The sequence below is a fragment of the Scyliorhinus canicula genome, chromosome 8 (assembly GCF_902713615.1).
Source record: "Scyliorhinus canicula chromosome 8, sScyCan1.1, whole genome shotgun sequence".
NCBI lineage: Eukaryota > Metazoa > Chordata > Chondrichthyes > Carcharhiniformes > Scyliorhinidae > Scyliorhinus > Scyliorhinus canicula.
In genome coordinates this window covers 166,234,565-166,716,139 of record NC_052153.1, presented here as the reverse complement: position 1 = coordinate 166,716,139, position 481,575 = coordinate 166,234,565, and the positions used below count along the sequence as shown (strand labels likewise).

The 481,575-nt window shown below is 46.3% G+C and overlaps 3 protein-coding genes and 1 long non-coding RNA gene across 7 annotated transcripts; 2 read left to right on the top strand and 2 right to left on the bottom strand.

The window, feature by feature from the left end:
* The first annotated feature begins 43,435 nt into the window (after positions 1-43,435).
* On the top strand, positions 43,436-54,207 carry slc25a4 (solute carrier family 25 member 4). The gene is made up of 4 exons (XM_038805661.1): positions 43,436-43,658; positions 47,100-47,586; positions 49,732-49,872; positions 53,576-54,207. Exons 1-4 carry the CDS (start codon positions 43,548-43,550, stop codon positions 53,731-53,733), a joined length of 897 nt encoding a protein of 298 aa, XP_038661589.1. The 5' UTR covers positions 43,436-43,547; the 3' UTR covers positions 53,734-54,207.
* Positions 54,208-87,750: 33,543 nt separating this feature from the next.
* On the bottom strand, positions 87,751-126,764 carry cfap97 (cilia and flagella associated protein 97). 3 transcript variants are annotated; one of them, XM_038805659.1, is made up of 4 exons: positions 125,712-126,761; positions 114,461-114,720; positions 95,915-96,044; positions 87,751-89,775 (listed from the first exon to the last, which is right to left on the bottom strand). In XM_038805659.1, the coding sequence occupies exons 1-4, from the start codon at positions 126,511-126,513 to the stop codon at positions 89,714-89,716; spliced, it is 1,254 nt and encodes a 417-aa protein (XP_038661587.1). In that variant the 5' UTR covers positions 126,514-126,761; the 3' UTR covers positions 87,751-89,713. The 3 variants fall into 3 exon arrangements, 2 of the variants coding, with proteins under 2 accessions (XP_038661587.1, XP_038661586.1); XM_038805658.1 differs by having other exon boundaries at positions 125,469-126,760; XR_005461655.1 differs by lacking the exon at positions 87,751-89,775 and adding an exon at positions 111,227-111,319 and having other exon boundaries at positions 95,924-96,044; positions 125,469-126,764.
* Positions 126,765-150,093: 23,329 nt separating this feature from the next.
* Positions 150,094-476,207, top strand: snx25 (sorting nexin 25). 2 transcript variants are annotated; one of them, XM_038805656.1, is made up of 20 exons: positions 150,095-150,525; positions 150,653-151,038; positions 213,365-213,449; positions 302,420-302,636; positions 327,226-327,401; positions 332,101-332,287; positions 361,575-361,645; positions 394,978-395,162; positions 405,136-405,267; positions 416,951-417,226; positions 419,150-419,314; positions 422,488-422,619; positions 435,668-435,805; positions 438,491-438,604; positions 442,259-442,423; positions 448,468-448,585; positions 453,570-453,636; positions 465,245-465,426; positions 467,210-467,310; positions 475,571-476,207. In XM_038805656.1, the coding sequence occupies exons 2-20, from the start codon at positions 150,763-150,765 to the stop codon at positions 475,664-475,666; spliced, it is 2,883 nt and encodes a 960-aa protein (XP_038661584.1). In that variant the 5' UTR covers positions 150,095-150,525; positions 150,653-150,762; the 3' UTR covers positions 475,667-476,207. The 2 variants fall into 2 exon arrangements, with proteins under 2 accessions (XP_038661585.1, XP_038661584.1); XM_038805657.1 differs by lacking the exon at positions 467,210-467,310 and having other exon boundaries at positions 150,094-150,525.
* Positions 359,454-361,442, bottom strand: LOC119970668. Its single transcript, XR_005461654.1, has 2 exons — positions 361,283-361,442; positions 359,454-359,651 (listed from the first exon to the last, which is right to left on the bottom strand). It is a non-coding gene; the product is annotated as an uncharacterized LOC119970668 (long non-coding RNA).
* Positions 476,208-481,575: the final 5,368 nt, after the last annotated feature.

Below are 481,575 nucleotides of genomic sequence, written 5' to 3'. Positions count from 1 at the left end.
TGTGTATAGCTATCTCTGTCAGTATATCTCTGTGTGTGTATAGCTATCTCTGTCGGTATATCTCTGTGTGTGATAGCTATCTCTGTCAGTAATATCTCTGTGTGTATAGCTATCTCTGTCAGTATATCTCTGTTGTGTATAGCTAGTCTCTGTCAGTATATCTCTGTGTGTGTAAGCTATCTCTGTCAGTATATCTCGTGTGTGTATAGCTTCTCTGTCGGTATATCTCTGTGTGGTGTGTAGCTATCTCTGTCAGTATATCTCTGTTGTTTATAGCTATCTCTGTCAGTATATCTCTCTGTGTGTATATCTCTGTCATATCTCTGTGTGTGTACTATCTGTCAGTATATCTCTGTGTGTGTATAGCTATCTCTGTCAGTATATCTCCCTGTGTGTACTATCTCTGTCAGTATATCTCCCTGTGTGTATGCTATCTTGTCAGTATATCTCTGTGTGTTATAGCTATCTCTGTCAGTATATCTCTGTGTGTGTATAGCTATCTCTGTCGTATATCTCTGTGTGGTGTAGCTATCTCTGTCAGTATATCTCTGTGTGTATAGCTATCTCTGTCAGTATCTCCTGTGTGTACTATCTCTGTCATATATCTCTGTGTGTGTAGCTATCTCTGTCAGTATATCTCTGTGTGTGTATACTATCTCTGTCAGTATATCTCTGTGTATAGCTATCTCTGTCGTATATCTCTGTGTGTGTATAGCTATCTCTGTCAGTATATCTCCCTGTGTGTATAGCTATCTCTGTCAGTATATCTCCCTGTGTGTATAGCTATCTCTGTCATGTATCTGTGTGTGGTGTATATCTGTCTCTGACGTATACTCTGTGTGTGTTAACTGTCTCTGTCCTATATCTCTGTGTGTGTGTATAGCTATCTCTGTCAGATATCTGTGTGTGTGTTTAGCTATCTCTGTCAGTATATCTTGTGTGTATAGCTATCTCTGTCAGTATATCTCTGTGGTGTATAGCTATCTCTGTCGGTATATCTCTGTGTGTGTAGCTATCTCTGTCAGTATATCTCTGTGTGTGTAGCTACTTCTGTCAGTATATCTCTGTGTGTGTAGCTACTCTGTCAGTATATCTCGTGGTGTTAGCTATCTCTGTCAGTATATCTGTGTGTGTGTTTCGCTATCTCTGTCAGTATATCTCGTTGTATAGCTATCTCTGTCAGTATATCTCCTGTGTGTGTTAGCTATCTCTGTCAGTATATCTCTGTGTGTGTTATAGCTATCTTCTGTCAGTATATCTCTGTGTGTGTATTGCTATCTCTGTCAGTATATCTCCCTGTGTGTATAGCTATCTCTGTCAGTATATCTCCCTGTGTGTGTATAGCTATCTCTGTCAGTATATCTCTGTGTCTGTATAGCTATCTCTGTCAGTATATCTCTGTGTGTGTATAGCTATCTCTGTCAGTATATCTCTCTGTGTCTGTATAGCTATCTCTGTCAGTATATCTCCCTGTGTGTATAGCTATCTCTGTCAGTATATCTCCCTGTGTGTGTATAGCTATCTCTGTCGGTATATCTCTGTGCTGTGTGTAGCTATCTCTGCCAGAATATCTCCCTGTGTGTATAGCTATCTCTGTCAGTATATCTGTGTATGTGTATAGCTAGTCTCTGTCAGTATATCTCTGTGTGGTGTATAGCTGATCTCTGTCAGTATATCCTCTGTATGTGTATAGCTATCTCTGTCAGTATATCTCTGTGTGTATGCTATCTCTGTCAGTATATCTCTATGTGTGTATAGCTATCTCTGTCAGTATATCTCTGTGTGTTATAGCTCTCTGTCAGTATATCTCTGTGTGTGTATAGCTATCTCTGTCGTATATCTCTGTGTGTGTGTACTATCTCTGTCAGTATATCTCTGTGTGTATAGCTATCTCTCAGTATATCTCTCTGTGTGTAGCTATCTCTGTCAGTATATCTCTGTGTGTGTAGCTATCTCTGTCAGTATATCTCTGTGTGTGTATAGCTATCTCTGTCAGTATATCTCTGTGTGTATAGCTATCTCTGTCAGTATATCTCTGTGTGTGTATAGCTATCTCTGTCAGTATATCTCCTGTGTGTATAGCTATCTCGTCATATCTTCCCTGTGTGTATAGCTATCTCTGCATGTATCTGTGTGTGTGTATATCTGTCTCTGTCAGTATATCTCTTGTGTGTATAACTGTCTCTGTCAGTATATCTCTGTGTTGTGTATAGCTATCTCTGTCAGTATATCTGTGTGTGTGTATAGCTATCTCTGTCGGTATATCTCTGTGTGTGTTAGCTATCTCTGCCAGATATCTCCCTGTTTGTATAGCTATCTCTGTCAGTATATCTTGTATGTGTATAGCTGTCTCTGTCAGTATATCTCTGTGTGTGTATAGCTGTCTCTGTCAGTATATCTCTGTGTATGTGTATAGCTCTCTGTCAGTAATCTCTGTGTGTGTATAGCTTCTCTGTCAGTATATCTCTCTGTGTGTATAGCTATCTCTGTCAGTATATCTCTGTGTGTGTATAGCTATCTCTGTCTATATCTCTGTGTGTGTATAGCTACTCTGTCGGTATATCTCTGTGTTGTGTACTATCTCTGTCATTCTATCTCGTGTGTGTATAGCTATCTCTGTCAGTATACTCTCTGGTGTGCTATCTCTGTCATATATCTCTGTGTGTGTAGCTATCTCTTCAGATATCTCTGTGTGTGTATAGCTATCTCTGTCAGTATATCTCTGTGTGTATAGCTATCTCTGTCAGTATATCTCTGTGTGTGTATAGCTATCTCTGTCAGTATATCTCCTGTGTGGTATAGCTATCTCTGTCAGTATATCTCGCTGTGTGTATACGCTATCTCTGTCAGTATATCTGTGTGTGTGTATATCTAGTCTCTGTCAGTATATCTCTGTGTGTGTATAACTAGTCTCTGTCAGTATATCTCTGTGTGTGTATAGCTATTCTCTGTCAGTATATCTCTGTGTGTGTATAGCTATCTCTGTCAGTATATCTCTGTGTGTGTATAGCTATCTCTGTCAGTATATCTCTGTGTGTGTATAGCTATCTCTGTCAGTATATCTCTGTGTGTGTATAGCTATCTCTGTCAGTATATCTCCTGTGTGTGTATAGCTATCTCTGTCAGTATATCTCTGTGTGTGTATAGCTATCTCTGTCAGTATATCTCTGTGTGTATAGCTATATCTGTCAGTATATCTCCCTGTGTGTATATCTCTGTGTGTGTATAGCTATCTCTGTCAGTATATCTCCCTGTGTGTATAGCTATCTCTGTCAGTCTATCTCTGGTGGTGTTAGCTATCTCTGTCAGTATATCTCCCTGTGTGTATAGCTATCTCGTCAGTATATCTCTCTGTGTGTATAGCTATCTCTGTCAGTATAATCTCCCTGTGTGTATAGCTATCTCTGTCAGTATATCTCCCTGTGTGTGTATAGCTATCTCTGTCAGGTATATCTCTGTGTGTGGTATAGCTATCTCTGTCCAGATATATCTCCCTGTGTGTATAGCTATCTCTGTCAGTATATCTGTGTGTGTGTATAGCTATCTCTGTCAGTATATCTCTGTGGTGTGTATAGCTATCTCTGTCAGTATATCTCTGTGTATGTGTATAGCTATCTCTGTCAGTATATCTCCTGTGTGTGTATAGCTATCTCTGTCAGTCTATCTCCTGTGTGTGTATAGCTATCTCTGTCAGTATATCTCTGTGTGTGTATAGCTATCTCTGTCAGTATATCTCTGTGTGTGTATAGCTATCTCGGTCAGGTATATCCTCTGTGTGTGTATAGCTATCTCTGTCAGTATATCTCTGTGTGTGTATAGCTATCTCTGTCAGTATATCTCTGTGTGTGTAGCTATCTCTGTCAGTATATCTCTGTGTGTGTATAGCTATCTCTGTCAGTATATCTCTGTGGTGTATAGCTATCTCTGTCAGTATATCTCTGTGTGTGTATAGCTATCTCTGTCAGTATATCTCTCTGTGTGTATAGCTATCTCTGTCAGTATATCTCTGTGTGTGTATAGCTATCTCTGTCAGTATATCTCCTGTGTGGTATAGCTATCTCTGTCGGTATATCTCTGTGTGTGTTAGCTATCTCTGTCAGTATATCTCTGTGTGTGTAGCTATCTCTGTCAGTATATCTCTGTGTGTGTATAGCTATCTCTGTCAGTATATCTCTGTGTGTGTATAGCTATCTCTGTCAGTATATCTCCCTGTGTGTGTATAGCTATCTCTGTCAGTATATCTCTGTGTGTGTATAGCTATCTCTGTCAGTATATCTCTGTGTGTGTATAGCTATCTCTGTCAGTATATCTCCCTGTGTGTATAGCTATCTCTGTCAGTATATCTCTGTGTGTGTATAGCTATCTCTGTCAGTATATCTCTGTGTGTGTATAGCTATCTCTGTCAGTATATCTCTGTGTGTGTATAGCTATCTCTGTCAGTATATCTCTGTGTGTGTATAGCTATCTCTGTCAGTATATCTCTGTGTGTGTATAGCTATCTCTGTCAGTATATCTCTGTGTGTGTATAGCTATCTCTGTCAGTATATCTCTGTGTGTGTATAGCTATCTCTGTCAGTATATCTCTGTGTGTGTATAGCTATCTCTGTCAGTATATCTCTGTGTGTGTAGCTATCTCTGTCAGTATATCTCTGTGTGTGTATAGCTATCTCTGTCAGTATATCTCTGTGTGTGTATAGCTATCTCTGTCAGTATATCTCTGTGTGTGTAGCTATCTCTGTCAGTATATCTGTGTGTGTGTATAGCTATCTCTGTCAGTATATCTCTGTGTGTATAGCTATCTCTGTCAGTATATCTCCTGTGTGTATAGCTATCTCTGTCAGTATATCTCTGTGTGTGTATAGCTATCTCTGTCAGTATATCTCTCTGTGTGTATAGCTATCTCTGTCAGTATATCTCCCTGTGTGTGTATAGCTATCTCTGTCAGTATATCTCCCTGTGTGTGTATAGCTATCTCTGTCAGTATATCTCTGTGTGTGTTTAGCTATCTCTGTCAGTATATCTCCCTGTGTGTGTATAGCTATCTCTGTCAGTATATCTCTCTGTGTGTATAGCTATCTCTGTCAGTATACTCCTGTGTGTATAGCTATCTCTGTCAGTATATCTCCCGTGTGTGTTATAGCTATCTCTGTCGGTATATCTCTGTGTGTGTGTAGCTATCTCTGCCAGAATATCTCCCTGTGTGTATAGCTATCTCTGTCAGTATATCTGTGTATGTGTATAGCTGTCTCTGTCAGTATATCTGTGTGTGTATAGCTGTCTCTGTCAGTATATCTCTGTGAGTGTGTGTATAGCTATCTCTGTCAGTATATCTCTCTGTGTGTGTAGCTATCTCTGTCAGTATATCTCTGTGTGTGTAGCTATCTCTGTCAGTATATCTCCCTGTGTGTATAGCTATCTCTGTCAGTATATCTCTGTGTGTGTAGCTATCTCTGTCAGTATATCTCTGTGTGTGTAGCTATCTCTGTCAGTATATCTCCCTGTGTGTATAGCTATCTATGTCATCTATCTCTGTGTGTTAAGCTATCTCGTCAGTATATCTGTGTGTGTATAGCTATCTCTGTCAGTATATCTCTTGTGTGTATAGCTATCTCTGTCAGTATATCTGTGTGTGTGTATAGCTATCTCTGTCAGTATATCTGTGTGTGTGTATAGCTATCTCTGTCAGTATATCTCTGTGTGTGTATAGCTATCTCTGTCAATATATCTCCCTGTGTGTATAGCTATCTCTGTCAGTATATCTCTGTGTGTGTGTATAGCTATCTCTGTCAGTATATCTCCCTGTGTGTATAGCTATCTCTGTCAGTATATCTCTGTGTGTATAGCTATCTCTGTCAGTATATCTCCCTGTGTGTATAGCTATCTCTGTCAGTATATCTCTGTGTGTGTATAGCTATCTCTGTCAGTATATCTCTGTGTGTATAGCTATCTCTGTCAGTATATCTCTGTGTGTGTATAGCTATCTCTGTCAGTATATCTCCCTGTGTGTGTGGAGGCATCTCTGATATTTTCCTAACCATGAGTCTCCATTCATGTCCCCATGGTGGACTTACCAAAGATGGGCAGCCGGGGTCTGTCTGGGTCAGTGGCGAATGTCACCTCCACGCCCTCGGGGATGTGGTGCAGCGACCCCCGGTTGGGATCCAGCTCCTTGCGGCGGCCGCTGTGAGGGGAGGCCAGTGCCTCCCGACCTCGGTTCTGGTCAGTGGGTGCCGGCCTGTCCGGCAGCAGGGACGCCTCGCCCATTGGCTTGTTGCTGGCCCGGGAGGAGCCCCGGACGCTGATGGTCTCTGGTCACCGAGGCGGGAGAGCGGGTGCTGGATGTACTGCAGCCGGGGAGAAGCGTGGCTGAGGGGTCGGGGCACTCCACCTAAAGTTACCATTCTCGGCGAGGGAGAAAAATAAATCAAACCAATGGTCTGAAATATTTAACTGTAACCCTCAGGAAAGTAAACCGGACTGCACCAACTTTCCCCCAGAGTTAGTGACTGAGGATCTGTGCTTCTGAATCAACAAGCAGGCGTTGCTATAGGCAACGAGTAAGTCCAAATCCCTTTCATTAAATTGCTTCTGCATTCAAAAAACAGGAGGGAGTAAACTCAGCCAGTGCCACACACAGGGAAACTGTGACAATGAACTACAAACAATAGCATTTTGAAGCAGCACCAGCAGTCTGTGCATTATTCCTGGAGTGTAGGCGGCCAAGAGGTTTCAGCTTTGAAAATCTGTCAGCAACCAGCTGGTCGAATAAGGCCAGATGCAATGGGCACAACTGATGGAGTGGGTACTACTAACTGCATTAGAAACCCAAGCAATTAATAATGCCGAGACCTCGTCTCCAAAACATGCAGATGAAAACATGCAAGACTCAAATCAAGTTGGCTGTTTCACAGACAGAAACAGAGAAGTTAGAAGTGAACGTGGAACAATTTGGGCTGTCCTTCAACCCAATGCTAAGCCAAAGTGATACTTTGCAGAGCAGGACACCTGCAAGTGATGCTCAACTTTTTTCTCTTCATTCTTTCATGGGGTGTGGGTGTCATCATGGCAAGGCCAGCAGTGGTTGCCCATCCCTAATTGCCCTGGAACCGAGTGGCTTACTGGTCACTTCAGAGGGCAATTTAGAGTCCACCATTGGGTCTGGAGTCACATGTAGGCCAGACCAGGTAATGGTGACAGATTTTCCTCCTTAGCAACCACATGAGTTTTTACAACAATCAATGGTCACCATGTCCGAGACTAACTTTATATTCCAGAGGGCTTTTTTGCTGGTGCAGTCTTGATGAGTCAAAGGGCCCCTTCTGTGCTGGATGATTCCATGATTTATTTATTTTTTTAAAATAAATTTAGAGTACCTAATTCATTTTTTTCCAATGAAGGGGCAATTTAGTGTGGCCAATCCACCTACCCTGCACATCTTTGAGACCCACACAAACAAGGGGAGAATGTGCAAACTCCACACAGACAGATTCCATGATTTAATGATTGAATTTAAATGACACCAGCTACCCATGTCCCAGAGCATTAGCCCAGGCCTATGGATTACCCATCCAGTGATAATTCCACCCTCGCACTATCTCCCTCTGTGGAATTGTTTAGTGACAGTGATTGGTGTCTCAAGACCGTTGAGCCTCTGGACTGTTGCCTCTGAAGGTGCAGAGAAAGATTGATCCTGTATCCCGACACCAAACATTCACTGGAAGAACTGACTAGAGAGACTATATGTGCTGCCAACAGAACAGGGGATGGTGTCATGAGGCAGGTATTTGACTTGTGATGGGACCTGGATCTGAGTGGCCACAATTAGTGGGAGGCAAAATTTGATTGTATCAGATTGATCATGGAGATATTATTCCACTATTCGCTCCCAACAGACCTCAAGCCCTACAGTGTGATTGGCGCGGAGACCTCTGTCAGAAAGGATGAGACTGATGTTTCTGATGCAAGTCAGGCTAGCGTTGTGCTGTGTGAAGGTTCATTAAGATGTTGTATGGCACGAGGAAAGAGAAAGACGTGTAAATTGCGACACTTGCGTTAGAACATCGCAGAATAGGGAGCTTTATCATAATGGTTTATTTTATTTTTGGAAGGATAAAACAGTTTAGATGAGATGTACCTGTACTTCCAGTAGTTATGGGGGTCATAGATACAAATTCAATCTAGAGGTTTGGCATATTTTTTTTCTTTATTGGTTCTTGAGATGTGAGCATCGCAGGCAAGGCCAGGATTTGTTGCTCATCCTTAATTACCCTCGAACTGAGTGACATTTAGAGTCCAACCACATTGCTGTGGATCTGGAGTCACATGTCGGCCAGACTAGGTACATAGGGCAGATTTCTTTCCCTATAAGGACATAAGTGAACCAAATGGGTTGTTGACTACAATGCAACAATGGTTTCATGGTTATCATTAGTCCGCTTAATTGCAGATTTTAATTGAATTCAAATTTCACCATCTACCGTGGTGGGATTGAACCCAGGTCCGCAGAGCTTTATTCAAGTCTCTGGATTTACTAGTCCAGTGACATACCACCCGCCTTCCTGGTTCAGGTCCTCTGAGATGATTCTCTGTGCATCTATGTGAATGTGGTGCTCCACCTGCATTCTTTCTGGAGCAGGAATCAATAAATCAGAATCTAAGAATCAGAAATCAGGGGATGACCCACCGAGGTGCTCAAAGCATGTCTTTAAAAAAACAAGAATTGAAGTAGATCTTTCCGATGTGAGTTATTGAGGTGGGAAAGAGCCGCTTCCAGAATAGGAGATAGATTCGAAGGATTAAGTATGATTGCTGATGTAATCTCTTACATTCAGATATGAATTTGTAACAAATGAAATGGAGGTTAAATGTCCTGAAAGCACAGTAGCTGTCGTTGTGTTTGTTGTTTGGATGTTGGTTCCATGACTCCAGATTTACCGGAATTCATCAGTAAACACGCCTGATACTTAACTTGGGCACTAATTGTACCTAATCATGGTATCACTTGACACCAAAGCAGTAACCTCTCTTGTATTTGGCAGCAGAGCTCGCAGCAACCTGTTCAAGTTCGAGTATAACTTTAAGTCACAAAGAAAGAACTTTTCCACAATTTGAATTGTGGACCGTGACCAGTCTCCTGCTGTCCACCAAATGTTTCTTTTTCTGTATTTTTCTTTCACATCCAGGCTGTTTCTTGCCTGGTTTCCTGTACATTGGAAAGTGTGAACACAGCCAGGCAAAGCTGGGAAACAATAAAGCTGTTGCATTGGTTTCTTGGATGTATTTTCAATTGTTTGGGCAGATGAAAATCCTTTGGTTGGGGGTCTAACACTGACAACTCACTGATCTCTTGGATTTTTAGTGCTCTTTGTTATTTCCTCGGTCTCCCGTCTCCTTCAACAAACTGCTTTAAGTACTTGTTTCTTTTCACTCCATTGATGTTCACTTCCTTTCTACCAGCCTTTGTTAAAACTGTTACAGATGAACCTCATACAAATATGTTAACTTGTTTATTAATAAAACCACACCGGATTACAACTTATTGAGTCGTGGCTCCAGATATGGGTAAAGAAAGATGGCAGACTGCTATTACTAGGGATATAACAAAAACTCCAGTTAAAGAGGTGACCACTGGAAAGCAACAACCTCTTCTATAATCTGGTGTTAATTGCACAAATGCGCAAGATTCATAGTTGCACTGCCATATGTCTACAAACTAGCCCCTTCATTATTTTAATTACCTATATCAGATCTCCCTCACAGTGCGAAACAGAATTTATAATAGAGAACAAGGAAATGGCAGAGCAATTAAACAACTATTTTAGTTCTGTCTTCACAGAGGAAGATACAAATAACTTCCCAGAAATGCTAAGGAAGGATTTCCAGTGGCAGCCATGAGTGAGTGGTCGCCCAAAGGGCAGCTCCGGCTCAAAGGCGGTGGTTTGGGGCACTTTAGACCCGTTAGTGGGTAACTTTGACTAAAGTACTGGAGAATCCTCAAGGTGCAGCAACAATCGAGAAAATGGCGGAGGGGGAAGGGTTGGTGGCCAGTAGGTAGGTTCAAATGGAGCAGTTGAGGTCTTCATCAGGGGACAAACTTCAGCAGCAGAGGAAGGATATGCAGGGGGACTGGGCGAAGGCCATCGACGTTGCAGTGTACCTCTGCGAAGGTCAATGGACCTTGTGGAAAAATGCTCGAGACACAAAGGGAAACATTGCGGGAGGTGCATGCGGTGATCTCTGATTAGAGGGACCAGATTGTAACCCTGGAGGCAGAGGTGGGGGCCCTGGGGGACCTGTGTAAATCATTGAAGGTGAAGGTGGAGGAACATGAAAACAGGGGTTCAGACACCAGACAGAACCTTCAAATTGTGGGGCTGCCAGAATGCGTGGAATGGACGAGCGCCACAAAACACATGATAAAGATGCTGGCTGGGCTGGTGGAGCAGGGAATGCTGGACAAGGCCCCAGAAGTGGAGAGTGCAAAAAGGTCCTTAAGGGAATGCCTGAGAACGGGGGAGCCACTGCGGGCGGTGATTGTGTGAATGCACAAACGTTTGGAAAAGGAGCGGATCCTGCGATGGGGCCAGGAAAAAGCGAATGGGAGTGGAACTGAGTTTGCATATACCAGACAATCGGGACAGAATTGGTGACGAGGCACGCTGGTTTCAACAGGGTCAAGGTGATATTATCCAAAGAAAATTCGTTTGGGGTTCTATACCCAGCAAACCTGTGGGTCACATTTGAAGGCCGGAATATTATCTCAATCGCCAGAAGAGGCAATGATTTTATAAGAGACTATAAACTGGGGGAGAACTGAGAGTTGGTGTAAAATGAAGGACTTGCATCTGTAAAGGTTGGACGGTATAGGTTATTGTTTGTTGTCGGAGGGTGGGGGGGGGGGGGGGGGGGTGTTCTTTGGTCTTGTTTGTTGATTGTTGTTACTTCAAATTGTATTTTCAGAGGTACAAGTTTACAGGTTGTATGGGGGTTTGCCACAGAATTATCACCACACTTGTTGGGGATGTTTAATGAAGCATTAGAGAAGGGAGAGCTGTCAGAGACATTAACTCAGGTGTCGATTACATTAATCCCAAAAAAGGGGGAGGATCCACTGGAGTGTGGGTCACATAGGGCCCATTTCGCCTTTGAATACTGACGTGAAGGTGCTGGCTACTTTGATGGCGGGAAGAGAATGGAGGGATGTGTGCCAAGGGTGGTGGCAGAGGACCAGACGAGCTTTGTAAAGGGCAGGCCTCTCTCCAGGAATATCAGGAAGCTATTGAATGTGGTAATGGACGAGCACCACAAAACAGTGACAAAGATATTGGGCTGGTGAAGTAGAGTGATGGATGGGAGGGGTGCAGAGTGGAGGGCCCGCAGGATTGAATAAGGTATTCCGGGACTTCTATAGCAAGCTGTACACTTCGGAGCCCCCGGAAGAACCGGAGGAGATGAAAAGGTTTCTGGACGGGTTAACATTCCCAACAGTAGGTGGGGGGGGCGAGTGGATGGGCTGGGGGGCCCGATTAGAGTGGAGGAGGTTTTGGGGGGCCTAAAGGCCATGCAGTTGGGGAAAGCCCCGGGGCCGGATGGATACCCAGTAGAGTTCTATAAGAAGTTCTCTGAGTTAGTGGGTCCGGTCTTGGCGAGGGTTTTTAATGAGGCAAGGGACAGAGGGACCCTGCAGCCGACGATGTCGCAAACCACCATTTCACTGATATTGAAGCGGGGTAAGGACCCGGAAGCGTGCGAGTCATGCAGGCCAATCTCCCTGATCAATGTTGATGCCAAGCTCCTGGCAAAGGTACTGGCGATTAGAATTGAGGACTGCGTACCGGAGGTGATTGGGGATGACCAAACTGGGTTTGTGAAAGGCAGGTAGTTGTTGGCCAACTTGAGAAGATTACTCAATGTGATAATGATGCCCCCGATGGGCAAGGAGGTGGAGGTAGTGGTGGTGATGGATGTCGAGAAAGCCTTCGACTGGGTGGAGTGGGGCTATCTATGGGAGGTGCTCGGACGGTTTGGGTTCGGGGAGGGAATGGTGAATTGGACCAAGCTATTATATCAGGCCCCAAAGGCCAGCGTCATGGCAAACAGAGAAGTGTCAGAGTATTTTAGACTATACCGCGGGACCAGACAGGGCTGTCCGCTCTCCCCGTTGCTGTTTGCGCTGGCCATAGAGCCGCTGGCGATTGCACTGAGAGCCGCAAAGGGATGGAAGGGGATGGTTGGGGCGGGGTGGAACATAGGGTCTCTTTTTATGCCGACGACCTGCTCCTGTACGTGTCGGGCCCATTGGCCGGGATGGGAAGTATACTGGAAACATTGAGGAAGTTTGGCCAGTTCTCAGGGTACAAATTAATTATGGCCAAGAGTGAAATATTTGTGGTGCAGGCAAGGGGCCAGGAGAACAAATTGAGAGGGCTACCATTTAGGCTGGTTGAGGAAAATTTCCGGTACTTGTGAATCCAGGTGGCACGAGACTGGGGCAGGCTGCACAAGTTAAATTTGGCCAGGGTGGTGGAGCAAATGAAGGGAGAGTTTCGGAGATGGGATGCACTCCCGCTGTCATTGGCAGGGAGGGTGCAGACTGTAAAGATGACAATACTCCCTAGATTCCTGTTCATTTTTCAGTGCCTCCCGATCTTTATTCCACAGTCCTTCTTCAAAAGGGTTAACAAGATGATCATGAGCTTTGTCTGGGCGGGAAAATCCCCGCGGGTGAAGAAGGTGATGTTGGAGAGGAGCCGCAGCGAGTGAGGGCTGGCATTGCCGAGTCTAATTAACTATTACTGGGCGGCTAATATCGCTATGATAACGAAGTGGATGGTGGGTACGGGGTCTATCTGGGAGCGGGTGAAGGTGGCTTCGTGCAGGGGCTCCAGCTTGGCAGCCCTGGTCACGGCTCCTCTACCGCTGCCGCCGGCCAGGTACTTCCCTGATAGCCCGGCGATGAATATTATTGGCATGGAGGGACTCAAAGCCCCCGAAGACTGAGTTGTGGCTTTCGGACATGTTGAGTTTCCTGGGCATGGAAAATATTAAGTTCGCCTTGAGGGGATCTGTACAGGGGTTCGCCCGAAGGTGGCAATCATTCATTGACTTCTTTGCGGGAGAGTGAGCGTCAGCAGGGGGTGGGTTAGAGTAGAGTAGGAGGGATACATTGGCGGGTAGTGCCGATGAGAGAGGAGCGGGCTTGTGCAGTATGGTACGATTGAAGTATTGATTGTACGTGGATATTTGCACATTTTTGCCTTTTTTGCTTTCTTTTTGTTGATGTCTGTAACTGTTTACAATGCTGAAAAACTACCTCAATAAAACTGTTTGCTAAAAAAAAAGGTATTGGCTGGTGGAGCAGGGAGTGCTGGACTCCATCTTTGTCACGTGTTTTGTGGCACTCGTCCATTCCACCCATTCTGGCAGCACCACAATTTGAAGGTTCTGGTGTCTGAACCTGTTTTCATGTTCCTCCACCTTCACCTTCAATGATCAGGGGTTAGGTGCTGGAGGTAGACATCTCCATGGATGTGGAGAAGGCCTTTTATCGGGTGGAGTGAAGGTATTTATTTGAAATTCTGGGCAGGTTTGTGTTTGGTCCGAAGTTCGCCGCGTGACTGCGCTTGCTTTATATGGCTCCGGTGGCAAGTGTAGTCAAGAATGGAATGAGCTCACAAAGTTTTGGGCTGCACAGGAGTACGAGACAGGGATGTCCACTGTCGCCATTGTAATTTGCGCTAGCGATTGAATCCTTGGTGATGGCCCTTAGGGGGTCAGTGAAGTGGCAGGGGATCGTGAGGAGGAGCAGGGAGCACCGGATATCGCTATATGTGGATGACTTGTTGTTTGTGTCGGACCCGCTGGAGAGCATGAGTAGGATCATGGGAATACTGGAAAGGTTTGGGGCCTTCTCGAGGTGGAAGTTGAACAAGGGGAAGGTTAAGGTATTTCCGGTGAACGCGGTGGGGATAAGGGTAAACTTAGGGATGCTGCCATTTAAGGTGGCTAGTTCGTCCTGAGAGGTTCAACATTTGGATTCGCCCGGAGGTGGCAGCCGTTTATCGACTTCCTCGGAGAAAACTAAACTGTCAGCAGACTCAATAAGGGGCGGGGGGTGGGGGGAGGCTTCGGGGTAGGGGGGAATCAGGCTATTTTGTGTTTAGAGTAGTCGGGAACAATGGGAGATGGAGGGATGTGTTAAGCACTGAACTATGCCTACATTTGTATTTGTATTGTTTATTGTTATAAAATCATAAATGCCTTAATAAAATGCTTTTTTAAAAAAAACTCTTCCTCCCACTTTGTCTTGATCCCATCCAGTGGTGTCTTCTCCTCTTCCAAAATAGCCCCGTAAACCGCCGACACTACACCCTTCTCCAGTCCCCCTGACATCAGCACCTCCTCCAGCAATGTGGAGGCCGGCTCTACCAGGATGCTCTGTATCTCCTTTCTGGCAAAGTTTCGAACCTACATATCTATTTCGCCCTGCTCCAGCCCATACTTCACTCCCAGCGCCTCCAATCCTTTAAAAAAAAAATTTAGAGTACCCAATTATTTTTTGTCCAATTAAGGGGCAATTTAGCGTACCAATCCACCTAACCTGCAAACCTTTGGGTTGTGGGGGTGAAACCCACGGGGAGAACGTGCAGTCCATCGAGGAACTGTTTCATCCCGAGTCCCCCGGTGGGGGCTCTGAGGTGTACAGTCCCCGGTAAAAGTCTTCGAAGGTGAGACTTCCGGTAGCGACCATGACCAGCTAGGTCGCATACACGGCAGCTCCCACCAGGATTGGGATTTTGGGCCGTTAAACAGGGCATCGGCAGCACTTGAAGGGCGGGTACCGGTGTGGGAATGGACGCTGGAGAGGTCCCCCCTGGTGCTGTATGGAGGGAACCAGGAGCGGGCCTGTCAAGCAAGCAATTGCCGGGAAGGAAGACAGAGCGGGTTTGGGAGGAAAAAATGGTGGCCGGCGCGGATCGAGAAGCATGGGCCCAGTGGGCCAGAGAGCAGCAGGACTTCTTGAGGAGCTGTTTTGCAGAACTAAAATCGGAGATGCTGGCCCCTATGAAGGCCTCCATGGAAAAGATGATGGAGGTCCAGAAGGCACAGGAGAAGGCGATGAAAGAGGTGGAGAGGAAGGCGTCTGAGAACGAGGACGAGATCCTGGGCCTAGTGTAGCCACCTGGGGTGGCCACTTCCCAATTCCAAAATGGAGGCCCGCAAAGAATACAGGGAAAATTGGCCAGCCACAGGAAAACAAGCAGGTGCGAGGTTTCCTGTGTATTAAGATTTGCAGAACCCAGACAGAACCGAAACCAATAGCCATCTACATATTAATGAGCAATCCCCAGGAACAATTAGATACATTGAAGCGATCGGGACCAAGACAGACTCCCGGCGCCAGCGGGAGCTATGACAAAGGCAGGCCAACGGACACATCGGAACCGCCCAGCGATCAGGGAACAGCTCCAGTATTGGAGAAATTGATAGAACCGATTGGGACATGGTCTAATTAATTGGGACCAGGTCCGGGGTCCGCCCACAAGGGCGCAAAACCCCTGGGGACTATAAAGTAGAGTCCCCAAGTTCAGTTCGATCCCTTGGCAGGATCTCTCGGCAGCTCTCAAAGAACTCTTGACCGTGACTCTCAACAAGGAGAGACCTGCCTAGCAGCTGCACCAACCAAGTAAGTCTCCAGTCAACGCATGCTACAAGATAGGCGCTCCTAGCTACTATTCCATACCAGCTTGAAGCCAGCAGATTCAGAACCGGACAAAGGCCATTGTTCCTCTGACCTGGTGGGCCATTTGAAAGCTAAGTACAGGCCTTTAGTTGTAGTGATAGTCTAGTAAGTAGAGATTTATGCATAAGTAGTGATTAACTGTGTGTATAATAAATGTGTTTTGATTTGAAACTTACTAACTGGTGTATTGAGTTATTGATCAGCACTTGGCTTTGAACCTCGTGGTGGTATCAGAAAGATACCTGGCGACTCTAGAGCAAAGGTTATTACAACAGAGCAATTAAGTAAAAGCAACACCTAGCAACACTGGTGGTCAGGGTGGAGGCGCACAAGGCCTTACACAAGAGATGGCAGGAGAGGCTGGATGACCTCGAATACAGGTCTCGGAGTCACAATCTGCGGATCCTGGGCCTCCCTGAAGGTGCGGAGGGGGCGGACGCGAGCACGTATGCAACTGCAGTGCTAGGGACGCTGATGGGTGCGGGGGCCTTCCCGCGGCCCATGGAGCTGGATGGGCGCATAGGGTCTTCGCCAGGAAGCCGAGGGCGAATGAACCACCGATGGCGATGGTGATAAGGTTCCACCGCTTTACAGATAGGGAGTGTGTCCGGTGTTGGGCAAAGAAGGAGCGGAGCAGCAAGTGGGAGAACGGCGAGATTCGCATATACCAGGACTTGGGAGCTGAGCTGGCGAGGAGGCGTGCGGGTTTCAACGGGGCTAAGGCGGTCCTCCATAGCAAAGGGGTGAAGTTCGGGCCCCTGCATCCGGCAAGACTTTGGGTAACGTACCAGGACAGGCACCATTACTTTGATACGCCAGACGAGGCGTGGAATTTCATCAGGCAGGAAAAGCTGGACTTGAACTAAGGGGCAGCTGCACGTGGGTGAAACGCGTTGGCGGGGATGTGTAATCGGGGGTTGGCCTGGTGTAAGACTATTTGTAGAATTTAAGTTTGTTTGCCTCTCCGTTATTGTTTTTTGTTTCAGGGGGCGGGATGACGCCCAGGCTGTGTTGTCCGGCGTTCGGCAAGGACCCGGATGGCACTTGCCCTCTTACCCTGCGGGAGAGGGGGGATTGAGGGGCCCGGAAGAGGAGACAATAGTAAGTTTGGAGATAGAGGCGGGAGCGGCCGGGGTCAGCATGGGTCAGCTGACTTACGGAAGCACAATGGGGGGAAATCAGTGCTGAGCGGGTGTTTGGCAGGGGGGATGGGAGTGGGGGGTTGGGGGGGGAAGGGGCGCTGCTTTGCTGACTGAAGGGGAGCCAGTTGTTGGGGATGGATGGAGAGTCGGGTTGGGGGGCCTCCGACGGGAGGGCTGGAGCGAGCGGGGAGGAGCGGGCATGTGGCTGGCCAAAAAAGGGAGATGGCTAGTCGGCAGGGAGGGGGGGGGGGGGGGGGGGGGTCAACCCCCCATCCAGGCTGATCACGTGGAATGTGAGGGGTCTGAACGGGCCGGCCAGGAGGTCCCGCATGTTCTCGCATCTAAAGGGGTTGAAGGCAGTCGTGGCCATGCTGCAGGAGGCGCACTTAAAATTCGTTGACCAAATGAGATTAAGGAGAGGATGGGTGGGCCAGGTGTTCCACTCGGTGCTAGAATCAAAGACCAGAGGGGTGGCAATTTTGGTGAGTAAACGGGTGGCGTTTGAAGCAGGGAGCACCGTGGCGGACAAGAGGGGCAGGTACATAATGGTGAGTGGCGAGCTGCAGGGGGCCCAGGTGGTGTTGGTGAACGTGTATGCCCCAAACTAGGATGATGCAGAGTTCATGAGGCGCATGTTGGGTAAGATCCCGGACCTGTAGTCAAGTAACTTGATTATGGGGGGGGGGGGGACTTTAATACTGTCTTGGATCCGGCGTTGGACCAGTCTAAGTCCAGGTCTGGAAAGAGGCCGGCGGCGGCCAGGGCCCTGTGGGAGTTCATGGATCAGATGGGGACGCGTGGACCTGTGGAGATTCAGGCGGCCAAAGGCGAAGGAGTTCTCTTTTTTCTCCCACGTCCATAAAGTCGACTCGCGGATTGACTTTTTTGTGCTGAGCAGGGCGTTAATCCCGAGGGTGGAGGGGGTTGAGTATTCGGCCATTGCGGTCTTGGACAATGCCCCGCACTGGGTGGTCCTGTGACTGGGAGCGGAGCGAGGGCAGCGCCCTGTCTGGAGACTGGATGTGGGGCTGCTGGCGGATGAAGAGGTGTGTGGGCGGATAAGGAGGAGCATTCAGAACTATGTGACAACGAATGATACCGGGGAGGTAACAGCGGCAGCGGTTTGGGAGGCTATGAGGGCGGTCATCAGGGGGTTAGTTAATCTCTATTAGGTCCCACAGAGAGAAGAGGGAGAGGGCGGAGAGGGAGAGGCTGGTGGGAGAGATACTTAGGGTGGACAGGAAGTACGCGGAGGCCCCCGAGGGGGGGGCTGCTAAAGGAGCGCCGGAGATTACAGGCGGAGTTCGATTTGCTGACAACGGGGAAGGCGGAGGCACAGCTGAGGAGAGTGAAAGGGGCAGTCTACGAGTATGGGGAGAAGGTGAGTAGGATGCTGGCGCACCAACTGCGCAGGAGGGAGGCAGCCAGGGAGATCGGGGCGGGGGGTTGGATGGGGGGGGGGGGGGGGTTCAGATGGGGGGAATTGTTGATATAACGTGTATTTTTGTTTTGTATAATGCTAGCAGCCACCTTATTGTGTTAAATATCTTTCGTTTACTGTTTCTCTTTTTGTTATGTAAAAATCCTGGTTGAAATAATCTTTAATAAAAATAATTTTTTAAAAAAGTATTCGAAGGTCTTTTAACCTTGTCTGGGTCCATTCACCTGAGGAAGGAGCTGCACTCCGAAAGCTCGTGTTTGAAACAAACCTGTTAGACTTTAACCTGGTGTTGTAAGAATTCTTACTGCGCCCACCCCAGTCCAACACCGTGCATCTCCACATCATGGGTCCATTTCTAGCATGCCCCTGTTGTCCCTAATTTGTGCAATCTCTCTGGTGGCTGCCGGCTTTCTCAGCTGGTGCGCCAACAGGCGGCTGGCTTTGTCCCCGTGTTCGTATAGGGTCCCCCGTGCCTGGGGGAGTTGATGCACTGCTTTCCTCGTGGAGAGCAGGTCAAAGTTCATTTGTAGCTTTTTCCTCTCAGGCAAGAGTTCTACGGTTGGGGCCTTGGAGTATTTACGGTCTACCTCTAGTATGGAGTCGACCAGCTGCTAGCCGCTCTCTCCTCTCTATCCCTTCGCGCTTTAAAGGCGATAATTTCACCTCTAATCACGGCCTTTAGCGCCTCCCAGACTGTGGAGGGTGAGACCTTCCCGTTTTGGTTGTTTGTCGTATACTCCGCTATGGCCTGTGATACCCTCTCGCTGAAAGCCTTGTCAGCCAGCAGGGCAGTGTCCAGCCTCCATGTGGGACGTTGGGTGCTGCCTGTCTCCAACCTCACATCCATGTAATGTGGACCATGCTCAGCGATTACGATTGCAGAGTATTCCGCTTTGATCAACCTGGGAGCACCGATTTTCCGACCACAAAGAAGTCAATCCTCGGGTATACGTTGTGGACTGGGGGGAAGGAGAGCTCCTTCTCCCCTGGGTGGGTGAATCTCCATTTTCCACCGTCCCCATCTGCCCCATGAAGCGACCGAGTTCCTTCGTCATGTTCAAGGTCTTACCCGTTCTGGGGTTCGACTGTCTGTCCATGGGTTCTGTACACAGTTAAAGTCCCCCCCCCCCCCCCCCCCCATGATCAGTCGGTGCATGTTTGGGCAGCACAGTAGCACAAGTGGAGAGCACTGTGGCTTCACAGCTTCCAGGTTCCCATGTTCGATTCCCCGCTGGGTCACTGCCTATGCAGAGTCTGCACGTTCTCCCTGTGTCTGCGTGGGTTTCCTCCGGGTGCTCCGGTTTCCTCCCAGTCCAAAGTTGTGCAGGTTAGGTGGATTGGCCATGATAAATTACCCTTAGTGTCCAAAAAAGGTTAGGAGGGGTTATTGGGTTACGGGAATAGGATGGAAGTGAGGGCTTAAGTGGGTCAGTGCAGACTTGATCGGCCTAATGGCCTCCTTCTGCACTGTATGTTCTATGTGTCTACGTGAGGGATTTCCGCCATGGTCTTTTTAACAAATTTTGCGTCATCCCAGTTGGGAGTGTACAACATTGACAAGTACTACCGGCGTCCCGTCGAGGGCCCCGCTGACCATGACGTACCTTCTTCCAGGGTCCGTTACCATCTTCGTCGCCTTAAACATCGTTGATGCATGATCAATTGCACAAAGATGAGAGTTGAATACAACTGAGGCTTTATTACACTAAGATGTGTGGCCTCCTACAGCAGCTGGCGAAATGGCTGCTATATGGGGAGCACACATATTTATACTCCGCCTACTGGGCAGAGCCAGCAGGCAGGGACTACCCCCGTACCTATAATACAGGGCCTTACCATACATACCCTAATATATACAGCAGTGGTTACTACCACAATCGTCCTCTTATTTAACAGAATCGCTACATCCCTGGGCCCTCATCCCGTAGCAGGAATGGTAGGTCTGTCCCACCCGGCCCCTCCTTACCCGCTGTTGGTCCTGCTCTCTCAGGTGTGACTCTTGGAGAAAGACTATGTCAGCTCTCATGTTTCTTAGGTGGGTGAAGACTCTAGATCTTTTCACTGGGCCGTTAAGTTGCCTGACGTTCCAGGTGACTATCCTGGTGGGAGGATTTTGTCCCCCCTCTCTTGTGGGATTAACCATACTTACCTGGTGGATGCGCTCCTGCACTCTGGGGTTTCCCTTTGTTAGGGGGCTGTCCAAGATGGCCACTATAACTGCTCTCCCCATGCAGATGGGTCGCTGTGCTCCGGGGTTTCCCTTTGTCCAGGGGCACCCAACACAGCCGCCAACAGTGCGTCCGCCACATAGCTGGGCCCCTAAACTCCAGGATCTACCTTTGCCCAGAGACTGGGTGGTTGCCTGCAGTGCTTCTTTGTTCTGGGCCCCTGGTTGCGGCCCAATGTAGCCAGCAAGAAACTTCAGAGAGTCGTGAACACGGGCAGCACGGTAGCACAAATGGGGTGCAGCACAGTAACAGCACCAGGGTCCCAGGTTCGATTCCTCGCTGGGTCACTGTCTGTGCAGAGTCTGCACGTTCTCCCCATGTCTGCGTGGGTTTCCTCCGGGTGCTCCGGTTTCTTCCCACAGTCCAAAGACGTGCAGGTTAGGTGGATTGGCCATGCTAAATTGCCTTTAGTGTCCATAAAGGTTAGGAGGGGTTATTGGGTTGTGGGGATAGGGTGAAAGTGAGGGCTTAAGTGGGTCGGTGCAGACTTGATGGGGCGAATGGCCTCCTTCTGCACTGTATGTTCTATGTGAACACAGCCCAGTCCATCACACGAACCTGCCTCCCATCCATTGACTCCATCTACACCTCCCACTGCCTGGGGAAAGGGGGCAGCATAATCAAAGACCTCTCCCACCCGGCTTCCACATTCTTCCAACTTCTTCCATCGGGCAGGAGATACAAAAGTCTGAGAACAGGCATGAACAGACTCAAAAACAGCTTCTTCCCCACTGTTACCAGACTCTTAAACAACCTTTTATGGACTCACCTCATTAACATTACATCCCTGTAAGTTTCACCTGATGTTGTGTAATTGGAAATATGGAAAGATGTGTCATTTGAAACATGGAAGCCTGGCAATATCTTGTCTGAGAGAAACATGAGAGGATAAAGGGCAAGATCCCACGAAGGGTTAATAGCGGCTGCAAAGAGCAGGGTTACAAAGTGCAGATTCCTTCTCCCAAACAAACACACAGGAGTTTTGTATGAAGCTAAAAACAATGGCTCACACCTTCACTGAAAGTAACTATCTTAGTAAGCATCTGGAAAAGCATAGATGAGAGTTTCAGTTGAGCTAAGTGATAAATGTAAACTTTTCAAGTTATAACCAAGTGGACTTTTAGCATTACGCTAAAAGCAAGGATTCACACCTTCATTGAAATTAACTATCTTAGTAAGCAGCTGGAAAGGAAAGGATGAGGTTCAGTTGAATTTGGTGACAATTCTAGGTGTGAAGTTCTGCCGACATCAGGTAAATTAAAGAAAACTGGAGACTATCAGTCTACGAGAAACATAATTTAAAACTGAAATCAAAGTCAAAATTATGAGCTTGGGACACAATTGGAAGATAAAACTATAGAAATGACAGGAACCAAACCAAAATTCACACCTCTATTGAAACCAAAGCATTTTTGAATATCACAAAGGAAACAATGTAATCAGAGACCTGAGAAGTGAGGTCATGTCAAAATGAATACTTAGTTGTATTAGAATGTTTAGATCAAAGATACTTTTTACAATCAAAGTAGAATAATAGTTACTTTACAATAAGGTCATAAAAACTTAATAACTGTTAGAAAGAGAATATAAACCCAGAGGATTAGAAACAAATCAAAATATCAAATTATTACTGAACAGTGAAACCTCCGCGGAGTCAGACATCTCTAACTAGACATTAGCTGATGGATGATCTGCGGTCTCCACGGGGTATGTACTACACAATGGAGTTATTAAGGGTCTCGGCAGACAGCAGCGACTGACGAGGAACCCCAACATGATAAATTACAATAGTTTATGAATTTTTGTAGCTTGATACCACGGTGGGAAAATTGTTGCCAATGCAGCAAACAATATTGCATTGGAGAGCTATAATAGTTATTAAAGAAGAAATGTCATGTAAATTGGTAGGGACTGCTATATATGGGGGTATGTGTGCCATTCAAGAACTTGATCAGCATTTCTAAACTGTGTGAATGTTTTAATAGAGGAGGAGTGGTGGTAGTTTAGTGTGTTTTCTTGATTTAACTGCATAGAACATTATGAATAATATTGATGTTGTTTACACGCCATATTTAGTATGGAATAACTATTGGTCCCAAAGCCATGAAGGGATGTGTTGATATTGTACTTTATTTTTAGTATTGAAATTGTGATAACAGTTGCAAATATGTAAAGTTGTAACACACAGTCTATTTGTGTGGTTAGGTGATGAGGAATGTGTTAAGATAAGACTTAAATTTTTATTGTGTATTTAACAATAGGGGGAATTTATTTGGAAAAAGTGACGGTTCAATGTGGTTTTGCGAATACTGTTAGCATATTATGTTGCAAATGTTGTCATGGAAAATATACACATTCATGTTGTAATGGGAAATGATAACAGACTAAAGGGATTTGAAGGAAATTTGGCAGAAAGATATTCTCTCATGTACACCAGGGGCTGGCAGACATACATGGTTCAGGACAACGTTAGACATTAATGTGAGGAAGCAGGATCAATTGAACCTCTTAAATTAATGAAGCTAGGGAATCAGTAGGTGGTACATGATATAATAATTTACCATTCCAATGGGAAACAGAAAGCAATTTGGATGACGGAAAAATGGGACACTAAACAACCAGTGATGGACAAAAGACGTTTTTGGTTACTGATGGACTGAGTTATGTGCTGTTTCTAAGGGACGTGAGGAAGCTTTTACGGTGCTGCTACCCCAAAGAAGTAAAATGCTTTGGGGGTAGTGCAACACACGGATATCGCCATTGTTTTACCTTCCTGAGCGGCTGCAGCTATGGTTCACGGTAATTGGACTTGAGGAAAGAAAAAAAAACTCTTATCGACACTGGTCTGTGATATGGATATATTTACAAATTGATTTTGGTGCACAATTTAAAATCACAACACATACATACAAATGACAAAGATCGGGGTTAAATGTTAGGCAGTACAATTAGATGGGGGGGGGGGGGGGTAATTGACCAAATGATATAGTTATGTTTCAAATGTCAAGAGGGGTATAATTGAAAATATGGAAAGATGTGTTATTTGAAACATGGAAGCCTGGCAATATCTGGTCTGAGAGAAACATGAGAGGATACAGGGCAAGGTCATTTTACTTTTCTGTAAAGAAAGTGATTGCAGCTTTTAAAAGAAAAAATATAATAATAAAATAGCTTAATTTAACCTGGAACAGTGGTTATTTCTAAGTCTACTTTACTTACTTAGCAATGCGGGACCCAGGATCGATGCTACTAAGTGGTAAGTAGATGAAACCTTCGGTGAAGGTATGGGTTATACCGGGAGATAACTTGAAAATATAGTTTGACCTGAATAGCACCCACCGAAGCCTGCATCGGAGTCAGGGAGTGAGAATCCCTGTTTACCATTTAAAATATCGGCCATTTTTGGTATACGGGGAATTCTAAGAATAGTGGTGAGTTTTCAACAACAGGTGTTATGTAGTTACATTGTGTATCTTGTGTTGCCTTATTGTGTATTTTCTTTTATTTCCTTTTCTTTTCATGTACTTAATGATCTGTTGAGCTGTTCGCAGAAAAATACTTTTCACTGTCCCTTGGTTCACGTGACTATAAACAAAATCCAATCCAATCCAATATTATTGGTTTCACTCCATTCCCACCCTTTCCCCATGAACCCCCATTCCCCTCCCCCCCTCTCCCATCCCCTCCCCCCCTTCCCCCAGCTCTTTTTCCCCTTTGCTTCTCCATCCCCGCTGCTTGTTTCCACCCCCCCCCCACCAGGTGCTATTCCCCCTCCCCCCCATTGGGGGTCCGCCACGGACTCTTCCGCCTTTCTTCTGCTGTTGCCCTCGTCTGTACGTCTAGGGCCACCCTCTTCCACCTGTGGTGGTCACTCGGGTGGTGGTTAATAGTTCACAAGTCAGGTTGTGTTGGGGAGGGGTGGAGGTTATTTTCTCCCCCGCCACCCCCTTGTTGGTTTGCTATCACGCTGCCGTTCTTTGCCTGGTCACTTCCCCATTTCTCCTATTGTCGCTGCCCCAACCCGCAGTCTGCAACAAATTTATCTGCTTCAGCCGAGGCCGTAAAAAAATATTCTTTGTCCTGGTATGTGACCCAGAGCTTGGCTGGGTACAACATTTCAAAGTTTACGCCGCTTTTGTACAGCGCTGCCTTCACACTGTTAAATTCGGTCCTGCGCTTGGCCAGGTCAGCCCCAATGTCCTGATAAATCCGGAGTTCGTGTCCTTCCCAAATGCAGTTCCTGGACTGCCTGGCCCAGGGCAGGATTGTTTCCCGGTCCTGGTATCAGCGTACTTTATCTCTAATGGCCCTTGGCTGTTCCCCGGCATTGGGTTTTGGTCGCAGCGACTGGTGAGCCCTGTCTATTTCTGCTGGGTTAGGGAAGGTCACCTTTCCCACCAAGTTGCCCAGCATTTGGGCCACGTAGTTCATGGGGTCTCTGCCTTTGGTTCCTTCTGGTAGACCCACGATCTGCAGGTTCTGCCTCCTTGATCAATTTTCCTGATCCTCGAGCTTCCCGCTCAGGTTACCCTGCATTGTGACCAGTCTCTCCACCTCCTTTTCCAGTGCTACGATCCCGTCACTTTGGTCGGTTGCGGCTCTTTCAAGTCTTTGATGGTGGCTTCCTGGGCCTCCAGTTTCTTTTCGGCCCTGCTCAGAGCAATCTGTATTTGCAGCAGAATTTCAGCAAACGCCTGTATGTCCATTTTGATTTCTTGATGGTGCTCTTTCTTTGCCTCAGAGAAGGATGCCGCCATCCAGTCCCCTCCGGTGACGGAGATTTTTGTACTTGGCTGTTCCGCCCTTTTCGCTCTGGCAAGACTTGCACTCCGCTGCCTCATGCGCTAGTCCGCTGGTCCGATTGCCTCCGCTCCAGATCCCTTTCACTTCTGGTACCCATGCAGCTTCCGGCCTGGCTTTTTCCCATCATTTTATTTATCCTTCTTTCGTCTTCTGTGTTCTTCACGTTCGGGGAACAGATCGATTGGGGTTCTGGTGAGTGTAAAAAAAACAGTGATTGTTTCATTGTTTCGCTCGTCCTTTGATAAAAACATGAACAGATTGAGCATATAAAGTCTACTGGGTCTCCCATTCCTTCCCTGTAAATATCATCTTGGGCTCAAATTCTTAGTTTCCATTGAATTCCTATTCCATCCTTACCCTGCTAATGTTGAAACTATCACGCTTCAGAAATACCATTACATTCTTAAGCTTCCAACTAGAGCTGTGCAGAAGTCAGAAGAGGCCAACTGTCCAGATTTGAGTTAAATTTATACCCTTTATTAGTATTATTATGGTGTTAACTTGCAAATATTTTTTAACAGTAATGCTGCATTTCAAAGTAATTAATGGTAGGTGGTGCACTGAGATATTTATGAGAGATGTGACCGGGATCATTCTGTATTTGTTTTGTTCTTTATTTCTGTCTGAATCTGCTTTGTTCTTGCATGGTTACACCCTGGTTCACTCCCCATGGCAATACCTTGGCAAAACGGAGTCTGGTTTGAATTTGAACAAAAGCTTGGCAATTAACTGCACCCTTCTGCATTCTTCATGGCAACACATTTACCAATCACAGTGCACTTGCCAATAAATCAACACTCTCATCTCATACAGTATAAATTGTTGTTCCCTTTACTGTTGGTAATCGTGCCATCTGTCCTGATGAGTGCAAGACAAAAAGCTTTGACAGCTTGTCTCTTTTTTCACCAATATTTGAGTTCTGTGCCATTGAATGACCACATGATTTTTTTAAAAAGGAAAATGAATTATCTGGTATAAATTATAATTAACAGGCACCTAGTCTAGTGGTTCAGGTAATTAACGAGTGAATTATAGAATTCCTACAGAGCAGAAGGAGGCTATTGTAGAAGCCAGGTATTTCAAATACACTTAATATAGGTAAAATGATAGCTGCTTAAAGCATAAATATTAATTCCCAGTTTTAAAATGAAAGAAAACACATATTTTGCAAACTCATTCTCATGATTTTGAAAGTAACACAGAAGTCTGATAAGACAGGCTCTTCTCATTACATTTCTCCAAGGACAAGGGCTGAATCCATGGCAACGAGGCAGTAGGAGTGAGGTTCGACGGTTCTCACGCCGTTCGAGATTAGGTTGAATTACATCTCATGATTTATACAAGCTGAAACATTTTAGACTGTGTTGCCTTGTTTTTAATAAATGGGCAGTTAAAACATCGAATCAAATATATATATATATTTGATTCCAACATTCTCATTAAAACGATTTTATAAAAGCAGCATAATTTATTTTACTGAATTGAAATAGACAGTTTTGAATTATATTTTCGGAGTTATGTCCAGCATGGCATGACGAGATAACATAAGGTCTCCATTGTTGCAGTAGTGAGGTCAGCATGAGGTCTCCATTGTGGCAGTAGGTGGGTCAGCATTAGACTAGTTTTAACTGGTTTTGATAAAGCACAATATCGCAATTCTTCAACAACTGCTCAGCCCATTGAGTCTGCACCTACCTTTCGAAAGACCATCCGAGGCCCAATCCACTGTCCTATTCCTGCAATCCCATCCTTTCCATGCAATTTAGCATGGCCAATCCACCTAACCGTTGGACTTTGGACTGGGAGGAAACCGGAGCATATAAAGGAAACCCACGCAGTCATGGGGAGAATGTACAAACGTCACACACAGTCGCCCGAGGTTGGATCAAACCCGGGTCCCTGGCGCTGTGAGGCAGCAGTGCTAACCACTGTGCCACTAGGCTCAGAGTTAATGATATTTGAACTCCCGTTGAACTGTATTTTATGCAGAGGTAGCAGCTATCTTTTATTTAGTTACAGAAAATGCTGAAGATATTTGTATTTCAATATTTAGTAATATAGTTTGGAAAGAAACTCTAACATATTATATTTGTAAGTACATAGACCAAAAACAAAGTAACTGCCCCCTTTCATTTTGAACTACTGACAGGATTGAAACTGATTTACTGCTTCTGCGGTCTCATGCTAATATTTGCTTTGCTAGATTAATTGAGTTTATCCTAACTTTAATGTTCTGTGCTCCTGCAAGTAGCAGTTTCTGCACACAGTATTGCCTCATCACTATTGCCTCTGCATCTCTGCATGAGGGCTGAAACCATGGTTTCTATCTAATACAAAACAACCTTTTAACATTGTAATTCTGCACACAATACAAACAAATCATTTTTATTGATGTGCACTGGTAGATCTGTAAACATTGACCCCCATAAACTGCTTAATTCGCTAAATAATACTACATAAATGGTGAATTAGAGTATGAAGCATCTAGATAAAATAGTCAGGTGATGCACAGATTTACTTAATAGACTGCATTTCAAAAACACTACATTACTTCTACGATCTGGCTTCTCAGTTTCCTGGAGGTATTGTGTAAACTTTGGATTGGGTCGAATAATGAGCGAACACTTCAAAACTTAGTGGACTGAATCTAAATAACTACACTGACATGCAATGCCATCAAAAAACTACAATTGACAGTAAAGCTAATCATGTGTGCTTCAGTGTTAAGTAGCTGTACTTATCTAAAGCAATTAGAGACCATAGAATTTACAGTGCAGATGGAGGCCATTCGGCCTATGGAGTCTGCACTGGCCCTTGGAAAGAGCACTCTCCACCCTATCCCCGCCAACCTTTTTGGACACTAAGGGCAATTTAGCATGGCTAATCCACCTAACCTCCACATCTTTGGACTGCGGGAGAAAACCGGAGCACCTGGAGAAAACCCACGCAGACACGGGGAGAACATGCAGACTCCACACAGATAGTGACCCAAGCCAGGAATCGAATCTGGGACCCTGGAGCTGTGAAACAACTGTGCTAACCACTGTGCTACTATGCTACCCAGGTTGCCAACACTTAGATGAAATATCTCGCTGTGCTGAAATGCTTTTCCAAATGGTCAATTTCAGTTTTCCCTAACATGTAAATGGATCACGTTAACATATGATCAATAAACCATTAATTTCCAATCTGGTGTACATACATTGATACAGGAATTGATGCAAGAGGCTGCAGCTGCAGCTTAGGCAATAACTGGACTAATCATGGCGTTGGAATTCTCGTGTGAGAAATGAACGTTGGATTTCTTTTTCCGTTCATGGGACATGGGCTGGGCCAGCATTTATTGCCCATCCCTAATTGCCCTTGAGGGGGCAGATAAGAGTCAACCACATTGCTGTGAATCTCAAGTCACATGTCGGCCAGACCAGGTAAGGATGGCAGATTTCCTTCCCTAAAGGACATTAGTGAACCAGATGGGTTTTTACGACAATCAACAATGGTTTCATGGTCATCATTAGACTTTTAATTCCAGATTTTTATTGAATTCAAATTTCAGTGGCAGCATTTGAACCCATGTTCCCAGAATATTACTCTGGGTCTCTGGTTTACTAGTCAAGGACAATACCACTATGCCACTGCGTCCCCACATTCAGTGGTATTTGCTTTTCAATCTAACCTTGCAGCTCTTTGCTTGGAAATTACCCTTTTAGTCTGTAGTTTTTTTTTAACTTAGAGTACCCAATTACTTTTTTCCAATTAAGGGGCAATTTAGTGTCACCAATCCACCTAGCCTGCCCATCTTTGGGTTGTGGGTGCGAAACCCACGCAAACACGGGGAGAATATGGATTGGATTGGATTGGATTTGTTTATTGTCACGAGTACCGAGGTGCACTGAAAATTATTTTTCTGCGAGCAGCTCAACAGATCATGAAGTACATGGGAAGAAAAGGGAAGAAAATACATAATAGGGCAACACAGCATATACAATGTAACTACATAAGCACTGGCATCGGATGAAGCATACAGGGTGTAGTGTTAATGAGGTCAGTCCATAAGAGGGTCATTTAGGAGTCTGGTGACAGTGGGGAAGAAGCTGTTTTTGAGTCTGTTAGTGCATGTTCTCAGACTTCTGTATCTCCTGCCCGATGGAAGAAGTTGGAAGAGTGAGTAAGCTGGGTGGGAGGGATCTTTGATTATGCTGCCCACTTTCCCCAGGCAGCGGGAGGTGTAGATGGAGACAATGGATGGGAGGCAGGTTCGTGTGATGGACTGGGCAGTGTTCACAACTCTCTGAAGTTTCTTGCGGTCCTGGGCCGAGCAGTTGCCATACCAGGCTGTGATGCAGCCCAATGGGATGCTTTCTATGGTGCATCTGTAAAAGTTGGTAAGGGTTAATGTGGACATGCCAAATGTCCTTAGTTTCCTGAGGAAGTATAGGCGCTGTTGTGCTTTCTTGGTGGTAGCGTCGACATGGGTGGACCAGGACAGATTTTTGGAGATGTGCACCCCTAGGAATTTGAAACTGCTAACCATCTCCACCTCGGCCCCGTTGATGCTGACAGGGGTGTGTACAGCACTTTGCTTCCTGAAGTCAATGACCAGCTCTTTAGTTTTGCTGGCATTGAGGGAAAGATTATTGTCGCTACACCACTCCACCAGGTTCTCTATCTCCCTCCTGTATTCTGACTCGTCGTTATTCGAGATCCGGTCCACAATGGTCGTCTCGTCAGAAACTTGTAGATGGAGTTGGAACCAAGTTTTGCCACGCAGTTGTGTGTACAGGGAGTAGAGTAGGGGGCTAAGTACGCATCCTTGCGGGGCCCCGGTATTGTGGAGGAGGTGTTGTTGTTCACTCTTACTGATTGTGGTCTGTTGGTCAGAAAATTGAGGATCCAGTTGCAGAGTGGAGAGCCAAGTCCTAGGTTTTGGAGCTTTGATATGAGCTCGGCTGGGATTATGGTGTTGAAGGCGGAGCTGTAGTCAATAAATAGGAGTCTGATGTAGGAGTCCTTGTTTTCGAGATGCTCGAGGGATGAGTGTAGGGCCGAGTGTAGTGCAAACTCCACACGGACAGTGACACAGGGGCTGGTTTAGCTCACTGGGCTAAATCGCTGGCTTTTAAAGCAGACCAAGCAGGCCAGTAACATGGTTCGATTCCCGTACCAGCCTCCCTGGACAGGCGCCCGAATGTGGCGACTAGGGGCTTTTCACAGTAACGTCATTGAAGCCTACTCGTGACAATAAGCGATTTTCATTTCATTTTCATTTCATTTTTTCACAGAGCCGGGATCGTACCTGGGACCTCGGCGCGTGAGGCAGCAGGGCTTACCCACTGCGCCACCGTGCTGCCCTGCATTTAGTCTGTAGTTGATTGTCAGTGCTGATTTATGGGAGACAGTAGCAACACAAGTGTAAATGTTCCCGTTATTCTAGCTTTTCTTGCTCCTCCTATTCCACGTGGTGCTTCTTTCTCCCAGTTACATCGATCACGACAAAAAGTTTGTCTTAAAAATGTGTTTGTAATAGGGAACATTTGAAAAACTGCTTGATATTTAAAATGTCTTTTGTATGTTTTCTATGAGGTTTGAAAATTATGAACACTTGTCCATTTGTTGCCTTTAAGCTGGTTTTGACCTTAAAGACCTGTAGGGAACTATTCCCAGTTCACTACAAAGATGGGGAGAATGTGCCTCACAGCACCAATGACCCGGGTTCAATTCTAACCTCGGATGACTGACTGTGTGGAGTTTGCACTTTCTCCCCATGTCTGCATGGGTTTCTGGGTGCTCCGGTTTCCTCCCACAGTCCAAAATAGTACAGGTTAGGTGAAAGGGCTGTGCTCAATTGCCTTTTAGTGCCAAACAGTTAAGTGGGGTTGCGAGGAAGTGGGCCTAGGTAGGATGCTCGTTCAGAGGTTGGTGCTGTCCCTATGGGCTAAATGGCCTCCTTCTGCTTCATAGGGATTCTATAAAATCCCTTCTTTAAGTAGCAGCATGGGATCTTTCACAACCACCTAAACATCACTGGCACAAGGAGACAGGAACTTCTATATTCAACATGTTTGATATAACAGATTCTGATGTGATAAAAATAAGCGTTCAAATAAATAGAAAATGCAGTGCAAGACTCAATAAGGAGTAATTAGAAAGATTGCTAAAGCATTTACATTTAAGTCTGCAAAAAAAATGTCCTGTAACACCTTAAGTTTTGTTGGTAAATGTACACCCATTCAGAACTGATATAAAAGTGAGAATCCTTTGGGTGGGATGGGACCGTGGTAACTTGGGAGTGACACAAATTATGTAAATTTGCACTTATGATTTTTGACATTAAACCAACGTCTGTGCAAATATCTGTGGTGAACTCCAGAACAAAACTAGTCTGACGTTATTGAGAGGAAATCCTGGTCCAATGCCTGAAATCTCGATAAAGAGATTCTAACCTTTTTACTCCATGCTTGAACCTATTCCAAGTTTGTCTCATTTTTCAGTTATGAGGATATACTAACCAGAGGTAGGATTGGTAAGAGGGAGTAATGAATGCAAAAACAAGGATTAGTGACTGTTCTCGTACTGTCAAATTCATACATTGTACAATCACAACACTGCCAAGATGATGGGAAAGAAAAGGTACATGCCTGTATTTGTCTTGATGGTGTTTAATCAGTAAATGTAGATGATCTTGAAGCATCAAACTTTGCTTCATCTTAAATGAGCTATGTTGCACTATTGAGAGAAGTGGAGGTTCTTGACTTTTTTTCTTTGTTCTTGGATGTCACTAACAAGTCAATATTTGTTGCCCATCCCTAACTGCCCTTGGGAAGGTGATGGGGATTTGATTTTGATTTATTGTCACATGTACCAAAGTACAGTGAAAAGTATTTTTCTGCGGCCGAGGGAACATACACAGTACATACATAGTAGACAAAAGAATAATCAACAGAGAACATTGCCAAATGGTACATCGACAAACAGTGATTGGTTACAGTGCAGAACAAGGGGCCAAACAAAGCAAATACTTGAGCAAGAGCAGCAGAAGGCGTCGTGAATAGTGTTCTCACAGGGAACAGATCAGTCCGAGGGGGAGTCGTTGAGGAGAGTTGTAGCTGTGGGGAAGAAGCAGTTCCAATGTCTGGATGTGCGAGTCTTCAGACTTCTGTACCTTCTGTCTGATGGAAGGGTCTGGAAGAAGTTAATGCCTGGGGAGGAGGGGTGTCTGATTGAAGTGGTCTCTGATAATGCTGTCTGCCTTCCTGAGGCAGCAAGAGGTGTATACAGAATCAATGTGGGGGTGGCAAGTTTGTGTGATGCGTTGGGCTGAGTTCACCGCACTATGCAGTTTCTTGCAATCTTGGACCGAGCAGTTGCCATACCAAGCTGTGATGCAGCCTGATAGGATGCTCTCTATCGCACATCTGTAGAAGTTTGTGAGAGTCGATGCAGACATGCCAAATCTCTTTAGCTTCCGTAGGAACTAGAGACGTTGTTGGGCTTTCTTGACTGTTGCATCAACGTGAGTGGACCAGGACAGACTGTTGGTTATGGTGACCCGCAGGAACTTAAAGCTATTGACCATCTCCACTTCAGAGCCATTGATGCAGACAGGAGTGTGTCTCGTGCTACGCTTCCTGAAGTCGATGATCAGTTCCTTGCTCTTTCCAACATTTAGAGAGAGGTTGTTTTCGGTACACCATGCAACCAAGTGATTTATCTCCCTCCTATAGTCTGATTCGTCGTTGTTTGAGATACGGCCCACCACAGTTGTATCATCCGCACATTTATAGATTTAGTTGGAGTTAAATCTTGCCACACAGCAAGAGGAGCCACCTCTTAAACCACTGGTGTCCATGTAGGTGAACTCACAGTGCTGTTTGTAAAGGATTTCAGGATTTGATCCAGTGACAATGAAGTAATGACAATATAGTTCCAGAATGATGTGGAGCTTGCAGGGGAACTTGCAGGTGATTGTGTTCCTTTGCATCTGCTGCTATTACTCTTGAGGTGGTAGAGGTTGCAGGTTTAGAAGGTGCTGTTGAAGGAACCTTGGTGAGTTGCTGCAGTACATCTTTTATATGGCACACACAGCTGCCACTGTGCATTGGTAGTAGGGGAAGTTAATGTTTAAGGTGGTGGATCAGGTGCTGATCAAGCAGGCATCTTTGTGCTGGATGTTGTGGGGCTTCTTGAGTGTTGTTTGTTACGATCCCCGTAAAGACAACAACTTTTAAAAAGATCTTTGAATTTCCTGTGACATGACAACATTTTAAGTTATAATAAACAGACTTAAACACCATTGCTACTACGCAGGAGGCAACTTATACTCTCAACTACAGAAAAGATCCCTCATTTAATCTCTAAAATGACCGAAACTCCACTTCCATGGTTGTACTTTACTCTGTCCCCAAAATGGACATTTCATTCTCCAGGAACCTGTCTAAAGCTGTTCTCAGCACCCAATGACTTGCTTATTGATTCCTTTTCCAGCTGAATAACTTTGAATCTCTGAATTTACTTTCATGGTGAGAGTCATCTGGAGTTTCCTCCCTTGAGCCAAAGTTGCGGCTCTCACTCAGATTCTTGCAGACTGATCATGTCTGTGAGGTTCATGGATCTCTTAGGCAAACCTACTACCTAGTCCTACAATGTCTTCCTGTGGATTTTTACCTTCCCAAAGCCCATCTCGATTGCAATGTGAATCATGTGGCTTTCCAACCAGATAGAAATGCTAATTAGGCCTCAAAACCAATTTGATCTTGTAATTAAATGTAAGTGCATAACCATTTAAAAACCTGTCATTCCTAACGCCTCCCTGTGAAACTTGGAGACTTAACAGTCATCAGAGATTCTCTGGCTGTTGTTTGTAGTTGTGAATGTATTGCACTTTCTTCCCAGTAAATAAATCTGGTCTTCACTTTAATGCTCGAACCACCAATCTTGTTGTCGGAATTCAGAACAAGTCACATGGCCCCCTTCAATAATTAATTTTACCTCAAAATTAAACAGAAGTTCCCAAAACATAACATATAAACCTTGTGTTTGTAACATGTTAGAGCCACATTCATCCAGGCAAATGGAGTATTCCATCACATTCCTGAGCTGTACCTGGTAGACAGTGGACAGGCTCACTATACTCACTGCAAAACCACTGGGGCTGGTTTCGCTCACTTGGCTAAACCACTGGCTTTTAAAGTAGACCAAGCAGGCCAGCAGCACGGTTTGATTCCCGTACCAGCCTCCCCGGACAGGCGCCGGAATGTGGTGACTAGGGGCTTTTCACGGTGATGTACCATCAATTGAACGCGAGATGAGTTGCTGGACAAAAGTATGGCTTTAATCAGCTAGATGTTAGCCCTGCGGTCGATTACAGTATAAGGACGACCACCGGGAGTACTGGGTATTTATACCCCGCCCTGGAGGCGGGGTTAACTCAGCCTCTCGACCAATCGGGGAGCCATCACATGACTGGTCTCAACCAACCGAGGCACATGACCGACCAGGGCCAATGGTAAGCTGGTGTTCTGCACCAATGGCAGGCAGCTATGCTAATCATACCACCACATTCACCCCTTGCGGAGAAAGGGGGGGGGTGTCAACGAGAGATGGGGGGGGGGGGAGAACTGGTGGTATGAGTAGTAAGGAGAGAAGGAAAAAAAATGTATCCCTGGCTTCCCACTGGCCCAGACATTTAACAACAGTACCTAGTGTCCATACAAGGTCCATGGTGGTACTGAAAGTTAAATGGTGGTGGAGACGCCATGGATGGGGGAGGGGTGGCCTGGGTGGGGCACTGGGGGAAAAAGAACGGGGGGGGGGTCTGTGGTGAAGGGGGGGAGGGCCGCACGCCGGCGGGTGCCAGGTCCCGGAGGGAGACCATGTCCTGCCGACCTTCGGGGTACTCCACGTACGCATACAACGGGTCGGACTTGTGCACCCGCATATGCTTCCGGAGCAAGATGGGTCCGGGGGCGGCCAGCCACGTCGGGAGAGGGGATCCGGAGGACGACTTCCTGGGGAAAACAAGAAGACGTTCATGAGGTGTCTGATTTGTTGTGGTACAGAGGAGTGAGCAGATAGAATGTAGGGCATCGGGGATAACCTCTTGCCATCGGGAAATAGGGAGATCTCTGGACCAGAGGGCCAGTAGTATGGTCTTCCAGATGTACCATTCTTCCGCTCGACCTGTCTGTTACCCCGAGGGTTATAGCTGGTCGTCCTGCTAGAGGCAATGCCCCTGCTGAGCAGGAATTGACGCAGCTCGTCGTTCATAAAGGAGGACCCCCGATCGCTATGCATGTACGCGGGGTAGCCGAACAGGGAGAAGATGGAGAGAAAGGCCTTAATGACGGTCGATGTGGTCATGTCGGGGCAGGGAATGGCGAAGGAGAAGCGGGAGTATTCATCGATTACCATCAGGAAGTAAATGTTGCGGTTGCTAGAGGGAAGGGGACCCTTGAAGTCAATGCTGAGACGTTCGAAGGGGCGGGATGCTTTGATCAGATGCGCGCGCTCGGGGCGGTAGAAGTGCTGTTTGCACTCTGCGCAGATGTGTCAGTCACGGGTTACTGTCCTGACTTCCTCGGTGGAGAAGGGCAGGTTGCGGGCCTTAATGAAATAGTAGAAATGGGTCACCCCTGGATGGCAGAGGTCCGCGTGGAGGGAGCGGAGGCGGTCTATCTGCGCGCTGGCGCAGGTACCGCGGGACAGGGCATCAGGAGGCTCATTGAGCTTCCCAGGACGATACAGGATATCGTAGTTGTACATGGACAACTCGATCCGCCACCGTAAGATCTTGTCGTTCTTAATCTTGCCCCTCGGTGCATTATCGAACATGAAGGCCACTGACCGTTGGTCTGTGAGGAGGGTAAACTTCCTGCCGGCCAAATAGTGCCTCCAATGTCGCACAGCTTCGACTATGGCCTGGGCTTCCTTTTCCACTGAGGCGTGGCGGAGTTCGGAAGCCTGGAGGGTTCTGGAGAAGAAGGCCACGGGTCTGCCCGCTTGGTTCAGGGTGACCGCCAGAGCTACTTCTGATGCGTCGCTCTCGACCTGGAAGGGGAGGGACTCATCGATGGCGTGCATCGTGGCCTTTGCGATGTCCGCTTTGATGCGGCTAAAAGTCTGGCAGGCCTCTGACGATGGCGGGAAGGTCGTGGACTGAATGAGGGGACAGGCCTTATCGGCGTAATTGGGAACCCATTGGGCGTAGTAAGCGAAGAAACCCAGGCAGCGTTTAAGGGATTTGGGGGTATTGGGGAGAGGGAGTTCCATCAGGGGGCGCATGCGTTCGGGGTCGGGGCCTATCACTCCGTTACGCACTACATAGCCGAGGATGGCTAGGCGGTCGGTGCTGAACACGCACTTATCCTTATTGTAAGTTAGGTTAAGGAGGTTTGCGGTTTGGAGGAATTTCCGGAGGTTGGTGTCATGGTCCTGCTGGTCGTGGCCGCAGATGGTGACATTATCGAGGTACGGGAAGATAGCCCGTAATCCGTACTTGTCGACCATTTGGTCCATCTCCCGTTGGAAGACCGAGACCCCATTTGTGACACCAAATGGAACCCTGAGGAAGTGGTAGAGGCGCCCATCAGCCTCGAACACGGTGTACTTGCGGTCACTCGCGCGGATGGGGAGCTGGTGATAAGCGGACTTGAGGTCCACAGTGGAGAAGACTTTGTATTTCGCAATCTCGTTTACCACGGCGGAAATACGGGGGAGAGGATACGCGTCCAGTTGCGTAAACCAGTTGATAGTCTGGCTGTAGTCGATGACCATCCGGTTTTTCTCGCCAGTCCGGACCACCAGCACTTGGGCTCGCCAGGGACTGTTGCTGGCCTCGATGACCCCTTCCTTCAGAAACCTCTGGACCTCGGACCTGATGAAGGTCCGGTCCTGGGCGCTGTACCGTCTGCCCCGGGTCGCGACGGGTTTGAAATCGGGGGTGAGATTAGCAAACAAGATGGCGGTGCCCAGGAGTTGCATGTGGAGTCGGGGCCCCAAGATGGCGGCGCCCGGGACCCGCACGTGGAGTCGGGACCCCAAGATGACGGCGCCCAGGGCCCGCACGTGGCGTCCGGGGCCCAAGATGGCGGCGCCCGCGGGACCCTCGTGGTTGCTGGGGGCGGGGTTAGCAGTGCCGACGGGCCGATCGGAGCGGCTGAGAGCGGGGGCAGAGAGGTGCGCAGGGGCCCGGGGGCGGGGGGGGAGATGGCGCGGTGCGCTGGAAGGGCCCGGAAGAGGAGATCCCCGGTCGCTGCGCGGCACAGCAGCGACCGATTTGGCCTGGCAGACCGACGAAAAATGGCCCTTCTTCCCGCAGCTCTTACAAAGAGCAGAATGGGCTGGGCAGCGCGGGCGAGGGTGTTTGGCGAACCCACAGAAATAGCAGCGGGGCCCCGCGGACTTGTCGGGGCGTCCCGCGGCGCAGGCCTGAGGGGGGTCGGGAGCAGCGGATGGCGGTGGGGAAGCGTGCCAGGAGGCCCAGGGCGCTGCAGAGCGGCTGGGGACGTAGGCGCGGGCGTTTAAGTCGGCGACCTCCAGGGAGGTGGAGAGAGTCCGTGCCTCTGTTAGCCTGAGGTTGTCTTTTTCCAGCATCCGCTGGCGGATAGCGGCAGACTGCATCCCAGCCACGTAAGCATCTCTGATCAAAAGTTCCATGTGCTCAGTGGCTGAAACTTGGAGGCAGGTGCAATTCCTCCCCAGGACAGCGAGGGCCTGGTAAAAATCGTCTAAGGACTCACCAGGGAACTGTTGTCTGGTAGCCAGCAGATGTCGGGCGAACACTCTGTTTACCGGCTTAAGAAACTGTCCTTTCAGCTTATTCATGGCCACGCGTACTCTTTTTCTTCCCCTATCATCACGTAGGCCGCCATGCCCACGCTGGAATGGAGAATATGAAGCTTCTGTGCCATGGGGGTGGGGCTGCTTGCGGACGCCAGGTAACCATCGAAACACGCCAGCCAATGCTTGAAGATTTCCGATGCATTCTGAGTTTGCGGGCTGATGCGGAGGCATTCAGGCTTGATCCGGAGCTCCATCTTCAAATTTCTAGCGGATTAAATTGATGTACCATCAATTGAACGCGAGACGAGTTGCTGGACAAAAGTATGTCTTTAATCAGCTAGATGTTAGCTCTGTGGTCGATTACAGTATAAGGACGACCGCCGGGAGTACTGGGTATTTATATCCCGCCCTGGAGGCGGGGTTAACACAGCCTCTCGACCAATCGGGGAGCCGTCACATGACTGGTCTCAATCAACCGGTTGAGAGGCACATGACCGACCAGGGCCAATGGTAAGCCGGTGTTCTGCACCAATGGCAGGCAGCTATGCTAATCATACCACCACACACAGTAACTTCATTGAAGCCTACTCGTGACAATAAGCGATTTTCAATTCCCAGCCTCTGATCTGCTGTTGTAGCCGCAGTATGGGTGGTCCACTTCAGCTTCTGGTCAATGGTAACCTCCAGAATGATGACAGTGGGAGATTCAGCAATGGTAATGCTACTGAATGTCACGGGGAGTTGGATAGATTCTCTTTTGTTGGAGATGGTTATTATTTGGCACTTGTGTGGCATGAATGTTACTTACCATTTATCAGCCCAAGCCAGAATGTGGTCCATAACTTACTGCATTCGGACATGGACTGCTTCGTTATCTGAGGATTCGTGAATGGTGCTGAACCAGTGCAATCATCAGGGAACATCCCCTCTTACAACCTTATGATGGAGAGAAGCTTATTGATGAAGCAGCTGAAGATAGTTGAGCCGAGGACACTACCCTGAGGAACTCCTGCAGTGATGTCCTGGGACTGAGCCTCCAATAGCAACACCCATCTATCTTCCTTTGTGCCAGGTATGACTCCAATCATCGAGAGTTCCCCTCCCCCGATTCCCATTTGACTCCTTGATGCCAGACTCAGTCAAATGCTACTTCGATGTCAAGGACAGTCACTCTCACCTCACCTCCTGAGTTCAGCTCTTTTATCCATGCCTGGACCAAGGCTGTAATAAAGCCAAAATCGAGTGTCCCTGGTGGAATAAAACTGAGCATCAGTGAGCAGGCCACTGCTGTCTATGTATCACATGATAACACTGTTGACACCTTATATTACTTTTGCGAATGAGGGAGAGCAGACTGATGAGGCAGTCAAGTGCTGAATTGGATTGCAGTATCTTGGTGCACTTTCTTAATTCACACTACCCCTAGTGTTGCTTATGTGCATTTGTCAGCTCCGTGGGTGCATCAATAAAGTCAGCCAAGTTCTTCATCACGCAATCCACAGAGATTTGTGAATCGGACTTTTCTCAAATGTTGCTGTCTCATTACTTTCCAGTTTTACACTTTCCGCTGCCGAGTAACAACATCTCTGGTGGTTAACTGACCGGTTAGCTATCTGAGGAATATGAAAACTGAATTATTACATGGCAATATGTTTGACTACTTTCTTTCCCGTCAGCTATTGGAATATCCAAAATTTGATGAGGCAAAATTGCTCTCACCCATTTTAACCAGTAAAAAAAATCAATCTAATTATGATGACATAAACATGTCAACTGGTAAATGGTTCACTATGTTACTGTTTACGTGTAGAGTTTTAAGAAAATGTTGGTTTGTTTTTTAAGTCAATACTTTGTTTCTGACCCTTCCGATAGACCATGCCTCGTCAGCTCCCTGGATCAGCAAGGGGCACATCTGGTACTCTGGATCTCCAGGGCAGCACAGTGGCACAGTAGTTGGCACTGCTGCCTCACAGCACCAGGGATCCGGGTTCGATTCCGACCTCGGGTGAGTGTGGAGTTTGCATATTCTCCCCGTTTCTGCGTGGGTTTCCTCCAGGTGCTACGGTATCCTCCCACAGTCCAAAGATGTGCAGGTTAGGCGGATTGGCTATGCTAAATTGCCCCTAGGTGGGGCTACAGAGATAGGGTGAGGGAGTGGGCCTCTGTGGAGTGCTCTTTTGAAGGGTTGGCGCAGACTTGATGGGCCGAATGGCCCCTTCTGCACTGTAGGGATTCTATAATCAACTACTCCAATGAATCTGGTGAGAAGCTTCACAAAACTGTTTGCTGTCCACATGGCCTTCTAGGAGATGCTGGCAGGAGGTAGATATTGGTCAAGTAACTCTCCCTCCGAGTTTCTCCCTGCTTCTTGCTGCCCCCTTGTTGGGAGCTTTAGTTAGGGCCTGCTCTGTGCCCTTCGTAAGGGGTGCTGGATGCAGCTTCTCAGGCAATGTCAAATTCGCTTTCAATGTCACTGGCAGCTGTGTGTGCATGACACGACAAACAGGTTGATTTCCAGCCTGCAAGTCCTTTCGATATGCATGAGGACAGACAGTAAGAGTGGGAGAGTTTTCTGGTCAGCCGTCTTGCCAAAAGCAATGGTGAACCACTGCAGTACTTGGCCAAGCACAACCATGGACTGTTGCTCTGTTTCGGTCCCAACAGCGTCGCCAATACTGTGGGTATTTCTATTTATCTTACTGAACCACAAGCCTTCCCTTATATCGATCAAATCACCACACAACCAGCTAGTTCGTTCAAAAGATGGTTCATTTACATACACAAGAGTTATCTCAACATGAAAACACAATATCTACCACGAGTTAAACTACACCTATCAGCTACAATAATCTATACTTAACCTCAGGGCAACCGGCACTGTGCAAATGGATAAGGCCTTTATCTGGATTTCACTTGGCTGGTTCTAAGAAAGTGGCTCTGTCTCTGCTGGGCTCATCCATCAGGTATCGATCATTGGTCTTGAATTTGGCTGGCTGGGGGCAGCACGGTAGATAGCACAATCGCTTCACAGCTCCAGGGTCCCAGGTTCAATTCCGGCTTGGGTCATTGTCTGTGCGGAGTCTGCACATCCTCCCCGTGTGTGCGTGGGTTTCCTCCAGGTGCTCCGGTTTCCTCCCACAGTCCAAAGATGTACAGGTTAGGTGGATTGGACATGATAAATTGCCCTTAGTGTCCAAAATTGCCCTTAGTGTTGGGTGGGATTTCTGGGTTATGGGGATAGGGCGGAGGTGTTAACCTTGGGTAGGGTGCTCTTTCCAGGAGCCGGTGCAGACTCGATGGGCCGAATGGCCTCCTTCTGCACTGTAAATTCTATGATTTCTATTAATTAGGTTGGCATAGGCCGGATCCAAACAACACATGGCTGTGTCCTCTCTTATCCCTTTGGGATTTTGTGCTCTTTGGGGCGGTCCTTAACCTTGGACCCAATAGTTCGACAGGGCTCTGATCACTCTCTTTGATTTTGGCTAATAAAGGGGCGGGTGCTTTGGTAGCTGGGCGGGTCCTTACCTGTCACTGACCTTGGCAGTTGTGCTTTCGGAGTAAGGGAAGTGGCGCCGATCAGTCAGTCGATGTACCGGTTGCTTCATTGGAGTTCTATTGTCCTGGGAAAATGGGCCATTAAAATTCAAACGAGCGGGGGTTTCAATCAGGTCTCTTACCTGTGTTTTAGATACACATGGGCTGTGTATCTGTTGGGAGTCCTGGGTTTGGCCATAATTCCCATGGTCCTTTGCAGGACCAATTCAACACAAGCTCGTGGCCGCCACTGGTCGATTTGACCATGGTGCCTGCAGGATGTTGCACATGTTAGGGTTTTTTTTTGCTGTAACCTGTGCAGCAAGTCCGCAGCAGCCATTCACCCTCACGCTGGCACCATACCTCCCTGGATATAATGATAATTTATTGTCACAAGTAGGCTTCAATGAAGTTGCTCTGAAAAGCCGCTAGTTGCCACATTCCGGCACCTGTTTGGGGAGACCAGTACAGGAATTGAACCAGTACAGGAATTGAACCCGCATTGCTGGCATAGTTCTGCATTGCAAGCCAGCTGTTTAGCCCACTGTGCTAAACCAGCCCCCAATCTGATATCTGAGTTAAGGAGATCTTAACCACGTTTAGATGCCATCGATTGAAGTTTGCATACCACAGGTGTTTTTACATCCTCATCATGCAGGGCCGTGCATTCAATCTGCACAGAGAGTGAGTGCTGCGGGAGGCATTCCAACCCTGGATCTCGCCGCCTGCTCAGCGCCAGCTTTTTTCCAATTGGCTGTGGAAATCCTTGCTCCGCCCTACAAAGCATTACGGTGACCTCCAGCCGCCCGCTGCAGACCAGCCGGACCGGGCCCCCCTCCTGCTGGAGGGCCAAATACAGACTGACCACATACCGTTCAGGGTTTACAGGACAAATGCAAAGTCAAAGGCGGCAACTTCAATCCAACCGATTTCCCGCAGATCACTGCAGTTAAATTGGCAGGTCGGACATAATCTGTGGAGAGAGAAGCTTTGACAAGAGCCACCCAGCCGTACAAACGTTAGCTCCCTGCTCTGTCCACAGATGCTGCCAGCCCTGCTGAGATTGCCAAGCATTTTCTGTGTTTTTCGTTTTGAATTGAGGTCCACTCGCACTTTCTCCCTCCCCGGGCATTTCTTTCCAATCTCACGCCTCTGACTAAACTGGAGTCACACGCTAATGTCTGTCCATGTGTTTGCACAGTGCCTGGCTGTTATTTTAACTCGCCACCATGTCCAGCATTTGGAAAGAGCAGCCAACCTCTCACTTTTGACCGACCGCCCATCATTGCACCAAAGCCCAACTGCTTTCCAAAGTAATGGTCAGAAAGTGCAAATTAATCTCAAAAGATTTTTTAAAAATCAGAAAAACGCAAAAAAAAGTTAAACAAATAATTAAGGCAATCATATCGTCGAGGCTGACTACTTTTTCGACCTTATTTTCACTTTTTAACAAGTTTTTTTTTGGAGACTGGGTTAACTTAAATTGTGAATTAAAAACAGAACTTCTTGGGGGGGGGGGGGGGGAATTGATGGTTAAATATTTGGCCAAATTAAACCCAGTGTTTGTACCATCGGGTCGAACCACATTGCAGCTATTTCCACTCGGTCCTGATCAAACATGTCCTTTAAATGTCCCCAGTGTAACTTTGATACCTTCTTCTGACAGCCATGGCGCCCCTCCTGAACTGTGACACCACGGGAAATTTATGGAGGGGCGCCCAATGCGGACTGTGCCCCCCTCTCGCGATACATAGGATGCTTATATTAGGTGTGAGGGAGGAGCGGCGTCCATTTGGTCCGCCGCGAATACCCCGGAGGTTGCTGCTGCTGCTGTACCAGCGGGTCTCCTTCTCAGGAAAAGCTCTGCTCCCAAGATGGGTGACTACGCCATCAGCTTCCTCAAGGACTTTCTGACGGGCGGGATTGCCGCTGCCATCTCCAAGACAGCAGTGGCCCCCATCGAGAGGGTGAAATTGCTGCTCCAGGTGAGAGGGGTAGAGTTTGTGTATATATACCGTTATGTATGTTTAACATGGAGTGGTAAATCCTAAAACGGCCATCTCCCCCCCCCCCCCCCCACAACGTGACAACACCGACTCTAGCCGAGTGGGCAACAAGTTTGCTAACTGGTTTGGCCCACACTCTGAACTGGCTGGCTATAAAAAGAAACCAGCGTCTCACTGGGATTGTTTTCCACTTCTGTTTTTAGAATCAGACGTTTGAAGCCAAAGTTTCGCCTCCCTCCCCCCCCCCCCCCCTCCTCCCCATCCCAGTAAATCCCCCCCCCCCAATCCCAGTAAATCCCCCCCCCAATCCCAGTGAATCCCCCCCCCCCCAATCCCAGTGAATCCCCCTCCTCCCCATCCCAGTGAATCCCCCTCCTCCCCATCCCAGTGAATCCCCCTCCTCCCCATCCCAGTGAATCCCCCTCCTCCCCATCCCAGTGAATCCCCCGCCACTTTGTCACCACCAACCTCTGCCGGCAGCAGTTTTGCTGGAGGGGGTGTTGGGGGACACTCCTCCTCCCACCCCCCAGGTTTGGCTACGCTTGGATTGTCCAGCCGGTTTATTAAACATAAAGCACAAGGGGAGGGGAGGTTTGTAACCGACACCGGGTCACAGTTTTACAAGGAGGAGCCGTGGCAATGTCCATCCTGAAGCCCAGTGACATCCAATGCCGCAGATCACCCCAATCTCTTCACAGGAGCATGTTACTGGATGTGGCTTCCATAGGGGACAGGGGTGGAGGGGGCCATCCCAAAATGTTTTGCACCAATCGTTTGAGTGGATTTTTCCTCTGAGGGGGGGTAACCGGATAACTGCAGAGGTCATCACCACAGGACAGGAAGAAGGCAGCTCACCACCACCTTCTCAAGGGCAAATAGACATGAGCTATAAATACTGACCCAATCGAAGCCCACATCCCATATAGGAACTATTAAAAAAAATGTAGAACATTCAGCAAGAAATCCAATGGGAAATTCAGAGTAAACTAAGCACGGAGTTTTGGGAATGTGGAACTCGCTTCCACTGGGAGTGGTTGAAGGGAGATGGGAGAAAAGGTTTAATCTCTGTCCATCACCTGGGTCTACAAGTGGAGACGGATACAGTCCTGGCTGCAGCAAAGTGATGGATAGGTGAGCTTCGGGGCTGATTCATCTCAAACCGGGGGGAGCAGGTGCCTTGTTACATGAGTTATTTGCTAGCTGGTCAAATATGCGCAGGGAAGCGAGCACTGACTACAATGGGCTTGATGCTGGAATTCAGTGAGCCGAGCTGGGACTGACTCTCCGAGCCTGCTCTCCTCCACCCAGGGCTCTCCTTCCAAAGTAACCCCCTCACTCAGTGAAAGTGTATCAGTTATTTTGGATGGTGTTGGGAGGGGCCAGCGTGGTGTTTACATTGACAAATATTCGCTTTGAATCAAGCCGGTGCCATTTATACAGCCTTTTTATTTGATCAGAGGAGAAGTTTAGCTACTTTTGGTCGCCTTTTAAGCCATTTCAGCCTCCAGAGCAGAGGTCACCGGCCCGTTTAGTTATTTCTTGCACAAGTCAAAAAAATACTGCCGGCTGCTGGAAACCTGAACTGAAAACAGGGACATGTTGGAACCACTCAGCCGGTGTGGCAGCTTCTGTGGAGTGCTCTGGTGAGAGGTCACAGCCCAGAACTCTGTGTCCCTCTCTTCACAGATGCTGCCCGACCTGCTGACTATTTCTTGGCATGTTTCTGTCTTCATACATATACCACCTCAGCAGCCTATACTTTCCACTTGTTCACAAGATGGCATGAAAAATGTAGGTTCTTTCAGAATCCCAATTCCACCCTCTTCTCCATATGTCACCTGGAAGGTGCTTGAATTGATCCAGTGTCCCACCCTAAAATGCCCTTCTGTGTAAAGAAATCTTTTCTGACCGAAACTTGAATTCCATAGTCCGGAATCTCAGAATTTTACAGCACAGAAAGAGACTCCTCCCTCAGCCCATCGTGCCTGTGCCTGCCATCAAGCACCGATCTATTCTATTCCCACTTTCCTGCACTTCATCCGTAGCTTTGTGTGCTGGCGTTTCAAGTGCTCATCTAAATGTTTCTTCGATATTGTGAGGGTTCCTGCCCCACTATCCTTTCAGACAGTGAGTTCCAGGTTCCCACCGCCCTTTGGATGAAAACGTTTTTCCTCAAATCCCCTTTAAATCTCCTGCCTATCAACTTACCTTTAGGCTCTCTGGTTATTGCCCCAAAAGACCATACGTAATAGGAACAGGAGTGGGCCGTTTGGCCCCTCAAGCCTGCTCCGCCATCGAGTAGAACCATGGCTGATCCAACATTCCTCATGCCCACTTTCCTGCCCTTTTCCTTAACTAAGGGAAGGGTTTCTTCTGACCTACCCTTTTCTTCCTATCTACATCCTTCACAATTTTGTACAATTATGCCCGATGGTCTTGTGTCTGTTGCTTCGGCAGAGCTATCAACATTGTCTAAGATTTGCTTTCACTCTCTCATACCTCAACAATGTATCTGTTTCCTATGTGTAGACAGAGAGAGCTCCTCACAATTTTCAGATTGTTGAGCTTTCCTCTTCAACAGTTTGGAGGACTCCTCACTTTGCTGTGACAAATTCCTGCAGGATTCCAGGGGAAGGAGTTTAGCATCAGCATGACCTCTGGGTTTAAGCTACTCTTCGCCATTGTGTATATAACGTTGAGTGCGGAGCGAATAGAATGTTTCTTGGGTGTTTTCCAACTTTTTCCCAGGTCTCTTGTTGTCTCGGTCCCACTTCAGCAGCTTAGCCCCCCCCCCCAATCTTTTTACAAAACTGATATAGGGTTTACGCAGTAAAACATTTGAATATGTATCCTCTGGAAGGACAGTTTGAAAAGGTGACAGTGAAGGTCAGCTTCCGCTTTAACTGTTTGACCTTGCTGTTTAATTTTAACCAGAGGGAATAATTAGATACGTAGGAGGTGGGTAACATGATCGTTACATCAGGAGCTCATCATGGTTGTGGGTGGGGAAATCATGTGTCAAATCCAGACCAGGTCTTAAGCCGATTTCGTGACAAAACATTTGTTGTGATCCAAGGGACAGTTGCTTTTTTAATGGATTGAGATGCACCAGAAACCGACTTGGTGCAGCCATATAAACACTGCATTTACAATAGCAGGTCAGAGGCTGGGAGTCCTGTACACAGTAACACACCTCCTGAACCCCCAATGCCTGTCCACAAAATTCCTCTTTCTTTCCATATTCCAGAATTCCCACCAACCTAGCCACGCACTCTGCTGTTGATCCTGTAACATTCCTTGGATTATTTTTTTAAGGGCTATTTTGTAATGACAGTTAATATGAGGACGAATCAAAAACAGCAACCCCTAAATGGGCCTGCGATAACGATAATTTCTTAACTTTTGTTTGAACTCCTTCAGGTGCAACATGCCAGCAAGCAGATTACAGTAGAAACACAGTACAAGGGCATCATAGACTGTGTGGTCCGTATTCCGAAAGAGCAGGGATTTATATCATTTTGGCGTGGGAACTTGGCCAACGTGATCAGATACTTCCCAACTCAGGCTCTCAACTTCGCCTTCAAGGACAAGTACAAGACGATCTTCCTCGGAGGTGTCGATAGGAAGACACAGTTCTGGCGTTACTTTGCTGGGAACCTGGCCTCGGGGGGAGCAGCCGGAGCCACCTCACTCTGTTTCGTCTACCCGCTGGACTTTGCCCGAACGCGGCTGGCAGCTGATGTGGGCAAGGGCCTGAATGAGAGAGAGTTCACTGGTCTGGCCAGCTGCATCACCAAGATCTTTAAATCAGATGGCCTCAAGGGCCTCTACCAGGGATTCAGCGTCTCAGTCCAAGGCATCATCATCTATCGAGCTGCCTACTTTGGTGTCTACGATACTGCGAAAGGTGAGAAGAAAGCTGCATGGGCTAGCAGCCAGCTATGACCTGAATATTTCAGGACACAGGTTAGTGTGTATGTGTTGGGAATATTTCAGGACACAGGTTAGTGTGTCTGTGTTGGAATATTTCAGGACATAAGTTAGTGTGTATGTGATGGAATATTTCGGGACACTGTAACCTCTGTCATAAAATATTCCAACACATGCACACTGACCTGTGTCCTGAGATATTCCAATACATACTCACTAACCGGTAACCCAAAATATTCCAACACCTACACACTGACCTGTGTCCTGACATATTCCAATACATACTCACTAACCGGTAACCCGAAATATTCCAACACATACACACTGACCTGTGTCCTGACATATTCCAATACATACTCACTAACCGGTAACCCAAAATATTCCAACACGTACACACTGACCTGTGTCCTGACATATTCCAATACATACTCACTGACCGGTAACCCGAAATATTCCAACACATACACACTGACCTGTGTCCTGACATATTCCAATACATACTCACTAACCGGTAACCCAAAATATTCCAACACATACACACTGACCTCTGTCCTGACATATTCCAATACATACTCACTAACCGGTAACCCAAAATATTCCAACACATACACACTGACCTGTGTCCTGACATATTCCAATACATACTCACTGACCGGTAACCCGAAATATTCCAACACATACACGCTGACCTGTGGCCTTACATATTCTCAACACATACTCACTAACCGGTAACCCGAAATATTCCAACACATACACACTGACCTGTGTCCTGACATATTCCAATACATACTCACTAATCTGTGTTCTGAAATATTCCAATACATACACACTAACCTGTGTCCCGTAATATTCCAACACAGTAACCACAATGATTTTAATTTATAATGATGCATTTGAAAGATCATCGTCATCAAAATTAGATAAACGCAGAAATGAAATTTTAAATTAAAACTCGTGGATTATTTTCGTTTTTAAAAAAACCCAGACCTCATCAATCTCATCAGTCACATTGTGGAAGTTTGGACTCCAGTTCTGCTAAGATATTTTAGAATACCCCCCCCCCCCCCCCCCCCCCCCCCCCCCCACTCCTTTGGTCAATGTTTGTAACTTTTACATACTTTCCTCGCTGGCTTTAACTTTCCAGGCAATGTAAGCAATCTATTTTCAATAAAAAGTTATGATCACCTATTTCATGTAACTCTGCGCCATGCCAGGGGAGGGGGTGGGGTCACCCCACCCAATACCCCACCCAATACAAATTGCCTTTTTCTGCAGTTCTCAAGGTCAATCAAACACTATTCACACAAAGGCAGTGTCCTAGCTATCGTCATTAACCAGTGTTAAAAATGTATTTGCAAGAAAAATATAAGAGCAAGGAGGTTGTAATGAGTTGTATAAAACACTGGTTAGGCCATAACTTGGGTACTGTGTGCAGTCATGGTTGCCACACCATAGGAAGGAAATGATTGCACTAGAGAGGAGATTAACCTGGATCTTACCTGGGCTGAAGCGTTTCAGCTATCAAGAGTTAATTAGGCGGGTTCATTTTCCTTGGAGCAGAGAAAGGCTGAGGGGGTCCTGATTGAGGTGGACAAAATTGAGGGACATAGGTCGGGCAGATAGAAGAAACTATTCCCCTTGGTAGAGGGGCCAATAACCAGGGGTATAGATTTAAGGTAAGGGGCAGGAGATTTAGCGGGAATTTGAGGAAATGCTTTTTCACCCAGAGGGGGTTGAAATCTTAAACTCACTGTCTGAAAGGGCGGTAGAGGCAGGAACCCTCAACATTTAAGAAGCATTTAGATAAGCACTTGAAATTTCTTGGCGTACAATTATTGGAAAATGGGATCGGAATAGTTAGCTGCTTGTTGGCTGGGGCACATATGATGGGCCAAAGGCTGGTACGGATTCCCGTAACAGCCTCCCCGGACAGGCGCCGGAATGTGGCGACTAGAGGCTTTTCACAGTAACTTCATTGAAGCCTACTCGTGACAATAAGTGATTTTCATTTCATTTCAAAGGCCTCTTGCTGTGCTGTAAAACTCTGAAGTTAGTCAAGTTTGTCATTTATCAATGAACATCAAACATCAAACAAATTAATTGCCTCTCAATTCATCATCAGGTATGATGCCGGATCCCAAGAACGTGCACATTCTGATCAGTTGGATGATTGCACAGAGTGTGACAGCAGTGGCTGGCCTGGTGTCCTATCCCTTTGACACTGTCCGTCGGCGCATGATGATGCAGTCAGGTCGTAAGGAAGGTAAGTGTCAATGTTAATCTGTTTTAAAAAAAAAAAATCAGTTTTCCGCAAATAAATTTAAATGACACACTCACGCATAAAATCTTTCCGCTTAATTGAATAATGAAATGATCCTTTAGGGTGTAGCAATGGCACTGACTAGAGTTATACTGCTACTTCCCCGTTCTCAACATTTCCGTTGAGACTGTGAAGCCTGTTCTAGTCACAGAGACATCAGTCACCATATGGAGTGCCAAATAGGCATTCTTCCTTCAACTGCACTTTTTAAATTAATATCCTCGTTGGGTAGTACAGAGCTTTGAAAAAAATACATTTTGTTGAAGATTTTCATATTGCACTCATCCAGACAATTGCAAGAATACCAAAGTCACAGGAAATCACAACCTCTTGGTATTAAATAAACAAAACCCTCTCCTTGACTCTGAAGAAGAGTCGCATGGACTCAAAATATAAACGCGGTTTCTCACTCCGCTAATGCTACCAAACACACTGAGGTTTTCCAGCATTCTTTGTTTTTATTTCAGATTACCACCCCCTGTAGTATTTTGCTATTTTCTTGATGAGTGCAAGAAGCAAGGCTTTGAGAAGTGTATTTTTTTCAGCAATTTAAAAAAATATATATTTTCATGGGATGTGACCAACATTTGTTGCCCGATTGAGTGGTTTGCCTAGGCCATTTCAGTTCAGTTCAGAGGAAGTTGAGAATCAACCACATTGCTATGGGTCTGGAGTCACATGTAGACCAGGCCAGGTAAGGACGGCAGAACTGTTAGTGAACCAGATGAGGTTTGAAACAATAATTAGTGATATTGCATGGTTTCCATTACTGAGACTAGCTTTCAGTTATTTGCTTGCATCTAAATTCCACCAACTGCGATGATGCAATTTGAACCCTTGCTGCCAAAGCAGCAAGTGATGTTACCTCTATGCCATCATCTCCCACTATAAAATGCAGTGATTTATATTGCAGCCTGTGACTTTAGTTTTGAAAGCCACAACAATTCGGTCCCAAGGTAAATCTAATCCAGACACCTACTGTCATGTTTATATTAGTAGATGCAGAAACACTTTTACCTGAATGCAAATGCATCTGTAGTTTATATTTATTCCAACTTGTTGCTTTCTTAACAGGTGACCCATATCTATTTTAATTTCTCCAATATTTGAAAATGCACTTGTTTTTCTTGCCCCTCTCCCCATCCCATTCTTTAGCCCAATTTGTACAATATCTTCTCGATTTATTTCTCTCTCCCGGAGGACATATTTGACCTTTGTTCAGTGCTATCCTCCATGTGCAAGATTGAGACTATTTTGCATGAGGAGCATTGTTGCAACCACTTGCATGTAACACAATGCTGTTGGTGTTGACACCAACATATTATGGTACCCAAAGGTTCCTGAGAATATTTTTTTGGTTTTATTTTTTTTAAAATTTAGAGTACCCAGTTCTTTTTTAATTGTAATTAGGGGCAATTTAACATGGCCAATTTACCTGCGCATCTTTTTGGGTTGTGGGGGAAAGACCCATGCAGACACGAGGAGAATGTGCAAACTCCACACGGACAGTGACCCGGGGCCAGGATCGAACCCGGTCCTTGGTGCCGTGAGACAGCAATGCCTGAGAATATTTATGATGCGACTTAACATGTTTGAAAGCTGGAACAAATTATAGCACAGATTGGAAATTGGGAGTTCATAGAAATAGAAACATAACTGTGTCCAGGCGTGGGCACAATAGACTAAATGGCCTTTTACCTTTGCTGCACTTCATTGCATATGTGACATTTTTCCACTTCAGTCTCCTGCTGCTCTGTGGCCTCTCGCAGCTAGATTGGCACTAATTGCTGTGGACCCAGGTTCAATAGAAATTGGGGTGAGAGAGACTGTTCAAACTCATTTCACAAATGAGCCATTTTGCAGAACCTTTACAGATGCACCATAGAAAGCATCCTATCTGGCTGCATCACAGCCTGGTATGGCAACTGCTCGGCCCAAGACCGTAAGAAACTTCAGAGAGTCGTGAACACAGCCCAGTCCATCACAGAAACCTGCCTCTCATCCATTGACTCCATCTACACCTCCCGCTGCCTGGGGAAAGCGGGCAGCATAATCAAAGATCCCTCCCACCCAGCTTACTCACTCTTCCAACTTCTTCCATTGGGCAGGAGATAAAAAAAGTCTGAGAACACGCACAAACAGACTCAAAAAAACAGCTTCTTCCCCGTTGTTGTATACCTTGTGTTGCCCTATTATGTATTTTCTTTTATTTCCTTTTCTATTCATGTACTTAATGATCTGTTGAGCTGTTTGCAGAAAAAATACTTTTCACTGTACCTCGGAACACGTGACAATAAACAAAAATCCAAATCCGCACAGGGGTGTAGGGGTGTCTTACAGGCTGTAGACAAAGGAAGTTTTCATTTAGTCACTTTGAATTGGGTTTAAATCCAGACAAGAGATGAAAATCCAGCGCTCAACCTATTGAACCAGCTAGATATTAGTCTTTAACATAAGTGGAAAATCATAAACAAACATCTTTACTATTTCTATATCCTCCATTTGGCATTACAAAAACTTTAATTTTATAGAATTGCTACAATAAAAATCATTCATTGGTGGGTTAGAAAAAGGTGAAAAGTACCTTTATTTGATACATTTTGTTGGACACATGAAAACACCAGTTAACACTAAATAAACATGATGCTTTTCAGAACATTATTGAAGTATCTAATAAGCACATTGCCTACCATCACCTACACCAAGTAGACGCCACCCTGGGCAATAAATACATTGAAAAACAATTTATTATATGCTCCAGAGTTCCTGGAAGAGTGGATTATCAACATACCAGTTACACAAATAATTATGCTGTTCAAGTGATTGTTATAAATTATTTAAATTAATTATCTTTTAATAATTTTTATTGTCACAAGTAGGCTTACACTAACACTGCAATGAAGTTACTGTGAAAAGCCCCTAGTCGTCACGCTCTGGCGCCTGTTAGGGTACACTGAGGGAGAATTCAGAATGTCCAAATTACCTAGCAGCACTTCTTTCGGGACTTATGGGAGGAAACCGGAGCACCCAGAGGAAACCCGCGCAGCCACGTGGAGAATGCGCAGACTCTGCACAGACAGTGACCCAAGCCGGGAATCGAACCTGGGACACTGGTGCTGTGAAGCAACAGTGCTAACCACTGTGCTACCATGCTGCCCAATGTTCTCTTGTTTGATTCATCAGTTAAATTATAATGTTGCACTTATTCCATCATATTCATTATTGTGCATTCTTAAAAAAGAGGAAATCTGACATTAAGATCATGCCTTTTATCCTGTGCCCAAAGGCAGGTTCTTGCCTCAATGCCTGCTGGTGCTTAACCCTGAGCTATTTTCTTGGCAGTTTGCCATTTTCTTCCACTCTCAAGTGCAGGGTGAAGAGTCTACATCAGCTGGAATGGGAATCAAACTCTCACTTTGGTGTTAACCAGAAACACACACTAGCTATCTAGCTAACTGGCTCGCCTATGTTAACGAACTATAGGCACAGAAAATACTGTAGTAACCAGTGATTGAGTTACACATGTAGTAACATTGGCCTGAGAGAAGAAACATTGGGATCCGTTATTCTTTGCCAGTAAATAAAGTATATTTTGCAGTGAGTGAATAATACGTATTCTAACATTGCTGTTGTAATGTCTTAACAGCTGATATTATGTACAAGGGCACAATTGAATGCTGGAGGAAGATTGCAAAAGATGAAGGAGGTAAAGCATTCTTCAAAGGTGCCTGGTCGAATGTATTGAGAGGAATGGGTGGTGCCTTCGTACTGGTACTGTATGATGAAATCAAAAAATATGTCTAAGGTCCAACTCCCTCACTCCACTGAAAACTATACAAAGTTAGAAAACTGTAATATATTGTAGCAGGAACAATGGTTTCAACAATCATGACTGTACCTTTTGAGGATTCGGATATCTGAACAAAAGCAGTTGCAGGTTGGGGAATCAAAACAAATGTGAACGGGATTTATGCATTAATAAACATTCAAGGTCAGCCTTTGGGTTTGTGATCCATGTATTAAATTCCATAGCCTTATCCCCATGCAAACTGTACATATTTTACTCATGGTTTTACCAGTTTTTTTGTGGGTGGTGATGAATTTCTGCATTTAATACACGTACTCCATGAATGGTTATATTCTAATTTCTACAGATATGCACATTGTTTAGAAATGATCCTAACCAAACAAATGTATTTATGGTCCTAACTAAATCAAATGTATTTATTAAGACTGTCTAATGTACACGGTTTTCAATAAAACTCCATCTTGAACTGGGTTGTGCTGCTACTTTTTGACAACTTTGAAATATGTATATTGTTGTGAATATGGGTGTGTGCTTTTAAGCCGCCTTATGTACCCATTGGTGAATCAAGAAGGGTCGGTGCAAACCCAATGGGCCTCCTCCACTGTTGGGATTCTATGATTCTAAGAATAGAATTATAGCAAAAGAGTGATCTTGAGTAATGGTGATATTGAGTGGAGCAGATACATTTTTAAAAATAATCTTTTATTGTCACAAGTGGGCTTACATTAACACTACAGTGAAGTTACTGTGAAAAGCCCCTAGTCGCCATATTCCGACGCCTGTTCAGGTACACAGCAGGAGAATTCAGAATGTCCACATTACCTAATGCAATGGATAACGGTATCCATTGCATTACAGTAGAGCAATATGAAATGAAATTGGATAACCATCAATGGTATCTTTGTGGAAGGCCAACTGACAGGAAAGATAAGAAAGAGTTCACAAGGCAAATCAGGAAATTATTTTAAAGAATTGTTGCATTTAAGTCTTTGGATGTAACAAACAAGCTGGAAAAGAGGACTCTGTGGATGTAGTATATCTAGACTTCCAGAAGGCGTTTGGCAAGGTGCTGCATAAAAGATTAATCCAGAAGGTAAGATCGCAGGGGATTGGGGTTAGAGTGCTAGATTGGATTGAACATTGGTTGACTGACAGAAAGCAGAGGGTCGGGATAAATGTGTCCTCCTCGGGCTGGAGAACTGTAACTAGTGGGATGCCACAGGGGTCAGTCCTTGGACCTCAACTGTTCACAATCTATATAAATGATCTGTAAGCAAGGACAGAGCGCAACATAGCAAAATTTGCGGATGTTAGTAAAATAGGTGGGAAAGCAGGCAGTGAAGAGGAGTTAAAGATTTTACAGGCGGATATAGATAGGCTAGGAGATTGGGCCAAAATTTGACAGATGGGAATTCAATGTAGAGAAGTATGAGGTTATCTATTTTGGCTGAAAAATAGAAAGGCAAGTTATCATCTAAATGGAAAACAGATTCAAAATAGATGTGGGCAAAGGGATCTGGGTGTCTTTGTTCATGAATCGCAGAAAGTCGGTAAGCAGATACAGCATATAATTGAAAAGGCAAATGGAATGTTAGCGTTTATTGCAAAAGGACTGGAGTATAAAAGTAGAGAAGTGTTGTTGCAATTGTACAGGGTGTTGGTGAGACCACATCTGGAGTATTGTGTCCAGTTTTAGTCTCCTAATTTGAGGAAGGATGTGGTTGCATTGGAGGCAGTTCACCAGGTAGATTCTGGGGATGAAGGGTTAGAACATAGAACAGTACAGCACAGAACAGGCCCTTCGGCCCTCAATGTTGTGCCGAGCCATGATCACCCTACTCAAACCCACGTATCCACCCTATACCCGTAACCCAACAACCCCCCCCCTTAACCTTACTTTTATTAGGACACTACGGGCAATTTAGCATGGCCAATCCACCTAACCCGCTCATCTTTGGACTGTGGGAGGAAACCGGAGCACCCGGAGGAAACCCACGCACACAGGGGGAGGACGTGCAGACTCCACACAGACAGTGACCCAGCCGGGAATCGAACCTGGGACCCTGGAGCTGTGAAGCATTTATGCTAACCACCATGCTACCCTGCTGCCCCTGCTGACACTCTGGAGTTCAGAGGAAGAAGAGGGGATCTGATGAGGTATATAAAATACTAAAAGGGATTGATAATGTAAATGTAGACCATGGGCAGCACGGTAGCACAAGTGGCTAGCACTGTGGCTTCACAGCGCCGGGTCCCAAATTTGATTCCCTGCTGGAACACTATCTGCGGAGTGTGCACGTTCTCCCTGTGTCTGCGTGGGTTTCCTCCGGGTGCTCCAGTTTCCTCCCACAGTCCAAAGACGTGCAGGTTAGGTGGATTGGCCATGATAAATTGCCCTTGGTGTCCAAAAGATTAGTAGGGGTTATTGGGTTACGGGGATAGGGTGGAAGTGAGGGCTTAAGTGGGTCGGTACAGACTCAATGGGCCAAATGGCCTCCTTCTGGACTGTATGTTCTAAATGTTGTAGGGCAATCTAGAATGAGAGGTCACAGATATAGTTTGAGAGGTGGTAGGTTTAGAACTAGGGTCGGTTCAGTAGCACAGTGATCAGCACTGTTGCTTCACAGTGCCAGGGTCCCAGATTCGATTCCTGGCTTGGGTCACTATGTGGAGTCTGCATGGGTTTCGTCTGGGTGCTCCGGTTTCCTCCCACAAGTCCTAAAAGATGTGCTGTTAGGTAATTTGGACATTTTGTATTCTCCCTCTGTGTACCCGAACAGGTGCCGGAATGTGGTGACTCATGGCTTTTCACAGTAACTTCGTTGCAGTGTTAACGTAAGCCTACTTGTGACAATAAAGATTAAGGGAATAGATATATTCCTGTTTTTAAAAACAGGTTAAAGGAATATAGGGAACAGATAGTGAGGTGGATTTGAGATCAACCATGATTTGATTGAATGGCTGAACGGGCCCAAAGGGCTGAATTGCCTACTTCTCCTAATTCCTATGTTCCTGTTCCCTATGTTCCAACACTTACATTTGACTTTTCACCTATTCCTAACAGAAGCATTAACCTCAACAAAATATGAAAAATACCATAACAAGCAAACAGTTGGCCTTTATCACAAAAGAGTTGGAAATCAAAAGTGAGGAAGTGATGCTGTAGAATTGAGTTTTAGATAGACGGCATCTAGCGTATTTTGTTCAATTTTCATTGCCAGACCTCAGGAAAGATATATTTGGCTGGATTCTCCAGGCCCCAGCTATATGTTCCTTGGCGCGCCCTTCGCTGGTGGCCGGATTCTCTCTTCCCGCCAATTGTCAATGGGATTTCCCATTGAGGCCACCTCATGCCACCGGGAAGCCCACGGACGGGGGTGCGTTGCCATTGGGAAAAGAGAACCCCAACGGCCAGAAAATTCCGACATTTGTCTTTGAATGGGTGCATTCATCAGAATGGTAACAGGGTTTAAATGGCTCAAATATGTAAAGATTGCATAAACATGACTGTTCTCGCCAACATATAAGATCAAGAGGTGATCTAATTCAGACACTGACGAAGATAAAATGATTTAAAGTTTTAGAGAAACCATCTTCTCTGGTGGGGAAATGTAGAACAACAATCATATAATCCTGAAATTGAAGCCAGGTCATTTAGGGCTAAAATTAGGAAGCATTTTTTCTAACAAAGCAAACTGGAAATCTGGGACTTGTTCTTCAAAAAGGCTGTGGCTTAGGTTATATGAAACCACTTAGGATTGAGATAAATTAATTTTATTGGATAAAGGTTTGGAACCAAGGCAGGGCACGGCAGCACAGTGCTTCGCACTGTTGCTTCACAGCACCAGGGACCCGGGTTCAATTCCTGGCTTGGGTCACTGTCTGTGCGGAGTCAGCACGTTCTCCCCGTGTCTGCGTGGGTTTCCTCCGGGTGCTCCGGTTTCCTCCCACAAGTCCCGAAAGACGTGCTGTTAGGTGATTTGGACATTCTGAGTTCTCCTTCAGTGTACCCGAACAGGTGCCGGAATGTGGCGACTGGGGCATTCTCACACTGAGTTCATTGCAGTGTTAATGTAAGCCTACATGTTGACACTAACAAAAATTATTATTAACTACAGCTGAGGTATAGGTCAGCCATTTAAAAAAAAAAATAATTCGTGGATGTGGGCTTCGCTGACTGGACCAGCATTTCTTGCTCATCCCTAATTGCCCATGGATGCAGCCAGCATTTGTTACCCAACTGAGTAGCCATTTCAGAAGGCGGGTATGAGTCAACCACATTGGCGTGGATCTGTAGTCACATGTAGGCGAGGCCAGGTAAGGCTAACAGATTTCCTGAAGGAATTTTTACAACAATGATTTCACTCCCAAATTCAAATTTCACTTCCTGCCTTAGTGGGATTTGAAGGTGGGTCTGCAGAGTATTCACTCTGGGTCTCTAGCCGAGTGATTATACCACTAGGCCACGACCGAGTTAAATGGTGGAACGGACTCAAGAGGTTGAATGGCTTACTTCTGAGGTAGTGAGGTAGGAGGAAAGCAAAATGAAAAAAAAAAGCTTATTTTTACAAATGAGATCTAAAGCACCCATCAACCAGTTAAGCCTCGACACTGAGATTCAACAACGGACCTCCTCCCCCACTGTTTACTAACTGAGGCTGAACTAGACTGTTCATAGCCTGAGTGTCATATTTGACCCCAAGTTGAACTTCCAACCTCATTTCTGCATCACCGCTAAGACGCCCTATTTCCAACCCTGTAACTTTGCCAGATTCTGTCCCTGCCTCAGCTCACTATACTGCTTAAGCCCACAAGTATGCCTTATTTACCTGTAGGGTTGACTATTGCAACCTAGACCTTGCCAGTCTCCTATTTCCCACCTTATGTAAATGTGAGGTCATCCAGAACTCTGTAGCCTGCATCCTAACACTCAGCAAAACCCAATAACCCATCATCCCTATGTTCAGTGACCAACATTAATTGCTGGTTATCTCAGCACTATCTCTAAACTACCACACTGCTTTTTCAACATTCAGTACTGGATGAGCAGAAATTTCCATCAATTAAATACTGGAAACACAAGGAAACAAGAATTAGGATTAGGAGGAGGCCATTTGGGACCTTTGGGCCCACTCCACCATTCAATAAGATCATGGCTGATCTATTAGCGGCTTCAACTCCACTTTCATGTCTGCCCCCCATAGCCCTGGGCAGCACAGTAGCACAGTGTTTAGCACAGTTGCTTCACAGCTCCAGGGTCCCAGGTTTGATTTCTGGCTTGGGTCACTGTCTGTGTGGAGTCTGCACGTTCTCCAATGTCTGCGTGGGTTTCCGCCGGGTGCTCCGGTTTCCTCCCACAGTCCAAAGATGTGCAGGTTAGGTGGATTGGCCATGATAAATTGCCCTTTGTGTCCAAAAAAGGTTGGGTGGGGTTGCGGGGATAAGGTGGAGACGTGGTTTTAAGTAGAGCGCTCTTTCCAAGGGTCAATGCAGACTTGATGGGCCGAATGGCCTCCTTCTACACTGTAAATTCTATGATTCTATGACTCCCTTGGCAACCAAAAATCGACCTAAATCAGCCTTGAGTAAATTCAATGACTCAACCTTGAAGCCACTGTCTTTGGTTTCTGGTGCAAACTCCACTCCTGAGCTTTTCTCTGGCATCTGTCTAAGATTAGCAACTTTAGAGTGATATTTGTCCCCAAGTTGAGCTGACCATATATTTTACTCCAAGATGCAGCAGGGTAGCATGGTGCAGCATTGGGGGCAGCAGGGTAGCATGGTGGTTAGCATAAATGCTTCACAGCTCCAGGGTCCCAGGTTCGATTCCAGACTGGGTCACTGTCTGTGTGGAGTCTGCACGTCCTCTCCGTGTGTGCGTGGGTTTCCTCCGGGTGCTCCGGTTTCCTCCCACAGTCCAAAGATGTGTGGGTTAGGTGGATTGGCCATGCTAAATTGCCCGTAGTGTCCTAATAAAAGTAAGGTTAAGGTTGTTGGGTTACGGGTATAGGGTGGATACGTGGGTTTGAGTAGGGTGATCATGGCTCGGCACAACATTGAGGGCCGAAGGGCCTGTTCTGTGCTGTACTGTTCTATGTTCTATGCCCTGACCATGTATTTTTGCCATCACTAAGACCTCCCTTTTCCAGCTCCATAGCATTGTCCAATTTCAGCTCGGTCTCAGCTTATCTGCTGCTGAAACCCTCAATGACACCCTTATTAACTCAGTACTTGACTATTCCAAAGCAATATACTATAATTGGTTGTGTGCTGAATTACAGCTTTATCGGGAAGAAGATTTTCTAATGGGATTGATGCATGGATATCAACTTACTTTCACACAAACTACTAGGCTCCAATAACGCTCAGACAGTGTGGTTCTCTATGGAATCAAGCACATTGTTCTCCCTGGACAACTCTTCATGGTCAACTGGCAATATATAAGGCTGTGCATTGGTGCGTTCAGTGGGGCAAAGATACGAATGCTGCTCTTTCACAGCAAACACAACTGACTGTTCAAAACAACCTCAGAAACTTCACATGCTTCGGCAGCAGATTTCAATAGCATACCAATTTCTGGGACCTCATCTTCCAATGGATCACTCAGTGCTACATAGATACATAGAAGATAGGAGCAAGTGGAAGCCTTTTGGCCCTTCGAGCCTGCTTCGCCAATCATCACGATCATGGCTGATCATCCAACTCAATAGCCTAATCCTGCTTTCTCCCCATAGCCTTTGATCCCATTCTCCCCAAGTGATCCAGCCACTTCTTGAATATATTCAAAGTTTTGGCATCAACTATGTCCTGTGGTAATGAATTCCACAGGCTCACCACTCTTTGTGTGAAGAAATGTCTCCTTATCTCTGACCAAAATGGTTTACCCTGAATCCTCAGGCTGTGACCCCTGGTTCTGGACAAACCCATCATTGGTAACATCTTCCTTGCATCTACCCTGTCTAGTCCTGTTAGAATTTTATAAGTCTCTATGAGATCCCCCCTCATTCTTCTGAACTCCAGCGAGAACAATCCAACCTAGTCAATCTCTCCTTATATGACACCTGCACACAATACTCCAAGTGTGGCCTCACCAAGGCCCTGTACAATTGCAGCAACGCATCCCTGCTTCTATACTCAAAACCTCTTGCACTGAAGGCCAACATACAACTAGCCTTCTTTACCGCCGCTGCACTTGCATGCTTACCTTCAGCGAATGATTCACAAGGACACCCAGGTCCCGTTACACACTCCCCTCTCCCAATTTACAACAATTCAGATAGTAATCTGCCTTCCTGGTTTTGCTTCCAAAATGAATAACCTCACACTTATCCAAAGCTACAACTGCTTCTTCCTCACAGTCTTCTTCAGGGAAGAGACAACACAAGATCAAAGGGCCTTCTTGCAGATGGCCACTGTCTGTTGCAGTGCCTTCTATATCCTGATCCTCCAACTTAACTTCAGAAAGAACTGAGAGGTCCACAATCTCAATCTCTGCCCAGGCTCCAGTGGATGGTGTATCTCTGATAGAGAATGAACCACTGCTCAATGAAAAAACCTCACCAGCTGCTGTAGGATTGGATTGGATTGGATTTGTTTATTGTCACGTGTACCAAGGTGCAGTGAAAAGTATTTTTCTGCAAGCAGCTCAACAGATCATTAGAAAAGGGAATTAAACAAAATTCAAGAAAATACAAGAAAATACATGAGAATACATAATAGGGCAACACAAGATATACAATGTAACTACATAAGCATTGGCATCGGTTGAAGCATACAGGGTGTAGTGTTAATGAGGTCAGTCAATAAGAGGGTCGTTTAGGAGTCTGGTGACAGTGGGGAAGAAGCTGTTTTTGAGTCTGTTCGTGTGTGTTCTCAAACTTCTGAATCTCCTGCCCGATGGAAGAAGTTGGAAAAGTGAGTAAGCCGGGTGGGAGGGATCCTTGATTATGCTGCCCGCTTTCCCCCGGCAGCGGGAGGTGTAGATGGAATCAATGGATGGGAGGCAGGTTCGTGTGATGGACTGGGCAGTATTCACGACTCTCTGAAGTTCCTTGCGATCCTGGGCCGAGCAGTTGCCATACCAGGCTGTGATGCAGCCCGATAGGATGCTTTCTATGGTGCATCTGTAAAAGTTGGTGAGGGTTAATGTGGACATGCTGAATTTCCTTAGTTTCCTGAGGAAGTATAGGCGCTGTTGTGCTATCTTGGTACTTGATAATGTAACATTGATAGAATAAATTATTTTATAAGTACTGATATATTTTTTAGTAAGACACCTATGCTGTTGAGCAAACATTCTTTAAAAATGGCACAGATGAAATGCGACGTGGAGCATGATAAACAATTATTTTTGGAATAAATAAAATACTGCAGAGGCTGCAAAAATGAAATGAAAACTGAAAATGCTGGATAGATTCAGCAGGTCTGGCAGCATCTGTGGAGAGAGAAACAGAGTTTTTTTTATAAATGTTTTTTTAATAAATGTTTTTATTCTCCATTTTCACATTTTCCTTCAAAAGTTACACCCCACCCACAGACAGAAAACGGTAACAAATACAAAATCAATCCCCTTAACAATAACAACGATCCCATCCTCCCACCACCCCAAAACAACGGCCCACTTGTCAATATATGCACCCAATAAAACAAACCCTCCCACGGTGGAAACAAAAAACAAAGGAGAAAAAGAAAAATAGAGTCCGGGACCGCCCATGGTCACCATAGAGTCCACTCCACCAACATCCCCCCCCCCCCCCCCCCACACTCAGTGCCGTACAACCTCTGAAAGAATACTGTACATGATACCCAAGAGTTGTAAACAACCCCCCCCCCCCCCCCCCAACTCCTCCCATCCACTGTCTCTTGTAAAACTCCTCCCCCAACCTTGGTTCCTTCCCCCGGAACTTTCCACCCCAGAAAGACCACTCGTTCTGCCAGGCTCCGATGGCCGCAGCCCCTCCCCCCACCTCACTCCCGTTCACTGGCCGACTTAAACCAGCCAGCGTGGAGGCCCCCACCCGGGTCCCTATCCCCCTTGTCCGGCCCTAGGAAAGCCCAGAAATCCCCTTTTAGCCCACAAACCCCGCATATCCACCTACACCCCAAAGAGCCCTCACTTCAAGTGAAAGTCCCATCACTTCTCTTGTCCAAATTTTCCCAATTTTGGCTCCTTTGGCCCATACACCCGCATGCAATGAAACAAAAAAAAGAAGAAAAGAGTCATGAGGTTACATCGGCACATGGCCATTTCTCAATTTCTCAGTTCTGCCACAGTCCTTCTGCCTTCGCAAACTCCTCCGCTGCTTCCGTCGTTCCAAAATAAAAGTCCTTGAGCTGGATATACAATGCCGCAATGCACCTTGCTAATGTACAGTGCCCTCTTCACCTGGTTGAAAGCAGCCCGCCTCCTCGTCAGCTCCACCGTAAAGTCCTGGTATACATGTATACCAGCTCCAGCCCACTGCACCACCCGCTTCTGCTTTGTCCAGCACAGGACCTTCTCCTTCACACTGTACCAAGGGAAGCACAGAGTCATTACCCTTGGCGGCTCACTCACCTTTGGTAAAGGCCTCCACGACCGATGAGCCCGATCCAGTTCATATCGGGAGGGATCCTCCCCCTCCCCCAATAGTTTCGCCAGCATCGCAGCAAAATACTCAGTCAGCCTCGGCCCTTCAACTCCTTCGGGCAGCCCCACAATCCTCAAATTCTGTCGCCTGGATCTGTTTTCCACGTCTTCCATTTTTCCTCGCAGATCCTTGTTAATCTCCATCACCTTCCGCATCTTCTTCCCCATCGAGGTAAGTTGATCACCATGCTGCAATAATGTCTCCTCCACTTCCTTCAGCGCCTCCCCTTGCCTCCGCACCTCCGCCACTGCGCTTGCTACCGCCGTCGTTACCGGGGAAATCGCCTCCTCCACCAGCATACTCAAAACCTCCCTCATCTCCTTCCTCATTGTCTCCATGCATTTTGTAAACTGCCTTTCGAATTCCGCAGCCATCACCATAGTTATTTCTTCAGCCGTAAGCAATGCGGCCTCCCCTGGTGCTCCAGCCTCCATTTTCTTTACCGACCCTGCTGTGACCTTTCTACTCCCCGACGGACTTTCAGCTGTTTTCACAGCCTTTTTTAACTGGTCCTCGACATATCCCTTCCCTGTGCTTTCTCCTGACCTTTACCGCCTTCGCTGCCCCTAGGACCGGGCGTCAATCCCCGACAATGTCGTTCCCAAACGGGAGCCCTCCAACGCATGGCTTCCTCCCGCCCACTGTCACCGGAAGTCCAGAGAGAAACAGAGTTGACGTTTTGAGTCCATATGACTTCCACAGAACCAAAGAGGTATTAAAATGTAATGAATTATATGGTTGGAGTGGGGCGATGGGGCAGAATAGATGGTTGGGGATGTGGTGATATGCACATTGTTATGGGTCAGGGTTTAGAGAACCCCAAAGTGTATCATGGAGTTCACCTGGCCCACAACTTTTAATAGATTGTGGTATGAGGAACACACAGCCCACTCTACAGGTGTGGTACAGCATAAATGGAAAAGTATTTTTAAAAGCAAAACAATGTTTATTCTATGAACTCAAGTTAACCTTTTTAAAACATACAGTGAACATCTTAGCAACCATCAATTCAAATATAACCCCAAAAGAATACAACACTAAGTAATCCTTAAGCTGTCCTTTTAACATCCACAAGACTTTGAAAAAAACTTTAAACAGAAGCACATCAGGTTAAAGTCACTACTGAGAGCAGTTATTAGTTTTAAATCACCAAAGGATCGATTTAGTCTTTAGATTACAGAGAGACTCATACACCTTCTGGCTGTGACTGCAGCTATCCAGCTCTGAAAACAAAACTAAAACACACCCTGCAGCAAACAGCCTAAAATGAAAGTAAAAAGCTGACAGACAGCCCAGCTCCACCCACTCTCTGACATCACTGCAGTAGTAAACACCCATTTCTTAAAGGTACTCACTACAGATATTTATATACATACCCATTTCTAAACACCTATTTCTTAAAGGTACTCTCACATGGCAACATGCATAGCAATGTACATAGTTGGATGTACAACGTCCGACCAGCAGGTGGGGGATAGTGATCCACCATGTGACTCCACAGATCGGGCAGTTGGTAGTAGGATGTACTAGAGCAGTGCTTCTCAAAGTATGGTACAAGTACCGGTGCCGGTACTCGAGCCATCGTCTGCCGGTACTTGGAGTGTTTCCAGAAAAGAAAGACACAGTAATCCTGGATTGGCTTGTTTTGCTTACCGGTCCCTGGCACATTGAAACAAAAAACTGCCGGTACACCACATCAGATAGTTTGAGATGCACTGTACTAGAGGGCAGTCTCATTAGAAGTAGCTCCAGAAGAATTCACTTATTCGTCACCGTTTGTATTGTAGTTTGTTAGTTATGTTTCCATGTGTTCATTTTGTCAATAAACTATGTCACTAGTAAAGAACCAGATGTTCTGTGTGCATCTCTACAACAGCCACAACACAGAACATAACATGGTACCAAGAGTGTAGAACAATTGAAAATAACTATGGAGAAGATGGTACAAAACAGACCGAAGAAAGAAAATATAAAATTCTTCCACCTACCTGGTAAACTACGGGCAACTGGAACTCAACTTGAAAGACTGTGAAGTTAGGGATGAAAGGTCTGAAGGCACCATACCAGCTTCAAGCAACCGGTAATGTAGACGAGAATTGGCATGTTTTTAATCAGCAATTCAAACTCTTTGGCCTGCAGGCCCAGCCTGACGAGAGGCATATTGTGTTGATGCTCATGGTAGCAGGTCCTCAAGCCATTGAAATTTACAATACCTTTGTGTTTGACAGTGAAGCATAAAGCAAAACCTTCGATGAAGTAATAAAATACTTTGATCGCCATTGCTCCCCGAAAAGAAAAGCTGTATATCTTTCGCATGCATACTCAGAAGGTGGGCGAGTTTTTCTATAGTTTTCTAACTGACTTGTGGTTGAAGCGCAGTCGTGTAATTTTAGTATGTTAAAGCCGTCGATGATCCGCGATCAGATAGTGTTTGGGATATTGAATGTAAGGTAGGCGAGAGGCTATTGCGGGAACAAGAGGTTCAATTAGAAAACGCTATCAAGCTTTGTCATGCAAGCGAGTGATCTGCACAGCAGATTAGTATGTTCAACCTCAAACATTTGAGGTGAAAGTGAAAGTGAAAATTGCTTATTGTCACGAGTAGGCTTCAAATGAAGTTACTGTGAAAAGCCCCTCGTCGCCACATTCCGGCGCCTGTTCGGGGAGGTTGTTACGGGAATCGAACCTTGCTGCTGGCCCGCTTGGTCTGCTTTCAAAGCCAGCGATTTAGCCCTGTGCTAAACAGCCCCAGGTTAATATCAAAGGGCTCGTCCAGGATTTGGCGCCAACGTGGAAGAAGATGCCAGGGCCATAAGTTTAGTGACCATTCCAATAAGAAACGTGGTCCAAGTGGTGGCCATTTTAAACGACCGACCAAATCCACCATTTTGTGCCAGCGATGTGGCAATTGACATGGGCCACAGCAATGGCCAGCATTTGGGAATGTGTGTTCAAAGTGTGGCAGAACAAATCATTTTGTGAGACAGTGTTTTTCATGTCCAATAGTGGACCAAACAGGACCAGTCAACATGATTCATGCGATGTATATTGAAGACCTGTTTTTCGACGGAGGACACGATGAGTCCGAATTTGCAAAGTAAAGTCTTACTTACCAGTTGTGGGAATAGTGATGGTGATGTTGATACCATGGAAGACAGATGGACAATCTATTGATGCTGAATGGCACATTGTTCAAATGCTAGTTCAACACGGGAGTGATGACCAACCTTATCAGTTTGTCAGATTTGAACAGGCTAAGAGTCAAACCGACAGTCGTCAATCAAACAAGTCTGCTGAGAGACTACATGGGAAGGAGATTGTGACGCGAGGCACATGTGAGCTCGACGCATGGGGACACAAGAGAAATCACACCATAACATTTTCCATTGTGGACACAGAATGCGAGTCCATCATAAGGGGGAAAGCATGTGAGGTACTGAACCTAGTTGTGCGGCTGTACATTCCAGACAGCTCTGCGACAGAGGATCACTGCAATTGGTAACAAGATGAAGTGGAGCTGTTATCCGATGAGACAAAAGCAAAAGTCAAGGTGGAGAAAAATGATGAAGAGATGGAGGAGCCAAAAGGAATTCCAGAATTCTGATTGAGTCTTCAATAATCAGGATTTACTCAGTGACATGATACAGGAGCATGATGAGCCTATCTTCAAGCATTTATAAGATTTACAGGTGAAATTTTCAGATCCTGGATAGCCAATGAGTTGAAGTTTGAGCCAAATGAGTATTTCATAAATGAAGCAGTGACACAAACATACCAGATGGAGCCGCCACCTGATGAGTCAGACTTTTTCTTCTTTAATGAACCAGAAATCACGGGATGTAAAGGGAGCCAGATTGACTGGAAGAAAGGAAAAAACATCACATTGAAAAACATTAAAACAAAACAGAAGCATAAGGTCAGGGCACTGGTATAACAGTTATGAAAACTGTACCAAATGACTCATTCTTTAATTGCTTTAGTACTCCTGAAGTTCCAGAGCATGGAGAGTTGGATGAAGGTTCTGCAGCAAGACTCACTGCTGACTTTGAAATTGGTCACTTGCATGAACACATAATTCCATGAGCAGTGTTGTATTTCACTGGAGAAGCTATTGCAGATGATGATGATGATTATGATGATGATGATTACGATGTTGGTGATTACAATGATGATTACGATGATGATGATTACGATGATGATAATTATGATGTTGATGATTACGATGATGAGGATTACGATGAGGAAAGTGAAGAATCAGATGATGATCCGGAAGAGGAAGACTATGAAAGTTTATTTAGTTTATTTAGCATTCGTCACGAGGTGATAACAAGTAGCATCCAATCTGTGCAGGACAACGGTGAGTGTGAAAACTCTAAGATGGAGTATGCAGAGGCTAAAAGTGAGATTGCAACAGCAATAGCTGGGAGCAAATCAACTGCGAATAGCCAACTGGTAACTGAAGAAATAATCCCCATTTTGGAGAAATTGGCTCCAGAGAAGAACGATGAATTATCCTACGCCCACGGTATCGTTGCTGCAGTGGATTCCCAAGTACTCGAGGCCAGTCCATCAAGAAACTTGCAGCAAGAACAGATGGATACATCTTCGTGCAGTTCTACAACAACAGATGAAGCATGTATCAGACGGGACGAGCCACTAATTGAGATCAAAACGCAAAGTGAAGAAGCAATGCCTAATGTTGAGGGCATTGATCCAGCTAGGATACCGGAATGCGAGGATTTAGCTCACTAGGTTTAGCTCACCAGGCTAAATCGCTGGCTTTTAAAGCAGACCAAGCAGGCCAGCAGCACGGTTCGATTCCCGTACCAGCCTCCCCGGACAGGCGCCGGAATGTGGCGACTAGGGGCTTTTCACAGTAACTTCATTGAAGCCTACTCGTGACAATAAGTGATTTTCATTTAAAGAAAATTCCTGAGGTAGCAAACCTGCCTGCAACCGTGAAAGCCTACAAAGGTATGCCGACATTGGCTGCCTCACCAGTTGATGGGCATGCAGTGCAGCATTTGAGCACAAACACCATAGATCAACCACATCTCCTCAATCCAGCAAAGGCTCCAGAATCAGCTATTGGGGCAGAAGAGCCAGAAACAGCTTTCACAGCAGATGATCCAGAGACAGCAATTACAGCAGCAGATCTAGAGACAGCTACTACAGCAGCAGATCTAGAGACAGCTACTACAGCAACAGATCCAGAGACAGCAATTACAGCAGCAGATCTAGAGACAGCTACTACAGCAGCAGATGCAAAAGCAGCTACTACAGCAGAAGATCCAGAAGCATCTCTTGCAGCAAAAGATCCAGAAACGGCTAATCCCTTGGCCGAGACAAGTAGCAAGAATGATTCTCTAGGTGCACAGGCAGATGTGTGTGTGAACCGCACCAACTTCATGGATAATGCCACTAAAGCTAAGAAGAAAAGGAGGAGGAAAGAGCTGATTCTTAAAAAGTGAAGGAAGGGAAGAAAAGAGTCGAGGACACAGTTGGTCGACCGGGTAGCAGCCGTGACAGTGAAGAGACAAGCATCGACAATATGGCCAATATACAAAAACACACACGGAGTAGGAAACATCGCTTCAAAAGGCTGAAAGAGTTGGTGACTCAAACACCAGCCAGAAAACCAGTCCTTCGAAAGATGAAGCAAGATCACGTATTAGGGCAAGGTTCAGGAGACTAACAAGGATATGCTGTTAATCTGAAAGATTATGGTGTAATGAACTGTACAAGGGACATGCACAAAATTCTTATGCATTTCATGTTTTGTAAAGCAGTTCAATTTGTATATGTGACATGTTTGAAATTATTATGCATAGCATGTTTCGTAAAGCACAGTTATAGTTGTTAAACATTCACATTTCCAAAAAAAGGGGGATGTGGTGATATTCATATGCACAGCAATGCATATAGTTGGATGTACGACATCCAACCAGCAGGTGGGGATGGTGATCCACCATGTGATTCCACAGATTGAGCAGTTGGTAGTAAGACGTACTAGAGGGCAGTTGCATTAGAAGTAGCTCCAGGAGAATTCACTTATATTCGTTACCGTTTGTATTATAGTTTGTTAGTTATCTCTCCACGTGTTCATTTTGTCAATAAACTATCACACTAGTAAAGATTTAGATGTTCTGTGTGCATTTTTACAATGGCCACAACACAGAACATAACAAGTGATAGGACGGGGCTAATGAGAGATTGACAAAGATGTCATGGATATAATGCAAAAGGGGTGCTAACGGTGGTTATAAAGACTGAAGGAATGCTAATAGTGGCATCAAGGTAAAATAGCAGAATGTGTTGCAGTTCAATCCCTCTTCAGTTCTGTAGAAGTCATAGGAACCTGAAACATTGGGCTGGATTCTCCGCCCCGCCATATTTCTGTTACAGCATGCCGGCGGGATGCTCCGTTACGCTGGCTGGTCAATGGGGTTTCCCATTGTGAGGCAGCCCCATGCCATCGGGAAACCCCTGGGCTGCCGGCAAATTAATAATAATTATTATTATCTTCAATTCATTTACTGTGAAAAGCCCCTAGTCGCCACATTCCAGCGCCTGTTCGGGGAGACTGGTACGGAAATTGAACCTGCGCTGCTGGTCTTGTTCTGCATTACAATCCAGCTGTTTAACCCACTGTGCTAAACCAGCCCCAAACGGAGAATCCTGAAGGCGGAGAATCCAGCCCATTAATTAACTGTTTCTCTCTGTCATAATATACACACATGTATATGATGGTGCACAGACAGGCATTGATTGACACACAGGATGACCAATGAACACACAGAACACAGCAGCCAATCACCAGACAGGACACAGCCACTATACAGCCAGAGGGCACTAGTTTTCCCACGCTCTTGTGATGCAGCCTCTGAGACAGTCAGAGCCCGTGAGCAACAACTAGAACAAACACCATGTGGTAGTAAGATAGTCTGGTCAGGTTAGCCTCAGGCCTCCAGTCTATTCAGCATAGTGTCAATCCACAGTTAAAGTATGTTTAATAGTTAAGAGTTCAATAAAATAGAGTTGCATTTCTTCAAGTGTTGGAAGCCTGTCTCTCTCACTGCTACAGTAAACGCAGTCCTCGCAGACCCAGCATACCCAACACATCATGGTACCAGTGAGTCATGTTAGAGTATGACTACCTTGAGATAGTCTGCATTTGACCAGCGATCAGCCATCCGGTAACAAGGACAGCGTCCGCCCTCCCCCTGCCGCTCCGCATCGCTGGCAACCTTGGTGCAAACTGGAAGATATTTAAGCAGAAGTTTCAGCTGTATCTTGAAACCATCAACCTCTAAGCCGCATCGGATGCCAAGAAGATTGCTCTCTTCCTCTCTACAGCCGGGGACCACGCTATTCACATTTTTAATTCCCTCACCTTTGCTGAAGGTGAGGACAAGGCAAAGTTCAAAACAGTCCTGCTGAAGTTCAACGCCACTATGACATCGAAGTCAACGAGAGCTTTGAATGCTATGTGTTCCAGCAGAGGCTTCAGGGTAAGGATGAACCTTTTCAGTCCTTCTTAACCCATCTCTGTATCCTTGCGCAATCCGGCAACTATGGCTCCACTTCCGACTCCATGATCCGCGACCAGATCGTTTTTGGGGACCACTCTGATCCCCTTTGCCAGCAGCTCCTTAAAGTAAAGCAGTTCACCCTCACCATCGCCATCGAGACCTCTGTCCTACTTGAGCACGCTAATAACCGGTACTCCCATATCCAGGCGGCAGAGACGGCGCGGCAAGGCCCCCACAATGCGGAGCAGGTGCAGGCCATAAAACAGCTCCAGGGCCTGAGTCTGGATGATGGCGGCCATTTCGTGCACTTTTCCCAGGCTCCTGCGCATGTGTCCAACGACCGGGGGGACGGCGAGGCTGACGACCGAACTGCGCAGGTGTGCACATCGTTCGACCGCACCGCACATGTGCGGTGGCGCACGGAGCGTCCTGACGTCGGCGCCTTGACTTGCAACAACTGTGGCTCCGCCCACTTAAAGCGGCAATGTCCCACGCAATCTCGAGGCTGTCTCCAGTGTGGAAGATTGGCCACTATGCAGCCCTGTACAGATCTGCTCAACTGCCCACCACACAGCGAACCCAGCCGCAGCGCAGGAACGTCTGGTCAGTGCAGCAACCCGGTGCTGACTCCGACTCCGACATGGTTCCAGATCCCGACACCGAGGATATCACATCCCCATTCCGGGTGGGCATCATCACCAAGCATATGATGCTTTCCGCAAAAAAGGCTAAACAACTCCCAGTGATGAGCATTGATCCGGACAACGAGTGGGGTGCCACCCTTACGGTCAACAAATCTCGCTTACGATTCAGGCTGCATAGAGTAGAGAGGCGGTTCTGTGGTCAAAAACGAGACTCCCGAATGGTATGTTGCCTCCCAGGCGCACGGGTCAGGGATGTCTCAGATAGGCTGCAGAACATTCTGAAGGGGGGAGGGTGAACAGCCAGTTGCATATAGGCACCAATGATATAGGTACAAAATGGGATGAGGTCGTACAAGCAGAATTTAGGGAGTTAGGTGCCAAGTTAAAAAGTTGGAGCTCAGAGGTAGTAATCTCTGGATTGCTACCAGTGCCACGTGGTACATAAGAACATAAGAACTACGAGCAGGAGTAGGCCATCTGGCCCCTCGAGCCTGCTCCGCCATTCAATGAGATCATGGCTGATCTTTTGTGCACTCAGCTCCACTTTCCGGCCCGAACACCATAACCCTTAATCCCTTTATTCTTCAAAAAACTATCTATCTTTACCTTAAAAACATGTAATGAAGGAGCCTCAACTGCTTCACTGGGCAAGGAATTCCATAGATTCACAACCCTTTGGGTGAAGAAGTTCCTCCTAAACTCAGTCCTAAATCTACTTCCCCTTATTTTGAGGCTATGTCCCCTAGTTCTGCTTTCATCCACCAGTGGAAACAACCTGCCCGCATCTATCCTATCTATTCCCTTCATAATTTTAAATGTTTCTATAAGATCCCCCCTCATCCTTCTAAATTCCAACGAGTACAGTCCCAGTCTACTCAACCTCTCCTCATAATCCAACCCCTTCAGCTCTGGGATTAACCTAGTGAATCTCCTCTGCACACCCTCCAGTGCCAGTATGTCCTTTCTCAAGTAAGGAGACCAAAACTGAACACAATACTCCAGGTGTGGCCTCACTAACACCTTATACAATTGCAACATAACCTCCCTAGTCTTAAACTCCATCCCTCTAGCAATGAAGGACAAAATTCCATTTGCCTTCTTAATCACCTGTTGTACCTGTAAACCAACTTTCTGTGACTCATGCACTAGCACACCCAGGTCTCTCTGCACAACGGCATGCTTTAATATTTTATCGTTTAAATAATAATCCTGTTTGCTGTTATTCCTGCCAAAATGGATAACCTCACATTTGTCAACATTGTATTCCATCTGCCAGACCCGAGCCCATTCACTTAACCTATCCAAATCCCTCTGCAGACTTCCAGTATCCTCTGCACTTTTCGCTTTACCACTCATCTTAGTGTCATCTGCAAACTTGGACACATTGCCCTTGGTCCCCAACTCCAAACCATCTATGTAAATTGTGAATAATTGTGGGCCCAACGCGGATCCCTGAGGGACACAACTAGCTACTGATTGCCAACCAGAGAAACACCCATTAATCCCCACTCTTTGCTTTCTATTAATTAACCTATCTATTAACCAATCCTCTATCCATGCTACTACTTTACCCTTAATGCCATGCATCTTTATCTCATGCAGCAACCTTTTGTGTGGCACCTTGTCAAAGGCTTTCTGGCTCCCCGTTATCTACTGCTCTGGTAATGTCCTCAAAAAATTCCAATAAGTTAGTTAGGCATGACCTGCCCTTTATGAACCAATGCTGCATCTGCCCAATGGGACAATTTCTATCCAGATGCCTCGCTCTTTCTTCCTTGATGATAGATTCCAGCATCTTCCCTACTACCGAAGTTAAGCTCACTGGCCTATAATTTCCTGCTCTCTGCCTACCTCCTTTTTTAAACAGTGGTGTCACATGGTCGTCCCTATGGACCAAGGTTGGCATTGATTTCTTTCACGCAAAAGGCCGGGACTACGGCCTCCTCGTGGACTATTTTTCTAACTATGCCGAGGTGGTCAGACTGAATGACCTCACATCAGCAACAGTCATCAGGGCGTGCAAAGAGACCTTTGCCCGTCATGGCATTCCACTTACGGTCCTGACTGATAATGGCCGTGCTTCTTCAGTCAGGAGTGGACGGATTTTGCCCGACAGTACAATTTTACGCATGCCACTTCAAGCCCCCACTACCCCCAGTCGAATGGGAAAGCTGAAAAGGGGGTACACATTGTTAAACGACTGTTGTGCAAAGCTGCCGATTCGGGTTCAGATTTTAACCTGGTGCTGCTAGCCCACAGGGCGACTCCTTTGTCCGCTGGCCTGTCCCCAGCACAGCTGCTAATGAACCGCACACTACGGACAACGGTGCCAGCTATTCACATCCCGGACCGTGCCAATTTTCTGTCTCGGGCCCAATGCAAGTTGGCGTACGACGCCCACGCCACAGATTTCCCTGCTCTGGTCCCTGCTGACCAGGTTTGTGTTCAGCTACCTGACGGTGGCTGGTCTGCCACAGCTGTGGTGGTCAAGCAAGTGGCCCCCAGATCATTTCTCGTTCGCATGCATGATGGCTCCTTTCTTCGGCGTAATAGGCGGGCACTGCGGCTGCTTTCACGCTCGCCACCTGAACGTGATGTCCCGCCTCGCTTGTTGATTCCTCAGGACGCACCATTCCACGAGGTCACCGATCTGCCGCTTCTTTTGCCACCCTCTATATTGGATGCAGCTCCGCCCGTTCCAGTGCAGGCAGCCCCTGACCCACCCGTGAGGCGGTCAACCAGAATTCGTCGCCCGCCACAGAGACTGAACTTATAGACTGAATGTTGCATTGCCTTGTGCTTCATTTATACATCTGTACATATTGTTTCTTCCTAATTTGTTGTGGCACTCTATCTGCACTAGACACCTTCCCATGTAAATATGTTCACGGATTTTGTATATAGTCAGGCTCCTACTCATGTAAATACGCTCATATGTTCATATTCAGGCTCATACACACACTCACTATTTATTGACACATACACATTTTTTTAAAAAGGGAGGAGATGTCATAATATACACACAAGTATATGATGGTGCACAGACAGGAATTGATTGACACACAGGATGACCAATGAACACACAGAACACAGCAGCCAATCACCAGACAGGACACAGCCACTATAAAGCCAGAGGGTTTTCCCACGCTCTTGGGATGCAGCCTCTGAGACAGTCAGAGCCCGTGAGCAACAACTAGAACAAACACCATGTGGTAGTAAGATAGTCTGGTCAGGTTAGCCTCAGGTCTCCAGTCAACTCAGCATAGTGTCAACCCACAGTTAAAGTATGTTTAATAGTTAAGAGTTCAATAAAATAGAGTTGCATTTCTTCAAGAGTTGGAAGCCTCTCTCTCTCACTGCTACAGTAAACATAGTCCTCGCAGACCCAGCATACCTAACAGATCACTCTCTACACAAATGTTGCCAGACTGCTGAGTTTATTCAGCATTTTCTTTAATTATTTTTGGAAAATCAGTTGACGTAATTTACTGAGCCAGAATTCCCTGAAGCGAACCTGAGGTTTTTCATTTTGTCTGGCATTTACTAATGACACCAGATTATAAGAATTCAAGAGGATAAACAAAGCGAGCCAATTAGTTGGAGAAAGTTTGAAGTTTCATAGGATCATAGAATTTCTACAATGTAGAAAGATCCAATTGGCCGAGCCTACACCAACTTTCTAGAGAATACCCTACCTGGGCCCACTCCCCCGACCAACCTACACATTGTTGGACACAAAGGAACAATTCAACATGGGCGATTCACCTACCCTGCACTTCTTTGGGCTGTGGGAGGAAACTGGATTTTCATCAAGCGGCACGGTAGTACAGTGGTTAGCACTGTTACTTCACAGCGCCAGGATCCCAGGCTCGATTCCCGGCTTGGGTCACTGTCTGTGCGGAGTCTGCAAGTTCTCCCCGTGTCTGCGTGGGTTTCCTCCGGGTGCTCCGGTTTCCTCCCACAAGTCCCAAAAGACACGCTATTAGGTGAATTGGATTTTCTGAATTCTCCCTCAGTGTACCCAAACAGGCGCCGGAATGTGGTGACTACAGGATTTTCACAGTAAATTCATTGAAGTGTTAATGTAACTTGTGACAATAAAGATTCTTGAAAAAAAAATTAGTGTAGCTGGTTTCATAGTGGGCTGGATTCTCCGCTGACCACCGCTGGTGGCAGAGTTCCTCATGTGGCGGACAATCCAACGTCGGGCACAAAACGGGAACAGTGCCAGATGCCAACCCGTTTCCGATGCTCTTGTCCCACGCTGGTGTTGGATCCAGGTTTGTGCCTTGTGCCATCAGGAGGATGCAAATGGGTTATTAAGACCAATTTGCACCCTATTAACAGGACGAGCAGCATATTCTCTGGGACCGCATGATTATCTGGCCTCTGAGCAGGGAATCACATGGGCGAGAATTAGTGCTGGTCGTAACAAATGTGATCCTGATGTGATGGACCTCGTGTTGGCCAAGGGGGTAACTCATTAATGGAGTTGACCCCAAAGTACATTGGAGGACCCCTTCATCCCCCCCCCCCCCCCCACAATGCAAGACCTGACCTGCCCACCCAACTCCACCTGTGCCCCCACCACACCTTACACCAGAGAACCCCAAATTAGAGAGATCCCCACCAGGGCACCCCATAAGAGAGAGCCCTGGATGAGGGCTTCCAGACAGCGGTCTCTCTTCTCAGGGGGCTTCCAGGCAGGGGTCTCTCTTAATGAGGGGACTTCCGGCCGGGGTCTCTTACGGGGGCTCCCAGGCAAGCGTCTCTCTTATGGGGGGCTTCAAGGAAAGGGTCTCTCTTATGGGTGTCTCTCTAATTAGGAGGCCTCTGGTGGGGGCTTGTCACCCTCGTACTGTTGGAGGGGATGACCCAGAAAATCCCGGGGGAATGGGGCTGCATTACGTTGTGGGGGACAAGGGGGGCCCAGCCATCAGACCTCACTAGTGGGCCGCCCACTCAAAATGGGGAATCTCTCACAATCTGGCCCATGCATACATTTGCATGGCAAAGGATTGTGACTCCGGCGTGACAACTTAGGGCTGGATTCATCGTTTTTGAGGCTAAGTGCGGAGGATCTGTGCCATTTTACGTGAAAAAAATCTGTGGTGCCCCCTCACTGATCCTGAGACCGGTGAGGGGCTAGCAGCTGCGTAAAACTCCCAGCTCCCATGATATAAACTGCCAGAGAATGGCCGGGTCCGTGGCTGCGCATGGCGGCAACCTGCAGTGGTCGCACCGTAAAACATGGTGCCAGCCATGCGCGGACCAGACCTGCCAGATAGTGTCCCCGGGCACCCCCTCACCATCCCGGGCCACGCCCTACCAGTCCCCCCAGCCCTCGCAGAAGCCCCCCCCCCCCCCCCCCCCCCCCCCCAAGCTGGCAGCATTACTCCCGCCAAACTGTGGCAGCGCTGGACACAGTCCGCAGCCGCCACGCCAGGTTCCCAACCACAGAGACCACACGTCAACCGCGCGCTCGGGAACCTGGCCCATCAGGGGCGGAGCGTCAGGGGAGGGCCTTCAGGTGATGTGCTAAGGCCGCCCCAATGGGCGTGCGACACGCGACATGATGACATTGTTTCAGAGGGGGCGGAGCATACAAACCTGGATGAAACAGGCTCCGCCCCCCGATTTCAGAGTCAAAAGGGATTCTCCGCCTGATTGCCGATTCGGAAATCGGCATCGGGGATTGGTGAATCCCGCCCATAGTCTCCCAAATGGAGAATCCTGCCCAGTATTTCTGATGGGTCAGAATGGGACATATTATTGTCCTTCAGCTTGGGAAGTAAAAAATATATATTTTAAAAGAATGTTGTTAAAAGTTTTTTAAAAACACGATGAAAATGTTATTCAGATTGGAGTAGAATTTAAAATTGGGAGTCAGGCTCGAGTGAGAAAAGGTCACAGTTTGACATTGCCTGATCAAGGACTTCCGGTTGCGGCTATGCGGAGCTAAGCCGCACGTTTGGCAGCTCCCGCTTTAAGAGGGCTTGTGGGCTCTTTTAAGGGCCCCAAACGGTGCTGATTCGATGATTCCCGGTGGGTAAAGGGGTCTGGAGCAAAACCCCCCGGGATTTATGGTGCGGAGTCGAAGTGGGGCGAGGAGAAAAACGGCAGCAGCTCCCCTGGAAAAGCGGGGGAAGGTGGACAAAATGGCGGCCGGTAGAGCCCCTGAGGAGTGGAGGCAGTGGGCTGAGGAGCAGCAGGCGGCCCTTCTGCGCTATTTTACGTAGCTGAAAGGGAAGTTGTTGGAATCCCTGAAGGTGACGACGAGTAAGCTGCTGGAGACCCAGACAACCCAGGGTGCAGCGATACTTGAGTTGCAGCAGCAGGCCTCTGAGCGCGAGGAGGAGGTTTCGGCCCTCGTGGGGAAGGTGGAGATACATGAGGCGCTTCATAAAAAGTGGCAAGATCGGTTCGAGGAGATGGAGCTTCGGTCACGGAGGAAGAACCTGCGGATCCTGGGTCTCGAGGAGGGGCTGGAGGGGTCGGACCTGCCGGCCTATGTGGCCGTGATGCTGAACTCGCTGGTGGGGGCAGGATCCTTCCATCTGCCCCTGGAGCTGGAGGGGGCCCACAGAGTACTGGCCAGGCGGCCTAAGGCGAATGAACCCCCGCGGGCGGTGCTGGTGCGGTTCCATCGGTTCAGTGACCGGGAGCGTGTGCTGCGATGGGCCAAGAAGGTGAGGAGCAGCAAGTGGGAGAATTCAGTAGTGCGTATCTACCAGGACTGGAGTGCGGAGGTGGCCAAGCAGAGAGCCGGGTTTAACCAGACGAAGGCGGTGCTCCATGGAAAGCAGGTGAAGTTCGGCATGTTGCCGTCTGCGCGCCTGTGGGTCACATACAAGGACCGGGATCACTACTTTGGGTCCCCGGAGGAAGCGTGGGCCTTTGTGCAGGCTGAAAAGCTGGACTCGAACTAGAGATTGCGGGCTGTGGGAGTTTTTCTATTTCTGTATCACTGTTTATGCTGTAGCTGGTTATTCTGTTTGTTTCTGTTTTTTCTCTCGCTTTCGGACGATGTGGGTTATGGTTTTGTGTTCTAAGGAGGTTACTGGGGTTTGTGGTTGATCTGTGTCTTTGTTTGTACGGAGTTGGTGGTTGGGTTGGGACTGCGGTTTGGGAGCTGCGTTGGTGGGGTGGGGCAATGTGAAAGCGCGGGCTTTTCTTTGGTTTCCCGCGCTGTGGGACGAGGGGGTGGAGCTGGTGGTGAGGGGCGTGGTTATTAGACAGGGATTCCCGCGCTGAAGCGGTGCCAAGGAGCTGTTGCAGGGGAGGAGTGGGGACCTCATTTCGGGAGGGGTCGGAGTTAGAGCGGGAGCTGCCGGGGTCAGCAGACGTCAGCTGGCTCACGGGAGTACAGTGGAGGGAGAGTTGCGGCTAGGAGGGGCCCCAGCCTGGGGGGGGGGGGGGGGGGGGGGGGGGATATCAGGTTGATGCTGGATTGGGCAGGGAGAAGTTGGTGTGGGTCGGGGGGGTGAGGGTGAGGTTCTATCGCCATGGGAAACGGGCCGAATGGGTGCTGGCCAGGGCGAGCAGTCGATGGGCTGTGGCTAGTCGACGGGGGAGGGGGGCGGGGTGCCCCCTGATCCGGCTGATTACGTGGAACGTGAGGGGGTTGAATGGGCTGGTTAAACGGGCCCGGGTGTTTTCGGATCTGAAGGGGCTGAAGGTGGACGTGGCCATGCTCCAGGAGACCCACCTGAAGGTGGCGGACCAGGTCCGTCTGAGGAAGGGGTGGGTGGGGCAGGTTTTCCACTCAGGGCTCGACTCGAAGAACCGGGAGGTGGCGATCCTGGTAGGGAAGAGGGTGGCGTTTGAGGCGTCTGTTGGGCCGCATTCCTGGCCTGGAGGTGGGGGGCTTGATCATGGGGGGACTTCAATACGGTGCTGGATCCCCTACTGGATCGTTCTAGTTCAAGGACAGGCAGGAGGCCGGCGGCGGCCAAGGTGTTGAGGGGGTTTATGGACCAGATGGGAGGAGTGGATCCCTGGAGGTTTGGGAGGCCGAGGGCTGGGGAGTACTCTTTTTTCTCCCATGTGCACAGGGTTTATTCCCGCATTGATTTCTTTGTTTTGAGTAGGGGACTGGTCCCGATGGTGGAGGAGGCCGAGTATTCGGCTATTGTGATTTCGGACCATGCTCCGCATTGGGTGGATCTGGAGATGGGGGAGGTGCGGGACCAGCGCCCGCTTTGGCGTCTGGACGTGGGGTTGTTGGCTGATGAGGAGGTGTGTAGGAGGGTTCGGGGATGTATCGAGAGGTACCTCGAGGTCAATGATACTGGGGAGGTCCAGGTGGGGATGGTGTGGGAGGCTCTGAAGGCAGTGATTAGGGGGGAGCTGATCTCCATCCGAGCCCATAGGGAGAGGGGGGAGAGGAGGGAGAGGGAGAGACTGGTGGAGGAGCTGTTGAGTGTGGATAGGAGGTACGCGGAGGCCCCGGAGGAGGGATTGCTGGGGGAGCAGCGTAGCTTGCAGGCCAAGTTTGATTTATTGACCACCAGAAAGGCGGAGACACAGTGGAGGAAGGCGCAGTGAGCAGTCTATGAGTATGGAGAGAAGACTTCCGGTTGCAGCTATGACCAGCTAAGTCGCACGTTTGGCTGCTCCTGCTACAAAGGTGTTTTCGGGCCGATCGGAGGGCCCCAACGGCGCTGTAAGGACAAATCCCGGTGGGGGAAGGCTCCCTGAAGAGAACCAGACCAACTTTATGGTCGGTACCCGGAGTGGGGTGGTAAGGAAAGCAACAGCAGCTCCCCAAAAAAAGCGGGGGAAGAAGACCAAAATTGCGGCCGGTGGCGCACCCGAGGAATGGAGGAAATGGACGGAGGAGCAGCAGGCCGCTCTCCTGCGCTTCTTTACGGAGCTGAAAATGGAGCTCTTGGAGTCAATGAATGCGACGACCACCAGGCTGATGGGAGCCCAGGCGACCCAAGAGGCGTCGATTCGGGAGCTGCAGCAGGAGATGACTGCGAGGGAGGAGGAGGCCACGGTCCTCGTGGGAAAGGTAGAGGTGCACGAGGCACTCCACCTGAAATGGCAGAGCCGTTTTGAGGAGCTGGATACCCGAATGAGGCGGAAGAACCTGAGGATCTTGGGCCTGGCAGAAGGCCTGGAGGGGTCAGACCTCCCGGGATACGTAGCAGAAATGCTGAGCTCCCTGATGGGGGCAGGGGCCGTCCCTTCGCCCCTGGAGCTGGAAGAGGCCTACAGGGTCATGGCTAGGAAGCCAAGAGCAAATGAGCCCCCGAGGGCGGTGCTGGTGCGGTTCCAGCGACTTTGTGCCGGGGGTGGTACATGAAGATCAGACGGGTTTTGTGAAGGGGAGGCAGCTGAACACTAACGTGCAAAGGCTGCTAAATGTGATAATGATGCCGGCGGCAGCAGGAGAGGCGGAGATTGTGGTGGCATTGGATGCGGAGAAGGCCTTTGACAGGGTTGAGTGGGGGTACTTGTGGGAGGTGTTGGAGAGGTTCGGGTTTGGGGTGGGGTTTATTAAATGGGTGAGGTTGCTGTACGAGGCCCCGATGGCGAGTGTAGTGACAAATGGGAGGAGGTCCGAGTACTTCAGGCTCCACCGTGGGACGAGGCAGGGGTGCCCCCTGTCCCCCTTGCTTTTTGCGCTGGCAATTGAGCCTCTTGCCATGGCTCTCAGGGAGTCGAGGAGGTGGAGGGGTTTGGTGTGAGGTGGGGAGGAGCACCGAGTGTCGCTGTATGTGGACGACTTGCTGTTGTATGTGGCAGACCCGGTGGGGGGAATGCCGGAGGTGATGGAGATTCTTGCTGAGTTCGGGAGTTTCTCGGGATATAAATTGAACCTGGGGAAGAGTGAGCTGTTTGTCGTACACCCGGGAGATCAGGAGGAGGGGATTGGTAGGCTCCAGCTAAAGAGGGCAGTGAGGAGTTTTAGGTACCTGGGGGTTCAGGTGGCTAGGAGCTGGGGGACTCTGCACAAGCTCAATTTTACTAGGTTGGTGGAGCAGATGGAGGAGGAATTTAAAAGGTGGGACATGCTGCCATTGTCGTTGGCGGGTAGAGTACAGTCCGTTAAAATGGCGGTGCTCCCGAGGTTTTTGTTTTTGTTTCAGTGCCTCCCCATTTTCGTTCCGAGGGCCTTTTTTAGGAGGGTGAACAGCAGCATTCTGGGATTTGTTTGGGCGCACGGGACTCCGAGGATAAGGAGGGTCTTTTTGGAGCGGGGCAGGGATAGAGAGGGGCTGGCGCTGCCCAACCTCTCTGGGTACTATTGGGCGGCTAACGTCGCGATGGTACGTAAGTGGGTAATGGATGGGGAGGAGGCAGCATGGAAACGGATGGAGATGGCGTCCTGTGGAGGCACGAGCCTGAAGGCACTGGTAACGGCGCCGCTGCCGCTCCCTCCAACGAGGTACACTACGAGCCTGGTGGTGGTGGCTACACTCAAAATTTGGGGGCAGTGGAGGTGACACAGGGGGGAAGTGGGGGACTCGGTGGAGGCCCCGCTGCGGGGGAACCACCGGTTTGTCCCAGGGAACATGGATGGCGGGTTCCTGGGGTAGCACAGGGCGGGCATTAGGAAGTTGGGAGACCTGTTTATCGACGGGAGGTTCGCGAGCCTTGGTGAACTGGAGGAGAAGTTTGAGCTCCCCCCCCGGGGAATATGTTCATGTACCTTCAGGTCAAGGCGTTTGCTAGGCGACAGGTGGAGGGGTTCCCTTTGCTGCCCCCGCGGGGGGTAAGGGATAGGGTGCTTTCGGGGGTGTGGGTCGGGGATGGGAAGGTGTCTGACATCTACCAGGTAATGCAGGAGGTGGGGGAGGCGCGGTAGAGGAGCTGAAGGCTAAGTGGGAGGTGGAGCTGGGGGAGCAGATTGAGGAGGGACATGGGCGGACGCCCTGGAGAGGGTGAACGCCTCCTCTTCATGTGCGAGGCTTAGTCTCATCCAGTTCAAGGTGCTGCACCGGGCCCACATGTCCGGATCTAGGATGAGTAGGTTCTTTGGGGGTGAAGACAGGTGCGTCAGGTGTTCGGGGAGTCCAGCGAACCATGCCCATATGTTCTGGGCATGCCCGGCACTGGAGGAGTTCTGGAAGGGGGTGGCGAGGACGGTGTCGAGGGTGGTGGGATCCAGGGTCAAGCCAAGCTGGGGACTCGCGATATTTGGGGTTGGGGTGGAGCCGGGAGTGCAGGAGGCGAAAGAGGCCGATGTCTTGGCCTTTGCGTCCCTAGTAGCCCGGCGGAGGATCTTGCTGCAGTGGAAAGATGCGAGACCTCCGAGCGTGGAGACCTGGATTAATGACATGGCGGGATTAATTCAGCTGGAGAGGGTCAAATTCGCCCTGAGGGGGTCAGTACAAGGGTTCTTTAGGAGGTGGGAGCCTTTCCTCGACTTTCTGGCTCAACGATAAGGTACTAGGTCAGCAGCAGCAGCAACCCGGGGGGGGGGGAGGGCGGGAAAGTTTTAGGGGGATAGTGTTTAAGTTAATTTGCTTATTGTTAATTTATTTTGTTGTTTATTGGGGTTGGGGGGGGGGGGGCGTGGGGGGGTTTGTTATATGCGTTGTTACGGGTGCCGGGGGGGGGGGGGGGTTTATTACTATTATTGTTTTGTTGATATATATTTTTCAAAAAATTCCAATAAAAATTATTTTTAAAAAAAGACATTGCCTGATCAAACAACTGCTGCAGAGAATGGAAATCTCGAAAATTAAATGGTGGATTTAAGTTAGAAACTGTCAGATCGTTTCATGAAAAGAAATGTACATATGAAGAAAGTGTTAGCAGCCTATAGAAGCAAAGTCTCACAAGGGGTAATATAGAATATGGAAGCTTTTCGATTTTTGGTTGTACGTGAGTTCTAATTGTTCTTGCGAAAGAGGAAGGGTATCTGTTCCGTTTAACTGTATTCATGTGATGGGCATTAACTGCATTCACTGTGCTCCTATATATAGGAGCAGCAAAAACTGTGGTGGTTGAGGTTAGGAGGTGTATGTTTGCAATGTGCATTTCTATAAATATACGCCTCCAAGTGTGTAAAATTAGGCTCGAGTTCTCTGCTTCACTGCCAGGCTATCTGGAGTACAATAAAGTGGATGAGTTCAAATTTTTACACATTGAAATCCATTTGACAGTTTTGCACATTCACTTCATTTATCAGTACCTCGTGTAATTTTCTGCTTCCGTCTATATTTGCCCCTCTGTGTAATCAGTAGACAGCATAACCTTCTATCCCATCATCTAAGTTGTTAACAAATACAGTGAATCACAGAGGCTCCAACACAGATTCCTGTTGAACATCCTGCCAAGTAGAGCACCTGCCATTATCCAGTCCCTCTCTGTAGCCAGGTCAGTAATTTGCCGCCATTCCATGAGCTTCAACTTGAGCTGACAGTTTGTGAGAAACTTTATAAAATGCCTTCAGGAAGTCCACATAAAATCATCCATAGACGGTGAACAAATTGATCACCGCATTTATTTGGGTAGGAGGGTGGTCTTGCAGAGAGGGCGACAGGCGGGGGGCTAAGCCTCCCAAACTTACTGTACTATTACTGGGCGGCGAATGTTGAGAAGGTGGAGGGCTGGGTTAAGGAGGGGGAGACCCGATGGGTTAAGATAAAGAAAGGTTTGTGTAGGGGTTTGGGGTTGCGGACGTTGGTAACGGCACCGATCCCCATGGCACCGGGTATTAGGTATGTCCGGTGGTGGTGGCCACTTTGCAGATCTTTGGCAGTTCAGGCAACATTTTAAGCTGGGGGCCAGGTCAGGGGGGATGCTGATTAGGGGAAATCATGGGCAGGATTCTCCGTTGGCTGATGCTGAAATCGGGAAACGCAATTGGGCGGAGAATAGGTTCCACGCAAAAATAGAGTGGGCGCCGATTTGATGCCAAATTCCCATTCTTAGTCACCCCGATTGCGGCGACAATGTGATCCGGAACGGATGTACAGCAAACACAGTTTGCATGGCATTAGCGGGTCTGACCAAGTATTCTCCGTAACCTCCGTGATTTTCCGCCTCCGATGGGCCGAGTTTCTAATGGCCCGAGTTTCCAAAGGCCCAGTTCACTTGTGCTTTTAAAAATCGTAAAACCGGCACTGTGGTTTGGCATAGGGAGAAATGTTTAGATACCTGCAGTTTCGACATTTTGCAAGGAATGTCTTACCGACATTCCCGATAGCGCCGCACCCTCGTTGCTGGATGCAGTATTGTCAGGGGTGTTTGGAGAAGGAGGTTGTGTCAGTGATCTACAGTAGGATCCTGGAGGAGGATAAGGTGCCCATGGAAGAGGTTAAGGTGAAGTGGGAAGAAGAGCTGGGGGGAGCGATGGAAGAGGGACTGTGGTGTGAGGTGCTGCAAAGGGTGAACGCCTCAAAGTTGCACGAGGCTGGGACTGATACAATTGAAGGTTGTGTATAGGGCGCACCTCACAAAATCAAAGATGAGCCGGTTGTTTGAGGGGGTGGAGGATGTCTGTGAGCAATGTGGGAGGGATCCCGCAAATGCACGGTAGCACAGTGGTGAGCACTGTTGCTTCACAACACCAGGGACCCGGGTTCAATTCCCGCCTTGGGTCACTGTTTGTGTGGAGTCCGCACATTCTCCCCGTGTCTGTGTCTGTGTGGGTTTCCTCTGGGTGCTCTGGTTTCCTCCCACAATTCCTGAAAGACGTGCTGTTAGGTAATTTGAACATTCAGAATTCTCCCTCTGTGTACCCAACAGGCAACTCGGGGTTGACTCGGGGTTTTTCACAGTAACTTCATTGTGGTATTAATATAAGCCTACTTGTGACACTAATAAAGATTATCATATATTTTGATCCTGCCGAAGCTGGAAATGTATTAGCGGGGATGTATTTAGCACAATCTTGGAGGTTTTGCATATGGATGTGGAGCCTGGTCCCCTAAAAGCCATTTTCGGAGTGTCGGATTGGCCCAAGTTGCTGGCTGCTTCACGGGAAGACATTTTAGCCTTTGCCTCACTTATCGCTCGCAGGCGGGTCCTGTTGGGGTGGAGGTCAGCGTCTCCGCCCTGTACCTCGGCACGGCTAGGGGACCTGATGGAGTTTTTGACCCCGGAGAAGGTGAAATTTGAGTTGGGGGGTGTGCGAAGGAGGGGTTCTACAATTTCTTGGGGTTTGTTTATTATGCACTTTCAGAAGTCGTTTGCCGTTGAATGCTAAGGGGTGATGGGTTTGTTTTCGTCTTTGTTTTATGAGTCTATGTTTTAGGTTCTATATTGTTGGGGTTGTTCTATTTTTCTTTTCTTTGTATGTATGGCGAAAATGATGAAAATTATTGTGAATAAAAATATATTTTTAAAAAGTCATCCATAGACATCCCTGTCCACTAATTTAGTCACCTCTTCAAAACATTCGATCAGTTTGGGTATCAGAGGGTATGACATACCCTCTTTCAAATCTTTGCCGGCTCTCTGATTGGCTGGAAATGTAAGGTGTTAATTTACCTCATCCTTAATTATGGACTCTAACAAAATCCTAACAGATTTTTGGCCCTGGAAATGAGAAGATTACCAATAAATCAGAAGACTTCCAGCAATTTACTAAAAACAATACACCAACAGCCATAACCAAGCAAATCTTAAGGGAGACTGATCTACTACCTGATCAAAGTGGGAAACATTGTCGCAATGAGATTTAAACAGGAAATGTATCATTACTATATATTACTTTATTATATAAAACAAAGAGGATGCTTAATGTCCATCTGAACAAGCAGATTAACATTTAAACCGAGGGATATCTTCTCCAAACAGTTTTTAGTACTGTACTGAAATGTCAAATTCACCTTACCTCCCAACATGAGGTTTGTTATACAACTAGAAAATGCTGGGAATACTTAGGTCAGGCAAGATCTATGGAAATAAATAGTTAAGGTTTAGCGTCATGATGACTCTTCATGGGATTTGTAATTCTGGCTGTATCTAATTCTTGTATAAAGCTGAACCTGAGCGTTCCCATCCTCAAGTCACCAATAAACAGCTGGTCATTGACCAGGCCACACATCTGATCGACTAATTCTGGCTACACCATCCAATGTCAGCATCAAGTACCTCCAAATCATTCTGGTGTGGTAATGGTTAAACGCCTGGGCTAGTGTGTGTGTGTACTGCAGTAAGGTTGTTAAAAATCCTGGTTTAAAAGAGAGGCAGACACTGTGGCTAGAGAAGGGGGTAATTAAAGCATCATAAAAGGAAGATCATTCATTCAAACCAGTGGTGGAAGCAGGGACGATAGTGACGTTTAAGGGGCATCTTGACAAGGATGGGAATAGAGGGATACGGACCCCGGAAGTGTGGAAGATTTTAGTTTCGATGGGCAGCATGGTCGGCACAGGCTTGGAGGGCCGAAGGGCCTGTTCCTGTGCTGTACGTTTCTTTGTTTGAAACTCAAGTTTGGCTAACTTTTTGAGAGTTTTGTAAACAGGTAACAGAGTGTGGGCAATGCTGATGATGCGGTCTACAGGGGGCTCCAAAAAACATTTGGAACAGTGCTGAACAACTGACCTGTGAGCAATGTTATGGCTCATGGAATAAAAGGGATGGCGGCAACCTGGATACAAAATTACATAAGTGTTGGGGAACAGAGTATTGGTTAATGGATGATTTTCAGGTTGGTGCAAGGTTTGTAGTAGAGTTCCCCAGGGGTCAGTGTTGGAACCCTTGCTCTTTCTGATACATGCAAGACAATAAGATGTATGAGTAGAAGCAGGCCATTTGGCCCATCGATCATGTCAGTTTTACACAGGCATCAAATTGAAAATCTACCTGTTGAAATTCAAAATGCACTAGTTGGAATTCTATTTTAGCTACTTTTCAGTGACTTAAACCTTGATGGTGTACAGGGCACAATTTGTGGATGATAAGAAATTTGGAACCTTTCGAACTGCGAGGTGGAGAGTGCAGGACTTCCAAAGGACATAGACATATTGGTGGAATCAGCAGACAAGTGGTAGAAGAGGCTAGTGTGGAAAAATGCAAAATGATAGGAACGACATGGAGAGACAAGAAGGATAAACTAAAAGGGGATGTAGGAGCAAGGGACCTGCTTGTTGTTACGACTGGGATGGGATAACTACGCAGTTGATCTCACCCCACTGCTCTACAGGTTACACCATTAATTTAAAAGTCCAATATAATCACAAAATGGCCACTTACTTACCGTTGCTGCTGTAAAACCCAGAATAAAAGAGACTTTAACCAGGTTTCTTTCAGTAAACTCATTTATTATAAAACAACTTATTTTTTGAAACAAGTTGGAATAACTGGTATACAGACAGATTGATCCCTTTTTAAAGATACCCCAGCACACACACACACAAACAACAGACAAACAGGGTCTCTGCAGAGATGGCCTTTATAAAATAAAGGATAAAGTTTGCAGAGTTTTGATGCTATCAATCTTGAGTTCCCTCATATGAAGGCAAGCTGATACCATTAGATGTCTGGAAGCTCTCACCAACAGAGCTTGATCAATTCTCCATGTTTCAGCTTTTCAAGGTTCTAAAAGCAGACAAGTTATTCTCAGATGAGGATTCTATGGCAGCAGGTTAATACCCACAGACCAAATTTCAGGCAAGGCAGGGAGGGCAAGTTAGGGCAACCTTCTTTCTCAGCTTATTCCACAAAACAAACAGATTTCAAAAGCCACAGGTCCAAAACCTTAAAGCTCGTCTCTGCCGTGTGATTAACTGGAAATCACTAGCCTTTGCCAGTTTTTCCCCCATCAATTAATGTGTTCGCAGCTGAAAACAAACAGCTAATTTCCCCACAAGTACCCTGCTGGTTAGGTGATTTCTTAGAATAAGGCAGGTTTGCTCCCAGTTCGTGACCCTTCTTTTAAAAGATTCCCAGTCAGTATCCAAATGTCCAGATAATGTAATGCCATTCCATATTTAAAAAAAGTTTTGAAAGATATGATTTTAATTGTGTATATGTGCATGCCATTGAAGGTGGGAGCACAGGTTGAAGAGCAGTTAATAAAACATACAGTATTCTAAGCTTTATTAATAGAGGTGATGTTGAACTTGTATAAATCAGGGTCTGCTGGAGTAGTGCATCCAGTTCTGGGCACCACACTTCCGGAAGGATATGACGAGAGTTCAAAAAATATTCATGAGAATGGCTCCAGGGATGAACTTCAGTTATAAAGGTAAGACTGGAGAAGTTGGGTGTGTTTTCCTTGAAGAGAGGCTAAGAGGAGGTTTGATGGAGGTATTAAAAATAATGAACGGACTGGACAGAGTAGATACTCAAAACCATGAGGGGTCTGGACAGAGTAGACAAGAGAAACTGTTCCCACTCGTGAAGGGATTAAGAGAGCACTGATTTAAAGCAATTTACAAAAGAAGCAAAAGAAACATGAAGAAAAACATTTTCACGCAGCGAGTGGCTATGGTCTAATTCACTGCTCGACAGTGTGGAGGAGTCAGGTTCTATTGAGGCATTCAAAGGGAATTGGACTGTTATTTGAACAGGAATACAGGATTACAGGGAGAAGGCTGGGAAATGGCACTAGGTGGTTTGCTCATTCAGAGAGCTGGTACAGGCACGATGGGCTGAATGTCCTCCCTCTGTGCTGTAACAATTTGATAATTATATTGTTTCGCGAGAACAGTCCAGCCTGCTCAATCTGTAGAAGCACAAATTGAACTCCAGGCATAATGTTCACCATACCATTATGTCAGTGTTTAAAGTAGTACCTCCAATTATTACTGACAATCATTTTGTTGGTGATTATCGGTATAGTTGAGGACAATTGGGTATAATTGCATATACAATCAAGTCTTAGAGCAATTTAAAATGTTTCAACTGTGCATAATACCATGGTCTACTGCAAACATTGTTTCCAAAAAACTGAATTACTGTAAATTTCACACTTTATTAAAAATTAATATTGGCTTAATTATTCAAATTAATGCCCAATTAGAAAAATACTCAGGATCAGGTCAATTACTATACAAAACCTATTAGCAGATATATCACATTGCACACCTAAAACACACCTCAATTTGACAGAAATATTGAAGCTTGATTTATGTTTAAAATACAGTTTAAGAATGGAGTATGTAGCCACAGAATTCAGTCACTTAATAATAGCAATAAGCTAAACCCAGTTAAACATTTATGCCCATGCTGTTCGAGAGGTTTGGATGATGGAGTTGAATCTCAGGTACTTGAATTAGACACTGGGTGAATATTCTTGCGGCTGGATGATCTTGAACTAATTCCTAAAGTGATGAGAAAAATGTGTATTAAAAGGTAGCATGAAAATAATCTAAAATAGAACATGATTTTTAACTTTGGAGTTTGTTTTGATCCATTATATTCTTTGCAACTTGTGTAACTTCAGCATTAGCGGAGGGATTGGTAGACATTGGGCATAAACTGCAATGCTGCTATCAGTATCACTCCAAAACCAACTGCTGGATGTACGAAGTGAGACATTATCTTCCGTGCAGTTAATTTTAATTTGATGAGATGCTTTCTAATGGAAGTCAGCGTCAGTAAAGGCCCAGATTTGAACCCAGGATTCAGAATCTTCACACAATGCAGGATATATCCTGCCTACTTTGTTTCATGTTGAATATGAGAAATTAGAACAAAAAAAAACAAAACAGGATTTCTCATCTCCCCTAATTTTTTTTTGTCAATGATCTTAAATCTGTATTCTCTGGCTACCAACACTTCTGCCAGTGGAAGGAGTTTCAGAACAGTCCCAGCTTCTCAGAGTCTCTCTACATAACCCAAAGCCTGCCTTTCCCAGTAAATCTCCTAGGCAGATTCTCAAAGGTTCTGACTTCCTTCCTAAAGTGTGGTACCAAAAATTGCACATGATACTCCAACTGAGACATCATAACCTCCTTCCTTTTGTACTCCACGGCAAGGATCTGCTGAGCAGCAACAATAAGGTGGGATTTCGACTGCGTTTGAAAATTACCCTGACCCGATACTGCTGCGCGTTTCTTCTGGGATCTTCTAATCCTGACTGTCACAGAAATGTATAGCGTTGCATTGCTTGGAGAAGAGTAGAATTTGGGGTGGGGGGGGGTCCCTTTTACACCACCAGCTGTAAGTTTAAAGTCTTGTCTGAATGTTAGTGAATGGGAGCAAGTAGATGAGTGAATGAATGGGTAAGGTGGGTGTGTAGATAGGATGGGTGAGGTAGCTAGGGTGGGTGACTGAGTAGTCAGGTGTGGTGGTCGTCCTGTTTGGCCAGGAGCAGGTAGTCCACTCAGGTTGTCGGGTGGACGGGAACGGAGTGAAAGGGGTTCCATATTGACCATATGAAAATTCAACAAAATGCATCAGACATGGCCTCAGGCACGGTAAAGTGAAAACAGGCAATTATAGATCAGTCAACCTGACACGGTAGTGGGAAAACCTCTAGAGTCCATTATCAAAGATTTTATGGCAGAGCACTTGGAAAACAGTGGGAATCGGACAGGGTGAGCATGGATTTACTAAAGGGAAATCATGCTCGACAAATCTACTGGAATTCTTCGAGGATGTAACTAGGGGAGCAGGTGGATGTGGTTTATTTGGGCTTTCAGAATCCTTGACAAGTCAAGAGATTAACGTGTAAAATTAAAGCGCATGGGATTGGGGGTAGTGTACGGAGAAGGATAGAAAACTTTAGCAGACAGGAAACAAAGACTGGGAATAAATGGGTCTTTTTCCAAATTGGCAGGCAGTGACTAGTGGGGTATCGCAGGGATCGGTGCTGGGACCCCAGCTATTCACTATATATTGTAAGGGTCCTTCTTGTTTATTCTCTTATTTCCCCTTTTATTTTTACCGAAATTATTTGGATCCATGGATGTTTTATGGACATGTGTCTTTAAGGCAGACTTTGCATTTAATTAAAGTAGAGGATTTCAGCAGCAAGAGAGATCACTGTGCTGGTTCAAACTGGAGCTGTAGACTGACCGGCACTAATGGCAGATTGGCTGGGACACAGTTTGATTAAATGGCTGGTGGCCGGTTCATTGGCCCAAAAGGCCGTGCTCTACTCGGTAACAGGTGGTGATTGGATCTAATCCCAATGGAATGTTTTTCAGAGCTTCAAGGGTTGAGCTTAGTTTCAGTTTGACTCTTGGCAGCCCCGAGGAAGGACTGCTGCCTTCTCCCCTCAGTTTTTCTCTAGGAAGGTTGTGTTTCTGAGCTGGCAGGGAGCCTGGCTAAAAATATGTGCAGGTGAACGATTACAGGCTGTGCCAGCAGAGTCCAGAACCGACCACCTCTCACTGCAACAAAGGCTGATGTGAACCGATCAACTCTCTCTCCGGAAAATGCAGAGGCCTGGAAATAAAACATGAACTGAAAGCAAAGTGATGTGAAGCAAAGGGCCTCTCCCGAGTAAAACATTTTAAACTACAGAAAAGATCATTACAGGCTGCAATTTACAAGCATGCTGTGAAGAAAGTGTGCTAAAGAACCACCATCTGAAACAGACTCTTATCTATTGACATTCATTCTTATTATTTCTCACCTCACCCACCACGTGCTTGTCTGTGTTGTATGTGGGGGTAGACAGTCGGTGATAGTTAGCCAGTTGAACTTACTGCATTTTTGCACTATAGTTCTAGTTGTAAATAAACAGTAGTTGTGTTTAAACTTACAAACCTGGTGACTGTAATCATTGGGCAGCCAAGGGCCAAAGACTAAGGGTACTTTTATAAGAATTCTTGGTTAATTCACTTGTGATTTGACTACGGGTCCAGGGGGGATGGAATTGATGGCGCACTTGCCCAGGGTGTTATAACAATATATTAATGATTTAAATGAGGGAACTAAATGTAACATCTCCAAATTTGCAGATGACACAAAGTTGGGTGAGAGGGTGAACTGTGAGGAGGATGCAGAGATGCTTCAGTGTGATGTGGACAAGTTGAGTGAGTGGGCAAATGCATGGCAGATGCAATATAATATGGATAAATGTGAAATTATCCACTTTGGTAGCGAAAACAAGGTGGTAGATTATCTGAATGGCTATAAATTAAAATTAAAAGGAACGTGCAATGAAATCTGGGTGTCCTTCGCTAAGGATCTGGGTACACCAATCGCTAAGGTAAGCATGCAGCTGTAGCAGGGAGTGAAGAAAACAAATGGTATGTTGGCCTTCATAGCGAGTTATTACAGGAGCAGGGATGTCTTGTTGTAATTATACAGGGGCCTTGGTGAGGCTATACCTGGAATATTATGTGCAGTTTGGTGTCCTTATTTGATGAAGGATGTTCTTGCTATAGAGGGAGAGCAGAGAAGGCTTACAAGACTGACAAAAATGCAATCCAGCACTGGAGCTAGAGGGGATCCCATGTCTCTATCACCTTCTTGGACATACATGGTCTTATTAAAACTGAACTCAGCTGCATGAGTTGCGAAGTTCATAAGTTCAATTAATATAGATTCAGAAAATGGTGGCATATCTATATTGTTGCAATCTAATGATCTGATGCAAATGTCAGTGGCTTCCTTCAGGAGCACACCTGCAAATACGCCCACAATGTCAAATGAGCATTGCTATGTAGGCCTTTGCAAAAGTGAAATTCTTCACTGTAAGTAGAAAACTTGCTAAGAAATGGCCATGTATTAGAAATTGGCTAAGAGACAGAGAACAGAGGGTAGGTATCGATGGCCATTTCTCAAGACTGGAGACTAGTTGAAAGTGGTGTTCCTCAGGGCTCAGTGTTGGGACCCTTGCTTTTTCTGATTTATATAAATGATTTAGAAGTGGGTGTTGAGGACAAAATCTCTAGATTTACAGATGGTACTAAGCTAGAGAGAATAATGAATCATGAGGATGGCGCTGAGTGACTTCAGAGGGACATTGATAAGTTGGCCAAATTGGCAGACACCTGGCAGATGAACTTCAATGCAGCAAAATGTGAATCATAGAATTTCAGTGCAGAAGGAGGCCATTCGGCCCATTGGGACTCAACTGATCCTTGGGAAGAGCGTCCTACCTAGGCCCATTCCCCACCCAATCCCCGTAACCCCCCTTAACCTTTTGGACACGAAGGGGTAATTTATACTGGCCAATCCACCTAACCTGCACATCTTTGGACTGTGGGAGGAAACCTGAGCACCCAGAGGGTGAGAGAGTGCAAACTCCACACAGAGAATAACCCAAGGCCGGAATTGAACCCGGGTCCCTGCCGCTGTGATGCAGCAGTGTTAACCACTGTACCACAGTGGTTAGCACTGTTGGGTAATGCATTTTGGTGGAAGAAACATGAGGAGACATATCTTGGCTCAATTTTGAGGGGAGTTCAGGATCAGAGGTTTAAGTGCATAATTCTCTGAAGGTGGCCAGGCAAGTTGAAGAAGTTATTGAGAAGGCTTGTAGTATTATTGGGAGTATAAATAGGGGCATAAGCAAGAAGGTGAGGCTACATCTCTACAAATCATTGGTCAGACCACATTTGGAGTAGTGTGTTCAGTTCTGGGCACTTTATTTAAGGAATGACGTTAAAGGCTTGGATAGAGTGAAGAGGAGATTTATTAGAATGTAACTAGGAATGAGGAATTTTAGATGCAAGGAAAGATGGAGAAATTGGATTGTTCTCCTTGCAGCAGAGAAGATTAAGAGGCGACCTTATTGAGGTTTTCAAAGCAGGATATTCTGTTTCCATTAATTGATGTCAGTGACTAGGGGTCACAATTTCAAGATGATCAGTAAGACCACAGGGCACAGTAGCACAGTGGCCAGCACAGTTGCTTCACAGCTCTAGGGTCCCAGATTCGATTCCCGGCTTGGGTCACTATCTGTGCGGAGTTTGCACTTTCTCCCCGTGTCTGCGTGTGTTCCCTCCGGGTGCTCGGGTTTCCTCCCACAGTCCAAAGATTTTTTAAAAATTGTTTTTTATAAATTCAGAGTACCCAATTAATTTTTTCCTAATTAAGGGGCAATTTAGCGTGGCCAATCCACCTAGCCTGCACATCTTTGGGTTGTGGGGGCGAAACCCACGCAAACACGGAGAGAATGTGCAAACTCCACACGGACAGTGACCCAGAGCCAGGATCGAACCTGGGACCTCGGCGCCATCAGGCAGCAGTGCTAACCACCGTGCCACCCTCCACAGTCCAAAGATGTGCAGGTTAGGCGGATTGACCATGCTAAATTTCCCTCAGTGTCCAAGTATTCTATGATAAGAGAGAGTTAGAAGTGAGATGAGGAGAAACTTCTTTATTCAGAGAGTTGTTGGGGTTTGCAAGGGGGAGTGGTGTAGGTGAAATCCACAGGAGGTTTCAAAAGAGAGCTGGATATATATTTGAAAGCGATGGATGGAGTGTGCTACGGAGATAGGGCTTCGACTGGACTAGCTAGGTTGCTCTTCTGGGAGCAGGAGCAGACACGATGGGCTGATGGCCTCCTCTGTGCTGCAAATAACAAACAAACAAATAACAAATTCCTGCTGTTGCAAAAAATAGTGCGTAATTGGGCATTTCTTATGTGCGTCTCCAGGAGCCCATACATGTGTTGAGTGAATTACTTTAGCCAGTTGCAAGTGAGTATTCCATGTAACATTGAATGCACAAACTCGCAAATGGGCCAAAGGCTGCCACTTACAGACATGAAAAGTGTCCTGTCTGCCTAAAATTACCTTGGAATGGTTACATATCTCAAAGATTTGAACAGCATCATGTTGTTACTATGCAGTGCTTATGCAAGTGGTATTTTCTACTAACTGGATGCTGCCATCAGTTCAAAACGACATTCTGCCTATCACACAATTGAGCAACGTAGTGTATAAATTTCAGTGCCAGTGTGATGCGAGGTATATAGGCCCTATTGTCCCAACAATTGGCTGATCGAATTAAATAGCATGTTTCTTCAGTTGTTCGGCATAGACAAGACTGTGCTTATTCCAACCAACACCCAAAAGAAAACTACTGCTGTTAGATGAATTTCTCCGATTAGGCAGCATTTGTTAAACAAATCCGAGTGTCCAACAGCTACACTAAGAATCAATTTAAGGTAATCAATCGAGCTCGGAACATTGCATATTCGTATTTACTAGAAAGAAACATGTACTGATACACAGGTACACGTTCTCCTCAAACAATTCCTGGAATATTGGGGAGCCTTTAGTTCCCTGTTGCATTCTACATGGCAATACCTCAGCCAATCAGAGTTGGCTTGCCAACCAATCAGCACCTTTTTTTTTCTGTAGTATAAATTGTTGTGATCATTTGAAAGTTGGTATTCTTGTGTTTGTCCTGATGTGTGCAAGACAAAAAGCTTTGGCAACATATCCCTCTTTTCATCATCACTCATTGTCAATTGTCAAAGAACGGGTAAGTGTCTATGGAATGCTACTACTCTAGTGTGCGTGGGATAAATGTACAAACGTAACATGCACCCACTTGTTGATGGCCTGCTTCTCTGTGAATAGGATGACTCCATGAATGACATTTGCCGCTGGTAATCCATCAGTTGATTCGAGCGCCTCAGCTCCATAGTTGGCTTCACTGACTCCAATCTCTTCAGAAAAGCCTGCAGTTTTAAAAAAGGTAACTAAGTTTAATACAAACGCATTTGTCATTTTACATGCAGAGCATGCAACATATTGTTCCATCACACTACTGATTAGAATTACAAGAGTGCACAAAACAAAAATCATTGAAATGTTAATATTTCTGCTGTGACCTTCAATTATACCTATATTCATTCTTGAGACTTCAATGTAAGAATTTTGATAGAACTGACATCAGCTGAGCTGTATTTAAATCTTAACAAAGAACAAAAAATGAAAAATTTCTGACAACAGGTTGAACAGTTTATGATATACATTAGAATGCTCACTCGAGGGCCAGCTCTTGAATTACCAGAATAATCAGATAACAACAATGGAAGAGCCCATACACATTATTGCTTCCTGTGGTTTGTCTTGTCTCGTGGAAACAACTGTAAAGGCAAGGTTAATATTCTCAAGCAAGCACAGATTAACCATAAAGAATTAGTAAAACAAAACTAGGTGGGGAAAGTAAGCTGTGAGGAAGACACTGAGTTTGCAAAGGGAAATAGACAGTGAGTGGACAAGATGGCACGTGGAGTAAAATGAAGAGAATTGTGAGGTTATTCACTTTGGCAAGTAGAATAGAAAATAATTTGATCCCTGCCCCGGGTCAGTGTGTGGAGTTTTCACATTCTTCCCGTGTCTGTGTGGGTCTCACCCCCACAACCCCAAAAGATGTGCAGGGTAGGTGGATTGGCCACACTAAAATTGCCTCTTCAGTGGAAAAAATAATTGAGTACTCTAAATTTATATTAAAAAAAGAATTAAAAAAAGAATTAAAAAAAGAATGACCCTGATCCTCCGGTTAGTCAGGAGACATAAGCCAGAAGATACGCTCAGGGACCCCAACTCAAGGGCTCTGTAAGAATTGCCCGGCAAGTTTAAACTTCCCATGGACAATTCCCTTGCTCCCTGGGACCCTCTGAAAAAGTCTCCAATTCGGCATTAAGTTTGGACAGTTCCAACTTATTTCCAGTGTTCCACATGAAATGTTAAACAGGAAAAAAAACACAACCCAAATCACTCCCACTGACCCCATCCCGAGCCCCGACCATCCCAACCTGCCTAGGCTTGGACGCGCCCGAGTAGTTCGACCATCCAACTCCCCTTAACCCCACAACTCCACCCCCAACCCGATCACCCACCTGCTACCCTGCTTCAACCATCTGCCACCATATCCAGTTGCACTACCTCACCCACCTGCTACCCTACCCCCTTAACTTCTCTCCATTGCTGTTTTCAAACTTTCTGCTTACCAAAATATGGCAGATAGTGCTGTAAAAAAAAAGGAATCATTGCTTCTGTGCGGATTTTCTGTGCTTCTTTCTACCAGGTTTGCTGCAGGGGTCGAATTTCAAGGATCCTTTATCGGAAAATCGTTCAGAAAAATCCAGAAGCAGGCAGGTGTGCATTTATTTGTCTGATCAGGATTGGAACCATGGTGTCCGAAAAGATTCAAACGGTGATGTTCAGAGGGATTTGGATATAAAACAATTAAGGTGGCAAATGCCAATTATTATTGCAAGGAAGTTGGAGGACAAAAGTAAGGAAATCTTGCTGTAATTGTACAGGGCTTTGGTGAGACTACACCTGGAGCACTATGTACGGTCTTGACTATGTACAGTCTTGGTGTCCATATCCAAAGTAGGATATACTTGCTATTAGAGGGAGTGGTTGATTAGAGTTATTCAAGGTACGAGAGGGTTGTCCTATGAGGAGAGATGGAGTAAAACGGGCCAATACTCTCTGAAATTTAGAAGCATCAGACGTGATCGCATTGAAATGCAAGATACTAAGAGGGCTTGACAATTTAGATGCAAAGAAACGGTTTCATCTGACTGGAGATTCTAGGGGATGTAATCTTCGGAAAGGAAGAATAGCCATTTCGGGCCAAGATGAAGATCAATCTTTTCACTCAAGAGAGTGCTGATTCTTTTGGAATTCTCTATCTCAGAGGGCTGTGGTTTAATATACTCAAGATGGAGATGAATGTGTTTGTAGAGGAATCAAGGATTGAATGGAAATATGAATCTGAGGTCGGGAATGAGCTTTGATCTTACAAGGTGGCAGAGCAGGCTCGATGGGCCCTATGGACTACACCTATTTCTTATGTTCTCACAGTCTTGTGGTATTAGTGGAAACTTGAAATGCTGAATCATGAATTGGCTCCTTTTCCACAATCAGAAAGATGCAGTTAATGAATATGGCTCAGCTTGGTGACATGTTACCAGCAGTGTCCCAGGTATTGGTCCTGGGCCTGCTCTTCTTTATGGCGTTTATTAATGGCCGGGAAGGTGGTATTGGGAGTAGGAGGTTAATACGAAAATCTGTCCAGGGTTCCGACAGTAGGAGGGAGGCAATCAAATTCTAAAGGATTTAGAGGCCCACACAATGGAAATTGCATTTAATTTCGATAAATGCAGTGTCATGCTGTTAGGAGGGCCAAGATACAGTACATAAACTATTCATAAGAGAGACGGCTATAGCATATCCATTCATAGGCATCCATGACGGTGTTCATTTATCTGGTTTCATTTTAGGTAGTTACCCAAGAATTTGAGTAAGAAACGTAATAATTTCTGCAAGGAGGCACACATTTAAAAAAATATATCATATAATCACAAACACTATGCTACAGATGCTCATGGTCAAGTTATAATTATTCAAATCTAATAATAGAAGATATTTGCTGCAGATTGGAGGACAACCAGTAGCTGCCATTGAGAAAGTAACAGAATTAGGTCCCTTGACTGTGTAGATAGGTTTTGTTGTATCCAAAATTAATCTGGTATCTGTGGAGTGCAACAGCCAATTTCATCAATTGGTAAATAAATGTAGAAACATTTTTTTTTAATTAATTCATTTTCTACCTGCAAGCCAAACCAAAATAAACAGAGGTGTTAAATGCAAAACAATATTAACTCAAGCTGTGGAAAAGGGACAGGGCTGTAGCTCTTAATACTTTTAAAGCAACTTCTTCTAAGTACCTTAAAGTAAAAATAAGATTTAGTTAAATTACTCATCTATTTTTGTTGCCTTTTAATGAGTGGGTTGTAGCAAAACTTTTATTTGTTATCCATTAACAAAACTTGATGTCTTTAACATTGACACAAGTAGTTTTGTGATTCAAATGAACAGCATCTAGTTAAGGGGTATATATATTCTCATACAGGGTCTTCTCCTCAAGTCGATTTTTATTTGCTTGTACTTGTCTGAGTGCATTGAGAATTTAAAACCATCAACACAATTATCTTTACATTGAGTTATGGTGTAATAATGATTAGATGGTGCTTCCCAAATTGATTATTGGATGTACAATGCAATTCGACCATTTAAAAATTAAAAACAACTATCTGAGTGATGCTCTAAATCTGGGTCAGGATTATGGATTCTTTTGTTTCAAAAAACAAATTGGGACAGAGCTGACTGTAATGAAGAAATATTGTCTCTTGATACCAGCTTCGCTTTTATTTACATGTTACGTTTGGGCAGGCTTATGGGTTTGTCAATATTCTAAATTCTCAGCTAAATATTTCAAATTTACCCCAGGGTCATAATGCACTGAAGGGGAAGGTTGTACACGTTGATGCTTCAGCCATTACAGTGAGGCTGTAACGTTCTGAACTACTATATATATTACTGTATTTGTGAGCTTCACAAGCACAACCCTAGTCTATCCTTCCCCCACTAAGTACACCCTGTGCAGGTTAAACACGCATGTACCTAGATTTGAATAGAAAGTAAACTTAATTATTTGGGACAGAGTCTCTGCCGTGCGTGCAATTGGCAAACAGGCACAGTTGTGCTTGAAATGGTGCTGTTTTTCCGAAATGAAGTTAAGGTTCAAGTTTCAGCCTAAACTCATTCACAAAGACATTTGTATCAATTTTTGGTTAACGCACAACACAATCGGTCAGTGCAATAGAATGTAACAGTTTATTCTCTTTGCGTTAAAAATACTCATTTAGATCAGAGTGGTAACCTGGTTCAGTCTTATTGGGCGGCACGGCAGCACAGTGCTTAGTTCTGCTGATTTACAGCGTCAGGGACCCGGGGGGTTTGATTCCCGACTTGGAGTGCGTGCGGAGTCTGCACGTTTTCCCAGTGTCTGCGTGGGTTTCCTCTGGTTTCCTCCCACAAGTCCCGAAGATGTGCTTGTTAGGCGAATTGGTCATTCTGAATTCTCCCTCGGTGTACCCGAACAGGCGCCGGAGTGTGGCAACTCGGGGATTTTCGCAGTAACTTCATTGCAGTGTTACTGTAAGCCTACTTGTGACACCAATAAAGGTTATTAAATCTGCAGATAATGGATTGAATAATTAAAATAATTTTTTGGTTGATTTTAATGAGTGAAAATGACAAAATATTTAAACTGGACAATTTAATTAGTTTCACTGATGTGTACAAGTTAGCTTTTTTAGTAAATTATATATTTCTTAGTATGTGAAAACCTTTGAAGCATTTCAACTAGTGCCTATCCTCCCTCAAAAACGAGTTCAATTTGAAGAGGATCAGTGTAAAGGTGTAATTGGTGGAAACTTGTCATGCCTATTTCTATCTGAGATGGGACCATTTTTGTATTGGGGCTGGCTTAAAGTGATTCGACCAGCATAAAAGATCACTGAAACTTGAAGTTAGTTAAGTTTAAAATTACTCAATCTTTTGCGCTGTTTCAGCTGATTGCATGTACTTTGCCCTGATAATGGTAGCACAAAGTGGCAGAAATGCTGCCCTGGTGATGGCTCGTAGGCTGCATGAAATGAAATGAAAAAATGAAAATCGCTTATTGTCACGAGTAGGCTTCAATGAAGTTACTGTGAAAAGCCCCTAGTTGCCACATTCCGGCGCCTGTCCGGGGAGGCTGGTACGGCATGAGTGAGCACCCTGACATCTACACACCCTGACCCACACCCCCACACACAATTATGGTCGACATTTCATTGAATATTCAATAAATTAATTATAGAACTACAACAAAGTTTGCTTAATTCTTAAAAAGCCATATTCTTAATTCTGCAGTGCTCAGCACACCAAGAGTTAAAATCACTTTGGATCTGAAGGTACATGTCACAAGTGCTCATGTCTGCTGCCAGATCTTTTGGCGTCAAATGGAAATAACTAGCTAAGCACAAGCCAGAGGAAGCGTTGTTGCCTGAAATAGGCTGCACAGGGAGTTGATGCATTCCAGAAAGTGAAATCTTAGAACATATTGAAAATGTGACTTACTCTTCTGTAGTAAACTTTAAACGCTTGTGCACACATCCCAACTCTCAAGCAACTGATTATCTTTTAGTGAATCACAAACTGAGCAACTAGAGAACAATGAACTTTGAGTTGTTACACCAAAAGTTAAAAACACCAGAAATTGTTTCATTTACAAGGTGGACTTGAGGCACAAACTGTAAATAATTTTTAATTGACAAGGTAGCATCGTAATTCCAATTTCTAGGGACATGCTACAAGTTCTGGGAGAATTATTAAGCGTATCTTAAGCATTATTTATTGGCATCCATGAAGTAACAAAGAGAAGATAGCTATTGCTTGGACTGAACACAATTTAAACCACCACTAAGTAGGCTGACTGGATATGGACAAGATGCTCCATTTCAAAAATTACAGATGTGGTTGATCTACAGGCCTTTCACAAGATTAATCTCCTCAATCACCACACAGGAACACAGGTTATACATTTTTTAATTTTGTATTCAGAATGTGGGGTCACTGGAAAAGCTGCATCCATTGCCCATCCCTAGTTACCCTAAAATGGTCAGCTGCTGTCAGAATGGCGCTCCAATTATTCGCACTACCTCAAATGGCATTAAAAGTAAAACGCATAGTTTGGACTAATCACAGTTACAGCCAGACCAGTAAGGACGTTACTGACCTATCTGAGCTTTCACCAGCTTTTGTGGTTTGTCCACAAATTGATTGGACTGAGTTGCACAAGTTGTCAAAGCAATGCCATAACCACTATACCACCATATCCACTTTCATTTTTTCACTTTCATATCCAGCGACACCTTCAATTTTTTCCTTTATTCTTTGATGGGACATGTACATCATTGGCAAGGCCTAATACCCCTTGGCATCTAAGACCACATTGCTGGTCAAGAGTCACATGTGGGCCAGACAGGTTAGATTGGCAGATTTCCTTCCCTAAAAGCCGCTAGTGAACCAGATGGTTTTATTTAAAAATCTATAATTTAACCATTACTGAGACTAGCTTTATATTCAAGATTTATTAATTGAATTTAAATTCCACCAGTTGCTGTGGCGAGATTGGAACCAGTGTCTCCAGAGCATTAGCCGGAGGATCTGGATTACTAGTTCAGTGATATTACCACTATGCCACAGTCTCCCACACCCATAGCAAGCAAGAAATTAGTCCCTGGTCCATAGGACTCTTCCCGCAGTTGCAGAGTTTTAAAGAGATGTAAGCTAACAGGTCACATCAAGCACAAAGTAGTGGAAAGTCTGCAGAAATGTATAATGATATTAATGGTATGGTATTTGAGTAATGTGCTAGTGGCATCGGGAACAGCAGTGAGGAGAAAGAGGAATACAATGGCAGCAGTTTTTGGGGGTTATTCGGGAGGCACAGCAGAAATTCATCCCAAGGAAGAGAAAACATGTTAAGGGCAGGACAAGGCATCGATGGTTGACGAGGGAAGTCAAGGACAGCATAAAAGCAAAAGAGAAAGCATAAAAAGTAGCAAAGATTAGTGGAAAGCCAGAGGATTGGGAATCATTTAAAAGTGAGCAAAGGACAACTAAAAAAGAAATAAGGGGGGAGGGGGAAGAGAAGGTGAAATACAAGTGCAAGTTAGCTAATAATATAAAAGAAGATAGGAAGAGTTTATTTCAATATATAAAAGGTAAGAGAGAGGTAAAAATAGACATTGGACCACTGGAAAACATGGCTGGAGAAGTAATAATAGAAAACAAAGAAATGGCAGACAAACTGAATCTTTGCATCAGTCTTCATGGTGGAAAACACCAATAGGCACATGCCAGAGTTCCAGGAGAATCAAGGGGCAGAGGTAAGTGCAGTGGCCATCACGAAGGAGAAGGTCCTGGGGAAACTGAAAAATCTGAAGGTGGATAAGTCACTTGGACCGGATGGACTATACCCCAGGGCCTGAAAATAGATAGCTGAGGACATTGTGGAGGCATTGGTGGTGATCTTTCAGGAATCACTGGAGACAGGAAGGGTCCCAGAGGAGTGGAAAGTGGCTAATGTAACACCACTGTTTAGAATCATAGAATTTACAGTGCAGAAGGAGGCCATTCGGCCCCATCGAGTCTGCACTGGCTCTTTGAAAGAGTACCCTACCCAAGCCCACACCTCCACCCTATCCCCATAACCCAGTAATCTCACCCAACACTTAAGGGCAATTTTGGACACTACGGGCAATTTAGCATGTCCAATCCACCTAACCTGCACATCTTTGGACTGTGGGAGGAAACCGGAGCACCAGGAGGAAACCCACGCACACATGGGGAGAACGTGCGGACTCCACACAGACAGTGACCCAAGCTGGGAATCGAACCTGGGACCCTGGAGCTATGAAGCAATTGTGCTAACCACTATGCTACCGTTTGAGAAGGGAGGGAGGCAGAACATGGGAAATTATAGGCCGGATGGCCTGACTTTGGTCATTGATAAGATTTTAGAGTCTGTTATTAAAGATGAGATTGCAAAGTGCTTGGAAGTGCATGGTAAAATAGGATTGATTCAGCACGGCTTTGTCAAAGGGTGGTCATGTCTGACAAATCTGTTAGAGTTCTTTGAGGAGGTAACAAGGAAGTTAGACAAAGGAGAATCAGTGGACGTGATTTATTTAGATTTCCAGAAGACCTTTGACAAGGTGCCGCATAGGAGACTGTTATATAAGTTAAGAGCCCATGTGTCAAGGGCAAGGTCCTGGCATGGATAGAGGATTGGCTGACTGGCAGAATGCAGAGAGTGGGGATAAAGGGGTCTTTTTCAGGATGGCGGCCGGTGACTAGTGGTGTATCTCGGGGATCGGTGCTGGGACCACAACTTTCCACAATATGCATTAATGATCTGGAGGAAGGAACTGAAGGCACTGTTGCTAAGTTTGCAGATGATACAAAGAACTGCAGAGGGGCAGGTATGTTGAGGAAGCAGGTGGGCTGCAGAAGGATTTGAACAAGCTAGGAGAATGGGTAGTGAAGTGGCAAATGAAATACAATGTGGAAAAGTGTGACGTTATGCACTTTGGAAGGAGGAATTTAGGCATAGACTATTTTCTAAATGGGGAACTTCTTAGGAAATCAGAAGCAGAAACGGACTTGAGAGAAATATTTTTAAAATATTTTTTTATTCTCCTTTTTCACATTTTCTCCCGAATTTACACCCAACAACAAACAATAATCAGTAACAATTTAATGTCAATCCCCATATCAATAACTACGATCCCATCCTCCCACCAAACCCCAGACATTGGCCCACATGTTAACATAAGCAAATGACAAAAAGGAATCAGGAATCACCCATGGTCACCATTAACACATACAGCCTCCCTCCCCCCAACCTTCCCAGCCCCCACACCCCCTAATGTTCGATGTGATACAATTCTCGAAAGTGCATAATGAATGACGCCCATGAATTGTAGAAATCCTCCATCCTTCCCCTCAGTTCAAATTTGACCTGGCGAACATGCAGGTTCGGTCGGCAGTTAAGAAGGCAAATGCAATGTTAGCATTCATGTCAAGAGGGCTAGAATACAAGACCAGTGATGTACTTCTGAGGCTGTATAAGGCTCTGGTCAGACCCCACTTGGAGTATTGCGAGCAGTTTTGGACCCCATATCTAAGGAACGATGTGCTGGCCTTGGAAAGGGTCCAGGGGATGTTCACAGGAATGATCCCTGGAATTAAGAACTTGTCGTATGAGGAATGGTTGAGGACTCTGGATCTGTACTCGTTGGAGTTTGGAAGGATGAGGGGGGGTCTTATTGAAACTTACAGGATGCTGAGAGGCCTGGATAGAGTGGACGTGGATAGGATGTTTCCACTTGTAGGAAAACTAGAACCAGAGGACACCATCTCAGACTAAAGGGACAATCCTTTAAAATAGAGAGAAGGAGGAATATCTTCAGCCAGAGGGTGGTGCATCTGTGGAACTCTTTGCCGCAGAAGGTTGTGGAGGCCAAATCACTGAGTGTCTTTAAGACAGAGATTGATAGGTTCTTGATTAATAAGGGGATCAGGGGTTATGGGGAGAAGGCAGGAGAATGGGGATGAGAAAAATATCAGCCATGATTGAATGGCGGAGCAGACTCGATGGGCCGACTGGCCTAATTCTGCTCCTATGTCTTATGGTCTTATAATACAAGATGCATTTTATATGCGCTTCCAAGCCACAAGAAGCTATGCGAACTAGAAATGCATGTGCTCCTGATTCTCTCATGCCCTAAATTTTAAATTCTCATTCTTGTATTTAAATTGCTGTATATGCCTTCATCCCACTCCATTTCTATAAGCTCCTCCATAGCTATAATTCCCCAAACTCTCTCTCTCTGCCTTCAGCCACTCCTCCCTCAACTCTACTTTCCTGCCCGAACTCCATAACCCTTCAACCCACTACTAATGAAAAATTTGTTTATTTCCTCAAATTTACTCAATGTCCCGGCATCCACCACAGTCTGGGGCAGTCAATTCACTTTACCTCGCTAATCTATGGCTTCACTTAAACTGGATTGTCCCTAAACCTCTCTCTCTGCTTCCCTCTCCTTATATAAGAAGCGCCTTAAACACCATCGCCTCTTTCATTACTCCTTTGGCTATCACTCTTCCTTCGGTTCAAGATTCATAATTTCTCTATGCCTCTGAGAAGCAGCTTAGAATGTTTTTGTCCATTAACGGCATTACATAATTGCAAGTCAGTGCTGTTTGGTCCCAGTGTTTGTTTTCTTCATTTCATTTGCTATTGCATGCCGTCTAGGCAGCAGAAGGGAGTCATATATGCTGCCTTGCAAACCAAAAATGTTTTTATTTCCTCTTGTATGAAGCCCAGTGTGATCTTTTCTGGAGCTTATAATCTGAAACCAAATGGTGTTGGTATGTCAGGGCTGCTAGGAAACCAGGACATCGAAATATAGAAAATAGGAGGAGGCCATTCGGCCCTTTGAGCCTGCTCCACCATTCATTATGATGTCTGATCATACAACTCAATAGCCTAATCCCACTTTCCCACCATTATCATTTGATCCCCTTCATCCCAAATGTTATATCTAACTGTTTCTTGAAAACATACAATGTTCGCATCTGTATTTGCACAAATGGCAAAACCAATATCTCAAGAAATCATCTTTATACTGCTTGATTCCAGAGTTAAGTTTCTTCTTTGAAGGCGGTTAACCAGAGGCCCTGGAGTGCTGTACAGAGCTAACATTAACACTGCCTGAACAGCTTTCTCCAGCAGAGTCAGATCTGAGATCCTGGCCTGTAGGTACACTGCCTATTTGCGTCTTTGACCGTCTCTTTCTTTCAACAAAATTATCCATCTTCACATTCCTCTTGCCTCGCTTGCCAGCAGCTAGAAAATGGAAGAAGCTCTCCTCACTGGTTTGGTTCCAAAAGCATTCCCATTCTGGGTGCCTGATGTCAAGTGATGGTTAAGTTCTCTTGTTTGGGGGGGTGGGGGAATGTGATACATGTGATGTTACGGTATGGGGGGAATTGTGGGTGTTATGGGGCTGTTAGTTGCATATTACTGCTTTTTGCTATACTTTTTGTTATATTTTCTGCAAAAAATTCCAATAAAAAAATTTTTTAAAAAAAAGAAATTTTGACTCCCCGAGCACCTGGCACACCTATCTTCACCCCCAAAGAAAGAATCAAAATTTCTTGAATTCATTTGCTTCTCTGAATAAAATAAATATGGTCAAAATTGACTTTGTTCAAGCACTCTCCTCCGCCTGTTCTGAAGAAATGTGTTGCTGCCTTCTTCCCAACAAAACAAACCGTTGGGCGCCAAGGTGGTGCAGTGGTTAGCACTGCTGCCAACGGCACTGCGCACCCAAGTTTGAACCCGGCTCTGGGTCAGTCAGTGCGGAGTTTACACATTCCCCCCCGTGGCTGCGTGGGTTTCACCCTCACAACCAAAAGATATGCAGGTCAGGTGAATTGGTCACACTACAATTGGAGAAAAAATAATTGGGTACTCTAAATTTATATGAAAAAAAAGCAAAAAGTCCCATTGTCAGGAGCACCTGGTACTTGTGATGAATGTAGAAATGGTTATGTATTATGTTTACTATTTGTGGCTATAATGTTGTTAAAACCCTGGTTTAAAATACATATAGGCAATGTGTCTACTAAAGCTGTAATTAACGATTCATGAAAGGTAAGGTAATCATTCATTCCAATTACGTAATTGGTTACAGATAAAGGCTAATAGAACATTATATATTTTGGATGGTTCGCTGGAGTGTGGAGAATTTATGAGGAATTGTATTTTGCCAAGCTAAGCGGGTCATTTAACTTAGTGGAATACCAATGTAATTAATGGGAGGAGCCAGGTCTGACTGTAGAATTGCAGTCTGTTATAGGATTTTAAGTTGAACAGCAGTTTGCCATAGCATTTGAGTCTGGCAAGGCAGAAGTGTACTGAATCTGCCCTTGCAAGGGTCTCTCTCTAAAAGTATCTACACAGATTTCATAGAATTTACAGTGCAGGAGGCCATTCAGCCCATCGAGTCTGCACCAGCTCTTTGAGAGAGCACCCTACCCAAGCCCACACCTCCACCCTATCCCAGTAACCCAGCAACCCCATCTAACCTAAGGGCAATTTAGCATGGCCAATCCACCTAAAGTGCACATCTTTGGACTGTGGGAGGAAACCGGAGCACCCGGAGGTAACCCACGCAGACACGGGGAGAACGTGCAGACTCCGCACAGACAGTGACATAAGCCGGGAATCAAACCTGGGACCCCGGAGCGGTGTAGCCACAGTCCTATCCACTATGCTATAGCGCTGCCCTCTAAGTAACTTGTTTTGTTATAGGTTGCATTTGAACTGTATTGGGTTGCTTAATTGGAATTAGTCGCAGGTGTAAATAGTAAGTTCAAGTTTTTACTTTTATTTAAGAACTATTTAACTGATAATTGTAAAGCTATTTCTTTGATGTGGTTAATTCTGTATTTAAATTAAAGTTTATTTTAACATAAAAGATACCTATTGGTCAGATCATCACTCCTGGGGTGAAGTATCCTTTCCCCACAGTTTTACAAATTAAAAAATTGTTTGGCGTTCTTGTACCATATCCTAACAAATGTTGAGGACTGGTCTATTATCCTAACATATTCCACATTGTACTTCAAAATATGCATAGGAAGGAAGATATATAATCCAGCAAGAGTGAACAGTGCTGTTCCTACACCATCAGGCTCTTACTGAACAGCAATTTCAGTCTTATTTTAGGCAACAGCCTTGGTTACATTGTGACGACATATCGTATTCACATGGGCCTGCATAGGATGGCCAACACACGTATTCTGTTTCACTAATCTTAGAACAGATCCATGAACAGCAATGCAAATGAAATTTTCTGTGTATTCAGTAAGGATTAAAAATTTTAGTTTCAATGGTAGTTTACTGTTGCGAATTGTAACATAATTTTTTTTGTATATCACTGATAACTAATACATTCTCCTCCCTTCCTTTCCTCACCAGTTGTTCCCAGTCATAAAATGTAATATGGACTCTGTTAATAGCCTGAAATTCCTCTCCTACATAATGCCTAAATTCATGGCACTCCCCTTCGATGAGGTCATCATATCTCTCAGGTAATGGACTTTATGATAAGTTTATAATTTGGCTATGTCAATTTTCTCTTTAAACATTCCAGTTGCAGAGCTATGTTTTTTTCATTGATTAAAAGAACCAACAAACTGTCAGGTTTGACGTAAAATCATGCTTCTAAGGCTGCATCAGAAATCGGGGATCCAAAATGCAATGGGTTTAGTATTACGTACAAAAATTGCTTTTAATTCAATTCCCTTTGAGATTACCATTTAAATTGCTCACTTGACCAGAGATCTTCATTCACATTGTTGCTCCAAGTAAAAATTTAGTTTTTATTCAAGAGCACTAATACCAAATTATAATGCCACATTATGTTTGCATAATTAACTAAAATGTGATATCCACTCTGTAAATTATAATGCCACATGATGTTTGCATCATTAACTAAAATGGGTTTAAAATTTGATATCCACGCTGTAGCACAACTCTAATTTTTTGATCAGCAGCACAGTGCTGTTACATTAGATCTGTTTGAGCAACTTCAGTACTATCCCTGACTTCCAACATGAGGGAATAAGAAATAAATGGAAAAGGGATGAGTGGAATACATAGGCCGAGTGGGAACAGGTAATTAGAGTTGGAGATGGTTCACATGGAGGAGAAGCATTGACACACAGTACACTCATCAGACTGAGGGATTTGTTTCTGTTAGAACCACAGAAAATTTACAGAGCAGAAAGAGGCCTTTTAACTCATCCTATCTGCACTGGCCAAAGAGAGGGACCAAAGTATGTAGCTACTCATTTTAGTCCCACTTTCCAGCACCCGCTCCATGATCTTGCAGGTTACAGCACTTCAGGTGCAGAACCAGGTACCTTTTAGATGAGTTGAGTGTTTCAGACTCAACTAATAATTCCAGACCCTCTAATCCTTCTACCTACGCTCCCTGGTTGTAGATTTCTATAATTGCTGCAAGGTACTGTGGCAATTGTTTCCATAACATATACAATGTGGAAAGGTCTGTGTAAATGACAGCAACATTGTCAGTGAACCAAAACTCTTTTTCCTCTATTTTCCTAGATCAACTGTAGGTGATGGCACTTAAACATGGGCGGCACGGTAGCACAGTGGTTAGCACTGTTGCTTCACAGCTCCAGGGTCCCAGGTTCGATTCACAGCTTGGGTCACTGTCTGTGTGGAGTCTGCACGTTCTCCCCGTGTGTGCGTGGGTTTCCTCCAGATTCTCCGGTTTCCTCCCACAAGTCCTGAAAGACGTGCTGTTAGGTAATTTGGGCATTCTGAATTCTCCCTCCGTGTACCGAACAGGCGCCGGAATGTAGGGACGAGGGGCTTTTCACAGTAACTTCATTGCAGTGTTAATGTAAGCCTACTTGTGATAATAAAGTTTATTATATATTGCTGTAGCAAGAACAAATCCTAATTCTAATGAATAAAATGAAGATTAAATGCATTAAAATTCCCATTCTGTTATTCAACCCATTTTGGTTGTAGACAGTTTCCCTCGATATATATATATATATACAAGGCAATTTTGTTTGAGCAAACAGATTTTAGATTTTAATACTGCAACTCCTGTTGTTAGTTAATAATACTTTCAGTTGTTGGCTCTACTTCCTCTATAATTTAGCACTCATACCACATAATATTGAGTGATTCTATCAGAGCCAACAACTTGCATGCAACTCTCATACCCAACAGAAACTACACTTGTATCTCACACAAACCTTTTGCCTAAATTAATTTCCAAAATTTTCAGCCGACCTCAACAGAAGACCGCAAGAACAGGCCTGAAAGGATTTATGAGTGTGCCTGATATAAAGGATCTTGTGACCCGTTTGTAAGCTATGACCATAATGACAGAGTCTTAAAGGTCTGGAGTCACATGGTCCAATCAAAATCAACTCTCACTGTATGGCATGCCCGTTGAAGGTCATGACAACCTTCAGACTAACAGGTGTTAATATAATCCTTGTGCTGTCCACGGTACTACAAAATACAACAGCAAAATGCAATTTTGGCAAATATCACTCATTTCTTTTCAATCTTTAGGAGTTACATTTCAGATTTCAAAATGCAAACGGAAAGAAAATCTGTAAATTTCTCATATCTAATAGGGTGCCGCGAGAATATTTGGTTGTGAACATTTGCTCAAAAATATCAGAGGTCGAGACCACAGCCTCAAAATAAACCTTCATCAGATTTATAACTGCTTCATTGTAAGATAAACAAATCCAAGTAACTGGAGATAAATGAATTGTCAGGTTACTTAGATTTTCACAACTTCCTGCTCGTTGTTGTACACTAGATCCAATTTCACACCGTTCAATTACAATTGTGTGCCTCTCATCAGCATTAACTACAAACCTGCTGTTAGAGACAGGGGCAGGATCTTGCAGGGTATGGTGGCAAATCATAAGCAGCTATTCAATGGAAAAGACCAAAGACATTGAGTTCCAACTGTAAGATAAAAAGACCAAAACAACAAATAGCACTTGGTTTGTTGTCTGATTTTTTAAAATCAAAAAATGTTAATCATTGATGTTAAATTTAATATACACACCATTTAGCCCTCTAAAATGATTCAGTATTTGGAGCAACAATTATGTCACCTGATTTTACTATTTCCCTGGATTATCGCTATATGTTGTAAAACATGCCCTCTTGCTGTCATCTGAAAGGACTGCATGGCAAAAAATCTGCAGCAACAAGCAGCAATTAAATTTACAACTAAAATCCACAAGCATTGCATACAAAGTGGGTTAAAAGACAGACAAGCATTTGAATAGCACTTTTCATGACCACCAGGCATCCTGAAGTGCTTCAAAGCCACTGAAGTACTTTCTGAAGTAGTCACTGTTGTAATGTAGGAAATGCAGCAGCCAATATGCACACAGCAAACTCCCACTAACAACAACGTGTTAATGACCAGATTATCTGTTTTGTGATTGAGGGATACATATTGGCCAGGAAACCAAGGGTAACTCCCCTGCTCTACTTCGGAATGGTGCCATGAGATCTTCGACATCCACGCAAGCAGGCAAAAGGGGCTTCCCTTAGTACCACATGAGTATCAGCCTCCATTTCAGAGCTCAAGTCTTGGACTGGAACTTGCAACCAGAGTCGAGAGCGTCATCAATGGAGACATGTCGAACACAGTTTAACGACGCATGTAACAAGCTCTTTAAAAACCAGATCTCCATGGGAGCCATGTGAGCGCGGCACGGTAGCACAGTGGTTATCACTGTTGCTTCACAGTGCCAGGTACCGGATTCCATTCCCGGCTTGGGTCACTGTCTGTGTGCAGTCTGCACGTTCTCCTTGTGCGTGGTTTCCTCCGGGCCCTCCAGTTTCTTCCAAGTTCCGAAAAACGTGCTTGTTAAGGTGAATTGGGCATTCTGAATTCTCCCTCAGGATACCTAAACAGGCGTCAGAATGTGGCGACTAGGGGATTATCACAGTAACTTACTTGCAGTGTTAATGTGAGCCTACTTGTGACATTAAAGGAGTGGTTGTGTTTTCGCGAGCTCCCGCTCTGCTCATCTTTTAATCCTTGCACACATTTAGTTTTGTTTTTTCTTGGTGTACATGGCCTGTACTATGTCCTGAGAATTGTTGGCTGATATTTCTGTATGATAGAACCAAGACAGATCTTTTGAATCCTTGCTCGCTTGTTACGGCTGGAAATAGTCGGGGTAGGGCCCTGCTTTTTGTGGTGTAGTTGCTTGTGAGCGGGCGCCTGCTCCGAGGGTGTGGTGTGCATTGACGGATGGTGGTGTTCATCAAAGACACAGTTTGTGCTGAAAGTCCCAGCTCTGCAGTGCAGGTCAGTTGATTTACTGTACTTTGTCCTCTGTCGATAATGTTGTCGATTCGAAAGGCCCTGAACTGCCACCTAATTCCACTTGCCAGCACTTGGCCCATAGCTCTTAATGTTATGGAGTGCCAAGTACTCCCCCAGGTACTTTTTAAAGGATGTGAGGCATCCTGCCTCTACCACCCTCCCAGGCAGTGCGTTCCAGACCATCACCACTATGGGTAAAAAAGTTTTTCCTCAAATTCCCCCTCACCTTGAACTTGTGTTCCCTCGTAACTGACCCTTCAATTAAGGGGAAGAGCTGCTCCCTATACACCCTGTCCATGCCCCTCATAATCTTATACACCTCAATCAGGTCAATCTTCTCTGCTCCAGAGAAAACAACCTAAGCCTATACAACTTCTCTTTATATCTTAAATGTTGTATTCCAGGCAACATTCTGGTGAATCTTCTCTGCAACCCCTCCAGTGTAATTACATCCTTCCTATAATGCGGCGACCGGAATTGCACACAGTACTCCAGCTGTGGCCTCACCAAAGTTTTGTATAGCTCCAACGTGACCTCCCTGCTTTTGTAATCTATGCCCCGATTGCTAAAAGTGAGTGCCCCATATGCCTTTTTCACCACCCTTTTAACCTGCCCTTCTGCCTTCAGAGATCTATGGACAAACACACCATGGGCCCTTTGTTCTTCGGAACTTCCCAGGGTCGGCACGGTGGTGGAGTGGTTAGCACTGTTGCCTCATGGTGCTTAGCACCCGGGTTTGGTTCTGGCTTTGGGTCACTAATCACATGGAGTTTGAACATTCTCCCTGTGTCTGCGTGGGTCTCAAAGATGTACGGCGTAGGTAGAATGTCCACGCTAAATTGCCCCTTAATTGGAAAAAAAAGAATTGGGTACTCTAAATCTTTAAAAAAAGGAGCATCCCAGTGTCAGACCTTTCATAGTATATTTCCTTGTTAAATTACACCCCATCTGACACTTTACCCACCCATTTGACCATCCTGCCTTTATCTTCCTGCATATTCCACACCTAGACTCTACACAACAGCATTTCCCTGTTGTTTTACTAAGTAATCACTCCACATACATGAGCCCAAATGGAGTGTCAGTGTAGTATTCAACCACAGTAAGTGGAGACTCCGCGTACACTGATCAGCTGAAACTGACTGACTGAATCATAGAACATACAGTGCAGAAGGAGGCCATTTAGCCCACCGAGTCGGCACTTAATGACCCACTTAAGCCCTCACTTCCACCCTACCCCTGTAACCCAATAACCCCTCCAAACCTTTTTGGACACCAAGGGCAATTTAGCATGGCCAATCCACCTAACCTGCACATCTTTGGACTGTGGGAGGAAACCGGAGCACCCGAAGGAAACCCATGCAGACACTGGGAGAACGTGCAGACTCCGCACAGACAGTGACCCAGCTGGGAATCGAACATGGGACCCTGGCGCTGTGAAGCAACAGTGCTAACCACTGTGCTACCGTGCTGCCCCTTCACAGCATCACTCTTTCCAAGACCAGCTATCTCAACAGAGACCTTTAGCACCGTCCAAATTTTCTGAGCATTCCTGCTTCTCTGCCTCTGGGCTACGTAGAACATTTATCAGGGAGGCAGTGGCATAGTGGTATTGTCTAAAAATCGAGCAGCAATCCAGAGACCCAGAGGAATGCTCTGGAGTCACAGGATCGAATACCACATGGCAAATCATGAAATTTGAATACAAACAAATCTGGAATTAGAAATCTAATGATAACTAGGAATCAAAAACTCACTAGGTTTTCACGTTCGATTCTCTCCTGCTCCCGTTGCCTGTTCAGAGTGCTATGATAGACTCGGACTGAAGGCTCGGTTGACTTTGAAGTGACAACTGCTGGTTTTGTGGCTTTCCGGGTCAATTCTTGTAACAATCTCTGATTTTCACGATCAATTCGCTTCGCTTCTTCACTACTGAAGGTGTAGTTTTTCTTGTGCTTCCGTGTAGGAAAATCAGCTACTATTTTTCGCAGTTCTCGCCTTTCCAAATTCATCATAGCTGAAAGAAACATAGAATGATTACAGCATAGGAGGCCATAATGCCCATCGAATCTGTGCTCCCAACTCCCATGTCAGCACCTCTACCTGTGGTGCTAAAATTTTATATCCCCAATTCCCTCATGAAACCACAATTGAATCTGGATTGCGCATTCCAAATCCTAATCATGTGAAAAAATGAATGAAAATGAAAATCGCTTATTGTCACGAGTAGGCTTCAAATGAAGTTACTGTGAAAAGCCCCTAGTCGCCACATTCCGGCGCCTGTTCGGGGAGGCTGTTACGGGAATCGAACCGTGCTGCTGGCTTGCTTTGGTCTGCTTTCAAAGCCAGCGATTAGCCCTGTGAGCTAAACAGCCCTGTATGTGCTGTATAAAAAAAGATTTCTCATCTTTTGGTTCTTTTGCTAATCACCTTAAATCTACATCCTCTGGTTCTCAACCCTCCCACCAACATTTCATGCTATCTACTCTGTTCCGACCTCACAATTTTGATAACCTCCAGCAAATTTCCTCTCAACCTTCTCGGCTCAAAAGGAGAACCCCAGCTTCTTCAATTTATCCTACTAGCTGAAGTCCCTTGTTCCTCAGACCATCTTTTCTGCGCTCTTTGATGCAGTCACATTCTTCCTAAACTGCGATGCCTAGAATTGGACTCAATGCCCCAATTGAAGCACAGTATTTGATACAGGTTCACCACTTCTCCTTGCTTTGTACTTTAATCCTCAAGTTATAAAATCCAGGATCCCATCGGCCTTTATAACTGCTTTTTCAACTTGTTATGACATCTTCAATGATTTGTACACATATGTCTCCAGGTCTCTTTGTTCCTGCACCCCCTTTAGAATTGTACCTTGTATTTTAAATTGCCTCATTCTTCCTACCAAAATTAATCACTTCATACTTCACTGCATTAAATTAAATTTGCCATGGGTCTGCTATTTTACCAGCTTGCCTTGAAGTCTATCACTCCTGTTAAGTTTTGCGTCAACTGCAAATGATAAAATTGCACCTTTTTAAGGGTAATTTAAGTTATTTATATGTTCAAAAAAGCAGCGGTCCTAGTCTTCACTCCTGTCCTTCGGTCCAAAAAAACAATAATTTGCCACTACTGTTTCCTGTCCCTTTGTTGTACATGCTTTAACATTGCTAACAAGCCTATTTGAGAAAAGGTTGAGCAAGTTAGGCCTATATTCATTGGAGTTTAGAAGAATGAGACATATTGAAACATAAGGTTGAGTAGGTTTGACAGGGTAGATGCTGAGGATGTCTCCTCTCATGGGAAGAGGGGGCCCATTAAAGACAGATGAAGAGGAATTTCTTTTCTCAAGAGGATTGGTGGTGTTCAGAATTCACTTCCCCAGACAGTAGTGGAGGCTGAGTCATTGAACATATTGAAAGTTAAGTTAGTCAGATTTCTGATTGACAAGGGAGTCAAGGATTGGTGGGGGGCCAGTGGCACAGGCTAGAAAGTGGAGTTCAGGACATAATCAGATCAGCTATGATCATTTTTACTTTACTCTATCATGGGCCATGGATATGACTGACCCACCCTACCTCTAGGTATATGCCTACAGAAGACTTCAGGATTCCTCTTTTTGTTAGTTACCAGTCACTTATAATCATCTATTTGCACCTTTGTCACTTCCTCTCTGAGATTTATGTATTCAGCCTCGTTCTCTTGTATTATCAACCCAACATCTGTCATACACACTCCCTCTTTATGCTTCATCTTACCCTCCTTTTCTTTCGTCATTCAGGACACTCTGGTTTTAGTCACTCTATCTTTCCTTCTCTTGGGAATATACATTAACTGCGCCTAAACCAGCTCCTCAAAGGCATCCCATTTTCCCATTATTGTTTTGCCTGCCATATTAGATTCCAATTTACTCAGGGCAGATCAGCTCTCAACCCACTGAAATTGCCCCTACCCCAATTAATTTGTTTTTAATCAATATCATTCATTCTTTTTCCATAGCTAACCTAAATCTATTTATCGCAAATTACAGTTTCTTAAATTTTCCTCTACTGCCACTTGATCCACCTCATTCCCCAGAACCAGACACAGCAATGCTTCATTCCTGACTAGGCTGAAAATGTAATGGTCAAGAATATTCTCCTGAACACAGTTCAGACACTCTCTTTTCCCCCTCTACTCTTTACATTACTATCCCAGTCCATATTAGGGTAACTGAAGTTCTCCATTATTACTCCACACATTCTTGCACCTCTCTCCAATATCCTCAAAATATGCTCCTCTATATCTTTCCCACTAACTGGCAGCCTATAGAATGCAGTCAGTAGTATTATGTCACCTTTTTTGTTTCTCAATTCTGACCTAACAAATGCTGTCCTTGACCCCCACCCACGCACTGCAATATTCTCTCCTGAACACCTGTAGCCAATATAGAGTACTCAGTCCTGTCCTTTTTTGAGCCAGGTCTCTTGTCACCCCCACAACATGATATAGCCAAGTGGCTATTGGCATGTAGCTCACCAATTTTTTTTTTTAAAACATGTTTCTTTGTTTTGGCACTGTGAACCTAATGTAGACTATCTTGTATTCTGCCCAAGTTTCACCCCACCCAAGATCTGAATATTTCTTTCTCTACTGCTATCTGGCTCTCCCAGGCCACTATGCACTTTGTTGTCCCTTTCTAATGCCATATCATTGTGCTGATCCCCCTTGCCAAATTGGTTGAAATCTCCCCAACAGCACAATCAAACTGCTGTGCAAAGATATGTTGAGATGCAACGCACCGGCCTGTACAATTCCTACTTCAACAGAACTGGTTCTAATGTCTCATGAGTCTAAAGCATCGACCATTTGCCCAACCACACATTTATCTGTTCTAACCTCCTATTTCTCTACTCAGGAGCATGTGGCATTGAGAGCAATCCAGAGACCTTGGGAGTTGCTGCTCATTGGTTTCCTTTCGAGCTTCCTACACAATAGAGTTGATGTGACTTGAAATTCACAATTTAAAATGTTTCACAGCCAATCTGGGTTACCAAGAAAAATGCTCAAATGCAAAATTAGACAATGCTTACATAAGAATTTTAGTAAAATGAATGGTGAGTGCAAAAGTTTAATTGACACACTGGTGATGGATTTAACATCACCAAGATTTTAGCACATTGTAACAGTGAGCATATTAAATTTCATATGCTCACTTCAAATCTTAAAACCATCCACTAACCAGCACAATTGGATTCTGTCCCAACAAATGTTGCTGCACGTCAGGAGAGGGTGTTCGAGCAAGGTAACACAGTACATCAGCATCGGTGGTGATAATGGTGGGAACATTTTATGGCATTAAATAAACATCATAAACAACATATTGGCACATCATTAAAGTATACTGGCTTTCCTGCCCCTTATAAGGTATTCATTGTAATGAACTCAACACAGCTGGTGACACAGTTAGTGTTTTTTCAGTTTAAAATTGGGTAATTTGAGAGAATTGTCTTCATTCAAAGGGATGTAAATCTTCTGAATTTTCTACTCCAGAGGACTGTGGATTTTCATCATCCATAAGAACATAAGAACTAGGAGCAGGAGTAGGCCATCTGGCCCCTCGAGCCTGCTCCGCCATTCAATTAGATCATGGCTGATCTTTTGTGGACTCAGCTCCACTTTCCGGCCCGAACACCATAACCCTTAATCCCTTTATTCTTCAAAAAACTATCTATCTTTACCTTAAAAACATGTAATGAAGGAGTCTCAACTGCTTCACTGGGCAAGGAATTCCATAGATTCACAACCCTTTGGGTGAAGAAGTTCCTCCTAAACTCAGTCCTAAATCTACTTCCCCTTATTTTGAGGCTATGCCCCCTAGTTCTGCTGTCCAGTGTTGAACATATGCAAGGCCAAGACAGACAGACTATTGGTCTCAGGGAATGAAGGGGTATGGAGAGTGGTCGGAAAGTTCATCACTATATTTAATGGCCGATCAGGCTCCACAAGCCCTGTGGTCTTCTGCTATTTTTTGTTCTGAACAATATGTTTACAAATAAGGGAACGGTTTGAGACACAGTTAATTGGACCAAAACACAGAAATATACTTCTGTTCCTAATTTAAAGACAGTGATATATTGTGACCTACTTTAGTTTAACACCTGGATTTGATATCACAGTAAAATATTAAACTTTGGAAATCAGTGAAATATAGTTGGTTGGAACATCTGGGTTTCTCTGCAGTATAGGATAAGAATTTGGAGGATTCAAAACTGAGATGCTCCATCCAGTAGCATCACTGGCAGAAGGGTACAAATGGTGCACATCACATTTCCTTAAGACTGTTGTACAAGAAAGTACGGTTTTGCAGAATGCAAGTACCAGATAATAATAATCGCTTATTGTCACAAGTAGGTTTCAATGAAGTTACTGTGAAAAGCGCCCAGTCGCCACATTCCGGCGCCTGTTCGGGGAGGCCGGTACGGGAATTGAATCCGCGCTGCTGTCTTGTTCTGCATTGCAAGCCAGCTGTTTACCCCACTGTGCTAAACCAGCCCCATATTGGTAACATATTAATAGATATGTAGATATATTATATGCAGGACAGGGTTCACAGTTGGCTGATGACGAGTATTGTTCTGCTGTTAAGGAATAAATGGGTAATTTTTAGATTGGCAGGTTGTTATTCGTGAAGAGAGACAAAGATCAGTGCTGGGGACTCAGCTATTTCAAATCTATATTCATATCTTAAATGAAGGCATTGAGCATAACAAATCCAAATTTATTGACGATACAGGGGTAAGTGGAAATGCAAACAGTGAGGAGTAAATATTTCCCTCCCTAATGTCTCATTCCTACCTCTCTTTTCTACTTTAAGACATTCCTTAAAATCTACCTCTGCTGAAGTTTCTGGCCATGTTCCCCAATAGGAGCTAACATAGCTGAGTTAAATTTTTCATTACAATATCAGTGAAGAGTCCTCAGTCATCTGATTAAAGACACTATATAAATACAAGTTGTTACTGTTGGTATAGTCAGGTGAAGGAGTGCCAAAGAAGGCGGCAGGAGGAATATAACGCAGAGAAACACAATAACGCAGAGAAAAGCAATGTTTGACAGAGGAGGTACCAATTATGGGTTACCAATTGAGGGTCGGGGGCGGTGGTTAGTCGGCGGGGGTAGTTTAGCCCCCGTCCAGGCTGATCACGTGGAATGTGAGGGGCTTGAATGGGCCGGTCAAAAGAGCGTGCGTGTTTGCGCATCTAAAGGGGTTAAAGCAATGCTTCAGGAGACACATTTAAAGCTTGCAGATCACACAGATTGAGAAAGGGATGGGTAGGCCAGGTGTTCCATTCAGGGCTGGATTCGAAGACCGGGGGCAGGTAGCAATTCTGTAAGGGTGTTGCATTCGAGGCTTGGAGAATTGTGGCAGAAAGGCGGGGCCTGTATATAATGGTGAGTGGAAAGTGGGAGGTGGTGTTTGTGAACGTCTATGCTCCGAATTGGGATGATGTGGAATTTATGAGACGCATGCTAGGCAAAATCCCGGACTTGGAGTCACACAACCTGATCATGGGGGGAGACTTTAACACAGTCATCGGCCCCGAGCTGGACCGGCCAAAGTCCAGGACAGGGAAGTGACTGGCAGTGGCTAAGGAACTGAAGGGTTATATGGAGCTGGGGTTGGGGGGGGGGGGGGGGGGGGGGGGGGGGGGCAAAGGTCTGGGTGGCTCTGAGGGCAGTTGTCAGAGGGGAGCTCATCTCAATTCGATCCCATAGGGAAAAGAGAGAGAGAGCGGAGAGGGAGAGACTGGTGGAGGAGATACTCAGAGTGGACAGGAGATACACGGAGGCCCCCTGAGGCGGGGCTACTGAGGGTGCGGCGGAGTCTGCAGGCGGAGTTTGAACTGCTGATCACAGGGGAAACGGTAGCACAGCTGAGGAAGGCAAGGAGGGCAGTCTATGAGTATGGGGAGAAAGCGAGTAGAATGCTGGCACACCAACTGTGAAAGAGGGAGGCGGCCAGGGAAATAAGGGGGAGTAAAGAATAAGGAGGGTAACATGGTCTTGGATCCAGGGGGGGTGAACGGAGTCTTTAAGGAATTCTATAGTAAACTATACAAGTCGGAGCCCCCGACGGAAGCGGAAGGAATGAGGCAATGTTTGGACAAGTTGAGGATTCCAAAGGTGGAAGAGGACCTGGTGGAGGTGCTGGGGGCCCCGATTGAATTGGAGGAGATCGTCAAGAGTATAGAGGGCATGCAATTGGGTAAAGGCCCGGGGCTGGACGGTTACCAGGTTGAATTCTATAAGAAATTTTCGGAAATATTGAGCCCATTCCTGATGAGGACCATCAATGAGGCTAGAGAGAAAGGAACCCTCCCCCCAACAATGTCACAGGCTTTGACTCACTCATTCTTAAATGAGGGAAGGACCTGGAACATTGCGGGTCATACAGGCCGATTTCGCTTTTAAATGTGGATGCCAAATTGCTAGCTAAGATTCTGGCCACAAGAATTGAGGATTGCGTCCCAGGGGTGATAGAGGAAGACCAGACTGGGTTTGTTAAAGACAGACAACTCAATACTAATGTCTGTGGACTTTTCAATATCATTATGATGCCCTCAGAGGGAGGGGAGGCGGAGGTGGTAACAGTGATGGACACAGAGAAAGCCTTTGACCAGGTGGAGTAGGAGTATCTGTGGGAAATGCTGTGGAGGTTCGGGTTTCGGCAAGGGCGTTATTGGCTGGGTGAAATTGCTGTACCAGGCTCCTGGAGCAAGTGTGTACACAAACTGGCTGAGGTCGGGGTACTTCGAGCTTCACCGGGGAACAGGGCAGGGGTGCCCCCTCTCCACGTTACTATTTGCCCTAGCTACAGAACCACTAGCTATGGCGCGGAGAGCCTGGAGGAACTGGCGGGGACTGGGGGTGGAACATCAGGTCTCGTTATACGCGGATGATTTGCTCCTGTACATTTCGGACCCTGTGGAGGGGATGGGGGAGGTTCTGCGGATCCCGAGGGATTTTGGTAGTTTTTCAGGGTACAAACTGAACATGGGAAAGAGTGAGTTGTTTGTGATCCAGGCCAAGGGGCAGGAGGAAAGACTGAAAGAGCTGCCGCTCAGGATGGTAGAGAAAAGTTTTCGTTCCCTGGGTATGTAGGTGGCCAGGAAATGGCATGCCTGCACGGGCTCAACCTGACCCGGTTGGTGGAGCAAATGGAAAGGGACTTTAAAAGGTGGGACATGCTCCCGCTGTCACTGGCAGGGGGGGTGCAGACCGTGAAAATGACTGCCCTCCCCAGATTTCTGTTTGTCTTTCAGTGCCTCCCCATCTTCATCCTTAATGCCTTTTTTAAGCGGGTGAGTAGGCATTACAGGCTTTGCATGGGCGAATAAGACCCCGCGAGTAAGGAGATCGCTTTTGGGTGGGGGTGAGGTTGGCTCTGCCGAACGTTCGCAACTACTACTGGGCGGCCAATATAGCTATGTTTAGAAAGTGGGCGATGGGGATTTCGGGGGGGGGGGGGGGGGGGGGGGGGGGGGGGGGAGATCTGGGGACAGTGGAGGAGGTACAAGAAGGTGGAGGGAGCGCCAGTCTGGACCCCGATGTGCAACAGCCACAGGTTTGTCCCGAGTAGGATGGATGGTGGCTTCCAGAACTGGCAGAGGACAGGCATCAGAAGGATGGGAGATCTGTTCATAGACTGAAGCCTTCCCAGTTTGAAGGCTCTAGAGGACAAATTTAATCGGCCGCCAGGAAACGCCTTTAAATATCTGCAGGTACGAGCCTTCCTGAAAAAACAGATAGTGGCCTTTCCGACGGTGCCGCCACTGAGGATACAGGACAGGCTGGTGACCTGGGTGGGGGAGGGAGGGTGTCGGATATCTACCAGGAACTACAGGAGGTGGAGGAAACCCCGATGGAGGAGCTCAAGGTCAAGTGGGAGGAGGAGCTAGGTGAGGATTTGGAAGCGGATCTGGGGGCACAGGTCCTGGGCAGGGTTAATTCCTCATGTGCCAGGCTCAGTCTAATTCAATTTAAGGTGGCCCACCAGGCACACAGCGAGAATGAGCATGCTTTTTGGGGTAGAAGACAGTTGTACGAGGTGCAAGGGCAGCCCTTGTCCACATGTTTTGGGCATGCCCGGAGCTTATAGTGTTCTGGCATGGGTTCGCGAGGGCAATGTCCAAGGTGCTTAACACACGGGTGGTGCAGAGCCCAGAGATAGCGATCTTTGGAGTGTCAGAAGACCCGGGAGTTCAGGGGGCGAAAGAGGCTGACGTCTTGGCCTATGCCTCCCTAGTAGCCCGGAGACGGATTTTATTAATGTGGAGGGACTCGAAACCCCCAAGTGTAGAGACTTGGGTTAACGACATGGCTGGGTTTCTCAGCCTCGAGAAAATAAAGTTTCCCTTAAGAGGGTCTACGCTTGGGTTCTCTCGGAGGTGACAGCCGTTCGTCGACTTTCTCGGGGAAAATTAAAATGCCAGCAGCAGCAGCAATCCGTGGCCGTGAAGGTGGGTGCGGGGGGCTTCATTGGGATGGTGTGGGAAGACTGGGTCGGTAATGTCTATTTAATTGTTATTGTATGTTCTCTTTTTACATTATTGTTAATGTTCACTCTAGTTTGTTTTGTTATTATGGTTACTACTGTTTTATGATGAACAATTCTGCAAAACCTTAATAAAAATACTTTTTTAAAAAAATGCAATGTTATTTATTCACTTGGTTGAAAGAATAGTGAAGCAGCATATTTCTTAAATAATGAGGAACTATTCAATGTTGGTGCTCAGAGGGATTTAGGAGTCCTTGTACAAGAAATGCAGTTAATTTGCAGGTACAATATGAAATTAGAAAGGCAAATATGTTAGCCTTTATTGTAAAGGGTTGGAGTACTAAAGTAAGTAAGTCTTGCTGCAATTGTAAAGGGGAGATTATATCTGGACTACTGTCTTCCGTTCTGGTCTCCATACCTAAAGAAGGATATACTTGCCGTACAAGAAGCACAGCAAAGGTTCATTAGATTTCACTTGGTGAGCCCTCTCATTCTTGGAGAATTGAATAAAATGGGCCTATCTTCCTAGAGTTGGGAAGAATTAAGAGGTATTGCATCGAAACATTTTTTTTAAAATGGTGAGCATGAGTTTAAATGAGAGGCTCTTTACCATGATTGGGGGCGGGTGACAACATCGGGTTAAGAGGTCAGCCGTTTAGGGTTGAGATGAGGTGAAATTTCTTAACTCACAGGGTTGTGAATCTTTGGAATTCCCTACTCCAGAGGGCTGTGGCGCTTCATTGTTTTTTTTTGTATAAATGTAGCGTACCCAATTATTTTTTTTCCAATTAAGGGGCAATTTAGCATGGCCAATCCACCTAACCTGCACATCTTTGGGTTGTGGGGCTGAAACCCATGTAGACATGGGAGAATGTGCAAACTCCACACGGACTGTGACCCAGGGCCAGGGTCCTCAGCACCGCAGTCCCAGTGCTAACCACTGTGCCACATGATGCTTCATTGTTGAGCATATTTAAAAGTGAGATAGACCCTGACAAGTGTGAGGTTGTCCATTTTGGAAGGACAAATATGAATGCGGAATACAGGGTTAACGGTAGGGTTCTTGGCAATGTAGATGAGCAGAGAGATCTTGGGGTCTATGTTCATAGATCTTTGAAAGTTGCCACTCAAGTGGATAGAGCTGTGAAGAAGGCCTATGGTGTGCTAGCGTTCATTAGCAGAGGGACTGAATTTAAGAGCTGTGAAGTGATGATGCAGCTGTACAAAACCTTGGTAAGGCCACATTTGGAGTAGTGTGTGCAGTTCTGGTCACCTCATTTTAGGAAGGATGTGGAAGCTTGGGAAAAGGTACAAAGGAGATTTACCAGGATGTTGCCTGGAATGGAGTGTAGGTCTTACGAGGAACGGTTGAGGGTGCTAGGCCTTTTCTCATTAGAACGGAGAAGGATGAGGGGCGACTTGAGAGAGGTTTATAAGATGATCGGGGAATAGATAGAGTAGACAGTCAGAGACTTTTCCCCCGGGTGGAACAAACCATTACAAGGGGACATAAATTTAAGGTAAATGGTGGAAGATATAGGGGGATGTCAGAGGTAGGTTCTTTACCCAGAGAGTAGTGGGGGCATGGAATGCACTGCCTGTGCAAGTAGTTGAGTCGGAAACTTTAGGGACCTTCAAGCGGCTATTGGATAGGTACATGGATTAGGGTAGAATAATGGAGTGTAGATTAATTTGTTCTTAAGGGCAGCACGGTAGCATTGTGGATAGCACAATTGCTTCACAGCTCCAGGGTCCCAGGTTCGATTCCGGCTTGGGTCACTGTCTGTGTGGAGTCTGCACATTCTCCCCGTTTGTGCGTGGGTTTCCTCCGGGTGCTCCGTTTTCCTCCCACAGTCCAAAGATGTGCAGGTTGGGTGGACTGGCCATGATAAATTGCCCTTAGTGACCAAAATTCTATGATAATCTATGATTAACCTAGGACAAAAGTTCGGCACAACATCGTGGGCCGAAGGGCCTGTTCTGTCCTGTATTTGTCTAATCGAATTTCAGACTTCAGCGAATCAAGGGATCTGGGGATCAGGCAATAAAGTGGATTTGAGGTCAAAGATCAGCCATGGTATTATATCTTATTTATGCTCCTATTTATTCAAACTCATTATGACACAGGAGGCAGCCATTCGGCCCATCAAATCTATGCCAGAACTGAAATAAAGACTATGAATAGCAAAGAGCTACCCTTCATTTTACAGAAGGGAACATTTAAGTTTCACCTTTCAGAAGCTGGTTTAGGTCAGTAGCATCATTGAGGATCTTCTGGCTATGTCTTGGGCTCCAAAACCTCTTGGGCTCCAATGAATCTGACTTGGCTTCCCTCAGCCTTCGTGACTTTTCCCTCCCATGACCCTTTTCCCTATCAAAGCTTAACGTGTCCAGGCTGCTGTAGATTTCCTGACTAATATTTTCCTGTTTATTCTGGCACTTTTTTCTACGGCACTTTGGCTTTGACTGCTTACATCGGCGAACAGTAGAAATAGGGCTGCTATCTGGACTCGAGAGAGCGATCACGTCAGTTACTGTACCCTCAACGTCTTCCTCTTGGTTCTTGGTCTGGCGGGAGTCTTTGAATTGCCCTTTTCTTGACTTTGAGGAAGATTTGGGCTTGCGCTGGGATGTGGGAATACGTAAAGACTGTTTTTCCGACGAAGACGAGGAGAAACAATCCAATTTGGAGCCGTCAACGTCCAAGTCCGGATCGGAATCAGCAGCTTCATTCGAACTGGGGTGGCTCCCGGGAACACTCCTCTGGGAACTGGGTCTAACTCCAATATCCCCTTTCCTCTCATCATTCCCCGCTTCATCTGCTGAACTGTTGGCGGAGCCCGTGGTTTTCAGCAGGGGCTCCTCTGGGAAGTTGGCGCCTTTTCCACTGGATGAGGACGAGGAGGACGGTGAGGCCGGGGGCGAGGGGGAGACGGAGACAGGGGGCGAGGGCGAGTGGGAAGCTGGCGACGAGGGGGACGGGGAGGCCAGGGGCGAGGGTGAGACCGACGTGGAGGCCGGGGCTGACGAGGCGGAGCTCCCCGGCCCAGCCGGCTCCCCGGCCGCGTCCTCGGGGTCAGTGCCCGCCGCTCCACTTCCCCGCCGGCTCCGGCTGGCACGGCCCCCGCCAGGCGCGCTGCCCGGCTTCCCGGAGCCAGAGGGCCGTGCCCGGGGCCCGGGGCTGCTGCGCTTCACGCCCCCGGCCGGCTGCCCCTCGCAGTCGCTGTCGAAGAAGGAGTGATCCACCTCCTCGTCCAGGTTCGTGTCGCTATCCATGGGGGCGGCCGCTCAGTGCTGCCGCTCCGGCTTCACTGCGGCAACCGCCGTCCGGAGGCCTCACAATCTGACAGCGCCGTCACTCTCCCTCAGACCCCCGTCACTGCCCCTTTGACACTGGGCCTGGCCGGGCTGGGCTTTCACTCTCACCCTCCTCTCTCTATTTTAATGGTTTTCGGCTTCGCTTCGGTTCCTTAGGAACACTGCTAGCGACGTCACTTCCCTTCCGCCGTGCATCGCGCCCAGTCTGCCCCCCGGGTGGGGGAGCGGCGGCAGACCGTTCCGCCTCGGTTTCGCGGCGCCTCAATGGTGATAAGAGGAGGCGGAGAGCAGAAAGAAACAGTCCGACCCTGAGACCATTTCCAGCAGCCACTTTTCGCACCTGGAGTCATGGACGAGGGTATCTAACTCGGCCTATTCCCGGAAGCTCGCTTCCATGAAATTTGCTTCACTCGATTTGATGGATTGGTTTAATGGCCTGATTATTGCGAATGGTCGATGCCACTGCGGGACGTCGCTGTGTTTAATAATGATAATCGCTTATTGTCACAAGTAGGCTTCAATGAAGTTACTGTGAAAAGCCCCTCGTCGCCACATTCTGGAGCTGTTTGGGGAGGCCGGTACGGGAATTGAACACGTGCTGCTGCCTGGTTCTGCATTACAAGCCAGCTGTTTAGCCCACTGTGCTAAACCAGCCCCTATATTTTAATATGATAGCACTGAAATCGGGAATCTCAGGAGATGGCAATGTTGTCTTGGCGACCCAAGATTTTTTCCTTGGCGATTAATCACTGCTGGTCTCTTCAGAGCTGACGACCATTTGCCTCCCTGTCACTCGGCCAGGAGGCGGCCATCCTGTTCCTCCTGGTTCATGGCAACAGAAGGCAAGTTGTTGCAGGCGCAGAGGGCTTCTTGTGGCTTGCTTTGCTGCCATCACTTCACAGGAAATGTACGTACCTAAGCCACATTGCAACTTTATGGGCCCTGGGCTGAGCCAACCACGAAGGAAAGCCCAGTGGTGAATCGCTCAACGTGAGGACAGAGAGTGCCTACTTGCAGCTGCAAGGAGTACCCCATATGACCCTCTGAATCTGCTCCATCATTCAGTATGGTCATGGCTGAGCTGCCTCAACTCCATCCTTCCAGCCCGCTCCTTTGCCATGATTGCCTGAGAGATCAAAAATATATCTATCCTTGCCTTGAATCTATTCCACAACACTCTGAGGTAGAGAATTTCAAAGTTTCACAAATCTTTGAGGGAAGAAATTTCTCATCTGAATCCTATATAATTGACCCCTTATCCTGAGGTTTTACTCCCCCCCCCCCCCCCCCCTTCTAGATTCCCAGCCAGGGAAAGCAACCTCTTAGTGTCCACCTTGTCAAGCCCTTTCAGATTCTTGTATCTTTCAGTGAGATGACCTCTCATTTTTCTAAACTCTCAGAATCCCTACAGTTCTGAAGGGAAGCCATTAGGCCATCAAGTCTGCACCAAATACCTGAAGGAGGACTTCACCCAAGCTCACCCCCGCCTTATCCTATAAACCACTTAATCTAACCTACACATCTTTTTGGACACTTTAGGGACAATTTAGCATGGCCAATCCACCTAACCTTAACATTTTTGGACAGTGGGAGGAAACCGGAGCACCCAGAGGAAACCCACACAAACACGGGGAGAAGATGCAAACTCCACACAGACAGTAACCCCAGGCCGGAATTGAACCCCAGGTCTCTGGCGCTGTGAGGCAGCAGTGGTAACCACTGTGCTGCACTTCCAGATAGTATAGACCCAATTTACTCAGCCTCTAGTCATAGGACAACCCTCTTGTACCACAAACCAAATTCTAGTGTGCCTTTGCTGTGCTGCCTCCAGAGCAAGTATATGAGTACTGTATTTTTCAATACAGATTTCAGTGGTTACATTTAAAACTGACCTGATATAAAAGTATAAGACATTATGATTGTTTCACCAATTGATACAATATATATGAAAGGTACAATGGAAAGAATATTGTGCACATTGAAACACTATTTTCTTCATGATGATTCAATTACACCCTAGTTTTCATCAAAGATGGACACCAAAATGTGACATCTAATAAAGAACTTCAGTGCCATTAAGATATTAGAAGGCATTGCAACAAGCAATCTGATAAGAAAACAATGTGATCAGCCTGTAAGTCAGTCAACAGCCCTGAAAAAAGATATGAATTTATCACAAAAGGCTGACAAGATACAAGATGAGTAAAACCACGGTAACAGTTCTTGGGGCTGGTGTCCTCGAGCGTTGTGACCGTTATCAGGATCGGCTAGAAATGAAAGTGAATTCCAGCTGTTCCTATTTATTTCCCTTTTGATGTAGCGTGTCTGATAACCCTTTTGTTAGCATTTCTATTCAGATGATTATAATGGGAATTATAATTAAAGTTCAGCTTATTTCATATTCTTTGCATGGTGTCCTGAAGGTCACAAATATTCCTGTTGCATAATTTAACATTTTCATCTCAAATTTTGAGCTTAGTTTAAGGAATTAGTCATTAAACTGGCAATGCGTATTTTTCTGGAAAGTTGGCACATGCACTTTGTATGTACTATAAAGTTTGGTGCCCATTATTTTACCCATCATGACAAATAGTGCACGGCAATCTATTTTACGCTTAAATTGGCAAAGAAATTAGACAACACAGAACGTAGGAGCAGGAGTAGACCATTCAGCTCTTTGAACCTGCTCCACGATTGAATATGATCATGGCCGATCCTCTACCTCAACACCATACCCCCACACTCTCCCCAAATCCCTTAACACCTTTAAGAGTCTAGAAATCCATATATTTCCTTCTTAAATATATTCACTGACTTGGACTTCACAGCCTTCTGTGGTAGAGAATTCCACAAGGTCACTCTCATTGAGAAGTTTCTCTTAAGTCTCGATCTCAAATGGCCTACCCCATATCCTGAGACTGACCCCCTGTTCTAGATCCCCCAGCCAATAGGAAACAATGTCCAATCAGAATTTTATACATTTCAGTGAGATCCCCTCTCATTCTTCTGAACTTTAGTGAATCTAAGCCTAATCGACCTATCCTCTCCTCATACAACAATCTTATCATCCCAGGGATCAGTATGGTGAACATTCATTGAACTCCCTTTATGGCAAGTATATCTTTTCCTATATAAGGAGTACAAAACTGTACATCATATCCAGGTGTGGTTTCACCAAAGCACTGAACAGTTTCAATAAGATATCCTGGCTTTTAAAGCAGACCAAGGCAGGCCAGCAGCATGGTTCAATTCCCGTACCAGCCTCCCCGAACAGGTGCCGGAATGTGGCGACTAGGGGCTTTTCACAGTAACTTCATTGAAACCTACTCGTGACAATAAGCGATTTTCAATTTTTCTTGCTCCTGTACACAAGGTTTCTTACAATGAAGGCCGACATACAATTTTCCTTCCTAACTGCTTGCTGTACTTGCACACTTGCTTTCAGTGACTGGTGTACTAGGATACCCAAGTTCCTTAGTAGGTCAGCCTGGCTAACCTTCGCTGCACTCCTTCCATAGCAAGAATATCCTTTCTCAGCTGAGGACACCAACACTACACACAATACTCCAGGTGTGGCCTCACCAACGCCCTATACAATTGCTGTAAAACATCTCTATTCCTATACTCAAATCATCGCACTATGAAGGCCAATATACCATTTGCCTTTTTGAACACTTATTCTTGGATTTCCTCCCTTTTTGTCTGGGCCTGGGACCAGGTGGCCTTCACTAATGAAGCAGTCCTTGTACTGTAGTTACTTTGGAATTTTTTCTCTAAATTCATTACACAAGATGCATGGCACATTTATGCTGAATGTAAATTTTATGTTACAACTTGAGGTATCTTGAAATCAGAGGGTTTTATTTCACATATACGAGTTAACAAATGTTTGTACTTGCTGTGTAGTTTTTCATAGAATTGCACTTATTTTACAAGTTTTGGTATCCATGTGATGGATATTACATGTTCAAACTGACATTTGAATTTGAGAGTATTTTAAAAAGATGTTACAAAATTATAAAATCTTATATAGAGAAAGCTGTTTAAATCAAGCATAATGATTCCTGACCACAAAATAGATAGACCCTTGATGATTCCATCAATGGAGTAATGTGTAACCATATAAATTTTTAGATGTTCAGTTAACGCGATAAGGTTATATGAAGGAATGTTTGATTATACAATTCATGCTGTTGGCTTAGAGGGCTTATAGAAAAATTGCTACTTGTGTGCTTATAAGGCCATTGGGGGGCGACAAATGATGAATGTTACACAATGCAAGGTATGTGTTACAATACTGTTTTTATAAACTCACCATTGAAAAATATATATTTTTACTGTATTCCGTTATGAGGATAGTTGAATTAAATAAAGTCCCCATCGACCTGCACCTGACTGTACTTGAACAATATCTCCTTCAATTTGTCTCACTTCCTCAAAATGAAAAGTGTTGCTATGGGTTACCCAAGTTATGCCGAACCTCTTGTGGAGTATATGGGACATTCCTTGTTCCAGCCCTACTCAGACCCACTCTCCTAACTCTTTTTGCTACATAGATGACTATTGGTGTTGCTTCCTGCTCTCGGCTGGAAATGGAAACAATCATCAATTTTGCTTCCAATTTCTACTCTTCTCTTACCTTCACATGGTCCATCCCCCTCTTCCTTGACTTCTCTAAGTCCATTTCCACTGATATTCATTATAAACCCACTGAGTCCCACTGCTTCCCGTAAGGGCTCCACTCCCATTTTCCCTGTCTTCATCACTTTATTATGATGCTACTTTCCACAACAGCACATCCGATAAGTCTTTTCTCTCAGCCAAGGTCCCGTACCCCACACCTGTAACTGTGGTTGACACGATCAACTGTGTATGGCCCATTCCCCTCCTTCCCAGAACTACAATAGGGTTACCCTGGTCCCCTCATTCCACCCCACCAGCCTCCACATAAGGATCATCCTCATCACTTCCACCACGTCCAGCATGATGCCACCACCAAACACATCTACCCCTCCCCTCCCTTGTTAACATTCCAAAGGGATTGTACTCTCTGGAGCACCCTGGTTCACCACTATCCCTCCCAACGCCTTATCCCCTTCCCACAGCACCTTCCCAAGCAATTGCAGGAGTTGTAACACCTGTCCTCTAACCTCCTCTCTCCTCACTGTGCATGCCTCTGAGCATTCGTTCCAGGTGAAGCATCTATTAGTATTTTCTTCAATTTAGTATACTGTATTCGCTGCTCACAATGTGATCTTCTCTCCATTATGAAAGCTGGGTGGCATCTGCTCAATCCTCAAGCATTGCCCCAACCTTCCAGTCGCTTGCCATTTTCACCATCTTTCATGCTCACACATTTTGGTCCTCGGCCTGTTGTCATCTGGACCAATGCTTTGTTTCTTTACTACAACCACAAAACAGGACTACTTGCATGCCAAACAGCTGAAGCAGCGTGCAATAGACAAAGCTAAGGGATCCCACAACCAATGGATAAGGTCAGAATTCTGCAATTCCACAACCAGTTGTGATTTGTGGTGGACCGTTAAATAATTAACCGAATGAGGAGGCTCCATAAATATCCTCATCCTCAATGATGGAAGAGCTCAGCAAGTCAGTGCAAAGGACAAGCAGAAGCATTTTCAACCATCACCAGTCAGAAGTGCCAGGTGGATGAGCCATCTCGACCTCCTCTGGAGGTCCCCAGCATCATAGATGTAAATTTTAGGCCAATTTGATCCACTCCACATGATATCAAGAAATGGCTGAAGGTGCATGATACTGCAAAGACGATGGACCCTGACGACATCCTAGCAGTAGGACTGAAGACTTGTGCTCCAGAACTAGGCAAAACCCCCTTCCCTCTCTTCAAGCCCAGCGGTAACAGCTTATCTAAGATTATGAAATCAAATCAGACAACATTTTAAATTTGGGCGTTGATCTGTGGGAACCATAGGTTTGTACCGACTGGGATGGATTCAACGTATAAGATGAGGGAGGAGGTTAAGAGGTTTAGGGATTTTTTTTGTGGAGGGTAGGTTTGTAGGGCTGGAGGAGTTGATAGAGAAGTTCCGGAGGGAATGTTTTTAGGTAAATGAAGATGCAAAACGTCGTGCATAAGGAGGTTTTTATTTCCTCGGTTGCCAGTGTTTTGACTTAGAACATAGAACATAGAACAGTACAGCACAGAACAGGCCCTTCGGCCCTCAATGTTGTGCCGAACAATGATCACCCTATACCCGTAACCCAACAACCCCTCCCCCCCTTAACCTTTTTAGGACACTACGGGCAATTTAGCATGGCCAATCCACCTAACCCGCACATCTTTGGACTGTGGGAGGAAACCGGAGCACCCGGAGGAAACCCACGCACACACGGGGAGGACATGCAGACTCCGCACAGACAGTGACCCAGCCGGGAATCGAACCTGGGACCCTGGAGCTGTGAAGCATTTATGCTAACCACCATGCTACCGTGTTGCCCTTGTGGATAAGTTGCTATCTCTTGACTTGATAGGGGAAGGGAGGATATCAGACGCATATAGACAGATTATGGCGATGGAGAAGGCTGCATTGGATGAAGTAAAGGCGAAATGGGAGGAAGAGCAGTGTTTGGTTTTGGAGGAGGGGGTGTGAAGCGAAGTTCTGCACAGGGTCAATTTCACCTCCTCGTGTGCAACTTTGAGTTTGACAGTTTAAAGTGGTGCACAAGGCGCATTTGACCCAGGGCACGTCCGTGTGGGTTCTTCCTGGGTGTAGAGGATCGATGTGAGCATTGTTCAAGGGTCTGGCGAACCACTCGCATATGCTTTGGTCCTGCCCTAAGCTGGTTAAGTTCTGGGTTTCCTTCTTCAAAACAATGTTGGAGGTTTTGGAAGTTAGAGTGGATACTTTTATAAAAATTGTATAAATTTGTTTGACTATTCTGTATGTTACAATTGAAAAACTTTCTGAATAAAAATATATATTTTAAAACAGCTAGCCAAGCTGTTCCAGTACAGATACAACACTGACATCAAGCAACAATGTGGAAAATTGCCCAGGAATGTCCTGTCCACAAATAGGTAGATAGTTTTCATAGAATTTACAGTGTGGAAAGAGGCCATTCGGCCCATTGGGTCTGCACCGGCCCCTGGAAAAAGCACCCCACCTAAGCCCACACATCCCTATCGCAGTAACCCCACCTAAGCTTTTTTTTTATGGACACTAAGGGTAATTTAGCATAGCCAATCCACCTAACCTGCACATCTTTGGGCTGTAGGTGGAAACCTGAGCACCGGGGGAATCCCACGCAGACACGGGGAGAACGTGCAGACTCCTCACAAATAATGACCCAAGCCGGGAATTGAACCTGGGACCCTGAAGCTGCGAAGAAACCGTGCAAACCACTATGCTACCGTGCCGCCCAATAGCAGGAACTGAACTGGACCTGTAAATACTGTGGCTATACAGGCAGGTGAGTCTGGGAATTCAGTGGCAGCAACGCCTCTCCTGAATCCCTGAAGCCTGTCCGCCATTTGCAAAGAAAAAGTTTGGAGTGTACTGCAATAACTTCCACTTGTCTGGATGGATGAGTGCAACTCAAACAATACTCAAAAATACTCACTGCAATTCAGAATTAAGCCCTCCATCCACCTCCTTACAGATTCACTCCCTCCACCACTGATGCACAGTGGTAGCGCCGTGTCCAAAACAGAAGATGCATGGTAGCAACTTGCCAATCTTCCTATGACAGTACCTTCCAAATCCACAACCTCTACCACCTTGAGGGACAAGGGCAGCAGGTGCATAGGAACACCAGCAACTGAAAGTTCCCTTCCAAGCCATGCACATTCCTGACTTGATAGTATATCGCTGTTCCTTCACTGTCACTTCTGTTTCTGCTTCAGCGAAGTCTGCATCACGGACTGATGTCCGTATTCCGTCAACATTTACATGGATAGCGCAAGCTAAACATTCGTGTTTTGTATGCATGTCTACCTGGTGTTCTGTCAAGTCTGGGGGGCACCTGGTCCTTGTTTCTGTCAATTCTCACTGGTTCAAAATCCTGGATCTTTCTCCCTAACAGCACCATGGGTGTACCTACATCAGATGGACTATAGCAGTTTGAGACGATCATCCACCAACACCTTCTCAAGGACTAGCAGAGATGGGCAATAAATGGTGGCCTTGCTAGCGATGCTCACACCCCATGAAAGAATTTTTAAAGACAAATTATTACAGTGTTTGAGGTATTTTTGGAGACAAAGTTTGATATGCTGGCTACAAACTCGATTATACAAATTAGTTGATATTCAATAATGAAGGCAAATGGTATATTGGCCTTCATAGCGAGAGGATTTCAGTATAGGAATAGACATGCTTAACTGCAATTATATGGGCACTGGTGAGGCCACTGTATTGTGTACAGTTTTGGTGCCCTTATCTGAGGAAGGATGTTTGTGCTATGGAGGGAGTGCAGCGAAGGTTTACCAGGCTGATTCCTGGGATGGCGGGATTGTCATATGAGGAGGGACAAGTCAGTTAGGATTATATTCATTGGAGTTTAGAAAAGTGAGAGGGGATCTCATAGAAACTTATAAAATTCTAACGATTAGACAGGGTAGATTCAGAAAGAATGTTCCAAAGTTGGGGGAGTCCAGAACAAGGGATAGTAGTTTGAGGACAAGGGGTAAACCTTTAAGACGGAGTTGAGGAGAAATTTCTTCACCCAGAGAGAGTTGTGACTGTAAATTTACTACCACAAAAAAGTAAAAGCGTTGTGCAATTTCAAGAAGGCGTTAGATACAGTTCTTGGGGCTAAAGGGATCAAGGGATATGGGGGGAAGGCGGGATCAAGGTATTCAACTTGCTGATCAGCCATGATCATAATGAATGATGGAGCAGTCTCAAAGGGCCAAATGCCCTCTTCCTGCTTCTATTTTCTATGTAATGCAAGTTGTATAGCTGTGCTATATAGCAGGGGTGTAAGTAATGCACACTTTATGAAGGGAAATTAGTAAATTAGTAGAACCTAGTGGAGCGGTGCAGCGACAACAATCTATCCTTCAATGCCAGCATAACTAAAGAGCTGGTCATTAACTTCAGGAAGCAAAGTATCATACACACCCCTGTCTGCATCAATGGGGCCGAGGTGGAGATGGTTAGCGGCTTCAAATCCCTAGTGGTACACATCACCAAAAATCTGTCCTGGTCCACCCACGTTGACGCTACCACCAAGAAAGATGTCTTGCTGCAGTTGTATAGAGTCTTGGTAAGACCCCCACCCGGAGTGTTGTGCACAAGTTTTAGGCTCCTTATCTAAGGAAGGATATACTTGGCTTAGAGGGAGTGCAATGAAAGTTCACCAGATTGATTGGTGGAATGGTGGGATTGTCCTACGAGGAGATGGAGTCTGTACTCGCTCGAATTCAGAACAATGAGAGGCAATCCTGCTGAAGCACGCAAAATTCTTTCAGGGCTTGACAATATATGCAGGAAGGATGTTTCCCCAGGCTGAGGCATCCAGAGCAAGGGAACGCAGTCTCAAAATAAGAGGTAGGCCATTTAGGGCTGAGATGAGGAGGAATTCCTTGACTCAAGAGGATGGTAAATCTTTGGAATTCTCTAGCCGAGAGGGCTGTGGAGGCTCAGTCATTTTGAATGTCCACATCAGGGATAAGAAGATAGTGTGGGGAAAGTGATCCAGTTCAATGGCAGAGCAGGTTCTGGAGGGTGAGCTCCTGCTTCTATTTCTTATGTTAACGTTTATCTGTTTTTCACAGTGAAACAGCATTTGTGTGGATGAAGTGAGAAAGTAAAGCCTTGTTCGGGTTTTACATGTCCCACCCCCATGAGTAATTTGCCAGTTGATACGCACTGTCTCTTACCCCACTTTAAAGAGGTACATGAGGAGATCTGTACAACTATGTTCCAGTAAGAAAGTAAATTCTTTCTGATTCAGTTGATCTAAAAAAATTCTTGTCCAACCTTGGCGTGTGTGTGTGTTGGGGGGGGGGGGGTGCATTTAATTTTTTTCCCCCCACTCAAGGGACCCTTGAGCAAATTTTATGAGGTTAAAGTTTGGCATAACATTAAACATGATTTTTTTTTTGTAAAAAGCAGATTTATGAACACAAAAAAGAAATTGAAAATTTACAGAAAAAGTAATACAATAAAGATGACCATTAACGTGTGGAAGGGTGAGAGTGTTTGTGACCGTCCAGCTCACCCCCTAGTCTCAGGGTACTCACTCAGTCACTCACTCATCCTTTGTGAGAGTGGGAAAGAGTGTCCGCTGGTGTATCGGGATGGCGATGAATGGGAACCTTTCTAGACAGCTAGGCAGACAATTTCCTCTCTCTCACGCACACACATACACACTCACCACCCTCACACACACTTAGAATTAACGTTATAAGAGTGGTCATTCCTGTATATGAATGGGTAACAATCGTGACTATGAGGTCATGCCAAACAACATAAGCAGCAAGTGGTAGATGGAGCAAAGCGATCCCACAACTAACGGATCGGATCCAAGCTCTGTAGTCTTGCTACATCCATCGTGAATGGTGGTGGACAATAAAACAACTCACTGGAGGAGGAGGCTCCACAAATATCTCCATCCTCAATGATGGAGGAGCCCAGTGCATCTGTGCAAAAAACAAGGCTGAGGCATTAGCAACAATCTTCAGCCAGAAGTGGTGAGTGGATGATCCACCTCGGTCTCCTCCAGCCGTCCCCAGCATCACAGATGCCAGTCTTCAATTTGATTCACCCTGCATAACATCAAGAAATGTCTGAAGGCACTGGATACTGCAAAGGCTATGGGGCCTGGCAATATTACGTGAATAGTACTGAAGACTTGTGCTCCAGAACTTGCCACACCCCTAGCCAAGCTGTTCCAGTACAGCTACAACACTGGCACCTACCCAACAACGTGAAAATTGCCCAGGTATGTCCTGTACACATAAAGCAGGACAAATCCAACCCGCCAATTACTGGCCTATCAGTCTACTCTCAATCATCAGTAAAGTGATGAAGGAGTCATCAACAGTGTTATCAAGCAGCACTTACTCAGCAATAACCTGCTCACTGATGCTTAGTTTGGACAAAGTCGACAGCTTGCTTGGCACCCCTTCCACAAGCAATAACTCCGTCCATCACCGACACACAGTAGCAGCAGTATGAACCATCTGCAAGATGTACTGCAAGAACTCACTAGGCAAGAACTCACTAGGCAGCACCTTCCAAACCCATGACCATTACCATCAGCAGATACATAGGAACACCACCATTGGAAATTCCCCTCCAAGTCACTCACCACCTGCCTTGGAAATATATCGCCGTTCCTTCACTGTCACTAAGTCAAAATCCTGGAACTCCCTTCCTAATGGCACAGTGGGTGTACCTCGGACACCGCATGACTGTAGCGGTTCAAGAAGGCAGCTCCTCAAGGGCAATTAGGAGTAGGCAATAAATGCTGGCCTAGCCAGGAAAGCCCACATCCCATAAATATGAACATGAATTTAAAACATTTTTGAACAAATTTCTCCCTGTTGTCCTGACAATATTTATCCCTCAATCAAATGGCCTCCTTCTGTGCTGTAACAATGCTCTGATTCTGTGAATCGACATCGCAGAAATAGACTATTACACAGCCATTTATCGGACCTTGCAGTGTGAAAATTGGCTGCCATTTTCCCTGCAATACAAGTCACTACTGTTATGGGTCAGGGTTTGGAGAACCCCAAAGTGTATCATGGAGTTCACCTGACCCACAACTATGTAATAGATTGTGGTATGGGGAGCACATGGCTCACTCTACAGGTGTGGTACAGCAGAAATGGACAAGTATTTTAAAAAACAAAACAATGTTTATTCTATGATTGCAAGTTAACCTTTTTAAAACAAACAGTGAATATTTTAGCAACTATTAATTCAAAGATAACCCCCAAAGACTAGAACACTAAATAATCCTTTAAGCTGTCCTTTTAACATCCAAAAGACTTAACAAACCTTTAAACAGGAGCACATTAGGTTCACATTCACTATTGAGAACACTTTTAATTCTGAATTCACCAAATGAGCCAGAGATAGTCTTTGGATGGCAGAGATCAACAGGACAACTCTTTGTTTAAGTTCAGCTGCAGGTCACTGGAAAACACAGATATACCCAAACTTTTCCTCAACGTGAAACTAAAAAGCAGAACCAGAGCTCAGCTCCCCCCACACTCTGACATCACTGCAGTAACATGAGCAGCTAACCATTTCCTAAAGTGACATTCTCATGGCACTACATTTGAAAAGTACTTCTTTGGTTGTAAAACTCTTGATGATATCCTGAGATCACGAAAGGTGCAATGTAAATACAAGTCTTTCTTATATGTTATAGTTCCCGTGGTATTTTTAACTGTTGTATCACTGTATGTCATAGTCCTGTTTTCTTTTATTTGGGCTTGGTTTCTGTAAATTGACAGTAAGGAAAGCACTTGGAAAATAATGTTGCACTGTTTTCAGCAAGAGAGAAATTTAACTCTGGAAAGAGCCAGAAACTGCAGAAACATTTTATTTTTGTCAGTGACTAATTGGTTTATAATGCACATTCAGTATCCTTGTTTCCAAAAAAAAAGGAACAACTATACAAAAGAGAAAAGTGAATGAATACACTCTTCATAATTTAAAAATAAAGTATTTTTTAAACAATGCCACCAGATGGGGCTCCTTACAACAAGAGCTGAATGATTTTGATTTCCTGGAGGTTACTCCCCTCCTGGTCAGTCACTGTGTTGTATAAACATTGAACAAATAACATTTTAAAAATAGTGTACAATTTTTAAGACGTGCATATCCTCTTGCACTTTTTTTAAAATAAATAATTTTTATTGAAATTTTTGAAAAATGTATAACAACAAAACAATAATAATAACAATAATAAACACCCTCTGGATCCCTAACAGCGCATATAACGAGCCCCCGCCCCCACCCTTCCCAAACCCGATGAACAACAAAATAAATTTAAAATAAATTAAATTAACATAAACAATACCCCCTTCCCCCCTCCCCCCCGGGTTGCCGCTGCTGCTGACCTAGTTCCCCATCGTTGAGCCAGAAAGTCGAGGAAAGTCTGCCACCGCCTAAAGAACCCTTGTACCGACCCTCTCAGGGCGTATTTGACCCTCTCCAGCTTAATGAATCCCGCCATGTCATTGATCCAGGTCTCCACGCCTCTTGCACTTCTTAACGGACTGAGATCAGTAGTGGCTATCGGTGGGTGGTTCCATTTGTTGAATGAAGTTGGATGTCTTAGTTAAGGAATCTTTAAGCAGTCCTGTATTCTGTTTCGCATTTTGGTTTTGTTGTCTGGCATGCCGACAGATTTTAGTCAGACTGCAGGTGCAGAGGAAATCACTGCATTCACTTTTTTTTCTTAAACAAGCAATTTTACTTCTGCTGAATTATGACTAGTTCCTTTTTGAGGTGATTGTAAGACATTAAAATCTGTGACCTGTGCACATTATTGGAATGTCTTGGCCAATCTTAGTGCCACCAGCTGATCATAGAATTATAGAATCCTAGAATCCCTAAATCCCTACAGTGCTGAAGGAGGCCATTTGGGCTGTCGGGTCTGTGCCGACCCTCTGAAAGAGAACCCTAACCAGTGTCCCGTCCTATCCCTGCAACCCCATAATCCCACTTAATGCACACGTCCGTGGACACTAAGGGGCAATTTAGCATGGCCAATCCACCTCACCTGCACATCTTTGGACTGTGGGAGGAAACCAGAGCACCCGGAGGAAACCCACGCAGACATGGGGAAAACATACCAACTCCACACAGACAAGGCTGTGAAGCTATCCATTTAAGGAAAAACAGACATGCAGAGTATCTTTTCAAGATTGGGAAATGTTGATATCCAAACTATGTGGAGATGCCAGCATTCGACTGGGGTGAGCACAGTAAGAAGTCTTACAACACCAGGTTAAAGTCCAACAGGTTTGTTTCGATTCACTAGCTTTCGGAGCACAGCTCCTTCCTCAGGTGAATGATGAGATGGGTTCCAGAAACATGTATATATAGACAAAGTCAATGACGCAAGACGATACTTTGAATGTGTGTCTTTGCAGGTAATTAAGTCTTTACAGGTCCAGATGGTGCAACTGGAGAGAGGGATAATCACAGGTTAAAGAGTTGTGAATAGTCTCAAGCCAGGACAGTTGGTAGGATTTCGCAAGCCCAGGCCAGATGGTGGGGGGTGAATGTAATGCGACATGAATCCAAGGTCCCGGTTGAGGCCGTACTCAACCAGGACCTCGGATTCATGAGTATGGCCTCAACCGGAAGGGCTATAGAGAACCCATTTGGATTTTACAACAAACCACCACCTTCATGGCCACTTTTACTGATACCAATTTTTCATTTCAGATTTTTTTAAATAAATTGGAATTCAAGTACTCAACCTGAAACAATGGGATTTGGACTCCCAAATCTAGACCTTTGGACTAGTCCAATAACATGAGCTGTAAAGTACCATAAAAAATGTCTCAGCTGCTTCGAATGTGAATCATGATGTCACCATATCCAAGTATTTAGAAAGAGAGGAGGTATGCATGTTGGGTGCAAAAGTGCATTATTCTAAAACACTCCATTTCCGATTGGCCAAGGACTGTGTTCAGATATCAGTCAGTGTACACCTACAGTCCAGAAGGTCAATTCCCTCTGTGAGCTGATGAGTTACTACAATTAGAATCGGTGCTGCGCGGCAGCTGAAATGTTGAAAATAACCTCAGTGCCTCAGGCTAGGGAATGGAAAAATCAGACAAGTGCCTGCTCCTGATTGCTATCTGATGGATTCCTGCCAAGAGCCAGCACATATGCCTGTCAGGTGAGACCAGACAATTTACCAGACCAGCCGTATAAATACGGTGACTACAGAAGCAGATCAGGGGCTGGGAATCCTGCAGTGAATAGTTCACGTCCTGACTCCACTTGTAAAGGCACAAGTGGGGTGGCATAGTGGCACAGTGGCTAGCACTGCTGCCTCACAGCACAAGAGACCCGGGTTCAATTCTGGCATTGGGTGACTGTGTCGAGTTTGCACTTTCTCCCCGTGTCTGCGTGGGTTTCCTCTGGGTGCTCTGGTTGCCTCTAACAGTCCAAAGATGCGCAGGTTGGGTGGATTTGTCATGCTAAATTTCCCTTAAGTGTCTAAAACATTAGGTAGGGTTACGGAGATTAGGTAAGGGCTTGGGCCTAGATAGGGTGCTCTTTCAAAGGGCCGGTGCAGAATCTATGGGCTGAAAGGCATTGTTCTGCACTGTAGTGATTCTGTGATTCTATAGATAAGGAAGCATTTAAAGGGGAAGAAAAACAGACCACCGTCAACATACCCACAGGAAAACTAGTTATGGGGCTAGGATGGGTGGGTGGGCCCAGATAGGATGCTCTTTCGGAAGGTTGATGCAGACTCGATGAGCCAAATGCCTTCTCCACTGTAGGAATTCTGCAATAAGTCAGAAATGTGCTGGGATACTCTCCACTTGCCTGGATGAGTGCAGCTCCAACAACAGAATCACAAATTGTTACAGTGCAGAAGGAGGCCATTTGGCCCTTTTTGTCTGTACAGGCTCTTCAACTGAGCAACTCACTGAAGAACAACAACACAGAAGAAGCTCAAACCCATTCAGCACAAAGCAACCTGTTTGATTTGCACCCCATCCCACGTTAAACATTCAATCTCTCCACCACCCAGATCTCAGCAGCAAGAGTGTGCCTACAAGATACACTGCAGCAAACTGCCAAGGTTCCTTTGATAACACTTTGGGGTCGGTGCGGTGCAATATGGCGGAGCCCTACAGGGCGGTGCGGTGCAATGCAGTGGGGAAACATTTAATTGAATTCCTGGAATATTACAAAGTTGCATGTTTCATAATCAGAATTCTTTGAGTTACTGCCACGGTTCTTTGTTGTATCAGCCCTGAACGAAATATATTGTTCCATTCGCTTTCCCCATAGCCTTATACTTTCCATTCTGTAAATAGCATATTAAATAAGGCACGACAGTTACACCACTATACGTATTTATAAATAAAACTTTTTCATGACCCCTGAATGTCTCAGAGCAGTTTATATCAATAAAGTATTATTGAAGTTTGACCGAATAATCTGTTTTTGCAATAATAATAATCTTTATTAGTGTCACAAGTAGGCTTACATTAACACTGCAATGAAGTTACTGTGAAATTTCCCTAGTGGCCACACTCCGGCGCTGTTCGGGTACACTGAAGGAGAATTTAGAATGTCCAATTCACCCAACAATCATGGGCTGGATTCTTCCTCCTGGGGACTAAGTCCCCACCGCCTGCGGGAAAATTGGAGCCAACCACTCCAGCGTCTACAGCCCCCCAAAAATGGGAATTCTCCAAACTTTCGGGGGCTAGGTTGCCGCCGGAGTCGTTGCCGCCGCCACAGCCAGCACCGACGGGCCGGCGCGAGTTCGAGCATGCGCGGAATGGCTGGCATGATGTCGCGCATGCACGAAACGGCCGGCGTATTTCCGCGTATGCTCAGACCAGCCGGCCGACCGACTGCACATGCGTGGGCATTCTCTACTCCGCGCTGGTCACTGGGCAAAAGGGCAGAACCGTACAGGTGCCCGGCGCGGACGAAATGTGGCCCCCACGGAAACAGCCCGCCCACAGGATCGCTAGGCTCCGATCACGGGCCTGGCCACCGTGGGGATGCCCCTGGAGTCGGATACGCCCGCGCCCCCCCCCAGGACTGCCCCCGGCACACTTACCTGCCAAGTCCCACCGTGGGACTCTCACGGCGGCAGGACTGGCCAAAACTGGACGGCCACTCCGCCCATCGGGGCCCAGAGAATCGGCGTTGGGGGGGGGGGGGGGGTAGCTGCTGCTGTCAACGGCCCCCAACCGGCGTGGCGGGAATCTCGCACGCCCCCGAAAAACGGCGCCGGAAGATAGGGCAGCCGGCGTTGGGGCGGGATTCGCGCCTCCCCCCAGGGATTCTCCGACCTGGCGGGGCGTCTGAGAATCCCGGCCCATATCTCACGGGACTTGTGGTCGGAAACCGGAGCACCTGGAGGAAATCCATGCAGCCTCGGGGAGAACATGCAGACTCCACACAGATAGTGACCCAAGCTATCGAACCCAGGACCCTGGCATTGTGAAGCAACAAAGCTAATCATTGTGCTACCATAATGCCCAATGTTAGTTGAGAGAGAAATATTGACCCAGACATGGGATAACTCCCTTGCTCTTTGATATAGTGCAACAGGAACAGACAGAAGGGACATTGGTCTCATCCAAAAGACAGCACCTTCAACAGTGTACCACCCCACAGCACTGGAGTGTCAGTCTTGATTTTTGTGCTGAGGGTCTGTAGTGGGACTTTGACTCACAAGGTTCTGAGTTTGAGGCAAGAATACTACCAGTTGAGTTACAGCTGACATTCAAACCAATGAATACATTTTTGTTTGTTTTTTTCTTCATGTGTTTATATTTAGATCATAGAATTAAAAATTCCAAAATTATGCAACATTCGTATACGTTTGTTCAATGAGATTTAGCACTGCTGCCTCACGGCACCCAGGACCTGGGTTCGATCCCGGTCCATGTGGAGTTTGCACCTTCTCCCTATATCTGCGAAGGCCTCACCCCCACAAACCCAAAAAGGTGTGCAGGCTAGGTGAATTGGCCATGCTAAATTGCCCCTTAATTGGGGAAAACAATAGTTGGGTACTGTAAATTTATATATATAAAAAAAAACATTGGTCCAATGGGCTTTAATAGCTTCATGAAAGCTCAGTTCTATTTTGCTGCCCTTCCTCCATCCCTATTTACAATTTTCTTTTAAAATATCTATCTGCCTGTTAATTGCTTGATTGTTTTGGATTTGCAAGCTACGATCGACTTCTTAAATAAAGTAAGAAGTCTTACAACACCAGGTTAAAGTTCAACAGGTTTGTTTCAAACACTAGCTTTCGGAGCAATGCTCCTTCCACCTCTTCATTCACCTGAGGAAGGAGCAGTGCTCCGAAAGCTAGTGTTTGAAACAAACCTGTTGGACTTTAACCTGGTGTTGTAAGACTTCTTACTGTGCTCACCCCAGTCCAACGCTGGCATCTCCATATCTTAAATAAAGGTTTATTTAAAAACAGCTAACAATATTATTTCCACCACTAGATGTTGTTAGTTCACTTACAAAATGCTGTGCTGAGCACTGTAAGGCTTTTGAAAATGTCCAGAAAAGTTGAAATGGCAGCTTAACAGAACCACATTGTTTAATTCAAATCACCATGTAAATAGGGTGTTGATGCAGCATAACATCTTTATGAGACTAAACATTGTGAATAAATATTTCATTCAAGCAGCTTTTCAACTGTTGAGATACAGGACATTGCAAAAACAATCTTATTTGCCTTTTCTCTTGGAATTTTCCAGGTTAACCTTCGGTTTAATAATGAAACACAACAAAAAGTGAAATGTTTTGTTTATGCACGTTTTTCTAGCTTGGATTATATACCGATTACAATTAGAAATTTGAATAGTTTGAAACTATGTTTTGAAAGCTCTGGGGGAATTTCAGACGTCATAACTCTTAATTAAAAGTTTTGAGTATGGTATTTCCTTTCCAACTTTAAAATGCATGGTTGTTTCCCCTCTTTCATGCATCACTTCTCAATAAAAAGAAAGGCTTACATTTATGTGGCACCTTCCATGACTTTGGATGTCCCGAAGCACTTTACACCCACTGAAGTACTGTTGTTATGGGGGAAACCCAGTTGTCAATGGGTTAATTGCAAACAGCAATGTAATAACGACAAGTTCGTTTTTTTGTGACGTTCATTGATGGATAACTATTGCCCAGGACATAAGTGATAACTCCCCTAATCTTCTTTGAAATAGCCTCATGGATATTTTGCATTCACCTTCAGAGAGCAATCGGGAACTCTGTTTAATGTCTCATCTGACAAGGGCCATCTCCAAGAACACAACAGCCTTACGTGACGGCATTGGAGTGCCAGCCTAGGTTTTTGCATTCGTGTCTCTGGAGTGGGTCCTAAACCCATAATCTTTGGACTCAGAAGCAATAGAGTTACCAACTGAGAAGGGGAAGGACATCTAATGCTAGAATTCCCTGCATGATAAAGGAACCCTTCTTGTGGAGGCAAAGAGCTACTGAATGTGTAATTTGCATCTTGAAAGGGTTGAAATGAGAATGAAGAAGACATTTCAAAAGGAAATGAACATGTATTTAATAATAATCTTTATTGTCACAAGTAGGCTTACATTAACACTGCAATGAAATTACTGTGAAAAGCCCCTAGTCACCACATAACAACAGTCACTACACTTCAAAAGTACTTCAGCAGGCGTAATGTGCTTCGGGACAACCAGAGGTCATGGAAGGTGCCAGATAAATATAAGCCTTTCTGCTTGCGTACACAGAGGGAAAATTTGGAATGTCCAAATTACCTAACAGCACATCCTTCGGGACATGTGGGAGGAAACCTTCACACACACGTGGAGAACGTGAAGACTCCGCACAGACAATGACCAAGGCTGGGAATCAAAACTGGGACCCTGGAGCTGTGAAGCAACATTGCTACCCACTTTGCTTCAGTGCTGTCCTGTTGAAGAGGACTAACCTTCAAGGTTATGTGGAAAAAGCTGGTGTGTGGGATTAAATTGGACAGTTGTTTCAGAAGCCAGCACAGAGAAGACTGGCTGAATGGTCTCATTCTACGTTGCAATATAGGATGACTACGATAATTTGCAAAATAAAAATTTCTACAGCACAATTTTGTAAATGAACAAAGTTTGGTAAAATTCATTTACACATTCATGGAAGTTCCATAATAAACAAAGGATGGAATTTTCCGGTCCTGCTTGCTGTGGGACCAGAAATTCCCATCGAGGTTAATAGATCTTTGGCTGGTCCGTCAAATATTCCATCCCACCTGCAACGATTTCCACAATGGGTGGGACTGGAAAATCCTGGCCAAAGACTCAGCAGCTCAAACTTTAGTGAGTTTATTGAGTAATTAGGGACGAGGAATAAAAATGCTGGCTGAGCCATCAATGCTCACATCCTGTGAAAGAATAAAATAAAATCCACTTGATCCACTCTCCGTATAGTTTGAACAGTCCGTGTTCCATACATTTTAAAAAACTTTTTCCATTTGCTTATGCATTTATAAAAATTCTCATTGGAATCACTGGAAAATTAGATAAGCTGTTCATAGAAATATATTTTGAATGCTGGACTGTACATTACATTATGCTCAATTAAACTGTTAATGCCACCATGACATTGTTTTAATGCAATATATTTATGGACCTCAGCCAGGGCTTTTAAGTACTTTTTCAGTCTCATAGATCTTGCCAGCATTTAGTTGCATATTCCTGCCCTAATTCCTGAAGTAACTTCTGGTACACAAGAGGCAATTGAAGATATAACATACACAGTTTTTTAAAAAGCAGCTGGGATGGGGCCATGGAAATTAATGACATTTGCAGCTCCCTTCTACCCTATAGATTTCCACTCAATGTGGCTACCACAAAACATTGCCTCATCAATCACCATTTAGACATATATTTCTAGTTTCAGCATGGGTGGCCTGGCCCTCCTGAACTTGCAATACTATCACGGGACAGCCACAGCTGAGAGAGTGAGAGGATTGGTCAGGGAATTGAACATGGAATGGGTGAGGATGGAGGAGTCCTCCTGCACAGGAACAAACCCCCGAGCCCATGCCACGACATATACAGCCGACTTTTAGAAAAGGGCGCAATCGCCACTGGACGGAACAAGAAATGGGAGGAAGAATTAGGTACGGATGTAGGGTGGGGACTCTGGAGAGAAACACTATGTAGGGCCAACTCCACCTCCTCCTGCGCAAGGCTAAGCCTCATGCAGTTTAAAGAAGTGCACAGAGCACACCTGACAAGAACCCGAATGAGCAGGTTCTTTTCGGAGGTGGAGGACAAATGTGAGGGGTGCCAGGGAGGCCATGCCAACATGTTCTGGACAGCCTTCTTCAAAGTGATGTCCAAGGTTGTGGGGTGAGGGTGGATCTGTGCCCCGAGAGTGGTGGTCTTCGGGGTATTGGACCAGCCAGAACTTCATAACGGGAAGAGGGCTGATGCCCTTGCCTTTGCTTTCCTAATCACCTGCCGGAGAATCCTACTCAGCTGCCAATCAGCAACACCACCCACAGCTGCAGACTGGCTGGCAAACCTATCGGGTTTTCTCCATCTGGAGAAGATCAAATACACCATCCGAGGGTTGGGAATGACTTCCACAAAGTGTGGGGGCCATTCATCAACCTGTCCCAGGACCTGCTGAAGCCAACAATGGATAGAAAGGGGAAGTGGAGGGGGGGGGGGGGGGGGGGGGGGAAGAGATGCATGGGAACCACTAGGCCCACAGAACGCAGACAGGAACGGGGGCGGCGGGGGCAACAGGAGAGAGATCCAAAGAAACACCTGGGGCGGTATTCTCCCCCCCGCCGGGTGCGAGAATCATGGGGTGCCGCGCAAATCGCGCCACGCCACCCCGACCCTGCACGCGATTCTCCCACCCCCCCTGAAACGGTGAGCGGCGATTCTCCAGCCCGGATGGGCTGCTCCGACACGACAGGGTCCCGCCGGCGCCGTCCACCCCTGGTCGCTGCCGGCGGGAACTCTGCGGGAACGCTCGGGGGGCGGCCTGTGGTGGGGGGGAGGGGGGGCTCCTTCACTGGGGGGGGGGCCTCTGAAGGGGTCTGGTCCGCGATCGGGGCCCACCAATCGGCGGGCCGGCATCTCCCCCCCCCCGGCCCTACATTCTGCCGCGGCTGGCCCCTGGACACCATGCGATATTGCGTCGGGGCCGCCGCGTGTAAGAAGTTCCCCGCGCATGCACAGGATGGCGCGGCTCAACTACACATGCGCAGGATTGAGCTGCCCAATTGCGCATGCGTGGGTTGGTGTGGCGCCCATTTGGCGCCGCGTAAGGAGGCTGGAGCAGCATGAACCGCTCCTGCACCGTGCTGGCCCCCTGTGGGGGCCAGAATAGGTTGTGCCCGGGCCCTGTTCGCGCCGTCGTGAAACGAGACGCCTTTCACGACGGCATGGGCACTTGGTCCACGGAGCGGAGAATTGCCCCCCAGGAGATAACCCAGGGAGAGACCAATATGGGGACCAGAGGATCTGGTGGGCCTGGAAAAGCTTTAAGATCAAAACAAAGGAAAGGGCCTAAAATAGGGCCCAAAATTAATAGAAAAGGGGAGGAGGGGAGCAAACATCGGGGGTTGTAAAAATGTAAACTTCAACAAAAATATTTATTAAAATAAACATATTTCTAGTTTGACTAGACAGCCTACTTTTGTGCTGTATTTTATGCTTCCCTCAGATGGACAGCTTGTAATTGTATTTGTACTTCTGCTAATCGACTCATGTGAGCCAGGACAAAATAAAGTCAATGAATTTATAATTTGGAACATTTGGAAAAATCAGCAAAAATTAGGAAACGACCGAGATTGACCCAAACTGGTCTTGTATACCTTAAAATACGAAACTCCAGTTTGGACCACGTTTATTGAATGGTTTTCCTTCTGGGTTAAACCTTTTCTTTGACTGTGTTATGTGCCAGGGTTTAGAGAACCCCAAAGTGTATCATGGAGTTCACCTGACCCACAACTTTTAATAGATTGCGGTATGGGGAGCACATGGCCCACTCTACAGGTGTGGTAGAGCAGAAAAGGAAAAGTATGTTTTAAAGCAAAACAATGTTTATTCTATGAACTCAAGTTAACCTTTTTAAAACATACAGTGAACATCTTAGCAACCATCAATTCAAATACAACCCCCCAAGACTACAACACTAAGTAATTCTTTAAGCTTTCCTTTTAACATCCATAAGACTTAAAACACCTTCCAACAGAAGCACATTAGGTTTACATTCACTACTGAGAATATTTATAATTCTGAATTCACCAAATGATCAAGAGGTAGTCTTTTGATGGCAGAGAGATCAACAGTACACCTGGAGCTCTGGCTTCAGCTCCAACACTGAACACAAAACTAAAACACACCCTGCAGCCTGTTCAAAAACGAAAGTAAAAAGCTCAAATTCAGCTCCACCCACTCTCTGACATCACTGATAATACCCTTTCTTAAAGGTACGTTTCTTAAACACTCATTTCTTAAAGGTACTCTGACATGACAACTGCGAGATATTGCCCGCCCCATTGCGGCTTTACCCATTGCCTGGGAGCTGCAGCCTCAATCAGTGCTCACCACAGGCGCCTCTTTGACTCGATTTCCAACTTAATTGTGGGACCCACAGCCCAGCCCCAAACAGAGGGGTGGTTGTTTGAACAGATTTCTGTCTGCAGGTCGCTCCAGGGAGGGAGGCTGGCGTGTGGAGGCAGTGGGGGGATCTGGTGGGGCCCAGTGAAGTTTAGCGAGCTCGCCCCTTTTAAGAGGGTGGCTTTCCTTTCCGGATTGTGCTGGAGGTTGGGGCAGGAAGCAGGCGGACTGAAAAGTGACGGGCATATCATCAGCACCGGGGCTGCTGTGGGGGAGACACACACAGAGCCTGCAAACTGGCTGGATGGATGGATGCAGGGGAGAAGAAAAAAAATAAATCCTCAGACTTTCTGCCTTAGGTTCTCCCCTCACCTCTGCCAATAGATATTTTGAGGGAAATCGTTTTTTAAAAAAAAGAAATATATATATATATATATATACAAATGAAGGAAACAGCCCTGCAAGGTTTTCGAGAAGAATATTTAAAAGAAAAATCCCCTCAGGAATGATTTGACAAGCAAAGACGACCAGGAGAGATTTGCATTCGCCGGAGACGTCCACAAAAATAGAGATAGGGAGAGAGAGATGATGATAAATCAGTGAATTTAGCCACAAAAACGACCCCAATGTGAACAGGACACTCAGGAAAACGTAGGATCCGCACCAGCAGATGAGAGAGGGTTGGCCGCCTTCCTAGTTTTATCTTCCTGTTGATGTGTTTATAAAATTTATTTTGCTGTTGTCGGTGGGGTTGTCAGTTGTAAAATTTTTTTTAAATGTTTTTTTTTCTCCCTCCTCTCCGATCAGGTGTCGCGGATTCGGTTCCCGAGGCTTTCAGAAAGTGCCTTCTACATGTTTGCAAGTGTTATGGACGTGAGTGTGTTTAAAAGGAGGAGAGGGTCGAGCTGGGAGATGCGATGGTCACTATGTGTCCTGATGGCAGCCGCGGTTACTACTTGCTCCTGGCCGGACTCTGCCTCTTCGCCGCCTCTTGCTTCCAGTCGGAGGACGAGTCTCCCTCCCTCCTTGCCTGGCTTTTCTGCAGGCTCCTCTTCTACTCGGCCCTGTGCCTGAGCAGCCTCCTGCTGGGCAGCCTCCTGGTCCTGGCCAAGCAGAGCCGCCTCCAGCCACTCCACTTCCCCAGAGAGAGGGACAGGTCGCCCGGGGCTCCCCAGCTTCTCCGTCAGATCACGGTAAGATGTGCAACTGACCAGCAAAGATTGCAGTCCACATGTTAACAGACACAGTTAATTCTTTTTTAAAAAAAAACTTACATTTATATAGCGCCTAACATTACGATGCGTCCCGAGGAGCGTTATAAAACGAAGTATGGCATCCAGCCACATAAGGAGATGTCAAGTCAAATGATCCAAAGCTTGGGCAAAGGGGTAAGGAGGAAAATGGGATTAGAATAGATAGGTGCCCGGTGGCTGGCACACACACGATGGGCTGAAGGGTCTCTTTCTGTGCTGTAAAACTCTTTGTGATCCCATGAGAGCAAGGTAGGGAGGGAATTCTAGATCTTAGGGCTTGGGCAACTGGAGGCATGGTCACCAATAGTGGAGCGACTAAAATTGGGGGCACGTGAGATGCTAGAATTAGAGGAGCTCGGATATCTCGGAGGGTGATGGGGACAGGTGAGGTCTTGGCGGGCTTTGTAAACAAGGTTGAAAATTTTAAATTTTAAAGGGGCTGATTTAGCACAGGGCTAAACCGCTGGCTTTGAAAGCAGACCAAAGCAGGCCAACAGCATGGTTCAATTCCTGTACCAGCCTCCCCGAACAAGCTCTGGAATGTGACGACTAGGGGCTTTTCACAGTAACGTCATTTGAAGTCTACTTGTGACAATAAGTGATTTTCATATTTCATTTAATTTTCATTTCATTTCAAGTCAAAACGTTGCTTGACCAGGAGCTAATGTTAGAACAAGGTGATGGGTGGGTGGGACATACTGTGAATTAAGATATGCGCAGCAGAATTTTGGATGACCATATGTTTATCAAGGGTGGAATATATGAGACCACCAGGTGTCTGTTGGCATAGTTGAGTCTAGGTGCAATGAAGGCCTGAATGAAGGTTTAAGCAGCAGATGAACTGAGACAAGGGTGAGGTCAGGCAATGTTATGAAGGTAGAAATCAGTAGTCAAATGTGACATTGACACAAACACTAAAGGATCGAGCACACAGATAGGGATTACTTGGATTAAAACCAGATCCCGACCACAAAATAATTTAAAAGAGGTGATTTTTTTTCACACGATGAGTTATGATCTGGAATCCATTCCATGAAAGGCAGCAGATTCAATAGTAATTTTCAAAAGGGAATATTGTTGAAGGGGAAAGTTAGTACAGGGCTATGGGGTAAAGGGCAATGGTCTGGGATTAATTTACTGACTCCACCAAAGAGTGAGCACAGGCATGTGGGCAGCATGGTCTTTTCCAGGCGGGGATGTGGGGTTGAGGTTACAATTAGATCAGCCATGATCTTATGGAGGAACACACTCTAGGGCTGAGTGGCCTACTCCTGCTCCAAGTTCATATGCTTCTGTGCTGCATGATTCTGCGGTTGGGTAAAATGTAATAGGGGAAGCGTTAAATGGATATTTTTCGTCAGTGTTTACACTGGAGAAAGACAATGTTGTCGAGGAGAATACTCCGGTTCAGTCGACCAGGCTAGATGGAATTGAGGTTCACAAGGAGGAGGTGTTAGCAATTTTGGAAAGTGTAAAAATAGATAGGTCCCCTGGGCCAGATGGGATTTATCCTAGGATTCTCTGGGAAGCCAGGGAGGAGATTGCTGAGCCTTTGTCCTTGATCTTTATGTCGTCTTTGTCGACAGGAATAGTGCCGGAAGACTGGAGGATAGCAAATGTTGTCCCCTTGTTCAAGAAGGGGAGTAGAGACAACCCTGGTAATTATAGACCTGTGAGCCTTACTTCGGTTGTGGGTAAAATGTTGGGAAAGGTTATAAGAGATAGGGTTTATAATCATCTTGAAAAGAACAAGTTGATTAGCGATAGTCAACACGATTTTGTGAAGGGTAGGTCATGCCTCACAAACCTTATTGAGTTTTTTGAGAAGGTGACCAAACAGGTGGATGAGGGTAAAGCGGTTGATGTGGTGTATATGGATTTCAGTAAGGCGTTTGATAAGGTTCCACACGGTAGGCTATTGCAGAACATAAGGAAGTATGGGATTGAAGGTGATTTAGCGGTTTGGATCAGTAATTGGCTAGCTGAAAGAAGACAGAGGGTGGTGGTTGATGGCAAATGTTCATCCTGGAGTTCAGTTACTAGTGGTGTACCACAAGGATCTGTTTTGGGGCCACTGCTGTTTGTCATTTTTATAAATGACCTGGAAGAGGGTGTAGAAGGATGGGTTAGTAAATTTGCAGATGACACGAAGGTCGGTGGAGTTGTGGATAGTGCTGAAGGATGTTATAGGATACAGAGGGACATAGATAAGCTGCAGAGCTGGGCTGAGAGGTGGCAGATGGAGTTTAATGCGGAAAAGTGTGAGGTGGTTCACTTTGGAAGGAGTAACAGGAATGCAGAGTACTGGGCTAATGGCAAGATTCTTGGTAGTGTAGATGAACAGAGAGATCTCGGCATCCAGGTACATAAATCCCTGAAAGTTGCCACCCAGGTTAATAGGGCTGTTAAGAATGCATATGGTGTGCTAGCCTTTATCAGTAGGGGGATTGAGTTTCGGAGCCACAAGGTCATGCTGCAGCTGTACATAACTCTGGTGCGGCCGCTCCTGGAGTACTGCGTGCAGTTCTGGTCACCACATTATAGGAAGGATGTGGAAGCTTTGGAAAGGGTTCAGAGGAGATTTACTAGGATGTTGCCTGGTATGGAGGTAAGGTCTTACGAGGAAAGGCTCAGGGACTTGAGGTTGTTTTCGTTAGAGAGGAGAAGGCTAAGAGGTGACTTAATAGCGACATATAAGATAGTCAGAGGGTTAGATAGGGTGGACAGTGAGAGTCTCTTTCCTCGGATGGTGATGACCAACACGAGGGGACATAGCTTTAAATTGAGGGGTAGTAGATATAGGACAGATGTCAGAGGCAGTTTCTTTACTCCGAGAGTAGTAGGGGTGTGGAACGCCCTGCCTGCAACAGTAGTAGACTCGCCAACTTTAAGGGCATTTAAGTGGTCACTAGATAGACATATGGATGAAAATGGAATAGTGTAGGTCAGATAGGCTTCAGATGGTTTCACAGGTCGGCGCAACATCGAGGGCCGAAGGGCCCGTACTGCGCTGTAAAGTTCTATGTTCTATAATAGTGATACAATTGGAAACCTACATGATAGCAAGATACTGCCAATGCATGAAATCTGAAATAAAACAAATGCTGCAGCAGGTCAGGCAGCATCTGTGGAGAGAAACAGAGTTGATGTTTCAGGCTGATGACCTCTTTGTCAGAACAGAATCTACTGTGCTGATAGTCTCCTTTTGAGATTAATTCTAGCTGCCATTCGTTTCTGATCGAAGTCAATATGATTAGATCACTGTGGATAGGTTGGGTAAGACTAGGTCACTGTGCCCCTACTGGCCTGAAAAGATCTGTGTTTGTGTACATAGAACAGTACAGCATAGAACAGGCCCTTCGGCCCTCAATGTTGTGCCGAGCCATGATCACCCTACTCAAACCCACGTATCCACCCTATACCCGTAACCCAACAACCCCCCCTTAACCTTACTTTTATTAGGACACTACAGGCAATTTAGCATGGCCAATCCACCTAACCCGCACATCTTTGGACTGTGGGAGGAAACCGGAGCACCCGGAGGAAACCCACGCACACAGGGGGAGGACGTGCAGACTCCACACAGACAGTGACCCAGCCGGGAATCGAACCTGGGACCCTGGAGCTGTGAAGCATTTATGCTAACCACCATGCTACCCTCTTCTCCACCAGACTCTCTTCAGGGTATGTTTTGTTCCAAAACTGATTGGGATCTACATCTTGTAAAATCTGTGTGTGTTTGTGTCTCTTCTCTTTTCATTCCCCTTCTTTTTTGGACTCTCTAATTTGTTGCGTTCAGTGCTTGCTCCTGGTCAGTGGTTTCTCATCCACTCTTCCCCCAAGTCTGTACCATCGCTTTATTTCTCTTTCAAAGCTCTGATAGCTGAGGGAACACAATGGTGGTGCATGTTAATATATTTGTGCCCTGATTCTTGGAACTGCTCTGTGGTGTAAGCAGCATTTCCACAAACTGAGTGGCACCTACTGAGCTCGGGTGAAATGGAAAGGCTCGCTGCAAATGTGAACTGTATTAAGTGGTTGTCCTATGATAGAGCTAAGTAGTGTATTTTGTTCCTCTTTGCGGTGTGAACGGTTGGTGGCAAAATCAGTTCATTTTGGGAAGCAGAATCATCAAATGTACTGTAATGAAGAACATGGAGTTTTTGTAGAGGTTGTACATGAAGTGCTTGCATGTTGTCATTTACAATGCCAAATCATATGAATGCCCCTGAGTTTGATGTTGATGTCTTTTTGTTAACATCCAGCTTCAGGACAACTGTGTTCAAAGGTCCCTGTTGGGTTTGTTTCAGGCTATTGGTAACAATCATGATTTTAGTGTTTAAATTGAGTCATGAAGTTAACATAAGTAGACATTTTCAGTAAGTGCACAGCATATTCGTTGTGTCTTTTAAAGCCAATTATAACAGCGATCCCAGTTATCTCATCAGAGTTTTGTGTACATAGAACATAGAACAGTACAGCACAGAACAGGCCCTTCGGCCCTCAATGTTGTGCCGAGCCATGATCACTCTACTCAAACCCACGTATCCACCCTATACCCGTAACCCAACAACCCCCCCTTAACCTTACTTTTTATTAGGACACTACGGGCAATTTATCATGGCCAATCCACCTAACCCGCACATCTTTGGACTGTGGGAGGAAACCGGAGCACCCGGAGGAAACCCACGCACACAGGGGTACACATCTGGAGTAACCTCGCTATCTCCAAAAAGGCTTTCATGCCTCTGTGATGACAGAGATCAAATCCGCAGGACTTGTACGAAGGTCCTTTACATTTCCCAGATCATGCCCCTGACCAACGCAGACAATCAACCTTTTCCTCTTGTAAGCTGATGGGAAGAGCCATTTATCACTCCCCCTACATTGTGTTTCAGGCAGGTGACTGTTGGATGAACAGCACTACGTTACCTTTGGTTAACAGGTTTTAACAAGGCAAAGAGTTACGGAGGAGGAGTTTCAGAGGATGGGGCTAAGTACGACTGAAAACTCCTGCCACAAGTGAGGAATGGTAAGAAGAGAATGTGTTGGGGTCATGAGTGAGAGGACCAAGGCAGCACGGTGGTGCAGTGGGTTACCCCTGCTGCCTCACAGCGCCGAGGTCCCAGGTGTGATCCCGGCTCTGGGTAACTGTCCGTGTGCCGTTTGCCCATTCTTCCTGTGTTTGCGTAGGTTTTGCCTCCACAACCCAAAGATGTGCAGGCTAGGTGGATTGGCCATGCTAAATTGCCCCTTAATTGGAAAAAAATGAATTAGGTACTCTACATTTATAAAAAAAAATGAGCGAGAGGACCATATGGCTCATGAGGTTGGAGGAGTTTTAGAGACAAAGGTAGTGCAAAAGAGCAAAGGGATTCGTAGCCATGGAGAGTTTTAATTCATTTTATTGGGAGAGGTGAAGCAGCAGTGAGGGCAGGGACAACAGTTGGTGTAATTGAGTGTGGGATGTTACGTGGAAGAAAGAACTTTGGACAAATCTGAGCCTGTATTGGCAACAATTTTTCAGGATGCCAAGCAGGGCATTGGAGAATTCAAAGCTAGAGATAAAAGGCTATATGACCTCTTCAGCAAAGGGAATAAGGAGCTGGACACTTCTGCAAAGATTAATGCATGTTGTTTTGGTGCTGGAGTTTTCAGGTTAAGAATGGAATGCCAATGTTGTGCATACTATCTGGTTCCGTTTCATGGAGTGGCTTGGGGGAAGATTAGAACCAAAGCAATGGTCCAGCGTTGCTTGTGGAAGGCAATTAAGATGATTTTGGTTTATCTGATGCCAGTGTAATCTGAATTTTAATAGATATTGTCAGCAGGCTGTGTAACCTATATCCATGTTTGATTCACTGCTAATTGTTAATCTGTCACTCTGGGAGATGCCCTGACCAAATGGCTGTCTTCAAATTTTACGAATAAAATTGAAAATGTGTGAAAAATGTAGTGAAGGAAATTATGCTTATTATTTCGGCAAAATTTTAAGTATGGTGGACGCTACAGATTTAAAATTTAGGTATGAAAAGCTCCCTCTCCCCTTTTACTCTCTACATATCGTACATTTCCTTTAGCTTTGAGACAGAAGAATTAAAAGCTATTCCCCTCTGCACATGCCGATTGTATATAAGTTCTTTTTTTTTTCACCAATCTGCAGGATATCGAGACTGGTTTTCATTTTCGTGTGCCCAGTATTAGCACCAGAAAGTCTCTGGTGAGGGTTAGAATGAAATTAACTCTGCGTTTTGGCTCTCCTGTAGTCTTGATGTGAATTTTTCCCATTTTTCACAGCATTCCCCTGAATGAAATTTGATAATTTGTGACAAATGGTTGGTCGTTTTGCGCAATGAATTTATGCCCACAAAAGAACAGTGAAAGACCATTTTACATTTGTCTCCCTACGCTTGACAGTTGGTTGAGAGCAAAGACTTTCATACCATAGGTGTGGCCTAAATTCAAACTTTGATCCAGGAGTGAAATGGTACTGGGCCGTTTCCATTTCCAATTTATTTTCCTTTTTAAAGGACAGCTGTCACCTCACAAGTTCAAGAGAGGACTCTGACTTCCAAACTTGAAACTCTCCGAACTGGGTGGTCCATCTTAAATGATTCGGAAAGAGGTTTGCATCGGACTGATAACCTTGCTGGGTCTCACCAAATCTCTTTCCAATCTGGCAGTGAGGAGTCTCAAATGAGCCAGTCACAAGTGAGTTCAGAGCCTGATATAGTGGGGGTGTCACGAGCCTCAGCTAGTTCCTTCGAGAGGATAAGATCTGAGAGGAAACAAAACCAGATTGGCCATGATCTTATTGGCCTTGAATGGCGGAGCAGGCTCAAAGGGCTGAATGGTCTACCCCTGTTCCTAAGTCCGATATTTGTATTTCCCAGAGCAATTAATGGAAAAAATATATCATCTTGTCCATCGGGATATGTGGGGGTGTCTCTAAATCAGACACTTCCTCCCACTTTAGTGTGACTCCTGTCTACAGCTAATTATATGGGCGGCACAGTAGCACAGTGGTTAGCACTGTTGCTTCACAGTACCAGGGACCCAGGTTAGATTCCCGGCTTGGGTCCATGACTTGTGTGGAGTCTGCACGTTTTCCCCGTGTCTGTATAGGTTTCCTCCGGGTGCTCCAGTTTCCTTTTACAAGTCCCAAAAGACGTGCTTGTTGGGTGATTTGGTCAATCTGAATTCTCCCTCCGTGTACCCGAACAGGTGCGGCGACTAGGGGATTTTCACAGTAACTTCATTGAAGGGTTGTAAGATTGTCCACTGATAATGTCACCTCAGATAGTATCTTGGATTTCTTGTTTAATACCTTCCTTTACATCTCCAATATTGTTTGGGGACCGATAGACAACCCCCAATAGTATATTTTGCTTCTTGGTGTTGCTTATCTCTACCCGTATAGATTCTGCATCATAATTTTCTGAATCAATATCCTTCCTCACTATTGCATTGATTTCCTGCTTTAATAAGTATGCAACACACATTTTTTTTGGATTGAAGAGATGACAGCATTCCTTCTGCATGCCTTCTCATTAGTCAATGGGGGCAAATATCCATTCGAGTAAAAATGCCACATGCTCTGACATAGTTTATAAAATAAGTGCATGTTTGGACCAACATGGAATGAGGCACCTATTAGAGAGAAAATAAAAATCAACAAGTGTTTGACTGTGATCTATTTTCGCACTGTTACTTACTTTAGCAGAATCTACAAAGAGTCACACTGATAACCAGGGATGTTGGAGATTATGAATTTAGATCTGTCTGAAAAATAGTGAAAGAAATTTGCCATTTGGTGTTGGGTAGTTGAAGAAAATTGGGTTATGCAGTGATCTCTTGCTATTTTCTAGAGGGAAGGTGGTTCATCATTTCAGGTCCAGAGGTGCTGTGTAGCGAGACATCTTTAATAAAAAATTAGATCAGTTGTCTGTCTATCTAGCCACACCATCTTTAGCCATTTGTAGGAATAACCTTTGCGAGATTGTAAGTTACAGGGAAATTTAAGCCGAAATGATGCTTGTGATTGAAAGCAATTGCCCAATAAGACATGGAGTTAATGAATATACATATTGGTTACAGTTGATACTCTACTTGGTCAGAGTTTCCTATTATTTATTGTGGTACGCGGACTTCCGGTTGCGGCTATGCGGAGCTAAGCCGCACGTTCGGCAGCTCCCGCTTTAATAGGACTTGTGGGCTCTTTTAAGGGCCCCAAACGGCGCTGATTCGACGATTCCCGGTGGATAAAGGGGTCTGGAGCAAATCCCCCGGGATTTATGGTGCGGACCCGGAGTGGGGCGAGGAGAAAAACGGCAGCAGCTCCCCTGGAAAAGAGGGGGAAGGTGGACAAAATGACGGCTGGTGGAGCTCCTGAGGAGTGGAGGCAGTGGGCGGAGGAGCAGCAGGCGGCCCTTCTGCGCTATTTTACGGAGCTGAAAGGGGAGTTGCTGGAATCCCTGAAAGTTACGACAAGTAACATAGGGGCAGCAGGGTAGCATGGTGGTTAGCATAAATGCTTCACAGCTCCAGGGTCCCAGGTTTGATTCCCGGCTGGGTCACTGTCTGTGTGGAGTCTGCACGTCCTCCCCCTGTGTGCGTGGGTTTCCTCCGGGTGCTCCGGTTTCCTCCCACAGTCCAAAGATGTGCGGGTTAGGTGGATTGGCCATGCTAAATTGCCCGTAGTGTCCTAATAAAAGTAAGGTTGTGTGGGGGGGGTTGTTGGGTTACGGGTATAGGGTGGATACGTGGGTTTGAGTAGGGTGATCATGGCTCGGCACAACATTGAGGGCCGAAGGGCCTGTTCTGTGCTGTACTGTTCTATGTTCTATGTTCTAAGTAAGCTGCTGGAGACCCAGACAACCCAGGGTGCAGCGATACTTGAGTTGCAGCAGCAGGCCTCTGAGCACGAGGATGAGGTCTCGGCCCTCGTGGGGAAGGTGGAGATGCACGAGGCGCTCCACGAAAAGTGGCAAGACCGTTTCGAGGAGATGGAGTTTCAATCAAGGAGGAAGAACTTAGGGCAGCACGGTGGCTTAGTGGTTAGCACAACCGCCTCACGGCGCTGAGGTCCCAGGTTCGATCCCGGCACTGGGTCACTGTCCGTGTGGAGTTTGCACATTCTCCCCGTGTCTGCGTGGGTTTCGCCCCCACAACCCAAAGATGTGCAGAGTAGGTGGATTGGCCACGCTAAATTGCCCCTTAATTGGAAAAAATAATTGGGTAATCTAAATCTATTTAAAAAAAAAAAAGGAGGAAGAACTTGCGGATCCTGGGCCTTGCGGAGGGGCTGGAGGGGTCGGACCTGCCGGCCTATGTGGCCGTGATGCTGAACTCGCTGGTGGGGCAGGATCCTTCCATCTGCCCCTGGAGCTGGAGGGGGCCCACAGAGTACTGGCCAGGTGGCCTAAGGCGAATGAACCCCCGCGGGCGGTGCTGGTGCAGTTCCATTGGTTCAGTGACCGGGAGTGTGTGCTGCGATGGGCCAAGAAGGTGAAGAGCAGTGATGTACCATCAATTGAACGCGAGACGTTTTGCTGGACAAAAGTATGGCTTTAATCAGCTAGATGTTAGCCCTGCGGTCGATTACAGCATAAGGACGACCGCCGGGAGTACTGGGTATTTATACCCCGCCCTGGAGGCGGGGTTAACTCAGCCTCTCGACCAATCGGGGAGCCGTCACATGACTGGTCTCAACCAACGGTTGAGAGGCACATGACCGACCAGGGCCAATGGTAAGCCGGTGTTCTGCACCAATGGCAGGCAGCTATGCTAATCATACCACCACAAGCAGCAAGTGGGAGAATTCGGTAGTGCGCGTCTACCAGGACTGGAGTGCGGAGGTGGCTAAGTGGAGGGCCGGTTTCAACCGGACGAAGGCGGTGGTCCACAGCAAGCAGGTGAAATTCGACATGCTACCGCCTGCGGGTCACCTACAAGGACCGGCATTACTATTTTGAGTCCCCGGAGGAGGTGTGGGCCTTTGTGCAGGCTGAAAAGTTGGACTCGAACTAGGGATTGGGGGCTGTGAGGTTCTTTTGTATCACTGTATATGCTGTTGCTGGTTATTCTGTTTTTTTTTTTTCCCCGCTTTCGGATGATGTTGGTTATGGTTTTGTGTTTTAAGGGGGGTGTTGGGGTCTGTGGTTGATCTGTTTTTGTTTGTACGGGGCTGATAGATGGGTTGGGGCTGCTATTTGGGAGCTGCGTTGAGGGGGTAGGGTGGGGCAGTGTGAAAGCGCGGGCTTTCCTCTGGTTTCCCGTGCTGCGGGACGAGGGGGGTGGAGCTGGAGGCAAGGGGCGTGGATATCAGTTCCGTTTTCCCGCGCTGGAGCGGTGCCAAGGAGCTGCTGCAGGGGGGGGGAGAGGTGACCTCATATCGGGAGGGGTCGGAGTTAGGGCGGGAGCTGCCGGGGTTAGCAGAAGTCAGCTGGCTCACGGGAGTACTATGGAGGGAGCGTCGCGGCTAGGAGGGGTCCTAGCCCAGGGGGGAGGGGATACCGGGTTGCTGCTGGATTGGCCAGGGAGGAGCTGGTGGGGGTCGGGGGGGTCGGGGTGAGGTTTTATCGCCGTGGGAAACGGGCCGAGTGGGTGCTGGCCAGGGGCGAGCAGTCGATGGGCTATGGCTAGTCGACAGGGGAGGGGGGCAGGGTGCTCCCTGATCCGGCTGATCACGTGGAATGTGAGAGGGTTGAATGGGCTGGTTAAGCGGGCCCGGGTGTTTTCGCATCTAAAGGGGCTGAAGGCGGACGTGGCCATGCTCCAGGAGACCCACCTGAAGTTGGCGGACCAGGTTCGTCTGAGGAAGGAGTGGGTGGGGCAGGTTTTCCATTCAGGGCTCGACGCGAAGAATCGGGGGGTGGCGATCCTGATGAGGAAGAGGGTGGCGTTTGAGGCGTCTGAGGTGGTGGCTGATAGTGCCGGCAGATATGTGATGGTGAGCGGTAAGCTGCAGGTGGAGAGGGTGGTGTTGGTAAATGTGTATGCCCCAAATTAGGATGATGCTGGTTTCATGAGGCGTATGTTGGGGCGCATTCCTGACCTGGACGTGGGGGGCCTGATCATGGGGGGGGGGAACTTCAATACGGTGCTGGATCCCCTACTGGAGCGTTCTAGTTCAAGGACAGGCAGGAGGCCGGCGGCGGCCAAGGTGTTGAGGGGGTTTATGGACCAGATGGGAGGGGTGGATCCCTGGAGGTTTGGGAGGCCGAGGGCTCGGGAGTACTCTTTTTTTTTTTCTCCCGCGTGCACAGGGTGGGGGGGGGGGGGGGGGGGGGGGCGGGGGGGGAGCTTTTTGGACAGGCTGTGATTTCCGAGGGTGCAGGAGGAGCAAGTGGAGGGACTGGGGGCACCGATCGAGTTGGAGGAGCTGGTCAGAGGGATTGGCCACATGCAGTCGGGGAAGGCGCCGGGACCGGATGGGTTCCTGGTTGAATTTTATAAGAAATACGCGGACCTGTTGGGCCCCCTGTTGGTTCGGACCTTTAACGAGGCATAGAAGGGGGGTGTTTTGCCCCTGACGATGTCACGGGCGCTGATTTCCCTGATCCTGAAGCGGGATAAGGACCCCTTGCAGTGTGGATCATACAGGCCAATTTCACTGCTGAATGTGGACGTCAAGTTGCTGGCGAAGATCTTGGCCACTAGAATAGAGTACTGTGTGCCGGGGGTGATACATAAAGATCAGACGGGTTTTGTGAAGGGGAGGCAGTTGAACACTAACGTGCGAAGGCTGCTAAATGTGATAATGATGCCGGCGGCAGAAGGAGAGGCGGAGATTGTGGTGGCATTGGATGCAGAGAAGGCCTTTGACAGGGTGGAGTGGGGGTACTTGTGGGAGGTGTTAGAGAGGTTCGGGTTTGGGGTGGGGTTTATTAAATGGGTGAGGTTGCTGTACGAGGCCCCGATGGCGAGTGTAGCGATAAATGGGAGGAGGTCCGAGTACTTCAGGCTCCACCGTGGGACGAGGCAGGGGTGCCCCCTGTCCCCCTTGCTTTTTGCATTGGCAATTGAGCCTCTGGCCATGGCGCTCAGGGAGTCGGGGAGGTGGAGGGGTCTGATGCGGGGTAGGGAGGAGCACCGAGTGTCGCTGTATGCAGATGACTTGCTGCTGTATGTAGCAGACCCAGTGGAGGGAATGCCGGAGGTGATGGAGATTCTTGCTGAGTTTGGGAGTTTCTCGGGCTACAAGTTGAACCTGGGCAAGAGCGAGCTGTTTGTTGTACACCCGGGAGAGCAGGAGGAGGGGATTGGTAGGCTCCCGCTAAAAAGGGCAGTGAGGAGTTTTAGTTACCTGGGGGTTCAGGTGGCTAGGAGCTGGGGGACTCTGTACAAGCTCAATTTTACTAGGTTGGTGGAGCAGATGGAGGAGGAATTTAAGAGGTGGGACATGCTGCCGCTGTCGTTGGCGGGTAGAGTACAGTCCGTTAAAATGACGGTGCTCCCGAGGTTTTTGTTTTTGTTTCAGTGCCTCCCCATTTTCGTTCCGAGGGCCTTTTGTAGGAGGGTGAACAGCAGCATCATGGGATTTGTTTGGGCGCACGGGACTCCGAGGGTAAGGAGGGTCTTTTTGGAGCGGGGGAGGGATAGAGGGGGGCTGGCGCTGCCCAACCTCTCTGGGTACTATTGGGCGGCTAACGTCTCGATGGTACATAAGTGGGTAATGGATAGGGAGGGGGCAGCATGGAAACGGATGGCGATGGCGTCCTGTGGAGGCACGAGCCTGAATGCGCTGTTGCCGCTCCCTCCAACGAGGTACACCACGAGCCCGGTGGTGGCGGCTACCCTCAATATTTGGGGGCAGTGGAGGCGACACAGGGGGGAAGTGGGGGGCTCGGTGGAGGCCCCACTGCAGGGAAACCACCGGTTTGTCCCAGGGAACATTGATGGCGGGTTCCTGGGGTGGCACAGGGCGGGCATTAGGAAGTTGGGAGACCTGTTTATTGACTGGAGGTTCGCGAGCCATGGTGAACTGGAGGAGAAGTTTGAGCTCCCCCGGGGAATATGTTCAGGTACCTTCAGGTCAAGGCGTTTGCTAGGCGACAGGTGGAGGGGTTCCCTTTGCTGCCCCCATGGGGGGTAAGGGATAGGGTGCTTTCGGGGGTGTGGGTCGGGGATGGGAAGGTGCCTGACATCTACCAGGTGATGCAGGAGGTGGAGGAGGCATCGGTAGAGGAGCTGAAGGCGAAGTGGAGCTGGGGAGCAGATTGAGGAGGGGACATGGGCGGACGCCCTGGAGAGGGTGAACTCCTCCTCTTCATGTGCGAGGCTTAGCCTCATCCAGTTCAAGGTACTGCACAGGGCTCATATGTCCGGGACGAGGATGAGCAGGTTTTTTGGGGGTGAGGACAGGTGCATCAGGTGTTCGGGGAGCCCAGTGAGCCATGCCCATATGTTTTGGGCATGCCTGGCACTGGAGGAATTCTGGAAGGGGGTAGACTTTCTGGCTCAACGATAAGGAACTAGGTCAGCAGCAGCAGCAACCCGGGGGGAAGGGGGGGGGGGGGTTTAGGGGGGTATTGTTTATGTTAATTTGATTATTGTTAATTTATTTTGTTGTTTATTGGGTTTGGGGGGGTTGGGGGGTTCGTTAAATGCGTTGTTATGGGTGCTGGGGGGTGTTTATTATTGTTATTATTATTGTTCTGTTGCTATACATTTTTCAAAAAATTTCAATAAAAATTATTTTTAACATTTTTTTTATTGTGGTACGCGTACCCATGAGTTTTGGCCTGATTTTACAATTGGGATGACGCCTATCACTGCATCTCTTTGTTTACAATCCTGAGTCAGAAACCAAATGTCAAAGACTTCAGAAAATATGTTAGTTGTGGGGAGCACATACACTCCAAAGATACCTTAATGCTTTGGTGAGACCATGCCTGGAAGGCGTTGCACATTTAGTCTCCACATTTAAGAAAGGATATGCATGCTTTGGAGGGTAGCGCAGCCAAGGTGCATTAGATTTGTCTTTGGGGTGAGAGAGCGGCACAGTGGTTGGCACCGCTGCCTCTCCGTTCAAGGGACTTGGGTTCGATTCTGGCCTTGGGTTATTCTGTATGGAGTTTGTATGTTCTCCCCGTGTCTGGGAGGGTTTCCTCCGGGTGCTCTGGTTTCCTTTCACAGTCCAAAGATGAGTAGGTTAGGTGAATTGACTATGCTAAATTGCTCCTTAATGTCCAACGGTGTGCAGGATGGGTGGGGTTAGGAGCAGGAGAATGGACCTAGGCAGGTGCTCTTTCAGGGGGGTCGATGTAGACCCAATGGGCGGAATGGCTCCCTGCACCATAGGGACTCTATGGGTTTTATGACTGCCCCGTGATGAGAAGCCGAGTCAATTGCGTCTCTGTTCTCAAGTTTAGAAGAATGAAAGGTGATCTCATTGAAAGTTTCATTGATACCACACAAATGCCAGGCAATGACCATCTCCTAAAAGAGAGGATCTAACCATCGCCCCTTGACATTTAATGGCATTACCATTGCTGAATCCCCTACAGTCAACAGCCTGGGGGTTGCCATTTATCAGAAACTGAACTGGACTACCATATTAATACTGTGGCTACCAGAACAGGTCAAAGGCTAGGAATCCTACAGCGAGTAACTCGCCTCCTAAACCCCCCCCCCCAAGACTGTCCACCATCTACAAGGCATAAGTCAGGAGTGTAATGAAATACTCCCCACTTGCCTGGATGTGTGCAGCTCCAACAACACTCGAGAACCTTGACACCATCCAGGACAAAGTCCGCTTTATTGCTACCCCTTCTACAAACATTTGATCCCTCCACCACTGACTAACAGTGGCAGCCATCTGTACCATCCACAAGTCCAAAATGTGTAGGTTAGCTAAATTGCCCATTAGTGTCCAAAAGATTAGGTGGGGTTGCTGGGTTATGGGGATAGGGTGGAGGTGTGGGCTTAAGTAGGATGCTCTTTCCAAGGGCTGGTGCAGACCTGATGGGCCAAATGGCCGCCTTCTGCATTGTAAATTCTATGAAGATGCACTGCAATAACTCACCAAGGTTCTGTAGGCAGCACTTTCCAAACCCACGACCACCATCTGGAAGGACAAGAGCAGCAGATACCTGGGAATCCCGCCACCTAGAGTTTCCCCTCCAAATCACTCACCACCCTGACTTGGAAAAATATTGCCGCTCTTTCACTGTCGCTGGGTCAAATTCTTGGAGCTCCCTCCCTCACAGTACAATGGGTGTACCTACACCTCAGGGACTCCAGTGGTTCAAGAGGCAACTCACTACCACCTTCTGAAGGGCAACTAGAGATGGGCAATAAATTCTGGCCTAGCCAGCGAAGCTCACATCCCGTAAATCAATTAAAAAAACGGCATGAGATTATGTAGTAGATTGACAGGCACTCAGATGTTTTTGCTGGCTCGTGAATCTAGAACAAGGGGACACAGTCTCGTGTCAGAATGATGGGTCAAATTGTTTAGCACTGAGATGAGAAATTACTTTACTCAAAGGTTTGTGAATCTGAAATTTGTTATGCTAGAGGGTTATGGATGTTGAATACATTTAACACAAGATAGGCAGATTTTTGAAATCACTAAGGGAATGGAGAACATTGGGAAAGTGGAGTTGTAGTCGAAAATCAACCATGATCAAATGGCAGAGCAGGCTCAACAGGCTATATGGTGTCCTCCTTCTGTTTCTTATGCCCTTATGTTTTTCACGTTGCTCGAATATGACCAGCAAAACAGTGGCCAGACTTTACTGTGAGCAGCTAATGAACAGAACTGGACACTTGTTAGACTTGCACTTGCACATGGAATTTCCCTCGGCTTTTGCACTGCAAATTGCTGTCAGGGGGATTCCAAATGACACTGGGTCCTCTCCAGGGCATCTGGAACGTATGTGAACAGGGCAAGCCACTATATAGCTCAAGTGAACCAGGAAGTGTAAGTTAGGATATTTAATTCATTGTCAAATCAGGATCTGAATAAAAGAGTGAGAATGAAAAATTGGATTGAGAGATGAGAGACAAGAGACACCGAGGCCTCGTCTACCTCCTGTATCACCCGGTATATGTCCTCCCTCCTCCAACCCACACCCCCGAGAGCACCCTGTCCCGCACCCCACGTGGGGGCAGCAAGGGGAACCCGTCCACCTGCTGCCTGGCAAACGCCCTCACCTGCATGTACCTAAACATGTTCCCAAACTTCCCCTCTAACTCCCTCAACCTCCTAACCCCTGCCCTGTGCCAGCCCAGAAATCCGCCATCAATGCTCCCTGGGACAAACCGATGGTTCCCCCGTATCGGGGCCTCGATCGAGCCCCCCACTTCTCCCTTATACCGTCTCCATTGCCCCCCAAATTTTGAGGGTAGCCGCCATCACTGGGCTCGTGGTATACCTTGTTGGAGTGAGCGGCAACGGCGCCGTTACCAGCGCCTCCAGGCTTGTGCCCACACATGCCCCCCCCCCCCCCTTATCCCTGCCCCGTTCCAGGAACACTCTTCTCACCCTCGGAGTCCCATGCGCCCACACAAATCCCGTGATACTCCTGTTGACCCTCCTAAAAAAGGCCTTCGGGATAAGGATGGGGAGACACTGGAACAGGAACAAAAACCTCGGGAGCACCGTCATCTTAACGGACTGCACCCTTCCCGCCAGTGACAGCGGTAACATATCCCACCTCTTAAACTCCTCCTCCATCTACTCCACCAACCTTGTGAGGTTCAGCTTGTGCAGGACCCCCCTACTCCCATCCACCTGGACCCCATGGTACCTGAAGCTCTTCCCTGCCTCCTTTAGTGGGAGCCTACCAATCCCCACCTCTTGATCCCACGGATGCACCACAAACATCCAGGTTCAACTTATACCCAGAGAAACCCCCGAATTCACTAAGAATCCTCATCACCTCCGGCACTTGGCGCACTGTTAACGCGAATAGCCCAGTCGTAACTCTGAGTTTAATGTTCATTAAATTTGAATCGGGAGCTAGATGGTGAGGTGTGGTTTTTGTACAGCTTAATGAGGAGGGATGTGTCTCTGACAGCAATCTCCAAACCTTTGAGCTAACTGTGCATCTCGATCCACCAGAAGTTGCTGCTGCATTTCTGTTTGTTCAATAGTGACTGTCCTTAGCCTCCCTGATTATTTTCACATCTGGTTCCATGTTAACTGATTATCTTATCTGACAGAAAGAAATGACTTGCCAATCGAGGACTACAATTTACAATTCCCACGTACTGTCTGCTTTCAATTTTCTGAACTAAGCTGCGCACCTTCATCCTCGCTTACATTGCTTCAAAATATTCAAAGATCCTGTTTCCATCACCTTGTCAGAAAGCGAGTTCCAAAGTCTTATGACCCTCTGAGAGAAACAAATTCACCCAATCTCTGTTTTAAATGGGTGACCCATTATTTTCAAACAGTGACCCCCTAATTCTATGTTCTCCCACAAGGAAACATCCTCTCAACATCCACCCTGTCAGGACCCCTCAGAATCCTATGTGTTTCAATCAAGATGTCTATTACTGTTCTGACCTCCAGTGGATATAAGCCCAGCCTGTCCAATCTTTCTCTTTCTCCATCTGGGCAACCCACCCACTGCTTCCGAATGCATTTACATCTTTCCTTAAATAAAATGACCAATATGGTACTCCAAAGGTGACCCTGCACAACTGAAACATGACCTCCCTACTTGTGTATTCAATTCCCCTTGAAATAAATGATAACATTCTATTAGCTTTTGTAATTACTGTACCTGCATACTAGCCTTTTACGATTCATGCACAAGGGCACCCAGATCCCTCTACATGTCAGAGCTCTGCGATCTCTCACCATTTAGATAATTAAAACAAAAACTTTATGCCAAAATGGATAATTTCACAAATTATACTCCATTTGCCAGATTGTCCACTCATTTAACCTATCTATATCTTTTTGTAGCTCCCTTATGTCCTCTTCACAACTTAGTTTCCTACCTATCTTTGCTTCATCAGCACATTTGGCAACTATCCCTTCAATCTCTTCATTTAAGTAATTTATATAAATTGTAAGCAGTTGTGGTCCCAGCACTGATCCCTGTGGCACACCACTTTTTATATCTTGCCAACCTGAAAAAGACCCAATCATGCCTGGTCTCTGCTTCCTGTTAGCCAGCCAATCTTCTCTCCATGCCAATGTTGCCTCCTGCACCATGAGCTTTTAAATTCCACAATAACGTTTGATGTGGCACTTTATCAAATGCCCTCTGGAAATCTCAGTACAGTACATTCACTAGTTCCCCTTCATCTGCAGAACATGTTACTTCCTCAAAGAACTCCCAATAAGTTGGTTAAACATGATTTCCCTTTAACAAAAACATGTTGATTCTACCTGATTACCTTGATCTTATCTAAATGCCCTGCTATAACTTCTTTAATAATAGCTTCAAACAATTTTCTTATGACCGATGTTAAGCTAACTGGCTCGTAGTTTCCTGATTTCTGCCCTTTTTCAATAATGGAGTTACATTTGCCATTTTCCAATCTAATGGGACTTCCCCGAATCTATGGAGTTTTGAAAAATTGAAACCAATGTTTTAACTATCTCACTAGCCACGCCTATTAATACCCCAAGATGAAGCCCATCTGGACCTGAGTACTTGTCAGCCCACAGCTCCAGAAATTTACTCAGCATCACTTCTCTGTTGACTGTAATTTTCCTGATTTACTTCCTCCCTTCCATTCCCTGGTTTAAAGCTACTTCTGGAATGCTACTTGTATCATCCATAGTGAAGACTGATACCTGTTCAATTTATCTGCCATCGCCTTGTTTTGCATTATTATTTCTCCAGACTCTTTCTATAGGACCAACCCTCACTCTGTTAACTCTTTCTAAAATATGTATAAAACTCGTACTATCTGTTTTATATTTCTGGCTAACTTCCTGTCATACTCTAAATTTTCCCTACTGATTAATCTTTTGGTCATTCTTTGCTATTCCTTATATTCTGTCCAATCTTCTGACTTTCCAGCAGTCTTTTTATTTATTTTTATTTTTTTTATTTTTATTTTTTTTAAATAAATTTAGATTAGCCAATTATTTTTTCCAATTAAGGGGCAATTTAGCGTGGCCAATCCACCTACTCTGCACATTTTTGGGTTGTGGGGGAGAAACCCACGCAGACACGGGGAGAACGTGCAAACTCCACACGGACAGTGACCCAGGTTTCCAGCAGTCTTTAAACATTTGTATGCTTTTTCTTTAAGTTTCATACTACCTTTAACCTTTTTTAGTCAACCACGGATGGTGAATTTATCCCTTGCCCTTTTTTTTGCTTCTTACAATGTATTTATTCTGTGTATTCAGAAATATCATCTTAAATGACTGCCCCAGCAACTCTATTGACCAACCTCTCCCTTAACCTAATTTGCCAATTCACTTTGGTCAGCTCAGCTTTCATGCCCTCATAATTGCCCGTATTTAAGTTTAAAAGCATAGTCTCAGACCCACTTCTCTCTTCCTGAAACTGAATGTAAAATTCAATCACATTATGGTTACTGTTACCTAGGGGCGCTTTCAGAATGAGATCATAAATTACTTTCCTCCCCTTGCACAATGCAAGGCATAATATAGCCTGCTCTCTGGTTGGCTCCAGAACATGCTGTTTTAAGAAACAAGAAGTTGCACTGATATGACTTTTTTGCGACAAAATTGCAATGCATTGACATGGTGATATAGTTGCATGTCTATATCCACACACTACCCAATAGTGCCGTAGTTACACATTGTTCTCCTGCCTTGTATTCCATCGTGTTGTTTTGTCCATTACCAATGATATTGGCTTTGTCTTTTCTTTTTCAAAACCATGCTCCATTGATCCCATGATGAAGCTGTGAAATGGGTCTATCTAATTCCTGCTGTGCTGGAATTGAAATCCAGCGTGTACATGTGGTGAAACAGTTAGATTGAACTGCAGGCTTTTGGTTGTTTTAATGCACTGTATTTCTTGTGCAAAATGCCAGCGGCGACATCTATATTTCTATTGCCTCAAATGTGCACACCTTGACTGCAAAGATGTTTCAGAATATTTGCGATGTGTTGATTTGAGACGTATCTTGTTTGTTTCCCGTATAGACTCGGGCATTTAAATATCTCCTGGAAGATTTATTTGGATGATTAACCTCTGTTGACATTGTTGGCCTGTAGATAGTGTGGTGATTGTACAATAAACAGGTTAGGAGAATCGTATATCATCTACAATGAACTTTTCAAGGTAAAGTAGTGGATCTTTGATTAATTCTGTCAGTGCACTGAAGGATCTACATCGATCTTTGAGAAGCGAGGCCTGCCACTGTAGCCTTTGGATTTGTCCATGAACTGATGTTTGCACTGGGACCGCACACCATCTCATTTGTTCATTGCTGCTGATTTGTAACGTTAAAGTGCTACAGCAGGGAGGATATCCCACCTTTCGGCAAGATTTGGTCCCTTCAATGTGTTAAGTGAATGACAAAGATAATTAGCTTTTGAAGCTTTGTTGAAAGAATGCAGTGACTCTGTTTTGGTTATAGAAATAGCAGGCCCTGTAAGAATCAGTGGGGTTTAGAACACATGAGTCAATTGGATCATGCTGCCTGTGCCAACTTTGCCGGTACGGTCCAAACTAATCCCACGGCCTGTCTTATTCCCCTGTAGCACTGTGGGTGCACCTACACTACAGGGACTGCGGTGGTTCAAGAAGGCAGTTCACCACCATCTTCTCGAGGGCAATTAAGGATGGGCAATAAATGCTGGCTTAGCCAGCGAGCCCAAATGCTGTAAATGGACTTAAAAAAGCACAATGCCTTTGGTTTGCTGCAACCAAATTTCCCTTAAAAGCTAGTGTTTTTGCCTCAAAAACTTTGTGGTCAAGCTATATATGTTTTGGAAACTATATAAAAATAGATTTCTCCCGCCCCATCTCTCCAAGCCTTAATGGCCTTGCACTGATGTTTCCTTGTAATTAAAATAGAACATAACAGTGCAGAAGGAGGCCATTTCCTTGCATGTGTATGGAATTCTAGTCAAATCCCTAGGTTCATTCGCGTTTTCAATCATTCCCTATAATTTGTACCATGTTCATTTGCTACCACCAGTATCTTAAAAAAAATATATATTTTAATTAAACATTTGTATGAACTTTAAATACAAACCCAACACAAGAGTAAGAACAAACAGAACAAAATTAATAAATAACTAACTAACCAACGGCCCGACCCCCCCCCCTACTGACTCCTCAATTCTCCTTGAAGAAATCGATGAGTGGCTTCTATTCCAGGGAAAACCCATCAACTGACCGTTTTAAGATTAACTTGATTTTCTCCAACCTTAGGAACTCTGCCAGGTCACTCACTGGTTTCGGTGGCTCAGAGTCCCTCCACTACTGCAAAATCTGTCTCCGGGTTATAAGGGAGGCAAAGGCTAGGACGTCGGCCTCTCTTGCCCTCTGAACTCCCAGGTCTTCGGACAAACCAAATATTGCCACTTCTGGATTCGGGGTCACCTTCACCCTTAGCATCTCGGACATTACATCTGTGAATCCAGGCCAGAATCCCTTCAGTTTCTGGCATGCCCAAAACATGTGAACATGTTTCCTGGGCATACCCGCGCACCGTCCATACCTGTCCTCAATCCCTTGCAAGAACCTACCACAGTCATATGCGCCCTATGAACTACATTAAACTCGATAAGGCTGAGTCTAGCGCACGATGAGGATACATTCACCTTCCTCAGAGCCTCCTGAGATAATCCAGCCTCCATTTCGCCCCCGCCCCCTGGTTGCTCCTTCCATTTCCTTTTAAAAAAAATTTAGAGTACACAATTATTTCTTTCCAATAAAGGGGCAATTTAGCGTGGCCAATCCACCTACCCTGCTCATCTTTGGGTTGTGGGGGTGAAACCCATGAAGACATGGGAGGAATGTGCAAACTCCACACGGACAGTGACCCAGAGCATCGAACCTGAGTCCTCAGCGTCCTAGGCAGCAGTGCTAACCACTGCGCCACCATGCCACTCCCTTCCTGCCTGCAACAGTAGTGGACCCGCCAACACTAAACGCATTCAAATGGTCATTGGATAGGCATATGGACGATAAAGGAGTAGTGTAGAGGGACTTTCGAGGGGTTTCACAGGACGGCGCAACATCGAGGGCTGAAGGGCCTGTACTGCGCTGTAATGTTCTATGTCCGCTTGACCTCCCACGTAGAGGATCCCTCCCAGTCTATTAGCTCCTTGTAGATCTCGGATAAAGATCTCGGATACCTTGCCCTCTCCCACTCCTTCCTTCGATACCACCTTATCCTGCAGTCCAGAGGGCGGCAAATCGGGAAAGGGTGGCACCTGCTTCCGCACAAAATATTGGGACTCGTTCTCACTGGGCAGTTCATATTTCTCCTTCAAGTCCTCTAAACTTGCAAAGGTTGCTCCACAACCAGGTCTCCAAACTGCTCGATCCCTGCCTGTTGCCAAATCAACCTCACGACCAACCCCCCCCCGGTGCAAATCTGTGATTGCAGCAAATCGGCGCCCACAGCGAGGCACCTTTCTACCTCAGATGCTGCTGCCAGTGTCCCCACCTCCGCAGGGCTGCCACGATCACAGGGTTCGTGGAGTATTTGGCTCGCGAGAACGGCAGACGGGCCGTCAATAATGCCCCTGAACGCGTACCCCTGCAAGAGTCCACTTCCATCTGCCCTCCAGGCCGACCCCTCCCCCACTACCCACTTCTTCACCATAACAATGTTACCTGCCCAATAATAATTCCATTTAGTTTGGCAAGGCTAACCCTATAGTTTGGCAAGGCTCTATTGCCAAGGCAACGGAGAAAGTGGGCTCCCCGGTGTAGCCCAAAGTACTGCAAACTCTTACTCAATTTGTCCACGCGCTCGCTACCGCCGTCCTATACAATAATCGGACTCAGTCTACAAACCCCTGATGAATCCGGACTGTCCTAACACATCCCACAAATACTCCCATTCCACCCGATCAAAAGCCACCTCCACGTCCTGTCCCTCCGGGAGCATCATTATCACGCTTAGTAGTCTCCTAGCATTCGCCAACAATTGCCTCCCCATTACAAACCCGGTCTGATCTTCCCCTATCACCCTTCGATTCGCCAGGCCAGTATCTTTGCCATCAATTTGGTGTCCACATTTAGCAACGATATAGGGGATAGGACCCACACTGCTCCGGACGCCCCAGGTTCCCACCAAACTTCTTATAAAATTCTACAGGAATCCCATCCGGGTTTTCCATGCCTGCATCGTCCCCATGCCCTCCATCACCTCCACCAGTCCAATGGGGCCTCCACTAGGTCACCCCCCCTCCAACCTCCGAATTGTAGAGACTCCTGTCAAACTCCTCGAATACCCCATTCACTCCCACCGGGTTCTGTACCACTCTTCTCCTCCCGCCCTTCACCCTTCCGATCTCCCTCGCCGCCTCCTGCTTCCTGAATTGGTGGGCCATCATCCTACTTGCCTTCTCCACGTTATCAAATAATGCCCTCTGGCTCTCCGTAACTGCCCTAATACGTTCTCTGTGGGCGCCAACCCAAACTCTGTCTGGAGCTTCTGCCTCTCCTTCAACAATCCTGCCTCTGGGGCTTCAAATACCTCCTATCCACCCACAGAATCTCGCCCACCAACCTTGCCATCTCTGCTCCTCCTTTTCTCTTTGCACCCGGATTGAAATTAACTCCCTCCTAACCACTGTCTTGAGCACTTCCCATAATGTGGCGGCCGAGACCTCACCCATATTGTTCAGTTCCACGTACCTCCAAATGGTGGCCTTCCGCTCGCACACCCCCTCATTTGCTCACAACCCTACATCCAACCTCCACTGCGGGCGTTGCCCCACCCCTGGTCCACTCGCAAATACACCAAGTGCAGCGCGTGGTCTGAAACTATGATCGGCGAATACCCTCAGTCAACGACACCCCCCAGCAGCATTTTGTCCACCACGAGAAAAATCAGTCGTGGATACTCCCTGTGCACATGGGAGATGTATGAGAACTCCTTCCCCCTTGGCCTCTCAAACTTCCATCCCTCCCATGCACTCCGTGAACCCCTTCAGCTCCTTTGCCACCGCCGACACCTTCCTTGACCTCGGGCTCGACTGGTCCAAACCTGGTTCAATGACCGTGTTGAAGTTCCCTTCCATGATCAACTGGTCTGAATCCAGATCCGGGATCTTCCCCAGCACGCACCTCATGAGCTTCACATCATCCCTGTTTGGGGCATAGATGACATTTACCCAAACCACCAACATCCAGCTTCCCGCTCAGCATTATGAACCTCCTTCCCGAATCTGCCACAATATTTCCCACCTCATACGCCACCTGTTTGTTTATCAGCACCTCCAACCCCCGCGTGTTCATGTCTAATCCTGAATTACAGACTTGCCCTATCCACCCTTTCCTTAGCTTAATCTGATCTCCAATCTTCAAGTGCGTTTCTTGCAAAAAGGCCATGTCCTCCTTTAAGCTCCTCAAGTGCGCAAACACACACAACCGTTTGACTGGCCCAGTCAGCCCCCTCACATTCCATGTGACCAACATGGTCGGGGGGGGGGGCACCCCGCCCTCCTCCCTCCTCCATCCTCCCTCCTCCCTTGCCGATCAACCCCCCCCCCCCCCCCCCCCCCCCCCCCCCCGCTCGCATACCTCCATGACACAAACAACAATGGAAATTGTTTAGAGGTGCTCCTTAACATCCCCCCACAGCACTCAACCCAAACATCTCCAAAGAGAGTTCTCCAACAAGCAAACAAAAAGCAATAAAAAAGGTAGGAAAAAACATACATTTCCTCACTCCTCCTCCATAGTTCAATGTCCACCTTCTCCTTCCAGTCCATTGTCTCTGAAAAACTCCATTTCCTCATCTGATATTCCAAAAGTAATGTTCTCGGCCATTATGTCACCCAGAGGCAGACTCGGATACAGCATTCCAAACTTCAGCCCTTCTTCAAGAGGGCAGTTTTCACTTGATTGAACTTAGCTCTCCTCTTTGCCAGGTCCACGCCCAGGTCCAGGTACACCCGGAGCTCATTGTCTCTTAGTTCTTTGAGGAGGTAACAAGGAAGTTAGACAAAGGAGAATCAGTGGACGTGATTTATTTAGATTTCCAGAAGGCCTTTGACAAGGTGCTGCACAGGAGATTGTTAAATAAGTTAAGAGTCCATGGTGTTAAGGGTAAGATCCTGGCATGGATAGAGGATTGGCTGACAGGCAGAAGGCAAAGAGTGGGGATAAAGGGGTCTTTTTTAGGATGGCAGTCGGTGACTAGTGGTGTGCCTCAGGGGTCTGTGCTGGGACCACAACTTTTCACAATATACATTAATGATCTGGAAGAAGGTACTGAAGGCACTGTTGCTAAGTTTGCAGATGATACAAAGATCTGTAGAGGGACAGGTAGTATTGAGGAAGCTAGGGGGCTGCAGAAGGACTTGGACACGCTAGGAGAATGGGCAATGAAGTGGCAAATGGAATACAATGTGGAAAAGTGTGAGGTTATGCAGTTTGGAAGGAGGAATCTAGGCATAGACTATTTTCTAAATGGGGAAATGTTTTGGAAAGCAGAAGCACAAAGGGACTTGGGAGTCCTTGTTCACGATTCTCTTAAGGTTAATGTGTAGGTTCAGTCGGTAGTTAAGAAAGCAAATGCAATGTTAGCATTCGTGTCATGAGGGCTAGAATATAAGACCAGGGATGTACTTATGAGGCTGTACAAGGCTCTGGTCAGACCCCATTTGGTGTATTGTGAGCAGTTTTGGGCCCCATATACAAGGAAGGATGTGCTGGCCTTGGAAAGGGTCCAGAGGACGTTCACAAGAATTATCCCTGGAATGAAGAACTTGTCTTATGAGGAACATTTGAGGACTCTGTGTCTGTACTCGTTGAGTTTAGAAGGATGAAAGGGGATCTTATTGAAACGTGCAAGATACTGCGAGGCCTGGATAGAGCGGACGTGGAGAGGATGTTTCCACTTGTAGGACAAACTAGAACTAGAGGACACCATCTCAGATTAAAGGGACGATCCTTTAAAACAGAGATGAGGAGGAATTTCTTCAGCCAGAGGGTGGTGAATTTGTGGAACTCTTTGCCGCAGAAGGCTGTGGAGGCCAATTCACTGTGTCTTTAGGCAGAGATAGATAGGTTCTTGATGAATAAGGGGATCGGGGTAATGGGGAGAAGGCAGGAGAATGGGGATGAGAAAAATATCAGCTATGATTGAATGGCGAAGCAGACTCGATGGGCCAAGTGGCCTAATTCTGCTTTGTCTTGTGGTCTTATGGTCTCCGCAGGTTTTTTTTATTTGTTCACGGGACGGGAGCATCACTGGCTGGGCCAGCATTTATTGTCCATCCCTAATTACCCTTGAGGAGGCAGTTAAGAATCAACCACATTGCTATGGATCCGGAGTCACATGTAAGCCAGACCAGGTAAGGATGGCAGATTTCCTTGCCTAACGAACAGTAGTGAACCAGATGGATTTTAATGTCAATCGACAATAGTTTCATGACCAACATTAGACTTTTAATTCCAGATTTTTATTGAATTCAAATTTCACCATCTGCAGTAGCGGGATGTGAACCTGGGTCCCCAGAGTATTACCCTGAGTTCCTGGTTTACTCGTCCAGTGACAATACCACTACGCCACCACTTCCACCCATGTTCACCTCCTCATCTGCCTTGCCCACCTCAATATCTCCTCATCGAGGAATCAGTGCAGCCGCATCGCCTTCGATGAATAGTTCGCCGGTGGTTTTCTCATCAGTGCTCTGTGTGCCCGGTCGACCTCCAGGGACCGGTCGAAGGCCCCCTCTCCAATCAGCTTCTCCAGCATCTTTGCTACAGTGTCCACTCCCTCGATGCCTTCAGGCATTCCTGCAATTCTTAGGTTTTGTCTCTGGGAGCGATTCTCCAGGTCCCCCACCTTCTTTAGCCGCTTCTGGGTCTCCCGCGTCATTCTGATCTCGGCCATCAACTAGGTAAGCTGCTCCTCGTGCTCTGCTTCCACCAGGGCGGCATGGTAGCATGGTAGTTGGCACTGTTGCTTCCCAGCACCAGGGACCCGGGTTCGATTCCTGCTTGGGTAATGTCTGTGCGGAGTCTGCACGTTCTACCCGGGTCTGCGTGAATGCTCCGGTTTCTTTCCACAAGTTCCGAAAGACGTGCTGTTAGGTGAATTGGACATTCTGAATTCTCCCCCAGTGTACCCGAACAAGCGCCGGAAGTGGCGACTAGGGGATTTTCACAGTAACTGCATTGCTGTGCTTTTGTAAACTTACTTATGACACTAATAAAGATTATTATTTTCCTCTACTTTCCGAGTGGCCTGGCCCTGGGTCTCCAGCCTCTGTTTCACTGATCAATTCCCGCTTTTAGTGGTTCCACCTGGGCTTCCCTCCTCTGCTGGCTGAACTTCTTATTTAAGAAGTCCACAAGCTGCTCTGTTGACTACTGGGTCGGCAAGGCTGACCCTTTACCCTCCGCCATCTTGACCTGTGTCGCACAAAGATTCTCCAGCTCCAATTGCTCCCCTCTTCTCGACCCACTTCTGGCCCGTGGATCTATCCATCAGTGGAATTTAACTTTCTTCAGTCGCCTCTACACCTTGTTCCACCAAAAACGCCGCCTCGAGCGGGAGCTGCCAAATATGCAGTGTATCTTATTTTAAAAACTCACTCATTCGTAGGGTGTGGGTGTTGCTGACAAGGCCAGTGTTTATTACCCAGCCCTAATTGCCCTTGAGAAGGTGGGAGCGAACTGCTGCAGTCGGTTGAATTCATAACTCCTATTCCTTGTTTGTCCTTCCAAAAGGTATCCTGTTCCTATTAAAGGCAAAAAGCGAACTTAGCGCTGACCTCTTGGGTATATTGTTTGGCAACCAGTACAGTTTGAAGGAATACTTTTATCCATGTTAGTTTGAATTATCCATGTGAGTACTGTATAAAAGACAGACAGAAAGTGCACTCAGTAAGCTTTGCGCAGGTGAAGGAGACACATCCTGAGTGAGTGACACACAGCCAGAGTGGGAATTGGAACTTGGTAATTTGGGCAGTGTGGTAACTTGGCGGGGAGTGGGAGGAGATGCTGTTTCCCTTTTTGTTCTGTTTCCTTTGTTTGGCTTTGTAACTGGTAATCAGCAGGGAGAGATCCAGATTGCATTCCGGGAAGCAGGGAGAAATGCAGGGAGAACCCTGGGAAGTTGATGTAAAATCTTACTCCCTGGTTCCAGCGGCCTTTATTTTCAGGAGCGAGTGAGAGAGAGAGAGAGAGAGTTGGGGAGCAGCTTGGGAACAGGTAAGTGATAGATATTCTGCTATTCTGAGTGATCCGACGGGGGGGGGGGGTTGATAAATTATAAATGATAAATTACTTAATCATAATTTAAAGGGGTATCTAAGCCAGAGATCGGAGAGTACTGTATTTAGCATTTGCATTTATAGTGGAAATCTAGTGCGAGAGGAGACAGAATTAACAGTAACTTTAAAAAATTTTTATTTTTAATTTAATTAACTAATTAATTAACGCAATGTCAATTAGAGGGGTGCAGTGCTCTGACTGTGAGATGGGCAGGTCCGGGAGACTTCCAGCATCCCGGATGGCTACGTTTGCAGAAAGTGCACCCAACTGGAGCTCCTCACAGACCGCATGGATCGGTTGGAGCAGCAGTTGGATGCATTTAGGAGCACGCAGGTGGCGGAAAGCGTCATAGATAGCAGTTATATAAATGTGGTCACACCCAAGGTGCAGGCAGAGAAATGGGTGACCACCCGAAGGGGAAGGCAATCAGTGCAGAAATCCCCTGTGGTTGTCCCCCTCTCGAATAGGTATACCCCTTTGGATACTGTCGGGGGGGAATAGCCCATCAGGGGAAATAACCAGCAGTCGGAGCAGTGGCACCACGGCTGGCTCTGATGTTCAGCAGGGAGGGTCATAGCGCAGAAGAGCAATAGTCATAGAAGACTCTATGATCAGGGGCACATATAGGCGCTTCTATGGACGTGAAACAGACTCCAGATGGTATGTTGCCTCCCTGGTGCCAGGGACCAGGATGTCTCCGAATGGGTAGCGGGCATCCTGAAGGGGGAGGGCAAACAGGAAGAGGTTGTTGTACATATTGGTACTAACGACATAGGCAGGAAGGGGGATGAGGTCCTGCAGCAGGAGTTCAGGGAGCTAGGCAGAAAGTTAAAAGACAGGACCTCGAGGGTTGTAATCTCGGGATTACCCCCTGTGCCATGTGCCAGTGAGGCTAGAAAGAGGAAGATAGAGCAGCTAAACAGCCCGTGTAGGAGGGAGGGTTTCAGTTATCTGGACCACTGGGAGCTTTGCTGGGGCAAGTGTGACCTTTATAAGAAAGACGGGTTGCATCTAAACTGGAGAGCCATAAATATCCTGGCCGTGAGGTTCGCTAGTGTCACACGGGTGGGTTTAAACTAGTATGGCAGGGGGGTGGGCAATAGGTCAGAAGGTCAAAAAATTGAGGGAGAACTAGGAAATAGTGCCACTATGGCTCTGAGGAAGAGCAGACAGGAAGATGTTGCTGAAAACAGCGTATGGCCTGAAGTGCATATATTTTAATGCAAGATGTATAACAGGTAAGGCAAATGAATTTAGAGCTTGGATTAGTACTTTGAACTATGATGTTGTTGCCATCACAGAGACCTGGTTGAGGGAAGGACAGGATTGGCAGCTAAACGTTCCAGGAATAAGATGTTTCAGGCGTGATAGAGGGGGAGGTAAAAGGGGTGGAGGAGTTGCGCTACTGGTTAGGGAGAATATCACAGCTGTACTGCAGGAGGACACCTCAGAGGGCAGAGAGGCTATATGGGTAGAGATCGGGAATAAGAAAGGTGCAGTCACAATGTTTGGGGGTTTACTACAGGCCTCCCAACAGCCAGCGGGAGATAGAGGAGCAGATAGGTAGACAGATTTTGGAAAGGGGTAAAAGCAACAGGGTTGTTGCGATGGGAGATTTCAACTTCCCCAAAATTGACTGGTACTCACTTAGTGCAAGGGGCTTGGACGGGGCAGAGTTTGTAAGGAGCATCCAGGAGGGCTTCTTAAAACAATATGTAGATAGTCCAACTAGGGAGGGGGCTGTACTGGACCTGGTATTGGGGAATGAACCCGGCCAGGTGGTAGAAGTTTCAGTAGGGGAGCTTTTGGGAACCGTGACCACAATTCAGTAAGTTTTAAAGTGCTGGTGGACGAAGATAAGAGTGGCCCTGGGGTGAATGTGCTAAATTGGGGGAAGGCTAATTATAACAATATTAGGTGGGAACTGAAGAACCTAGATTGGGGGCAGATGTTTGAGGGTAAATCAACATCTGACATGTGGGAAGCTTTCAAATGTCAGTTAAAAGGAATTCAGGACCGGCATGTTCCTGTGAGGAAGAAGGATAAATCTAGCAAATTTTGCGATCCTTCGATAATGAGGGATATTTAAGCCTCGTCAAAAATAAAAAGGAGGCATTTGTCAGGGCTAGAAGGCTGGGAACAGACCAAGCCTGTGTGGAATACAAGGAAAGTAGGAAGGAACTTCAGCAAGGAGTCAGGAGGGCTAAAAGGGGTCACGAAAAGTCATTGGCAAATAGGGTTAAGGAAAATCCCGAGGCTTTTTACACATACATAAAAAGCAAGAGGGTAGCCAGGGAAAGGGTTGGCCCACTGAAGGACAGGGAAGAGAATGTATGTGTGGAGCCAGAGGAAATGGGTGAGGTACTAAATGAATACTCTGCATCAGTATTCACCAAAGAGAAGGAATTGGTGGATGTTGAGTCGGGAGAAGGATGTGTAGATAGCCTGGGTCACATTGAGATGCAAAATGACGAGGTGTTGGCCGTCTTGAAAAATATTAAGGTGGATAACTCCCCAGGGCCAGATGGGATCTACCCCAGAATACTGAAGGAGGCTAGAGAGGAAATTGCTGAGGCCTTGACAGAAACCTTTGGATCCTCACTGTCTTCAGGTGATGTCCCGGAGGACTGGAGAATAGCCAATGTTGTTCCTTTGTTTAAGAAAGATAGCAAGGATGATCCAGGGAACTACAGACTGGTGAACCTTACGTCAGTGGTAGGGAAATTACTGGAGAGAATTCTTCGAGACAGGATCTACTCACATTTGAAAGCAAGGGGTCGTATTAGCGACAGGCAGCACAGTTTTGTGAAGGGGAGGTCGTGTTTTGCGAGGAGGTCACAAAGATGATTGATGTAGGTGGGGCAGTGGATGTTGTCGATATGGACTTCAGTAAGGCCTTTGACAAGGTCCCTTGTGGCAGATTGGTGCAAAAGGTGAAGTCACATGGAATCAGAGGTGAGCTGGCAAGATGGATACAGAACTGGTTAGGTCGTAGAAGGCAGAGACTGGCAATGGAAGGGTGCTTTTCTGATCGGAGGGCTGCAACTTGTGGTGTTCCGCAGAGATCAGTGCTGGGACCTTTGCTGTTCGTAGTATCTATAAATGATTTGGAGGAAGATGTAACTGGTCTGATTACTAAGTTTGCGGACGACACAAAGGTTGGTGGAATTGCGGATAGCGATGAGGACTGTCAGAGGATACAGCAGGATTTAGATCGTTTGGAGACTTGGGCAGCGAGATGGCAGGTGGAGTTTAATCTGGACAAATGTGAGGTAATGCATTTTGGAAGGTCTAATACAGGTAGTGAAATTTACAGTGGTAGAACCCTTCAGAGTATTGACAGTCAGAGAGATTGTGGTGTACAGGTCCACAGGTCGCTGAAAGGGGCAACACAGGTGGCGAAGGTAGTCAATAAGGCATATGGCATGCTTGCCTTCATTGGCCGGGGCCGGAGGGGGGGGGGGGGGGGGGGGGGGGGGAGAGGGGGGGGGGGGGGGGGGGAAGGGGCAACACGGTGGGTGGTGCAAGTGGTTAGCACGGCGCAGAGGTCCGAGGTTCGATACTGGCTCTGAGTCACTGTCCATGTGGAGTTTGCGCATTCTCCCCGTGTTTGCGTGGATTTCGCCCCCACAACCCAAAAGATGTGCAGGGTAGGTGGATTGGCCACACTAAATTGCCCCTTAATTGGAAAAAATAAATTGGATACTCAAAATTTATGTACAAAAAATCCGAGATAAGGTTCATTGGCTGGGGCATTGAGTATACAAATTGGCAAGTCATGTTGCAGCTGTACAGAACATTAGTTAGGCCACACTTGGAGTATAGTGTTCAATTTTGGTCGTCACTAGAAGAATGTGGAGGCTTTAGAGAGTGTGCAGAAGAGATTTACCAGGATGTTGCCTGGTATGGAGGGCATTAGCTATGAGGAGAGGTTGAATAAACTTTGTTTGTTCTCACTGGAACGAAGGAGGTTGAGGGGCGACCTGATCGAGGTCTACAAAATTGAGGAGCACAGACAGAGTGGATAGTCAGAGACTTTTCCCCAGGGTAGAGGGGTCAATTACTCGGGGGCATAATTTAAGTTGCGAGGGACAAGGTTTAGAGGAGATGTACGAGGCAAGTTTTTTACACCGAGGGTAGTGGGTGCCTGAAACTCGCTGCCGGAGGAGGTGGTGGAAGCAGGGACGATAGTGCCATTTAAGGGGCATCTTGACTAATACATGAATAGGATGGGAATAGTGGGATACGGACCCTGGAAGTGTAGAAGATTTTAGTTTAGACGGGCAGCATGGTCGGCGCAGGCTTGGAGGGCCGAAGGGCCTGTTCCTGTGCTGTACTTTTCTTTGTTCTTTGTTCTTTGAACTAGTAGAGTTCTTTCTGATGCTGGTGGTGTTGGTTTTGTGCTCTGCAAATTGGGCCAAAGCTTTAATTAGTGAGCGATTTTACAAAAAAAAAGTTACTAAATTTAAAGAAAACTGGGCTCGTAAAGCAATCTACTATTTACATTTTTTAAAGTGCTCTTCAATGCATGAGCTCATAAGCTAAAAGTAGTGAAGTATGTACTGTTAGGTTATAGTGACCCCCAAGAATTTCATCTGATTTAAGGGCATTAATAACACAGGATTAAAATTCAATATTTTAGTTTTTTTTAAAAATCTTTATTTTTCTTAAATAAGTGACAATTGATATAAAACTAATATAGCTGGGGGTTAGATGTGGCAAAATTACCACACGCTCTGCAAAAGGAGTTGGTGACTTTTGTCAATTCTGACAGAATCTTCATCTCTAGATGGGCAAGTAGTGGGAAAATCCTCTGCCTGTTCCAAACTAGAATTCAATGTTCTATTGCAGGTTAAAGGCTACATTTTTAGTTGCAGCAAATTATATGTTGTGTCCACTTTGGTTTGATAATGATCATCTGAAAAATTCTAATGTGAAGAGCAACAAACAAGTCGGCTTTTCTCTTCACTGGGAAATTGACTGCTTTTAACCACCATATAAGGAATTTGTTCAACACGTTTTACAAAAGCAATTTGTAAACATTATTCGTTTTAAAAAAAAAACTTGTTTCGTCATTTTCCACTATTTTCTTTGAAGAATTTAGTTAATGTGACTTTTTTGTGCTGGGTCCAGGAACAAAGTGGAATGAGTTCAAAATGCGCCCTTTTATCCCATGGCTGCTTCTTACACAGAACATAGAACATACAGTGCAGAAGGAAGCCATTCGGCCCATCGAGTCTGCACCGACCCACTTAAGCCCTCACTTCTACCCTAACCCAATAATCCCCCCCTAACCTTTTTGGACATTAAGGGCAATTTAGGCCAATTAAGGCCAATCCACCTAACCTGCACATCTTTGGCCTGTGAGAGGAAACCGGAGCACCCGGAGACACGGGAACAACGTGCAGACCCCGCACAGACAGTGACGCAGCAGGGAATTGAACCTGGGACCGTGGCGCTGTGAAGACACTGTGCTAATCACTGTGCTACCGTGCTGCCTGTTCTTCACTCATCCCTGGCTCATGTTAAAGAATCTGTTTATGACGATTCTCTGTTCCAAAAGCTTAATAATTGAAAACTAACTGGTAATATTGCGGTCTATACCATACATACAGAAGGAAGAGAACTGGAACGCTAGGGAAAAGTATAGGAATTTGCTAAAAGAGCCACAGGGTGAGCATAGTGAGGTGGCACCGATTGGCTTGCAATCCCATTTTATTGTTGCTGCTGATCTGGAGGACAGCATTAGAAAATAATTTCTGTATGAGTTTAAAAGAAGGATTGCGTGATACATAAAGGCTTTACTGAAAAATAATGGGGCTTAAAAACTGGTGTTTACTACTATCTTAACATGCTGCAAAAAGTACCAGCACAATTTAGCAGTCAGTCTGGAGCTAACACCTTAACTGTTTGGAAACTTAATCCAAGAGGTTGCCTTTTCTCTGCTTGCATTTGGCACTGAGTGTGGATTATAAATCCATCATAACTTTCATATTGAAGATGTTGGAAGTACTCAGCAGGTCGGGCAATATGTGTGGAGGGAAAGCAGAGTTAAGGTTTCGGGTTGTGATGCCCAAAGCCCCAAACACACCTTTAAGGTGAAGCAACATTTCACTTGCACCTGCTTCAATTTGGTCTCCTGTATTTGCTTTATAATAATAATCTTTATTGTCACAAGTAGGTTTACATTGCAATGAAGTTACTGTGAAAAGCCCCTAGTCACCCCAGTCCAGCGCCTGTTCGGTATTCGGAGAGAGAATTCAGAATGATCAAATTACCTAACATCACGTCTTTCGGGACTAGTGAGAGAAAACCGGAGCACCCAGAGGAAACCCAGGCAGACACAGGGAGAATGTATATAGCCAATGACCCAAGCAGGAATCGAACCTGGGACCTTGGAGCCGTGAAGCCACAGTGCTAACCACTGTTACCGTGCATCTCCCAATGCAGTTGCCTCTATATTGGAGAGACTAAATGCAGACTGAGTGACCGCTTTGTGGAACACCTTCGCTCAGTTCTCAAGCATGACCCCAACCTGCCTGTCGCTTGCCATTTCAGCTGAGCAGCTTGCTCTCCTGCCCACGTGTCTGACTTTGGACTGCTGAATTTTGCAGTGAGGCCTGAAGCACACTGGAGGAACAACTCCTCGTCTTTCGATGAGGCACTTTGCAGCATTTCGGACTCAACATGGAGTTAAACAACTTTAGATGTGAACTTCTTCCTCCATCCTGACTCCCTTTTTGTCTCTTGTTTTCTTTGTTTGTTCCAGTGCTGAAGAAGAGTCACGTGGACTTGAAATGTTAATTCTGGGCGCGATTCTCTGGCCTTGGGCGGAATTCTCCGACCCCCCCCTGCAGGGTCGGGGAATTGCCCGGGGCCGGTGTAAATCCCGCCCCCTGCCGTGGCTGGAATTCTCCGCCACCCCGGAATCGACAGGGCCCCCTGCGGCGATTCTCCGGCCCGTGATGGGCCGAAGTCCCGCCGCTGTCAGGCCTCTCCCGCCGACGTGGTTCGAACCACCTCTGTGCCGGCAGGAGCAGGCGGCGCGAGCAGGCTCCAGGGTTCTTGGGGGGGGGGGGGGGGGGGGGGGGGGTGTGTGTGTGTGTGTGTGACGTGGGGCGATCGGACCCCGGGGGGTGCCCTCACGGTGGACTGGTCCGCGTTCGGGACCACACCTTTTGGGGAGGCCCGACGCCGGAGTGGTTGGCGCCACTCCGCTACGCCGAGACCCCCCGCCCTGCCGGGTAGGGGAGAAGTTTTCCCCTTGTTGCTCTCTTGCTCGAACAAAACGAGGCCGGTGAATAGCTGGTTTAGCTCACTCGGCTAAATCGCTGGCTTTTAAAGCAGACCCAGCAGGCCAGCAGCACGGTTCGATTCCCGTACCAGCCTCCCCGGACAGGCGCCGGAATGTGGTGACTAGGGGCTTTTCACAGTAACTTCATTGAAGCCTACTCGTGACAATAAGCGATTTTCATTTTCATTTTAATGGGCAGCACGGTAGCATTGTGGATAGCACAATCGCTTCACAGCTCCAGGGTCCCAGGTTCGATTCCCGGCTGGGTCACTGTCTGTGCGGAGTCTGCACATCCTCCCCGTGTGTGCGTGGGTTTCCTCCGGGCGCTCCGGTTTCCTCCCACAGTCCAAAGATGTGCGGGTTAGGTGGATTGGCCGTGCTAAATTACCCTTAGTGTCCAAAATTGACCTTAGTGTTGGGTGGGGTTACTGAGTTATGGGGATAGGGTGGAGATGTTGACCTTGGGTAGGGTGCTCTTTCCAAGAGCCGGTGCAGACTCGCTGGGCCGAATGGCCTCCTTCTGCACTGTAAATTCTATAGCGAGAACAACGGCAAGCGGCAGTTTGCGATGCATCCGGCCCGTTCCCATAGGCGAAATTGGCATCTCGCCGCAGCGTGGCGAGAAACCAATTATAACCACTTAAGCCCTATTTTCATACAATTAACAGGTGCCACCCCTTAGCCAATGGCCTCCTGCCATTCAGCAGCCTCCCCAGCAAGTGGTCAAGCTGGCGCTGATTAGTATTCCTTTTGAAATATTTAAACCTGGCGAAAGGGCTTCTGCGGGGAGCCGACGAGGTGAGCTCACCGGCGAAGAGCCCATGGGTGCTGGGCTCGCCACCCCAGTGCTCGGCAGGGGTGGGTGGGGACCCTCCGCAGGGGTGGGCCGTCATGCGAGTGTGGGGAGGGTACCAGATGGGGAACCGTGCGTAGCACCAGCATGCCAACCCCTAAATTGTATGTATACGTTCCTGGGCCAAGCCTTGTCCCTGCCCGTCTGCCCCACTGACCACCCATAACCCGCACCGACTGCCTTGCGGCTGAAGGCTATTGTGAATAGGGAATTGGCAGTCGCGGTTAAGTGAGCACTTCACACAACCCAAGTGCATTCCTGTGGGATGGTGGGTCATGTAGCATGTGTAGCTCATTGCCTAGCATCCCAATCACATCTTGATGCCTGGACACTGTGCTTGAACACGGCGGAGGCCACACCACACACGCAGCAGCCAACATCCAAACATCCCGGGGAATGGGGCACAGCTTCGGGGACATGGAACGTAGGTGAGTGCAATGGGGAGGGGGAGATGCCTGGAGAGATGGGCCAAGAATTTAGAGGTCGGCCCGCATTGCGATGGAAAGTGACAGGGGCATTATACTAGTTGTGCACAAAAGGTTTATTGTGTGCAACAATTCCCCACTCTGCCAATGGTGCCTCCTCCCCCTCCTCTGGTGCCCTCAATGTGCTTGGCCCTCCTAGCTCTACCACTGCGTCCAGGTGTGTCCCCAGGATGCACATCAGAGGTGGCGGCACCCAGTTGTTTACCTCGTCCCGTGGCCTTCGCTGCCCTTGGCAGATGTCCTTTGGGGGCTCTGGGGCCGGAAGGACCCGGCTCACTTGTCGGCAGCACGTACACAGCCGTGCCGCCCAGTCCCATGTGCTACCTTCGAAAAGCGGACTCACCAGAGGGGTGGAACTTCGGGGAGCTAGTGGCTGGGTTGACACCCAGTCCCCCTCCTCCTGCTTGGGGCCCATAGGGCCCCGGGGTTCACCTTCGGACGGAGGGGCAGTTGGTTCGAACCCCGGGCGGTTCCCCATTGTCTGCATCATCGTGTTGATGCCCTCGGCGATGCTCCTCAGGGACTGGAACATGCTCTGCAGAGTCTTGGCAATGCCCACCTGCGACTGGAACAAGCTCCGCAGTGCTTCGGCCATTCCCATCTGAGAGTGGCACATGTCCCACAGAACCTCATCAAAGTCAGCCTGGTACTGGTGGTGTTGGGCATTCTGCCAAGTCTCTTGGCCATGACTATCTCCGACAGCGCGTTGCTTTGGGCACCTCTACTAATGGTGCCGATGTTGTGCACCAGGCTCTCCACTGCGTTCACCACCCTAGCAGTGTTGGCCTTGGTGTCATGCTTTGCTGGCAACATCTCCTGTGTGGTAGACTCTAGGCTCCTCCAAGTGACTATGGACCTGCTGGAGTATCGCTGACATCTCCCTCGGACCCAGACGCTCCCTAATGTCTACATCAGTTCTGTTTGACCTCCTCCACAGGCTCATCATCAGGCTGGGATCCAGCTGGGTCCTGGGATCCAGCAGACCTCCGACTGCTGTCTTGCCTGTGGTTCCTGTCTCCACTTGATATGCATAAGCAACAGTGTGGGGCTCGCCAAATTGTTTCCCAGAAGCCTGACCACTAATGGTTCCCACCGAGGAGAGTGTATCTGCTTTGGTGGAGGGTGGGAATGACAGCTGTGAAACCTCGTTTGTGGCCTCCTCGGAGCTGTTCTCCGAGCTGTTCTCCTTGGAGGCTGGAGAGGGGACCACCCGGGGTGGGCCATCACTGTCAGCTGGAGCAGTGCTCTTCAAACTTTTTTTCCGGGGACTCATTTTTACCAACCGGCAGACCTTCGGGACCCGCGCCAGCCGACCTTTGGGACCCGCGCCCGCCGACCTTCGGGACCCGCGCCCGCCGACCTTTGGGACCCGCGCCGGCCGACCTTTGGGACCCGCGCCGGCCGACCTTTGGGACCCGCGCCGGCCGACCTTTGGGACCCGCGCCGGCCGACCTTTGGGACCCGCGCCGGCCGACCTTTGGGACCCGCCCGGCCGACCTTTGGGACCCGCGCCGGCCGACCTTTGGGACCCGCGCCGGTCCGACCTTTGGGACCCGCGCGGCCGACCTTTGGGACCCGCGCCGGCCGACCTTTGGGACCCGCGCCGGCCGACCTTTGGGACCCGCGCCGGCCGACCTTTGGGGACCCGCGCCGGCCGACCTTTGGGACCCGCGCCGGCCGACCTTTGGGGACCCGCGCCGGCCGACCTTTGGGACCCGCGCCGGCCGACCTTTGGGACCCGCGCCGGCCGACCTTTGGGACCCGCGCCGGCCGACCTTTGGGACCCGCGCCGGCCGACCTTTGGGACCCGCGCCGGCCGACCTTTGGGACCCGCGCCGGCCGACCTTTGGGACCCGCGCCGGCCGACCTTTGGGACCCGCGCCGGCCGACCTTTGGGACCCGCGCCGGCCGACCTTTGGGACCCGCGCCGGCCGACCTTTGGGACCCGCGCCGGCCGACCTTTGGGACCCGCGCCGGCCGACCTTTGGGACCCGCGCCGGCCGACCTTTGGGACCCGCGCCGGCCGACCTTTGGGACCCGCGCCGGCCGACCTTTGGGACCCGCGCCGGCCGACCTTTGGGACCCGCGCCGGCCGACCTTTGGGACCCGCGCCGGCCGACCTTTGGGACCCGCGCCGGCCGACCTTTGGGACCCGCGCCGGCCGACCTTTGGGACCCGCGCCGGCCGACCTTTGGGACCCGCGCCGGCCGACCTTTGGGACCCGCGCCGGCCGACCTTTGGGCCCCGCGCCGGCCGACCTTTGGGCCCCGCGCCGGCCGACCTTTGGGCCCCGCGCCGGCCGACCTTTGGGCCCCGCGCCGGCCGACCTTTGGGCCCCGCGCCGGCCGACCTTTGGGCCCCGCGCCGGCCGACCTTTGGGACCCGCGCCGGCCGACCTTTGGGCCCCGCGCCGGCCGACCTTTGGGCCCCGCGCCGGCCGACCTTTGGGCCCCGCGCCGGCCGACCTTTTGGACCCGCGCCGGCCGACCTTTGGGACCCGCGCCGGCCGACCTTTGGGACCCGCGCCGGCCGACCTTTGGGACCCGCGCCGGCCGACCTTTGGACCCGCGCCGGCCGACCTTTGGGACCCGCGCCGGCCGACCTTTGGGACCCGCGCCGGCCGACCTTTGGGACCCGCGCCGGCCGACCTTTGGGACCCGCGCCGGCCGACCTTTGGGACCCGCGCCGGCCGACCTTTGGGACCCGCGCCGGCCGACCTTTGGGACCCGCGCCGGACGACCTTTGGGACCCACGCCGGACGACCTTTGGGACCCACGCCGGACGACCTTCGCGACGCACCATTTTCGCTTGCCTTGTTTGCTGCTGACAAAAATGGAGGAAATGGTTTTGGGTCCCTTTGGCCCTCGTACACGCTCCTCCAATGGAACCTGTTGGATGAAGGTGAAGCCTTCCAGTGTCGGAAAGTGGAGTCTCATCTGTCCAAAGTTCTGAATTTTTTCCGGTAAAATTTTATCAAATAAACCCCCTCCCTGAACTTGTTTAAAAAAAAATTAATAAAATTAATAAAATAAATGAAAAAAATAAAAATTAAATGAATAAAATAAATGAATAAAACCTCCCCGAACTTGTAAAACAAAAAGCTGCGACAGTTGAAAAAAGAAAGCGGTCGCACTGCGCATGTGTGGATCATCGGCGTGTATGCGTATAGTATTGTGCATGCGCGCCGATGATTTGGCACGCATGCGCAGTGCGGCCGCATTTTTTTTTCATATTCACGGCCATTTTGAAGGCCGCTTGCAGTCGGCGTTTTTAACAGCCGGCTGCTGTGGCTGTTGCGCGCTGATTTGCTCTATCGGGAGCGCCGCGACAGACAGCTCTGCGACCCTCCCGACACCCGCCTGTGACCCACCCATGGGTCGCGCCCCCAAGTTTGACAATGCCTGGGCTGGAGGACCTGTGGCAGGATGGACACATGGGCAGTGGGAGGAATGGGTCAGTCAGTAAGGCAATAATAACTCCTGTTTGACAGGTCCTTTGACTGGGGCCAGTGGTTCCTCACTTTTGCTGCATCCACCAGCCTCTACATTGGTGGCTGCTCTGTCCTCGGCAACACTGGCCACTTCAAGGGCACGCTCCTCGAAGGTGCTGTGGATTGCCCGGCATACCACCGCCAGTCTGGTCTCTCTCCCGGAAATTGTGGGAGAGCTATTTCCTGAGGAGACACAGAGAGGACATCACTAGCCACACCGGTGGTACACGGTGGTTGGAGGGGTAGGGGGGTGGGGGTGGGGGGTGGGGGGGGGGGGGGGTGTGTGTGTGCGGTGAATCAAAGGTTGGGGAGGTTGAAGTGAGGGGGGTGTGAAGGACAGGTTGTGGGGTTGGAGGGAGGGTTGGGTGTTGCATCTTGTGGCCGGTCTCCTGGGTGCCATTGTTGCGAGCTGGCTGGGATTGGCCGAGCAAGTGCAGTTCGACCTTGTTAGCGAGGAGGCTGGCAAGCGCGGTGCTGGCGAATCAGCTGGCGAGCCTACATTTGCGGCGAGAAGTCCGTGGGGCCTCCTTAAGTGGACCAATTAATCTTGAATAGCATTGTCGGCCTCACTAGGCCAAGCGCTGGGAAGCTCATTGGATATCCCGCTTGCTACAACACTTGCAAATCTTTCTGGAGAATTGCACCCTCTGTTTATCTCTCCACTGATGCTGCCAGATCGGCTGCGTTTATCCAGCATTTTCCGTTTTTATTTCAGATTTCCAGCATCTGCAGTATTTTGCTTTTATTAACATAAATTGTACTTGTGTTATAGTGAAAGCTCGCAACACTAATTTCCATACCAAATGACAGTGTCTTGTGTGGTATATGGCAGAATTAAAATTTGTTGATGAAAACTTCTTATTAGGAATACAAGCAATTCTATAGATTATTATTGGTCTGGAATTCATCAGCTCCAGGAAACGAACTAAGAATGCAGTTAGCAGTCCTTAAACTGCTTCAACAGATTAGAAAAGAAATGTGCACAGGCATTGTTTAGCACTGAAGTTAAAAAGCATCATATAATAATAATCTTTATTAGTGTCACTAGTTGACTTATATTAACACTGCAATGAAGTTATCGTGAAAATCCCCTTTGTGTTTTATGACTAAGGTTAGGACCATCTGGCCGCCGCCCCATCCCAGGCAGCACTGGCAGCCTTATGACTGACCCTCCAGGACGCTTGGGGTGGGGGGGGGGATCTGTCCTGGCCTCCAGCCTCCCCAGATTTGCATAATCGAATCTTGGGGCCGGTCTCCTGGCGCCTCTCCTCTCTGACCGCCCGCTCCACTTTGCTTCGCCAAAGGTTAACTCTTTCCAAGGCTCTAGTGGTTCTTCCATCCCTCATGCCCACCTCCTACATCTGTTGACTCAATGTCAGCCAAAATGCTGATCTCCGAACCACCTTTCTTAGTTTCCATGCCAATTGAGATGACAGATTCTCTCTGCTCTGATACTTTCCACCTCCTTCCATTCATAACCATCACTGTAGACAAATGAACCCTCCAAACCCTTGTAAATGATTGCATCTTCAAAGTCCTTGAATAGATCACCCAGATCAATGCTAACTTGCTTGAATCTTTCCTGTCAGCTTTCAGCCCCAGCCACAGCACTGATACAGGTTTAATCTGAGAATTTCAGTGTAATTTCCCTCCTTGATGTTTCTACACCCCTTGGCATGGTTGGCTGCACCAGCCTCCACCATCACTTCATTGTTTAGTTCAGTGGTTGCTCTTGTGTATATGTATCCACTCTTTGCTATCTAACTGTAGTTTGAGGCGTTTCTGCGATTGCATTTTCTCCTCTCTTGTATGTCCCATTGCATCTGGAAATCTTCTTGAGGGATCTTTCCTTGCCTCCATTCTCTTCCTCATTTCCACATTGCACATGCGATTGGCTTCCAAATGTATATTGACAAGAATGTTCTCCACCTCTCCATCACCTCGCTATCTGCCCTTTGCCACTGTGCCGTTAGTTTGCTTGTCCCAACATTCAGTTTTGCGTGAAGTACAACTACCTTCACAGGATTACAGAATCGTTGCTGGGCAGAAGGAGACCATTTGGCCCATCTAGGCTGCACTGGCTCTCTACAAAAGCTTTATACCTAGTCCCACTCCCCTGCCATATCCCTGTAACCTTGCACAATCTTTCTTTTCAAATAGCAATCCATTTAAATACCTTGATCAAACCTGCCTCCACCACCCTCTCGGGAAGTTTGTTATGGACTCCAACCATCCTCTAAGTGAAAATGTATTTCCTCATCAGTTTTATACATCACTCATGGAATCTCTCTCTCTCTCTCTCTTCCTCACCGCCAACGATTTTACCTCTACAACATCACCACTGACCTGCCCACCCCGACCTCTCAAGCACACTTGCACCTCCCACCACCCAATACTGCTGAAATTCCCGATGACTCTGTTATTCTAGTTTCAAATATTACATTGTCCTCCTAGCTAACTTCCCATTCTCACCATCTGCTTGTGCTAAATCCAACATGTATGCTCTACTGGATGAAGTCCCACTTTCTCATCACCACTGTCCTTTCTGACTAACATTGGCCCCAATGCCTCCAATTTAAAAAAGAAAATGCATCATCTTGTTTAAATCTCCCCATAGCCTTGCTGCTCCTTATCTCTACAGTCACAGCCCTGTTTTCGACTGCCTTCCCACACCCCTCCCTCCCCCTTCCAATTAGACAGAGATAGTTGGACTAGATAAGCCAAGGAGTATCTGGCTCCCCAGAAATGGCTGTCTGTCAGCTGAGTGAGAGGGGTGTAACACACAAAGTGAGGGTAAGTGTTGAATCACACATTGTGTTTTTATCAGTTTTTGTATGTTAAAATGATGCACGTAACTGAACCCAGGATTTTGAATGGCATTTAACAAGAGGATGGCGAAATGTTTAATATGATACAAATCATAGCGGCAGCACGGTAGCACAGCGGTTAGCATTGTGGCTTCACAGCGCAAGGGTCCCAGTTTCAATACCCCGCTGGGTCACTTGTTTGTGCGGAGTCTGCACATTTTCCCCGTGGCTCCCCTTGGTTTTCCTCCAGGTGCTCTGGTTTCCTCCCACAATCCAAAGACGTGCAGGTTAGGTGGATTGGCCATGCTGAATTGCCAATAGTGTCCAAAAAAGGTTAGGAGGGGTTATTGGGTTACGGGGATAGGGTGGAAGTGAGGGCTTAAATGGATCGGTGCAGACTCGATGGGTCGAATGGCCTCCTTCTGCATTGTATATTCTATATTTAAAAAATCTTAATACTTTCCGTTTAATGTAGTTCATGGAAGATTTGGCTTGCTCAAAAGGACAAAGTTGAACACAGTTCGTGGTTAGCGAAGATGTCATCAAACCTTTGTAAAATTCTGAACATCTGACTTTTTCAAAGGACTTGGGGAGGGGTAGAATATTTGAGCAGGCAGGTTAAACGAGAATTGTTCAGGCTGCATTTACAGTACTGTGTACAGTTCTGATCACATCGAGTGAACGGCAGGATTATGCTGGAGGTGATTTGAAGATGCTGCTAGGACACTAAAATCTTAGCTCTGAGGAAGGATAGGATCGGATTGTTTTCTTTGGAACAGAAGTGGCTGAGGGGGTATTTAATTGAGGTGTACATAATTGAGTGATTAAAAAGGACCTGTTTCATTAGCAGAGGGATACATGGCCAGAGGTGTAGATTTAAAATGATTAGGAGAAGATCAGAGGGAAATTAAGCAGTGCTTTCAGCCAGAGTGATGAAGATCTCAAATTCACTGCCTGAAAGGGTGGTGGGGACCGAAGCCCTAATTACATTAAAAAGAAACTTGGATGTGCAGTTGGAAGTGCCATAACCTACAAGGCCATGGACATGTGATGAACGTGGTACCATATGTTTTTATGAAAAGAAACATGATTAGGTCGCTTCAAAGTGGTACTAAGTCATGGCAAAAGCAGAATGATACGAATGAACAGTATTAAAGCAATTATACTTTGGCTCATAGAATATTTTTTTCATTATGGTGGCTGCAGAGAATTTGGTCCAGATGTTCCAATGACCAGGCCATATGGAGGATTTTAGGATGGCTGGCCCAGCATTGTAGCTTCTTGTATCTATTATAGCTGCCTACTAGTTTATTTTGAATTCTGCTTATGTGCAGTTAAATCCATCACTATACTCATCCGATAGTGTTACGATCTCCGCAGAGGTGGATTACTTTTAAAGAGACTGAGTTAAAAGCTGAAAGAATCACACAGCAAGATTTCATGTTTTAAACCTTTTACTGTGCACAAATGACAAAAAACTATTGTAGGCAACTTCTGTATCAAACTACAGGGAGGAACACTCCCTTTTATGTTCATCACTCAACGTACACTCCACAGAATTACAGTTCTTTTGGCAAACAGTCCACAGTTTCTCCGGTGGGTTGCCATATCTCCACTTTGCCGAGTAGTAATGAGTAGTAGTTGTTGAGTGACCGTCTCCAGGCATTTCCTCAGTTTTTGGAGAGTGTCTTAAATTAACACCAGTGGTAAATCCTATTCTGCTGACTCTTTGCCCTGGCTATGCCATGATGAATCTCGTGGAGTCCATGGATGGCTGTAGGGTGTGTCTCTTTGACAAGATCCCATTTCCCTCCTGCCGCTGGCTATGGTAGCTTCCAAAGCTAAGCAACCTCTACTCTCTGACCGTGCAACTCTGCTACCCGTCTATGATCATTGATTTGTAAGGAAGCCTTCTCAAAAATGGTTTCCTCTACCTCCCCATTGCAATTTGAATCACACTAGTCTTGTATCCAGGAAAAATGCTAATTAGGCATTCTTGACCCCCCAACTCCCTTTGATCTTTGAAGTAAGGATGGTTTACAGCATAATTGTAGAGCCGGTATCTTCAACTCCTTTCTGGGACTTTGGGAAACCCAAATCTATTCATGATAATCTCTCCTCCTATTGTATCCAAACGTAAATACCTTGCAGTGGTTTCTCACTCAAACAATCTCTGAGTCTTCCTTTGATCTGACCATCAAACGGCCCAGGTTTATTGTTGGGCAGATTTCAGAACAGGCCACATGACTCCCTTCATTTCCCCTAAATTTAAAGCTACAGCCTCAAAATATAATTAACTTACAAACCTCCTAATTTTAAACGATAGACCATTAATTGTCTGTAGGCGGCTTCGACTTCACCAGCTGACGTGATCACTTTTCTAATCTACATAAGCATGTGGTGTTCTTTAGTTCGGGGCATTTAATCATTGTGAAGCAATTATAATAATAATCTTTTATTGTCAGAAATAGGCTTACATTAACATTGCAATGAAGTTACTGTGAAAAGCCCCTAGCCGCCACATTCTGGTGCCTGTTTGGGTACACAGAGAGAGAATTCAGAATGTCCAAATTACCTAGCAGCACGTCTTTCGGGACTTGTGGGAGGAAACCGGAGCACCCGGAGGAAACTCACGAAGACACAGGGAGAACGTTCAGACTCCACATAGACAGTGACCCAAACGGGAATCGGATCTGGGACCCTGGAGCTGTGAAGCAACAGTGTTATCCACTGTGCTGCCAATTATATCATCCCTCTGGCTTTTTTGCCTATCTTTTTGTCTGCTAGTTTCCCAAATGTTACATGTGCGCTTATCGTGGTGACATTTTAATTTCTCCTTATTTGCTGAACCAGACCCAATACTGATGTCCTAGAGCAGTTTATTTTAATATTTTTCTTGGCTGGTTGGGGGCAGTGGTTAGATTGGAGATTCACTGTGTGTAATAGGGTTTTGTTTTTTCTCTCGTGGCTGCTGAGGATGCAGTTATTTGAAGTCTCTTCCGTCATTCAATTTATTTGATTTGCTGTTTCTTTCAACATACAGGGTTGTTTTCTTTGGTTTGGAGATCCAGAATGCCACGATCAAGTTCGGACACTGGAACACCAAATTTCCATATCCACACATTTATTAGTTCCTCCTCTGCTGAAACCTTTGCCGTCAATGTAAATATACTTGAATTGATGGGCTGCATTTCTGAATCTGGCTTCTAGACATTTCAACCTACCTGACCTGACAGCAGCTGCCATGATGTGTGCTTTCACTGAGTACTAATTCTTGGCAACAAACCAGTCTCTTTTTTGGGTAGCCCATTTACAGAATAGTGAGATAGAAGCTTTCATTTGTAGTCACATCCAGTCTCTGGAATGTTTATTCAGTGACTATAATCATTGATAATTTGTGTTGACCCACTGTGGGTAGATGTTACGCTGTTCAGAAGAATACAAATGAAGGAATTACTCCATGATGGCTGAGAGAACCTCTTTCAATGCTGCTTGCGTATTCATTCTCCTGGGTTTGAGCAGTGTCGAGACGCATGTTAACTTCATGTCTTTCAAACCACTTGCTTGTGAATCTTTATCCTTGTTAATCCGTCGCCAATGTCCCTGGAGCTGATCTGTAGCACTGTGATGTGAGCAGATGGCAAGGGTGATGCAATCTGTATGGTCCTGAGGGAATGCTACATTGTTGGAGGCACCTGTCTTCCAGCAGTCAAATGTCTCCTGAAGACGCTGTGACACCTTTCAAAGAAAGGCAACTAGTTCTGTTTTCCAGGAGGAGCATTGCTCCCAAGAGCAGCATAACCAAACCCAGTTAGTAATTTGTTTCACTTTCTTTCTGGGAATCTGTTGCTTTTAAAATGGCCGCCACGTTTGCCGACACAATAGAAATCACTTCAGAGCATTTGATGTGCTGCGCGACAATAAGCTGCTGTATAAATCCAAGTCTTCTTCAGCTCATGGACAGTCATAATTGTACACGACTTTCCCTGTGATAAATATAATGAATAGAGGATGTTCAAGCCAGAGGCTGCTTTTATAGTTTCAGCAGGAGCTGCCGGAATGTGTCCTGTGTTCTGCAGGCGTGGTGGCTTCTGTACTGCATAGGCATGTTAACCTTTTTAAGAAACATCTGCAGCAGTCCAGGTTTAGCTCTGTGTGTGTGTGTGTGTGTGTGTGTGTGTGTGTGTGTGTGTATGTGTATTAGCTTCCCACTTCCAGTGCCACAAGCTATTTATTATCTGACAAAAGTGTGGCGAGTCAAGCTGCTTTCAACTTTCTGACTGCTGTGCCATAATTAGCTGGAGAAATGGCCTGAGTTGACTTGCTCAATTTATTTGACTATGTTGCCTTTTTTCCCCCTGTGTTTTCCTTTAGTTGTTGGGCTGACTGAGGCTGAGAGCTCAGCATGACAATCAAAAGAACACACACCTCTGTAATACCACCTACAACTGAGCCACAGTATTCAAAGGGAGAGCTTGTTTTTCAGCAAGTGCTGCCCAGAAGTGCTTTATATTAAGCTTCTGACAAGGTTACCAGTGTGGATATTGAACCTAAAACCATGGCAACACAGTTGGGATCTGCAGTTTGACGTTGGGAATCTTTTCAGCTCCTGTTTTGAACATATTTAAGGTGGCACAGTGGTTAGCACTGTGTGTGTGTGTGTGTGTGTGTGTGTGTGTGTCCCAGCCGCCGGGACCGGGTTCGATTCCGGCCTTGGGTGTCTGTGTGGAGTTTTCATGTTCTCCCAGTGTTTCTGGGTTTCCTCCAGGTGTATCCCCTCGCGGTCCAAAGATGTGCAGGTTAGGTACATTAGCCATGATCAATGCGGGGGGTTACAGGAATAAGGCGGTGGAGTGGGCCTAGGAAGAGTGCAGACCCGATGGGCTGAATGGACTCCTTCAGCAATGTAGGGATTCTACAATTTATTGTAAATTATAATGTGGCGTGTTTATTAAAATGCTGAGATATTGATTTCCGGTGGCGGCGATGTTTGAGTGAGCCGCACATTCGGCGGGCTCTCACTCCGGCGGGCTCTCACTCCGGCGGTCGTTTAGGGGCTGATTCCCCGCGATAGCGGGACCACGGAGCGGCAAAAAGGCGGCCGTGAAAGTGTTGGAGAGCGGGCTGCAATCGATGGAACCGTGGGAGGCCAGGAGGGAGAGGAAGAGAGAGAGAAAGAGACAGAGGCAAGGAGCAGAGGAAGCTGACCTGGAATTTAAGATGGCGGACACACGGACCTTTCTTGCTCCAGGAGAAGAAAAACAGTTTTGGAGTCGCTGAAGCAGGACAACTTGGACCCACTTCAGATGCTCAAGAGGTAAAAGTTAAGGAGCTGGGAGAAGGAAGGCAGCAGCGAAAGTGCTGAGGAGCGGGCTGCGGAACATGGAACAGCGGGAGTCCAGAAGGCAGGAGAAAAAGGGACAGAGGCAAGGACCTGAAGAAAATTACCTGGGACCTAAGATGGCGGACACACGGACCCTGGACTCAGCAATCCAGCAGGCGCTGGATAACATGCTCCAGGTAATGAAGTCCAGTTCTGAAGTGGGACAGCTTGGAGCCAATCCAGAAAGCGGTGGATCAGCTGAACCAGAGGCTAGACGCCCAGGATGTTAAAGTTAAGGAGCTGGGAGAGGCGGTGGAGGAGCAGGCGGATGCGCAGACGGTTGCGGCGCTAGAAGTTGACGGCTGAAAGAGCGGCAGAGAAGACTGCTGGACAGAGTGGAGGAGCTGGAGAATAGAGTCCGCAGGAACAACCTGAGGATGGTCGGCCTCCCGGAGGGGGCTGAGGGAGCTGATGCCGCAGCGTTTGTAACAGACCTATTGAAGCAGCTGATGGGGGCCGAAGCCTTTCCGCGACCGCCGGAGCTGGAGGGGGCATACAGAGTGCAGGCGAGGCACGGGCGGCCGGGGGGACCCCCCTGTCCGATGGTGATTAGGTTCCACAGGTTCGTGGACAAGGAACGGGTGCTGTGGTGGGCAAAGAGCGCCAGGAGCAGCACGTGGAACAACAGTGTTCTCCGCATTTACCAGGACCTAAGCCAGGAGGTGACTCGGCGGCGAGCAGCCTTTAAGAATGTCAAGGAGGTGCTGTACAAGAAGCACGTGAAGTTTGGTCTGCTGTTCCCGGCTCGCCTATGGGTCACGCACCAGGGTCAACACCACTACTTCTCCAAGCCTGAAGAAGCGATGGATTTTGCGAGGGATCAGGGGCTGGTCCCGAAAAGAGGCCCCACGGACGCGAATTAGGGCCCGAGGATTACCGTGGGAAGGTACGCCGAATAGGCCTGGACTGCTGTTCAACGGTTTGCTGGGCTAAAGGTGCCAAGCGGAACATTTGGGACTCCTTCCTTTGTTCATGTACATTGGTTTGGGGGGTTTTCTTTTTTTCTCATGGTTTTTTTTTGTTTTTTCCTCTTTTTTCTGTTTTTTTCCTTTTTGGGCGGATTTGTGCAGCTCGCGGAGGACACTGGAGCCGGCTTGCTCCAGTGGGTTGGAGAGGGGGATGGGGCGCCGGGGAGTGGAGAGGAGGATGGGGAAACAATGGGAATGAGAACGGAAGGCGCCGGAGTGTTGAGTCACCAGGCTAGCAGATTGGCTAGTCAAGGGAGTCAGGTGGGGGGGGAGATCACAGCCAGTGGATGGCAGGGGTGGGGGTATCGGGGGATGTGGTTGGGGGGGGGGGGGGTTGTTCTGCTGACGTGGGAGGGACTTGAAATAGGCACTGGAAAGGAGGTCGAGGGTGGAGGCAGCCAACGGGCGGGCCAGGAATGGTGCGACGCACTGGCCGGGGGCCGGCCCGAAAAAGGCTATGGCTGACCAGCATGGTGGGGGGTGGGGGGTTGTGCCCCCCGACCAGGCTGATCACCTGGAACGTCAAGGGACTGAATGGGCCGGTTAAGAGGGCGCGGGTGTTCGCGCATTTGCGGGCTCTGAGGGCGGACGTAATTATGTTGCAGGAGACACATCTGAAAGTGTCTGACCAGACCAGGCTAAGGAAAGGCTGGATTAGCCAGGTCTTCCACTCGGACTTGGACTCGAAGTCCAGGGGGGTGGCAATCATAAGAACATAAGAACATAAGAACTAGGAGCAGGAGTAGGCCATCTGGCCCCTCGAGCCTGCTCCGCCATTCAATGAGATCATGGCTAATCTTTTGTGGACTCAGCTCCACTTTCCGGCCCGAACACCATAACCCTTAATCCCTTTATTCTTTAAAAAACTATCTATCTTTACCTTAAAAACATGTAATGAAGGAGCCTCAACTGCTTCACTGGGCAAGGAATTCCATAGATTCACAACCCTTTGGGTGAAGAAGTTCCTCCTAAACTCAGTTCTAAATCTACTTCCCCTTATTTTGAGGCTATGCCCCCTAGTTCTGCTGTCACCCGCCAGTGGAAACAACCTGCCCGCATCTATCCTATCTATTCCCTTCATAATTTTAAATGTTTCTATAAGATCCCCCCTCATCCTTCTAAATTCCAACGAGTACAGTCCCAGTCTACTCAACCTCTCCTCATAATCCAACCCCTTCAGCTCTGGGATTAACCTAGTGAATCTCCTCTGCACACCCTCCAGCGCCAGTACGTCCTTTCTCAAGTAAGGAGACCAAAACTGAACACAATACTCCAGGTGTGGCCGCACTAACACCTTATACAATTGCAACATAACCTCCCTAGTCTTAAACTCCATCCCTCTAGCAATGAAGGACAAAATTCCATTTGCCTTCTTAATCACCTGTTGCACTTGTAAACCAACCTTCTGTGACTCATGCACTAGCACACCCAAGTCTCTCTGAACAGCGGCATGCTTTAATATTTTATCGTTTAAATAATAATCCCGTTTGCTGTTATTCCTACCAAAATGGATAACCTCACATTTGTCAACATTGTATTCCATCTGCCAGACCCGAGCCCATTCACTTAACCTATCCAAATCCCTCTGCAGACTTCCAGTATCCTCTGCACTTTTCGCTTTACCACTCATCTTAGTGTCATCTGCAAACTTGGACACATTGCCCTTGGTCCCCAACTCCAAATCATCAATGTAAATTGTGAACAATTGTGGGCCCAACACGGATCCCTGAGGGACACCACTAGCTACTGATTGCCAACCAGAGAAACACCCATTTATCCCAACTCTTTGCTTTCTATTAATTAACCAATCCTCTATCCATGCTACTACTTTACCCTTAATGCCATGCATCTTTATCTTATGCAGCAACCTTTTGTGTGGCACCTTGTCAAAGGCTTTCTGGAAATCTAGATATACCACATCCATCGGCTCCTCGTTATCTACTGCACTGGTAATGTCCTCAAAAAATTCCACTAAATTAGTTAGGCACGACCTGCCTTTTACGAACCCATGCTGCGTCTGCCCAATGGGACAATTTCTAGCCAGATGCCTCGCAATTTCTTCCTTGATGATAGATTCCAGCATCTTCCCTATTACCGAAGTTAAGCTCACTGGCCTATAATTTCCTGCTTTCTGCCTACCTCCTTTTTTAAACAGTGGCGTCATGATCAACAAGTGGGTGCAATTTGAGGCGGGGGGCATATCCGCAGACAGGGGGGGCAGATACCTGATGGTACGGGGCAGACTGGAGGGGAGAAGAGTGGTGCTGGTGAATATATATGCCCCGAACTGGGATGACGTGGACTTCATTAAAAGAGTGCTGGGGAAGATCCCGGACCTGGATTCTCGCAGGCTAATAATGGGAGGGGACTTTAACATGGTCCTTGACACGACTTTGGATCGGTCGTGTCCCAGAACGGGTAGACTCCCAGCAATGGCAAGGGAGCTAAAAGGGTTTATGGAGCAAATGGGAGCAGTGAACCCCTGGAGAGATAGACAGCCGACAGGAAGAGGCGACTCGTTTTACTCGCATGCCCATAAAGTATATTCTGGGATAGATTTCTTCGTACTAAGCAGGGATTGTATAGGGGAGGTAAAGAACACAGAATACTCGGCAATTACTATCTCAGACCATGCCCCGCATTGGGTAGACCTGCAGATCGGGGGAGCGAGCTACCAACGCCCGCAATGGAGGCTAGACGTGGGACTGCTGTCGGAGGAGGGGATCTGTGAGAGGCTTCGGAGGTGTATGCAAAATTACTTGCAGGTGAATGACATGGGGGAGGTCTCAGCGGCGACCCTGTGGGAGGCGCTAAAGGCAGTAGTGCGGGGGGAGCTGATTTCAATTGGGGCCCACAGAGCCAAGGCAGACAGGGCAGATATGGATAGATTGGTCAGGGAAATGGGTCGGATAGATGACGAGCACGCTGAGTCCCCGGGGGAGGTTTTACTTGGGGAGAGGCAGAGACTACAGGCGGAACTGGGGGCACTATCCATGAGTAGGGCCGTGGAACAGCTTAGGAAGGCGAGGGGAATGGTGTACGAGCATGGGGAAAAGGCTAGCAGACTGCTAGCGCAGCAACTCAGGAGGAGGGAGGCGGCCAGGGAAATAGGTAAAGTGAGGGATGGGGAGGGGCGCAAAGTGGAGGACCCGGCAGGATTGAATAAGGTATTCCGGGACTTCTATCGCAAGCTGTATACTTCGGAGCCGCCGGAAGAACCGGAGGAGATGAAAAGGTTTCTGGACGGGTTAACCTTCCCAACAGTAGGTGGGGGGCGAGTGGATGAGCTGAGGGCCCCGATTAAAGTGGAGGAGGTGTTGGGGGGCCTAAAGGCCATGCAGTCGGGGAAGTCCCCGGGGCCGGATGGATACCCAGTAGAGTTCTATAGGAGGTTTTCTGAGCTGGTGGGCCCGGTCTTGGTGAGGGTTTTCAATGAGGCAAGGGACAGAGGGACCCTGCCGCCGACAATGTCGCAAGCCACTCTATCACTGATATTGAAGCGGGGTAAAGACCCGGAGGCGTGCGGGTCCTACAGGCCAATCTCCCTGATTAATGTTGACGCAAAGGTGCTGGCGGTTAGAATGGAGGACTGCGTACCGGAGGTGATTGGGGAGGACCAAACTGGGTTCGTGAAAGGTAGGCAGCTGGCGGCCAACCTGAGAAGATTACTTAATGTGATAATGATGCCCCCGGCGGGTAGGGAGGTGGAGGTAGTGGTGGCAATGGACGCCGAGAAGGCCTTTGACCGGGTGGAGTGGGACTATCTATGGGAGGTGCTCGGACGGTTTGGGTTCGGGGAGGGATTGGTGGATTGGATCAAATTATTATATCAGGCCCCAAGGGCCAGCGTCAGGACTAACAGAGAAGTGTCGGAGTACTTTAGGTTGTACCGAGGGAACAGACAGGGCTGCCCGCTCTCCCCGCTGCTGTTTGCGCTGGCCATAGAGCCGCTGGCGATTGCGCTGAGAGCCGCAGAGGGATGGATGAGGATGGTGAGGGGCGGAGTAGAACATAGGGTCTCTCTTTACGCAGACGACCTGCTCCTGTACGTGTCGGACCCAGTGGCCGGGATGGAAAGTATACTGGGAATGCTGAGGAAGTTCGGCTAGTTCTCAGGATACAAATTAAATACGGCCAAGAGTGAGCTGTTTGTGGTACAGGCAAGGGGCCAGGAGAACAGATTGAGAGGGCTACCGTTTAGGCTGGTTGAGGAAAATTTCCGGTATTTGGGAATCCAGGTGGCACGAGACTGGGGCAGGCTGCACAAGTTAAATTTGGCCAGGGTGGTGGAGCAAATGAAGGGAGAGTTTCGGAGATGGGATGCACTCCCGCTGTCGCTGGCAGGGAGGGTGCAGACTGTAAAGATGACAATCCTCCCAAGATTTCTGTTTGTTTTTCAGTGCATCCCGATCTTTGTTCCACAGTCCTTCTTCAAAAGAGTTAACAGGATGATCATGAGCTTTGTCTGGGCAGGAAAATCCCCGCGGGTGAAGAAGGCGATGTTGGAGAGGAACCGCAGCGAGTGAGGGTTGGCTTTGCCGAGTCTGATTAATTATTACTGGGCGGCCAACATCGCTATGATAAGGAAGTGGATGGTGGGTACGGGGTCTATCTGGGAGCGGGTGGAGGCGGCTTCGTGCAGGGGCTCCAGCTTGGCAGCCCTGGTCACGGCTCCTCTACCGCTGCCGCCGGCCAAGTACACCACCAGCCCGGTAGTGGTGGCGACCCTGCGGATATGGGGCCAGTGGAGGAGGCATGTAAGGGAGATGGGGGCGTCGGTTTGGGCGCCAATCTGCGATAACCATCGGTTTGCCCCCGGGAGTATGGATGGGGGGTTCCGAGTATGGCGGCGGGCAGGGGTGGGAAGGGTGGGTGATATGTTCCTGGAAGGGAGCTTTGCGAGTTTGAGGAGCTTGGAGGAGAAATTGGGGTTGGTAAGGGGAAATGATTTTAGGTACCTACAGTTGCGGGACTTTGTTCGTAACAGGTCCCATCTTTCCCACGCCTCCCGCCAATGGGGATCCTAGACAGAATAGTCTCTAGGGGGGAAGAAGGGGAGGGTAGAGTCTCGGGTATTTATAAGGTGCTCATGAGGGAGGAAGGGTCCCAGACAGAGGAACTGAAACTTAAATGGGAGGACGAGCTAGGCGGGAAAATGGAGGACGGGCTGTGGGCAGAGGCCCTGAGTAGGGTAAATTCGACCGCGACATGTGCTAGGCTCGGGCTGATTCAATTTAAGGTCGTTCACCGGGCCCATATGACGGTGGCTCGGATGAGCAAATTCTTTGGGATAGAGGACAAATGCGCTAGGACCAGCGAACCACGTTCACGTGTTTTGGGCATGCCCTAAGCTGAGGGGGTAATGGGAGGGATTTGCGGGGATCATGTCCTGGGTGCTAAAAATAAGGGTGATGATGAGTCCAGGGGTGGCAATTTTTGGGGTTTCGGAAGACCCGAGAGTCCAGGGGGAGAAAGAGGCCGATGTTTTGGCCTTTGCTTCCCTGATAGCCCGGCGATGAATACTATTGGCGTGGAGGGACTCAAAGCCCCCGAAGACTGAGTTGTGGCTTGCGGACATGTCAAGTTTCCTGGGTATGGAAAAAATTAAGTTCGCCTTGAGGGGATCTGTACAGGGGTTCGCCCGGAGGTGGCAACCATTTATTGACTTCTTTGCGGGAGAGTGAGCGTCAGCAGGGGGTGGGGGGGAGGGGGGGGGGGGGGGGGGGGGGGGGGGGGATAGAGTAGAGTAGGAGGGAAAATATGGCGGGTAGTACCGGTGGGAGAGGAGCGGGCTTGTGCAGTATGTTACGATTGAAGTATTGAAAGTACGTGGATGTTTGCACATTTTTGCCTTTTTTGCTTTCTTTCTGTTGATGTCTGTAACTGTTTATAAAGCCAAAAACTACCTCAATAAAATTGTTTATTTTTTAAAAAATGCTGAGATATTAATTTGCACTGAGCTAACCTTGATTTTCATTTATATTAGTGGTCTTTCCAAATTGTAATTTCTCAATGGCATGCTGCATTATTGAAGTGAAGAGAGCTGGGAACAATGTAAATTACTGAATTACTCAACTAAGGAACACACTGTTCTGAACCATTTGTGAAATGAAATGTTAGAGCAATGTGCTGCAGTTTTGTTTTCATGATCACCTTCTTGTGGTCATAAAGAAACATCGACTTTCTATCAATTTTTCCCTCTTAAATTGTCCTTATTGTGAATTGCCCCAAATGTGAGTCACCACCTTCAGATGGCAAAAGTAGTTTTAGCGGCCAGAGAGGAGCCCAAAATGAGAGGCGTAAAGAAGCTTATTTTGTTACAAAGTAAGCTATACCCACAGTTCACTCCAGATCCTAGCCGGGACTACTGCTACTCCGCTTCCATCTGGGCCGGCTTTTACAACAGTCCATTACTCTGCTGATGGGCTCCCGCCCCTCAGCGAGGAAGCTTGTATTCGACAAGGCTCACGGGGAGGCTAACTGGTCCATCCACATAGGTCTCATGCGGGTTATAACAATAGTTGGGAGTCCAAACTATTGCAATTTGGTTCCATTCTTACCCTCTTTATTTGGGGTGATTTGGTTTCAGTGCTATCTGCAAAATTCACTTTAATTTGCACATGTATGTTTCCACCCCGCCCCCATCTCGCTAGATGGTTTCATTATCCTATCTTCTTTCAACAAATAAGAATGGATATAAATGAAATGAAATGAAAATCGCTTATTGTCACAAGTAGGCTTCAATGAAGTTACTGTGAAAAGCCCCTAGTCGCCACATTCCGGCGCCTGTTCGGGGAGGCTGGTACGGGAATTGAATCGTGCTGCTGGCCTGCCTTGGTCTGCTTTAAAAGCCAGCGATTTAGCCCAGTGTGCTAAACCAGCCCTTAATGGTAATATATCCTGACGAGTAGATCAGGTTTTTATCATGGGGAAAATAAAAGAATTTGATTGCTGGTGTGTAATCTTAACTTTGGAAACAGTGTGATTTTTGGGTGTCTTGGCTCGGTTACTAGTCCAGCCTCGTAAATCGGAACGTTTCCACTCCAGAGGATTGAGCTCAAAATCCAGGCTGACACTCCAGTGGAGCAATGAGGGAATGCTGCACTTTCAAAGGCACTGTCTTTCAGATCTTAAATCAAAGTCTCTGCCTTACTCCGGGGGGGGGGGGTGCGTAAACATTTCCTTGATCTTGAAGGAGAGCAGACGAGCTCTCCCGAGGTGCCGGCCAATATTTATCCTTCAAAACAACATCACCGACAAAAAATGATCTGGTGCTTTGAAACACTGAGTTTGTGAAAGGTGCTGAAGAAATGCAAGTATTTCCTTGTGTCAATCATTCACGTGGCTAGTTGTGCGAAATCTATTTCTAAACTTGAATCTAACATTGTTTGATAGCAATACAAAAAATTGGATAGCAGGAATACAAATTTTAAACCACTGTATTAAATTCAGATCCCTCACTAGTATGCATGAATTCGGTAGCCTGTCTCAATTATGTGGCCAGTTACCAAAATAATAGATTTTTTTTTGACAGAATTAACCTGACACGATTGGTGTACTGAATTTGACGTGGGAGTTGTGGGCTTAATTTCGTAAATGATCAGCCTCAGCTCTGACTGATGTGGAGGATCCATTTATTGTAGGTTAGGCAAAGCTGGGGGAGAGCCATCCTCATTGATGTAACAATGCAACAGCAGTCAAAACAAGGCGCTACTGATGAATCTGATGAAAGGTCGTGGATAGCATGTTTAGCGAGTTGGTCACACCGCAGGTGAAAGTTACTGAGGGAGATAGAAAATGGGTGACCAAGACAGAGCAAGAGTAGGAAGGCAGTGCAGGTGTCCCCTGCGGTCATCTCCCTGCAAAACAGATATACCGCTTTGGATACTGTTGAGGGAGATGGCTCACCAGGGGAAGGCAGCAGCAGCCAGATTCATGGCACCGTGGCTGGCTCTGCTGCACAGCAGGGCAGGAAGAAAAATGGCAGGGCTATGGTGATAGGGGTATCGTAAGGGGAATAGATAGGCGGTTCTGTGGACGCAATCGAGACTCCAGGATGGTATGTTGCCTCCCTGGTGCAAGGGTCAAGGATGTCTCGGAGCGGCTGCAGGACATTCTGGGGGGTGGGAAGGGTGAACAGCCAGCTGTCGTGGTGCACATAGGCACCAACGATATAGGTAAAAAACGGGATGAGGTCCTACAAGCCGAATTCAGGGAGTTAGGAGTTAAACTAAAAAGTCAGACCTCAAAGGTAGTAATCTCAGAATTGCTACCAGTTCCACGAGCTAGTCAGAGTAGGAATGTCAGGATAGATAGGATGAATGCGTGGCTCGAGAGATGGTGCAAGAGGGAGGGATTCAAATTCCTGGGGCTTTGGGACCGATTCTGGGGAGGTGGGACCAGTACAAACCAGACGGTCTGCACCTGGGCAGGACTGGAACCGATGTCCTGGGGGGGTGTTTGCTAGAGCTGTTGGGGAGGGTTTAAACTAATGTGGCAGGGGGATGGGAACTGATGCAGGAAGTTGGAAGGTAGTAAAACAGGGACAGAAGCAAAAGGAAGTAAGGGGGAAAGTGCAAGGCAGAGAAGCCATAATCAAAAAGGGCGACAATACAAGGTACAGTGACTGAGGGGAGCTCAGTGAATAGGCCCAGTAATACTAAAAGTATTAAAACTGGAGATGTTAAGATTCAAAACGGAGGTAAAGAAACCAACATAAGTGTACTTTACCTGAATGCCCGTAGTATTTAGAATAAAGTATATGATTTGATGGCGCAAATCATCGTGAATGACTATGATTTAGTGGCCATTACTGAAACATGGTTAAAGGATGGTCACGACTGGGAGTTAAATATCCGAGGGTATCAAACTATTCGAAAGGACAGAGTGGATTGTAAGGGAGATGGTGTAGCTCTGTTATATCCGGGCAATAGTAAGGGATGACATTGGTGTTATGGAGGATAAGGTTGAATCCATTTGGGTGGAAATCAGGGATAGTAAGGCGAAAAAGTCACTGATAGAAGTAGTCTATTGGCCACCACATAGTAACGTTATGGTGGGGCAGGCAATAAACAAAGAAATAACTGATGCATGTAGAAATGGTACAGCAGTTATCATGGGGGATTTTAATCTACATGTCGATTGGTTTAACCAGGTTGGTCAAGGCAACCTTGAGGAGTTTATAGAATGTATCCGCAATAGTTTCCTAGAACAGTATGTAATGGAACCTACGAGGGAACAAGAGGTCCGAGATGTTGTCCTGTGTAATGAGACAGGATTGATTCATGATCTCATAGTTAGGGATCCTCTCGGAAGGAGCGATCACAATATGGTGGAATTTAAAATACAGATGGAGGGTGAGAAGGTAAAATAAAATACTAGTGTTTTGTGTTTAAACAAAGAAGATTACAATGGGATGAGAGAGGAACTAGCTAAGGTAGACTGGGAGCAAAGATTTTATGGTGGAACAGTGGAGAATCTTCCAAGCGATTTTTCACAGTGCTCAGCAAAGGTTTATACCAACAAAAAGGAAGGATGGTAGAAAGAGGGAAAATCGACCGTGGATATCTAAGGAAATAAGGGAGAGTATCAAATTGAATGAAAAAGCATATAAAGTGGCAAAGATTGGTGGGAGATTAGAGGACTGGGAAATCTTTAGGGGCAACAGAAAGCTACTAAAAAAGCTATAAAGAAGAGTAAGATAGAGTATGAGAGTAAACTTGCTCAGAATATAAAAACACATTAAAAGTTTCTACAAATATATAAAACAAAAAAGAGTGGCTAAGGTAAATATTGGTCCTTTAGAGGATGAGAAGGGAGTTTTAATAATGGGAGATGAGGAAATGGCTGAGGAACTGAACAGGATTTATGGGTCGGTCTTCACAGTGGAAGACACAAATAACATGCCAGTGACTGATAGAAATGAGGCTATGACAGGTGAGGACCTTGAGAGGATTGTTATCACTAAGGAGGTAGTGATGGGCAAACTAATGGGGCTAAAGGTAGACAAGTCTCCTGGCCCTGATGGAATGCATCCCAGAGTGCTAAAAGAGATGGCTAGGGAAATTGCAGATGCACTAGTGATGATTTACCAAAATTCACTAGGCTCTGGGGTGGTCCCGGTGGATTGGAAATTAGCAAACGTAACACCACTGTTTAAAAAAGGAGGTAGGCAGAGAGCGCGTAATTATAGGCCAGTGAGCTTAACTTCGGTAGTAGGGAAGATGCTGGAATCTATCATCAAGGAAGAAATAGCGAGGCATCTGGATTGAAATTGTCCCATTGGGCAGACACAGCATGGGTTCATAAAGGGCAGGTTGTGCCAGTGCAGTAGATAAAGGGGAGCCAATGGATGTGGTCTATCTGGATTTCCAGAAAGCCTTTGACAAGGTGCCGTACAAAAGGTTGCTGCATAAAGATGCATGGCATTAAGGGTAAAGTAGTAGCATGGATAGAGGATTGGTTAATTAATAGAAAGCAAAGAGTGGGGATTAATGGGTGTTTCTCTGGTTGGCAATCAGTAGCTAGTGGTGCCCCTCAAGGATCCGTGTTGGGCCCACAATTGTTCACAATTTACATAGATGATTTGGAGTTGGGGACCAAGGGCAATGTGTCCAAGTTTGCAGAACACTAAGATGAATGGTAAAGCAAAACGTGCAGATGATCCTGGAAGTCTGCAGAGGGATTTGGATAGGTTAAATGAATGGGCTAGGGTCTGGCAGATGGAATACAATGTTGACAAATGTGAGGTTATCCATTTTGGTAGGAATAACAGCAAACGGGATTATTATTTAAATGGAATGATAAAATATTAAAGCATGCTGCTGTGCAGAGAGACCTGGGTGTGCTAGTGCATGAGTCACAGAAAGTTGGTTTACAGGTGCAACAGGTGATTAAGAAGGCAAATGGAATTTTGTCCTTCATTGCTAGAGGGATGGAGTTTAAGACTAGGGAGGTTATGCTGCAATTGTATAAGGTGTTAGTGAGGCCACACCTGGAGTATTGTGTTCAGTTTTGGTCTCCTTACTTGAGAAAGGACATACTGGCACTGGAGGGTGTGCAGAGGAGATTCACTAGGTTAATCTCAGAGCTGAAGGGGTTGGATTACGAGGAGAGGTTGGGTAGACTGGGACTGTACTCGTTGGAATTTGGAAGGATGAGGGGGGATCTTATAGAAACATAAAATTATGAAGGGAATAGATAGGATAGATGCGGGCACGTTGTTTCCACTGGTGGGTGAAAGCAGAACTAGGGGGCATAGCCTCAAAATAAGGGAAGTAGATTTAGGACTGAGTTTAGGTGGAACTTCTTCACCTAAAGGGTTGTGAATCTATGGAATTCCTTGTGCAGTGAAGCAGTTGAGGCTCCTTCATTAAATGTTTTTAAGGTAAAGATAGATAGTTTTTTGAAGAATAAATGGATTAAGGGTTATGGTGTTTGGGCCGGAAAGTGGAGCTGAGTCCACAAAAGATCAGCCATGATCTCATTGAATGGTGGAGCAGGCTCGAGGGGCCAGATGGCCTACTCCTGCTCCTAGTTCCTATGTTCTTATGTTCTTATGAAACTAACAGTCTCCCAATATCTTTGAATTTAATGAAAAGAAATCTGTTCGAACATTAAGAAATGGATCTCTAATTATTGGAAGTTTGGGAACTGTCTTGGCAATATGGGAGGTAATTTCATATTGTACACATTGACGTGATGAGATAAATGGGTTGAATGGCCATGTTTGTTCCTGACTTCATTATATTCTCCAGGTCTTTTGCATATTGGTCAAGTGATTTAATCTGTAATGACTTTCTGCTCCACATTCTGTATGAAGTTCTGCATGTAATGTGTTGACCTTTTTGATGCCACCAATTCTAGAATCATTACAGATGGGCAATAAATGCTGGCCTCATCGCCAAAAATAATTTAAAATTTGCACTTTCAAGTTCAAGTTTAAATTCTATATCTTTGTACAATGAAAATAATTTCAGCAGCACCCTGTTAAAACTGAGGAATCTTATTTATTCAGGTTCTTCAAGTCCAAGTTTACTGGGAAATCATCCCCAAAGCATGCATTACTCTGCATTCCATGGGGGTTTCTGTTGACCAGAAACACAATAATGGTTCACATCTTCAAATCCAGGAGCCCTTGCCAATGGATAAGAGTGGTTATAATAATATCCTTACCCAAGCCCTGTTGGATACTTGTTGGATATCATGATCACTCAGCGAGAACGAGGGTTGCTAATCCTCCAGGACTTGAAGATAAATTTCCAGGAGGCTGTTACAAGCAGCCCGGGAACATTAAAAAAACGCCTGTTTGTTATTTCAAAGCAATATAGTTTGCGGGAGAGGTATGTGGAAAGACTGTGTCACAGATCATCCTATTGAGACTTTTGGCTTTCCAAATCTTATACGATTAGTGTACCATGAGGATGGATATGTTGGGACTAATGCTGGGAATGGGTTAATAGGATGCAGGATGCCATAATTAAGATTGTGGGTTTCAGCCAAATTGGCAACTCAGTGAAACAATCTGTAGCTTTTCTTTCTTCGAAAAGAAAAACATCAAATCGAATGGTACTTATTCTCTGAACAAATAAGTTCATGATACTTAAATATTTAATTTCAGGGCCGTCTGTCAGGCAATTCATCTGAATCTGCGCAAACCCGAAGAGTGGTCCTTTCGCACAACATGGATAAAGCTTTGAAAGAAGGTATGTTTGTTTTTGATAATCCAAGGATGGTTTTTGTTTTCAAGGAAAAGTGAACAGTCAATTGAACTGAGTTAACAATTTCTTGAATTACTTAGTTTGGAGAGTACTCTTTGTTATGTATGTAAACATGCATGGGATCAGGGCTTGCGTTATCCAAAGACTTTGAAAAATAATTGATGCAGAAACAAATACCATTTGTGATGGCAAGTGATGCAAACAACATTCAATCGTTATTGTCTGTCCCTCAAGATGACATCTATTCAGGGTTGCGAATTTCAGCCATGGTTTTAAATGTGATTGAACAGGCCAATTCTCAATCTACAGATCTTTGGGCACGTGGGGCTGGAGGTCCCACGAGGTGATGGGAACCTGAATGCAGAATTTGCTTCCTTTTCTTGCCTTTGCTAATGCCGCCGCTTCTCATCATGAAGATGTTTGGAGTCGAAGTGTGATGCAGTTTGATGGACAAGTCACCATTTTGAATGGTTGGTAACCAGCTCCTTCCAGTCAGTAAGGTGAATGCTGCTGCACTTAATAATAATCGCTTATTGTCACAAGTCGGCTTCAATGAAGTGACTGTGAAAATCCCCTAGTCTCCACATTCCGGCGCCTGTTCGGGGAGGTCGGTACAGGAATCGAACCTGTGCTGTTGGCATTGTTCTGCATTACAAGCCAGCTGTTTAGCCCAGTGTGTTAAACCAGCCCCTAAACCAACCACTTCAAAGGGAGTTTGAGCGTCTTTGAAGAATTTTCTCTGCTCTCCCCTGGAATGCTGACCATTTGAGAGTTGAGAAAACATGACCTTGTGGGAGAGACGGTTTTTGCCCTTTGGACACGGCGTGCAGCCCAATGTAGTTGATTATGCCAGACTTTTACCTGACTGCTTGTGGATCTAGCTTCAAGGAAAACACCAGCTGTTGTTGCATTCCTTCATGGCCAGTAGCCCCTTACCTAAAAAAGGATCAAAATTGTACGCAGTATTCCAGGTGCAGTCTCACGAAGCCTCTGAACAATTGCAGCAAGATATCTTTAGTCCTATACTCAATTCGCCAACATGCCACTTGCTTTCTTAATTGCTTGCTGCACCTGCGTGGCTTTCAGTGACTCATGAACAAGGGCACCCAGGTTCCTTTGGGCATGAACACTTCCCAATCTCTCACCATTTAAGGAATATCCTGCATTTCTGTTTTTCCGACTAAAATGAATAACGTCACATTTTTCCACATTATGTTCCATCTGCTATTTTCTTGTCCACTCATCAATGGGGCCTCTCCAAATCCCCTTTAATATCCTTCTCACAACTTCCACCTAGTCTTCTGTCGTTAGCAAACTTGGAAATGTTATGTGTGGTTCCCACAGGCAAATTCATTGAATCCAAATGATTGTGAATAGCTGGGGGGTTAAATCTTTAATATCAATATTCTGCTTAACAAAAGAAATCATTCTTTGACGAGAAGAAATAATAACAACAACTTTTTGCATCTTGCTTCATGCATACTTTCAATTAATCTATTTGACTTTTTTTTCTGTCTGGTTTATGCCTTCCATTTCCATTCACTTGACTCTGTTCCCTGAGTATCTCTGACTGTGTCAAACCTGAACTTTGACTTTGACTGCCAAGTCCTCTTAATGTTTGGGACTGATGTTGATTGATTGGTCTTAATCAATAACCTTCCCTCATTTTGATTGATTAATGGATTCTGTGATAGCAGAAAACCTCCGGTTTCTTCATGAGTTTCACTGGACAGTATGCTCAATTTGGACTATAGGAAGGTTATCATGCTCCCCTTTCATCAGCCATCCTCCTTCCAAGTAAATGATCTAGGTGATACTGACTGAGTCCCTCCTATCTTCACTAGATATATGAATGCACTCTGATCCTTTACTGCAACTTCAAGCACATGCTCCACCTATTACTTTGGTGGTTTTTCACCATGATTTTCTGACCGGCACTGAACACTCAAGTTTCAGGTCTGGTGCCACATGACTCATTACTTTGCCTTGCTTTTCTCTTTTCTATTCATGTCAGGCTAAAGCAAACTAAATGCTATGCTTGGAACATGTTTACGTACTAACTTGTAAGATGAACAACCTCCTTGTAGACTGTGGGGCTCTTCCATAAGGGAACAGAAAATTGTCATGTAGGGGAAGATTGGGTAAATTAAATGGAAATGACCAGGCAATAGAGCAAGGTGGCAATCAAGGTAATGATGATCAGAGTATGGTAGGAAGGGACAGTGTTTGTAAATTTAAGATGGTGCCAGTGGGTAGTGTCATGTGAGGGTCCCTTTAAGAAAAGTGTGTTTTATCAAATGACTGCAGTGATGTCACTGTGTGGGTGGAGCTGGGCTGTGATTCTGTCTTTTACTTTTGTTTTGAGCTGGAAGCTGCGTTGTGGCTCTGAGTTTTGTGGTTTCGTTTTCATGTCCAGCTGCATTCAAACAAAGAAGGTGTATTTTTGGTTGGTCTCTCTCTCTCTCTCTCTCTATCTCTCTCTCTCTCTCTCTCTCTCTCTCTCTCTCTCTCTCTCTCTCTCTCTCTCTCTCTCTCTGTCTCTCTGTCTCTCTGTCTGTCTCTGTCTCTGTCTCTCTGCATGCTAAAGAATGTATCCAGACCACTTGATAACTTCAAAGTAATACCTGTTTTTCAATTCAAACCTACTGTTTTTGTAGAAAAAGGGTGTTTGGCTTATGGATGTTGTTAAGAAAGTTATTAAGGCTTACCTGTAGAGTACTGTATCTTTGGCGGGGGGGGGGGTATTTGTGTTGGTAGTTGCTAAGATGTTTGCTGTGTGTTTATAAAATGTGAACTGAATTTGTAGAATAAACATTGTTTTGTTTAAAAATATTTAAGGCCTCTGTTGCCGGACACCTGGAAAGTAGCCCCTTATGCTCCTCATAACCAAAATCTATTAAAAGTTGTAGGTCAGGTAAACTCCATGATATACTTCGGAGTTTTCTAAACCCTGACCCATCATAGTAGGGTCAGAGTTTACAAAAACAAAAAAAAAAGAGTTAAGGACTCTCTCTGAATGTGCACAGCATTTGTAATAAACAGATGAAGTGTGGCTCAAGTTGAAATTCATATGTATGATCAGATAGCCATCGTACAACATGGCTACAAGGAAACCAAAGCTGGGACCTGAATATCCATGGGTATATGACATTCAGGAAGGACCGGAAGCTGTGAAAAGGGGGTGGGTAGCTCTGCCAATTAAAGAGGGCATTAGTGCTGGAGCGAGAGATAATTTTCCTTCTAAAGATAGAGGTAGGACCAGTTTGGGTGGAACTAAGGAGCAGCAAGGGGGAGAAAACATTGGGAGTTGTTTATAGGCCACCATTCAGCAGCAGTAATGTAAATCACAGTATATACCAAGAAGTTCAAAGTGTGTCTAAGAAGGGAAATACACTAATCATGGGGACTTTGATCTACATGTGGACTGGGGATTAAATGTAATATTTCAAAGCTTGCACATGAGGCAAAACTAGGTGGAAAAGTGTGTTCTGAGGAGGATGCAAAGATGCTTCAAGGGGATTTGGAGAGGCTAGGTGAGTGGGCAAAACACTTGGCAGATTGACAGCAATGTGGGAAATGTGAGGTTATCCATTTTTGTAGGAAAAACAGAAATACAGAGTATTTCTTAAATGATGAGAGATTGGGAAAGTTGATATCCAAAAGCACCTAGGTGTCCTTCTTCATGAGTCACTGAGGGGAGGCGGTGGAGTAGTGGTATTTTCACTGGACTAGTAAACCAGAGACTCAGAGTAATGCTCTGGGTACCCAGGTTCAAATCTCGCCACTGAAGATGAAATTTGATATTCAATAAAAATCTGAATTAAAAGTCTAATGATGACTTTCGTTTTAAAAAACCCCAAACATTTATTTCATTCATGTCCTTCAGGGAAGGAATTCTGCCCTCATTATCTGGTCTGACCTACATGACTCCAGACCACAGCAATGTGGTTGACTCTTGCCCCCCTCAAGGGTAATGGACGATAAATGCTGCCACGTGCCATGAATATTTTTTAAAAAAAAGTTTTTTTTTCGGGGAAGAGGGTGGTGCTCCCTGCTTGATAATCCCTTTCGGTGGAAATGACTGACTCTGAGATGAGGGTATTTGGGAGGCTCCCGATTCGATCGATCACCTGGAATGTGAGAGTTGGGTGGCCCAGTAAAAATGTCGAGAGTATTTGCTCCTAAAGAATCTGAGTTCTGATGTGTTTCTGCAAGAAGCTCATTTGTGGGTAAGAAATCGGACCAGATTTTATTTTAGAAGGCGTTTTATTCGGACTTCAATGGTAGGGCTTGGGATAGGGGGGTGGCAATTTTGATTAACAATTGGGTTTTTGGGGCAGCACGGTGGCCTAGTGGTTAGCACAACCGCCTCACGGCGCTGAGGTCCCAGGTTCAATCCTGGCTCTGGGTCACTGTCTGTGTGGAGTTTGCACATTCTCCCCGTGTCTGCGTGGGTTTCGCCCCCACAACCCAAAAATGTGCAGAGTAGGTGGATTGGCCATGTTAAATTGCCCCTTAATTGGAAAAAATAATTGGGTAATCTAAATTTAAAAACCAAAAAAAACCAAAAAACAATTGGGTTCTTTTTGTCGCCAGGACTGTGGCGGATCCTTACGACAGATACGTGATGGTCAGCAAGTCTTTGGCAGACACATTGGTGGTATTGTTCAATGTCTTATGTGCCAAATTGGGATGATGGGCATTTATTATGAAGCTGTTGGCTTCCATTCCTGATCTGGACATGTTTCAACTGGCTTTTGGAGGAGGTTTACTGTGTACTTTGTTTTCTCTTTTATAAATTTAGAGTACCCAATTAATTTTTTCCAATCAAGGGGCAATTTAGCGTGGCCAATCCACCTACCCTGCACATCTTTGGATTGTGGGGATGAAACCCATGCAGACACGGGGAGAATGTGCAAACTCCAGACGGATAGTGACCCAGGGCCGGGATCGAACCCGGGTCCTCAGCGCCGTAGGCAGCAGTGCTAACCACTGCACCCATCGTGCTGCCCGAGGTTTACTGTGCACTTGATTCTAAGTTGGACCGTTCTTTCTTCTGGTGGGTAGACCTTGATCCCTAGAGTGAGGAAGGCGGAGTACTGGGCTATAGTAATTTCGAACTATGCTTTGTATTTGGTGGAGTCGGCCACTACACAGCATCCACCTGGGTGCCTGGATACAGTGCTGTTAGCGGATAAAGGATTTTGCAGGCGCATGTCTACTGCCAGTCATCTTGCCTATCAGCTGAGGCGGCAGGCGGCTTCCTGGGAGATCATACAGATTAGGGATTCGAGTGGAGCTCGGCCTCCATCCCGGGTAAATTAATGCAGCTTTTGAGGCATTTTAGAGTCTTTAGAGGTCAGAACTGAGGCATGTCAATATTCTGAGGTAGGTGGATTATCCTTTCCAGTGGTGGCGAGAGAGAGAGAGAGACGGGAGGAATTGGAGACCCCGTTAAACCCTGAAGAGATACTAACGGGTTAATGCAAACAGGTAAAGCTCCCGGCCCTGATGGGTTTTCTACTGAGTTTTATAAGAGGTTTGCAGGTCAGTTGCCCCTTTAATGGTGGATATGTTCAATGACTCCTTGTCCCGGGGTGCTTTGTCCGCTACACTTTCAGAGCCTTGTATCTCTCTACTGAAGAAGGACAAGGACCCACGGAATGTGGGATCATATCGATCCATATCACTATTGAATGTTGATGCCGAGCTACTTGCCAAAGTGTTGGCGCTGCGGTTGGTGCCCTGCCTCATGGAGGTGGTTACGGAGTACCAGGCAAGCTTCGTTAAGGGTCAGCAATTGCCAATCAATAATTGATGGCTGTTGAATATTGTTCTTTCCTCCTCTCCCGTGCCTAGGCTGGGGGTGATTGTTTCCATGGATGATGAGAAAACATTTGACAAGGTGGATTTGAGGTTCCTTTTGAGATCCTTGTGAGGTTTGGTCTGGGGAAAAGTTTATTTTGTGGGTTCAGTTATTGCATAGGGTCCCCACGGCTAGCGTCCGTATTAATGCCTTGAGCTCAGGGTACTTCCTCTTAAACAGGGGAACATGGAAACCACTTCACCTTCCTGTTTGCTTTAGCAATTGAACCATTGGCCATTGTCATGAGATATTCTCCATGAGGAGCTTTGGTCCTTCTCTGGGTACAAATTGAATCTGGAGAAGAGTGGATACTTTTCAGTTAATCCCCTGGGGATGGGAGCCAATCTGGGGGTGTTACGTTTTCGTTTTGCCAGATCTAGCTTTCGGTATCTGGGTATCCGGGTGGCCCATTTTTGGGCCCTGCTCCATAAATTGAACTACGCTAATCTGGTGAGCAAGGTTAAGTTTGACTTGCAACCTTCCCTTGTCCTTAGCGGGCAGAGTCCAATCTATTAAAATGAATATCCTTCTGAAGTTTTTGTTTCTTTTTCAGTGTCTGCCCACTTTTCTCCCTAAATCTTTTTTTGTTAAGGCTAATAAGTTGGTAGCTTCTTTATATGGGCAGGTAAGACGCCAAAGATTTTTAGGGCATTTCTTCAGATGGCCAGACAGTTGGGAGGTCTAGTGTTGTCCAATTTGCTTTTCTGCTATTGGGCGGCCAATATTGAGAAGGTGCTAGGTTGGTTCAGTGATCGAGTCCCATATGGGGACAGTTGAATGCAGCTTTTGTAGGGGCTCTAGTTTCAGTGCATTGGTAATGGCCATGCTGCCGTTTTCTCTGGCAAGGTATTCTCAAACCCGGTGGTGATGTCCACTCTAAGGATATGGAAGCAATTTATCCAGCATTTTAAGCATGGATCCATGTCATTGCTTAGACTTTCAGAAGGCTTTCGACACGGTCTCACATAGAAGATTTATATGTAAATGTAAAGCGCATCGGATTACAGGTAGTGTCTTGATGGATAGAGAGCTGGTCAGCAGATAGGAAGCAAAAAGTTGAAATAAATGGATCATCTTCTGATCGGCAGGCAGTGACTAGTGGGGTACTGCAGAGATCTGTGTTAAGACTCCAACTGTTCACATTATATATTAATGATTCGGCAGTATCAGGGTATTGAACTTGATGATCAGCCATGATCATAATGAATGGCGGAGCAGACTTGAAGGGCCAAATGGCCTCCCCCGCTTCTATTTTCTGTGGTGTTCACCTGGCTAAGGCCGTATAAGTGGTTTCTTTCCAGGGTAGAAGACAAATATGAGCGGTGCTCCTGGGGACTGGCCTACCACACTCTTATGTTCTGGTCGTGTCCCAAGATGGTAAGCTTTTGGATCTCCTTCTTTCGTGCCACGTCCTGTTTTATTCACTTTCAGCCAACTATGTCGCCGTCATTCGATAATTACACCAGTATTCTTTGTTCGGGTTGCATTCCCCATTGTCCCCAACCAAACCTTCAGTGAAGTTTTGGTTTACAATTAATCACTGTGCTAACTCAAACACAATGTTCACGTGGAGCAATTTTTTAAAAAAAACTGCTAAGACAACTTCAAATCAACTTCAAGTGTTGCAAAACTTGTTACAATGTCCTTCAGTCCTTTATTCCGCAAGTGAAATAAATAAAAGAATTCCATCCCCCTCTCATCTCAATCTTTTTGTTTGGCTTGGGATTGAGAGAAGACCCACCAGACTCATGACCAGCAGCTATTAGTGAAATAACTATTTACACTTCCCCAGCAAGGAGGGCAGTATGTCAAAATGCTTAGCACTTAGAAATTACTGTACTGCTCGTGATTTGTTAAGTAGTGGAAACTGTGCATGTCTGAAACATAAAACCCTGCCTCTTCTGTAATCATCCTCACAGCTGGATAAACTGCTTGTGTTTCCTATTTCGGCTTACATATGAAGCATGATCACCTGAATGGCGTATGTAACCGAAGATTCATGTTTTATTGTACTGCGGAATCTGAGGTGTCTTCTACATTGTTTTACCTTTTTTGATGCTTTTTCCTCCATTTGCAGAATGGTGAGGTTTGTTGGAAGGATCGTAAGCTGAATAACAATCTGTTGAATCTATATTAGATTGCATTCCTTAATTTCAATGGGACATTGAATACGTTAAAGAGAGTTGAGGGAATATAATACAGATGACTCCTAGACTTGAGTTCTGTTGTGATTATATTTTCACTGGGAACAGAGGTTTGAGAGGCTGCGACCCAGGACTGCAAAACTGGCATAGAACAAAAAGAACAATTCCTAACAGATATTAGAAGATTGTTTTTTCCTTCCTGCCTTCCACGCAAAGTATCAAACGGGCACGATTCTCCGCAAATACGGCGAATCGTAAAGGCTGCCGTGAAACTGGCCGTGTTTCACGGCAGCCTCTGCGCCCCCTCCCGGGACCCGATTCTCTCTTCCCCCCCCCCCCCCATGGGCGGGGCTAGCAGCGGGGCCCCGTGAAGCATGGCATCGCGGACTTAGCGACGGTCGCTAAGTCCGCGCGCCAAGCGTCACGCCGGCTGACGCGCACGTCATCTCCCTCGGCCGCCCTGCGGGGTGGCGGAGGGAGAAAGAGTGCGTCCGTTACGGACGCACTGCACCGATCGCGGGCCCATGCCCCCCTTGGCACGGCCGTGGTACTGCCGTGCCAATCGGGGCCCTGGATGCCCAGAACGGGCATGTTGCGGCCGTTTTTACGACGGCAGCAAGCAGGTGTGTTTGCTGCCGTAAAAACGGTCATAAAGACCTGGGCACTCGGCCCATCGGCCTGGGGAGAATCGCTGTTCGGCGTAAAAAACGGCGAGCAGCGATTCGTGTCGTGGGGCGGACGTGTTGGGGGGGGTGGAGAGAGAATAGCGTGAGGGCGTGAAAAATGTCGGGGACGCCCTCGCGCTATTCTCCGACCCGTCGTGGGCAGCGGAGAATCGCGCCCTTGGAACATGTTCCCAGCAGAGCTAATCTGATTGTGTTCCAAAGGTCAATTTGGACAATATTGGGTGATCATTACTCAAATACAATTCAGCCATTTTTGAGTGAGTAATGATTTCAAAATTGTACTTGGAGTACTTGGTTGCCCCATTAATGAAAATGAAAATCGCTTATTGTCACGAGTAGGCTTCAATTAAGTTACTGTGAAAAGCGCCTAGTCGCCACATTCCGGCGCCTGTCCGGGGAGGCTGATACGGGAATCGAACCGTGCTGCTGGCCTGCTTGGTCTGCTTTAAAAGCCAGCGATTTAGCCCAGTGAGCTAAATCATTAATGTCCAAGATCCACCTGATCACAGGATTTGAAACTCTGTATAAACCACTGTGGTACCTAGTTCCAGGTTTCAGTTTTGGGTGTGTTTCAAGTGTCAGCTGCAGCTCGCATGGCAACACTCTGACATCTGAGTCACTGTAATTCACCCTAGGACTTCAGCACCAATATCTCGCACTGGCACTCCAATGCAGTAATGAGGGAGTGTTCCACTGTTGGTGGTGCCATCTTTTACCCTCTCAGTAGGTATAAAAGGTCTGCTGCATTACTTTGAAGAGGAGAATAGTCCCTAGTTTACCCCTCACTCATCTTACAAAACGGATTATCACTTTTCTGTTCGCAAGAACTTGCTGTGTACAAATTGGCTGCCATATTTCCTACATTACAACAGTGACTGCACTTCAAATGTACTCCATTCACTGTAAAGTGCTTTGGGATGTTCTGAGGTTGTGAAAAGCACAATATAAATGCAAGACTTTTTTCCTTCTTAACTCATTTAAGTTTTACTGCAGTCACTAGTCTGTCTTCAGTCTGATGAAGTGCATTATAATTTATGGACAGCGCCTTGTCACTAAGATTGATTAGTTTCAGTATCTGATGTAAAGATCAATAACTTCAAACTGGGAGAGTGAAACCAGGCTGGAATAATTTATTGATATATTGCCAATTATGGCATTTAATTTCCTCTATATGGGGAGGAACAGAAACAGTAAATTCAAGCTAGCAAAATGGATAGGCTGTCACCTGAACTGGCATAAGTTATCAATTTTCCAACCTCAAATGAATGACCAGTAGAAGGACATGAAAATTTGTTTTTTCAAGAAATCTGAGATCACAAAGATGAAGTTAAACTTTAACTCTGATTGCCCAAAGGCTAACAACATGCAGGTTAAACTGTCCTACTCTAGTCTATTTGCAGGCAGACATCGGGGGCGGGATTCTCCGCAACTGCGGAGAATCATAAAGGCTGCCGTGGGACAGGCTGTGACCCATGGCAGCCTTCACGCCCACTTATGGGGCCGATTCTACCCCCCGGGCGGGGCTAGGAGCGCGGCCCCGTGCGTCACTGCCTTGACGACGGTTGTCAAGGCCGCACGTCAAGCGTCACGCCGGCTGACGCGGCCGATGACGTCAGCCGCGCGTGCGCAGGTTGGACAACGCCTACCCACGCATGCGCAGTTGGCGTCTTTTCCCTCAGCCGCCCCGCAAGATCGGTGGTCACCGATCGCGGGCCTATGGCCCCCTTGGCACGGCCGTGGTACTGCCTGCCAATCGGGCCCCCAGATGCCCCAAACAGGCATCTGGCGCCCGTTTTACGACGGCAGCGAGCAGGTGTGTTTGCTGCCGTGTTGAAACGGGCGTGAAGGCCCGGCCGCTCGGCCCATCGGCCTCAAAGAATTGGCGCTCGCCGTAAAAAACGGCGAGCGGCGATTCGTGGCGTGGGGGGGGGGGGGGGGGGGGGAGAATAGCGGGAGGGCGTGAAAAATGTCGGGAGGCCCTCCCGCTATTCTCCCACCCAGCGTGGGGGGCGGAGAATCGCGCCCTAGGTTTTTTCACAATTGGGTGAAAAGCAAGTTTGGGTAGAACATGCTGTGAAAATTAATTATGCCAAGAAAAATGTGTGAAAGATCGGGGCCATGAATGGGTTCAAGAGAATATTGAAAAAAAAATATTCTCAAGTGGTCCGGAGAAGGTTGTTGAAGCTGAAAAAGTTGAGAAAAGAATGTAGCTGGATGCAGAAATGGTTTGGGCAAGCAGATATTGGAAATTCTGAAGTGAATGAGCCACTGATTTCCACAGGATAAAAGAGAGGATGAGAGAAAGATATGTACTGTTTATTTCCATTTTGAGTGTGACCTGTGGATATATGTTCATTCTTGTGTGGTGGATATCCTCACCTCTCTCAGATTTTGTCTTAATTGTGAATAGAGGTGTTTGGGACTTTGTGTTCTGTTCTAGTCTTCAACGTTGTATTGGTGGAATCGGCCTGAACTTGGTTAATATAAAGCAAATTTCAGTAATGTTAACTAACCATTGGTTAGCGTAAAAACACATCTGGTTCACTAATGTCCATTTAGAGAAGGAAATCTGCCATCCTCATCCAGTCTGGTTTACATCTGACTCCAAACCCTCAGCAATTTAACTGCCTTTGAAATGGCCAAACAATCCACTGCATTCAAGGACAATTGGGGATGGGCAACTGGCCTTGCCACCCAATGAAAGAATAAAGAAAAATAAGTAGTTTTTTTGGATAGAAATAGAAGAAAGCAAATGTAGTCATAATTGTAGTCAGAATTGAGTGAATTAGTTCATATAATGTCAACATTGGGGATGCAATCTGGAATGATTTATAAACACCTGCTTTATTCATCTGAAGACCTTGAGTGGCGTGAAATGTAATCAGCTTTTCACACCAATGAATCTGCCTCCAAATCTATTGAACATATTTGAAGAATCAACTTAATTTATTGAAGTCTCTTGAGATGCATTTTAGATTTCAGAGTGATGCATGTGACAATCCACATGTGATGCTTTGGAAGATAATTTAAGGTCGTAAAATTAATTCGATTTCTACCTTGTTGGAAAATAGTTTGCCTTTGGCGCCTGAGTAATGGATTTCTGCAGATGCTGTCATTCACACTGCGGATAAATGATGTGGAAGCACTTGTTTTTGATGGTAGCTCAAGATTTGGCAATGAGACTAAACAATGTGCCCACGTAACTCATGTCGACTGTCTAGATTTCTCTGCTTGGGAATAGTAGATTTTAAGGCAAGTAAATCTAAGGTGTGTGTCGACATAGGAACCAAGAGCATTTTGCGTACAGCAAAATTTGGGTCTAATAGGAATGACAGACATTAAGTTTGACAACTTTTCACTGATCTATCTTGATTCAATTAGACCTTACTTGGGACGTGTGGTGTGAGTGTATGTAGCTATTCCCAGATGTGTCTTTTGGCCAGCCATTAGATGTTATTTAGCACTAGAACATCTCTATCTGATGTACTTTTCCAATTGCCCGCTAATGGTTGCTTGACATTTTCTTTCCTGATTTTGATCAGAAACTGATGAATAGTGAACTTCCTTCTGTTGATGCAGGAGAAGGTTGAAATTTTCCAATTGCCAAGACGGCCTCAGAGAATTGAACTTGTTCTCCTGGGAGACAATGGGATATTATCCAAATCTTTTAATGTGCTGAAGAACAAGGAGAATGCAGTTGCAGACAACCTCTGAAAATTAAGTTATATGTGACACTCAATTTTTTTTAGAAACCTCAAGATTGAAGATTAATGTATTTTTCCGGAGTATTATATGTGTGGAAAAAGCTCTTGGAGCAAAATCAGTTGCTGCTGTGTCGGGTTACTAACTCTCTCTTTCAAACCAAGCTAGATGATTCTTTGACATGACAAACGTTGTAATAGTAAATAAAGTCGCCATAGTCCCAGATGGCCATAGGCTGTTGGTGATTTGACTTGATCGCCACATCTCAGGAGAGGGGCAAGGACAAGAAGGCGGGCCTTCATGAATAACCTCAGCCGGTGCAGGAATTGAACCTGTGCTGTTGGCCTCGGTCTGCTTTCCAAACCAGCTGTCCAGCCAACTGAGCTAATACAATACTGAGCGATGAAGTGCAGACTTGGATAATCTAATGCTCTGTGGGAAATAGTATACTGGTTCCTATGCAACTGGGAATATGGAAATGTTTGATGTAAGTGTGCGACTGGTCTGGATTGAATAGAATAGAATTCAATGGTATGCTAAAATTGGGCAGCTAACTTAGGGAAAGGAAAAGGAAAAATGAAATGAAATGAAAATCGCTTATTGTCACGAGTAGGCTTCAATGAAGTTACTGTGAAAAGCCCCTAGTCGCCACATTCCGGCGCCTGTCCGGGGAGGCTGTACAGGAATCGAACCGTGCTGCTGGCCTGCTTGGTCTGCTTTAAAAGCCAGCGATTTAGCCGAGTGAGCTAAACCAGCCCCTAAGGTTCAGGAGAAACTAAATAGAAATTATCTTGAAAGTTTTACTTGCAATTATTGAGCTTCCAATGTCAGGCTTGGCTCAGTAGCAGCACTGTCAATTCTTAGAAGGTCATGAGTTCATACTCCACTCCAGAGATTTGGCCACATAATCCAGACAGTTCAGTGCAGCTGGCATAAAATATCCCATGGCACTTAATAGGGAATTATACAGTATCCTGATCAATTTTTATCCCTTCATCAACATCCCTCTGATCGTTAATGTCCATGCCATTTATAGGTTTTACTGCACTGCATGTGGTGCAGCTGCAGTTCTCTACACGCCAACAGTTTGCAACATTTCTAAAATATCCACTGGTTTTTGAAATGTTTTAATGTCAGGAGTTATTAAAGATGATATATAGCTGCAAGTTCTTTTTGCATTTCACCTCCCAAGTGTGCGGCCATCTTGGACCACTGCAGTCTGTGTGTTGTGTGCTGTTTGGGAGGGAGTTCCATGATTTTGACCCAGTGACAGTGCAGAAACAACAATCTCGTTCCAAGTCAGGATAGGGTGTGATTTGGGGTGGGGTGGGGGAAATCTCATGGTCCATGCATCTAATGCCATGTCCTTCTAGGTGGTAGAGGTCACAGGTTTGGAAGGTGCTGTCAAAGGAATCTTGCTGAGTTCCTGCAGTGCATCTTGTAGATGGCTGCCACTATGCATCAATGGTGGAGAGGGTGAATGCAGGTGGTAGATAGGGTGCCAATCAAGTGGGTTGCTTTGTCCTGGATGGTGTTGAGCTTCTTGAGTGTTGGAGCTGCATTTATCCAGGCAGGTGGTGAGTACTCGATCACACTCCTGACTGATGACTTGTAGATGATGGACATGCCAGGAGGTGTTACGCAGTGCATAATTCCCAGCCTGTCACCTGGTCATGCAGCTACTTCTGGAGCACAAGTCTTCAGTACTATTGGCGAATGTTGTCAGGGCCCATAGCCTTTGCAGTGTCCAGTTGCCTTCGGCCGTTTCTTGATATCACAGAATGAATTGAATTGGCTGAAGTCGGCAACCAAGATGGATCAACCAATCAGCACCTCTGTTTGAAGATGGTTGCAAATACTTCAGCCATTTGCACAGATATGCTGGCTCCCTCATCATTCAGCATGGGGATATTTGTAGAACTGCTTCTAGCAGTTCAGTGAGTTTGAAAAAACAACTTTTTCATTTGCATTACAAAGGGATGAGATTGCACCTTTCAGTGTATTTCATAGGCATTGCTAAATCACTGTTGAGCACAGAATTGATTAATACTTTGATTATTCTGGATTTTCACCATCATAGTTTAAGACAATTCCTATAGCTAAGTTCGTCTGTCATGTTTTCAAGGATTGAGCTATAATTGCAGCCTAACCTTCCATTACTTCATGACATAGAACAAAGAGCAAAGAAAATTACAGCACAGGAACAGGCCCTTCAGCACTCCCAGCCTGCGCCGTTCCAGATCCTTTATCTAAACCTGTCACCTATTTTCCAGGATCTACTTCGCTCTGTTCCCCGCCTGTTCATATATCTGTCTAGATGCATTTTAAATGATGCTATCATGCCCACCTCTACCACCTTCGCTGGCAAAGCGTTCCAGGCACCCACCACCCTCTGCGTAAAAAACTTCCCATGCACATCTCCCTTAAACTTTCCCCCTCTCACCTTGAAATCGGGACCCCTGGTAATTGACACCTCCACTCTTGGAAAAAGCTTGTTGCTATCCACCTTGTCCATACCTCTCATAATTTTGTAGACCTCAATCAGGTTCCCCCTCAACCTCCATCTTTCCAATGAAAACAATCCTAATCTACTCAACCTTTCTTCATAGCTAGCACCCTCCATACCAGGCAACATCCTGGTGAACCTCCACTGCACCCTCTCTAAAGCATCCACATCCTTCTGGTAATGTGGCGACCAGAACTGCACGCAGTATTCCAAATGTGGCCTAACCAAAGTCCTATACAACTGTAACATGACCTGCCGACTCTTGTACTCAATACCCCATCCGATGAAGGCAAGCATGCTGTATGCCTTCTTGACCACTCTATCGACCTGCGTTGCCACCTTCAGGGTACAATGGACCTGAACTCCCAGATCTCTCTGTACATCAATGTTCCCCAGGACTCTTCCACTGACCGTATAGTCCGCTCTTGAATTTGATCTTCCAAAATGCATCACCTCGCATTTACCTGGTTTGAACTCCATCTGCCATTTCTCTGCCCAACTCTCCAATCTATCTATATTTTGCTGTATTCTCTGACAGTCCTCTTCGCTATCTGCAACTCCACCAATCTTAGTATCATCTGCAAACTTGCTCATCAGACCACTTATACCTTCCTCCAGATCATTTATGTATATGACAAACAACAGTGGTCCGAGCACGGATCCCTGTGGAACACCACTAGTCACCCTTCTCCATTTTGAGACGTTCCCTTCCACCACTACTCTCGGTCTCCTGTTACCCAGCCAGTTCTTTATCCATTTAGCTAGTACACCCTGAACCCCATACGACTTCACTTTTTCCATCAACCTGCCATGGGAAACTTTATCAAACACCTTACTGAAGTCCATGTATATGACATCTACAGCCCTTCCCTCATCAATTAACTTTGTCACTTTCTCAAAGAATTTTATTAGGTTTGTAAGACATGACCGTCCCTGCACAAAACCATGCTGCCTATCACTGATAAGTCTATTTTCTTCCAAATGTGAATAGATCCTATCCCTCAGTATCTTCTCCCAACAGTTTGCCTACCACTGACGTCAAGCTTTTTTTTAATAAATGTTTTTTATTGAGTTTTCATTTTTTATATATGACAAATTACAAATTATTAGAGAGAGAGAGAAAAAAAAAGAAAACACAAAAATTTAACATGAATATTTACAGGTAAGCATCTTCATAACAACAATTGTGGCCGCCCCCTTTAGCCAGCATACATATTTTACATTCCCCAATATGGCCGAGGCACATGTTTATAGGCATTTATTTATAGTTTGGTTTTGGGCGTTGGCTTGCCATCAAACCCCCATACCGAGCCCGTAACCCTCCCCCCGGCTACCTTCCCCCGATTCCCGTCCATTTTCCCCTGGTTCTTGGCCACCCGACTATTCTTCCTCATGTACGTTGGCCACAAACAGGTCCCGGAACAGTTGCATGAATGGCTCCCACGTTCTGTGGAAGCCGTCGTCCGACCCTCGGATGGCGAATTTGATTTTCTCCATTTGGAGAGATTCCGAGAGGTCGGACAGCCAGTCTGCAGCTCTGGGTGGTGCTGCTGACCGCCAGCCAAACAGGATTCTACGGCGGGCAATCAGGGAGGCAAAGGCAAGGGCGTCCGCCCTCCTCCCCAGGAATAGATCTGGCTGGTCTGAAACCCCGAAGACCGCCACTATCGGGCATGGCTCCACCCTCACCCCCACCACTTTGGACATAGCCTCGAAGAAGGCTGTCCAGTACTCCACAAGTCTGGGGCAAGACCAGAGCATGTGGGCGTGGTTGGCTGGGCCTCTTTGGCACCGCTCACATCTGTCCTCCACCTCCGGGAAGAACCTACTCATACGGTTTCTCGTTAAGTGGGCTCTATGTACCACTTTTAGTTGCGTCAGGCTGAGCCTTGCGCACGTGGAGGTGGAGTTGACCCTATGCAGTGCTTCGCTCCAGAGTCCCCACCCTATCTCCATCCCCAGGTCGTCCTCCCATTTCCTTCTTGTTGCGTCCAGTACGGTGTCGTCCCTATCTACCAGTCGGTCATACATGTCACTACAGTTCTCTTTCTCTAGGATACTTGCGTCCAGTAGGTCTTCCAGTAGTGTCTGTCGTGGCGGTTGTGGGTACGTCCTTGTCTCCTTTCGTAGGAAGTTTTTGAGCTGCAGGGACCGTAGCTCGTTCCCCCCCCCAGCTAGCTGAAATTTCTCTGTCAGTTCGTCCAGTGTTGCGATCCTGTCGTCCGTGTATAGGTCCCTGACTGTCAGTGTCCCCCCGTCCTGCCTCCACCTTTTGAAGGTGGCGTCAGTCAGTGCTGGTTTGAACCTATGGTTGTTGCAGATGGGAGCCTTGTCCGACATTTTGTACAGGCCAAATTGCTGTCGCAGTTGGTTCCAGGATTGGAGGGTGGCTGTCACCACTGGGCTGGTGGAGTGTTTTTTGGGTGGGGATGGGAGTGCTGCCGTGGCGAGGGCCCGGAGGGAGGTTCCCATGCAGGAGGCCTCCTCCGCACGCACCCACTCGGCTTCTGGCTCCTGGATCCATACCCTTACTCGCTCGGCTGTTGCCGCCCAGTGGTAGAATTGTAGATTCGGGAGGGCTACCCCCCCCCTGGATTTTGTTTTTTGGATGACCTTCTTTGGGATCCTAGCATTTTTACCCCCCCCCCATACGAACGCCATGATATGTTTGTCCAGCGCTTTGAAAAAGGCCTTGGGGATGTAGATCGGAATGGATCTAAACAGGAAGAGGAACCTGGGCAGTACGTTCATTTTGATCGTCTGGACTCTCCCCGCGAGGGAGAGCGGTAGTGTGTTCCATCTTTGCAGGTCCTTTTTAACTTCCTCCGTCAGGCTGGTGAGGTTCCATTTGTGGATCCCTTTCCAGTCATGGGCTATTTGGATCCCCAGGTAGCGGAATTTATTTCGGGCTTGTTTGAACGGCAGCCCCTTTAGTGCTGCCCCCCCCCCCCCCCCCCCCCCCCCCCCCTTGGGGTGTACTGGGAAGATCTCACTTTTGCTCATGTTGAGTTTGTAGCCCGAGAAGGCTCCAAACTCTTTCAGGAGCGCGATGATTCCGTCCATGCTGCTTTGTGGGTCCGAGATATAGAGGAGCAGATCATCCGCATAGAGTGAGACTCTGTGCTCTCTACCTCCCCTTCGGATCCCCCTCCAATTTTTTGCTGCCCTGAGCGCGATTGCTAGCGGTTCGATTGCTAGTGCGAACAGCAGCGGGGACAGTGGGCATCCTTGTCTGGTGCCCCTGTGCAGCTGGAAGTATTGGGAGTTGGTATTGTTGGTCCGTACACTCGCCATGGGAGCGTTGTATAGGAGCTTTACCCAAGCGGTGAACCCTGTTCCAAGCCCGAACCGCTCCAGTACCTCTATGAGGTATTTCCATTCGACACTGTCGAAGGCCTTTTCTGCGTCCAGGGAGACGATCACCTCTTGTGTTCTCTCCCCGGAGGGGGTCATTATCACGTTCAGCAGGCGCCTGATGTTCGCGGTAAGCTGTCTACCTTTGACGAAGCCCGTCTGGTCCTCTGTGACCACCTCAGGTACACAGTCTTCTAGCCTTTTGGCTAGGATTTTGGCCAGTATTTTGGCGTCTGCGTTCAGCAGAGATATGGGTCTGTATGACCCACATTCCGTTGGGTCTTTGTCTTTCTTAGGTATCAGCGAGATTGAGGCCTGTGCTAACGTGGGTGGCAGTGTGCCCCTAGCTAGCGAGTCTGTGAACATCTCCCGCAGATGCGGGGCCAGCGCTGTCGCAAATTTTTTGTAGAAGTCCGCCGCGAATCCGTCCGGTCCCGGCGCCTTCCCCGTCTGCATGGAGCTAATGCTCTCCATGATCTCTCCCAGTGCTAGTGGTGCTTCCAGATCCCGTTTTCTGCCCTCTCCCACGACTGGTATGTCCAGTCCATCAAGAAACCGGTTCATCCCAGCCTTCCCCGTTGGGGGCTCTGAGGTGTACAGCTCTTGGTAGAAGGCCTAGAAGGTTTCGTTAATCCTCTCTGGTTCTGTTTCCCACGTGCCTCTGGTACCTCTGATTTGCGCAATTTCTCTGCTGGCTGCCTGCTTTCTCAGCTGGTGTGCCAACAGGCGGCTGGCTTTGTCTCCGTGTTCGTACAGGGCCCCGCGTGCCTGGCGGAGTTGGTGTACCGCTTTCCTGGTGGAGAGCAGGTCAAAGTTCCTTTGTAGTTCTTTTCTCTCTGCCAGGAGCTCTACGGTCGGGGCCTCGGAGTATTTACGGTCTACCTCCAGTATGGAGTCGACCAGCTTCTGCCTAGCCACCCTTTCCTCCCTATCTCTTTGCGCTTTGTAGGCAATGATTTCCCCCCACTGACGTCAAGCTAACAGATCTATAATTCCCTGGATTATTCTTGCTACCCTCTTTAAACAAAGGGACAACATTAGCAATTCTCCAGTCCTCCGGAACCTCACCCGTGCTCAAGGATGCTGCAAAGATATCTGGTAAGGCCCCAGCTATTTCGTCCCTCGTTTCCCTCAGTAACCTGGGATAGATCTCATTCGGACCTGGGGACTTGTCCACCTTAATGCCTTTTAGCATACCCAAAACTTCCCCCTTCCTTATGCCGACTTGACCTAGAGTATTTAAACATCCACCCCCAGCCTCAACATCCGTCATGTCCCTCTCCTTGGTGAATACCGATGCAAAGTACTCATTAAGAATCTCACCCATTTCCTCTGAGTCCACGCATAAATTCCCTCTTTTGTCTTTGAGTGGGCCAATCCTTTCTCTAGTTACCCTCTTGCTCCTTATATACGAATAAAAGGCTTTGGGATTTTCCTTAACCCTGTTAACCAAAGATATTTCATGACCCCTTTTAGCCCTCTTTATTGCGCGTTTTGAGATTTGTCCTACTTTCCCGATATTCCTCCAAAGCTTCAGCAGTTTTAAGTCGCCTAAATCTAACTTTTACAACACAAAAAGTGACTAGGGCAGCTTCACAGTTTGAAGTTTACACATGGGCTGCAGTATTGGAAATTCTGAAATAAATCATTAAACGCTGGTGAAGAGACCTTGCAGAATCAGTATTAAAATGGGAATATTGTTTCAAACTGCAACAGAGCCAAAAAGCTTGGATGCTTGAAGAGTTGTAGTCAGCTTGCTGGAGAACTGGGAAAAAACATTCTGCAAACTGAGGGGGTCAAGCCCAGAAATTATTTCAGTGTCGATAGCCTTGTATCTATTCTATTTTCCTTTTCAGCTCCAATTAAAACTCTGCTTACTTGCCGCTCATTCTTTTCAGGAGGAACGGGCAAGGCAAAGATCTTCCAGTTTGAACTCGGCTGTAAATGTAGCTTCAAATCGCATAACATTACTGTTGCTGGACCAGGGATCCAGAGGCTTGGACTAATTGCCCATGCGTTCAAACCCCACCATGGCAGCTGGGGGAATTGAAATTTAATTAGATAAATCTGAATAAAAGACTAGTCTTGCTAATGACGATCATGAAACCACTGGATTGATGTAAAGGTCCAGCTGGTTCTCTCATACCCTTCAGGGAAGGAAATCTGCCATCCTGAACTGATCTGGCAAACATATGAACAAAAGAAATGAGAGCAGGAGTAGAAGAGCCTGCGCCCCAATTCACATGGTTGATTCTGGGCTTCAACTCCACTTTCCTACCTGCTCTCCATATCTCTTGATGGTCCGGAGGGACCAAATATTTATCTGTTGCAACCATAAAAATATCTGGATGATGACGCATTGCGTCGACGGCCCTCTGGGGCAGAGACTGCTTGAAGTAAAGACATTTTTCCCCATTGGTTGTGATTTATATAAACAACATACATGACGATGTGGGGGGTAGGATCGATGAGTTTGTGGATGACACCAAGATTGGCCGGGTGGTTAACAGTGAGGTTGAGTGTCTTGGGTTACAGGAAGATATAAACGGGATGGTCAAATGGGCAGGAAAGTGCCAGTTGGAATTTAACCCTGAAAAGTGTGAGGTGGAGGAGTAATTTGGAAGGAATAATGTAACAATGAAAATGAAAATCGCTGATTGTCACGAGTAGGCTTCAATGAAGTTACTGTGAAAAGCCCCTAGTCGCCACATTCCGGCGCCTGTCCGGGGAGGCTGGTACGGGAATCGAACCGTGCTACTGGCCTGCTTGGTCTGCTTTAAAAGCCAGTGATTTAGCCCAGTGAGCTAAACCACCTCACTAAAGAAGTACTCGATGAATGGCCTGAGACTAGGAAGTCCTGAGGACAAAGGGACCATGGCGTGCTTGTCCATAGGGCTATGAAGGCAGAACGGTAGCATAGTGGTTAGCACAGTTACTTCACAGCTCCAGGGTACCAGGTTCGATTCCCGACTGGGTCACTGTCTGTGTGGAGTCTGCACATTCTCCCCGTGTGTGCATAGGTTTCCTTCGGGTGCTCCAGCTTCCTCCCACAGTCCAAAAATGTGTAGATTAGGTGGATTGGCCATGCTAAATTGCCCTTCGTGTCCAAAAAGGTTGGATGGGGTTGCTGGGTTACGGAGATAGGGTGAAGTGTGGGCTTGGGTAGCATGCTCTTTCCAAGGGCCGGTGCAGACTCGATGGGCCGAATGGCCGCCTTCAGCACTGTAAATTCTGTGAGAAGGGCAGGTTAATAGGGTGGTCAAAAAGGCGTATGGGACACTCGCTTTTATCAATCGGGGCATAGATTACAAAAGCAGAGAGGTCATGTGGAGTTGTATAGAAGCTTGGTGAGGCTATAGATGGAGTACTGTGTGCAATTCTAGTCACCACATTACAGGAAGGATGTGATTGCACTGGAGGGGTACAGAAGCGATTCATCAGAATGTTGCCTGGGATGAAACATTTGAGTTGTGAAGGGAGGTTGGATAGGCTTGTGTCGTTTTCGCTGGAGCCGAGAAGACTGAGGGGCGACCTGATCGAGGTCGAGGTACAATATTATGAGGGACATGGACCGGGTGGATAGGGAACAGCTGTTCCTGTTAGTTGAAGGGTCCGTTAAAAGGGGATTTAAGTTCAAGGTGAGTGTCATGAGGTTTAAGGGGGATTTGAGGAAAAGCTTTCTATCCAGAGGGTGATAAATGTCTGGAACGCACTGCCTGAGTGGGTGGTAGAGGCAGGTTGCCTCACACCCGTTTAAAAAGTACCTGCATGTGCACTTGGTACATCATAACATTCAAAGCTATGGGCCAAGTTTTGTCAAATGGGATTAGGTGGATGGGCCAGGTGTTTTCGTGTATCGGTGCAGACCCGGTGGGCTGAAGGGCCTCTTCTGTACTGTATTATTCTGTGATTCTGTGAAATATCTCCCCATCCCAATCTTCAGTGACCAGCCACTTATCCTGAGACTGTGTCCCCTTGCTCCAGGTTCCTCAGCCAGAGGAAACAACATCTCTACGCTGTCAATCCCCTTCACAATCTTCACTGTGGATGTGCTGAATTTATCTACAAGTCGGGAATGTCTAATCTGTGTTACTGGCACCTTTTGGAAATGCTGTTTAAAATATGGGGCGAGATTCCCCCGAATCCCCGCGGCGGGACGACGCCAGCGTAAAATGCAGCGCGAACCACTCTGGCGTCCGGTCAACCGGAAGTTGTGGAATTCGCCGCACTTCCGGGGGCTAGGCCGGTGCCGGAGGGGTTGGCGCCGCGCCAATCAGCGCTGAAGGGCGAGTTAGCGTATGCGCACAACCATCGACGTTGACCGGCCAGTGTATTCAAGCGCATGCGCTGGGGGTGTCTTCTCCCCGTCGGCCATGGCGGAGCCCTACAGAGGCCGGTGCGGAAGGAAGGAGTGCCCCCACGGTCCCGCCGGAGATGAGCGCAGTGAGGGGAAATTGAGGAAGAAAGAGTTTTAGCTCGGATGAATAGAAAAAGAGAATATATTTTAAATGTTGAGAAGCAAGAGTTTGTGTGCACAGTGATTTGGATGTGATTGTACAAGCAACACAGAGTTAACATTTTGCAGATATGGCAAGCAGTTTAGGAGGTAAACATCATGCTGACCTTTTGCAAGAGGGCTGGTGTGAAAGGTAAGGATGTCTTGCTGTGTTTGTTCAAGGTTTTGGTGACGCTGCAGCTGAAGTAGTGTGTACGGTTTTGGTCTCCGTGCCTAAGTGTTAGAAACCACAACGGGCGACATGGCAGCACAGTGGTTAGCCAGGGACCCGGGTTCGATTCCCGGCTTGGGTCACTGTCTGTGCTTGTTAGGTGAATTGGACGTTCTGAATTCTCCCTCCGTGTACCCCAACAGGCGCCGGAATCTGGCGACTAGGGGATTTTCACAGTAACTTTATTGCAGTGTTAATGTAAGCCTACTAGTGACACTAATAAAGATTATTATAATTATAATATCTCTTAATCGGGTGATCAGAAGCCAGGAATTCCAGCTGGTGGAGGGCTACACATGCACACGTGTACAGAAGAAAAGGAAGTGAAGAAGTAGAATGGTGTGAAATTGTAGGTCAGGTGACCTGAAACTGGAGTATCATTGCAGACAGTTTTCCAAGAAGCATTGATTGAAACATATTCTGAAGAGACATGACGGGGTGAAGGTGGAAAGGATATTTCCCCTTGTGGGAGAATTAAAACCCGGGACCACTGCTTGAAAATAAGGCGTTGCACCTTTAAGACAGAGGTGAAGAAAAAGGTTTTCTGAGGCAGAGGCTTTGAATGTCTTTCAAGCAGAAGCAGAAACTTGATAAACAGTAAGCTGAAAGGTTTTTGGGTGTAGGCAGCGATGTGAAGTTGAAGTTAGGTCAGCCATGAACTTATGAATGTTGGAGCGGGGCCAAGTGGCCAAACACTAATTCACATGTTTGTATGTAGGACATGGGGAGGGGTCGGGGTCGCGGAGTAAGTCCCAACCCAAGAAGTAGGGAGTGGGACAGAAAGAGGTCAAAGAAAAAAGTCCCAGACAGGGTCAAAGCCAAAGATCAGTGATAGATCCCATTAAATTAAGATAATTGGCAGAAGCAGGTGGAAAAGGTTCCAAGTTAAAGAAAGAGCTGCAGAATAAAGGGATTAAGGGTTATGATGTTCGGGCCAGAAAGTGGAGCTGAGTCCACAAAAGATAAGCCATGATCTCATTGAATGGCGGAGCAGGCTCGAGGGGCCAGATGGCCTACTCCTGCTCCTAGTTCTTATGTTCTTATGTTCTTATGTTCTAAAGTGGCCTTGAGAGAAGCCCAGAAAATCTGAGCGGGCAGCCGGAGGTTTGTGACTCTGTGCTGTGGGCTGTAAGGGTAAAGGGGAGGAGTGTTGTTCTGCTAGGCATGGCCGAAGGTCTGAAGGTGAATTCCACAGAATAGAATCCCTACCGTTCAGAAGAAGGCCATTCAGCCCATCGAGTTTGCACCGACCATCCGGAAGAGGCCCACTCCCCGGCCCTACCCCGCAGCCTCACTCATTGATCATTGCCAATCCACCTCATCTGCACATTTTTGGATTGTGGAAGGAAACCCACGCAGATACTGGGAGAACATGCAAGCGCCACACTGACAGTCACCCAAGGCCGGAATCGAACCCGGGTCCCTGCCGTTGTGGATCCCGGGTCCCTGCCTGTTAGCAGTGCTAACCCTGTGCCCCCGCTAATTGTGAGCGCATTCAGAGATTTGGGGGAAAGGAATCTTGGAAGGTGTGATTGAAACCCTGAACTGTGCGAGTGGGAATCATGTTTGAAGAGAATTCTGAGGTGAGATCTTCAAATGTGGAGATTGGAAACCCTTTTGAAAAGGACAGAGTTTCAGTGAGACCGCATGACTCGGTGTGAGTAGTGTGTTGAGAAATGTGTAGAAAATGTTTTGGCCGCATCTGTCATTTATTTTGGAGTGTGGCATGTCTGACCACAGTTTGGCTGTCAATTCACATGTACAGCATACTTCTGAATATTAGAGTATAAGAAAAATATGGTAACTTTTTTTTCTGAATCTGTATGTGCCCTTAAAGATATAACTGGGACGAAGGAAAACTGAATACTCGATCATTTTCTTGTGTTTGTTTGGAGAACCTTCCAACTTTTTTGGATTGGATTTGTTTATTGTCACGTGTACCGAGGTATAGTGAAAGGTATTTTTCTGCATGCAGCTCAAACAGATCATTTAATACATGTAAAGAAAATACGTAATTGGGCAACACAAGATACACAATGCAAATTCAGAGATACAGACATTGGGTGAAGAAAAAACGAGTGTCGTATTCATCAGATCAGTCCATAAGAGGGTCATTTTGGAGTCTAGTAACAGCAGGGAAAAAGCTGTTTTTGAATCTGTTTGTGCGAGTTCTCAGACCTTTGTATCTCTTGCCCGATGGAAGAACTTGGAAGAGTGAGGGATCTTTCATTATGCTGCCCGCTTCGCCAAGGCAGCGGGAGGTGTAGACAGAGCCAATGGATGGGAGGCGGGTTCGTGTGATGGACTGGGCTGTGTTCACGACTCTCTGTAGTTTCTTTCGGTCTTGGACCAAGCAGTTGTCATACCAGCCTGTGATGCAGCGATATAGGATGCTTTCTATGGTGCATCTGTAAAAGTTGGTAAGTGTCTATGTGGACATGCTAAATTTTCTTACTTTCCTGAGGAAGTATAGGAGCTTTTGTGCTTCCTTGGTTGTAGTGTCGACATGGGTGCACCAGGACAGATTTTTGATGATGTGCACACCCAAGAATTTGAAGCTGTCAACCAGCTCCACCTCGGCCTCGTTGATGCAGACAGAGGTGTGTACGATACCAAAGAGAAAATCCTGGAAAATCTCAGCAGGTCTGGCAGCAGGTCTGGGAGAGAAAGAGCTAACATTTCGAGTCCAGATGACCCTTTGTCAAAGCTGTAAGATAGAGAAAGTGGGAAATATTTATACTGTGGAGTGAGAATGAAAGATGAGCCATAGCCACAGAAACCCAGGAAAACAGGGTGCTAATAGCCACAGAAACCACGGGGAAAGAGTGCTAAAAGCAGTCCCCAGAGCGAAACGAAGGCGTGAAAGGCCAAAGAGCAGAGAAACTGACATCAGAGAGTATATGGGTTGTGTACTTTGCTTCCTGAAGTCAATGACCAGCTTTTTAGTTTTGCTGGTATTGTGGGAGAGATTGTTGTCATTGCACCATTCCACTAGGTTCTCTATCTCCTTCCAGTATTTTGACTTGTCGTTGTTCGAGATCCGACCCACTACGGTCATGTCGTCAGCAAACGTGTCGATGGAGTTGGAGCCAAATTTTGCCACGCAGTCATGTGTGTGTAGGGAGTATAGTAAGGGGCTAAGTACGCAGCCTTGTGAGGCCCTGGTATTGAGGACTATCATGGAGGAGGTGTTGATGTATATCCTTACCAATTGTGGTCTATGGGTCAGAAAGTCGAGGATCCAGTTTCAGAGTGAGGAGCCAAGTCCTAGGTTTTGGAGCTTTGGTATGAGCTTGGCTGTGTGGAGTTTTCAGACATGGGGAGAATGTGCAAATTCCACATGGACAGTGACCAGGGGCTGGGATTGAACCCGGATCCTCGGCGCTGTGAGGCCACCGTGCTGCCCCTTTAGGTAAAGAGTGTTGTGTGGTACCAAAGCAGAACATGCATTGTTTGAGTTGCTGTCTTTCACGTCCTAGAAACTGAAGCCACATCTGCCTAACTGATGGATCAACGGGATTGCAAGTGATACTGTGGCTACAGTTGCATATATATATAGGAATGAAACCGTGCATGAGGGCTCACAACCAGAGCAATAGAATATTGGAATAGTAAGGTGTAATGAACTTGGCGGTAGACAAATTGAGATGGATGAGGGATAATTTATCTTTGTCACAGCTACACAGAATGTAATTTGTGTCTTTAATCAGGGCCATTTCAGTGCTGTGGCTGATGCAGAAATCTGATTGTTGGAGTTCAAACATTTACAGGAAGGATAATGACTTATTTTGGAGGCACCAACATGTTCAAGGATTTTGGAGAGGGAAGGCAGATCAGAGCTGAGGTGCTCGTTTACAGGGATAGAAGGGTGCTTTTTAGGGTTGGGGAGGCAATGGTGAAAGGGACAGTGCCAAATAATATAAATAGAAGTCTTTTATAATCAGGGGCTGTTTAGCACAGGGCTAAATCGCTGGCTTTGAAAGCAGACCTAGGCAGGCCAGCAGCACAGTTCAATTCCCGTAACAGCCTCCCCAAACAGGCGCCGAAATGTGGCGACTAGGGGCTTTTCACAGTAAATTCATTTGAAGCCTACTTGTGACAATAAGCAATTTCATTTCATTTCCCCTTTTAGCCACTGGTTCTGAGGAATACATTGAATCTTTGCCCAGCATATCTCCTGATGGAACAACCAACACTGTAAACTGTTCTGGGACAATACCTGGGTCTGAGCGAGGTAATTTAATTCCATGGCAATCTGTTGGAAATTCCAGTTGCCCCACTACTACACTGCCTTAAACACACTTCTACGCTGCCTTAAACACACTACCACGCTGCCTTGAACACGCTACTCCACTGCCTTAAACACGCTACTCCACTGCCTTAAACACGCTACTCCACTGCCTTAAACACGCTACTCCACTGCCTTAAACACGCTACTCCACTGCCTTAAACACGCTACTCCACTCTTAAACACGCTACTCCACTGCCTTAAACACGCTACTCCACTGCCTTAAACACGCTACTCCACTGCCTTAAACACGCTACTCCACTGCCTTAAACACGCTACTCCACTGCCTTAAACACGCTACTCCACTGCCTTAAACACAGCTACTCCATTGCCTTAAAACATATTTCTAATTTAAGATTCAAATTGGCTGATAAAGCTTCTCTGGTTCATTTGGCCTATACTAGATGAAGTGCTGAATTCAGGCACTGCATTTCCATCCAAAAAATGCCCCAGGTCTAATACTTTCTAGTCCCCTTAACACCTCCAGTTATTGGGACATGAAAACATGGGGAATAAGAAGTAAATCATTTGCCCCCTTGAGTCTGCTATGCCTTCTACCTCGATGCCATTTTCCTGCACTATGACCATATTCCAGATGTCATCTACAAAATCTAAATTCCGTCAATCTCTGTCTTGAATATATTCAATGACTGTGCTTCCACAGCCCTCTGGGGAGAGAATTCCAAACATTCACCACTCTCTGAGTGAAGAAATTCCTTCTTGTCTTGCTCCTCAATGGCCTACCTTTGCTTCTAGACATCCCCAGCCTGGCGAAACACCCTTTCCCCCAGGCTGGGGACGTCTCGAAGCAAAGGGCTGTGGAAGCTCAGTCATTGAATATATTCAAGCCAGAGATTGATGGATTTTAGATTTCTTGATATTAAAGACATCGGGAATATGGTCATAGTGCAGGAAAATGGCACTGAGGTAGAAGGTGATATAATTTAAGCATTCAAAATTCAACAAATTCACCTTTCATTTTTATGATCTCTAGCAAATTTCCCCACTTAGGACAACCTCACTATCCTAGGGATCGATCTGAATCATCATTGCACTACCTCTATGGCAATTATCTCCTTCCTTGAGTAAAGAGACTAAAACTGTACTCTGAATACAATTGCAGCAGGACATCTTTATTCCTGCACTCAAATTCTCTTGCAATAAAGGCCAACAGACTGTTCGCTTTCCTAATTGCTTGCTGCACCTGCATGTTAGCTTTCAGTGACTTATAAACAAGGACACCCTAGGCGGCACGGTAATGCAGTGGTTAGCACTGCTGCCTCACCCCGTCAAGGACCGGGTTTGATCCCGGCGCTGGGTCATTGTCCGTGTGGAGTTTGCACATTCTCCCCACGTCTGTGTGGGTCTCAGCCCCACAACCCAAAAATGTGCAGGGTAGGTGGATTGGTCACACGAAATTGCCCCTCAATTGGGAAAAAAGAAATTGGGCACTTTAAATTTATTAAAAAAATAACACGGACATCCTTTTGGATAGCAACACTTTCCAATATTTCACTATTTAAAAAATACTTTCCATTTCTGTTTTAAGGACTAACTTCACATTTCTCCACATTATATGCCATGTTTGCATCCTCCTCACAATTCACATACTCACCTAGATTTATGTTATCTACAAACTTGGAAATATTCTATTTTGTCCTCACATCCGTATCATTAATATTGATTGTGAATAGCTGGGGCCCAAGCCCTGATCCATGCGGTACCACAGTAGTCACAGCCTGCCAACCTGAAAATTACCCGTTTATTCCTACTCTCTGTTTTCTGTCTGTTAACCAATTCATAATCCATGCTCGTATATATATTTTTCAACTCAAGGATTTAATAGGATTTAGTTTCATTTCCAACGTAGTGTAGAACCTGGTTTTCCCAAATACAACATCACACGCACTCAAAAACATACATCGTTTAAATAATTACAAAGTCACATTTACAATCAAAAAGAACTTTAGCTTGGGAAATATCCATCACACCAAGTCTCCAGATGGCAAGTGGTACTTAAGGTTTGACAGTATTTTGCTGCTACCGTCAGAGACTTGGTTCAGTAAAAAGCAAGTACTTGCATGTTATCTGGAACCCTGTTAATGTCCATCAGATGCTGCAACGTTGTATGAAATACTTCCCACTGGAAGGTGTGCCAATCAGCAATTATATAGCTAGGGGGCTATGACTGATACATCTTGCATATATTAGAGAAATACAATCATGTTTTAGGTGTGGAAGAGTTCAAGACATGTGCATTTGTTTGCAGCTCCAGCGTAGAACTAGTCCATAGATCAAAGCTAGGGCAGAAAGTATGGGTGTCTTCAGTGTGTGATGAATGTAAGAATTTTAGCTATATTGTATTATAAGTATTTGGTGAAGTAAGGTTTAAAAGCCTAGGTTGGAGTGTGTTTGACTGCTGAAGTCATGTTTTAAAAGAATCTTGGTTTGAAAGACAACAATGCTTTTAGGAGCTGGAGGTGCAATTTACCATCGTAAAAAGCTTGAGCTCAAGCAATTTAGTTTTGGTTAAAGGGATTCCCTGCGGAGGTAATTAGTTCTCAACTCGGTGAGATTATGTAATTGCTGGGTGGAGCTAAGACATCAGGCCTTTTTGAGAAAGTGTTTTCAGTTCATTTCTGATCTCAATGAAACTGTGTGCACAGTAGAACATAGAACATAGAACAGTACAGCACAGAACAGGCCCGTCGGCCCTCAATGTTGTGCCGAGCCATGATCACCCTACTCAAACCCACGTATCCACCCTATACCCGTAACCCAACAACCCCCCCTTTACCTTACTTTTTGTAGGACACTACGGGCAATTTAGCATGTCCAATCCACCTAACCCGCACATCTTTGGACTGTGGGAGGAAACCGGAGCACCCGGAGGAAACCCACGCACACAGGGGGAGGACGTGCAGACTCCACACAGACAGTGACCCAGCCGGGAATCGAACCTGGGACCCTGGAGCTGTGAAGCATTTATGCTAACCACCATGCTACCCTGCTGCCCCAAACAGTGAAACAGTTCTGCTCTTACTGTAGGTTAGTTGAAATTAACTGTATTTAAAATGGTGCAGACTTGTCTGAGGACAAAGGGGAACTCAAACAAGCCAGTTGAAACAACTTTTCATAGATTATCATAGAATTTACAGTGCAGAAGGAGGCCATTCGGCCCATCGGGCCTGCACAGGCTCTTGGAAAGAGCACCTTACCCAAAGGTCAACATCTCCACCCTATCCCCATAACCCAGTAACCCCACCCAACACTAAGGGAAATTTTGGACACTAAGGGCAATTTATCATGGCCAATCCACCTAACCTGCACATCTTTGGACCGTGGGAGGAAACCGGAGCACCCGGAGGAAACCCACGCACACACGGGGAGGATGTGCAGACTCCGCACAGACAGTGACCCAAGCCGGAATCGAACCTGGGAAGCTGGAGCTGTGAAGCAATTGTGCTATCCACAATGCTACCGTGCTGCCCTACAGCCATACAGCCAGAGTTTCTGCATCGGTCTGACCAGAGTTAGATCTTTTCTCTAAAACAGTGTCAAAATATCTATTTCTCAATGAATAACTCTGTAAAGCAAATATCCCTCTGTGCCATTGGTATTTAAGGTGGATTGCAAGCTGAGATGGTTGTTTTCTTGTTGTTTAAGTGGGAATAAAGGTAGCAATTAAGGGCATTGTATTCACTGTGTTGAGTGGTATTGTTTAAGGGGTAATTGTAAGTTATTTTCTGGTGTGATGAATAATATTTTTTATTGTCACAAGTAGGCTTACATTAACACTGCAATGAAGTTACTGTGAAAATCCCCTAGTCGCCACACTCCGGCGCCTGTTCAGGTACACACAGGGAGAATTCAGAATTTCCAAATTACCTACTGTGTTAGTAATAAAATTTGTTTTAATATACCAAATCCCTATTTCTTTGTGAAATCACTCCTGGAGCAAGTATCCTTTCCTCACAGTCTTACAAAATTAAAATTAAATATTGGGGCTTCTGTCCTGTATTCTAGTCACTGATGGGGTCTGGTCTAGGATCATAATCCGTGTTACCAGTCCTTGATGTTGAAGTGTTTCAGACAAGACTTCAGTGCAAGTGTTGATGTCTGAATTTCTGGCTATCCTTTTTCCAGCATCACAAGTCATGGCACACTTCTCCATTTCAGACAGAAGGCACACAGTTGCACTACACAAAAGTTGATCTCTCTACTCAACAGTGTTTGGATTTGTCGGCCCCAGAATGTAAAGGTCTACCCCAACCTCGTCTGGGACCTTATCAAAAGCCTTCTGAAAATCCAAATATACCACATCCACTGGCTTCCCCTCCGCCCACCCATCTATTCTGCTAGTTATGTCCTCAAACACTCTAACAGGTTTATCAAAGATTATTTTCCTTTCATAAATCCATGGTGACTCAGTCGAATTCTACCATTATTGTCTAAGTATCCAGTTATCATATCCATTTTGTGGATTTTGGAGCGGCACGGTAGCACAGTTGTTAGCACTATTTAAAAAAAAAAAAAATTTTTATTGGAATTTTTTACAGAAAATATAACAACAAACAATGAAATACAACAAAATAACCCCATAATAACTAACACCCCCAAGACCGTATCAACGCATGTATCACATCCCCCTCCACCCCCCCCCCCCCACCCCCCCAACCCCAGTGAACAACAAGAGAACTTAAAAATAAATTAAAATTAGATAAACAAACATAGTCATCGTGTCGTGTCTCCCCCCCCCGGGTTGCTGCTGCTGCTGTCCCAGTACCCTATCGTTGAGCCAGAAAGTCGAGGAAAGGTTGCCACCGCCTAAAGAACCCTTGTACCGATCCTCTCCGGGCGAATTTGACCCCCTCTAGCTTGATAAAACCTGCCATGTCATTGATCCAGGTCTCCACGCTTGGGGGCCTCGCATCCTTCCATTGCAGCAAGATCCTCCGCCGGGCTACTAGGGACGCAAAGGCCAGCACACCGGCCTCTTTCGCCTCCTGCACTCCCGGCTCCACTCCAACCCCAAAAATCGCGAGTACCCACCCTGGTTTGACCCTGGATCCCACCACCCTCAACACCGTCCTCGCCACCCCCTTCCAGAACTCCTCCAGTGCCGGGCATGCCCAGAACATATGGGCATGGTTCGCTGGACTCCCCGAACACCTGACACACCTGTCTTCGCCCCCAAAGAACCTACTCATCCTAGACCCGGACATGTGGGCCTGGTGCAGCACCTTAAATTGGATGAGGCTAAGCCGCGCACATGAGGAGGAAGAATTAACCCTCTCCAGGGCATCAGCCCATGTCCAGTCTTCGATCTGTTCCCCCAGTTCCCCCTCCCACTTGGCTTTCAGCTCCTCTACTGACGCCTCCTCCACCTCCTGCATTACCGTGTAGATATCAGATATCTTCCCCTCTCCGACCCAGACCCCCGAAAGCACCCTGTCGCTCACCCCCCTCGGGGGAAGCGAAGGGAATCCCTTCACCTGCCGCCTAGCAAACGCCTTTACCTGCAGATACCTGAACATGTTCCCCGGGGGAGCCCAAATTTCTCCTCCAACTCCCCCAGGCTCGCAAACCTCCCATCAATAAACAGGTCCCTCAGCTGTCTGATGCCCACTCTGTGCCAACCCTGAAATCCCCCATCAATGTTCCCCGGGACGAACCTATGGTTCCCCCTTAACGGAGCCTCCATCGAGCCCCCCACTTCTCCCCTATGTCGCCTCCACTGCCCCCAAATCTTGAGGGTAGCCGCCACCACCGGACTCGTGGTATACCTTGTAGGAGGGAGCGGCCACGGCGCCGTTACCAGGGCCCCCAGGCTTGTATCTCCACAGGACGCCCTTTCCATCTGTTTCCATGCTGCCCCCTCCCCCTCCATCACCCACTTGCACACCATCGACACATTGGCCGCCCAATAATACCCCGAGAGATTGGGTAACGCCAGCCCCCCCCATATCTCTACCCCGCTCCAAGAAGACCCTCTTCATCCTCGGGGTCCCATGCGCCCAAACAAAGCTCATGATGCTGCTAGTCACCCTTCTAAAAAAGGCCCTAGGGATAAAGATGGGCAAACACTGAAAGAGGAACAAGAACCTCGGGAGAACCTTTATTTTGACGGACTGCATTCTACCCGCCAACGATAGCGGCACCATGTCCCACCTTTTTAAATTCCTCCTCCATCTGCTCCACCAGCCTGGTAAAATTAAGCTTATGGAGAGTCCCCCAACTCCTGGCCACCTGCACCCCCAGGTATCTGAAACTCTTCACTTCCCTCTTAAACGGGAGCCTCCCAATTCCCTCCTCCTGATCACCCGGGTGTACTACAAATACCTCACTCTTGCCTAAATTTAACTTATAGCCCGAGAAGCCCCCAAATTCCGCTAACAGCTCCATCACCCCCGGCATTCCCCCTTCTGGATCCACCACATACAACAGCAGGTCGTCCGCATGCAGCGATACCCGATGTTCCTCCCCACCCCGCACCAGACTCCTCCATCTCCCTGACTCCCTCAACGCCATAGCCAAATGTTCAGTCGCCAATGCAAAGAGCAAGGGGGACAGGGGGCACCCCTGCCTGGTCCCACGGTAGAGCCTAAAGTACTCCGATCTCCTTCCATTGGTAACTACACTCTCCATCGGAGCCGCGTAGAGCAGCCTCACCCATTTGATGAACCCCTCCCCGAATCCGAACCGCTCCAGCACCTCCCACAGGTACCCCCACTCAACTATATCAAACGCTTTCTCTGCATCCAGCGCCACCACTATCTCCGCCTCCCCCTCCACCGCCGGCATCATAATAACATTTAGCAATCTCTGCACATTTGTGTTGAGCTGCCGTCCCTTGATAAATCCTGTCTGATCCTCGTGTATCACCCCTGGCACACAGATCAGTGCCCGCGACATCGTCGGGGGCAAAGCCCCCCCCCCCCCCCCCCCCCCCCCCCCCCCCCCCTCCCATGCCTCATTGAAGGCTCGCACCAACAGGGGGCCCACCAGATCCGCATACTTTTTATAAAATTCCACCGGGAACCCATCCGGCCCCAGCGCCTTACCTGACTGCATTTGTCCAATCCCCCTGACTAGCTCCTCCAACTCTATCGGCGCCCCCAGCCCCTCTACCAGCTCCTCTTGAACCTTAGTGGCTAGCACTATTGCTTCACAGCGGCAAGATCCCAGCTTCCATTCACAGCTTGGGTCACTGTCTGTGCGGAGTCAGCATGTTCTCCCGGTGTCTGCACGGGTTTCCTCCTGACGGTCCAAAGATATGCAGGTTTGGTGGATTGGCCATGATCAATGTGAGGGCTTGCGGGTATATGGTGGGGGAGTGGACCGTAGGTAGAGTGCTCTTTCGGAAGGTCATGCAGACTTGACGGGCCGAGTGGCCTCCTTCTGCACTATGGGCATTCTGTGGATTCCAATCTGTGGGAACTGTTCCAGTTCTAGTAGATGATCAGCGATGCATCCATTATCTCTTGTTTTTTAATTAAAAAAAATTTTTATTCAAGTTTTTTAATAACAATAACAAATTTTCTCCCCGCAAATTAAAACAAACAAGGCGTGTTCCCACACCAAAACAAGAAAAGAACTCTTTCCCCCCCCCCCCCCAAATAAATAATAACAGATAGCAATACAAGAAAGAAGAAAATAACATAACAAACCCACCACCGCAAAAACAAACCCCCCCCCCCCCCCCCGGTTGCTGCCGAGACCGACCACTCTACCCCTTCGCCAGGAAATCGAGAAAGGGCTGCCTCCGCCGAAAGAACCCCTGTACCGACCCCCTCAGGGCAAACTTCATCCTCTCCAACTTGATGAACCCAGCCATGTCGTTGACCCAGGTCTCCGAACTCGGGGGCCACGTATCCCTCCACTGTAACAGAATCCTGCGCCGGGCTACTAGAGAACATCCATTATCTCTACAGCCACCTCTTTCAACACTCTGGGATGTATGTCAGGTCGAGGGAATTCATCAACCTTCAGTCCCATTAATTTCCCCAGTACTTTTTTGTTTTGCAAGCACTAATTTCTTTCAGTACCTCATTCTTGCTCGTCTCCTGGTTCTGTAGCATTTCGGTGAGGTTTTTTGTTTCTTCTTCCATATAAAGTATTTGCTTAGTTTCTCTGCCCATTACAAATTCTCCCGTCTCTGCCTCTAATGAGTACACATTGGTAGGAGGTTCCTGAGAGATGTTCGTCATTTTAAGTTTTTAATAGCCAGTAGCTATAATCTGTGATTTTCTGCTTGCTAGCACCATGGTACACAGACAATACATTGCAGACTCGCTCTCTTTCTTGTCTGTTTGCAAAACTCTGCTTTGTTTGTCATGGCAGATGTTTTTAATTATCCACTGATGTTGCATTCAAATTATAATTGCTTTTTATTTCATTTCATTTCTCCTATCAGAGTAATTTCTAAAATATAAAACATTACTGTCCTAGTTCCCTGAAGCCAGTGTTTGCATCAGTGACACACAATGACATATCTGCCAGCACTGATCGGGGCAGTAGCAGCCTCTAACCACATTAACAAAAGTCCCCAATAATAACAAGCTGAATTGTGCCTTCGCTGTAAGCCTTATATTGGACACCTGGGAGAGTGTGATGCAAATAACAAATACTGAATGGCTGTCAGTGGCATATTTTAAGTAACAATCCAAGTAAGGGTTTCAGAGCTTCTAAACTGAAAGTCATGCTCAACTCGTTTAAACATTAAATCCCTGTCGGTGATGGCCAATATTGTTTAATATGTTTAAAATTTTTTTCTGGGTTTGCTTTTAAGTCTTTGTTTTTTTAAAAAACATTAAAAAAGAATTTTAGAATGCCCAATTATTTTTTTTCCAATTAAGGGGCAATTTTAGCGTGGCCAATTCACATACCCTGCACATCTTTGAGTTGGAGGGGTGAGACCCACGCAGATACGGGGAGAATGTGAAAACTCCACACGGACAGTGACCCAGGGCCGGGATCGAACCTGGGACCTCGGCACCGTGAGGCAGCAGTGCTAACCACTGCGCCGCCTTGCTGCCCGCCTTTGTTAGATTATGACGGAGCGTTTTCTCCTATATTAGATTATCTTTGTTGGAATGAAGAATAGAAGGGGACAATACCTTTATTGTTACTTTTACATGGGGAGGGAAGAAAAAATAAATAATTTTTTATTTGATTAACAGGAAACCACATAGATTTGAAACCTATACACACAGCAACTTGTTTTAAATTAGGTAAGGTGCCACATATGAGACACTGAGATTTAATAAAAGCTCCGCTAATGATGCCTTTTAGAGACTTGTTTTGTGTTTGGCGTTGGTCATGTGAAATGGCCTGTATGAAGTAAACTATTTGGAGAGTTTGTTTTGGAAGTGTCAACGTTTCAGGGCTGGATTTTCAGGGTAGGGAACCTGATGCCCAGATCATTTCTTGGACCCAACCCTGTGTCTGTAGTGCTGATACAACGTTATATTAATATGCAAGGTCCCTAATTGGGCCAGAGGGGAGCTCAGCACCTAATGAGAGATGCTGGTTGCTTCCTGGAGACAGCAACTGGCTTTGGCACGCAATGCTCAAAGGTTGACAGCAGCTGTGACTGGGCTTGCCGTTGCCTTGCAGATTGTCAGGCAGTGCAGAGTGCCAGCACGGTGAAGACAAGTGACCAGGTGCTTGACCTGGTCTGCTCAGCGGATGACAATATTGTGCCGCCGCTTGAGCAGCTCAGCTGCAATAAACCTTTTTAACCAACATTTTAACCCAGTAGTAACATCACATTATGGCTCCCTGTATTGCTCCTGACTTTTGTGTACAAACGCGTTCCTAATGTTTGCTCTTCATCTGCGCTACTTTGAAAATCTCCTTCTGGCTGCCTGCAGCCCGTTATCAGTGAGCCAAACAACCAATTAGTTGGAGGTGAGCAGGTTGCCGATCCCATGCCAACCACTTTATTTCCTCATAGGAACATGGAATTAGGAGCAGAAGTAGGCAATTCAGTCTTCAAGCCTGCTCCGCCATTCAATCAGATCATGGTTGGTCTCTTCCTACTCTCAAATCCACCTCTCCACCAGTTGCTCATATTCCTTTTAACCCGTTTTTAAATCAGAAAAATATCTATCTCCTTCTTGAAACCATTTAATGACCCAGACTCCACTGCACTATGGGGCAGCGAGTTCCATAAATTCACCACCTCGACTAGGAGTAGTTCCCCCTTGTGTCAGGTCTAAATCTACCGCTTCTCAACCTATATCCGTGACCTCTCATTCAAGATTTCCCCACAAGGGGAAACATTTGATCTACTTTTACTTTATCAATTCCTAATAGTATTTTATATACCTCGATTAGATCCCCTCTCATCCTTCTAAACTCCAACGAGTCCAATGTCAAACTGCTTAATCTCTCCTCAGACCTCAAACTCTTTCATCCCCGGATTCTATCTGCTGAACCTCCTCTGAACTGCCTCTAATGCCACCACATCCTTCCTCAAATAAGGAGACCAAATCTGGACACAATACTCCAGATGTGGTCTCACCGACACCCTATACAATTGCAACAATACTTCTGTACTTTTATACTCCAGTCTGTTTGCAATAAACGTGAACATTCCATTTGCCTTTTTAATTACATGCTGTACCTGCATACCGACTCTTTGCGATTTAATGAACAAAGGCACCCAGATTCCTCTGGTCAGCACCTTAAATCTACTTTCCATTTAGATAATTTGCCTTTCTATTTTTCAGGCCAAAATGGATAAGCTTGCACTTTAAAAAAAAAATTATTAAGGTATTTGAAAATTTTTATAAAAATAACATAGACAATGACATCAACATGGTAGAATAAACATTTCCACCCCCCCCATCTCAATCTTCGAGTCCCTCCACATTAACAGGATCCGTCTCCGGGCTACCAGGGAGGCAAAGGCCAAGACATAAGCCTCTTTCGCCCCGTGAACTCCCGCCTCTTCCGACACTCCAAAGATCGCCACCTCCAGACTCGGCACCACCCGTGATTTTAGCACCGTGGACATTGCCTTAGCAAAACCCTGCCAAAACCCTCGAAGCTTCGGGCATGCCCAAAACATGTGGACATGATTTGCTGGGCTTCCCACGCACCTCGCACACCTATCCTCAACCCTGAAAAACCTGCTTATCCTAGCCGCTGTCATGTGTGCCCGATGGACTACCTTAAATCGTACCAGGCTGAGCCTGGCACATGATGAGGAGGTATTAACCCTGCTTAGGGCATCCGCCCATAAACCCTCCTCTATCTCTCCTCCTAGCTCATCCTCCCACTTGCCCTTGAGCTCCTCCACTGGAGTTTCCTCCGTCTCCGAAAGCTCCTGGTAAATATCTGAAACCTTCCCCTCTCCCATCCAGGTACTGGAGACGACTCTATCCTGTATCCCCCGTGGTGGCAGCAGCGGAAAGGCCGGCACCTGTTTTCTCAGAATGTCTCGCACCTGCAAACACCTAAACCTGTTCCCTGCCGGCAATTCAAATTTATCCTCCAAAGCTTTCAAGCTGGGAAAGCTGCCATCTACAAATAGATCCCCCATCCTTCTAATTCCTGCCCTTTGCCAACTCCGGAACCCGCCATCTAGCCTACCCGGTACAAACCTATGATTATTATAAATCAGGGTCCAAACTGATGCTCCCTCCACTCTCTTATATCTCCTCCATTGCCCCCAGATTCTCAGAGCTGCCACCACCACCACCGGACTTGTGGAGTATTGGGCCGGCGAGATCGGAAGAGGTGCCGTTATCAGTGCTCCCAAACCGGTGTCTTTGCATGATGCCACCTCCATCCGCTCCCATGCTGACCCATCCCCCACTTCCTAATCATGGCTATATTAGCCGCCCAGTAGTAATTGCAGAAGTTCGACAGCGCCAACCCACCCTCCCACCGACTGCTTGCGTTTGATAAGGTTCCCCATGGTAGGCTGATGGAGAAAGTGAAGTCTCATGGGGTCCAGGGTGTACTAGCTAGATGGATAAAGAACTGGCTGGGCAACAGGAGACAGAGAGTAGTAGTGGAAGGGAGTTTCTCAAAATGGAGAACTGCGACCAGTGGTGTTCCACAGGGATCTGTGCTGGGATCACTGTTGTTTGTGATATACATAAATGATCTGGAGGAAGGTATAGGTGGTCTGATTAGTAAGTTTGCAGATGACACTAAGATTGTGGAATAGCAGATAGTGAAGGGGACTGTCAGAGAATACAGCAGAACATAGATAGATTGGAGAGTTGGGCGGAGAAATAGCAGATGGAGTTCAATCCGGGCAAAAGCGAGGTGATGTATTTTGTAAGATCCAATTCAAGAGCGAACTATACGGTAAATGATAAAGCCCTGGGGAAAATTGATGTACAGAGAGACCTGGGTGTTCAGGTCCATTGTACCCTGAAGGTGGCTGTGCAGGTCGATAGAGTGGTCAAGAAGGCAGACGGCATGCTTTTCTTCATTGGAAGGGGTATTGTGTACAAGAGTTGACAGGTCATGTTACAGTTGTATAAGACTTTGGTTCGGCCACATTTGGAATACTGTGTACAGTTCTGGTCGCCACATTACCAAAAGGATGTGGATGCTTTGGAGAAGGTGCAGAGGAGGTTCACCAGGATGTTGCCTGGTATGGAGGGCACTAGCTATGAAGAGAGGTTGAGCAGATTAGGATTATTTTCATTAGAAGGACGGAGGTTGAGGGGGGACCTCATTGAGGTCTACAAAATCATGAGGGGTATAGACAGGGTGGATAGCAAGCAGCTTTTTCCCAGAGCGGGGGACTCAATTACTAGGGGTCACGAGTTCAAGCTGAGAGGGGAAAAGTTTCAGGGAGATATACGTGGAAAGTTCTTTACGCAGAGGGTGGTGGGTGCCTGGGACGCATTGCCGGCGAAGGTGGTAGAGGCGGGCACGATAGCGTCATTTAAGATGTATCTAGACAAAATACATGAATGGGCAGGGAGCAGAGGGATACAGAGCCTTGGAAAATAGGCAACAGTTTTAGATAGAGGATCTGGATTGGCGCAGGCTTGGAGGGCCGAAGGGCCTGTTCCTGTGATGTATTTTTTCTTTTCTTTCTTTGTTCTTTGCTCTCCAGCAACATTTTCTTTACTTGCGGGGTTTTACCCGCCCACACAAAACCCGTAATAACCTTATTCGCCCGCTTGAAAAAGGCCTTTGGGATGAAGATGAGGAGGCACTGAAAGACAAACAGAAATCTTTGGAGGACCGTCATTTTCACGGTCTGTGCCCGCTACGCCAGTGATAGTGTGAGCACGTCCCATCTCTTAAAGTCCCCTTCCATTTTTTCTACCAACCGGGATAGGTTTAACTTGTGCAGTGCCTCTAGTTCCCGGTGGCCTACCGCCTGGCCAATGGCTCTATGGCCAGAGCAAACTGTAATCATCCCTCGGTGTACTTTAAAATACCCCGACCTCAGCCGGTTCGTACGCACACACTGGTGCCTGATAGAGCAACCGCACCCAGTCAATAAAGCCCTCACCAAATCCAAACCTTCCCAGCACCTCCCACAGGTAATTCCACTCCACCTGATCAAAAGCCTTCTCTGCATCCATTGCTACCACCACCTCCGCCTCCTCTCCTTCTGAGGGCATCATAATAACATTTGGAAGCCTTCGAACATTGGCCTGGAGTTGCCTGCCCTTTACAAATCCCGTCTGGTCTTCCTCTATCACCCCTGGGACACAGTCCTCTATCCTTGTGGCCAGTATCTTAGCCAGCAGTTTGGCATCCACAATCAGTGGAGAAATCGGCTTGTATGATCCGCATTGCTCCGGATCCTTCTCCTGTTTCAGGATCAATGAAATCGAGGTCAGCAACATTGTTGGGGGGAGGACTCCCTTCTCTCTTGCTTCGTTAAATGTCCTCACCAGCAGTGGGCTCGATATCTCTGAAAACTTCTTATAGAATTCCACCGGGTAGCCGTTAAGCCCCTGGGCTTTGCCCGACTGCATGCCCTCCAGCCCCTTGATTATTTCCTCAATCTCAATTGGGGTTCCCAGCCCTTCCAGCAGATCCTCATCTACCCTCGGGAACCTCAACTGACCCAAAAACTGCCTCATCCCCTCCACCCCAGCCGGGGGTTCCGACTCATATAATTTACTATACAAGTCCTGAAACACCTCGTTTACTCCCGCTGGTCCAGGACAGTATTCCAGACAGGGGCTGGTTTAGCTCACAAGGCTAAATCGCTGGCTTTTAAAGCAGACCAAGCAGGCCAGCAGCACGGTTCGATTCCCGTACCAGCCTCCCCGGACAGGCGCCGGAATGTGGCGACTAGGGGCTTTTCACAGTAACTTCATTGAAGCCTACTCGTGACAATAAGCGATTTTCATTTCATTTCATTATTCCCGCCTCTACTCTTTACTTTGCCTATCTCCCTGGCCGCCTCCCTTTTCCTGAGCTGGTGTGCCAACATTCTGCTTGCCTTTTCCCTGTAATCGTAAATAGCTCCTCCTTGCCTTCCCCAGCTGTTCCACCTCTTTCCCTGCGATCAACAGCCCAAACTCCGCCTGTAACCTCCACTGCTCCCTCAGTAGCCCCGAGTCTGGGGCCTCCGAGTATCTCCTGTCCACGTGGAGTATTTCCTCCACTCATCTATCCTTCTCAGCCCATTCCGACTTTTCTCTGTGGGCCCGTATTGAGATTAATTCCCCTCTGACCACTTCCTTCAGAGCTTCCCAAACCGTCGCTGCGGAGACCTCCCCCGGATCGTTTATTTCCAGGTAGTTCTGGATAGACTTGTTAACCCGCCCACAAATCGCTTTGTCTGCTAACAACCCCACATCCAGTCTCCACAGTGGGCATTGCCCTCTCTCCACACTAACCCGTAGATCCACCCAGTGCGGGGCATGATCCGACACTGCGATTGCTGAGTACTCAGTACCCACCAGTAGCCAGTATTAGAGCCCTGCTCAGAACAAAAAAGTCGATGCGAGAGTATACCTTGTTGACATGTGAGAAAAAGGAAAACTCCTTCGTCCTCGGCCGTGCAAACCTTCATGGGTCTACTCCCCCCATCTGTTCCATAAACCCCTTCAATTCCTTTGTCGCAGCCGGCCTCCTGACTGTCCTGGATTTTGACCGGTCCAATTCCGGATCAATGACTGTGTTGAAGTCCCCTCCCATGATCAGGTTATGTGACTCTAAGTCTGGGATCTTACCTAAAACCCGTCTCGTAAATTCCACATCGTCCCAATTCGGAGCATATATGTTCACGAGTACCACCCACACCCCCTCCAGCTTTCCACTCACCATTATGTACCTACTCCCCTTTTCTGCCACGATTCTCCCTGCCTCGAATGCCACTTGTTTGCTGATCAAGATCGCTACCCCCCTGATCTTTGAGTCCAGCCCTGTGTGGAATACCTGGCTGACCCACCCCTTTCTCAATCTCGTTTGGTCTGTAACCTTGAGGTGTGTCCCTTGTAGCATTGCCACGTCCGCCTTCAGCCCCCTCAAATGCGTAAACATCTTTGCCTATTGTAACCCTGTGGAGCATCTGCGAGTCTTAGAGCATTGGAGATAGCACCTTTTAGAAAGGTGCTCACACTGCACCTGAAGGGACCTGAAGGAAGGAAAGGGGCGACCACCAGGCAGTCCAAGAGAAACAGGCAGATAGTCGGGAGTCTCTGGGGTCCTGCTTGCAAGTCAGTATTCCATTTTGGAGACTGAAGTAGCTGGCTACCCGAGGGACTGCAGACAACGCCAAGCCTCTGGCACCACAAGCAGCCTGCCTGTACAGGAGGGGTTAGCGGGATTGGGGGGGGGGGAAGGAAGAGAAAGAGTAATTGGGGATTTTATAGTCAGGGGAACAGATGGGCACTGTGGCCATCAACGTGACTCCAGGCTGGTGTGTTAGATCCAGAATTGGCTGAGTGGCAGGAAGCAGAAGGTGATGGTCCAGGCTGTTTTTCCGACTGGAAGCCTGTGTCCAGAGGCGTCCTGCAGGGATCAGTATTGGGGCCTTGTATTTGTGGTTTATGTAAATGTTTTGGACATTAATGTAGGTGGGTTCATCAGTAGGTTTGCGGGTGATATAATTCGTAGGGTGGTAAATAGTGAGAAGGATAGCCTTAATTACAGGAAGATATAGGCGGGCTGGTCAGATGATCAATGGCAAATGCAGTTCAATCCAGATAAGTGTGAGGTGATGCACTTGGGCAAGACAAACAAGGCAAGTGACTACATGATAAACGTCAGTACCCTGGGAAGCACCAAGGATGAGAGGGAGGTCCCTCTCCTCCCCCAGCTCAAGGTCCACCCAGTGCTGGGCATGATCCGAAATAACTATGGCCGAATACTCGGCGTCCTCCACCCTCGAAATCAGCCCCCTGCTCAGAACAAAAAAATCGATCCGGGAATACTTTTTTTTTTTTTTTTTTTTTTTTTTTTTTTTTTTTTTTTTTTTTTTTTAATTTTTTTATTGGAATTTTTTGCAGAAAATATAACAAAAAGTATAGCAAAAAGCAGTAATATGCAACTAACAGCCCCATAACACCCACAATTCCCCCCATACCGTAACATCACATGTATCACATTCCCCCCCCCCCCCCCCCCCAAACAAGAGAACTTAACCATAAATTAAAATTAGATAAATCAAATTTAAATAAAATAAGCTAACATAATCAACGCCCCCCCCCCCCCCGGGTTGCTGCTGCTACTGTCCCAGTACCCTATCGTTGAGCCAGAAAGTCGAGGAAAGGTTGCCACCGTTTAAAGAACCCTTGCACCGATCCTCTCAGGGCGAATTTAACCTTCTCAAGCTTAATAAAGCCCGCCATGTCATTGATCCAGGTCTCCACGCTTGGGGGCCTCGCGTCCTTCCACTGTAGCAAAATCCTTCGCCGGGCTACTAGGGACGCAAAGGCCAGCACACCGGCCTCTTGCGCCTCCTGCACTCCCGGCTCTACCCCAACCCCAAAGATTGCGAGTCCCCATCCTGGCTTGACCCTGGATCCCACCACCCTTGACACCGTCCTCGCCACCCCCTTCCAGAACTCCTCCAATGCCGGGCATGCCCAGAACATATGGGCATGGTTCGCTGGACTCCCCGAGCACCTGGCACACCTATCTTCACCCCCAAAGAACCTATTCATCCTCGTCCCAGTCATGTGGGCCCTATGCAGCACCTTGAATTGGATGAGGCTAAGCCGCGCACACGAGGAGGAAGAATTTACCCTCTCCAGGGCATCAGCCCATGTACCGTCTTCGATCTGTTCCCCCAGTTCCCCCTCCCACTTCGTTTTCAGCTCCTCTACTGACGCCTCTTCCTTCTCCTGCATAAGCTTGTAGATATCGGATATCTTCCCCTCCCCGACCCAGACCCCCGAGAGCACCCTGTCACTCACCCCCTTCGCGGGGAGCGCAGGGAATCCCTCCACCTGCCGTCTAGCAAATGCCTTTACCTGCAGATATCTAAACATGTTTCCCGGCGGGAGCCCAAATTTCTCTTCCAACTCCCCCAGGCTCGCAAACCTTCCGTCGATAAACAGGTCCTTCAGCTGTCTAATGCCCGCTCTATACCATCCCCGAAATCCCCCATCCATGTTCCCCGGGACGAACCTATGGTTCCCCCTTAACGGAGCCTCCATCGAGCCCCCCACTTCTCCCCTATGTCGCCTCCACTGCCCCCAAATCTTGAGGGTAGCCGCCACCACCGGACTCGTGGTATACCTCGTGGGAGGGAGCGGCCACGGCGCCGTTACCAGGGCCCCCAGGCTTGTATCCCCACAGGACGCTCTCTCCATCCGTTTCCATGCTGCCCCCTCCCCCTCCATCACCCACTTACGCACCATCGACACGTTGGCCGCCCAGTAATACCCCGAGAGGTTGGGCAACGCCAGCCCCCCCCCATCCCTACTCCGCTCCAAGAAGACCCTCTTCACCCTTGGGGTGCCATGCGCCCAAACAAATCCCATGATGCTGCTGGTCACTCTTTTAAAAAAGGCGATCCGGGAATACTTTTATGAGGAATTGTAACGGTCTGAACCCCCGGTGGAGGGGAGGGGAATGCGGCGCTTTTTGGACAAGCTGAGATTTCCGAAGGTGGAGGAGGAGCAGGTGGAGGGACTGGGGACGCTGATTGAGCTGGTCAAAGGGATAGGCAGCATGCAGTCGGGGAAGGCGCCGGGGCCGGATGGGTTTCCGGTCGAATTTTATAAAATGTACGCAGACCTGCTGGGCCTCCTGTTGGTTAGGACCTTTAACGAGGCAAGGGGGGGGGGGGCTTTGCCCCCGACTATGTCACGGGCGCTGATTTCCTTGATCCTTAAGCGGGACAAGGACCCCTGCAGTGTGGATCATATAGGCCAATCTCACTGTTAAATGTAGACGCCAAGTTGTTGGCGATGTTCTTGGCCACAAGGATAGAGGACTGTGTGCCGGGGGTCATTCATGAGGACCAGACGGGGTTTGTGAAGGGAAGGCAGCTGAACACCAATATACATAGGCTTCTGAATGTTATAATGATGCCGGCGGTAGAAGGGGAGGCGGAGATAGTGGTAGCATTAGATGCCGAGAAGGCCTTTGATAGGGTTGAGTGGGGATACTTGTGGGAGGTGCTGGAAAGGTTTGGGTTCGGGGAGGGGTTTGTCAGTTGGGTGAGGCTGTTATAGACAGAAGTGGTGATGAGACAGAAGTCATGGTCCATGATGGTACCAATGACATTGGTAGAAAGAGGGATGGGGTATTGCATCAATAATTCGGGGAGCTAGGCAGTAGACAAAAAGCAGGACCTCCCGGGTTGTAATCTTTGGATTACTCCCAGTGCCACATGCTAGCCAGTACTGAAACAGTATAGCGCAGATGAATCCATGGCTTAAGAATTGGTGCAGGAGGGAGGGTTTTAGATTCCTGTATCACTGAGACCATTTTTGGGGAAGGTGGGACCTGTCTACATCTAAACCAGAGCGGGATGAACATCCTTTCCGGCAGGTTTGTTAGTGCTGTTGGGAGGAGATTAAATTTATTCGGCAGAGGAGGAGGCTAGCAGAATAGGGACACAGCAGAATACAGTAAAGCAATGAAGTCAAAGGGAACACAGTTGTATTACGTTTCAAGGGTGTAAGGCAAGGCAGGATATCCTCTAATGCCAGGAGTATTACAGGTAAAACGGTTGAGTTGGGGGCAAGGATGGACACGTGGAATTGTGAAATAGTAGCCATCATGGGGATGTGATTGAGGGAGGGACGGGATTGGCAGCTCAACAGCCTGGGATATAGAATCTTCAGGCGAGACAGAGGGAGGAGTAAAAGAGGAGGAGGGATGGCATTGCATTACGAATCGAGGAGATGGTTACTGTAGTAAGAAGTGTTGATATCTTGGAGGAGGCTTTGTGGGTAGATCTTCGCAATAAAAAAGGATACCCCCATGACTGGGTATTTATTTTAGACCCCCAGATGATAGTCAGTGGGAACTTGAGAGCAAATATGTGCGTAATTTTTGGAGGTGTGTAAAAATACTTACAATAGGGTAATTATATTGGGTGATTTCAACTTTCCCTACATTAATAGGGCTTGTCATAATGTTAAGGGCTTACATGGAGTGGAGTTTTTAAAATGTATACAGAGAGGACTTTTTAGTTTCAATATGTAGAGGGTCAAACAAGGGACGGTGCAGTGCTGAACCTAATTCTAGGGAATGAAGCTAGACAGGTGGTTGAGGAGGTGGTGGGGGAGCATTTTAGTTATGGTGACCATAACATGGTACAATTTAATAATATAAAAGTAAATTGCTGTGGATGCTGGAATCTGAAACAAAAACAGAAAATACGGGACCATCTCAGCAGGTCGTACAGCATCTGTGGAGAGAGAAGGAAGCTATGTTTTGAGTCTGGGAGCGCTGGAGAGAATCGGAAGTAGGGTAAGTTTTATCGATTTAACAGAAATTTAAGCCTGTTATGGAACAAAAAAATAGACATGTTGCAAAAAAAAGATTTTGGATTGGGGAGAGCGGATTTTAGTAAAATAAGGCAGGATCTGGCCAAGGTGGACTGGGAACAACTATTTGTGGGGAAGCCTACAGATGAGCGTGGGGGGGGGGGGGGGGGGGGGGGGGGTTCAAAAATGAAATGGGGGGGGGATTCAAAAATGAACTGAGGGGGGTACAGGTATAATATGTTCTCTCCAGGATGATAGGAAGGAATAACAAGCTTAGAGAATTATGGATAACCACAGATATTCGTGATACGATGACAAGGAAAAGAGAGCCTTTTAGCAAGTACAAGGGGAGCTATTCAGCAGGGGCATTAGTGGAGTACAGGAAATGCAATTCGGAGAGCAAAGAGAGGATATGAGACAGCTCTGGCTCAACAAAGTAGGGAAAATCCCAAGACATTCTACAAGTATATCAATGGGAAGAGGGCAATGGGAAGAGGATAACCAGGAAAAGAGTAGGACCCATTAGGGACCAAGGGGAACAATCTGTGGATGGAACCAGGGGAAATTGATAGGATGTTGAACAAATACTTCACATCTGACTTCACCCAAGAGAATGAGGATGTAGGTATGGAACTCCGAGAGCGAGGCTGTGAGGTTCTTGAGCAAATTGACAGAGGGAGTGACAAAGCAGTGGAGGTATTGGCAGGCTTAAAAGTGGCTATAAGCTGGGCAGGGCACATTGGTTGCTCAGGCCAAAGCCGAAAACAAATGAGCTACCAAGGACAGTTATAATTTGCTTCCATAAGTTTCATGTTAAGGAGAAGGTATTGAGTTGGGCGAAGCAAAGGCAAGAGGTGACGTGGGAAGGCATTGGTATTCGAATATACCAAGATTTGATGGTGGAACTGTTGAGAAGATGGGTGAAGGCAGCACACACAGTAACGGCATGAGGTTTGGTGTGGTCTACCTGGTGAAGTCGAGGCACAATTCTAGGCATTTCTATTTAGAGACGATGGAGGCGGCAGATGCGTTCATGAAGGTCGAAGATTGGGATTGAAATGTGAGATGGGATTGGGACTTGGACTGAGGAGATGGGGGACTGTGCTTTGTCTTTATCTCTCTTTTGCTGTTTCTTGTTTTGTGTTTGATGGGGGGAACGCCTGGGTTTTGGCTTGGGTGAATGGGGTGGATAGTTTATCTTTGTTGAAAGTATATTGGGCTTTGGGGTTATGGCGGTTTTCTGGGGCATGGTGTTGCACTGATTTTGTTTGTTTTTCTGGGACTGTGTTATGGGGGAGGGGATTGGGAGGAGAGGGGCCTGGGCAGGTGCCTCCGGACCAGCAAGTGAAGGTTGACTAGTGAATGGGAGTGTGGTGGGGGGAGGGCTACAGTTGTTGGAACTGGTCGAACAGGTCTCAGTGGGCCAGGGACGTGTGAAAGGTGGGTTGGGGGTTGTGTGTGTGGGATCGATACTGGGAGAGGTGTGCATGCGTCCGTCCCGTCTGGCTGTCTGTCGATTTGTCTTAGTGAGGGGGAAGGTGATCGCGTTCAAGGCTAAGGTGTCGAGGGAGGAACTCCAAAAACGGATAGAGAAGATTGTGGAGGTGGGTGAGAGGTATGCAGGGGACCCAGACCTGCGTCTCCTGGCCAAGAGGAAGGAGTTGCAGGTACGGTTTGACCAATTGCCCACGGGGAATGCGGTGCATCAGTTGAGAAGGCTGAAGGGGGTTGTCTACGAATATGGGTAGATTCCAGGGCATATACTGGTTGGCCAAGTCTTCAGAAAGGTGGCGGTGAGGGAGATAGTTCGGGTATGGGATTGGACGGGGAATTTGGTGGTGGCTCTGGACCAGATTAATAAAGTATTTGAGGAATTGTATAGGTACTTATATAGGTCGGAGCCACCGGAGGAGTAGCGGAGATGAGGGAATTTATGGACGGGCTGGAGTTATGAAGCGGGGAGAGGAGGAGCTGCTGGGGGAGCAGGAGATGAAGGAGGCGATTGGCAGGCAGGGAAGGCAGCGGGGCCCAATGGATTCCCAGTTGAATTTTATAAGAAATTTACGGTCAAGCTGGCGTCGTTGATGGTGGGAATGTTTGAGGATGCGATAGGTAAAGGCATCCCGAAAATGAATTTAAAAAAATTTAACATAGGGGAGGGATTCACAGGAGGTAATTCAGAGGTGGGTGCAACTTGAATTCAACCAGTAACTAATAACAACTCACTGAAAATTGCACTGATAATTAATATTAACACTGATAACACTCAGTTTCTCCTCATAATCAAGAATAAGGGTGGCACGGTAGCACAGTTGCTTCACAGCTCCATGGTCGCAGGTTCGATTCCCAGCTTGGGTCACTGTCTGTGCGGAGTCTGCACGTTCTCCCCGAGTGTGCGTGGGTTTCCTCTGGGTGCTCCGGTTTCCTCCCACAGGCCAAAGCCATGCGGGCTAGGTGGATTGACCATGCTAAATTGCCCTTTGTGTCCAAACAGGTTCGGTGGAGGTGTTACGGGGATGGGGTGGAGGTGTGGGCTTGAGTAGGATGCTCTTTCCAAGTGCCGGTGCAAACCCGATGTGCTGAATGGAATCATAGAATTTACAGTGCAGAAGGAGGCCATTCGACCCATCCCGTTTGTACCGGCCCTCGGAAAGAGAACCCTACCTAAGTCCATACCTCCACTCTAACCACATACCTCCACCCGATCCCCGTAACCCCACTAACCTTTTTTTGGACACTAAGGGCAATTTAGCACAGCCAACCCACCTAACTAACCTGCACATTTTTGGACTATGGGAGGAATGGCCTCCTTTGGTGCTGTAAATTCTATGATTCTATGATGATACATTAACTCTGATAGTACATATATAATTGATAGTAATAAGTATTAATGGCCTTGTATCTTAGCTGTTCCTAGTAATGATCTCTTTGACTGAGGATTCCAGTTCAGAGTGATTATGAACTTAGACCATAAGACATGGGAGCAGAATTAGACCATTTGGCCCATTGAGTCTGCTCCGCCATTCAATTATGGCTCATATTTTTCTCATCCCCATTCTCCTGCCTTCTCCCCACAACCATATATCAAGACCAACTGGTAAATTATGTTAAATTCAGCCCATCATTTCTAACCCCACTCCCTAGGCTTAGACTCAATAATGGAAAGCTTTCATGTAATAGAAATGAGAACGCAGGCGAAAGTTATTCTGTCCACACTGCTCGTTCTGTTGTTGGCACTTTGATTTAAGTCCATTGATACTTTTTACAGTCCTCCTTTTCAAATAATTATTTAATTCCCTTTATTAAATTAACTTGTTTCTGCCGGAATGGCCATTTGTAAGATAGCTCAAAATTAGAAACATGCCTTCTCCCTTCCTCTTTGGTTATTCCAGTGAGATCTCTGGTTCTCCACCACCAGATGTGGTGTTGCTGCAGCATTTGTTATCCATTTATAATTGTGGTGAGCTACTTTCTTGAACTGCTGCCACCTATGTGGTGTAGGAACACCTATAGAACTGTTTAGAGGGGGTTCTAGGATCCTGACGGTAAGGAATAGTGATGCAGCTCCAGTTGGGATGGTGTGTGACTTGGCGGGGTTCTTGCAGATAGTGATAGTCCCAGGTGTGTGCTGCCCTTGACCTTCAAAGTTTAATCACTAGTTTGGAAGGTGTTGTTGGAAGCAGCTTTGGTGAGTTGCTGACATGTGTTTTATTGATGGTGCACACTGTTTTCGCTGTGTTACAGTGTTGGAGGGAATGAATATTTAAGGTGGTGGATTTGTGCCATCCAAGCAGGTTGCTTTGTCCTGGATGGCATTGAGCTTCTTGAGTGTTACTGAAACTGCACTTGTCCAGGTTAATGGAGAGCATTCAATCCAATTGTGCCTTACAGATGGGAGGCAGGGTTTTTGGAGTAAAGAGGTGATTTACTTGCCACAGAATTCCCAGTCTTTAACCTGCTCTTGTTGTTCCAGTATTTAAATGACGAGTCCATTTAGGTCAGTGATGACCTTTTATTGATAAGAGGATTCAGTGGTGGTACTGTTAAATGTCAAAAAGAGATGGTTAGATTCTCTCTTGTTAGATATGTTCACTGCCTGGCAATTGTGTGGCACAAATGTTACTTGCCACTTATCAGTTGGAACCTGAATAATGTCCAGGTCTTCCTGCATGTTGGTTCGGATTATTTCAACATCTGTTGAGTTGTGAACGATACTGAATACTGTGCAATCATCTGCGAATATCCTTACTTCTGATCTTATGTTGAGGGAAGGCCATTTCTGAAGATGGTTGGATCTAGGATACCACCCTGAGCTCCTGCAGAGATATCCTGGGACTGAAATGATTGGTCTTCATAAACCGCAACCATCTTCCCTTGTGCTAGGTATGACTCCAACCAGTCAAAAGTTCCCCCCTGATTCCCATTGATTTCAATTTTGCTAGGTCTCCATGGTGCCATTCTCGGTCAAATGCTGTCTTGATGTCAAGGACAGTGACTTTCACCTCATCTCTTTAGTTGTTTTGTCCGTTTCTGAGCTAACATTGGCATGAGGTCTGGAGCTGAGCGGTTCTGGTTAATACCAAACTGGGCATTGGCGACCAGGTTAGTGCTGTGTAAGTGCCACCTGATTCCGCTGTTGATGACTCCTTCCATCATGAGAGTAGACTGTCAGGGCGATATTCGGCTGGGTTGGATTTGGCCTATCTTTGGGAAACTTTCCACATCGTCGGGTGGATGCCACTGTTGAAGTTGTAATGGTACAGCATGGTTAGAGGTGCAACATCACTGCTGCAATGTTGTTGGGTCTCATGATCTTTGCTGTATCCAGTGGGCTCAGCCGTTTCTTGATATCGCTTGGAGTGAATCAGAATGGCTGATGACTATTGATGGTGGGGGCCACGGGAGGAGGCCAAGATGAATCATCCATTTGGCACACCTGGTTAAAGATGACTGTAAATGCTTCAATCTTGCCTTTTACACTGATGTACTGAGCTCTGCCATCATTGAGGATGGGGATATTTATGGAGCCTCCTCCTCCAGAAGTTGTCTTATTGTCCACTGCCATTCACAACTGGATGTGACTGGACTGCACAGGTTTTTTTTTCAATTAAGGGGCAAGTTAGTGTGGCCAATCCACCTACCCTGCACATCTTTGGGTTGTGGGGGTGAGACCCACGCAGACACGGGGAGAATGTGCAAACTTCACACAGACAGTGACCCGGAGCCGGGATCAAACTTGGGTACTAACCACTGCTCCACCGTGCTGTCCTGGACTGCACAGCTTTAAATCTATTCTCTTAGTTGTGGGATTTCTTGGATGTTAATAGCATGCCGCTGCTTCTTTTTGGCATTGTAAGAAGTCTCACAACACTAGGTTAAAGTCCAACAGGTTTATTTGGAATCACAAGCTTTCGGTGTACTGCTCCTTCATCAGGTGAAGTCGAGCTGTGTACAGTGGTAGTACCACACAACGCCATAGAGGAAATGCTCAGTGCCTTGGTCCTTATAGCAAGGGGGATGTGGCGTAAAAGTGTGGAAGTCTTGTTGCAGCTGTTCAGCACATTGGTAAACCCACACGTAGAGTACTGTGTACAGCTTTGGTCTCTATACAGAAGGAGGAACATACTTGCATTGGACGCCATTCAAATAAGCTTTGCTAGGCTGATTCCTGGGATGCAAGAGGTATCTTATGTGCAACAGTTGACCAGGTTGAGCCTATACTCATTGGAGCTTGGAAGATCAAGAGATTATCTTGTTGATACTTGTAGGATTCTGAGGGAGCTTGACAGGGTTGATACATTGAGGATGTTTCTCCTCATGGAGGAATCTAGAACTAGGGAGCACGTTTAAAAAAAAAAAAAGTTGTGTTCCATTAAAGGCTGAGATGATGAGGGATTTCTTCTCTAAGGCGGTCTTGAATGTTTGAAATTCTCTTCTACAGAGCACAGAGGAGGCAAGGCCCATTGAATATATTCCACGCTGAGTTAGATAGATTTTTAATCGACAAGGGGGTAGGCAGAAAAATAGAGTTCTAATAATAATAATAATTGCTTATTGTCACAAGTAGGCTTCAATGAAGTTACTGTGAAAAGCCCCTAGTCGCCACATTCCGGGCCGGTATGGGAATTGAACCCACGCTGCTAGTCTTGTTCTACATTACAAGCTGGCTGTTTAGTCCACTGTGCTAAACCAGCCCCTGTTAAGGCCACAATCAGATTAGTAGTGATCTGACTGACTATAAGGGTAGACTAGATGGGCTAATGGCCTGCATGTCCTGGTCTTTGTATTCTTATGATCAGTGTGGAGAAGGGGCTTCGTCTTCACAAGGACACACTTGGATGTCACTCCAATGGTCTGTCATGGATCACCTGGACCGGATGGACTACACCCCAGGGTTCTAAAAGAGATAGCTGAGGAGATTGTGGAGGCATTGGTGATGATCCTTCAAGAATCACTGGTGGCAGGAAGGGTCCCAGAGAACTGGAAAGTGGCTAATGTAACACCACTGTTTAAGAAGGGAGGGAGGTAGAAGACGGGAAATTATAGGCCAGTTAGCCTGACTTTGAACATTGGTAAGATTTTAGAGTCTATTATTAAAGATGAGATCGCGGAGTACTTGGAAGTCCATGATAAAATAGAACTGAATCAGCATGGCTTCCTTAAGGGGAGGTCACGTCTGACAAATCTGTTAGAGTTCTTTGAGGAAGTAACAAGGAAGTTAGACAAAGGCGAACCAGTGGACGTGATTTATTTAGATTTCCAGAAGGTCTTTGACAAGGTGCCGCATAGGAGACTGTTAAATAAGTTAGGAGCCCATAGTGTTCAGAGAAAGATCCTGGCACGGATAGAGGATTGGCTGACTGGCAGAAAGCAGAGAGTGGGGATAAAGGGGTCTTTTTCAGGATGGCAGCCAGTGACTAGTGGTGTATCTCGGGGATCGGTGCTGGGACCACACCTTTTCACAATATACATTAATGATCTGGAGGAAGGAACTGAAGGTACGGTTGCTAAGTTTGCAGATGATACAAAGACCTGTAGAGGGGCAGGTAGTATTGAGGAAGCAGGCAGGCTTCAGAAGGATTTGGACAGGCTAGGAGAGTGGGCAAAGAAGTGGCACATGGAATACAATGTGGAAAAGTGTGAGGTTATGCACTTTGGGAGGAGGAATGGAGGCACAGACTGTTTTTCTAAATGGGAAGATGCTTCGGAAAGCAGAAGCACAAAGGGACTTGGGAGTCCTTGTTCATGATTCTCTTAAGGTTAACGTGCAGGTTCAGTCGGCAGTTTGGAAGGCAAATGCAATGTTAGCATTCATGTCGAGAGGGCTAGAATACAAGACCAGGGATATACTTCTGAGGCTGCATAAAGCTCTGGTCAGACCCCATTTGGAGTATTGTGAGCAGTTTTGGGCCCTGTATCTAAGGAAGGATGTACTGGCCTTGGAAAGGGTCCAGAGGGGGTTCACAAGAATGATCCCTGGAATGAAAAGCTTGTCGTATGAGGAATGGTTGAGGACTCTGGGTCTGTACTCGTTGGAATTTAGAAGAATGAGGGGGGATCTTATTGAAACTTACAAGATACTGCGTGGCCTGGATAGAGTGGATGTGGAGAGGATGTTTCCACTTGTAGGAAAAACTAGAAGCAGAGGACACCATTTCAGACTAAAGGGACAATCCTTTAAAATAGAGATGAGGAGGAATTTCTTGAGCCAGAGGGTGGTGAATCTGTGGAACTCTTTGCCTAGAAAGCTGTGGAGGACAAACCACTGAGTGTATTTAAAACAGAGATAGATAGGCTTTTGATCAATGAGGGGATCAGGGCTTTTGGTGAGAAAGCAGGAGAATGGGGGATGAGGAAAATATCAGCCATGATTGAATGGCGGAGCAGACGTGATGGGCTGAGTGGCCTAATGCTGTTCCTATGTCTTATGGTCTTAACTGTCTGTTGGTCCTCTTAGCACTGTATAAAGGCTGTTCGAATTCCAATCCTGGTTGGAAAATAGTGTGGTATTAAGTTTATTTATTACAGTGTCATCCATTTACTACTGATCTCCTAAGTTGACAAATCACAAATACAATTTAAAGGATATTGGGAGTCATTACTCAGTTATAGCATTTGTGGACATTTTGGATTGACCTTTAACTGTTGGTTGGAGAGATCTATAGATCTCTAGATCTCTATATCTATAGATCTATAAATAAGTAAAACTTTATAGAACGCGTGACTTCTCGCTGACAAGGCAAAGGATTTTCTGTGGTCACTTATGTATGCTAAAACTTAGCAACTTGAAATTAGAAGTAAACACTTCTGAAGGGCAACATGCACCAACAGGATATTCAAATTCACTAAGCTGGAATTGCTACTGCCAATCATTACATTTTCCATGCATGGTGGTGCAGTGGTGAGCTGTGCTGCCTCACTGCACTGAGGGCCTGGGTTTAATCCCTGCCCTGGGCCACTGTCCTGTGGAGTTTGCACATTTTCCCCAGGGTCTCACCCCCACAACCCAAAAAGATGTGCTGGGTAGGTGAATTAGCCATGCTAAATTGCCCCTTAATTGGAAAAAAATAATTGAATACTCTAAATTTAAAAAAAAATTCCATGCAAACGAAAGGCATTTTAAAAATAAAATAGATTGTTTTAATAGCATTTTCCTAAACAGTTTGTCCTGAGGTTTGCATTTGTATCACACCTTTCAGTTAAATTATTCAGAGGAATGTTTTGCCTTCATAAGTAAACCTGACTCTCTATGCAAATTCTGCCTTATTCTTGCCTCATTGTATTATAAAAGGTGGTTGGATAATAAAGCAACTAATTCTAGGCGTAGGAGGATCTAGTGGCATGGATACCTGCAGGCACAGTTGTGTAGGTGTTGGGGGTTCCAGCAGTAGACAGAGGCACGCCTGATTTTCTTTTACTTATCCTTGCGAGAGATGCTGTTGGTGGAGACTGAGGGGGTCTGGGTTGCTCACTATGTACTGTATAACAAAAAGTAGTGTTTGGCAGCATTTCAACTATTCCTAGTTGAATCGTGTTCTACCCTATTCCTAGTTTATTGCTGTAATGTACCATGTAGCTGGTCTGAGTGCGTTCTGATTACCAAGGGAGTGGTTCAGCATCTGATTGCTCATTGGAATAGTTATTTTATCAGTTGTTCAAAGAGTCTCCGAGCTTCCTTTACTTTAGAACCTTACGGAGGCAATCTTCAAATTAAAGTTCACCATGAAATGTCAATGCTGTCTTGTGCCCTTGCAGAATAGTTTTAGGACTAGTGAGTTCATGTACATGCAACACATGAATTCTGGAGCAAGAACTTTCTTTCTCCTCCTTTACCTCACATCCACATTTGATAGGATATGACTTACTTTATGTTGTTTTGCTGTATTCTATTCACACTCTTGGACTTTCTCAGGCGCATTGACTTCATAGAACAGTGGAGATAGGGTTATTGAATACTTTTAAGGCTGAGTTAGATTATTGGTTGACAAGTGTAGTGTCTGGTATGTACACTTTTTTCCTACTTTTCAAAAAATAAATTTAGTGTAGCCAATTATTTTTTTTTCCAATTAAGGGGCAATTTAGGGTGGCCAATCCACCTATGTTGCACATATTTGGGTTGTGGGGGTGAAACCCACGCAGACATGGGGAGAATGTACAAACTCCACAAGGACAGTGACCAGGGGCCGGGATTGAACCCGGGTCCTCAGTGTCGTGAGGCAGCAGTGCTAACCGCTGTGCCACCGAGCCACCCTTGGTATATACAGGATTAATGTTGGACTGAGTACAGTACGGCTAAATAGTGATGTAAGAAGGCACATGATTCAGACCTAGGATCAGTGTGGTGTTGACCAGAGACTTGTTAACATCGAGAGATGGAAATAAGTCCAAGCCTGTGCTCTTTACTATGTGTAAGTTTACAAGTAGTTAATAAAGACTTGATGTTAACATACAGAAGACTGCAAAGACTTACTTAACAGACACATTCTGCAACCAACACCATCCCAACATTGTGACAGCGGGGACCAAAGGATTCTCAGCCTCACAAATATAATGAAAAGCTGAGAAAAATAAAATCTTCAATGGATCGTGAACTGAAAGATGCTCCCAACTGAAGCTGCAGATACTGAGAAAATTCTCCAGAAAAAGATGCAAGCAGAAGAGCGTGGAGGATACAAGAAGTTTTGTTTCAGCAAAAGACTCCATTGATTTTCTCATGGAAGTCTAGCTTCAGCATGGAGCCTGGAAGGGTTAGCTAAATCTTTTTAATTTCTAGGCAGCAGCCAGCCCTAAGAAACCCCTTTACTAATTTTGTCGAAACTGTCATTTGAATGAAACCCATTGCTATTCGTGATCCCTGACCCCTAAACTTTAACATGTGGCCTCTGAGTTGAAATGAAATAACCTTAATAAATACAATTTTTGGGAACCTCGTAACCCGTCAAATCCTTAAGCAGCAAGCCTGCTGGTAATTTAAAAGCCTTGGTTGCGTTGGCAGACAACTGACCCGTACAGTCATTGTTGGGTATTCTTCTTCCAGAAGCATTCTGCCGCCATTTTGCAAAGCCTGCCAAAGCTGGCCAGCACAGGAAATCTATTGTTCCACAGTAAACTGTGACACCATCTGGGAAGTCTGTAAGCTCTTCAAGCTGCACCCGCACTTTAAAAATCTTCAACATGAATCGCAATTCCACATTTCCAACTCTACTAGTTCTCACCCGAGGCCAAGACCAGCCATAAAATTAGAGTGTTTGGAGGAAAAGATTTTTTAAGATGCAGCATTGCTTCAGGTTTAAATAAGAAATCGGAAGAAGAATAAATAAAGACATTTCTTTGCTCCTAAGGGCTAATTGCGGATGAATTCATTGCACTCCAGGATATTAATAAGTCATCTGACAAATTTGAGGAGGTTTTAAAATCTATTGATGTTTGTTTCAACTCAACAAAATATTAGAAAGGGCTAAATTCAATAAGAGAGCCCTGAGGAACTTGTTTATTCCTTCATGAAGGATCGCTACTGGACAGCAGCGGGGTGTGAATATGGAGATTTTAAGTGTGAACACATCTGAGACAAAATAGGGGTGGGGTTGCTGCAGACGATTTCTCTGACTTCCTACAGAAAAAAAGTGATCTGAATATGAAGGAGTCGGTCCAAATAATTTGACTGTCCCAGCTATGTGAGCAACACGGGGCAATCCTAAGGGGAGAGAATACAACATGGCGCAGATGCCAACTCTCAGTCCAGCTCATCGGGTCACAATGACACGGGGACATTCCAAGTCAGGGAAAGCAATTCCTGTATCCCCCAGCAGAATGGCCATGCTGGTGGTGACGTGTGAGGTACTCAGAGAAGGACAGCCCAATGATTCCACTGTGATAGAACAGGTCACTTGGGCAAACTGCGCAAGTCTAAACTTTAGTACCACGCAGGCATCCCAAAGATAATCTGAGGTTGACACAGAAGATAGACAGCCGGGCGTCTTGCATGATGTTAAAGATTGTGGTTCTCCATTTTGGAATGGTGACATCCTGGTAAATGGTTATCAAAGCAATTTTAAATTAGATTCGGGTGACAGCCATGTCAGACGAGGAACCATGGCTCAAAGACCTCTGGCTTCGAACACTGGGCACTCCACTTTATAGAGCAGGGGAGAGTACAACTCCCAGTCGCTGGAATGATCTAGAAACCACTGAGGTCTGGCAGAAAACGGATATTTGAGCTGATGTACGTTTTCTGTAACCAACCTTTCTCTCTTCTGCGTTGCCCTGGATCTCTGGACAGTGGAAGATGTCAAGGCTACCCCTGTCGTTAGCCAGTCAGGACAGCATGCTCATTCCAGGACGAAGAAAGTTCCCAAAGGTCAGATCAACCTATTGGGCATGAGATAACTATGATGGCTCCAGTAGAAGCAGTACCAGAGAATGATCCACATTCTGAGAAGCCTCTACCTTCACTACGGCGTTGGTAAAACTGATCTACACAGCAACCGCACACTGCAACCTCCAGCTAGCAAGCCACAACCGCAATGGATTCTGGGACCTAGTGTTAGTCTCGCACCATTAACGACAAAACTCAGAAGTGAGCGTGCCACTAAAACTTCTGCTCACCATAGGAATGCTCTTCATCAGCCTCCAGAGTCTTTGAGATGGCCCACACGGAGAAAGAAAATGAATAATCAGTGCCAAGGAGTCAAATACCATGATCGTCCACCTTGTAAGAAATGACCGAGAGTAACAGCAGCCATGAATCAACTCTAGAGCCAAACCAAACCGGTATGGGTTAACATAAAGGAATGCAAGCATATCCAAATGCCAGTCCAACCTCCAAACATATCCAAATGCCAGTCCGACCTCTAAACATATCCAAATGCCAGTCCAACCTCCAAACATATCCAAATGCCAGTTCAACCTCCAAGCATATCCAAATGCCAGTTCAACCTCCAAGCATATCCAAATGCCAGTCCGACCTCCAAGCATATCCAAATGCCAGTCCGACCTCCAAGTCAACAGCAAGAACCAGAACAAACAGAGCCATTGCTCTTCCAACAAAATGGCGAACGTGATGGCAGGGTTACAGGGCATCCAGTCTGTCTGAACTTTTAACTTCAAGGGCTTGATGTGGGAAGGTGAGATTTGGAGAATATTGTTAATCCTAATACTGTAATAGTAATGTTGGAATAGTATTAAGGTTGTAACAATAAAATAAATGCCTAAGACTTGTATGTAAGACGAAGCAAGCTAATGTATTCTATAACTATATCCGGGGGGGGGGGGGGGGGGGGGGGGGGGGGCGTAAAGACTTTGGGGGGGGGGGGGAGTGTAGTATAAGGGTTTGATATATACAAGGTTAATGTGGGACTGAGTAGAGCATTACCTACACAGTTCTGTAAGAAGGCACATGACCCAGACTTGGGGGTCAATGTGATGTTGAAGAATGGAGGAAGGCCCAAGGCCTTTCAGCCATAGTGAACTGAGGCAGTCTATCTATGTAACTGAAGTTCCTCGTCCCTGGAAATATCTTTGTGACTTGAGCACAAGATCCAGGCCAATGCTCCCAGTACATAACTGAGGGAGGGGAATACCGCTAGAGGTGCTATGCCCAGAGGGAAACTTAAACCAAAGTCCCATCTGCTCTCTCTGGTGGATGTAAAAGATCCCAAGCACTACTTCGAAGCGGAGCATGGAAGCTATCCCCGGCATCCTGTCAAATATCCATCCCTCAATCAACATCATCAAAGTAGACCAGATGGTCACCATCATATTGTTGTCCATTGGATCCTGTTAGTTTTTGCAAATTGGCTGCTGAGATTCCTACATTCTACATTCAAAAGTAGGAACTGGCTGTAACACATTTTGAGGCGTTCCAGGGTGCTATATATATACATATATATATATATATATATATATATATATATATAAGCTGTGTATTTTATCTTGTAAAGGCATCTTTTTCTGCTCCATGTATTAACCTAGATAATCTGTTATAATCAGGTTCTTTTTTATATCAGAAGTTACTACACAATTGCGTCAATCATAACAGTTGTAAATAAATTACACCATTGCACTAGACATACCCGAAATGTGATCAAAAACATAATAAAAATATGGTTCAGCGATGTAACCAGTGTGATAACCAGTGTGATAAAGATATAGCCAAAGATACCCAATTGTAACCTGAATCGGCAGATATTCACTGGGTACAGCGCCATAGGAAGAAGCAAAAAGAGGAGATCTAGCACGGCAATTTCACCCTTTGTCTGACAGCAGGGGAACCTTTCCTCCGACTCCCTTCTGGCGAATTTTGTTTCTTCCTGTTTTAGGAACTCTGTTAGGTTGGATTGCTAGTCTGATGCCATGGGTGTCATTGCCAATCTCCATCTGAGTGGGATTCTCCGCCGAGCAATCAGGGAGCTAAAGGCCAGGGCAAAGGCCCCTCTCCCTATAAAGATCTCTGGCTGCTCCGACACCCTGAAGATTGCCATGAAAGGGCATGGCTTCACCCTTGCCCACACGACCTTGGACATGGCCTCGAAAAAGATTGTCCAGAACTTGATAACCTTGGGCAAGACCAGAACATGCGGGGGAGTGGTTGACCGGACCCCTGACACCGCTCGCACTTATTCTCCACCTCTGGAAGAACCCGTTCATGCATGTCCTGGTCAGGTGCGCCCTGTGCACCACCTTAAGCTGAGTAAGGCTCAGCCCTGTGCATGAGGAGGTGGAGTTCGCCTTATGCAGTGCTTCGATCCAGAGTCCTCTCCTCATCTCTACGCCTAGTTCTTTCTCCCATCTTTCTCGTGTTTCGTCAAGTGGGGCCATTATCTCTTCTAGCAGTCGTCCATATATGTCAGCACATTTACTGCCCTCTCATTCATCCTGCGCTAATAGCCTATCCAGTAGGGTAGCTGGGGGAACGTAGCTGCACATACCAGAGCTCGTTCCCTTTTGGGAGCTGAAGCTTCTCCGTTAGTTCCTCCAGGATCGTTCTTTTACCGTCCATGTACAGTCCCTTTAATGCCAGCCTCCCTTCATCCTTTCTCCACGCTTTGTAGGTAGTGTCTACTTTGCTGGGATGAATCTATGGTTTCCGCAGATGGGGGCCGCAACCGACATGTCACCCAGTTTGAAGTGGTGCCTGAGCTGGTTCCAGGTCCTTTAATGTGGTCACTGCCATGGCTGTCGAGTACTTGGCTGGGGGGAATGGGACTGGGGCAGTGGCCAGTGCCCAAAGGGATTTCCCAGTACAGGAGGCCTCCTCCATCTGCATCCATTAAACCGCCGGTCCTCCCAGTCACCCCAGCACCCTCTCTGCGTTTTCCCAGTGGTAGAATAGGGGGTTCGACAGAGCCAAGCACCCCCTTGCGCCGCCCTCTTTGTAGGATAATTTTACGTATCCCAGGGTTCTTTCCAGCCCAGACGACAGCCATGATCAGTTTATCCTGGTGAAGAAGGATTTGGGATGAAGATTGGGAGAGATCTGAAAAGGAGAGGAACCTTGGCAGCACGGTCATTTTTATGTGCTGTTCCCGCCAGGGAGAGTGGGAGCGAGTCCCATCTCCCTCGGCCCCTCTTCACCACCTCCACCAGGCTGGATAGGTTTCACTTATCCCCAGGTACCTGAACTTGGTTTGGGCCAGTTTGAATGGCAGTTTCCTCAGCGTTGCTCCTCCTCCCTGAGGGTTCGCCGGGAAGCCTTCGCTCTTGCTCAGGTTTAATTTATATCCCGTAAAGGCCCTGAACTACTTGTCTTGCCAGCGGACTAGTGTGTTTGAGACATAGAGGAGCAGGTCATCCACATGTAGAGAGACCCTGTGCTCCGTTCTCCCACCTGAATACCTTTCTACCCCATCGTTCATCTAATAGCGATGGCCAGTGGCTCATTTGCCAGGGTGAACAGCAGCGGGGACAACAGACATCCCTGCCTTGTGCCTCTGTGTAGCCGGAAATATTCATAGCTGGTGAGTGTTGTACAGCAGCTTCATCCATGAGGTGAATGCTGGGCCAAACCCAGCACGCGACAACGCAGAATTGCCGAGCAGAAACTTATAGCCATGCATGAGTGCGGCCTCAACCGGGATCTTGGATTCATGTCGCATTACATTCACTCCCCACCATCTGGCCTGGACTTGCAAAATACTACCAACTGTCCTGGCTTGAGACAATTCACACCTCTTTAACCTGCGATTACCCCTATCTCTGGATCTGTAAAAATTTGATTACCCGCAAATGCTCGCATTCCAAGCATTGTCTGTCATCTCTGACTTTGTCTGTATATATGTTTCTGGAACATATCTCTTCATTCACCTGAGGAAGGAGCAGTGCTCCGAAAGCTTGTGTTTGAAACAAACCTGTTGTACTTTAACCTGGTGTTGTAAGACTTCTTACTGTGCTCACCCCAGTCCAACGCCGGCATCTCCACATCAAACCCAAACCGTTCAGGCACCTCCATGAGGTATCTCCATTCTACTCAATTGAAGGCCTGCTCTGCATCCAGGGAGATGATCATTTCTGGTGTCTCCTCCCCGAGTGGAGTCATAACCACGTTCACAAGCATCTGATGTTCGTCGTTAGCTGTCTGCCCTTGACAAACCTGGTCTGATCTTCTGGCAAACAACTCTCCAGTCGCCTCGCCAGAGTCTTCGCCAGAACTTTGGGTCTATATAACCCATGCTGTTGGGACTTTGTCTTTTTTTTGCGATCAGTGAGATCGGGGCATGGGCCAGCATGGGCGGCAGGACCCCTCTCGACAGCGAGTCATTGAACATCTCCTGCAGGTGCGGGGCCAGTGCTTCTGTGAACTTCTTGTAAAAGTCCACTGGGAACCCCTCCGGTCTCGGTGCCTTCCCTGACTACATGGAATTAATGTATTCCATGATCTCTTCCACTCCTAGCAGTGCTTCCAGTCCCTGCCCTTTTTCCTTCCTCACAGTTTCTATGTCCAGCCCGTCCAGGAACTGTTTAATCTTCAAGTCGCCCTCCGGGCCTTGGAGTTGTACTGTCCCCGCTAAAAGGTTGTGAACGCTCTGTCAATCGCATCTGCAGCCACCCTTCGGTTCCCATCCCTTATCTGAGCTATCTCTCTTGTGGCTGCCTGCTTCCTCAGCTGGTGTGCTAATAGGTGACTCACCTCATCTCCATGCTCATAAAAGGTCACCTGTGTTGGGCGGAGCTGATTTACTGCTTTCCCAGTGGAGAGCGGGTTAAATTCCATTTGTAGTTTATTTCCTCTACACCAGCAGCTGCACGGTCGGGATCTACTTCCAATGTGAAGTCGATCAGTTGCTGCTGAGCTACCCTTTCCTTCCAGTCTCTGAGAGTCCAGTATGCTAGTATTTCCCCTCTGATCACTGCCTTCAGTGCCTCCCAGAATGTGGAGGGTGAGACCTCCACATTCTGATTGCAGGTTACATACCCGTTGATGGCTTGTGGTATTTTTTGCAGAATGCCTTGTAGGCGAGGAGGCTGTGTCCAGCCTCCATGGGGCACTGGGTCCAACCTGTCTCCAACCTCACAGATATGTAGTGTGGAGGGTAATCCGAGATTACTATTGTGGAATATTCCGCCCCTACTACCCCTGGAACCACTGACCTACCCACTACAAAGAAGTCTACGCAGGAGTAGGCTTTGTGACAAGGGAGAAGGAGAACTCCATCTCCCTCAAGCGGGTGAACCTTAATTTTTAGATTTTAGATTTAGAACGTACTGTGCTGAAGGAGGCCATTCGGCCCATCGGTCCTGCACTGACCCACTTAAGCCCTCACTTCCTCCCCTATCCCCGTAACCCAGTAGCCCCTCCTAACCTTTTTTGCGCACTAATGGCAATTTAGCATGGCCAATCCACCTAACCTGCACGTCTTTGGACTGTGGGAAGAAACCGGAGCACCCGGAGGAAAACCACGCAGACACGGGGAGATGATGAGTTGGTAGGAGCATAGGTCAGGGATTTCTGCCATCAGCTTTTTAATGAACTCTGTGTTGTCCCAGTTTGGGGTGCATATATTTACAAGGACCACCAACATCTCGCTAACCATCACAGATCTTCCCCCTGGGGCCGTCATTATGTTCGTCGCTGTAAAGGCTGTCCTCTTGCTAAACAGTATGGCCGCTTCCCTCACCCTTATCTCAAAGCACGATTATATATCTGTCACACCCAGCTTTTCCTTACCCTCAAGTTGGTCATTCTCTCTCAAGTGCATCTTCTGGGGCAGCACGGTGGCCTAGTGGTTAGCACAACCGCCTTACGGCGCCGAGGTCCCAGGTTCGATCCCGGCTCTGGGTCACTGTCCGTGTGGAGTTTGCACATTCTCCCCATGTCTGCGTGGGTTTCGCCCCCACAACCCAAAAATGTGCAGAGTAGGTGGATTGGCCACTCTAAATTGCCCCTTAATTGGAAAAAATAATTGGCTAATCTAAATTTATAAAAAAAAAAAGTGCATCTTCTGGAGATAGACTATGTTGACCGTCAGGATTTTTATATGGACGAAGCCACTGGATGTTTTCACTGATCCGTTGAGTCCCCTCCTGTTCCAGGTGACTATTCTGATGGTGGGGTTTCCGTACTCCCACACCCCCATCCACTTCTATGGAATCATCAACACTTACCTCATGAACGTGCCTTTGCACGCCAGGGTTTACCTTTGTTCATTGGACGTCCAAGATGGCTTCCATTATCTTTCTCATGACAGCCAACTCTACATGTGACCTGTTCTGAACCCCCCCATCGTGTACATCCACATTTTCCTTTGTTTCCCTCACTGCTTTTTCTTCGAGACGGTTCTTTTGTACAAACTAATTTTCTGCCTCCAGCGTGTTCAAATAATGTTCGTTGTCACTGTATGTGACCCATAGTCTTGCCAGGTACAGCATGCCAAATTGCACCTTACTTTTAAACCATGTGGTCTTTGGCCCCATTAAGTTCTGCCCGGTGCTTGCCTAGGTTGGCTCCAAAGTCCAGGTATATGTGGATTGTGTGTCCTTCCCACTTGCTCGACTGTATACTCCTCGGCCAGTTCAGAATCATAGAATCATAGAATTTACAGTGCAGAAGGAAGCCATTTGGCCCATCGAGTCTGCACCGGCCCTTACAAAGAGCACCCTACTCAAGTCCACGTATCTACCCTATCCCTGTAACCCAGTACCACCCCACTTAACCTTTTTTTGGACACTAAGAGCAATTTATCATGGCCAATCCACCTTACGGGCATGTCTTTGGACTGTGGGAGGAAACCTGAGCACCCGGAGGAAACCCATGCAGACACGGGGAGAACGTGCAGACTCCGCGCAGACAGTGACCCAGCCAGGAATCAAACCCGGGACCCTGGAGCTGTGAAGCAACTGTGCTAACCACTATGCTAGCGTGCTGTCCCAACCAATTCCTTGTCTTGAAACTTGTGAAGTTTTGCAATTATTGCCCAACTTGGGTTTTTGTTGGAATGACCTGTGGGCCGGTCTGCCTCTCGGGGCTTTGCAAAGCCTCCTCACCGAACAGTTTTCCAGGCATCCTTGAGACGCATTCCGTTGAGTTCTTACCTTCTGCGCACTCCCATAGCCTGACGATCCGCAGGTTCTGCCAGCGGGAGTTTTCTTGTTTGTCCACCTTCCCCTTTAGTGCCTTCTGGGTCGTCCCCAACTGTGCAACCTTGGCTTTGAGCAAGGTAATCCACTTGCTTGGTCAGTGGCTGCCTTCACCTGGTCCTACACCGTCACCTCTTGGGCCCCAATCTCCGCTCCGTCCATTGCTCCCTTTATGAGGGTCAGCGAGGCTCTATTCCGACTTCATTGCCGACATGAGGTCCTCTTTTACCGCCTCTCTGTGCTTTTGTAGCTCTGCAGAGATGAACTCCATCAGCTTCTCTGTCGACGACTGGTCTGGTGTTAGTGACCCTGTTGGATCCACCATGCTCCGTTCTGGGCCGTCATGCAGGTTCCCCTGTTCTGGGCTTGGGGTTTGCCTGTTTGATCTTGGCTGGCATCTCGTCGGTTGAGTGGTAGGTGGGGTTTAGTTGGAGGAACCTTTTTTTGTACTTTTGGTGCTCCTTTGATGGGTCAGTAAGGTCTAGAAGGTTCTAGGAGAGAGCGATGTTTTGCGTGACTGCTCAGCTCATGGCTGCCGCCGGAAGTTTCGCCAGATGTTTTTTTTTACGGCAAACTGCAATGATTCCATGGTCATCATAAACTTTTAATTCCAGATTTTTATTGAAGTCAAATTCCAATATCTGCTATGGTGGGATTCGAACCTAGGTCCACAGAGCATTATCTGGGATCTCTGGATTACTGATCCAAAACGATACCACTATGCTACCTCCTACATGTAACAATCAAGGGGTATGAGGAACAGGCAGGAAAATAGAGTTAAAGCTCATGATTGGCGAAGATTGCATAGAATGGCAGAATAGACCCAAAGACCATAACGTCGGAGCAGAAGTAGTCCACTTGGCCCATCGAGCCTGCTCTGCCATTCAATGAGATCATGGCTGATCTGATGTGATCCTCAACTCCACTTTCCTATCTTACCGCCATAACCTTGATTCCCTTACTGGTTAAAAATCTGTCTATCTCAGCCTTGAACATACTTAATAATCCTCTACAGCTCTCTGCAGCAAAGAATTTTACAGAATCATTACCCTCCGAGAAGAAATTCCTCCTCATCTCTGTCTCAACTGGGTGACCCCTTACTCTGTGATTATGATGTCTGGTCCGAGACTCTCCCACAAGAGGAAAGAAGAGGGGCTGGTTTAGCTAAGGGGCTGGTTTAGCTCACTGAGCTAAATCGCTGGCTTTTAAAGCAGACCAAGCAGGCCAGTAGCACGGTTCGATTCCCGTACCAGCCTCCTCGGCCAGGCGGCGAAATGTGGCGACTAAGGGCTTTTCACAGTAACTTCATTGAAGCCTACTCGTGACAATAAGCGATTTTCATTTTTTTTTCATTTCACCATCTACCCTGTCAACTCCCCTGAGAATCCTATATATCTCAATAAGGTCACCTCTCATTCTTCTAAATTCCAATGAGTACAGTCCTAAACTACTCAACCTCTCCTCATAAGAAAATCCTTCATATCTTGGATCAACCTCGTGAACCTTCTCTGGACTGCCGCCAATGCCAGAATATCTTGCCTTAGATAAGGGGATAAAGCTGTTCACAGCATTCCAGGTGTTGTTTAACTAGTGCCTTGAACAGTTTTAGCAGGACTTCTCTATTTTTATACTTCATTCCCTTTGAAATAAAGGCCAACAATCTATTTGTCATCCCAATTGCCTGTTGAACTTGCATGCTAGCTTTTTGTGATTTATGCATAAGGACCCCCAAATCCCTCTGAGATGCAGTTTTCTGCTGTCTTTCTCCATTTAAATAACATTCAGCTCACTTATTCTTCCTACCAAAGTGCATAAATTTACATTTTCCTATATTATGTTCCATGAGCCAGAGGTTTTGCCCACTCACCTAACCTGTCTCTGTAAACTCTGTCATCCTCACCAATTGCCTTCCCACCTAGTTTTGTGTCATCAGCAAACTTGGCAATAGACGATTCACTTCCCTTTACCATGTTATTAATATATATTGTGAATAATTGCGGCCGTAGCACGGATCCCTGTGGCACTCCACTAGTTATTGGTTGCCATCCTGAAAATACTCCACTTATCCCAACTTGCTGTTTTCTATCTGTTAACCAATTCACTATCCATGCGAATGTATTACCCCCGACACCATGGGCTCTTATCTTTTTAAGTTTCCTTTTGTGTGGTATCTTTTCAAATGCTTTTTAGAAATCAAAGTATATTGCATCTACTGGTTCCCCTTCATCTACCTCTGTTCGTTATGACCTCAAAGAATTGTAGTAAATTTGTCAGGCATGATTTCCCCTTCAAGAAGCCATGTTGACTCTGCTTGATTATATTATGCATTTCTAAATTACCTATTACATCTTTTATAATGTAATGGACTCTAGCATGGCAGAGGTTAAGCTAACTGGCCAATATTTACTTGTTTTTTTGTCTCCCTCTTTTGAATAAAGGTGTTACATTGGCAGTTTTCCAATCCCCTGGGACTTCTCCAGAATTTAAGGATTTTTGGAAGATTGCATCCGCTATCTCTGTAGCTACTTCCTTTAATATTCTGGAGGCAACCCATTAGGTCCAGGGGACTTACCGACCGTTAGCCACATTAGTTTCCCTCGTATTTCTTCCCAAGTCATTGTTATTGTATTTATTTGCTGCCCCCTTCTGCCCTTTATTAGTTATTTGTGGACTGTTTTAAGATCTGATGCAAAGTATTTGTTTAACTCAGCTGCCATTTCCTTCTTCCCCATTATTATTAGCCCCAGTCTCATGCCCGAAGGGGTCTTTGCTCACTTTGGCTTTTCGTTTTTATGTATTTTTCTATGCTTCTTTATTCTCCCACTCTCATATGTCAGAGGCACAGATTTTAGTTGTTTGAACTGTAAACTGTAGCTAACTGTATCTGGGCTGGTTTAGCACAGTGGGCTAAATAGCTGGCCTATAATGCAGAACAATGCCAGCAGTGCTGCTTCAATTCTTGGACAGGCGCCGGAATGTGCCGACTAGGGGCTTTTCACAGTAACTTAATTGAAGCCTACTTGTGACAATAAGTGATTATTATTATTATTATTATCATTATTATGATGTCTAGATTGCCTGGTTTGCCAAATCAGTCATAAGCATATAGAAGATATAGAAGAGGAAATTTTCATAGAATCATGGAACTTACAGTGCAGAAGGAGGCCATTCAACCCATCAAGGCTGCACCGGCTCTTGGAAAGAGCACCCTACTTTAAGCCCACACCTCCACCCTATTCCCGTAACCCAGCAACCCCATTGAACCTAAGGGCAATTTATCATGGCCAATCCACCTAACCTGCACATCTTTGGACTGTGGGAGGAAACCGGAGCACCCGGAGGAAACCCACGCAGACACTGGGAGAACGTGCAGACTCCGCACAGACAGCGACCCAAGCAGGAATCGAACCTGGGACCCGGTAGCATAGTGCTAACCACTATGCTACCATGCTGCCCCACTGCCCCTATGTGCGTACTGCTAGTGGGAGGTCACCTTCCTGGAATGGATATCATTCTTCTTGGACTACCTGAGTATCAATTGGGTTTTAATGCTTCAAAGTAAAATCCTGTTCGAATTATCACAGCTGAAGGAAGAGGTATCATTCCTGTGATTTACTGAACTGTCGTGAGGGTGAGCTACAACTGTTTGTCTGATACGTCCAAATGATTGTCACTCACTCCGCCCAACTCTTTAATTGTGAGTTGGCAATGTTAGCCACATGACCGTAGAACATTGATTGTAGCTCATCTTTCAAAAGGCCAGTACATTTTTTAAATTTATTTTTTATTTTTTAAACGCATTTGCTCAAACCTGTATCAAAGTAGGTTACAGCAAATAAACACCCCGGGAAACATTCTTCCCAACAATCATCTATACAGTTTGTACAGATTTTCCTCCATTTTCACCACCCCCCTCCCCATCACCCACCCTGTGACGAACAGCTCTTCAAACACGGTCACGAACATCCCCCACCTTTTCTCGAACTCCCCTGCTGAGTCCCTTAACTCATACTTTATCTTCTCTAACCGCAGGAAGTCGTACAGGTCATCCAACCAAGCTGCTATCCCCAGTGGCGGTGCTGACCCCCCCTCCAGCAAAATTTGTCGGCGTGCAATCAGAGAGGCGAAGGCCAAGACATCGGCCTTTCTCCTCTCCATGAGCTCCGGCTTCTCTGAAACCCCAAATATTGCCACCAAAGGGTCCGGAGTCCACTCCCTCCTCCACTATCCTGGCTAAGACCGCGAACACTCCCGCCCAGAATCTTCCCAATTTTTCGCAACCTCAAAACATGTGCACGTGATTCGCTGGCCCCCACCCACACCTCTCACACTCATCTGCTACCCCCTGAAAGAACCCATTCATTCTCGCCCGAGTCATATGCACCCTGTGCACCACCTTAAACTGTATCAGGTTCAGCCTTGCACAAGAGGAGGTCCCGTTTACCCTACGCAGTGCCTCACTCCATACTCTCCAATTGATCTCCATTCCCAACTCCGCTTCCCATTTCTCCTTGATCTTCACCACATGCTCGCCTCCCTGCTCCCCCAGTCACTTATCTAATCCCAATTCTTCCCTCCCTTCCACATCCGGAAGCAGCAGTCGCTCCAGCAGGGTGTATCCCGGCAGCCTAGAGAACCCCTCCAGACCTTTCACATAAAGTTCCTAATCTGCAGATACCTGAACTCACTCCCCATTGGCTACTCTACCCTTTGCCTTAGCTCCTCCAGACTGGCGAACCCTTCCTCCAAATACAAATCCCTCACCTTGACCAGCTCCACTTCCCTCCACCTCCTGTATACACTATCCATCCCCCCCCCCGGCTCAAACCCATGATTCTCGCACAGTGGCGTTAGCACCGACATCCCTTCCACCATAAAATGCCTCCTCAGCTGATTTCATATTTTCACCGTGGACTGCACCACTGGGCTCCCTGAATACCTACTCAGAGCCATTGGCATTGCTGCCGTCACCATAGCCCTCAAACTAGACCCCTTATAAGATTCCTCCTCCATCCTAACCCACTCTACCCCATCTCCTTCCCACCGCCGCACCTTGCCCACATTCGCCGCCCAATAATAATGAAGCAATTTTGGCCACGTCAACCCCCCCGTGTTCAATAGTGATATGGATCTATACAACCCACATTCCATTGGATCCTTCCCTTTTTTTGGGATTAGTGTGATTACTGCCTGCTTCATCGTCTCCGACAACTCCCCCTTCTCCAGTGCTTCATGAAACGCCCCCAACAGATGTGGTGCCAGGTCTGCTGAAAATTCCTTATAAAATTCTGCCGGGTACCTATCCGGTCCAGGGGCCTTCCCCGACTTCATACCCCTGATACTATCCAGCACCTCCCTCAGCCCCAGGGGCTCCTCCAACGCCTGCCTCTTTGCTTCCTCCACATGGGGAAATTCCACCTCGTCCATAAACCGCCCCATGTCCTCCTCTCCTCCTGGGTCTGCCTCATAAAGTCCCTGGTAATACTCTCTAAATGCCTCATTTATCTTCCCTGGCTCTGACACCACATCCCCAGCCCCAGTCCGGATCTTAAATATTTCTCTGGACGCAGCCTTCCTCCGCAGCTGGTGCACCAGCATGCGGCTCGCCTTCTCCCCATACTCATGTTGCCCTACCGCCCTCCCCGTCGTCAGCCTGTCAAATTGCCCCTGCAACTTTTTCCTCCTCGCCAATCCCTCCACGGTGGGCACCCTCGAATATTTCCTGTCCACCTCCACTATCTCACTCACTAGACGGTCATGTTCCGCCCTCCTTTCCTTATTCGCATGAACTGTAAATGAGATAATTTCTCCCCAGACCACTGCCTTCAGTGCTTCCCAAAAAATGCCTGCCGACACCTCCCCATTCTGATTGAACTCCACATAATCCCTAATCGCCAACCGCACCTTATCACAAAAACCTCCATCTGCCAACAACCCCGAGTCAAACCTCCACCCCGGCCTCTGCTCTTGTCCCGATCTAAACTGAATCTCCAGCTATTGGGGCGAGATAACTAACCCCGCATACTCTGCCCCCTCCACCCCAACCAAAATCTCCCGACTCACTACAAAGTAATCGATCCTCGAATACACCTGAGGGACGTATGAAAAGAAGGAATACTCCCTTCCCCCTGGGGTCTGAAAGCGCCATGGATCCACCATACCCATCCTCTCTATACCCCCCCCCCCCCCCCCCCCCCCCCCAGTCCCCTTGCCATTCATACCCTACCCATCGACCTGGGGCTCGATCTATCCACCCTCGACTCCAGGACACAGTTAAAATCTCGTCCCATGACCAACTGGTACGTGGCCAAATCCGGGATTGCTGCCAGCAACCCCATCATAAAACCTCATCCCAATTTGGGGCACACACATTTGCCAACACTACCGGTGCCCCTTCCAATACTCCACTCACAATCACATAGCTCCCTCCCGGATCCCTCACCTCCTTCGCACTCACGAATCCCATTTGCTCATTAAAATCATCACACCCCTCGATTTTGAATCAAACCCTGAGTGAAAAACCTGCCCGACCCACCCCTTCCTTAACCTAACCTGGTCCTTCACACGGAGGTGTGTCTCCTGCAAAAAGATCAACCCCGCTTTCAAGCTCCTGAGGTGCGCGAACACCTGCGACCTCTTAAACAGCCCATTCAGTCCCCGGATGTTCCATGTTACCAACCTTACCGGAGGCTTGCGCCTCCAATCCTCTCTACCGTCTGTCATCTTCCTCACTTAACTCCTGCCCCCTTTATTCCACTCTGTACCTAGCCCATCCCAGATGGCCCCTTTCTTCGCCCTTGACCATGCCATCTCTCACCCCCTGCTGCGTCGCAAAACCAACCCCCCCCCCCCCTTCACTTTCCCCCGGCCACCCCTCGTCGCCTTCCCCCCCACCACTTCACTTCCGTTCACCAGCATAACCTACTAGCGCGGCTGCCCCGGCCCAAAGGCACATCTAATGACCCCCCCCCCACTCCTCAGCTCAAAGAAGAAGGCCTCCTGCTGGCCTTACCCTCCCCCACCCAAACAAGGACTTCTCCTGAACTCCAGGCAGACTTTTCCAAAAGCAAACAGCCCCATAAAACAGCAGCGGGGATGGGAATACCCATCCCCACATAAACCTTTCACCCCTACAACTCATTGCAATCTCAACATTGAACAGAAACGACCCCCCCCCCCCCCCAAAAAAGGCGAAAATCCCCCAATCCCTACACCCACTTAAAACATGCTCCCGACCATTGCATAGTGCAAGCACTCCGGTTCCCAAGCATTGTCCACTCAGTTCTCACCCAGTTTATGCTCCTTAATGAAGTCTTCGGCCACTTCTGGGGTCTCGAAATAATACTCCAGGCCTCCGAACGTCACCCATAATATCGCAGGGTAGAGCACCCCAAACCCGATCTTCCGCCTGTACAGCACTGCCTTGGCCTTGTTGAAACCTGCCTGCCGCTTTGCCAACTATTTGCAGGTTCTATCTTCTCGAGGCATTCTCCTGCTCCTCAACCTTTGCCCTCAACGTCTTACAAACGTTTCCTAGGAGTCCCACCTCCGCCTCCAGAGCCACCACACGATCGCTGTGGTCCGAGATCACTCCTTCAATCTCCCCGAATCTGTGACCCCTGCACCTCCAAACACCTCTCCATCCGCTCCAAAGCACTCTTCAGGGGTGCCTCAGCTTCTGGAATGTCCTTTGCGTGATACTCACCCATTTCTTTCCTCTGTTTATGGAATTCCTCCTCGATAAAAGTCATCAGTTCCTGTATCTGGGGCTTTCCAGCTTGCCCCTCCCCTGCCTGCATGCTGGAAGAGGCTGTTGCTGCAGCACCAGACTGTTTCAACTTTTCAGCCAAATTTCTCACTTTTTTTGCCGGGTCTGGCGATCAGGAGACATACCATTCCAGGTGTAAACTACTCCTCTAACATTCACCTACGCCTTTTCATCAAAATTCCACCTGGATCGGTGTGAAAAGGGCCCTTTTCTGTGAATTTAAACAGGAACAGCCCTGTATGTGACCACTCACTCCATGGTCACAACTGGAAGTCAAAAGGCCAGTACATAGCTACCTCTTAATGCTGTCAGTGTTGATAGTGTGATGATGAATAAGTTAACTACTTTTAGATGCTTATTTGTCACTGTTGCTCACCATTTTTACAAAAGCATGAATATAAAATGAAATTTGTCCTCCTTTGTTCCTGGCTGTAAGTTAATTCAAAACTAAAATCTGTACCCTATATTATTGCCTATTAAGAAAGGCAACACTCATAGAATCATAGAATTTAGAGTTCAGAAGGAAGTCATTCGGCCCATCGGGTCTGCCAGCCCCTGGAAAGAGCACCCTACTTAAGCCCACACCTCCACCCAGTAATCCCACCTAATCTTTTTTTGGACACTAAGGACAATTTAGCACGGCCAATCCACCGAACCTGCACATCTTTGGACTGTGGGAGGAAACCGGAGCACCCGGAGGAAACCCACGCGGAGAGAACGTACAGACTCCACACAGACAGTGACCCAAGCCGGGAATCGAACCCAGGTCCCCGGCGCTGTGAAGCACATCGGTGCTAACGTCGGTGCTACCGTGCCGCCCTCCTGTCAGGCCTCAAAATGCTTGATGCGGGATAATGTGGAATGAGAGCCTGGTTGGTGTTGAAATGGGGTTGAGATTGCTGAGCATAAAGAAGGAATTTGCTTATGTAGTGCCTGTCACATAGTCAGGAAATTGTGCTTCATGCCCAACCAGTTACGTTTGAAGGCACAGAACAGTGGATGCTGGCGATCTCTAATCGAAAATGCTGGAAATACTTGGCAGGTCCTGCAGCATCTGCGCAGAAAGAAATAGTTAATGTTTCAAATCTGTGACCTTTCTACAGAAGTGGAAACTGTTATTGATGTTGCCGGGAAAAGAGAGAGTGGAGGAAAAAACTGGTTCCTTTTTTAATCTCCATACCATGATATCAATCTCTTATGTAAGAGTATGTATCATATTTTTTTAAATTAACATGCCTTCAAAGTTTGAATGGGGTGTTATTTTTTAATGCAACTGATGGTTTGTGACATGTGCAAAGTACAGAAGTTTCACCCTTATGTTTTGTCCAGTTAAGTCCTTTGGCAACTGCTAACAAATGGATAGACCGTGCAGGTTTCCATCATAGCTGTCTTGCATATAAATTAGTTGGGTTGCATTGTTAATTTGTCAGATGTTAATCGCAGCTATGGGCCAATGTTCTGCTGAAAGGGAGTCTTGTTTTTTGTTTGGCTAGTTCGTTTATGCTCCTCTCGGTCAGAATAAAAATTCAAACCTGAAATCGAAATCCTCAGCTATTCAGCAGTGTGAAGAGAACAAAGCTGTGATAGTTTCTGGCTGCATGATCTGCATGCATCCATTAAAAAAACTCTTCCTCGAGTTAAGTATCATTTGATTTGTGGTTAAGATAATTTCCCAAGATTCCCCTGGTCAGAAGAAGGCCGCGTGTGAATGATAATTAAATTGGTACTGTTCAAATATCTATTTCTGTATCCACTTAATAACTTATTTAAATTTTCATTAAAATTTACAACATTTCTCTTAAGTATGATCTGCAGCTGGGGCAAGGCCAGTTGTGACAATCAGGCAGGTTTAACGGTGTTTTTAAAACCTAATTAAGTTTCCTTGCTCCCCTTGGCCCACAAGACGTGTTGGGAAAGGCTCACTTCCTTTCACTGGCAGATTTCCCAATCCCTGGGAACCCTGGTCTGCAGCAGTAAATTGCCCTGTGGGAACCTGAATTAAATATCCTTAATAAAGAGTCCCATCTTTTCACAGTGAGACGGACACTGAGAGGCGCCAGTTCCAGCACTGGATAAAAGATGTGGGCGTATGTGTGGCCGTTTGCTCCCTGTTATTTAAGTGCTTGATCATCTCCAAACCTATGTACTGTCTGGCATGGGGTGGAAGAAGTGGTTTAGTAGATTAATATCGAGGCCACAACCTTTTGTGGAACGAACAAAAAAAGATGAAAGTATCTTTGGAGAAAATAAAATAAGAATGCAGCATTTTGTTGGCCGAGTTGCACAATGCCATATAGCATTCCAGACAGTACATAGTGTAGCCAATGTGGCACCAGTTGAATTCTTTATAGTTGCCGGTAGTAAAATTGATCCGAAGAGGCCTAAATGCTGCTGCTGCTGAAGACAAGAAAGAGATGGTGTGATTGATGCTTGGTCTCACTTTTGCTCATGACTTGGTTTGACTTGTGAGCAGCTGGTGCCTGAATCATCTTCGCAGCACCTGTAATATAGCTGCTGTGGTCTATGTGTCTTTGAAACTTGCTTTATATAATAGTGCTGAACGGCTTGAGATCTGCCTTGATATTACAGACAGCTACAGAAATGTTGTTACAACTGGACTTTTAAAAATGCCGTGAACAATGTGTTGATATTATCCAAAGGGTACCGTTGTGTATCATAGGCTGGGGTGAGATGGTAAATGAGCTTGGGCCAATCCAATTTATAGAAAATCCACTTAGTAGAATGATAATACCATACCTTGTTGTTCATTGAGCTGTTTTGCATGGGAAATAGTGCTTTAAGCACTGGTTCAATAATATGGGTTCTGAGTTTCGCTGATTACACTGATAGTCAAATAGAGCTCAAAAGCTAGTGAATGTTTGTGGTGAATGTTACAAAGCTGGTTCCTGACTAATATTGTTAACCTTAAGGTTGGCAGAGTTTTTGAAATCCCGGAGATTACCAAGTTCATTACCCTCTTGAGGAATATGTGCCAACAAGTCAGTGGGATGAAGTCTCCTGAGTTGGATGGACTCAACTTGTGAATTTATATGTAAAACACCTGGGCGAAAAATTGGGCTAGAAGTGGGTTAGTTAGTAAATTTGAAATGATTCAGAAACAAAAGTTGACCCACTGTAACTTGAAGGAATTCCTGCTGATCCCCTGAGGCTAAATGTTGATACTCTTGCCTACGCATTTCCAGATGCTTGTTCAGGTCATAAGGTCATAATGACTCGGTAAGGAGGCCATTCAGCCTATTGTGTCCATATCAGCTCACTGTAGAGCAATCCAGTCAGTCCCATTTCCCCTCGCTATCCCAGTAATCCTGCAGTGCCCATCCAATTTCCTTTTGAAATCAATGATTGCCTCTGCTTCCACCAGTTTTGTATCCAGAGGGCTCCAGGTCATTACTACTTGCTGTGTAAAAAAAAAAATGTTCTTCCTTGATTGCAGGGAACTTTAGGAAAGTGCTCGCAACTATGTTGACAAGGTGGACTTGAATTTCAAGCCAAAATTCTTTTTGCTTTAATTTGTATTACTTGTGAATGATGCGTTGCGAAGAGTGATTAAAATATATTTAAAAAACTAATTGTAACTTTACATCAGTGGTGATTCGTATGCTCATGAAATATATTTAGTAGAGCAGGTGAGGTGTGAAATCCACATGATGCTGGTTACATCATGCTTTTGTGCAGAGAATGATGGTGAGTTTAATGGGCTCGCTGCGATTGATGTGCAAAATAATCTGCAATTTGTGTAAAGGTGAATGGGTGAGTCCAGAACTAGGAGACACTGTTTTAAAATTGGGGGCTGTGATAATATAGTTCGGAGATGAGGAGAAATATTTTCTCAGAGGGTTGTGCGACCTGTGGAACTCTTCGCCTCAGAAGGCAGTGGAAGCAGGGCCACTGAACATTTTTAAGGCAAGGCAACCAAAGGTTATTGAGGGTAGATGGGAATGTGGAACTCGAAACGCAAACTGATCAGTCAAGATCTTAATGGTGGAGCAAGCTCAAGTGGCCGAATGGCCAATTTCTGCTCCTACTTTGTATGTTCATATGAGTTGCAAATGGGACGGTTTGTGTCATTCCACCTTTAGCTTTGTGAAAATGGGAACACGCCAGAAACTTCCCCGTGAATTTCAAGAAGATCCTGCATTTCTGCTGTTAAATTTACCACAGAAATGTAAAACTTTATACTTAACGCAAGATTCCTTTTCATGATGAGATCTCAGTCTTCCACGGCTTTCCAACTCTTTGAGCTCAGAATTTGAAAAATTTAAATTGCTGATTCTCATTCCTCCAGGTAGTAAATTGTTCTGAGATTTTTTTTAAAGGCTAATACTTTTCAACTATCAGGCCTTTTTTCCTCTCTCAATTCAATTATTTATTCCCTCTATGTCTTTCTGTATATGATTTGGGCCTGATTCAGAAAATGTTGGGAATGCTCAGCAGATTGCTGCATAGATACTGCCCAACATGCTTTTGCTTTTTTTGTTTGCCTAATTCTAAATTTACCCTGTGTCCTTCTCTGGCATCCTCTATTTCTTTCTCTGTACTTAAACTTCACTTGCTAAGGAGATGGATTGAGGGGCATCTTAGTCACCATGGTGCCCTGTTGCTCTTGCGTTTCAATGCTGAAATGTTTTGAGCTGCAAGGTGGGGTAAAATGGGTAACTGATGAAGTCTGCTGTGAGGTTTCTTGCTCCAGCAAAACCTGGGCCAATGATATAACAAAAGTGATTGTGTACAGCCAAAATCATCGTCATGGGAACAGGAGTAGGCCATTTAGCTCATCGAACCTGTTCCACTATTCTGATCGGTGACCCAATTCCATATACCAGCCTGGGCCTCGCAGCCTTTAATACAGATTAACCAAACTCATCAGACTCTGGTTTAAAGTTAACAACTGATCTAGTATCAATTACCTTTTACGGAAGGGATGATGTGTTATCTGTGTTGGTCTAACATCGACTGCAACTGGACGCAGGACATGGTCCAACACTGTTGATTGCTGCACATAATCTGCTGTGGTATGACACTTGAATTAACCTAACTGATAACCTCCTACTGGCTTGATCAGACTAGCTCTCTATCACATAGTGATGATGGTCATTGGCCTGTGCACTGCGACTATCTCGCTAGCCGTGTCCTGTGAGAGAGGGAGAGCCTTAATGCCCTGTGGGCTTTAGAGTGGTGGTGTCATGTCTGGTGATTGGTTGTTCTGTGTCATGTGTGTTCATTGGTTATCCTGTGTGTCAATCACTGCCTGTCTGCATCTCATTATATACATGAGTGGATATTATGACAGGGGACTTCCAAACTTCTACCGACTGCTCTTCTTAATTTCACTTCTGAAGAGGTGGAAAGAGGGGTTGAGCGGCAGAGAGACGCGGAGCCGGAATTCCAGTGCATCGGACCTGAGAGTTGAGGCGTGACCACCGATAGTGGGCCAAAGGCAATCGGGAGGAAGACCAAATTCTATGACCGTGTTTGTGCATACATCTACATAAGCTAAAAAAATTGTGGTTAAATGTCAGTTATTTTTAGTGTAAGGATATGAACCCCAGAGTACTGGTTACTTAATGGGTATGAGAGGATGTCAAGGATGAGTAGGCACGTGTCTGTTGTGGAAGGCTGTGTTGTTCACTCCAGATGTCGCTGAGCTGCATGGCAGTCCTAAAGAACAGCAATAGGCTGATCACTGCAGATTGCTGATGAGCAGCGACTTAAATTAGTCTGCAGTGTCAGATTACTTCCAGTAAATAAAGGCGGTGGCTTGACAGTATTACTGACAGAACAGCCTAGTCACGCAGTACATGACCTTAGTTTCCAGGTCGTTGTTATTACTCTTCTAAGCAGTTGCACAGTTTTTATTCTATCACCTATAAAAGTAAAAATGCCGAATGATTAATTTCTCCGACTCAATTGGTATTTATTTGAGATCCACGACAGTCTTGATTGTCTTTACCTGTGAACTGCATGTGAAACAAGGAAAGTGTGTGTAGATCCCACACCTCTCCAGAAAATTCCAGCACAATAAACATCCGGGGCAACATTTTAGGCTGCTGGCCTTGCGTCAGAATGAAGTAAATGTCGGGTTACGAAGGGATCTTAAGGTCCACTTGAATCATCAGAGCAGGTAGACTGTTTAATGTCTCACTTGGTGATTGACGTCTTTTGTATTTGCTCAGTTTTGCCCTAGTGTCAGCCTAGATTAGCTATCAATTGAATCAAATGGAAAATTTTGAGAATTAAAGAGTACAAGAGAACAAAGAACAATACTGCACAGGAACTGGCCCTTCAGCCCTCCAAGCCTGCGCCAATCACATGTCCTATCTAGCCCAACTGCCTGTATCCTCCTCTCCCCCATCTGTTCATGTGCCTATCCAGATAAGTCTTAAAGGTTGCTGATGCACCTGCCTGAACCACCTCACTTGGCAGTGCAATCCAACGCCACCACCACCCTCTGTGTAAAAAAAAAACTTCCCCCGCACAGCTCCACTGAATCTTTCCCTCCTCACCTTGAACTTGTGCCCCCTTGTAAATGTCATTTCGACCCTGAGAAAAAGCCTCCAGTTATTCACCCTATCTATACCCCTAATAATTTTATAAACTTCTATCAGGTTGCCCCTCAGCCTCCATCTCTCTCGGGAGAACAATCCCAGTTTATTCAACCTCTCCTCACAGCTAATACCCTCCATACCAGGCAACATCTTGGCAAACCTCTTCTGTACCCTCTCCCAAGCCTCCACGTCCTTCTGGTAGTGCGGTGACCAGAATTGGACACAGTATTCCAAATGTAGCCTAACCTACGTTCTATATAACTAACATGATTTTCGAGCTTTTATACTCGACACCCCATCCTATGAAGGGAGCATGCCATATGCTTTTTTACCACCATTTCCACCTGTGCTGCCACTTTTCAGGATCTGTGGACCTGCACACCCAAATCTCTGTGTCTCTATGCTCCTGATGGCTCTGCCATTTATTTTATTGCTCCCACCTGAATTGGATCTACCAAAATGCATCACCTCGCATTTGTCCGGGTTAAATTTCACTGCAGGATACTGTTGTCCCATTTACAGCTCCGTGTCTGCTTGGCCCACTATAAAATACGCTCCTCATCCAAATACCTGTGGAATCTCACTACCATTGCCCTCGGGGAGGGGTTCTCCCATTTGCGGCTTCTTCGCGAGGGCTTGGTGATCCCTGTCGACCTCCCAGGGTCGGGGGAATGCCCCAACCCCAAGCAGCTTCTCGAACATGGCCGCTATGTATGCCCCAGCGTCCGCTCCTTCGGACCCCTCTGGGAGCCCAACGATCCTCAAGCTCTGCCTGTGGGACCTGTTCTCTAGGTCCTCCACCTTCTCCAGGAGCTTTTTCTGCTGGTCTCTTAGCATCCCCACCTCTAACTCCACCGCTGTTTGATGTTCCTCCTGGTCAGCCAGCGCCTTCTCTACTTTCTGAATCACCCGATCTTGGGCATCCAATCTAAGTTCCAGCCGCGCAATTGCCTCTTTAATCGGGTCCAAGCAGTCCTGCTTCTGCTTGACGAAGCCCCCCTGGATCACTTGCATCAACGGCTCCATTGACCACTGGGTCGACAAGCCAGAGGACCGGTCCTCCGCCATGCTTCCTCCTGGAACAAAGTCTCGGAACAAAGCAATTGCTTAAAGAAATGTTTTACTAATCTCCCCTCCATCCTGGTACACATTCACCTTCCTGTTTAAGATGGTCACATGGTGGGACTAAATTTCCTCTGGGGAAAGGATCCTTGATCAGCTATTGTGTCTTTCGCAAAGAAAATCCATTGCAATCTCAGAGCAACATAAAGGGCATTTTATCTTAAAGGGCCTTTGTAAAAGCCCAACTCTGTGACTTGAAGGCTCCCAGAAATGACTTCTCTTTGGATATTGCTGTCAAACACCTTTTGCTCCACCATTCAATAGGATTGTGGTTGGTCTGGTTACCTTCTCAACTCCACTTTCCTGTTTGCTCGCATAACCCTAGTCCATCACATTGCCTCCCATTCACTGACTCCATCTACACCTCTCGCTGCCTGGGGAACGCGGGCAGCATATTCAAAGGCCCCTCCCACCCGGCTTTGAATTTCTTCCATCGGGCAGGAGATACAAAAGTCTGAGAACACGCACGAACAGGCTCAAAACAGCTTTTCCCCCACTGTTACCAGACTCCTAAACGACCCTCTTATCGACTGTCCCGATTAATACTACACCCCTGTATGTTTCACCCGATGCCGCTGTCTATATATTTACATATGTGTACCTTGTGTTGCCCTATTATGTATTTTATTTTCACGTACTAAATGATCTGTTTTGAGCTGCTCGCAGAAAAATACTTTTCACTGTACCTCAGTACACGTGACAATAAACAAATCCAAATCCAACTTGAGACACAAAAATCCGACAAAGTCTTCCTTAAAATAAATCTAAACACCCAGCCTCCACTACTTTCTAGGGAAGAGAATTCAACATACCCCTTCACGCTCTTGATTGGTTATGAAGTAGTCAGCTGGAAATTGCCAGCACTTAACTCTCTTTGAAATGGTCAATATTTATAAACATTGTGGTTAGAGCACTTAAGAGTTACTCAACCATGATGGAAGATAAATGAAGCAAGGCTGACAGCTGTGCATGTGTAGAAGCTGTGAATCACAGCCTTGCAAGGAAAATGAATGCATGGCAGCTCAAGGATTGGAATGGTTTAAACACAGCTGACTGATGTCTCTTCCCAGGAATTGAGACTTGGTGTTTCCTGTGTCTGAGCCAGCAGGTGAGTGTTAGAACAGTTTTTCACTGCCTCTATCTGGACTGCTCTTTAGCCTCCAGTCAGGGGTCTCCTTTCTGGGGGGGTTGCCTGACAGGGATCTCTTTTCTGGGGGGAAACTTTATTTAGGGGGTCTTGTGGGGGGGGGGGGGGGCTCTCCTTATTTAGGTGGCCTCTGGGGTGGAGGTCTCCTTATTTAGATGGTCTCTGACGGGGGTCTATGGGGAATCATTTTATTTAGGGTCACTGAGGAGCTCCTCCAAGCTCGGGGAAACCCTCCTCAATGAAGAGTCCCCCAAATCTCTCAATCCCTGGCCGCTGCCACCTCCTGAAGTCCCTGTCCAGCCCACCCGGAGTGAACCGGTGATTGTCACAGATCGGTGACCACACCAATGCCCCCTCCAGTCTTATGTGCTGCCTCCATTGCCCTCATACTCTCAGAGTTGCCACTACCACTGGGCTTGTGGAGTACTGAGCCGTCGAGAACAGCACAGGTGCCGTTAACAAAATTTTCAGACTTATGCCACCTCCACTCGCTCCCACACCGACCCCTCCCCCACTAATCCTGCGATACTCTATTAGTTACAGTTTGCAAATCCGAAAAAGACCAATTTATCACTACTCTCTGTTTCCTGTTAGCCTATTCTTTATCCATGTTAATATGTTAATATAGGGGCAGCAGGGTAGCAGGGGCAGCAGGGTAGCATGGTGGTTAGCATAAATGCTTCACAGCTCCAGGGTCCCAGGTTCGATTCCCGGCTGGGTCACTGTCTGTGTGGAGTCTGCACGTCCTCCCCCTGTGTGCGTGGGTTTCCTCCGGGTGCTCCGGTTTCCTCCCACAGTCCAAAGATGTGCGGGTTAGGTGGATTGGCCATGCTAAATTGCCCATAGTGACCTAATAAAAGTAAGGTTAAGGGGGGGGTTGTTGGGTTATAGGGTGGATACGTGGGTTTGAGTAGGGTGATCATGGCTCGGCACAACATTGAGGGCCAAAGGGCCTGTTCTGTGCTGTACTGTTCTATGTTCTATGTTACCTGCCCCCTACACCATATGCTCTTATCTTACAGAGTAACCTTTGATGCGGGACCTTATCAAATGCCTTTTGGAAATTCAAATGCACCAAATCTTCCTGTTCCTCTTTATCCACTATGAAGGTTACTTTGTCAAAAAGCTCCAACAGACTAGTTCAACATTATTTCTCTTTCATAACGTCAGATTAGTTCTGTCTGATCAAATTCTGATTATCCAATCCTTGGAATGTTTCCAAATCTAAAATCTTTTGCAAGATTTTAACCAATGTACCCACTATCTGTGTCCTAACAAAATTGGAGTCGATCGGAATCAGGAGTGAAATCTCTCTGCTGGTTGAAGTCATACCTAGCACAAAAAAAGATGGTTGTTGGAAGTCAATCATCTCAGTTCAAGGACATGCAGGAGTTCCTCGGGGTAGAGTCCAAGCCCTACCATCTTCAGACAATGTCCAGGCTTGTGCTGACAAGTGCCACTCATTGATCATTTCCAACAAGAAAGGATCTAACCTTCAGCCCTCAACATTCAATGGCATCACCATCACTGAATTTCCAGCTATCAACATCCTGCAAGGTTACCATTGACCAGAAACTAAACTGGACTAGCCATATAATAACTGTGGCTATGAGAGCAGGTCAGAAGCTAGGAATCGTGTGGCGAGTAAGTCGTCACCTGACTTCCCAAGGCACAGGTCAGGAGTATGATGGAATACGCTCCACTTGCCTGGATGAGTGTAGCTCTAACCACACTCAGGAAGTTTGACACCATCCAGGACAAAACAGCCCACTTGATTGGCAGCCCATCCACAAATATTCACTCCCCCCATCACCAATGCACAGTGGCAGCAGTCTGTACCATCTGCAAGTTGCATTGTAGGAACACCAAGGTTCCTTCGACAGCACCTTCCAAACCCATGACCACTACCACCTTGGAGGACAAGGGCAGCAGACACATAGGGACACCACCACCTGGAAGTTCTCCTCCAAGCCACCCACCATCCTGACATGGAAACGTATTGCCGTTCCTTGGCTGTCACTGGGTCAAAATCCTGGGACACCCTCTCTAACTGCACTGTAGGTGTAGCTACACCACTTGAACTGCCGCAGTTCAGGTTGGCAGCTCACTGTCGCCTTCTCTCAGGTAATTAGGGATGGGGAACAAATGCTGGCCAGGACAGCGACACGCATATCCCAAGAATGAATTTTTAAAAACTTCACTTAAGACTGTAGAATCCAGGCTACTTGGTTCTGGGGACATGTCAGCTTTTCGGTCTCAAAGTTATCCTATCCCTTTTCCCGGTGATTGTATTATGTTCACCCAGTCCCATCATCTCTAGATTTTCAAGAACCTTTGAGAAGTTTTATAAGCCCACCACAAAATACCTATTCAACAAGTCTACCATTTTTTATTTTCGATTATGAATTCCCCAGACTGTCACTCTCGAGGACCAACACTAGCTTTTATTATTTTCCTATTCAAATTCTTGTAGAAACCTCTACTGTCTGTCTGATATGACTAGCTATAGACTCTGAGTATTCTCTCAGTCTCTGCTTTCTGCCTCTTTATAATCTTTTGAGTTATTCTTTGTTGGTTCTTAAAATCTGTCCAAACATCTGACCTAGCACTGTTCTTCACAGATTTGTACAGTGCTTCTCTCAATCCAATACTATCCTTACTTCCTCATTTAGCGCTGGATGATGCATCCTTCTCAAAGCCTTTCATTCTCAGTGGAATAAATCTTTTTGGAGCGTTATTAAGTATCTCCTTAAAAGTATGCCACTGTATCTCTACTGTTTTAACCTAGATTCCCATTTCACCTTGGCCAACTCTGCCTTCATGCTCTCAGAGTTACCTTTATTTTGTTTTAAAACACTAGTCATGGACCCACACTTCTCCATTTCAAACTAAACATTAAATTCTTTCATATTGTTATTGCTGTCACCCAGAGGCTCCTTTACCGTGAGGTTATTTATTAATCTTGTCTCAATGCACATTACTAGGTCAAGGATAGTCGGCTCTCTGGTTGGCTCCAGAACATACTGCTCTAAGAAAATGTCCTGGAAACACTCTGAACTCAGATTCCAGGTTACTTTTGCCAATCTGATTTTCCCAAGATCAAAGTTACCCATGGCTATTACGGTACCTTAAATACGGCAGGGTGGCACAGTGGTTAGCTCTGCTCCCTCACAGGGCCAGAGACTCGGGTTCAATTCCGGCCTTGGGTGACTGTCGGTGAGGTGTTTACACAGTCTCCCAGTGTCTGCGCGGGTTTACTTCCAAAGATGTGCAGGTTAGGTGGATTGGCCATGCTAAATTGCCCCTTAGTGTCCAAAGATGGGTTAAGGGTTATTGGGATAGGGTGGGGAAGTGGGCTTGGGTGGAGTGTTCTTTCAGAGAGTCGGTGCAGACTCAATGGACCGAATGGCCGCCTTCTGCAATGTAGGTATTCTATGATTCTATTTATTTCTTCTTACATGCTCTGTCCTACAAGGTAACTACAGTTAGAGGGCCTATAAACTGCTCCCACAGTGACCTCTTACATTTACCATTTCTTATATTTACCGAAACTGATACTACATCTTGCTCTTTCAAGCTAAGGTCGTCGTCTCAGTATTAAAATAATGCCATCTTTCATTCACAGAGCTACATCACTATCTTTTCCTAGCTTTCTGTCATTCTGCTATATCAGATACCCGTCAACATTCAGGTCCCAACTTTGCTCACCTTTCAAACATGTCTCTGTAATGCCCATCTGGTCATACATATTTATTTCTAACTGTGTCCCCCATTCGTTACAAATACCTATGTGCACTGTGATACAGGGGGCGGGATTCTCCGCTTGCTGATGCCGAAATCGCGAAACGCAATTGGGTGGAGAATCCGTGTTTACGACCAAATTGGGGCCGGCGCCTGTTTTCGGAGGCCCCGCCCCCTCCAAAATGCCATCACTGAGGAGCACGCTGCACGCCCTGGGGACGGCCTCAGGACGTTACCTGAAGGCCCTCCCCGATGCTCCGCCCCCGATGTTCGGGGCAGAGGACATGTGATCTCTCCGGTCGGGAAGCCGGCGTGGCGGCTGCGGACTGTGTCCAATGCTGCCAGAATCAGGCAGGAGCTGTGCTGCTGGCCGGGGGTGTCTTTGGCAAGGGCTGGGGAACTGGTGGAGGGTGGCCCGGGGGGTGTCCATGGGGCACTATTTGGCAGGTCAGGTCCACTTGTGGCCGGCGCCATGTTGTACGGCACGAGCACTGCAGATCATCACTGTGTACATGGGCGGCCACGGACCCAGCAATTCTCTAGGCGCAGGTCATCGCTGTGCACATGGGCGGCCACGGACCCAGCAATTCTCTAGGCGCAGGTCATCGCTGTGCACATGGGCGGCCACAGACCTGGCAATTCTCTAGGCGCAGGTCATTGCTGTGCACGTGGGTGGCCACGGACCCAGCAATTCTCTAGGCGCAGGTCATCGCTGTGCACATGGGTGGCCACGGACCCGGCAATTCTCTAGGCGCAGGTCATTGCTGTGCACATGGGTGGCCACGGACCCGGCAATTCTCTAGGCGCAGGTCATTGCTGTGCACATGGGCGGCCACAGACCTGGCAATTCTCTAGGCGCAGGTCATTGCTGTGCACATGGGCGGCCACAGACCTGGCAATTCTCTAGGCGCAGGTCATTGCTGTGCACATGGGCGGCCACAGACCTGGCAATTCTCTAGGCGCAGGTCATTGCTGTGCACATGGGCGGCCACGGATCCGGCAATTCTCTAGGCGCAGGTCATCGCTGTGCACATGGGTGGCCACGGACCCAGCAATTCTCTAGGCGCAGGTCATTGCTGTGCACGTGGGTGGCCACGGACCCGGCAATTCTCTACGTGTTTATATCGGGAACGCCGTGCGTTTTACGTGGTACGGCTGCTAGCTCCTCACCAGTTGGAGGATCAGTGCGTCGCCGATTTTTCCCACGTAAAACGCCATGGATCCTCTGAACATTGCCCCAATTTCGGAGAAGTCAGCCCAGGGTCTTGAACTCAGTTTTCTTTACCATTTTCCACTTCAGTTACTGGTGCACTCATATGATTGTATGTCCTGACCCTTCCTGTTTCTTTCCCACTTCAAACAATCAGATTTTTAAAAAAATACTATTTGCACTTTTATTTAGTACAAATGTATTGCTATGTCATATAACCTATAGATAGACAATAAATTCACAGTGTACAGCACTATTTGTATGACAGTTTCTGGGGGAAGGAGAAACAGTTCTTGAATTTTAGAACTATGTATCATTCTTTTCTGAAAAATTCAGATCAATGATTCAATCTAAGTTTCCCTGAGCTGCTGGCATATGTCTGATTGACAAATCCTGGGGAGAGTGTCATTAGAGCAAAAGAAACATTTTATAGAATCTCTACAGTGCTGAAGGAGGCCATATGTCCCATCAAGTCTGCACCAACTCTCTGAAAGAGCATCCGATCTAGGCCCACTCCTCTGTCCTATTCCCGTAACCCCACCTAACCTGCACATCCCTGGACACTAAGGGGCTAGTTCACCCAATATGCACATCTTTTGGATTGTGGGAGTAAACCGAAGCACCCGGAGGTAACCCCCGCAGACATGGGAAGAATGTGCAAACTCCACACAGACAGTCACCTAAGGCTGGAATTGGACCCAGGTCCTTGGCACTGTGAGGCAGCAATTCTAACCGCTGCGCCACCCTTTTTATGGTACATTCATGGTATATTATGGGTTGGCGCCAGAGAAGTCAGAATGGTACAGTTGTATTAGCTACTGCGCCAGGGTCCCAGGTTCGATTCCCGGTTTGGGTCACTGTCTGTGCAGAGTCCGCACGTTCTCTCCGTGTCTCCGTGAGTTTCCTCCGGGTGCTCCAGTTTCCTCCCACAAGTTCTGAAAGACGTGCTGTTGGGTGAATTGGACATTCTGAATTCTCCCTCAGTGCACTCGAACGGGCGTCGGAGTGTGGTGACTAGGGGATTTTCACAGTTACTTCATTGCAGTGTTAATGTAAGCCTACTTGTGACAATAATAAAGATTATTTTTACTAAAAGAATACTTTTTGTTCTTCATCTCTGCAACATGCAGGGTGATCTCACTGTTTGTATCTTTTTGTGTTTCAGTTTTTGACTACAGCTACAGGGACTATATCCTTTCCTGGTATGTGAAGATCAGCAAAGATGAAGGCCATCTGTACCACATGCTTTCAGAAGACTTCTGGGAAATGGCAAAGCAGTTGCGTGTTCGACTGAGTAACATTGACATCGTTAAAGTGGTTTGTAATGATGTCGTCAGGACTGTTCTCGCTCATTTCTGTGACCTCAAGGCAGCGAACGCAAGGTAAAGGATTGGTTTGAGATGTGCACTTTAATTATATAGTCAATTTTTGACTCTCTTTTTCTTACCTGAAAGTCCTCGCTCTTTACTGGGGTATAATTCTATGGACCCAGGCTACTTCCTTTTCTTCTAACAGACAATTTTATTGAGGTATTTTTGGCATTTGGCAGTAACAATATGCATTAGTGTGCAGATACCAATTACAAAAAACATAGTGCAAATAACAGTACCACTCTCGCAAAAAGACCCGCCTATTTTTCCCCCCTACTCTACACAAGCCGAGAAAGCTTGCCATGTCCGACAGCCATACTTCGGTCTTCGGGGGCTTTGAGTCCCTCCAGGCCAACAGTATTCGTCACCGGGCTATCAGGGAAGCAAAGGCCACAACATCGGCCTCTATCCCCTCCTGTACTCCCGGATCTTCCGACACCCCAAGAATCGCCACTTCTGGACTCATCGCCACCCTTGTTTTCAGTACCCAGGATATGACGTCCGCAAATCCATGCCAGTATCCCCTGAGTTTTGGACACGCCCAGAACATGTGGACATGGTTCGCTGGTCCTCCCCCACATCTAGCACACTTGTCCTCCAGCCCAAAGAATTTGCTCATCCGGGCCACCGTCATGTGGGCCCGGTGAACCACCTTGAACTGAATCAGACCGAGCCTGGCACATGTTGTGGTTACATTTACCCTACTCGGAGCGTCTGCCCATACGCCTCCCTCCAACTCCCCACCAAGCTCCTCCTCCCACTTAAGTTTCAGTTTCTCAGTCCCTGTGTCCTCCGCTCCCAAAAGCTCCTTATAAATATCTGAGACTCTCCCCTCTCCTACCTCCCCCCTGGAAACTACCCTGTCCTGGATGCCCCTTGGTGGAAGGCGTGGAAAGGACAGGACCTGTCTACGTACAAAATCCCGCACCTGCAAGTACCGAAAGTCATGCCCCCTCGTCAGCCCGAACGTCTCCTCCAGCGCCCTCATGTTCGCGAAGCTCCCTTCCAGGAACAAGGCGCCCATCCTTCCCAACCCCGCCCTCCGCCACGCTCAAAACCCGCCATCCATCTTCCCCGGGACAAATCGGTGGTTGTCACATATTGGGGATCAGACCGACGCTCCCACTTCCCCCGCATGCCTCCTCCATTGGCCCCAAATCCGCAGAGCCGCCACCACTACAGGGCTGTTGGAGTACCTGGCCGGCGGGAGCGGCAGGGGAGCAGTGACCAGGGCTGCCAAGCTGGTGCCCCTGCACGAAGCAGCCTCCACCCGCTCCCAAACCGACCCCGTACCCACCATCCATATCCTTATCATGGCTATGTTAGCCGCCCAGTAATAGTTGCTGAGGTTTGGCAACGCCAGCCCCCCCTCGCTACGGTTCAGTTCCAGCATCCCCCTCTTTACCCGCGGGGACTTCCCCGCCCAAACAAATCCCAGGATGATTTTATTGTTTCTTTTAAAGAAGGACCGCGGAATGAAAATAAGGAGACACTGAAAAATAAACAGGAATCTCGGGAGGATCGTCATCTTCACCGTCTGTCCTCTACCCGCTAGTGACAGCGGGAGTGCATCCTACCTCCGAAACTCGCTCCTCATTTGCTCCACCAGCCTGGACAAGTTCAACCGATGCATCCTACCCCAGTCGGGCGCCACTTGTGTCCCTAGATACGTAAATCTTTCCCCAACCAGCCTAAATGGTAGCTCCCTCAGCCTATTCTCCTGACCCCTCGCCTGCACCACAGACATCTCGCTTTTTGCCATGTTCAACTTGTAGCCCGAAAACCGGCCAAACTCCCCTAGGATTTCCATAATCCCGTCCATCCCTGCCGCTGGATCTGCCGCATACAAAAGCAGGTCATCCGCGTAGAGCGAGACCTTGTGTTCTATCCCCCCCGACCATTCCCTTCCATCGCCTTGCCGCTCTTAGAGCAATTGCCAGCGGTTCTATGGCCAATGCAAACAGCAGTGGAGAGAGGGGGCATCCCTGTGTTGTCTCGCGGTGTAGTCCAAAATACTCAGATGTCGTCCTATTCGTTCTTACACTAGCCTCCGGGGCCTGATATAGCAGTTTAACCCAGTCCACAAAGCCTTCTCCAAACCCAAACCGTCCCAACACCTCCCATAAATAGTCCCACTCCACCTGGTCAAAAGCCTTTTCGGCATCCATTGCCACCACTACCTCCACCTCTCTGCTCTCCGGGGGCATCATAATCACATTGAGTAGCCTTCTTAGATTAGCTACCAGCTACCTGCCCTTAACAAACCCCGTTTGGTCCTCCACAATCACGTCTGGTACGTAGTCTTCGATTCTGGACGCCAAGATCTTGGCCAGCAGTTTAGCATCTACATTAATCAGGGAGATTGGCCTATAGGACCCACAGACCTCTGGATCCTTATCCCGTTTTAATAGCAGCGAGATGGTGGCTTGCGACATCGTCGGGGGTAACACCCCATTGTCCCTCGCCTCGTTAAACACCCTAACCAGCACCGGTCCCAGTATACCCGCAAACCTTTTGTAGAACTCCACTGGATACCCATCCGGCCCCGGGGCTTTACCCGACTGCATGGTCTTCAGGCCCCTCATTACTTCTCCAGCTCTAATCGGGGCCCCCAGCCCCTCTGCCATCCCTCTGCCCACCTTTGGGAAGGTCAGCCCATCTAAGAAGAGTCTCATCCCCTCTGGCCCCGTGGGGGGTTCCAAGGTATACAGCTTACTGTAAAAGTCCCTGAATACCCTGTTCAATCCTGTCGGGTCTCCCACCCGTTCCCTGCCCCGTCCACTACCGTCCCTATCTCCCTGGCCGCCTCCCTCTTCCTAAGTTGCTGCGCACGCATTCTGCTGGCTTTCTCCCCATACTCATATCCCCTGGCCTTTCTGAGTTGCTCTACAGTCTTCCCAGTGGATAGCGCTCCCAGCTCCGCCTGCAGTCTCCGTCGTTCCCTAAGTAGCTCTGCCCTCGGGGAGTCCGCATATTCCCTATCAGTCCGTGTCATCTCCTGCACCAGTCTGTCCATCTCTGCCCTATCCGTTCTGTCCCTATGGGCTCGGATTGAGATCAGTTCCCCTCTCACCACCGCCTTCAGCGCCTCCCAGAGCACCGCTGCTGAGACTTCCCCTGTATCGTTGACCTACAGGTAGTCCTGCATGCATTTCCCCACTCTCTCACACACCCTCTCCTCTGCCAACAATCCCACCTCTAACCTCCATTGTGGGCGCTGGTAACTTTCTTTGCAGACCAGCAGGTCGACCCAATGTGGAACATGGTACGAAATAATGGTCGCCGAGTATTCAGTATCCCTCACCCCCTCCAAAAAGTCCCTACTCATAATAAAGAAGTCAAAACGAGAATAAACCTTGTGAATATGTGAATAGAACGAGAACTCCTTCCCTGTCGGCCGGCTGATTCTCCAGGCTACCCCCCCAATTTGTTCCATGAACCCTCTCCCCGGGCGATGGTGGTCAGGTTCCATAGGTTCGTGGACAAGGAGCGTCTTCTACAGTGGGCCAAGAGCACGAGGAGCTGCTCATGGAACAACAGTGTCTGTAGGCTGCCCTCCTTCTGGCCACCTCCTGGCGCAACATGTGCCAGGCTCGGTCTGATTCCTTGGAGTCATTATCATGATTGCTAGTAAACTGTATGGGCAGGAGGGTGGCAAAGTGAGAGAGTGGTTAGCACTGCTGCTTCACAACGCCAGGGACCCGGATTCGATTCCGACTTTGGGTGACTGTCTGTGTTTGCACACTCTTCCCGTGTCTGCATGGGTTTCCTCCGGGTGCTCTGGTTTCTTCCCACAGTCCAAAGATGTGCAGAGTAGGTGGATTGGTCATGCTAAATTGCCCCTTTTTGCCCAAAGGTTAGGTGGGGTTATGGAGATAGGGCAGGGAGTTGGGCCTAGGTAGGGGGCTCTTTCAAAGGGTCAGTGCAGGCTCGATTGGCCGAATGGCTTCCTTGTGCACTGTAGGGATTCTATGTGTGACTTTGCAGCTGAATCCCATTATATCTTCATATCCAAGAGCAGAATTCAGTTTGATCTCCCCTGGCTTAGCCACACTGAGTGCAATTCTACTGGTGTAATCCTGACTAAGGACAACCATCTCAACTAATTAAATGTGCAACGTTCAGTTCAATATTTTCGGTTCACAAAAAGAATAACTAACCTGCATTTTTTCAATGTCAATCAATACTGGGCTGCATTCTGGTTTAGTTAATTTGCGATACTCTCATACCAGCAAATAGAGAATTACCATACACTTCCCCTTAATCTGGTAATATGTGTGTGTGTGTGTTTTTCTCCTTTTTCATTATGAACTTTTTGAAGTGCCATCGTGGTTTCAGTATAAGTACAAACCTCCTTACAATTTACCAACGCCTCATGTTTAAAATTCTTATCCTTGTGTTGCCCTTCCTTAATTCCGTAACCACCTCCAAACCCACTGACCATTCAACTTTCCCCCAATTCTAGCTTCTTAAACTGCCCCCTATTTCCTTCCCCCGGCAGCGGTCGTGCCTTCAGCTGCCTTGGCTGTAAATTCCGGAATTCCCTCTAATCCCTCTGTCATGCCACCTGTCTCCCTTCATTAAGTCTAGCTCTTTGGCTAAGCTTTCAGTCACTCCTCTAATATCTGCTTCTTTGGTTCAATGTCGTAATTTGTTTTGATCACTCTTCTATGAAGTGTCTATGAAAGATATTCTGACATTGCAGATTCTGTAGTAATGCATGGTGTTGCAGGTGCAATAAATAAAGTAAACCCTGCAAGTGAATGGGAACTGGGCAGCCTCTCTTGGGCCGACATACCAGCTGATGACTGTAGATTTGCATTTTAATTGTCCCTATGGTGCTTTTGTGCTCATTAAGATGAATGATGTTGACAGCAGGGGATGGAGCAATTCTGTAAAATGTCAATTTCAGATAGGATGTTTGGAAGAAGCTCCTCCCCAACAATGTGCCTTATCCTCAGATAATCACTTGTTACTGCGCCAACGTCACATCTCCATTTCCAACACAGGTTAGTTTGCACCTTCTGAGCAAGGGTGCCAAAGTATGGTAGTTGCATCCTGTGCACCCGCTTTCAGTAAGGTCTTGTCGTCCCTGCCTGACAACTGATCAATCTAGATCGGAATGTAGCCCGGAGATAAAAGGTTAGCATACCCTCCAGTCTCTCAACCGTGGACATTGATTTCTCTTAGATTGTATGGTTCAGTTACAATGCCTCATGTCACCAGGAGTCTGGATGCGAGGGCAGCATTCCCCGACCCATACCAACTAAATGGGTTGTAATCAACCCGAGAAGCGGCGAGACAATCCTACCCTTCTCAGGTTATCAGGCCGCTGTTTTATAATTTCATGCAGCAGGTATTCTAGGGGCCATCAACACAAGGTCATCAACAAGAAACCGATCAACGAATTCAGAAAAATCTCATGTTCACCACTGAGGGTGAATGTGGATCTCGCTCTCCAAGGAGCGGTTGAAGTAGTTGGTGTAGATGAATTTAAGGGGAAGCCAGATAAATGTATGAGGCAGCAGCGAGTTGAGGGTTATACTGAGAGTTAGACAAGGAAAGATGTGGGGAGACTTAAATGCTGGCTTGGACTCATGAAAATGAAAATCGCTTATTGTCACGAGTAGGCTTCAATGAAGTTACTGTGAAAAGCCCCTAGTCGCCACATTCCGGCGCCTGTTCGGGGAGGCTGGTACTGGAATTGAACCGTGCTGCTGGCCTGCCTTGGTCTGCTTTAAAAGCCAACGATTTAGCCCAGTGTGCTAAACCAGCCCCTGGTCATTAGGTTATATGGTCTGTTTCTGCTGTATATTCTGTACAATGTTATGTATTTTTGCACTCTGCAGGTGAAATTGCCCATAAAAATATTTTATTGAGGCATTTATAATTTTAACAATTTTCAACATCAAATGTCATCAAAAACACAACAATATAACCAACAAACCCCCCAAGCATAAACCCCAGCCAACATGGTTTACACAAACAGTGCCACCTTCCCCTGCCACCCCTCTGTTGGATCTCTTATCCTTACTCGTCTCTCCCATGCCTCCCCTTCCACCCACCCTTTTGACAGCTTAATTTTTCTCAAAGAAGTCGACGAATGGCTGCCACCTCCGAGCAAACCCCTGCAATGAACCCCTCAAGGTGAATTTAATTTTCTCAAGTCTGGGAAACCCTGCCATGTCGCTAACCCATACGCCCGACTTCGGGGGTTCCAAGTCCCTCCATCCTAGTAAGATCTGTCTCTAAGCCACCAGGGAGGCAAAGGCCAGGACATCGGCCTCTCTCACCCCCTGGACTCCCGGGTCTTCCGACACATCAAAGATCGTCACCTCTGGCCTCTGCACCACCCTCACAAGTAAGACCTCTGACGTGATGTCAGCAAACCCCTGCCAGAAACCCCTCTGTCTCAGACACGCCCAAAACACATGTACATGATTCGCAGGACACCCTGCACAGCGCCCACACCTATCCTCCACATCCTCAAAGAATCTGCTCATCCAAGCCACAGTCATGTGTGCTCTGTGGACCACCTTAAACTGTATCAGGCTGAGCCTAGCGCACGACGAGGATGCATTAACTTTCCTCAGGGCCAGTGCTTCCGGTGACGGCGGGCGGGAGGCAGCCGCGCGTTGGAGGGCTCCCGTTCGGGAATGGCATTGTTGGGGGTTAACGCCCGGTCATAGGGGCAACGAAGGCAGTAAAATTCGGGAGAAAGCACAGGGAAGGGAAATGTCGAGGATCAGTAAAAAAACAGCCGTGAAAAAAGCAGCTGAAAGTCCGTCGGGGAGTGGAAAGGTCACCGCGGGGTCGGTAAAGAAAATGGAGGCTGGAGCACCAGGGGAGACCGTATAGCTTACGGCTGAAGAAATAACTAAGGTGATGGCTGTGGAATTCGAAAGGCAGTTCACAAAACATATGGAGGCAATGAGGAAGGAGATGGGGGCGGTTTTGAAAGTGCTGGTGGAGGAGGCGATTACCCCGGTGAGGACGGCGGTGGCGAGCACAGTGGTGGAGGTGCGGGAGCAAGGCGCGGCGCTGAAGGAAATGGAAGAGACATTATTGGAGCACAGTGATCAACTTACCTCGATGGGGAAGGAGATGCGGAAGGTGATAGAGATCAACAAGGATCTGCGAGGCAAAATGGAAGACCTGGAAAACAGGCGACAGAATCTGAGGATTGTGGGGCTGCCCGAAGGAGTGGAAGGACCGAGGCCGACTGAGTATTTTGCCACGATGTTGGCAAAGCTATTGGGGAGGGGGAGGACCCCTCCCAATATGAACTGGATCGGGCACATCAGTCGTGGAGGCCTGTACCAAAGGCGAGTGAGCCACCAAGAGTAGTGTCTCTGTGCTTCCGTAGGTACAGAGTAAAGAGAAGGTCCTGTGCTGGGCTAAGCAGAAGCGGGTGGTGCAGTGGGCTGGAGCTGGTATATGTGTATACCAGGACTTTACGGTGGAGCTGGCGAGGAGGCGGGCTGCCTTTAACCGGGTGAAGAGGGCACTGTACATTAGCAAGGTGCAGTGCGGCATTGTATATCCAGCGAAGCTGAGGGTGACCTACAAGTTCAAGGACTTTTATTTCGGGACGGGGGAAGCAGCGGAGGAATTTGCAAAGACAGAAGGACTGTGGCAGAATTGAGAAATGGTCATGTACCGATGTAGCTTCACGACTGTATTTTTTCTTTTTTGTTTCGCTGCGTGGTGTATGGGCTACAGGAGCCAACGTTGGACAAGGAAAGAAATGGGACTTTCAGTCGTAATGAGGGTTCTTTGGGGTGTGGGTGTGTATGTGGGGTTTCTGTGCTAAAGGGAACTTCTGGGTTTTCCTGGGGCTGGGCAAAGAGACCCGGGTGGGGGCCTCCACGCTGGCCAGTTTAAGCCGGCCAGTGAACGGGGTGAGGTGGGGGGAGGGGCTGCGGCCATCGGAGCCTGGCAGAATAGGGTCCGATGAGTCTAGCCGGGATGGAAAGTTAGGGAGAAGGAACCGAGGTTGGGGGGAGTAGTTTTACAAGAGGAAGTGGAGGGGAGGAGTTGTTGGCCGGAGGGGGGGGGTGCTTTACAACTCTTGGGTGTCATTTACTGTAATCGTTCGGAGGCTGGATGGCATTGAGTATCTGGGGGGGGGGGGGGGGGGGGGGGGGGGGAACTCTATAGGTTAATGGTGACCATGGGCGATTCCGGACTCCTTTTTCTTTTTCTCCTTTGATTTTTTTGTACACCGTGGGCCGGTTTGTTTTATTTGATGCATATATTGACAGGTGGGTCGTTGGTTGGGGTGGTGGGAGGATGGGATTGTTGTTGATAAGGGTATTGACTTTGTATTTGTTACCGTTTACTGCTTGTTAGGAGGGGTGTAAATTTTGAAGGAAAATGTAAAAATGGAGAATTAAAATATTTAAAAAAAAAAACTCTCCTCAGGGCCTCATCCCATAACCGGGTCTCCAACTCCCCATCCGGCTCTTCTTTCCACTTTCTCTTCACCTCTCCTATTGGGGCTTTCTCCCACTCCATCAGCTCCTCATAGATCTCTGAAATCGTCTTCTCTCCTACTTCTGTTCTTGACACCACCTTACCCTGCAGCCCCTGGGGCGGCAGGTGCTGGAAGGTCAAAATCTGCTCTGCACAAAATCCCTTACCTGCAGATACCGGAACCCATTCCCACCTGGTAACTCAAACACCTCCTCCAGCTCCCGCAGACTCGGGGAAACCCTCATCAATAAAGAGATCCCCAAATCTCTCGATACCTGCCCGCTGCCACCTCCAAAACCCCCCGTCCAACCTCCGCGGAGCCCACACCTAAGCCCTCTCATAGAATTTACAGTGCAGAAGGAGGCCATTCGGCCCATCGAGTCTGCACCGGCTCTTGGAAAGAGCACCCTACCCAAGCCCACACCTCCACCCTACCCCATAACCCAGTAACCCCACCCAACACTAAGGGCAATTTAGCATGGCCAATCCATCTGAGCTGCACATCTTTGGACTATGGGAGGAAACCGGAGAACACGGAGGAAACCCACGCAGACATGGGGAGAATGTATCGACTCCGCACAGACAGTGACCCAAGCCGGGAATCGAACCTGGGATCCTGGAGCTGTGAAGCAATTGTGCTAACCACTATGCTACCGTGCTGCCCTCTCTAACCCCATGTGCTGCCTCCACTGTCCCCACACCCTCAGGGCTGCCACTACTACCGGGCTTGTGGAGTACCGAACCGGCGGGACATTAGTGCTGAATTAAAGGGTCAGTTACATTCTGTCTGAGAGCAGCTTACTTAGAACAGTACAGCACAGAACAGGCCCTTCGGCCCTCGATGTTGTGCCGAGCAATGATCACCCTACTTAAACCCACGTAACCCGTATACCCGTAACCCAACAAACCCCCCATTAACCTTACACTACGGGCAATTTAGCATGGCCAATCCACCTAACCCGCACATCTTTGGACTGTGGGAGGAAACCGGAGCACCCAGAGGAAACCCACGCACACACGGGGAGGACGTGCAGACTCCACACAGACAGTGACCCAGACGGGAATCGAACCTGGGACCCTGGAGCTGTGAAGCATTGATGCTAACCACCATGCTACCGTGAGCTGGGTAAAGGTTTCAAAAATTCACTTGATTGTTACAGCTGATGCAGGCAAGAGACTTCGGGCAGATTCAGATCAGGAGCCAGAAATGAAAAGGCAGTATACTAGCTGAATTGTGCCACTCCTCAAACCCACAAACAAATGTTAAGGATTTCGGCAAGAGAAAATGAACAAGAAACGTTTGCAATCTTGAAAAGAACATTGCTATGTTTGAAGGTTTTACACTTCACACGTGAAATTTCCAGATGGGCATCCGGTCTGTCTGAAGCAGAATGAAATTCACAGAATAGGAAATTTACGCTTAACTTATTGGCTGGAATGGCAAATGGAACAATGCCTGTGAAAGATATGGTTTCAATAAGCATATCATTGAATTCCTTGTTCCCAAAGTGATTTATACCGTCGTTTTCATTTCTCACTGAAACAAGTGTACAACCCCATAGCTAATGTAAATAAAATGAATTAATTGTTCCTGAAGCTATGAAACTTAACCCATGTGATTCCCTGCATTTTATTTCACACCCCTACAGTAAAATTTCCTTCTAGAGAATGTACCTATGTAGCAGGGACCCTGGGATTCATTTATTGTTGTCGCCTTCAACTTTTCATCCTTTAACCTAGACCATTTTTACCCAAATATTTCATTCACTATCTATGGACCTTCTATCCATGTATATAATATTGTAAATGACTTGTTTCATTTTTATTTTCTGATTCTCTGCCCTTTCCTATTGTTGCTCATTCTGGTGAGTGTGCTTTACACTCAATTGGCTCTGTTTTATTCCTTAGCTCTAGAGTCGCCAGGTATCCTTATGATACCACCACGAGGTTCAAGTTCAAGTTCAGATCAATGACTCAATACACCAATTAGTTAGGTTCAATCAAACACGTTTATTATTACACAGTAAATCGATACTCATGCAACTAATACTAATGGACTAAACTATTCCTACCACCATAAGCCAATACTTATCTTCGATAAGGGAACACACTGGATCAGGGAACAATGGCCTCTTGTTCTGTCCTGAGACTGCAGGCTTCCCAGTTGGTATGGGCTAAGGGGTCAGGAGTGTCTACTCTCGTAGCGAGCGTTGGTTGGACATTTACTTGTCGGTGTAGCTGTTTGCCAGGCCTCTCCTTCTCACGTTCAAGTTCTTAGAGAGCTGCTGCAAAGGTGTTCTGCTGGGGGAGCCGGCTAAGAGAGCGAGCTGGACTTGGGATCTGTCCTTTATAGGTCACAGGGGCTTCGCGCCCATCTGGGCGGACCCTATACCTGCTTGCAATCGATTGGTTTGAATTCCCCAATACTGGGGCTGTTTCCCGATCGCTAGGCGGTTCTTGGAGCTGTTTGTAACTTATTGTCTGGGACTCCTGCTGGCGCCGAAGAGTCTGGCTTGACCTTTGTTATTCTCGATTGTGTCCATTGTGCCCGGGAATCATCGGGAATCGCTCAATTAATATGCGCAACGGTTAGTTTCAGTGCTGTCCGGTTTCTTTGCAGACAGAATACACAGGGAGATTCTGCAGCCTGCCTGTTTTCCTTACATTGTCCTGTTTTCCTTGCATGCATTTCAATTCTCCATTTTGTGTCGGGCAGTGGCCAACTTCGGTGGCTACACTACCATTTACCTTCACTTCCACATTTCAATGATCTCTGGCAAAACCAACACTGTAGACTTGATTCAAAATTTCAGTGAGCCTTGGAGCAGTGATGGGGGGAATGAACGTTCTTTGAGGTGGAGTTGCAAGGAAGGAAGCTGGTCCCTGCCCTCTTTCCCATTGCCCTCTACACTCCCTGAAACAATGGTTGGATAATTCACCCCAAAACAAATTTTCATGCGTCTTACCATTTTAAAACATCCCCTGAATTACCATGAATATGGCTGCAGGGATTAATTTCCCGAGATTGCACTTGCTGTGTATAATGCAACATATTTCCTGTGGCATCGCTAATGATTAGGTGTATCGTGGTGTTGTACTATGCAATGTGCAGCATGTTTAATGAAATTTATACGGTAGTGGTTATGCCTTCCTCTCTCTCCCAATGGGTTTTAAGGTAACTTGTCCTTTTTCAGGCGTGTATGGTCATTAGAGAAATTTGTCTTGCAGTACTTTTAGTTCATTATACAAATTTTCGATATGGTTCAGTTTGGGTGCAGTTTTCTGAATCATATATTTGATTTATCTCTTGGGTATTTCTCAGTAATGGTTTGAAGAAGTCTCAAAAGCCTCAAACTTTTTTTTGTCCCTGTGTAGTAAGATGGCAAGTATCTTGAGAAAGGCGTGCTGGATAAAGTACAGGTGGCTGCTATTCCCATTGGTTGGCAGTTAGGACATGGCATAATAGGAAATTCAATAATTCCTAGGGAAAGCATTTTCCCTTCCTGTTACAAAGTGAAGTTCTTTGGAATATTTTGATCTCTTGTGTCTTCTGTGAAAATTGCTGTACAGAAAAAGATCACAACCTAATTAGAAATATAATTCAGTTACTAGGCTATTAAGCATGTGTCAATTTAGTGAAGCCTAACTTTTTCTGCAGGTATAGGAACTACAAAAATTGATGAGACTTGTTGCTATGTGCCTTCTGTTCTCGATCCTTAATAATACTAATTATCGCTTATTGTCACAAATAGGCTTCAATGAAGTTACTGTGAAAAGCCCCAGTCGCCACATTCCAGCACCTGTTCGGGGAGGCCGGTACGGAATTGAACCCGCGCTGCTGGTCTTGTTCTGCATTACAAGCCAGCTGTTTAGTCCACTGTGCTAAACCATCTCCGAATGAATGAGAGCAGCTATTCCCTACCTACTCTGCCCAGGCCCCTCATGATGTTGAATACTTCTATCAAATCCCCTCTCAGCTTTCTCTTTTCCAAGGACAACAGTCCCTACTTTTCCAATCTATCTACATAGCTGAAGTTCCTTATCCCTGGAACCACTCTCCTGTGTCTTTTCTGCACTCTTTCTATAAGCCTTCACATCTTCCCTAAAACATACTGTTCAGAATTGGACCTGTGTTGAACCAGAAATCTAATACGAGGAGAGAAGAGATTTTTGTTTTCTCCAATGAGAGATGTCAGGATCTGGAAGGTCCCACCTGAAGAGTAGGTGGAAGCTGGCTCCGAGGAGCATTGGATGGCTTCTTGAGGATGAGGAACATGTACGGCTACAAACAAAAGCAAGGGTGTTGGACTAAGCATAACTGCTCTTTCCAAGACCCAGCATGATAGGCTGAATAGCCTTAACCATGCTGTCTCAAGAATCACCTATAAAATAATAAGTGAGCCTGGCTGTCATTTAAGCAGACTGATCTACAGGAATGAATCTGTTACATAAACTTTGAAAATAGGAATTGTATAAAAGGAAAAATCTGGAGGATGCAGGAGCTGGCATACTTCCAGTTTCTTTGTCTTTTATTTTTCTATTGTTCCCATGCATTTGATTTCCTTTCTTTGTTTAATCTAACTCAGCCTCTTTACTTACACTCCATTTCTTGGCTCATGCAGTTGACATTATCAATTACCAGCTGCAACGTTTAGGGCTGCTCCTGTTCCCCGTCTCCATTCAGCAGCAGAGTTAGGACTATCTTGAAGCTCTAGTGAAAGAGCTCTGTTGTGATAAGGCGCCTCTGCTAATAGAGGTCAATTGTACCGCGGGCTTAGTGCATCTCACACCAAGCATGACCTTCCTTTCTAACCTGTGGACAGAGATGTGCTGAATCTTCTCACCAGTAATTGATGCTGGTTAGGAGTTAACCTACTGCAGAATAGGGACAATGAGATTCTGCGAGAATTCCAGAAATGTCGGGAGTTTTGGAACCGATGGGGGAAAGAGCACAAGTCTGCTTTTGTGGGTCCAAATTTGTTAATATCACAAATAATTGAATTTGATGCCAGAACCAGAGCAAAATGACACAAGTCTTTCTCCTTTACTCCAGATGGATTTTGGTAAATATATATGTGCTGGAATTGCACCATTGTTTTCACCAGTGAACTTGAGCTCTTAGCTAGTGAGCTTGACAATATTGAGTTCTTTACCCGTCAGTCTGGCCTCAATAAAACTCGAGAGGGATTTGTAGGTATAGTATTATTTATTTTTAAACACTTGCAAGGCTGACCCGCTCTATAGAGATTCAGAACACAGGCAGTCTTCTGAAGCCCCAGAACCGAGTGAGGTCGGAGACAAAGAAATCTCTGCAAATATCATTCAAATGGCATCAAGTTTCACATACAAGATTCCCATAGGTCATCCTATACACCTCCTGACCTGGCCATATATTCTGATTGGCTCACTGCGCATTCCTCAACCCTGGGCCTCTTGTTACCCAGCATCCTTTTCACCACCCTGCACGAGGCTCCCCTCCCCCCTTCCTGGCCATGCTTTCTGAATCCCTTTGCCCTTTGTCTGTGAGCTCACTACTATCAGACTGGCTCACATCTACATTATTCTAACTAATAATCCTATTTTATATCACATTCGTTTGTTCAATTCCTCAAGCTGAAAGGATGAAAGAGTGTAGTTCTGACTTATCTGGTTCTTATTTTGAAAAGTCCCATTAGGTCTTTCAGGAAATAGAAACTATTGAAAACGATAAGAATACCTTGCGAGTGAGCTAGTAATTGTGTTGACCCCTTGCTATACTGCAGTTGAGCGTCTGATCTCTGTGCAATATCATTTCGTAGCATGGAACCTTTCCATGGCATGGCTGAGAAACTCGCTGTGGGGAGCGGGGTGTCATTGCTGTTCACTCTGTTACTTTCTTCCGTGAAAATTTATTGGAAAGGCACTTTTCCCGAATGGTAAGAAGCAAGGCTAAAATACTGCATTTAACAAAATAAATTGGTAGTATACATTATAATACAGAGTAGAAGAGACATAGGACTGGGGTAAGGTATCTAATATAGAAAGTAGGGGCAGGAGGAGGCCATTCGACCATAAGACATAGGAGCAGAATTAGGCCACTTGGCCCATTGAGTCTGCTCCGCCATTCAATCATGGCTGATATTTTCTCATCCCCATTCTCCTGCCTTCCCCCCCCCATAACCCCTGGCTTATTAATCAAGGCCCTTTGAGCCTGCTTTGCCATTCGATATGATCATGGCCGATCCTCAATCTCAATGCCATATTCCCACTTTCTCCCTATACCCCTTAATCCCATTAAAATCTCAATGATCTATCTTTTTCTTTCTTTAATATATTCGGTGAAATTGCCCTCCACGATCGTTTGTAGTAGAGAATTGCACAGGTTCACTTCTCTTTGAGTGAAGAAATGTTTCCTCATCTTAGTCCTAAATGGTCTATCCCGCATCCTGATACTGTGTCCCTTGGTTCTAGATTCCCCAACCAGGGAAAACATCCTCCCTGCATCTAGTCTGTCTAGCTGTGTTAGAATTTTATATGTTTCAATCAGATCGCCTCTCATCCATATAAGGTCCAGTTAGTATAGGCCCAGTTGAACTAATCTCTCCTCATAGGAAAGTCCCGCCAATCTGCTATCAGCCTTGTGAACCTCCTCTGCACTATGGCAAGGATATCCTTTCTTGGGTAGGGAGAGCAAAACTGTATGCAATATTCCAGGTGTGGCCTCACCAAGGCCCTGTATAACTGAAGTAAGACATTCCTACTTCTGAATTCAAATCCTCTTGCAATGAAATCCAACGTACCATTTGCCTTCCTAATTACGTACCGTACTTGCCTCTCCACTTTAATTGACTGGTGTACAAGAGCACCCAGATCCTTTTGTACATCCAAACTTCCCAATATATCGCCATTTAAATAAAACTTCCTTTCTGTTTTCCATACTGAAGTGTGTAGTTTCACATTTAGCCACGCTCTTTTGCACCTGCCATGTGTTTTCCCACTCGCTCAACTTGTCTAAATCACATTATCCTTGCATCCTCCTTCTAACTCACAGTTCTGCCCAGCTTTGTGTCGTCGGCAAACTTGGAAATGTTACATTTGGTTCCCTCATCTGGGCCATTTATATATATATATATAGCTCACAAGGCTAAATCGCTGGCTTTTCAAGCCGGCCAGCAGCACGGTTCGATTCGCGTACCAGCCTCCCTGGACAGGCGCCGGAATGTGGCGACTAGGGGCTTTTCACAGTAACTTCACTGAAGCCTACTCGTGACAATAAGCGATTTTCAATTTCAATATATATACCTCGTGAACAGCTGGGGCCCAAACATTGATCCCTGGGTTACCCCACTAGCCACTGCCTGCCACTTGGAAAAAAGACCCATTTATTCCCACTCTCAGTTTCCTGTCTGTCAACCAATTCTCGATCCATGACAATACATCAGCCCCACAACTCTCCCCTACAGTTGCTGACTTTCCTCTGCTGTACATGCCATATACTGTGCAACTGTCGCAGTTGAACAATTTCCCTGAGAGACTGAGTCTTATAATTCCTCAGTCAAAGCCGAACCATTCCCAGTTCTGGTGAAGGATTATCAGACAAAAACATTAATGTTATGTCTATCCACAGATTCTGCCAGACCTATTGAGTATTAAGCATTTTTTTTCAGATCCTGGGCCTGCAGGAGGTTTTACTTTTGCGAACTAATAGTTGGTCAAAATCAAATTACCCTGATGGATGCCCAACATGGGTTTTTCATTATTGAAGGAGACTGGCTTTTTTTTTTTTGAGGGACCAATCTTGTATTGACTGTCTCTGCATGGTGTCTGTTTCTTACTCTGCTTCAGAATGCAATGCTTCAGGATGCGAACTGTGTGTATTAAGATGGCTTGTCTTGAGCTGAGATTCAAATACCACACCGAGTCCATCATTGTGAATGTCCATTTCCACCTCTCTGCCCATGTCTCACCAAGGTGATGCCAAAACCCCCATTCCTGCCTTTAAACGTGTCTATTGACTTTCCCAATGCTTGCTTAATTTCAGTGGTATCAGCTTGTCTTAAGCATCTACAGCAATAACTTTTTACAATTTACTTAAATAACTTTGATGAAGAGGACCGAAGGTGCGGTTGCTGAGTTTGCTGATAACACAATGATAGGTAGGAAAGTAAGTTGTGAAGAGGACATAAGGAGGTTACAAAGGGCAAATTGAATATAATGTGGGAAAATGTGAAATTGGCCATTTTGGCAGGAAGAATTAAAAAAAGCAGCGTATTATCGAATGAGAATTTGCAGAGCCCTAAGATGCCGAGGGATCTGGGTGTCCGAGTGCATGACTCTCAAATGGTTAGTATGCAGGTACGGAAAGCAATTCTGAAAGCTAATAGAATGTTATTGTTTATTGCGAGAGGAATTGAATACAAAGGTAGAGAGGTTAAGCTTCACTTATCCAAGGTACTGGTGACATGTGCAAGTTTCTTATTTAAAAAATGTATTGAAAGTGGTTCAGAGAAGTTATACTAGAGGAGTACCTGGAATGGGCGGGTTTTCTTATGAGGAAAAGTTGAACAGGCTAGGCTTGTATCTGCTCGTGTTTAGAAGAGTAAGAGGTGACTTGATTGATTGAAATCTATAAGATCCAGAGGGGTCTTGACAGGATGGATGTGGAAAAAATGTTTCCTCTTGTGGGAGAATCTAGAATTAGGCATCACAGTTTAAAATTAAGGGGTCGCTTGTTTAAGACAGAGATGAGTAGAATTTTCTTTCCTCCCCCATGAAATCTCTTCCTCAAACGTTGATGGAAACAAAGTCTTTGAACATTTTTAAGGAAGGGGTGGGTAGATCCTTGATAAGCAAGGGTGTGAAATGTTATCCAGGTTAGGAAAAACTGTGTATGTTGAGGTTAAAACTCATTGTACTGGGGGTAATGTATTGATGTGGATAGAGAACTGATTGGCAGACAGGAAACAGAGAGTGGGTCCTTTTCAGTGTGGCAGGCAGTGACTAGTGGGGTACCGCAGGGTTCAATGCTGGGACCCCAGCTGTTCACAATTTGCATATGACATTAAGCTGGGTGGCAGTGTGTGCTGTGAGGAGGATGCAAAGAGGCTGCAGGGTAACATGGGCAGGCTGGCTGAGTGGACAAATACTTGGCAAATGCAATATAATGTGGGAAAATGTGAGATGATCCACTTTGGTGGCAAAAACAGGAAGACAGATTATTATCTGACTGGTAGCAGTTTAGGAAAAGAGAAAGTGCAATGAGACGTGGGTGTCATGATGGAACAGTCGCTGAAGGTTGGCATGCAGGTACAGCAGGCAGTGGAGAAAGCTAATGACATTCTGGTCTTCACAGCGAGAGGATTTGAGTATAGGAGTCGGGATATCTTGCTGCAGTTATATAAGGCCTTGGTGAAGCCACACCTTGAGTATTGTGTGCAGTTTTGATCTCCCATTTTGAGGAAGGACATTCTTGTTATTGAGGGTGTCTAGCGAAGGTTCACCAGACTAATTCCCGGGATGGCAGGACTGAGATGAAGAAAGGCTGGATCGACTGGGCTTGTACTCACTGGAGTTTAGAAGAATGAGAGTGGATCTTGTAGAAACATATAAAATCCTGATGGGACTGGACAAGCTAGATACGAGAAGAATGTTCCCAATGTTGGGGACGTTGAGAACTAGGGGTCACAGCCTAAGAATAAGGGGTAAGCCATTCAGGACTGAGATGAGGAAGAACTTCTTCTCTCAGAGTTGTGAAGTTGTGGAATTCTCTACCACAGAAAGCTGTTGGGGCCAGTTTGTTGGCTATATTGTGGCTAAAGGGATCAAGGGATATGGAGAGAAAGCGGGAGTGGGATACTGAATTTGCACGATCAGCCTTGATCATGTTGAATGGTGGTGTAGGCTCGAAGGGCCAGATGGCCTACTCCTGCACCTATTTTCTATGTTTCTATTTTAGAATCAGATTAGCCATGATCTTATTGAATGGTGGAGCAGGCTCGAGAGGCCGAGTGGCCTATCCATCCTTGTTGGTATGTTTTGCAACTCTATCAGCATAAGCATCAATGTCCTTCTTCCTCAAATGCTTATCTAATTCCCCTTAAATGCATCTGATAACTGGGGCTCTTTCTGGGGAAGGTGGGACCTCTATAGACAGGATGGATTTGGTTTTGGATTTGGATTTGGTTTTGGGTAATGAACCAGGCCAGGTGTTAGATCTGGAGGTAGGTGAGCACTTTGGAAACAGTGACCACAATTCGGTGACCTTTACATTAGTGATGGAAAGGGATAAGTATACCCCGCAGGGCAAGAGTTATAGCTGGGGGAAGGGCAATTATGATGCCATTAGACATGACTTAGGATGTGTTGGTTGGAGAAGTAGGCTGCAAGGGTTGGGCACACTGGATATGTGGAGCTTGTTCAAGGAACAGCTATTGCATGTTCTTGATAAGTACGCACCAGTCAGGCAGGGAGGAAGGGGTCGAGCGAGGGAACCGTGGTTTACCAAAGAAGTGGAATCTCTTGTTAAGAGGAAGAAGGAGGCCTATGTGAAGATGAGGCGTGAAGTTTCAGTTGGGGCGCTTGATAGTTACAAGGAAGCGAGGAAGGATCTAAAGAGAGAGCTGAGACGAGCAAGGAGGGGACATGAGAAGTCTTTGGCAGGTAGGATCAAGGAAAACCCAAAAGCTTTCTATAGGTATGTCAGGAATAAAAGAATGACTAGGGTAAGAGTAGGGCCAGTCAAGGACAGTGGTGGGAAGTTGTGTGTGGAGGCTGAGGAGATAAGCGAGATACTAAATGAATACTTTTCGTCAGTATTCACTCAAGAAAAAGATAATATTGTGGAGGAGAATGCTGAGACCCAGGCTATTAGAATAGATGGCATTGAGGTGCGTAGGGAAGAAGTGTTGGCAATTCTGGACAAGGTGAAAATAGATAAGTCCCCGGGGCCAGATGGGATTTATCCTAGGATTCTCTGGGAAGCCAGGGAAGAGATTGCTGAGCCTTTGGCTTTGATTTTTAGGTCATCATTGGCTACAGGAATAGTGCCAGAGGACTGGAGGATAGCAAATGTGGTCCCTTTGTTCAAGAAGGGGAGTAGAGATAACCCCGGTAACTATAGGCCGGTGAGCCTAACGTCTGTGGTGGGTAAAGTCTTGGAGAGGATTATAAAAGATACAATTTATAATCATCTAGATAGGAATAATATGATTAGGGACAGTCAGCATGGTTTTGTGAAGGGTAGGTCATGCCTCACAAACCTTATCGAGTTCTTTGAGAAGGTGACTGAACAGGTAGACGAGGGTAGAGCAGTTGATGTGGTGTATATGGATTTCAGTAAAGCGTTTGATAAGGTTCCCCACGGTCGTCTATTGCAGAAAATACGGAGGCTGGGGATTGAGGGTGATTTAGAGATGTGGATCAGAAATTGGCTAGTTGAAAGAAGACAGAGAGTGGTAGTTGATGGGAAATGTTCAGAATGGAGTTCAGTTACGAGTGGCGTACCACAAGGATCTGTTCTGGGGCCGTTGCTGTTTGTCATTTTTATAAATGACCTAGAGGAGGGCGCAGAAGGATGGGTGAGTAAATTTGCAGACGACACTAAAGTCGGTGGAGTTGTAGACAGTGCGGAAGGATGTTGCAGGTTACAGAGGGACATAGATAAGCTGCAGAGCTGGGCTGAGAGGTGGCAAATGGAGTTTAATGTGGAGAAGTGTGAGGTGATTCACTTTGGAAAGAATAACAGAAATGCGGAATATTTGGCTAATGGTAAAATTCTTGGTAGTGTGGATGAGCAGAGGGATCTCGGTGTCCATGTACATAGATCCCTGAAAGTTGCCACCCAGGTTGATAGGGTTGTGAAGAAGGCCTATGGTGTGTTGGCCTTTATTGGTAGAGGGATTGAGTTCCGGAGCCATGAGGTCATGTTGCAGTTGTACAAAACTCTAGTACGGCCGCATTTGGAGTATTGCGTACAGTTCTGGTCGCCTCATTATAGGAAGGACGTGGAAGCTTTGGAACGGGTGCAGAGGAGATTTACCAGGATGTTGCCTGGTATGGAGGGAAAATCTTATGAGGAAAGGCTGATGGACTTGAGGTTGTTTTCGTTAGAGAGAAGAAGGTTAAGAGGTGACTTAATAGAGGCATACAAAATGATCAGAGGGTTAGATAGGGTGGACAGCGAGAGCCTTCTCCTGCGGATGGAGGTGGCTAGCACGAGGGGACATAGCCTTAAATTGAGGGGTAATAGATATAGGACAGAGGTCAGAGGTGGGTTTTTTACGCAAAGAGTGGTGAGGCCGTGGAATGCCCTACCTGCAACAGTAGTGAACTCGCCAACATTGAGGGCATTTAAAAATTTATTGGATAAGCATATGGATGATAAGGGCATAGTGTAGGTTAGATGGCCTTTAGATTTTTTCCATGTCGGTGCAACATCGAGGGCCGAAGGGCCTGTACTGCGCTGTATCGTTCTATGTTCTATGTTCTATGTTCTAGGTGTTAGATCTGGAGGTAGGTGAGCACTTTGGAAACAGTGACCGCAATTCGGTGACCTTTACGTTAGTGATGGAAAGGGATAAGTATACCCCGCAGGGCAAGAGTTATAGCTGGGGGAAGGGCAATTATGATGCCATTAGATATGACTTAGGATGTATTGGTTGGAGAAGTAGGCTGCAAGGGTTGGGCACACTGGATATGTGGAGCTTGTTCAAGGAACAGCTATTGCATGTTCTTGATAAGTACGTACCAGTCAGGCAGGGAGGAAGGGGTCGAGCGAGGGGACCGTGGTTTACCAAAGAAGTGGAATCTCTTGTTAAGAGGAAGAAGGAGGCCTATGTGAAGATGAGGCATGAAGTTTCAGTTGGGGCGCTTGATAGTTACAAGGAAGCGAGGAAGGATCTAAAGAGAGAGCTGAGACGAGCAAGGAGGGGACATGAGAAGTCTTTGGCAGGTAGGATCAAGGAAAACCCAAAAGCTTTCTATAGGTATGTCAGGAATAAAAGAATGACTAGGGTAAGAGTAGGGCCAGTCAAGGACAGTGGTGGGAAGTTGTGTGTGGAGGCTGAGGAGATAAGCGAGATACTAAATGAATACTTTTCGTCAGTATTCACTCAAGAAAAAGATAATATTGTGGAAGAGAATGCTGAGACCCAGGCTATTAGAATAGATGGCATTGAGGTGCGTAGGGAAGAAGTGTTGGCAATTCTGGACAAGGTGAAAATAGATAAGTTCCCGGGGCCGGATGGGATTTATCCTAGGATTCTCTGGGAAGCCAGGGAAGAGATTGCTGAGCCTTTGGCTTTGATTTTTAGGTCATCATTGGCTACAGGAATAGTGCCAGAGGACTGGAGGATAGCAAATGTGGTCCCTTTGTTCAAGAAGGGGAGTAGAGATAACGCCGGTAACTATAGGCCGGTGAGCCTAACGTCTGTGGTGGGTAAGGTCTTGGAGAGGATTATAAAAGATACGATTTATAATCATCTAGATAGGAATAATATGATTAGGGATAGTCAGCATGGTTTTGTGAAGGGTAGGTCATGCCTCACAAACCTTATCGGGTTCTTTGAGAAGGTGACTGAACAGGTAGATGAGGGTAGAGCAGTTGATGTGGTGTATATGGATTTCAGTAAAGCGTTTGATAAGGTTCCCCGCGGTCGGCTATTGCAGAAAATACGGAGGCTGGGGATTGAGGGTGATTTAGAGATGTGGATCAGAAATTGGCTAGTTGAAAGAAGACAGAGAGTGGTAGTTGATGGGAAATGTTCAGAATGGAGTTCAGTTACGAGTGGCGTACCACAAGGATCTGTTCTGGGGCCGTTGCTGTTTGTCATTTTTATAAATGACCTAGAGGAGGGCGCAGAAGGATGGGTGAGTTAATTTGCAGACGACACTAAAGTCGGTGGAGTTGTAGACAGTGCGGAAGGATGTTGCAGGTTACAGAGGGACATAGATAAGCTGCAGACCTGGGCTGAGAGGTGGCAAATGGAGTTTAATGTGGAGAAGTGTGAGGTGATTCACTTTGGAAAGAATAACACGAATGCGGAATATTTGGCTAATGGTAAAATTCTTGGTAGTGTGGATGAGCAGAGGGATCTCGGTGTCCATGTACGTAGATCCCTGAAAGTTGCCACCCAGGTTGATAGGGTTGTGAAGAAGGCCTATGGTGTGTTGGCCTTTTTTGGTAGAGGGATTGAGTTCCGGAGCCATGAGGTCATGTTGCAGTTGTACAAAACTCTAGTACGGCCGCATTTGGAGTATTGCGTACAGTTCTGGTCGCCTCATTATAGGAAGGACGTGGAAGCTTTGGAACGGGTGCAGAGGAGATTTACCAGGATGTTGCCTGGTATGGAGGGAAAATCTTATGAGGAAAGGCTGATGGACTTGAGGTTGTTTTCGTTAGAGAGAAGAAGGTTAAGAGGTGACTTAATAGAGGCATACAAAATGATCAGAGGGTTAGATAGGGTGGACAGCGAGAGCCTTCTCCCGCGGATGGAGGTGGCTAGCACGAGGGGACATAGCCTTAAATTGAGGGGTAATAGATATAGGACAGAGGTCAGAGGTGGGTTTTTTACGCAAAGAGTGGTGAGGCCGTGGAATGCCCTACCTGCAACAGTAGTGAACTCGCCAACATTGAGGGCATTAAAAAATTTATTGGATAAGCATATGGATGATAAGGGCATAGTGTAGGTTAGATGGCCTTTAGTTTTTTTTTCCATGTCGGTGCAACATCGAGGGCCGAAGGGCCTGTACTGCGCTGTATCGTTCTATGTTCTATGTTCTATGTTCTATTATTTGCCTCGACCATTCTCTGCTTCTGTGTGCCCTCCACTCTCTGGGTAAAGAGGTTTCTTCTGAATTCCCTATTTTAGGTTTCTCTGTGATAATCGTTTTGAGGACCACCAGAATGGCTGTAGAAAGAATCAAAACTTGACTGCAGGGATGACAGGAGTGGGCAGGGCAGTTTCTTCTTTGGTTGATCGCAGTTGTTTAGTTGGTATAGACCAGGGGAATGCTGCTCTAGCACCCAGCTCAATAAAGAATCCTGTGGCAATTAAAAAGAAAAAAAATCCAATCGCTCGGTTTCTCTCCAAATAACCTTGGTGTTCTTCATAATCACTTTAAACCAAGTGCTTCTGAGGGCTAGCTCTGTATGTGTGGGATGAGTTCTGAACATGCTCTCCATTATACTGCTGGGTTCAGAGAGTGAAAATGCAAAGGTGAAGCTTCCAACGTAAATGAAGGAGGAATGTTTTAAAACCTTAGAATGCAAAGAGGAACATTCAGTCCTTCGATCCTGCTCTAACATTCGATAAGAGCGTGGCTGATCTGGCTGTGGTCTCAACTCCACTTTCCTGTCTGTATCCCCATGACCCTCGTCCGCCTTGTCCATCAACCTGTTCCAAACTGCTTCATATTCATTCCATAAAAGGTGAAATATTCCAAGTTTAGTAATTGTATTAAAAGAGGAATGAAATAATCAGTGCCAGTCTGTCCTACTCATTGAAATGTCAAATACTGAAGGTTGTCTATTGCATGACGACTCAGTATCTTTAGGCAAATTTATAGCACAAAACTATCTGCCGTTTACCACTTAATGGAAGATTTCAAGCAGAAATCTTGCAAGGTATTTTCTCTGTTGCAAATGGAAAATTCACATTGATGGGATAACTGGCGTTCTCGTGGTATTGCGGTTGAGTTGGGTGTCATTAGTAGGACAGTTGAGGTATAGCATTGCATCTTGAGAAAATGGTGTTGTGATGTGGATCAGCCACGGTCTCATTAAATGGTGGTGTAGGGTTTGAGTGGCTGAATGGCTTATTCCTGAATTTGAGATATTCCTCTATGCATCTGGTTTGAGCCGGGAACTAATGATTGGGACACTGGAATTGAAACTGAAAAATTGTTTCATTCCCCAGTACTGATCTCCTTTATCGGAGCACGTGATTACATAGTGCATTAAACTTTTTATTTTTATTGACCCGCTAAATAAAACTCACCAGATTGGTTGACGTGCTATTAAAAAAACTTTGTACTAATGTTATTGAGCTAGCTGTTTGTGTGCATGGGTTTTTGCCGAGCGTTCCTCTCCTAAAGCTTTGAAACGTGGATATGTTTTGGTTTAATGCTGCCTGGCTATTATTCCTTTTAGGCAAGAGGAGCATCAGCCGAAACCTTACCCCCTACATCCATGCTTGAAGAGTTTTGAGGATGAGGACATATTCCTACGCACGTGCTCACGGGTGCTGGTGATTTGTCTCTTGAACACGAAAGATGTCGCTTCTCATAGCCTAAAGGTTGTTCTTGCAGAAATATTAGCCATGAAAGGTATGTGTGAGTCCTTGGGAATTCGGATTGCTTAAACAACCCGTAGCTGAGTTGTGCCTCAATCTGTCCCTGACAATTTTTCCTATCCCCAATAGTAACTTAAAGCCTGAAAGGAAAATCCACCACTTGCTGCAATTAATTTGCCCTTCATTTGTAATAAGTGGGGGGAAGCTGCACTGAAATCTTAATGAAATTTTGACAGAGTTCTTACCTGTAAACTCAACTGAACAATATTTCTGGTAATGGTACCATTTGAATTGCCTATACGGAGTTACCCAATTCAGCGGGGTAGGAAAGGTATTTATTTTGAGGAAGAGATTCCGCATCAATGGATGGTGCTTGCATCATTAGTTTGGTTAGCGTTAGAATGTCCCCTGTCAATAAAAGGGAGGAAGACCGAACAGAAGCCTCCATTGTTTTTTTTTGTCGCTGGCATTGCTCATTCCTAGTTACCTTTTGAGATACAATTGAATGGTTTACTCAACCATTTCAGAGGGCAGCCAGGAGTGTCATATTCAATTTAATTTCCTAAAGGACATTAGTGACAACCAGGTAAGGTTTTACAACAGTTCGGTAGCTTTATGTTTATCGTTTCTGGTGGTAGCTATTTTTCATTCCAGATTTATTTATTTATTTGAATTTGTGCCATGGTGGATTTTTAACTCCTGTCTCTCCATCTTTAATCCAGGTCTCTGGATTACTAGTCCAGTAACATATCCCTAAAGTTTTGCTTTGGTTGAGGCGAAGCTGCTGCTTCCATGATATATGGGAGAGAGCACTGTAATCTCCTGTTCTCTCACCCCAAACTATATTCTCTGACGTCCCCACAGTGTCTTTCTTGGCAGCGGGAGGCAGCCCGCTGTTGGCTGGCGATGGGATCTTCTGGTCTCGCAGCTGTGAATGGGATTTCCCATTGAATCCACCCCACACCACTGGGAAGCCTCCAGCAGGGATGAGCTGTTGGCAGGACCAGATGATCCCACCGGCATGAACAGCCAGAAGATCTTGCCCCAGAGCGAGATTAAATGACTGACAATAATCCCTGTTAGGTTTCTTTCTTAATTTTTTGTATTTTGTCAGAAGAGCAGTGTACTACATGTTGCAGCGACCTCTTGCTTCTTTGGCCCAACAATGCTACTTTTCTGATACATTTTGTTCCTATGGATATTCGCTTCTCAATCCTAAATCAGCTCCTTGCTCTGCTCCTGTGAAAGTAACAATTACCTTGGCCTTGCCCTGTTTGAAAACATCATTCTGAATCTCTATTCTATCCACTTGCAAGAGGTTGAGTGTGTTGTGTCTGTAAAATCTCAGGAACTTGGACCAGTTTATTATTCAAACGTTTTACCCAGGTGCTCTTATTTGCGAGATGAACAAAGGACAAATCAGGTTCATTGTTTAACATAGATTTATTCGCAATTATCTCACTCACACAAAATATGACTCAGTCTCACAGCTGAGCTCTAGGTATTACCCACACTTAGTGAAGGAGGCTGGCCAGGCTACTATCATCTGATGTGGATATCTTCTCTGGGTTTCGAAACCCAAAGTCATCCCTTCTTGCAATGGTTATGCCTGGGGGACTCCCACATTGTTGCTGAAGATCTGTTCCAATGTTCCTTCTTTCATACCGCTCTGTTAGCATTGAGCCATGGTACATGCCCCCAATTGGCCTGATGTTTTATTGTCTCATCAGACCCAAACTCATTAATGGGAATAAACAGGATACTTCTGTTCATCCAGTGTGATCCAATCAAGATCCATTGTCCTCTGAAGCACCTTGGCTGACCAGCTATTAGCCCATTAAGGAGTCTGATGGCTTATTTTGTCTGTCCTTCTTCCTGCTTCAAAATTGATCACCTGTGTCTGGAAATGTGTTACTTATTCTTAGCATGGTCTTGATCTTTTGTGTAAACGCAAGTGGTTAATCACACAGTCCATAAAGCACTATCGAGTTCATGTGTTGACTTGAGTGCTCTCGCAGATGGCCAATATCAATTCAGCCAGGACCTTGTGGCAGTTTCTGTTCCTGGCCTATGTATCTTGTCGGTCAGTTCCAGTGCCACAAGTGTTTTTAAATTCAGGTGAGCTAAAAACAGTGGCAGCTCAACTGCCTCGAGCAGCTGCACAAACCCACGAGACAAACTGGTGTTTAACTTGGTTAATCAGTGAGTGCCATTTTCAAATTAGGCATCTTTTCCCTCTGTTTCGTTTGGTATGAATTTACCTTACAGGCTTGGAGCGGACTGAACTGTGAACAGTATACTTAAATATAGTATGGTACTAAGTTTGATGATGTGACCACTTTCAGAAGCAGCACTCCAGAACCCAGATTGCTCGTCAGGGGACGGACAGGAGATTGATTAATGTTGCTTGATTTGGAATCAGAGTGGAATAAATCAATGTTAGTGTCCTTGCTTTTTGATTCCGATCCTGACACTCTAACGTGGATTCCGGCTATTGACTGTATCTGATTTCTGCCCTGCCCCTACCTCTTTGTTCCGGAGCTGTGAACTTAGTCTGGCAGAGCCTGAGTCAGTGTCATGTATGAATAAAGTGTTCAAATGAGGTTCATAGCCCCTGAAGCATAGGGTAAGTGAAGAAAAATGAGTGAAGGTGCCTATCCAGTAGAATATGGTGGAGTATCCTATGGCTTTTTTTTCTCCCAACCGTGATTTAAGTACATAATGATCTCGATTTCCACATAAAACATGTTGACATCTGAGGTCTTGGGCTGTGAGTATAATATAAACCCTTCGAAATGCATTCTGCTTGAATGGATTTGCACCTTTTATGGGTTTGCACCTTTTCTAGGTTGGAGCATTGTAACACTGAGTGGGCTGACGTTGCCTTTATTGGGCCAAGCTTGCAAAGGGCCACAGTGTTTGCAGCAAATGAAACGGATTGTGATCCTGGTCCGGCTACATTAGCCAAACATTTGCCTATTTGTTCAAATATTGTCATAGCTAACAGGTGCATGCTTCCATCTCCTCTGACAGATAATAGAATGACTACAATGCAGAAGGAGGCCATTTGGCCCATTGAGGCTGCACTGAAAAAGCACCTAGGTGCACTCCCCCGCCCTAGCCCCATAACCCCACCTAACTTACACACCTTTGGATGCGAGGGACAATGTAGCATGGCCAATCCACCTAACTTTGGACTGTGGAAAGAAACCGGTGCACCGGGAGGAAACCCAAGCATGGTGGCACAGTGGTCAGCACTGCTGTCTCATAGCGTCTGGGACCTGGATACTTCTCTGACCTGGAGTGACTGTGTGGAGTTTGCCCATTCTCTCTCTCTGTGTCTGAAGGAATCCTGCACTGTCGGAAGTGTTGTCTTTCAGATGAGGCATTATACTGAGACCCTGTCTATCTCCGCAAATGGAAGTAAAGCATCCCATGGCACTGTTCTGAGGAAACATCCCCTGTGTCTTGTTTCATATTTATCCCTCAACCAGCATCATGAAAACTGATAAACTAGTTATTATTGCATTGCTGTTTGTCGGAGCTTGTGGACACGGTAGGAGCAGTGTGCACCATCTACAAATACACTGTAGGAAATCATCAAGGCTCCTTCCAAACCTGTGACCGCTACCACCTAGAAGGACAAAGGCAGCAGATGCATGGGAACACCATGTGCAAGTCCCCTTCAAGCCACATATTATCCTGTTTTGGAAATATATCACCGTTCCTTCACTGTCGCTAGGTCAAAATCTTGGAACTCCCTCCCTAAAAGCACAGTGGCTGCACCTACACCACGTGGACTTCAAAGGTTCAAGAAGGCAGCTCACCACCATCTTCTCCAGGGTAGTTGGGCAACAAATGCTGCCCGAGCCAGTGACTCCCCGCCCCCAAAGTTCCAACATCGGGCTGAATTTTCCCAACTTTGAGAACATTCGGGAGGCAGGACCAGTTCTGGGTCCTGAACCCATTCGCATTCATTGCACACCTGCCATCTTTAATTTGAAGCTGCCTCCCTGTTCTAGTTAGGGCAGGTTCCAGAGGCTAAAATTGAATACAGCAGGGCCCAACGCAAAGCAGCCCTCGGAATGACCAGTGGGAGTGCTGCTGAGGGCCAAGCAGCGGGAAAGTAAGGGAGGCTCCATCAATATCCGGGGAGTGGCTGCCATGAGAATCACAGACACCCATTTGCAGGAAAACCTCACTGAATGGCAAGGCTGTGACATTGGAATACAGCAGCATTGCCATTATCTGCTAGTGACCAGTAAAGCCTCTCATTGTGAAGCTGTCTCCTCTTAGTTGATGGGGTGAGATTACAAATTTACTGATAGTTAACTCAGCAACCTTAATTAGCACAGTGCTACTGATGCCTGGGTTTCTGACATCGCATCCAGTCCACCCCTGGAAAAAGCAGGCAGAGGGCGGGACCTCGTCAGCAAACCGGTGGGACACTTATTTTCTGGAAAATTGCTGTTGTTCCACCTGTATGGGTCTGGGCAATCTAGCCCTTAGCCTTCAACAACCACTGCCTGCTTATCACAGAAGAAAAACAGCTATCTGGCACTGGAAAGTTGCCAATGCTGATGGAAATTATGCTTTTCTGAGAGAAAAGTTGAAAGAAACACATTTTCTGAAGTATTAGTTCATAGTGTCAAGTGTTTATGACAATTGTCAATTTGGATTTGTGTTCGGAATTTTGTCAATTCTAAACTCATACCTGAATCTATTTTTGACAGTACTAAAACCAATGGTGGAACTGCTGAGTGATCCAGACTACATTAATCGAATGCTGCTAACCCAGATGGAACACAGGGAGCAAGTGAATGAGCGTCACAAGAAAACCTACACTTATGCTCCTTCCTATGAGGAGTTCATCAAACTTATCAGCAGCAGCTGTGATGTGGAGTTCTTAAAGCAGCTGAGGTAAAACAACTCACTCCTATGAACAGTAGCCATGTTTTTACAAGTAGTTTTTTGGGAGCTGTTATGGTGACATTGTGATTATATCCTTTTAAAAATCTGTTTACAATCCGCCACTTTGACCAAGCTTTAATTTCCTCCTTTGGCTCAGCATCTATTTTCTTGATTATTTTTCTGTGAAGCACTTTGGGGCATTTTTCTGTTGTCAAGATGCTATAACCCAGCAAGATGTTGTCACGGTTAAAACTAGAGCTGGAGACTATGAAGTAAAAATTTTCACTTGTTTACAGCAGGAATGATGGTGCAAGCTATGTGGAATTGACCAAACCAATGCAAAAGATTGAGGTTTGAACAGGGCTTACCCGCAAAACTGACCACACTGTGGGGATGGTGGTGGCATTTTCACTAGATTTGTAATGCAGAGGCCCAGGCTAATGTCCTGGGGACATGGGTTCAATTCCCCACATGCAGGTGGAATTTAAATTTGGTTAATAAATCTGGAATATAAAACTGGGTTCAATAATTGTGACTATACTGCTGTCATTAATTGTCAGAAAAACCCATTTGGTTCACTTAAGGCCCTTTAAGGTTGGGTATTCTGCTGCCTTTACCTCTGACTCCAAAACAACATAATGTGGCTAACTCTTAACTGCCCTTTGAAATGGTCTAGTAAGGGTTTGGGCAACAAATCTGGTTGACCTTGCCAGCAATATCCATACCCCATCAAAGAATACAAAAAGAAAACACCCCCAAGTTGGCTTTATGAGATTCTGCTGTATCTCTGGTCCAGGAGACTTTTAAAATTGTGTCAATTTTTCTTAAGTACACAGGCATTGGTAGACACAGGTTAAGCACCTTCATGTCAAAGATGTCTAATTTACAAATTAACTGACTAGTACACATCAATGAAACTATTAAATTTACCATATGGTTCTTTTGGTTATTTTAAAATCTGGTTATTCGCAAGTGGAGATACCTTGAATAAAAATGCTGATATTTGGTGACACGCAAATTTTCAGTTGTATTAATAAAACTGCAGCAAGTTACCACTCTTAAACACAAGGAATTGTTTTCATGAAATGTAAAACAATGGTATTCTATGATGTCTGATCGTGCTGTATCATGGCAGATTTTATGTTTATATGATTATGTAAACTGGTATGGTAGGGGTGTGACAAGGGTAAGCAGAGTGACAAGGAAAAGAGACAAGGACAGTAATAAAAGAAATAACAGTAAAACACAATAACGGTAGATGGGGCGAGAGACAAATAGGGCCACAGTACAAAGAAAAGTTAGGATGATTAAAAATGGCTAAAAACAATTCTAATGGCTTTGTATCTTAATGCACAAAACATTCGGAATAAGTTAGGCAAACCGATGGCACAAATCACGGTAATGGATATGATCTCATAGTAATTACAGAGACATGGTTATAAGGATATAAAAACTGGGAACTTTCAGGGGTATGTTAACCTTTCAGAAGGCTAGGAGGGAAAGCTGGTGGGGTAGCACTGTAAATAAGAGATGAAATGAGGACGGTTGTGAGAGATGATCTAGACTTGGATGTTGTAGAGTCCATCTGGATGGAGGTTAAAGACAAGTGAGGGAAAGAATACATTGGTTGGAGTAGTTTTTAGATCCACAGACAGTTGCCACACTGTAGGAAAGAGTATAAATCAACAAATAATAGGAGCATGTAAAAAGAATAGAGCAATAATTATGAATGACTTTAATCTTCTTGTTGATTGGGTTATTAAGTTGATAAGGGTAGCTACGACACTGAATTCAGAGCGCAGTAGTGATAGTTTTCTCGAGCAATATGTCATGGAGCCAAATAGGGAACAGATTATCTTGAAAATGGTCATGGATAATGAGGCAGATTAAATAAATGGCCTCAGAGTAAAAGATACCTAGGAAGTAGCGATCATAACATGATAGAATTTAGGGGGCGATTCTCCGATATGGAGGCCAAGTGTGCGCACCGTCGTGAACGCCGTCGCGTTTCACGACGGTGCGATCAGGGCCTGGGCACGACCTATTCTGGCCCCCCCAGGGGGCAAGCACGTCGCTGGAGCGTTTCACGCCGCTCCAGCCTCCTTACGCGGCACCGAATGGGCGCCACGCCAACCTGCACATGGGCAGTTGGGCTGTGCCAACCTGCGCGTGCGCGGGGGACTTCTTCCGCGCGCCAGCCCCGACCCAACATGGGGTCAGTGTTGTTGCACGTTTTACTTGAGTGTATTACGCGTTTATTGGAGTGTATTAACACGCCTCTGTTTAAAGGCCGTGTGCTTAACACTACTACAGCTCTGTGTATGTAATTTCAGCTCGGAGTCGCCAGGTGCCGTATTTAGACACCTCACAAGTATATCAAGGTCAGGTTCAAAGTAATAAAACTGTACACCGATTAGTAGGTTCAAACGATTAATATTTATTATAACAGATATAATAAATACGCATGCATACGCTAAAGACTAATACTTATTTCTACTATTAAACGACTAAATACTTATCTAAGTAGGAACCAGCAAGGTCAGGGGACAAGGCCTTTGTTCCTTTCTGGACTGCACCTTCTGTTCACTAATAGTCGGCTAGAGTATAAGCAATGCCGGGTTCACGTAGCGAGCGTCGTTTTGGCACTTACTGAACAATGGCTGGTGCTCAACGGCCGGTGATGAAAGACAGGATCTGGAGACTGGGGTCGGAGTCAGGATGCAACCGCAGATCTGGGCCGGAGTCAACAGCAAGCCGGAGCAACAACAGACAGAACCATGTGCGGGGTCTACCTTTATAGGTCCCCCAATGTCCGTGCCTCTTCGGGGCGGGCCTTTACCTGCCATGTATCGATTGGGTCATTTCCCAATCGATATCTTACAAATCCCCCAATCTGAGGGTCTCTTCTCGATGGGTGGGGCGGTCTCTTTGGGTCTTTGTGATGGATACTTCTGGTGCCGTTTCGTCTGGGTGTCCACTCAAAGTATCCATTCAAATCTAAATGTATCTATTGTGCTGGCCTGGATCTTGATCGCCTCATTACTATGCAAATCGTTGTTGCCATTTACACCTTTGGTTGAGATCTTGCACCTGGCCATAAACTGGTTTCGATACGTGCAGAATGCTAATTAGCCTTTTGCAAACTGCTTGTCCTGGCTAAGACTGTTTTCTCCCTGCAGCCTTAGCAGTTCTCCATTTTGGTAGCCCAGTGTCCATCTTAGGTGGCTACAGTGTTCAAGGGCCGGCCGCGACAGGAAGTAGGCCCAGGGCGGGAAGAGGTCGGCCCACCAATTGGTGGGCCCCGATCGCAGGCCAGACCCCATCGGAGGCCCTTGGTGAAGGACACCCCCCCCCCCCCCCCCAAGCATTCCCGCAGAGTTCCTGCCGGCAGCGACCAGGGGTGAATGGCGCCGGTGGGACTCTGTCGTGACGGAGCGGCCACTCGACCCATCCAGGATGGAGAATCGGCGGCCCCGCCGATTCCAGGGGCCCGCAGCTGGCGCCGCGCCAAACATGCCGGCGCAAATTGCGCTGATTCTCCGTGCCTCAGTGAACCGCGTACTGGCGTTGGGGCGTCATGGCGTGGTTGCTCCGATTCTCCTGCCTGGCGCGGGGCTCGGAGAATCGCCCCCCTAATATTCAGATTAAGAGTGAGAAACTTTGGTCGGAAACAACTGTGTTTAACTTAAATAAAGGGAATTTCAATGAAATGAGAATAGAAATAGCTGGAGTGGACTGGGCGATAGATTAACAGAAAAGACAGTAAACAAGGAGTGGCAGACATTTAAGGAGGTAATTCATGACTCTCAGCAAAAATATATCCCAGAAATTAGGAAAGAAGAGAAAGGGATAAACCAACCATGGCTAATTAAGGAAGTTAAGGAGAGTATTAAGTTGAAAGAAAAAAGAATATAAGGAGGCAAAAGTCTGATCCCGAAGACTGGGATCGATTCAGAATTCAGCAAAGGAGGACTAAAGAGAATGAAGAGAGAGAAAATAAACTACGAGGGCAAACTAATGAGGAATATAAAAACTGACAATTGGAGCTTTTTAAAATATATAAAAAGGAAGAGAGAGGTCAAAGTGAACATAGGCCCCACGGAAAATGAATCTGAGGAAATAGTTATGGGAACAAGGAAACGGCAGAGGAGTTAAACAGATATTTTGCAGCAGTCTTTACTATGGAAGATACTTTGAACAGCCTAGTAATAATAAAGACTACAAGGGAGGAACTAAAAATCACTGGAGAAGTCGAATTAGACAAACAATTGGGGCAAAGGCAGATAAATCCCCTGGCCCTGATGGCTTGCATCCTAGGATCCTAAAATAAGTAGCTACAGAGATAATAGATGCATTTGTTGTAATTTTCCAAAAATCCTTGCATTCTGGAGAAGTACCGGAGGATTGGAAAACTGCCGATGTGACACCCGTATTCAAAAAGGGAGGGCGGCAAAAAGCAGGTAACTATTGACCGATTAGCCTAACGCCTATTATTGGAAAATGTTGGAATCAATTGTTAAGGAAAAGTTTGGAAAATCATAATCTAATCAAGCAGAGTCAGCATGGCTTCATGAAAGAGAAATAGTGTCTAATTTATTAAGAGTTTTTTGAGGAAGTCTCAACCAGTGAATAGAGGGAAGCCAGTAGATGCAATGCATTTGGGTTTCCAGAATGTGTTTGATGAGGTACTTCACAAAACGTAAGTCATAATTGGCATGGATAGAGAATTGGCTAAAGGGCAGGAAACAGCGAGTGGGGATAAGAGGTCCCTTTTCAGGTTGGTGACCTGTAACCAGTGGGGTTCCACCGGGATCAGTACTGGGACCGCAACAGTTTACAATATGTATTAATGACTTGGAGGAAGGAAGCGGATGTGCTGTAGCCAAATTTTCAGAAGACACAAAAATAGGTGAGAGGCAAGTTGCGAGAGGGATACAAACCATTTGTAAAGAGATATTGATAAATGTGGCCAGAAAGTTGGCAAATGGAGTATATTGTGGGAAACTGTGAAGTTGTTGTTTTTGGAAGGGAGAACAAAGAGCTGAGCATTATTTAAATGGAGAAAAACTGCAAAAGAGCTGCATGGAACACAAAGGGACTTGGGGTACTTGTGCACGCAGCTTCAGCAGCTAATCAGGAAGGCAAATGGAATGTTGGGGGTTGGAGCATAAGAGTGGGGCAATCTTGCTGCAACTGCACAAGGTACTGGTGAGGCCACACCTGGAGTACTGTGAGCAGCTTTGGTCCCCTTATTGAAGGAGAGATATTATTTCATTGGAGGTGAGCGGTTCAGAAAAGGTTCACTAGGATGATCCCCGGTATGGAGGGATTGTCTTAGGAGGAAAGGTTAAACACGTTGGGACTCATTGGAATCTAGAGCAATGAGAGGTGATCTCATTAAAACATAAGGATTCTTAAGGGGCTTGACAGGGTAAATGCTCACAGGAGTGTCTCGGACTAGAGGACGTAGTCTCAGAATAAAGAGGTGCCCATTTAAGTCTAAGATGAGGAGGAATTTCTCCTCTCAGAGGGTTGAGAGTCTTTGGAACTCCTTCCTTTCGGAGCTGTGAGGACAGAGTCCTTGTGTGTATTTAAGGCAGAGATAGATAAATTCTTAGTCAATAAGGGAATCAATGGTTTTGGGGGCAAGGGCAGGAAAGTGGACATGAGGAATGCCGGATCAGCCATAATGCTATTGAATGATGAAGCAGGCTTGAGGGGCCAAATGGCCTACTCCTATTCCTATTTCCAGTAGAATTTTGGGCACTATTTTTCTGATTGTACCCAAAGCAGAAAGTGTGCCTCCGATGGTGTTATATTTGCAATTCTCTGTTGTGTATTCAACATTTTTGTACGCTATTGGAAGTTGCAAGTTATATATTTTCCCATGAGGGAGAGTCAAAATCAATACAGAATTCATTTTACATTGATTGATGGATGGATTGACAGGTGAGGGATGTATCTTGACTTTGGATTAAGTGGAGAGAAAGGCTGGAAGAGAAAAGTAATTATATATTTTTTGAAGTTCAGGCTTAAAAATAGTCACAAAAATATGAAGCACACTGCAATCTAACTTTCTGAGCACTGCGGGATTTATGATGGCTTTCAAACAAAGTGTAATGGGATATGAAACTGGTCTGATTTCCTCAGATGGTGAACTGCAGACAGACTGTGGTTGGAATGTCACTTTCCAATGTGGTTACTGAAACCTAAGGATTGATCAAGGGAACAATGTAAACTCTACCTGAAACTGATTTACTGGCGTTCAGCTGATCTTTAAGAATAGCTCCTATGGCCCTATTTTTAAAAAAAAGATGAGGAGAAAAGAGAACTGGAAATTGAATGTAAAGGTTGTGACAGATTGTCAAAGCTGATGGCTAATTTGGCTCTTGTTCCAATGGATTGCTGCTCAGATATACTCACATCAATGTATTTAGCTGCCTCCACAGCAATATTACTGTTAGTCTACAGGTGAATAATCCCCCCCCCCCGACGTACACACACCATACAGTCTTCCTTTCTTTAATATGGGTGTCCAAATTGGTCTTGTATACCTGAAAATGAAACTCCAGTTTCATTGGTGCAGTATTACTGATTTTTATTAGGATTTGAACATTTTGATTTGCTTTTTTCCTTCTGGTTTTCCATCCATTTTCTCCGACCAAGTGAAAGGTTTTATTCAACACAAACACTGGCTTCAGTGTTAGGAAAACAAAAGTAGTTTTAAGGGATTTTTATTTGTATTGGTGAGAATTAAGTTTTAAGTATGTTAAATTTAATGTTTCTGTGCCTGGAAGGGTAAAACCTATAGTTAGATTTCTACTGGACAAAGGTGTTTAGACGATGGGTGTTGATTAAGTTCCAACTGTTAGTGAGAGAGAATGTAGCTGTTGTAGCTGTGCCAGAAGAAGTTGGTTTTAGAAGGCTAGAGAGGGAACATCCCTCTCGGCTTTGCTGGAAGAAAAGCCATCTATGGAGTAAAGGTTGTGAAAACAGATGCCAGAAATCTAAAGTCTAGCTAGTTAAAGAAATTAGAGAAATGAAGAGAAATATCCAAGAAGTCTGCAGTTAAGTTCAGAGACCAAGGCATGGTTCAGAAAAATTCAAGGAACAGCAAACCAGGTGCTTTGAATTAAAGAGACAATTGCAGAACCAGATTTGAAGTGGCTCAACAGCCTTCAACGGTACAACAATTGTCTGATGCCATTTTAATACAGTGTGGGAGTCGAGAGTTAAAGCAATTGTGAGCAGTTTTCACAGCAGACAAGAAAAAAAAAGTCCTGAAGAGGTTGTTGTAAAATCTTGGACTGGATTTGCTGTTAAAAGTGGAGCGGAAACTTTTGTTTAAAGGTGTCATTTGTAAACCCTGGTCTGGATGTCAGAATGCAAACTGCTCAAGAAAAGCATAATAATGAGAGAGGATTTTAACGCGTGTTTTTGGGAGTGGAGTTTGGAAACTCATGTGACAATCATCTGGGGGAATTCTGAGGAGCCATCCATAGACATTCACTTGAGGTTAAGAGCGTGTATTTGCCCTCTTCATCTTGTGTGCTTAAAAGAGACTTCGTGTTAATGGGACCATTGTAGATTAAGATGTACTTTGCCATCCGTGTTAATCCTGAAATCTGTGTAATTGGTAAACTGAGGGGCGAGTAAAGGAGTATTGTATCATCATCCAATTTATTCATGTTTAATTAAAAAGAGTTCTTGTTGTTAAAACTTAATTAATGGCCCTGCATCTCTGTTCCTCCACATTTATAAGCAATAAGAAAAGTTTTGTTTATTTGATCCAGGTTCCAGTCTGGTATCTTATCCAATTATAACATCAACTGGGATTGTAACAGTTGGCTGTTTTTTTTGCTGTTTGCAGTAGAATTGGTTTGAACGATTTAATGATATTTATAGCTCTCAAGTATAAGGAACAACCTGGTGATGATGCAAATTAAAGACTTCTGGTGGTGACCATGGAGTGTGCGGTCGCACATTTGGTGGCTCCCGCTCGTGGAGAATTTTCTGGACCTTTTCCCTGGCTAACGGCGGGCCTAAGTGATTGTATAAGGTGCAGGAGAGGTGGAGGAAGAGACTATCCCATTGGTTTATGGATTTGTGAACCAGAAGTTGCCGAAAAAGAAGGGAGCAGCTGTTGAAAGCTGGTGTGGAGCCTGCGACACACAGGAAGATAGTGGGGAGTCAGGGTCCGGGTTTGCCAGCCCAGTGGTCGACGGATCAACTTGTGAGCTTCCTCCACGAGAAGTTTGCCCAGCAGAGGAAGGAGAACTTGGAGGACCTTGCCAGGGTGGTGGATCCCATCAAGGCGGGGATTGACCGCAAGGAAATGAAGTTGGAGGCTCAGGGTCAAGCGATCCGGAAGATGGAGGAGGCGGTGGGGGAGCACGAGGCGCAGCTTGCTTCGATGGCTGTGGAGATGGGGTTGATGAGACATCAACAGAGGGGGCTTCAGGACAAGGTGGAGGACCTGGAGAATAGATCGCGCAGGCAGAACTTGAGGATCGTGGGCCTGCCGGAGGGCAGTGAGGGAGCGGATGCCGGTGCATTGTGGCGCAAATGTTCGAGAAGCTGCTCGATGAAGGCGCGTTTGCTCGGCCCTTAGGGGTGGACCGGGCACACGGCGCTTATGAGGAAGCCACAAAGAAACAGGTCTTCGAGGCGACAGTGGTGCGATTGCACCGGTTCCTGGATAAGGAACGGATTTTGAGGTGGGCCAGGCAGATGAGGCGCTATACATGGCAAGGCAGCGAGCTGCGTGCCTACCAGGACCTGGGTGTGGAGCTGGCCAAAAAGAGGGCGAGCTTCAACAAGGTGAAGTCGGCCCTCTTTAAGAAGGGAGTGAAGTTCGGAATGTTATACCCAGCACGTCTGTGGGTAACGTACGAAGGCGGGGAACTCTACTTTGTGTCACCAGAGGAGACGATGGAATTTATTAGCGATAATAGGCTGGCAGGAGAATGAGGACATTGAACTCTGGAGGGGTTATTCGTATCTTGTATCTTGATTTTCTTCTGGTATGTATGAACCACTTTTGCACTGTACTTGGGGATGTAGCTCTGTTTTGGGCTCTGGGTCTGTTTGTTTCTGATGGGGGTGTTGTTTTTTTCCTCTTTCTTTGTGTTTGGTGGGGCTTGTAAAGTTTACACTGGGAGGATGGTTGAGCGAGGGAGAGGGGAATCAGTGGGGGGGGGGGGGGGGGGGTAGGATGCTAGGTGCCACTGGTGGGGGCTACCAGGCTAGCTGGGCGGGCTAGCTCACAGCGCAGTGGGGGGCTAGCAGGTGGTAAGTGTGTTGATGGGGGTTGGGATTGTTATTTTGTTGTGGGGTGGGGAGAGGGTGGGGTTAGAAGTCTGCTGACTGGGGAGGACTGGTGAAGGACTGGTGAAGGATGACAGGGTGAGGGTTGATGATGGTTGGTGCCCGAGAGCGGGCTTGATGAGTTGCGGGCCGCGTGCTCTGGACGCTAAACTAGGAAGGGCTATAGTTGATAGAAGTGGGAAGTATTGTGGCGGATGGGTGCCGGTGATGCTGGTGAATATTTATGCTCCAAACTGGGATGACGTAGAGTTTATGAGGTGGGTATTGGGGAAGATCCCGCATCTGGACTCTCATCGGCTGATTCTGGGGAGGGGATTTTAATACGCTTATGGATCCAAGGCTGAGTTGGATCCATGGTCGAGTTTGAAAACTGGGAGGGTGTCAACGGCTGCGAAGGAACTAAAGTAATAATAATCTGGGGTTTATGGCACAGATGGGAGGGGTAGATCCGTGGAGGTTTGGGCGGCCAAGAGTGAAAGAGTACTCATTTTTTTCCATGTACACAAAGTGTACTCCCGAAATGACTTTTTTGTCATGGATAGGATGTTTTTGGTGGGAATGGTGGATGTTGAGTACTCGCCGATAGTAATGTCGGATCATGACCCGGACTGGGTGGATTTACGGGTGAGCAAGGAGGGTGAACAGCGCCTGCACTAGAGATTAGATGTAGGAGTATTAGTGGAGGAGGAGGTGTGTGTGCGGGTGAGAGAGGCCATTTGGAGAGATATGTGGAGAAAAGCGATACGGGGGAGTTTCGGCAGCTACAGTATGGGTGGCGCTGAAGGCAGTGGTGAGAGGGGAGTTTATCTCGATACGGGCACACAGGGAGACGTTGGAGGGGGCGGAGATGGATAGATTAGTGAGGGAGATCCTCCAGGTAGACAGGAGGTACTCGGAGGCCCCAGAGGCACGGTTGATGAGGGAGCGGCAGAAGCTGCAGACGGAGTTTGGGTTGTTATCTGTGGGGAAGGCGGTGGGGCAGTTGAGAAAGGTGAGAGGGGCGGTGTATGAATATGGGGAGAAGGCTAGTAGGATGCAAGCACACCAGCTAATAAAATGGGAGGCGACAAGGGAGATGGGGGAAAGTGAAGGATAGAGGGGGAAATACGATCTTGGACCCGGGGGGGGGTGAATGGGGTGTTTGGGGACTTTATAGCAGGCTGTACGAGGCGGAACCCCCAGCCGGGGTGGAGGGGATGAGGCGGTTTTTGGAGGAACTGCCATTTCCGAGGTTGGAGGAGGAGCTGGTGGAGTGCCTAGGGGCCCCAATTGGGCTGTTTGTTGGTGGAGGGGCTGGAGGCTATGCAGTCGGGCAAGGCCCAGGGGCCGGATGGGTACCCGGTGGGGTTTTATAAAACATTTTCAGGAGTGCAGGGGCCCTTGCAGGTAAGGGCGTTAAATGAGGCTAGGGAGCGAGGGGTTCTTATCCTGAAGCGGGATAAGGACCCGGCACAATGTGGGTCGGACAGGCCAATCTCCTCGAGGATAGAGAATTGTGTGCCGGGGTGAGAGGGAAGGACCATAGGGGTTTTGTGAAAGGGAGGCAGTTAACGGCTAATATCAGAAGGCTGCGAAATATGATTATGATGCCCTCCCCAGGGCGTGGAGGTCGCCATGGGTGCAGAGAAGGCCTTTGATCGGGTGGAGCGGGAGTATCTGTGGGAGGTCCTGGGGCGGTTTGGGCAGGGTTTTAGACTGGATCCGGTTGCTGTACCAGGCACCAGTTGCGTGCGTGCCGATGGACCGAATGAGCTTGGATTATTTTAGGCTGCACCGGGGGACAAGGCAGGGATGTCCACTGTTGTTTTCCTTGGCTATAGAGCCTCTGGCGATGGTGCTGAGAGCGTCAAAGGACTGGCAGGAGATAGTGCGGGGGGGGAGCACAGGGTCTTGTTATATGAGGAAGACCTACTTTTGTATATTTCTGACTCGCTGGGTGGGATGGAGAGATTATGGGGATCCTAGGGGAATTCAGCTGGTTTTCGGGGTTCAAATTGAATCTGGGAAAAAGCGAGGTCTTTGCGATTCAGGCGAGGGAGCAGAAGAGGAGAGTGGAGAGGGAGGAGATGCCGTTCACGGTGGTGGGCGAGAGCTTTTGGTATTTGGAAATCCAGGTGATGCAGGAGTGGGAGCAGCTCCACAAGCTGAATTTGGCTCGGTTAGTGGAGCAGATGATGGGGGACTTTAGAAGGTGGGATATGCTCCCGTTGTCACTGGCGAGGAGGGTGCAGACGGTAAAGATGACGGTTCTCCCCGAGGTTTTTGTTTGTATTTCAGTGCCTGCCTATTTTTATCCTGAAGGCTTTTTTTAAGAGGGTGAACATGGTGATCTCTGGGTTCGTATGGGTGGGTAAAACCCTGTGGTAAACAAGGTGCTGCTGGAGCGGGGTCGAGGGGAGGGGGGCAGCTAGAGGAGGTGAGAGGGGGTGTGAGTTGGCCCTACTGAATTTCAGGAATTACTATTGGGCAGCGAACATAGCAATGATCAGGAAATGGGTAGTGGGGGAGGGGTCAGTGTGGGAGCAGGTGGAGGCAGCCTCATGTAGGGGCACTGATCACGGCACCTCTGCTATTTGCGCTGGCTGGGTACTCTACAAGCCCAGTGGTAGTGGCGGCTTTGAGGATGTGGGAACAGTGGTGGAATCATATGGGAGTGGAGGGAGTGTCGGTATGGACACCTATTTGTGGCAATCACCGGTTTGTGCCGGGGGGTTGGGGGGGGGGCTAGATGGGGTGTTTCAGAGGTGGCAGCGAGCTGGGATCGAGCGGTTTGGAGACCTGTTTATTGACGGCAGCTTTCCGTGCTTGGAGGACTTGGAGGAGGAGTTTCAGCTACCAGGTGGGAATGGGTTCCGCTACCCGCAGGTGAGGGACTTTGCACGGAGGCAGGTTTCGACCTTTCCGCATCTACCACCGCAGGGGATACAGGACAAGGTAATGATGAAAACGGGAGTGGGGGAGGGGAAGGTCTCAGAAATTTATAAAGAGCTCATGGAATGGGAGGGAGCCCCGATAAGGGAGGTAAAGTGAAAATGGGAGCAAGAGTTGGGCAAGTAATTAGAGGCGGGTTTGTGGGAGTATGCCTTGAATTGAGTTAACCCGTACTCGTCATGTGCCAGGCTCAGCCTGATACAATTCAAGGTGGTTCACAGGGCAAATTTGACTGTGGCCTGTATGAGCAGGTTCTTTGAAGGGGTGGAGGACAGGTATGCGGGGGTGGGGGGTGGGGGGGCACGAATCATGTCCATATGTTTTGGGCTGTCCGAAGCTCAGAGAATTCTGACAAGGATATGTCCACGGTATTGAAGGTGCGGGTGGTTCCCAGTCCAGAGGTGCCAATTTCTGGTTAGGCGGAAGACCCGGGAGTCCAGAGGGCGAGAGAGGCTGATGTGTTGGCCTTTACCTCCCTGGTACCCAGAGACGGATCTTATTGGTGTGGAGGGACTAGCAACCCCCCGGGGGGGGGGGGGGGGGGGGGGGGGGGGGGTATGGATCAGTGACATGACTGGATTTCTCAGGCTTGAGAAGATCAAGTTCTCCCAGAGAGGATCGATGCTCGGGTTTGCCCAGAGGTGGCAGCCGTTTATTGACTTTTTTTGGAAAATTAAGCTGTCAGCAGATACAAAGGGGTTTTGGTGGGGGGGGGGGGGGAGCATCAAGGATTGGGGGGAGGACGGGGTGGTTGGTTGAGGCAGGAGATAGTTAGTGGGAAAGGGGACTGGGGAACTGTGTACATGATGGCTGGGTCTGGTTGTTGGTTGGGGGAGGGGGCGGGGGGGTGTTATTTACTTTGTTATTTTTCCTCCTGAAAATTGCTGTTAAAAATTATAAATATTAATAAAATATTTTTTAAAAAGATGCAAATTAAAAACCCGTTTTCAACCCTTGGTTTATTTAGTGCAGAAAATAGGCGGCTCATTGGTGTGTATCGACCTGTGAAAAACCTGTGATAACTTTGATGTCACTGAAGGATTTGTGGATTAGCTGAGGGGCAGTGTCTCGAATGTGAGTGTAATCTGCTGTTCACTGGCTCGTATTTTTAATAAGAACCTTAGGTGGTGTATGACGGCAAAGAGATTTGTTGTAAAATTCACAAAAAAATGTTTACGTTTTCACATTACTGTGGAAGTTGCCAATGTGTATCATATTTGATTTGATTCCAAGTTTTAAAAACAAGTCTAAACCTGCTGTCCTTATCTGGTCTGCCCGCAATGATTCTTATCTCGAGCCTTAATGTAGTTGACTCTTTCTGGCTTTCTCAAGTAGCCTAATGAGTTAGTCAGTTGTATCAAATTGCTAGGAAAACAATAAGCAACAATAAAGGCTGCCCTCCCTGGCAATCTCCACAACATAAGAAGCTGTTTATTTTTGATAAGGAAAACTTGCAGACCCAGAAAAAGATCCGAGTCGACAACAGATTCCAGGTTAAGAAAGCTGTGTCTAGCTGTGTAAGTGTCGGGCCTTATCTCCCAGACACTGTCCCCCGGAATCCAAATTAAAACAAAGCTGATACAAAAGAAGCTTAAGAGTTTCTTGTAAAATGGTGCTTTCTTTCTATATAGTTAGACAACAGATTATACATGTCCGTGGTTTTAAAGTGTCAAATCATTATAAGCTTGGTAAGATGGAACATTGTGTTTGTTCCTCCCCGAGTTTGGTAAAATGTTTGGATTGAAGATGTGATATTTAAAGACGGATCCTTTCTCTGACTGCAGAGGATCATTCTTATGCTGTTTAGATGCACTCCAAATGGCGCAGAGTTGAGAGCCTCTGATACATTGCTGTCAGAAACAATTTCTTTTCAGGGTAGCTGTGGGGATTAGTCAATCAATTGCATTTCGCCTAAATTTTAGCTGCAGAAAGTCATTGAGGATTTGTTATTTGAATACATTCTGCGATTATCCAGCTGACCTAGCGCGACCAAGATTTAGCAAGTCTAAACATTTTGAGGCACACAGATTCTCTGAACACAGATAAGCATGTGTCTGTAATCTTAAATTCTGCTCTACCATGGGAGTCCTTAGCAACAAAATCAAAATACTATGAAGGTTGTTATGAGTTTGAAGGAAGATGTAATCGTTAACTAAGATAATTATGAAAGCATATTTCATTTCAACATACTTGAACAAGTATTTTTCTTCAGTATTTACAAATGAGAGGGGCCATATTGTTGGAGAGGACAGCGTGAAGCAGACTGATAAGCTTGAGGAGATACTTGTCAGGAAGGAAGATGTGTTGCGCGTTTTGAAAAACTTGAGGATAGACAAGTCCCCCGGGCCTGACGGGATATATCCAAGGATTCTATGGGAAGCAAGAAATGAAATTGCAGAGCCGTTGGCAATGATCTTTTCGTCCTCGCTGTCAACAGGTGTGGTACCAGAGGATTGGAGAGTGGCGAATGTCGTGCCCCTGTTCAAAAAAGGGAATAGGGATAACCCTGGGAATTACAGGCCAGTTAGTCTTACTTCGGTGGTAGGCAAAGTAATGGAAAGGGTACTGAGGGATAGGATTTCTGAGCATCTGGAAAGGCATTGCTTGATTAGGGATAGTCAGCACGGATTTGTGAGGGGTAGGTCTTGCCTTACAAGTCTTATTGAATTCTTTGAGGAGGTGACCAAGCATGTGGATGAAGGTAAAGCAGTGGATGTAGTGTACATGGATTTTAGTAAGGCATTTGATAAGGTTCCCTATGGTAGGCTTATGCAGAAAGTAAGGAGGCATGGGATAGTGGGAAATTTGGCCAGTTGGATAACAAACTGGCTAACCGATAGAAGACAGAGAGTTGTGGTGGATGGCAAATATTCAGCCTGGAGCCCAGTTATCAGTGGCGTACCGCAGGGATCAGTTCTGGGTCCTCTGCTGTTTGTGATTTTCATTAACGACTTGGATGAGGGAGTGGAAGGGTGGGTCAGTAAATTTGCAGATGATACGAAGATTGGTGGAGTTGTGGATAGTGAGGAGGGCTGTTGTCGGCTTCAAAGAGACATAGATAGAATGCAGAGCTGGGCTGAGAAGTGGCAGATGGAGTTTAACCCTGACAAGTGTGAGGTTGTCCATTTTGGAAGGACAAATCTGAATCCGGAATACAGGGTTAATGGTAGGGTTCTTGGCAATGTGGAGGAGCAGAGAGATCTTGGGGTCTATGTTCATTGTTCTTTGAAAGTTGCCACTCAAGTGGATAGAGCTGTGAAGAAGGCCTATGGTGTGCTAGCGTTCATTAGCAGAGGGATTGAATTTAAGAGCCGTGAGGTGATGATGCAGCTGTACAAAACCTTGGTCAGGCCACATTTGGAGTACTGTGTGCAGTTCTGGTCACCTCATTTTAGGAAGGATGTGGAAGCTTTGGAAAAGGTGCAGAGGAGATTTACCAGGATGTTGCCTGGAATGGAGAGTAGGTCATACGAGGAAAGATTGAGGGTGCTGGGCCTTTTCTCATTGGAACGGAGAAGGATGAGGGGCGACTTGATAGAGGTTTATAAGATGATCAGGGGAATAGATAGAGTAGATAGTCAGAGACTTTTTCCCCGGGTGGAACACACCATTACAAGGGGACATAAATTTAAGATAAATGGTGGAAGATATAGAGGGGATGTCAGAGGTAGGTTCTTTACCCAGAGAGTAGTGGGGGCATGGAATGCACTGCCTGTGGTAGTAGTTGAGTCGGAAAATTTATGGACCTTCAAACGGCTATTGGATAGGTACTTGGATTAGGGTAGAATAAGGGAGTGTAGGTTAACTTCTTAAGGGCAGCACGGTAGCATTGTGGATAGCACAATTGCTTCACAGCTCCAGGGTCCCAAGTTCGATTTCGACTTGGGTCGCTGTCTGTGTGGAGTCTGCACATCCTCCCCGTGACTGCGTGGGTTTCCTCCGGGTACTCCGGTTTCCTCCCACGGTCCAAAGATGTGCAGGTTGGGTGGATTGGCCATGACAAATTGTCCAAAATTCTATGATTAACCTAGGACAAAAGTTCGGCGCAACATCGTGGGCCGAAGGGCCTGTTCTGCGCTGTATTTCTCTATCTATCTATCTATCTAACATGGAGACAATTGGTTCTTGAGTAATGCTATGAAAAAGGAAGCTTTTCTTCTTGCACTGATACTCATCAGGGCAGATGCAATAAAACCAAATTTGAAAGGGAGCGACAATTTATACTGCATGAGAACCGGGTGCTGCTGATTGGTTGGCACGTTGACCAGTCAAAGCATTGCCATGGAGAATGCAGCAGGGATCTATTGTCCCCCATGCTATTGGTTAATTCAAAAAAGTACATGCCTGAACAAATTCCGTTTGCTTCATATGAAAATATGTAGCTTCTAGCAAGTGTAAGTGAATCACATTGCTCGCAGACAGATAATCTTAAATTGGTTGCCAGTGAATTCTTAACACACTCGGGATTGATAAACAAGTGCTCTCCAGCTGACTTCTGGTGGCACGAGGTGAGATGAAGATGCGCACGAGGTGGCTCCCGCTTACCCTTTTCTCTGTCAGATTTTAATCTAACTGGCCTGGAATTGCCTGGTTTCTGTCTGCCTCCCTTTCTGAACAAAGGAGTTACATTCACTATTTTCCAATCTATTGGAATTTTCTCCGAATCTAAGTAAAATTAAATTACAACCAATGCTACAACTATCTGAGTAGCCACTTATTTTAAGACCCTGGGATGATGTCCCATCAGGACCCAGGGACTTGTTATTTCCCCAGACTCACTTTCTCTGAGGACCAACGCTCATTTTGTTTACTTTTCTTCTTTAAATATCTATCGAAACTCTTACTATCTATCTTGATATTTCTAGGCAGCTTTCTCTTGAACTCTCATTTTTCTTCCTTATCAATCTTTTAGATATTCTTGCGGTTCTTTATATTCTATCCTATCCTGACATTCTACCCATCTCTGCGCAATTATATAGTTTGACACTGACTTTAACTTTTTTTATTTAACAACGAATGGTGACACTCTGGGGTACTGAATTCCACAGATTCATGACCCTTTGAGACATGTAATTTCCCCTCATGTTGATTTTAAGTCTGCTACCCCTTATTCTAAAACTATGACCCCCTCATTCTGGATTGCCCCACAAGAGGAAACATTGAACATAGAACATACAGTGCAGAAGGAGGCCATTCGGCCCATCGAGTCTGCACCGACCCACTTAAGCCCTCACTTCCACCCTATCCCCGTAACCCAAGAACCCCTCCTAATCTTTTTTAGTCACTAAGGGCAATTTATCATGGCCAATCCACCTAACCCGCACGTCTATAGACTGTGGGAGGAAACCGGAGCACCCGGAGGAAACTCACGCAGACTTGGGGAGAACGTGTAGACTCCGCACAGAAAGTGACCCAGCGGGGAATCGAACCTGGGACCCTGGCGCTGTGAAGCCACAGTGCTATCCACTTGTGCTGCCCTACATTTACTTTGGCAATACCTTTTATCATCGTATCTGGGATCGTAACAACTTAAACCTGTGAGCCAAAGCATGTGAATTCATTTTGGTGGAAAGTACCTTACAATACAGGTAAATGTACTTCACTCATACACCTACTTAACAAACATCTGTTACCATTCAGTGACTGTGCATACAGATTAGAAACATTGGCAAACCCTGCTTATTGTCTTACCATTTTACCAACAAATGCATCAAGAGATTAATGTACACATGAATACAGTGCAAATATGAATAATTTAGATCATATACTCAATCTAGGAGGTTTAGGTATATTGTACAAATGTCTAATCTTTAAATCTAATGACTAATTATAAACGCACTTAACCATATCTGGATTTCCAATTAGCCAAAGCTGGTTAGTGGCTAACACTTTGGATAACATTGCTCAAGAGCTTTGGCTATTCTATTCTTTAAATCTGAGGAAGCAATTTGGAACTCTAAGTTAATTGCTTCTAAATTTAAATGGGTATAAATTAGCTGACCCAGTAGCACTCAAAATCATACTTTAGATATCTTCTCTTTCAGGGATTTGAGAGGGATAATATTCAGGGCAAGGCGAGAGAAAAATAAAAATGTTTCAAATGAAGAGCACAATGACTTGCTACGGTGGGTGGATTGTTATTTGGTGATCCTGTGGAAGAGATGATCTAGAATGAGAACCGCTAATGTTTCCCTGACTCAGTCAGGTCCTTCATCATAGAATTGATATATCAGCACTTTGTGAAAAAGTGAATTTAGGAATCAAATGCATGCATTGTTCATAAAACACTACCTCATCGCCGCCCTCCTGTCCTTTTCTCAAAGAACATGTTGTATTGTTCCTGTAGATTGTGGTTGATAATCAGAACCACCTTTTGTTGTTTTGTGTTTCTTTGCAGCAGGAATAGATTATTAAGTAACACATTTATTTGATTTTTCTGTTCATCTGTGGCATAGCAAGTGTGCGTGTCAAGGTCAGCACAACAAAATTGTCAAAATATCTCCGCAAGCTGCTGCAGACCTTCAGGAGGAAGGGGTAATCGATGTTTTAAGATGAATCGCTTTGAACTTTGTTTTCGTGAATCTCGAACTGCAAGACTAATTTCCTGAACTAATTGATTAATTTGATTGGATAAGTTTGTCTTTGGTATTGCTGTAATCTCCAGGTGTGTTTAGCTGTGTTTATGAATAGTGTTGTCTCACAAGACTCTTCACACTGAAAAGCCTTCCCATTTTCAGTGGCCAAGAATAGGTAGCTGGAGAGTAGGAAGGGCATATATTTGTCTTCCTAAATAAACTCTTCATTGCTTCATGTGATTACTTCATTAATCCTGTTTATGCCAAAAAAGGAAAGAAACCAGAAAAAACTTTGAATGCCATCAAGTGCATGCATTTACACTGAACAGAAAGTTTACTACTTAGATGTTTTGTATAAAGACATTGTCACCATGCCATCCATCAAAAATGTCTTTCAATTTAACTTTGACATCACTTGGAAAGAGACTTCACAAACTCTAAATTAGTCCCTTGACAAATAGGAAGTACCCAAGAATGGTGCGGAGGACTGAAGGTTACCATGTGTGTGTCATGATCAGGCAGATCTCGTTACGATCCCATTTACTGTTATAACTGGATGGGAAGATGCCAGAATGGAACTCTGGCTCGAACTTTTTTTCCCATTTAACGTGGAGAAACTGAATCGCAGGTTCACTAATTAGTTCTAACAACAAGAGAAAACATTTATTGAATATGAAAAACTTGGATTATGATGAAATGCGCCTTTTCTCCCTTGAGCTTAACAATTAAATTTAGGATGAACATGGATTACAAAGTACATAGCAGCATAGGCCTTGGAAAGAGCACCCTATTTAAGCGCACACCTCCACCCTATCCCAGTAACCCAACACCACCTATCCTTTTATACACTAACGGGCAATTTAGCATGGCCAGTCCACCTAACCTGCACATCTTTGGACTGTGGGAGGAAACCGGACCACCCGGAGGGTGCCCAAGCAGACACTGGGAGAAAGTGCAAACTTCACACAGTCACCCAAGGCTGGAATTGAACTTTGGACCCTAGAGCTGTGATGCAGCAGTGCTAACCACTGTGCCGCACCACTGTGTCGCCCATCTTAATCTACAATGCTCTCATTAATACTGTTATATTTCTACTCCTGGTAGCATGTTATATTACCATGATTGGTAATATATTGTATTCTTTGTCCTTTCTTCCAGAATGACCCGATATAGTGTTGACAAAGAATATACCAATCAAAAAATTGAAACAATACTAATTTATTATTACACTACTAATTAAATGAAGTTTGCACACTCGACTGAGCGACAGATAATAATTAAGTGATATTGAATCTGTCTTACAGAACTCAATAATCACTAACTACACTATGATCTAACCTAGTGTTAACTCTATCTACTCTTAAGCATCTTCTTATGCTTTCACCATGCTTCTCCTTGTACTACTCAGTATTCCCTGAGAGACTGTCTTAAATACAGAGAAGTATTAACGCCCTCCAGTGTTTGATTTACATAGAGATGTAATTACTAATCCTTCACTAACCTGACTATATACATATCATTATGAATACAAAGTCCTTTTTAAGCACAGAAGATGGGGCAGCACGGTAACATAGTGAGTAGCATTGTTGCTTCACAGCTCCAGGGTCCCAGGTTCGATTCCCGGCTTGGGTCACTGTCAGTGTGGATTCTGCATGTTCTCCCCATGGCTGCGTGGGTTTCCTCCGGCTGCTCCCACAAGTCCCAAAAACTGTGCTGTTAGGTGATTTGAACATTCTGGATTTGCCCTCAGTGTACCCAAACAGGCGCCGGAATGTGGCGACTAGGGGATTTTCACAGGAACTTCATTGCAGTGTTAATGTAAGCCTACTTGTGGCAATACCGATTATTATTAAAATTAAGATGTCTGGGGAAAAGTATACTCTGTGCTCTGAAGTGAACTTGGGTGTTTCCTCAGAATTCCCTCCAGATGATTGTGACTTCAGAGCTTCCAAAATGCAGGCAGAAGATAGCATTCTCATGCGCCTGCTACTCTTGTTCGACATGGTGACAGATATCACAAGTTGGGGAAGTGCTTTCAAAAGAGCCTTGGCATATTGCTCCAGTGCATTTTGTAAATGGTACACCCTGCAGCCGCAGTGCATCTTGTAAATGGCATATACTGCAGCTGCAGCGCATCTTATAAATGACATATACTGCAGCTGCAGTGCATCTTGTAAATGGTACACCCTGCAGCCGCAGTGCATCTTGTAAATGGTATACACTGCAGTTGCAGGGCATCTTGTAAATGTTATACACTGCAGCTGCAGAGCATCTTGTAAATGTTATACACTGCAGCTACAGTGCATCTTGTAAATGGTACACACTGCAGCCACAATCCATCTTGTAAATGTTATACACTGCAGCTACAGTGCATCTTGTAAATGGTATACACTGCAGCCACAATCCATCTTGTAAATGTTATACACTGCAGCCACAATCCATCTTGTAAATGTTATACACTGCAGCTACAGTGCATCTTGTAAATGGTATACACTGCAGCCACAATCCATCTTGTAAATGTTATACACTGCAGCTACAGTGCATCTTGTAAATGGTACACACTGCAACTGCAGAGTATCTTGTAAATGGTATACACTGCAGTTGCAGGGCATCTTGTAAATGTTATACACTGCAGCTACAGTGCATCTTGTAAATGTTATACACTGCAGCTACAGTGCATCTTGTAAATGGTACACACTGCAGCCACAATCCATCTTGTAAATGTTATACACTGCAGCTACAGAGCATCTTGTAAATGTTATACACTGCAGCTACAGTGCATCTTGTAAATGGTACACACTGCAACTGCAGAGTATCTTGTAAATGGTACACACTGCAGCCACAATCCATCTTGTAAATGTTATACACTGCAGCCACAATCCATCTTGTAAATGTTATACACTGCAGCCACAATCCATCTTGTAAATGTTATACACTGCAGCCACAATCCATCTTGTAAATGGTACACACTGCAGCCACAATCCATCTTGTAAATGGTACACACTGCAGCCACAATCCATCTTGTAAATGGTACACACTGCAGCCACAATCCATCTTGTAAATGGTACACACTGCAGCCACAATCCATCTTGTAAATGGTACACACTGCAGCCACAATCCATCTTGTAAATGTTATACACTGCAGCCACAATCCATCTTGTAAATGGTACACACTGTAACTGCAGAGCATCTTGTAAATGGTACACACTGCAGCCACAATCCATCTTGTAAATGTTATACACTGCAGCCACAATCCATCTTGTAAATGGTACACACTGCAGCCACAATCCATCTTGTAAATGGGACACACTGCAGCTGTAGAGCATCTTGCTGATGATACGACCATAGTCGGGCCGGATCTCGAATAACGATGGGTCAGAATACTGAAGGGAGATAACCTAGTGGAGTGGTGCAGCAACAACAATCTCTCCCCCAATGCCAGCAAAACTAAAGAGGTGGCCATTGACTTCAGAAAGCGGGCAGCATAATCAAAGACCCCTCCCACCCGGCTTACTCACTCTTGCAACTTCTTCCATCGGGCAGGCGATACAGAAGTCTGAGAACACGCACGAACAGACTTAGAAACAGCTTCTTCCCCGCTGTTACCAGACTCCTAAACGACCCTCTTATTGACTGACCTCATTAACACTACACCCCTGTATGCTTCATCCGATGCCGGTGCTTATGTAGTTACACTGTGTACCTTCTGTTGCCCTATAATGTATTTTCTTTTATTTACTTTTCATCTCATGTACTTAATGATCTGTTAAGCTGCTCGCAGAAAAATTCTTTTCATTGTACCTCGGCACACGTGACAATAAACAAATCCAAATCCAAATCTTGTAAATGGTACATACTGCAGCCACAATGCATCTTGTAAATAGTATACACTGCAGCCGCAATGCATCATGTAAATGATAAACATTGCAGCCGCAATGCATCTTGTAAATGGTACACACTGCAACCACAGCGCATCTTGTAAATGGTACACACTGCAGCCGCAGCACATCTTGTAAATAGTACACACTGCAGCCACATTGCATCTTGTAGGGTATACCCAGCAGCCGCAGTGCGTCGGTGATGGCGGCAGATGGAATCAAGCACGCTGCTTTGTCCTCACAAGCTTCTCAAGTGTTTTTGGAGGCACACTCATCCAGGCTAGTGGAGTGTATTCTGTCACACTGCATATTTGTGCCTTATAGATTGTAGGAAGGATTTGGGGAGTCAGTGGGTGAGTCACTTGCCGCAGATTATTGAATCTCTGACCTGGTCTCGTAGCCAAAGTGCTTGTGGTTTGGTTTCTGGTCAGTGGTGATCCCAGGATATTGATTCAGGGCATTCAGCGGTGACCTGAATGTAAAGGGGAGATGGTTCCATTCTCTTTTGTTGAAGATGGCCATTGCCTGACACTTGCATGGTGCAAATGTTACTTCTCACTTATCAGTTCAATTCAAACCTGAATGTTGTCCACGTCTTATTACATGCAGGATATTACTGTTTCATTATTAGAGGAGTTGTGAGTGGAACGGGGCACTTCACAGTCATAAGTAAACATCAAATAACTGGTGAAGTGTTACTTTCCTGGGTCTGTGTTCCAAAGTACTGAACTGCTTGGGGGATATTGGAAAATCAGCTCCAATCCTTTTACAAGGACATGCCCTGCCTGACCTGGCTAATATTTAACAAATAATAATACAGCACAGGAACAGGCCCTTCAGCCCTCCAAGCCTGGTGGGAGAATCGCGGGGGCCGGGTGAATCACGCCATGCCACCTTGGCGCCCCCCGCGATTCCCCCCCCCCCCCCCCCAAAATGGCGTGTCGCGTTTTTCGACAGGCCGCTCGGAGAATCACTGCGACCGGCGATTCTCCGGCCCGAATGGGCCGAGCGGCCTGCCGAACCCGACCGGTTTATGCCGGCGCAAACCATACCTGGTCACTGCCGGCGTGAACAGCGCGCGACACGTGAGTGTGGGGTCTGTGGGGGGCGGAGGGAGGATCGAGCACCACGGGCGTGCTCAGCAGATGTCTGGCCCGCGATCGGTGCCTATCGATTGTCGGGCTGAAGTCTGTAAACGACGTACTCTTTTCCCTCCGCCGCCCCGCAAGATCAAGTCGCCATGTCTTGCGGGGCAGCGGAGGGGAAGATGGCAACCGCGCATGCGCGGGTTGGAGCCGGCCAACCTGTGCATGCGCGGCTGACGTCACTTCAGCGCAGGCAGCCGCATCATTCCCGGCGCACCGCTTTGACGCAAGCGTCAATGCCGGGCGCTCAGGATTCACGCGCCGCCGTTCCTGGGGGGGAGGGGGGGGAGAGAGAATAGGGGGCGAGGAGCGGCCTCCGACGTCGGAGTGAAACACTCCGGGTTTCACTCCGGCGTCGGCACTCAGTCTCCCGTTGGGAGAATCGCGCCCCAGATGTACTTATGAGTTACGAGCAGGAGTGGGCCACTCGGCCCTTCGAGGCTGCACTGTCATTCAATAAGATCATGGCTGGTGAGACTGTAATCTCCCACCTACAACTGATAACCTTTTGCACCCTTCTTTATCTTTGCACCCTTGTTAATCAAGAATCTATCTGCCTCTGCCTTGAAAACATTTAAAGCCTCTGCTTCCAGTGATTTTGAGGAAGGGAATCCTGAAGACTCACTACCTGCTGAGAGAAAACAATTCTTCTCATCTCTGTCTTATATGGGCAACCACTTATTTTAAAATAGTGACACCTAATTCTAGATTTTCCCACAAGAGGAAACATCCTCCCTACATCTATCTTGTCTTGTATGTTTCAATCAAGTTGCCTCTTACTTCTCTGGACTCCAGTGGATACAAGTCTAGCCTGTCCAACCTTTCCTTATTTGATACCCCACCCGTTCCTGGTATTAGTTTAGTATACCTTCTCTGAACTGCTTCCAATGCACTTACGCATTCCTTAATGAAGGAGACCAGTATTGTACACAGTACTCTAGATCTTTGCAGCTGAAGCATAACCCCCCCAAACTTTTATGTTCAGTTAACTTTCCGAATGACTTGTCGTACCTTCATATTAGTCTTATGTGATTGATGCACTGGATACCCAGATGCCTCTACATTTCAGAGCTCGGCAATCTCTCATTATTTAGATAATATGCTTTTTTATTCTTCCTGCCAAAATGGGCAATTTCGCATTTTCCCACATTATACTCCATTTGCCAGATCTTTGCCCACTTGCTTAACTTCTCTATGTTCCTTTGTAGCCTTCTTATGGTCTTTTCACATCTTCTTTCCTACTTATCTTTGTATCATCAGCAACCATCCCTTTGGTTCCTTCATCCAAGTTTTTATACATAAATTATAAAATGTTGAGGGCCCAGCACTGATCCCTGTGGCACATCACTGGTCACCCCTTGCCAACCAGAAAAAGACCCTCTGTTTTTTGTTAGCTAGCCAATCTTCCATGCCGATATATTAACCCCCATACCATGACTTACTATTTTCCGCAATAACCATTGATGCGGCAGCTTATCAAATGCTTCCTGGAAATCTAAGTACTGTACATCTACCATTCCGACCATCCACAGCATATGTGACTCCTTCAAAGAACTCCAATAAATTGGTTAGACCAATTTCAGGATGGCGCGGTGACACAGTGGTTAATACTGCTGCCTCACAGCGCCACTGCCCCGGGTTCAATTCCAGCCTCGACTGACTGTATAGAATTTGTAAGTTCTCCCCATGTCTGCGTGGGTTTCCTCCGGGTGCTCTGGTTTCTTCCCACAGTGCAAAGATGTGCAGGTTGGCCATGCTAAATTGCCCCTCCTTAATGTTCAAGGATGTGCAGGTTAAGTTGCGGGGATACGGCGGCGTGGGTAGGACAGCCAACCTGTGTAGAGTGCTCTTTTGGAGGGCTAGTGCAGACTCGATGGGCTTAATGGTCTCCTTCTGCAGTGTAGGGATTCTATGCTGACTCTGCCTGATTGTCTTGAATTTGTCTAATTTCCCTCCCATAACATCTTTATAAGTTTCCAACAATGACCAATGTTAGGCTAATTGACCTGCAGTTTCCTGTTTTCTGCCTCCCTTTTTGAATAAAGGAGTTACATTTGTTATTTTCCAATCTAATGGTACCTCCCCTGAATCCAAGTTAAGGTCAATGCATCAACTATCTGACCAGCCACTTCTTATAAGATCCTCGGATGAAGTCTGTCAGGACCCTAAGATTTGTTAGCCCGCTTGCGGCTCAAACAATTTGTTAACCACCCTAGTGATTGTAATTTTCCTGAGTTCCTCCCTCCCTTACAATTTCTGATTTAAAGCTATTACTCAGCTGTTACTTGTTGCCTCTATCGTGAAGGCCGATACAAAATACCTGATCAATTCATCTGCCATCTTTTTATTTTCCATTATTAATTCCCCAGACTCCCTTTTATAAAACCCAGTGCTCACTGTGTTAACAATTTTGTTATTTAAGTGTCTATAGAAACTCCATTTTTATATTTCTAGCTCGCTTTCTCTCCTTGAATTTTCCCTTCTTATTAATGTTATTCCCACTTTGAGCTACTCTTTATATTCTGTCCAATATTCTGACCTGCCATCCTCCTTTGCGCAATTATATGTTGTCTTTAACATTTTTTTAGGTAACCACAGATGACTCCTCCCCTTGGAATTTTTTTTCTTGCTGGAATGTATCTGTTCTGTGTAATCTGAAATATCCTTTAAATGTCTGCCACTGCATCGCTGTTAACCTCTGTTGGGGTCAAGGTTAAGCAGGGTGGCAGACTTGACATTTGTAAAATTTCTGCCCTTTTATCAAAACCAATGGAAGGCTCTACAAATTGGCATTTAATTTGAAATCCCCTAAATAAACAATTGAAACATCCATTGGGGTGAACAACACATGAATAACTGCAAAGGTAATGTCAAGAATTTACATGCTTAGAATATTTAAAATTCAGGCCATAAATGAAACAATAAGCCGCAGATCTGTGAGGCTACATACAACGATCCTAATTTAGAAAACTGCAGCATTTTACAACACTTCAGAGAAAACACCATAAGGAATAGCTCCACGGCCATGTTGAGTAAGTGGTGGAGATTTGAATAGAGAGATGATGGCTGAAGAGTCTGCATCAGATGAGGGGCAAGATATGTGGAGGACCAGAATTGGAACACTAAGGCTATGGTAGGAGACGCAAGGCAGTAGTACATACCCACAGAGTGATGTTGAAATTGAGCACCAGGAATTTAATTTCAGTGCACTGAGGAATAGAGAACGAGTCTAAATGAAATCCTGCAATTCATTATTTTATTGAAGATGCAAAGGATGGGCAATTGGAAGTTAGTGAAGGATAGGATAAGTGAGGTTAAGTTGTGAATATGTTGGAATTTATTGAGGGAAGAAGATAGGACACGGAATAATGAGGCTTCCAGACCACACAGTCCTGGATCAAGATTTTTTTGCTGTGGTGTAGGGGAAGGAGTGAAGATAATTCACCTTGGTGATGGATAGAACATGGTGTTTGAAACTCAACTCTGTGTTGAACTGGACTCCAATGCTTCATTCAACCTGATTGAGAGAGAAAGAAAGGCTTGAATTTATATGGCACATTTAAATACCTGTGGAAATTCCAAAGTACTTAACCAATGATACACTTTTGAAATGTCACTATTGTAAGGCAGGAAAGACCGTAAACTCTCTCAAACAGCAATATGATGAGGTAGCGTGTTTTAGTGATGTTTATTAATGGAAAAATGTTGGCCAGGATGCCAATAATGCTGTGGGAACTTTCACATTCACCTAAGAGAACAGACAGGGCCTCGCTTCAACATTTAAGGCAAACAGCGACCAGAAGACATAGGAGCAGAATTAGGCCATTCAGCCCATCGGGTCTGCTCCGCCATTTAATCATGGCTGATATGTTTCTCATCCCCATTCTCCTGCCTTCTGCCCAAAACCATTTATCCTCGTATTAATCAACAACCTATCTATCTCCATTTTAAAGACATCATTAAAGTGACATTTCTGACAATGCAGCACTCCGCCAGTACTACACTGGAGTGTCAACTTAGATTTTTGTGCTGAGGTCTTGGAATGGGGCATGAACCTTCGGTCTTCAGACTTGGGAGGCAAGAATGTAACCTATAGAGCCAAAGCTGATACTTATGGTCATGAGCCAATGGCCGAGGAGGGGTGTGGGATTACTAGACAGGAAGCACGCTTATTAGAAATCATGATTTCTAATTTTCTGATGTTCAGCTGGAAGAAATTTTGATTCCCACGTGACTTAACTCCAGGTGATCGTACAGCACATTGTGATAATGATGATCAAAATTGATAGCTGGAATTAACTAAAGGCAAGCTAGAACCCTGCTTCCATATTACATCATTGAGGGACAGTGTGAGATGAGGAACTGGTAGGAAGATGGTATGGATAGATTTTGGGGACTCGAGAGATGTCTATATGGATCTGATGAGAATAGCCATTTATGCAGCTATATTGACAACATTGTGGAAGATAGGATGGAACCATGTGAAGCCAGTCACATGGATATCAGAGGAGGGGTGTTGAAAAAGCAGCATGATAGTACGGCGGCTCCAGGATCCCAGGTTTGATTCCTGGCTTGGGGCATTTCAGTGAGGAGTCTGGACATTCTCTCCGCATCTGCGTGGGTTTCCTCCGGGTGCCCCAGTTTCCTCCCACAGTCCATAGATGTGCAGGTTAGGTGGATTGGCCATGGTAAATTGCCCTGAGTATCCAACAAGGCTAGATGGGGTTACTGGATTATGGGGATAGGGTGGAGGCGTGGGCTTGGGTGGGCTGCTTTTTCCAAGGACCAGTGCAGACTTGATGGGCTGAATTCTATGATCTAAGGAATAGTTGAACAAAGGCATAGTTGAATATTGTAGGGAGTCAACTAAAAGATTAAATAACTTGCCAAAATCAGTCATAAAAATCATGTCATTGTGACATCCGTCCACAAGGCTAAAATCTTGAAATGCTACAACATAAGAGGTCTATTTGTTCATTATGCTGAAAGAGCTAACCCCGCTCTTTCTCGATGTCCTTCTAAATTTTTATTCATAAAATATTTATATCCGTCCCTTTTAAAAGCTATTATGGATTCTGCTACAGCCATAATTTCTGATGGGCATTCAGTGTCCTAACGATACTCTTTGTGAAAGAAAATTGATCTAACCTTTTGTTGATGATCCTAAATTTGTGCATTCTGATTACGGACTCGCTGACCAGTAGAAAAAGTTACCCTATCTTCCCGATTAAGAAACCTCTCAGCATTTCAAAAAGACTTCATCAAACCTTCACTGCATCTAAAATCCACTGAGGGCATTGAAATGCGAGTCTCTCAGTTGAGAGCCAGAATTCTAATACTGTAGTTGCCATGGTTACTGTGTGTTTTTGTAGAATTGTCAGGAAATTGTGAATGCAAATAATTCTTACGCCTCGAATTCAAAATTCTTTCTCTCAAACAGGTATCAAATTGTGGTTGAAATTATTCAGGCGACTACAATCAGCAGCTTACCTCAGATGAAGAAACCAAAAGGTAAGCATTCTACTGTGTTCCTTTTTAGTACTCCCCATGGCTGTACTCCTTCCACCACTTGCATAACCTCAGCATCCCTTGCAACCAGTCAGGTTGTACTCATTATTTCTCGTGCAGCAGCTGAGTTAGAGCCTCTTTATTTTTGTGCAATGTGACTGAAGATAATGTCAATGTAGTTAACTCTCATTTTCTTTCCCTGCCTACTTTCAGTTTATTCCGCTTCACCCTCTAACCCTTAAGATGGTGACTATTACTCGATTTTCACAGGCAATGGTGGCTGGCACCTGGTTGCCGTTTGTGTGTTGGTAGCCTGTTTTATTGTGAGACACCATCACTAGTGAGGCAGACTGCCCTTGGCCATGAACAAGTGCAGCAGGAATGACCAGTTATCGTCAGAACTGCGATGGATGGCCAGCTGTTTCTCCTTTTTGGGTTACTTGTTTTCAAATTGTGCCAGCAAATTCTGCTGACCCGGTGTCACTACAGCTTGTGTTGTGATTCACCGGAGAGCAGACCGTGGGAGAATTGGTGCATCCCATATTTTCACTTCTGCATTCCACATCGCTAACTGTGGTTGAACTGAGTTTATTTATTTCTTCCACTTTTTGTACTGAATTGTTGACTGCCAAATACTGCCCGAAGGAAATTAAAATTATTTCACTGTTGTTTTCAAGTGAATGCCAGTGGAGGAATTGATAACCAGGTCAACACAGTCTCTATTGACAGACCTAACTTGAAGATTGGTGTTCACAGATGCCCATGGATGTGCAGATTAGGTGGATTGGCCATGTTAACATGGGGGTTAAGGGGATAGGGCCTGGGTGGGGTGCCCTTTTGGAGGGTCAGTGCAGACTCAAGGGGCCGAATGGCCACCTGCACTGCATGGATCCTATCATTTCTATAACGCAGTTCTCTTTGCTGACGGTTAAAGCTTAGACTACAGGATGGCAATCTTTTCATAGCAGTTACTGTTAGGAAGTGGTAAAATATCAGTGGCATGTAGTTACTTCCTTTGCTTGAAAATAGACTTTCTAAACAGCATCAGTATTTACAGACCATCTGCTGGATTGATTCTGAAGTGCATTGTTGCCTAATAAGTCAAGAGTTCATGTCCATTAGTCGCTGCATGGAAGAGAACATTGGAAATATGTTCTGGTTATTTTGAGATGTGACTTGAGGGATGAATGATAGAGATCTGTGGGAACTAAAGAAAAAATGTTAAATGTATCTTTTAGATCACCCCCGTCACATGTAGTCCTGCCCTAACCATGTACTTCTCATCTCTTCATGTGGTTGTCTTGCTGGAAATGTTATCTTGCAGACCCACCACTTGTGGCTTATTGATTTACACCTTGAAAACTTTTAAAATACTGCCTCCAGCAAGTTCCTTCCTTGTCTGCCTTCTATGCATGCCTTCCACAGGCAGTGGTAACCAAAATGTTGATGTTTTATAACTTACCATGAGCCTTAACAGGAAACCATTGAAGAGACAACTTTCACATGCCAATTGAGGAGACGGACAGACCATTTATCTTTTATCTATATTTACGATAAGATGCGCAAAGGCCCTTGCAATTTGGTGTATTAGAGTAGTTAATAGTGAAAGGTCCAAGAGTAGCCTTCCTAAATGTTCTGAGGTTATTCAGTAAACATTTGAATTGCATGAACCATAGCACTAGAGAAAAGTTACAATGCAGAAAGAGGCTATTCACCCCATCATGTCTACACCAGCCAAAAGAAGAGGAAAAAAAAACTAGCTGCTCGTTTTAATCCCTCTTTTCCACGTTCTCCCTGTGCCTATGTGGGTTTCCCCCGAGTGCTCCGGTTTCCTCCCACAGCCGAAGATGTGCAGGTTAGGTGGACTAGCCATGATAAATTGCCCTTGGTGTCCAAAAAGGGTGGGGGGGGGGGGGGGTTTACTGGATTACGGGGATAGGGTGGAAGTGTGGGCTTAAGTAGGGTGCTCTTTCCAGGAGCCTGGTGCAAACTCGATAGACCGAATGGCCTCCTTCTGCACTGTAAATTCTACGATTCTACCAAGGAGAAAAGTTTATTCTATATCCCTGTGGGTCTCTTGTTTTCCCTACTAATAAGAGTCGATTATCTGGTTGATTGGAGGTGTTGCAAATACAACTTTATTGCTAATTATTCACTTTAATGCACTCGCACATGAACTGAATCAAAACTTAGAAACAAAATATCAAACAATACGTAAACAGGTCAAATACAAGACAAAAAAGCATTAAACATAAATGCATAAAGAAATCACTTTAAAACAAACGGATAGATGATTCAAGAATTCATGAATGCAGAAATTCAGGAACGAGACCTTGACCACGAGGTCCTACTTTTAAGGGATCCTTATCTATGGTCTAATCCAGGGGTGGGCAAACTACGGCCCGCGGGCCGCATGCGGCCCGCCAAAGGTATTTCTGCGGCCCACCAAGTCATTAAAAAAAAAAAAAAAATTTTTTTTTAAAAAAAAATTTTTTTTTTTTTTTTTTAATTTTTTTAAAAAAAGTTAATGGGTGGGGGGGCTGTTGGGTTACTTACTGGTATAGGGTGGATACGTTGACTTGAGTAGGGTGATCATTGCTTGGCACAACGTCGAGGGCCGAAGGGCCTGTTCTGTGCTGTACTGTTCTATGTTCTATATGAGGCGCCCAGAATCATAACCGGGTGACGTAATTATTTTACTTAATATACTATGCGGCCCTTTGTGAATTGTGAATTTCTGAATGCGGCCCTTGCACGGAAAAGTTTGCCCACCCCTGGTCTAATCCCTCATTTACTCTCGTCGGTTTCTAATTCTCAGCTGAGACCTCCTGGTTTGTTCAAATGGATGTCTGTTATTTAGAAGATGATTTATGAATCAAACATTGGCCGTTACTTAGAATTAAGTGGTGTCCATCAAAGTTAGCTCAGCGTCTACGTACACAGTCTCAGGAAAATAGGTTTCTCCCGCCACTGCTGGCCATAGACCTTTCTGTAACTAATTAGTTGATACATTCTTATTGTATTTCAATTAATTATATGAAACATTCATGAAAGGAATGTCTAAATTTCAAGTCAAAACACCAGAGTTCAATAGTTAATTCATTATCTGAAACAATTACTGTATTCTCACTGTCAAGACACTTTTAATAATTTCACTCTTTAGCTATGCATTCTATTAGCACATAAAACCATGAATACATCAATAAATCACCAATCTATCAGTCCCTCATAATTTTGTACTTATCAATCACGTTCCGCCTGAGCCGCCTATGCTCGAAGGAAAATAACATCCACCTAAAAAGTGTCTCATCATAGCTGAAATGCCCCAGCACTAGGCAGCATCCTGGTGAATCTCCTTTGGACCCTTTCTAATGCAAGCACATCCTTCCAATAGTGTGTGGCCAGAACTGCGCACTGCACTCTAGCTGTGGCTGAACGAGCGTTTTGTACAGCTCCATCATAATCTCCCTGCTTTTATATTCTGTGCCTCAGCTAATAAAGGCAAATATCCCAAATGCCTTTTTAACCATCGTATCAACTTGCCCTGCTGCCTTCAGGGATCTTTGGACATGCACCCCAAAGTCACTCTGGTCCTCTCTGTACTACCTAGTGTCCTACTGTTTGTTGTGTATCCCCTTCCCTTGTTAGTCCTCCCAAAATGCATCATCTCACGATTTTCAGGGTTAATTCCATTCACCACATATTAGGAAAACAAAGGTAGTTTTAAGTATTCCCTGGCCGGCTGGGAGTCAGTTTAGCTCATTTGGCTAGATGGCTGGTTCATGATGCAGAGCAAGGCCAGCAGCGCGGGTTCAATTCCCGTACTGGCTGAGGTTATTCATGAAGGCTCCACCTTCTCAACCTTGCCCCTCACCTGAGGTGTGGTGATCCTCATGTTAAATTACCACCAGTCAGCTCTCCCTTCAAAGAGGAAAGTAGCCTATGGTTATCAGGGACTATGGCGACTCCATCTTATCTTATATTTGATTTTGATTTGATTTATTGTACGGTGAAAAGTATTTTTCCGCGGCCGAGGAACGTACACAGTACGCACATAGTAAACACCAGAATAATCAACAGAGAACATTGACAAATGGTACATCGACAAACAGTGATTAGTTACGGTGCGGATCAAGGGCCACACAAAGCAAATACAGGAGCAAGAGCAGCATAGGGCATCGTGAATAGTGTTCTTACAGGGAACAGATAAGTCTGAGGAGGAGTCGTTGAGGAGTCTTGTAGCTGTGGGGAAGAAGCTGTTCCTATGTTTGGATGTGCGAGTCTTCAGACGTCTGTACCTTCTGGAAGGGTCTGGAAGAAGGCAATGCCTGGGTGGGAGGGGTCTCTGATAATGCTGTGTGCCTCCCTGAGGCAGCGAGAGGTGTATACAGAATCAATGTGAGGGTGGCAAGCTTGTGTGATGCGTTGAGCTGAGTTCACCACAGTCTGCAGTTTGTTGCGATCTTGGACTGGGCAGTTGCCATACCAAGCTGTGATGCAGCCGGATCGGATGCTCTGTATGGCACATCTCTAGAAGTTTGTGAGAATCAATGCAGACATGATAAATTTGTTCAGCTTCCATAGGGAGTAGAGACGTTGATGAGCTTTCTTGACTGGTGCATCAACGTGAGTGGACCAGAACAGACTGTTGGTGATGGTGACCCCCAGGAACTTAAAGCTATCGACCATCTCCACTTCGGAGCCATTGATGCAGACAGGAGTGTGTATCGTGCTGCGCTTGAAGTTGATGATCAGTTCCTTGGTCTTTCCAACATTTAGAGAGAGGTTGTTTTTGGTACACCATGCAACCAAGTGGTTTATCTCCCTCCTGTCGTCTGATCGTTGTTTGAGATGTGGCCCACCACAGTTGTATCATCCGCAAACCTATAGGTTGACTTGGAGTTAAATCTTGCCACGCAGTCATGTGTATATAGGAAGTACAGTAGAGGACTGGGTACACATCATTGCGAGGCTCCGGTGTTGAGGACTATTATGGAGGAGGTGCTGTTGCCTATCCTGACAGATTGCGGTCTGTTGGTGAGGAAGTCAAGGATCCAGCGCACAGTGAGGGGTCAAATCCAAGATTGCAGAGTTTGGTTATTAGTCTTGTTGGGATAATGGTGTTGAAGGCGGACCTGTAGTCTATGAACAGCAGCTTTACATAGGTGTCCTTGTTGTCGAGGTGTTCGAGTGTTGATTGCAGAGCCATTGAGATAGCGTCCGCTGTGGACCGGTTGTGGTGATAGGCAAACTGCGGTGGATCGAGACCGTCTGGGAGGCTGGCAGTCACCGTCTCATGACTAGCCACTCGAAGCATTTAATGATAACAGACGTTAGGGCCACCGGTCGGTAGTTGTTTATACAGGCTACCTCGTACTTCTTTGGTACTGGTATTATGGTGGTATTCTTGAAGAAGGTGGGAAGCTCAGAGTGGAGGAGTGAGGTGGTGAAGATGTCTACGGATACACCTACCAGCTGGTCTGCGCAGGCTCTGAGTGCTCGCCCAGGGACTCCATCGGGGCCCGTCGCTTTCTGTCTGAAATAGTAGATGTTGGGAAAGGGTCAGTCAAAATGCAGTGATTTTTCAATCTGCTTTCTGGGCTGCTTGTCACATTTCAGCAAGGGCTCTCTGTTGGGGTGGAGGGGTGGTATCTCTATGGAAGGGGTTCTCCGATGGGTGGGCAGGATTTGCATTGTGGCGAGCCCTCTGATGGATTTTGTGGGCTACGTTACAGTCTTGATCCACCACGTCAGGGCCATGCTTGAGAATACCTGCGCCAAACCATGCCTGTATCAATCCCAGACGAGAATCCTGGAGCATCACGTGGGTATGAAGAATTGGGACTTGCAGCCCATTAATCGTTTGCAAATGACCCATTTTCACCCTCGGGCCGTTGCAGGACATCGTAGCTCGCTGCTGCTGCTGGTAGTGGGACCCGGAGCATCGGAAGCCCGCCAATCCCATTTTTGTTTTAGCTCTATGCTCAAATCTCTGCAGGATCAGAAGCCCCGCTACTGGCGGTGGATAATGCACCCCATTGTGTTCAAGGTATAAGGTCATAATGGGAGTCGAAAAGACTCTTGAGTTCCTGGTTTGTGCTCAAATGGATTGGGTTCATAATAGTGAGCAATAGGGAGTGTTTTTTTTCTACTTACTTTGTTTAACTCAAGGAGAAGGAATCTTTGTTTTGAGGCTGTGGTTTGCACTTCCTCAAAAACTGCTTCAAATACCATAAGACATGGGGTCAGAATTAGGCCATTCGGCCCGTCGAGTCTGCTCTGCTTTCAATCATGGCTGATATGTTTTTTCATCCCCATTCTCCTGCCTTCTCCCATAACCTCTGATCCCCTTATTAATCAAGAACCTATCTATCTCTGTCTTAAAGCCTCCACAGTGATTTGGCCTCCACAGCCTTTTGCGGCAAAGAGTCCACAGATTCACCACCCTCTGGCTGAAGACATTCATCCTCAACTCCGTTTTAAAGGATCATCCCTTCAGTCTGAGGCTGTGCCCTCTGTTTCCAGTTTTACCTACAAATGGAAACATCCTCTCCCCATCCACTCTATCCAGGCCTCTCAGTATCCTGTAAGTTTTAATAAGATTCCCCCTCATCCTTCTAAATTCCAATGAGTACAGACCCAGAATCCTCAACTGCTCCTCATCTTATCATCGATGAAGATGAACATCTTGCCAAGGTCATCTCTACACCCCCACTTCAAACAAATGCGCAATCTCAAACAAACCATTGTTTGCAGCAAACTATCCAGCCTTCAGAACAGCGACCACGACACCACACAACCCTGTCATGGCAATCTCTGAAAGACGTGTCAGATCATCAACATGGGTACCACCAGTACACGTGAGAACACCGCCCACCAGGTACGCGGCACATACTTGTGCAACTTGGCCAACGTTGTCTACCTCATACGCTGCAGGAAAGGCTGTCCCAAAACTTTGTACATTGGCGAGACCATGCAGACGCTGCGACAATGGATGAGCGGGCATCGCCAGGCAGGAATGCTCCCTTCCAGTCCGGGGACACACAGCAGTCAAGGGTAGCCTCTGATCTTGGGGTAAGAGTTTTCCAAGGCAGCCTTCAGGACGCGCGACAACGCAGAATCGCAGAGCAGAAACGTATAGCCAAGTTGTACACACATAAGTACGCCTTCAAACGGGATGTTGGATTCATGTCGCATTACATTCACCCCCCACCATTTGGCCTGGGCTTGCGGAATCCTATCAACTGTCCTGGCTTGAGACAATTCACACCTCTTTAACCTGGGGTTACCCCCCTCTCTGGATCTGTAAAGACTTAATTACCTGCAAATGCTCGCATTCAAAGCATTGTTTGGCATTTTTGACTTTGTCTACATGTATGTTTCTGGAACCTACCTCTTCATTCACCTGAGGAAGGAGCAGTGCCCCGAAAGCTAGTGATTTGAAACAAACCTGTTGGACTTTAACCTGGTGTTGTAAGACTTCTTACTGTGATCCTCATATGATGAGCTCTTCATTACAGGGATTGTTCTTGTGAACCTCCCTAGAGATAGAACAAAGAATTTACAGTGCAGAAGAGGCCATTCTGCCCATTGATTCAGCAGCGACCCCCTTCAGTCCTCACTTCCACCTTAACCCAATAACGCCTCCTAACCTTTTTGGACACCAAGGGCAATTTAACGTGGCCAATCCACCTAACCCTTTGGACTGTGGGAGGAAACCAGAGCACCCAGAGGAAACCCACGGAGACACGGGGAGAAGGTGCAGACTCCGCACAGATAAGTGACCCACCGGGGAATCGAACCTGGGACCCTGGTGCTGTGAAGCCACAGTGCTAACCACTATGCCACTGTGCTGCCTTGAACCCTTGCTCCCCTGGACCCTTTCCAACGACAGCACATCCTTCCTTTGATACGGGCCCAAAACTGCTCACAATATTCGACATGGGGTCTGACCAGAGCCTTGAACAGCCTCAAAAGTACATCCCTACTATTGTATTCTAGTCCTCTTGATATGAATGGTAACATTGCATTTGCTTTCCTAACTGCTGACTGAACCTGCACGTTAACCTCAAAAGAATCGTGAACAAGGACTTCCAAGTCCCTTTGTGCTTTTGATTTCCAAGCCTTTTCCTATTTAAAAAAACGTCTATGCCTCCACTCCTACTTCCAAAGTGCATAACCTCACTCTTTTCAACATTGTATTCGATCTGCCACTTTTTTGTCACTTTCCTCGCCAGACCAAGTACTCCTGCAGCCTCCCCTGCTTCCTCCCTGCGACCTGTCCCTCTGCATATCATCTGCAAACTTAGCAACAGTTTCAGCAACAAGAAGGAACAGAACTGTTCCTTCTTCCAGATCGTTAATGTATATTGTGAAACGTTGTGGTCCCAACACTCATCCCTGAGGCACACCACTAATCACCGGCTGCCATCCTGAAAAATAACTCTTTATCCCCATTCTCTGCCTTCTGCCAGTCAGCCAATCCTCTATCCATGCCAGGACCTTACTCTTAACACCATGGGCTCTTAACTTATTTTTCAGTACGGTATCTTGCCAAAAGCCTTCTGAAAACCGAAATAGATCACATCAATTGGTTGTCCTTTGTCTGATAAAAATATGGAATTAAAAGTCTAATGTTGACCATGAAACCATTGTTGACTGTCGTAAAAACCCATCTGGTTCACTAATGTCCTTTCGGGAAGGAAATCTGCCATCCTTACATGGTCTGGCCTACATGTGACCCCAGATCCACAGCAATGTGGTTGGCTCTTAACTGTCCCATCAAGGGCAATTAGGGATGGGTAATAAATGCTGGCCCAGCCAGCGACACCCATGTCCCATGAATGAATTAAAACATACTTCCTTGTTACTTCCTCAAAGAATTCTAACAGATTTGTCAGACATGACCTCCCCTTGACGAAACAATGCTGACTCAGTCCTATTTTATCATGCACTTCCAAGTAATCTGCAACCTCATCTTTAATAATGGACTCTAAAATCCACTAATGACCGGAGTCAGGGAAAACCGGCCTATAATTTCCTGTCTTCGCCTCCCTCCCATCTTACTGAAGTGTTACATTAGCCATTTCCAGTCCCCTGGGACCTCCCTGCCTCTAGTGATTCCTGAAGATCCCCACCAATGCCTCCATAATCTCCTCAGCTATCTCCTTTAGAACCCTGGAGTGTAGTCCATCTGGTCCAGATGATCTGGTCCAGGGCAGCACTGTATTACAGTGGTTGGCACTGTTGCTTCACCGCACTGTTGCTTCCTCCCACACGTCCCAAAATATGTGCTTGTTAGGTGAATTGGACATCCTGAATTCTCCACTCCCGAACAGGCGCTGGAGTGTGGCGACTAGAGGCTTTTCACAGTGACTTTATTGCAGTGTTACTATAAGCCTACTTTGTGACACTAATAAATAATATAATTGTTATAAATTTATCCACCTTGAGACCTTTCAGTTTCCCCAAACGTTCTCCTGGGTGATGACCACTATACTCATCTCTGCCCTGATTCTCCTGAAGTTCTGGTATCCCAAAGGATTGGTAGGGGATATTTTTGGAACTGCATGGTATGTCAGTGTTCATGCGGAAGGTTTGGATTCTGCCAAAAGCCAATTCCTTTATGATGCCATAGTTGATGCAGACTGAAAGACGGAGGAGTAGGCTAAAGTAGAAGTACACAGATAACGAAAGGTACAGTTAACTCAGTGAAAAATGAGCTGTTCCCGTAAACAAATGACGAGAGTTACATCTGGGTGTACAGCATGGTTCCTACATAGCTTATTTATTTTTACACTCCAGTTTTGTACTTTGCCCTCCAATAATTGATTGCCACAAACCAGCTCAAATATTGTTGGCAAAGGATTGCTAGGAGCACTGATATGGGTTGTCAATGAAGCCAGACAATAGATTTTATCTTGCTGATGTACTAAGTCCATTTCAGAAAATGCGCTTGGAATATTTTTCTAAGTAGAAAATGTTGATAACACAAATGCTGGAAAGAGTCATAACTTGTTATACCTACAATAATATACTGACCACTTGGACACATGAATTCAGAGTGGGCCATTCAGCCCATCGAGCCTGCACCGGCACTTGGAAAAGGCGCCCCACCTAAGACCACACCTCCACCCTATCATTCAGTAAGATCATAGCTGGTCCGATTGTAACCTCAACCCCAGATTTCTGCCTGTCCCTGATAACCTTTCACCCCCTTCATCAAATCGATTCAGCTCTGCCTTAAAAATATTCAAAGACTTTGCTTCCATGCCTTTTGAGGAAGGGTTCCGAAGACTTAGGATCACCTGAGAGAAAACGTTTTTCCTCATCCCCGGCTTAAATTAGATATTTAAAAAAAAATTGGCCCCTAGTTCAAGATCCTCCCACAAGAGGAAACATCGTCTCCACACCCACCGTTCAAGACCCCTCAGGACCTTGAATGTTTCAATCAGGTTGCTGTTAGGAAAACAAACTTTTAAGTGAATTAAATTTGTATTGGTAAATATTAGAAGTAAAGTATAGTTTTAAGTGTATTTAATTTAAAACTTCTGTGCCTGGGTAAAACCTAGAGTTAGATTCATGCTGGACAAAGGTGTTTGTATGTGTGGAAGTTGATTAAGTTCTAGCTATGTTTCTATTGTGCTTAGAGAAGGCTACAATGTGAAGAATAAATAAACCAGCAGTGGTTGCTCAGCAACTGGGGCCTTGTAAGGCACAGAAGCTTTTAAGTTTTAGTTTAGCTGTTGCAGTTGCAGATGGGTAGTGAGAGAGAAGACAGCTCTGCTAGAAGCAGTTGGTTTAGAAGGCTAGAGTGGGAACATCTCTCAGCTTTGCTTGAAGAAAAGCCATATCATGGAGTAATGATTAGGAAAACAAGTGCAGAGATCTGAAGAGCAGCTAATTAAGGAAACTAAAGAAATTAAAAGAAGTTTTCAAGACGTCTGTGGTTAAAGGTACATGAACAGAGAACTGCCAGTAAAATCAGAGTTTAAAAGGAATTGATTGGATCGCGAGTGGTCTGTAAGATATCTGAAGTTATTTTCAGGTTTGTGAGCTTTTGCTACAGTCTGTGGAACGTGAGTTGAAATAACTATGGACATTAGTGGCTGGATCTTGGAGTTTGTGTGAAAGCAGTCAAGACAAAGAAATCCTAAAGGGGTTGGTGTAACTTCCTGGACAGGATTCACTGTTCAAAGTGAAGCGGAAGCTTTGTTTACAACTGTCATTTGGAAAACCTGGACTGGATTTCTGAATGCAAACCGCTAAAAGAGAAGAATTTAAAGCACATTTTTGGAAGTGAAGTTGGAAACTCGCATGTGGTAATCATCTGGGGCGATTCTAAGGAGAAATCTACTGACATTAACTCTAGTTCAGAATGGAGAGCTTATTTATCCACAGTCATCTTGTGTGCTTAAAAGAAACATTAATGAGAAATTTTAATTTTAAGATGTACTTTGTAATCCGTGTTAATCCTAAAACCTTTATTTGTTAAGGCAAGGGAGAGTAAAGACATATTGTATTATAATCCAATTTTTTCATGTTTAATAAATGTTTATTTTTGTTAAAGCTAATTAGCAGTGTTGTGTCTGTTCTTTCACATTGTATAAAAAAAGGTTACTTTGTTTGAGCCAGGTTTCCATTCTGGGATCTTCCCATCCAGTTTGATTTTAAAAACTCACCACTATTCTTAGAATTCCCCCTATACCAAAAAGGGCCGACATTCTAAATGGCGAACAGGGATTCTCACTCCCTGACTCCGATGCAGGCTTCAGTGGGTGCTATTCAGGTCAAACTATATTTTCAAGTTATCCCCCGGTATAACCCAAACCTTCACCGAAGATTTTATCTACTTACCACTTAGTAGCATCGATGTCCTGGGTCCTGCATTGCTAAGTAAGTAAAGTAGACTTTAGGAATAAACCACTTTTTCAGGTTAAGTTAAGTTATTTTATTATTTTGAGATGTATTCGCTGGTTAGCTTTGTTGCTGTGTCTTGTCGATCCATCTACTGAGCTATGAGAGTGGCTCTGCTAGCTATCTCTCAGCTGACTCTGCCTCCTGTTTAAATTCTAGCCTTCCTTCGATGTATAGCTGTTTAAGCTCGGCTGCTCGTCTTGTCTTTCCCATGACCGAGCTGTGAGAGCTGAATATGCTTCTCTCCTCTCTCTGAGTTCTCCTCTCCTTCTCTTCTTCCTTCTGGTTCTGCTCCCTGGGTTTATATTCTCTTTCTAACAATTATTAAGTTTTTATTACCTTGTTGTCAATTAACTTATTTCCACTTTGATTGTTAAAAAGTATCTTTGATCTAAACATTTTAATCCAACTAAGTATTCACTTTGGGCATGACCTCACCTCTCAGATCTGATTACATTGTCCTTTGTGATGTTCAAAGTTCCTTTGTGATATTCAAAGATGCTTTGGTTTCAATAGAGGTGTTACTTTTAATTCTGTGATTTCTACAGTTAATTTTCCAATTGTCCCCAGCTCATAACTTTGCCTTTGATTTTGACTTTAAATTATGTTTCCCATAGACAGGTTGTCTCCAATTTTCTTTAATTTACTTGATGTTAGTAGAATTTCACACTTAGAATTGACACCAAATTCAACTGAACATCATCCATCCTTTCCAGCTGTTTACTAAGAGAGTTAATTTCAATGAAGTGTTGAAACCTTTGCTTTTAACTGTGTGCTAAAATTTCACTTGGTTATGACTTGAAAGACCTGCCTGTTTTAAACATTCGTCACTTAATTCAATTGAAACCTTCATCCATGCTTTTCCAGATGCTTCCTAAGATATTTACTTTCAATGAAGGTGTGAACCATTTTTTTTTAGCTTAATACAAGAATCCTATTTGTTTGCTAAGCCTTCTTGAGAGAAAGAATTTGCATTTTATAGTCCTGCTCTTTGCAGCTGCTATTAACCATTCATGGGATATTTTCCTGTATCCTCTCAGACCAGATATTGCCAGACTTCTATGTTTCAAATGACACATTTTTCTGTATTTTCAAGAACAAGTTATAACATCAGCTGAGGTCATAACGTTGGCTCTTTTCTAAATTTCAGTAGATACAAGCCTAATCTAATCAGACAAACTGCCCAACTCTAATATTAATCTGGTAAACCCTCTCTGAACTGCTTCTAATGCCTTTACACCTTTCCTTAATTAAGCAAATCAATGCTGTACACATTCTTACTGATGTAGTCTCACTTGTGCACTGTACAACTGAAGCCATAATTCCCCAACTTTTGTAATCAATTCTCCTGACAAAAAATGATACCATTCTATTAACTTTCCTAATTACTGTATCTGCATATTAGGCATTTGTGATTCATGCACCGGAGCACCTATGTCCTCTACATGTCGGAGCTCTGCAATCTCGGAGCTCAGCAATCTCTCAGCATTTGGACAACATGACCCTCGGGTGAAGTCCATCAGGACCCGGGGGCCCGGGGGGCCCGCCCCCCCCCCCCCCCCCCCCCCCCCCCAACCTTCCCTTCATTTTCCATTTTTTCAGCTATTTCTGGGATGTTACTGATGCCCTCTATGGTGAAGCTTGGTGGAAATTGATGTAAAATACCTGTTCAACTCATCTGTCACCTCTTCATTTTCCATTATTAATTCTCCATCTCACTTTTTCTGTCAGATCAACGCTCATTTTGATAACCCTTTTTTAAATACCTATCGGCTCTTACTATCTGTCTTTGCATCTTGAGGTATTTTCTCTTGTATTGTAATTTTTCCAGGACCCAACACTGATTCTTGTGGCACACTACTTGTTACATCTGCCCAACCAGAAAAAGACCCATTTAGGTCCACTTTCTGTTTCCTGTTATATTCTTAAATTTACAATCGTCACATTGCTAATAATAGTTAAGTTCCCCAAAATTCTTCTTTAAGCCAATAAGTCTGAGATTAACTCAGTGATTGCCACTTTAAAGATATAAAATATTTAAAATCAAATTTCCTGTCTATTACAACTACTAACTTTATTTCTCTAATTTATTTCTCATTTAGTTTATATTTCATGTTTCTGAATTTTTGGTTTTTCTGATTGTTAAAAAACAAAAGTTGAAACAAAGTAATGATACCACACAAATCTATTCTCAATTTAAATGTTTCTTTTTTTTCCATGTGCAGTGTGATTATGAAGCCGCAATAATCGTTTTAATCCATCTACCACACAATGTCACAATAAATTAGCTTATTTTAAAAAAGAATCAATGGTTTGGGTGGGGTGCAAGGGAAATTATAAATGGGCTGTTGCTTATTTAAATCATCCTGACTGGTTTCCCTTTACCCTACCTCACTCCAATGCTGGACTAATACACCTCAGTCAGTTTCATAGAACATCTCTGACCTCTGGCAGAGTACTTTGATATTTACAGCAGAGTTGGGTAGCACAGTGTTTAGCATTGTTGCTTCACATCGCCGGGGTCCCAGGTTCAATTCCTGACTTGGGTTACTGTCTGTGCGGAGTCTGCACGTTCTCCCTGTGTCTGCGTCAAAATCCTCCGGGTGCTCCGGTTTCATCCCACAAGTACCGAAAGCTGTGCTGTTAGGTGAATTGGACATTCTGAATTCTCCCTCTGTATACCCGAACAGGTGCCAGAATGTGGCGACTGGGGGCTTTTCACAGTAACTTAATTGCAGTGTTAATGTAAGCCTACTGTCCTGTCTCTCCCACTCTTTGGAGGCCCAAAGATTTTGAGATGGCCTCTGTCATGTTCTATGGACTGGCCGAAGTGAATGATGAACTACAGAACATGTAGTTTAAAATAATTTATTGTAGAACAATTGTGTGGTAAGATAACTGGGATTGAAAAATAAATAAAAAAACAACTAACACTGAACAACTATTCTGGAACGAACATAAATACATCTATCTCCCAGCACGACCAACTCCCAACTTTTCAGATCACAGAGTCATGTGATGTGTTTACAATGCCACCTAGTGGTCGGAGGTCGTGCATGATATTATGTACAAACTTGCATTATGCATATCATCAGCCTTGTCCTAGCTTGCTCCCATGCCCATTCTTCTGATGATTCAGGCTTAGTTCCCTCATTTCCTCCTGGGATGAGTTATGAGTTCAAATTCAACATTGAGACCAGTGCACTCCCAAACCAAGCGGGAATCGAACCTGGGACCCTGGTGCTGTGAAGCAACAGTGCTAACTACTGTGCCGCCTGAATCCCTTTAGCTTCCTGTGACTGGTGGGATCTCACAATTTTTCATTATCTATCATTGTCTTCTGTACAGTATTTCAGCTGAATCATTTATACTGAGAGTATAGTCATAATATAGAACATTCTTATTCCTTTTTTCATGAGAAATTCAGTAATGTAAATTGAGCAGGAACAAACAGCTTTGACAGTGTTATTGAACATTAGTGTTATAAACAGCTGCAAATGGCATTGAACAGCTGCCATAATAACGTTATCCTGAAATAAAGAGATAACTCTGGATTATTACGCAATTGGATATTTTGAGCGAGCAAGACCAATCTATTTACTTCGTTGATAGGTTTATCAAGCACTCCACTAAAATGGAGTGATGATTTGATTTAATTCAGAGCCAGCTAAGTTCTGAATAGTGTTTCTTTACTGTAATGCATGCTTATTCTGTTATGTAAGTGGGTTTTCATTTCATTTACTTATTGATTTATTAAGTATTTTGAACATAAAGGAGATGCAGTACTGGCATTTGCTACCATGAAGAGGTTATCCGAAAAGTTCCCTGCTTTTCAACTCTGAACTTTGTTTGGAAAGATTTTACTCCTCTTCTGCAAGGTGCAACTGTGCATCCCATCAAACTGTTGCAATTCTGCCGAAAGGGGATCACTTCAGTGATCAGCCGGGGCTGGTTTAGCACAATGGGCTAAATAGCTGGCTTGTAATGCAGAACAAGGCTAGCAGCGCGGGTTCAATTCCCATACCGGCCTCCCCGAACAGGCACCGGAATGTGGCGAATAGGGACTTTTCGCAGTAACTTAATTGAAGCCTACTTGTGACAATAAGCGATTATTATTATCATTATAGTCCTGCCCAGTCATGCAAAATTGGACAGGGAATTAAAATCATCTGTGGGACTTGGTTGATGAGATTTTGGCCCAGACTGGAGGTGTTGAGTTTAAGCCATGTATTTTGCTGTATTTGTGACGCTAATAAAGATTATTATTATTACTTGTATGCTGCAGCTGTTTCTTGCCACTTGTCAGCCCAAGCCTGGATATTGTCCAGGTCTTGCTGCATTTGGACATGGCTTCAGGAGTGTGATGAAATACGTTCCACATGCCTGGATGAGTGCACCATCAACAATACACGAGGAGTTTGACACCATTCAGGACAAATAGGCCCACTTGATTAGCAACTATCTATCACCCAAAATATTCTCTCACCCCTTCACTGATGCAATCCGCCAAGGTTCCTTTGCACCTTCCAAACCCACTACCTCTACCACCTAGGTGGCACAGTGATTAGCACTGCTGCTTCACAGCGCTAGGGTTCCATTCCAGCAGTGTCTATGTGGGTTTCCTCTGGATGCTCCAGTTTCCTCTCACAGTCCAAAGATGTGCAAATTAGTCCGATAGGCCATGTTAAATTGCCCCTTAGTATCCAATGATGTGAAGGTTAGGTTATGGGGTTACAGAGATAGGACGGGCTGGTGTGAGGTGGGGTGAGCCGGGCAGTGGCCTTGGATGAGTGCTCGTTGGGAGGGTCCTATCTCTGATGGGACAAATGGCCTCCATCTGCACTGCAGGGATTTTAAGTTGATTCTATGGACGAAGGCGGAAGGTATATGGGAATACCACCACTAGCAAGATTCCCTTCAATTTACACTCCACTCTGATTATTGTCTCATCCCCTTTGTCGCTGAGTGAAATTCTGGAACTCCCTCCCTAACAGCACTGTGGGTGTCCCTCCATCACATGGTCTGTAGTGGTTGATGAAACAGTCTGTGTTGTTATGTTACTTTGAGTAACATAAGCCACTACTTGGTGTAGGCTTTGCTGAAGGATACTCCAGACCTTGAGGTAAGTTGAACGTATTTATTGAGTGATTAACAAAGCTCCTAAATGAGCTCTACACTCTACTAATCTGACTCTAGTAACACAGAATACTCTACTAACTATATGACCTTGCTCTAGACCACGTGTTATGGTGTGAAGGTGCTGTTAACCACACGCGTCTTGCTCTCTAGATTTCTGCCGGTGGAAGGGGCAGGGCCTGTGTGCCTTGTCCTTTTTATAGTGGCCGTGTGGTGCCCTCTTGTGGTGATGCCACCGCTGGGTGTCCTGATTACCCATTGGTTGTGTCCTGTTCTGATGACCCATTGGTTAAGTGTCTGAATATCATTACACAGTCCACCACTACCTTCTCGGGGGCAATTAGGCTGGTTAATAATGAGCACTTTGCCGGTGATGCCCACATCCCAAGAACACTTTTTAAAAATGGTGGCGCAGTCTCAGGGGACAAAATGGCCTACTCCTGCTCCTAATTGTTTTGTTCTTAAAAATTGAGATTTGACCTGTAACATTTTTCGTTGTATTTTGGTGCTTTATCCTTTGGAAAAGTATTTGTCTTCTGAAAACAAGGAGTTATACGAGATTTGCGATTTAAGCTGCGGCTGTATAAAACACTCCTTTGCTTGTTTTAAGGTCGGTGGGAAATGCGAGTTGGAATACAGCTGCTGTGTAGGTAAACATCAGAAAGAAGTATGTGGTCTGTGTAGAATTTTGTCAGCATGCTAATTATCTCCTACTGATGAATGGCATATGTCCAGCTAGTTACATTTATACTTGTGTAACACCTTATCACATCCAAAGAATATTTTTACACTTTTTGCCTCTCCAGAAGAGGATACCTGCACCACTGAATCTTTCCAGGACCTTTCCTTTGGTACTGAGCAAGTCTTCTGCCAACTGATATTTCAGTGCTGATCGCTGGTGTTTCTGCGATGGATTCTCATGAGACCCAAGTTGATGGACCCTTGGGAGTTAAAAGCAAAGTTCCAACCCATTAGCAATGTTGTTTTAGGTGGACTACACAGTACTGTACCTAGTCTTTGAGGCCCGAATTTCAATCTGGGTGCGGAGGCACTTTTTGATGTGTGAATAGCCACACTTGCTTTTCTGGAGGATATCCAATTTTCCCCCACATTCCGGACCCTGCACCAGTTTCCTCTGGCCATTTTACAAATCGGGAATGTTTATGGAATCTTGCTTTTTGCAAAATGGTCACTGACAGTTCCTAAATAATTATGTACTTTCAAAGGAGTCCACTGGTTGTTCAGTGCTTCGGGAAAATCTTCAGATGAGATAAGATGTTACGTAAGTAAAAATGTAACCAGCTGGAAATATGCCATTCATCAGTAGGAGGGAATTAGCATGCTACCAAAATTCTAGACAGATTGCATACTTCTCTCCGATGTTTACTACACAGCAGCTGTATTCCAACTCGCATTTCCCACCGACCTTAAAGCAAGTAAAGGTATGTTTTATACAGCCACAGCTTAAATTTTAAATATTGTATAACTCCTTGTTTTCACAAACCAAATACTTTTACAATAGAGAAATCACCATAATGCAATGAAAAATGTTACAAGATGCCATTTCAGTCTATGCGATCATATTTTCTACTGTGATTTAAATGGCTCTGGCTGATTTTAAATAAGAACTGTTTTTGACACTTGAAAAAAATTGAACCACCTGCTCCCTTACTTTGACAGGCACTCTGCTTTGAAGTTGATGTAAACACTTTCAGTTCTTTCCCTTAAGTAAAGTAGTCTGTTGTTTGAATAATGCTTGGCTGATCTTCAAGTGCTAATGAGTTTCAGTACTGTAGATGCTCCATTTATCAGAGAATGAATATGTTATAATTTGCCTGATTACTACTGGCTGGGGACTATTGCCTATCCCACAATCCTTAGTGTTTATGAACTCCCCCGAAGAGGAGGGCGGAAAAATCATTAGCAGAGTCACCTGCATAAATAGAGCTGGCCAGTGTGGAACCAGCTAGAGAGGAGAGAGCAGTGGTGGAGAGCTGCTGCTGTTGTATATATGTAATTGTAAATAGTTATTTCTTTCGATTCTACAAACTCGTGCTGGATTCTTTGTGGCCCTCACAAATGAATGGCAGTTTCAGAAGTTGTAATAACAGATTGTCCCTTTGTGGTTTCTGGCTTAATCACATAAACTAATAGGATTACAAGTATTACAAATTGTGTCACATGGCCGAACACACATTTTTCTTTTGTATAAAAAATGAAGGCTTTTATTAAAAAGATGAAATTCCCTTCCCAAGGAATGGAAAATAGTTTCCCTTGATATTGCATGAAATCTGAGGCTTTTGTATACTGGGTGAGAGGCTCTGGAGGATACATAGGGAGCATTGAGGGAAGTGACATGGATGTTGCATGGGCATAGAAGTGGTATAAGTGATCTGGGGTGACATAGGCAAGGTTGGAGGATGAGGGAGAGGGAGGTGAAGGGCAAGGTTTAGGATACTTCTAAACACTGTGAGCTGGGCTACTGTCTTGGAAAGCTTTCTATTAACAGGCTCCTCATGCATTCGAATGCAGCTTGCAAACTGCACTGTTGACCCAGCTATGCTGCAAACAGACAGAAATGGCATATGAAGTCACACTTTGCTTTGCGAGCCTTTAAAGTGTGCAAGCCGGGGGCAGGCGTCGGGGAGGGAGGGAAGAAGCTCAGCAGGTCACTGTTAATCTTGGGTGGGAGGTCAGGAGGTGGGGGAGGAAAGTCTCTGTGTCCCTCAAGGGCCCCTTTCTGCATTGGTGCCCGCCCCGTAGTTCTGCCTCCATGCGTGCTCCCTCTCCTTTGACCTCTACATCAGGACCCCCAAGCCCCCTGGGCCTTGGTTCCCCTCCCTGCTTTGGGATCTCCTACACCACCTGCTTGCAGTCCCAGTCCTGGGCACAGACTGCCACATGTGCTTCTGGCATTGGCCGGCAGCTCTCTGAGGTGGGACTTCCTCCCTTGTGAGGGGCTGAAGTCCCATCTCCAGCTAAATAATGCTTCTCGGAGCATTAAATGGTTGTGGGGTTACAGTGATTGACGGGGGTGAGGTCCCTGACGACTCTCTAGGTGGCAGAGCAGGAAAACCTGCTGTCTGAGAATTCCTGCCCCACATTCCAAACCTGCTGGCTTTAGAGAAAGTGCTAAAAAGATTCATTAGGATGATAGCGGAACTGTGAGGGTAACGCCATCATGCTAGGAATCTTTTCTCTCGAAATTAGACTCCAAGGTGACTTGATCGGTTTTATTAAATTAAGAGGGGGTTCAATAGGGTGCACGTGGAGAGGATGTCTCCAGGTGGGGTGTCAAATCTAAAGGATGCAATACAAGAGTCATTACTAAATACAATAAGGAATTCACGAGGAACTTCTTGATTCAGTGGTTAGAATGTGAAATTTGATACCACATGGGATGTTTGAGGAGAAGCTTCAAAAACACACAAAGGAGAAAGGAATTGAAGTATTTGTTACTGGGGCATGGCCCAATTGGGCTGAATGACCAGTTTCTGTGATGTACATCTTTATGTAATTGGATGCTTAACAAAGGTTTGGAGTGTATTTATATACAGGGCTATTCCTTCTGGTGCTGATTGTTGCGTTGTTTTTAATTTTGATTAAAACCGATGGGACAGTTTTTTTTTCCTGTTGGTACACCCTCGTGGTTATGGAAGAGTAACACTAAAATCTTGGAACAAAATATTCCACAGTTGACCTGTCAGAGTGCAACTGAATTAAAGCTTCTGCGAACAGATCTTTTAAAAATACTGTACAACCAGCCCCATGTACACTTCAGCCCCCAGAGAACTTCCGTGAAACCAGAATTACGAGGCAAGTGAAAGTGTAAGGCTTGATTTTTCAGCAATTTTACATTTGTTAGAAGTGTTGACGTTTCACCTTAATTGCAAATCTGTGATCACTGCAGATCTCTCAATTGTCTGAAAGTCCATCCCTCTCCTATCCCCTCCTCAGTGACCTATAATGTACTCCCTTTATAGTAACAGATCATCTACTGTTCTTTAACTCTACTCCACCATAAACAACAAATTGTATATATGCAGCGCCTTTAATGTAATAAAATATCCATGGTCACTTCGCAGGAACTTTTAAAATCAGAAATGATATTAAGTTGCATGAGGAGGTTTTAGGTCAGATGACCAAAAGCTTGATCAGAGAGTTAGGTTTTAAGTGTCTTAAAAGAATGAAAGTGAGATGGAATGGTGTTGGGAGGACATTCCTGAACCAATGATGAAGCAGTTAAAATCAGGAATACTCAAGAGGTCTGAATTGGAGAAGTGCTGATACATTGGAAGGTTGTGGACCTGGGCAGGGCGATCGAGGGATTTGAAAACAAAGATAGGAATTTGAATATCCGGACATTGCTGACTGGGTGTCAATGTGGGGCAATGGGTGAATGGGACTTGGTGTGAGTAGTGGGAAGGACATCAGAGATTTCGATGACCTCCGGCTTACAGAGGGTAGAGAATAGGAAAGGGGTCAGCCAGGAGTGCATGGGGATAGTCAAGTTCATAGGTAACAATGACCTGAACGAGCGCTTCAGCGTCAGATGAGCCGAGATGTGGCAAAGTGAGGCAATGTTAGGGAGGGAAATAGTTGGTCAAAGAGATGGTACGAATATCAGTTGGGAAGCTCAACCTTGGCCAAGTATGATAAATAAAGTTGGAAACAGACATTTAATCTCAGACTGTTGCCTGGGGGAATTATGAAATTAGTAGCTAGGGAACAGTGTTTGTAGTGGAGAGCGAAAACAGTGTGATGGCTTCAGTTTCCCCAATGAATCAATAAAAACAATGCCAAAGATGTGCAGGTTGGGTGGATTGGCCATGATATATTGCCCTTAGATTATCATAGAATTTTGGACACTATGATTAAACTAGGACAAAGGTTCGGCACAACATCGTGGGCCGAAGGGCCTGTTCTGTGCTGGATTTCTCTATGTTCTATGTTAAAAACACTGTAAAAACAGTACAGCTTTAATACATAGGGTTACTGCTTCTTCCTTTTTGTCTTTCTCCATCTCCTGCAAATATTACAATCAGGGATATTTAATTCCCAACCTTGAAAGGCAAGTTTCTGTCAGGTTTGAAAATGTTATGTTCCACAATTCTAGTTAGTGTATCTACTATTCTAATGCTTCGCATATTTACATAAGCAACATTGTGAAACCGTGACATGTTTCATTCTCATTAATATTCTTGCCACTTCTCCCGGGGCCCCGGGAGGCCATATTCAGGGTGTCGGACCAGCCAGGGTTGGAAATGGGTGCGTATGCAGATGTTGTAGCCTTCGCCTTGTTGATTGGCTGAAGACGGATCCTGATAGGTTGGAGAGCAACCTCTCCACCCTGTGCCCTGGCGTAGTGGGAGGACCTGTTGGAATTCTTCACTCTTGAGAAGGTTAAGTTTGAACTGAGGGGAAGGATGGAAGTTCTACAATTCATGGGCATTATTCGTTATGCACTTTCATGAACTGGGGAACATCGAACATTAGTTGGGGCGTGTGGTTCGGAGGGTGGGGGTGGGGGGCTTTGTGTGTTAATGGCAACTATGGGTGATCCCTAATTCCTTTTCGCCATTTGTTTGTGTGAACATGCGGGCTAATATTTGGGGTTTGGTGGGAGGATGGGATCGTTGTTATTGATATGGGGATTGACATATTTGTCACTGATTATTGTTTATTGTTGGTGGGTGTAAATTTGGGAGAAAATATGAAAAAGGAGGAGAATTAAAATATTTTTTCAAAAAATATATTCTCTCCACTTCCGTACTTCCTTTTCTCTTTCATTACATTTCTGCTGAATTGAAAATGAAATGAAAATCGCTTATTGTCACGAGTAGGCTTCAATGAAGTTACTGTGAAAAGCCCCTAGTCGCCACATTCCGACGCCTGTTCGGGGAGGCCGGTATGGGAATTGAACCGTGCTGCTGGCCTGCCTTGGTCTGCTTTAAAAGCCAGCGATTTAGCCCAGTGTGCTCAATCAGCCCCTATTATGCAACGGCCGGAATTCTCTGGCCTTTGGGACTCTTTTCCCGCCAGCAGAACATCCCTGCCCACTGATTTCCCTGTGGCGTCGGGTGGCTGAGATGGGGAATCACATTGAGGCAGCGGAAGTAGAGAATCCCACCTCCAGCGAACTGCGCGCTGCCGAGAAACATGCGACAGGGGCACTGGAGAATCCAGCCCTTTATTTCTGGCAGCATCTTTCCATAGTCCTATCTTTTTAATGATAATCTACCCAGGTCTGCTCCCACGCCCATTGTCCACCCACTCCACCTTATCCCCATAACCGAACCTGCACACCCCTGGACACTTACGGGGCAATTTAGCAAGGCCAATCCACCTAACCTGCACATCTTTGGACTGTGGGAGGAAATCAGAGCACCCATGGGAAACCCATACCGTCACAGGAAGAACATGCACACTCCACATAGATAGTCACCCGAGGCCGGAATTGAACCCGGGACACTGGCACTGTGAGACAGCAGTGCTAACCACTGTACCACTGTGGCGGCAAAGGAATCCTGAAAGGCAATCTTTGAGAAGACAGAAAAGGGCAAGGGAGCGCCAGAGAGTGGAACATAGTTGATGTCACTTCCACTACTGGTTAGGCCAAGGAAAGTAGGGGTGCTAATGGCTTTGATCTTTTTGACCCAGTACTTTCCAACATTGTTTGCTGACTTTTATTTCAGCATTGTGTTTTTCTTTCCCTTCTCCCCTTTCTAACCCATGTCATCATGTATCTCTTTAAAAAGCCTGCCCTTAATCCAGTCTAATTTCCAAAACTCCACATTTTGCAAACCCACCCTCTTCCCTCTGAGATACTGGGACAGCTCTTCACTGTCCGACCCTCACGATCTGCCTGTTCCAGTACTCCCTCATCAAATCCCAAAGATATCCAAATTTATTTCTTGATGCCACAACTGTTGCTATGCTCTCTGACTGCCTGTTGACCAGCAGAGGATGAGTGAGAACTGTCAGTATCTTAACATAGGCGACACATCCTGTTTGTCTTCTGCCAGAGGGATTGTTCCGGTATTCTATCCACTTTCTGGTTTCCAACTCGAACTTGACATTCTGCTTGACCCACCTCATCGTCAGAGTCTGTTAGTCATGAAAGTGATTTACTTCTAACCCTGAAAATGATCCTCCTTTGCCCTGACTTCCTTCATACCTTTGTCACCTCCATACCCAACTTCTCTGGGATCATTGATGGTAGCCTCACAGGCTCTGCTCTTTCCTAATGCTGACTTGTTCAGAACACAGTTATCTGCATCCCACCCTGCGTAAATCACTGTTCACTTGCAGCTCTTGTCCTTACCAGCATTGGTTAGTTCCCTGCCCCGAGCCCATTGACTTTAAAATCCTTACTTACAAACCTAGGCCTAAGGCTGACTTGCATACTCTGCTGAACAGTGTACTTCACCCAGATCTCCCCCCCCCCCCCCCCCCCCACCCTCCCCCGCCCTTTGTTGCACCAAGTCTGGCAGAAGCCTTAATTAATTTGGTTCCCATATTCAACAGCCATGTCCAAACCCTTCCACTTTGTATTAATCCTTAAAATCTTAACTCTTTTGACCCGACTGCCCCCATTCTCATCTATTGCATGGGTCCAAACCCAAACGTTGAATCATTTATGGAATGCTGCTGTGCCTTGGGTTTTTTTTTGGAGTCCTAAGTCCTGTAGCTGATGCACTATTACTGTCGTCAGCTGCTGTTGGCTGACGTCAACCATGAATACAGCAGTGAGTCATCATATGTCAAATTGTCCCCTTTGCTTTCAAGCTGGCATATTTTTCTCTCTCACTTTGAATAACTCGCATGGTAGCTAACCATTCACCCACTGATGCAAATACTTTGCATCTTACATTTTGGGATTCAAAGTGCGATGGTTTGCTTGGAAATCAGTCAAAACTGTTCATCTACTAAATTAACGGTATTTGACAAGTAAGTTTGTGTCATTCTACAGAATCAATCTAATGCGGCAAATGTACTCTGAAAGCAAAATAAGCTTCTGCATTTTGCACAAGAATAGAACATTTAACCTTTCTATTAAAGCATTGTGTAATTACATAGAATGTTTCAGCACAGAAACAGGCCATTCATATGATAATGTGGCATGCAAAATCTCCTCCACCTTTCTTTATCTGACCCGATCGACATCTGCTTTCATTCCTTTCTCCCTCATGTACTTTCCAGCTTTCCCTTAAATGCATCAATGCTATTTGCCTCAATTACTCGATGGTAGTAAGCTCCATATTCTCACTCTGATTGAAAAGCTTCCCCCTAAATTCCTTCGCACGTTTATTAGTAGCTAATTGTATTTATGCCCCCTAGTGTTGGACTCCCTGACGAATGGGAATATGCTCTCAGGATTACTGTAATGAACCTCTTCATAATTTTAATAGCCTGTCAGGTAATTTCTCAGTTTTGTTTTTAAAGAGAACCCCAGCCTTTCAGTCTTCCTTGACAGTACCTTCTCAGTTCCAGTATCTCCTTGTAAGTCCTTTTTTGCATTTTTCCCAGTACTTCAACATCCTTCCTCTAATACGCAGATCAGAATGATGCACAGTATGGTCCGACAAAGGTGCTGTATAATTTTAACTTAATATTCACCTCCATTAGATTGATGAAGAGCGTTTTAATTTTGTGGTGCTGACTCATTACCAGTTCAGGGGAGCTTGGTAAGGCACCCAGCTCTTGGAGTAATTGTGTAGCTGTGCTCTCAGCGTGACCTGTTATTCAAGCAATTACTGTTGAAAGAACTAGATTTTCAGAATGTTTGTTTGTAATGCGTTCAACGATGGAAGTAATGCGCTGTGAAGCGGAAGTTTTATTATGGGTTTCCTTGAAAAATCCAAAAATTCTGGTGATTATGGCCGTAATGATACTCATTTTGATGATCATTAGATCTGTTAATTGCTGATTTACTACATTTGCATCTTGATTGTTTACAGTACAGTTCTTCTGCGAATGCTGTTGTTCAGTGTTCTGGATCGGCAATATTGTGTGTGCAGTTTTGAGGTCTAATCTTCTTGCAAAACAGACCTTAATCCTTAATCCAAATGCAGATATTCAATTTGCTGTGCTTCCTTCAACTGGAAAGGACAGAAATCTGTTGGACGATGGATTTCATGGAAGTTTGTTGTTGACCTGAGTATAACAGGAGGTGAAAATTTCTGTAGATGTTGTGCTTCCGACTTCCCCACACATGCTGTTCATCTAGGAGTTTACTCAGAACAATGGAAGTGATACAGTGAGAAATTAATTGCTTGGAAGGTCATTGACCTACATTATAGAGATGATCCACTTGAGCTACTTTTCTTTGAGCATGTGTTTTATGAAGGATGATGGTTAGTGACCCAGAGACTCTCCATTCTTTGAATCTGTCCATTACGGTTAGGAAGCGAGGGCGGCATGTGGCGCAGTGGTTAGCACTGGGACTGAGGCGCTGAGGACCTGCGCTCGAATCCCGGCCCTGGGTCACTGTCCGTGTGGAATTTGCACATTCTCCCCCCATGTCTGCGTGGCTTTCACCCTCACAAACCAAAGATGTGCAGGTTAGGTGGATTGGAAAAATAAATCCATAATTGGGTATTCTAAATTTGTATATTAAAAAAAAAGCAAGTGAACCCATCCACATGAATATGTGCCACTGCACTATGTCTATCCTTTCCAGTGGGTTGATCATAGGTTTCTTGGTAGCTTATTAAATAGCCAAAAAAAAATTCAAATAAATATTTAGATGGGGCACATGGATCTTGGTGTATTGTAAGTTCATGATACTGATCATACAGATGAAGGAAGAAGTGGTTCCATATTTCCTCCCATCACAGTCTTTCTGACAACAGCATTAACTTGCCCAGCAGACTGACTGTAGTGTTCAGTTTTAAAAAAAAAACACATTATTCAATTAAGTCATAGAATCAGTGCGATGCAGAAGGAGGCCATTCGACCCATTGAGCCTGCACAGACCCTTCCGAAAGAACAACATGCCTAGGCCCACAGCCTCACACTATCCCTGTAACCCCACAAAATGTTTTTGGCATTAAGGGGCAATTTAGCATGGCCAATCCACCTAACCTGCACATCTTTGGACTGTGGGGGGGAAACCGGAGCACCCGGAGGAAACACACGCAGACACTGGGAGAATGTGCAGACCCCATACAGAGAGTCACTCAAGGTCGGAATCAAACCCGGGTCCTTGCCACTGTGAGGCAGCAATGCTAACCATTGTGCCCCCACGGTTTTTTTTATTTTAGAATTTATATTTCTGTAATAAAACTGCAAACATCCATAACTTGGGTCAGTGTGTAAGTTACTCTCCTGTAACATATTTAAAAATGGTTGAGGTGGTGTGATTGATGAACATAATTCTACAATCTTAGAAGGTTTTTAAGGATGTGATTGCATTATCACTTAGTAATCATTGATTAGGCACCTTGCCAAATACCGTCAGAAAATCCAAGTGCAGCATGTCCACAATTACCCCTTAACCATGTTGCCGTTTACTTTATCAAAGAATGCCAATAAATTAATCGAAGATAATTTCCCTTTCACAAAACCATGTTCACAGTGCCCGATTCTATGAGATTTTACAAGTGCCTCGCTGTAACTTCAGTAACTTTCCCCTCTGACAGATGTTCAGCTAAATGGCTTGTAATTTCTTGCTTCCTGCTTTCTTGAATTTAGGAGTCACATTCACTATTTTCCAATCTGATGGGACTTTTGCAGATTCTAGGGAATTTTAGAAAATGAAAATCAATGCGCCTACTATCTCAGAAGCAAGGCACTTGCATCACTGTTCTGCCCAAACGCACCCCCCACCTCCCGCACCATCCGGCAACCCTAGCTCCCACACCACCACTTTCACAGCACCGTACACCTGCGGCACAACAGGATGGTCTCACACAATTGCTTGTGTAAGCGGGTGTGATCAGTGCCATGTTGAATGATGTCAACCTGCTCTGCGATGAGCTGTGAGCTCCGGAACGTTAGACAATGTCTGACTCATGGCCACAGCTACACCTGGGGGTCACTTTATGCGTCACGGACACTCCATCACATGGCCATGTGGCGCAGCTGGCGTCGGTGTTCCGAGGACGACGGGGGGTTGGGGGGACACACACACCCTGCTTCACCGTTGTTCCGAACTTCGACCCCAGCGCCACTCGGTCCACTTCACAACCTCTCAGACACCGGACATAGTACAGAGGCATCTAGGTTTGGTGTAACAGTGACTTTAATTGTGACATTCACATACAAGTGCCCTAGCCCCTATAACCTAGCTGTGCCCTGCACCCGTGCCAACTTACTGCATGTCGAACTTCTTTGCATTACGAGCTCCACCACTGCGCCTTGGTGTTTCCCCCAGACAGTACAGCAGGAGTGGAGGCGGACTGCTGAGACTCCTGCCTTGCAACTTGGCTCCCTATTGGCATGCGTTTCCTGGGGCCGCCCGGTTTGGATGGACCAGGCTGCTTGGCGGGCGTGCTGGATGGTGTGGTGCCACCCTGTTCTGCCCGCTGCCCACCAGATGCACCAGGGACGGAAAAGGGGGAGTTCGAGTGTTCCGGGACCTCCCTTGCATGAGTCACCAGGACGGGCCCTAGCACCTTCTCCTCCCTCGGGGAGCCCGGTGGCCCCTGGGCCTTCCTATGGGATGGTTGTGCAAGAGGAGATGAGTGCCGTGGCATCACCGACACCTGGCGCTGCCAGTCCTGGAGGCCCGCTGTGGCATTGATCAGGTTCACAACGATGGAGCTCAGGGAGTGTGTCATCCCTGTCCGGGACTGTGCAACCTCCCTCTGGGCTTGTGTGACGCCAACCAGCATGTGAGCAAGGGGGCCAATGCTCTCAGCCATGGCCTGCTGAGACTCGGCCAGAGCCCGGAGCGCGGTGGCAATGTCCAGCTGGCTCTGGGACATGGCTGCCTGAGAGATGGCAGCCCTGTCCTGGGCCACGGATGACGTGTGCACATGAAACCCCACGCCTTTCAGAACCTGACCCGTGGCAAAAACCGTTGCCCCCACTGCCTCCACCACGGACGCCACCAGTGCGGTGTCGACCTGGGTGGCAGCCATGACCGGCACCACTCCCTGCTCCTGGATGGGGGTGGACTCCTCCAGCTGCGTCTGCAGGTGCTGGAAGGCGGCCGTCATCCCATTGTCCACTCCCTGGGTTTCCAAACGCAGTGGGTCTGTGGGTGGGTCTGGTAAGTCCAGGAACCCGGGAACCATCTGGGCGGCAGCTGGATGCTGGGGCTGGGCTGCCCTCCGACCATCCAGCCCCTCGGCTGCTGCTACCTCCACCTGCTGTACTGGTTCGGCTGTGTGGTGCGCACCAGTGAGTGTACCAGAAGCCTCATCATTAATGCGCCCAACCGAGGTGAGTGTATCTGCGATGGTGGAGGGTGTGGGTGACAGCAGTGACGCAAGGTCCATGTCCTCATCGGACCCCAGGTCTGGGGTCTCCTTGGTCGAGCCTTGGACCTATGGACGTTGTGCCCGGCCCATGTGAGGGGCCGTGACCGGTCTGTCCATCATCTGTTTGGCCGTCCTCTGTGCGTCACTGTCCAGAGTCCCCGTCCTCTGTGCGTCACTGTCCAGAGTCCCCGTCCTCTGTGCGTCACTGTCCAGAGTCCCCGTCCTCTGTGCGTCACTGTCCAGAGTCCCCGTCCTCTGTGCGTCACTGTCCAGAGTCCCCGTCCTCTGTGCGTCACTGTCCAGAGTCCCCGTCCTCTGTGCGTCACTGTCCAGAGTCCCCGTCCTCTGTGCGTCACTGTCCAGAGTCCCCGTCCTCTGTGCGTCACTGTCCAGAGTCCCCGTCCTCTGTGCGTCACTGTCCAGAGTCCCCGTCCTCTGTGCGTCACTGTCCAGAGTCCCCGTCCTCTGTGCGTCACTGTCCAGAGTCCCCGTCCTCTGTGCGTCACTGTCCAGAGTCCCCGTCCTCTGTGCGTCACTGTCCAGAGTCCCCGTCCTCTGTGCGTCACTGTCCAGAGTCCCCGTCCTCTGTGCGTCACTGTCCAGAGTCCCCGTCCTCTGTGCGTCACTGTCCAGAGTCCCCGTCCTCTGTGCGTCACTGTCCAGAGTCCCCGTCCTCTGTGCGTCACTGTCCAGATTCCCCGTCCTCTGTGCGTCCGTCTCATGGCCGTCAGTGTCCTGACTGTCTGTCTTGTGTTCGTCAGAGTAGTTTGTGTCGGTCCTCTGTGCGTCCGTCTCATGGCCGTCAGTGTCCTGACTGTCTGTCTTGTGTTCGTCAGAGTAGTTTGTGTCGGTCCTCTGTGCGTCCGTCTCCTGTGGCCCGTCTCGGAAGAGGGTCCTCCTGTCCATCTTCCTTCCCCTCTCTGGCGTGCATCCCTGTCGGCAGATGGACGTGGACCTGGACTGCGCTGGCTTGTCTGAGACAATCCGGGACGATCGTCGGCTGGCCCTGGAATACACAATAAAGCATGTGTCATTACTCACGCGGAGTCGGGTGTGAGGGGGTGGACAGGGCAGTGTGAGGGGGTGGAGTGTGAGGGGGGGAGGGGGTGCAGTGTGAGATGGGGTTAGGGGTGGAGGGGGCAGTGTGAGGGGATGGAGTGTGAGGAGGGGTTAGGGGTGGAGAGGGCAGTGTGAGGGGGTGGAGTGAGGAGGGGTTAGGGGTGGAGGGGGCAGTGTGAGGGGGTGGCGTGTGAGGAGGGGTTAGGGGTGGAGGGGGCACTGAGGGGGGTGGAGTGTGAGGGGGGTTAGGGGTGGAGGGGGCAGTGTGAGGGGGTGGAGTGTGAGGGTTAGGGGTGGAGGGGGCAGTGTGAGGGGGGTTGGGGGTGGAGTGTGAGGAGGGGTTAGGGGTGGAGAGGGCAGTGTGAGGGGGTGGAGTGTGAGGAGGGGTTGGGGTGGAGGGGGTGGAGTGAGGCGGGTTAGGGGTGGAGGGGGCAGTGTGAGGGGGTGGAATGTGAGGAGGGGTTAGGGGTGGAGGGGGCAGTGTGAGGGGCTGGAGTGTGAGGAGGGGTTAGGGGTGGAGGGGGCAGTGTGAGGGGGTAGAATGTGAGGAGGGGTGAGGGGTTAGGGGTGGAGGGGGCAGTGTGAGCGGGTGGAGTGTGAGGGGGGTTAGGGGTGGAGTGTGAGGGGGGTTAGGGGTGGAGGGGGCACTGAGGGGGGTGGAGTGTGAGGGGGTTAGGGGTGGAGGGGGCACTGAGGGGGGTGGAGTGTGAGGGGGGTTAGGGGTGGAGGGGGCAGTGTGAGGGGGTGGAGTGTGAGGGGGGTTAGGGGTGGAGGGGGCAGTGTGAGGGGGTTGGGGTGGAGGGGGCAGTGTGAGGGGGTTAGGGGTGGAGGGGGCAGTGTGAGGGGGTGGAGTGTGAGGGGGGTTAGGGGTGGAGGGGGCAGTGTGAGGGGGTGGCGTGTGAGGAGGGGTTGGGGTGGAGAGGGCAGTGTGAGGGGGTGGAGTGAGGCGGGTTAGGGGTGGAGGGGGCGGTGTGAGGGGGTGGAATGTGAGGAGGGGTTAGGGGTGGAGAGGGCAGTGTGAGGGGGTGGAGTGAGGCGGGTTAGGGGTGGAGGGGGTGGTGTGAGGGGGTGGAATGTGAGGAGGGGTTAGGGGTGGAGGGGGCAGTGTGAGGGGGGTGGAGTGTGAGGGGGTTAGGGGTGGAGGGGGCAGTGTGAGGGGGGTTAGGGGTGGAGGGGGCAGTGTGAGAGGGTGGAGTGTGAGGAGGGGTTAGGGGTGGAGGGGGCAGTGTGAGGGGCTGGAGTGTGAGGAGGGGTTAGGGGTGGAGGGGGCAGTGTGAGGGGGTTGAGTGTGAGGAGGGGTTAGGGGTGGAGTGTGAGGGGGGTTAGGGGTGGAGGGGATAGTGCAAGGGGGTGCAGTGTGAGGGGGACGGGGAGGTGAGGGGCTGAGGGAGTGTAGCCAGGCAGGGGAGTCTCACTTGGTACTACGCCTCCGATCTGGCATGGCTCTACCTCCCAGGTGGCTCCTCCCCCAGCGAGGTCCAGGGCCCTCTGCTCATGGACAGTCAGGGGGTGCAGAACAGGTGATTTCCCCCTCCGGTTCTTGCACACTCAGTATAGTTGTGGGCTGTCTTACCCTGCGGGTGGGGAAACCATCAGAGTTAGGCGGTCAGCAGCAAGACGCGCAGATGTTGGCAACATTATCACTGGGGCGACGACACTGGGCACCACGCCATGGCAGCTCGCAAGGGCGGTGTGATATGTGGTGCCCCCCCCCCCCCCCACCCCACCTGCGTTGGGGGGGGGGTGTGTGTCCCGGGGGAACTCTTGGGGTACTTACCCTGGCTGCCTTGCGGCACTGCTCTCTCGAGGGTGGGGTGTGCTCCACAGCGCTAACGGCGATGCCCACATCACGCCAGTTGCTCCAGACTGTGCTGGCCGGGTGCCGGTGGCCACTTCGTGGGCACAGGATCGCCCTCCACTCTTCCACTGGGTCCAGCAGTGTCTCCAGGTCATTGTCCCGGAACGTGGGAGCGGCACGGCGGGGCGCGGCCATCTCTCTGTGTCGGGGCCTGTGCGCGGATCGCGCACATAAAATGATGATGCGGCCTCTCATCATCCTATTGTCATGCGGTGACGGCGCCGCTCTGGTGCCATGCCCACCGCGTTTCTCGCGGCCCCGCTGCTGGCCCCTTTTTGGGGCCTGAATCGATGCTGCCGGTGGCCCGTTAGCACCATCGCGGACACTCTGACTCGCCATAGGAGAATCCCGCCCAGGGTCCTTTGTTCTGCAATTTTACCATTTCTGTAATCTCTACCCTTATTTGCTAATATGCGCTCTTAGCTTTGTACATTGTGCTTTCCTGTCACACTCTGATCATTATTTCCCTTGATGCTACTTTGCTCTCCTACCTTTTTGTCTCTGATACACTGTGTCTCCTGCCAGTGCAAGATGGCCACCGATTCCCATCTGTGCATGGTCATTAGGCCCCGCATGCGCACAAGTCCAATGACACCACTGCTGGAGCCTGCAACCTGAAATTCAAGAGTGACAGAATTAAGGGGGAGGGAAGGATTTGCCGATAAGAAGCTAAAATGTTTTCCTTGTTGGCTGTTTAACTGCAGTCATGTTAGTAACCTTTTCTAAATCCTGTTTCATTCTCCCAGTAATGTAAATAGATTTTAGGTTGCTGTGGCAGTATAAATGATGCAATTGATGGACTCCTGAAGCAGGCAAAAGATTTGGAATATTTTGAGGGAATTGTTTCAAAAAGGCCTTGATTGGGTTTTTGTGATTAATCTTATATTTTTGAAGAAGTGTCTCAGCCTTCACCTTTCTCCTTTTAATGTCCAATGCAGATAGCAAAGGAAAAGAATCAGCTGCCATGAAAGCAGATCTCCTTCGAGCGCGCAATATGAAGAGGTACATCAACCAGCTCACAGTTGCCAAGAAACAGTGTGAAAAGCGAATAAAATTGCTTGGGGGTCCATTGTATGGTCAGCAGGAAGATGGTGATGAGGCCGATGCTCCTCCAAATCAAAAGGTAAAAAGAAGGAGAATAGCTTGAGATTCCATGACATAGTAAGGTGAGCAAGCACATCTGTACGAACTTCAACAGTGTGCACGCTTTCCAGCTTTGATATAAAAATTGTGGCGTATTTTAATGACGCTTCAGCGGTATTGACAAACTTTTCTTTAATTTGTGGAAGAATAGGACTGAAGTGCGGTCCAGACTGTCAATTAAGACCATAATATGTAGGAGCAGAATTGAGTCTGCTCCACCATTCAATGAGATCATGATTGATCCTCATTTTCACTTTCCCACCTATCCTGTTATGTTTTTCAAGGAAGGAACATAATTAATTATTAATTTGTTTCCCTCTGACTTGAGCATAACCCAATTTGCTATTTCTAATTTTTGACTATTTCTTCCGTTTCTTTTCATGACAGGGACCGAGGTGCATGTGTGCGTAAGTCATTGAAGATGGCTGAGAGGGAGGTTAATAAAGCATACAGTATCCTCGGTTTTATTAATAGGAGCATTGAGTACAAGAGCAAGGAGGTTATGTTGAACTTGTTTAAGACGAGACCTCAGCTGGAATATTGCGTCTAGTACTTAGCGCTGCACTCTAGAAAGACGTGAAGGCATTTGGAGAGAGTGCAGAAAAGATCCAAGAGAATTATCCCAATCATGAGGGACTTCCGTTACTTGAGTATTGCTGAAAAGTGGAGACATTTTTTGTCAATGCTTTTCAGCTTGTACTCATGAAATGAAATGAAAATGAAAATCGCTTATTGTCACAAGTAGGCTTCAATGAAGTTACTGTGAAAAGCCCCTAGTCGCTACATTCCGGCGCCTGTCCGGGGAGGCTGGTACGGGAATCGAACCGTGCTGCTGGCCAGCTTGGTCTGCTTTAAAGCCACCGATTTAGCTGAATGAGCTAAACCAGCCCCTCATCAGGGCATTCGCAAACATGCAATGTAAGGGAAATAATTCTCCCGATGAGCACAAGCCGGAAAACTTGATAGGTGGCAAGTGAACTCTGATTGGTAGAGGTATTACCATGGAGAATGCACAAGTTGATGGTGACTGTCCGTTAACTGCCAAGCATTGTTTGAAATTTAAACCAGGCAGCTTAACTTCGGTCAAGGAATTTCCCTAAGGAATTAACTGGTGTTGACCTCCGGTTGATTGTATGTTTTCCCTTTGGCCAGGTGCTCTTTTGGTGGTTTCTTTTATCCTCTGTTTCTCCCATGCCCTCCAGTTATGAAGATAGATTGGAGAAATTGGGACTGATTTCCTTGTCATAGCTATTTAAAATCATGAGGGGTCTGGGCAGAGTAGATAGGGAGAAACCTTTCCCACCCGTGAAAGGATCGAGAATGAGAGGGCACAGGTTTCAGGTAATTTGCAAAAACAAAAGGAGAAGAATCTTTTTCATACAGTGATTGGTTAATGTTAGGAATGCACTGCCTGAGAGAATGAGCAATCGAGGCTTTCAAAAAAAATAATTAGGCTGTTATTTGATGAGGAACAATGTGAAGAGTTATGGGAGAAAAGAGAAAATTAGAACTAAGTAAGTTGCTATTTGGAGAGCCGGTGCAGACACGATGGGCTGAATGGCCTCCTTTTGCAATGTAAACGCTATGTGAAATTCTCTGATTCATAACTTGATCAGACTGCGTCACAGGTGCTGTGTCCAGTTCAGTGTTGGGCGCGAAGAAGGCATTACCATCTGGAGGCAGTGTGGAGAAGAACCACAGGCTAATCAAAGAGTCAGGAGTCTGAGTTTTGGAGAAAAGTTAGAGTGATGTAGGCTTTTCAGCTTAAGGTGGCAACGCAGAAGTGACCTTAAAGAGTATCTAAGATAGATAAAGGAATGGAAAAATAAAAGAATGGAAAAAAGTTAATGCAATACTACTTTTGGAATTTAATTTGGAGGAGGATAAGGGGGTCACGTTCAAATTATAAAAGATAAATTTAGGGTCAATGCCACTAAACTTTCATATGATTACCACTTAGAGACTAGAATTGAATCAATATGGAATTATTTGAGGTAAATTGCATTTGACTAACTTGATTGAGTTCTTTAAAGTGACAGAAGGGTTGATGGGGATAATGCAGTAATGCAGTTGATTTTGTGTATATGTATATATGGACATCCGAAAGCTGTTTGACAAAGTCCCAACAACAGACTTTTAAACAAAATTAAAGCCCATTAGAGTGCAGGGAGAGTGGCAATATAAATACAAAATTGGTTAAGGAACAAAACGTTGAGATGATCAGTGAATGGATATTCTTCAGACTGGAAGGAAGTGTGCAATGGTGTTTGCCAAGTTGATAAGATCACTGTTGATTTTCATGTATATTAATGAGCAGCACCCGGGGAACATAGGGATAATTTCAAAGGTTGCAGGTGACACAAAACTTGGCCATGGAGTAAATAATAAGGAGGATTCTAAAACAGTGGGCATAAGTTGAGAAAATGGCAGATGAAATTTAATGCCGAGGAACATTTTGGTCATAGGAAGGTGGGGAGGCAATATAAATTAAATTGAATAATTTTAAAGGGAATGCAGAAACAGAGATCATAGAGTCTGTGTTCATATAAATCTTTTGAAAGTGGCAGGACAAGTTGACAAGGCTCTTGAAAAGGTTATGGGGTCCTTAGCTTTATTAACAACGAATTAAAAGGAAGTTACACTCTTAGTCGGCATCTGTCTTGGGAGACAATGGACTGTGCCTGGGTATAGTTTAGGTTATGGATTGAATAACGTCTGCTGTGGCTGCAGAGTCCAATTCGTGAATGAAAGTCCCTTTCACCGCTAGCACGGATGAATAGCAATGGCCTGTTATTTCCTTCTGCTGGGTTCTCTCTGCTGCTATCTGATTGTTTATTTTGTTCTCTGATTTAACCACTGATGGAACCACCAATTCACCAGACATGTGTTTCCGATGTGAATCTAGGCTTTAATCGACTTACTTCAGAGCCAGCCTGTTACCTGTCGATGAACTCATAGTGAACTCAGGCTGACTCTGGACATGGGTATTTATACAGCTGCACTAGGGGGAGGAGTCGTGGGCGGAGCCAAGGGTGGAGCCCAGTACAAGTTCCTGAGTGCTCCCAGCGCTACTCCCCCTAGTGGTAGGATAGCGCTACTGCGCTTACAAAGACAGTGTGAATTAACATATATACATCTATATTACATTCACCACCACCACACCATTCCTGATCACTTGCCTCCAGGCTCTCCAATCAACAGCAAGGACTCGCATGCATTGATCGATACTTGCTCTTGTCAACTTAGGATTTCATCCGTGTATTGCAGATGTGACTGACCTATTTGTCTTGTGCTAATAGCAAACTCGCCATAGAGCATGGCTGGGATTCTCCAAAAATGGGGCTATATAACCACACCCGCCGGAAAACGGACGCTAACCACTTCAGACTTTTTTCAAAAAGTCTGGAGAATCTCCGATTTCAAGAGGGATAGCTGGGCCCCGCAGTGCGCCCCGGAGCTCCTGCTGCTGCTACAGGGCCCTGCACTTCCGGCCGCGGATCCACGCATGCGCGCGGCAGCTGTTTTCGCGCCGGCCCCCGCGCCGCATGGCGGAGTCACAGAGTGGGCTGGTGTGGAAGAAGATAGCCCCCCCCCCCCCCCCCCCCCCGGATCGTGTGCGCCCACCGATCGGTAGCCCCCGATTGCAGGCCTGGCCATCATGGAGGCCCCCCCTTGGAGTCTGGTCCCCCCCCCCCCCCCCCCCCCTCCGGTCCCCGCACCAGGACGGCCAGCGCGGCCGCGAGTCCGAGCTCCCGCTGGGTGGAACCAGGTTAGAACCACACTGGCGGGAACTCGGCCGGTCGACCACGGAGCATCGTTGCGGGGGCCTCTTTCAACGGCCCCCGACTGGCGCCGCGTCGACCATGCGTGCACGCGCAATTCTCCAGTCCGCGGAGAATCGCGTCCCGGTGTCAGAGCGGGTTGAAAGGATTTTTGATAAGAGATGTGGATTTTAATGCAGTAAATAAGTAGAAACTGCTCCCTGTAGCTGTAGGGTCATTAACCAGAAGATAAAGATTTAAGGTAGCAAAAGAGTTGGAGATGAGATTAGTTTTTTTTTTGCACATCAGGTTGTTAAGACCTGGACTGACTGCAATAAAGTGGTGGCAATCCATTCAGTACTAAATTTCAGAAAGGAATTGTATAAGTGCGTTGGTGGGAAGAAGACTGCAAGACAGTGGGGGAATGAGTCAGATAAATTGGATAGCTCGGCCAGCATAGACACAATGGGTTGGAAGGCCTCTTTCTGTATTGTGTCATTCTTTGATATGCTTAGTTGGCAACAAAGTGTGGACCAGGTTTGCTGACTTGTTTTGCAAGTTCCTGAATGTTTGAACAGATGACCTCCGGCTCCTACCCCTTGCTGCCACACTCCCATGCCAATTGGGAAGCAAACACACTCTGTTTGAAAACTTATTTGGCCGATTCTCTGCAGCCAGCCAGGCAGCTTTTATTCCTCTCTCTTCATCTTTGTATTACTAACAAACATTAGTGTTCAAGAACACTTGAAAAGACACTTTTATTAATGCCCCCATGGTTATATTTCCCTGCTTAATGCAGTGTCCAGGAAATTAATTTTTAATCCTGACTATTCCGGGAGGGTTGCCAACCTAAATAACTGATAAACAACTGCAGTTATCGTCAAATGATAATCCTGATGTGATCAGAGGGTCTTGCGGCTGTCCAGTGTGCCTCAGTGACATGAAAGTTTAAGCATCTCTGTAAACCTGCAAACCGAGCCTGTGTCGATCTCTAATGTAGCGAAAGATTACGCAGATTCGTACTTGGATTTGCCATCTCTGCCTCGTTCTTAGCAGTCTCAAACTAGCATCCAAAGTTTAATTGTACCCTCAAAAGTGTGGCAACTTTTACTTTTTAAGCATAAAAGCAGAAAATGGTCGAAATATTCAGTAGGGCAGGCAGCGTCTGCGAAACGAGATGTGGAGCTAATGTTTCAGGTTGGTGACCTTTCATCATCATTCTAGTCTGAATAATTGTTCTCTCCGGCGTTCTCACAACTCTACAAATGATGCTGTCCCAAAACTGATGACCTTTCCACATGACTTTTTTGCAGTGCCTGGCTAATTCAGCTCCCCGGTGGCTTTCACATAATTTCCTGTTTGACACTCTACACGATGAATGCTAGCATTTTAGTGTTCTACGTGCCCGTGGCATTTTTCGTTTTCTCTTAGTCACAAGATTTCCAATCCCTTTTGGTGTACTAAGTGGTTCATTATGGTAGTGTGGTCTAGAAGACTGCACTTAACAGATTCAAGTTGTGTATATAATTAAGAAATGCTTAACTAATTATCACACTGTTTATATCATTGTGTTTGAAAATAAGTGACTGTTCATGACATGCGAGGGAGTCTTACAGCGTTTTACGCAGCTGCAGTCTAAACGGAGAAGTGTAAACACCTAATTTTCAATGTCACACTTCAGAGGTTCACATTACGCGGCCACAGTTTTACTCCGAAATGGCAAACTCTAGATTTCAATTTCTATGTAAATTAAGGAAGAGCTACCCAACTGCAGTGCTTGTTTAAAACTGGCCAAGCACTGCATTGGCCGAATAAACATGCTGGGCGCGATTCTCCTCTCCCCACGTGGCGTGGGAGAATCGCGGGAGGGCCCCCCGACAAAATTCACGGCCCCCTCGTGCTCCCTGCGATTCTCTCCCCCCCCCCCACCGCTCGTTTTTCACGGCGAACGGTAATTCTCCGACCCGGATGGGCCGAGCGGCCTGCCGTTCGCGCCCGTTTCACGACGGCGGCAAACACACCTGGTCGCTGCCGTTGTGAAACAGGAGTGAGAAGCCCATTTGGGGCTTGTAGGTGGCCTAGCAAGGAAAGAGCACCACGACTGTGCTCGGGAGGGGACAGGCTCGCGATCGGTGCCCACCGATTGTCGGGCCGGCGTCCAAATCGGACGCACTATTTCCCCTCCGCCGCCCCACAAGATCAAGCCGCCACGTCTTGCGGGGCAGCTGAGGGGAAAGACGGCCACCGCGCATGCGCGGGTTCGTGCCGTCAGCGTCATGACGTCAGCCGCGCATGGAGTTGGAGCCGGCTAACCTGTGCATGCGTGGCTGACGCATTAGGTGCGCCGGCCGCATCATTCTCGGCGCGGCATCCCCGCGGCCGAGATTTACGGAGCGCCGCTCCGAGCCCCGCCGGGAGGGGAGAATAGGGGGCGAGGAGCGGCCTCCGAGGCCGTCGTGAAACTCGGCCGAGTTCACGACGGCCCTCCCGATTTTTCCCGGGAGTGGAGAATTCCGCCCGTCGTCTTTAATCCAGCTGCTGAGAGATTATCAACCTGAAACATTAGTTTTGTTTCTCTCCTAATGGTTGCGGCCTGACTTCAGAATTTTTGGCATTTTCTGTTTTTATTTCGGATGCAGGAAAATACAAATTTTCTTATGCAATCCTTCCCGGTTCAAGGGAACAAAAAGCAAACCACTACAGATGCTGGATTTAAAGCAAAACTTGCTGCCTGCATTCAACAACACAGGTAGCAACTGGAGAAGATGGGTTTGATGCTTAAATGTTAAATATGTAGAATTCTAACTATTATGAGCATTTTTATTAAATTATTTTTGACCGCTGAATAAAGTTTTTTAAACTGAGATTTCACCTGCTATTTATTGAAATCGGTGGTGGAGGGTCTGAATGTTTGTGGATGGGGAGGCAATCAAGTTGGACGGCACGGTGGGGCGGTGGTTAGCACTGCTGCCTCACAGCTCCAGGGACCCAGGTTCAATTACAGCTTTGGGTGATTGTCCGGACTCTGCACGTTCTCCCTCTGTCTGCGTGGGTTTCCTCTGGGTGCTCCTGTTTCCTCCCACAGTCCAAAAAGGTGCAGGTTAGGTGGATTGGCCATGCTAAATTGCCCCTTGGTGTCCAAAAAGGTTAGGTTGGGTTACGGAGATAGGGTGGGGATAGGCTTAAGTAATAACAATAATCTTTTATTGTCACAGGTAGACTTACATTAACACTGCAATGAAGTTACTGTGAAAAGCCCCTCGTCGCCAATTAAGGTGCTCTTTCAAGAGCCGATGGAGACTTGATGGGCCGAATGGCCTCCTTTTGCACTGTAAATTCTTTGATTATATAAAAACAAATACGGGACTGATCCCTGTGGTATGCCGCTAGCCACCGCCATCCAGTTACTCAAACAGCCTTCTACAACTACCCTTTGTGTCCCATACTAAACGGATCCATCTCGTTAAGTTTCCTTGAATTCCATGTGTTTCAACCTTCTCAATCAATCTCCCATGTCAGACCTTGTCAAAGGCTTTGCTAAAATCCATGTAAACTACATCAACTGTACTTCCATCATTCGTGCACTCATCACTTTATCAAAAAGTTCCAGCAACTTTGTTAGGCATGCCCACCATCTGAAAAAGCCATGCTGACTATCCCTAATCAACACATGCCTTTCCAAGTGGAAATTAATTCTCTACTTCACTGACGTGAGACTCATCGGTCTGTAACTCCTTGGTCTATCTCTACTACTCTTCTTGAAATGTTGAACAACAGTAACTGCTCTCCAGTCCTCCGGCACTTTCCCCATGGTCAGAGAGGAATTAAAAACTTGCGGCAGATCCGATTGATGAAGTGCCACACAACAGGGGTGTCAGCAAAGTTGCATCCCTTGGAAGAAAGGGCTCACTGGCAGCATGGATATGAAGTTTATGAGTGATGGGAAACAGAGAATAGTGGTAGTTTTTTGAACTGGAGGAAGGTAAATAGTCGTCTGCCATAGGGACACTGCTTTTCTTGATCTTAGTGATCTGGATTGGGTGTGCAGGGCACAATTTCAAAATTTTAGAATGACATAAAACCTGAAAGTATTGTGAACCGTGAGAAGAAGGTTAATCCCAGAGCTGGAGGGGTTGGATTATGAGGAGAGGTTGAGTAGACTGGGACTGTACTCATTGGAATTTAGAAGGATGCGGGGGGATCTTATAGGAACATAGAAAATTATGAAGGGAATAGATAGGATAGATGTGGGCAGGATATTCCACTGGTGGGTGAAAGCAGACCATAGCCTTAAAATAAGGGGAAGTAGATGTAGGACTGAGTTTAGGAGGAACTTCTTCACCCAAAGGGTTGTGCATCAATGGAATTCCTTGCCCAGTGAAGCAGTTGAGGCTCCTTCATTAAATGTTTTTAAGATAAAGATAGATGGTTTTTTGAAGAATAAAGGGATTAAGGGTTATGGTATTTGGGCCGGAAAGTGGAGCTGAGTCCACAAAAGATCAGCCATGATCTCATTGAATGGCAGAGCAGGCTCGAGGGGCCAGATGGCCTACTCCTGCTCCTCGTTCTTATGTTCTAAGAAGGATAGTGATGGACTTCAAGAGAACATAGGCAGGCTGGTGGAATGGACAAACACATGACAGATGAAGTCAGATGACAAACAGTATGAAGTGACACAGTTTGGTAGGAAGAAAAAAGAAACAACATAAAGGGTGGAATTCTTAATGGAGCGCAGAAACAGAGGCACCAGAGTCTATATGTGCACAAATCATCAAGGTGGTGAGGCGGGTTGTGAAAGTGGTTAATAAGCATAAAGAATGCTTTATCAAACATTGCTTTGGCATCAACTGATGTATTTTATCCAGTTCTGGGCACCATATTTGGGGAAAAATGCAAAGCCATTAGAGAGGTTGCAGTAAATATTTACGAAAATGGTTCCAGGGATGAGGATTTTTTCTCTTTTGTTCATATGCGGGATGAAGATGTCACTGACTAAGCCAGCATTTATTGCCGATCCCTAATTTCTGTTAAGTAGGTGGTGATGAGCAGCCTTCTTGAACTGTTGCAGTTCCTGTGGCATAGGTACACTCACAGTGCCGTTAGGGAGAAAGTTTCAGGATTTTGACTCAGTGACAGTGAAACAACAGCGATGTGTTTCCAACTCAGGATGGTAAGTGACTCGGAGGGGCCCATGTGTCTGCTGACTTTGTCGTTTTAGATGGTAGTGGTCATGAGAGCGTGGATGATGCTGAGTAAGGAGCCTTGCTGAGTTGCTTGCTGATTCCTAGCCCCTGACATGCTCCTGTATCCACAATATTTATTGGCTACTCCAGTTACTGGTCAATGACAACCGCAGGATGTTGATAGTGGGGAATTCAGCGATGGTAATGCCAATGAATGTCAAGGGCGATGGTTAGATTCTCCCTTGTTGGAGATAGTCATTGCCTAGCATTTGTGTGGAGGAATCACGAATGGTGCTATTGCAGTGAGCTGGCTTGGACTTGATGGGCCGAATGATGACCTTTTGTGCTATAACCATTCTATTATACTTTAATTCTGTTTCCTGTTTGGAAATGGTGATGTTGGCGGGGCCCTTTAGTTAGGTGATTGGAATGTTTTGATTTTTATTTCTCTCTGAATTGTGGAGAAGTGTTGTAGGAATTGCAACGCTGAACTGAAACTATAAATTACAGCAGTGACTCGACCTTAAAATATTTCATTTGCCAAAAAGCACCGTTGAAGGCTGAGGGGCTGGTTTAGCTCATTCAGCTAAATCGCTGGCTTTTAAAGCAGACCAAGCAGGCCAGCAGCACGGTTCGATTCCCGTACCAGCCTCCCTGGACAGGCGCCGGAATGTGGCGACTAGGGACTTTTCACAGTAACTTCATTGAAGCCTACTTGTGACAAGCAATTTTAATTTTAATTTTCAAGTTTGCAAAGGGTGCTGTGTAATTCCTTATTCTTTCTTTATACTAAGAGGAAATGTAGACCAGATGCAAGCTCATGTAGATTTTGCCATGCAAAAATACAAAGCTTAAAATTAAATTAAACATGACAGCGGATGTTTCCATTTGTTAAAAAAAATCAGATCCTTTAAATTACAAAATATCAGTCTCTCCGTGGAAATGAAAGGGCTGTAGGTGGTGTAGTAAAGTTCTGATTAATACAGCACGTTACAATCTTGTTTTACAGATTCTTCAGTTTGATGAAATCTTGTCCAATCCGTCCTACAGGGAACATTTCCGCGTGTACATGGAAAGAATGGATAAGAGGGCTCTCATCAGCTTCTGGGAGTCCGTTGAATACTTGAAAAATGCAAACAAGGTAACAAGACTTTTGACTTCATACAATGGGCTGAATTTGAGTTCCAAGGAAATTCAAAATCATATTTGCAAAACTGGTCCTTGGTTTGCACATGTCAAAGGATGTTGGATGTGATGGACAATACTCAGCTGAGAAATTCATATACCTAATATAATTCTCCTAGCGATTAAAAAGCAGATACTGGAAATCTGAAATAAAAAGTGAAAATGCTGAAATACTCAGGAGGTTAGCAGCATCTGTGGAGAGAGAAACCGAGTTAACATTTCAGGTCAATGACCTTTCGTCAAAACGGGCAAATGTTATAGATGTAATAGGTTGTGAGCAAGGTCTGTGACGGGGTGGAAGACAGGAGAAATTGTTTTGCCCCCCCCTATCACCCACTCTTTTTGCCCTTGTCCCACCCACCCCCTTGTTCAAAATCAATTGTATCTTTTCCCAGTTCTGATGAAAGGCCATCAAGCTGAGGGATTAACTCTGCTTCTCTCTCCACAGCTTCTGTGTGACCTGCTGAGTGTTTCCAGCATTTTGTGTTTTTATCATTGTTGCAGTCCCTGGTATCATTTAACCCTATTGATTATGTATTATTCAACAGCTCGCTCTTAGGCACCACACAGCTTTATGATGCACTTTGTTTTTCTCAAAAATTACACTTTGCCCAATAATTATAAACATTTCACAAACCACTAATGACTGTTAGGACTGGTTGGCTACTGTTCACACAAACACATCCCCATTTCATACTTTCATGTCTCCCAGTATTCTTAGAACACTTTGCAGAACTGACTTAAATATATCATAATGGTTTAGAATGGTCCTACAATGGGTGGTGTTTATATTATGCTAATCGTAACAACTGATAGGTAGCGAGATACTGCTCTTTTCCCTCTGGGACCTGGGTTGAATTTTAATTCTTTATAATAGGGGCAGGAGGGCAGCACAGTGGTGCAGTGGTTAGCACTGCTGCCCCATGGCGCCCGAGGATCCGGGTTCGATCCCGGCCCCGGGTCACTGTCAGTGTGGAGTTAGCACATTTTTGCAGTGTCTGAGTGGGTCTCACCCCCTTAACCCAAAAACATGTGCAGTATTGGTGAATTGGCCACGCTACATTGTCCCTTAATCGGAAAAAAATTGTTGGTTACTCTTACTTTATTTTAATAAAACCAAAAATAATAGAAGATTTATAATTGTTCTTCAAAGTTAGTTTGAGAACTGGGCCATAACTGTGATGTCTAGCATGGTTTGATTCTGAAACAAGGAACCGTAGTGTGAAAGAAGGTGGGGGCATAGTGGTATTGTCACTGGACTTGTAACCCAGAGTCCCAGGGTAAAGATTCTGGAGACCCTGCTTCAAAACCCACCATGGTGAATGGTTAAATTTGAAATCAATAAAAATCTGTAATTAAAAGTCTGGCGTGAAACCAGTGTCGATTGTCATTAAAACCCCACCTGATTCACTAATGTCCTTTAGGGAAGGAAATCTGCCATCCTTGCCTGGTCTGGCCGACATATGACTCCAATATGATGCCCGTGAATGAAGATTAAAAAAGGAGGCTAGAAATGAGATCTCGGCAGAGTAACAGAGCAAATTCAGTGAAGTATAATAAGAAGGAGTGCAAGTGAATGATACATGGGAAATTAAGTAGCAGGACAGTCCGCACAATAGGAAAAATGGCTAGGTAGATGCAGGAGGTTCAGAATTTAGCAATGTAACTCTTGAAAGAAGCATTAACAGCATGCTAATAGGTATTCTGAGAAATTAAGTTTTTATAAATCTGACTTCTCATCAGAACATTGGAAACTGTCTTTAAAGGATTAGAATTCGTATTTGACTCTGTGGATTCGAATCCCTGCAGGGCAGATTGTGAAAATTAATTTCAGATGTCTGACGATATGTTGGTTGGCACCAAAAAATACTATAAAAGAAGCTGAATTGTTGGAAGAATCCAACTGGTTAGTCATGGCACGAATCAACTCCAGCCTCCCAGATTGCCTTGATCCACTACAGTTTGCCTACCGCTGCAACAGGTCCACAGCAGATGCCATCTCCATGGCTCTGCACTCTCCCCTGGAACACCTAGATAACAAAGACACCTATGTCAGACTCCTGTTTATTCACTACAGCTCAGTCTTCAACACCATCATTCCTACAAAACTCATCCCAAACTCCGTGCCTTGGCCTCTGCTCCTCCCTCTGCGACTGGATCCTGAACTTTCTAACCCACAGACCACAATCAGTAAAGATAGGCAACAGCACCTCCTCCACGATCATCCTCAACACCGGTGCTCGACAAGGCCGTGTCCAAAGCCCCCTACTATACTCCTTATACACCTATCACTGTGTGGCCAAATTCCCCTCCAACTCGATTTTCAGATTGGATTGGATTGGATTTGTTTATTGTCACGTGTACCGAGGTACAGTGAAAAGTATTTTTCTGCAAGCAGCTCAACAGATCATTCAGTACATGGGAAGAAAAGGGAATTGAACAGAATTCAAGAAAATACATGAGAATACATAATAGGGCAACGCAATATATACAATGTACTACATAAGCATTGGCATCGGATGAAGCAGACATGGGTGTAGTGTTAATGAGGACAGTCCATAAAAGGGTCATTTAGGAGTCTGGTGACAGTGGGGAAGAAGCTGTTTTTGAGTCTGTTCGTCCGTGTTCTCAGACTTCTGAATCTCCTGCCCGATGGAAGAAGTTGGAAAAGTGAGTAAGCCGGGTGGGAGGGATCCTTGATTATGCTGCCTGCTTTCCCCCGGCAGCGGGAGGTGTAGATGGAATCAATGGATGGGAGGCAGGTTCGTGTGATGGACTGGGCGGTATTCACGACTCTCTGAAGTTCCTTGCGGTCCTGGGCCGAGCAGTTGCCGTACCAGGCTGTGATGCAGCCCGAGAGGATGCTCTCTATAGTGCATCTGTAAAAGTTGGTAAGGGTTAATGTGGACATGCACAATTTCCTTAGTTTCCTGAGGAAGTAAAGGCGCTGTTGTGCTTTCTTGGTGATAGCGTCGACATGAGTGGACCAGGATAGATTTTTGGTGATGTGCACCCCTAGGAATTTGAAACTGCTCACCATCTCTACCTCGGCTCCGTTGATGCTGACAGGGGTGTGTACAGTACTATGCTTCCTGAAGTCGATGACCAGCTCTTTAGTTTTGCTGGCATTAAGGGAGAGATTGTTGTCGTTGCACCACTCCACTAGGTTCTCTATCTCCCTCCTGCATTCAGACTCGTCGTTATTCGAGATCCGGCCCACTATGGTCGTATCGTCAGCAAACTTGTAGATGGAGTTGGAACCAAGTTTTGCCATGCAGTCGTGTGTGTACAGGGAGTAGAGTAGGGGGCTAAGTACGCAGCCTTGCGGGGCACCGGTGTTGAGGACTATTGTGGAGGAGGTGTTGGTGTTCATTCTTACTGACTGTGGTCTGTTGGTCAGAAAGTCAAGGATCCAGTTGCAGAGTGGAGAGCCAAGTCCTAGGTTTTGGAGCTTTGATATGAGCTTGGCTGGGATTATGGTGTTGAAGGCGGAGCTGTAGTCAATAAATAGGAGTCTGATGTAGGAGTCCTTGTTTTCGAGAATTTGCTGATGACACCACCGTAGTGGGTCGGATTTCAAACAATGACAAGACAGAGTATAGGAATGAGATAGAGAATCTGGTGAACTGGTGCGACGACAATAATCTCTCCCTCGATGTCAACAAAACGAAGGAGATTATCATCGACTTCAGGAAGCATAGTGGAGAACATGCCCCTGTCTACATCAATGGGAATGAAGTAGAAAGGGTCGAGAGCTTCAGGTTTTTAGGTGTACAGATCACCAACAGCCTGTCTTTCTCCCCCCCATGCCGGCACTATAGTTAAGAAAGCCCACCAACAACTCTACTTTCTCAGAAGACTAAGGAAATTTGGCATGTCAGCTACGACACTCACCAACTTCTACAGATGCCCCATAGAAAGCATTCTTTCTGGTTGTGTCACAGCTTGGTATGGAGCCTGCTCTGCCCAAGACTGCAGGAAACTACAAAAGGTTGTGAATGTAGCCCAGTCCATCACGCAAACTAGCCTCCCATCCATTGACTCCGTCTATAATTCCCGCTGCCTCAGAAAGGCAGCCAGCATAATTAAGGACCCCACGCACCCCGGACATACTCTCTTCCACCTCCTTCCGTCAGGAAAAAGATACCAAAGTTTGAGGTCACGTACCAACCAACTCAAGAACAGCTTCTTCCCTGTTGCCATCAGACTTTTGAATGGACCTACCTCGTATTAAGTTGATCTTTTCTCTACACCCTAGCTCTGACTGTAACATTATATTCTGCAGTCTCTCCTTCCTTATGTACGGTATGCATAGTTTATACAGCATGCAAGAAACAATACTTTTCACTGTATACTAATACATGTGACAATAATAAATCAAATCCAAAATGGTTCACAAATGCTTTTTGGATAAAGAACCGGCAACCCTGGCCAAGCCTTTGTCACCTTAATTCCATTCTGTGTGGATGATTCTAATGCCTTTAAAACAATTTTGGGTGGGCAATAAATATTGGCTTGTCGGTATCATCTGTATCCCAAGAACAAGTGGGGGAAACACATCAGATAGAGGTTTAATAGTGTTCCTATTAATGAAAAACTGGCCACTCCTGACCTGGCGACCATCAGCAATTGATGGCACTTACTGGACTAGTGAGATGACTGTCGTCATGACTGTACAAAATCCAAATATTTCACTCATAGATAGTGAGGAGCAATTTGATTTCTAACTTCTCTACAAGGAAAAAAAAAACAGAAAATGCTGAAAAATACAGCAGGTCTGGCAGCATCTGTGGTGAGAGAAAGGGTTAATGTTTCAGGTTTCTGACCTTTCACCTGGGCAGTTCTGAAAGGTCATCGACCTGAAACATTAACTCAGTTTCTCTCTCCACAGATTCTTCGCGACCTACTGAGTATTCTCAGCATTTTTTGTTTTTATTTCAGATTTCCAGCGTTCACAGCGTTTTGGTTGTGTAGATTTTTTTAAATGCCTGCTCAAAATTGATGCAATTCATCACCTCGGTCGTGAGTTTCAGCCAAGAGGTAAGAGAGATTAAATTTTTCTCCTGTCCACAGAATAAATCTTGTATCTAAATTGATTTCTATTTTTTATTATTCTATAACATTCCAGCCGATTTCCTCTGGTGTTGCTGATGGATAGTCCATGATTATGAAGCGTATCTGATTATCTGACTTGTTCCTATTTAAGGCTAATTGTCAAAGTACTACTTGTGGGAATCCAGAGCTTCCTAATTAATTATCAATTCCTGTGGTGGTTGGAGGCCAGGTACTTGTTTTTAAGTTTCAGACTATAGGTCAGTGATATGCATTTTAAAACAAAAAATGTTTGGATTTATAACTAAGCGCGATCCGACTGTTATAATGTAGGCTCGAAGCACTTTCAGTAGATTTGCCTTGGTATTGCTATTACGTTATTGCTGAACGTGCTTTCAGCTAGCTCGGCCATAGGCTCAGGAATTCTCTTCCTAAGCCTTTCTGCCTGTGTCTCCTCCTTTATGAAGCTCCTTAAAACCTAACATTGGTCACCTTCCTAATAGCTCCTCATGACTTCAAATCACAAAACACTCTTGCTTTTTCATAGCCCTCTGCTACTGAACTACAGCTCAGCTCGCAGTAGATTTTCTTTCTGCTTGTCTCAAAGCTGGGTTGGATCAACTGCCTTCTGTGTGGGAAATAACGCAGGTAAAACCCAAAACCAAGAAAAAAAACCTCCTCACAATCTATCTCCACAGCAATGGCGCATTTCAGTGCACGGGCCAGTGCCATCTGTAGTTCAGCAGATGGGGGCTGGTGTACTCTGCTAGGGGTACCTCCTCTGAGGAAGAAAAGAGGGGCAGATGCGAATGGAGGCCAGGTGTCTGCAGGCAGCATCAGAGGGAGAGAGAGCTATGGGACAAGAGGAGCAGTCACAGGGTGCACGACCAGCAGGACAGCAAGGCAGACAACACTGCAGAAGATGCCATTATCCTGCTTGTAAAGTGTATAGGCAGCGATCCAGCTACCTTAACGTAAATCTTTCGATTTGTTTTAATCTAAAGTACCCAATTCTTTTTTTCCCAATTAAGGGGCAATTTAATGTAGCCAATCCACCTACCCTGCACATCTTTGGGTTGTGGGGATGAGACCCTTGCAAACACTAGGAGAATGTGCAAACTCCACATGGACAGTAACCCAGAGCCGGGATCGAACCCGGGTCCTCGGCGCCGTGAGGCAGCTGTGCTAACCAATGTGCCACCTTGCCCCCCACCCCCCCCCACTTCAACATGTCTGAGGTCCAGTGCCGCAGGAGGCTCCACCTCTCTAGGGATAGCGTGACATAATTGTGCCACATGATTGGGCTGGAGATCACCTCCGACGGACGGCCATTGCCAGTGGCTCTCAGTTTTGATGCGTTCTGATCATTCCTGAGGTTTGTAGGGGGGGGGATCGGAGTGGAGTGTCCCAATAAGCTGTCCATAGCGGTGTAAAGCATGTAACTGGTTCTCTATTCAGATGGTTCTGATTCGTTACCAGACAGACCAAGCCAGCCAGGCTGAGCGAGCCAGAGGCTTCACAGCTATTGCAGGGTTCCCCCGTATTCAGAGTGCTATAGATTCTACTCAAGTGGCTACCAAGGCTCCAGTGGGGTGGTCAGCTGCCTTTGTGAATATGAAGGGTCACCACTCTGTGAACATGCAAATAGTAAGTCGCCCACAGGACCCAGATTCTTCAAGTCTGTGCAAGGTACCCAGGCAGCCCCCATGTTGCATACATTCTGCAACACACAGGTGCCAAAGCTGTTCATGGCTCTCTGCTGGGTGACAAAAGGGTATTGTTAACAAGTTTGCTCATGACTCACTCCGGTATCTTAGGACAGAGACAGAAGAGTGGTCAGAGACTCGATGAATATACAATCAGGAGGGTGTTAGATGCCCTGGGAGTTGTCAACATCGATTCCAGACCACATGAAGTCACATGACATCAGGCCAAACATGGGCAAGGAAGCCTCCTGCTGATTACCAAAACTCCTCCATGTTGAACACCACTTGGAGGAAATACTGAGGGTTACCAGGGCACAGAGTGTATTCTGCGTGGTGTTTCACTGTCCATCACCAAGAGTGGCTGGGTGGCATCACTACTGACCGAGCTGGCCAAGTCCTAAAGGACATAAATGTTAGATTGGGTCTGCAACAGGTGGTGAGGGAACCAACAAGAAGAAAAAACATAAGACCTCATCCTCTCCAGCTTGCCTGCTGCAGGTGCATCTGTCCATGACAGTATTAGTAGGAGTGACCTCCGCACAGTCCTTGTTGAGACTGAGTCCCGTCTTCACATTTTTACAGTAACTTCATTTCAATGTAAGCCTACTTGTAACACTAATAAAAATTATTATCCTGCAGCAGCAGGATTGTACTCAACCACAATCTGTAACCTAATGGCCCAGTATATCTCCCACTCTGACATTACCACCAAGCCTGGGGATCAACCCAAGTTCAAACAAGAGTGAAAGAATTCATGCCAGATGCAGCACCAAGCATATCTAAAAATGGGGCATCAACCTGATAAAGCTACAGCACAGGATTACTTGTGTGCCGAACAGCAAAGGCAGCAAGTAATAGACAGAGCTAAGTGATTCCACAACTGATGGATTAGATCTAAGCTCAGTAGTCCAGTCGTGAATGGTGGTGGACAATTAGATGATGGCGTAGTGGTATTGTCACTGGACTAGTAATCCAGGGTGGATTGTCACTGGACTAGTAATCCATAGACCTGGGGGTAATGCTCTGGGGACCTGGGTTCCAATCCCATCATGGCAGATGATGCAATTTAAATTCAATAAAAATCTGGAATTGAAAGGTCTAATGATGACCATGAAACCCCTCAGGTTCATTGATCTGCTTTAGGTGAAGGAAATCTGCCATCCTTACCTGATCTGGCCTGCATGTAATTCCGGACCCACAGCAATATGGTTGACTCTTAAATGCTCCTTGAAATGGCCTAGGAAACTACTCAGTTCAAGGGCAAGAAATGCCCAGCCAGCAATGCCCACAATTCCATGTAAGAAAAGCTCAATGGAGATGAGGGGGCTCAACAAATACCCCATCCTCAAAGATGGGGGAACCCAGCACATCAGTTCAAAAGATGAGGCTGAAGCATTTTCAACAATCCAGCCAGTAGTGTCGAATGAATGAGCCATCTCAGCTTCCTTCGGAGGTTGCCAGCATCACAGATGTCTGTCTTCAGCCAATTTAATTCATTCCATGTGACAGCAAGAAACCACTGAAGGCTCTGGATACTACTATGGGCCCTGACAGTATTCCAGCAATAGTACTGAGGACCTGTGCTTCAGTACTGCGAACCACTAGCCAAACTGTTCCAGTACAACTACAACACTGACAACTACTGGCAATGTGGAAAAGTGCCCAAGTGTGTCATGTACACAAGGAACAGAACACATTCAACCCAGCCAATTACCCCCCAATGTATTCTCAGTCATCAGTAAATTGATGTAAGAGGTCAACAACAATGCTATCAAGTGACACTTTTGTTTGCATTAACCTACTCACTGACGCTCAGTTTGGGTCACGTCAGGATCACTCAGCTCCTGACTTCATTAGAGCCTTGTGCAAACATGGGCAAAAAAGCTGAACACCAGAGGTAAGTTGAGAGTGAGCTGACATCAAGGCAGCATCTGACCGAGTGTGGCATCAAGGAGCCCTACCAAAACTGGAATTAACAGGAATCAGGGTGAAAACTCTCCACTGCTTGGAGTCATCATACCCGGCACAGAGAAAGATGGTTGTGGTTGTTGGAGGTCAATCATTGTTCCAGGTCATCACTACAGGAGTTCCTCAGGATAGTGTCCTGGGCACAACTATCTTCAGCTGCTTCATTAATGTTTTTCTTTCCATCATAAAGTCAGAAGTGGGGATGTTCACTGATGACTGTACACATGTTCAGCACCATTCGCGAATCCTCAGATACTGAAGTAGTTCATGTCCAAATGTAGCAAGAACTGTACAATATCCAGGCTTGGGCTGACAAGTGGAAAGTGCCACACGAGTGTCGGGGAATGACAATTTCCAGCAAGGAAGAATTTAACCACAGCCCCATGACATTCAATGGCATTACCATCACTGAATCCTACACTATCAACATCCTGGGGGTTACCATTGACTTGGAACTGAACTGAACAAGCCACATAAATACTGTGACTACAAGAGCAGGTCAGAGACTAGGAATCCTGTGGCAGGAAATTCACCTCCTGACTCCCCAATTCAGCCCACCATCTAGAAGGCACAAGTGTGATGGAAGGGCAGTGCAGTGGTACAGTGGGTTAGCCCTGCTGCCTCACTGCGCCGAGGTGCCAGGTTCGATCCTGGCTCTGGGTCACTGTCTGTGTGGAGTTTGCACATTCTCCCCGTGTTTGCGTGGGTTTCACCCCCACAACCCAAAGATGTGCAGGCTAGGTGGATTGAACACGCTAAATTGCCCCTTAATTGGAAAAAAAATGAATTGGGTACTTTAAATTTATAAAGAAAAAAGGACTGTGAAGGAACTTGCCTGGATGAGTGCAGCTCCAATAACACTCCAAAAAAACTTGACACCATCCAGAACATAGGCAGCGTGAATGGCACATATCCACAAACATACAATCCCACCACTGGCGAACAGTAGCAGCAGTGTGTAAAGGTAAAAGGTAAAGTCACCGTAGTCCCAGATGTCCATAGGTTGCTTGCCTCTTTGAGGAGGAGAGCTGACTGATGATGATTTAACCTGAGGATCACCGCACCTCAAGTGAGAGGCAAGGTTGAGAAAGCGGGGCCTTACTGAATAGCCTCAAGATATACTGCAGGAATTCACCCATGCTCCATAATCCCAAAACCATTACCATCTAGAAGGACAAGGGGAACAGAACCATGGGAACCCCTGGAAGTTCCCATTCAAGTCTTTCACCATCCTGACTCGGAAAGATATCGTTGTTCCTCCACCGTCGCTGGGTCAAGCTTCTGGATCTCCTTCCCTAATGGCACTGTGGATATACCTACACCAAACGCACTGCAGCAGTTCAAGAAGGCAGCTCACCACTACCTTCTCGAGGGCAATTAGGGAGTGACAATAAATGATGGCCTAGCTAGCTACGTCCACATCGCACAAATGAATAACATCACCTAGTCACCATCCGTGCTAGGCAGCTGGGTTAGACCGATATCAATGGCACTATGGTGGCTTCGTAATTGCTGAATAACTGTGGACTCTTGTATGGGAGTCCTTATGTGAGGTAGAATGACCTCACATTGTTTGTAGTTTCTGCCTGTCCTGCTTCTGCCCACTGAACTTTTATTTTCCCCTGACATATCTGCCTTTCTGTGACTTGATGACTTTATTGCACGCTTGCACTCAGGCTCAGGGGCGCCCATGTCACATTTGCTAGGGCTCAATAAGTTAGTGACCCCTTCACTCGTTTGTGAGTGCTCAGTGGCATTATGACTTCATTAATTACTGCACCCTCCATCTGCACCACCGTACTATGTTCTCGCAAACCCTCCACCCCCGTGTAACACTTTTGAAATTCCCGTCATCTTTGCACACCAGACTCTTGGATGGACCCAGCATTTCTGATGTCATCTCCTAGTCTTAATGGGTGCAGGTTTTCCTGCCTTCAGTTACTCCGTTCCTACACCCCTGAGTGCCACTAAGGATGGCCACCTTTCCAAATTTCTCCACACAGGGTCATGCAAACTTGGTACGCGCCCATTCCGAGTGCCGAAGATCATTGAACCTGGATCCAGGTGTGGCGCCCACTGACCTCGGCTGCCACCTCAGCTCAAGTCTTCTTTGGTGCCTTCTTGCCATCCCGTGACATCAGGATGGCTGCCTGACACTCATTGACTCTACTGCAGATGCTTGTCCATCAAGCCCTTGGCATTGCCCTCTCAGATGGTGGGCCCAGATGGGTGTTGAGACCATAACTCCTGCCAGATGCTCTCCTCGACAGCTCGCTGGGGCTCCTCACCAACTCCTGTCAACCTTCAGGGAGCTGTCTCTGCCCTCGCTGGGTCCGTATTCGATCCGGTTCCCAACAAGCTCCCGCTGGAAGTGCTGAGCCTATGTCCAGCTGAATTTCATGCTAGCTTGCTCGTAATTGGCCAACCCAGTGTAAAATTGCATGTCAGTTGCAAAGGCGGCCCGAAGCAGAGATTGTGGCAGCTTCTGGACCATCTGATTGCATGTGCACAGTATACGCTAAATTTAGGCCATTGAGACAACTGTAGATTTTCTGTCTCCATCACAAAACCCAGAGAATGGTCACCCATCGTGTCAGACTTTTCTACTTCCAGCTCTGACCGTCCTAAATAAACATAGGCCATCCAGTAACTGGAATTGCAGGTTCGTTTACCAGCTTCTCAACTCAGGAGTTTTCATTTAAAAATTTAAATTCCCAAGTTAAGGTTATATTCCTAAGACACGTGATTCATAAAATTAGATATTCATACTGTCTATCAAAGACTGGAATGGTAGGTTCCATGGAATTACACCATAACCACAGTTCCATTCTTCGATTGAGTGTAACATTGGATATTGAGCGGTACATAGCTCAGTGCATTATATAGCTATAATTTCTGCTTTTATCCATTCAGACTGAAATACCTCAATTAGTCGGTGAAATCTACCAGAATTATTTTGTGGAAAGCCGGGAAATTCCTGTGGAGAAGGCACTTTATAAAGAAATCCAACAAAGCCTTGTGGGTAATAAAGGAACTGACGTCTTCACCAAAATACAGAGCGATGTTTATGAGACTCTTAAAGAGCGCTATTACCCATCATTCCTTGTAAGTGACTTATATGAAAGACTTGTTAGGAGGGAAGAAGAAAAGAGCACTTTACAATCCAGCCCTGACAACCGCGATGATGTGGTAAGATATGTTTTCACATACCTTCTAATGTGAATCACCTGCTTGCTTTTTTACTTTATTGCCCGTGTAGTGAAGGGAATAATATATTTGGAAGCTTCAGATTGGGTGCGGGACAAAACTAGAGCTTCTGAAGCAGATGTATTGGCACCTTCAGTAAAGCAACAGCAATTGTTGAATGTGGTCTTTGGGGAAGTGGTTATGATCAGTTTGACATTCTGAGTTTTAAGGGGATCCACATTTTATTTTTAAAGTGTCACTCAAATTGGGATGCCTGACTGTGTGCTGTTGACTCTTGTTTGCCAGTGGAAACAGGACATTAATACATAGCACTTAATGATTCCCAAACATATATGAAGGTTGGCGAAGGGTATCAGGAAATTTATTTTGAGCTCTTTAGATAAAGGTTGGCTTGATGTAGATGATACATTGTAATAATTGGTTATTATTAATGTAGATGATGAAGTGTTGAAATTGTCTGTGCTACATGTATGTGTAAAGGGATAGAGAATGACCGCAGTTACTATACATGATGGAATATGGATGTAGGATGTGGTTATGCAGATGATCAGGTATAGTGGATACATCTGGTTAGTGTACAAAATATAGTATCACAGTTGGCCATAGTTAATGTAGGTCATCTTACACTGAGATAATTTGTGGCTATTTCTCCATGAATGTTGGAAGTTGGCAAAAAATGGCTTGGATTAATTTATACACATGAATACCTGGTCAACATGCAGTTTGTGTAGGCTGTTTAACTTGAGGGCTTCCAGACTATTTGCATGTGCCACAGCCTGCCTTTGTTTTAGCACGTGGAACTAGAACAATGGTATTTTCAATTCAGTTTTATATATCAGTCCTCAGGTGGTCATCTCCAAAGCACAACTGGTTAAAAACTGGATAAGAAGGTGTCTAGTAAAGGTGTTAAAGGTTTGCTTTTACATATAGACAGATGTTGCTCTTCGTGGAAAGGCTGAATTCTTTCATTCGCTGCAAGTTTTTTATTAATAAATTTAGAGTACCCAATTCATTTTTACCAATTAAGGGTCAATTTAGCATGTCCAATCTACCTACCGGGCACATCTTTGGGTTGTTGGGTCAAAACCCACGCAAACACGGGGAGAATGTTCAAACTCCACACGGACAGTGACCCAGAACCGGGATCGAACCTGGGACCTCGGCGCCGTGAGGCTGCGATGTTAACCACAGGAAAGTTGACTACATGTACACCAAGAGCTGCTTATGCTCAGACATTGAGCCATCTCAAAACCTGGAGATTGTGTGATTTCCGGGTTATTGTGATTGGTGTTTTAGATCCCTTGTCTGTGCTACGTTCGCTGACCTCCACCTCAAAGTAGGGCTTGGGAATTCAGATGGACCTGTTCATTGACCTGCATTAGGATTGTACTTGCATCTGGACTTCAAATCAGGACATGATCTAAATTGGTTGGATGACTCATTATTCAGCCGGCAGCTGATATTTGCTGCTGAAACCTGTGAATAATGGATTCTGAGGTGAGGTACTGAAGGCAAGAGAAAGAAAGGATCTAGATTCTGTTCAGTACAAATCCACACAGCTGCCTTCTCAGTGGGTTACTTAGCAAACAGCGTAGCATCGCAAACAGAGGTCTCTGTAACTGTGGTGCCACGAGGCAGGGGGCTCCCAATGTCAGACTGCTCCACTACTTTCAGTCATCCGGTCATGGTGTCCAGATGTGATGAAAAACATCAGCTTCAGGCTGATATTTGGTGGCAAGTATCACAGGTGAGGTTAAAAATCATCATCATGAGTCAAAAGCTGATGTTTATGAAGCAACCAGGTGACATTTGTTAATGTTGATTCCACAAATTGACCATGAATAATGGCTTGCCGCGGATACGGTATTTAACTTTCCACTAAACCCACATCACTCTTTCTTCCAGAACCAGGTTTGTGAGAGTGGTGAGGAAGTCTTGGATGAAGGGAGCAATGGAATTAATGAGCAGGCCAGCTACGCTGTGAACAAACTACGACAGTTAAATGAGAAACTAGAATATAAGAGGCAAGCTCTGGGCTCCATCCAGAATTCACCAAAACCTGACAGAAAGGTATGATTCAGAGTCCAGGTGCTCAGTCGTGTTTGTGACATTCCTGGGTGCTTTCTGCTCTGTTGGGAATTTTATTGCTGTGAATCTTTCAGTTGGTTTGTACAAGTGTTTTAGGATGCATTTTGTTTGTGTGATCTTTGAGTTAATATGTAACGACCATACAGTTACCAACCGTTACCACAATGTATAGTCCTTTTGGTTGCTTAAATGCACATGGAGCATAAATTTAAAATGATTCAGAATGGACTTCATATGAATATGAGAAAAAGAGTAGCCATCAGTTCCTCAAACCTGTTTGGCCATTTAATTAAGTTATGACTGAACTGTACCTCAACTCCATTCGACCACTGCTGATCTGACTTCCATGATCATCTTCCCGAGTAAAAAAAACCTAACAATCTCTGTCTGTGTGAATTCAATAATAATAATAATCACTTGTGACAATAAGTGATTATTACTTTTATTGAATTCACACGCCCAAATGCAAATGTATTTGCTCAGTTTTGGACACATTTAGTTTGTGGTCACTCATTAGAATACCTGGGAATCCCTGCATAGGGAATACCTAGAATACCTGGGAATCCCACATAGAATCCCTGCAGTGCAGAAGGAGGCCATTTGGCCCATTGAGTCTGCACCGACCCTCTGAAAGATCGCCGTGCCTAGGTCCATTCCCCCGCCCTATCCCTGTAACCTCACTTAACGTGCACATCTTTGGACCGTGGGAGGAAACCAGAGCGCCAGAGGAAACCCACGCAGACACGGGGAGAACGTGACAGTAAGCCAAGTCGGCATTGAAACCGGGTCCCTGGTGCTGTGAGGCAGCAGTGCTAACCACTGTACCACCATAGACTGTCTCACTAACTCATGATTGCAATTTTTCTCAGTATAGAAGTAGCTCTCCTTAATGCTGCTAGCAGCAGTGTGGTCTCTGATGCGAGAAGAACTTCACAGAGGGCAATTGGCCAGAATTATTTTACATCTCATTTCCCAAGGAGAACGCGGATTAATTAAGAAAGGCCAGCACAGAAAAGCAACTCTGTTTAATTAACTTGATTAAGTTTTTTGATGAGGTTAATGGGATTCATATGGTGTAAATGGACTTCCAAAAGTTGTTTTGATGAAGTGCCACATAATAGAACTGACAGCAAAGTTAAAGCCCATGAAATAAAAGGACAGTGGCAACATGGATAAGAAATTTGCTGAGTGCGGAAACAGAGTAATGGTAAACAAAAAAACAGGAATTGCTGGAAGAGTTCAACGGGACTGGCAATACCTGAAAGGGAAGCAGAGTTAATGTTTTGGTGTCCGTATGACTTCTTCAGAGTAGTGGTGTAAGGTTGTTTTTTGAACTGAAGAAGGGTTTACAGTGGGGTTACCCTGGAGTCGGTACAGGGACCACTGCTTTTCTTGCTCTGTATTAATCATGTAGATTTGGGTGCACAGGGTGTAATTTCAAAATTTGTAGATGATACAAAGCTTGAAAGTATTGTGAACTATGAGGAGGATAGTGACAAGACTTTGAAGGTATTGACAGGCTGGTGGAATGAGCGGACACATGGAGATGAAATTTAACGCAGAGAAATGTTAAATGATATGTTTTGGTAGGGAGAACAAGGAGCAGGCAATAGGAAGTAAAGGATACATTTCTGCAGTAAAATAGAAGGTCGCAGGGCAGCTTGAGAAAGTAGTTAAAAAAAGTAGATGGTATTCTTGGCTTTATAAATCGAGGTACAACATGTTAATTGTATAAATTAAGGTTAAGTTTGTACAGGTGGAGGGCACTCGTCAGAGAATTACTTGTGCCTATATACAGACACTACAATTGAAGTTGTGCATATTTTCCTCTACCCATCATCCAAAGTACTGGAGACGATGATGGTGTATTGCTAATGTCTTTGGGCCAGAGGCCAGGCTAAGTCTGTGGGAACCTAGGTTCAAATCCCACCATGGCAGCTGGTGGGAAAGCGCCTTTAAAAGTGGGGTCACCTTTAGTTAATTTTATATTTGACTTGTCGAAAAAGTATGAAGGGATGCTACCCGTTTACCTTGGCCTCGGTACTGGGACCACTGCAACACACCTGCCTCAGAGTTAGAAGATCATGAGTTCACAGCCTACTCCAGAAATTTGATGACAAAATCTAGGCTGACACTTCCAGAGCAGAACTGAGGGAGTGCTGTACTGTTGGAGGTGCTGTATTCGGGATGCAACATTTAATTACAACCCGTCTGCCATCTCACGTGGAGATAACTAGATTTAAAAAAAGACATTATCACTGGTTGTAGCGTTGAGAGCTATACATTTATAATGTCTCACTCTGTGAATAAATCTAAAACTGATTAAAGATTGCCTTTTGGTCATCTCCTTCACCATCTGGCTGTTAGTAGTTTTGCATGGAATACAAAAGCAAGGACATTATGATGAACTTTGTTTAAAACACTGGTTGGGCTGGAGTACTGTTTCACATTCCAGGCACTGCACTTTCGGAAGGACGTGAGGGGATTAGAGAGGGTGCAGAAAAGATTTATGAGTGTTTCCAGGGATGAGTGATGTCCGTTATATGGATAGATTGGAGAATCTGGGGCCATTCTTCCTGAAGAAGAGAACGTTTTAAGGGAGATTTGATAGAATGGTTCAAAACAATGAAGGGTCTGGGCAGAGTAGATGGAAAGAAGCATTGATGTGTGGTTAAAGTGCCATAACCTACAGGACTATGGACCAAGGGCTGTAAAATGGGATTAGGCTTGATGGTCATTTTTCAGGTTGCAGAGGTCCGTTGAGCTCAATGGCCTCCTTGCAAACCATAAATGTTGTGTTTCTAAAAGAAAATCATCTTCATCAGAAGATGACTGAGTTGAGGAAGATAATGGATCAACTTATTCATAGCTGAGCTGGAGAGGAAGCAAACTTGCTGACTTTTCTACCATATTTTAAATCTATAAAACTCCATTGAGAATATTGTAAATTGGATATTTGAAGTTGATGTGAAATGATCTCTCTCTGCTTGAAAACTGGTAGCTTCACCTCGTATTGCCATCCAAATAGATATTGAGAAGCAGTCCCATTCAATTTTTTTTATTGGAGAACAATTTAGAATCCAGTTTTTATATCCTATCCGGTTAAGTTCTCTAACCCTGCAAAATAATGCTGCCAATATTTATCCATCTCTCAGATAGTTACAAAGCTAAAGGATGAGATCTCTACGATGGAGAAAGAACATGATGACCTCCAGCAGCATATTGTCCGGACGGACTGGTGGTGTGAAAACCTTGGGCAGTGGAAAGCCACCATTAGCAGTAGTGAGGTAGGTCACCCACAGTGCAGATTCATGTCACTGCTCCTGTCTTATTTCTCATCGATTGACCGTCAGTTAATAAAAGTTAAGAGCTGTACTATGAGTTCAAGAAAGGGAGTAGAGACAACTTCGGTAACTATAGACCAGTGAGCTTTACTTCTGTTGTGGGCAAAGTCTTGGAAAGGATTATAAGAGATAGGATTTATAATCATCTAGAAAGGAATAATTTGATTAGGTATAGTCAACACTGTTTTGTGAAGGGTAGGCCGTGCCTCACAAACCTTATTGAGTTCTTTGAGAAGGTGACCAAACAGGTGGACGAGGGTAAAACAGTTGATGTGGTGTATATGGATTTCAGTAAAGCGTTTGATAAGGTTCCCCACGGTAGGCTATTGCAGACAATACGGAGGCATGGGATTGAGGGTGATTTAGCGGTTTGGATCAGAAATTGGCTAGCTGAAAGAAGACAGAGGGTGATGGTTGATGGGAAATGTTCAGACTGGTGTCCAGTTACTAGTGGTGTACCACAAGGATCTGTTTTGGAGCCACTGCTGTTTGTTATTTTTATAAATGACCTGGATGAGGGCGTAGAAGGATGGGTGAGTAAATTTGCAGATGACACTAAAGTCGGTGAAGTTGTGGACAGTGCGGAAGGATGTTGCAGGTTATAGAGAACATAGATAAGCTGCAGAACTGGGCTGAGAAGTGGCAAATGGAGTTTAATGCAGAAAAGTGTGAGGTGATTCATTTTGGAAGGAGTAACAGGAAAACAGAGTACTGGGCTAATGGTAAGATTCTTGGTAGTGTGGATGAGCAGAGAGATCTCGGTGTCCATGTACATAGATCCCTGAAAGTTGCCACCCAGGTTGATAGGGTTGTTAAGAAAGCGTACAGTGTGTTAGCTTTTATTGATAGAGGGATTGAGTTTTGGAGCATGAGGTCATGTTGCAGCTGTACAAAACCCTGGTGTGGCCGCATTTGGAGTATTGCATACAGTTCTGGTCACCGCATTATAGCAAGGATGTGGAAGCTTTGGAAAGGGTGCAGAGGAGATTTACCAGGACATTGCCTGGTATGAAGGGAAGATCTTATGAGGAAAGGCTGAGGGACTTGAGGCTGTTTTCGTTAGAGAGAAGAAGGTTAAGAGGTGACTTAATAGAGGCATACAAGATGATCAGAGGATTAGATAGGGTGGACAGTGAGAGCCTTTTTCCTCGGATGGTGATGGCTAGCACGAGGGGACATAGCTTTAATTTGAGGGGAGATAGATATCGGACAGATGTCAGAGGTAGGTTCTTTACTCAGCGAGTAAAGTAGTGGACTCGCCAACATTAGGGGCATTTAAATGGTCATTGGATAAACATATGGATGATAATGGAATAGTGTAGATGGGCTTTAGATTGGTTTCACAGGTCGGCGCAACATTGAGAGACAAAGGGCCTGTACTGCGTTGTAATGTTCTATTGTTCGGTTTGTATTTACCGGTGCATCCATTACATAAAATTAGCTGCCTACATTTATGCAATCCTTTCTGTGTGGATAGGTGATTGTTATCAGTTGTTGATGGCAGGATGGATGAAACTGGTATAGCTCCCTGTGCTAAGGGACACTAAGTTGATATGTAATTAATAGAGGAACTTTCCTTTTTCATTCTCTCAGACGAGCTGTTCCAATCGATCATGTTTAAAGCCTGTGAGCAAATGCTAATGGCATGCAGAATTTGGCCTCTGACCCACTTAATGGTGCTGTATTTTCTCATTGCTGGAGCACTGATTGGTATAGTGTTTGGCATATAACTTTGATGTCGAATTTACAGAGACTGAATGCCACATTTATTACGCGCGTTAGTTCTGTGATTCATAATGAATCGCGTGCAAATGTTAATTTTAGTGATGTTATGTTACATTTTACTGGAAATGGAGTGCTCATTTGTAATTTTGCAACAATGGTGGGAGCTATACTGCTCTGTACTATTTAAGGTGGGCGTGTCTAACCTGCTTTTTGTGGGCAGTACAGATGTACAGTGGAGTGTTGAACCCACCTCTCACGGCCAAGTTAATGATCCCATTATTTTTATATATGTTCAGTTGCTGACAATAGATCTTGGGTGTTTTGATTTAGGATTTATCCATTCATGAGGCAGCAGTGCCAAATACTGCCCTTCATGCACCAGCAGCAACAGTATAATTTTTCTACGCGTTTTGCATCTTAAATCAGCACAAGGAGACTTTTGGTGAAGTTTCAACTTCACTCTGAGCAGGCTGCTGGGGAGTGAGTGTCAATTGAAATGCTGACAGGGTCGTGAACACAACCGTCCATCACACAAACCCGCCTCTCGTCCATTGATTCTATCTACACCTCCCACTGCCTTGGGAAAGTGGGCAGCATAATGAAAGACCCATCCCACCCCGGCTATTCTCTCTTCAACCTCTTCCATCGGGCAGGAGATAGAGAAGTCTGAGAACGCGCACCAACAGATTCAAAAACAGCTTCTTCCCCACTGTTACCAGACTCCTGCATGACCCCCTTATGGACTGAACTGATCTCTTCGTGCATCTTCTCTACTGAGTAGTACTGCACTCTGTATGCTTAACCCGATGTCTATGCCTATGTATTTGCATTGTGCATTTATCGTATGTCCTATGTTTTACATGTATGGAATGATCTGCCTGGACTGTATGCAGAACAATGCTTTTTCACTGTATCTCGGTACACGTGACATTTAATCCAAATCCAGCTTCCCTCAGGCTTCAGAAGTAATGTTTCTGTGGATTTCATGATGTGACACTAATACTGTAAAATACGTAATGTATAAAGCAGGTGGAGAGGTATTGCAAATCTGGCAGAATGTTTTTTCTATGATGATTCAGATAAACGCGTGTAGTGCTAACTTACTAGAATTTGGAAGGCAACTTAAATAATGGAGACCTTCCAATTTAGAATAAAAGGTGTAAAAATCCGTTGACGTGTAATGACTTTATGCAGTAAGAAGTCTTACAACACCACTTTAAAGTCCAACAGGTTTGTTTCAAATCACCTGAGGAAGGAGCAGTGCTCCAAAAGCTAGTGATTTGAAACAAACCTGTTGGACTTTAACCTGGTGATGTAAGATTTCTTACTGTGCTCACTCACCCCAGTCCAACGCCGGCATCTCCACAGCATGACTTTATGCAGAAGGAGTGAATGTAATAATTGTCAAAGGACGCAGTGGGGGCTGGTTGAATCACCAAATTAAAGCCAGAGTTGGTTCAGTACCTGGAAGAAAAACTGCTCCGGAGATATGATTTATTGTGGGATATGTTTGGGTAGGCACATGGGATAGTTTGATCTTGGTTTCGGACAAGGCTCGGCACAACATCGAGGGCCAAAGGGCCTGTCCTGTGCTGTACTGTTCTATTTTCTATGTTCTATGTTATTTCCTGACAGTGGGGTTGACGGATTGGAAATGATATTTACCAGTCGTGTTAACAAGTACTAAACGTAAAGCAGTAAAATTACATTACTTACATTTTAAAGGCTACTTTAATTTGTGTCAGTGCAGTTGAGCATTGTTCTAATTGAACTAATTCCTTGTATAAGTCCTAGTGAACTACAAAATTCCCTGTGAAACATAGGTTTTCAAGGAGGTTCCTGGGAGGATCCCAGGAGTACTTAAGTATCAGACTTTACACTATATTCCAGAGGTCATTTGAAGTGTTTAATTACCAGACCTTTCCTTTTATACAACTGAGGTGAGGTTTGCCATTAATGAGGCAATTTTGTGATCTTAACCTGCAGGTGTACAGAGCTCAACAATAATCCAAAGAGAATCTGTAGCCAGTACGGATCAAGAGAAATGTTACATGTTCTCCAGCTGCGTATAGTTTTAACTGGTACACTTCTGTTGATGGCTGTTTTAGTGGGACCTTGGCTTCCTTTGGAGAGGAACACTTTGTATTCTTTACCTGATCCAGCCTATAGAGGAAATGAATTCTAAAAATGGGACCATTCCACTTGATTCACAGCAAACAAGAGAGTAGTACCAAAAGAAAATCCTTGGAAGTATGAGTTTCTGCACTAAAATCATAGACTCTAAATATTGAGATTTTGCCATAGGCTATTCTCCCAAATGAAGGAACAATGAAGAGAAGCGCAAAGTGATGTGTCAGGCAGGTCGGTTCGATGTGGACTGCACTCGATGCAGGGAAGCTGGAAACAGACGTCTAACACTGGAGAAGATCCAACACTGTTTTATTCAACAATAGAACTGATAAACATATTCAGCTGTGGGTCGACACTATACTGAACTGACAGGAGACCTAGCAGTAGCCTGACCAGACTTACTAGCTACCGCATGGTGTTTGCACTTGCTAGCTCGTGGACTCTGACTGTCTCAGTGGCTGGGCCCAGAGAGAGCGGGAAACCTAGTGCCCTCTGGCTTTATAGTGGTAGTGTCCTGTCTGGTGATTGGCTGCACTGTGTTGTATGCTTACTGGTCATCCTGTGTGTCAATCACTGCCTGTCTGCACCTCATTATATACATGAGTGGATATTATGACACAAAGTTCCAACCTAGATAGTGCTAAACTATCATCAAAGAATATTGCGTGTATTTGAAGTTGTCATGGAATAATGCTTTTTTTCCTTTTAGCTGAGAAATGTAAGAAGCTTTGTGTTATAATTAAAATCGCGATCTCTGGGTAATTGATGTCCTGATCCTGTTGAATGATCTGGTTACTAAGCTAACTGTGATTGTAGTTATTTTACAGATTTCATACAGCTGTGAACTCTTCCAGTTACTGTTGGGACTCTCATTTTGCAATTTGGTCTCCCAACACTTTTCCATAATTATTAATCTAGCACCAGATATTTTTCTATAAAGCAGAGGGATATGTTTACAGCTGAAAAGACAGCCAAAAGGAGTTTAATTCTGAGCAGATTGCTGTAAGTGTTCATCTCTTTGTGTAGTAACTTGGTCAACATTCATGCATCAAATAACATTGCTAAAATGGGTTATCTGCTTGTTGCTGTAAGTGCGACCATCAATTAATCACCAAATTTCCCTTAATGACAAAAGTGACTGCACTTCAAATGCTTTGGAATGTCTTGAGTCCATGAAAGGTGTGGTTATAAATGTAGATTTCTCCCGCTCTCCCTCGCGGGGAGAGTTCAGACGATCAAAATGAACGTACTGCCCAGGTTCCTCTTCCTGTTTAGATCCATTCCGATCTACATCCCCAAGGCCTTTTTCAAAGCGCTGGACAAACTCATCATGGCGTTCGTATGGGGGGGTAAAAATACTAGGATCCCAAAGAAGGTCTTACAAAAAACAAAAACCAGGGAGGGCTAGCCCTCCCGAATCTACAATTCTACCACTGGGCAGCAACAGCCGAGCGAGTAAGGGGATGGATCCAGGAGCCAGAAGCTGAGTGGGTGCGTGCGGAGGAGGCCTCCTGCATGGGAACCTCCCTCCGGGCCCCGCCACGGCAGCACTCCCATCCCCACCCAAAAAACACTCCAGCAGCCCAGTGGTGACAGCCACCCTCCAATCCTGGAACCAACTGCGGCAGCAACTTGGCCTGACCAAAATGTCGAACAGGGCTCCCATCTGCAACAACCATAGGTTCAAACCAGCACTGACTGGCGCCACCTTCAAAAGGTGGAGGCAGGACGGGGGGACACTGACAGTCAGGGACCTATACACGGACGACAGGATCGCAACACTGGACGAACTGACAGAGAAATTTCAGCTAGCTAGGGGGAACGAGCTACGGTACCTGCAGCTCAAAAACTTCCTACGAAAGGAGACAAGGACGTACCCACAACCGCCACGACAGACACTACTGGAAGACCTACTGGACGCAAGTATCTTAGAGAAAGGGAACTGTAGTGACATGTATGACCGACTGGTAGATAGGGACGACACCGTACTGGACGCAACAAGAAGGAAATGGGAGGACGACCTGGGGATGGAGATAGGGTGGGGACTCTGGAGCGAAGCACTGCAATAGGGTCAACTCCACCTCCACGTGCGCAAGGCTCAGCCTGACGCAACTAAAAGTGGTACATAGAGCCCACTTAACAAGAACCCGTATGAGTAGGTTCTTCCCGGAGGTGGAAGACAGATGTGAACGGTGCCAAAGAGGCCCGGCCACCACGCCCACATGTTCTGGTCTTGCCCCAGACTCGTGGAGTACTGGACAGCCTTCTTCGAGGTTATGTCCAAAGTGGTGGGAGTGAGGGTGGAGCCATGCCCGATAGTGGCGGTCTTCGGGGTTTCAGAACAGCCAGATCTATTCCTGGGGAGGAGGGCGGACGCCCTTGCCTTTGCCTCCCTGATCGCCCGCCGTAGAATCCTGTTTGGCTGGCGGTCAGCAGCACCGCCCAGAGCTGCGGACTGGCTGTCCGACCTCTCGGAATCTCTCCAAATGGAGAAAATCAAATTTGCCATCCGAGGGTCGGACGACGGCTTCCACAGAACGTGGGAGCCATTCATGCAACTGTTCCGGGACCTATTTGTGGCCAATGTACAAGAGGAAGAATAGTCGGGGGAAGGTAGCGGGAGGGGGGGGGGGGGCTACAGGTTCGGTACGGGGGTTTGATGGCTAGCTAAGGCCCAAAACCAAACTAAATAAACATGTTGGGGGGGGGGGGGGGGGGGGCGCAGTTACTACTACGAAGATGCTTACCTGTAAATATGTATGTTAATTTTTGCGTGTTTGTTTGTTTTTTTTGTTTTTTTTCTCTCCTAACAATTTGTAATTTGTTCAATATAAAATATGAAAACTGAATAAAAACATTTATAAAAAAAAAAAAATGTAGATTTGTCCTTTCTAGTGTGGCTCCGAGGAGCAGTGATATCAGCTGACGTCTGATATCAGATTGAAATCATGTAACCATAATTTAGCAATTTCTACAACCCATGTAAAATTTCAAGGCTGCAGTGATTGCAAACATTGCAACATTTTTCTACTGCTTTTTCCCCGATTCGGCTGGTCACATGGAATGTGAGGGGGCTGAATGGTCCGGTGAAGCGGGCCCGGGTGTTGGCGCACTTGAAGGGGCTGGGGGCGGACGTGGCTATGCTCCAGGAGACGCACCTTAAGGTGGTGGGTCAGGTGAGGCTGAGAAAAGGGTGGGTTGGACAAGTGTTCCATTCGGGGCTAGTTGTGAGGAACCGGGGGGTGGCGATTTTGGTTGGAAAGAGCTTGTCGTTTGTGGCGTCAAGTGTGGTGGCAGATAGCTGTAGCAGATACGTAATGGTGAGTGGTAGGCTTCAAGGTGAGCGGGTTTTACTGGTTAATGTGTACGCCCCCAACTGGGACGATGCAGGCTTCATCCGGCGTCTGCTGAGCCGGATTCCAGACCTGGAGACGGGGGGGCTTGATATTGGGAGGAGATTTTAATACTGTGCTGGACCCGGCTCTGGATCGTTCGAGGTCGGCGGCGGCCACAGTGCTGAGGGGGTTCATGGACCAGATGGGAGGGGTAGACCCTTGGAGGTTTCTGAGGCCGGGAGGTAGGGAGTTCTCGTTTTTCTCCCATGTCCACAAGGCTTATTCCCAGATCGATTTCTTTGTCCTTAGCAGGGCGCTAATCCGAGGGTGGTAGGGGTGGAGTACTCGGCAATAGTCATTTCAGACCACGCTCCGCATTCGGTGGACCTGGAGCTGGGGGAGGGGAAGGATCAATGCCTGCTGTGGAGGTTAGATGTGGGGCTTCTGTCGGAGGAGGAAGTATGCGGGCGGGTCCGTAGGTGCATGGAGGGGTATTTGGAAGCTAATGACAATGGGGAGGTGCGAGAAGGGGTGGTCTGGGAGGCGTTTAAGGCGGTGGTCAGAGGGGAGCTGATTTCTATTAGGGCACACAGGGAGAGGGGGGAGAAGTTTGAGAGGGAGAGGTTGGTGGAAGAAATGGTAAGGGTAGACAGGAGGTATGCAGATGCCCCGGAAGAGGGGCTTTTGAGGAAGCGTCGTAGTCTCCAAGTGGAGTCTGATATATTGACCACCCCGTAGGCGGAGGCGCAGTGGAGGAGGGCGCAGGAGGCGGTATATGAGTATGGGGAGAAGGCAAGTCGGATGCTGGCCCACCAGCTCTGGAAGCGGGAGGAAGCGAGGGAAATAGGGGGAGTTAGAGATGTAGGAGGAAATCTGGTGCGGAGTGCAAGGGACATCAATGGGGTGTTTAGGTCCTTTAATGAGGAGCTGTACCTTTAGGTGCCCCCTAGGGATGGGCCGCTTTCTGGATAAGTTGGAGTTTCCGAGAGTGGGGGAGAAGCGGGTGGAGGGTCTGGGGGCCCCAATCGAGTTGGAGGAGCTGATCGAGGCGTTGAGGAGCATGCAGTCAGGGAAGGCACCGGGGCCTGACGGGTTCCCGGTGGAGTTCTATAAGAAGTTCTCAGACATGCTCAGCCCGTTGTTAGTGAGGACCCTGAATGAGGCGAGGGAGGGGGGGGGTTTTGCCCCCGACTATATCCAGAGCACTAATTTCTATGATTTTGAAGCGGGATAAGGACCCCCTCCAGTGTGGGTCTTACAGGCCGATCTCGTTCCTCAACGTGGACGCGAAGCTGTTGGCCAAGATACTGTCCAGGAGGGTGGAGGATGTAATTCCGTAGGTCATCCACGAGGACCAAACATGGCCTGTGAAGGGGAGGCAGCTGAATGTCAACGTGCGGCGGCTTCTTAATGTTATTGTGGTGAATGTGATTCACACCGGATAATAACCTGTATATACATGTGCCTATATTGTAAGTGCAGTTGCACTACCTGTCCTCCAGGGGGAGTAGCTCTGGGAATGCTCGAGAGTTGTACGGGACTTCTCCCTTGGCTCCGCCCAGGACTCCTCCCCCGGGAGCTGCTGTATAAAGATCAGTGCCACAGGGTCAGCCGGCCAGTTCACCGAAAGTTCAACGGCTAACAGGCTGGCTCTGTTGTAAGTATATTAAAACCGCTATTCTAATCCTACAAGCACGTGTCCATAGAATTGTTGGTTCCAACAGTTATAATGATGTCGGCGATGGACGGGGAGGCGGAAATAGTGGCATCGATGGATGCGGAGAAAGCCTTTGATAAGGTGGAGTGGAGTTACCTGTGGGAGGTGTTGAGGAGATTTGGGTTTAGTGAGGGCTTCATTAGTTGGGTGAGGCTACTGGACAGTGCTCCGGTGGCAAGTGTGGTGACGAATGGGAGGAGGTCGGAGGAAATTCGGCTGTCCCGGGGGAAAGGCAGGGGATGTGCCCCTTGTCTCCCCAGCTCTTCGCGTTAGCGATTGAACCCCTGGCCATGGCACTGAGGGAATTGAGGAACTGGAGGGGGATTGTGAGGTGGGGGGGGAGCACCGGCTGTCGCTGTACGCGGACGATTTACTGCTGTACATTGCGGATCCGGCGGGGGGGATGCCAGAGGTGATGAGGATCCTGGGGGAGTTTGGTGACTTCTCTGGCTATAAGCTCAACGTGGGGAAGAGTGAATTGTTTGTGGTGCACATGGGGGACCAGGAGTGAGATAGGGGAGCTTCCGTTGAAGAGGGCAGAAAGGAGCTTCAGGTACTTGGGAGTCCAGATAGCCAGGAGCTGGGAGGCCCTGCATAGGTTAAATTTTATGAGGCTGGTGGAGCAGATGGAGGAGGAGTTTAGGAGGTGGGATGTGTTGCCACTCTCCCTAGTGGGCAGGGTCCAGTCGGTTAAGATGACGGTGCTCCCGAGGTTTTTGTTTCCTTTCCAGTGTTTACCCATCATGATTCCGAAGGCTTTCTTTAGGAGGGTGAATAGGAGCATCTTGGGGTTCGTGTGGGCGCAGATGACCCCGAGAGTGAGGAGGGTATTCTTGGAGCGAGGCAGGGAGGTGGGTGGGCTGCCGTTGCCCAACCTGTGTGGGTATTACTGGGCCGCGAATGTGGCAATGATTCGTAGGTGGGTGATGGAGGGGGAGGGAGCTGCATGGAAGAGGATGGAGGCAGCGTCCTGTGTGGGCACAAGTTTGGGGGCGCTGGTGACGGCCCCGCTGCCACTCCCCCCGGCAAGGTACTCTACGAGTCCAGTAGTGGTAGCTACCCTCAAAATCTGGGGTCAGTGGAGACGTCATAGGGGCGAGGTGAAGGCCTCAGTTTGGACCCCGATACGGGGGAACCACCGGTTTGTACCAGGGAGGATAGATGGAGGGTTTTTGAGCTGACATAGGGCAGGTATCAGGCGGATGAGGGACCTCTTCCTCGACGGGAAGTTTGCCACCCTAGAGGAGTTGATGGGGAAGTGGGATCTTCCCCCAGGGAACACCTTCAGGTATATGCAGATTAGGGCGTTTGTTAGGCGGCAGGTGGCGGAGTTTCCGCTATTGCCGCCAAGGGGGGGGGGGTTCAGGATAGGGTGCTCTCGGGGATGTGGGTCGGTGAAGGCAGGATCTCTGCAATTTATCAGGTGATGCAGGAGGGGGAAGAGGCCTCGGTGGAGGATCTGAAAGCGAAGTGGGAGGAGGAGCTGGAGGAGGCGGTTGACGAGGGGACGTGGGTGGACACATTAGGGAGGGTGAATTCTTCCTCATCTTGCGCACGGCTTAGTTTAATTCAGCTAAAGGTGCTGCACAGGGCGCATATGACTGGGACCAGGCTGAGCCGGTTCTTTGGGGGTGAGGACAGGTGTGGGAGGTGTTCGGGAAGCCCAGCGAATCACACCCATATGTTCTGGGCGTGTCCAGCGCTGGAGGGTTTCTGGAAGGGGGTGGCAGGGACCTTTTCCAGGGTGGTTGGTTCCAGGGTGGAACCGGGCTGGGGGCTCGCTATTTTTGGGGTGGCATCGGAGCCTGGTGTACAGGAGGTGAGAGAGGCCGGTATCCTGGCCTTTGCGTCCCTAGTAGCCCGGTGCAGGATCCTGTTACAGTGGAGGGACACGAGGCCCCCGAGCCCGGAATCCTGGATCAGTGACATGGCTGGGTTCATTAAACTGGAGAGGGTCAAGTTTGCCCTGAGGGGGTCGGTGAAAGGGTTCTTTCGGCGGTGGCAGCCATTTCTTGATTTCCTGGCGGAGTGTTAGAGGGTGGTCAACTTCAGCAGCAACCGGGGGGGGGGGGGGGGGGGGGGGACCTTTGGCTCGGCTATGGGGGGGTGTTCTTACGGTTCTATGTTTATTATTCATTCTTGTTGTTAATTTATTGCTTTGTATTGGGGGGGGAGGGGTTTCTGGGTTTTTTTTTTCTGTTGTCTTTGTTGGGATAAAATTTGTTGTTGGAAAATTTGAATAAAAATTATTTAAAACAAACAAAAAAAAATTTCTACTGCTTTTTGCAAGTTTCAACATACGAATTGCACTGTAACCTCTCCAATCTGGAATGCTTGGAACAAGCTCATTTCTGGATTTCAGACTTATGGAACGTCGTCATAGCAAATGTGTGAAATGTACAGCGCCATAAATGTAAATATTTACCTGAAGCATAAAACTTTATAAAGCAGTGATACAAATTGCCTTACTTTCCAAAATGCTGTATTTCCCATGTTTCCGCTACCCAAGTGCCGTATTGAAGTGTTGCCAATGATGTGGAAGGAATGCTTGGGTCTGATCAAAAGATTTCTGGATAGTTGATGCTCCCGAACAGCAAGTTTTGGGACTGTAGAGATGACAGTGTATTGTCAGCTGTGGCGCTGTAACTGAGCTCCAAGTCATTGTCGATCCTACTCCAAAGTATGTAACAAAATGGGTCTTTCACTGAACATTTGGAAAACTAAAGACCTCTTCCAACCAGCTCCCACAGCACAATGCCTCTCCGGCATCGATTAAGATCAGTGGTGAGATCCTGGAAAATATGAACCAATTGCCATCCCTAGAAACCTACTCATGATAAAGGCAGACAGACAACAAAATTCAATAATTGGTCATTTGAAGAAAAGAGCCTTGGAGGACCAGAATCCCAAACCCGAGACCAAGGTCATGGTTTACTGGGCAGTAGTTATTCTCACAATCCTAAATATTCAGAGACTTGGACAACCTACAGCAGGCACCTCAAAGCACGGGTGAAATATCACCAGTGGTGCCTTTGCATGGTCCTCCAAACCCAGTGGCAACAAAAGCAGCACAACAGTGGTGCCCTCTCCCTAGTCAACATGTTAATCACTCAGAAACTTGCTCCGCTGAGCAGGTCATGCTTGTGTGCCTGACACTGAACACTGGAAGCAACAGCTATACTCAAAACTCACTCACAGTAGGAGACTCCAGAGGACAACAGAAGCGCTTTAGGGATGTTCACAAAGCATCTTTTGAAGAGGTCAAGCATACTGATGAGCCCCTGCCTTGTGAGTGACCATTCGCTCGGGAAGGCAACAAACACATTGAGGCACTGCATCGGGAGCAAGCAGCGGTGGAGGTAAAGCATCAGAGAGAGTGTCAAACAGCCCATCTACCCAACCCTTCAAGCACTAGCTCCTCCACATGTGGCAGTCTACAGATCTCACATTGGACTGATCGGCCATTGAACTGGAGTGGGAGGAAGTCATCCACAATCCTGAGGGACTGCCTGAGAAGAAGAAGTTTTAAAAAAAAAGAAGCAAAACAATCAGATAAAATATTAAACCATCTGATCTATTAAAGCTCATTGGTTATAAGAATTGGTCGGTAACTTTAGATTTTATAGTGAATTCAGCACACGGCTGCTGAGTTGATGAAATACTGACTAATTTCCACCTTTTTACTGGTGGGAGAATGTGTCCTTTGCGTGTTTGAAAATACAGTATTCCGCTGATCAGTGCTCTATTACAAATGAAATTGCCCATTTCTAGGACAAGTGATTTTTCATTCCGTTCTGGTGTCTCAGAACCTGACATTTTCAATGTCTTTAGGACTTTATTAAAATAAATTGTTGCTAAAAAGTGAGCAACAAAACAGACATCGTGTCTGGAAATCAGTGCGAGAACGGGCTGCACTGAATCACTTGTGACCATCCTAAAATTGTGCTGAGTTTCCCGCAAGAGTGCATTCTTCTTATGTAGATGCACAGTTTAATGCAAAGGGAAAATGCTAATTGTTTTGATTTTTTTTTTTGCTGAATTGTATTTGCATATTGTCAGCTTGTTCATTCCTTTTCTTGGGCAGGTTGTGGAAGAGAATGGGGAGCAAATGCCCTGCTACTCAGTCATGGTCCAACTGAGTCCGTCTGATCCCGAACGTGACGGCTGGACAGTTACGAGGAAGCTAAGCGAGTTCCAGATGCTACATCGGAAGCTCTGTGAGGTACCTGTGACAAAGACCAGCTACCTTTCCTCATCCTTTGCGACCTGTTTGCAGCCTTTGACACGGTTGAGCACAGCATCCACCTGTAAAGCCTCCCTTCCATCGTTCAGTTGAATGGAACTGCACTCACTTGGTTCCATTTTTATCTCGCTAATCGTGGCCATTTATGATTTTTTTTCTCCATATTCCCATACACTTACCATTCCATAGTGTCCTCCAAGGGTTGATCGCTGCCCTCCCTTACTATTTTTCATCCATGTGCTTCTCCTTGCCGGTATTGACTAGAAAGCTGTGTGCTGATGACATCATCACATTAGGATATTCCTGCTCCCTTTTCATTCTCACTGACTTGGACATTGTCAAATTTCTTGTCTGGAGATCCTGAACAAGGCAGAGAATGAGTGACAATGGAGGATGAGTCAGAAAGGCTGTTCTGAGTGGATTCTTCTGTATTCATGTTGCATCCATGTTTTTAATATTGCGTTATATTGTATTGGCAGGACTCTTGTCAGTATCATGTCCATAACTGTCCAAGGATTGAGGAATTAATAGTATCCTTGTATGCTTCTGATGTGGCTATTCTTCATCAAATAGTTCTGCTTATTAAATGAGAAGTACAGTTTGTCTTTCAGCTCTATTACTTTACTATAATGTGGTAGAACAAAATTAACCACCACCTTCAATCAATCTGTGTACAACCAACATTTAATCATAATAACTCCCGTTATCTTTGGTACAAAGTTTACAAACGCAGCTTTGTTTTGCCTCCTTTATTAGCTAAAAGCAGTACAATAGTTTTGCCGTTTGTATGCCTCCTTTTGTATCTTGTATTCTTTGGGATCACCTCTTGGTTGCCTCCTATCGGGGATTCATTTCACTGGGTTTTCTGAATAACGTGGACCCCTGACATCAGGCTTGTGACTCTTCTCTGACCTGACTTTAGAACTTGAATATAATCCCCCCCCTCCCTTGTATCTATTATTGCGATCCCAGACCAGACCCCAACATTTGCTAGGATGCTGGACAGGAACCCCAATCACTTTTTAATTTGTAAAACTGTGAAGAAAGGATACGTCGCTCCAAGAGTGATTCCATGCACAAATAGGGATCTGGTACATTAAACAAACCTCATTATTATCACAGTATTAAACTACCTTAACAGCTCAGAAATGTAGCTTACAATTACCAGTTTAAACAATGCTTAACGATAAAGTGAAACACGTCAACTCCTAACTGCTGGGTGGCGCAGTGGTTAGCACTGCTGCCTCACGGCGCCGAGGTCCCAGGTTTGATCCCAGCCCCGGGTCACAGTCCGTGGGGAGTTTGCATATTCTCCCCGTGTCTGTGTGGGTTTCACCCCCACAACCCACAGATGTGTAGGGTAGGTGGATCGGCCAAGCTCAATGGCCCCTTAATTGGAAAAAATAGAATTGGATATTCTAAATCTACCCCCCCCCCCCCCCCCCCCCCCCCCCCCCCCCCGCTGCCTTCTTTATCTTGAATCAAATAAAACCCATCACAGGTCAAAACCCATTTTTAAATAAAGTTAGTAAACACAAGGTTACTTGCCGATCTTTGGATAGAAAGATCTTTTGAGGGACTGCGTGAAGAGAGAGAGAGAGAGACCCTGTCCGATTAATGCTGAATCTCTTACAGCCTTCTGCAGAATCTGTTGTTCAACCCAACTTCCAGAGAACTAACTCCAAAGTGGCTGCCACAGTCTTGGCCCGTCCCATTACCACATCATCTTTATCCCACTCAAATCCCGTGACCTAATTACTAAGTTTAAAGACAATGGGCGGCAGCACACCCACAGCCGGGGATTTTCTGACGGCATGGGGCTGCCCATAGTGGGAAACCCCATTGGCCGGCTGGTGGGATGGAGAATCCCACCTCCGGTGGGGGCGCGACGCATCAGAAAACTGGTGTGGCGGGACGGATAATCCAGCCCAATGTCTCTAATTATCAACTCCCCGGAAATCATAACTAAATCCCATTAAGCCTCGCCTTGTAAACGTAAGAATAGGGGGTTTAGCACAGTGGGCTAACCAGCTGGCTTGTAATGCAGAACAAGGCCAGCAGCGCGGGTTCAATTCCCGTACCGGCTTCCCCGAATAGGCCAGAATGTAGTGACTAGGGGCTTTTCACAGTAACTTCATTGAAACCTATTTGTGACAATAAGTGATTATTATTATTAAATAACGATGTAGTCACTTTTACGACATCTTAATTTCATCTTCTGCAGCCTCAGTCTCTCTTTTAAACCAGGATTTTTAATAAATATTGCTGCATCAGATACATACACACCCTAATCCACGACTGCACCAAATATATATATATATATATACCAATTTGTTACATTCATCACACTATGACCAAAACAGACATGGTACTTGAGGTGGGAATTAGAAAGGAGGACAACAGTAAAATGTCCATTGCTTCCTCTGCATTTTGTAGTCAATACTTTTATGTGGTTGTATAGTTACAACAATGAGCAATATATCTGTTGCTTTAAGGGCTCTGTTTCTGTGCAAATGGTGTGAGACATTCAATCTAAACATCAGCTGGATAAGCCGAGCTCTGTAACATGATCTGAAGACTGAATTAAGTTTATGTAGCTCTTAAATGTAGCCCTGCGATGATGCAGCATTGTTAAAATGGTAAATATCTGATTTTGTGTTTTAGTGTTTCCCAATATTAAAGAAAGTGCAGCTACCTTCAATGAGTAAGCTGCCCTTTAAATCCATTGACCAGAAGTTCCTGGACAAGTCAAAAAATCAGCTGAATAATTTTTTACAGGTAAGTGAAAACAGAGCGTGTAATTTTCTTTTGTTTTTTGCAGAGTGCTGGCTGAGGCAAGGAAAGGGACGTGCAGCTCGCTGGCTGCACAGCCAGCTATTCTTGCTTGGAAATGCAACACTGCAAAACAATGTGCAGGTGTGGCTCACGCCATCACGCTGGCGGGGCAGGACCAGCTGGCAATGCCAGGAATCCTAAGATAGGGGTGCTGATTTTAAGGATGCCCTGATTACCAACAAGAAACCAGGAATGAACCCACTAACGTACCATGGACACTGGGAGCCCCCCCCCCCCCCCCCCCCCCCCCCCCCCCCCGGGCAGTCCAGGCATGTCCCTGGGGACTTTACTTAACTGTGCGCCCCTGGCAGATTTCCTTCGCCTGATTCATGTTTTGCAAAACCCGTTGTTGTAAACATCGCCAACGTGACGTCACGTCACCGATGGGGGAACTCCTAATGTGGGGGATGATACAGTGGGGCAAGCCTTTTACCAAGATGTTTATTTATTGAAAAGACTTTATGGGAACCTCGTTGCGTCACCGGCGAGGAAAATCAGAAAATTAGATCTCGCCCTGGCGGGATTCTCGTTTTCTGACTCTCTTGATATTTTGTGGGAACGCAGGCGCAAAATGCACCCAGAGAGTGCAACTCCATTAGCATCATTAAAACAATTGTCAATGGTAAATTGAAACTGGATGCATCCAAGTTTCAGAATATATCAGTATCTGAGTAACAACAATTTATTGTACAGATATTTTAGGCTTATTGCAGGCTTTCTCATTCTGCTTCCATTCCCAGCTGTACTGCCCCCAAATAGGTAAAATCCAGACTCTACTTGCTGGAAAGATTAATTTTACAACTGTCATATCTTAACATAAGAAACAGAAACAGGAGTAGGTCATTTTGGCTCATTGAGCCTGCTCCGTCTTCAATAAGATCACGCATGATCTGATTGTGACCTTAACTCCACTTTCCTGTTGTCACCCCCCATAACTCTCAACTTCCTTGTTGATTAAAAATCTGTCCAATACAGCCTTGAATATATTCCGTGACCCAGCCTTTGGGGAAGAGAATTTCAAACACTAACAGCTGTTAGAGAAGAGATTACTCCTTATCTCCATTTTAAAAGGGAGCCCCCTTATTTTAAGTTCTGTCTACCAGTTCTTGATGCTCGCACGAGGAGAAATATTCTCCTAGAATATAACTGGTTAAGGCCAGATTTGGAATCCACTCTCTGGTCTGTGGCCATTTATTGATTCTTCAGCTAGGGGACTAAACCAAGGATAAATAGACTTTCAAATTATGATTTTTTCCCCAATGATTTGAACATTAGCATTTGAGTTAAACACGAAAAACAGATTGTATATCCAGGTAAAGAATGTTTGTTATAAATGAAACATCTTGGGCTGGATTCTCCGATTTTGAGGCTATGTCTGGAGAAAAGGTGTCTAGTTTTACTATGAAAACATCGGTGAGGCCCCAGCACTGATCCTCTGACCGGTGAGGGGCTAGCAGCTGCGCCACGTAAAAAGCACGGCTTCCCGAAAATTGCCGGGTCCGTTGCCGCGGTGACGACCTGTAGCGGTCGTGCCATACAACGTGGCACTGGCCGCGTGTGGATCCAACCTGCCAGATGGTGCTTCCCTGGACACCCCCTCACCACCCCCGGGCCAGTCCCCCGCAGCCCAGCCCTCGGCGAAGCCCCCCCCCCCCCCGGGTCAGCAGCATCTTCCCCCCCCCCCCCCCCCCGCCCCGACTGTGGCAGCGCTGGACACAGTCCGCAGCCTCCACGCCGGGTTCAGGAAAACTGAGAGCACACGTGCCCCGTGCCTTCAGGAACTTGGCCCATCGGGGTGTGCCTTCGGGTAAGGTCCTGAGGCGGTCCCAGCGCCGTGCTCCTCGAAGATGCCGTTTTGGAGGGGCTGAGCATCCGAAAACAGGCGCGCCCCCAATTCAGTCGTAAACAGGAATTCTCCGCCCGATCGACAATTACGATATCGGCGTTGGGCAACGGAGAATCCCGCCCCTTTTTTCTGTCCCTGTGCGCAACATTTTTCAAAATATCTTGCGTCTCTATTCGTGAGGATTATTGTTTGAATAGAGAGACATCATTAAATATAATGACTTAAAAGTATTGACTGTGTGGCATTAAGATCCACATTAATGTGCTTTTAAAAGTCAGACGAAAACCACAGCCTCAAAGATTTATGATTGTGAAAGTGGTTGCTCATCTCTAAAAATGGCTCACTGAGGTTTACGTTAGAAGATTAATATTGATTATGATGTTGTGGCTATAACAGAGCTGACTCTGAGAAGAGCAGGACTGAGGATTAAATGTTCTTGGATACAAGATTTTCAGAAAAGATAGGAAAGAAAGAAAAGGGAGAGGGAGGGATGGCATGAAAACATTGCAGTGCTGGATAGAGGATCAATGCCAGAATCTGACTAGAGCTAAGGATCAAAAAATATGTAGTCAATAGGCCACCAATTAATAGAAATGATGTGGATAGTCAGAGGCTTTTTCCCAGGGTAAAGGGGTCAATTACTAGGGGGCAAAGGTTTAAGGTGCGAGGGGCAAGGTTTAGAGGAGATGTACGAGGCAAGTTTTTTACACAGAGGGTAGTGGGTGCCTGGAACTCGCTGTCGGAGGAGATGGTGGAAGCAGGGACGACAGTGACGTTTAAGGGCCGTCTTGATAAATAAACGAATAGGATGGGAATAGAGATATACGGATCCCGGAAGTGTAGAAGATTTTAGTTTAGACAGGCAGCATGGTCGGCGCAGGCTTGGAAGGCCGAAGGGCCTGTTCCTGTGCTGTACGTTTCTTTGTTCTTTTGTTATGTGGAAATGCTGGCATTGGACTGGGGTGAGCACACTGAGAAATCTTAGAACACCAGGTTAAAGTCCAACAGGTTTGTTTCAAATCACTAGCTTTCACTAATTGTGCTCCGAAAGATAGTGATTCCAAACAAACCTATTGAACTTTAACCTGGTGTTGTCAGACTTCTTACTGTGACCAATTAGTAGGAAAATTATAGAAGAACAGATTTGCAAGGAAATCGCAGAGAGATGTAAGAAATATAGAATAGTTATAATGGAGGAATTTTATACAAATATAGACTGGGTAGTAGTCGTAGTATAAAGGGCAGAGAGGGCCTAGAATGTGTTCAGGAGAATTTTCTACAGTATGTTTCCATTCCAATCAGAAAATTTGCATTTCTGGACCAGGTTCTTGGGAATGACGTGAGCCAAGTGGATTGAGTGTCAATAGGGAAATATTTAGGGGCAGTGGTCATTGTGTCAATAAGTTTAGGATGACTATGGAAAAGGTCAAGGAGCAATCCAGAGTAAGAATAATTGTCAGGGGGAGGGGGTGTCAACTTCAATGGGCCACAAAGTGGCACTAGGAGAATTGCTCCCATGGCAAGTCCGCACTGACAGGATGGGCTGAATGGCCTCCTCTCTGTGCCGGAACAATTCTGTGAACTCAATAACTGGAGAAAGGATTTGCTCTCTGGATTCATGGTTGTTTTAAAAGTCAACCGTTGTGAGAAGTACAATAGATCTGTTATCTGGTTCCAAGCTGTAACTAGGAAAATTGCTGTGCTTTTGTCCTTGATAATACCACTTTCACACCTGCACTTTCTTCCTACAGAAACTCCTCACAGATGAGAGACTGTGCCACAGTGAGGCACTTTATGGTTTTCTCAGCCCCTCTCCAGAATACCTGAAAGTTGTTGATGTACAAGGGAAGAAGTCGACTTTTTCGCTGTCCTCCTTTCTGGAGAGGCTACCTGGAGATTTCTTCTCTCATCAGGAGGTATGGATCAATAAGTCTCTGCATGACTTAAAAAGAAATTGAATTGTGGTAACTTAGCCATTCCTGTAACTGAGGAGAGGAGATATTTGTGTAGTCTATTGTGTTTCTGCTCACAACTGGAGGCAACTATTTATTGCAGCAGACTTCCGGTTGCGGCTATGCAGAGCTAAGCCGCACGTTCGGCAGCTCCCGCTTTAAGAGGACTTGTGGACTTAAGGGCCCCAAACGGCGCTGATTCGACGATTCCCGGTGGATAAAGGGGTCTGGAGCAAACCCCCCCCCGGGATTTATGGTGCAGACTCGAAGTGGGGCGAGGAGAAAAACGGCAGCAGCTCCCCTGGAAAAATGGGGGAAGGTGGACAAAATGGCGGCCGGTGGAGCCCCTGAGGAGTGGAGGCAGTGGGGGGCTTGATCATGGGGGGGGACTTCAATACGGTACTGGGTCCCCTACTGGATCATTCTAGTTCAAGGACAGGCAGGAGGTCGGCGGCGGCCAAGGTGTTGAGGGGGTTTATGGACCAGATGGGAGGAGTGGATCCCTGGAGGTTCGGGAGGCCGAGGGCTCGGGAGTACTCTTTTTTTCTCCCATGTGCAGAGGGTTTATTCCCGCATTGATTTCTTTGTTTTGAGTAGGGGACTGATCCCGAGGGTGGAGGAGGCCGAGTATTCAGCTATTGCGATTTCAGACCATGTTCCGCATTGGGTGGATCTGGAGATGGGGGAGGTGCGGGACCAGCACCCGATTTGGCATCTGGACGTGGGGTTGTTGGCTGATGAGGAAGTGTGTAGGAGGGTTCGGGGATGTATCGAGAGGTACCTCGAGGTCAATGATACTGGGGAGGTCCAGGTGGGGATGGTGTGGGAGGCTCTGAAGGCAGTGATTAGGGGGGAGCTGATCTCCATCTGAGCCCATAGGGAGAGAGGGAAGAGGAGCGAGAGGGAGAGACTGGTGGGAGAGCTGTTGAGTGTGGATAGGAGGTACGTGGAGGCCCAGGAGGAGGGATTGCTGGGGGAGCGGCGTAGCCTGCAGGCCAAGTTTGATTTATTGACCCCCAGAAAGGCGGAGACACAGTGGAGGAAGGTGCAGGGAGCGGTCTACGAGTATGGAGAGAAGGCGAGCAGGATGCTGGCGCACCAGCTTCATAAGCGGGACGCGGCTAGGGAGATTGGTGGAGTGAAAGATAGAGATGGGAATGTGGTGCGGCAGGGGGCAGAGGTCAATGAGGTCTTTAGGGACTTCTATAGGGAACTGTACCGGTCGGAGCCGCCGGCGGTGGGAGGGGGAATGGAGAGTGTTTTGGACAGGCTGCGATTTCCAAGGGTGCAGGAGGAGCAGGTGGAGGGACTGGGGGCGCCGATCGAGTTGGAGGAGCTGGTCAGTGGGATTGGCCACATGCAGTCGGGGAAGGCGCCGGGACAGGATGGGTTCCCGGTTGAATTTTATAAGAAATACGCGGACCTGCTGGGCCCCCTGTCGGTTAGGACCTTCAACGAGGCATGGGAGGGGGGTGTTCTGCCCCCGACGATGTCTCGGGCGCTGGTCTCCCTGATCCTGAAGCGTGATAAGGACCCCTTGCAGTGCGGATCACACAGGCCGATTTCACTGCTGAATGTAGACGCCAAGTTGCTGGCGAAGGTCTTGGCCACTAGAATAGAGGACTGGGTGCCGGGGGTGGTACATGAAGATCAGACGGGTTTTGTGAAGGGGAGGCAGCTGAACACTAACGTGCGAAGGCTGCTAAATGTGATAATGATGCCGGCAGCAGAAGGAGAGGCGGAGATTGTGGTGGCATTGGATGCGGAGAAGGCCTTTGACAGGGTTGAGTGGGGGTACTTGTGGGAGGTGTTGGAGAGGTTCGGGTTTGGGGTGGGGTTAATTAAATGGGTGAGGTTGCTGTACGAGGCCCCGATGGCGAATGTAGCGACAAATGGGAGGAGGCCCGAGTACTTCAGGCTCCACCGTGGGACGAGGCAGGGGTGCCCCCTGTCCCCCTTGCATTTTGCGCTGGCAATTGAGCCTCTTGCCATGGCTCTTAGGGAGTCGAGGAGGTGGAGGGGTTTGGTGCGAGGTGGGGAGGAGCACCGAGTGTCGCTGTATGCGGACGACTTGCTGTTGTATGTAGCAGACCCGGTGGGGGGAATGCCGGAGGTGATGGAGATTCTTGCCGAGTTCGGGAGTTTCTCGGGATATAAATTGAACCTGGGCAAGAGTGAGCTGTTTGTCGTACACCCGGGAGATCAGGAGGAGGGGATTGGTAGGCTCCCGCTAAAGAGGGCAGTGAGGAGTTTTAGGTACCTGGGGGTTCAGGTGGCTAGGAGCTGGGGGACTCTGCACAAGCTCAATTTTACTAGGTTGGTGGAGCAATTGGAGGAGGAATTTAAAAGGTGGGACATGCTGCCGTTGTCGTTGGCGGGTAGAGTACAGTCCGTTAAAATGACGGTGCTCCCGAGGTTTTTGTTTTTGTTTCAGTGCCTCCCCATTTTTGTTCCGAGGGCCTTTTTTAGGAGGGTGAACAGCAGCATTCTGGGATTTGTTTGGGCGCACGGGACTCCGAGGGTAAGGAGGGTCTTTTTGGAGCGGGGCAGGGATAGAGGGGGGCTGGTGCTGCCCAACCTCTCTGGATACTATTGGGCGGCTAACGTCTCGATGGTACGTAAGTGGGTAATGGATGGGGAGGGGGCAGCATGGAAACGGATGGAGATGGCATCCTGTGGAGGCACGAGCCTGAAGGCACTGGTAACGGCGCTGCTGCCGCTCCCTCCAACGAGGTACACTACGAGCCCGGTGGTCTCGGCTACCCACAAAATTTGGTGGCAGTGGAGGTGACACAGGGGGGATGTGGGGGGCTCGGTGGAGGCCCCGCTGCGGGGAACCACCGGTTTGTCCCAGGGAACATGGATGGCGGGTTCCTGGGGTGGTACAGGGCGGGCATTAGGAAGTTGGGAGACCTGTTTATCGACGGGAGGTTCGCGAGCCTTGGTGAACTGGAGGAGAAGTTTGAGCTCCCCCCAGGGAATTTGTTCAGGTACCTTCAGGTCAAGGCGTTTGCTAGGCGACAGGTGAAGGGGTTCCCTTTGCTGCCCCCACAGGGGGTAAGGGATAGGGTGCTTTCGGGGGTGTGGGTCGGGGATGGGAAGGTGTCTGACATCTACCAGGTGATGCAGGAGGTGGAGGAGGCGTCGGTAGAGGAGCTGAAGGCTGAGTGGGAGGTGGAACTGGGGGAGCAGATTGAGGAGAGGACATGGGCGGACGCCCTGGAGAGGGTGAACTCCTCCTCTTCATGTGCGAGGCTTAGTCTCATCCAGTTCAAGGTGCTGCACCGGGCCCACATGTCCGGATCTAGGATGAGTAGGTTCTTTGGGATCGAAGACAGGTGTGTCAGGTGTTCGGGGAGTCCAGCGAACCATGCCCATATGTTCTGGGCATGCCCGGCACTGGAGGAATTCTGGAAGGGGGTGGCGAGGACGGTGTCGAGGGTGGTGGGATCCAGGGTCAAGCCAGGCTGGGGGCTTGCGATATTTGGGGTCGGGGTGGAGCCGGGAGTGCAGGAGGCGAAAGAGGCCGATGTCTTGGCCTTTGCGTCCCTAGTAGCCCGGCGGAGGATCTTGCTGCAGTGGAAAGATGTGAGACCTCCGAGCGTGGAGACCTGGATTAATGACATGGCGGGATTCATTAAGCTGGAGAGGGTTAAGTTCGCCCTGAGGGGGTCGGTACGAGGGTTCTTTAGGAGGTGGCAGCCTTTCCTCGACTTTCTGGCTCAACGATAAGGTACTAGGTCAGCAGCAGCAGCAACCTGGGGGGAGGGGGGAAAGGGGGGGGGGGGGTTAGGGGGATAGTGTTTAAGTTAATTTGCTTATTGTTAATTTATTTTGTTGTTTATTGGGGTTGGGGGGGTGGGGGGGTTTGTTATATGCGTTGTTACGGGTGCTGGTGGGTGTTTATTACTATTATTGTTAATGTTATTATTGTTTTGTTGATACATATTTTTCAAAAAATTCTAATAAAAATTATTTTTAAAAAAAAATCTATTTATTGCAGCAATAAGGAATTCTTAGCAGACTGTTAACTGGAGATAATCTTTCATGTTACATAAGGCGCAATTCTCCGAGCCCCGCGCCGGGTCGGAGAATTGCCGCAACCGCGCCACGATGCCCCAATGCCGGCGCGCGATTCTCCGAGGTGCGGAGAATCGGTGCCATTTGTGTTTGACGCGGCACTGGCTGCGGGCCGCTGGAATCGGCGGGGCAGCCGATTCTGCGGCCCGGATGGGCAGGGTGGCCGCGCGGAAACGGCAGAGTCCCACTGCCGTCGTTCACCCCTGGTCGCTGCCGGCGGGAACTCTGCGCGAAGGTCAGGGGGCGGCCTGAGGGGCGGGGAAAAGTCCTCCTTCATCGGGGGGGGGGGGGGGGGGGGGGGCCTCCGATGGGGTCTGGCCCGCAATCAGGGCCCACCGATCGGCGGATCGGCCTCTTCCCCCACCCCCCTGGGCCTACTTTGTTTCACAGCCGGCCCCTGAACCACCACGCCATGTTGCGTAGGGGCCGGCGTGCTAGAGAAGTCCCCCGCGCTTGCGCAGGTTGGCATGGCCCAACTGCGCATGCGCGGGTTAGCGCGGCGCCCGTTTGTCACCGGGAAGGGAGGCTGGAGTGGCGTGAACCACTCCCGCACTGTGCTGGCCCACTGTGGGGGACAGAATCGGTCGTCCCCGTGCCCGTTTCGCACTGTCGTGAAACGCAACGGCGTTCATGACGGCGCGTAGACTTAGTCTCCATTTTGGAGAATCGTCCCCCTAGTATGTCAATGATGGTAGATGTTTGGGTATCTCCAGTTCTTGTAAAAGTATCACAGCGATATCTGTTTAAGGTCTAATTAGATACAAAATCATTCCAATACTTGAAAAGACTAAATGATCAGCTGCAAAGTGCAGTAAAGGACTGAAGTAATAAAGGATAAGTTGTCTGACCTTTATTAGATCAATACAGAAATTATTTTTTCATTTTCAAGGCTACAGTCTTGCCATTTTATTTCAACCTCCGGGTCTTCCCAGCCCTTGCATAACATGCAGTTGAAGGGAACAGGAATATTACAGCACGAGCCGAGGCAGTAATGTTATTCTGACGTGTGAATAGGAATCCCTCCAGCCCCCAAGCCTTTCTCTTCCAATCCCCTGCTTACATTACTCCTCACAGAAAGGTATGCAATTACCATGCAATAGTCTTCCATGAAGAAAAGCCTGTAGTATAAATTCAGTAATGGCTAAATGTGCGCTACCTCCGTAAAGTGGTCCCAGCATTCGATGTACCGGATTTGGGTTCATTTATATATGAAAAATGGGCACCACGGTAGCATGGTGGTTAGCATCAATGCTTCACAGCTCCAGGGTCCCAGGTTCGATTCCAGGCTGGGTCACTGTCTGTGCGGAGTCTGCACGTCCTCCCCGTGTGTGCGTGGGTTTCCTCCGGGTGCTCCGGTTTCCTCCCACAGTCCAAAGATGTGCGGGTTAGGTGGATTGGCCAGGCTAAATTGCCCTTAGTGTCCTAAAAAATAATGTTAATGGGGGTTGTTGGGTTACTGTTATAGGGTGGATACGTGGGCTTGAGTAGGGTGATCATTGCTCGGCACAACATTGAGGGCCAAAGGGCCTGTTCTGTGCTGTACTGTTCTAATTCTAATTCTAAAAAAAAGATACCAGTCAGCTTTCTATCCACTTGAATTGACAGACTTATTGTTGCTGAAAAATAATGGTCATGTGATATCAAGGATCACAATATCACAGCAAGATTGAGACTTCAGAGCTGGAAAGTGATTGGGAATGATAATTACATTCTGCTGGATTAAAAATGACTTGCAAATCACAAAATCTGTATTTTCTGACCTGTGCACTGGGATAACGAACTGATGATGATATTCCTGTAGAAATGAAGAACAAACTGCAGATAATCTTCAATTTTAAATTCCACCAATGATAGCAGACGTTGTGTGCAATATCGGTTCTTCCAAATATGTTTCTTAATTATTGTTTTTTTCCCGTGTCTGTCCTCAGGAGGACACTGAGGAGGACAGCGATCTCTCTGACTATGGGGACGAGGTCGACTGCAAAAGAGACTCTCTTGCTGAACCTTGCTTCATGCTCATTGGAGAAATCTTTGAGCTCAGGGGGAGTAAGTGAACTTAATGCTTTTCTTTCTTTCTGTCATTATCTGAAAAGAACCTTCATTCCAACTTGCATTCAGAAAGGCCTCAAAGGATTTGCTACGAGTAGCTGGAATGCAAGTTCTAGTATCTTGACACAGTGGTCGGATTCTTGCCTGAGTCAAAAGGTTGTGGGTTCAAACTTCACTGCAATGACTTGACCGTGTAATTGAAGCTGATACTTCCAGTGCCGCATTCAAGAAGAAAGGGTTTTGCAGAGGTGGGAGGTGAGAGGAAGGGACCATCTTGGTTAGGCAAAAGTAAAATGGTGGAATTAAAACCTAGTCAGCAAACGTGACACCTATTCCCACTAGTCTATTTAACATTTGACAATCACAATAGTATTTACAATTACAAATCTCAACTGAAGCTCATCTGAAATTTGCCAACATTCAGTAATTTTGCCACAAGCCATTTAACAGTGTCAGAACGCCATCATTTATTGCTATTTAAAATATAGCAGCTATTATCTGCGAACTAATCTTAACAATCAGTTTATATTTAGAACTTTTGACAACTCACATGGTTCATCAAACAAAACAGTGAATAAATAATCCATAATAACTCTGCGTTATCCATTGTTATTAATTTTTCAAAAAAAAAACAAGGCCAACAGTGGTGTTGCTGTTGAATGATTTAAGGTAATTAGGATTGAAGGAAATGTAATAGAGTGGGGCGACACGGTGGCGACACGGTGGTGCAGTGTTTAGCGCTCATGCCACATGGCGCCGAGGACCTAGGTTCGAACCTGGTCCAGGGTCACTATTATTATTTTTTTTTTTTTTTAAATTTAGATTACCCAATTATTTTTTCCAATTAAGGGGCAATTTAGTGTGGCCAATCCACCTACTCTGCACATTTTTGTGTTGTGGGGGCGAAACCCACGCAGACACGGGGAGAATGTGCAAACTCCACACGGACAGTGACCCAGAACCGGGATCGAACCTGGGACCTCAGCGCCGTGAGGCGGTTGTGCTAACCACTAGGCCACCGTGCTGCCCCAGGGTCACTATTATGATCTTTATTATTGTCACAAGTAGGCTTACATTAACACTGCAATGAAGTTACTCTGAAAATCCCCTACTTGCCACATTCCGCTCCCTGTTCGGGTACACCGAGGGAGAATTCAGAATGTCCAATTTACCTAAGAAGCACGTCTTTTGGGACTTGTGGGAGGAAAGCGGAGCATCCGGAGGAAACCCACGCAGACACGGGGAGAACGTGCGGACTCCACACAGACAGTGACCCAAGCCGGGAATCGAACCCGGGACCCTGGCACTACCATGCCGCCCATCATGTGGAGTTTGCACATTTTTCCGGTGTCTGCATGGGTCTCACCGCCACAACCCAGAAATGTACAGGGTAGGTGGATTGGCAACACTAAATTGCCCCTTAATTTAAAAAAAAAGAATTGGGTACTTTAAATTTATAACAGGTAAGCCAACTACAGTGTCTTAAGAGAAGCTGACAATGTTCCTGCGAGGCCAATCTTACATTTTCGCGTAGCATGTCAAACTGAATAATTAATGAAAAGCTAAGACTGTCAGAAAAGCTGACAGTCCTATGTTGAGGCCTGTTTGTGAACTATGGAATGTAACTACGCTTGAAGTGCAGCTTAACTGCAATCACACACATTTCCACCCGTTATATAGAGCAGACGATTGTGGTGCAAATTGCAGAAATATTCTCTCCTTCCTTGAAGGAATTGTTTGCTATTGTAGATATGCCCTGGTGCTATCTATTGCTAAACCAGATAAGTTATTTGAACTTGTTTGATTGTGTCTCATTGTGTTTTTCCTCCCTTCCATTACAAAGATTATATTGGCACTCTTCCCTAAAGTTCACTTTCCTTTCCCTTCATCTTCCCCCACTCCTGGCTGCTAAACCCTGCTGCTACTGCGGAGGATTGATCATCTCTGCCTATCGAGTACAGCAGCGTTCAATCTAACAATTTCCCAATGGTGTTTAGCGACTAGCTTTTCATTTCCAGATTTAAAAAAAAAATAAACACCCTCTTCTCATGCAGTATACATTTGAGTGCAAAACGAAAGGATTCAACAGCATGTTTCTTTTCTCAGCAATACTCTTACTGTCAAGCCATTATTATTTTTGAAAATTGGTCATGAACCAGCTGGATTGTCATTTAAAACCAAACAGATTCACTGATGTCCTTCAAGGAAGAACATCTGCCACCCTTACCCTGTCTGACCTGTATGTGATATCGGGTTCATGCCAACGTGAAACCTAGACAGCATTAAACAACCACCTTCAATGGGCAGCTAGGGATGAACAATAACTACTGGCCTTTTTAAAGCTGAATTCAAGTGCTCTGCTGTAGTGAGATTTGAACCTGCCTTCTCTGAATTTTTAATCCAGTAACATAAGGGGCTGGTTTAGCTCACTGGGCTAAATCGCTGGCTTTTAAAGCAGACCAAGCAGGCCAGCAGCACGGTTCGATTCCCGTACCAGCCTCCCCGGACAGGCGCTGGAATGTGGTGACTAGGGGCTTTTCACAGTAACTTCATTGAAGCCTACTCGTGACAATAAGCGATTTTCATTTTCATTTTTCATTTCATAACCATGACACCACCATATTCCAATTTTTAAAAATATAACTAATGCATAGATTGGTCCCAATCTTTGACATGCCACAGGAGTCAGATACCAAATAGATAATGTAACCATTATTTTAATGTACCAAATAGTCCAGCCCAGTTTAGCCACTGAAGTCCACAGAATTAGTTTTGAACCTCCAACCAGAATGAGAAGCCACCGCTGAGCCAAACATGATTCCTTAAATGTAAGCATATTCTAGTAGTTTTCTCTTTGCTGAAAGAGTAGTTTATTGCGCTCCAAAAGTAAAGTACTAATGATCTCTGATGAACAATGGACGTGATTCAGCGACACCACTGCACCCTGGGCTAGATCCAGATCTGCATATTTAAATGAGCCTAATAGCTCATTTAAATACCTGGGAGCCTTGGACTCAACGACCACATCTGCGAGACTTCGCCAGGGCACTATTTAGTATTGATCCACACAAACATGGACTAGGCGACACGGGGTTGGGGGGCGGGGACATTGGAGACCCCTCGATGGTCGGGGAAAGGGCACGGTCGTATACCCTGGAACCTGGCCACTGCCGGAGTGCCCAGCTGGCCGTGCCAGGGGTCGGACGGACCGGGAGGGGGTTTGCCCATGTGAGGGGGGGCTTCCCAGGGGCCTCTGGAAAAATGTGGGAGGGGAGTATCCCAGAAAGCAGGGGAGGGGGGACCGACATAGGCCTGCCGATCAAAATGGTGCATGGTCTGCGAACAGCAGTTCCTGCAGGCGATCAGCTCACCAGCAGGGACTCTCTCCAGTGTGGCCTCGGCCATTACCTGAGGCAAAAAAATGACAAAATGCCATTGAATAGCAGGATGGTTCTCGGCCTAAAAGCGGACTTAAAGTCTGCTGGATCGCGTGCTCAATATCTCTTTTCTAGTGCTTTTCGTGAAAGAGATTGTTCAAGACACAAGTTAATTGTGTAATATATCACTGTCACCTAACATTATAAAGTGAGTGATCATTACATTAAACTACACCAGGTACACTTCATAAATCATCTGAAAACATAACTCTGAGAAGAATATAAAATGCCCTTAGCCCTCACATTTCCACAGGACTCCTGCAGCCAGCTATCTTTTTAATCAGTCCCTCTCATTGATAGTCTTTTCCTCAGCAAGCCTTTACTATGTCCTTTCCCAGTCTATGCTCCCATATTTGCTCCTTCATGTCTAAGGGCTGCAGATTTTCTTGTATTTGGCAGACAAAAGAATTAGACATCCATCAAAAGATCAGACTGGATAATCATTCACCTCCCAAATCCATATGTCACTCTTTAAGATCATCCAGAACAGCAAAGATTACTTCTGACTGCTTTTCCGCCCATCACCACCTTCCCTGTCTCCTCACCCTCAGCAAGTATGAGACTCCAATGGTCTTTTTATCACGATCATCCATTCAGCTGCCTCTCTGATTTTTACTCTTCACCTTACCCCTCGCACTAACCCAGAAGCCATATCTCCTGTTTCTCTCCTCGCTCCTTCATGCTCTTTGAGTTCTTATTTGCCATTACCTCCCAAACAATGTGCCACTAATGGTGTGCCTTCAACAACTTGATTTTATGTGCTTCTGTGTTAAGAGAGGGGAATAATACAAGCAAAGGATTTTGGGTGTTCTTACAGCTTTGTTCACAAACCCTCATGGGACTGCTTGTTTTCACATATTATTGGCCTTTTGAGGGCTGTGTTACCTTTATGCAGTTATTGGTCAACATTTTCTACTTTCTGGACTGATATAAGACAATTACTAAAAAAGGAAGTTTCATGATCCCAAAGTACCAAATATTTACACTACTTCTAAATGTATTATATCCCACTTAAAAAGCCTCATTGTCTACCTCTTAATATGTTATTCTAATCTTCAGACAATGGATTGCTGGCAACATCCTGGGGAAATCCTCTCTGCTGCATAGAAAGATCTATGTTTGTGACCACATAGATATGAAAAAGTCTTAAAGTAATCTTTTGTGATTCAAGATTTTCCTGTTGTTGGCATGGATTTATTCATGTTGTTTGTAATACATAGGAACATAGGAATTAGGAGCAGAAGTAGGCAATTCAGCCCATCGAACCTGCTCTGCCATTCAATTATAGCATGGCTGATCTCTTCCTGGTCTCAAATCCTCCTCGCTTGTTTCGCATAACCCTTTAACCTATTTTTATCTGAAATATATAATACTTCATTTAATGAATGAAGAGTATTGTGGAAAATAATGCAGTTGTTTTCAGTGATTTCTTGAAGAGGACAAACTTGTTTCAATCTATTTTAGGGATGACGGCAATATTAACGGCAGCGATCTGTAACCTAGTCTTATTGCTATGTTTCATCTTGTTAATCTCTGCTTTACAGTGTTCAAGTGGGTCAGGAAGACACTTATTGCTCTAGTACAAGTTACATTTGGAAGGACAATCAACAAGTAAGTTGTTTTTTCTTCTCTCTTCCTCCCCCCCCTCCCCAACCACCATTTTTCAACAAGACGTGACAAGCCTGTGCTTTGTATCCACTGTCTGTCTCTCACATCTTTGAGTTATGAGGGAAGCAAAAAAAGGCTTGAGTAAGTTTCAACATGATGTACTTGGCAAAGAAGATTGGAACGAAAGCAACTTCTCGGTGAGACACTTGGTAATTCAGTATCTGATTCAGCGAAGAGTAGATTATCACTGAGGGCAAGAATTCTCACTGCTTAGGTTTCAAATAATCCTCCCCAGCTAAAGCCCAAAAGGGTAGGGTCGTCCTAGCTGGTTTGATTCTTAAGTGTGCGGACGGCACAAGGTTTGGTGGAATTGCGGATAGCAGTGGGGATTGTCAAAGGATGCAGCAGGATATAGATCGGTTGGTGACTTGGGCGGAGAGATGGCAGATGGAGTTTAATCCAGATAACTGTGAGATAATGCATTATCATAGATCATAGAATTTACAGTGCAGAAGGAGGCCATTCGGCCCATCGAGTCTGCACCGGCTCTTGGAAAGAGCACCCTACCCAAAGTCAACACCTCCACCCTATCCCCATAACCCAGTAACCCCACCCAAGACTAAGGGCAATTTTGGACTCTATGGGCAATTTATCATGGCCAATCCACCTAACCTGCACATCTTTGGACTGTGGGAGGAAACCCACACACACACGGGGAGGATGTGCAGACTCCGCAACAGACAGTGACCCAAGCCGGAATCGAACCTGGGACCCTGGAGCTGTGAAGCAATTGTGCTACCCACAATGCTACCATGCTGCCCTATGGAGAGTCTAATATACAGCAAATGGCAGAACCCTTAAGAGTATTGACGGGCAGAGGGATCTGGATGTACAGGTCCACAGGTCACCGAAAATGGCAACACAGGTGGAGAAGGTAGTCAAGAAGGCATACAGCATGTTTCCCTTCCTTGGAGGGGGCATTGAGTATACAAATTGGCATGTCATACTGCATCTGTATAGAACCTTAGTTAGGCCACACTTGGAATATAGAGTTCAATTCTGGTCACCACACTACCAGAAGGATGTGGAGGCTTTGGAGAGGGTACAGAAGATGTTTGCCAGGATGTTACCTGGTATGGAGGGCATTAGCTCTGAGGAACAGTTGTATAAACTTGGTTTGTTCTCAATGGAACGGCGGAGGTTGAGAGGTGACCTGATAAAAGTCTACAAAATTATGAGGGGCCTAGGCAGAGTGAGAAGCTTTTTCCCAGGTGGAGGGGATAATTACTAGGGGGCATAAGTTTAAGGTGCGAGGGGCAAAGTTTAGAGGAGATGTGCGAGGGGAGATTTTTACACAAAGGGTAGTGGATGCCTGGAACTCGCTGCCAGAGGAGGTGGTGGAAGCAGGTATGATAGTGACGTTTAAGGGGCATCTTGACAAATGAATAGGATGGGAATAGAGGAATACAGGCCCTGGACGTGTAGAAGGTTTTAGTTTAGACGGGCAGCATGGTCGGCACAGGCTTGGAGGGCCGAAGGGCCTATTTCTGTGCTGTACTTTTCTTTGTTCTTTGAGCATTAAGAAGCTTCCCAGTGATCTGTACTAGAATGTTGCATGGTTTTGCCAGACACATCCTCCATGTACACAATCTTGAACCATGGTTCTTTTTAAAGTGCACCTCGTTGAATGGATAAATAATGAGTGCCCCTGCAGGCCAATAGAAGCTCTACTTTGGATTAATGTAAGGTTAGTGCACAGTGAATGGATTTTGATGTGTCCCAGGCACCTGGGTGGTCACAATGAATCAAAGTGGGCTAAATTGCTGGGTATTGCTATAAACTAAGTCAAACATAGACACAAGAGCTAAATGTCAGAGGTAGGTTAAAGTGACTGCCCTTGACATCAAGGCAGCATTTGTGTGACACAAGTGCCAGGCAATGACCATCTGCGATAAGAGAGGATCTAACCACTGTTCCTTGACATTCAATGGCCTTACCATTACTGAATCAACATCCTGGGGGTTACCATTGAGCAGAAACGGAACTGGACTAGCCACATTAATCCTGTGGCTACCAGGGCATGTTAAAGGCTAGGAATTCTACGGTAAATAACTCACCTCCTAACCCCCAAAGCCTGTCCACCATCTCCAAGGCATAAGTCAGGAGTGTAATAGAATATTCTCCACATGCCTGCATGAGTGCAGCTTCAACAACACTCGAGAAGCTTGACAGCATCCAGGACAAAGCAGCCCACTTGATTGCTCCCCCTTCCACAAACACTCAAACCCTCCGACAAACAGTGGCAGCCACGTGTACCGTCTACGAGATGCACTACAGTAACTCACCAAGGTTCCTTGGACAGCACCTTCCAAACCCACGACCATTACCATCTAGATGGAAGAGAGCAGCAGATACCTGGTAACCCCACCACCTGGAGGGTTCCCCTCCAAGTCACTCACCACCTTGACTTGGAAATAGATCCCCGTTCCTTCACTGTCGCTGGGGCAACATCCTGGAATCCCCTCCCTAACAGCATAGTAGGTGTACCTACACCTCAAGGACTGCAGCAGTTCAAGACGGCAACTCACCACCACCTTCTGAAGGGCAACTAGGGATGGGCAATAAACGCTGGCCTAACCAGCACCACCCACATCCCGTAAATGAATTTTTAAAAAATGGAACAGGATGAAGATGCACTTCAAAAATTGCTTGAGTTATTAATGCAGTTACCGTGCTTTAATCAGCTCTGTTGCTCAGTCTTGACTCCGTTGTCACACACAGACTACTTTGATTAATTGACATGAAGATCTTGTACTTCACACAGTGTAATGTCACTTGCTATTATTTAATTCCGTGCACTGCATCTAATCTTTGTTTCTCTACGAGGAAATAAGTGCCCGGGGGACTTGGAAACGACATATCCAGATCTGTAACCGTTCAACTTTTCATTATTTTTTGTGGATGGTTTTCTAAGCACGCAGTTAAATAAAAGCCATTGTGATGTGGAGTACATGTTTTTGCCCAGTAATTGGTTTCACCAGTTTCAACAGCACATACCTCATTATATTGGCCTAGAAATTTGATGCTCTCAGTTTTGGGCTCGGGGAAGGCTAGCCCCCTTGCCCGAGGCACACTGGCCTCCGATTTTATTTCCATCGTGCTGGGGAGCTGCACGCCATAATGAAGTTCCTCGGTGAAAGTGGTAATGAATATCAGGGTGCTGTGAGGTCAGCAACCGTCTCTGCTTAGGTATGGAGGTGGTGTAGGTGCGACCAGGGTGAGGGAGGTTGCAGTGATTGGGGGGGGGGGAGTGGCAGGCGTGGCTGCAGCTTGTGGTGGGGTGGCGGAGTGGTGACCAACAGCAGCTTGCTTCTGGACCTACCTACCGACATTCAGGTCAGTACATTCTAAGAGGCTGCCTTTTCCATGTTGTTTTGACTATAGTATAGTCCAGGGCAACTGTGTCAGGACAACCAAGTCATTTTAAGTCAAACAATCCTTGAGCATCAGCATTTTCATATCAGAAGAGCCTCGTGTCTCATGCTGTAACAACACTGTTCACTGACTTTTGTGACAGATGGCACACGTATAACTCGTGATGGACCTGTGCTTCCTATCTGGCATTTTGGAGGTTTAAGAGACGGTTTATGGCCCAACAAGCAGACATAATTCGGCTAACTCTAGGTCACTTGGTCTTGAATAATGTTCTGCAGCTGATTAACCTCTTTGTTCAAATAAACACTTGTGGCAAATGAAAATGTGGCGTGACATAAGGAAAAAATTTCCAAGTATCATTTTAGGCACGATTGGCGGAGTGTTTCTAGTCGGTCGCATTGGTGAGATTGCGGCCTATATTTAACAGCACTTGGTGCTGGAAATGAGCCCCATGAGCTTCTCGCCATTATTCGCCAGACTCGTGCCTCAGCATTGCGCCACTTACAAGGGGGAGCGGCTTTTAAACACGCCCTCACCACTCACTCCCAGTCAACCCACAAGCATGGCAGCGCGCAGACCTGCTCCTTGCTTTAGGGATACTGACATGGGCAGGTTTCTCGCGCTGTGAATAAGAGACGGAACGTTCTGTTCCCCCGAGGGGCTCGGAGGGCCAGTAGCAAGGTCACTAATACCATCTGGGAGGCAGTGGCAGTAGCTGTCACTGCAGCCAGGAGGACCATGCCAATGTGAGAAGAAGACTGACATCCACCAAACTACAAGGGTAAGTTACCACCTGTCTCCTGGCATCAGTTCCGCCTGCCGCACCTCAAGTTCCCAATCTCCAACGCTTCTTGGAAAGCATGCACACACACATGCATAATCGGAGGTGGTGGCCATACACGAGTTGAACATTCAGGGAGTGGAACCCCTTCCTATTAATAAAGTGCACTCCCTGATGCTCTGGTACACGTAAGGTGACATGCATACCATCAATTACCCCTAGACCTGGGGCATCCCATCGATGGCGTAAAATCCTGCAGGCCAGGCATCTTGGTGGGCTTGCTCCAGCTCAAAGCTGATTATTCTGATGACCTCACAAATCACTTGTCGGCTGTAGCTTGTGATATGCCACACAAGCTCCCTGTCGAGCCCTGAAATGAACCAGTTACATAGAGGTTCAGCGCTGTGGTGATCTTAATGGCCTCCGGAACGGGTCTCCTCCACGTTGTACCAAGTCTGCAAGGACATGACAAAGGTGCTGCACGGTCTCTTTGTTGAGACAGAGTCTCCTGTGGCACATGCTGTCTGTTATCTGCTCAAATGATCAAGGCGTCTGTACATCTTGGGCCATTGCAGGCATCCAACTCTGGGTTTCTCCACGGCCTGATGGTCTTCAGGGTGTGTGGTGGCCCCCTGCACATGGGATGCCACCTCTAGCCTGCGTCAACGCTGCTGCATTCTCTGGCATCTGGCCGCCTGGGCTGCCACCAGCACCGTGAGGGCATCCTCTGTCGGACTGACACCACTATCCATTTTTGTGTCTGTAAGGAATCAGGGAAGGAGAGAGACTGACAATCGGTTAGGGCTTCTATCGCGCGACTGACAAATCCCCCAAGCCTCCCCCACCCTTGCGGGTCCCACCTTCTCTGAATGCCATTCAGCATGCCAGTTGTGCTGGAGAACCTTGCTCTGCCGCCCCCCCCCCCCCCCCCCCTCCGGCCACATCAGGAGCACTTGGACCCTAGACTTCTGTTGGGAACATTAGGGAGGTGTGCTCAGATGCCCTTCCCTGATCCCCGAGGATATCCCCAGTGCTGAACCCCAGTACTTGAGTGTTTGATTATTGGCTGCTTCCTCTATGGTGCTGACGCTTCGGGAGGTCAGGCAAACTGTTCAGGTTTCATAGTTTGATTGAAATACGATGCAATAATCATCATCTGAGACACGCCATATGTACCCGCGAGAAGCCACTTGAGAATATTCTGTTTATTAAACAGTCAGCAGTAACAGTGGTTTGAAAATTAACTACCTAACATTCCACATATCGCACTAACCATTAAACAACAAGGAAATGTCAATGTTCCATATTGGTATCAGTACAAAAAAACACAAACACAGGGTATCACCCCACGCAGGAAATGGAGGAGAAGCCTGAGAATGTGTTATCATGTCCAGAATTTTGTCGTAGAAATGATCTGTCATTAATGTGTTTTTTTAATATAAATCTAGAGTACCCGATTATTTTTTTCCAAGAGGCAATTTAGCGTGGCCAATCCACATACCCTGCACATCTTTGGGTTGTTGGGGGGAGACGCACGCAGACACGGGGAGAATATGCAAACTCCACACTGACAGTGACCCGGGCCCTGATCAAACTCAGGTCCTCGCCGCCATGAGGTAGCAGTGCTAACCACTGCGCCGCTGTGCTGCCCCTCGTCCATCAATGTGTTACATGTTCCATGTATCAGTGCCAGTTTCCATCCAGGAACCGCAGCTGAGCAGGCCCAATCTCACGAGAACCAAACACTGGCATCCACATATTCCACTGGTGCTCAATGTGCAATTGAACATCCTTGTTTTCCAGTGTGTTTAACGCACGGTGACATGCCGGTTACGTGCAGCATTCACCACACCAGCAACAAAAGCATCAGCAATCTGCAAAAGCATTTCTCATCAGGTGGCTCATTTGGATCTTTATCGCACACCAGGTCCCGCAGCACCTTCTTGCTTTAAATCAGATTGCCTCCTGGACTCATACGTCCCCCTAAGTTGGGTGTTCCAGCTGGAGCAATCAGCAAACACAACCTGCAGCTCTGAAGTGTTCACATAACTAGCAGGGCCAATTCCTTATTAGCAATAGCTTTCAGCTGTGAAGCTAGAGGCTGCTCACAGTCAAAGGAGGTTAAAGTGACATCAGTATATATCGAATAACAGGGCACTGTCATGGAAGTGTTTGGTAGGACAAACCGGCAGCAGCTGTAGCTGCCCCTATTATGGGTCCCCACAATATTGAAAGAGGCTTGAATACCTCACCGGATGAAAAAACCCTCAAACCCCCCCACCCCACCAAGCTCAGGGGCGACCCCCGACCTGGAACGCTACAGCCCTCTGTTCAAACTCAACCCCCCTGAGGGGTCCTCACACCCACCCCGAACACTGGCTGCCCTTGAGCTGCATGCCGGAAACTGAACACGGCGACTCACCTCCTCAGTTCCCCATAACAGCCATTGCACCAGCTTCACGTTTTTAAAAAGGAGCACTAAATGGCATCTGCGTGATTCTCGTAGAGGAGCCAGCTAATTCTCGAGAGGCCTTTATATTCGACTTCAATATTTGACTCGATGGGCCAAATGGCCTCCTTCTGCACTGTAAATTCTATAATCTCTTCTATGAATCTCGCTAAAGAGATGGAAATAAATGCGCTCGTCATATTTGGGCGAGATCTGTAACCCGTTAATGGCAGTGGGCCGGTTAGATAGCAAACTGATTCCAAATCTTGATTTTGGTCTTTCTTGCTGTTTAAAAGGTGCACCTAGATCCGCGCTGGATGCAACGCAGTGGTTAAATCATGCCCATTGGTGCTTTTTCTCAAATGCATCTAAAGCAAATGCAAATCAGCATTGATGATAATTTGCATCTAAAATCACACAAAGGCCATTTGTTTTATATGCCGCCTCCCACAGTTTTTGATCCGACTCTGACTCCTCCAACTTTTCAGCTTGAGCTGCCAGATACCAATTCTCTGTGCTCTTCAGTTGGTCAGTTCAGAGCTGCACAAACTAATTCAGTTTTCCCCTTAGAAAGACTGATCACCACCAACCATCCCCTTGACTTGTCCAAACCCAATCAGGGTTGGACTTTCGTTGGAAGAATGCAGAGTTCCGTTCTTCTGGGGCACAGAAAGGAGAGGGGGATTGGGGAAAACCTGTGGAAGACAAACAGGTGGAATAAAGTGACAAAGGGTGAGCCTCCTAAGGGAAAACATTGGCCCGTGAGAACCCAATGTAGGGTTTGCGTTTGATCACACCCTCCGAGGTAGGCCAACAATGAAAATTGAGAGCCAGTCACATCACTTTCCTGGATTCTTCCTGTGCTCTAACAGTGTCCAGTTATATTAGAGTGAGCTGGAAGTAGAAGCATGGGAATTTTAAAATGTTGCTTGTGACCATTAATTCCTTGGTAGGGTCGCATATTGGTTAGGTTTTTGGACTGTAATTCAGAGTCCTGGACTAATGAAACAAGAAAGAAACACATGCAATTGCAGCTGATAAGATGTAGCAGAATTAGGCCATTTGGCCCATCAAGTCTGCCTGCCGTTCATTGAGATCATGACTGATGGGATATAATCCACAAATCCACTCTCCAGCCTTATTCCCCCATAACTCTTTATTCCTTTCTGCGGTAAAGAATTTCACAGATTCGCTACCCTCCGAGAGGAGAAATTCCTCCTCATCTCTGTCTTAAATGGGTGACCCCTTACTCTGAACTTATGCCCTCTGGTCCTAGATTATCCCACACGAGGAAACATCCTCTCAGCATCTACCCTGACAAGCCTCCTGAAAATCCTCTATGTCTTGATAAGGTCCCCTCTCATTCTTCTAAACTCCAATGAGTACAGCCCAAACTGCTCAACCTCTCTTCATAACAAAATCCCTCTGTACCTGTGATCAACCTAGTGAACCTTCTCTGGACTGCATCCAATGCCAGCATATCTTGCCTCGGATAAGGGGACCAAAACTATTCACAGTATTTCAGGTGCAAATAATTTTGAAGTGTAGTTACTGGTGTAATCTCAAAAATGCAACTTCCAATTTGCACTTGGTCAATTCCCAGAACCAGCAACGATCAAGTGTTTGGGATGATGTTTGGGGAATAAACTTTGGCACAACTCCCCAGACCATCTTGGAAACAGCCCCATGGCATTAAAAAAAAATATGCAACCGAGCAAGCGGAAGGGGCCTCAGTTTAACAACTCATCCAAAAAATAGCAGCTCCGAAAGTGCAGCGCTCCCTCAATACTAGGCAGCAGTGTCAGCTTTTGACTTTGTGCTCAAGCCCTGGAGTGGGACTTGAACCCAGAACCTAGCGACTCAGTGGTGGGTGACCCACCAACTGAGCCACGGCTGCCAAAACAGCTTCCAAGTGCCCACCGAGGGGTGGTTGGTGATACGAGTTCAAATCCTACCATGTCAGCTGGGGTGACTGCAGTGGTCATCACTAAGGAGAAGGTTCTGAAGGTGGATGTATTACATGGCCCGGATGGATTACACACCAGGGTTCTAAAATAGATAGCTGAGGAGATTATGGAGGCGTTGGTGGTGATCTCGAGGCAGAAAGAGTCCCAGAGGACTGAAATATGGCTAATGTAACACCACTGTTTAAGAAGGGAGGGAGGCCGAAGACTTGAAATTATAGGCCGGTTAGCCTGACTTCGGTATTGATAAGATTTTAGAGTCCGTTATTAAAGATGAGATCATGGAGTACTTGAAGTGCATGATAAAATAGGACTGAGTCAGAATGGTTTCGTCAAAGGGACATCATGTCCAAAAACTCTGTTCGAGTTCTTTGAGGAAGTAACAGGGAAATTAGACAAAGGAGAACCGGTGGACATGATTTATTTAGATTTCCAGCAGGCCTTTACCAAGGTGCTGCATAGGAGATTGTTAAATAAGTTAAGGGCCCATGGTGGAAAGGATAAGATCCTGGCATGGATAGAGGATTGATTGACTGACTGGTAGAAGGCAGAGAGTGGGGATAAAGGGGTCTTTTTCAGGATGGCAGCCGGTGACCAGTGGTGTGCCTCAGGGGTCTGTGCTGGGACCACAACTTTTCACAATATACATTAATGATCTGGAAGAAGGAACTGAAGGCACTGTTGCTAAGTTTGCAGATGATACAAAGATCTGTAGAAGGACAGGTAGTATTGAGGCAGAAGGATTTGGACAAGCTAGGAGAGTGGGCAATAAAGTGGCAGATGAAATACAATGTGGAAAACTGTGAGGTTATGCACTTTGGAAGGAGGAATTTAGGCACAGACAATTTTCTAAATGGGAAATGCTTAGGAAATCAGAAGCACAAAATCAGAAGGGAGTCCTTGTTCACGATTCTCTCAAGGTTAACATAGAACATAGAACAGTACAGCACAGAACAGGCCCTTCGGCCCTCGATGTTGTGCCGAGCAATGATAACCCCACTCAAACTCACGTAACCCGTATACCCGTAACCCAACAATCCCCCCATTAACCTTACACTACGGGCAATTTAGCATGGCTAATCCACCTAACCCGCACATCTTTGGACTGTGGGAGGAAACCGGAGCACCCGGAGGAAACCCACGCACACACGGGGAGGATGTGCAGACTCCACACAGACCGTGACCCAGCCGGGAATCGAACCTGGGACCCTGGAGCTGTGAAGCATTGATGCTAACCACCATGCTACCGTGAGGCCCTTGTAGAACAGTACTGCACAGAACAGGCCCTTCGGCCCTCAATGTTGTGCCGAGCAATGATCACCCTACTTAAACCCACGTAACCCGTATACCCGTAACCCAACAATCCTCCCATTAACCTTACACTACGGGCAATTTTAGCATAGCCAATCCACCTAACCCGCACATCTTTGGACTGTGGGAGGAAACCGGAGCACCCGGGAAGGTTCAGTCAGCATTTTGGAAGGCAAATGCAATGTTAGCATTCATGTCAAGAGGGCGAGAATACAAGACCAGGGATGTACTTTTGAGGCTGTATAAGGCCCTGGTCAGACCCCATTTGGAGTATTGTGAGCAGGTTTGGACCCAATCTAAGGAAAAATGTGCTGACCTTGGAAAAGGTCCAGAGGAGGTTCACAAGAATGATCCCTGGAATGAAGAGCTTGTCGTATGAGGAACGGTTGAGGACTCTGGGTCTGTACTCATTGGAGTTCAGAAGTACAAGTGGGGATCTTATTGAAACTTACAGGAATACTGCAAGGCCTGGATAGAGTGGACGTGGAGAAGATATTTCCACTTATAGGAAAAACTAGAACCAGAGGACACAATCTCAGACTAAAGGGACGATCCTTTAAAACAGATGAGGAGGAATTTCTTCAGACAGAGGGAGGTAAATCTGTGGAACTCTTTGTCACAGAAGGCTGTGGAGGCCAAATCACTGAGTGTCTTTAAGACATAGATAGGTACTTGATTATTAAGGGGATTAGGGGTTATGTAGAGAAGGTAGGAGAATGGGAATGAGAAAAATATCAGCCATGATTGAATGGCGGAGCAGACTCGATGGGCCGAGTGGCCGAATTCTGCTTCTATGTCTTATGGTCTTATGGAATTTAGATTCAGCTCATAAATCTGGAATTTAAAAAATGCTGCTACTCAATAATGATGACCATGAAACCAACAGGTTGTTGTTAAAAAACCATCTGTATCTTTTCAGGGCAGGAAATGTGTCCATACCCAGTCTGGGCTGCATGTGACTCCAGACCCAAAGCAATGTGGCTGGCTCTTAACTGCCCCCTTAAATAGTCTAAATACGTCACTCAGTCATATGGCGATGGGCCATACCGTAATGAATAAAGGAAAAAATTTCACCCAAGGTATTTCTGATGCTTGTTTTGTTTTTGTACAATATTAATTCAATGTGCAGCAAATGACACAGAATAAAATAAAGCATGCAAAAGCAAGCTAACTGCATTAAAATAACCACTTACCTTGCTCTTTACAATTGTCGTCAGAAGTATTCATATGGCAATGACGCATGACATCACTCATGGAATTGGATTAAATTCTTAAAATACATCAAGCCCCATTCACAAATCTAGATTTTGGTCATATCTGCGCTGCAGCAACTTATCAAAGCTCCTTTGACCACCATCCAAACTCGTGAGCTCTGCCACCTAGGGCAGCTGATGGAGAGGAACCACCACCTGCAAGTTACTCTCCAAAGCCACACACCACCCTAACTTAGAACTACATTGTCGTTCCCTCTTTCCTGCTAGGTTAAGTGTGTACCTGCACCAGATACTGATTCACAATCACCTTCTCAAGGGCAGTTGAGGATGAGCAACAGTGTTGGGCCTTGCTTGCACGGCTTACAGCCCATAATATCGAATAAAATATTAATGTTGAGTTATCAGGCTGTGGGGAAACGTTTGACCATGACCAGTAAATACGTATCATTCATTTCAGGCAAATCCGTGACACAATCAACTGGATAGTCAGTGAACAAATGCTGGTCTGTTATATCAATATTTTTCGAGATGCCTTCTGGCCAAATGGTAAATTGGCGCCCCCTACACTTGCCAGAACAGAGCAGCAGCGGTTGGAGACCAAGCACAAAGCTCAGCAGAAACTACTCGATAACATTCCAGGTATGACTGTGATGCATTGCATTAATTCGTGCGAGTTGTTCAATTTGAATTCCTGGCCTCATTGATTTTGAATTTTTCACTAAAATCTATTATTCCAGCTGGCTGGCCAGGGTTGTCATCCAAGGTGCAGTGTAAAATTTGTCTTGACTACCATGGAAGAGAAATTCCATTGCAATCAGATTTATTCCGAAGTCGGGGCTGGTTTTAGCACAGTGGTTAAACAGCTGGCTTGTAATGCAGAACAATGCCAGCAGTGCGGGTTCAATTCCCGTACCGGCCTCCCCGAACACGCGCCGGGATGTGGCGACTAGAGGCTTTTCACAGTAACTTCATTGAAGCCTACTTATGACAATAAGCGATTATTATTATTATCCTTTACATCCCATTGAAATGGACAATTGTTGCAATGTCATTTAATACAATTAGGGATGATATTTTTCCTTCTCAATAAGAAGCCTTTCTTACGCTCCTGCTGACCATTGCCTGATTTCTGAACCATGAAGGACCCTGTTCCCTCGATGTTAGTGATATTTAGTCTGCTTTACGAATGTTACCATGTGATAAAGTGCAATATTCATTTGATAACTTGTGCCCAAAACAGTGACAGTTTTAAAATTGCCGCAGGTGGACTGGTACAGTACATCCCAGCAGTTTGTCTGCATGGTATTGTTCTGGTTGTCATGTTACTATTGACTGTTGATTAAAATATTATTCTGCCTGTGGTTTCAGACTTTAATGATTTTGTTTCTTAAAGAGGAAGTGCGCTGCAGGTGTTCTTCCTTTTTAGAAACTGTTCTCTAATTTAATCTGCTGGTGAAATGAATATTGTGCTATTGGCCGCTTCCTTTTGGAATGCACCTGGGCCTCCTTGACATCTCCCAGAAATGTGTCACCTTAGGAATCTGGGTCTTGGTTTCTGCCCTGACCATGGCAGGGATGCAGTTGGCACTGCATAATTGGCTCTCTGTCTTGGTGCTTTCGCTGACTGAATCCCACCAGATGAGGAAGTGAACGTTATGGTCTCGGCGTTAGTGTTGAACCCTGTGAGATACCGACAGCTGAATCTCAGGGTCGGCAGATACGCATTGTGTGTGAATTGGGAGCATTGTCACACATGGTTAAGAAGGGTTTTTGGCAGACAAAGTACATCTATTATTCCTGCCTTTTCCTGGTAGCACCTTGAATACTTCGATGCGATCTGCCCTTTACCTTCTAAATTCTAAAGAAAACAGGGCTAATTTGTTTAATCTCGCCTCATAACTTAACCCTGAAGTCCAGGTATCATTCTTTTGAACCAATGTTGCACTCCCTTCAGACCAAAATATCCTTCCTGAGGTGTGGTGCCCAGATCTGCTCATAGTACTCCCAAGTGAGGTCTAACTGGGGGTTTGTAAAGCTGCAGCATAACTTCTGCATCCTTATACTCCAGTCGTCTAGATATAAAGTAGGAGGATAACCTAATCCTCTTAACATACTTACTGGACCATGTCAGTGGGTTCCTGCCCACCCAATGTAGCATGTGGCACATTGACATGGTATTTTGGGAATGTCTGCTTTGGGAAGTCTTTATTATTTCATATTTGATTTCATGTTAATGACTGTCTATAACTATTATGAATCATGACTATTTGTTTTGTCATCACAATTCTGAACCTTCTGCCATGCTGATTTTTCAATAAACCAATTATCTATCTACGACATTTATATTTTCTTAAGGCATTGTGGCATAAACCGTTTGCCATGAGCAAAGTGATTTTAGTTACCAGCTAGTATTCTTTTCCAGATGCACTGCAGAACCTCGTTGGACAGCAAAATGCGCGACATGGGGTCATTAAAGTTTTCAACGCACTACAGGAATCCAGTGCCAATAAGCATCTCCTCTATGTGAGTATCGTAGGAATTACATTCCCGAGGAGGAGCTCTGCCAATGAGACTTTGTGGCCATCAGCTCCTTGGGAAAAGGGGTGCATGAATGTCAGCTAGTGTGGCACCTGGTCTAACCCTATATTACTGCTGTATGCCCCACTCTCCACCCTGGGCACCCACCATCCCCACCACCTCATATTAGACAACAGTGAGGCATCCAGATGAAATCCGTTGCTCTTCATTTGAGGGAGTTTTGAACTCCAATCTCCCAATCTGACCCTGTTGTTTTTCTCCAATCAGCAGCTTTCTCACATACCCCAGCTTTGAAAAGTAATTTAAATAGCAAGTCATCATAAAATAAAAGTGACTAGTTCCAATGTGAACCTTGCATGGATGGGTTTGGAGCAGTATTTTTGTAACTGGATTGGCAATAATTTGAACTGTATCGAAACTAAATCTGATTAGTTATCGTGTGGTGCATGTGGTAGAGAGAGGAGGCAAAATATTGTGTCCTGAGAGATAGTTGCCACTCAGTCCTCCTCCTTGGAAGTGTACCACCATTGTGGGAAAACCTTGCAGGTTCCTCAAAAATAGCAAAATCATAATATTTCATCCCTAAGAACTCTGATATCATATGTCATTTGACTTAATCAGCAACTGCATAAATCTGGTGATGGCTGTTGTGAAGTTTAACATGATATCCCATCACCCATGGCAGGGAGCAAAGTACATCTTTATACAAGACACTAGTTAGACTTCAGCTGGAGTATTGCATAGCGTTTTGGGAACCACATTTTACAAAGAATGCAAACGCACTGTAGAGAGTGCAGAAGAGATTTATACAAATGGTTCCAGGGGTGGGAAACTTCGGTTGAGGATAGATTGGAGAGGTTGGGACTGTTCTTCTTAGAGAGAAGAAGGCGAAGAGGAGATGAATAGAGATGTTCAAATTCATGATGGGGACTATAGAGAATAGATAAAGCAGTTCCCGCTCATAAAAGGATTAGGAGCGAGAGGGTAAAGATTTAAAGTGATTTGTAACTGAAGCAAAGGCGATGTGAGAAAATCTTTTTCCAACAGCAAGTGGTTGGGTCTGGAATGCACTGGTAGTGTGCTGGGGGCAGATTCAATCAAGGCATTCAAGAGGATGTTATTTGATTGTTTGAATAGAAACAATGTGCAGGGGTACAGGGAAAAGGCAGAGGAACGACACTAAGTCATGATGCTCGTTTGGAGAGTCAATGTAGACACGAAGGGCCGAATGGCCCCCTTTTGCACTGTAACAATTCTGTAATCAGTCACAATTAGAATGCAATTAGCAGGGTCCAGGTTTTAAATGGTATTTGATCAGAAGCGATGGGCAAGGGACAATTGTTACTGGTTTTAAAAATCAGGTTAAACATGCTGCCTCTTTTCCACCTGCTGTGATGTTGAGCTTCCAGTTCAGCTCTTCTGTACTAATTCCATCGTACCATATTGCACCTTCCGTGACTAGTGCTAACCTTACAGAATTGCCAGGGAGATAATAAAAATTGTTAGTTTGGATGGATTGAAGCAGCTGAACATTGGCCAGGAGGATATAGACATAACATGCTCACTTACTGAGGATATGGACCCTGAAGAATACTACAGCAACACAGAAATTGGAGATCATTTTTGCCACTTAAAACCAACTCTCTTTTCCACTGACAATTTGCCAAGATTCCAGTTCTTTCCAATAGAGTCTGTTAATCTGGCAATCTACTTAAGTTAACTTTTCGATAATTGTAAAATGGAAACATAACCACTCCATCATTACTAAATTATGCCCTGTCACGTTCAGCTGTTCAAATTGTAGTTGAGTTGAAAAGAAGTTGATGAGGATCATGATTCATGGGATATTTCTACTAATGGTTGGAGCTCTGCGGTGTTTTTTTTTAAACAGACAGAAATTCGAGTGACAAATAAGATATACCATGAGTCACTGGCTTAATTAAAGAATAAAACAAAAGTTACCTTCCTATTTCTGACTTGAGCATTGCTCAATATTTAATATAAAGTGTATCCTGGAAGCTGTAAAGATGTGGAAATATGTGACTGTCAGTTAAAGGAAAAATAGTTTTGAATTATATTTTAAATGGTATGAAATGAAATGAAATGAAAATCACTTATTGACACAAGTAGGCTTCAAATGAAGTTACTGTGAAAAGCCCCTAGTCGCCACATTCCGGTGCCTGTTCGGGGAGGCTGGTACAGGAAATATAAATGCGGCAGAGAGATATGATAAACAAGGTCACTCAAGGCTCTGTCATTTGTGGATACTGTACCGACCCTGTCAGGTCCTCTGTATATTTAACGTTTTTGTTCACCAGTGTTAGCTGTGAAATGTGATAAATGTTAAAAGGTTAATGGTTACCGTAAAACGTAGTCTCAGATGGCAGTGTGAGCCATTTTAGCAGCTATAACAACTGCTTGGGTTTTACACTGCATCTCAGTGTTAATTACAGGTTAGTGGAAAGCCTTTCTACCCAGCTTGTTTCAGCCACCTGGGGACATCCTGAAGTTGCTCCTCTCCTTTCTCCTCCATTTCAGCATTCAGTTGTTTCTGAAGCAGATCATAGAATGGTTACAGCACACATTGAGGCCATTTGGCCTGCCAGGTCCATGCCGGTTTTCTGCAATAGCAACTCCACTAGTATTGAAGATATATATTAGGAGCAGGAGTAGGCCACTTGGCGCTTTGAGCTTGCCCCGCCATTATATGAGATCATGGCCGAACTGATTGTACTGCTCTGTTGCTGTTTCCCTGTTCTCTTATAAAGATTCCACAAGTGGCCAACCTCTGCTTCCCCCACCCATCCTAACTGCAAGACTCTCGGAACAAACCCAGGCTTATGTTCTTATCTTGCTGCCAATAGACTTGTGTAGGTGCTGGTGGGCACACTCTGGGCTGCCCAATCTTGATCACCATCTGCCTATGGCCAGCTGCTGCTTTCGAAGCAAACAAGCAATTGACTGGAGACATTGAAAATGCCTGACTCGGATTCCCATAAACGTCTCCTACAGGAATTCAAAATGAACCCTCCGTATCTCTAAATCTAATTCTTTGTGTACCTGTGTCTTTACCACATCATTGGCATTCTCTCCCTTAAGCTCTTCTGCTTCTCCACCTCCCTCTCCTCATTTGAGAACCTATTTGACTGAACTTTAGGTTATCCTCCCATCTCCTTGATAGCTGTTGTTAGTTTTGTCTGATTCTTCTATGAGTGGCATGGTGACACAGTGGTTAGCAGTGCTGCCTCACAACGCCAGGGACCCAGGTTCGATTCCGTCTGTGTGGAGTTTGCATTTTCTCCTCATGTCTGCGTGGGTTTCCTCCGGGGGCTCCGGTTTCCTCCTACAGTCCAAAGGTGTACAGGTTAGGTGAATTGGCCATGCTAATGTTACCCCCCCCCCCCCAAAAAACCTAGGTGGGGTTACAGGGATTGGGCTAGGTAAGGTGCTCTATCGGAGCAAGGGCTGGTGCAGACTCGATGGATCGAATGCCCTCCTTCTGCTGAATGGACTCTATGAAACACCTTGGAGATATTTTCTATGTTGTGCTATTTTTTACTTTCAGAATTCAGCCCATGTTGTTCCAGTAGACACCGTGGCTTGAACTTGCACAGTTTTCTCATCCTCTTTTTTTTCTGCCCCTCCTTTTGCCAGGAAAGTCCAGCAGCTTCATTTAAACATACCGCAAAAGGAAAGTGCAAAAATCACCAGGTCAATAAGGAAACTCGTGCAGGTTTCTAGACTACCAAACTGTTTGTCGATAATACATAGCCATACATCCGTTAGGTTTCTCCTTCAGACCTAATTGATAATTCCTTGGCTGGAATTTTACAGCCCTGTCATGGCAGGTGTGAGTCCGGAAAATGTGGCGAGCAGTTCAAAAGTCCATTGACTTCAGTGTGGCTGTAAAATCCTGCTGGCGGAAGGGGCTGGAAAATCCTGCTGGCGGAAGGGGCTGGAAAATCCTGCTGGCGGAAGGGGCTGGAAAATCCTGCTGGCGGAAGGGGCTGGAAAATCCTGCTGGCGGAAGGGGCTGGAAAATCCTGCTGGCGGAAGGGGCTGGAAAATCCTGCTGGCGGAAGGGGCTGGAAAATCCTGCTGGCGGAAGGGGCTGGAAAATCCTGCTGGCGGAAGGGGCTGGAAAATCCTGCTGGCGGAAGGGGCTGGAAACTCCTGCTGGCGGAAGGGGCTGGAAACTCCTGCTGGCGGAAGGGGCTGGAAAATCCTGCTGGCGGAAGGGGCTGGAAAATCCTGCTGGCGGAAGGGGCTGGAAAATCCTGCTGGCGGAAGGGGCTGGAAAATCCTGCTGGCGGAAGGGGCTGGAAAATCCTGCTGGCGGAAGGGGCTGGAAAATCCTGCTGGCGGAAGGGGCTGGAAAATCCTGCTGGCGGAAGGGGCTGGAAAATCCTGCTGGCGGAAGGGGCTGGAAACTCCTGCTGGCGGAAGGGGCTGGACACTCCTGCTGGCGGAAGGGGCTGGAAAATCCTGCTGGCGGAAGGGGCTGGAAAATCCTGCTGGCGGAAGGGGCTGGAAAATCCTGCTGGCGGAAGGGGCTGGAAAATCCTGCTGGCGGAAGGGGCTGGAAAATTCCATCGCTTGTGTGTGCAGAACTTTTTCCACACCAGAAACTCACAAAATGGCCCTGAAACCGTTCAGTTCGAATTAATAACTAGTAACAGTTGATTCCTGTTAACAAATGTGGTGCGAAAGACCTGTCACGAAATTATTGAAGTTCTTAAAAATGTGACTTAGATAATAAAGTTCAGGACAGAATGTCATTGAGAGAATATGGAGACTCATTTCAACTTTATAAAACTCTTCAGTTGTTACTTTAGCCAAGTGCTAAGATTGTATTTCTAGATCCCTTATCATTAAATTGTGGTGAATCTTTTGGAAATCGGGCCACCGTGGGAATCTATTTATTAATTTTGTTGCAAAATTAATATTCTCAAAAGTTTTTGAGTTTTACAGAACAGATGAATTTTTTTAATTAATTCTCAGGATTTTGGCATTGCAAGACCACCCTGTTGCACTCGAGAAGGTGGGAAGTTGTTGCCTTGAACACAACTGGCCAGCACGGTAGCATTGTGGATAGCACAATTGCTTCACAGCTCCAGGGTCCCAGGTTCAATTCCGGCTTGGGTCACTGTCTGTGCGGAGTCTGCATATCCTCCCCATGTGTGCGTGGGTTTCCTACGGGTGCTCCGGTTTCCTCCCACAGTCCAAAGATGTGCAGGTTAGGTGGATTGGCCTTAGTGTCCAAAATTGCCCTTAGTGTTGGGTGGGGTTACTGGGTTATGGGGATAGGGTGGAAGTGTTGACCTCGGGTAGGGTGCTCTTTCCAAGAGCCGGTGCAGACTCGATGGGCCGGGTGGCCTCCTGCACTGTAAATTCTATGAACTGACTAGTTTGTTAATCCATTTCAGAGGGCAGTTAAAAATCTGTTAAATTATTATAATCCTAGATGACCTTTGAGTGGTGTGACATTATGGGAAATGTTCAGAATACAATGGGTTAATGTCATATCATAATTAACCACTAGATGGAGTTAGATGCAGAGCTATATAAAGCACTGACTCAGATTTCTGGGAGAAGGCTGGAGAGGAACAGTGAGAGAATGTAGAGTACAGTTATGGATAGACTGGAGACTAGAGTTAGTAGATTGTAGATTACTAGATTATTGTTTACTATAAGAGTAAGTGCTCGAGCTTTAATAAGTAGTGTAAATAAATGTTAGGTTCGTTAATGAACTTAACTTCTGTGGTCTTTGAGAACACTATAGCATTCATCCTGTTAACAGAATCATAAAAAACACCACAAGGGGGAGAGCTGACTGGTGGTGATTTAACCCGAGAATCATCATGACTCCGGTGAGGGGCAAAGTTGAATATCCTCAGCTGCTATGGGAATTGAACTCACGCTGTTGGTCTCGCTCTGCATCACAAACCAACTGATACAAGCAACACTATGAATAAATTCACATAGTAATCCTTAAATTTGAATTGTAATGGGCCCTGTGTAATTTATATGTTGGTGGAGAAAGGGGTGATCGGACCATCTGTATGCCATCGCATCTCTGTCCAAAATATGTCCTGATTTCAAATGCAACAGCCAGAATTATGCAGGTGATTGGTTCTAGGGCATTTGGAAACCTTGATGATTGACATACGTTCTATCAGCTACTTTTGGATTTATCTGTGGCAAATGGAAATTGAGTTATGTCCAGAACTGCAAATTAATTTGGATAAACTTCCCTGAGCATAGCCAGCACCTCATGAACATATCTGCAATATACAAGCTGTCTTGGGCACTGTCTACTGACAGAACTGAACTAACAACCTCCTTCTGGACCAAAATTGCTTCAGAGTTCCAGCACCTCCACATTTGTGGATAAAGCATGCTTCGGGATGCTTTGGAAAACATTAATGTCTGTGCCACGCTGGCAGATCCAGCAAAACTTTCTGCACAGGAAATGCGGAAGAACTCAGCAAGTCTGAGGCAAAGAAAATTGATGAGGGAAGGGCTGTGGATGTAGTTTACATGGATTTTATTAAGGCATTTGACAAGGTCCCACATGGCAGACTGGTACAAAAACTAAAATCACATGGGATTCGGGCTGGCTAGATGGATACAGAACTGACTTGGTTATGGAAGACAGAGAGTAGCGGTGGAAGGGTGTTCTTCCAACTGGAGATCTGTAGCTAGTTGTGTTCTGCAGGCATCAGTGCTGGGACCTGTGTTTGTAGTATATATAAATTCTCTGCAGGAAAATGTGGATGGTCTGATTAATGAGTGCGGATGACATGAAGATTGGCAGAGTTGCTGATATTGCCGAGGATTGTCAGAGGATACAACAGGATATTAATAGGATGGAGACTTGGGCACAGAATTGGCAGATGGAGTTTAACCTGGAAAAATGGGAGGTGTTGCATTTTGGAGGATCAAATCTAGGTATGAATAACACTGTAAATGGCAGAATCCTTAGGAATATTAACATACAGAGGGATCTGGGTGTGCAGGTCCACAGTTCCCTAAAAGTGGCAACACAGGTTGCCAAGGTGATTAAGAAGGCATATGGCATGCTTGTCTATCCCTAATTGAGTACAGGTGTTGGGAAATCATGTTGCTGCTATATAAAACCTAGGTTAGGTCCCATTTGGAGTATTGCGTGCAGTTCTGATCACCACATTATCAGAAGGGTGTAGAAGCTTTGGAGAGTGAAAAGAATGTTCACCAGGATGTTGCCTGGTCACGAGGTGTTGGCTATGAGGAGAGTTTGAACAAACTAGGATTGTTTTCACTGGAAAGACAGAGACTGAGGGGAGACCTGATGGAGGTCTACAAAATTATGAGAGGCATAGACAGGGTGGATAGTCAGGCTTTTTCCAAGGGTTGAAGTGTCAATTACAAGGGGGCACAGGTTCAAGGTGAGATGGGGAAAGTTTAAGGGAGATGTGTGGGGTAAGTTTTTAACACTGAGAGGTGGGTGCCTGAAACGTGCTGCCAGAGGATGTGATGGAAGCAGGAACATTAACAACATTTAGGAGGCATCTGGATGAATAGGGAGGAAATAGAGGGATACGGACCGAGTAAGGACAGAAGGCTTTTTTTTTTAGTTAGGGCGTCATGATCGGCACAGGCTTGGAGGGCCGAAGGGCCTGTTCCTGTGCTGTACTTTTCTTTGTTCTTTGTCTGTCAACATCTATGGAGGGAGAGAGACAGGGTTAGGGTTTCCAGTCCAACATGAGATATGGCGATTTCCAGCATCCACGGTATTTTACTTACATTTATTTATTTTTTCTTTATTCGCTCATGGGACGTGGCTGTGCCAGTATTTATTGTCTATCCCTAATTGCCCTTGAGAGGGCAGTTAACGGTCAACCATATTGCTGTGGGTGTGGAGTCACATGTAGGCCAGACCAGGTAAGGACGGCAGATTTCCTTCCCTGAAAGGGCATTACTGAACCAGATGTGGTTTTACGACAGTCAATGGTTTCATGGTCATCATGAGACCTTTAAATCCAGATTTTTATTGAATTCAAATTTCACCATCTGCAGTGGTTGCATTTGAACCTGGGTCCCCAGAGTATTACCCTGGGTCTCTGGTTTACTAGTCCAGTGACATTTTATTTCTGCACAGGTCTGTGTTAGATTCAGATTTTTCAACTGAACTTTCGTAGGTAGGGTGACAGGTGTGTGCTAACCTTTTGTTTCTTTTTCATCCCCCACCCCCCATATCATTCAGATGCTGCTGGAGTTGCTGCTGATTGAATTATGTCCAGAACTGCGAATTCAGTTGGATGAGCTTAAAGTCTGCCCGAGCCTATCCAGCACCTCATGAATATAAATGAAATAAAAGTCACAATGGACCTAAAGTAGTTTTTTTTTTAAAAAAACAAGAGCTACAAACTTTTTTTTCCAGAAGAACAAGTCAGCCGGGATATATTGATGTTTGTTGTTTCGCCTCACACATGACTGATGTAGCACTAAGTGAAACGACTTTATGCTTCAGCATTGCTGAAGCAAAGCATAAAGCTACTTACTTTTTCCTTTCACGCTGATATCCGGTAGTTTGTTCCTTTAAGAAGTTCAGATGCCAGTAATTAATGTTGTGAGAAATGGAATAAATATTTTTTAAGACAACTTGAGAATTGTATTATTTTTGTTGGTGGTGCATGTGTCGTATCTAAGTTGCAAAGCTCCTCACAGAGGAATTTAACATTCCTTTCTTATCGGTGACCATTGCGTAGCCTCTCTGTGCAATATGTATGTAGATCATTGTGAATATTTTATTGTTAAATAGACCTAGATTTTATTTTTACCAAAGATTTCAATGGTGTAGATGATTTATAAGCAATAAATTATGACAAAAATGTAAACTCCTCAGTGCAAACTTTTTTTTGTTGCTCAGCGTCTTATCAAATCGGATTTATAGTGTGGGTACTTGATTTCCAACCTCTTGGACCTCATCTGTTAAAATGTTGGATACTCCAAACTACCTGCTGCTGTGCAGCTCAGACCGTTGAAAAGGGAGCGCAGGATGCGTGCGAGGAACAGTCTCGATTTTCTTTCTGACTTTTGTTTCCAGTGTAGGGGGAAAATTCCTGATTTCTCTGCAGCAGCATGGCTGAAAACTAGAACTTGCCATATTCGCTTAGCCATGTTCGATATTTGTTGAAGTTCCAAAGCACCACATCATCCTTTCATTGTAACATCACTAATGTAAGTGTTGGCATTTGCAAGAATTATGTGGCACCATGAGCATAGCATGTTAATGCCAAGTACCTTTTACCTTTTGTAACTGTGCTCAGCGAACTGGTTCTGAGGAATCTAAATTGGTTTGTGTCCTTCTGGTCCAATTGACTGTAATGCATATTGTAATCTGCTGTTTTTATCAGTGCAAAATCACATGCAGACTATGGCAATGAAATCTCAAAACCACTATTAATCAATGAATGATCAAAATCAGTCCTGCAGATGGATGTAAATTTAAAACTTTACCGGGAGAATACCAATGACCTGTGAGCAAAATACTACAACCTTGTTCAAAATTTATCTAATTTATTTTCCCGACACCACAGCCGGTCCTTTATAAAAAGCAGAAGGTACTGGAGAAACTCAGAACTGGCAGCACCTGTCGAGGGAGAGAGTAAACGTCCTGTGTCTAATATGACTCTTCTTCAGAATGGGAGAGAGGTAAAAATGTGTTTTGTGCTGTTGAAAATGTGGATGGGTGGAGGTGGAGCTAAATAGAAGGCCAGGGATAGATTGAAGGCCAGGGGAGATCAACTGACGAAGATGGAAACACAATACAAAGGGAGGGACTCACTCTTCCAACTTCTTCCATCGGGCAGGAGATACAAAAGTCTGAGAACATGCACGAACAGACTAAAAAACAACTTCCACACTGTTACCAGACTCCAACGACCCTCTTATGGGCTGACCTGATTGACACTATACCCCTGTATGCTTCACCCGATGCCGGTGTTTATGTAGTTACATTGTGTACCTTGTGTTGCCCCATTATGTATTTTCTTTTTATCTTATTTTCTTTTCATGTACTTAATGATCTGCTGAGCAGCTCGCAGAAAAATACTTTTCACTCTACCTCGGTACACGTGACAATAAATCAATCCAATCCAAATAGTTGTTTGGTTGTTTGAAAATTTAAACTGGGCAGCTTGATTCTTGATTGGCCAAGACATTGCCCTGAGGAATGAATCAGTGACTGATTATCTCTTATTTTGTTGAGATAAAATAGGTGCGAGATGTCTGCAAAGAACAGGGCTTTGTGTATTAATATATGTAGCTTCCAGTACATGTAAATGTGCCACTTTGCGAGCCTGACTGACAATCTTAAATTGCTTGTCAGTGTAGATTTTAGCACAGACGTTTATTTAGGAAATGTTGTCCAATTGCAAAATCACACCTAATGTCAAACCAAAAAGATGTTCTGCCTATCACACAAATGAGTAATATGAATTTCATTGCCAGTGTAATGCTAGGTATGTAGGTGATATGACTCAAGACTGGCAGATTGTATTAAACAGTAATCAAACAATGCTTGGCAGTTAACTGTCAGTCATTATTAACTGGTGGATTCTCCATGGCAACATCTAGACCAAGAGTCCACTTGCCAACCGATGAACACTCTTCTCATGCAGTACAAAGTTGTTGTTTCCCCTCACATTTAATTCTTGTGATTATCCTCATGAGTGAAAGATGAAAAAAATGCAACAAAATATTATTTTCTTTATCAATACAAAAGAAGGTATTAATAGCAGGAAAAGGGTCAATGCTGTCTGAAAATAAAACATGAGTACAAGGTACAGACTGGCATTGGTTGGGGGGGGGAATCAAAATGGAGGACAGTGTCACGTGGGAGTGGCTGCGTTTTTGCGTGTTGTGGCTATACTCAAGTTTTAATCCTTGTCACTGAAAATTCCCTAGTCGCCACATTCCGGTGCCTGTTCGGGCACAAAGAGGGAGAAATCAGAATGTCCAATTCACCTAATAAGCACGTCTTTCAGGCCTTGTGGGAGGAAACCGAAGCACCCGGAGGAAACCCGCGCAGACACGGGGAGAATATGCAGACCTCCGCACAGACAATGGTGTGGGTGTCGGTGCTGGTAATGCTATTGCATGGATGTTAGTTGCCACTTAAGAGCTCAAGCCTAAATGTTGTTCAAGACTTGCTGTAAGCAGGTATGGACAGCTTTGGCATTACAAATGGTACTGAATACTGCAAACAACCCCACTAATGACTTTATGATGGAGGGAAGGTCATTTGTGAAACAGCTGAAGATGGCTGGGCCTTGGACTCCATCTTGAAGAACTCCTGCAGCAATATCCTAGGACTGAAATTATTGGACTCCCAACAACCACAAGTAGCGGAGAGTTTTCCTCTAGGTTTTTAACTTGTTCAATTTTACTACAGCTCCGGTCTATCAAATGTGCCTTGATGCCAAGAGCAGTCACTCTCTCCCCAGCTCTAGTAATCAGCTCTTTTGTCCATATTTGGACCAAGATCCAGAACTGAGTGGCCCTACTGGAACCCAAACTGGACACTGGTGAGCAGGTTATTGCTGAGTGTGCCACTTACTCCCCTCGCCTGCATGGGTTTTCTCCGGGTGCTCCGGTTTCCTCCCATAATCCAAAGATGTGCAGGTTAGATGGATTGCCCATGCTCAAATGCCCCTTAGTGTCCAAAAGACTAATTGGAGTTATGGAGATTGGGTTGGGCCTAGGTACGGAGTTCTTTCCAAGGGTCGGTGCAGACTTGATGGGCCAAATGGCCTCCTGCACTGCAGGTGTTCTATAATAGACAGATACATCTGTGACAGGCAGACGGGCAAAGATATGATCAAATATTTAATTCCTTCTTGGTTCTCACCACATGCCCCAAGTCTTTAGGGACTTGGCCATCTCCGTAAGAAGTGCTGCTACCAAGGCATTCTAGGTGGTGAATCTTCCTAGAGTATTTGTGCTCTTGCAACCCCAGTTCTTCTTCCAAGTGGTGTTCAACATAGAGGACTACCAATTCATTAGCTAAGGGAGGTGATAATCAACAGGAGTTCCCTTGTTCATGTTTGACTTTGAGATTTCATGCCTGAAAATTGAGGATTTCCAGTGTCTGACCTTCCCAACTATATGCCACTGTGCTGCCACCTCTTGTGGGTCTGTCCTGTTGGTGGGATGGACGAGTCTGGGGCATTTGCTGTATGTAACGTATTAGTCAGTGGGTATAACCTTTTACCGCTGCTGTTTGACTGGTCTGTGGGAGAGCTCTCCAAATTTTGACGCTAATCCCAAAGTTTTGGTAAGGATTACTTTTGCAGGGGTGATTGGAGAGGTCTGCCGTTGTTATTTCTGATGCCAAGATTGATGCCGCACAGTCTTTTGACTTTTTGATCTCTCGCGACTTTGGTCGAACCAAGTGGCTAAGTAAGCCATTTCAGATGGAGGCCAGTCCACTTAAGGACAGCTGATCTCCTTTCCTGAAGAATACTGGTGAACTAATCCAGTAGTTTCATGGTTACCGTTACTGTGATTCACTTTTTATTCCAAATTTTTTAAGAATTTGAATTTGTCTCTCTCTAGCATTAGGCCAGGCCTCTGGATCACTAGTCCAATAATATTATCAATAAGTTACTGTTTCTATTACATTGCCATTATGCTATTTTCATTTGTGTATATTGTACTAAACTAAACATGTACACCATGAAAATCTGAGTTTTGTTTTCCCTTTTATTTTGGTACTGTAATTTTTCCATTTTGCATGTATTCCTTCCAGCCACCCTTTGGGGAGATCACATAGCAGTGTTGCTCGTTCTACTGTTAGTGTGATTAACACGCCTCCATTTAAAGGACATGTGCTTAACACTGGTTTGGCTCTGTATCTGTATCTATGCTCAGGAGTCGCCAGGTGCCGTAACAGACACCGTCACAAGTTATCAAGGTCAAGTTCAAAGCAATGTCTTAACACCGATCAGTAAGTCTAAACAATTAGTGTTTATTATAACAGATACAATAAATACTCATGCACACGCTAAAAGACTAATACTTATTTCTACTATTAAACGACTAAATACTTATCTAAGTAGGAACCAGCAAGGTCAGGGGACAAGGCCTTTGTTCCTTTCTGGACTGCACCTTCTGTTCACTAATAGTCGTTAAGAGTATAAGCAATGCCTGGGTCACGTAGCGATCGTTGTTTGGCACTTACTGAAAGATGGCTGATGCTCAACGGCCGGTGATGAAAGACAGGATCTGGAGGCTGGGGCCGGAGTCTGGAAGCAACAGACCGAATCATGTGCTTGACCTTCTTTTTATAGGTCCTAGAGGTCCATGCCCCTTGGGGCAGGCTCTTTCACCTGCTAGGTATCAATTGGGTCTTTCCCAATCGATATCATTCGAATTACCCTATCCTGGAGTCGTTCCTCGATGGCGGGGGCGGTTCCTAGGGGTCATTGACCTGGGTTCTCTGGCGCCATTCTGGCTGGGTAGCTATAGAAAGTATCAATCGATACTTAAAATGTTTCTATTGTATCTGGGACTGGGCCGGTATCATCTTATTAGTATGCAGATCGTTTTCCTATTTGCACCTTTGGCTGAGTCTCTGCACCTGCCTTGAAACCGGTTTTTACGAGTGTCTCACTGTTGAAAGCTGCTGCAAGCTGTTTGTCCTCACTATGGCTGTTTTTCCCTGCAGTCTTTGTAGTTCTCCATTTTGTAGACTGGTGTCCATTTTAGAGGGCTACAGCAGTCACAATATTAATTTTTAGATAATGTCAAGTAATATCTTAAATATATTTTATTTACATAGCTATTTTGTTGGAAGAAACTATTTACTCATTTACTCAAAATAATTTACTCATTATACGAAAGAACTTGCATATATCGGAGAATTTTATTAGCATCTTAGCATAAGCTGCTGCAGTGTAGACAAAGACAGCAGTCAATTTATACATTGCAAGGTCTTACAAACAGAAGATGATTTTCTTTGTAATGGTGGCTGAAGAAGTCTCAATCTGGCCAGGGCATTGGGAATAGTGACATGAGATCACTTACACCACCTGAGCTAGGAGACAGGAGTTCTATTGAATGTCTCATCCAAAATCCCTGCAATAGTTGTCAGTTTAGGTGAGGAGCTCAAATCTCAAAGTGGACTAGGTTAAGGTGATCATTGAATTCCAGTTCAGAGCATGTAAGGGTGATGTGACAGGATGTTGCTGACATCACATGATCTTG

Coding starts and splice junctions, on each gene's coding strand:
- slc25a4 (XM_038805661.1), top strand. CDS start 43,548: ATGGGTGACTACGCCATCAGCTTCCTCAAGGACTTTCTGACGGGCGGG. Junction 43,659..47,099: donor GGGTGAAATTGCTGCTCCAG/GTGAGAGGGGTA, acceptor GAACTCCTTCAG/GTGCAACATGCCAGCAAGCA. Junction 49,873..53,575: donor GCAGTCAGGTCGTAAGGAAG/GTAAGTGTCAAT, acceptor ATGTCTTAACAG/CTGATATTATGTACAAGGGC.
- cfap97 (XM_038805658.1), bottom strand. CDS start 126,513: ATGGATAGCGACACGAACCTGGACGAGGAGGTGGATCACTCCTTCTTC. Junction 114,721..125,468: donor CCTAAACCAGCTTCTGAAAG/GTGAAACTTAAA, acceptor TGTTTCTTTCAG/CTATGATGAATTTGGAAAGG. Junction 89,776..95,914: donor GAGAAGCAGGCCATCAACAA/GTGGGTGCATGT, acceptor TCATCACTTTAG/GAATTAGTTCAAGATCATCC.
- snx25 (XM_038805656.1), top strand. CDS start 150,763: ATGGTCACTATGTGTCCTGATGGCAGCCGCGGTTACTACTTGCTCCTG. Junction 327,402..332,100: donor AGAAATATTAGCCATGAAAG/GTATGTGTGAGT, acceptor TATTTTTGACAG/TACTAAAACCAATGGTGGAA. Junction 332,288..361,574: donor GAGTTCTTAAAGCAGCTGAG/GTAAAACAACTC, acceptor TCTCTCAAACAG/GTATCAAATTGTGGTTGAAA.